Source organism: Anser cygnoides, chromosome 1 (assembly GCF_040182565.1).
Source record: "Anser cygnoides isolate HZ-2024a breed goose chromosome 1, Taihu_goose_T2T_genome, whole genome shotgun sequence".
In the NCBI taxonomy this organism is placed as follows: Eukaryota; Metazoa; Chordata; class Aves; order Anseriformes; family Anatidae; genus Anser; species Anser cygnoides.
The window spans coordinates 15,236,230-15,749,852 of NC_089873.1; the positions used below are offsets into that span (position 1 = coordinate 15,236,230).

The 513,623-nt window shown below is 40.0% G+C and overlaps 10 protein-coding genes and 1 long non-coding RNA gene across 23 annotated transcripts; 8 read left to right on the top strand and 3 right to left on the bottom strand.

The window, feature by feature from the left end:
* Positions 1–12,986: 12,986 nt before the first annotated feature.
* On the top strand, positions 12,987–50,389 carry PIK3CG (phosphatidylinositol-4,5-bisphosphate 3-kinase catalytic subunit gamma). 3 transcript variants are annotated; one of them, XM_013190757.3, is made up of 11 exons: positions 12,987–13,509; positions 20,056–22,071; positions 26,377–26,442; positions 26,541–26,766; positions 30,011–30,114; positions 32,394–32,540; positions 33,277–33,367; positions 37,388–37,518; positions 40,190–40,301; positions 43,012–43,169; positions 48,380–50,389. In XM_013190757.3, the coding sequence occupies exons 2-11, from the start codon at positions 20,068–20,070 to the stop codon at positions 48,659–48,661; spliced, it is 3,321 nt and encodes a 1,106-aa protein (XP_013046211.2). In that variant the 5' UTR covers positions 12,987–13,509; positions 20,056–20,067; the 3' UTR covers positions 48,662–50,389. The 3 variants fall into 3 exon arrangements, with proteins under 3 accessions (XP_013046211.2, XP_047924454.2, XP_013046210.2); XM_048068497.2 differs by lacking the exon at positions 12,987–13,509 and adding an exon at positions 13,619–13,794; XM_013190756.3 differs by lacking the exon at positions 12,987–13,509 and adding an exon at positions 16,420–18,777.
* Positions 50,390–74,111: 23,722 nt separating this feature from the next.
* On the top strand, positions 74,112–155,485 carry PRKAR2B (protein kinase cAMP-dependent type II regulatory subunit beta). Of its 2 annotated transcripts, XM_013190782.3 has the most exons (12): positions 74,112–74,651; positions 91,380–91,430; positions 102,651–102,686; positions 135,359–135,411; positions 136,507–136,590; positions 146,920–147,026; positions 147,860–148,013; positions 149,406–149,507; positions 150,673–150,747; positions 151,600–151,665; positions 151,814–151,952; positions 153,405–155,485. In XM_013190782.3, the coding sequence occupies exons 1-12, from the start codon at positions 74,339–74,341 to the stop codon at positions 153,536–153,538; spliced, it is 1,314 nt and encodes a 437-aa protein (XP_013046236.2). In that variant the 5' UTR covers positions 74,112–74,338; the 3' UTR covers positions 153,539–155,485. The 2 variants fall into 2 exon arrangements, with proteins under 2 accessions (XP_013046236.2, XP_013046237.2); XM_013190783.3 differs by lacking the exon at positions 91,380–91,430 and having other exon boundaries at positions 74,113–74,651.
* A 6,954-nt stretch (positions 155,486–162,439) lies between these two features.
* On the top strand, positions 162,440–180,197 carry HBP1 (HMG-box transcription factor 1). 2 transcript variants are annotated; one of them, XM_048068499.2, is made up of 11 exons: positions 162,440–162,527; positions 166,083–166,275; positions 167,421–167,655; positions 168,842–168,974; positions 169,744–169,855; positions 169,976–170,088; positions 170,416–170,572; positions 171,118–171,262; positions 173,630–173,959; positions 177,274–177,415; positions 179,086–180,197. In XM_048068499.2, the coding sequence occupies exons 1-11, from the start codon at positions 162,513–162,515 to the stop codon at positions 179,101–179,103; spliced, it is 1,593 nt and encodes a 530-aa protein (XP_047924456.1). In that variant the 5' UTR covers positions 162,440–162,512; the 3' UTR covers positions 179,104–180,197. The 2 variants fall into 2 exon arrangements, with proteins under 2 accessions (XP_047924456.1, XP_066845830.1); XM_066989729.1 differs by having other exon boundaries at positions 162,473–162,527; positions 166,087–166,275.
* Positions 180,198–180,681: 484 nt separating this feature from the next.
* On the bottom strand, positions 180,682–366,681 carry COG5 (component of oligomeric golgi complex 5). Of its 2 annotated transcripts, XM_066989725.1 has the most exons (22): positions 366,556–366,681; positions 365,417–365,556; positions 364,398–364,455; positions 361,485–361,539; positions 361,316–361,385; positions 355,856–355,976; positions 287,460–287,590; positions 247,056–247,221; positions 244,879–244,991; positions 244,703–244,780; positions 231,340–231,421; positions 228,837–229,041; positions 227,626–227,787; positions 225,665–225,764; positions 204,653–204,763; positions 203,201–203,263; positions 202,272–202,375; positions 200,571–200,808; positions 192,166–192,242; positions 191,547–191,673; positions 190,889–190,968; positions 180,682–181,063 (listed from the first exon to the last, which is right to left on the bottom strand). In XM_066989725.1, the coding sequence occupies exons 1-22, from the start codon at positions 366,629–366,631 to the stop codon at positions 180,949–180,951; spliced, it is 2,472 nt and encodes an 823-aa protein (XP_066845826.1). In that variant the 5' UTR covers positions 366,632–366,681; the 3' UTR covers positions 180,682–180,948. The 2 variants fall into 2 exon arrangements, with proteins under 2 accessions (XP_066845826.1, XP_066845829.1); XM_066989728.1 differs by lacking the exons at positions 355,856–355,976; positions 361,316–361,385; positions 361,485–361,539; ... (1 more) ...; positions 365,417–365,556; positions 366,556–366,681 and adding an exon at positions 291,658–291,700.
* GPR22 (G protein-coupled receptor 22) lies at positions 327,948–333,969 on the top strand. The gene is made up of 3 exons (XM_013190742.3): positions 327,948–328,548; positions 329,590–330,645; positions 332,628–333,969. Exon 3 carries the CDS (start codon positions 332,654–332,656, stop codon positions 333,953–333,955), a length of 1,302 nt encoding a protein of 433 aa, XP_013046196.1. The 5' UTR covers positions 327,948–328,548; positions 329,590–330,645; positions 332,628–332,653; the 3' UTR covers positions 333,956–333,969.
* Positions 366,682–366,857: 176 nt separating the features above from the next.
* Positions 366,858–407,875, top strand: DUS4L (dihydrouridine synthase 4 like). 4 transcript variants are annotated; one of them, XM_048068502.2, is made up of 12 exons: positions 366,858–366,996; positions 367,647–367,768; positions 373,429–373,546; positions 375,057–375,179; positions 375,967–376,193; positions 383,521–383,626; positions 386,931–387,031; positions 388,672–388,822; positions 393,991–394,126; positions 396,810–396,921; positions 405,573–405,673; positions 407,014–407,875. In XM_048068502.2, the coding sequence occupies exons 1-12, from the start codon at positions 366,887–366,889 to the stop codon at positions 407,050–407,052; spliced, it is 1,446 nt and encodes a 481-aa protein (XP_047924459.1). In that variant the 5' UTR covers positions 366,858–366,886; the 3' UTR covers positions 407,053–407,875. The 4 variants fall into 4 exon arrangements, with proteins under 4 accessions (XP_047924459.1, XP_013046197.1, XP_047924458.1 ...); XM_048068501.2 differs by lacking the exons at positions 366,858–366,996; positions 367,647–367,768; positions 373,429–373,546; positions 375,057–375,179; positions 375,967–376,193 and adding an exon at positions 382,999–383,170 and having other exon boundaries at positions 383,471–383,626; XM_048068500.2 differs by lacking the exons at positions 366,858–366,996; positions 367,647–367,768; positions 373,429–373,546; positions 375,057–375,179; positions 375,967–376,193 and adding an exon at positions 383,000–383,174 and having other exon boundaries at positions 383,471–383,626.
* On the bottom strand, positions 375,421–378,010 carry LOC136789604 (uncharacterized). Its single transcript, XR_010828367.1, has 3 exons — positions 377,871–378,010; positions 376,585–376,745; positions 375,421–375,635 (listed from the first exon to the last, which is right to left on the bottom strand). It is a non-coding gene; the product is annotated as an uncharacterized lncRNA (long non-coding RNA).
* A 7,326-nt stretch (positions 407,876–415,201) lies between the features above and the next one.
* SLC26A4 (solute carrier family 26 member 4) lies at positions 415,202–439,379 on the top strand. Of its 2 annotated transcripts, XM_048068569.2 has the most exons (20): positions 415,202–415,453; positions 416,277–416,416; positions 418,578–418,688; positions 420,291–420,481; positions 420,960–421,124; positions 423,733–423,885; positions 423,996–424,078; positions 425,030–425,177; positions 427,479–427,592; positions 428,371–428,448; positions 428,674–428,769; positions 430,133–430,239; positions 431,334–431,403; positions 431,727–431,819; positions 431,930–432,025; positions 433,237–433,467; positions 434,951–435,005; positions 435,325–435,470; positions 435,785–435,868; positions 436,638–439,379. In XM_048068569.2, exons 1-20 carry the CDS (start codon positions 415,299–415,301, stop codon positions 436,659–436,661), a joined length of 2,340 nt encoding a protein of 779 aa, XP_047924526.1. In that variant the 5' UTR covers positions 415,202–415,298; the 3' UTR covers positions 436,662–439,379. The 2 variants fall into 2 exon arrangements, with proteins under 2 accessions (XP_047924526.1, XP_013046244.1); XM_013190790.3 differs by lacking the exons at positions 415,202–415,453; positions 416,277–416,416; positions 418,578–418,688 and adding an exon at positions 418,720–419,180.
* Positions 439,380–440,720: 1,341 nt separating this feature from the next.
* CBLL1 (Cbl proto-oncogene like 1) lies at positions 440,721–448,655 on the top strand. Of its 4 annotated transcripts, none has more exons than XM_066989772.1 (6): positions 440,721–440,839; positions 443,476–443,643; positions 443,984–444,084; positions 444,296–444,379; positions 445,165–445,238; positions 445,796–448,655. In XM_066989772.1, exons 1-6 carry the CDS (start codon positions 440,827–440,829, stop codon positions 446,835–446,837), a joined length of 1,482 nt encoding a protein of 493 aa, XP_066845873.1. In that variant the 5' UTR covers positions 440,721–440,826; the 3' UTR covers positions 446,838–448,655. The 4 variants fall into 4 exon arrangements, with proteins under 4 accessions (XP_066845873.1, XP_047924521.2, XP_047924520.2 ...); XM_048068564.2 differs by lacking the exon at positions 440,721–440,839 and adding an exon at positions 441,097–441,376 and having other exon boundaries at positions 443,987–444,084; XM_048068563.2 differs by lacking the exon at positions 440,721–440,839 and adding an exon at positions 441,098–441,376.
* Positions 448,656–454,865: 6,210 nt separating this feature from the next.
* Positions 454,866–471,859, bottom strand: SLC26A3 (solute carrier family 26 member 3). The gene is made up of 21 exons (XM_048068559.2): positions 471,648–471,859; positions 468,314–468,509; positions 467,703–467,842; positions 467,479–467,589; positions 467,239–467,396; positions 466,496–466,660; positions 465,739–465,891; positions 465,226–465,308; positions 463,845–463,992; positions 463,567–463,680; positions 463,375–463,452; positions 462,843–462,938; positions 461,679–461,785; positions 460,729–460,798; positions 460,548–460,640; positions 458,739–458,834; positions 457,915–458,148; positions 457,069–457,123; positions 456,569–456,714; positions 456,132–456,194; positions 454,866–455,503 (listed from the first exon to the last, which is right to left on the bottom strand). The coding sequence occupies exons 2-21, from the start codon at positions 468,442–468,444 to the stop codon at positions 455,480–455,482; spliced, it is 2,265 nt and encodes a 754-aa protein (XP_047924516.1). The 5' UTR covers positions 468,445–468,509; positions 471,648–471,859; the 3' UTR covers positions 454,866–455,479.
* A 24,992-nt stretch (positions 471,860–496,851) lies between these two features.
* Positions 496,852–511,796, top strand: DLD (dihydrolipoamide dehydrogenase). The gene is made up of 14 exons (XM_048068536.2): positions 496,852–496,993; positions 497,388–497,463; positions 498,169–498,248; positions 501,576–501,644; positions 503,622–503,691; positions 504,058–504,158; positions 504,500–504,643; positions 504,797–504,898; positions 506,025–506,215; positions 507,641–507,811; positions 508,190–508,379; positions 508,779–508,916; positions 510,584–510,673; positions 510,778–511,796. Exons 1-14 carry the CDS (start codon positions 496,955–496,957, stop codon positions 510,841–510,843), a joined length of 1,527 nt encoding a protein of 508 aa, XP_047924493.1. The 5' UTR covers positions 496,852–496,954; the 3' UTR covers positions 510,844–511,796.
* The last annotated feature ends 1,827 nt before the right edge of the window (positions 511,797–513,623 follow it).

Consider the following 513,623-nt stretch of genomic DNA (forward strand, 5'->3'; position numbering starts at 1 on the left):
AAATGTGATGGGATGAAGAAGCAACAGGGTGGTTTCTGTGCAAGAAATGAGTGCTTGGACTTTTTGCCTATGAAAAATAGGTTCACGGCAGAAATATGAAATGTGCATGGGAAAGACAAGTGGGGAATGGTTATGTACTGTTGCTCATAATTCGAGACCTAGAGGCATAAAATCAAATTCTCAGGTGGCAAACAAAAGGGACAGTTTGCTATGCAGTGCACAGTTAAGCTGTAGAATTGACTGCAAGATGCCATGGGTTTCAAAAGCTGACATGATTCAAAGTAGAACTAGACAAATTCCTGGCTGAAAATAATCTACCAAGCACTATTAAATGAAGTCATACCACAGGATCTTGGTTTGGATGTGCTAGTGAGAAGCCTGGTTGTGTCCCCAGGACCATGCCCAGAGAACAGCCTGGAGATGCCAGTCCTCCTCCAGGTACATACGTGGTAGTTGGTCTACTGATGATGGTGAAGATAATAATTAACACTACAGAGACTGTAGTTCTGAAGGATACTGCAATAGCATGGACCTAATTTGAGGATGGGAAGCATGGCAGATACAGGGGCCCAAGTTTCCCTTACAGCATGTGAAAACTAAGCCAGGGAAAGGCCCGTAAGGAAACTTGTGATTTTTGTTCACAAGCTTTGCACTTAATTTAAAAAGGAATAAACGCTGGTAAAAGGCATCTGTCATGATTGCTGTAATCATAAGCAGACCTCAAAGACTACAATTATAAGAAATAAAAAAGAAAAAAAAAAAGAATAAAAGGAAATTCTCACCATAACCAATTTTAACTGGAAATATGTGAATACAAGGCAGTAGCTACTAGACAAAGAAGTTTAACAAGAAGAAACAGAAACACAGAAGGCTGATAAAAATATCTTCTGGACTTGTCCTAATACAGAAACTGAACGGAGGTAACTGCATACTTAGTTTAGGCATCTAACACCGATGCTGAAATGCCCATGGAAAATGCCTAACTATTCAAATAAAGAAAAAAAAATGGCCTTCCAGTTCCAGTTGCTTTGAATGTATGCATTTAAAACAGTCTAAAGTAGGTGGTGTGCATGCCCCAGGATGGCACTTCTCTTTTTCTAGACACTGACATACAATGCACTCTTCCATTGTCCAAGCATTAGATGTACTGAGGTGACACAAGAGAATTCTTCTGGATCCACTGCAAGCAGGAAAAAGATGTCCAGAAATAATACAGTGAGCATCCTTTGCCCAAGATAAATGGACATCAAGATCACCATGAAGCAAAGGGAGAACAGGACAGATACTGCTGCCACTTTCCCAAAGACTTTTGACAGAATAGGGGCCAAGCAGTGCTGGTGCTGTACAGACACTTGCTCTGGATACTTGTGGGAAACACTCCCTCTTGCCCCTGTTGTACCAGCAACCTCCATTCCTTGCCTGCTGAGGTCAGGTCCATTCCTTGCCTGCTGCTGCCTCCTTACTTGCTGAGGTCAGCATGGCCACAGGAAGATCCTGGAAGTGGGCATCCTGTGAGCCAGGACAGGCAGGAGTGCCCTGGGCTTTGTACAGCAAACCTCCCTCCACTCAGCGTTGCTCCAAAACTAAGGCCATCCTTCAGATGTTGTGCTTCAGTTAATACCAAGTTGTTGCAATCCAGTTTTGAATTCAGCATACGCATCTGTAGCTAGCTGTTTACAGCTGGCTGGCTGCCTGCCTGCCTACAAAGATTCCAGTAATATCAAGGCTATTTTATTAACACTGAGTTTGTTAAAGGGTGGATTTGGTTGTGTGATACATTGCTGAATGAGCTTGCAAAAGATGCAAGACAGTGAAACAAAGCCATAAAATAGCAAACTATTTTCAAGTTTCATAAAATGATCATCAGACAAACAACACAGCTGACTGAGAATGAATAGGAATATGCCCTGCTTCACTGCACGGCACTGCGTTCCTCCACTGCAGTCTAAAATGTCCTCACCTGACTTCTTACCAGTCGTCACTGCACGGCTATGAGCACGAGACCTTCCCTGCTGTGTCACCATCTCTGCCCAGCCCAAATGAGTCATTTGCCTTCTAGCTGCCTGCTATACATCACTAATGCTGTAACCTCACCTCTGTGCATTAATTTCCTCCTTCTTCTCTTAGGTCTTTGGAGGTCACTGCATGCAGCAGCAATACAAATGACATTGGTTTCACCAGTTTTGTGGGCAGAACCATCCTGCCTTTGGCCCATCCATACCCTCTCCTGTCACTGCAGAGTGGCAGAGCATGGCGAGACTCATTCCCACACACCAGGCAGCTCCTCTGCTTCTGCTGCCCTGTGACTGGCAGGAATGGAGGTTGGAACACATGAAGACTCCATATGGAGGGTCTTTGGCTGAACGTGTCAGCAAGCTACACCCACTCCAAGCAAACCAAGTCACAGGGCACATATTTTCTGTTTCTAGATGGAAACAACCAGCATCTCTCCTCTCCTCTCTCTTCCTTTTCTCTAGGAAAAACAAAATAAACATACAATAACAAACTAACAAACCAACAACAATAAAACAACTTTTACAGTAGGATTGTCTCCAGCCTAAGACCACAAAGTGAGTGCCCCTCCCAGCAGTCCCTTGCACTGAGACTCCCGGAGACTTCCAGCGCTCCCTGTTGGAAACAAGCTGTCTTGCCCTCACTAGAGGTGGCAATTGTTTTTTTTGTTGGTAGTTTTTTCTTCCTAATCGGTGAAAGACTGAGACCACCTGCCACGTAGCAAACATGGTCCCTCGCCTATGGCCAGAGAGGCTGAGGACTGCGAGGCAGGGAGGGGAGTGCCACCGCCAGCTCCCAAAGGGCAATTCATGCTTCTCCCCACCCGTACTGACTTCCTGGGAAAATTTTAAATCCAAGGTGGCTTTTTTGAGTTATGGGATTATTCTAAATTGAATTACGATTTATTAACGGAAGTCTAGGGTTTTTAATTTCAACTTCAAGCTAAAAGTTTCCTAAAACATTCCATTCACTTGAGAAAAGCCATGTTTTGAAACCGAACAACATTGCTGACTGCATACCATTCAACTTCATACTGTTCTCCGGGAACGGTGACTTTTCCTTTTTAAATATCAATTTTCGTAAGTCACCCTGCAGTTCCATTGGTATGCTTTTTTTTTTTCTCTTTTTTTTGAATCAAGTATAACTCAATCCCTTCTCACATTACTGGGGGAATATTTATGTTCATAATCATGTGACTTCTTTTACTAAAGTTGACAGTATTTTCTCTATCTCTTTTGCTGATATCTTGACCAGGATCTTTACATCTGAATTTAATAATAACCTTGTCCTGTACTCTGCTTTCCTGCATCAGGGATAACTGTCAGCTTACAAGTTTGAGCAGAAGCTGGCTCATTGTCCATCTGTCCACCCCCAATCAGATCTGCTGGTGCTATGAAGGTGCAGAGTTTTACCATCCTCTCCATATTCTGACAGATAATATTCAGTATTCAGTCTAATAACTGGGATGTCAGTAGCTTTCATTTAAGAGTGTTCAAAGGTCTCCACCTGAGAAGCTGTGGAGAGAAGGTGGCTGCAAAAAGGCAGAGGGTTTGAGGAAAAGGGCGAGTCGGGGGTGGAAGTCAGATTTTAACACCTTTGAGTTGATGCCATGCATCACACATGGCAGGTTCTGTATTTCTAATATCACTGACACAGCTCTTCATGCTTGGGGTAGTTGTCTGATTTAGAAAGCAGGAGAAATAAAGTATGTAAGTTCCTCAAATCCAGACAATTTACACCTGAGACAAGGGAGATAATGGAGCTGATGGAAAAGAACAACAAAGCAGAGGCAGCATTCATGCAAGGTACACATTTAAGGTAGGGAAACATTCTGCAGAAAATCGAGTAGGGGAGTTTCATGTTGCGGGGAGATGACAGCAGCCAGAAGGCCTGACACAGCACCAGCACCAGCAGCCACCGTGTCACATTCCTCAGTGCTGGTTTCAGACTGGCCTCTTATGTGAGGGACCTATATAATAGCAGCCTTAAGATGTCAGCAGTCTCGCTGGTCTGTGTGGAGTCCCTGGACAGGTAAGCTCTGCCACCAACCCCCAGCCATAACTCCTGAAAGAGGCAAGCTGGGAATCAAAGAATCATAGAATGGGTTGGGTTGGACAGGACCTTAAAGATCACCTAGTCCACCTCTCCTGCCATGGGCAGGGACACCTCCCACCAGACCAGGTTGCCCAAAGCCCCATCCAGCCTGGCCTTGAACTCTTCCAGGGATGGGGCATCCACAGCTTCTCTGGGCAACCTGTGCCAGGGCCTCACCACCCTCAGAGTAATGAATTTCTCTCTTGTATCTAATATAAATCTACCCTTTTTTAGTTTAAAGCCATTACCCTCTGTCCTATCACTACGTGCCCTTGTAAAAAGTCTCAAAGTCTCTCTCCATTCTTCTGATAAGTTCCCTTTAAGTATTGAAAGGCCACAATATAGTCTCCCTGGAGTCTTCTCCAGGCTGAACAACCCCAGCTCTCTTCAGCCTGGTTTTGTAGGAGAGGTGCTCCAGCCCTCTGATCATCTGTGAGAGTTGTGGTCCACATCTGACCTCCTCAGCATGAGCTGTGGGCTCAGCTCCAGCAGTGCCTCGGCTCAAAACGTGGTGGGCAGCCGACAGTACCTCTGGCACTAAGCACTCGCCCTGAGCATGTTCCCTTGTCTGAACAAGAGAGAAGTCACTCTTGTGCCCGTTCTGTTCCTGTCAACTGTGTCCAGAACCGCTCTAGGTGCTTATGTGACTACATGGTGACTTGGTGCGATGTGAGAGCTCTGCCAATGCTCATTGCAGATGACACATGAAATTGCAGCACAGATGCGCTAAAATCGCGTTGCCAACTTTCTTCCATAACCACACGAATATTTTGCATTTCCATACCCTAAGGACCTTTAAGTCCTTCAGACATTAACGAACAAAAACCTACAGGACACCTTCAGAGACCAACATTTCTGCCCATGCCCCCCAGTGAAGTGACGGTGACGGGCACGACGAAGGAGAAGCCAAAGACCTTCCCTGGAATCAGATGGGAACTTTGTGGTGGGGCTTTGAAGAAAACCCCAGCCCCGCTGACGCCAGACTCTCCTCACTCTTCGCCTTCCTGTTTTATTTCTCAGGAAAACGAGCACCAAGCGGGAGGAGGGCACAACAAAACCGGCACCACAGCCATGGCGCCTGCCCGGTGCTTCGCCCGCCGGCCCGGCAGGTGTCACCACAGCACAACGCTCGGCTCCCGCCCGGCCCCGTGACGCAAGAGCGGCACTGCCAGGGCTGCTGATGGCGTCACACCCGCGGCTGTGACGCAAGCAGGCACAGCGAGCGGGCAAATGGCGGGGGGGGTGGCCTCTGGAGAGCGAAGGCCCGTCAGGGGGGCGGCCTCCAGTCGGGAGCAGCAGGGAAAGGCCGTCAGTGCTGTTAATTACCTGACCAAGGGCCCGCTGCGGCCATGAGCAGAAGGTGCTCGCCCCACAGGCACCCTCTGCACTGCCAGGGCAGAAGGGGCACGTCACGTCGTCTGACAGGATGGCAGTGCAGAAAGCCTATGTCCATTGGCGTCCCAGGGAGTTAATTTAATTTACCTTTGTGGCCAACAGTGCTGCTGAAATGCCTACGCTCATGACAGCTAAACAGAAACTCCTGGCCTAGGCACACTACGGACTCGTAGTCAGCGTGGATAGACTCAGCGTGGATAGACAAACACCTCCAAAGACATTAAACCCTCTCCATGTACTGAATCCAGGCTCGTTTTCAATTTCCTGGCAAGTACCAGGGCCAGAAATTGCACACGTGTCTCCCCGAGCACATCAAACACAAGCCCTTCCCTCCCCCTGCCTGCAGGACCTGTGGCAGATATGCTTATCTCAGAAATCCACAGATTCAACATACATAATTTGTTTAAACAGGATTATCAGACTAACTAAGATTCAAACAGCTTTTATTTCCCCCCCAATCACTAGTGAAGAGAATCCTTGCTTTTTGTATTCCTTCTTTCATGGAATTAAGGCTGGATAATGGGGTAGTGCCAAGTCCCTTTGAAATGACTGCCAACACAACACTGCCACTGTCGCACATGCACCATGTGTGCACAAAAACAGACCATTTATTTATTTATTTTCTGTGCATTGACTATGAATTACTTAAACAATGTTCTTGTTAGTTAAGGACAGCTTGTAGAGTCCAGTGGCCTTCATAACATTTTATCTGCCATAGGTTTCAGACAGGTTAGTTCATGGTATTCATCTGACAATTGGAGCAGCAGAGACATTTTGTAAGCTAAATCTGGGATTTCAGATCAACCAGCTTTTGAAATGCCTTCTTTCATAGCAGATGGACACAGCCCTGAGCATCATGTTAGATCTAAGTGGCACTCAGAGAGTTAAACAAGCTCAGCAAATCCTGTTCTTTCCTGTGCTGCTAACACAAGCATCTCGTGTATTAAGCACACCACAGGCCATGGTCTTCTGAGCTGCTTCTCCTCATTAAGATTCTCCTGGATACACACCCTCAATTCCTAAACTCCCATAAAAACCTTTTCAAAGGTCCCTTTCATCTACAGACACTATGACATCTGTTACTTGAAACAGAGGCAGAAATAAAGATGAACCAAAGCGTGGTTGCCATCTCCAGTGCTCAGCCTGTCAAGGTACAGGTCATTAGACACTTCTGGGGTTTGTTTTCTGAGGTGCTGAAAGTCTGAGAGGCCCCATCTTCTGTGCAGGCACTGACAATCAAGAGATCACACAGTGCTGTGCCAGCAGACCTCCCTTCCTCAGGGCAGCTCCATCGCACCGATCCCAATCCTCACCATCCTTCTTCTCAAGGATGTGCTTCCTACCACATCTGCAGTGCTATCCCAGTACCAGCAACTTCTGTGCTTAAGACCAACTCAGCTTCTGTGGCCCATCAGGGGAATTGCCTCTTCTTAAGAGATTATCAAAATATAGCCCTCAAAGTCACTCATTCATTCAGGTTCATTACAGATCCCTAATACCAATCACTCCCCCATGAAGGAAGGGCATTCCTGATGGAATGGCCTTCCCTAGATGGAAGCATCCTCCTCCAGGCATAGCAGGGATTCACCCTCCACCCATCTACTTTCTTCTTTTTAATGGAATCCAGGAAGAGTCCAAGGACTATCTGGAGTATTTTAGATCATGAGACCAGTGAAGGAACACCCTCCTAGTATCTTCCCATGTGTACCTCATATTTATATCCTTATTGTTGTCCACCTACCTGATGCTTTTGGGGTACTGAGGTGTACTGTGGAAACACTGCAGCATCTGGTCTGTCTAGTGTTCAGTCACCCTCTTCAGCAAGGGAAATTATACCATCTCAGCCGAAGCATTTTGTTATTGGAGGTACACAGGAAAAATACTGGGAAAGAGCATCAGCTTCACAGTGAAGAACAATTGCTTCCTGCCGAGATGAAATACAAGGCTCCTGTATGTCTGCCTCATTATGTGAATTTAGGAGGACTTCCTGTAGCTTCTGAAATGCTTCAAAGAGACTCTGAATGTTGTTCAGGAGATGAATATTGTGGGCTATGTCTCTTCAGTAGTTGATAGACAACCACACGAACTACCTTGAAGAGATCCAACTCCATGCCCTTCATGTTTATAGCCACAGAGCTGCATGCTGGCAAGCTGGCATGACAAAGCCTGGAGGTACATTAGTCTGAACAATGTACTTGGGACCACCGTGTCCTGCATGCTCTGGAAAGCATGTTCTGGCCACCTGCTACATTTTAAGGGCAAAAAATAAAAGACATTAAAAATTTGTATCACACACCTAACTAGCTAATACATGAGGTGGTGTGGCTGCAGCTGAGCCATGGAGCAGAGTCAGACAGTGCTACATTCCCCTTGTGCCTAGTGCAGAAGTGCAGTTCAAAGGAGAATAGGGCACAGTTGCCTTTCCTGTGGAGCTGCGGCATAGGGAGCATGTGATGTGAAGAGCAGGCTCTGACCAGCACTTTGATTACTGCCTTCCAAGATGGACCAGGACAGTCCCACCCAAACTGGGCTGAGGTACCATGTCCTCCCCCACTGAACAGCTCAGGCGTCATGCTGCAAAAAGGAAAAGACTAAAGAGGTTTCACAAAAGCTTGCTGGAGAACCCTGGCTCTCAACCGTAGGTAGGAAAGTATGGGACATGCATTTCATAGGTAATGTAATATTTGTGAGGGTAACTTGAGGAATCCTAAAATACACATGATGGCTGGCAGTATCAGCTGTTTTACTTGGGCGATGCCCCCATGTGTCTCCAGCCCTCGCAGACATACTCAATGGAGGACTGTCTATACAGGACAGACTGCCATGTGATGAAGTATGAATATGAACCCACAGCATAACACTGCCCTCCCTTTGCGTGTAAGGGTTGACCCTTCCTGTCCTACTGTTCTCCACTTTTCTTACCTTTTCATTTCTATGAAGCGCATATATAAAGTTCCAGGTCTGAATCTGGCCTTTCATTAACTTTAGTTGTGCTAGTCTGTCTGTCAAGACTTTGATTTGTCTGTAAAGAAAGAAGCTCTGTATTCCAGCGTGAGGCTAGGTATTTGTTTACCAAAGTACCTCACTGCGATGAGGTACTGTCTCCTGAATGCGAAGTGCTGTCACAGATGCAACCACAGCACCCAAACAGGATTCCCAGCCTCCTCATAAAAGAAACAGATCTGCCCACACACACGGGACTCAGCACTTTGGAACTAAATCCTCATCTCTGGTCCAGAATAACCCAAATGTGGTGATCTTCTGGGCAGTCTGCTAAGGCCATCTGCTAAGGCTTTTGGAGAAGGTTAAGGGTATGTTTCCAGAAAAGATCAGGCTGGGAAAGAGCTTTCTTTGTCGCTGATTCTGTATCCAACTAAACTGTGAGGACCAAATATATTCCTACATGGATGTCTTTTTAGTACTCCCCAGTTTTATGACAGCAGATCAATTAGCCAGCAGGGTGCCTAGAACTCCTGTAAGAAATACTTGTGTGTGTAAAGGACATATTATTTAAATACACAGAAGGATGCAATGAGACAGTTTAAAAGGAAAACATTTTACATTGCTCATTTACAACAACAGAAATACATAAATCCTCTGATAAAAGTCTCCCATCACATAACTCCTATGTAATTCTAATACATTTACCCCCTCACAGACAGAAGAATGCACCAACAAATAAGCATGGAGCAGAGCAAATTTTCAGATATTAAGAGTAATAAATATGGAGACAGTAGGATAATGGCCAGTGAGAATAGCAATGCAGTTGAGAGAGCTGACGCAGAGAAGCTTCGCACTGCAACCTATGGGCAGCCAATTAGGCTCATTATGTTTGGTGAGAGTGAGTTTCAGAGACTGAGCAAACGCCATCCGCACCTTATATTTAGGAGTACTTAACATAATGCTCTCTATTAGACTAGAAGCCTTGTTAAAGTGTGCACTCCTTTACATTTCTATTTCTGTCCTCTTTCATTTCCTCTGCCAAGTCCCAGATGATGCAATGTTGCATCACCACCTAATACTGAGACCTCTGACAGCAGCTGCAAACTCCTTGTGAGTTTACCTACCTCTTATGAATAAACAGCGGTCCTAAAAGATCTGCTTACACACACTGTGGTGCCATGAGGAATAACATTGCTGTCTGACAAACCCACGCAGACATATAGAGAGATAAAATATGTATTCAAGCCAGTAAGAGGTATTACATGAGTTTTACATCTCAACTGCTGTGTGTATGTAACTTTCAGAGGTATAGGGAGGAAACAGCTTGTACTCCCACCCCTGTGCTTTAAATACCTTTTCTGAAGGGCAAGAGCCTAAATCAGTAAATTGGGAGACAAAGCCTTCAGCAGATGTATCTCGGAAGCCTTCTAACACCTGCTGCTTCCTGTTTTGAAAGTTTGAGGTGTTTGAAATGAGGGATTTTAGGCAGAATCTAGATCGGCAGGAGCACAGACCTAGCACAAGAAAAGGAAGGAGCAGGCATTTATGGGAGGAGAAGGGACTACAGATGGACAAGACTCCTCTTTTCCTTGTTTGAGTTTTCCTGCCTCTGTTTTGAGGTTCACAGACGCCTTTCTCCACCAGGCCACAGGGTTATATTCAACCAATCTTGAAAGATATACAGAGGATGTAACTGCCTGTTAGTGTCCCTTCAGAAAGTGGTTCTGCAGCAAGAGCACAACCTTAATTTGCTCTTCTTCTGAATCCCGCTGCTCTCCCCCAGAGTCTTTTACGGCTTTTATGCCAGTTCTCATTCACTGCTTCAGGAAACAGCATTCTACTGCTTCCCCAACCAGTGAACAAGAACTGGCATAAAAAGAGAGATGTTGCCTTTCCCTTCCCATGAAATAAACCTGTGAGGGGTAGACAGAACTGCAGGCAATGCTTAGCTGTCAGCTACATCCATTACATGAGCAGCCACCATACCCAGAACATGATGCAAAAGCCAAAGAAAGTCCAGCTCACTCCTCTGCTTGTTGCAAAGTTATAGCAAGAACAAAAACTTACTTTTGATACCAAAGTTAAAATATGATCTTGCATAAGGGCAAAGCAACTACAATGAAGTTAACAGAGCTGATCGGATATTTACATGATCAGTTTTCAGGGCAGAGCTGTAAAATAAAGGCATTTTGTCAATTTATTTTCAATCCTGAACTGAATGCATCATAAAGTGCTTATGACTCACTTAGAAAACTCCAACTTATAAATTCTGCAAGAAAGGAGAAAGCTACATACCATTGTCCAGAGAAGCTGTGGATGCCCCATCCCTGGAAATGCTCAAGGCCAGGCTGGATGGGGCTTTGGGCAACCTGGTCTGGTGGGAGGTGTCCCTGCCCATGGCAGGGGGTTGGAACTGGGTGGTCTTTAAGGTCCCTTCCATCCCAAACCATTCTGTGATTCTGTGATTCTATCATAAAGCACAATGTATCCCACAATGTTTTTTTCAATTTGCTTTACATAAGAAAGCAATTACAAAAGTGAGTGGAGCTATTGCTGGCATGAGGTGACCAGGCTCTGGCTTTATTGGTGTTGACCTACAAAGCTTCTGCAATTAAAATTGTTTCTCTGATAGCAATATAGGGAAAAAAAAAAAAGCACAAACTATTAGATACTACTCCGTAAACTGCAATGAACCCAGTCTATCAATGACAATAGAACATTCACATCAAGTTCCAACATATGTTGGTACATAAAGTTGTTGCTGAGCATTTAATGGGGCTGTTATTCTTTATCTCAGTTCTCCATGAAACAACATAAAAACTGATGTTTGACTGTGCAGAGGACACAAAAGATACCATCTTACATTTTTTCCAGCCTCCAAAACTCCCATTAAAGATCATGACAGCAATTGCTTGTCATATTTTTATTACAGCTGAAAGATAAAGGAAATAATTGCATTTTGACTGCACCCCACAAGATTATATTAGCAAAATGATTGCTTCTTTGCATGACTAATTTTGATTAAATCAGCTTCATTTAAATACCAAATTGTATTCTTCACCTTCCTTCATTAAGCTATGGTATTTCTGAATGTTTAGAGCTCCATTTTTATATGGTAAAATGTGCATTTCAATGTATTGTACAGGCTGTCATTCAATGAAAAAATGGAAAGTGACAGATTATGGAAAGGGGTTAAAGTCACATTTGGAAATCAACAGGAATAAAATAATGTTAAAATATATATTTCTAAAGACTATGCAACCTATAAAGAGAGCACGCTTGGTAACAGGAAAGCCCGTACTTGCCACAAAGGGCAGTAAGTGTGCTGCTTATATAGGAGCTGAAAATTAACTGAAAAAAAAAAAATTATTAAGCTTCTAAATCCTGAAATGACAAAGATTTTCAGTTTTTCTATAACACCTTACAAAATATTTTACCTCCTTTTCTCAAATAGAATATAGACAATAATTTATTCTTTCATTGCAAATAGCATTATGTTGATTTATAGCTATTTAAAAATATTTTATACAATTCTGGCTGAAGTGACACATGAAACGTGTCATTTGCTCAGGCTGTAAATTATTCCCTCTGTATTTGTCTTTTGACAAATGAAGGTCTTTTTTATTCATCTGCTTAAATCTCCATATGTTTGTGCATCGCCAAATAAAGTCCATGGATTTTAACAGGATTAGTAGCCAAACTGGCTGTATTTCTGTTCCTGGAGTGATCCATCTGGGGACCCAGCCAACAACAACAAAAAAGAGGCTTCCTATTTGATAAGGTTTTCTAATCTATTTTAAAGCATTCAGCAATACACGTGCTGTGCAAAGCTGAACTTCTCTGACAAATATTACCAATTGTACCAGGAAAACCAAGCACAAAGTCAGTGAATCTTCACCGTGTTTCCCCTGTGCTGCAAGCACGTCATGTGAAGGTTGTTAAAGGTTTTCATTTTGCCTCCAGCTTTGTAAAAAGGGAACTTGAAGCTGAAATAGTTACGCTTTCATTTAGCCACTGTTCAGTGTAACACATTAATTTTGAAACTGCATGTTTATACTATTGTTTCTGAATTACTTTCTGCTTCAGGCTGGTATTACAACTCTTAGTGTTGTCATGCAAATGATTTTTTAAGTCAAAAGAACTCCACTGTTATAACGACAATTATCCAAACTTTTACAATAGCATCTGTACAAGGAACACACAGGAACACACTAGTTATTCCCTTCTGATATTTTTCGCTCTATGGAGGTTAACACAGTGCACACAGAAAATTCAGATTCCCTTTTATAGCCTGTGTGGAAATCTATGGGCTTGTCAAGCACTCCCTGAAGATGTCACCTTCCGTCAGCATGTCGTTCAGGGCAAGCATGTGGGCTGTTTGCCACACAGAGTTCACCTCTGAGTCTCATTGCAAGATCAAGGTCAGAAAAGGTCTCGGTACAACCACTGAAATAATTTTGTTATCCGTTTCAAAGCAGAGGTGAGGAGATACAAATGCTCAGCTCCTTTCAGAGCCGAACAGGCAGCAGCCAGGGGAGCGAACGGGTTGTGACGGGGTGCTGTTTGTTTGAGTTGGAAGTGAACGGTTATGCCTGTGCTGCATTTTGAGTCCTGGCTCTGGAAGGCTGATGAATTAATACTCCTGCTGCGGGCAGCCTTGGCAAGGCCGTAGCTGGAGTACTACGATGTCCAGTTCAGAGCAGCGCCTTCCAAAGCCGATGCGGCCCCTTTGGCAGGAGCCCAGGGGCAGGCTACAGGAATCGCCAGGGGGCTGAGGAAGACGACCAAAAGGCAGAGAGACAGGGTGCGGGGCCTGGAGATGAGAGGCTAGCAGAAAAGCAAGAATCCAGCGCCTTCAAATAAAAAGTAGCTGGAAAAAAAGGAAAAAAAATAAAAAAAGAGGGAGTGTGGGGGGATAAGACAAGTAAGAGGCTAATCCTGCAAAAGTAGACATCTAATCAGACAGCATGAAAGCCTTTCCGAAGGAGAAGGCCACGGAGCAGTGGAGCAGACCACCAGACCACCATCGCCAGGGCTTTTCGAGGACAGCCCAGGCAAGCCCCGGTAAGGACCAGCCTCGTCCTCGCCTCGGTGTGCGGGACGGGACGGGACGGGACGGGACGGGACGGGGAACCCGCAGAGCCCGGGGCCGGGGCCGGGGCCGGGGCCGGGCCGAGCGGGGCGGGGAGGCCCCAGCGCCGGTTCCCTCTTCGTCCGCCGTGTGATTGGCGGCGGCTCCGGAGCTGCCTCCCGCCGGCCATGGAGCCTCCCGCCCGGCCGCCGGCCCGCTCCGCTTCCCGCTGAGAGGAAAGCACCTGCGCGGAGCCCGGCCGCGGCCCCGCCGCTGCGGTGAGTAGCTCCGTCCCGGGGGGCGCCGCCGGACCCTGCCCCAGGCCGGCGCTGCCCGCCGCGGCCGAGCCTCGCAGGGGACCGCCGGGGTCTCGCAGCTCCGCGGCCCGGCCCTGCCCGGCCCCCGGAGGTGGCGGCGGTGGAGGTGGCGGCCGCGGGGTTTGCCCCGCTCGCAGCAGCGGCCCCCGCGGGCGCACGGCGCCGGCCGCCATCTCAGGGCGGGGGCCCCGCTCCGCCCGGGGCCGGGGGAAGGCGCAGCCCCGGGCCGCTGCTCCCCGCCGTGCCGGGGCGCAGGGGAGGCTCCTGGCCCCGAGACCCCCTGCAGAGGGTGTGGGGAGTCGTCAGCCGGCGTCTCAGCCTCCCAGGGAAGGGCTGAGTCAGCCTTAGGTCGGCTGGGGCTTCGCTCGTCGCGGCCTTGGTCGTGGCCCAAAGAGGAGTCACAGGTTTGATGCTAAGCCTGCTAAAAACAGCTGTTCATACGCTGAACCGAGCAGTGCGAGCTGAACGGGGCTGTTCCCGCTGGTCTTAAGATCTTGAGTCAGCTCTGCTGCGACGCAGCTCCTAGACAATAAATAACTGTATTTCCTCATCTGACAAATAAGAATCTCTCGTGTCTACCCGGCTCGTGTATACCATAAAACCTTCCCTGACCAAAAAAATGTCTGAAGGCGTCGCTTAGGGCGTTCAGGAGTTGGATTTCGGTGTAAAAAATCAGATCATGCAGTTAAAGATCGGTATTTGGAAAAATGAGCACAACTTCAAAGGATAGGCTGCATCCTAACAGGGTCACTGCAGGAACCATAGCTGTGGTCTCTGTGCTTTCGGGCTCCGTAAAGTACTGGTTTAAAGCTGGATCACCTGTCACGTACACAGCCAGAACTCTGCCAAACTCCCTATCCAAATTTTTGGAACCAGCTGGAAGCTTTGGTTTGATTTGGGGTATCTATCCCAAGTAGATACCTTTAGAAGAAACCGAAGTGTGCAGAGGTTTGTAGTGCAGATAGGGGGGTCCTGAAAATATTACGGCCCTAGCAATATTGCAGTCTGCTTCCCTGTACAGACTTCTGACGGAGGTGTTAAGGTGTGTCTGCTGATTAGTATACTTTCTGATGAAGAACACGACTGTATTATTGGTGAAGTTTACTAGCTAATGGGAACCTGCATTGTTTCAGTTCCCTTGAAAGTTAGTAGTTGCTAGCGGATTTGACAAAAAAAACTAAGCAAAACAGTTTTTGTAGTTGTGTTTATGCTTAATGTGTTAGTGCTGTGTGCTGTCTGTGTAGTTTGGGGCTGCATCATAATACATACATTAGGGAGATAAATTTTACTATTATCTAGCAAATGCAAAGCAGTCTCCTACAGAACAATGCTGGCAAGTAGATGTAGTTTGTTACTTGGAAACCTTTGGGTCATGTCATTTTCTGCGTTTATCTTGAAAGCTAGCTTTATCTGAAAGCGTGAATGTAAATGGATTATTATTATATTTGCATAACGTGTGCATGAGGTAATTCTTTCTCTGATAGCGCCTATTTTCTTGTAAGCTATATTGTCTGGGAAGGAGTTAACACTAAAATCAAAACACTAATTTCTGTTTTTCACATGGTGGATTAAACCACAAGCAGAAACTAGTAAGAAAAAAAAAAAGCATTAGAGTAACTAGTAAAGAATAAACAACTAGTAAAAATCTAACACAATCCTAACCAGGCATTGAAGTTTGAAAGATCCATTGATTTAAAAAAAAAAAAATTTGGTAGCAGAATGTATGAAGTAACCCACGATAATACCACATTGTCTTTTTAAAGCACATTTCAACCAGTGTTATCAAATCACTTAACAAGTTTACTCATGAATCTCCTAATCCCGCTGCGAATGTTTCAGTCTCGGTTACCCTGACCAGCGCTGGTTCCATTCCCCTCCCTTCTTTTCCCTTCCCTGCCCTACCACTCCTGCAAGTGATGAGTAAGATCAAGGAACTGATCCAGCTGAAAATTAACCAATTTTTTCTGTTGCTGCTGTGATCAGTTTGCTGAGCTGAGTGGTGAGATAGGACCGTGATGGGAGACGAAGGCGAGCCTGTTTGCTTTTCTTTGTTACCTTTTACAGGCCCACCTCCTCCCGCTCCATTGCACCCCATCAGGATTCACGGGCCAGCGGTGGGACACTTCTCCTGATACAGGGAAATTCAAAATTGTGGAGGCTTGTAAGAATTTGAAAAAAAAAAAAAAAGAGTTGATTTTTTAAAATCTTTTTCTTGGCGTTGTTGCAATAGGCATATGCAAAAGTCAATACTGGAAGTAATGCGTCGGCATGACAAAGGTTTTAGGAAGTTATTTTAAATGATTTTCAGTTATAAAAGTTTTCTGACGCATATGAATGAGGAAATACATTTGGGCCTTGCCCACACATGGATTAGCAAGAAATAGGTACGATTTTGGCGTCACTGTAAGAATGGGGACTCTTTTCTGTCTGTCATTGCAGAGACAGAGGTTAGAGATGGTCACTGGTCTGACAGGGACAGAGGTTAGAGATGGTCACTGGTCCAAAAACTGGCTGCTGAAGCTCACGAAGAAGGTTCAGAGCTGGACTGGGGATGGTGCTGGACGTCTAGATTGGACTAGACACGGCAGGTCACAATCCGAATGAATGTGGGAGAAGAGCATCTTGTATGGGCAGTTGCACAAGCATCACACGTTTTGCATTGTAGCTGATGCAGTTTGCTGGGAATATCTCATCCTCTCACAGTATTGCTCTCCTGGACTTTTTAAGTGGATGAAACTGTCAAATAATTACAGCAGTTGAGCAGCGTACAGGGTAATTCTCTGCTGCCTGAGGTAGAGATGCTTCATTTGAACATCTTGATAGTCATGATCAATGGAGAAGAACTAGAACAGTTTAGCAGGAGATGGAATATATCTGTATGTGTTTGATAAGTTTTTCCTTATGTGCATGTCATATGGTGGCAAAATTAGGACATTTTAAACAGGCATGCTGTCCTAGGTCTGGCAAAAAGCCTACGAAACTGTAACAAGTCTAGTTTTACTTGAAAGGTCAGCACAGGGACTGCTGGAATGAGAGGTATTTGTGATAAAACTATGTTACCTCTTGGCATGAAAAGTCATGCTGCTGGTAGCTTATGTTTAAATGAAGAAACCTACATGAAATTCCTGACTGTATTATGCGTTTTAGATATTATACTTCAAAATACAGACTCTACAAGAGTGCTGCAAAGTCAGGGAATGTCAAAACATAGGTTTTGCAAACCCATTTCCCCCTTCAACATTGCTCTATTTCTTTTCCTACACCTCCAGCTCCATTTCCTTTGTATTTCATACTGGCTGCTCCTTCTCCTCCACCATCTTTGGCACTGCTGTTGAGGCTGAAGGGTGAGTGCTCAAGTTTTCCAGCACCATGCGCATTTTTTCAGCCAGGAGGCACAGTGGGGAGGAAAGTCATATGCAGTGCTGGGATCCTGCGGAGGCTGCAGCTGATGAGAGCTAATGGGCTGCACGTGCCCAAATGATGAGTTCTGGAGATGTTTTTGCCTAAACTGGTAGATCTCGTGGCAGTGGCAAAATATCCAGGGCACCTTCGCAAGTTCCTTGAGAAATTTCAAATAATGACTCCAGAACATAAAGGTAGCTGGGACAGGGTGTGTTTTCCCCAAACTCACTTCCAGAAATATTGTAGAAAAGAAAATATAATCTCTAAAAAGAAATCAGTCTTAGCTGCCAAGCAAAACAGTGCTAGAAGTAAGAAGAGTTACGTACTCTGGAGAGTATTTTCTTTTCTTAACCTTGGCAAAGTGGTAATTTCAGAGGTTGTGCACGGCACATTAGAGGTGGTAAGAAGCTATCAGATTTTTTTTGCCTATACAGAGGGAGTTGTTTTTTTCTTTTTAGTAAGGGTGGTGTCTAATGAGATAAAAAGTGTATCGTAAAAAAAAAAAAAAAAGACACCATCACTTCACTGTTGCTAAAATATCTTTCAGTTGTCTTGTATTTTTTTCTTTTTCTTAAAGTCATCATTTTTGTAGCATGCATTTACTTATTGCTCTTCAAAATAGTCACTATTTCTCTGGAAAAATCATAGGGGAAAGAGTAAGATTGGAGTTTTTTCTGTCTTTCCTTTCTGATTTGAAATTGCTTTCCCAAATCCTTTCCTGTAGGGATTTTTTTTGGCAAAGGAACAGCTCTTCATGTTGTAGTTCATCACAAGAATTAAGGTTGAAAGTCCATAATTTAAATTCTTTCCAAATCTTACGTCATAATTTCCAATGGGTTTCACTGGGTGTTTGTAATCATAACTGGATGAGTTAAAGTACGCGGAGGAAGACTGCCCAGTGGTTCTGTCAATGAGGCTACCATGCAAGATGCTGGGAATATACCATCTTCATGTGATGTTTGTACAAAGATTGGCTTAAAAAACTGTAAATAATTTAAGTTGGGAGTCCTCAAAGGCCCTCAAGGACCACCATGCAAATAAAAATAAGGAAACATTGCAAATTGCTTTCTTTTATCTAGTAGTATTTATTCGACTCTTGTAATGTAGTTAGGTTCCCTAAAATATATTTTATCCTCACACTATTTTAAAAATGTTTTATTTAGATTCATCAGTTTTACCACCCAAATTATTTTTAGCAGTCTGTGCCCGTGCTAAAGACAGGCTGTAAGCATGTCTTGTATGCATGTGTGTTAAAATTAAATTGCTATACTGCAAATGTATTTTTACTGTTGTAACAGGAAAAGCATTCTGACTTTTTTAAAAAATGAGCAATCGTATGTATAATCAACTTGGTTAAAACTTCCTTCCTGGTAAGTGCAGCACTTCCTTTGCATCTGGATAGGAGGGCGAGCAAGAAAAGCAGAACAGCTTAAACAAAGAATTTTTTGTGTGAATGATCTTCCTTTAAAAAAAAAAAAAAGGAACTTCAGAAATTAAACAAATGAGTCGTCTTCAGCAATTCAGCCTTTATTTGATAAGCAGGTAATATTTCCTTGTGTTTTGTTAGTGATAAAGGTGGTGTCCACGGTTGTTTGCTTTCCGGGACTTGAAAAAATAATTTTCGTTAGCAGGTTATATTGTTTCAGTTTAAGATATTTTTATCTTCTTGTTCTGTTATCTGCTAGGGCATTGTTACGATGGCGTATTTGAGTTTTTGCAGCAGTTAGAGGAAGATTTTTTGTAAAAAACGTTATCTGAAAAAGATGTTCATGTATCGCTGTAACTTAACTTTACTCAGCTTGTGCGAGTGCATCCGACCAACGCTGCCTTCCTCTCCCAGGCTCTTGGTGAATAACTTCCACTTTAATATTGTTTAATGGAGATTAACAGTGAACTTCTTTTTTTTTACTGAAACCCAATACGGCAAACTACTGACATTCAAAATAGTTTTACAGCTGGTTTAGGTGTGATGGGATGCATAGGGTAATAAAATGTTATAGAATCATAGAATGGGTTGAGTTGGAAAGCACCTTAAAATCATCTAGTTCCAACGCTCCACTTAGGGAGTTTTTTCTTCTGAAACAAAGTAATAGTTTATAATCGAAGTCCTAGCTTTTGAAATGGTTGGGTGTTACCAGTCTGGTGAATTGATTTATTTTTAAAAAGCACATCTAAGGACGCTAGGCGTGAATTTAGATGCATATTAAACAATTGTCTGAAGAACTAGACTTTTGAATCTTAGGGGATTTTTTGTAAATCCTTATTCCTCATCACTAAGAAGAGAGGCAGAGGAAAATGGGAGTAGGCTCACTTCTGTCCAGTCTGCAAATGAAGTGTTTGGTTTGTTCATTTCAGCCTTTCCTAGAGCTTGGTAGGATAGTGTTGTGCTCGTACACATTAATGTGTCTTTTGATTTCTATGAAAATCCACTTATGTTAATACCAACAACATCAAAACAGGAGAAGCAGCAGAAGAATCAATTTGATTAAAGAGAAGCAAGAGCAAGTCAGTATGGCAGAAATATACAGTCAGACCGCTTATTCTTAGTGAAATCTGGAAAGGCTGTTTAAAAGCTCTATTTCAATTACTTAATCATTGTTTTTTTTTTTTTTATATTTGGTTTTGAATTGAATAGATTACGTCTGGAGTGGTTTATATAAATCAAGTTTTTATGACCAGAAATTAAGGGAAAGAGGAAACCTAAAAAACATACAGCAGGATTTGGACTGGCCTGTGATTTTAATTACAAAGAATTAAAAAAAAAAAAGAAAACAGTAAATGTAGATGAGAAAATAATCAAATATTCCTATGTTTTGCTAGATTTCTTCTGGCATGGAGTTGGGGGATTATGAACAGCCTGTTGTTATGAGAGAGGAAAACAAACGAAGGAGAAGAAGAATGAAACCTTATTGTACATCAAGTAATTTGTCTTCAATGGAACTGATAGCCATTGAGTTCATTTTACCTACAAGCAATAAACATACTAAAATACCGGAAATGATGTTACTCGAAATAGCTGGAAACTGTACAGTTGAGCAAATGAAAGCACAGATTTGGATGCGTGCAATAGAGATGAGCCAAACCACAGACTTCTACCATGCATTCACCCCGGATCAGTTCATTCTCCAGTATCAGAAGAAGGGGCAATGGTATGAAATTTATGATAAGCATCAAGTATTACAGACCTTAGACTGCATACTGTACTGGAAAGTGTTACAGAAGAAGGTAGGCAAGATATACGTTGTCCAGAAACAAAAACCATCAGAAGAAGTTCAGGAATTTCAGCGGCAGCTTAACAATTTAATTGGGTATGATGTTACCGATGTGAGCAACGTGCATGATGATGAACTAGAATTTACCCGCCGCAGATTAGTCACTCCACGAATGATAGAGGTAGCCTGCAGGGATCCTAAATTGTATGCGATGCACCCATGGACTACATCTAAGCCACTCCCAGAATATTTGTTTAAGAAGATCACTAATAATAACATTTTCATAATCATACATAGAGGAACAACTAGCCAAAAAATTAAAGTGTCAATAGATGACACTCCAGATATGATTCTCCATAGCTTTTTCACAAAAATGGCAAAGAAGAAATCTTTGATGGATATTCCTGAAGATCACAGCGAATTGGATTTCGTTCTCAGGATTTGTGGCAGGGATGAGTACATTACTGGAGAGACACCAATCAAAGATTTTCACTGGATAAGACAATGCCTTAAGAATGGGGAAGAAATCCACTTGGTGTTAGACAACCCCCCCGACCCAAGCGAGGATGAGGTTCAGAAGGAGGAGTGGCCATTGGTGGATGACTGTACAGGAGTTACAGGGTATCATGAGCAATTGACGATAGACGGAAAAGATCACGAGAGGGTCTTCACTATCTCTTTGTGGGATTGTAACAGGAAATTTAGGGTGAAAATAATTGGCATTGATATCCCAGTTTTACCAAGAAATACTGATCTTACGGTGTTTGTTGAGGCTAACATTCAACACGGGCAACAGCTCCTTTCGCAGAGGAGGACTTCCTCGAAGCCTTTTACTGAGGAGGTTCTGTGGAATATCTGGTTGGAGTTTGATATCAAAATCAAGGATTTGCCTAAGGGAGCACTCCTGAATCTTCAGATATACTGTGGTAAAGCACAGGGATTGTCCACAAAGACGAACCTTCAGTCTCATGACTCCCCCAACTCCGATTCGAAATGCAAAACCCAGCTTCTCTATTATGTAAATCTTCTGCTGATAGATCACCGTTTCCTGCTACGAAGTGGGGAGTATGTGCTCCACATGTGGAAAATCCCAGGCAAGGGGGAAGAACAAGGAAGTATCAATGCAGACAAACTCACATCGGCAACTAATCCAGATAAAGAAAACTCCATGGCCATCTCTATTGTGCTGGACAAGTATTGTCACCCAATTGCCTTGCCCAAGCACAGGATAACATCTGACTCCCAAGGGGACAGGACTCGAGCTGAAATGCCCAACCAGCTTCGCAAGCAACTTGAAGAGATCATCGCAACTGACCCGCTTAACCCACTTTCTCCGGAGGACAAAGAACTGTTGTGGCACTTTAGATACGAAAGCATAAAGCACCCCAAGGCATATCCTAAGCTGCTTAGCTCTGTCAAATGGGGACAACAAGAAATAGTGGCCAAAACGTACCAGTTGCTAGCTAAAAAGGAGGCGTGGGATCAAAGCACTTTAGATGTTGGACTGACAATGCAACTTCTGGACTGTAACTTTTCTGATGAAAATGTACGAGCAATGGCAGTTCAAAAACTGGAAAGTTTAGAAGATGATGATGTTCTTCATTATCTTTTGCAACTTGTGCAGGTAAGGGGTATTTGCATTCTTGATCTCTGGCTTCTGAGAATATTTGCATTACCACATAACCATTCCCATGCCTGCAAGTGGCCCTGGTTTTGAAGTCTTTGGTCTTTAATCAAAGCAGTGGTACTAACCAAATTAACCCAAAACATACCTTCCACTTTCATCTTTTGTCTATGTTATTAGTTTTGTAGCACCATTGCCTCGTGTCTACAACAGTGTGTTTTTCTGAAAATTGTCAGCGTTGGCATACGTTGGGAGGAAATCCCAACTGTGCTCTCTAACCCTGGTCATGTCAGGTCTGAATCCCACAGCACTGACAAACTGTTGATCAGCTTTACCAATTTCTAGAGAGAAAGTAGAGAGAAAGAAAGCAGATGTTAACACAGTGAAGGCAAAATAAAAAACAGGTTGGATTTTAGGTCAAGAATGACAGTGTAGTTACGTAATATGTGGCAATGGTCTTGGTCTGTTAAGGGGGGAAAATTTATTTAGAAGGTTCTAAACAATTTTTACTGTAAATAAAAGGATGTTATGTCTCCATACATAAAATTAATTCATTCTGGGAAGTTGCGTGAAAAAAAATGTTTTTAATGGAAATGAGTCACCACTGTATTTATTTGCAGTGCTTTGTGTGCGATCTGCTAGATGAAATGCCTGGAAAGTTTATAGCAGTTATCCAAGCAAACTGGTCGGTTTGTTTTCAACAAAGTGGTGCTGGAGCTGGGCAGGCTGTCAGCGGCGAAGTCGAGTCTGATGGCTGATGAAAGGTGTAACCCCACAGCCCTTCGTGGTAAACGCGTCCCCTGGAGCACGGCGGCTCCGCAGGCTTCCCAGAGCTGACAGGTCTCTGGTTCGCATGGAAGGGCTGTCAGCCTGCAGAGCAGGAAATACTTTTTTTTTAAAGAATCAGAGGGCAGAATTGGCATTTAAAAAAAAAAAAAAAAAGGGAAATGCTGCAGCCTGGGAACCTGTGGGATGGGGCTTTTAATTTATGTGTGCTCCGAGAGAGCCCTGATTACTGCGAAAATGCAGTTAGGTTTTCAGACTTTGCTGCACATCAGTAATGCTTTAAACAAGCCTTTTTAGCCTTGTCTTCGCTTGTCTGAAGATTAGGCTCCCCAGGCAGAATTTATGCACTTATGCATTAACCAAAGGAACCGCTGTGGTTACCTCATTGGACCTCCCACGGAGCTGCTGCTATATATACGCTTGGCTGCAAGGTTTGCAGTCTACGTGTGGCTCAGCAATTTTATTCGCTTTTGTATCCAAATGAGGGGTTTGGGATGGTGATTGGTTCATATCAAAGTGCCTAAGAGAAGGGGGGGTTGGAAATAATCTTTTTTAATGTGTTTTTTTAAATGATTTGCTTTCAGGAAATACAATTCTGGAGAGTTTTAAAGAGAATCTCTCTCTCTAACAGTAAATTAAATTAGCGTAGCATGAAGTCATAGTAGTTTAATGTTACAGTGCCACTTTCAGTGAGAAACTTATCATGAAATTAAAATACTGTCATCCCCAAAAGGGAAAAAATTACTAGTTCCCAACTTTCATCTCTCAGCTGCTCTCTTGTCTTTTCTTCCGTAGCTAATTACAGAGCACAGGCCTTCAGCACCCTGCAGCAGAGCATTGATACCACAGCATATTTGAAAATCCACGCTTTTCAGAGAATGAATGAATGTTAGGCATTCCTCTGCTCTGATAGACACATCCAAGATGTCTCTTCTGAAACTGGTCATCATTTTCCACGTGTGCCTTTGTGAAAGCTTTATGGCTTATGTCACTGAGCACAGGATATTCCCATCCTACCTCCCAGCGCTGCTAGAAATCAAACATTTTATTTACCAACCAGCTTATCCCAAACAGAAGTAGTCATGCCCTAAATAAATCCACTGAACTTCCTATAAAGGTCTGTGGTTCTCTGTGCAGTTGATAAAACATGGTTGGGATAGTTAAAATACAGCAAAATCAATTGAAAAACAAATACCAACAAAAAAAGATTGAACTGCTTGTATATGGCAGTGAGTAAAGGTTTTCTGGTGGTGAATCGACAAGGCATTGACATGCAGGGACCTGATGAAATGCTAGCAGACTTGTTTTTAATGGCTACCTTTTATTATTGGTATTCAAATGTTGATAATTGCCTCTGTGAAGAAAAAAAGAAAGATTTGATTGATATGTTAAAATAATTATTTCTAAAACACAAGCGTAATAAGGATAGTCATAATACATTTTTCTAGTATTCTTTTATGTTAAAATACATTTACAACCTTAATATAAGGAGGTCTTGTTTGGAAACAATGGCTGGTTGTTTGGCTGTATTTCATTCTGAAGTTGTTTTTCAGGGATATGCACTACGATCATTCAGCAAAACGTATACCAGAATGAGGTTTGTGATAGCCTTTCTTGGACCTGTAAGCAAATCCATCTGAATTTATGCAATAATCATTGCTTTTGGGTGCCTTATTGCAGTGAAAAGATTTTTTTATTAAAAAAACAAAAACAAAAAAAAACACACAAAAACAGCCTCATAGCCATAATCTCACAGACAAAGTAAAAGGTTGTATATATCTTGTAATCAATTTATGCTTGTGAGCTCTCATTATCTTTCCTAAATAAGATGTTGTTGCTTGGGGAAATAAAACAGTATTGCAGAGGTGGTCAAGACAGTTCTTGCAGAATTATGAGACTCGAAGGGCAAGTCTGGTGCTTGGCTTTCTTGAATGTTATTTAGCAGCTGGAAGGAACAAGTCTTCACAGCTTTTTATGGGTTGCTTCATTCTAGAAGGTTGACTGAAAAAGCTTGATTTTTTTTTTCCTCTTGAATAAACCCACAAAAATATTTACATTTCAGAAATAGTGTTGATATTTTAATACTACTCATAAAAATACAGCTGTGTGCTGCGGTACTTTTAAGAGTTCATAGGACACTGTGACTTGTTTGATGAATTTTGTAGGCCTCTCTTGGTGCCTTGGTTGCTTCTTTGCAAGCTGTAGAGCAGAGTGGTCTTGAAAGAGCCATTATATTGTGTTGAATAGCTATCGCTAGACGTTGGCATACTTTGATGCTTCTGAAAGCTGAGCATAGGACACGCACCAGGCTCTCTGCACATCCCTTTGTCCTTAATCTCCCTGCTTCCTGGCTCGCTGTTTCCAGAACCTGAAGCCATTCACCAACCACCTCTCACCACATGAGGGATTTTGTGACTGTTCAGAGATTGTTTGCTTCTTATTTCCCTTTTTGTGTCACAGGATATACATGCCTACCTTTCTTCCCCATTAGCCTTAATATGATCCTCCTTGGATCTTGACTCCTTAGGTCAACAGGAAAGAAGCTGCTGGAAAACCCACTTGAAGTGGACAAGTTCCCCACCGCAGCCCAGTGCCTGAACATGTGATGGGCGTCTTTTCTTTTTTTGTAGACACTTGGTTATTGTGGTGAGGGTGAGAATAACAGTAAAAAAACATTCCAGTCCTGAGACTTCAAAAAAGTTGTTGATTTCTTGTTTCCACCCTGTTTTGGCAGCAGCATTGAAATATCTGCGGGCTTGGGTGGAAGGGAGTGGCTGTTGGAAGAGAAAAAAGGTCTGTGTTCATAGAGTCATTAAAAAAAAAAAAAAAAAGCTCTGGTGAAGTCTTCCTCTTAGTTGTACTCCACCAGAATAGGGTATGTATCAGAGCCTTCCTTCCATTGTGGGGTTCGTTAGGGACTGAAGGGCAGAGAGCCTGAGATGAGGTGCGCTGAAAAGCTGCTCCTGCATCCTCTGCTGCTGCTATTAGTGCTGGGGATCGCAGCCACGAACCCTAGTGCCTGAGTCCTGACATGGTGGATTTAGTCAAAAAAATGGTGCTTCCAAATGGAAAAATTTAATTAAAGAATGATTATAAACACATAATTTCATTTGGCAATAATCTTTTCAAGTGCCCTCTGTGTCAGCCAGACTGCAGACTGTTCTGATTTTATTGGTTTTTGCTGTGGCCTGAAGATGGTGTTGGGTTGTTTCACTGGCATTCGTGAGCTCAGATTGGTCTCACTGGTTAGCCAGTCCCTGCCTTGCTTTTATTTGTTCCATCAATAACAAATCTGAAAAGAACTTGTTGCAGATAGAAGGCGCTTGCTGAATGAAGCACAAAAAAAAAAAAGCATTTATTTGTTCTTCAACATTGTTTTCTCCAAAGGCCTGTTTTATTATAGTTTCTTCTCTTACATCAATGTGTTCTGTATGTCATCTGTAAAGTATTAAATGCAACTATAAAGTGTAAGTGCCTTATATATGTTACTAACATGTCTTCTCTGTTTGTGTTACTCAGGCTGTGAAATTTGAGCCGTATCATGACAGTGCATTAGCTAGATTTCTGCTAAAACGGGGTTTGAGAGTAAGTACTTTAAAATACAGCCAACTCATGCTAAATTCCTGGCATTATGTCAAGAAATTGTCACATGTGCTAATTGTAATGTTTTACTTCACCTCTAGAACAAAAGAATCGGTCACTTCTTGTTTTGGTTTTTAAGAAGCGAGATTGCCCAGTCCATGCACTACCAGCAGAGATTCGCTGTGATCCTAGAAGCCTATCTTAGGGGCTGTGGAAAAGCAATGCTACATGATTTCATGAAACAGGTTCAAGTAATTGAATTGCTGCATAAAGTCACAATGGAGATAAAATCGGTTTCTGCAGAAAAGTATGATGTCACTTCTCAAGGTATGCACTAACAGGCGTTTCTACATTTGCAATAGTGTTGTTTTTCCCTTTGGGTGTGAAAATATAGACATCAAATTGTACTGTTTATTAAAAAAAATCATGGATAGATGATGCTGTAGATACCTGTCTACATAGACAGTCAAAGGGTGCTGTTATTACTTTTTATAAAATGCCAGTGTAAGTTGATAGTGATTGAACTAATAATACATTTGTTTGCTCTTTCCACCCCAAAAAGGATGAATATTAATATTGTAGAATGTACATTTTCATGCTGCTTTTACTTATCTTCATGAACCTCATGCCATGCAACTGGGAGGTTAAGATCTTGAACATATCCTTTAGTTCAGTGCCAGCACTGAAAAAAGAATCAACCCAGGACACAAACATTAACTGGAAATGAACAAAAAATGACACTTGCCAAGAAACACAGCGTTATCCTAAGCAGTCACTCCAACACCCTTGGCAAGACCATGGAGGAGTTGAGGACAGTCTCTGCTAGGTCACAAAGAAGCTGGTGGATCAGCCCTGAATCAGAGCACATCTTTGGTGCTTTGTGATGTGATGAATAGGAGTCCTGTGAGACACAAATGTGGTATTGTTGCTTTCAGTTCCTGTAAGCACTGCTTTGGAAGCAGGGTTTTTTGTTTTGTTTTGTTTTACTGACTTCCTTAAAAGCTTTTTTGTCATCATTCCTGTTAGTTGCTTGGAGCTGGGACTAACTGCATGAGACATATGACAATATTCAAGTTCTAAAAGCAGTAGAGAGAGACCAGCTCTTCCTGTGTGTTCAGCCTAGTATGTTCTAGGCCACAAAGTCCTTGGTTCAGAAAGTCATTCCTGCTCTGGTTACGTAGAGGTGGCTGGGGTGGTGGTCAGGATGCAGATGTTCTTGCAGACCTTGTCTGGAGAAGTGAGGCGTCCTCTGAGGAACTGACTGTTGTACTTACTGGCTGTTAGGAGATATTGTTTGGGGTTGGAGATTTCTGTATCAAAAGCATGGTATAAACACAGAGCATTGGGTACTGCCTTTGTTACTAAAATTGTTTATGTCACTTGAAAAAGACACTTCATGAAATCACAAAGAAATTTAAAGGGAAATATTCATTTATTCTTCAATATATATCAGTTACATTGCCACATAATGTGAATTACAAGACTTACTAAATGCATATGAAGTATTCTTTGTAAACAGCACTATAAATTTATCTGAAAGTGCTATATAATCTAAACACATTCGGTCAGATTCGAATGTCTCAGAAAGAAACTTACAGCCTTGCAGATGTACGTCTGTAGCAGCAGTGGTTTCCATAATGCATTATCTGTGAAGGGTATGTGGGAAAAGAAGAAAAGTTTCAAGAGAAAGCAATCACATTAACACCCACCGGATTTTGAAATTAAAGAATCTCTGTATTTAATCTACAGCAGAACAGTTAGAGAAGTCTTACATAATTGACATTTCCACTGAATAAGGCTTTCATTCAGACTGTCCTACTAATGACATATCTGGTTTAATTTATTCTCAGATTACTGAGGATATAATTTTTCCTATAGGCATTCTATACTTCTTAATTTTTTAAAAATGTATTTCCTAAACTTTCTTGTTTAGCTCATTGCTTATTTGCCCTATCGTTTCTAATGCTCTTATTTATTTATATTTTAAGCCTGAATGCTTTAGACTGTTTCATTTCATTCTGTCATGCAGACTCCTCTAATTCTTGTATATATTTTTCTTCCTCAAGTGCTTGTGGATTTTTTTTTAAATTGCTTTTAGGTCTGTGGTACTCCAGTAGCAATCATGCCATCAAACTTTCTTTCACTTTTTGTGTAATCTCTTTGTTTTTAATTAAACATAACAAGTGATAATAAATAAGTTCTTAAGATCATAGTATTACCAGCTTAGATAGGATTGTCTGCTTTCATCACCACTGTATTAGATGATTTGTCTTCCAAGTATGTGCCTTTGCAGCTGTTTCTTTTCTTAAAATGCGTAGTACTTTGTTCTTAAGCTAGGTCAACACTGGAAATTGTTTTAGCAAGTGCTTTCACTTGTGTTTTAAAATCAGCTAATGCCTAATTTTTACTATGAGTTCCTGTATCTTGCTGTCAGATCTTTTTTTTTTTTTTTTTTTTAACCAGAGTCACATCAATCACCTGGCATTTCTAGGTACTTCTTTTCTAAAAGCATTTAGAATAGATTTCCCATGTGTATTCTGTGAATTTTCTTGGCTTGACTTTCTTAATTTGATAGCAGCTTTTGAAATGTCATAATTTTGTATATATTAGATATCCAGGTCCATTGCAAGCTTTCTCATTAAAATCTATTTTTTTTACTTTTTAATTTTTAGCATCAAAAGTTCTTGAACATGTATATTCAGTCTCTACTGTGTAGCTCCAATTTTTTTTGGAGTAGCATTCAGGTATTTCTCCTAACAAAGGGTAATATCCAATGTATTGCTTATATTGCTCATGTCCGTTAGCTGAGATGAGCAAAGTGCATGGTATTATGCATACTGCTTTAAGTTGAAGACTCAAAAGCTTGAGGTTTTATCAATGAAGAGATTCAGTTTGTATGTAAACAAAAAATCTTGTTCATATAAATAAATAAACTGCAAATTTTCTTCTTCCTGGAATGTGAGATTAACAAGGCTACAACAGGAAATCTTGGATGGTAAATTCAGCATCTCTGTAGTTGAATACCTTATGGTTATAGTACACGGTACTCCAAGAATTCAAAAGCCACGAGTCTGGCTATAAGTGCAGTGAGATAGGTCAAAATAATGGAAAATGCAGGGTGCTTTTAGTTGCGTCTTCCTTTTGAGCCTTTGAAGTAGATATATCAATTTTTCTTTGGCAGTTATAAGGTCAAAATATATTTTTGTGTGTTGTGCTGTGTTCTTTTGCTCTTTTTAAATGAAGGGTGACATTTTAATGTAATCTCCTAAACCCTAGAGATAGTCTTCAGAAGAACACCAAGCACTGTGTAGTACTTTCAACACTGTGTAGAGGGCTCATGATTTGTGAGGTGCTTGAAGACTTTAGCATTAAGTGTCTGAAACAGCCCCATTCATAAAGCAAGTTAAAGAGTTTTCCTTCATTCCTCAAATCAGAACATCCTTGAGGAAAGCAATTTAAAACTAAACGGGGACTCTTTTTGTTAAATCGTGTTGCTTAACAAGTTTGATTAGCTATAACTTTTTTCCTTCCACCTTCTGATTTCAATAACTTTTCTTACTTGCAATTGCAGTTATTGCACAGCTTAGACAAAAGCTTGAAAAACTACAGAGCAGCAAACTTCCAGAAAGTTTTAGAGTCCCATATGATCCTGGGCTAAGAGCAGGAGCCCTAGTGGTAAGTAGTACAAATCCTTTTTTGAAAAAGAATCTCCTATCTGCAAGTATGTTTCATTTGGTAAAAATTTTTTTGCATGAAATATGATGATATTTCATGGCTTCAGAAGGATTTTATTCCCATAGCTAATAGCATTTTTCTAAATGTAATTACATGCTACCATGCACTAAAACAAAAACACCATAGAATCCTAATCATTAAATGTCAATTAAATTGAGGATTTAACCAGGTAACTGACTTCTTTTTACATTAAATACCTGTATAAAACTGTTTCAGTTCACTTCAGGGGCTTTGGGATATTCAGTTTCTGTTCCTACATTTACTTTCTCTGTCTTACCTTAAAGATGTCTCTGACCTTCATATGTCATTAAGGTTTAGGTCCAGACCATGGTCTTACTAGACAAAAATGTTGACCTTAGCTATTTTGATTTTTTCTATATCTATATGTTGATTGTGTTGCTTTTATTAGGATATAAATTAGCATTTTTAGAAACATGTTAAGAAACACTTATTTTTTATGTGTTGCTTCCTACAGTTTTGTGGTGAGATTATGAAGGCTCATGCCTTTGCATGTTTTGCGAAGTTAAAAACATGATTAATAAAACAACAGATGTGTTGTGAAAGTCGATTTGCTCTTGCACCTACTATGCAATGTGAGGTTAGGGTGAAGAAGCACAATGAAGGTCTTTGGATTCACTTGATGTGCAGCGAGAGGGAGCCCACAAGCCAGTCACTAGGGTACTCATTTGGGTAACTGATATTATTTCTCCATATCTATCCATGTTTCTGTTAAATAAACCCGTGCCTTTGTGGACAGGCTACAACCTAGTCTATCTTCAGATTGAAAGAGCTGAACACCTCTCAGCTGGGCACGACAGAGGTGCTGTGAGAACAGAAGTCAATTCAAACATTATTTACTTAAGAATATAAAATTTCTGACTTCTTCAAAATCTTAATTTAAATATTATCAATTTTTATACTTGTATACTTTTTTAACTTTTAAACTTCATTTATTTAGCTTTTTAACAAAAAATAGACTTCAAAATAAAACATATTTTCTAGTTTTCCTTCACAATAGGAAGTGTGCAGCCCTACCAGGACCTTCCTAGATACAGGAAGCAATTGATTTACAAAGGAAAGTAGTTATGTCCAAAAATACATAGGCTACAGCCTTTTTTTTTTTCTTCAAACTGTATGAACAGACACATTTGATACAATGAGCTGTGTTGGTAACCTTTAATTTCATCTTCATTCTAGCAAGTGTTACTTGTCCGTAAGCTTAAAATCCTCTTAGCCTGAAATTTGAACATTCTAAACCAGATATTAGGAGCAAAATCAGTGTTTCTAGTACATTCAAAGATAAGCATTTCTTTTCTTTAAAAAAAAAAAACCAAACATGTACAAACTGTTTTATTTCAAATTGCAAGCTCAGAACCTCAATCTACAAAATATGAATATCCCAAAATACTCTTTTTCTGACATTAATTCTGTCAGCTCTCAAGCACTAGTGTACGAATGTTTTTTTAGATGCTTAGATTTAGATTTAGATCCTAGATTTTAGATGCCTTTACTGTACATGGTTGTGTTCCAACAATGATCTAGGAATTCCAGGATAGAAAGTGTTAATACTACATTTGTATTAGACATGATTAGTTGAGAAAACATTTGAAATTATGCAATTTCTGTAGTTTCATTGCTGAACTTCTCAAGATTAAAAATTTAGCAAGCCTACATGAGTGTTTATTCTGTTATTTTATGACTTATTATGTTAAATTACTTTCACAAGTGCCATTTTCCACATAAATTTGACTGAATGATTTGCTTAGGAAATTGAATTAAATCAAGCACTCTGGAATAACCGAGGTGACTAGAAGTCATGAGGGTAGATGATGTGGCAAATTGCATTGGACAACTATTATTTTCCTGGTTTGCAAAGCAGCTCTCAGAGTGCTGTTGGGAAGTTCAATATTTGCCAATTATGTCAGAAGCTTTTATTCCTGGTTCGAAAGTTCTTTCTGTCTGAAGCAGATTTACAAGTTAAATCCAGTTTCAGAGCATCAAGGCATGCTTTTCCCTTTATCATGGAGAGTGTTAAAAGCTTTGCAGCTTCAGTGAGATTTTCTGTGGCAGCCAAGTACCATTCTTTACATGTCATTTCGGTGTGTTTCGTGTGGTATAACAGGTTGGAGGTTTGTGAACTACTCTGTAGCTGACGTATGAAAAGGTTAGCTGTGTTATGTTGGAGTACAATGCCTAGCAATAAATGTGTCTTTTCACAGATAGAAAAATGTAAAGTAATGGCATCTAAGAAGAAGCCCCTGTGGCTTGAGTTTAAATGTGCAGATCCAACTGCTCTATCGAATGAAACCATAGGCATCATCTTCAAACATGGAGATGACCTCCGCCAGGACATGCTTATTTTACAGGTATGATAGCTAAAATGCTGGGCTGTAGGTATAGAGTGAATAATGTGAATATTTAACTGTTGTTTTACTTCTCAGAAACGTACACATTTTCTTTACTGTCCACATAAAATAGGAGGCCGTCTTTCATTTTTTAAACTGTATGACAAGCTGATATTAAACCTGGATCTTCTTTTTTGTACTACAGTGTTTTATGTTACTGCTACCCTGTTTTTTCCTGCCATATGCCATACATACTCCACATTTTAGTGTTTGAGAGAAGGAATCGGTTATTTAGTGCAAGATGGCCTGGTTTTCTGAAGAGTTTTTGTGATTTATTTATGCAATGGGTGAAGTTACAAATGAAAAAGAAATTGGCAGGTACCATTGCTGCAGTAATATTTCATCAATTTTTCTGACAAACTGGCTTGTTAGCACTTTTGGTGATATTTATGGGGGAAAATGGGTGTATTTACTAATGTGTTCAATCTCATATCATGTAGAAATCATACAAGATACTTATTAATACTTTATAAAACGCTAGAGAGTGCTTGAGCATAGGACAGGTTAGGAAATATAAAGCCTGGTTCTGTAAGTGATAATTTTAAATGGCTGCACACTTTCTGTGTTTATCTCTCAAGCTGCAAAATAAGACAAGTTCAGCCCTATCTCAGACGTATGGGTGGTGTTATTTGTGTGAGTAATAAATAATGCCCAAACAACTTGAAATAACTTAGTGGATACATTTTGGTTTTACTAGATTCTTCGAATTATGGAATCCATTTGGGAAGCAGAATCGTTGGACCTCTGTCTGCTACCATATGGCTGTATTTCTACAGGGAACAAAATAGGTATGAGATCACGCTTACTATAATTAGAAATTTAAAATATCGTATATTCATACTTGGTATGAAGAAGTGGTGAAAGTTAATGACTTATGCCAGATGTTTTTTTAATGTAATAATAAGAATGAAGCAGAGAAAAGGGTTAAACTAACAAAACATTTGTGTTTTTTCCTGACCTAAAACTTCATACCCTGTACTACATAGAAGCAACAACATTAGTTAACAGGATGTTCAGTCAGTATTCTTCATTTGGCATTAGGTAACACAGCACAGATCATCTATTTTCTAGAATTTATGCTGGGAGAAATCAAGGAGTTGCTTTTGAAGCTTCCAGGAGGACCACTTGATGGTGTGTAGAGCAGCTTGATCAGCTTGAGAAAAGTCCATTTACACCCAGAAATGCCAAACTGATATATAATTTGTACTTTCTGATGGCTCCAAGCTGACTCGTTGTGATTGAGTCTGCATATATTATGTATCCTAGCACATCCACTTTGTACAGTTTCCTGGTACCCAGATAATACAGAATTGTTTGTAGAGTTAATTTCACTGACCAGTTCCTGAACAATTGGCTGGAGAAAAACCTCCTTGGTGTAGAAAAATTGGCCATGTCCAAATGAAGCTATGGTGCTGAAAAGAATGCTTTGGCAGGTATAAACCATGCATCAGTGAGATGGATTAACAAGTACTGCTCTGCCATTTACTCAAAGCCTGGACATGTGTAAAAATTAGTAAGGTTGTTAACTCCTGTCATCTGTGTAGTTAGCAGTATGATAGTAACTGCATGGATAGATAAAGTAATGATAATATAAATTCTGCCACATATCTCCCGTGATCTCCAGCTTTTTACTCCTTTTTTCTTTCTACAATGTATTTTGCTTTATGGATTGAAGAATGATGAACTGAGTCCCAATAAAATTAAGAATTTTTAATAAATATCTGCAATGTACTTCCTCTCTAAAATACATTGCCACATAAAATTTTTATCATCCTTTCTTTTGGCTTCAAGATTTCTCAGCAGTGCAGAGAACCCAAGCTCACTGATAAAATAATTGGTTTCATGACACATAAGAGTTTTCTTTTTCCAATGTAAGTGTTTTAAAACTAAATAAATCATATTGATAGAATTCTAATATAGGAAATGGAACACAATATATCAAAATACTAACTACACTTTGACTGTAAATACAGGGAGTTGTGTGTTTGTTTGTTTTTTTACCCTTATGTAAGTTGTAAAAAAAAAAAAAAAAAAGCTATTTTCTTTTAGATAGATTTCAGGATTTTGTTTAATTTTATTTAAAATCATCCTAAGGCAATGTAACATTGAAATAATTGGGGAAGGTGGAAGGATTCTGCTAGTGATCATAGCATTCTCATATTCAACTTACAGACTTCAGTTTTCTTTCATGAATTCTTAATTGATTCCCCATTCTTTGATCTTTGGTTAGGAAATAATTGTTTGTTTTCCTACTTGCATGGTGGAGATGTAAGAATTTAGCATCCCCCCAGCACCACAGTAGGGGCATGGTTAATCACATAAAGGCTTCTGTTCAGTTTGCTGAGAATACCTGCAGCCTAAATTAGTAATACCCAATCTGGGACACTTTGATGTAGAGCTTATGCTTGTTAAGAACAAAACCAAAGAGTGGTGACATGCAAACATTACTTCATGATACTCGTTTGTGGTTTTCTTCCAAGCTGCTTCTTCCCTACCTCATAATATTTCCATGAAACTTGGGGCATTTTCTGTGTATTTACACAAGGACAATACCACATTTTACACTGAGTATATGGAAACAGCCGAGTGTCTTACAGATTTCCTGACACCTGGCTGGTATCCCCTCCTGAATAGATCTTTCTCAGTCTGCTGAAGACATCTGCATTTAATGCAGTTTGCAGTTCTGGAAACATCTGCCCCCTCCACTGCTGCTGCCAAATAGACCTCAGGGGGAAGAACTTTCTCTTCCATGTATCACCAGTAAAAGATCATACCCTATTATCTCTCCCCTTGACGTTGCCATATGTTCCTGGCTCTGCAGAGCAATTATCACTACTTACTAAGCTGTATCACTGCCAAATTTAAAAAGTTCAAGCTGGCACATAATGTAAAAGTCACCTGCTTTAGTACCACAGATCCCTAGAAACATTGTGGATTCCTCCCAGCTGAATGAAGTTCACTTGAGATCCTCTATCCCAGTAACTGAAGCCTTCTCTAAGACTAACCATACCTACTGAGAGACAGATCTGTATCCAGAGGGATTTGCCAGTAGAGATGTACTATTTCAGCGTTTTTTTTTATTTTTTATTTTTTACCATGGTGCCTTTAAAGTATTTACTCAGGCAGAATAATCACTACAACATTTTGTGTAGGTTTTTTATCAGTCTTTTGGCACTACAGTGGACAATGATCAGTAAAGAGTTTTCATGAGCATCTGCTTTAAAATCTGCAGACTTTTCACACTGCTAATCAATACAGCTTTGCTGGGAGAAGTTGGAAATGAAAATGAACGCAGAAGATGCCTCCTGCAGCAGCTCCACTCCCCTGGAATCAAGAAGCTGTTGACCAGTAGAGGGAGATTTGTGAGCACAGACGGGGGAAGCCTTTCAACAGCTGGAATGTGATCTGGAGCTCACTGAGGAGGAAAGCAACAGCTTGACAAGCACAAACCAAAATGCAGAGTTTTTTAATTTCGTGGTGGTGGTTTTCGGAGGTCGTATTTCCACAATAGTTTGGTTACAAACAAAACCACGTCTTTTTCATGACAGAGGAAATACCACCAGGGGAGAATTTATTTATGCATGGAAGGCAGAAGAGAATTTATCTATGCATGGAGCAGAAGATTACTATTTTGTTTTTCCGTTACTGAAAAATTTGCACATAATTCAGTACTTGCAAAAGGGTAGGGCTATGAACAGATAGAAATTCATCTGTTTCAGGTAGTCAAACTGAATCCAGATCAGAAACTGCTTTGAGTCACTTCTGAGAGAATGGGATATTTCTGTTGGTTGCTTATCGTTCAGCTGGAACTGAGGCCAAGCTTTTACCTAGAAGACTTCGTTGAACTTGAACTGGAGGAAGAAAATATATTTCCAGTCACCAAATAACTTCAACTAAAATCTGACCTTCCCTCATACAGGCATAGAGAATATAAGAGGAGACTGCATATGCTGGTCTTGGCTACAGTGCAGCTTTGTATTGCAGCCTCCCTTTCTGCTTTCTCTCTCTAGGGTACCCTTTTCTCGCATGACTTGTTAGTATGAACAGTAAAAGTCCATGTTTCTGCACATATTGCTGTGATGCACTGATTTGTGAGGATCTGTTCAGTTTAGGGACTTCTACCCTTGTCTGCTGTTGACCCTCCCATGGCCAGTGGGAAAAAGACTGGTTGTTGAATTGTGTTTCTCTGCTGGTGAAGAACAGTGTGTCCTTACTGACTTGGACCAACGTGTAGGCCCCAACAGCATGAGTTTTCCACCAGCAACCCACTGGCACGCTGGTATTCCTGAACCTTTTAGTGTATATGCACATGTAAGCTTAAATTGGATTTACAGTGGGAGGGCCCACAATAGCTCTCTCTGCATCACTGCTCCTCCAGTGTCACTTTTGTTTCCAGGCTACCCCAACACTGTGGCTTCTCTTCAGCTCCTCAAATCAGTGAAGCTGGGGAGAAGCTTTTCAGAAAGTGGATGATACCTGGGCTCCGGCAGGGGATGAGGACAGGAGGGGTAGTTCCCCTGCTCAGGAAAAGCCTCATGCAGCCTCATGTACACTCATCGCGTGATTCTTACCATTTTAAAAGGTTTTACGTTCTCATGGAAGAGTTTAGGATGCCAGGGTAGTTTGGAGCTCTGGCTGGCTTCAGCTGGGAGTGGGCAAGAACCACTGTTGCTTGTAAAATAAACTGCTGCTCACAAGCAATGAAATTATGCAGTTGATATAAAAAAATACAGTTTATTATTTTGCATATTGTATATGCTTTGATGTCCATTTAATATAAATTCTGGCTTCTCCCTTCCTTTCTGTAGGAATGATCGAAATTGTGAAAGATGCTACAACAATTGCCAAAATCCAGCAGAGTACAGTTGGTAATACCGGTGCGTTTAAGGATGAAATACTAAACCAGTGGCTGAAGGAAAGATGCGTCATTGAGGAGAAGGTGAGCTCTTTGAATTTTTAAACAGGGTGTTGTGGTTTAACCCTTCAGGAAGCTAAGCACAACAGAGCTGTTTGCTTACTCTGCCCCGCAGTGGGATAGAGGAAAGAATCAGGGGAAAAACACGTTAAACTTGTGTGATGAAATGAAGACAGTTTATTAGGAAAGAAAATGAAAGAAAAACAAAACAAACAAAAAAAAAAAACACAAGTCATGCACAATGCAGTTGCTCACCACTAGCCAACTGATGTCTAGCCAGTCCCAAAGCAATGGTAGCCCCCTGCGGCAGACAACTCCCGCAGTTTTCTTGCCGAGCATGACATCCATATGGATGTCACGAAATATCCTTTTGGCCGGTTTGGGCCAGCTGTCCTGGTTCTGTTCCCTCCCAGCTCCCTGTGCACGCCCAGCCTCCTCACTGGCAGGGTGATATGAGAAGCCAAAAAGTCCTTGACTTTGTATAAGAACTACTCAGCAACAACTAAAATATTGGTGTGCTGTCAACATTATTTTCCTCCTAAATCTGAAACATGGCACCGTACCAGCTACTATGAAGAAGATGAACTGTACCCCAGCCTAAACCAGGACACAGGGTTTTAAAATGCACCCTACTAATTGAGGGTTCCTAACCATAACACGGTTGTGTTTACGGTTTTGTTACTTAAGTGAGTTTGAAAAATCTATTCATTTTCCCTGTGCTCAGCTGTGAGTGTCTGTGAAAGAGCCTTCTGCATCCAGCTGGCAGCCGGGCTCCTGAGTAACAAGATGCTTTAGAAATGGCTCCTTTGTCAGTGTTATTTAGAAGTGATACATGAGGAGCAGATTGAAAGGACATCTAGGAGCGCTGAGAGGCAGTGTGGTTTTAGAGTATTTTAAGTACAGGTTTGGGTACTCACAACTCCTTTGTTTAGGAGGCCAATTCCATATTCTTATTCAGTGGATAAGGAGTTGGCTTAAAGGCCGCACCCAGTGAGTTCCAGTCAATGGCTCTCTCTCCAGGTGGAGGCCAGGGACCAGCGGTGTCCCTCCGGGGCCTGTCCCGGGACCGGTGCTGTTTAATATCTTTGTCAATGACATAGACAGTGGGATTGGGTGCGCGCTCAGCAAGTTCGCAGATGGCACCCAGCTGAGTGGTGCAGTCGATACCCCAGAAGGAAGGGATGCCATCCAAAGGGACCTGGGCAAGCTTGAGAAGTGGGCCCACATGAACCTAATGAGGTTCAACAAGGCCAAGTGCAAGGTGCTGCACCTGGGCAGTGCCAGACATGAGCACAGACTGGGAGAAGAACTCACTGAGAAGGATTCAGGGGTTCTGGTGGATGAAAGGCTCAGCATGAGCCAGCAGTGCGTGCCTGCAGCCCAGAAGGCCAACTGCGTCCTGGGCTGCACCAACAGAGGGGTGGCCAGCAGGGGAGGGAGGGGATCGTGCCCCTCTGCTCTGCCCTTGTGAGGCCCCACCTGGAGCCCTGTGTTCAGGTCTCGGGCCCCCAGCACAAGAAGGATGGGGGGCTGTTAGAGTGGGTCCAGAGGAGGGCCACGAAGATGATCAGAGGGCTGGAGCACCTCTCCTGTGAAGAAAGGCTAAGAGAGCTGGGGATGTTCAGCCTGGAGAAGAGAAGGCTCCAGGGAGATATTGCAGCTATTCAGTACTTAAAGTGGTCTTATAAATAAGATGGAGAATGACTTTTTGCGCAGGCAGACAAAGACAGAACAAGGGGGAATGGTTTTAAACTAAAAGAGGAGAGATTTAGGTGAGATGTTAGGAGGAAAATCTTCACTCAGAAGGTGTTGGGGCACTGGAACAGTTCGCCCAGAGGAGCTGTGGATGCCCCATTGTGTTTTTACCCAGCTGGGCAGCTGAACTCCACCACAGCCGTTCTCTCACTCTCCCTTCCTAAAGGGAAAGGGGGAGAAAATACGATGCAAAGGGCTCAAGGGTTGAGATAAGGGTGGGGAGATGGCTCAACAATTATTGTCACAGGCAAAACAGACTCAGAGTAGGGAGATTAAGGTAATTTATTACCTGTTACTAACAAGCTAGAGCAGTGAGAAGCTAAAAGCAAACTAAAAACACCTTCCCCCCACCATCCACTGTCTTCTACATACTCCCCCCAAGCAGCACAGGTGAACAGGGATATGGGGGCTGCGGTCAGTCCCTAACACTTCATCTCCCCCACTCCTTCACGGTCACTCTCTGTCCCTCCTCCACGTGGGGTCCCTCCCACGGGATGCCGTCCTTCCCAAACTGATCCTGCAGGGGCTGCCCTCAGGCAGCAGCTCTTCAAGAACTCCTCCCGCGTGACTCAGTACCACTGGGTCCATCCGTCACCTCCTGCCCACCTTCTGCACTGACCTTGGGGTCTGCAGGGCTGGTTTTCCTCGCTCTCCCAGCTGCTGTTGTGCGGCATTTCTCACCCCCCTCTTCCCCTTATTCTTTCTCAGAAGGTGTGGACAACTGCACGCTTATTTTATTTGAGCTAAGGTGTAGAGCCACAGGCAGTGCAATGCGGGGTTGTGATCTTAATCTCTGCTGTGCAACAGTGTTCTTTTTAAGGCAGTTTGTTTAACTTTTGCTTGATACGCATCACCAGAAAGGCGTATGAATTTGAGAATGACTGAAGAAATGTTAGTTTCTAGCACTGAAGCATTTAACATCTCTAAAATCTATTTTTAGTTTCAGGCAGCTGTGGAAAGGTTTGTTTATTCCTGTGCTGGATATTGTGTGGCAACCTTTGTACTTGGAATAGGAGACAGGCACAACGATAACATTATGATTACAGAAACCGGTGAGTTTGGGCTTGTTGGTTTTCTTTTAGACTTTCATAGAAGATGCGAGGACTGTCTACACTTCATTAGGTTTATGTTTTAATCTAATAAATAATTCATGTAACAATGAATGAAGAAAAAGAATCCAGTTCTGTCAGCATTGCTTACAAATTCAGGTACTTGTGTGACATTGAAGCCTATCATCACCCCTTTTGGCCTTCTTATAAGCTCTAGATATTTATCATAAATGATGCTATTATTTTCCAAGGACGAGTTTGTTACAAACTAAGTCATGAGGAATGGAAAAGTAATCTTTATGTCTAGATACAAGATCTAAAAGCCAAAAAACTCTAAAAAGGAGACATCTATTCACCTGTCTGGAGTGTGGATGGGTTTCTGAGTGTGTCCAGTGGAGTTGTATCTGCCGTCAGAATTCAGATGTTACTGGACTGTATGTTACTGGAGGAACATAATTGGTTTATATACCAGTAGAAAATCCTAGAAAGTGTACGTGGAGTGTAGTGGTTTTGCTTCTGAAGTCTGTGGGATGGTTTGTCCCAGGACAAAAGGGTTCCTTGTATACCAGAACACAAAGTGACAACAAACTGAATGCCAGGTTGCAGTAATTTTATAGTAGCAGTGAACCTTAGCTACACAAACATCTACTTCTATTTTTCCTTTTAAACATAAGCGTACTCAGCAAAGTGAGCATACTAAAAGAGCAAGCAATTTAAACATGAGCATGCTAAAGCATATTAAAACAGGGGGCAAAGCACACTTGACAATTGACAAGGGATTGGCACCTTTAAGATTAATCACACCGACTAATGAGCTAAAATTGGGGAAATTATCAACCTCTCATACTCTCTGCATACTCATACTCTCTGCATACTCATACTCTCTCATACTCTCATACTCTCATACTCTCTGTCGGAGATCTTCGCTGGGCGGCACCCCCGGATCAACCAACAAGAGCTACCCTAAGCTTGAGTTGGGGAGCTACTCTTGCAGGGTTGCTGCTTTCGGTCATCTGACTAACGAGCTGATGCAAGAGCACCAGGTGTGTTTCCAGAAGGTTGCTGGTCCGTGAATACCAGACTATTGTCTACTTACCATCAATGTCTAGAGGAGGACATTGTCTAGACCATTCACAAGTGACTCAGTAGGTCAACACAACCGTGTCAGCTGTGAATAGTCCATTGATATCTTTAAAGACGTAATAAATCACAGATTTCTTTGTGTAAGTTGGCTGTGCAAGCATGTTACATGAGCATTCTGTGTTCCTTTTGTCCCACGCCATACCCGAGGAAAGAAGCATCTCACCATGTGGTTGCAAGTCTCCTGAAAGAACCTAAATTTTTTGTATTACAAACCTTGGGAATTATTTCTGTGGCTGTGTATTGATTCACCCCCAATTTTACTTCTCTATGGAAGTCCCAGAAAGGACCCCAGATCGAGCAGTACATATGAGGGAGTTTTATTTGGTCTAAGAAATTTACTTCTGGTTTCATGAGCTTGCTACTTCATAATTAGTCTTTACATAATGCGAAGAGACAGAAAATACTTTTGGGCTTAGTTAGATGACTGTATATTTAATATTAATCATATTGTAGTTAAAGTTTTACCAGTTGAAGGCTGGAGAAAGGAAGTACCCTGAAGGCAGAAATGAGCTAATTGGAGACTACAATAAAAAAAAAGTTCACCAGAAGTCCTTGAGGAAAAGAAGAAAAAGGCTTTAAATTCAACATTAATATATATAGTACTATAAGCATTATGTAATTCAGTGTAAGTGCCTGTTGGCAGAAAATTGAGGGACAGGTCAGTAGAAAGGGAGACAGTAAAGGAAAGGTTATTCATTTGTAATCAGGAGCAGGTTAGCAAGAGACTTTAGCAGAGGCTGTCTTGAACAACAGAAGCCAGAAGGATGTGGGGTAGGTTATGGGGACTCAAAAGCTGCCTGAAATGCTGAAACATCTAAGGGTGGTCCCCGTAAGGATCACTATCAAGTACCATCTAACATCATTTGATGTTTCATCTTTTTGTATACATACACCATTATTACAAATATATGTTTTTAAGTAAACATACTCTTTCCATCTTGTCTGACAAACAAACAAAATAATAAAGTAATCCGAAGAGCAGCAGGGCACTCTGATCCTATAGGTGTAGCAGTCTTAAGAATGGATTTTTTCATCACTTTCTTGGGACCTGATAGTGTACTACAATCTCAAAGTTATCCAGGGGGTGGCAAGACAAACTTATTCAGTACAGTTCAGGAAGGTACATGAGTTGGTAATGTAGCTCTGGGAGGAACAAGCATGTTCTAGTGCCTGGCATTAGTCGAGGAGCTGGACAGCACCAGAATCCCTGGGAATTTGTAAGGTACCCAGCAAGCCTGTTCCATGTAGAGATGTGCTGGGATCTGATTGTTACGGATCTGAGGCACAAGCCTTCCTTGCTTCATTTTTGAAAAGCTGTAAGTGTATGTTTAGAAAACACAGCAGTTGGGCCTGGTTTTTAACAACTTCCAAAGACAAACAAAAAGTAACTTTGCCAAGAGGACATGATTATGTATTTCAAAAAAAAAGAGAGAAAATGTTGTTTTCTGCTGAACTAAAGAGCTATCATATTTACCCCAAAAAAAGAGGTTTTGGAAGTATAGTTGAATACAAATTAGTGTTCTTGACAATTTATTGTATTTGAGCATAACTGTGACTTCTTTTTATGAAGGTAACCTTTTTCATATCGATTTCGGCCATATTCTTGGGAATTATAAAAGCTTCCTTGGAATTAATAAGGAAAGAGTTCCTTTTGTGCTGACTCCGGATTTTCTGTTTGTCATGGGGACTTCCGGAAAGAAGACAAGTCTCCATTTCCACAAATTTCAGGTAAAGTGAATATTTAGCTGTAAGTCAATTAAGCGGTGTTTTTTACTCTCTGAAATGAACATTAGTGCCTTAGATTTCAAAGGTCTATGCTCCTGGGTATTATGTTAATAAAATTTACCGTATCATAATACAATTCTGGGATATTTTAGCTCCAACTAAAAGCAAACATTATCTGTAGGATTATGGGAACTAGGATGCAAACACCCACAAAGCCACACTGAAGGGTTTCAGTTAGCAGCAGACCAGCCAGGCTGTCCTTTCTTGTTTTGATCAAAAATATGTTGTAGGGGACGTCCGTATTTGTGGCAGTAGAGAGTGACAGCATTAAGCAGAGTCTTCTGTGTAGTCCAACTAGGTGTTCCTCATCTGGTTGTGCCAGTGTTACTCCCTCCTGCATCTGCCCTCTTGTCCTGGGGCTCAGCTTACTGCATCTGGACAGAAATTTACAGTGGCATTAAACTATGTCACATTCTAGTGTTGTGAAGTGGATGGACTTAATGCTCTGAAAAAGAAGAACAGTGTTAAAAATCTATTCTATTGCAGTTTCCATTTGAAAGTGAGCCCCTCCAAAACAGCTGTGATTTTGTTAACTTGTGTGGGACCTGGGCAAGGAGGGAACAAAGCAAAATGCTGTTTAGTATGTTTAGTGAAGTGTCTGAGAGCGTGGCTGAGCAGAGGTAAATGGATAGCTGGAGTGGTATTCCTGTGCACATCTTCAAGAACTTTAAATATGTGCCTGATTAGAAAGGAGGTTCCATATATTATCAAAAGAAAAAGTCTCTCCCAGTCTTAGAGTCAGAGCAGAAGACTAAATGAGATGTCTGGATTCTCTTTGGATGAACCAGTCTCTCTGACATGGTAAAGAGTTTGTTTTTCAACTTTGAGTACCTATTGTTGGATAGTGAATACATCCTGTTGAACGTATACGTTATTGTACAGCAAGTATCGAGGCAATTGTCATCCTTGAGCTCAAACTTCTGAAAATAACTAAACAACCAGGTGCTATTTTTGAATCTTTATTTTGCACAAGGCCTAGCTTTATTACAGTGTGGGTGTTTCAAAGGGGGCTTGTAGCTCAGATTGTTTAAAAGCAGGGTAGGTTTTGCTCTGGAAGTGGGGAATGCTGAGCCTGTGCTCTTAAAGAAGCCTGCGAGCTGTGCATACAAGAAGGGTGGCTATTCAGCAGCTGTAAGCCGTGCCCACGTGTGGGACCAGAATGCCCATTTGGGATATTTCATTTCGTAGAATATTTCTGTTCTGGAAGCAAAAAAAAAAAAAAAAGAAAATATGAAAGTGGGCTAATAGAGAATTGGAAGAGTAGCAACGTCTTACTGTCTACAGTGAGGTGATGTTGTGTTAGTGTATATGGATCATCCAGCTCTTCAGAGAATGTCTGACCTTTACTGCAGCAGCTCAAATACCAGAAGTAATAGGAGGTGATTTTGGTCTTAGCCTTTCTTTGGTATGCAATGCCTTTGTAATACAGTAGCAAGTCCTGGTTTTGACTGAATACAATTTATTTATTTATTTTTTTTTACTCTGACTGTTTAGAAATGCTGTGATAGTGCCAGTATCAGTTCCATAGTGTCATTAACCAGTTGAACAGTGTTTAACATGCTTTACCTTTGTGAACTGTGACTGTGATATGTGACCTGGTCATTTTAAGTGGGGTGATTTAGACACAGACAACAGTAACGCTGACTGAAAAAAATGTAAGTTCATGTACAGTTCTGCTTCATTAAATACTGTTTATAACCTGCTATACTGGTACTACATTAAAAGGCTTTTCTGTCTAAGAAAGGCTTTTCTGTCTCAAAGACCATCAAAAACAAAGCTGAAAGCAAAATACTTTCATACAAGTAAAATAGTAACATGGAGCAAGACATGCAGCACATATTCTGCTGGAAAAAAAGTATTTTTTAAATTATATGTTCAGAGTACCAAAAGTAAACAAAATGATAGCTTTGCTTTTCAACTGGCTGGGTTTATCGTGTTTCCTAATAGGGATTCATTCATTGTGCCTGCTGACTCATTCAAGTATTAATGGAAAAGTCTCAGCATTTATCCTTCATTAATTTTTAAGAGCATCTCTCATTAATTTGTACTTCAGCTACATTAAATATGTTGTACTTTAGATGAATCCTTTGTTTTTACAGGCTTCAGTCTTTTAATATTTGAAAATATCTTTGAGTTTGTTTGATTTTATTTCTCTGTCACCTATTGGATAGAGTCCCACAGATGTGTTAGCCACAGCTCATGCTGCAGGCGACAGAGAAGGCTAATTAGACAGGTAACTTTGATTAAATCCACTGCAACAGAGTATAGCTAGTTATTGCTGAACTTTTAAAGCTGTCAGTGGCATGGCAGCCTTTATGAAACTGGCAGCAAAGCTCACTTCTATTAGCTCTTAGTCTAAATTTTGATTCCCTTTTTGTTTGTTTTTCTCACAATGGTTTAAAAAAAAATAGATGCCAGAGGTTAATAATGACATGACAGAAATGTTTAGCAGAAAACAATATTTGATAGGCATGACTTAATCCAAGAAGACAAGTATTTTTCTGTACCATCTGTGAATTTTTCAGATGCCTTAGTACTGTCCAGATTTCTTCTCCTGTAAGTGTCAAATGTAGTGGCGTTTCCTTTCCACCCTTTGGCTGAAACCCATACAACTCTTTTACTCCTATGTGCATGCAAGTTTATCACTTAGAAGATTGAAGTTTTTCAGTAGGATGACCTTCCTGGTCTTTTGAGCTTTGTCCTCATAGCTGTCATTAGTTACCCTCAGTTTATCTTTACTAGTTTTTCCACTGAGTTATGAATGAACTTTTATTCATTATATCTCATTTATTTAATTAGTTAATATTTCATTACTTTACCCTGCTGACTTGATAATACAGAGATCTGTATTTTCATTACTAATCTCATAATCTCTTCTGGATGTACCATTTGTTTCCAAAATCACATATATTTGATTGTCAAATAAAGGTGACAGAAAGAAGGAGGATGTACAATTCATCACTGAAAAACACTTTTTCTGTAGTATACTGTACAGGAAAGAGATGACCTATATAACAGAACTTGGACAGTTTATATTAAAAAAATGCTTGACCTTTAGGATGCTAACACTTATGACGGTTTCAAGCTGTCAAATTAATCAATTGTTCTTTGTTCTCTGTTGGCCAAGATGGGGTTGGTTTCTCCTCAGCTCCTCTCATTTTGCCTGTGGCTTTATATTAGTCAACATTTTTTTTTCCTAATCCCGTGGTATTCACAAACCCTTGACACACGCATCTGTGTTACTCTTGATTCTCTCTGCCTTTCTCAGAAGCACAAAAATGACTTTTCTTGAAAGATGTTAATTCAAACCTCCATTCAATTCCTGCCTGAATAAATAACTGTAACAAGTAGATGCAGATTTTTTTTAATCTGTTGAATTCTTACAAGGACTGCATTTGAGATGTAGTGATGCCAGTTTCTTGACTGCGTAATTGTTTCTCTGTCTTCAGACACCTTCAGTAGCGAGATACATCATCCATAGAGAAATGCAAAACCTTCTTTGATATAACTATAAAGAGCTTTCATCTCTTTCAAGGGGAACAAAACGCACGCTAACTCTTGTGACACGATTTCCCTGTTTGAAGTTGATACACATAAGTAGAATTTTTTTTCCTAGTGTCACGGAGAGAAACTAATCCCTGTGAAAAGATGGTTGTGTTTTCTATTGTAAATTGTGCTTTGACCATTGCAATTCATCTTCTGCTTTGCAAGAACTAAACTGACATTAGAGTTTGTAAGTTCTCATCTTATTTCAGGACAGGATTTATTTGGAAATTTAGAGTGAAAGATTTAAGGGCTCAGGCAATAGAGGAGAAAAAAAAAAAGGAAAGAAAGAAACCCTACAGACAGATCTTCAAAGTGTCATCTTTCTTCCTTTGTATCTTCCTAACCTGTCTGATTGTTTGTCCTGATGATGCTGATGTGAACAGTGATAGATGTTATGATTATTTGTGCAATCCTTACTGTTTCTAAGGAACAAAAATAAACATGTACCATGTGAAAAATAAACAGAGTTCTAGAGAGCTAATGAGATTTGGTAGAATTTACATTAAAACACTTAAATTTCATATATTTTTTTAAATAAGTTCATATAAATTTCTGGAAACGTTAATATGAATATTTAGTTGGGCAAAAATCAGCATTGGTTCAGCTTAGGTTTTAATAGCAGCAGCCTTCCTGGAAATATTTCTCATCTTTTTACATTTCTGCATTGCAGGTCCAATTTAACTTTGTAATGTTTGATTGATTTCTTCATTGCATTGTTTTCCTTAAAATGTTATTTCTAAAAGTAAATGAGTAATAAATTTAATATAAGAAATAATCATTTCAATTTATGTATTAGTCACTTATCATTAAGTATTCTTTTAAAGGGCATTTCATGTTTTTCCAAGCTGCAGAAATTTCATTCCTCTAAAGTTTATACTGTTAAGGAAAAATTATTTATATATGGAAGTGAAAATGCAATTTAGAAAAAAAAAAAACCAACACCACCAAGAACAATAATCCATTGAATGCAGTATGGCAGTACATAAACATAGCAGTCCTAAAGCCAGGTGGTGTGCCTGAGTTTAAACTAGAGCTGTCAGCTGGAAAAATTTCTCAGAACGCCAAGCCTGAAAAATCTTCTCCATTAGCAAGCCATCACCTCTGCACATTTTATAGACGCATATATAAAATGAAGAATAGACCCCTGGAGGTGCTGCTTTGTTCAGTATCACTTGCTGTCCCATGGTCTTTAAATGGGAACATTCCAGCTGTAGAGGAAGACGATGAATTACTGCCGTCTCTTTAACAGTCACAGAAAGGGATTATACAACAGGGAAATTAATCTGAAATTTTGGTGAAGCTAAGGCTTTACGCTTTAGCAATTAATATAATATTATTAAAAAGCGCCTTTTGTTTGTACACCAGGAGAGGACTAGTTGCCCTAAGGTGTGTTCATGAATGAAGTAACAACGAGCAAGGGATGCAGACATCAGTTTAATGTTTCTGCTCAGATGAACAGCTCCCTTGGGTCTCCTCTGTCTGATGTACGCCAGTAATTGAATAGTGTTGGTCAGTGAGAGCACTTCATACCTGAGTTCCTGTGAAAATCTTAAACTATCCCTTTCAGTTGACCTCATCAATTAACAAACAATTCTTCTCTTTTGTAGGATGTATGCGTGAAGGCTTATTTAGCTCTTCGACACCACACAAACCTGCTGATCATCCTGTTCTCCATGATGCTAATGACTGGAATGCCCCAATTAACCAGCAAAGAGGATATCGAATATATCCGGGATGCACTGACAGTAGGGAAAAGCGAAGAAGATGCCAAAAAGCATTTTCTTGATCAGATAGAGGTTTGCAGAGATAAGGGCTGGACTGTGCAATTTAATTGGTTTTTACATCTTGTGCTTGGAATCAAGCAAGGAGTAGAAAAGCATTCTGCTTAACATTTTATGTAAATCAGCTGTAGGTGTGAATAGGAAGTTAGCGAATCTACATGTTATTATTTATGCATTCCGAATAAATGAGCAGTCGAAACTGCCTTTACTTTGCTGGCAGCTTAACTGGATCTTCAAAAAGGCAGGGGCTTTTGCTTTGCTGCTCCAGAAGATCTTCCTGCAGTGAAGATCTTTTTTTTTTCCTGAATGTCTAATGACGTTTCAAGTTGCTGGATTCTGTTACCTAGCTGCTTTGCTGATGTGGCCTGCAATTTTTTTTTTCTTTAGTAGTAGTGAAGGAGGAGCTTGAGTAAGATGATAACCTGCAAACTCAAATAGAAATTTTCTGTGGCATTACCTTAATTGTTCATGAGGGTCAAGCCCTTCAAATGGGGAAAAAAGTCTATTTAAAATACATTTAAATGCCTGTAGGAAATGTATTTCTTTCTCAGGATGGTTTACACTCAAGTGTTCTTCACCCACATCACTCCCCTTTGTCCCTTTCCTAACATTTTGTTGTTTTTGGATTTTTAATGTGCCGTCAGTAGGAAACAGCTTTGATTCTACTGCTAGAAGAAATTACCTTACTGTTATTTTAGCCTCCTGACATACACAACTGAGCATGACTGTCGCTCCAGGAGAACTTTAGAGTTCCCTGGAGGCTCCTCAGGTTTGAACCTGAAATTCTGAAGGTTTATTTTTGGAAGTTTTTTTACTGTATTTTTTTAATGGGGAAGGTCCGTATTATATTACAGATCATATTCTTACTGTAAATTTACTAAAATTCCACCTGTATAGTAAAAGCTTTATAGAAAAAGCAATGGTACTTCCTTACTCCTCAGAGAAAAGTCCTTACATAAGAGTAATTGACATTTTACCAAATATTCGAGAAACCCAAAGTTATTTATTCTTTGGAGATATATTTTCAGGATATACCCATAAGGAATTAAATATAATCTTTGAAATTGTGTATATTTTGCTATTTATTTTTAAATTCTTGAAGAGACTATACTACTGAAAAGCTATTTATGAAAGAAAAAAAAATCCTTATCTTTAATTTCAATATTTAAACTTTAAAGAGGAAAAAACGGGCAGTGTTAAGTAGAATTTTAACTTGTGTGCTGTAGGATACCTGCAAATCATGTGGTCTGCCTACGGTAGGAAAAAAATAGCATGAGTTAGTCTTTGACTTCAATTATTATAGTATACTTCCTCCTAATTGATTTGTACCAAAGAGAGAAGATGGCTTACAATATTGCTTTTTTGCACTTGTGCCTATGTAATTTCTTCTTACATAGTAGTTTTACATGGGTTTTACATTACATTTACATGATTAACTGAATTCTGTAATTCTGTTATCATTTGCTTCGATAGTTTCACAGAACTGATAAGATTTTAACTACTGCTGCCACTGTTACTACTGAGTGTATTCTGGAAGGATTTTTAATAAATGTACTGTAAATGGTGTCTCTGTCATGAGACACAGGCAACCTATTTTTGAAATATAGATGTTTAGTTGGTTACTGTGCACAGCAATATTTTTGATGTATATGATAGACTTGGTTAAGGAAATCTAAAAAGTTAAGATGTAGAATATTTTGTTGTTCTATTATCATTCTGCACAAGATAGGCTTAAGAACATACTAAAATATAAATGAAATGGTGAATATTGTCTGTAAAATGATATTTTTAGATTTGTATTTTGTAGATCTGAAATAAATTGACATGTTCTGTTCATTTGATTTGCCTTCATGAATAAGCACTTTTCCCCAAAATATCAGTAAATATTGTCACCCAGTCATTTCAAGACTGTGTAGTCTCAGTAAGAAATCATATTCAAAGTCCCACTCAGAGGAATTGTTTTAGTTCCGTATTAATAACTTCGTAGAATATCAAATATCTTCAATTTTAAGAGTCTATAGTGTTAGAATTCCAATTACTATAATTGTAAAGTGTGAAGAGAATATTACCACTTTATAGGAGCACTTAATTCATTCCTGTTTTGTTCTTTAAAGAAAAATCTAAAGATTTTAGTAAATTCCTGGTTTTAAAATAACAGGTAAATCTACTGCTAAATTCAAATGCAACATGGTCAAGTAAATGCTAATCACAACTTCAAGGGAAAAGGCATTCCTAAATCAGCCTCCATATGCAGATAAAGGTCTACAAGAAACCTGCACCCAGAGGAAGACTGTTTAGTCCTGCACTAAGCTTACGCCAGTCATTTTTATCAACAGTTTACAATGTGCTACGCTGAATTAGGTACAGTATTTGTTACTGACATCTGAAACACCTCTGTGCCGAACTAATTAGCAGGCTTCTTTCTTCATCTTGCCCATGAAGCGTGCGGCTGGGCTGCCAGGCAGTGGTGAGCACCCCTCTGCAGCGCATTGGGATTTTGCCAGCCTGACTTCTGGGAGATCAACGGCAGCTGCTCAGTCTCCTTTCTACCTACAGAACAAGCTACTAGCTTGCTGCCACTTCCTTTACAAGTAGCCGTGCATTCATGTGGCTGATGATCCGTTGGCTGTTACATGCCTCTCTTAACCTCCACCCACAACAGACTGTTTTTTGGCCAAGGGGGGGGGAAAAAAAACGGAGATATGGTTTGAGGCAGCCTGGCCTCAAGGTGGGATGGAATTGCTCTGCAGGTGAGGAGGTGGATGGGGCACGCTGGAGGCTGGGCACAAGTATGGGTCTTCTCTTCCCAGGCCAGGTTCTGCAGCTGCTGGTACCAGGAGGCAGAGTGCAGTGTCCGGCTGTTGCCTTGTGCAGTGGTGGCTGAGGACCCAAGACCTTGGAAGGTGTTTCTTTAGGACAGCTGCTGCTGCCCGAGCAGGGAGTTGGACCACAATTTGCTGAGTTTGGGCCTAACGTCTTTCAACGCCTAAGCACGCTCTAAATAGACCAGCCCTTCAAAATAGCCTTTTCATAAGGGCTATAAAGCAGGAAGTGTAAATTAATCACTAAACACATTTTTCACAGGCTCTAGCACAGCATGCGGAGAGAGAAAATTACTAATTTTTCTGAGTAGGTCTCAATTATCATCCTTTCCCGCTGTTATCCCAAAGATTTTTTTTAATTATTTTTTAAAGTTATTTTTAAGGTCTATTTTTTATGTTCTTTTAAGATGCGTTATATTTTTCCAGTAGCGTAAATTCACGTCATTGCCGCACCTAACAGTGGCAATTTGATTCTATTCTTAGAGGCAGTGCCTCAGACTCCGTTGTGACTTCACGTACGCTTTGGCTCCAGCAGGATCGTAAAGGTGTTGGTTAGCAAGGAGTGTGTCTCCAAGGCTCCAGCCTAAATATATTCTGGGACAGGAAGAGAGGTTGTAAGGCAGAGGTGTACAACGTTATGATATTTAGATCTCCCTTGAATACAATGGTTGCACTTGTTAGAGGTATTTAACCCTTAGCAGAATATTTAGCCTTAATTAATACATACTTAGTGGAATTTCCTGTAAAATACATCTGATGATACAGAAATACAGATAAGAACAACTGCCTTGAGAAAAATACGAATGGGAATCATAACTTTTAGGGTATTTTTCATGAAGAACCTTTATTACTATCTACTGGCAGTGTTCTGCAAATCCACAAGTAGTGCCATAGATAATGTAGACTGCAAACTGTGCCAATGACTTTCTTACTCTTTGTCATGTAGCCTTGAAAATAATACCTAAAGTGAAAATCCAAGGTACCAAAATGCCTACAAGGTCTGGTAAGCCTTTTGAGTATCTCATCAACAGTGAAGTACCAGAAAAAAACACGTGCTTTCATGAATCTTCTGGCTGCAAATTATACAGTACATTGGAAATAGCAGCCCAGAAATCAGCTGTTCTGCTGGACAGAAATCTGCAGGAAGAGGTTCAACCACACTCAACCCAGTCTGCATTTTGGAGGCAGAATTGGCCAGAAAATGTACTGATATGAAACTTTGTGACAGGTTTACAGAAAGCAAAACTGATGCTAGAGAAAAGAAAGCAACTTGCCTGCACTTACACCATTAATAATAAAGACTAATCAAAAGATACAAACCACAGGGCTATCACCATGTGAAGTTCTTGCATCATTGTGTCAGAGAGGAGCGGGGCATTGGCAGCTGGTCCTAATGTGATGCATACAGGAGGAGACAATCAGAAAAGCATGTTTTTTCCTAGCTTTTGACACCAGTCAATTAAAAAAAAAAAAAAAAAAAAAAAAGAGGCTTTCAAAGCAGCCTAGCACCAATGAGTCTTCACCCAGGAAGAGAAAGGTTGGTGTCCTGTCAGGTGGGCACCTGACAGGAGAACCTTGTCCCTGCCTACCCCTGGGAATAGGCGTTTGTAATTTCAGAGCATGCAAGGTAGCCTTAGACAAGAGCCCTCCACAATACAAGTAGGCGGTGTTTAGAAAAAGGTGTACCATTGCTCAGGTGATCTCCTGGGGATGCAAAAGAAGAGGCTGTCACTTTGGAAACAGCAGCAGCACCGTGCCAGAAACACAGTTAATTTTAGATAACAAAAGAGACCCGTGTATGGCAGAAGTGCTATATCTAGTAAGTACGAGCATATCCCACACTTTGTTGCAATCTCTCTGGCGTTCAGCTTTACAAGTCAGTTCGCAAATGCTGGTCATGCTTTCCAAGCTGTAGCGTCTATGGTCAGAGTTTACTGACACTCTGCATAAGCGCATGAAGAAATAAACGGAAAAAGCAAACTGTACGTAGCAGCATTGATGGAAAAGGTAAAACACTGAGAGACACACAAAGAAAGAAGGTAAAATCTGGTGTGCTAAATGTGGGATAACCAGGCAGGATGCCTGAAAGGAGAGAGGAAAAGAAAACAGAAATGTGTTAATGGCCCATAGTGCAAAACAGTCTTAAAACTGCAGCTCAGACTTTGTACCAGATCCTGCTTTGCCTCTGAACATATCCCCTTTTATCTAGATTAAACTAATTACCCCACAAAAGGCTACCAGAGCTACTACGACAGTTTAGTAGCCTGAGAAATCTGGTGCTGCAATGCAGTTTCTTGACAAAGAGATCATTAACAATTCAAGATATGGCCAGAGTTGAATTTTGCTAAGAATATTTACTGTTAAATTACCTGAGATTTAAAATAATAAATTGTAAAGGAACAGTCAGTCTTGCGCCTCCACCCCAAGTCAACCAGCAGGTGTCTGGGATTGGCGTTGAGCTCATCGCATGGGGAGGATTTCCCATCATGATGGAAATGTGTTTTTCCCCGAAGCATTTGAAGCTGGCCTCTGTCAGAGACAGGAGACCGGGCTGGACAGGCTCTGGCTGTGATGCAGGATGGCAGCTCTTCTGCTCTGCTGTCAAATGTCTCCGCAGAAAAGAACCTCGGTGAGATAAACAGATCTCTTCAGGAAATGCTCTCCCTCCAGTCAAGATATCCTTCATTTTGATGAAGTTCACGACGGCATTTCTGTTTCACAAACCTCTTTCTATCCCACGGAATATGATGTATTTCCCAAACTTTACAAAACAGTAATTCTGACTGCCTAGAGAGAAAAATACACACAGAGACCTCCGTAACTTTAAAGGGGTCTGAAACTGAAACGCTCCGGGCAGGGGCCTTGCAGTTCAGGACAATGCCTCACACCAAGGCAGGCAGTTCGTTACGCCGCAGCGGGCCTTGTGTTCTGGGGAGGTGTTAATGAGCCACATGGTCGTTTCTCAGGGGAACTTCTCTGGGCATCTGATACTGTAATGGCGCACTGGAGTGAGGGTGAAGAGTGGTTTCCAACAAGACCGGAGACTTGAAGGTCCTGTGGGGTCTGGCACCAGCTTGGTGGGGAGTCGGTGGCCATTGCCTGTGGCTGCATCTTCCCAGGCCCTCAGGAACCCTGCGGCAGCAACCCTGGCAAAAAGCTGGGCAAACCAGGGCAAAGGGGGGTTTAGAAGTCATTGAACAGTTGAGCTTCAAGTGCCGGGATGAGCTGTGTGTTCTGGGTCTTTGAGGCAAGGACACGTTGCAGCGAAGGCCAGACCAAAGCCATTTTATGACACTCTGCACCAGGCACTCAGCTTTTCTGAAAAGAAAGGCAGACTCCTGACCCTCGAGTGGCACCACGCACACCGCTCGAGGGCTCCTGGTGCACCATCAGCAGAGTTCAAACCAATTCCCTCGTCAGAGAAGGTACATTACTGAAAGGTCTGCTTCGCGGGATCCATACAACTGTAGTTAGTTAACTCAATGTTAGTTAAATGTCCCTCTGAGGGATTTGCAGAATGCATCTCTTGGAAGACTTATTTCCTAAAGTCTCATTTATTCCTGCTGTTCTCCTTTTCTTATTCTCCCTCTGCTTTCTTCAGTAAATGCTACCATGAGCACTTCAGAGATCAGTGTGCACTCAAAAATCCTTATTTATCCGTATATAAAAGCTTGTTTAGTTTACCCTGTCCTCTGGAGATCTGTATTCCCACAAGCCATCTAAACACAGTCAACAATGTATAGCATTAGGATTAAAAAAAAAAAAGAGAGAGAGAGAGAAAGAAAGAGGCACTGTTTTCACAGAGTTAGCACCAGAAGAAAAGAACCAGCTGTCTTCAAGGGGGCTCAATCCCAAGCCCTGCACCCCAAACTCGAGAGGGACATGGTTTAGTGGGTGACGTTGGTAGTAGGGGGATGGTTGGACCAGATGGTCTTGAAGGTCTTTTCCAACCCTAATGATTCTATGACTCTATGATTAAAAAAAAAAAAAAAAAAAAAAAAAAAAAAAACTAACTCATTGATATATTTTTAGTGCCTTGTCTTTCTTAACTCCCTTCTATTGCTCCATCCCTGTGTGTACCTGCAAGTATTTTCCTCCAAAAAGCTAGCTGTGGATGCACACAGACACATGCATCCTCCAGCCCTCCATCTCCCCTCCAAGAAGCCAACCACCAACCGTTCCCTGCTTAGTTCTCTACTCGACTGCTTTCCCACCTGACCCCATATTCCTTTTCTATACCAGGCCTACAAAGTGCACCAAAAAAAAAAAAAGTGAACATCCAAGAAAAAATAGTGTGTTATTCTGCTACCTCATGTGTCTCAATAAAGATTTACATGAGCTGCAAAGATCTGTATGTGGAGGAATATTTTTATGGAATCAGCCACCCACATAAATGCTGGGAAAAACCCAACCTAGGCAGAGTGGTCTTTAGTTTACTGCAAAACTTTCCCTTTCACAAAGAAAAGGACTTTTTCACAAAGCAATCCTTAAGTACTGTATTATCAGGACTATACAATAAGTACACTTCATAAAATACATAATAGGTTTGTTTGTTTGTTTGTTTGTTTTATCAGTAGATAAAGCCATAATGTGAATGATTATTCCCTGCTGCAGCTCAGGATCTTCGCCCTAATTCTCAGCTCTTGTTGCTTTTGCTTGGAGCTCTAAAACTAAAGCCAGACTACACCGACCACCTTTAGCAGCCAGGAAATGCACCACGGAATGGCAGCAAGAGAACCAAATGCCAAAAGTGCAGGTAGCTGCAGACACCAGCAACACCTGCACTGGGACAGACTTGCTAAAAATTCTCCTGACTGTGAATCCCTTCAGAAAAGGAACCTGACAGCAAAAGAAACCAGGAAAAGATGTCTCTGTATGCTTCAAGGTGCAAAGCACTGGAAGACCCAGCATAATGCTCTGTATTCTCCCTCCTGAGTACTGGTGTCAACAGGCTCAAAGTGGAGAGGGAACTTCGTAATAAATACACATTTGACTAGAAAAGTGGAAACGTCTTAACGCAGCTGGTGCAGTAATAACAGAAATTAACCAAGCAAACAAGAGGGACATGGCAACAAACAAAAATAAGTCAGTTTCTAGGATAACTAAGGCTTGAAGAAAGTAATAGTGTGGGACCACCACAGTGTAGTTACCCTAACATGTATGGATCTACCCAAAATTAGCCAGTCTAGCTAGTGGCATCAGTGACTGGACCTGCTGAGAAGTGATTTATCTATCTTCATCTTGTTAAGCCAGACTTCAGAGAGATCCCTTTTGTATATCATCTTCACAAGAAAGAGGCCAAGAAAGAGAGTCATAGAAAAGGCTTTACCGTAATCACAATACCCTAATTTGCAACAGCATCAAAGCTAAAGCACACAAAATACCTATCAGTGTTATTTACAAGATCAAGAGAATAAAACCTGAGACTGAATCACAAGAAAGCAATTAAAAATAATTAAATCTCAAAAAGAAATGGAAACTGCGCTACAGATGGGAACTGCCTGCCAGGATTTGTTTAAATACAGCAAATAACACGTAGTTTACAGCAAGACCTCCCAAAAAACTTAATGGATACCACAACCCCTGGAACAATTTAAGCACCACTAGAAGTAGACGACTTGCTGGCCTCGGTTAGGACAGCACTGTTATGGGGGGAAGCTTCATGGGAGCAGACAAGGGCACAAATGTCCATATCACAACATTTCTGCTCCAACAGGAAAGGAAGTATTTGTAGATGTCCAAAATTTCACAGATCCATAAAGGGTGTGGTTTTAAAAAAAAATACATAAGACTAAGGCATTAAAATAAATATAAGTCCAGAAGAAAAAAATAATAATTTATTTTAAGAAGGCTGAAAAAGAGAATGACATCTGGAGAGACACAAACAGATAATTCCCCAAAACTTCTCAGTGCCTACCAGAAATAAAAAGAGATCAACGAGACAATGACTCCCTTACGACAATCAGTCCTTTTGGGGAACCTAGGAGATCCGTTGATCCGTTTAACTTGCAAAACAACCCGGTTTTCTTGGCTACCAAAGACTTTTGGGAAGAAGAAACAAAGCTGACTCTAGAGTATGGATTACAGAAATGGAGAACATCGTCATTGTGACTCAAATACCTCAATAGTGCTGAAAAAAATACTCGGGAGACCTCTTGGAATGGTACACATAGCGAAAGATGGGCCATGTTCTCCCCCAGCAAGAACCATCAAAAATAGTTAGAGATCGTTTCCTTCATTCAAAATACCAGAAGCTGGAACCCAAGGAGCCTGATGATGATGCCCAATGCATCCAACAGAGCATAGCAGGAGTTGGCGGCTGCTCTTTCTTAACTCAGAGGAAACCATTACCCGCTGATAGCTGATTATTATAGCAATTTTTCAAAGTCAGTCACACAACATGGGAGCCAGCAATACAGCAAATCAGACTGTGACAGAATACCACAAAGCTCCCAGGTTGTGAGGGGGAGAGGTGTACAGCAGGAGAACCTTCAGTAGACGTTCACATCCACGTATCCCATTTAGTCTCTACAATTTGCTCAGAGCAAGATGTTTCTTGTTAATTGGCTGTGTGCTTTTTCCTAAAATCTGTGGTTAACAAAGCCTTGAGTTTAGGAAGCTCAATGGGAGTAGCAAGGCCCGTGGAAGAGTCCAGCCTGTGCACACATGCTGCATTTGGCACCACTCAAGCCCGGGCTGCCTGATTGAGAAACCAACTTGCAAAATGCTTCTCTAACACTTCTACCAACACCTAAAACTAACACACGGTGGCTTGCTGAACTGAATGTAAGTGCAAAAAAATAAAAGGAAGGTGTTATCTGTCACTAGTCAGGATCTAGTCTGGGAATCCATCCCTGCTCAGTGGTTTTCTTGATCAAAAAGGCCTTAAAGAAGGGACAGCTGGCAGAGGAGATGCATCAGGACAAGTCCTTACTACAGTCTGCTTTCAGACCAAATGACAGCAAGGCGCTGAAAGCTGAGAGCTGGGCTGAATGTTCCTTACTGTAACTTAGTTTCTTGGCTGTTTTGCCCAAATAAAAGCATTCTTTTCAATATTTCTTAAGTCTCCAAGTAATACAGCACAACTATTCCTGTAAAGGTAGGAGCATGCATTACTCCTGAGTGCCTACTCTCCAAGAATTGGTTTGCAGCTTGCACTATTCTCTACACTACTTTATTCATGGAAGAAAGACTCTTTTGGAAGAAGCAAGCAAGTATCTCGCTGGCAGATCAGTGGAGTAGAGATGGCTTATGACTTGGAGAATGTGCTTACCCATAAGTCATTATGCGGCAGTGTTTGCTAGATAAGGAGTTTGTAGTGAATTTATTTAAGGCAACACTACAAACATCTGAGGCGATTTGTACAGGATGGATGTTTCAGACATGCACAAGCAGCTCTCCATATTATTCTTGGCCCAATGGACAGAAAGCTGAGAAAGATACAAAACAGTCAATCAGCTACTAATCAAAGCAAACGAAGATTGTCAAGACCTTCCCTCAGTTTACTAAACTGCTGAAAATAAGCAAAAGCTGTGAGTTATTTCTGATGCCAAGAGTTATTAATCAACATTTGTTCACTGGAAGAAGAGCTAGAAATTGTACTGTAACAAAAAGTGTCAAATCACTGAAAACTTCCACAAGAAACGTCAGTTATGACCTGTCTTCACAGTAATTAAATCAGCAGACCAACCTAATTTTTATGTACAGGGAATGGACACACAGGGATAACAGCAGAGTCCGTGTTCTTAGTTGTGCAAGATGCTGCCAGCAATGCTGAAGCAGCAAAAGCAGAGAACACACGCGCAATGTTAGCAAGTCCTGGGAACCTCCTGCTTAGCATACAGAAAATACCAATAGAGCCAACCCAAGCACAGCTAACTTTTCATGCTTTGCTGTAGCTAGAAGACCCCAAATAATGCCTACTTCAGATGAAAAAAGATTTAAATGAAGTATTATGGTACTTCCTGACAACACTTATAAAAATACCTCCAAAATTCCTTTGCGTATGAGAATATGCGGCAAGACACAAGCAAGTATTCCGATGTATGGATTTTTAAAGCAAGGAAGAAAAAAGTAGTGTCCTCCTTAATCTTTTTTTTCATGTGCCTTGAGTTGCTGAGCAGAGTGTGTTTGAAAAGTTTTGTTAATAAAAGGACTGTTTAGTTCATCCCATATGGATCTCCATTCCTTCACACAGCTTAAACAAAGACAATAAAATCATGTTTACATTGGGATATTTGCTTCTTTTTCTCCTCAAGAGGTAATTTCTTTCATACTTTTGCTAAACACTGGTATATGTGCAAAGCTTAAGTACAGATTAAATTTCCAGCTGAAAATGTAACTTAAATGCAAACAGTACATATCCAAGACCAAAGCAATCATTGAGAACAGTACGAATGTTCCTCTCAGTATGGTGATCATTCCCATAGGAATGGCTTCTGAAAGAAGGCACATTAGATGCTCTGCTTGAATACTGGATGTCCCTGTGGCCAATTCTGGGTGGGAATTAAATAAATAAGATAAGCCTATGGTATCTCTCCACTTCTCTGGGAGGTTTCTGGTGTTGCTTTTTCACAAGGGGAAAGAACATTGAGCATCAGGGCTTACATTGCCTTCGATATCAGGAGCTTTTCGAGTGGTACATAGGATACATGCCCATGGCAGATGACAGACAAAGAGGGTTTAGATAAGGAAAATTGTTGCTGCTCTCTGGATCTCTGCTCACAGCACATCTGGGAGCACGCATGCTTTAGGTAGCCAGGGAGCAACATGCCACCAGAGTAGCAAGGAAGGAGGAAGCTGCAGCTGGATCTCAACAGAAAAATGAGAGCAAAGTTTTGGGTGCCAAGCTGTATATCAAAATAGCCAGCTTTGTAGGAATCCCAGCACTACAAAATTGGAATGATCTCTAGTTCTTGCTGCAGCCTGGGCTTGGGAGCAGGATGTACCGTACCCTAAGAAAATGGGAACAACAAGATTCAGATCTGGAAATTCAAAGCCCATTTCAACCATGTCTTCTTCAGCTCTTGGCAAACAGCCTCAGTAAATCTCTGGTTGCATCATCATGACAATTTTCCCAGCTTGTTGGCTAAACAGGACCAGTACTAAATATAGGCCCCGTTGGCCTGCCAGCAGGAGCTTGCCAAACATGAAGGAGGGCAATTTGTCCTTCCTGAGAAGACACATGCCATCGTCAGGCATATGGTACCAAGCCAGAAACAATTCACCCAGAATGGCAAACTGCCCGCTACCTGCCTCAGCCTGCTGCATTCCCACATTGCCATGTTATCGTACCTATAATGTAGAGAATAATCAGGAAATTTCAGATTTTTCCAGATAAGTGTCATTCCTCCAAGAGAACTCATTGAAATGCAAAGTTAAAGAGAAATTTCTTAACACTTCATTTTAAAAAATAGAGAGTAATCTGGTAAATCTTCACACCACGTTTAAGGTCCTAAACCCACAAATGAGAAGCTCCACAGCCAGTTACTTCTAACATATAAATTGGGATGTACTAACGTCTGTGACAAACGGATTGTCACAGCTGTCAGAGTGGGTCACAGAAAAATGAGCAGCGTTTAAGAGGGAATTGGCTTCTACAAAGAACAGGCCTTCTAATAAATAACAAACTGTGGAAGATCTACTTAATGTAATGTGAAGGCTTACTTTGCTCAGAAAATGTGCTAATCACGGAAAAAGAAGCAACTTCTTCATGGATCCATGAGAAGATCATGGATTATATCCCCCCAAACTAAGCCAGACAGGTCTAGTTACTAGTAGCTCAGGCATCAACAAATTCCAAGAACAAACTTTAAAATGACACAAAATTATGAAATGTCTATTATTTTTTTTTTTCAAGACGCCTGATCTTTCCCTCAGAAAATTAATAAGCTGTGGTCTTGCACGGGATTGTTTACAAAATAATTCTGAGAAATAAAATGTTGGACTTTGATCCAACAGCAAAAGCAGGTCAGACACAGAGACCCATACATATGCACACATCTACTTACAACATCAAGACCTAAAAAAATAGAGGAAACCACTGAGATCTGGAGAAGGTAATTGCTTTGTAATTCCAAATGAAACAAATACTTTTGGAGATAATCAGAACTAAGGAAAGAAATCAGCATTGACTAAAGACGGGTCTGTCTCTAGACACATAAGGGGATGACTCTGTATAGTTTATTATATAAGGAACAATAATAAGTATATTCAAAGAGCTGGGTTTTTTTGTTTGTTTTTGTTTTTCTGTAGAAAAGATTGAGGAGAAGGAGAATCAATCGCATTTTTCTTACCTTCATCTAGGGAGTAACTACCACAAAGTACAGATAAGAAGCAAATTATGAAGTTACCTAATATTTGATGAGATTATTATCTTTCAGAGGGAAACTCAGAAATGTCACAAAAAGGAGCAAAGGGCGATGGGACCAGCAATTCAAAAGGTTAGTCGCCCTTTCAGAGGCTAACTAAAAGTTGCTACTACATTAACCGTGATGTTTTGAAGGATTCAGAATTAGGGATCTTCTCCTCTTGAAAATGCATTTTGGTACAAATGGCTTTGCAGCTGGTCGTGTGTGGCAGAGTCCTCATACAGGATCTGGGCATGCCATCTGGACAGTCCTTGAATCCTGGAGGTGGGACTGCCTCTTCTAGCAAACGTAAATTGAAAATCAGCACAGAGATGTTCAGCATCAGAGTTGGTGGTTCTCCAGGTACAAAAGATCCGGAGGAGAAAAAGGTTGAGGGATATTTTTTCCTTCACTTGGATCACTGAAAGAAGAGAGAGTTTTGCAGCTTATTTCAATATTCTTTAATCACTGTTGAGCTGTGAGTAATGTTCCTCTTTAAAACCTTCTTGACAGGTACCCTGGTCCTTAGCTGAGTACTCTTTGTCTGGAAAGCAGCTATTAGGCACTTACCCTTATCTCAAGAGTCAGACAGTCGGTATGGTGCTGTCCTGATGTGCTCATTCTCTCCGGGTTTCATATGTACAAGCTGGATTGCTTGGAGTAGGTTTTCTGTCCTGTGTCAGGACCCCTCTTTGTGGTAGAAATAAAGACATTTCTGCCACATAATACATTCCTGCCATGTAGTACATTTTTTCAAGGAGAAGGTCATCTTACTGTGCCAAGGAAACTCTTTTTAAGGTCACAGAATGAAGTCATTCCAAAAATCCACTGATTTTTATTTATGTTAATACATAGTTTTCAAGCTTTCTGTCTAGCCTAAAGCATTGTTAATATTGACATGAATACATTTTTTGGCTTCAAAACCCTTCTGCAGTCACTGTAGCTCATCTATATTAAACATAAAAACAAAAGAAAAAAATATTTTTTTTTTTAAGACAACACTGCAGTCTAAGCACTTAGCAGGATGTTCTCATCTGTTTTCAAAACATATCCAGTGGTTTTCAGACGTGGTCACTTCTCTGAAAATCACAGATTTTTACACTCCTGCTTGCCCTGTTTCAGCAGAATGATTAAGCTTTTCCATGTTTGAGCTATTACCATTTTAGTCGTGGAGCTCAGCCTCATTTTGCAATTGCTGTTGGGTGACTAATTTCTCCACACCCTAGTAGTCCCATTGAGTTTCCATTTGAGCAAGAACTTGCAAGATCAGGACCTTTCACCCTCAGCACCGCCTCTTTTTGGAGAGTAACTATTTTTATTCTCCAGCTTCCAGGCATAAGAATGTTGACATCTGAACTGAAGTATGCCAATGGTTGGGACACAAAAAGAAAATTAAAACCATCAATTAAAATATGTCAAATTTTTTGTAGAAGTCTTTTTCAAGACATCACCCTTCTAAACAAAGATTTGTTTATACAACAGAATAATTTAAAAATATTTATATGTTCTAAAGGTTAAAACATCAAATGCTGCACTTTTAAAATGAAATAATGTTTAATGCTTTACTAAATCATAGATATTTAAAAATAATAGGTATTTCTCTGCATCTGGAAGGGGCAAGAAAGAAATAGTAGAGACTCGCAGAGAAGAGTCTCATTTCTGGAAGTGCACACCAGATTTGCAGATGGGCCTGGTCTGGACCACCTAGGACAGGTAAGGAGAGCAGTGCAATCCCAGATCCTTCCCTCCCACCTGCAGCTGCAGTCGTGACCGGGCTTCTCCAGGTATCTTAATCCATGCAAAACTGATTCCCAGGGGAGGCCCATAGAACCAGGGTAGCACTTTCTGGATTAAGGAAAAGATCTCAGCCTGGTGAGTATCATATTGGGAGCCGGCCAAGGCAGCAGTGTGGGCACTGCTCACACACTGAGAATCTTTCTGTCCTCTCATTATCCCACTCTATAACAAGGATAAGACCGGCTGGACCTTGCTGCCAGCTCCCACAGGACAATCTGGCAGACTAATGGTGGTAAAACAGGATATATACTGACTGCATTTCTTCTTCCTATTCAGGGAGCCAGGCTATGTTTTGAAGTCTCTGCTGGTGATTCCACCCCAGTGGCCTCTCTTTTAGAGGGGGTCTACCACGAGAGATTTGGACCTTCTGAACACTTGCACTTAGGAGAAGGAGATAAGATTTTGAGAAGCATGCTGAGCCAAAAGGACTTAGGAAGCTGTGCTGTCTGCCAAGACCCATTTCCAGCTCAGAGGTCCTGAGGTGATTGCTCATGACAGTCTACAAAACCTGTGTGAAAATAAGCCTCATCTTATTTTCAAAGCCAGATCTCTTATGGGCACCATTGTTTGAGGTGTTCAGAGCCCACATCTTAGAAATATCTGACAGGCCAGGGACATTACCAGGGACAAGCCTACAAGCCCTTGAGGCTCTTGGTTACACCGTGTTTTTTGTTTTGTTTGTTTTTTGTTTTCCTTCTTTTTGTTCTTTCAGGAGGAAGGAAGCCTTCTGCAGTATGTACCTAATGTAGATTTTCCTTGGTTAATAGACTCAGTAGACAGTTTTTGAAAACAGTTACTTTGGAGGCTGACCTGGAAGGACAGGAGCATACTTTCTTCAGTGGGAGTTCTTGGCTCTTCAGGGAAAGATGCTTTTGGCACAACGAATTCTGTGGATGGTCCTGGCCCTCTCCCGGAGGCTCCTCTTGATGTTGCCAGCTTGAGACTCTCCACTTCTATGCCAGCTCATGGAGATCTGGCTCCACATTGGTGCCAAAATTTAAAATGTTTCTTCTCCTTCCTTCATAAGTTTATCTTCCTATCAAACCCAGCTGCTTGTGGTCCAAGTCCCTAAGGGACAAAGAAGCCATGCCATCACCTAGATGGATGATGGAGAAATCCACAGGGCAAGAGGAGTAGCCTGGACCTGAAGCCTTGCTATATGTGTTGTGGGGGGGAAGTGTATAACCCTGTCCTCAAGCAATCAGATAGGCCAAACCTCTGGGAACAAGCTCATGTTTGAGCTACGAGATATAAACTGAGGCAGGTAAAAGAAGTAGAAAAGACTACCAACCTAAATACCTGGCCTTGAGACCACATTTCTTCCTTTTCCTACTTCCTTGAAGGTTCTTCTGGATAATGCCATGAGAAAAGACAAGGACATTTATGCAGGACATCATGGTACAGGTGCTGTGAAGCTCACGCTGCAGATGAAGCAGGGCTGGGGCCAGTAATGTCTTATACTCAGCATGGTGCAAGGGAGCTTGGAAGAGGTCTTCTGCAGTGGTGCACCATTTATATGTCGTCTGGACATGCCTAGGGTGCTTCAGAAAGGACTGCACTGGGACTGCAATTGTGTGTTCGAACACAAAAGACATTGACCAGGCTCTGTGGTAATGACATAACAGCATGGGTTGTATGGCTGTAAGGGCATTGTCAGATTGATTTTAACACACACAGAAACCCTAAAGGTAAATGAGAAAAAAGACCATCAAGTGAAAGTGATCTTAGGGCAGAAAATGATGCTGACCTGAAAAGCACCGTGTAGATTTGAGTGGATATGCTGACTAAGAACCATGTCCTTATTTTGTTAAATTGTCCTTTTGGGGCAGGTTCCACAGCCAAATCTGCTCTCTTGTACAACAAATTCATTATCAGCTTTAACCTCTCCATAGTTCCTTATGCAACTGCGGTGTTGTAAATCAGTCTGAAGCCTGACGTGCTTTGGCTAGCCTCAGCTCGTGGATGGTTCCTACGGATTAATCTGCTGCGAATTTGGGCAGCCTCCAAATAGCCCTGCAATGTAGGCCCAGAGAGAGGGATTTCAGCAAAATGTGACCATCAGCCCAACAACCACCCGGGTCTGTTACACTCCGCCGAATCTGAACAAAGCAAAGATTCTGCCCCATCGGCTCCCAACGGAGGTACGTGCACACAGCCTTTAGGTGGAGTGAGCACAAATAATGACAGACCCTGCAAAAGGAAGAAGAACCAACTGTTACTGTCAGGGTGGGACTTTGGTTAACTCACATGGTTGACCTTTCAGCTCCACATATGTAACCGTTGTCCTCAGCAAATGGGTTCAGTATGAGCAAGGATCACTTACACGATCAAACATGAAAAAGTGCTCTTGCAAACGGACTTGAATCTGAAAAAAAGCCCAAAAAAAAGCACACTTGGAAATAAAGAGGGGGCATTGAGAAATCACATTCTGGCAACTGCACACAGTATGTGCATTTCCCATAGAATTGAACAAAAATAGATCATGTCAAAAACAACGATAAAAAAACTCATGGGAATGCATGTCTGGCACTGTTTGTATTCCACTCCTGGGGCTAAAGCTGGAATATTGAAAGGGTGGTGCAATTATGAATTTTACTTAAAAATGTAAATATTTCTGTTTCTTATAAAAGTATCAAAAATAATCCCATCCCTTTTTTTGATGATCCATAAGTCTACACTGAATAGCAAGTTTTAACTTACTGCAAGTCAACTAAGTTAAGATACCTATATTGCATTTGTAGAGTGATTAATACGATGGGGTCTCTAGGTTCTGCCAAAATAGAAATAGTAATGCCATATACAGACTTATATGTATGTATATGCCTGTATTTTTTCACATGTACACATGAATACACTCTTATGACAGAGATGGAGAGAAAGGCAGTTCTTCTGTTCCAGAATCTGTAAAGGTCATTACATTTGGATTATTTTTTAATCAAATGCACACTTACCAGTTCTTATAAACAAACCATCCTGAGACAAACTGGAGACTTGGCACTCCAGTGCACAGCTCTGAAGTGTCCACATTTGTCCTTTAAAATCTGCTGTTTTGAATTAAGGTTTTTCTCTGAAATGTAGCGTTTCCAACTACAGGCGCATGCCTTCCTTCACAGACTCGGCAATACCTGAACTCCTGTGATCTGATGTTCACTAATGCCCGATAGCATGCCTGTCATACGGCCTAGTGTGTCCACCTACTCAGTTCAAGCTCAGTGTAGTTGTGTAGAGACACACAAATCAAGAAAGAAACACATCCTTGCTGGGGTCAGAATAAAACCATTCTTAGTTTTCACAGGATGAATGCTTGCAGGAATATTGCCACTGCATTAATGTTCAAACTCAGGAAAATATTTCAGCTAGTGTTTATATGTCCTGTTGCACTGATACTTACGCAGATGCTTTATACTTCCTGCCAAGAATAAATACTAAATTATTCAAGAAAATAATAAATAGCAATTAAATCTATCGGAAAAAAAAAAAAAAAAGAAAAGAAAAGAAAAAAAGAAAACAAACACAAATAAACAAAATAACAAAAACACACCCCCAAAAAAACAAAACCCACATTTAATGCCTACTAAAAAGGTTGCCTCTTCACTAGGGGACAACATCACTTAGAACCACAGACTGCAGCTCTGAGTCCCTCCTTTCGGAAGTTAGGTCCCAATAAATGTATAATAATTCTCATAAATAGATTTTTTGGAGGAAAGCTGGCAGTTATTGAGCAATGCAAGGCATGGAATTGTAGGGTTTGGGTTTTTTTCCATCCAACAACCATTTCTACTCCTTTGGGCCTTGTTTTTGCCACACAGCAGATGATCTGAAGATTTCAGAGCTAAACGCAGTGCAAGTAAAAGGAGAAAAAGCTTTGTAGCAAGAAGGTTCATTTTTTTCACAAATCATTAGATTCTCCCGCTCCCTCAAGGAAAGTGAAAAGCAAAATTATCCATTCAGTACAGCTCTTTTGGATTTAAAAAATACCAAAGCATCCACAGTGGTGACTGTAGGTTTTTAAAAGTATATTCATACCATGAATTTCTCACTATTACTTCATATTTCATAAGAGCTAAGAAATACTGCACCATTTTAGGATATTTGTGTTTTATTTCACCTCAGAGATATCAATAATTTTCTGTGTGGTACAGCAGCTCCTATGTCATATCTTATATCAATTACTGCATCGTTTTTATTTGCATTAAGAGTGGAAGAGTTTTTTACACTGAATTTTTAAAACTACAGACATAATCTTAACTAAATTGTTGGTTACTTCAAGTGTTCCTCTAGAGACAGTAAACAGATTTACTTTCCAAGAGAAGATGTTGAACCATTTCTGATAAATGAGACCCATACTATTCTTTACCTTAAAGGGGCTAGAAGGAACCATTAGACTATCTAGACTGTGTTCATATGTTCAAAATAGCCTTCATCACTCAGATCATCTTGTATAAGCCTCTTCTATTGAGCAAAATAACAATTTTTTGGATAAAGGCTGTTATCCAAGCAGGGATGCAGAGCTGCCATCAAGGGACAAAGAGTGTACCACTTCTCTTCTACCTTGGATTCCAACTGTTTAATCTTTGCTTTTAAATATGCACGACTCATTGACTATGGTTGGAAGGCTATCCTTCAACTTCAAACTGTTGTTTCCTGGTTGTCTTTCTTGGCTACTTTGAAAAACCTTCAGTACCTTCTGTTTTCCCCTTCTGGAGGCATTTATAATTAAGTATAATTTCAGTCTTTCTTTTGATAATAATAAGGAACTCTCCCAGTCTTTTCACCTTAAGGTATTTTCTTCAGCTTATGAATAATTCTGATGTCTATTTTCTGCACTGATCCTATTTTTCAATATTTGTTTGAACATACGAACACCAAAACTATAGGCTGTACACTTGTACATTGGTACTGGTCTCAATAGCTTCACAAAGGGAAAATCCCCCCTTCCTATTTACTGGCTCCCTCCTGAAACACCCAAGAAACTCCTTATCTCATTTCGCTACAGATTTATACTAGGCGTTCAAGTTGAGCTGTTTCTCCATTTGGATCCCTAAACCCTTTCAGAAGCACTGCTTTCCAAGATGAAGTCCTCCCATTCTGCAGAAACATCTTGCACTCTTTGTTCTCAAGTCAATGACTTAATATGTAGCTGAATAAAGAAAGATTTCATTTAAATGGACAGGCAATCCAGACTGCTCTGCGCCTGCCTGAGCTCACTGATATCACCGTTCAAATGGGTTTTGTGTCACCTGGAAATTATACCAGCAACATTTGTATTTACTTCCAAGTGAATGTGGGAGATGTTGAATAGAAACAGCCTCCTGTCAGTTCCTGGGGAACATCTCCATTTGATGACTTTCTGTTGACAGCTAGTTTGAGTGATGTCTCTGTTAGCCATTTAACAGGTTGTGTTGACAATGTAGAATGCCATTTTTGTGAACAGAGTAGGACACCGTATGAGCATAAGATACTTAAACAGCTTGTCTGCTACATGTACGCTGTCATTTTATCTCGTGACTTTTAAAACAAGAAGGTTTACTTTTAATGGCAAATTCAGCACTCGTTACACTGACTAAAAATTCTGCTCAATTTTTGTGAAATTACAGGTGATTGTTAGTGCCCAAAGTGAGGTACATAAAATGATGGATTTTGTAAGAGAGGGTATTCAGCAGTTTCTGAATACCAAAGACTACAAAACAAGAGATTTAAAAGAAAATCAACAGCTGTTCAGTCACTGAATAAATAACCATTGTACGCAGCGTTCACGATAAGCCATGAAGCTCATAGTTCCTGGAAAGCCAGGTTTTGGGCTAAAAAGGGCTAGAGTGAGTGGAAAAGTAAGAGACTTGAGGTCAGAAAATATGATATTCTGCAATTCTTCTGACCTTATTGCAGTAAACAAGGTTGGTTGAAGACTGTTTCATGGCAAGTGTAAGCCAAACTAAATTTGAATTGCTGATAAAAGAATGGTCTTTTGTCAGCATGATGATTCAGATCTGTCAGGTGTCTAATTTGATTGACCACATACTCCTACAAGTGCTGAAAGATGATACAAGGGAGAGGACAGAAAACCTTGCTGAAGGGTTAGCAGGGGTGCCATTTTGGTGGTGGGGTAAAACCCTTTGAACCTTTGGTCAGGTTAAGCTCATTAGCAATTGCTACTGAAAATGGCAGGGGCTATTTCATTTACAACACTTCACTGCTATTCTGTTTTCTGAGGTGGATTCCTCCCATCCCACATCTTAAATTTGTCCTTTCTACTAGCTCATGGAAAACCCTCATTGACGTAAGTAAGAATTTTGCTTGAGTATGTAAATGGCTACTTGGTCCTTTGTATTCTAGATAAACTTAGGCACAGGAAGAGTTACACATTTCAAATCTCCAGAACAATAAGAACAGGCAGAACAAAACATACAAGAAGGAGAACAGAAGAATCCAGTAAAAGAAAGAGCTATGAGCAACATGTTTAAATTTGATTGATGAATTACAGGTACCATTTTTTTATGTTGTTGATAGAACTGAACATTCTTCTGACAAATGGATTTGGTTTCGGTAATGCCTTTGGTAGAATAATAATAGTGATATATCATTCTAATCAGAACAACAGAAAAACAGGAAACTATGAACCTGCACAGCTGCATGTTTGTTTTTGCTGAAAGAATCCACGGCTGAATGATTACCATTAAAATCTGTTAATAAGAACATTCTGTAAGTAAGATTTACCCAGTAAGCCAGCGTGAGCTGGTTTGTAAACTGAGGAGAAGAAGAAGAAAAAAAAAAAGTAAATATATGTGACATTTTAAAGGCATTTGGGAAGATCAGAAATTGATGTGTGATTATTGTTACAAACTGGTTGTTCAAAACTTACAAACCAGCTATTGCAAGATCAAGAGCCTGCAAAGGCATAAAGATAAAGAGATTTGGAAGTAAAGAGAAGACATGAAGGGATTCAAGTTTTTTGTCAGTATCAGCTTTTAATCATGCAGAACGCAAAGTTTGTCTGCATTTAAAATTTCAAAAGTCAGGACAAAAGGTTTAGGATAGCACAAAGCAAGAAACTTAAAAAAAAATAATAATAAATCAGGAAATGCACCCAAATGTCAGTCTTCTAATATGTTGCAATAGGCACAGGGCCACTTTTTACCCTGTTTTCTCCAGTACTCTACAAACTCTCTTTCCATTGAGAACTACCACGGGGAGCTGTTAGGTTGCCATCATAGGGCAGAGAATACTATGGGTGAAGAGATCAGGGTCTCTTATTTCTGGGCTAGCTGTGCAGCTGGTCCAAGCAGAAGATAATGATAGTCTTTCTTACCTCCAGGAAGGTGACAAAGTGAGTTTCTTTAAAAGCCTGTTCTCCGGTAGTGTGATTACTTTCCCCTCTAGAGAAAAGCACGTCTGATCTTCTCTATGGGGCATGTTCTGTGTGTATTGAATTGCAGAGCTTAGCCAGGGTTAATCAGAAGATAGGTGCTTGAGAGAACATTTTTGGAAGCACTGGAGAAAGATGTTTCTATCAGGCAAACAGTGGGAAGCTGGCAGGAAAATGGCTATTGGATGTTGGATGGACTTTGTTAGCTCAAGTTTATTAAATTTACTAAATCTTCATTTATCCTGGTAAAGACAAGCCTTGAAAGTCTGTCCTCCCTTCTGTGCTCTGTTCATTATCCTCTGCATGCTCAGAAAAGATCTTTCTCTGATCTCTGACAGGAGCAGTCCCAGCCTGTTTTCGAAAGCATGATATCTAGAAAAGTCATGTAGGAGACACAGCTCTTGCTATTTCTCGGCTGCTACCTGTACTCTACTAGTTTTTCCATTACTTCAAGCCAGATGAAGGGACAGATTGGCAAAGCTGGTAAGCAGTGTGTTATGAAGACTGCATCTACTGGCATGGAGGGAAGGAGACAACAGAAATCTTTACTTCATTTTCTCAGTAATTGTCAAGGTAAGGTTCTGCCCAATACCTTTTCAATAAAGAAGGATTTTTAAAGTTTTTATTTTCTCTTTCATTTCAAGATGATGCTCACAGCTGAATGACACATGAAAATTAGTACAAATTAATCAAACTTATCAGAGAGGTGTGAACCGATCCTCTCATTATCTAATTGCTCACTCTGCTAGACTATAGCACATTTTGGGACAGCTGTCCCTCTTACAAGGATTTGAAAGCAATTTAAAAGTCAAGGCAAGCTTCTTGGAACAGAAAGTATTTAAGGAAACCAGGTAACACCAACTTCAACTACAAAAATCACTGCCATTCTTTGAGATGCACCAAAACTCAAGCTAAGTCTCACTAGACACATATATTTTGGGCTGTTTAAAAAATTTAAAGTAGAGTAATTCTTCAGGGTGCCATCAGTTAGGAATCTCTTATCCGAGTTGTCCCAGTTTTGCATACAAACATCAAAGACTGACTCTTGACGATGTCTTTAGAGAAGGAATCTCCTTTCACTTGAATGATGTCTGAGCATATGGGAAGCTCTAGCAAGCACAGGAGGTCCTTGAATAGATGGTGAAAGACTCCCCTGTGCTGCTGGTAAATTCCTAGATTAATAGACAGCCTTGTCTGGCTTTGACAAGACCTCAGAGATGACAATCCATTTAGTCCTGGAAGACTCCAGTAAATGAAATGTATGCTCACAGAACATAGGCACCAAGTGGATAGTTGGACTAAGCGTCAACATTTCCTGGAGGTTTCCTCAGAGTCCTGAGGTTTCCTCTCAACCTGATCACAAACAGGTGAGCCCTCTCAATGTTGTGAGAGGGCTTTTAAGCTCCTCGAATTTTAAATGAATCACTGTGGCATTTTTAGCTAAAACACCTTTTAGACTGACCAAGATATGCATCTGTCCATAATGTACAGGTGTCAGCCCTCCTGCTGCACTTGATTCTTGGCCATAGCAGTGTGTGTGGCTACCCAATATGCTGGCAGTGCTTTGTAAGGGCAGATGTGGTCAGGACGTCCCAGCACTGGGGCATGGCATGAAAGTGTGGGTGTGCTGGCTAGCCTGGCCAACAGCAGGAAATGGCAGCGATTCTTAGGGCCTGCTGGTAGAGCAATCTTCTGCAGCCCAGAGTGCACTTGTGGTCTACCCCCAGAGGACTTAGCTTGACCACGGAGATATTTCTCAGGCTGGACAGTGCTAAAAAGCAGTGAATTTCACTTCAGATAAGTACTCCATAATGGCTTGCTGTAGGTTTTTCCTGCAGAGACAAATGAAGCCACAAGACATTGCTGAGCAGCATTCCACAACTCCATCGGTAGAGGTGTTTCTTACCTGCTATGGAGCAGTAATATCACCCACACGTGCATGGATCACTCACTTGACTAATTTGCTAGGTCTATAGCACTTTGAATATCTAACTCTTGAACCAAACTCTATTTGAAAATTCTTCTACAGGAAACATTGTCTTCCATTTGGAAATGAATTAAACTAAAAATAGCTTTGAGATCCAGATTTGCATGAAAAGCATCGCAGGGATTTCTGCATTTTGTTGTCACATTACTTGCTTGAAGCCAGGTTGTTTAAATCCCCCTTGCTCTTGCAAACTCAAATTTTGACTGCTTATCTTACCCAAAGCCCTTATGAAGTATATTTCAAGGCAGTTTAGGTAATCATGGATGCCTACCGAAATCAATTATCAAACAGCAATGTAGTCCCAACCTCCGACTTTATGGCACTTAATTCACTTGGTTCTAACACAAATTTCAGGACCCCCGACACGGTGGCCAAACTTGCAGAGGTGATAACAAATCCAGGGGCGGTTCAGTTTTCATGCTTTCCAAGGACCTCACCTGTCAAGAAGTGTTTAGCGAAGCCTTAGGAAAAACTCTGGACCCGTAGCTGCTCCTTACGACACGTAAGCACACAGGTGATGACAAGCAGCACCTACTTACCGGCGCGCTAAGCAGTCCCTGCATCACAACTTATGAAGGGTGTTAGTGCTGAGCATGGTGCTTGGCAATGTTTAAATTGAACTTTTTTTTTTTTTTAAGATTTTTTATTTCTCTGGCTGTGTTTTTCATGGACATTAAGGCAATCAGCTGACAAACAGGATGCATTTCCTGGCACCACGTCATCCCTCCGATCCTGAATTATATGAATATATGGCGTATCTATGCATATGAACGATGCGGGAGGTATCTTTTATGCCTGTACGTGGCCCACCAGGCTTCCAGGAAAAAGCACAACAGCAGTTAGCTGCCAAACGCCTCTGTAGGGTTTGGCTGAGGGGGGGGAGACACCCAAACCCCCCCAGGAGCCCTCGGCATTGACTCCTCAGTGGGGAAGCACCCAAATCCCTGCGGGAACCGGGGTTCGGGGAGGGAAAGGGAGGGGAGAAGGAACACAGGAGGGGCAGGGTCGCCGAGGAGAGATCGGCGGCGGGGGGGAGCAGCCCCCTGCGGGGCCCGGGGCTCGGTGCCGTGACGGGCCGGGCCGCCCTCCCTCATCCCGCGGCGGCACGGGCGGGGGCGCTCGGCGGGCCGCAGTCCCCGGCGGGAGGTTGTCATGGTTTCCCGGGTCACATGTGTGCGAGGTTCCCCCGGCACGGAGCGGGGGGGAAGGCAGGCGGCAGGCGGCGGGGGCGGGGAGGTTTCAGTCACGGACGGGGACGGGGCCGCCGCCGCCGTGCCGGCTGTGGGGCGAAGCGGAGCCGGAGGCTGCGGCCGCCGCCTGGCACCGAGCCGCGGGCGGCACCGCGGGTCCGCCCCCACCTGCGCCGCCGCCCGCCCCCTTCCCGCTGCTGCCTAGGATCCCCCACCTTTTTTCCCCTTTTTCTTTTTTTTTTTTTTTTTCTCCCCTTCCCCCCCGGCCGGCCCCGGCATGAGCATCTCCATCCCGGCGGGGCTGACGGAGCTGCTGCAGGGCTTCACGGTGGAGGTGCTGCGGAGCCAGCCCGGGGACCTGCTGGAGTTCGCCCTCCAGTACTTCGGGCGCCTCAAGGAGGAGGAGGCGGCGGCGAAGAAGGAGAAGAAGGAGAAGGAGGCGAGCGGCCGCAAGGGTACCCCCGCGCCCGGCCATGACAGGGGCAGCCAGCCGCCGCGCCGGGCCCCCCCGGACGCCCGCGGGGTCAACTTCGCGGAGGAGCCCATGCAGACCGACTCGGAGAGCGGCGAGGAAGAGGAGAAGTTCCCGGGTAGGGGTCGTTTTCCCCTTTAATCCCCCTTCCCCGGGCTCCAGGGGGTGTCCCCAGGTGGGCGGCGGGGCCGCGGTCCCCTCCCCGCAGCGCCCGTTTGTGTGAGGGGGGCGAGCGACGGGGGAGGAGGATGAGGAAGAGGATGGAGGGGTACGAGGGCAGATCGCCGGCTGCCCAGCGGCCAGGGAACAGGGGGCGTGAGGCACATATTGCCCTCTGTAGCTGGGGGGTGGTTGGGGTCACCTCGCACCCCGCTGTGGCAGCAAGCAGCGGTGCTGGGGACAGCGCTGTCCCCAAACTTTAACCTCCCGGGCTTGTCCCTTTTGTTCAGGTGTGCTGGGTGGGGTGCCCATGTGCAGCTCCCGGTTCTGGGGCTGTTCGCTTCTTACGCATAGGCCTGAGTACTCCTGATAAACGGCATCCTCCTAGGGGCCATCTATACGTTCGCCTTCTGGAAGAGCACGACAGCGCTAGTCTGCATTTTGTAATTAGCCCAGTAACACATTGGTGTTTGTGCACCTCTCAGGGGCGAGGTGCTGTATTTATACGCTTGATTAAGCATCTTACGTAGCCGTACTTCTGTGCTCTGCTTTATGAAGCACATATTTTAAACCCCTAATTTCTTCTTAGAAGTCAGGCTGAAATCTTCTGCGCGGCAGGAGGGCCTGTGGAGCAAACGTAGCTGTGGGGACAGCAGAGAACGAACGTCTGCAGCATCTCCCCTTTCGTGTGAGGGTAACAGGGTAACACCTATCTGCACGCAGCTGAAAGCGTGTCGCCTTTGTGTGGCTGACAGGCTTTATTTAGAGACAACGCCGATCTATCTAATCGGTGTGATTCGCGGGACAAGAAGCAGCTGTCTCTGAAGGGTGTGTAGCACTCGGTCTTTGTGTTGCGGGAAGGCTGACTGAAAGGTCAGTCAGTGAGGCTAGGTGGAGAAGAGGAAGTGTCAGAGCATCTTTTGAGCATTTTTTTTGAGAGCAGCTTGAAATTGAAGTATACCTCATCAGACCATGAAGCATTCAGCCTCCCAGGTTGTGCTGAAGGGAGATTTACTTAGCAGAGTACAGACGCCAGCTGTTTGCTTGATGAGTATCAGTGCAGTTTTTAAAACTATGGCTTGTGTGCATTTTGTCAGGAAAAAACATAGATGTTTAAGAACTGGGTAAGTTTTCCTTATGTTACACTGTAAGGTAGTTGGCATTCTTTTCATCTGTTCTTTGCAGCCATACCATGTGTGTTTAGTGAGAATTTGAATCTGTCAATCAGGTTCTGCAGATTTACATGGTAATTGAACTCTAATGCTGATTATATCATCTGTGAGATTGCTAAAATCTGGAAATTTGCTGTATTTGAAAACTGAAGCAGGGATAATGTGGAAGAATAAAATTAATACCTCCATTCATTAACACTAGGCATGGTTTTCAAACATGAGGTTTGTAATGCTAAACAAACAGACTCTTCATCATTGGTGAATGGAGAGCTGGAAGTGCAGAAAAGGAGCTTGAATTTATTAGCCTATGCGTATTACATATGTAAAAGTCTATAGGGCATTTTAAGAAGCTTTTGAAGCGTAGTCAATACCCACAGTCAAGATTTTCTCAATAGTCATTCTTCTGTGATTTTTTTCAAGATCACAAACAAAATATTGATTATTGTCAATATTTTCATTGAGGGACATGACTTGGTTTAACTAATTGACCAAAGAGTTTTCTTGAAATGCGTAAAAATATCACATTTTTAAGCCTAATATATTTAGAATTTTAAATTATATTTTGGCTTGTAGTCCATGGCAGTTGGAATAGTTAATAATTAGAAGTAACAAAACCAAAAATATTTGTGAAACCACCTGGAAGGTGAATTAATGAGTAAGTTATAGCAAGTGATTACTAATCGTGTGCAGTAGTGTGTATTTTAAATTCCAATTTTATGTCTGCCCTGAATATGTATACTTTTAAGGTGACATAACAATGCATCCATTCAGCCTTTTGTTAATAACCGGAGGCATAAAGCCTTGTATTTAAATCATTGTTAAGGGTTTGAATACCAATTTAAAAGCATATTTCTTTTATACTTTTATTTTCTGTTTCTGTAAGTAGCAATTCTTGAATGTAAGTTTCTTTCCTTTCTTTGCATTTTTTTCTTTTGCTTTTGTGAATAATCAAACTGCTTCTGTGTAGTCAATTTGCCTCTGTGTTGTATACTGCTTTCATACAGCAGAGGAAAACAAATTTGAAAAGTTTATAACTAAATGTAAAATAAAAAACTCTGGCAAGGAGCTCAGACCTGGTGGCAGTACCTTTTTTGCTAAGGCAGTGTGTTCAAAATGTCAAGTTGACAGTGTTCCTTAATTTGGCAATTCAAACAGGATGTTGTTGAGAGCTTGTTGGAATTGCTGTTGTGTCCAACTCCTTTATTTATTTTTTTCCTTGCAATGTATGTTTCTAAGTACCTGCAAGCACTGCAGTTGAACGCTTTGTCAGTATTAATTTTGTCCTTGAATTGCATTGCAGAAGGTCCTTAAGCATTATTCCATTTTAGAAATGACGAGCTGAGGCATAAGCTGTTTAAAAAAAAAAATACTGTACTCATGTTTAAGAGTCCTATATGAACCACAGATTGAACTACATTCAGGTCCTGTGCTGTGTCTGTTATATCAGTCCCCCAAATCATTTGATTTGATGCAATTAAAGCTACCTTGTTTGATGTGGGGAACTTTGTTGTATTGGCATTGGCACCTGGAGTTAATGTGACCTCTGAAATGACATTCTTTAAGTTCATGGCATTCAAATTTTCCCTTCCTGAACACACTGCTTAATTTGGAAGTGATTTTTAGGTCTTCAGGTATATATTTTTTCTCTATTAGATTGCCCTACGTTGGTGTAGTAGGGTTAGTCAGTGAACACAACTAATTCCTATTAATATGAATAGCAATTACTTAAATTGAATAGGACTTAATTACATTGCACATGTAAAAATGAGCCCCCTCTTAGCAAATTCTTCTGAATTTTTGAAAGTTTAAAGTGCATATTAAAAGGCGTTGTACCATGTCTATGCAAAATTTGAAAATACTCAATAAGTTAATTGTTCATTTACAAATCACTATACTTTTCTCTTTGCACTGCCACTTACATGTCAGTGTGTACCTTGTTTTGATGGGTAATAACCCACATTATTTGTAGCAGCTGTGTTTAAATATTTGCTCAGATCCAAAAGTCCTACTTTGTCTAGCCGTGATATCAATTATTAGATGTTTTTAGGACAAACGTTGTTCTTTAAATTCAAAATCTGCAAGGTTGACTGTACCATTTGGTGTTGTGTAGCCTTTGTTTACTTTTTCTTTTGTTTTACTATGTTGCTTTTTCCCCAGATAGTAATGTATTTTAAGACAAAAATACTTCAGCTGTCCCTCTCCTCCCCCGTGTCATTCTGTTGGTGTGTTGGTGGCTTTGAGCTCCTTCCCTGGAAACTCAAGCTTAAAATGCAACAGTAAATCTCAGTTTTACCCACTAATAAGCAGCAAAATCTTATTTGGATGTTAGGTAAAGCATACGTATTCTAGCTTATGGTATCAGAGGCTTGTCTTTTCTTTTAGTTTCTTTGTTCAGTCTGAATTGTATACGAACTTTGTGTATGTGATACATTTTGAAATAATAGGTAAACTGTAGAAGCCAGAGCATTGGAAAAAGCTTTGCACGTGTCCATGACAACTTTGTGATGATCTGTGGTGCTTCATCAGGTCTGTGAACCTGCTGCTTTCTTCCCGAAATTAAACAAAACCAGAAAGCACTGAACAGTTTCTAACCTTCTTCCAGGCCCCTCATGCAATGATGAGGAAGATTAGAGTAATGGAAGGGGTCAATGAGAGCAAGTAGGCAATACAAAAATGTATAGGGTGTAGTAGGCCATGTAGAAAGACAAGTAAATTTCTTAAAAATGTGTATTTTCAAATTGAAATCTGGGTTATTAAGGGTGGTGGCTGAAAGCATTGCTGTCTAAGCTTGGCTTAGCCAACTCTAAGAATGACGTTTTAATCATTTCTGCACTCTCTCAGCTGAAATATAGGCATGCAAGTAATGCTTTCTTTCTTTCTAGTCAGACCCGGGCTGGAGCAGCCTTACTGAGGATGCATATTAGAGAAGTTTCCAGTTGCAGGCGAGCCCCTGTTGCAAGTGTGTGAGCACGGGCACTGTTGGCATACTCCTCGGCATAATTTTAGGTTATACCTACTTGGGCATTTCCAAATTGTGTCTGGTATGGTTCAGAACACAGCGCATGTCAGAGACCATTCAAAACAAGTGTTTGGGATGCAGAGAGCTTCTGCAAAGGAAAATTTTAGCTGTGTGGGTGGGTGCCTTGCTGTTTCAGGGGGCCATGGTGGTCAGTGGATGGCCACTGGCTGCTCTTACCCAGTGTGCAGAGTCACAAAAACACAAACCTTTGATTCCTTGCTGTAAATCATAAGAATGATGGAGCTTTTTGAAATAATGCCCTCCAGTATTTTTGAGGGGAGCAAACTAAAATATCTTCTTTCTGCCAATAGTTATTTCACAAAGCAAGCCTGAGCAAGTTGGCAGTTTAGTCCTTTTTTTCCCCTCCCTCTCTCTTCTCGTTCTCTTAATCTGACCCAGGTGTTTTGTTCAGCCTGGGAGAACTGCAGTCCAAAAACTTAGTTTGACAAAATTATAAGCAACTGGAAATGTGATCTTGTAATGGGAAGCATTTAGCAGCCTTCATAGTAAGGAGCATGGCTCCACCTCCTACGTGCGTATGTATGTAATTACAGATGAAAATCATACTTTTGCGATAACAACTTTTTTTAAAGTAAATGTTTTTAATAAGACTTTAGTTGAAATAATAGCAATCTCCACTCAAGTGCACCTGTGTGTCCCTGCTTAAAACAAAAGCATGCATGAGTGAAGGTGCATCTATTGGCTATTATTTTATTAAAGTTTCTCTGTGCGTTTAAGAAAAGCAGGGGAAAAAAATTAAGACATAAAGACAGAGAAGAAGTAAAACTATAGCAATAATATTTTAATGTATTTCCAGCTTCTTTTTCTCTGAAGGAAACAGCTTGAAACCGCCTTTGGCTGACTGCTCAGCTCAAAAAAAGAGAACAGTATTAATGCAGGAAGTATGGGAAGACATAAAATTCTGTTGGCGTGAGTTTAAAATGATTGCATTAAGAATGATAAGGTGTAAATAGTGTCAGCACTAACAGTTGCGTACCACCATTCAGTTTCTTGCACGCATCATGTATGTTCTAAAGGAAAACTGGCTCACTCAATCTTCCAGGAGTTCTGTGTCAGTCACTGACTTTGGTTCAGTTTCCCAGAGAAACCTTACACTTTGTTCCCCATGTGTACTCCTGGTTGTGCTTTTGGATGAGTGGAAAAACAATTTATTTTTTCTTTAAGTAAGCATAATAAACATGTTCATGGGCATTAAGAAAGCACCTATTTTTAGAATGTACTCTTGTTGAAGTTATAAAAACAAAACAACAAGAAAAATAAAAACCAATGTAGTAGCCTAGTGTTTATAACCTGCACAGACTGGTGCTTTGTGTATCTATCAAGAAGTTAAGCTTGGTTTAATGCATGCGCATCTCAGGGTTTATCCCCAGTCTGTTACGCAAAAGTATGGCATTCTGTTCACCAGAACAGTTTCCCTCGGTTTGAGGGAAATCTACCTTAAATAGTGAAGTCTCTGCAGACTCACTGGCCTTAGCTGCTCCTGTAAATCTGGAGCATATGGTTTGGAAACCGCACATCTAGGTCACAAGGTACAGATTAATCAAGGTACAATACTGGCAGCTTCCCCGTTTCTGTTCTTCCAGTGTCAAAGATGACCTCTAGGTTGGGAGATTTCATTTGTCAGGACACTGATGAGAGAAGCAAGAAGGCAAGGTAGAAGGCAAAGCGCAGAGGCAAAAAAGGAGTCTGTGTGTGGTAAGGAAAATGTAAAGTTGAAGACAAGAAGAAAGAGAAGGCACAGAAGTGAAGTAAGGGGAAGAAGATGGCAGAAAAGAGAGCACTCACGGAGAAAGAGAATTTAATGCTCTGCTCTTATTTCCTTTACCTAGATGTAACCCTTCTCTCCTCATGTATACACCCTAAACTCCTGTCCTGATTTTCCTATTGAAATTCTGGTTTCCTTGTAAATATATTTTTGAAAAGCAAAAATGCAAACTTAAAAGACACTGAACATTAATTTTAGTTGATGAATGTAAACTTGCTCATTTGACTGTGAAAGATCTTTAAAATATTTTGGCATCTTCATCTGTCCTCTTACTACCGCATCTGGAGACTTGTAATGCTTATAGAAACATGGAATATCCTGAGCTGGAAGGGACCCACAAGGATCATCAAGTCCAACTCCCGGCTCCACGCAGGAACACCCCAAAATCAGAGCATGTGTCTGAGAGCATTGTCCAAATGCTTCTTGAACTCTGTCAGGCTCAGTGCTGTGACCACTGCCCTGGGGAGCCTGTCCCAGTGCACTTACGTTCTAACATTTTAACAAATTCAACAAACATGGAACAGCTGAAAGAAAGTTTCAGCTTGAGTTTGTCATGGGGAATTCAGATTGTTCTCAACCATTTTCTGTTTTTAAAAAAATAATAGTTAATGGCCATCATCAAGAAAGTGAAAATGATTTTAATTAAAAATTATATATTGAATTATACATGTAATACAAAACCTTTTTGAAACGTCCCTTTCATTAGTGCTTAATCAAAATCGCAGTGGTTATTTCACCAACTACATTGATAATGAGAACGCCTTAAAGTCATGCCCTAGAAGAACTATTCTTTCTCCAGGTTTAAGCTCCTCATTTGAGCTTTGAGTGAGTGTACTTATGGGGAAATTTGGTACTTCAAAAAGGTGAATGATTTTAGGAAGGTGAAAGGAGGAGGGAGAAGGCTTTGTGGAGAAGGCTCTGCTGCTAGAATAGGTCTTGACATACATGAAGTAGAAGAAAAAGAGGATTTTTGTTTGTTTGCTTTTTACCATAGAGGTATTATTTAATATAAAAATACATTTATCACATGGATTTTTATATTTTAGGTTGCTATATGGATATGGGTGCATAAAACCAGTGTATGCGTGAGTTACTGTGTGCCAGGTAAATGTGTTAAAAGGAGTATGCACACCTACAAGTAGGTATTACTACCATAAACATGCGTTTGGGTATTGCTTGATAACAGTCTTACGATAAGTCTAAGGGATATATATATATTTATTTTTTCTTTATTTGATGATGGAACAGATGATTCTAGACAGTTTTATGCAGAGGTTTTATACTGACAGCCCCTTTCCTTTCAGGGAACCCCTTCAGTAAACCCTTTTACTTGCTGGAAAAGAACTATTTACTTGGTGGAACCAAACAGGAAGTTTTTATTGTGAATTTCAGTCATGACAAGTAATTACAAATTTTGTGTTTTATTTAATATTTTTCTATATAGAGTACATTTTTGTTCTATGGATCAATTTTCAGTCATAGTACTAAATGAGGTGTTGTTGAGCTAAATTGTTTGTCCTCGACTATCCTTTGTTTTCTCTTTTTTTTCTGCTTTGCTAATTGACTGGTGTCAATTACATTTCTCTTTGAAGAAAGGCTTCATACTTGTCAATTCTATTTTTTACTAAAAAAAAAAATAATCTAAGAGCTCTATTCCAAGTTTTTTTGTGCATTTTATGGTAAAAATAGAAGACGTATTCAGACAGAATTTCTATTTGCAGTCACTGGGGAGTGTAATATATTAATCCAGATATAGATTGATATAGCAAGTAGGCTAGAAGTGCAGTTTTTGAGCTACATCAAAGATATGATGTTGATGAAATGTCTGCTGTTAATCAGATGTCCAGTTCAGCATTTTAAATGATACCATGTCACACAAGGAAGTGTGAGATCTGAAATGAAGGGGGATGTAGCCAGGCAAAGGTGTCTGAAGTGTATGGGAGGTAAAATGCAGGTTGAGGGCACAATGGAGTGCACTGAACAACAGCCATATGAGAGTTTCCCATTCTTCCCATAAGAGGCATCCTATTAGCATCGCTGCTCGGAAAAGTGATTTACAGACCACAGGTAAAATGAGGAAATGATAATGAATGAAACTATACAAAGCTCCAAATTTAAATTTAGCCAACCTTGCCTTATTGTAACGCTCTGGATGGTGGAAGGTAGTGTGGTAAAAACACGCTTTAACAACATAAAGTGTTTTCACTTTTGTTTGCCTCTTAAATGTCTCTGCTTAATGATATTAATATTAAAAAAAAAAAATCAGAGCAAGAATTTGAAGCTGAGAGCTTGAGAAGGTGAAAGCTAATAATGAGAACAGCTTTCTTACCCATACTGTTCCCCTTATTTGACTAAAATGTTTTTTTTTCAAAGATGGGCTAAAAGGGTCAATTAGTAAATATTATGAAGACTTTTTTTTTTAATGGAGGGACTAGAAAATTGCTGCATAAAATAGATTCTGAAAGGAAATTAAGTAACATGATCTTTCCTGCTCAGAGTTGTTCCAGAGACCATCGTGCTTTTATAGAGATCTTTTTAATGGCATCGACCCTTTCTGTGATTCAGCTGTAAAACGTGTTTTTATAAATATTGGTAGTCTTTTCATAGTATAATTTTTAACATGACATGTCTGCTGTAATACATACCAGACAGGAAGAAAAGAAATCCTTGCCTAACACTGGAGACAAAACATTCCTTGCAAAGCCTCAGTATAGGCTATAAATAAAAGATGTACAGAATCTTCACTATCAGGATGGCTACAAGCTGGAAGCCAGTGTAAACACTCAGACCTGCGAGCCTGACAGCGCAGGCTGCAAAGCGTAGTGGTTTTTTTTTTCCCATTCTGATTTTAATGATGGATTTGTAATGCTAGTGCAAAACATAAAATCAATTGCAGCGAGTTACCAGGCATTTGTAACTGTTGCAGCGTATGGATTATCTGGAACTCAAGCTGTTCATGAGAGCATCGTGGTGGCCTCTTTTTGATAACCGCACAAATCAGTCTATGTTGTCAATGCAGTTGTCTTGTCCTTCTGGTTCCCATTACTTCCACCACTGACCCTGTTCCCTTTTAGATCCTCTCAGTGCAGCTGTAACACTTCTTTCCATTGAAGCTTAAGGAACTCCAGTGGTTGTGCCAGTAATCGCCTTTGGTAGAAATTGTTGATCTATGTCACAACTCCTTGAAATAGGTGTCGGTCAAGAAATTTTTGCCTTGTAAGGTTCTGCAAATGAATGTCTAGAATCTAGTGAGCCCATTAAAACAGCATTCCTAGATTAACAACAGTGAAGAACTACAAGGACCAAAACATTGTCTAATTCAGAGCTGGGATTGTACAGAGATTTCTTGTTCTTTTCCAAAAAAATTTTTGTGAAACTCATCACATTTACAGTCAAAAAAAAAAAAAGTGTACTATAGACATATATTAATTTTCTTAAGGCTTTGAACATGTTTTCTACTGTTCTAGTAAAACCATTTTTTGGTCATGAATAGGTATTTAAAAATGTAGGTTTTCAATAATAGACTCCTATAATTAGAGGGACAGATTTTTATTTTGTTTTATTTTATTTCCCTGTTCTGCCTCATTTCTATTGAAATCGAGGAATTAGAATCCAGATACCGTTACAGACCTGCTTCTTCATGTGTCTCTAGTACTAGAGATAAAATTGTCGTATTCTTTTTTTTTTTTTCTTTCTTCTTTTTTTCTTCTCTCTTCTTAATGCGTAGTGTTTTCTCTTTTCAGCCATTTCATTCAATACCTTTGAGTAATGCTCAGGCATCTTTCTCTAAAAGCTGTCATTTAGCTGATGATCTGTCTGTCTCTATTGGTTTTTAATAGGTACTCAAAACATAAGAAACACCGATCTAGCCTTCACCACTACATTATTTAAGCATTTGGGAGGTAATTTAAATATAGAGATAAGTCTTTCTTCCTTCCTGTTGTTGCTTCAACCTACAGGAAATATTATTTAATGGCTAACGTATGCATAAAAAACTGTTCGGAAAGTAGATAGGTGGTTATTTATTCTCAGATACTACAAGCTTTAATTCTTGGGGGAAAATCTGCAGTATTTATCTGCACGTCTCCCTTGCTAACCTGTCAGTTTTGTCCTTCTACTGGAATGTAGCTGCTGCTGGCAGGTGAGGTGTGAGTAGGCATATTCATTTCCATTATCCACCTTCCAAAAAGAAGTACTTTTCTGGTTTTGCTTTCTTAGAACACTTACAAAATGGAGCTGCTCTTTTAAGTGGGCCCCAGTTCGCTGTTTGTCTATGCATTGTCATATGCACGTGGCCTGTCTGTCATTATTTCAAGTTACAGTCTCAAAAAACTAAAAATCAAAGGAATACAATTATCAGGCTTTCTCTAACTCTGTTGTTCAAGTCATTGCGTTCTGCACATTCGTAGACTTTATGGTGCTTACAGTGACTGGGAAGTCCTGGGACCTGGGGAAGTCTCAATCAGAACAGTTTGAGCTTTTGAGACAGAGGGCTGTTTTCCATCCATACAGCTAGTAGTAGTTTGTCTTCTCTGACTGCGTATTAGGGGAGTTTTGGTACTGTGTGACAGCCTCTAGAGGGAAGTTCCGTAATGTGAACTTCTGTAAATGCAACTAGAAAGGCCAACTTCCATATTAATGCCAAAATTGGATGCCATTGATCCATTTCCACCACAGAAAGGGTTTTTCTAGGGAAGTTATACAGAGCGTAAGAATAAAGCAGTGGGTTGCAACCTACTTCCTCCATCTCAGCTTTATTTTTTGTTTAAGGAACCTTCTCGAGCACTAGATGGGCAGAGAGGGGAAAAGAAACAAACTGTAGGAAGAGACAGGGAAATGCAGTAACAGACTAAAATACAGTAACACTTCTGCTTGTCACATTTTGTTGCTGTTACGAGTGTGTCAAGTATTGTGTTTTCCTTCTTTTGCTTTTTGTAACATGGGAAATGAAGAAGATTGCTTGACCGGCTTTTTAAACCGAAACTCAGACAGTGGCTAACATCAGATTTCCTTGCTTTGAGGTAAAGGCTGATTTGCAGTTTTCCTTGACAGCTATGGAGGATAAATCAGAAAAATGTGCACGATCACACTTCTCAGCCCAAAGGAGGCAGGGTGAGCTTTACACTTCTCACACGACACTCGCTGTCGTTACAGCTGACACCAGACAGGGGAAGACGACCCAGGAGTAAGTGAGGCCTGGGTTCCTCTGTGCCTTCTGAGATGCGTTTTACTTCTGAGGAGGGAATTATCATGTGTGGCTGTGCGAGAAACTGGTAGATTACAATCCCATGTCTCGACTTCAGCATTAATTGCAAACTCCTCTTAAACGGGATTTTTTTTGAAACTTTGATGTTTTATTTGCTGAAGGTGATGCACAGTTGCTTGGGAAGGACTAAAGAATCTGACTACACAGCACTGAACATCTGAAGTGGCATGTAACTCTTGTTTCTTTAAATCAGTCACTGTGTAAAGCTGTACCAGCCAGTATGGTGCTGGGATATGTTCAGTTCAGTTGTGCGGGGGAAACTAGGAAAGTGTTTCATGGCTCGAAAGAGCCAGCTGGCGTATTACATGGAGCGTGCATCATACACTTGCAATGTTTAGGTTTATTCAGGAAGCACATTACTAAAGGTAAATTACAGCGTGCAGGCAGGGACAGCACCTTAGTGCCTGATGCAGAGCCGTCCGGTCCCGCCGTTCGGGGTTGCCTTGTACTGCTGAGCTGGCTGGCAGGCCAAACGAGGCAGAGCGGTACTGAATTTGGGACTTTTCCTTCGTGGTGAATAGTGGTTTGGTGTCAGCTGTTAATATTTACCAATTTGTAAGAACTTCTTTTCTTTGGGTCTTTCCTCATTGTAAAATTCAATTGAAATCGTTCAGCTAGTTCAGAAGATAACGGGAACAAGCAGATGGATGATATCACGGTACAAACTTTTCCTTGAACTAAAAAAAAAAAAAGCTAAAGAAATGAAGCAGGAAGCAGTTTTCTCGAAACGAGGTAGTTATTACTAACCCTGATTAATGGCAGCAGATTATGCAGTAGCCCTTATTTGTTGCTCCTTTTTATCAGTTGGTCTGTCATTTGCAAAATGAAATGACATTTGCTTGTTCCCAGTGTTTCAGTGGTTTGTGCTGAAACTAATTTAAACTTCACATGCCAGTTTTAGCAAAAAGGCAGTCTTTCTTCCTAAATATCCAGAATAGAAACACAATTGCTGTTACACTTCAGAGCGCTTACATATTACCGTAACCTGCACTGGGAAGGTAAGATGAGTCTGGTTATTGCTGAGTAAAAGTATTTCTTTGTGATTTTGTTTTGTTTTGCTTTAAATTGGAAGAGATACAAAGGTCAGAATATAAACACAAGCACTGTTTTGAAAATGTAAAGGCAGAGCCAAGAAGATTTACGCATTCATTCCGGAAACTCTACTTTATATTTACTTCTGGCTAGGAACTGACATTGTTTAACTTGTGTTCTGCGTTCCAGGACAAAATAGTTTATAGAGCCATAGAATTACCCTTTTTTTTTTTTTTTTGGATGAAGGGGTGAATTTAGCTTTAGTCTCAGTGTTTGTTATGGATTACGTTTGAGGTAATAAAGATTTTCTGTTTAAAACTAACCTAGGTTTTCTTACACAAGTTGCGTATTATAGATTCTTCTTCTCTGAGTGTAGCTTGTTTGACATCGGTTTCTGTGTTTATGCAGTGAGGAATTGAATGCATATAACTGATTGCGCTTCAGGGAGTGGAAAGAAGGTTGAAGTTTTGTAGTCTGTAAAAAGTCATGCAAATTCCAGTGAGGCTGTGAGATGAAACTCACTGGTGGAGATAAAGCTGTCGCTTTTTATGAATTTACTGAAAGGAAACATGTTTAATCATAGTTTCCAGTTCAAAAATACTGGTTTTGGTGATCAGTAGTTTTGATTTTTAAAATAATATATATGCCATGCTGTTTTCTAGTGGTCAACTACATATTTTATGATACGTCCAAGTAACCTCTTGTCTTAATATCAAAATGATAATTTGGCTCTGTAACTGTGAAACAAATGGAAGAGACGTGTTAATCAGAATTATTGGCATGTCTGTAAAATTAGGTGCCTTTCCTGTATAATACTGCTAGGCATTTTAAGTTTGTGATACAGGAACACCTGCAGGGCCTATGAAACTGCATGCTTTAGAAAATGCATATATGTCTATTTTTACAGGCCAGCTTGATGAAGCTCTTATGGTCTGTCAAGTTAGTTATACATTCATTTAAAAATGTGTTTATATGACACAATATAGTAGCTGAGGGCAACTTTTCCCATATTCTACCAGTCTTAAGAGATGCTTCAAAAATGTGCAACAGAATTTTATTTAAATATTCTGTGGGTCTGGATGAAATCCACAAGACAAAGGAATTTGGACTGAAGGCTAAGGTTTGGTCTCTTCTAATTTCATCCCTTGATAATCGTCCTGTGAGGAAGAAGAATGAGCCAGCAATTAAAAATCTTTGAGACAAATTGGGTTAAATCTCCATGTGTGTCACAGACTTGCTGTGTGCCTCTGAGTAGCTTGCGCTGTGTGCCCGAGCACATGCTGTAACTCCGTAAAGTGGAATATTTGCCATCCCCTTCTTTCAGGGACCTTGATACATTCATGGAGAGTTGCGAGGGGCTGGTGCAGCACCACTTTACTGCAGTACTTCAAAGAACTAATATCGGGAGGCCAGGGCCTGGCTGATGCTAGAATTAACTTTTTTTTTTTTTTTCCTCATGCATCACTTTTTCTGCTCATCATTTTTCTGGAAATGTATAGGAATACCTGAATAATCAGCAGAACTGTTGCAAACACATGAAACCTGTATGACGTAAAGATACCAGACTTCTTCACATAAAGAGCTATTTCATTCTTTACCTTTCTTAAAGTCTGGTTTTATTTTTTTTTCTCTCCCCAAAACAACTTCCAAGTGGGCAAGCTGAAAACTTAGGACTTCTTAAAAAAACTCAAGTATTAAAAAATACCCCCCAAAGCCACATGTTTAGACTACGAAGGTTGCCTATAAAAGCCGTATCAAAACTGCTTCAGTATATTTTATCACTGTCTTTACGTAAGATTACATCTAGGCCAGCTTGCCATTTTCCAGATCCTATCATAGGAAAGTGCCGGTAAGGTTGTTAAAAACCATAGTGTTGCGGAGGGCGCATTCCCCAATGAACAGAACTCTTGCCGAGCCAGCAGCTGCCCCAAAGGGATGTGCTGCTGTGGGGTTGGAAGGGGCTGGAGTAGGGGGGAAGGGGCTGGAAGGGGCTGGCCTTGGGTAGCTGCTGCCCCAGCAGCCGGCGCTTCCCGGCTGGAGCAGACCGCCCCAAGCATAACCTCATGGAGCAAATGCAGGGCTATTTACACCCAGATTATAAAGAGTGAATAAATTTGTCCCGTGTTTGGTTTTTGGTTTTTGAGTTGTCTTTGTTTTAAACATGTTTTTTTAAATCCACTAATAGAATGAATTATTTTTTCCTTCCAAAATCATTTTAAAAAGAAAAAGTAGCAGCAGTATTCCTCATGGTCACTTCTAGTAACCCAGTGTGAGTACTTGGAACATAGGATAAACATTACTTTTAATTAAGCTTACAAAGTTGAGTATCCTTTAACTTCAGAAGCTTTTTGAAGAAGTCTGTATTTTCTAAAAAGTTGTTGAGAAAACAAGGAAGAAATATTAGAAAGTTACAAGTAATTTGCAGAAATTGATTTTTTTTTTTTTTCTGTTGAGTGTATAATGTAAAACGTACTTATTCCAGTAAGTGGAAACAAAAACTCTAGCCTTTCTTCTTTGTGGGTACTTGATTACTGAGATCACTAAGTCTGAGTCAGGCTTCTTACCTGCTTTTTAGCATGCCTGCTTGGATTCAAGTGATGAGCTTTCAGTGCCTGCCCTGGGTAGCATAGCCGGGGGAATAGGGCACGTTTTCGCAAGTGTGGGTTGCCAGTCTGACGTGTAACCGGTCAAGCAAACTCATCTCTTAGTTTTTGTCTCTCCCTTTCCAATGCAGAGTCCTGACCTTTTGTGTTTGCAGACTGTAAACATTTCTTCAAAGGCAGTGGAGGCTGGGGGCGGACACGAGGCAGGACAAGTAGCACTTCACCAGACACAGTTTCTGTCACGTCCCCAAAGTGGAGTCATTTCACTCTTCAACGATTTGTGCCGGAGCAAGGCTCCAGACTGCCAGCTGCACCTCTTGGTCTGCCTTCATTCTGTGTATTTCCCTGGTTAATATCTGAATCTCAGCCCAAGTAGGTAGTTGTAAATAGACAACATGAAGTGTGTGTTGACTTTTTGGATGGGTCTGGAGGGACGGGATCTTTGCTGTATGACCACATACATTGGTTTCAATTGGGTTTAGCAGTATTTCAGGCAGCGGTATTGTTATCAATTGTAATTTTGGTATCGAGTCCAAACTGGGAGCACCGTAGGTTATTTTTTGAAAAGCCCTCTGGTGGCAGACCATGATGTGGTGCCAAGAGCTATTTCATTGCCTGATGACTAATCGGCCCGTGGCTGGTTGGAGGGTGTTGTTATCAAGAGTCATGGAAAGTTGGCCCCACGCAGGAATCTCACAGATAGTTACAGAAGGAAGTCAGGACAACATTCTCAAGCTTTGCTAGCCAGGAGCAGAGCGAAATGGGAGTGAAAGTGACTGTGATGCCGAAGTTTACTTCCAGCAGATGCAACTTTTCAAATGCTGCCCAAACTGTTGAGCAAAATGGAGCGGTACTGACAAATCCATTTCTGGTCATCACTAGAAATTTCTAAATGTGTTCCCAAGGCAATGCAGCCATAAAACATGGGATTTAAAGTTTTCAGTTGTCTCACAGAATGCTTTTACTGGTACTGCCGCATAAGAAGAAAGCAAATGGCAGTAGAGATTTTTGTGCTTTGAACAGCCCTCTGCTGGAAGGCATTTTTCGGCTGCTACCGAATAGTCCCCATAGAAAGTGCTGAAGTAAACTGGTATCTGAAGCTTCCTTTGGGCCCATCTCACCTCTTTTGCATGAGTCTGTTGGTTTGGGACAGACAAGGTGTATCCTATTAACCTGTCCATAAGGTCTGTTCACACTGTGGGCTCTCTTTGACCTCTCATTCTCTAGAGAAATGAGTTTCGGAGGCTCCATAATCAAGGCTCAGGTACTGACTCAGGGTAAGGGGCAGCTTGAGAACAAAGACTGGATCTATAAAGGGCCTCAAGTGACAATGTTTGGTATCATTGTGCATAAATTTACCTTCAGGACACAAAAATCTCCACACCGAGTTAGGCAACTGAGCTGTGTGCTCTGGGCTGTAATCCTGGGGTACTCTGGGGATGTTCTGAATCGTTCCCATGGAGGAGAAAAACAGTTCGCAGGCCGTGGAAAAAGAACCTAAAAAAAGATGCATTATACTCTTATCTAAGCAAAGTTATTTGCTGCTGTTTGTGTCTGGGCACCGTGACGGTAACGTGCAGTGCATGGGTCTGTGTTTGGTTGTGGCCATACAAATGCTGGCCCAGCTGCAGCCAGGCTGGGAACGCAAGACGAGCTGTGCCTGGCTGCGTGCGCTGCTGGGAGCTGCAGCGGGTTCTGCATGCCTGTGCTTGGGAGAAGGGGGATAGCTGTTCGGGGAGAATTTCAGCATCAGGACAGTGGTGATGGAGATGAGATCTGCCTTACATTTGCCCTTTATTTTTTCAACAGCTCGCTGGCATGAGCCAAAGAATACAAGGATGAGTGCTGCCCCGGTCACCTGTAAGTGGTTATCCCTAGTTTCCACTATTATTTACCCACTCAGTTCAGGGGAAATAATGGCCAGCAATGCAGTTTGGGAAGTGCTATTTGTAAGAGCCTCAGTCCATATACTTCTGGCTAATGAAAACCCACTAGATAATGGGCTCTGCTTACATAAAGTTCTGCAGCTCTTTTGGCATTGCTACCAGGATGATGTCTCTGCATGGTTATGCATCAATAGAAAGGACGATGATTTGTGTTATTTGAGCTCATTGTTGATTCATTTTTGCCATTGCCTGCAGTCCTCCTGCTGGTTTGCAGGTTTCATGATGTCTTCAGCAGCACCTGAATTGCTGGTGCAATGTCGACAGGCCAGCATGCAGTGTGTTTGTGGTTAGGTGTGCAGAGTCACTTAGATATTCACCATCACTTTGGTGACCTTCTTTAACCCCTTCCTTGACTCATAAAGACGTCTGTGGTCAATGTGAACCACGCCTGAGGTCTCTTTAGTTTGTGCATCATCAGTAGTCCTGTGGATAGTGGCTTTGACCATCTGAAAAGGACGTAGGTGGCTCTTATTAATGAAGCTGAGTCTGAGTTCCACCTTCTCCCTGGATTCATGTTTGCATGCTGTCCTGCATGTTTGCAAGAGTAAAGGAGTGCAGATATCATCACATGGGTACGTAAAGTCTGTGCTGAAATGAGGACAGGGTAAGTGCTTTGGTTCATGCTCTGAAAACTAATAAAATTGAATGTTAATTCTGACCAGCTGTGAATGGGTATCGTGAATGCAAGAGAAACTCCCTTTAAATAAGTAATGTTCTTAAATAAACAAACTTTAAAATACGCATGAAATCCAAAATCTTAAATTTTGCTAGGAAACGAATATGCAAGCAATGCAGGTTGCAGATCATACATATTCATATACTTTTTCATCAAGGTACTTTGGTAGTACTAGTCTTAGCAAGCAGGCAGAGACTCTGTATAAAACTTCAGAAAGTTTTAATGGTGTTTGCCCATGTAGGATTTGTTGTAATAACCCAGTGGCAAAGTGACAAAAACATGAATAATAGTAGGAGAGCCTGAGTCTTAAAAAGTTTGAGATTTTGGTTTAAACATAGGTAGTATAAATGTGTATGGAGAGAAATCACTGATGTTCACAGTCGTTAAACTATATAAAAGAGATGAGATAATTATAAACTCCACACAAAGGTGTACTCCCTCAGAGAAGAATCCTGACAGCCATGACATCTTCTTCAACCCACGACCATCAACGAGGTTGCAACTGGATTCCTTTGTAATAAATATAACTTGCAGGTATTGTCAAGAGATTTAAAAAAAAAAAAAAAGGTGGGCCAAATTTTTGTAAAAATGAAGGCCTAAAGCACAATTGTGTAATAGTTAAGGGATGCTCTTAGATACTCAAGAATTAACAAGAATGGGTCACTTGTAAAAATTTTGGGCTATGCAGTTCGATAAAAACATTGATTCAAAGAGAGGTGCAAGTTTTTCTTTGTCTCTTGCAGTGTTGATCCTGAAGCCTGGTGACATATAAATGTCAATTTGTTAGCTTTACCAAGGAGCAGAGCTATCCAACTGTTTTGGGGATTGCTGGTGGAGCTTTGGCAGGATGACCAGTTTTTCTCCCATCCTGATTGGAAACTTGCATACATTAGTAAATATGCTTCAGGCAGTAAAATTAGAAAGCAGAAAAGAACATGAAATTGGATCTGAACGCCTACACTACAGTGTTAGAAAGCAAATAACCATAATATTCTTAAAATAGCTTATGAAATTTCAAGTGGAAAGAAGCCATTTACAGATGGTAAGAAGATAAAAGCATTACTGACATTTTGTATCAGATGGGCTTTAGTGGCAATTGTAAACTATGTTATGGCTATGGCAGAATATTTCTTGAAGGTTATGATAAATTGCTTAGGCAGCAAAGGAGGGGTGTTGCCACAAGTTGTGTGGGGTATGGTGATAAAAGAAAAGAAAATAATCCTGCAGAGTCTATTCGGCAGAAATAGGGAGTTTGGTAAATTCTACAAAAGCAGAGGGTGGAAGAAAAAAAGGGGTCTATGGATGGTGTTCAAGCTAAAGCAACACTCTGCGTCTTAGACTCTGTAAGAAGACTGAACTCCCTTATACATTTATTCCATTGGTATTTTTAGGTTTAATTTCACATTTTTTTTCTTCTTTCTAAATATATCATCTCTGGTGGGCATACATTTTCTCATATACACATCATTAGTTTTTGTCATATATACTGAGTAACGTGGGATCGAGGGCAGCAAGTACGCCCAGCCAGAGCTTCCTCGCAGGCTCAAGTTTTCAGCCTGAGTCTGGGCAATTTCTGGTGCAAATTAACTTGTTGCATCCTTTGGCATAACTAAGGATTAAAAATATTGCTGTGAATATTGCTTTAGTTATTTATTCTGTCCTATCTAGATGACCGATTAGTTTTAATGTGGTAATGACTAAGTGTACTTGTCACAAGCAATAACGAGGATGAATTTGTAAGGGAAGATGTGCTGTGCGTTGCATGCAGCTCTGGGTAACAGGATGTGTATTTCAGATAAGGAGATTTCAATACAGCAATATATGCACTTACACTTTTATGTCCTAGCATAGGACATTAATCTGAAATATGCTTTTTTTAAGAAAAAGCCCAAATCTCAAAAGAGGTGGTTGTTTGGGAAGAGTAACTGTTCTTTCCAAGCAGAATTTCATCCCCATTAGTGGGCTGTGACAGCCCCTTTCACGATATCATGTTGTTGGTCTAACACATCAGACAGGCATTTCATCTTTTTATTTTCAGTATTAGTAATTACGTACAGCATCAAATATTCATAACAGCTGAAATCTCTTAACTGATAAAGCAGGAGAGATTTCTTTGCCTCTCGCTCAAAGTTTGTGTTATGACAGGCTAAATAACTAGCCAGCTCGTGGTGTAGCAAATGCTGTATGTACGTGTCAAAATGTGGCCATGAGAGTGAGCTGCTCGGTAGTAGCATTTTAAAAACAAATATATTTAAAATCAACACTAATTATAACCTGGGAATAATGGAAAAAACACTAAAACGATATATTAGAGTCTCTGTTTATTACATGTGTTCAGGGGCCATTCAAAATGTTGCTGCATTCCTGATGCCACAGTGATCCATTTAAATGATATACAGAATGAGTTTTTATGTTCAGCAGTGCAAAAACTGATGTATTTATCTACACATTTAATTCATGTTCTTGTGTGGTGACATCTCAATAATCCATTGAATCAATTTTCAAAAATTTTATTGAGTTTTTTTGACGTGAGTCCTCAAGTCAGGCTTGAGGGTTGTGAAGAAGTAATTTGTGGGTTGATACTAAGTAGTGGCTAGGGAGAGGTGAGGTAGGAGAGTTTGCTGTTTGGTTTTGGTTTGAAGAAGCAACTTGTGTATTGCTTGGGAGACATGTGTATGTGGACTGAGGCATGGAAAGAAGAGCAACTTTCTTCCATGATGTTATGTTCGCCTTCCCTTCCCTATTTGTAATAATAATAATAATAAAAAATGCCTAGATGCTTCATCTCAGTTTCTTTTGAAGGTTATCCTGACCACAGAATCCTGTGCAACCCTTGGAAATGCATGGCATTGGGTTTGAACAGGGGCAATCTTATCGTACTAGCACTTAATTCTGGAAATACGAGCTCCAGAGATATATCACAAGTAGCATAAGGCAAATTATTCAATATAGTTTTCAGCTTATTTTGACTATAAAATTTTCCCCAATTTCTTGAGAAGCTATTGTGCAATGAAATAGAATTAATTTTCCAGACTGAAAAATGGCAAGAGGCTAAGTCATCTGTAGAGCTAATAAAAATTTCAAAATTCAGTTATGGGTAACTGCATTTTAGGACTACAACCTTTTGTAAGGTTCTTGCATATTACAAAAATGGGTATAACATGATATTCAGGTTTTGTGTGTATACGTATATTTTTACAGATGTGTTGTTGTCTTCAGAGAGGAATAATTGTGTCTGTATTATGTTGTGGTGTAGATGGTTTTCAAATATCTAGATGTCATTAAAAAAAAGGCGAGTAATTATCTTGGGGTATCCCCTCTGATGTAGCTATTTTCCACTATCAACATCTATTTCTCTTGCAACAGCAAAAATATTCTCTCAGTTTTTCTCCAAGTAGCACATAAATACTAATACTGTGGCATTGTTTCAACCTCATCTTGGCTTCTTGGTCTCTGCCTACAGGACTCCCTGAAAGCAGGCACTTAATACTTCGTGTCGTACAGCTTGCCTTCTGCCTGTGTACACGAATGCCCGTATATGCCTGCACTCTGCCTCCTTTGGTACGCAGCAGCCCTGGCTCCTTAGGGAGCATGCCCTCCTGAAGAGCACGTACTGGTATTGCCTTCCAGCAAAGCACCCTTCTTTGTGTGGAGCCAGACCCCTCCACGTGCACATCTTACTCTTTAAGGAGCCGTGGATTTTCCTTCCAAAGGAAAATCAGTGTCTTGGAGCAGACTTACAATTCTCCTTAGCTGCTGAGGTTTGGTTATTAGGAAGTGTGGTGGCAGTGCTGTCGCCCTGACTTTCAGGTTCTGTGGCAGAAGGCTACTTAGGCTGTGCACCTGTGTGGCTGGGGCTTACCTTTTCACTTTGTGTAAAGGCACAGATGATTAATTTTGTTTCTAGTTAAAAAAAAAAATATCTTTTTAGATGGACTTACTTGGTGAGGGAAATAATAAGATATCTTAAAACATTACTGTTGCTGTGAAGTTACTCTTAGAAAGCTGTGCTGTATCTAACTACCCTACTGCAAAGACTGTTTGTCTTCTGAATAAAACTTGCGTGTTCCCTGGACTCGTCCCCTCTCCTCATTCCTGTCACAGACATCATGGCCTTTCACAGAGAAAAGATGAGAACCCCTCTCTGAAGACCTAACAACTCCCTCCTTTGTCACAGTCGCTTCTTCCAACTGTCACTGAACGTACCAGCCACAGTCTGAAGCAAGAAGGAAGAATAGCTCTTCAGAGTAAAGCAGACCATTTCTAAAGTTATTCCAACTCTAACAAATTTCTTAGTGAATATAGAGATCTATGTTATACAGTTTTATTGCCTATTTGCTGTAATTCAATTTAATGTTAACAGCTTGATTTTTATCATCGTCCTAAAACCATATTCTGGTAAAATTTTCATGGGCTTGTGGAGATTCTATGCAAGAAATGACCGTGTACCATGACCTCTGATGCAGTCAGCTCTTACTTATCCACTGGTAAATGGTCTGTTGGGGATTGTGCATGCCCTTGTGGCTGTGGATGATCTGTGCCCTTGCTATTCATGCTGGCGGTGCTGCTCAAGCACAGCTTTCACAGCCAGCTCCATGCTGAGCTGGAGAAAAAAAGAGCTGTGTTACCTCGTAGCTGCGCAGGGACAATGCAGGTGCCTCCATGATGGGCTTGCAGTACTCAACATACCACCAGCACCACATCAGAGCTTGTTTTGGGAGGCCTGTTGAATTACCTGGGGCTCAGCATCAGCTGTGTTGAACCTACAGTAGTGCTGGAAGAGGAAGGCTTGGCCAAGCTGAGTCTGGTTGCAGGGACAAAGTGGGCGAGAGCACCCAAGGTGGTGGGGCAGGTGTGCACGTCCTGCCTGCCTTGAGATTTCATGAGGTCTTATTAATGTGCATGTGCATTAACATCACTATGTTATCTTATGGCCATCTCAACCTGGAAGTGCTCTGAAATAATCAATCTGACTGGAATATCTAGAAATTAAGTGATGGAGAGAAATAGCAGTGGCTCCAAATTATTTCCATTATTGTTCTCCATGGTTCCCAGTCTATCATTGTTCTGGGTGATAGTTACTGTATTTCATTCATTTGGGCTGTAAAAACCAAAGTCTCACTAAAGCATGTATTTTAGAAAGGCATGCAGTCTACACATATTTGATTTTTTTTTCTTGCTCTAATTAGTTCATTCTAATTAATAAAATGTTTGTGGAAGAACACAAGCTAATCTTTACTTGCATAATATAGGAATGTGATTACAACAGGCATAATTCAAAGTATTTCTGAAAATTGCTGGGCATCTGAGAAATGGTTGAGCTTGGAACTGAAGAGGTGGAGCCTGAAATGTGTGTAAGGCTTATCAAATGGTTGAGCTTGGAACTGAAGAGGTGGAGCCTGAAATGTGTGTAAGGCTTATCAGTTGAAACTTGGCCTGGGATTTTGGGAAATGTAGCAAAACATAAGTAAAACAGGAATAACTCATTGAAATTGGGTTGTCCAGGGAGGTGGTGGAGTCACTGTCCCTGGGGGTGTTCAAGGAAAGGTTGGATGTGGTGCTTAGGGACATGGTTTAGTGGGTGACCTAGGTGGTAGGGGGGTGGTTGGACCAGGTGATCTTGGAGGGCTTTCCCAACCTTAATGATTCTATGAGATCACTGGAGTTGGACTGTACAAAACAGTGCGATGTGTTGAGAGCTGGTTCTCAAGCTGTTCTTGAAATTTTGGCTATGTTTGACCCACTGACCTCAGTGACATCTGTGAGTTTTAAGTGTTGTACCTTCAAGAGGATAGAAAAACTGTATGGTTGGGTTATGACTTTTGTTTCATAACCTCACTCAGGGCATCTGTGCCTCTCAGGCAAGCATGACAAGTTACGGTGCAGATACTTCTGTTTGCATCTACCCTTTAAGATATATTAGCAATACTCCTGTTTTGTAAATATAGCTGGCTTTGGGGGCTATGACCTGCCAAATTTGAGAGCTTTAGAAATGTAATGGCTGAATTTATTTATTTATTTATTTTTAAGGGAGCTTATCCTTTTCCCTATGAAGATATTACAGGAGCTAATTGAAAGCGAGGCTGGTGGAAAGCGTTCTAATTTTCACTAATACCAAAGGTTAGCCGCTAATCTCCTGTCAGCCCTCATCACTCAGAGCACTCATTTTTGCTTTGTTTTGCTGGAAAAGAGCACTGGCTGGCACTGCACGAAAACGGCCTGGGGAGGCTCCGGTGGCCTCCACCACCGGAGCAGGCCGCAGGGAGCCGGGCGCGCTCAGCACCACGGGCTGGGGTCCTGTGGCACAACCCACGTTGGGTGTTCGTCCTTGTTGGCAGAAGGCACGGCGTGCAGGGCAGGTTGGCAGGGTGATTGAGCACGTCCCTAGCAGGCACTGCGTAGCCTCTTGTTAAATCCCCGGCTGACAAACCCTGGCTTCTTAGGAAGGTCGCGTGTCTGGTGGCCGCGATGTGTTTAGCTTCTTATTCCAGGTGACACTCGTGGCACATTCACGACAGCTTCTGAAGCGAACTTGACTTTGAGGGCTTAAACTGGGAGTCTGGAAAAAGGGACAGCTCAGCACTATCAGAACGAGTTAACTGCAAGACGGGTGGCCAGCTGGGACACCGAGCTTCGTCCTGGTGCTCTGCAAACAGCCCCGTCGAGCCCCGTCTCTATCTCCTCTGCTTGAAGAATTAAGCTACTTCTATTGTCTGTCTCACAGGGCTGCTGTGATGAATGCTTAATGCTCTTAAAGAATAATGTGAATAGTAAAATACACAATGGGGGAAAGAACGATGGTTAGACAGTTTTTGAGTGACGGAAATATTTTTAGTGCATGCTTCATGTGAGCTGAAATTTTTATAGTGTATATTCAAAGTAAATATGTTAAACCACCTTAGCTTCTTTTGATCATTTATCAATTATTTCTGTTTGTGTGGTTGATTTGTATTGCCAAAATACTTCAAAAACTGTAATTTTTGTACAGCCATCCAGACAAGGATTGGCAAACGTGAATTTCAGTTACCAGCAGGTAACATCTTGGATGATGCACTTCTCTCATTATGTAGCACTAACAGCAAAACCGCTGTGGTATGTCACATAAGGACTGATAACTGAGACAATTTAGTCAAAACTCTGTCAGGAAAAAGATCCCTGACACTTTTTTTGCCTTTTTTTTATTTTCCTCACTGAAGGTTTGTAAAGGATTGTAGCTGAGACAAAGTAGAATATGAAGCGTCACGTCCAATATTGGAGTGACATCATGCATGTAAATAAGGTCCTCCATGCACAGAAATGTATTCCTCAGTCATGGTGCAGTTCTCTCTCTTGGTCAAATAAAAGATCTCTGTCTCTCTGGACATGTTATGAATTTATCTGCATGCCAGTTTATCCTTTATTGGAAAAAAAATACTCGATTTTGCAACTGTGAGGTTTTGCTGTCCATGTTTTTTTGTTCATTTTACATTTTGTACAAGGCAGTGACGCGGGTGTGTAACCGTCAGTTACTGTAAGCAGGGTTTTTCCTTCCAGTCAGTTGTTTATTGAGTCATTCTGAGCAACCAGCTCCCAGAACAATGTCACTGTAACCTTTAAGGTAAAGTATATTTTCACTATAGAGTTAATTTCAATGGCTTTGTAGGTATTGCCTCAAGTCTGTTCCCTTCCCTTCCCAAGTTTAGCTTCACTGGAATATTTTGCTGCTGTGCACCAGCTGTGTTGTAAGGAGGGTGCTGCCAGAGATGGGGTAGCCACTGACAGTGCTTCCTGCTATTCTCATGGGACAGCTAGCAGTCCTGAGGGCATCCTGCAAAGCCCAGTAGTCAGGTTGCTGAAGTCCTGAGAAGCCACTCACAGATAGCTCGTGGAATATTTCTCCTATTGATTTGTCAGTTGGCTTTCTGAGCCAAGGCTTCCAGCTCCTGACACATCAGAAAGATAATTTAAGACTATTTTTTATGTCTGCAGCAAAATGCTTGTTAATCTATCTTTTGCCCACCTTATTATGTTTATCCTGCCAGCCATTGTACCATCTGGTTGTTCACGCGTCTACTTTGTAGTGAAAATACCAGCTAAATTTCTTCAGGCTGATGATTTTCTGAGACCTCCTGGTAAGCTTATGTTTCCATCTTTCTGGGCGGCAAAAGTATATTGCAATTTGCTGCGCAAGAAACAGAGAGGAGTTCAGCGTGGTAAACAGCAAAGAGCTGTGGGTGCTGCTTCTGATGCTCCCACTAACACATTTGGATGACCCTCACGAAATCCCAGTCTGGGAGAAAGGCTTTGTCTGCTTGCTGTTCAGACATTGAATATTCAAAAATAGTTGCTTATCAGGGTCCTGAGATTCTGGTTTAAAAAAAAAAAAATCTTGCTCTTTTTTCCCCTCACTCCTAACAGTAAATAAATTCTAAAATTTATTGTAAAAGAAATTGTAAAGCTTCTTGCAGCCAAAGAAAAGAGTGATTTTAAATGTTTATGTGGCTGGAAGTAGCCAAAATAGGAATTGTTCCTTTGACAGTCCCAGTAGCTTGTTTCAAACAGGAGTAGTCTCCAAAGTGTGTGAGTTTAGTGTTAGGTGTTATTTTTTTAAAAGTTGAATTATTTGATGTGTTGGTAAAATGTGCTGAGGTGGCTGTCGGGAGGAGTTAAAGCTTTATATCTACAGATGATGTGTGGAACTGACAGCCAAACCAAAATACTCTCCCCAAGTTTGGGGAAAGCTCTTTAATGGAAGCAGAGCACAATTTTATGTTTTCTCGATGGAAATATGTCGGATTCCAACTGTATTTTTTTATGTAAGCACATCTGCTGAGAACTGCTGCTCATGTGCAGTCATGACCAGTGTCCTGAAATGAATTTAGCCTGTAACCCTAGAGACAAAATGAAACGTATTCTTTTTGCAGTTTGAGGAATTATATGGCTCCCTCTATTGCAAAACAGTAGTTGCATAAAATCTGATGTTTTCTCCAATAAAAGATGTCTAAATACCTTGCTTTTTTTATTTAAAAAAAAGAAAAAAGAAATGGGGGGAATTGGAAATTGAGGTTAAAAATAACCTTGCTGGTTATGTTAATCCCTTGTTTACTTATATACGTGTTTGGGGTTTGTGATAGCCTATTCACAAGAGGTTTCCTTGCTCCTGAATAGCATGTTGAACCACTGCAGTTAGGTTTCCCAGTGTATTTCTTGCCACTTGGACCTGTCACTGCGGTATGTGCTTGCACAAACCATCTGCGGCTGTGGCTCAGAATTTGTATCTTTGCTCTGGTTTCTCCTGCCCAAAGGAATAAAAAATCACTTTGCATCTCAGGCTGTTGCTCTCTCCTGTTTTCTCAGCATTTTTCTTCCTTTATCTTGGCTTAGATGTTTGAGAAAGGCTGTATAACTCCCATGTAATATTAATAGAGATGAAATAAAGAAGTTCAATATTTTTCATTTTTCAGTTCCATGTAAACATTCAGAGTAATTTTTTAAAGTTGAATATTAATAAGCGCTGTAAGAGCATACATTTTTAATGTAGCTGTTGCCCATGTTCGAAATTAGGTCATTCAGATCTTTTTTTACTCTTTATTCCAGCTCTCTTTATCACATGCAAGTAGAGTTCAAGACCAGTGTTTTATACTAATAATAAGCAGACCGAGGGTTGTATTTGGAAGGCAAAACATACGAAACTTCATCGTTTTCTCTCTGGTAGCCTTTGAAGAAAGAGGCAAAACTCAGAGCTGTGTGCTCTAAGATGTATTTTGTGATCTCTCCCAGTTGGAACCAAGATAGGAATCTGATTCCAAATGTTTGCAGCAAGTATTTGGAGATGTTCCAAGATGGCACTATAAAACAATAATTTTCATTGTAAAACAGATTATTTTTTTTCTGAGGGGTTGGGGGAGGAGGCGGCTGGTGTGGGTGGTTAGGGCTGGCATTGTTGATTTACCCAAAGAGTTTTAAAATTTACTCAGTGCAGAAGTTCATCCTTCAGACAGAAGTGCAAATTAGTGTTTTTTTTAATGTGTAAGAGTATCTTTGTTGCTAGATTGCCTATAGGTATATTTGTAGAAATAAAGTTGTTTTTTACATCTTTTTAGTCCATGTCTGCATCATTGTTTTCAAGATGCCAATTTGTGTGTTCTCAATAAATAATGGAAATAGAGAACTAAATATTTCACAGCCAGTCATGAACAACAATAAGTGCTTGCATACAGTATCTTATAAGAGGCTGAAAATGGTCTTGAAGGTTTATTGGTTACTTGCTAGCATATCTCTTGCAAACCTGCTTAAAGGTTTAAGTGTGTATGAAGTTAACATGGGTTTCTATAAATATAAAAAATTGATTAACAGTTATTTGTTAATCACAAATGACAAAGTTGTTTTTGCACTTTGAATAAAGTCTAACATTGTTATGTGTGAACCACATTAGATTACTACAAAAAAGTCTAATTGAAATGTCGTGTTTTCTTTCAGCTCCAGTGATAAATCGATTCACAAGACGGGCATCAGGTAAGTTGGAAAAATTGCATGTTTCATTGGTCTACATAATAAGTGAAACATAATGCTGACTGTAATTGTCATGTAAAATATAATGGCATTAATCAGATTTCTTCAAAAATTTTTGATTTGCCTCAAATTCACTATCTGGTTTACTGAAAAATGTAGCCAAGGCTTACGATCATAGAGCTTGCTTGAAGCTGTCTTCTTGGTGTGAAATTTATGAAAATTGTATGCTTTTCCTTTCTTCTTCAATATAATTTCCTTCAAAATAATTTTATACCTAACAGGACTGAACTTTGAAAGCATGAACTGATTGTAATCTGGTAGTGTTGTCTTGCTTACTTAGACAACCTGAAACAGCAATTTGGTGGTCATCTGTGCATGAGAAAATGTACAAGCATGCTAGAAATCTCTATTTATTTATTTTTTCCCAAACTGAGCTGGTTTGTTTATGTGGTGCATTGTTCTGCTCTGGAGAGCTGGCAGATTGGGTCCTAAAAGCAGCACTGCCATGGTGGCACTGTGTTCTGCTGTAAGGGTATGCCTGCCTAGTTTGTCGTTTTGTCTGTTCTGCAAATTAATTTGGTTAGTGCCAGCTCAGAGGATCATTTACCTTCACCTAGTGGATGTTACAACATGTAATAGGTCCTTTCAAATTATGTATCATTAACAATTAAGGTTCTTGCTCTTTCCTTATTGTCTCCCTACAACATAGTCATGAGGTCTCATATTTTTGAGCTCATTCTCCTGAAGCGTGAGGCCTGGAACTTAACTCTTACTTGCTTGTGAAATCCTGTGAATGTGAAAGTGGGGCGTAGAAGCCACCACTCAATGTCATGAGACTCATGACAGACTCGTACGAGTCAGCAGACCAGGAGATGTGATCTGTTCCTGTTCAACTCGGTATGCTAAGCGTACAATCTAACTGTAAAGCCCTTTCTGTTTTCAGCTGCAGGTCACTGTGAGTAAATGTAATCAACTTTGTGTTTCACAATCCAGAAAGTCTAGCCAGACTTCTAACATTACTTCTTGCAGTGTCAGTCAGACAGGTCCTTCTTTGTCAATATAAAAATACCGAGTTGCTAAGGATAACTATGGAACTGTATAGAAAAATGGAGGTTTTCATTTGCAGGATTGGTGCATAGCAGGTATGTAGCACACAGTAAGAGAGAGTAATTAATTCCAAATATACTCATGCTAACAATTTTAAGGATTGATATTTCATAAGGTACTGTAGCATGAAACAAAAGGAATGATTGGTAAATAGCACTCAGTAACAATGAGCAGGGCTTTATGCAAATTGCACGTTTTAAGCATGGTCTTACTGTGAGTGATTGATAGCTGACTTTAATGAATTCAGTCTTTGTAACAGATGTGTGATAAGCTTTTGCATTTCAGTAGGAGACTTTGTTTGAAAAGCTAATATGTGCTCGGGAAAAAAAATGTTATTAATTTATTTTAAAACTAAAAATGTGTGAGAATTCTGAATTTTTTGCACACTTACTCAGAAAACGCATAAATAACTTTTTTTGGCAATTAGTATTTAATGTGTATTGATCTTTTTGTGGAGAGATAAAGTAGAGTTATCTTATTCAGAATAATAAGTCAAATTGTATTATGTGGTCCAGATGTAAATCATGTGAGTCAGCTTCAAGTTGCATCAAGGTAATACTGCAGTCTATTATATGTACTGTTTTATTAAGTCTCCTGCAGCTTTAATTGTCAAAATAATTATTTTTCAAACAAGAAAGCCCATGGAAAGAGATAGCTCTTACTTTTCTTCTTAAATACTAAATGACTACCAGAGAGATAGGGTATATTTAAGAAGCTTGATTGATAAAATAGAAAACGTGCTATCAAGCAATACTGCTAACACAGATATTTTACAGAAATGTTTTAACAATCATAGCCATATTTTCAGGTAGTTACCTTTTTTAGTTGGATGACTGTTGGGATACATTAAGAGAGTCAAGATTACTTTGCAAATAGAGATACCAGATAGTATTCGTGTTTTAATGCTTTGTAGCTCAATAGCATTCTTCAATCTAAGTTGATTCTAATACTTAGGAAACGAGAGGCTGACCCAGTGAAAAGTACGGTTTTTCCTCAAATATGCGTGTCTCTTAATTTTAGGCTTTTTGGTTAGGAGCTATTTGAAAATTTGAAATGTTCAAGCTTGTTGATTCTGGAGTGTTTTTGAAGATTTGCTTCTGATGAACATTTCTCCAAATTAACTACAAGTAGCTGGAGAGTTAGCTGTAGCACGTGGCGTTGTTTTGTCTGATCTAGCGATATCACAGACAGATTCTGAGAGCGACTTTTAGGGTCCCTGCCTTCATAATACCTCTGTCCCTAGGCTGTCTCTCCTTCCTCTGCACAGATCTAGGAGTTGTGCTGCCTGAGAGTGCATTGATTAAATGAAAGTAGAAACACAGCTGTCCTCGGTGTGTTAATACTCATTCGACCTCCAGCTGACCAACGCTGTGGGTCCCAAATAACCATATCCACAACAGTGGCAGCAGTGGCAGCATTTAACCAGGGATGGAGAAAGAGTTGAGCTGCCTCTACTGGCAGCAGTCACACTGACAACAGGTGAGGACAAACATCGAGAGATACCTGCAGCAAAGACTCCTAGACTGCTCTGCTAAAAGCTGCTTTTCGAGCTCTTGCAATGATAAGCATGGAGAAAAGCCAGATGACACAGATTTCTTCACCAAGAACAATAATTCTGAACAGTGGGTGTCTTGATTTTGATGTTTCTGCTATTCCTTGGATAATCCCTACTATTTTACTTGGTGGCATAGGATACGGTTATTTTTCCTAACAGCCAGAAATTAAGCAGCCGGAGATTAATTGCTGAAGCACCTGCTGAAAACAGTATAGTAAGGCATTCATTATTTAACAGCTGTTCCTGTTAACATGCTGTGAGTGTACTAATGTACTGTCATTGGTATATGGAGGATAAAGGAATAAGTAAGCTAGGATCAATTAATTGTTCTTGAATTTCATTTCTCAAAATTTGAGCTACATAATTTAGCATGTCTCTTCTGTGTGTTTTGCATATGTGTTTGCATTTATGCAATGTGTCTCCTATACATAAAACACACATGTATGTACACCGTAGTGCTGATGACATAGCTACTTACAGGCTGGTTAATAATGCACCCTATTGTTTTAGATTATGAACAAAGAATAATAGATATCATGGTCTTAAACAGATAAGTTTAGCAAGGAGAGGAGATTAATGATACATTCTGTAGCTAGAATGAACAATGAGACAGCCGCAAGTTTGTTAATTTTTCGTTTAAAATCTAGTGGGACTGAGTTGAAGAGACAGGAGGAAAAAATGTTGAGGTGATCAATGGACTTGGATGGGAAGAAAGGGGGACATGGAGTTAGTAGAGGCAGCATGAAGTGGAAGAGAAAACTGAATGTTCATGAGGTGAAAAACAATGTGGAAATTTCTGAACAAGCAGATGTAGCCAAGAGGTGCAATTTCTGAATACAGACAGATACTTTGCTTCTGCGGATTAGATTAGTTTTCATCCACCCATCTGAGCATGAGATACTTAGGGTTGGAAAGCTAATGAGGTTCTGTATGCTAGCAGAGGCATGGGGTTTGTGCTTTTCAGCATCTTGACAAATAGATAAACAGATAAATTTTCTCATTAAATATTGACAGGAGTTGAGAATAATGCAGCAAAACCAGCATGGATTTGCTACAGACTGAGTTTAAATTTATAGTTAGTAATGCCATTTACTAAGGCTGTTTATTATACAAATGTATAGTATCGTTTTAATTAAGAAATAGGTAAGTCTATAAAGTTACTTCAGTTATGTACCTGCTTTAGCTTCTGAAAGACTGAAGAGAACCTAAACAAGGCTGCCAAGAGTTAGCCTGCTTAAGCTAAGAAGAACTGGTAGGTAGGCTCCAGGGCATCTGTGGAGCATCAGCGACAGAGAGAACCTCCCCATTGCTCTCCCCTGAACAATGGCTAACTTCAAAATACCATTTTAGCCCCGTGGAAAGGAAATAAATGATGTTTTAAATATTGTTCTCTCGACCAAGCTGGAAGGAGAAGTAGTTTATTGATTTATTTATACTGGCTCCTCCACAAAGCTCTAAACCAAAATTACTTAAATATAGTCATCAATGCTGAACCTATCAGGAGAAACTGCCCTAGGTATAGTTGGAGTAAATTTGTTATCAAGCAAATAACACTGTCATGGAGGAGGAGAAAACAAACAAAAACCAAAAGAGAAGGGAGCAGGGAAGGTAAAAACTTTCAGGCTCCTTCTCCATGGATGTCAGCAAGGACCTCTCCAAAGAAAAGACAGAAGCACCTAAATAAATTGAGGCTGATGTCCTACACTTCCAGGGTCAGTCATCAGCCTGGGAGGGGGGAGGGTGAGAAAGAGAGAAGAAAATCTCACGTGGCACTAGAGATCTCTGTGCAACAAATAACTTTCTAGTTTTGACTTTCTGAAACTTTCATTTATTTATTTTTAATTTGTGGCAGTTGAAACTGGGAAGCATTTTTCGCCTTTGCATGCACTCCTAAGAACTGCCACTTGTAAGCACACAGCTGACTAACCGAAGATGAAAGGCTGAGAAAGAAGGCAGCATTTTTTTATGCCTTTTTAAAAGGGTGTGTTTAATTCATTTAGCAAGCACTCAAATTCTAGATATTTTGGTATGGAAGGCAAATTGCTTTTGTACCGTGGTGATTTCTAACAAAGTCAGGGCTGTGTTTAGTGGCCTTTTTCTTTTTTTTTTTTTCAGATACTCCTACAGCACACAAGTTTCTCTAAGATTCAAAACGCATTTTATTTGACTCTACAAATGTTAACCTTACAAAACCTTACAATGGTTTGAAAAGAAAGGAGGAGATGCAACGTTCTCATAGTTCTAAGTTGTCTGATATGTCCCAAAGCTGTGATCATGGAATTGTGTCTACCAGTAATTTACTTGAATTTGTGGAGCAAGTTATTTTAGTTGATTTCTGCTCAGGCCTGGCAATTATTTAAATGCAGCAAATGTTTCTGCAGATCAGAAATATTTTCTAGTAGGTAGAAAATGCTCAAAAGGAAGCCGATGAAACTGGTTCAGTTCTTTTAGAATTTTTCAGAAATAAGAAAAAATTGTAATGAGAACACACTGATTAATTACTGAGCCCCTCAAGCTAGCTGTTTCTACTGCGCTACTGCATACACACACCTACACACAGACATGGTGAAGTGCTTCACAAACCAGCTAGTTGCAGTGAGTACTTTATAGCACCATCATTTATAATCATGATGTGGTGGTGTCTTTAGTGCTGGGTCACCTGTCGGATCTCCTAGCCACTGGCTGCTAGCGATGAACAGGACGGTGTCACCACATCACAGACCAGATGCATGCATACCATGTCACGCATGGGTCACGTTACGTGGCTTTTCCCTGTCGTGTGACCAAAATGCAGCCCTTCCTGCCCGTCGTTCATGGGTTGCCGGCATCCTCATCATGTGCCTGCAGAGATGGGTGTTCTCAGCTGCTACGGGCTGACGCACAGGACTCACGCCTCTGCGTGTCATGTGATAGCAGCCTGCATTTTAGCACACATTCAGATAGGAGGAGGAAGGTTTTGCACAGCCCTCATAAAAGAGAAAATCTGGGAGCAGGTTTGCCAGAACAATTTAATCTATCCTTTATCTCATTGTACATCTTTGCATAAGGTGCTATTGGGAAGAAAGTGACAAGATAAAAGTTTGGGGCCTCATTATTCTGAGCAGATCTGCGGACTGTGGATTAGTCATGCCCACAGTAGCATTTACATATATCGCTGCTGGTTTTCAGCTGAATGATTTTTACAGAAAATGTGACAACCTACTTAAGGAACACAGAGGAATTTTACTGAATTTAGACCATGTGAGGCTTATTAGTGAAGGAATGGTTAATTGCTTTCTGCAATTATAAGCTTGAGAGAACATAGGTGATACTAAATTCAATCGTTAAATATAAACTAGCATTTAGGAAGAGCAAATTGATTCTGTTAGCCAAGAATAGAATATGCCTCTAGGAAAGAATCTGAAGTTTTGAACTTAAAAAACCAGATTTTCCATTTGTAATCTCAATCTTCTTGAATCATACTGAGATTGTGTAAAGGAGGTCGTCACGCACTGTTCTGTGGCATGTTAGAAATGTCAGAGAAAGAATGCTAACTGGAGTGAAATGGTATTTCCTTTTATAAAATAAGGCAGAGGTTGGAGTTGTACCAAAAATGATGGTTAGAAATGCAGTAACTGTAACACACCCCCCCCCCCCCCCCCCCCCCCCAAAAGCTCAGGTAGGAGAAAGTGCTGTCGTGGAAGCACGTCAAGTCATAGCAATGGAAGAAGAATTAAGAACTTTATTGATGTAGTTCTTCGAGTCTGGTGCAGGTGCCTGCTGAAAGCACAGGTGTTGAGAACAAAGAGCTGATTTGGGTGGCCTGTCTCACACACGCTGTGTATGCTCTGAGAAATGTTACGATAGCTGTTTCCCACCCAGTCCATAAAGAAGATCCAACTCCCTCGTTTAGTTTCTCTTATGTGCCTTGTTTGCTGTGTACTTCACAAATTACTGCAGCAAATGAAATGCTCACGGTAGCAAGAGTTCAATTTGCTGTCTGGTCTCTTCTAATAAATTCTAGGAATTTGAGAAAAGTTCCTGTAGAAAAACAATGTGCGTGGAGAGCATCCACACTTACTCCCAAATGCTGCCTGTTTTCGTTCAGAAAATCTAATGAATTAAGATAATGAAGTTAAACTTAGAACGCTCGTTCCTGACCTGTTTTTACCTTGAGATTTGTTCCTTTTGGTTCTGATCTTAAGAAGAGCTTGCATGCTCGGAAGGTTGTCTGTCGTCTTTGTGCAGTTATTTTAGCTGCTCTAATGAAAGATCCTCCCTGCAAAACTTTATCCTCTCTAGATCATCGCATCAGTGCCTTTACTCTTCCATACTACAGCATATAGTTGGACAGTGATGTTCTTTTTCAGAAGAAAAACAACTCGATGTAGTGGGTGGCATCCGTGCCCATGGCAGGGGGTTTGGAGCTAGGTGATCTCTAAGGTCCCTTCCAACCCAAACCATTCTACGAAAACAAAACTTAATCTAATTGTGCACTCTTCTGGAACTTTTAAACTTCTAAGTGGCTCACTTTCAGCATTCATTAAGTTGTAGGTTTGTTCAAGATTCCTTTTATAAAACCAATGAAGTCTGGAACAGATCTGAGCAGGTTGTGTCAGTATTTCCTTGTATAGATCCTCAGCAGAGACTGAATACAAAATTTTCAGGGCCTATTGTAGCAGAGTTATGGGAATAGGCCAACAGTTGCAAATGAATGTAATGCTAGATTTAATGTATGGTTATGCTTAGACTGGCTTGTCATAACACTTTAGGACTAAATAAAACCTGAAGAGATTTATTAGGTGCTTGCTATAAGGCAGAGCTTGAACGGGGTTAAGGAACGGAGGAGAAAAGACGAGGAAAGACAATAACTTAGATGATTTCTTCAGGTTTCATGTTTCATATTTCTGTGACTGTTTAAATATCTTTGAGAGCACATTCTAGATTTCACTTTATAGACTGATTAAAATGTACAGAGCGATTATTTTAAAATTGTGTGATTTGGTAAAGATAGATAGTGACCTCTTCAGACTATTGGCGTGTTATAAATATGTTTTAAGTTCAGAAATTACTGCATACACACATCTATGGGAAGTTGTCATTTTTCCTGCTGTTTTCCTATTATCTTTGGAAGATATTCTACATATAGTTTTGTATCAGTAGAATGAAGAACCACATTTCTCCTGCTTTTGGGGCTGATCTTGTTTCAGTTATAGGGAACGTAAACCAGAGGTTGCAGCTGAAATATGAAATTCGTCTTAATGGATTCCTGTCCAGTCTGTGTGATAAAGAGCTCGGATATCCCAGCCAGGTACGGAGCTGCTAGACCAGCACACCGATTCCTTTAAACTAATAGTGTGTGTGTAACTGGTAAACAAGGTAGGGTAAGGGGAAGTGCCACAGCATAGGTTGTGTCTGTATGCTGAAACCTCCCCGTGTGAGCCTGCGCTCCCTCTGCTTTCCGGCGTGCAAAGTCGCTGTCATCTCGTGTTCCACTTGAGGTGTGAAGCCCAGAGAGGGGACCATCGAAGGAGCTACATTTTTTTTCCTCTTATTTTAGGCAGAACAGTATTTGACACACTTGTCCTTGGAATTCGTTAATGCAATATCTAATCTTTCTTTCGTGACAAAACAAATGCAATATGGACAAAGAGGATATCTTCTTGTTATGTAACTAAGTAGTAGTGAATAAATTCCAGAGAAAACAGGTTTTCCAGACAAAACAGACTGTCTATCAAAATAAATATAGAAATGATGCCAAATGTTCATATTAATAAGTATGGCTGTTATTTATCTGCAAACAGTAGTTAGCAAATGTTGATGATTATTGAATAAAAATGTACTAAGATTTCTTAATGGATGCTCTCAGACAGTGGTGAACGCTGTAAACTAGTTGATATAAACCACAGATTTTTCTCTCTTGTATTTTGAATTCTCATTATAAGTAGGTTTTTCAGGTTAATCATTCTTCTCTTGCATCCAGTTATAATCTGACAGGCAACAAATCCCTCCTGTGTCTGGCGACCTGTAGCTCATACTGTGTTTTCTGTTTTAACATGCTCCCAAGTTCACTTCCACCATTGATAGTCTCAGCAATCCCAATAACACACCAGAATCTAAACGTGAGCAGAAAAGCTAATAACCTTCTGGTGAATTTACCAGGTTGCTTGTAACTCATGATTTTGAAAGAAATAAAAAAATTGATATTTATTTGAATGAATGAGTATGCACATTACTGAAATAAGTAGAAAGTATTTTTTTAAATGATTTTTGAAGCAGGCCTTTATAGATAGTCATTATTTAATCATTCTGATTTTTAATTCTCTACAGTATTTTAGTATCTGTTTCTATGATAAACTCAGCTTTGGTTGTCTCGCTGTTTTGTTCTTTAACATTTCTATTTAGATTAGGGGGGTATGCCAACGCCACTAGAGGTAATAGAGTATGAATTATAATGTTTGGCTGTAATATTTGCCTGCCATCTGCTAAAGTAAATCCATTCCGTCTCTGATTTTGTGTGGTGTGACTTTCATGCTGTAGCATACATCTTCCGGAGGATAAGAGATGAATAGGGCAAGGTATGTTTTGCTTATTAAGTCGTTCAAAATGGAATAACAGTACTCATGGAACATGTTGCTTAGCACGTTTTCTAGTAGAACACCATAACACAAATGGCTTGGCCTTTAACCTTTAAGTTTGGATTAATATTTGGCAGGCACTGCTTCTTTTAAATGCTGTGGAGTCAACGAAAGGGGAAAATTAAATATCTTTGTATATAATATGCATAAACTGGCAACGTACAGCAGCCTGATGTCTTGCTTCCTAAATGTTCTGTGTCAGTTCCGCATGTTTCATAGGAAGCATGATGTCTTGAACAGCATGGTGTATTTTTCAGTTATTTAAACAAAATGTCTTTTGTCAAAGCGTGAGCGCAAAGCTTTCTCACTGTCAGACACTCCCTACTTCCAGCTCCCACTTCCCCCAGCCACGTAATCCTGTTCTGCAGTGTCTTTGCTTCATACATCTTTATTATATATCTCTCAGACCTACTTCTCCAACCTTTAGTTTGGAGGAGGATACAGACAAGTTTAAAGCCTGGGAGAAAATACAGCTTAATGGATAAAGATAGCATCTCAGAAACTGCTATTTGTTTTGTTGGCAATGGGTCCCACAAATGCCCCCAAAGTAATTCATATTTCTGTGTAGAACATCCATATATATTTACCAGCCAAGCAGATTGGTAATGTCCCAGTAACGGTTTTGTTGTATCCACTTGATGCTTTGGCCTTATGAACATTTTCTGACTTTGAATGGAATTTCTGTAGGAGCTGGAGTCAGTCACAAAAGAATTTAACCCAGATTTATTAGCTTGGAATCGCCCTTCTTTCCTTAGCCATAGGCAAGGCCCCTTTTGTCATTTCAGATCTTGCTTCCTCTTCTAGATAGTGTGTGGAAAGTCTCGTCTTAAAAGCTCATTGGAGATCTAATTTTTAAGCCTATGATGAATTATTTCAAATGAAGTCATTATTAATACTATATATACATTCTGCTGACAGTTGCCGGTCCTCGCTTGTCACTCTTTGTGATTAAGATTTGTTTTGTTTTACTGTTGTATACGGAAAGTAATGGAAACTGTTTTGTGACCCTTACATACGAATAGCTGGGGCAGAGCAAAGCATGAATAACGAGATTTTGTGCTTAGCACAGTTGTGTTTTAGCAGCATGAAACTACAATGGATCATTCCAAGGCATATTCCATCCAGGGATGAAAACCATCCTTCCGTGTGGACCTTTTCTACTCCCAGTTGTGCCATATGATTATTTGCTTACCTATTAAGGGGTTTCCTTAATAGATTTTGAACTCAGGATTTCTCACTCTTGTTCTATCTTACATTGACTTTGTAAGGACAGGAAGAGTCCTGCTCCTTCCCTTGGGTGCTTGATCTCATGGCAAATGGAGAATAATCTGCAGTGGTGTTTCTGTGTGCATAAACAGCATATACATAGCTTTTAGCATAAGAAACGTATAGAAATTATACAGGGACTGAACACGAATTTGAACATCTCAGTTTGTTTTAGAAATTTCTCTGAACAAATATTACAAATATTTTTCTTCTTTATATATGTCTCACTCAAATTTTTTCTCCTTTAGAGGAAAATAAGAATAATAAAATTTTGTTGTATTAATGCAATGCACCTTAAGGTTTTGTTTTTTTTATGCTAATGATGTAGATCAATAACAAGAGTGAATAATTCCTATTCACTTTCTGCTCACTGTTTTGTGCAAAAGTCAGAGAGACCCTTTGCTGGTGCCTGACATTACTGTGAAGAATTATTAGGAGCATGCCAGAGTGAAATACCACCAGGTGCCACAACCCACTAGTGCAGAAAATTGTATGTATGTATTTGCTACATATTTAAAATAGGAAACAGAACTTGATTTGAGAATAAAGACGAATGAACTAGTCAGAAGAATACATTTTAAGTGCAAATGTTAAAACCTTTTTACTTTTACTTTACTTTTCATGTCACATGTCAGGGCGTATGGGAGCACACCTCTCCACGCACAAGGAAATATTGAAAATGTAGAGATTGCTTCAAATAACCAGTTACACAAGAAGAACCCCATCAGCCTCATCTCATAGCTTAATTCAGCCTCTGAAATCTTTTACACTCAAATGTCAGCTAAACACAGCCACAAAACTGGTAGTTCATACTCTTACAGTTTCTGTGCATGCATTTTATTAAATGGAGAGTGCATCTTCTAAGGCAGAAATTCAACGCTTACTTGCCAGCCTTCATTTTTCCTGCCATCTCAGACTGTAGTTTGGAAATATAGCTTTGGAGTGAGACAATATTGTAGCAGAAGAGTTCTCTGAGAGCTGCAGAGTTAAAACACTGAAAGGGAAGAGTCCTGAATCAAGACTTACTTTCTGTTGCATAATATTCTTGCCAGGGGGCAACAGGGAAAGACATCTTTCCATGTTTTTCTCCTGCTAGCATTGATCTGGGAATGGTTTTCACACCAATTTTGTGTGGCTCTAGGGCAGCATACGCTTACTCTTCTCTTTTTGTCTATCCCATCATAGGAATGTACTTCAGTATTGTGCAAAGATAGTCATCTGCTGTCCTGTAGGATTTTTAGGCACATCAAATGGAGTCAATTGCATTTTCTCATGGTCATTATGGAGGAATGCTTCAGATGTAAAACAGATAAGAAAGGAGAGAAAAAATACTTGTACCTACTGCTCAGCATAATTACTTTGAAATAGGATCCTAATCTAGAAGATCCTCATGTGCTCCTGAGGTCAGTTTGTTGGTGAGTAGTTATAGGGTAGAATCTAAATTGCCATCAGAGTTCAGCAGTGCCCAGAGACCCCAAGTTATGGTTGCATGTTGATGTAGCCCATACATTTTGCTAATTAAATTTCCTACTTGAACAAGTCAAACCACATGAGAAGGACAAGTAAGGAGCACCCTAAACTTCATCTTATTAAGACCTATATGTATTAATCAGCTGGTTTCTTGCATATATCATCCAAGAAACTGGTCTGCTGGAAGAATGAGGAAGGGTAAGTGGTACTTTTTCTATGGATCAGTTCAAGAAATGCCATCCACTTGTAAATGATAGGAAAATACAGGGGAAAATAGAAGAGGTTGTTGAACTGTAGTCAGTCACCTGTCACAGCAGCAAAGCAGAGACAGAGGAGTGATGTGGTGTGACAGTAGCTGATACAACCTAGTAAGGGACTGGAAGAGGAGAATAGGAAGCCTACACTTGATGGAGTCGAAAAGAAAGGATTTAGGGGGGTTTCAAATTCTTTGTGGAGCACCAGCACCAAATGCACAGCAGCAGCTCTTGCTCAGTGTAAGACATTCTCGTTTCCTGTACTGGGCAAATTCCTGTCTCTGCGGAGAACCTGGTCTTACAGGGAAAGGTAATTAAAATGCGTCATGACATAAAAGCTGGGCTGCACAGGGCAGACAAAGCCTGCCTACTATTACAGAGTGATTTGCTGCTGCGTGGCAGAAGTGTTAACTCGGTTTATTGCTCTGCTCATACTGCTTTTGCTGATGCAGTTGTGCAGCTTGTGTTATCCTCACTGCCAGCAGCCGTGACTCAGGATACTGATTGCTTAAAACCTCGTGAACGCAGCTTGGCTGTGAAAGGGTCAAGAAACTGTAGATTTGAGGTTGACAATAACAGCAATAAATTCATTCTTACAGATGCTCTGGCCTCCACAAAGCTGGAGCATTACTTTCCCCTTGCACAGAACAAAAAGCTGCCCTGACAAATTTACTTGAGAAGCAGTTAATCGAATTGACGAGTACATTTAGCTGGTCTTGACACACTGAGATCACAAACAAATGTGTGTGTGAGTGTACCACGCGTCTCTGGGAATTGCAGCTCAGGCTGTTTAGATGTTATAGTGCAGAATTGTAAATGGTGTCTTGAGTAAATAAAAAGTAAGAAATTAAATAATCCGTGTAGTTGTTCTTTAAAAGATTGTGAATGATGTGCCTTGAATGAGCTAGAAGAGTGGCCTCTCAGGGACAAGAAAAAAAAATATCTCAGATTTGTAGGATGGTGGTGTTATGCCCTTCTGGTGTAAGAGCTTGAACTGGTATATGGTGAGAGGAGAGGCAGAAGCCCCGTGGCAGTCTTAGAATGCTCCAGCGAGTGTCTGAATGGAGGAGAGCATCTGGAGTAGAGGGAGGACTAACGGGCGTGCACATGCATGTGCTCACACGTGCAGCTTTTGTCATGTGTCTGTTTCTATTCTAACTGTGTAATAGTAAATTGTTCAGTATATATGGCGACGTGTGCTTTCATACGTGGCGCACAACCTGATATTTTACATTTTCCAGGATTTTTAGTTATTTAAATCCAGTGGAATATCTACGTTGTGTTACCATTTGTATGAAGAGATACTTGAACATGGGGCATGCTTACTATTTTGTCAAAAAAAGAAATTAATATGAAAAAAAATAATAGAAGCAACGTGCTAAGTAATATTATTTGCTAAATTATCTGAAAAGCTGTACTACATTTTTCCCTATGCTGTTGTTCTTTCGTGTATTCTTACTTTATAAGTAGAATTACATGTTTTTTCTCAACACTTCTTGTGGAGTGCTAATTTTGTTGTTCTTAAAGTAATGCTCTGTTTCGTCTGCTGTGGCAGGTAGAAATTTACTGATTTTATTTTGTAATTTATTTATTTATTTTTATTCAGTTTCTATTATTTCTTTTACATCTTAAGTTTATTTCATTCTGGAAGGACAGCCAAGGTTTCAGGGGTGCTAACTGGCTTTCTTTCAAAACACTAGAAACCATGATGTATAGTGCACTGATGTTTATTTGAAGTGCTTGGTTTGAATTGCAGATTCTTCTAAAGTGAATGTACTAAGTTTAGTTTTCATAAAAATTGGGGGTTTATTGAATTTCAAAAATAATTTGCTTTATTCAACAACTCTTTAGGTAACTGGACTTTTATAATTGTAGTTATAAAAAGTGCCAGTGATATCCATAATTCTAACATACCCATAAATTTCTGGCACATCATTTTTAGGAAGTAATATTTTGCGGTTTGTCTCTGACCATAATGTAGTTCTTGTTTGAAGTTTGAGCAAATTTCTTTCAATATCTGTGACATTTTCAAGGCTGGAGTAAAATCAATATCTGAGTAATGGGATTTTAGTTTAAGGACCATATGTGTGACAAAATAGCTTTTCAAATGTATGGTTAGATGTTCCCCATTAAAATTGAATTATTCGATGTGTAAAAAAACCAACCAACCAAACAAACAAAAAACCTTATTTGCCAGAATTTAGAACTGACTGATTTTGAGTTATATTTTCTACCATGAATTTATTAAACCTATATATTTGGAATTAGACCTTATTTTTAAAAAGTGCTAAATATCTCCCACCAGTTTTAACGAGAATGAAGGCATTCGGTTGGATGGAGAGTGAGGTGGCACGTAGTTGTGTTGTGCAAGAGAGGAAGGAACTTTTCAGGTTTCTGTTCAGTACACACTTTTCATGAAGGACTCCTTAATCAGAGCACAATGTGAGTGACGGATCCTTTTCAAAGACATTATTTATACAAGCAATGGGAATTGTTTCTATTTATAGCCTGGTTGTGATCACATCTGACTACTGGATTTCTTAGTGCATTCATCATACAAGTGGTACCAGCAGGAGCTTTGCATTTACATCCCCAGGTTGCCATTTTTAAATGAGTACTCCTTTTTAATGACACTTCTCCATTTTGATTCCTTGTCTCGATTTGATGACTGTGAAGTTAAAAACTACTGCTGCCCTGGCTTCTGAGGACAAAACCAACATGCTTTAATGAGTAGGTTATGAAATTGCACATTGATGCAAGTGGGTAGAACATACGTAAGTGGCTTACCAGACAGGAGTATAATGTAACTCTGGGCTGTCTGGGGTAATGTAAGCTCTTTGTTCCAGCCATCTACGATGTAAATGTACATTTCTTTCTCTGTTAAGTAAATGTTTAGCATCTGAACTTTTTTTTTCAACCTACGGTTTTATTTTGTGTTCTACACAAAATGAAGTGAGAGCAGTGTGGCTATTTGCTTCTTCATATTGTCCTATTTTTTGGAGGAGCAAGGCTAGTGAGTACTTACAGTTCAGTTTTCTAGTTGAGTCATTGGGCTTTAGTTGATGCAGCCACAGGACGTGTTTCAGGAACTGCATGCTGGTTCCCTTCACCTGTGGCATGGATTTGGGGAAATAAAAGTTAGAAATTTACTTTGCTTTTTTTTCTAGTCACCGGTTTTGTTGTCTGCAAGCTATCCCTTTTGTGCTTATCAGAACAGATAATTACAGTGATAAACATTGCAAAACAGATTGGAACAAGAGCCTGTAACTGCTATACTCTAAGCAGTGGTCCCCTGCCTTCTAAAAACTGTATTAAACAGAAGCATTTTGTGCCTGTGGCCATTAAACTTGAGAAGTTTGTCCTCCATGACAGAGAGCTGAAGGCCCAGAGTTGTTGGCTAGTACCGAGGTGAGGGGGTGGAGGCCCTGATCCGTGTGCTCCCGTCTTCTCTCAGGTCTGGAAGCACCCTGTTACGCCTTCTCTTTCTATTATATTCTTACAGATATAAGGAATGGCTGGGGACTACGGGGGACAGATGCACCAGTATGAGGGAGCGGAGGCTCTGTACATGGTGTATCCACCATTCTCTGGATCCCACAGGCTACCCATGCTGTATGTACAGTGCTTTTATGTGGTGTCTCTAATTCTTATATAGCCCTGTAGTTATTACCTGGCTTCATCCTTATGGGTCTATTATGCTAATAATACTTAACTTCATGAGGGCCTAAAAATATTCTGAGGGCCTTCTGTACTGCCCACTGAAACCAGCAATAATACTTGACTTCTTCCTTTTTTTTAAAACCAAGTTTTGACTGATTTTTTAAATTTTTTTTTTCATTTTTAAAGGTCAGTGCAGTATCCAAATGAGTTGCATTAGAGTGGTGAAGAAACTTAATAATGTGATAAAATCAAGTAATAATAAAAGCAAATATTTCCAATTTATTAAAAAAGTAGTATCAAAATAAATTTATTGATCAGTAACATAATAGGCAGGTGGCTGCTTCTTAAAATTCAAAAATTCAGGGCCACAAGGATGATCAAGGGGTTGGAGCACCTCTTCTGTGAGGACAGGCTGAGGGAGTTGCGGTTGTTCAGCCTGGAGAAGAGAAGGCTGCAGGGAGACCTTACAGCGGCCTTCCAGTGCCTAAGGGGGCCAACAGGAAAGTTGGGGAGGGACTCCTTGTCAGGGGGTGTAGGGACAGGACGAGGGGGAATCGTTTTAAACTAAAAAAGGGCAGACTTAGATTAGGTATTTGGAAGAAATTCTTCACTCGGAGTTGGCAAGGCCCTGGCACAGGCTGCCCGGAGAAGCTGTGGCTGCCCCATCCCTGGAGGTGTTCAAGGCCAGGCTGGATGGGGCTTTGGGCAACCTGGTCTGGTGGGAGGTGTCCCTGCCCATGGCAGGGGGTTGGAACTGGGTGATTTTTAAGGTCTCTTGCAACCCAAACCATTCTGTGATTTAATGAATTCCTTTGAAGTTAAAAATATTGTAGATTGAACTTGTGATCTCAGTGAAGTTTACCTCGAGATAACTTCAGGCACTCTGTGTGTCAGACATTAAACCACCGCTCGGTCATAATTCCCCATCACTGTTCTTATATTTGTCAGAAGATAGCTTCTTTTCTTTTGTCAAATTGTATGGAGGCACAAGCTTCAGTTGTGAGTTTGTGTGCATGTTTGTGCAAGTAAGCACACAGGTGCTGTTTTGTGGGAATGCCTGCACTTTGCTGGGCAGCACAATTACTTGAAACTGATGAATGGGTTGGTATGATCTGGAGGTTCCTAGAGTTTCCCTTTGTTATCAGCTTACCAAATTTATTTATTTATTTATTTTCCTTCTTGTGTGGTGCCTTTCCAATGTCATTTAGGTTTTCAGCGCTGACACTGTAACAGCGAACGCCTTATTCTGAACTGGTCTTGAAAAAGAATAGAAGAAAATACAAAAAGGCCTTTTTCCTACTGGGTGTAAGAGTAGCAGTAGGAATTTGTGTCTATTTTAATTAGTTTTGTTATCCTCAGTAAATAATTGTGTCTTTCTTTGAGTGATACTCTACATGTGCATTAGTGACGAGTATGTGTACTGACAGCATCAAAGACCACATCATTGTTTTCCCTTGGCAGTACCTGTAGGGGTTCGATGCCCAACCCTCCCTCACTCTCGGAGGCAGGAGTGTGTTACAGCACGAGCTGTATTGTGCTCAGGGAGGTGCCATTCCTCCATCCACTCCGCTGAGATGAAGCACTTTCTGCTTAGACACATTTTCTTCTGCATGGTTGATTATTCCATATCCAGTTCTTTTTGTTTAGAGCAGTGATGTCTTTATATATATTTATATTTGAGTTCATTGCTGTGATACTTGGGAGGTTTGAATTCCATATTTGGTCCGTACGTGAAGTCTTTTTATTGCTTAGTAAGTGACACATGCCTGATAAGGGCTCTATTTGCTGTTCATTTAAATTCAGCAAGTGAAGGGATTGGGTGCCTGTTTTGCACAAAAGTGGATCTGGAAAAGCCACAAAAGCCTCACCTGTCTCAGGCGTCTGAGGTTGCAGTGAGCCTCCGGGTCACTGCCAGGGACCCGGACCTGGGACCAGGCTGATTGGGATGCCATTCCCGAGGTGACTCCCTCAAGGAGGTGCCTGCCTCTTTCCCCAGACTTGTCATGATAAAGAAGATTTGTGGGACCAGTGGAGTTACCACAGAGTCTTCTGACATGGGTGAGGCGTGTATGTTGGCACTGACTCTGTAGCCATGGCTTACTGAAACTACACCAAGACATGAGGCATATGTTGGGTTTCTCCAGTTCAGCAACTGTGACTTACAGCTCTTTCAGATCCCCTGGCACCAACTGGGGGACACCTCTGTAGAAGTGACACTTTGTTCTCAGTAGTAACACAAAGCACTGTGGAATCTCAGGAGAATGAGTTTAACTTGCTATATGACTGCATTCTCTCATCCTCGTCATCTTTTTCCTACATCCTCTTGAGACAGTAGGACATTGTTCAAAGTTGTGGCCTGTATAGAAAAATGCTGATGTTTGTCAAGAATTTCTCATCTGATGGCTTCTCTTTTTGCAGTCACCAGGAAAATGTCCTGGTTTCCTTCAAAAATTTGCAGCTCATTGCTGGATATGTTGAATATTTTTTTACTTTGGCTTTGTTATGTGCTTTTTTTCACACTGAGGAGCCTGAGATTAGGCTTCAGGTGGTTAAATTTAAGGTAAATCCGTAAAATATCAAATAGACCACTCAGAAGCAGAAATTTCTTCACTGAAAAACTGTAATGAACTTTGGTCTTTCTAATCTGGTAGGAGCATTTGGACATAAATACCAACAGGTATGCTCAGGGCTAAAATCAATACCCTTTTTGCCTTCTGCGCATTTCTCTTTGTGCATCTCTGTTCTCAAGCATTTGAAAGTCAGATCTTGTATCATCACAGATTATACGGTTCACTTGACCACTTGTTGAATCCAGAACCATAAATTCTAGTCTGTATTAACTGTTAATCAACAGTTGCCTTCTGGTCAACTGCTCAGCATCATTGTCTCCCGTGGTAAGTGGTGTGCTGAATTTTTGTGCTATTTCATCCTAGATTTCATTTCCAGATCTGCTGCTGGCACTGTAGTCTTTTGTGATAAACAAGCAGGCCACTATTATTCAGCTTCTGCAACGTTTGTTTTCTGACATGGCCAGGCTAAAATCTTTGAGGGAAGATCTCCAATTATTTCGCCTGTCTTTTAGCACAGTGACATCATGTGTGCTTTATGTAGTGATGATAGAAAAGCCTTGAGCTTTCTTATGGCACTTTGTAAATTGGTTCTGCCGTTGCTCTTTTTGATAACCATTCAGATACACTTCACCAGGTAATTTAATAGCATCAGGGAAACAACTTGGAGCTACGGATAATACGAATAAACTCAAGGTTTCCCAATGACTAGATTCTTCTGGATCTTAGGATAATTCAGGTTGGAAGATACCGTCAGAGGTTTCTAGCCCAACCTCCAGCTCTAAGCAGGTCGGCTCTTAGATCAGACCAGGTTGCTCAGGGCTGGGTTCTTGAGAACAATTTCTCTGGGCAACCTGCTTCACCACCTGACTGGCCTCATGGTGAAAAAGCTTTTCTTGTAACCAATCTCAAACTCTTTTGTTTCAGCTCATGCCTCTGTCTATCATCTTTCCATCATCCACCAGTGTGCAGAGCCTCAGTCATCTCCCCATCGCTGCTGCCAGGTTCCTCAAAGCCGTCTCTTCTCCAGACTGAACAAGCCAAGTTCCTTCAGCCTCTGAAGTGCTTAACTACCCTGGTGGCCCCCCACTGAGTTCATTCCAGTTTATCCATGTCTTTCTGTATTTGGAGGCCCCAAAAGTAGACCCAGTACTCTAGATGTGGTCTAATGAGTGTGGAGTAGAGAAGCAGAGATGGACGGTCACTTTGCCTGTTCATACAGCCAAGGAGGCCTTTTGGCTGACCTTGCTGCTGGGACACTGCTGGTGGGCACTGCTGGTGGTCAGCTGCTGCTCACCAAGACCCTCAGCACTGTTTTGGAGCAGCTCACCAGGCAGGCAGTGGCCAGTGGAGCTGTTTCCAGCATGAGGATGATGACGCAGCTATCCAGGTGACTGGATGCATGTGCCCTTTTCGAGGATAGTCTAAGGTGAAAAGCATTCACTAGACTTGAATGATCTATACACTGACGTGTGTACTGTGCATCTTTTCTGTCTTCAATTAATGGTAAATAACTTTGTTTTCTTTGTGGTTTGACACAGTGAAAAGCCCCTGGGAGTATATAAAAAACAAACAAAAAACATGTTGATATATAAGTACTTACAGTAAAAGTAGTACATTAAAATTCATTTATCACAGTATTCCAAGCCGGGCACTTTTTATTTTTTACATGTGCAGCTTTTAATTTTTATTGCTTTTTATTGTTTTCTATTCCTTTAGAATTAGGAGTGCTTTATTTTAATACGCTAGCAATGGGTACCTCAGTCAGCAAATAGTCTGGTTCATTCCACTAGAATATTTTGCTATCTCCCAGCTGTGCTGCTATCTTGGTAACTTTTCACTGAATGATTACTTAATCATTAAACCTGAAATGCCTAGAACTGTCAAGGGAACTGTATACAAATTAAATCAAGTTCTTTAACACTGCTGCTTAAACACAGGACATTTATAAGGGAATACAATTTCCTTGGGGTTCCTTCAGCTTTCACTGCGGCCCTGATTATTCCGTCTAAGTTTTCTGTCTATAAGAACTTTCTGTTACAAATGATGGTTTTTGTTGAAGAAGCTAGATGCAGCTCTGTCTTACCCTAGAGGTTCATTTATTCTCCTTTGATATTTAACAGAGTTGTTGCTGAAGAGCATCTATAGGTAATTTCTTTCCTGGGAGGACAAGACAAAACTATAAGCCTGAATTCTAACACCGTACAAAGCCAGATGTTAACCCTTTTTTAACTTATGCTGTAATTTTAATAGATTTTCTTAAATATGATCACCTGACATACATGATTTCCCAGGATATTGGTTTCTGTTAGTCACTAGTCGTCAGGAAATATAAAGTGTCTGGCTTGGGTGAGGTTCTTTATTTTATTTTATTATTTTTTTTTACTTCCAAATTTGAAAGAATCGTAGTTTAGAGAGGGGGGTATGTGTTATCTCGCATCTCATCAAGTAAAAATAAAAATAGCTGCTTCCTTCCATTCAGTAAGATTAAGTTCATTTATGTAACATTTCCCTGAAAGTATAGGTATGTTTTGCATATAGAACTGACCAATAAGAAACTGCGTTGAAAGCTTGAATTTTGTTTAGTTTTCAAACTGGCAAGTCCACTTCTCTTCTACTCTCTGTATGCCAGTGTTTTCTGGTGTAGATTCAGTTTCTGAGAAAGCTGCTGCATGGACACTCATGAGCTTTCCCCTGCTGCTTAACAGTTTCATCTCCTGCTGAAACAGCGTAAGGTTGTGGTTGTGGTTGTGCCAGGGACACAAGAGCCAGTGCCAGAGAAGATCCTGTATCAGGCCAAGAGATTGTGAGTTGGTGTTTGCATAAAACAAGGAGCTGTACACAAAGTGGAGAACAGGCACTGGCATACAGCAGCAAGGTATTTGTCGTGATGTCGTCAGTTTATCCAAGATAATATAGCTTAATTATTAGGTATTAGTTGCTGGAGTCTGGAGGTCATACACGCATGGATCACTTTGATGCTTTCTTCATTAAGTGGAAAGAACACACTCTTTCTTGGTCAGTTGCAGGTGGGGATGAGCCTGTTTCTGTCATAGCAACTACTTGGGGATGGAGAGACTGGGAAGTCCAAAACAGCTGTGTTGACAATCTGAGGCTGTCTGAGGTCACATTGCCAGGTATTCATCTCCTGCAGGCATGATGTCAGTTTTCTGGGTTCACCTCTAGCTAGCTTCTCTTCAAGTGCAATGCGATTTTAAGCAGGTATCGAGAAAATGGAGCTAGGTGGTGGTGGCTACGTGAAAGAGTGATACGACTTGGAGTGTCCTTCGTAGGTTTATGGCACTTCTTCCAGCCTTTCTGCATCTTCTTGTAATGTTAGAAGATGACAGGAGGATAAACTGAGCACTGTGGAAATCTGTAAGATCCACAGATAGAAGAGATGAAGCTGTTTTATAGTATGTGGGAAAAAGCTAGATTCACACCGGTGTGTTTGTGTAGCCATTTAGTCTCTGGAAGTAGAGTAGTATTTAGTTAATGGTACCAAATGTGTGTGGGGGGGGAGGGGGTGGGGGTGTTTAGAAAGTTGGCAATATAGACATATTTATGTTAAGAAATATTTTTTCATTCATCAGAGTACACTACCCGTATTTACCTTTGGCTGGGGATGTTCTGAGAAATGATAGCTCCAGGTACTGACTGCTCATTATCTGTGTGAGGGGAGGCTACTTTTTTTTTTCTTCTCTTTTAGAAAAAGATTAACTAGTTCTGTGAGACCTTGGTGTCTTCTTTCTTGTTCTGAGTGGTAAGTAGTCACACAGGTATGGATGTCTTCTGTTACTAGAGCATGTCAGTGTGGTAATTGGTGTTTCTAGGATGATTACAGACCCCGTTCTTGGAAGAATAATATTTGTAGACCATCTTTTGGCTTGTTACTGTTGTCTACACTATTACAGATGTAGACAAGCACATAGTGATCACTGTGTCAGGTGCTTACTTTCTTACCTTAGTAAGTAGTGCCGGTACTATTTCCTAATAACAGTTTATATTTTAGTTGTGGTAAATTAAAGCGTCTTATCTTATCTTATAGTTGTGATTCGTCTTCTACACTTCCTTTGGCTATCTAAAGAAAATCCCGTCAGCAAAAAGTCTTAAATGGATTTTCTGGAGTTGTTGAGAAACCAGATGTTCAAAATCAACCTTTTCAAAACTTGGCAGAAGTATTTTTCAGAATCTGTTTTTGTCTACCTGTCTTCCTGTTTGATCTGGAACCTTTTTAATAAATTTGGTTTATCAGAGTTCTGAGAGAGAGGATTATGTGAGCATGACATTTCAAGCAAAAATCGTGTTAAAATTCTAGGAGACAAGCTCCTTTAGCTTATAATTGTGTTTCATCTTGCTTAACAGCCTGGCCTCAGGAGGAATGAAGTGCATCTCATTACAGATTATTTTGTAATGTAGTATGTAGGGCACTTTCCTGGAAAAGAGGGAAGGGTGAATTCGAGCTTCCTTCCCTCAGTCCCATAGCTGTGAAAAGCGAAGGCAAATTTCAAAGGATGACTCCTCCTCTTTCTTCAGGTGCCCGTCCTCAGCTTGCTATTCTAAGTGCCGTATGGATACAGGGTTTTCTGTGAAGCCTGCTCAGATTGAACCCTCAGGTGCCCAACACAAGTGTACCCCACTTTTTGCCATGTGCCTCTGAGGAGCTAGGGGACACCCTTCAGGGATGAGGAGTCCACATTCCTAAGTGTTTCTGCACCTGAGTTCAGGAGTTCACACAGTTAATCTGAATATGGACCCACAGAAACAGGCTTTGCGAAGTGAAGCATTTATTTAGAGGTTTGAGCACAGCAATAAAGAACAGTTTTAAACCAATCTCCTCTGGGCTTGTTTATTATATTTAAAGTTCTACCATTTTGTAATTATGACTTAATTAGACATCATTCCAAAGGTTCGTATGAGTATTCTAGATTTAGTATTATCTGTGCCTTCCTCATTTTTCTGGATGGTCGTACTGCTTCTGGCAGGCTTTTCACCTTGTCTTTATCAAACGGGTCCAGTCTGCTGGCAGGACACCGGGACATGTTTGTCAGAGCTCATAGTTCTGGCTTTGTCCCTAACGTCCCTACGATCGCTTGCACAACTCTATGGCTCACAGGTCACCTTCTCTTGTGTGCCCTTGTTCTATGTTTTTTCTCTTTTCTTAAATCTTTTTATATCTTTACATGTCCTGCCATCAGCAATTCTTTTCTTTGTGTTACTTCCAAGCATTTTCTTTGCCTCACTACATCTTTTCTTTAGCTACCAAATTGATTCTTGTATTACTCTTTAAAATACCAGCATAGAAGATAGCCATGAATACATGGTTTCATAAACTAATCATCTTATTTTGGTTTCCTTAGCCTTTTTAACTCTTTGCAGATATGTAACATGAGTCACTCTCCTTTCCCCTCTTCTTGGCCCAGTCCAGTTAAATCAAGGTGTGTGCTTAATTTTACCTCGTGACCTGTTGGCAGAGTTGAGTTTTGCCGTTCATTTTGCCCTCTTGAATTCTGTGATTCTTATATTTTTTTTGGTTCTCCTTCTACTTCTCCTGGTGCTCCTTTGCTCAGCATTAATAGGTGCTCCCCCTCCTTCTCCAGTAAGGTTGTGGGCCTTGGAATTCCGTTTTTTACTGCTTCCCCTGCTGTCTGTTCTTAAGTATCTTATTTAATATGATTTTAGCATTTTCTTTTTTTTTTTTGCAAATAATTCCCAATTTTGCTTTGTTTGCAGTTTTTTTTCTACCCACCTTGTCCTACAGCTGACTGATTCATACATCTCACCTTCAGTGTCTTCTAACTACTCCAGAATTTGAGTATTTCCTTTTCTGGTATTTCTCGACTCGTGTTTTTCTCCTGGTTTCAATTTTTTATTCTGTTCTATTAATAGTTTCATGGTTTACTCTACTAGATTTGTAAATTCAGTAGTGTTTTCCTGCATGCCTCTTTCATATTTAATCCACCATTAAAAAACAATTATTTTTAATAATTAAGCACCAAACATGCCAACTTGGTTATCAAAACTAACACCTCCTTTTCAGATATTTTACAACATTGAGGATAAGACATGATTGGAGAAACCGAAGGAGAGGCTAGGAGAGATGAATGAGTGATAAACTCATTTGAGTGTCTATTTCTGTGTCCTCTTTAAGGCGTATGTATATACTTCTGCAATCAATTTTGAAAAATACGGCTAAGGTAGTTAGTATGCTATTGACTCACCTTAATGTGTATTGAAACATCTTAGAACTCATCTCTGTGGTTTCTTGTTGAAGTTCACATAGTTAGTCAAAATCTACAGCAAGGATTTTATTGTTTGGGGCTCTGTTACTATGAAACCTGACATGGTGAAAAGCGTAAGTTACAAACCCTGTCGACTGGACAGAGAACTCATTTTGGGTAAAATTAAGTTGCTGTTGTGGTTTTCTGTATTGTATATAGTTCCTTAAAGTGTGCTACTTACTATGTGGCTATTTTAAAAATGTGGATGTGTACGTTCTTGCGTTCTTGGGATGTAGGCTCCAGAGATTAAAAAAAAAAAAAAAAAAAAAAAAACACTTGTAGCTACAATCTTTTAAATTTTTGCAGCACATTCTATGTAAGGGATGAGTTTTCTGGTGGGAAAATAAAGTGTGTTCTCTGAGTGGACTGCTGACTTTTCTATAAGAAAAATCTGTAGTTGATGGCTGTGAAGCGCTAAATAATATGGGAGAGAGAGCTGGGTGCAGCTCTGTTTTTGTTTTTTGTTTTTTTGCTTTGGTATTGGCAAATATAAAGTTGAAATGTATGCAAAGAGCTCTGTGTCTGCTCAGAACTTGTCAAATATTTATGCATAGTTCAGTTCTGTCCCAAACCAAATAGCACACTGTAGAGTTATGAACTGCTTGGACCCGTATGAGAATGGGAACAGAAGGTTAAACAAGTCAACATCAGAGTACAGTATGTCATTGTATGGTATGCTGCTATAGCTGGGAAAGCTTACAGAATAAGCGCTATAGTGTATAGTATATACTGGCAAACTCTTCTAGTGGAAGTGCATCTTAGTTTTGTAATGATTTTATTGTTTAATAACTACCTGCAGTGATCTGGACACTGTAACACGTGTCTGTGCTCGTTTTCACTACCCAGACAGATGAAGTCAGGCACTTCCTGAGAAGCCCCACAAAGCTGTCTCCTCACCATAAGCCTGTTTTTTTTAGCTCCATCTTGACAAATGACACAATTATGGAAAGAGCTGAAATAGGACTGTAAATAGGACTAAGGACTATGCAAGTCCTTGGGGAGAATCTACTAAAGCCTTTTTCTATGTCCCTGTTTAAAAATAGGGAAGTCTTTTCAGCTGCTTGTGGTGAAGTTCAAACATGCTGCTTCTGTGGAAGAGCCAGCGATTCAAACCAGTATGATTTCGGGAAAGAGTGCATAACTTTGCCCCAGTGATGAGTGTGCTACCTTTGATGCGGAGTGCTTTGCCCTGTGGAGTACAGGAAGATATTGCAGTCTAACACGTCACAATTTTCCATGTTATATTCCAAAGTATTAAGGAACTTGCAGTGCAAAGGCACCCACACATGAATAACTCAACTAGTTCTCTAAAAATGCCTTGTGTGGGCCATCAGGTTTCTTCAGATGGGCTTTAACGGTGTTCAGTGTGATCTTGATGAAATCCTTGCTTTGGTGTGAGGATTGATGTAACATGAATAAACTTCACGTGGACTTCTGAATGGAGACTCCTTAGGAGGATCTATGACTCACTGTTGGCGTGGATCTCATTCAAGATGCTACATCTTATTATTAGGCACCTCATGTTATTTAGCATTGCTGGAGGAAATATATTGAAGTTTGACTAATTTAAAATAGCAGTAGCAGCAGATGGACAACAGAAAATAGAATGGAAAAATTGATTGAATGAGCTAGTTCTTCTAAAGTGTTTGATTTCTTGCAGGCACGTAGCGCAGGCTGAGCATGGTCTTCCAACTCTGGCAAAAAGTTTTGCTGTTAGGCTGTGTAGCTGAGAACAAACCGCGTGTTTGGTATGTATTTACAACTGGCATACAGTCTTTGGTAAGTCTCAGCCTATTTACTGAAAGGCAGAGCAGGCAGTCCTTCATGAGCAGTCCATCTTGAAACAGACTTTGTTGGCAGTGGTCCCAATCCTCCAGTTCAGTCCCCACCTAATGACCTGAAGGCCATCTTCCTAATAATTAAGAGGAGACTGACTGATTTTACCTAGCTTCAAATTTTTGAGGCTGGTGTCCTGAGCATTTAGCTATTCGTGTTAAGTGATGCACCACTCAAAAGTAGATATCACATAGATCTAGTAGACTGGAGGGGAAATTCTTATTTCTTTTTTTTTTTTTCATGTGAGGAAATCTCAAAAATACTCATGTCTCTATCATTGCTAGAGCTTTTTTCTGAGCATGCATACTTTTACTCTAGTTTGGATAGCATTTGTAATGTAAATACTCCATATGTAGTACAGTAATAACACAATTATAATGTCTCAGGCATTGTGTATATTTCACCTAATTGTGCCTAGATAAAGTTTCAAGTTAGTGACCCTGTCAGGTGTAGGCATTTCTCAGATGCTCTGTTTTTGACAGTATCATAGGAAACAATAGCCCCAGTGATCATGCTTTGTTCCAAATTAGTTTGCGTTTAAAGAAAGCAAGTCCTTGAGATAGTTTCAGTGTTTTGCCCAAATGGAGGATGTCAGCAGTAGAGCCAGTTGGTATTGCCTCTCTGTGTGCTGCGTGGAACAAGGTAAAATTTCTCTCATCTCATTGTGCACTCAGAGAAGAAAGTCGTTCTTCTTTCACTGGGTTGTTCTTTAGTCCTTACGTTTACTTACAGCTCTTCAATCTTGTCTTCTATGTGGTCCCGACAAAACCATCTCTAGAAATAATACAGGCTTGGTAATCATGACCATCAGAGACCACGACCAGTTATTTCTTTTTGCTACCATCACACAGGATTGCTGTTGTTTCAATGAAAGCTATCTGTTGAATGCAGGGTTTTGGAGTGCAGAGTTTGCTTGCTTCCTGCAGTGGTAGGAACTGGTGATGTGTTTAAAAAACAGATTTTTGTGGCAAATAGTGTCAGAAACTTTGATGAAGGTGCAGCAGTATTTGCAGTCCAGTCTGGTACTAGCATCTGCTGTGCCAGGAGTCTCAGTGCACCATGTTTCTGTTCTATGTTTAGAAGATGGAGAAGTACATCCTGACAAACTGGGGGGAAATCTCACCCTGCAGTTAAGTCACCTTTGTGACTTCCATCTGGCTAAACCAGTGAAGTGACGTTCTTGTTGTACGAGGGGGTGGGCATCACTGCTGTATTTGGGATGTTTGTAGGGACGTAGGGCATGCTGCCATAGCTACAATGGCAAGAGATGGGTTGTTTTCGTACTGCAGCCTGATAGTTGTGCTGACAAAACTGTGGAGTCTTGATTTGGCCTGAATGGGAGGAAGAAATACTTCCATGGATGTTTTATTGTTGTTGTAAAATTATTTGTAATATGCTTTATTACTAGGGGTTTCTGTGCTTTGGAAACAGTCCACACATTGGTTGTTTTCCTGCATGTTTTCATTGTAATACAATATTTTATGATTACATATCAGCTTTCATTCATTTCATTATTGATAGCTTCTTACTTCCTGATACACCAAGGGAATAGAGCATGTTTAACATTATTTTTTTTTGTGATCTTACAATTACTAACTATATGTTAGTTTTCATTTTAGAATTCATTCATATCTAAAGTGACTTTATTTCCGGTGTTTTTTTTTTTTAATGTAAAACAATATTAACTGAATTCCAAAAATTTGACTTTACTTGGACTAAAGAGTTGGAGATTATAAAAGCTTGCCTCTTCTTGCTGGCAAAGCAATCCATCTAGATTAGTGTGTGGTTTTCAGTGCACACGTATTTTAATAACACACTGCTGTCAGATAATTTGGGTTTTTGCTACAAATACTTTGTGCTGATGTGTTTGTGCTTGTGTCCATCTTGGTGAATTATGTGAAATAATTCTCCATTGGAAAAAAAAATGAATAAAAATAGTTTCAATTAGTTAAGCTTAGGAGCCAAAGGAGAAATATGTGCAGTGTTTGTATCACTATTTTTAAAGCTGTACTTATGCATGGGTGAAATGGGCCTCTAAGAACTGTATTAGGACTGCTTTTTGAGCAATGGTAGGATATTAAATTTAGCAGTGACACGTAGCAAAATGTGACAGGGTGTTTGAGCATGATAAAGTCAGCCTGTACTGTGTGCTCTTGGGAATGTGGAATGAGCTGGGGAGGCAGAAAAATGAAACACCAAACATTATGAGTGTTCCAGCCACCAGCAGTGGAGTGGTTCAGAATAATGATGTCTGTGATGCCAGTCAGGCCTCGGACAAGAGAGTTGGGGCCACGGACTGTTTCCCTGGAATATACAAAAAGAATAAAGAAGGGGTGCTATTGCATGAGCAACCTGTCATCATCAGCTGAGTTATTTCTGTTTTCCAAAGAATATGGACTAAGTGGAGAAGTGCAGAAACCAGTCTAGCAGCTTACTCTAAACAGCAGGACTCATCTCAGGAAGGATAGGGTTTAGCTCAGCCAGTTAGTCACGTTTGTAATTAATCTTTTTTTAATCTGGGGATGTAATACAGGTCAGATGAATCACGTCATAAAAGTGATGGCTTCTCCCCATTAACTGAGATTGGAACCCAGATCACTTCTGCAGATGTGGATGTCTTCAGAAGAGGCATCTTACTTAGTTCTAGATGATTTATATCCTTGGGGTTCTAATGGGCCACACCCCAGTTTTCAAGTCCTGAAATTCAGTGGACTGTAGTAATGTCAAAAAACATATTTCAAGAACAGAAGTAAAATGTTTTAAGTTTTTCCATGACCCATCTACTGCTCTCCACCCAGAAATTAATACATTACTGGACTACAAAGTCTGTAAGACAAACTATTGAAATAATGGAGGAAAAGAAATTGCACATTTAAAACTGCAGAGCTACACCATTTGTATAATCTTTAAGTTGTGACCCAAATGAAAGATGCATCTGTAATCATGGCAAAAAGATAAGCCAAGACAAAATAAGTACAGAACTGAAACTAGAAGGGAAGTTTCTCATGGCAGATAAGAATAAATCATTTTAAAACTTGGGAAGATGGACACTAGCCAGAAGAAACTGCAATTATTAAAGAAATATAATGCACGTAATCAATGATAAAGAAGAAATATTTAATGGAAGTATCTGCTGGTAATAGCGTGACTGACTTAAATGAGCTTCTAGCAGAGAAAAGTGAATTTAGAGCAGAGACAACAGATGATGTGGAAAACCTCAGGTACATCCTCTCTTTCTGTTCTGATCCTGCTTGAGGCTGTGTGAAAGGAACTGGTAAGATGGATCAGGATGGCCATGGATGAGGCTAAATTCAGTTTCTTTTATGTGTTCTGGAAGGCTGTTAAGTCTTCAGCCATACTTTCTGAGACCTATCGATTCTGTGATAACAATACCAATGCTATTAAATTCCCATTTTGATTAATTTTTTTCTCTTAGAGGTTTTATTCGAGGTAAGGACAGGGTGTCCCTGTACCCCAGGTTGAGACTGACTATTTATACACCCAGCAGCACGCTGTAATACACATCTGTTGATTTCCATGTACACATACGTGCACTATAGCACAGAAGCTGATAGCAGTTCAGACAAAGTAGTGATTTACATTATGATGGCTTACGATGCTTACTTTGCGTGCTATTATTGTTGCTATTTAAATAACCCCCCCCCCAAAGTTTATTTCAGACATCACAGAAATACTATAGTTGCCATAAAAAAAGTTGGTAGGAACATTTTGTTTATTTAGAGGTAAAATATTATACTTGTTCAAGATATTTCAAACTTCCTTTTGTGGGCATTTATATTTCTCTGGAACCAAAACCAGTTCCTAGTACACTTGGTAGAAAACTTTCAGTTAGTTCCAGAGGGGCTCGTATCAAATTTATTGAAGTTTTTGAAGCTGCCAGGTTTTATAAAGTTGACAATCTAGGATTTGCTGGGTGCGTGAGGTGGTGATAGCCAAGACTTCCTTGGGGACTGTGCATGATAAGTGCAATAATACAGTGAAATCAGCTTAATTAATAGGGTAACGGGCAGGTTAATGGGTCTGTCTGGTGACTACTTTAGAAAGTGTTTGCGTAATAATATAGGAAATAGGGGGAGTAAACAAGAGGACATGCAGTCTTAATCTACGAGGAACAATGTGACTGAACTAGCAGAACCAGACGTGGAAGGCGGACAGGGCAGAGGAAGAGGCTGCTGCTGCGTACCGGGTTCAGACACTCGTACTGCGATCCGAGCTGTGGAGGGAGGTGGACATACTGGTGGTCTGTGAGTAATACTGAAAGGGGAGAAGCTCAGGAGCTCTGTCATTATGTCTGCATAGCGCAGACCACCAAAGAGATCAGGTAGGTGAGGGTTTTTATTAGCTAGCAGGGTCCAGGGATGGCGGTGATGGCGGTGGTGACTGATTTGAAATGATCAGTCATCAGTTGGAAGAGAATAAACAAGAATGCCGACTGCCCAACGTGTTTTACGACGTACTTCGGACAAAACTTTGAGAGACTGGGAGAAGCCATTGAAGGGAAGCTATTCCATGTGATACCAACTCTGGGGGAGAAACTGCTATAGAATAGGGAGAGAAAAGTCAACGTGAGTGAGAATTCCCATGGGATGGCAGAGTTCACGTTTTAGGAAGGGAAAGAAGTAGCCTGAAAGGATTAGGACAACAGGTCAAGAGAGTGAAAAGGGACTGGAGGCATAAGCTCATGGAAAAGAAGTCTGGAGAAAAGAAAGAAAAGGAATTGGATGTTCCACAAAGATGCAATATAAAGGGAACAAATTCAAATTGTGACCACACAAAAGAACAAAAGCACAGTAAAATAAATCTGTCTAAATTATAAGGTCCGTATTTATATCAAGCACAAGAAGGAACCATGTAGAAGATTAAAACTGGTTTGGTTTATTAAGAACAAATGTAAAAGAATAGCCAAAGATACGGAGTAAAAAAGCCGAAGTCAAGGTAATGAATGCGATCCAGTGACAAGAACAAACATTAGCAATAACAGAAATTGTTCTAGGAGTATATTACCACTAAGAGCATCTTCCAGGAAAGGGTTGCTCTGCTGCTTACCAAATTGTGTCAGTCTTCACCAGTGGCATTAAGAGCGTATGGAAAACTCAGTGAAGAGCAGAGAAAGGACAAACCACAGAGTACTTCACATAGCAGGGGTCTCCAGGTTGGCTGTGCCTGAGTGGTGCTGGGCTTGGAGACTGGAAGAACTGGTAAAATAAGCCTCAGCCCTGCTAGAAGTTAACATTGAGAAGCTGAAGAAGATAAATGAGAGAGTGTGGGGGGAAATAACAGAAAAATTGATCCTTGAAAGGGTGGGGTGGCTACCTAAGGGAAGAGACCTGTCACAGGTTTACAGATCATTTTTGTTCCTAGAGAACTTATGGACAAATAATCAAATGTTTTATATGTACCTGGAGGAAAGGTACAAGTAGCAGCGGGCATGGATTTGTTGGAACTATTTAGTGTCCTATAACAAGAGAACAGAACTTTGGGATAAAAGAAAAGGAGCAGATGCCCTACGTTTTCAAGATACTATTTCCATTTTCTTTTTTTTTTTTTTTTCCGTAATAATCTGGACTATATATGGGAGAGTGTGCTCGTTAAATTTGCTGATCTTACAAAGCTGAAAATGGATTAGAATAATGCTGGAGATTAGAATTCAAAATGGTGTTGACACTTTCTCCACTGTCTAAACTGGTCCTTTCTCTTCAGCACTTAAGCAATCCCTACTGGACACAAAGATTAGATCTTTCCCTTTTTATATGCCCATAGTAAGGTCAAATCTCTTACAGCAGGTTACTTGGGAAGCTGAAAAGTATACTGGATGTCTTTCAAAACACAGAAAACATGTCCAAAAACTACATAAATATAGTTTTTTCACCAGCAGTGTGGAGATAACCTACTATGGACCTTATCAGCAATATTTTCTGTGGTTCTCTGCTGGGCGTGTTTCAGTGCTATATATTACTAGTACGCCACACAATGCATTTGTAAATATAAAGCTTGTAAAACAATATTTTAATTAATATTGTACTTTTTTTTTTAAATTTCAGTGTGTGCAGAAGCTTATGATCCTGATGAGGAAGAAGATGACGCAGAATCTAGGGTATTTAATACTTTGAGTTAAATACTTATTTTTTCAGTTCTCAGGCTTTAAATTTAGGAAGAAAATAGGGCTGATTATTTAAATTATGTAACCAACATTACCATTTCTTTCCAAAAGCATCCTTATTATAATATTCTTTAATAATTTGTAGGGTTTTCTTACTAAAGGAACATTTAAAAATTCTCTGTAGTAGTCACCCATGTAGGACACAATTAAATATTATTTTACTGTACCCGTGATCCATGGTTTGTTATGGAAACATTTTTATGCAATTACATTTGCCCAGAGAGTGCCTGCTATTAAAACTAATTCAGTAGTGTCCTTGCAACCTTGCAGTATTTTAATCAGTATTAAAGTATGTACATAAGGCAGAGAAAAGATAAATGATAAAATCACTAAGATTATCAGATGTGGAATGCTAATGAAACAGATTTGCTTATTTTACTTAAGTCACCACTTGATTTTTAATATGAAATAACATGACTTTTAAGATTGCTCTATGTTTTTGTATTCTATCCACTTTCTGGCTAATAAAAGTGGAAAAAGGTTATCATAAGCTTATGAGCTAAACTAATAACTTGACTGATAGTCACATTAACCAGGCATGGGTAATTTAGTAAATCTCTGCTCAGTCATATGATGTGAAGTCTGTCATTTACACTGTTAAATCTCTGATATAAATTTATCACAGAGATTATTTCACAAATATTCTTTAGGAAGAAGTCATGGCAAATGGATAACAGTGGTGCTTTGTTTTTTTCTTTTATAGAACATATATGCTTAGACAGTAGTAGAATAATGTTTATTCAAAAATTGTTGAAATAAAGGTATCTGGAATGGCTTGTGAAATGTACTGGATTCTACAGATGTGAAGATCTTGTTAGTTAAAATACAGACATGCTTCATTTGCTCATGCTGTGGTGATACAGCGTTATCACTGACTATTTACTCAAATCCTGAAGGTTTTGGAAGGAAAATGTTACAAAGCATGGAAAAAAAATATTGCACAAAATACTTAGGTGAATTAGCTTAGCCCTTCAATTAATTGCTGCTGTAAGATAACCACTTTAAAGGTTTTTCTATTCTATCCCTCAGATTATTCACCCTAAAACAGATGATCAAAGAAACAGGCTGCAAGAGGCTTGCAAGGACATTCTTCTTTTTAAGAACCTAGATCCGGTAAGAGATTCTTTATAATGAACAGGGTTTAGCAATGTTGACAGGAATTAATTCTCATGAAGTTTTGAATTGAACCTACAGATTTTACTTTTATAAGCTCATATGTATGCTTTTTTGACCGTTTTGTAATCTCTTGAAGTGTCATTTTGATAACTGTTGTCAGTTTTAGTATATATATATGTCCTGAAGTACGTTAATTTGAATGTATGTATTAATATGATTGTGCTGTATCTTATTTTCTTATTTTAAAACTATTTTGCTTTACATTAATTTATATAAAGTCATTGGTTAATCAGAACTTTTAAATTGTGTCTATTAGTTACTTTCTATCATCCAAAAGTGTACTAAGTGCACCATCAAAACCTAAAATTACATTTTAGCTATAGATCTAACTGAATGAGCAACTTAAGCAATAGACGGAGAAAGGTAATAGCAAGATGTTTACATTATTACTTCACTTAATATAGACACTGTAAAAATGCTACAGATAATTTTCATCTGTGCAGATAATTTCCTTCTATTATCTATAAAAACAATTCTGAGCTTTTAAGAAAGCTTAAATACAGTGAATGAGTGGCCTGGATCAGACAAAGGTGCTCATACTACAAAAATGCACTGGGTTGTTTCAGGGAAAGGTGAGTGTATCAATCAGAACATGCATACTGAGGTTGGGATGACTCACAGCACACCGAATGCTTTCTTGGGAGAATTGATTCAGCGCTGTCAGGGGAGCAGGGGGAATAATTATGTAGAGTTTTAAGCATGAGAATGAAAAGTTTTAAATTTAATTCAAGAGGGAGCTAATGGAAAGACCAGCCTGCAGCTCTGTTTGAAAGCCAGGTGCAGTTACAGAGAATGCAGTTTAATTCGTGCTGCGAGTTCCCAGCTCCTGCTTCTGTCTGCACAAAAGCCAAGCTCTGACCCAGGGTAGCCATCCCCACAGGAGCAGTGAGCCACAGACCCCATCAGGGCTTTGCAAAGCCGTAGAGTTAGAGCTGTAGGAGGGCATGAAGAGTCCTAACATAGGAAGTCAAATGTGTGCATTCTTGGGACTTCAGGGAACCTGACGTAGGATCTCCTGCTCTCTATTTAATGGGTAGTTAACTAGCTGTTCCACTATACTGGTTTGGGCTAAAATTACCCAAATGTTTGTCCCTTCCATTATTGAATTATTATTATTTATTTATTTTCATAACTTCAGGGACACAAAGAGGTTTGGAGACATCTGCTCTGGATGTGAAATTGGTTTATTTTATATTTTCCTTGTTACTGCTGTGTCCTGGCTTCCACTTGGCTGGACATGTGTTACGTTAGCTTGCCAATGGCATGTTGGCAGATCCCTCCTGTTTAGTCTCCGAGCATTTCTGTCCTACAAGCCCTGTGACCTAACAGATTATCATGTGCTCCTAAAATCTGTTGTGATGCTAATTTGGGGCTACTGCTTTCCTGAGTTTGGTTTTACCCAGTTTCTTGGTAGTATCTGCTTATTATATCGTCCTCTGGATGAGATGTAGTTTATTTTCCAATGTGAACTACATCTTCTGTCTAAATGTTCGCCAGCCACTTGGTCTGCGGGACAGGGATCTATTGGCTTCATACCAGCTATATGGTAATGTTGACATGCATGACATCAAAGCAATATGTAGACGTAGAATATGGAGCTGTTCCAGTGTGGGCACTTCATATGGCTTCTCTAAGGAGTTGTAAGGGATCACCACCCCTGTTGCTGGAGGTGTTCTAAGAACTGTGTTGCTGTACTGATACATTGTCCCCTTGAAGCTTTCTTTTTGCTTCTGAATCAGTTACTTGTAACTGTTCATAGTTCCTGTGGTCAGTTCCAGGTATCCGGCAGAAGACTTCTTAGCTGAGCCCTTCCCTTGTGGAGTTCTGCCTTGAAATCTATTCCTGGGATTTCCCAAGTTTTTTCTTGTTTACTCACCTTTGCTCAGGTTTGTGTCCGGTGGATTATGAACACTTTCTTCTAGTTTAAATCCTTCACAGACAGCATTCTGGGAAGTCAAAGATGATCATTTTTGTAAAGGAATTTTTAATTATAATAACTTTACTCATAAAAGGCATTGGAAAGCTGCTGGGCTCTGAAGATAGCAAACATATTAAAACGTAGCCTTCTTTAGTCTGGCTTGCTTCTTCTGTTGAGCTAAGATCTGCAGTCCCCAGGGGAGTTCTCCCACTCCTCCTGCTTGTTCTGCTTCTAGGCAGTGACTCAAGAGCTCTGTGACTGTGGTTGCAACAATTTAAATTTTCTTATCCCAGATTTCTTCATCACCTCTGCCTCTCCACCCCACAGCACAAGTGAGTGTAACGCCGGCTGATGAAATTCACTGTCTGGCGTGTTAGCAAAAGAAAAAGCCAAACCTCTTTCATCTTAAAGAGATAGTATCTTAGCAAAAGAAAAAGCCAAACCTCTTTCATCTTAAAGAGATAGTATCTTCAGCAGCTAAAGCTAAAGTCTCTGGAACAGAAGTCAGGCCATGTATCTATCATCTCACGCTCCCACTGTTTTGTTTTGTTTTGTTTTTATTGCCTTGAACTTCAGCTTCTTCCTGCTATAGTTAAGTGTATGAAAAATGTTGTTGCAGAGGTCAATGAGTAGAGGGGAAGAGAGAATGTAAAGTGCTTAATGGCTTTTCCCTGACGGCCTTTTAGCAAGGTGTCAAACACCGTTCCTAGGTAGGGCACCACTCTGAAATGCAGCATAACAGCATGTCCTGAGGCATGATCAGAATTGTGTTCAGTATGTGATGGGAGATGGGGTTCACATTTTGTTAAAAGTTTATCCTACCCTAACACACTGTATTTTAATGTGAATGAAAAGATAAGATAAGGATATCATAAAAGCAGAAGGAGAAGCTGCAGTAGTTAGGAGGTGACTTACAGTACTGCTCGGCATTTTAATTAAAGAGCCCATTTGAAAAAACAGGAGGCCTCACATAAAAGTAAAAAACAACCACTCGAATGTGAGACAAAATGAGAGAGAGGACACAAAGATAACCTTCAGGCTCTGAGATGGTTTAGGACGTTCTAAACACATAACATTGTCTTAAGCCTGCGTTTACTTGATAGCAGGGTTTAAATATTAGATAGGTGAACTTATGGACAAGTATTTATAAATATAAGTACTTCACATAATGGCTCTGACTGAAAATGCAGCATAGTATAAAGGAGCATTAGGCTCTGGTACAATTCCCTAAGTAGCAATATCTGCTTTAAAGACCAACTCCTATAATTCCTTGTAAAGTTCCTTGAATTATCTTGGAACTTTCTTTAACTTCGTGGGTTGCTGAGGATGCGACTGGTCAGTTAATATCAGTTCGGCAAAGCACTCCTGAGTTAATTCTCTTATATAAAAAACACTTTTTAAAAAAAGTATTTTAGCCTTTTTTTTCACCTTTCTGGGGGCTTAATCTCTTCCCATCTAGTTGGGGTCACTCAATATCCCCTTTAGCTAGCATGTAACAGTACTGAAAAAGTTCCTGGAAGAAGAATATATATTGAAACGTGTGCAACAAGATGAGGGAAGGAGGTTTTTCACGGTTCTTCAGCTACTTTTTAGAGAACTCAATCAGGGAAGAATCGAGAAATTCCAGGAGCAGAACTGTGTGGATGAGTGAATTAAACGAGAGAAAGGTGCGTGTCTGTTTCCCTCTCCCCACACTGTTATTCTAGCCTCTGTTAGTTTAACCTATTCCTCTTCTAAACATCTCTTCTGCTCTTCTTACCAGAAAGTCTCTTTCTATCAGACCACATTATTATTTATTGTTTATTAGTCTTTGTTGTGTGCCACACCATTGCCCAGAAATCCTAGCATTACTTTTGTGATGAGCCCAAGTTGCTGCTACTAGACTTTGTTCCTGTGCATGCACCCCAACAGTTGTTTTATCACTGAGAGGAAGAGCAGCAGCTCATTCACTGGCCAACACAGCCTTCTAGAAGTTATTCTTTTGGTTTTGTCTTTTAAGACGAAACTTGCTGAGGCTGATTAACAACAAGCTATGTGGTTTGTTCGGTATGGGCTAGATATGGCCCATAGGCCAGCAGTTTGGAGAAAAAAAAAAAAGCAACTGATAAATCAACCTATTATCAGAGTAACTGCAAGGCTGAAGGGACTGATACCATTAAAATTGTGCTGTACCCTTGCACTTTAAGTTTGAACCCTTCCTTTAGCAAAAATCCACAAACAGTTTTAGATCTCTTTTGTTTCAGATAAATTTTATTTTGGAGATCTTTGCCCCGCTAAAGCTTGTAGAGAATATTTAAAATATGATCTGACCCTTAAAAGGTAATAAATTATACATATTCTCCACAAATATGCAAGAGCAATTTCTGGGCATATTGCCACTCATTCACCTGGGGAATTATTATAAGAGAGCACAAATAATGATTAATCAATTAGAATTGATTAACGCAGGGGAGGATGAAAGCAAGCATAATGCAGCCATGTTTTATGAATAGTGGAGTCTTACACTTAAGGCCAAAGCATCATTGAAAAGTGCCACTAACGAAAGGTTCTCATAATGTTTTTGGATTCTTTTTTTTTTTTTTGGTGAAAAATTAGGACTACAGATGTTGGAGCACTTAAAGTGAATATGTATATATGAGTGAGAGAGCCCAGAATGCCTGAACACGTTAATACTCTGCTTTCCTAGATGGCACAAAACTCTGCAAACTAATGGGTTCCCAAACAAATAGAATTGCCCTTAATCCTCTCTTTTTTCCGTAAGGCAAAGTTAACATTCACGTTGTATCTGGTGAACAGGGATTCTCTCCACCTGGCCTATGATCAGTTACTGAAGATGTTCTATAACAGAACTGCCCAGTGTAAGGTGCCTTCATCATAAGGAAACTGCTTGCAACTTGGTATTACCTCTGCTTTTTTTTTTTTTTAAAGCAAACTGCTAAAAAGAGTAAGCCAACTTACTCAGAGGGGCTAGTTACAAAATATAAAAAGTGTACTAAAAATAAATAAATAAAGTAAATACATATAAATAAATAAAGTAAATATAAAAGCCTAACTTGATGGGCATGCATGGGATATGTCAGAGGCAGAATATAACAACTATATATTAATGTGTGTGTTATATATTAAATATAACCATGCAGAAGAAGTTCAGGGTAAATTCTTAAGGAAAATACTGGTTAATACTCAAAAATATTTATCATACATCTAAATATAAAATAAATTCTTTGATAGTGAAGAAATAAATGCCTTTGATTATTTTTCAAGTAGATATCACACAAGGGAGCTAAATATTTTTAGTTGGATCAATAGTGCTGCTAACATTTATATCAGAGTTCCAGGGGAGTATATGTACATGGTTTTTGTTCTGCAAAACAAACATGGAGAGCTGGAGACATGTATTCTGTAATTTACTCTTTATCTCCAAGATCCTGGCTTATTGATTTAATGTTGTTTGTTGTTGTTGTTGTTTTTTCTTCTCATGGTTTCCCTGCCTATGTTTCGCTGAATTCTTCTGTCTCTTCTTTTTCTCCCTGTTCTGGTACTCTGTCTGTTTCATTGCATTTGTCGTCCTGATTTTCAGTGATGATCATGTCCGACTTCCCATTTTATCTGCAATGCCTTGATTGATTCAGAACTGGTGGCACTTTCTCAAACAGCAAGAATTTGTATCAGCAATTCAAACATTGATGTTCCTTGGAAGCCTCAGAGTTTAAGAGCTCTTGAATTGAGTGTGGAAAACTTTGTTCTTCTCCCTTTACCAAACAGCTCACAGTAAATCTGTAAGCTGATATTCAGAAGACACACAGCTGGCACAGTGGTAGCAAATGACTTGGTAGTTCGGCAGTTAGAAGCTATTGGCATTTGGAAAGGGCGTGTCGTGGTCGGTCAGCTCTCCAGACTGAATCAGAAGCTCTTTGTCAAGGGCACACTAATGACTGGATGAAGTTTAAGTTGTGCTCAATGTCCATTATCTAACTGATATTTTTTCAAGGAATTGTGTTGAGATGTAATTGTCACATTTGTTTTCTTGACTTAAAAGAAGTTGGGGCTAAAATACTATTTTTGAATAATGTAACATTCATCTGGAGGACAATAGTTACTTTATGTGATACAGAATGAAAGTCAGGAGATGCGGGATTGATTATTTGTAGTTTTTCACATGATCTGGCAAGAAGGATGGAACCAGACACTGTTGCAGGGGGATTTCCTTAGTAAACCAGTTATCATGGTTTTGTTCTTCTGAGTCTCATGCCATGTCTTGTGTTTTTAACTGATTTCAATAGTCACACAATTTTTTACATTTCAGATATGAAATGACAATACATCAGGCTTACACATGTTATTTTTGCATGGGTGTCACCACGAGCCTAGACTCATAAAGGTACTTGGTACCTAAGTTTCACTTTAGGCACAGTAAAATAATTCCTAACTCTGGGAGATTCATAAAACCTCTGCTTAGGTGCTGTGCTGTTCACAGGCACCGCAATAACTACCAGACGTGTTTTTGACATTAAAATTCTGCTTCTATGCTAGAGTCTCATGTAGCCACCATGGGATAAAAGGGAAGAGGGGGCAATTACTTTTTGCTACAGGTGTAGTGTTTAGAGTACTTTTGCACATGAAGACTGTCAGAGAGTGTCAGGCTCCTGCTGAAGTGTTGCTGAAGATCACCTCTGTAACTGCCAGTGAGAAGAGAGAGCTCCCTGGAGCACAGTGAAGAGGACAAACTAACAGAGACTTTACAGCTGGGGCAGTTTGTGCAGATGGGAGCTTGAAGGCGGCCTGGAAACAGTGCATGAGAGACTGTGAGACTGTTAGACTTAGCAATAACAGTGATGATGAGCCACAGGCAGTGCTCCCCCACACCAACTGGACCAGCCAACCGTGACACATCAGAGGTTTCAACCCAGATCCAAAGGTAGGATACAGCCATCTGTGCCTCGGGCTCCTGAGAGTGTCTAGCATCTCTCCTGAAGGCTGAGGGGTGATGTGGGAGACGTGCTGTGGTCAGAGTGCTGAGCTGCCAGGTAAAGGATGCATAGCATCAGGCAGGACAAACAGGAGCTTGACAGGATCTTTGAAAAGTCCACTGCACAGATGAGCATGCCTTTCTACAGCAAATGGAGCCACCAATCTGTTGACCAGACTTGTTCTCACTTGAAGATTCTTACTTACAAGAGATTCAGATCAAGGATGATGCAAAAACCATTAAGACTCATGCTGCTGCTCATCCACGTCGACAATGATACTGCCAACAGTGATGTATCGTACTGACTGGTGCTGGTGAGGGAGCTGATGCTCCTTGACATTCCTCTTTCCGAATGGTTAGGTACCTGAGGGAACGGCATGGAGCTGGGGAGGGTCAGGGGAGGGTCAGGCTGGGTGTTAGGGAAAGGTTCTGCACCCAGAGGGTGGTCGGGCACTGGGACAGGCTCCCCAGGGCAGAAGGAACGGCACTGAGCTGCTGGAGTTCAAGGAGCATTTGGACAGCGCTCTCAGACACATGGTCTGATTTTGGGGTGGTCCTGTGCGGAGCCAGGAGTTGGACTCAATGATCCTTGTGGGTTGCTTTCAACTCAGGCTATTGTATGGTGGTTATGATTTTAAATCCACACCTGAAAGCAAGGATGATTGAGACAGTAACTATGGCTTGTTTATTCACTTGTATAGCAAATTATTTTCTGAAATCATAGAATAATGACACTGTCTTTCTAACAATTGAACTTAATGACTTTTAGACAGAAAGGCAATAACTACTACACCTCAAAAGAAAAAAAAATACCTTTATAAAGAAAATCTTGGTACATGAACTTGGTTTGTATTGTGAATGCATCTTTCAGAAAATCTGATTTCTTACTCAGCCTCTTCATTCTTAAGGAAGTTAAAGTATTTTCTCTTTCACAAAGGAAGGTGTTAAAAGTGTACTTTCATGGCAACAACACAAGATCCCCATAATTTTCTCCAGAATGTTGCTTTTTTGACATTTGCATGCTTCATCGTTCAGAATGCGGCTATTAATCAGGGTATATAAATAAATATTACAGAGAATCAAATTTCATATACTTTAAACTTCAGTTTTGGCACTTCATATTCGTGGAGTACATTGTCCTTAAGAAAAAGAGATACTTTGTAATGTTTGAATAATCTGTATTAAGACAATGAAATTCTAGCAGAAGTCACAGCTCGCACAACATACATGTTCAATACTTCTGTTTTTCTATAAATCTTATTTCTATTAAAATTTTATCATTTCAATAAAGTATCATTCTTTGAATATGGATTACTAGGTTGACACAGCATTACACATAACGGATCTAAACATTTCTATAAAAAAAGTCCTGGTTTTATTTTATAAGTTATCTTATAAACCAGAACTACTTTTAAAAAGTAACGCTTTCAGACTGAGCCATTCTACAGAATACTGGAATTAATTTTGCATATGATAACAGATCTACTTTTTAATTTTGAAATTACCCGGCTTTATCCTTTCAGAGCAGCTACAGAGAGTGCCAGTAAGCTGAGCCTCAGTTTGGCAGGGAATCAAGAGGATTCACATAGAAGCAAGCTAGGCAAGCAGCTTTTGTGATTCTTATGGTGAGAGCAAGAACCATGTGCCTGGCTTGGCTGTTGCAGTCTGCTCTATCGTTACTCTATGTAGAAATTTTTAGGGTTAGGCCCAGATGTCTTTGAGTTAGTTGCAGTTTACTGAGAAACTTAAAATGTGTGTTGTACTTCAGCAGATAATAAGCAGTTATTTCAGCTCTCAAATGTATTAACTTCAAGTGTTTAGAACAGTTTTTAAAGGGGAGCTGTATTTGTGAATACTACTTGGCTGTCTAAAAAGTCATAGATTTACCTACCAGAAAAATCATTGTTTTTCGTGAGTTTGGTTCATACTTAGAAAATTGAAAATGTTCTTAGTACCAAGAAAGGTACTAAGTAGAGAGACAGTTAAAAGATTTCTTTCTGTCCTAGGTACACTGCATGATGTCTTACTATAGTTTACCATGATCTATACTGAGAGTAGATGCTGCCCATCTGTTGTTCTTTGTGCCCACACACGATAAATTAATTCTGTAAAGTAAAATTGTATTTGGCTGCTTCCATTTTTAAATAGGATCTGATAACGCAGTGCTACTGGTATTTTTAAAAGCTTTGTGGAAGTGAAGGAATTCAATAGATTAAAGGTGGAATTAATTCCATCTAACCTTATCTATCTAAAACTTAAGTATCTAACTCTGAGGTATAGTAGCTCTCTGTCATTGATGGGAAGAAGGAGGAATCTCTAGAGAATGATTCTGAGATACATGGTATGGTTATCTCTGCCCATAGACTGCAGAAGGGCTCTAACGGACTGACTTAGGCTGGTTCTGTTTGGAAGGTAAATGCCATTTTGCAGTGGTTGGAAATGCTAAGAAAGGAACCATTGTAAAGTGCATGAGGATCTCAATCTACAGGCTTATCTATATTGTGTTTTTTCAGTAGAATCTGTTTGTTCCAGTGCAATACATACTTAATAAGCTACAAAAAGTAGATGATTATTTTGTGCTTGTTCTCAGTGTTTTAAGTATATTGCTGAATAAACTGACAATAAAACGTGATTTATTAAGTTACCTTTTAGGATTCATGTCAATTCCCAGAAGAGTTGCGTTTGTTGTTTTTTTTTTTTTACATGAATAATTAAGTTCTAGCAGGTTTACAACATACAAGACAAATTCTATAATTAGTGGTTTGTTTTTGTTAACAGACAGTCATTCAGAAGGTGACATTTTGTTAATCTGTTAACATTTCCCTCTAGACATTCATATTCCATTCAGTTTAATAAAGTATTTTTATAACCATGTGTACATTCCTCCTTCCCAACAAGTCTAGCATTTACTCAACCAAAGTGCTGCAGGTGTTGTATAATTTAGATTTTCAAAATACTTTGCAATCATTCTGAAACTTTAGATTCTATAAAATATTTCTAAAGGCAAAGCCAGGTAAGTGTATTGCTTGCAATAAGGGACAAAAATATGTAATTACGAAAGGTGAAATTCTGTTTCTGTGAAAGGTGAAATCACCTTTGGATCCTCATGAGCAATTTATTTCACAGTCATGATCTGTGTTGTCATTGGTAGAGATAAGAAAGGAAGATGGGATCTGAACACTGGAAGAAGAAAAAGTTAATTCTAAATAGTAAATGAAAATTATCTTTCTGATTGATCTGCACATTTCTGTAGCATGAACATTTCTATGTCCCTAAGGATTTTCTGCATATTTGGGAGGTGGAGCAGCTACTTAATTTGAAGAGTAAGATTTTGAAAGCAGATGACAATTACTTTTTTCTTCCATGTTCTTTTAAACAGGAACAGATGTCTCAGGTGTTGGATGCGATGTTTGAAAAGCTGGTTGAAGGAGGGGAACATGTCATTGATCAAGGGGATGATGGTGACAACTTCTACGTCATTGATAGGTGAATGCTGTCTTATAGCACAAAGTATTATGCAAAAAGTCTGCTGAGAAGGATCTGTTTCTCTATGTACTTGTACTTGATTCTTACTCATTTGCATGAAAGAAAGAAAATAGAACAAATGTGAAGCAGTAGAACAGTATCTGAGCTTTGGAAAGTGGTGTTTGGAAATCATCCACATGATTTATCAACATGAACTATAGAATACTCAGCACTGAACAAAGCAGTGGCTGAGCATCAGTCAGTGAGGATGGCTTAGTCATGTTTTACGAGATACCAGATTTTGTTGCTTCCCCAAAACAAAAAGCAATATATTCGTTTATATTACACAATCTCTTTATATCAGAATCTTACGTTGCTTTTCATATGTATTCATTGTGTCCTAATCTCTTCTAATTACCTTTCAAATTACTATTTTGAAAGTTAAATGAATTGTATTATTCCTTGAATGGTCATATCATAGCAATATGTTACATTTGTATGTAGTATGGTTAAAACGAAATTAAGAAACATGGATACTGTGTTTGATCTTCATTTTTAATAAATACAATTCTGGTGATCAATAGATCACTGTAAATCTAGTCTGTTTCTACAGTGAGTTGCTGTCAAAACTAGTAACCTTATCCTTCCCTTTAAAGAGGAACTACTTTTATTACTTACTGAAGTGATTGAGATGTTTCTGCAAGGTGCTTAATATAATTCAAGCAAACAAAATTATATTTGCCTGTATTTCAAATGCTTTATTTTTTGAATTTGTGGCATAAAAATATAGTGAGAGTGCTTAGCAAAGAACAGACCTCGATGCTACTCACTGTATCCATTTATTTTATTAACAGAGGGACATATGATATTTATGTAAAATGTGATGGTGTTGGGAGGTGTGTTGGCACCTACGATAACCGAGGAAGTTTTGGTGAGTTGGCCTTAATGTACAATACACCCAGAGCAGCTACAATTATAGCTACCTCTCCTGGTGCCATCTGGGGTTTGGTAAGTGAAATGCTTGTGTAATGTATTATTCATTTGTTTTAAATATATTATATAAATTGCACTGATATGCTACCACAGCATCAAAAAAAAGATTTTAGAAAGTTTTAATATTAAAACTTCTGAGAACTCCTGACACTTTTTCCAGAAACTGCAGAAGCAAACTTGAGGCTCAAGAAAAGAGTTGATTTTTTTTTGTTTTTAAAAATGTTGTTTTATTCTATTTTAATGGTAATTTTCCAAATTGCAAAATGTTTTCCCACAACTTGATAGGAAATGCCTTTGCTTTCAGAGTAAAATTCAATTATGAATATTATTTATTTATCAATGTTACAGTATTTGGATCTTTGTCCACAGTAACAGAATGTGCAAAAAGAGTAAAATTTGGTTAGCCATTCTTCAAGAATTGCGTATCAATTTAATGACTGTTCCCAAAACATTATTTTCCCATTGAAGCAAAATGTATATTTATTCATGCAAAATTTCTTTTATTTCTTTTTTAATTTGTATGACTTCTGGGATCATTGCAGAGTTTAGGACACTAAGAGAATAGCTTTAAATTGGACTGGGTTGTGTTGGCCAGCAATACTCACCTGTTGCAGTGAAGACTTATAAAACATTTCACTTTTCTCTCCAGGACATAGTCACATGAAGTTAAGAGAAGAAAACAGCATACATGTAGTTTTCCATCTGTCCATTTCACTTCAATTGCCAAATACCAAGGAATGTCCAGTTGGTTCTTTAGAGCAGCAATGAGTCTTGTTCTCCTGAAAAAGCAGAAAGTGGATTTACTGTGATCTAAGACCCAGATTCATGTATTTTGTTTTCATAAAATAAATTCTTTTTTTACATATCAATGTATGTGGGACTTTGGGATGTTGAAGAAACTTTGTAAATCAAATATTTAAATATTGTGGACTTCTTAAAGACCCAAAATTGTTTGTAAACCATCAAACACTAACTTGTTACACAGAGACTAATAAATACACAATTGACCCCCAAAAGGTTAGATTTTTTTTTCCTGTTTTGAATTAAATGGTTTATATTTGGGATAGCTGTTGTTCACACCACTCCGTGCTCATCATGTAGGCAACCTGTTTAAGCAGATCTGTCTACTGTCTAAAAGTAAACTCTATATGTATGTTCTGCCAAAAGGCAGAGAAGCTTTTCACAACCTGTTTAAGATCAGGAGCTTAATTTTAGGAGCTCTTGAATGACCTCTAGAGGAGTATCTCTTTCTCAAATGACTGTAAGAAGAGTCTAGACAGCTAGTATTATGGCTAAATTGAGTGACTATAATTGGGTAATTTGAACATCTTCAGCCATTTCTGAAGCATTTTCTACCACACGTATATTTTCTGTTACTAAACTCGCTTCTTCTCTTTGTGTTTACAGGACAGGGTAACGTTCCGAAGAATAATTGTAAAAAATAATGCCAAAAAGAGAAGAATGTATGAAAATTTTATTGAGTCATTGCCATTCCTTAAATCGTTAGAAGTAAGCTTTGTATTGCATTACTTTAATGGCTGTATCAGAGGTACTTGATAAGATTCTGCTTCTGCAGTCGTAAAATACGGAATTAAAATTTTCTCAACAATAACATTTGGCATACTTTTTTGGAAAAAGTATATAAAGACTGTACTTTGAAAGTATTTGCAAAGGCCATACTTTTTTTATTTCTGAATTTTCATGATAAAGAACAGTTGTTAACATTGTATTAAAAATTATATTTTTTTCTACTTTTACCTTCAATTTCTTGAGCTTAATTTTACTTGAGGTTTGTCAATAAAATTAAAAAATGACGTAGGAAATTTCAAAATATTTTCATTTAATGGCTATATTTTTTACATGCTTGCTTTTCTGAAATAACTTAGAAAGACTTGGTGTATAGGCTTCTTACAAAAACAGAGGCTCTATCAGAACATCTAGCTGTTAAAACTGTAACATACACTCAGAAATGCTATTCAGTAGCTCTTCCTTTTTTAGTGATTATCAAAACAGGAGAATAAAGATAGGCTGTTCTGTGTAAAGATTCATGGAAAGAAGTATGCCCTTGTGAGGCCCCACCTGGAGTGCTGCATCCAAGCCTGGGGCCTCCAGCACAAGAAAGGTGTGGAGCTGTTAGAGAGAGTCCAGAGGAGGGCCACAAGGTTGATCGAAGGGCTGGAGCACCTCTCCTATGAAGAAAGGCTGAGGGAGCTGGGGATATTCAGCCTGGAGAAGGGAAGGCTGCGGGGTGACCTTATTACAGCTTTTCAATACTTAAAGGGGGCTTATAAAAAAGATGGAAAACAACTTTTTGCTCAGGCAGATAATGACAGGACAAGGGAGAATGGTTTTAAACTAAAAGAGGGGAGATTTAGATGAGATGTTAGGAGGATATTCTTCACTCTGAGGGCGGTGAGGCCCTGGCACAAGCTGCCCAGAGAAGCTGTGGCTGCCCCATCCCTGGAGGTGTTCAAGGCCAGGCTGGATGGGGCTTTGGGCAGCCTGGTCTGGTGGAAGGTGTCCCTGCCCATGGCAGGGGGTTGGAATGAGATGATCTTTAAGGTTTCTTCCAACCCCAACCATTCTATGATTCTGTGAAGAATAAAGAGACTTTCTAAGTACAGTATTGTAATGTTAATCAAATATTTCTCATGTTTTCTTTTTTTAAATGAAGGTATCGGAGCGTTTGAAAGTGGTTGATGTGATTGGCACCAAAGTGTACAAAGATGGGGAACAAATCATTGCTCAGGTACAGTTGTTTGTTTCTTGGTTTAGTTCTTCTCTTCCAAAAGGTAACAATTGCTATACTATTTATAAACAGTACATGGTTTTAAACTATGTTGTTCTTTGTCAAAAGAAACAAAATGAATCTGGCATCTAATCTGATGGCCTGAATCTGGCAGAGGTGATACTATTTCATATACTAATTTTTTACTTACACAGTACTCTGAAAAACATCCCTTTTTGTTGGTATAAATAAACAAGTCAATATTTTTAATGTTTTTAGAAATTCTAACTACATAAAGGAATGATTATGTACACTAAAGAGTACTGAAGACCTACCTTTTTTTAGCTGTATGTGCTCTCAGACATAAAGCTTAATTTTTAGGTAGTCCTGTGTGGAGCCAGGAGTTGGACTCTGATTCTTGTGGGTCCCTTTCAACTCGGGACATTCTATGACTCTGTGATCTAGGAAAATCTTTAGGATAAGCAACTGAGATTGTCTCAACCAAAAATATTTATTGGATATCAGATACAGCCCCTAGAGGCTTATTTATACTGGAAACTCTGTAAGGGAAATCATTTGGAAGTTATGCAGAGGTGGAGAAACACGAGTAAGGATCCTAAAATCTTTCATAATTTTTTTTCCCCTTCTTTTTGTATAGGCTGTGTCTTTTCATGGAAAGGACTTGCTATCAGTTCTGTATAGTTGTTTTGATTGTTTTGTGCCTTGAGTGTGGATTTTACATTAAAAGTGGTTTCTTTGGCAGTAGGTATCAAAAAGGTTAACTTCAAGGCACTGGCTGCCAATATTTTAATGTTGCCATGAAACTAAAATTAAATTTCACATTTCATTTACTCTATTTTTTTTCTTCTACAGGGTGACATGGCTGATTCTTTCTTCATTGTGGAATCTGGGGAAGTAAGGATTATAATGACAAGGAAGGTAAAACATCCCTAAAACACATATAATTTTATTTTTTTGAAGTCTTGATGCATTCTAAGTGTTACTGTTGTTGTTTATTTTGCTTATACAACTGTTCAGCAAATCTTGCACTCAATCTCGCTCTCTCTTTTTTTACCTGATATTTCAGGGTAAACCAGATGTAGAAGAGAATGGAGCAGTTGAAATAGCTCGATGCTCAAGAGGACAGTATTTTGGAGAACTTGCTCTTGTAACTAACAAACCACGAGCTGCTTCTGCATTTGCTCTTGGCACCGTAAAATGTTTAGGTATTGTTCAATAATATTTCATATCTAATATAAAATTAGATATTATGTATTTGATTGTTTTAATTGTGAACTCCATCTTTCTCCAGCATATAAGATTAAATAACTGTTACCCTCATTTGATTTTTTAAGCACATCACCTATTACTATGCATTCCTATTTAGTTTATTTATATGCAAAAATTATTTGTAATTAATAATTGGTATTGAACACAAATTCTCCAACATTTTTCTGATTACATGGAAGTAAATTTTGCTTCCAGGTAGTGCAGAGAGTATTGCTGCAAACCTTTTATAGTTATCAGAGAAATCTGTCCAACACAGCAGCCAGGTAAAGAATTTCTTTTCTCAGTATACGATCACCCAAGAAATAACTTTATGGTAAAACTTCTGTCCCATTTTATCACCATGACTTAAGCTTTAACAAATTCTTTGTCTTAACCAGCTGTTAATTTAATCATTCTGTCACGCTGTAGCCTGCTTATAGATAACTTCTTCTCACCCATTACTTTTCATAGTCTAATGTTTAGTTTCTACATGCCTGCATCCAGTAATGGATGACTGTAAAGACAAATCTGGCTTCCTTGAAATGATGGTTTGATTACCAAGCAAGTAACCAAAAAGTTTCTTTCTTTCTTATGAATTTACTATTTTTTAAAATCCTTCCCTCCAAACACACCCAGATGAACAGGCAATAAAAATTAAAAATCATAGAGAGAAAAGAATGAGAGGCAGTGGTGAGGAAGAATGTCATCACCCAGCATTGGTGAGTCACTAAGATCTCTGGCACTTCCAGAATGTCAGAGATCTGAACTTTTCTCAGGAGCCAAGAGACTACAGGCCACCAGGTTGGAAGCTAATTGAAGTATGAGGTTTCCTCCCTGACCTGTTGGCTAGAATGACAGATAACATCATACAGTCAGGGAAGGAAAACATTCTGGTTGGCTAGAGCACATTGACACAACATGTGAATCACTGTTTCCAACTTTTCCTGTTTGCTGGAAATAAATACGTTAGTCTCCACTGTGAGTGGAAACAAGTGAAAAATGGCAAGGAAATATGCTAAGGTAGACCCCAAATATAGCCAACAACATCAGCAAAGGATGCATTTTTTTTGAAAGCTCAAGGGCCTTAAGACCGTATTCTGTGGAGGAGTCCAGGCCCCTCCAACTTCTCCAGGAGCTCTTGCATCACGTAAATCTTAATTCAAAAATATTTTCAAAATGAGAAACCCAGCAAATTCTAAGTTCATTTATGAAGTATCAAGACAGCAGTATGTTGGTTGATCTTGTTTATGGTACGGTAAGTGGTTCTCTTCTGTGTAAACAAAGTGTATGCCTCAGTACTGTCTTTCCTGTTACCATTGAAAATTTTACATTGGAATGTCATCTAAGATTGGTGCCAGCAACTGACCAGCACATCATATTCTTTCTCTTTCTCTCCCCTTTTATCTTAGTCATGGATGTGCAGGCATTTGAAAGGCTTTTGGGACCTTGTATGGAAATTCTGAAAAGAAACATTGCAAACTATGAAGAGCAGCTAGTTGCTCTGTTTGGAACAAACATGGACATTGCTGATACCAGTGCATGAACTAAACATTGGAGCAACAAGATCTGTTATGATAATATAGCACAGTAGTGGTTAGTCCACTGAGAAATTGTCTCTCTTCCTATAGATGCCAAGCATTTTCTGTGATTTTAGGAGCGGGTTTGGGGGTATTTTTGGACTTATTACAGTGGAAATACTAGTAAACAAAATAGGAATTTAATAAATTGTGGGCTTGATTTTTGAAAGTGCTCAGCACTGATGGTTCCATCTGACATTAAGAAGACCTGCAGTGGCACAGCACCTTTGAAAATCAAGTCCTTTAATGCAACATTTCCATAAAGAGTAGATTTCAAAACAAACCCACGTGATGAACTTGTTAAACCAGCTTCTGTTCTTCAAAATGGTTACAATTTTTCTGGGAAGACTGTTAGTTTGAATGTGGTATGTTGAAAGTATTAGTGCACACAAAGTGTTTATATGTATTAATACAGAAGATATACAGTAGATATTACTTTCTGACTATTACGGTTGTCATGATTTTATGTTGCATTTATCACGAGTGTAGTGAATCACAAGACTAATCGTAAGATAAAGCATGACAATGCATTTTGTGTAACGCTCATGACCCAAATCTGATTTTTAACATTTTGTAATTTGTCTTAAAGTCCTCTTTGTTTAATAAGTCATGTTTCAGCACGACATTGTAATATCTTATGCAATTTAGAGGACTTGTATATTTTTGCAATAAACTGCATTTTTTATTAGTTACATGTATTCTGTACAGTCTAGAGTGAGAACAGCTGACAAATTAACCTTAATGCTTTAAAAGCAAAGGTAGAGGTTGTTGTCATGTTCTGCCTAATCATGCATAACCTATATTGTTTTACTTCTCCCTTGTTTTATATTCATGCATTTTGTCTTCTCTATCTATGCTTGTTCTCTAGTTAGTTGTTTTTTTAGATTTCACCTTTTTTATCTGTTAAATCTTTTACCTATTTCAACTGATCTCTGTATATCTCTCTTCTTGCAGTCTAATCTTAGCTATCAAAGACCAGATCCAATTACTGATGTGACTGATACTGAAAGCCATGCTAAACTAAGCTTGTTCTTGAAAAATCCTTATCAGCAAGTACAAAAGTATTATTGAATTTTAAAGATCAATAGTTCAAAAGCTTTGTACAAGTCTGGAAATTATGCTGCTGTTAAAGCTAACATGTCCTGCTTTCAAAACCTGTAGGTCATCATAAAATAATACCTTTTTAGCCATAATAGCATGGGATACCTTCTGAGACTGAGGAGAGAGACTATCATCTTAAATACGAGCACAGGGCTCATTGCTTACAAAGGTCTGTGACTGGAAATTTCAGGCACAGTCCAGTTTTAATACTGCTTACTGACCTATCTGTTGATGTATGTGGAAAGCTAGTGCACGTAATGGCAACTGGCAGTGGTTCTGCCAAAATGGTACTACAGGAATTGTAGGGAGGGAGGCTGCTTGTGCCCTGTTTTGAATACCTGAACGATAACATCTTTCCTTCTTAGATAATGACTTTTCTAATGCCCTATATTTGTGTATGTTGATGTAATTATTACCCCATAGTTAGTGATACGTTCTGACAATTTATATAATCATACCTGCATATGAAATTATGATTATATAATTATAATATATAATTTATATCATACAGTATGATGTAAATTATAAGGCAAATTATTAACAAAACAGAATCTGAGCAAAATTTACAAGTGTCATGTTTTTTAACCTAGAAACCTGGTATGAACAATTACACATATAACTTGCCTTTGTACTTTTGATTTATGGAAAAAAAGAGAAGCCTGTTACACTAGAAGGAAATATCAGGTAACCAAAATCTACACACTTGTCGTTCTGTATGCTTAATCTCTAAAAGCTACCTATATTTTGCACTAGCTTAATGTGATTAAGAGAAATGCTAGAAATTACTTGTATGGCAGTAAACTACAATCAAGGCCATAAATGCCAGTCACGATATTTTCAATATTGTTGGTTATATTTAAAGTTTCCTTACAATAAACGACACTTTTATATATATAAATATATGTTTATTGATATTGTTGTGTTTTAATTCCATTATTATAAAGCTGCAAGTGAACTATTTATATTCATTTATTAAAACATTCCTAATTCTTAACAGTTTCATGTCGATTTTCATAAATGAAGTGATTCAGATACTCTAGCTACTCAGTAGAGACAAAATATTGGTGTGGTATTTGTCACAGCTGCTTTGTATTTGATGATTTGCTTGTAGTTTATAGCTGGGAAGAAGATGTGGTAGTGGGGAGTGACAAATTTAAGATAATCAGGCACTTTGGATGTTTTGGGTCGCAAAGTCTGGCTTACTGTTACGGCAATTTTATTGTGTTGCTCTTGAGGACTGGATGGTTTCTGGAATTTTCTTTGTTGGTGAATTACCAACAGTAATAAATTGTCGCTTTGTAAGTTTTGTACAAATCCGTATATCCTTCATCAGTCAGCATTTGGGATTTCTTCTAGATCTAGTCATGTGTACACGTCAGACATGGCAGCCTTAGTGTCATAAATGTGACGTGTTCATCCTAAAAAGGGAATCATGGCAAGTCACTGATATTTAATTATTTGGGCATTTCAAAAAGAAAAAAAAAAGTAGATAGTTCTCATAGTTTTGAGCAATGTCATATTTACCTTATGAGAGTATCTATGTCCATGTTTAGATTACCTGAAACTTTCAGTATTAAAGATTTTATCATCTTTGTTTGCAGTCAGGTTGCTCGGCGTCTGCATATTAGTCTGCTCTCTCCTCTCTCCCCAACCTCTCCAGCGATTTGTAATTCTTCAGGTGATTTAAACGAATTTGACAAAAGTTCTAAAGAGGAAAACCAACTAAATAAATGCTTCAAGGAGTTTGCTGAAAATATGCCCTGCTGGGTAAGGAGAAAGAAGCCTGAGAGAAATTCTGTATGAAAAAGGCAGTCACGGGCTCACATGTTGTTAAGCACAAGAGAATCCACAAGGCACTGAATGTTTACAAATGTCTTAACCATGGGAAAAAAAATTCAGCCACAGCCCTCAGTCAATCACAAGACAGAAACCCTGAGGAAACTAAGCTTCCTTGGTCCTAGTGCTGATGCCACTACTTTTTAAATGTCATTTGTTTGTGCTTCATGAGATTTTGTTTAAGTTCATCTGGGATAAAAGCTTGTGAAATCACGCCCTTCTACACCTCCTGTTTGAGGTCCAGAAGTGACCGATTGTAAAAGTCCTGGAGCAAAGCTATGAAGAGCACTGTGAAACCACCTGCAACGTCACGCCATCTTCTTTCCTAGTCTTGTCCTTGGTATTCAGTGAAGATTGCTCTGGCCCTTGCTGGAATGGTAGAGTTTTGTTGAAATGTTTGGTTCTTTAAGTTTGGTTCTTCTTAAGTTTGGTTCATAAGGTGACTCTGGAATCGGTTACATCACAGCTTGTGTCATTTTGTAGTTTATGACACGCTTGCCATGGGAGGTTTTATTTTTTTCAGTGTTGAGGGTTCCCAGATATGCAAAATGACCACCTACTGGTCATCCTTCACAGAACTGGCACATGAAATTCCTAGTCTTTTTGTCACTGACTGCATATGATAGCTTCTGCTGAACAAAGTGCTTTGCTGAAAGTCAGTTTGCCACTGCACAAACGTTCTTACATGTTCTTCCTAAAGTTACGTTAGTTTAAATCTTTTTTTATCCACACATACACGTGATGGTTATAGCTGTTCTCAGAGTTTCTAAGATACCTTCCTCTCCTGTGTCTGTAGTCCTCAAATAAGTATTACTGCCGTTTCCCCTGTAAGGAACTGCTTCTTTGTGTGCCAACTATGTAGAGATCTGTGGTGTTGACTGTCTTTTTAGGATCATTTTCAAATCAGTAAGAGTTGGATATTCCTTCAAATATATACCAGGACTGTTTCTAAATTCTTCATCCACATTATGACTTAGAAGGATGCTTAACAGTGGTGGACTGAAGGGGAGCAGAAAAACCTTGAAATTATATTTTTAAAAAAAAAAAAAGATTTCAATCTCATGCGCCCCCCACAAATCCAGCGGAGCTGGAGAGCAGTAATGGTGTTGCCATTGGCTGTGTTTCCTCTTTAGAACTGGTGAAGGTGTACGTATGCTGTATAGGGAAGAGTGGAAAGCCAAACAATTACATAAAGGAAAAACAAAACAGTGTGAAGAACTCCAACACAAGTTATGCTAGGCCATTTTGACAGCATTTGCTGACTCAAACTCTTCTGATTGAGATAAATGAAATTAGGACAGACTAAAAATAGCACCGTGGCATGGTATGAATACTTTGGCCTTTCTTCTTTGAAAGTATTGAATTATTTCAGCTGAGCAGCTATTAAGTTTTGGGAAAGGATAACACTCAGTGTGTAGGTCTCACTGTGTGGAGGAGGAATTCCCTTGCGACCAAGTGAGCCTCTGAGTGCTGCTCCCCCACATCTCTGAAGATGCTGGAAACTCGGTTTTGATAAATGATAAATGTCATATTTGGAAAAGGCTATGTGACTTCCACCAAGCTGTATCCTATTTTTCTCCTAGTTGCTTTGTCCTTGTGGAGTTGGATGGTGTGTGTGACTTTCTTAAGCAACCTTAGCTTCGCTGTCCCTTTAGCTACTACTCTTACTTTTGGCTATGTCTTTATGGTTATATCCATAGTAGGAAATTACATGCCTGACGCAATTTGCTAGTACCGAGGCATCGAATGGCCAACATTCATACCATTTTCTAGTATTTCTGTAGGCTCATTTCTAAGCTGTCTTACAAACTTTTTTCTGGCTTTCCATATGGGATGGCCGTATGCAGATGGCCAACTGAGAATAGTCCTAGGCCCATGCTAGCTCCCAAACCGTATCTGAGAATTATTTGCTATTGGCCCCCACAAAAACTATGCCAGGACTATTTTTTAAAAAAATAATAATAAAAAAAACAGTACAGATGATTGTATTCCAGTACCCAGTAATACTCCCTCATACTTTAATTTACTAGTGTGGAGAGAACTTACAGATCATCTGTAGTCTCTTCGTGATTTGTTTTTCTGCAAGCTTTGAGCTGGGATAGAGCGTTTCCTTATTTCCCTTTCTTCTGGATTGTTTCTTGATCTGTTAGATCTTTATTTTTTTCTTGATACCGTAGTCATTTTTTGCCTTGCTCTATCTCGGTAGATAGTTTAACAGTTTAACTAAAACTGGAATCTATGCCATAATGACACAAAGTATATTTCTCATTCATTCCTGACCTGACTTATCTGGGTTGTGGTTTGTTCTCTTCTCCCCTGTTTGAACCACTATAGGATGCAAGCAAGGATTCCCTTCTAGTAGTCAAATGAATTGTTTGCTGATCTTTCCTGGAAGCACCAAGTCCTCTGTCCTGTGCTCTGCCTTCCCAACAGCATCTGCTGTGAGGATATGAAAGAGGTGAAGTGGGGGTGGGCATGCCTTAGGAGCCCTTAGGAAGGTGGAGCAAGTCAACCACCATTGCAGCTAGCCATAGAAGGCTGTGAGAAGAGGGATGGAGTAGGAATAGCTATAGAAGATACTGAAGTCATGGTGGAAGGAGAAAAATGACGTGCGAGGGCCAGGCAGAATGGCAGCAGAACAGAGGCTGGCACGTTGGGTAAAAGTGGAAGCTCTGGTGAGCAGGGTTGATCTGAAGTCTGGGGAGTATTTCGTTAATTACTGAGAGTGAATAACTATCTACGTGTGGATGTAAAAGCATCTTTGTAGCAGAATTAAAATTATGATATGCTGTATTTCAGAGACTCAGCAGTAGTTATGTCATAAAAGCAAGCCAGGACATTGTCTTTTCAGAAAAGTAAAGGTAGAAACAAACCCAATATAAAATATTTATTTTACTAGTATGACTTTTTATTTTTAAAAATCTACCTTGTGATTTCTTAACTTTGGGGCTGACAATTTTAAGAAATAGATAGATAGGATAAGAAAGGGAGGGTAAATGCAAATTTATCATTATTTTCTGTTTGTGTAGAGCCTCCTGGTTATTTTGTGCTCCTTGGTAACCATCCATACATAAGGTGATGAGAATTCACAATCAACACTTGACAATTTCCCACCTTGCCTACCTCTCTTAAAACAGAAAAAGCAACTGAATCAGCAAAGCTGCCGACAATGTCAGTGTTACACAGTATTGATTCATTCTCTGAGCACGCATTCATTTTGAGAATGGTGTAAGGCGAGGTAGGGTGTGTGTGTGTGGAGTAATGATTTAATTAGAGAGTAGACATGCAGAGCAAGGAGTATGGGATTGACATAATCTTAATTCTAAAATTTAGAAGATGCATACTTGACTTCAACCAGGGAGTTTGTAAGTAATCTTTGATACGGTTTTGTGTGTTCTACTGCCATCTACTGTATAGAATATGTGTCCTCTTATTCATTTTCTCATCTCACTGAATAATTTTTAATTTACACTACGCAAAGAAGAAGAGGTTGATTTGAAAATAAGAAAGATGTTATGTTTCTGGTGTTAGATTCTTAAAAACAATTCAGACGCCCATATTTATGAGATTTTAATCTAAGTCCTAAGTAGGATTCATATTTATGTGTTTTTTCTGTATGTTATAGATGGTAAGTGTGATACCAAGGCTCTAATTCAGCTGTGGTATTTACTCGTCTAGACCAGTATCTGGAGTCTGGGCCAATGGATCTGAGAAGACTGGGCTTCACATGTAACCTTTACACACAAGTTTTTGTAAAGAATTGGGAACTTTCCCAGCAAATGCGTTTTCCCAAAGTAGTTGTAAAATATTTTCCATTTAGGTAGAAAAAGCATGTAATGGGGTGGAAATGCACTCCACAACAACGTATTAACCTTTAGGCTGACAGTGTTTTTCTGAAGAAAACATTGGGCCTGGAAACAGGATTTTGTACCTTCCACAGACACTTGATCTGGCCTGTGTAGTCCTTTCCTTTCCCACTGTGGTAGAAGGGGATTTCTTGAGGAGTAAACAGGGAGTTTTACCTTCCAAGTGGCTGTACCACAATCTTAGTAACCTGTTGGCAAAGTGGAGACATCTGCGTATACAGGTCTTCTGCCAAACCTTGATCTGGAAATGCAAGGTCCACAGTAAATTTTATGTGAAATAAAAAACCAGCATCTTGGGCCTCTCCCCAAAGAGCCTAAAGGTTGCTTAGACTTACACAGGAGATCAAAGGAGAAAAGCGAAGGGGATGAAGGAACACAGCTTTAAAGTTAATTATATTGTAGAGAGGTGTAAAGATGATTCCTGATTTACCACTTTTCAGTTTATTAAAACATATATTTTAGAGAGAGGATGCTGTAAAAGTTTTCTTATATAAAGATCTACCAGTTACTTAGGAAAGGCCTTAATTCTAAGCACAGGGAAAACCTGAGCTTGTGGAATGTCGAGTTAGACAGTCGGTATTATAAAAAGCAGTCTAGTTTCTTCATAGTTGAGACTCAACGTTAATTCTCAGATTTTTTTCCAGAGGCCTTTGTTCCAATCGTGGTGTTTTCAAATTGGGAAAATGATCTGTAAAGGGCTGTTTTGTTATGTAATTAAACACCAAAGATTTTTTAGTTAAAGAACTAAAAAAGCTGGGACTGATTTCCTGCTGACTTTGTTGTTAGGTAAACTAGCACATATAAAAAGTGATCACCTCCAATTCGTACTGCAGAAGATAATGGGTGTTTTTAAAAGCGATGTCTCTTCAGTGCCTTACAAATTGGAATGACTTTACTAACAGGCAAACTATTGCTTCCTGGAGAAACTAAATCTCGAAGTGTCCAGAAATCTGCACGCTGTGTGTGCTTTGATACTAAATACAATTCCAGTATGTGATTTTTATTTTTTTTTTATTCCGTTGCATAACCCTTCTGGACGTGTGGTAACGATACAAACAGCATTCCCCCTAGTGGCCACCACCAGCATGTTTCACGGGGCTCAAAGCTCGCAGGGAACTCTAGATCATGAGTCATTATTATTTACACTGGAATAGCTAACTTTTTTTGCTTGCTTGCTTAACCAACTGTTAGCATACCTAAACGTCAGGACTGTTGTAGATACTACATTAAATTGCAACAACAGCTCCAATACTTGATTTAAGGCATCTTTACGTGACTGGGATGGTGTTGAAAGCAGTGCACTAAGTTAATTTTCTCGGGAAGTCCCGAAGTTACAAAGTCTCGTCTATCTCCATGGGTTGTTTTAAACACTATGGTTTATTTCTGAACTGTGCACGGATGTGTCATGAGGTGACGTCCTTTCTGCTGGGGCTGGGCCCCAGGAGGCCATTACTAGGCCATTTGCTGTGTAAACACGGGCACGTCTCCTCAGCCAGCCTGTGGCAGCAAGCCCAGTGGTGCTGTCACAGCAATCCGGGCTGTTAATTTTATTAATTTCACTGTAAACGCAGGGGAGATGTCAGGGGGCAGAGGAACACGAGGGGCTGTGGAGCCGGGTGCCGGCCCTGCGCTGTGGTAACGCACTGGGAGCGCTGTCCCCGCGCCCCCGCCGCGGACAGGCCCTGAGGGGCCCGGCGGCCATCTCGGGGCCCGGCGCGGCGCGGGCGGCCGGCGGCGCGGTACACGTGTCCCTCAGCCCCTTGTTTACTATCGGCCGGGCGCCGCGCGGGGCACCCTGGGGGCTGTCGTTCTTAACTCGCCCAACTTGGTAGGCGGAGGCGGCAGCGAAGACTACAGCTCCCAGAATGCCTCGCAGCGAGGCGAGGATGGATTTAACCAATCGCGGCGCTGCCTGCGCGTGATTGACGCGCGGCTTGGTGCAATCAGCTGTGCAGGATAGTCAAAACATGTCCGCCCTCCGGGCGGATTCCTGATGGGCAGGCCGCTCAGCCAATAGAAATCGGCGACAAGTTGAGCAACGTCGCCTCCAACCAATCAACGACCGAGTCTGGTCAGCACGGGGCGGGACTGCGAAGGGGGGACTCCGCGGGGGGGGGAAGCTGAGGGGAATTCGGTAATGGCGACGGGTCTGGTAAGTGCCTCCAAGTTCGGGGCTGCCGCTGCGGGCGGCCGGCGGGGCTCGGTGGGGGGCGGCTGGGGCCTGCTGGGCTGCGGGGGGGGGGGGTGGCGGCGGCCGCGGACCGCGCTGAGGAGCCTGTGGAGCCCTCTCCTTGGCAGCTGCGGGCGGGCGGCCCGCTGTTGTTTACCCCGCTCCGTCCCTCGGCCGCCCGGCGGCGCCGGGCCGGTTCCGCAGCGCTGGGCTGAGCCCCGCGGGACGCCTCCGCGGCGCCGGCTGCCCTTCGGGGTGCTCCAGCAGCGGCGCCAGGCTGAAAAAGCGCCCGAAGCCCCTTCCCCGGCCCCTTTTCCCCTTCCTCAGGGGCCGGCGGCTCGGCACGGGCTGTGGGAGGGAGGGCGCCCGGCCCCTCGGCGGGGGGGAGGCGGCTGCGCGGGGAGAGGGGCGGTGGGGAAGGGGGGAGAGAAGGGGGAGAGGGGAGAAAGGGGGGGGGGGGGGGGAGCAGCCCCCCCCCGGGCGGGCCGGGCTGTTACGCAGTTGTGAATGAATGGGGCCTTCCGCGCATGCGCGCTGCCGGCGGGGAGTTTATAAACAAGGGCAGCGGCCAGGAGGGGTCACGTGGTGTGTGCGTGGGGGAGGGGGGGGTGCGGAGCGGCTTGGCTGGGTTCGGCAAAGTTCGGCCGGGCTCGGAAAGGCTCGGAGAGGTTCGGCTGGGCTCGGCCCGGTGACGGTCAGCAAAGTTCGGAAGGGCTCGGAAAGGCTCGGCACGGTTCGGCTGGGCTCGGCCCGGTGGCGCTCGGCGGGGCTCGGCTCTCCTCACGAAGCCGTCCCGCCCAGCCCCCCCCGCTCCCCTCCTCACCGAGAATTAATTTACCCTTGGCCCTTCCAAAATGGAAGTAACTCCTCGTAGCTAATGTCTCTTTGTTAATATTGCCTTATTTTCTTCTTAACATGAGAAAGTGACTCGTTTTACAGCGCGGGTCCCCGTTCATAAACCCGTTGGGCTCTGAGGAAAACTTTCTGCCAGCGATCACGGCCCTGCGCAGCGCCCCCACCCCACCAAGCACGTTTCACAACAGTCTCTGAACGTGAAGCTGAACCAAAAAAAGTCCGTGCGAGCTAATTCATGACCGTCCCTTTGACGTTTCAAAACACTGAAAGGCCAAGGCCCAGGCAGGAAGCACACGCTGTTCAAAACAGGCTTTAATTGGGTAGAAAAAAAGAACAGTGAAGTTCGGCACTTTTTTTTTTTTTCCTTTTAATTCATTTGCTTGAGGTTTTTTGGCTCTTACATATGAGTGGCTTTGGTTTAGAAAAGTCCTCGAGACTTGGAAGCACAGTGAATTTGGAAGCACGATTAATTTCTGAAGTGGAGCAGGCAGCTTTCCTGTCACGCCCAGCGTGCTGTCCCTGTACCTTATCGCTGACCTTCGCTGTGTCGTGGTGCCAGCACAGGTATTTTCAAACCTGGCAGGCCCCAAGGAGAGGGTTACGTTCCCGAAACAAATCAGCTCCTTTGTTTTGGCAGGAGGAGGAGAAAGGAAGGGAGAAAAAATAGAAGGAAAACCAAGGCAGATGTTGGGGGCGGGGGGGAAGGACACGGACAAGCCAGAAAAACAAGGAGTGGCTTTGTAGAGCTGATTACTTGGAGATGATCGGCGAGGTCCTGGCCTGCGTTACTGAGGTCTGCTTTTTCTGTGCAGAAATGCCTTTCCACTCTGCTGGTATTCTGTATTTTTACCGGTGGATGATAGAAGAACAAACTGCAGTAGAGATGCTGCTTAGAGGTGAAACACACAAACCATTGCTAGTTTATTGGAACACACTCTCATTTCTTTTACCTCCCTCCTCCACCTCTTTCAAATCAGAATTGTACCATTGTGGCTTCACAGTAGTGGCATTTCAGTAGTATCAACCATCTCTTTCATGCTTGGAATGCAAGTTTATGTGAATTCTGGGCGTATTTAAGAGAAGAGCAGAGGAGAAGGTTAAGATCCCTGATACTGTTGCTCACAAACTGTCCTTGACACCTTGCCTTGTGTACCTTTGAAATTTCCCCAGCATCTCCATAACTGTGCTGGGCTGGCCCAGAGAAGGACCAGGTAGGTTGGGCAGGGCCAGGATGTCAGGCAGGGGTGACACCCAAACCGTGTCATGTACGTGATAGGCTGCAAAATGAACAAAACAGATTCTTGGAATGAGCAAAAACAGAATATTGTTAGTGCTGCCTGCACACACACAATACTTTACAACCGTTTATTAAAATAAAGTGGTTTTTATTAGTTATCTCAGGGCCTTTATGCATTACAGCAGGGGAACTGGTAGGATGGTAGGCTTACTGTTTCGCATGAAATGACCAGTTTTTAGCTGTTGCTAGCTGTTGTTTGTGTTTCTCTAATGGGCTGCATGAAAGTGTACATAGGGGTCATGGCAGGCCACTGAGCTTTTCTTTGTTACTAGGCTGCATTTTTTGCTATTTTGTGAGGGACTATTACTTTTCCAATGACACTTTCTTAAGGTGGAAAGTAATAGTGTTATGGTAGCTTTAATTCCTCATCATCTGAAAAAAAAAAACCAGTATATAACGAAATTAATATAGACCGGATAACCTTGTTTTTCAGTGTTTAGAGACAGTGGTAGTACGGAATAATCACAGTTCTGTGGCTGTTGAAGATAATTTAGATCCTTTTTTAGTCTTCCTTTTGGTGTAAATGTTACAGTACTGAGATTTGGGGAAATGAAACTGCAGAAAAGCTTCTAGTGGCGGCTTTCTTTTGTTTCCTTTTGCAACCCACTTTGCGACGTTAGCAGTTAAACGTGTTTGAGGCTACAGCTAGAGCCGAAATTAGCATGGGGCGCGAAGGGCTGTGAAAAGGCTGCTGCAGATACTCCAGCGGGGAGAAGGGGGGCCTGATGCTAAATGACAGAGGAGACCTGCTGGCAAAAGGCTGAGGGCGATGTCCTCTTTGCTCCGGTCTTCGCTTGCAAGGGCTGTGTCCTGGCTGCCCAGGTCCCGAGGTGCATCTTGCCTGTAGCAGAGCTTGAGCTCAAGCAGTTTGGGGCAGGTCAGCCGCCAGAGCCAGGCACACGGGGCCCCTGGGGCCGGCGGCTGGCTCGGAAGGAGCAGCCCCAGCATCAGCAGGGCGATCTCCGAGGGGCCGGAGGGCTGCCGGGAACTGGGGAAAGCGAACGTCACGCCTGGCTTGCGGGAGGAGGATGCGGGGAAACTGCTGGCTGGGCAGCCGGACCCTGGCCGGCAGGAAGGCGGGGGAGCAAAGCCTCCTGAAAACCACAAGCCCCCGCTTACAGGAGGGTGAGCGGGAAGAGCCAGCGTGGGCTAACCAAAGGCAAATCGCATCTGGGTGGTTCTGTGGGGGGCTGAGCGGCTGGGTGTGCAGTGAGCGCTGTTTGTGTGGGCTGTGGGAGGGTTGGGGAGGCTGGGACGCAGCAGTCACAGGCTGTGGCAAGGCAAGTTCCAGCCACACGCAAGCAAACAAGCTCCTTACAGCAGGAGCACTGCTGTAGCACTTTAATTTAGGTGTACACAAGTATTTAACCTCTGTCTCTTTGAAGTCAGATACTTTGGAGCATCCTAACATGGTGTGGGAAGTGAAGACAAATCAGATGCCTAATGCAGTTCAGAAGCTGCTCTTGGTAGTGGACAAGAGAACTTCAGGGATGAATGACTCACTGGAGTTGCTGAAGTGTAATGAAAACCTGCCCTCTTCTCCGGGATACGCGTCCTGTGATGAGCACATGGAACTCGGTAAATGACGTGGCTCTCGGAAGAAGCCAATTCTGAAGCTTTTTTGGGTGCAGTTTTCCTATAGTGAGGTTACTGGGAGCCGACTGAATGAGGTTTCTGACTGATCTTTGACTTAGGTAGGGCAGGGAATGTGACAGTGAAGTGTGACGTCGGAAAGTTTACTATCACTTTTCCCTGTAACCTATTTCCAGCTCTGACACACTGGCTTGTTGACTTAAATGTGTTCTTTGAACTTCGAGCTGCAAGTTTCTGCTCCTAATTTCCACAGGAGCCTTTTTTTTTTTTTTTTGGCACAAGAATAACAAACAGCTCAAGAGCTCCTCCTAAAGGGAATTTACGCTCCTTTAGATCAACTCCAAATAGAGATTCTGGGGTAGAGGAGCATTAAACTTCAATTCTTACCTACTGGAGAAAAATAGTATGCACGTTAGAAAGGATTGATATGATCCATGAAATATTAACACATTTAATTGAAGTCATAAAGTAATTAAGAATAATGATACTAAGTCACGTGACAGTTTGTGACAGACTTCTGTTATTAAGCTGGGTTCCCCTCTGTTATCCTGCATAGCATGGGAACTATGTAGATTATTGATAGGAATTCACCCCCACCAGGCTGCATACCCAGCTTTCACCATTTCTGAGCTTTTTAGATTCCAGTTGACTGGTGGAAGCCTGGGAAATCTCACCCTTTGCAGCCTCTAACGTTGATTATTTTTAGTGACATACCTGCAAGGACAGAGTAATTTAGTTGCCTTTTGCTGAAACTTTTAGTATTTTAGTGAAGCGTGTTGCCACCTGTGCAGAATTCTGACTAGTAATTCTAGTAGAATTCTAGTAAACTAGTCAGTCTAGTAAAAGGATTTATTTCCATGTTACCAAAGCTATATTTTTATCTAGAGCTGCTTGATAATTCTCTTAGAATGATTGTTTGAATGTATAGGAGACCAGAGATAGGATTATTCCTGTGCATGTATTTCTGTAAGTGTTACGAACAGGGTTTGTAAAATGTTGGCAATTGTGAGATGAGAAAATACGATTATTTGCTTCCTTGAAGTTTGGTTTTGATCTTTATTTGCAAGGTTCAGTGTCAACTAGTGCTTACCAGCGGGTATAATTATGGCAATTTGTGCCTTTGTTTGCAGACGATCTTCCTGAGCTACAGGCTGTGCAGACAGATTCTACCCCACCTGCACTTTTCCAGCTTGGTGCCGATGTTTCACACCAGGAATGTTCAAGGCCTTCGTGGAACCAACATACCTCAAGCAGCGATTCAGAGAGCGCTTACTCGTGTGAGAATGGGGTGAACTGGTTGACAGAACTAGCAAATATAGCCACAAGTCCTCAGAGTCCTTTGATGCAGTGCTCTTTTTATAACAGGTACTGACGTTTGTTTCAAGTTTTAGCTCCAGGATTTGTAATACTAAATCTCCAGAAACGTTTCCTTCACTCTTCATGCCCTCTGCTCTCTGACTTTGAACTGCAGACCTGTTTTTTATCTTCCTGTGCAGTAACCTCATTCCTTTTACAGGTGATTGCACAGGACTAGTTTCAGAGCCTGTTGCAAAAATTTCTTAATTGCCAGCCATGAATGAGGTAGGACAGTATAAGGACGTTCCCTAACCACAGGAAGCTCAGAAATTATTGGCATTTACCTCATGCGAAGCAGCAGTTGAAAAATTAAGATGAATTTCTTGGGTTAATCTCTTAATATTTACTAGTACTAAGTAGTCAGTAATACCTACTAGTGCGCTGACTTCAGGTGCTTTTTAACGAGCTAATTGGAAATCTAATGCAATGTTATTATTTACTGTTACTGTTTCAGATGTGTAATCTGCACCTTCTGTAAGGCTGCGGGAAGTGTTGTGGGATCTTAGAATTTTCCAGGCTTCACCTTTTGTCATATGGCTTTGCTCTTAGGTTTATAATAAGAAAATGAAATGCAGTACTGTTAATAGTAATGCACTTGGGATTTTTTCACTATGACAGAGCAGATTGCTTTGAGAATGGGGTATTCAGTTCAAGATATTTGTTAAAACTTCAACGTTGTGACAAGGAGGTGCTGCTGAGGAAGTAGTACTGTCATTTGGGTGGTACACAGAAGCTATGCAGCAATTATGCTAAACATTGCCTAGGTTGCACCCTTTAGTCATCCCCTTTGAGTATTGTTGTGGGGGTGTTTATTTGGTGTTTGGCTCACGCAAACAGCAATATTAGTTAAAGTAAATTTGTTGTTCCTAACTCCATTAATGCTGTCTTTATGCTCTTCCCTAAGACTGCAGTGTAGATACAGCCATACACGTACACAGGGTCACATGCAGCAAATAGTCACCTGTGGCTACGCGATATCTGCTGCTTTTGAATGAAATAGTTTTCTGTACTTACCTGAATTACTAAGAGTTTTCTGTATATATTCAAAATCTGGCGGGATATTTTATATGTACATTGAGCGTGGTTTAAAATTCCATATATGAAATATCACCACATAAAAGCAGTTTAGAGCAATGGTAGCTAAGTCTTGCATCGCCTTAATCTGAAATATTTAAAATACATTTTTCTGTTGTAGATCATCTCCTGTTCACATAATAGCTACAAGCAAAAGTTTACATTCCTATGCACGTCCTCCACCAGGATCTTCAAAGAATGATCCCAACTTCTCCAAGAATGATTTGGATGAAACACCAGTCAGACATGAAAGGGTGAGTTGTCGTGAAACATATCTAAAATAAGTAAAGATGAATGAGAAATGAGTTAAGCTTTTTGAAAAGAGAAACTTGTTAAAAAACTGTTAAGTTTAAGCTAGATTCTCTGTTAGTTTTCATTTTAGTAAACACTGTAGGCTTGTTGTACTACGTGATAGAGTGCATAGTTTAGTAGAGAAGACATTCTGAGAAAGCTCTGCTTCTGTTGTTGTTCCTTCTACAGCAAGCTTCTCACAATCACGTTACCTTGTTCGCTATCTTGAGAAGCAAGGATGTGGAACCATATTCTTTTAGACAAAAATTGTCAGTCCTGTTTCTCCCTTTCCTGTGTATTAATTCGTGTCTGAAATTTGTCTGTTAATGACATTGTGTTTTTCCCAGCCATTTATCTAGAACAAACTTGCAGTTTTCCAGTAATCTCACCGCAGAATAACATGTGCTTTGAGTGTTTCTGTGGATGACTAAGGAATGATAGGTTGTAAACTGCTTTTACTTTAGCCTAAGATGATCCAGAGGGGCTCAGATGAGCTTCAGGGGATGAAAAATAAAAAGTTCAGGACAGCACCTGTCAAGTACAGGACATGAGAATGCTCCATGCACATTTACTGCATTCCTTGAGTCTTTGTCTTCGTGTTGCATTCCTATTTGTGTTAAAGGCAGAATTATGACACAGATGCAAATTAGACAATGTGCCTAAGTATGTATAGGACCAGCCCTGAAATCTCACACATTAATATATCGACACCATTTTTGCTTTTGTTGATAGGCGAATAGCGAATCAGAATCTGGCATTTTCTGCATGTCGTCACTTTCAGATGATGATGATCTAGGATGGTGCCATTCTTGGCCCTCAACTGTTTGGCACTGTTTTCTAAAAGGTAAATAACATGCATTACTGAAAAAGCAGTTGTTTTTTTCCTTTGTTTTGTTTTGTAATACCGTCTTTTTTTACATGCCATTAATCTATTTTTTTTCTCTTCCTTGAAAAAATGTATTAGGCTCTCGTTTGTGCTTTCATAAAGGCCGCAATAAGGAATGGCAGGACGTTGAAGATTTTGCAAGATCTGAAAGCTGTGGAAAAGAGGAAAATGTCTCAGCAAGTGCCTACAAGGTAGCTGTTAGTGCATTTCAATAGCTGCAGCACAATACTTACCTTGCAATGTTATCTCTACGCCTTTAATTACTATCTCTGGAAGAGTTTTATACCGAGCTTGTCTAGTGCTGATGACTGTACTGTTTGATTATCGTGCTGTGAAGCAGTTGAACTGAATTCATTTAGGTATGTTTTGAATGTTTTATCATTTTATTAATTTCAGTGAGAACACCTAGAATGTTGATATTCTGTAATATACCCTAAGATGATAAATACACGCTTGCTGTATACAAAGGTGTGTGCTTTTTCTGGGGGAAAAATTCTCACCTGTATGCATGTTTACAGGGCTATGGTTCTGATGGTTTGAAGTTGATTTCTCATGAAGAAAGTATTTCCTTTGGTGAGTCAGTGCTGAAGCTGACTTTTGATCCTGGCACAGTGGAAGATGGTTTGCTTACAGTAGAATGCAGACTTGATCACCCTTTTTATGTTAAAAACAAAGGTATGCAATCCTACAAGTACACTTGGTTTTATATTAAAATATTCTTAGAAAGTAGTTGCAGATTTTACTACTGCCCCGTGTTGCTCGAGAAATCGATAAAAGCAATGTTGTAGAATCAATTTACTATCTTTAGAAGGAAAACCAGAATTGGAACAAACTAAAACTACAGAAATACTGTACATCTCTTCAGGCAAGATTTGGTCAAGTATACAAGCGGAGTGCAGGAAAACGGATAAACTGGGGGGAGAAAGGAAAGCTGCAAAAAAAGGGAGGCTTTTCTCTCCAACTAAGCATTGAATTTCTGATGATAAAAGTTCCCAGCCTTTGATTGTTTTTTTTTTTTGGTAGAGTGAGATTTTACTTGAGATAAACATAAACTATTTGCAGTAAGAATTCCCTGAGTGTTTTCTGATTTTTCTTTTGGGTGAAAGAAACTACATCAGAACACTTTTATGAAATGGTGTCATTTAGGCATATAGGATTGCTCCGGTTAAGAACTAGAGATTGTCTGGCCGTCTGTCTAATTTAACTCTTTACCACTTCAGGTTGGTCATCTTTTTATCCAAGCTTGACTGTGGTACAGCATGGCATTCCATGCTGTGAAATGCATCTTGGAGATCTGTGTCTACCTCCTGGACACCCTGATGCCATTAACTTTGATGATTCAGGTGTTTTTGATACATTTAAAAGGTAATTTTTGAATAAAGTGGCCTCAGCGGTTTTCGTATTTAATGAGTAGGCACCTTAAGTCTACAAGAATTTGAAGCATAACGTAGAGCAAAGAGAGCATACTTCTGGTTATAGAAGATAAATGAGAGGGGGAAAATGAAGTCCGAATGATCAGGAAAGCTGCGTAGTTTTGTGCTGTGCTAAACTGCGAAGTAATTTCTTGGGGTAAAATAACTTTGCAGACCCTGCTTCTGATAGTTTAAGACAGACTAGATAAAACAGCAAAGAATATATTATTTGGACAAATCCTCTAGGTGAAGTGGGTTAGGTTTCAAAAACCTGGTAGTTTTTCCATAATAGTTTGTGTTTGCCAGCTATTAGTGCGTGCTTCAGCTGCGTACCTGAAATTGCCTGACTAGTTTCTTAGTAACTAACGCATGTATGGCTTTAGAATACAGTGCTTTTGTAATTTGTTCTTTTCTTCGTAGATTCTGCTATTTGTGGTTCTTTCCTAATAGAGCAATTACATCTAACTTGAAAGTTTGAGTGAGGTTTGCCTTGATTTGAGCAAGGGATTTGCCCAGATGACCTTCAGAAGTCCAGTCCAACAGAATAATTCTAAGATCCTAAGAAAGGAAATAGGAGTACTCGTAAAGATTTTTCCAGACTATTTTGAGCTTTCTAAGTTTAGTAGAACCCATCATTTCCTACGATGTTAGCTTCTTGTTAGCATCTGATTTTAGTCCAGTTGCTTTTTGTTATTTTTTACAAGAGAAAGGATTTAAAACGCTGTTTGCAGTTCAAGTTCTATGAGCTCTTGAAAGTTTTCAGTGGGGAATAACAGTGGGTTCAAATTGTTCGTCTTCACTCATTTGCTGCCTAGGCTTTTTCTTCTTACTAACTCCTGTTCTGAACTTTCCATGTGGAGAGCCGATAGAATCATGTTTGTGTCTTACTGAAGGCATTGGACTTGTGGCTCTTTACTCACCCTGCAGCCCAGCTGAATGCTGTCTGGACACTTCAAATTCCTTATCTCTGTTTTTTTTGGGCAGAATAGAGTAAGTCTGTGAGAAAGGAGCATGCAGCAGCAGCAGCTGCGGTTAACAGGACAGAATTAAATAACAAAATCCTGTTGCTGCATTAGGAGGAGATTGGGAAAGCTGCTGGACTGTTTGGAGAACAGGGAGGTCCTTTCTCATTATCTTGTAAACCGGCCTGCAGGGTTGTCAGCGTTACCCCTTCTTTGTTGCTTTTTCCTTCTCCAGGAGATTTTGGAGACAGTCTTTCAGTCTCCACCCTTGCTTTTGGTTCCATCCCACAGAAAGGGCCTGCCTGCACGGATGGGTCTGGGCTGTAACTTGCAGCATTTCCCTGCTAGCAGTTCTGGTCTGTGCTTGGAAATAAACAATTTATGGCAAAATATTTAACTATAGCCTCATTCAGCAGTGGGTGAGAGGAGCCTTAGAGTTACACTCATTTGTGTTTGTTCTGTGGTGGTAATGTAGTGTCTTAAAGCTGTGGTCGAGCAGCGCCTTTATAGGTGTGTTTTCCCATAAAGCATGCTAAAGACTTCAGCCTGTGTTTCCCAGAATAATCTGCTCACACCTGGTGCTTCCTGAGGTGATAACAAATAGTCTGTGCATCTCCTGTAGTGGCTGGAGTTTTCTGTAGTTTTTGGTCAACAGAAGAATAACACAGTTTGTAATATTTGCAGGTCTAAATGGTATGGAAACAACTCGTTAAGCTGTTGAAATACTTGAAATACGGAGGGATTCTCACATTCTTGTCACTAGAGGGCAGACATTTGTCAGCTTTAAATTCAATAGTATGCAGTGTCATGGGCTTTTGAACATACTAATCTTAGTGGAAGGTTTGTCTGTAAAACAATTCAAATTGAACAGTCTAGAGCAGTTATTTGTACAAAAGTGTGTGTTATATTGCTTATTTTAATATAATTGTTTCATATTTGTTACTAACATTGACACACAAGTGAACTCAACACGCATTCTCCCCAGAGCAGTTGTCACTTTCGGTACCTATCGTGCACTGACCAGACTTGGGCTGCAGTCAGGACAGTTGCAAAAAGAAAAGAACTTACTTCAAAAGACTGTGAAATCTGAAGACAGTGTGTATCTACTTGTTAGACAGTTGGGGAGTTGGTAGTGCCCAGCAGATCCTGCAGAACAGCAGTCCAGTGTCACTTGGAAAAAGTGTTAGTTCATCTGCCAGACTCTTCTTCACTCACCTCTGCATCAAGCACAGACTCAAAGCACAAATTCACCCAAAAGATCCCAGACGACTAGATAGTACAGCTGAAGAACGAACAGCTGTCTAGGGCTTGTACCTATAAAATACCGGATCATTTCATAATATGTCTTTTTCTTCTAGTTATGATTTTACACCAATGGATTCCTCTGCAGTTTATGTGCTCAGCAGCATGGCTCGCCAGCGTCGCGCTTCTCTATCTTGCGGAGGATCAAACAATCAAGATGCTGAGAGATCAGAGTGCAGTACTAAAAACTGTGTGTCTACTGCATCAGCACATCTTTCCTCCAGTTCTTTGTACAGCAAAGCTGGCAAAAGCCACAGCTCAGGGACTGCAAGTACTGTGAGTGCCACTTCTCCAAACAAGTGCAAAAGACCAATGAATGCCTTCATGCTTTTTGCCAAAAAATACAGAGTTGAATATACTCAGATGTATCCAGGGAAAGACAACAGGTAATGGTATAAAAGGGGGGTTTTGTTGTTGCTGGTGAGCTAGCATGATCAGACCTTAATCCTGACAGCACTTTGGTAAATTTTCCGTGCCCTAAAAACACTGAACCATCTGCTGAAACTTGCAGGAAGTCGTATGTCTTTGTGTTTGGGGGAAGGCTCTTGGTTTGCTCTTTCATTTTCACAAAGATGTTTGTTATATAGATATTTAATCTGAGTGGTTTGTGCTAGTTGTGCATGTGTAAATGTAAACTAAAACACTTGAATGTGCACCCATTTTAAAATCAGACTTTTAAAAATGTATATAATGTGGAAAATGTTACCATAAACATTTCATTTCATATAAAAATCCTAGTGCTGAATCTGGCAAAAGTTACAAGCTGGCAGGGCTTTGAGAGGGCTTTGGGTATTTCGTCCTGTTCTGGTGGGGAGGCTGTAACTGCTGCTGAGAAACAAAATCCTGCCGTACGAAGAACCCTTCCCTAAATTCTAGCCGGTCTTGCGTGTCCTGGCTGCGATGTTCTGCAGTGTTTATCGTAACTTCAGTGAAGCAGATCTGTCGTCCCCAAATTCATTGCAACTGTAAGTGAGGAATCAGATGGAAAGACAGCCAGGAAAGTTGACGATTACTTAATTAAAAATGCTGATTTTAAATGGGTGCAGTGAACTGGAGCCGCAGCTGGATGGATGTGGAAATAGTTTGAATATTTCAGTGAGAACATTGAAGTTTATGAAGGAGAGTGGTGAGAGTTAAAAGTAAGCTTCAGAGTACACTGCTCCCTTTTTCCCTTGAAAGCACTTTCTTGGCATCTATAAAAGACAAAATAAATCATTAAGAGTTTGCTAATTGATTTTATAGGCATTCAGCTATTGTTGCTTATGTGTTGCTGAGGCATTCATTAGTTGGGCTGTTTGGAGGCAGCTCTCGTGCTTTTGAAATGCACGTGTGTGTGGTTTTCAGATTACTGAGCAGATCTTAGAGTTGGTTTTATGTGGTACCCACTTCCATACACTGTAATTCTTACATTTATTACAGCATTTTATGTTGTTTATGGATATGAGAAAGGACAAAACTCGAACTGTTCAGAGTTAAACTGTTCAGAGATAAAGTGGCTCGAGAGCGTCACAAAGATAGTGAGCTGCAGGCATTCATAATCCATTCACATCATGCTATCGCCCGTACGGGCCGTACTTCAGGGGCTTCAGCTGCTGTTGGACTGTTCCACATATTCTAGTTTCTTCTCCAGATACTCTTATGTAGCCATAGTTGGACCTAATTGTGTGTTCAGAAATACTTGAGTAATTTGAGGCAGTGTACATCCTAAAGATGAAGCAAATCCCCTAACCTGTGTTTTAACAGCCTTTGTTAATGCTGAACATGATCACTGAGTGAACTTGAGGCGTTCTCCGATTCTGTTTTACAATTTCTTGTGAGTTAACTGCCATACGAGGGCTCGCATCCTCCATGGTAGTGCATTGCTAAAATGTTGTTAGGCTCCTTGCCAGCCTTCTGAGAGGAAAAAGGCAGTGTACAGAGTGTAATGAGGTGCAAGTAGGGTCAGTGCGTTCTTGTTTCTGGTCAGGAGAAATAGGTCTCAGTTATGTCAGGAATTGTCTCTGTATGCATCTTTCTCCAGTCTCAGCAGTTCGCTCATAGAAATATTTCCTTGGAGAAATGAAGCTTTTTGTTTCTGCGTTAGATTCTGTAAGCTTTTTAAAATACACAGATCTGTACTCCCTTTTAGTGCCTCGGTGCAGCTTGGCTCTGGAGGTACTATTCCATTGTTCATTTGAAATACAAAGATTTCAGATGTTGCACATTTATTTGGAAATACAATGCCTTTTTCAGCCAGCCTTCTCGCTTTGGGTCACGGTGTTCTTTCCTGGGAGTGTGAGTGGCCCACTACAAAACGTTGACAAAACCAGATGCTGGTGCTGTTGGTGTGCTTCCGGATACTGCCAAAACATGAAAACCTGCTAATTAAACCGAGTGTGTTTCGTTCTAATGGCAGACCAAGGATACCAGTTCGTTTCTTGAATAGAAAAGCCGAAATTCCGCTGCCGAAGAGACAGGCTGTGCACATGGACTTGTCGAGGGGGTCTGGTTGCTGCAGGAGGGGTTTGCTCTGAGGAGTCACCAGAGCATTTGACAGCCCGGGCTTAGCGGCAGCCCCGGTGGCATCCTCACCGTGCTCCCTTAGGGCTCTGGGCTCATAAAAGCCTGACCAGTACCACGCAGTATTTCGGGATTAAAACGCGTTTTCTTGCGGGTGTGGTGCAGAACAGCCTTCTTCAGACTTGCCGTATGTGAAATGTTACGGAAGTGGCTGGTGACACTGCTGGATTCTGTGAGAAGGCTGTGGATAGCTTCACTGCCAGCGAGGAAATTGAGATAGGAAAAAGCAGATTGCTTTTAGTTGTATACCCCTTTTTCTTAAAAGTGGTCGTGCAGCCTTCATTATTGTAAGCTGAAGCCAAAGCATACCTGCCCGGTAGCTTCTTAATTCTTTCTAAAGCAGCTGTGGTTTATAGAGGCCTTCCTTCAGCCAAAGGATGGCATTCACATTTTAATAGAATATTGATCCAACATTTGGGAGTGCAGTTAAGCAATATGGCGTGATAATGTGGGGAAATACTGTCCAAAGGCTGTCAAGTTTATAAGGAGGAGGAAAAAATTCATTCAGCTTTTGGAAGTAACGATGGGTGTGTTAGAACAAACGGTTCTTTCTGCGTAGGAACGTTAGCATGGGAACTTACCAGTATGTTCTGCCCACTCGTGTTCTCCCCAGCACGGATTAAAAGGGGAGAAAGCTACACGGATCTGTTAAATAGACCCGGGGATTTGCAGTTAATCAAATCTTTGTTTGGCTGAGGTCATGTTCAGATCATTGCCCTAATTATTAGAGAACATATTTTCAGCAAAGCTGCCAGATAATCGTGTAACATGAAAGTAGAGCAAAGCAAATGTGAACTACCATTTGGTGGTGGTTCGCATCACGCTGATTTTTTAACATTCCTATTTTGCTGGCTTGTGCAAGTTGCTGTGTACTCAAATATACGCCCTTTGAAATCCTAGAAAATGCATTGACCCACGATCAGCTAACACACAAGTCTCAGCTGTTTAACTGAAAAGAAAGAAGTAGGAGAAGATGATCGGAAACATGGTTGTTTAAAAAAATGTTTATTTCTTCTGTTTTTTTGGGTTGTTTTTTTTTTTTACACTTTTGCTTTTTAAAAGGGTTGAGATAAAAAGAAAGGAAATTGAGGGTATTTCTACAATCCTGTCCTGACCACAATCTAAAACGTTTCTCTTGCAGAGCCATAAGTGTGATACTTGGTGACAGGTGGAAGAAAATGAAAAATGAAGAAAGACGGATGTACACACTAGAAGCCAAGGCCTTGGCGGAAGAACAGAAACGTTTAAATCCTGATTGTTGGAAACGAAAACGAACAAATTCTGTATGTTCTCTCAAGCTGTTTTTTTCATTATGCGGTTACATCTGTTCATATGGTAGCTACAGAGTTTTCTGCTAGTTCAAGATACATTCTGCTGTCTCCTCCTTTTCTTGGTAGACCAAACCTTCATTTTTATTCCCACGTTGTGTAACCTGCTCTGGGGCACTTGGCAGGAGACAGAGGAGACGGTCTGTCTCTGGGATCTTGTGAGAGTTCTCTAAATTCTCTTGGCCTGAAAGCGAGCATCCTTGTGAAATACAGGGGAAGGGCGTGACCTCTTGGTTGAAGTAACTGAGTTTGAGGTTGTATGTAAAACAGATTTGTCGATTTCTCCAAAACCACTAAAACTTCTATGGAGTCCTTCTCTGTTGTGATTCAGTCATATCACATTCTCCTTTTTCTTCAGTAAAAGCTTTTTCTTCACCGCTTTTTTTAAACCCTTAGTTTATATCAGCATGTACAAAATTATTGAGAGAAAAAATCTTTTATTTTTTCTTTAATCACTTTCATTGGTTATGCTTTAATTGTAAAATACAGTAGATGAGTCTTGTATAGGGAAGTAAGTTCTTTTCCACGTGTAAGAAGACCATCAGTTTAAGAGTTTGCAGCAGTGTCGTTAGTAGGTGGTGGATGCATTAAGTAAGATGAGGGCTTTCAGGGTAACCTGCAGGTTCGAACAGGCGAGTAGGTTGGAAGGAAAGGTCTTGTGAGGCACACCGAATGCCATTCAGCAGCCATTTTATGCCTTTTATAGCACATTTTTGGAATTTATGGCATTTTATGGAAGCATCACGTGTGTTGTGGGCTTGACAGGTCCAAGATTTGATCCTCTAATTACCACCTTTATTTTCACATGAAAATGAGATTATTTTCTCAAGACCATGTGCAAGTACTGCTCTAAGACTGAATAAGAAATGCTCCAACACCAAGTTGCTTCTTCACTGCTGTACATAATTTGTGCTGAGCTTTCAGTCCCTTGTTGCAGGTTTCACTGAATCCCAGCTGCTAGGAGCAAGCTGTTTTTCTGCTCAGTGTATCATCCAGATGTTGCACTGCATCTTATTTTCATCTACAGTGACAGCCCTGTTAGCTTTCATGTGGTTTTAGTTAGAATAACTATTTATTAATACTGTTTTTACACTTCTGGAGTCTTGGACATTGGCCTGTGAGCTCAAGTTTTCTTCACACTTGCACCTCTGAGCTTCAGGGAACGCGGTGGGTGTGCTGGTGTATAAATGAGAGGAGTATTTGGGTTGGCCTCAGTGAGAAGAATGTGTTTCTTACCCTCTATCGTAGGATTTTCCCTGTTTTGCAGGGCCTTCGGGCCGAGATAATAGGATCTGTGGAACCTATTACCTTGGTGTTCCAACAGCAACAGCAGGAAATAAGTTGTTTAATTGTTTCTCGTGAACTAAGCATTTCATTCACAGCTTGGTTCCTTTTCCAAATAATGATAGTTGACTCCACGCTGCAGCAATGAAGTCTGCTTGGTCTTCTGATGACCAGGGGTTAAAATCATCTGGTCTGGCCTTTTGTTTTCTTCTGAGTAACTGACCAATGATTATAAGTTCTTGTGGCTCTCAAAATAAGTGTTTGCTACCTTTAAGATAATGGCTATTTCCCTTTGATTGGTAATTGCTAACTTGTTTTTCTCTTCTCTTCTCTGTTCTCAGGGCTCACAACAGCATTAAGCCAGAACTTTGCTGTTGACTCTGTATTTACAAAATGGCTGTTGCTTGATGGCAAGAAGACGCAAGATCAAGGTCTTACTATTTGTTGTGAATTTGTGTGACCATAAAATATTGGCACCGTCAAGTCAGAAATGAGGTAGTATGAGTGCAGATTTGCTTTTTACAATAGAACATTAAGTAAGCTAAAACTATCAACATTTTAAACCAAATTGCCTTATTTTTCTTCCAAACTTCGTATATGTATCAGGTAATATAGGCTTGAAAATGGATATCCTGTGGTGCTAAAGTACTTTAGAAAGAGGCGAAGGAGATGTGTATAAATGTTTATTTTTAAAAGAAAATGTACAAAAAGGGGAATTTTAAAATACGTAACAGCTGTTTATATACATTGATTCTTATTGCTGATTCCTATGTATTGCACAACCATATTATTAATTACGATTCTCGGATCTGGGAGTTTCTGAAATGGCAAAACATAGCGTCAGCCTGTCGCCTTCCCAGTCCGCCCAGATGCCAACACGTTACCGGGACGTGGTAAATGGAGAGCGTAGTGTGATGTAGCACGGGAGCCGCTTCTTGGGTTGCCATGTATAAACTTTGAGTCCACAAGCGAGATGTTTTTGCACCCGCTGGCAATAGCAGGAGCTGTTCTTTCCAATGGAAGCAATGGCCCAGACCAGGATGAAATGAACGAATAGCATTATCTCAAGAAAAATGGTGCTGTCGATATTGTCACCATCATAGTTTTAACTTTGTGTTTTGTCTTTGCCACATATTCTCCAATATTTTATTTTGCCATAAGACATCTTTGTGGTGGGGGCAAACTTTGCACTTAACTATACGTGCAACACTTGCACTTTACTTTTTTTTCCTCCAACTGTCTAAAATTAGAGCAGCTGCAGTAGGATTACAATTGCTTCTGCTGTGAACTTTTACAATCATGGCTTTTCATGTACTAAACAGCTGTGTTTCTCTTTTTTTTTTTAAATCACAACTGTAAATTTCAGTTTATGACACGTCTACAAGATGTTGCCCCTAAGATTTTTGCACACTATATTCTTGTATATTATTTCAAATAAATTCATTTAAAATTCGGTGTTGTGTATTTTGTAAAATGAAGACTAGTTGTTAAGTCAGCCCTACACAGATAAGCAAATTCTGCATGAAAGTCTTCACAAGGACCCATCCTAAGTATATTTTGATGCTTTGCTGTTAGGAAGCTGCTGAAGAATTTTAAATACCGAATTCACGATTGGGTAGTCAACGTCCTTTATTACAGTTTGAGCCAGAAGAGAGTTGAAATCAATATAAGTTATTCTGAAGTGACAGCAGTGCAATAGCAAATCATTTTATGTTAGTTGTATTTTTCCTTGTGTTAAAATTAGTAATTTTTAGATAGAAACTGATGATTCTAGCATTTCAAAAGCACAATTTTCTGAATAAGGCTAAAATGTATCCAACTCCTTAAAACTATGCTTATAGGAAAAGAGCTACTTCCTTATTTGACATATTCAGCAATTATACTGTAATATTTGAGTATGTTCTAATTTTAAACCTTTCTAAATTCAAAAGGAATGCTGGAGTATGATTCATTTTTATTAGATGTAGATGTACAGCACATAAAAATGGTACAGTTTCATAACATTTGTGTATAAATAAGTTCCTATAATGAGAAGGTAAAGCAAGAAGATAGAAGTTTCACAGATGAAATAGGTAAACACGTCTCATTGTAAAGCTTGTGATATTTGGAAGTAATTTACATTAACCCCAAGCATCCCTGTGGCACCAAAGACTCATGACTGCGTTACTGTCCAGCCTCTTACTTTGAGAGTTGTCCAGATACGGTCACTGCAGGGTTGACATGGCTTTCTGCAGCAGCTGAACCATGATGGGATAGACAGGGGCAAACTCCTTGCCTTCTCGCGTTCTTACTGATTGAACGTACGCTTCCAGGGCGCCTCTAAAAAGAAAAACCAGCAAAGTAGTTAAAGCAATGTCCTACAAAAATAAGTTCAAGATCTGAAATTAAATTAAAAACTTTTTTCCCCTACTAAAGAATTTTGCATGTCTGTGTAGAAGGTAGCAGTGAAGAAAGCCTTTACAGAGCTCTACAGAATTGTTTCATGATCCTTCTCTCCTTTCTTGCATGTTTTGAGGAGTGAAGAAGTTAACACTTAAATAATCAGCAGCAGCATGTTGCAGATGGCTTGAAATGACAGCTCTGACGCACAGACTCAGGCACATTGCTGTACTGGTAACCTTTAGAAATGAAAAGAATAGACTCCAGCTGCTGCAGACGCTAAGAGTACAACTCAGAAAATGAAAACTGGGACACTGGTGAACAACTGAAATGCCTTTAGGTGATTTCCTGGCTAAGTCTTTTGAACTACTGTCCTTTGGGAAATACTGGTCTAAATCGGAGACAAATTGCATGTTTGAGGTTGTGTAGCTTTGCAGTATTTTACTTACATGTTATTGTAGGGTGTCACACGTAAAAGCGGTGTGCAAGTTACACAAATACAGAACTTTCACAGCTAAAAGGGGCAGCAGTGAGCATGTACATGTCTGTAAATAGTTTAACCTGCTTTACAAGCACATGGCCACCTTCTAACCAACAACTCTAGTAAATAGTATTGTTGACTTACACTGTATCTGTAAAGGAAAGACTTTGTAAAGCCCAGTGTCAGCTTTTGACTTAATAGTTCATGACGTAGGCCAAGTTGGTTTTGCCATATATGACTGTGGTGGCTAATTTAGGTGATTTTTTTTTTTTTTTCCCATATCCTTTTTTTCTTCCATTTCTTCTTATGCAACAGTGAACTTGGGGAGGTTGCTTCTAGAACTTGTTCGTATTATGGTCCATGGTGCTATTTACAGCAAGATTGTGACACTTAGGAAAAAACACAACAGACTATTTCAAGTGGGGACTGACAACTCCTGGGGCACACCTAGCCCACTTCTGTTTGGTAATGGCTCGTACAGAGCTCGTGCAGTAGCCCATCGCAGACCTTTCTGGGTCTTGGGTTTGTCGTCTGTGTGCTGGAGGTGCAGGACACGCCAGCAAGGCTGCTCTGCCCGTGATGGGGCACTGGGTTTGGGTAACGCAGCAGGAATGTGCCCAGGCCACCAGGGGCAGGCGGCTGCCTTTCGGGCACATCAGGGTCAGGTGAACAGGGCTGAGGGAGGTGGCACCGAGAGAACCGCAGCGGTGCGCCTCTGAGCACGCGTCAGCGGCTGTAAGTTTGCGGGCAGGGCCAAGGGGGCCACGGCTCCATCTTGCCACTGCTGCTCCACCAGACAAGCCCGCAGTGAGATCACGCAGAATTGCCGAAATTGTTAAGGGGACCTAAGGGAACATTGCAAACCCGTGCGCTGCTGTGGCAAGTGAAGTTGATGGGAAGCAAGCAGGCCCTCAATTAGGTAAGGCTAAGGAAAGGCGGCATTCAAAACTGACTCGGCCCCTTCCTCTCACCATAGGGGTCGGGGTAAGGTGGGTGATGTGGGACAAGAGAGTCCCACATCCCTGTACGAGCCTACTGCAATGGCAAGTTACACGAGCTCGGCAAACCCAGCAAACAGAGAAGTTGGTAGGACGAAGTGGGGGGGTCATAACACACTTTGTTGCCTCTGAGTGACAGCATCGCTAAAGCAGCAAGGCCTCTGAACTGCCTGAGTGAAAATTAAAAATCACCCGCGTCAGAGCTTTGCTGGAAATCTTCAGCAAAGTTGAGTCAAGTGGGCTACGTTCCTGAGGCCAAGAGCCTGTACTCAGCCTGGGGGAGAGACGAGTCTGAGCTTTGGGGTCTGAGAAGCCGGTGGGCGCGACGAGAGCCCGGCCCTGCGGGCTGATCCCGGGGTGCCCCCACGTCAGCGCCGGGGACTTGGGACCCGCACAGCCACAGGGTGCACGCAAGCGGCTCACAAATGCACACATTTGCAGCCAAAGTGCCTAGCCTGTCACACTACGGGAGTCTGACACACAGGGAGAGCCAAGTGTTCAAATGCGCGTGCAAGGAGCCTGGGGCCTGGCCTATCTGCTGCTGAGCACAGGCTGGGAAGGCAGCGATGCGGCACGAGGCGCTGCCCCCACCCACCGCAGCCCCCTCAGACGGAGCCGCTGGGCTGCAGGTCCCCTGTGCTGAAGCCCAGCGCTCATTGTCCAAGGTGAAGGAACAGGAGGATGGATGGGATTACTGGAGAGAGTCGAGAGGTTTCAGAAGGCTGCAGTGACTGAGTGAAGAAACAGCCCCTGCTGCTGGCCTGGATGCACTTGAGAGCTCCTCACCTGTACTAGCAGTTTACTAGTGAGTTACCACTGCGTGGTCCACACCCGGTACCAACACACGCTGAAGAGCTGCTTTGCATTTTTTTTGCACATAACACACACCAGGAACAAAGTTATCCCCCTTCACAATTGGAAAGGCAGGGAAAGAACATTTTTTCTAGCCAAAATAAAGCGTTCTGCCCTTGGTCAGCTCCCTGAAAGCTTTCAGCCTGCTCTTCCCGCTGGTCTCCTGGAGCATCACAGGGTCTACAGGGACAGCAGCAACAACTGCAGAACCGCTAGCTGCAGCCCACGAGTGCTCCACGTGCAGCTCGCCTCGCTCCCAGCAAGGGCCATCAGCCAGAGAGACCGCAGAGCTCAGCCACATCCTCAGGTAAGCTTTAAATCCCAAGAGAAGCCGGGACTAGGGGGAAGGGACAGCAGGCTAAGTGCTTTTTAGATCAAGGGGCCTCTGGTGGCTCTGAGGGGCGCAGGCAGGGCATGTGAGGAGCAGGCTGAACAGCAAGCGGGAGGCGCAGGCAGGGAAGGCTCAAGGATCCTATCGTGATGAAGGGAGATGCTTCAGAAGAGTCAGACGTGTAATCACAGTTCTGCTCAGGTCAGCAGTAATCATTCAACACGTTAGATTTTAGTTACTTTCTACAAAGAATAGTCCCCCTATACTTAAGTTGAGAAATTTCTGTGGCAATTTTCTTACTGTAGCTGTCAGCTATTCATCTTGCAGATCTTCCTCCCCTCCCACTCACCAGTGCCCCTGTCTTTGCCTCTATACACTCCCCAAAGTTTGTTGGTCACAAATAGTTTTGAAGTCATCGAAAGCTGCAAATAGGGAAAAAACAACAACAACAACAACAACAAAAACATATTGACCTGCTTAACTTAGAAAGCTCTGACACCTCTTGGTGAAGTTGTGGGATGGCATCACTGTCCAGATGGTAACAGTGCTGCCCCTTTCTGACTTTGATCATCTCCTTGCTCAAAAAAAAACCAAAACAACAACAAAAAAAAACCTTGAAAAAGATGACAGAGATAACCAGATACTTCAGATGAAAGGGAGAAGCAGCTCTACCCTACAAGCAGTGCCCAAAACCACTCACTGTCAGCCCTTGATAATCCTTAGCCAGACTGTTGTTCCCATCAGATCAAACAGGAGGGGACGAGATTTAGGCTACTCCAAGTGCCGAACACCAGTACGAGCCTTGCCATCACTCCCTCCAGCAGCTTTGGCCTTTTTTCTCTTTCCTGTCTCGAATCTGATTTACCTGGCAGAATGAACAGCAGCATTGGCAGGTGCTGTCACTTCAGAACTCAAAAAGCGGCTAAAGGAACTGTTTGTGAACTGTTTCTGGAGGTTGGTCAGGCTCAGAGCTGCCCAGTCTCTTCTCCTTCCCCAGCACACAAAGAGCTGACAGACGCCGATCTTCGTCAGCTCTTGTTGGGCTTTCTCTTTTACTGGGGCTTTGCTGCCTTGTTTCAGAGACAAAGCCAAACTTCAGCAGTATCACCAGCCCAGAAACATCTTAACTAATTCTTTTCCACCCAAAAGACAAACAGTAATTACCACTCCATCAACACTACAACATAAATTCTCAGGCATTTTCCTAAAACATACCTTGTACAGGTCTACATTGAATAATGAAAACAAAAGCCTTCTCAGTACTCTGAGACTACACGCGTTCACTATTTTCTCATGTCCCGTGTTTGCATCTCCAACAGAAGTATTTAAATGCTCTAGAGCAGTTAAAGTGCAATTCAGAACTAGGAACTGGGTGGAACTCTAAAACAGAAGCTGAGTTCTTCTCAGAGTTTTGTTAATGGCCCAATCCAAGACAAAGGCATGGTGAGCACCAACTTTTCACCAAATTTAACATTTATGTCAGGCTTCCTTGACTCGTCAGCCTTCAACTTTTGAAGGTTACCTTGCACGTGCCACATCTCTCCTTGGTGGGGATTGCACTGCAACCCTGTGGTGAACAACGCATGGGAACTGCAGTGCCAAAGGGATTCACAAGTCAAGGAGAAACACCTACAGCCCAGCAGAGGACATGGGGACCTCCAGAGCAAAACGGGCCTGGGGAACTACCTGCTTCACGTGTCCATGGAGGCAGAGCAGCAGTCTGCCTCCCACACGGTGTACGACAGCAGCCAGAGCCAGGGTGAGAGGATGAAAAGCTGCTGCAGCTGCTGTGACCTGGAGCTCCCATTCCCTACGTGGTGACCACGGAACAACTCCTGATCAGCCAGCCATCGAGCCCTCAGCAGCTCAGGAAACTCCTCAGCATCACTGCCCATGGCAAGGACACGATGGCGATGTGGCAGGAAGCCTGTCCCTCCCTTTAGGGACAGGACCCCTGGTAAGGAAGGGTACGGGCAGTAAAATGGCAGAAATTATAAATCCTGGGAGAAGGGGTATTCAAAGTCCAGGGAGTAACAGGGAGGCAGCTTTAGAAGTGCGAGGGAAAAGGAGCTGGGAGAGGTAACAGCACACATGGTCACCAAGTAGACGTGATTTCACAAGTACGTTTTGGATGGGAATTTAGTTTCTCTGAAGACAGCTACCTAATCCAGTAATCTTGAGAGGGGTTTCAGGACTACGACGCACAGAAACACAGACACTGCAGGAAGATGCTTAGGGCAAAGCACCGTGTTGGCTGCAACACGGCCAGACTGCAGCTCAGGCTGGCTGAGGTGGAAAGCCTTCAGCAACATGCTTCGCTGAAGCTTCTGAGATGCCTACATGGCTGTCTTGTTTCGGAGATAAATGTGTTTAACAGCAACGTTAACGCCTGAAATGCATATTTCATATGCTATTTTTGCACACTTCACTGGTCCTAGATCAAACAAGCTTTTGTAAACTATGCTGGCAGCACAGCATCCAATTCAGATGCACCATTTTACCATTTAAAATATCTGTATTACAAAAGATAGACTTGCTCCTGTAGAGGACACTGTAAAAACGCTTGTGCATAAGTAATGACGGGAAATAAACAGCATCATGGGTGAAAACGGTATCACCGAGTCTGCAGCACAGAAGAGATCGCAGCTGTTTTCACGGAAAAAGATGGAATTTATAGTTATATTACCGATGTTTAAGAAGATGGAAGAAACCCTGTTTATGTAATACACAAAACATACTCTTGAAGGGATTAGACTAAATAATGCCCTAAATTCAGCATCTTCCAGTCTAATAAAGGACATAAAACCTGTTCGGCAATCTGTTTCTATTTTAAACGACAAGCTATGGTATACATTACAAACGCTGTTTGTAGAAGGGAGCTATGGAAAGAGGCTTGGTGGGCTGTTCTGCATATATTAATGCTTCATTAAAAATGCCATAAGAAGTAAGGAAAAAAAAAATCTAAGTTTAAGATACCCTCCCACATACGGAAAAGGATTTTAAAGCACTTATTAAATTACTTCACTTGCTTGAGCAAAAACATGAGCTTTCTTGGAAATCAGGACAAGCTGATTATATAAGACCCAGATAGTTCTTTTTTAAAATGTTATTTCAACGCATGGAGATTTACATCTACAGCAAAAAGGGGGAGAAAAAAAAAAACGTATGATTTGGGCTGTGGCTCTTAAAGGGATATTAATGCATATCATTTGGAATTACTCTAATTAATTAGCTAATTTTATACGGCATTGTGAATACCGGTGCTGCCCTCCTGGGCTCTGCTTCAGTCGACTGGAGCCTGACGGCAGCTGCGAGCTGAGGCAGGGCCCTTCTCTTTGCTCGGTGCTGCTGCAGGGCCCCGTAGACCCAGGTCCCAGTCAGTGGGGCAGATTTTTCCTTAGCGTGCTGTTAAAATCCAGTTTGCTCTGCAGAGTTAAGTTGAAGGGGAAAGTGGAAGATGTGCTGCGTGAGAGCACACCTGTCTGACACCACGTCCATTTAATCGGGCACTACACGAGTTACTGGAAAACCAAACAGTAAAATCTGACAGCACCACCTATAGCGCAACGGCGACATCGCTGTTTGTTGAAAATTCCCTAATGAAGAGCTTGGTGGAACTGTGATTTTTGTTTAATGACCGAAAATAACTGACTCGGAGCACTTTTATGGACAGGCAGGTGCTGGCCGGGGACGTGGGTGGGCGCACCCCTTTGCAGGCGGCGAGCAAAGCCACACGAAGCGGCTGCCCCTTGCTCGCTGCACGTCGATGGGAGCAGAAATGCAGCCTGGTGCTGACGTTTGCAACAAAACCATCGTGGCCCTGCACGTAGCAGGGCTGAAGCCAGCTTCCAGGAGCTTATTTCAGGGTGGTCCCCAACCCTGCCCCCTGGCAGGTCGGTAGTCAGAGCTGCTCGGGATATCAGCTCCTTGTGAAATGAACTCTGCTGTTCACTGCAATGGGAAGAGGTGAGCTGGAAGAAGAATTTACCATGAACTGTCCTTCAGGCTGGCTCAAACGCTGCCACGTGTAACAGAAATGTTTCTCTTGTGGGAGATGGGCTGAGTTAAATAGGGAAAGAAGGGAAAGAAGAAAGCAAAAGAAAGTGCCCTGACTGCTTGCAGAAGTGCTCCTTTCAATGCCGTCCCAGGCTCTGGGACGACTCCCGCAGCACGGCCATCTCACCTGGCCGTCAGTGCCCACAGGGCAGCCGTCTGCCCGAGAGGGCTCCTGTGTTCCTGCCTGCTCCCCCTCCATTGAGCAGAGAAAATGGAGCTTCCAGGACACAACGCAGCTGACCTATTTTAGGTGCCTACTTCGGGAGGAGATGAATCAGCCCCGGCAGTGCCCAGTTCTCTGCTGGCTATAAAGGGAGGCGAGCTAATACATCCCCGGCCAGGTAATTCCCACCCTTCATGCCGAACACAAGCAGACAGAAATGCACAAAAATGCTCAGAATGCTCCTAATTCACAGCATTAACACCGTGCTGCATAGCAGGCATTTAAGATCTGCCGAGCAGAAGGAAAACTGCAATTAGCTTTAATATTAAGCTGTAAAGATTCTGATAACACGTGAATTAATATCTGAGAAGCGGGCCCCCAGAGTAATTGCACAGTTGTTATAAACTGAAGCTGCAGAAAATTCCCATTTGTGAGGCTGCACCAAACGTAAGGATAATTTCTTGAAGCAGTGCAGTGATCTGAGAGCCCAAAGCAGACGAGGTCCAAGGCTGAACAACTGCAGCTGGCAAAGGCTTGAAGAGGGTGAGTGATAAAAATACTAGAGAGATCAGCAAGATGCCTGCAGTTCAACTTAAGTTCACATGAGGCACAAAGTACAGAATAGCTCAGAAATCTTCTGATGTAATATTAAGGAAAATATAGAGAGTGTGAGTGAAACAGATGGTCGCACAAGCGGCTGGTTAGCTTGCCTGCCTCGCGGACGGGTAAGCAGCCTACTTAGAAGTGACTAAGAGGCATGACAAGAGATGACAAAAAGGTGAGCGCGCACGGCCAGGCACACAGAGGTTACCGGCCCCTGCACTGTAGACCCGTGCCCCGTGCCCACCGCACTCAAGCAGTCGGCCGGCTGGCCCCCGCTGATCTGCCTGGTCCTGGACGTACGGGAGATCCTGGAGACACCGCCTGCAGGGAGAGAGCTGCTCGACAAATCCAGGGACGTTCATTCATGCAGCTCAGCAAAGAGGCAGGAGGTACAGCATCCCATGGCATGTCAGGAATAGGGAAGAGCCCCTGGAGAGCCAGCAGAGGCATTTGGGAAGGGCAGGTCTTCAAAGCTGCCTGCTCCATGCCCTGGGAGCGAGGATATCCAAGCAGTGTCCAAGCCCTCCATGGCACAAAGCAAGAAGACCACAGTCCCACCATAAAATGCTCAAGTGAGAACCTTGCAGCAGCCTGCTCTTGGGATTACAGAGTGTAAGTATTTTTATAGAGGCATCTCATGCAAAATGAGTAAGGAATTCTGAACTAAAAAGCCTAAGTTTTCCGACTACACTAGTTGGTCTAATGGAAGATGCTCTCTCTGCCTAAAAGCCTTCTTCCAGGTGTATTAATACCCCCACGGTCGGAGCAATTTATCAGTGTCTGAACATGACCACCAGCAAGCCCGTTAACTGAATCAGTCTGAGTGAAGTTTAATTGCGAGCAAAGACAATCGTGTTGTAGTTTAAGGATGGCAATCTCAAATTTGTATAAAGGGATTGAAAAGACCTAAATCCCATCAGTTCTCATATGATCTTCATTCCTGGCTTTCTCTAATGTATCTGAAATCATCAGCTTTGCCAGCACTATCAGGACAGAGATTACAATAAAAATATTAATACCTGTTACATATATAGCTCTATCAGCACTATACCTATTATCCATTCCCTGTAATGAAAGATGCCATAGCTTGAGATTCAAGAAACCTATAATTTTGTAATCAAATTAAACTAATGACATGCAAGATTTTCAAAAAATACTCTTCTAATACACATGTGAAGAGACACAGTTTGTATTTTAATATTCCAGAAATAAATCCCACTAACATCTACTGGTGATCAACTAGCATTTCTGTAATTGGCCCAAGCATCGTACTGGGCTGTATCATGCTATCTGCTTCAAGAACTATAAGTCATAGATATATAAATATTTATAGCAGACTCCTTTTGGTTGTGTGCTTTGAAAACGTAGACAGATAATAGTCTATTTTCTCAAATACAACCACTGCTGGCTGGAACTTAAGAGCCATTTTTTACAATCTCAGCAAAAGCTGACCACAACCATGCACAGAAGTGCAAGGACAGAGCTGATCAAGCCCGGTACAGCTCTGTGTGACAACCTCTCCTGCGCCACTCAAGTGTGTAACACCTCGGCTGGGTTGGGACACGGAGAAGGTGGCTGGAAAAATTTGGCCATTAGGAGCCAAATGATCATCCAAGCCTTGAATCCAGAGGATCCTTGTGCTCGCTCCGTAATGTTCATAGAGCACTGATGTTCCCTCTAATTTATTTTAAAAATCAGTTTGTCTTGAAAAACAAAACTCTCCACAACTTCACCTAACATTTTAAGACACAAAATAGTATTTACCTATAAAGTTTTCTACCCTAGTAAGATTTTAATAAATCTGACATAATTATCACTTCCTAAAGATCCCCAGCTGGTTGCTGAAGAATAATATTACAGGGGTTACAAACAAGGCTCTTGCATTTTAAAATTCCTAGCTATATTTTCATTGCTAAAGCTTTAAATGCCTCTCTTTCTTGACACAGAAGACAGGATGGCTGCAGCCTTGATTTCTCAATAGCTGAGAGAGGCTGTTTTGCTAAAATACAGTGTTAACTTGGACCATCATTGTGTGTGGCGTCCCTCTTTTGGAAGAGGATTATGTGCTCATTCCAAAGGCACTGGAGGATTTGTATATGGGACAGGAAGGTGTTCTTATTTTCCCATTTTGCAACTCGTCCCGTGAGTGGGGAGAGGATAACAGTATTTATGATAAGTCACCGACCGCACTCTTCTCTACTTTTCAAGACAAGCCCTGGTGTCCAGATAAGCTATTGCTCAATTGTCATAAAAGTACAGAAGAAAGAAACATGATTTTTACCGTATGAGTGCAAGCCTGTCCTTTTCAGATGGATGATCATCAAGCCACTGGGAGTAGCGGGCAATGGACCACTCAGCCCTCTGATACAGGGAAACACAAATACCAGTTACACATAAATGCAGACAAGGACATACACGCAACAATTCCAGAAACAAAGAAGAAATAAGTGAAGGCAATAAGAGGCACGCTTAACACTGCTGTGATGCAGAATCAGTTAAGAAGTCAGAGACAATTTAACAGAAACAGCCCAATATGTTATTTTGGGAGCTCAGCGATGATCTCCTACATCAGCTGTTTGCCTGGTTCTGACAGTGGTTTGCATCTAGATTTCCTACATCCGACTGCAATCTGCAGTCTGGGATAAGACCTCAATTTTCTTCTACGAGCTAACTAACTATTAAAGAATTGAGAGCCCATTCAAAATCAGGTTATCATTTTCATACTGTTAATCAAAATATGAAATCAATGACCATAACACCTTTGCCACAATAAAAACAAAAGCCATCAAGCCATACAAAACATGAGCTTGAATATTTTTTTTAACTAAAATAACTAGGGTAAACAATAACACTTGTTACTTAGGACATCTACTAAGCAGTAACATTAGTTACTAACTCCTTAGGACATCTGCTAAGCAAAGACAGGTTGATCTTACTACCTGGAAGGGTGATTTTAACTCCGGTGGTGCTCTTGTAAATAAGAACTGAAGAATAATGCTGAATGGAATAACCTCTCCCAGAGCTGGGCTATTAGCAATATGCTCACTGGTCTGGAACAGCAGCGGTCTGGAAAAATGCAACAATATACTTGTGAAAGGAAGAAAAGGCTTATCTTATGCATTAGAATAATAACCTATACAGTGGCAATATTGTGTTAGGATAGAATCACCTCTTTTTTCCACTAGTCTGCTTCTCAGGTTTTCAACAAAGGTTCGGTTTGTGAAAATGTAGAAAGTTGTGTATTTTAATTAAACAACAAAGGACTGTAAATTTTGTATTTCAGTGAGAGCATGTAAGGTAACTACAGAACTCACTGTCATAAAGCAGCAGCACTGAAAGCAACACAAAACGTTACCATTTGGCCATCATTTGCATGACAAAGACTTTTAAATCATAGTTACACGCTGCTTAAAATTTAGAAGAACTTTAACATATTTCTACTTCGCTTGTGGGTGTTGCCAAAAAAGCTCTCAGTTCAGTCAGAACTATCAAAAGGTAATAAATCAGTTTTGAAATACAGTTTGGTCATATAACCAGTTGTTAGCTGATGCAACTCACCTGAACGACCTCAGCTGCCGGTACGATTTTCCCAGGTCAGAGACTCGCCGACACAGCGGTGCTACTGCTAACTCCATCTATAAAAACAAACATTTTAATTTGAGTTAGATTGTCCCCAAATCTAAAATTCAGCGTTCAAGTAGTCTGCCTTTAAATAATAACCCAGACTTGCAGACCAAGACATCAGTTCCTTGCTGGTGGCTGCTTTTGATACAAGAAAGCTGTTCTTTCATACTGCACTGCCCAAGCCAGGACTTCTGCTCATTTTTGGCAACACGGTAAGCGCCCCACGGCAAACAACAGCTATTCTCCCTGGATGAGAACAGGATGGGCTCTCGTGAGCTTCCTGCAACTGAAGCTTTGTTGGCCTGAGCAGGTTCATTTTGCCAGCGATGAGTTTCCAGATAAAGCACTTATGTCAAGGTCCCACACAGCGTGAGCTCAGAATGGGAAGAGAGCAAATCGAGGCAGGTTCCTGCAAACCATTACAAAAGCAGTAGGAGCGCACGCATATTTCAGCTGGGCACCCTTTCCTTTGGCGAAGGATGAGATTAAAGTAGTTCATTCTTGAATCCTCGGCCCCAAATTCAAGAGCACAAAACCCACGTGGACTGGCAGGCAGCTGGGACCTATTGCCACAGGGTCATACAGAATCAGAAAAAAGAGCATCCATAAGAGCATTATTTTCTTGCTCAGCTGTCTGCTCCCTGTTCAGTCTCCGAGTTACAGAATCCATCTTTAAAAACAAGCAATTTTAAACTCTTTCTGTTCTTTAAGCACTAAGGAGTTCACCTGCCTTTTCGAACAAGAGCCAGACTCCGCTCGGTTTTTATGGCATTCACGTGAGACTCAATTCCTGTCACAGAAATCTACACTACCAGTGAAGACACAGAAGTGAGAAAGAATAATTTCACCTCCAGATCCCCAGCTGAACCCTTCGGTACCATTACAGGGCAAAAATTCAGTCAACATGCACAACAATCCAAACAACACCATTCAAAAAAAAAAAAAAAACCAACAAAACTTTGGCAAAGTCATTTTATCCAGACGCGGATTAAGTCTTCATTTTTTGCGTTCCTGAAGTGTCAGTCAACAGAGGGATGCAAATTTTGTTTTTGGTGTAGATTTTTTAAAATCCCCACTTTGGAAGACTATTCAGACTGATTTCCACAAAACACACAATTAAGATTTTTCAAAGGATTAGAGCTAAAACAAGTAACCAGATAAAAACCACCATACAGTCAGTTTCCCATTTAAGTAACATCGCTGAAGTAGTGTTAAAGCACTTGCAATAATACAGTATTTAGGGTGAAGCCTTTAATACTGTTATTCTTTCCAACTGCAGCCTTTTCTCAGACAGAGCAAGCGATGTGGAGTGCACAATCACAAGACAGGCAGCTTCTCCCTGGGATTTCTGCAGGGAGGTGCCCCAGCTCCTAAACAGTGATGAAGCTCAGCCCAAGCTCAGCACAAGCTCAGGGTTGTTTCCCCAGGTCTCCTGGGACACTTCTGAGCACCCATGGGAGCCAAGAGGCCAGCCTGCTGCACAGGATCAGGAGCAAGTGGCCAAAAAGAGGAGCTTACTAAACAGGATTTGCTGCATCATCATACAAGACCCCAGCAGACCCTGACAAACAAATGGGAGCTCTGATTTCTTCAGAGCTTCTTTTCAGGCATCAGAAATGGCCAGGGGCAGCTGGAAGTAACTGGTATCCTGCAGGAGCCGGCGTCCCTGTGCTGGTGGGAGCCGTGGGCTTGTAGCTGCGAAGAACTTGGGAGAAGGTAATTCTTGTAGGTGCCTTAGAGAATTTGATAATAGGCAACAAAATGCCGTTCTGACTCGGGGAAACAGAGAAGCATGGATCAAACTGCACCCAGGAGGAGAAAGAGATCCCAGCACAGCACAACATAATTCTGCTTAATAAGTTTTAAATGATCGTTTCTCTCCTGAAACATAACATGATGTAATGAGACGTAAGTGAAACCTTCTACAGCTTAACCAGTTCCTTATTAAAACAAATTTCAATGATTTCTCTTAGACTTATTTAGTGGTTTACATAAATCAACATTTTTAGTCTTAAACACTAAAGAATAAAATTTCCTTCAGAAAATTCTGTTACTTCATCTTCAACCTTTATTCACGGTAGGGAATTATTAGTATTGCTAGAGCTAGATAAATTTAATGGCAGCAGATGGTTGATTCGTGAAGTACTAGTTGCCAAAGGAAAAAAAAATGTTTTTAAGCTTTGCAGCATACTATACCATCTCAAATTGACTCACGAAGAGTGGGAATGAGTGAAAACTGATGTGGTAAAAATGAACATAAACCACAGAAACTCTTTTTTTTTTTTAATTTACAATGTTAGTCTGCTACGTGTTATAACCCAATCCCTCCAATAAAAACTGTACCTCGCATAACAACAAAGATTGTGGTTTTCACTTGTATTTTAGCATTTGTCTGGATCCAATGATATAATGAGATGCCGCAGCTTCTTTCTGCTGCTGCAGTCCTTTCTTCAGGCCCTCTGTAGAGGTTTTGTGCCTCCACTGAGCACCAAACTGGATGGCACCGCTGGCTCAGGAGGCTCCGGAACAGCTGCTGGTTTTAAGGTGCTGCAGTTGGGCAGAAGACAGAGCACACGTCACTGCGTGCTTTTGCCACCTGTCATCACCTGAAGCTGCATCAAGTGTTGACTCACGCAATGAGGTTCTGCTGTAACAGCTTTTGTTGTGAGATGTAACTACAGCTTCCAAAGCATTTCGGTGAGCTTTTCCAGGTCAAGTGCTGCTTTTGGCTGTCTGCGAGCCAGTATTTGTACCGTGGTGTGTGCGAGGCCTTCAATGCATCCACATTCAATGGGCGTTACATATGTAACGATGAGTAGCATTTTTTGTTTCTTTTCCAAATTTCTCTCCCAAAATTACATATTTGAAAATTGGTACGTCTAGGTTAAATTCAGTAAGAAATCAGGTGTCCAAGGAATAACGTGCAACCACAACTAACGTGAGATGATCGTTATCACAGGACTTCAGGACCTGTTGGAGGAGAGGCAATAAGAAGTGCGTGTGCACATGGAAAAGGGAGAGCTAGAATGGAAGAAGGCCTAACGACTGCCTCATTTCCGCTAACTTTGTTCCAAACCCATTGCTCTTCCATGATTTATTCATGTTATTTTGTTATGCTTCACAGAACAGAATGACAGACTCTCGCCCAACTTCTATATAAAACGTATTCCTCTCCTCAGTGATTCCTGCTCTCTAGGCCTAAAAAGGCTATGTTATCTTTTCTTCTCGTATGACCCTGTCATAGCCCATGGCTAGTTGGTCAATTATCTGTTGAACTATTCACTGGCTAGCCATATTGTAAAAACAAATCCATCACATGGCTGGCTTCTCTAATCGGATTATGTTCAGCAACCCAAGGGTGAAGTTAATACGTAGTCCAGATACAGATAATGCATATAGATTGAAGGGTGCTTTGAAAAACTCCACAGTGAAGTTATTGTTTTGTGCCTATTGTGGTATTTTCAAGATCTCTCGTTACCAAAAAGCTGTTTTTTCAGTTGGAAAATCTTAGCATTAAATTTTTAGCAATTATATTTCCTCCTGGCCAAGATGAATTCCAAGTTTTTAAATGTTAACTCGGAATGCTTTTTTTCTAGCCATTCAGCAGGAGAGAATGCTTTAACAAGCGAGGGAGCAGAAGAGTGAATTATTGTATGAAAGAAGCTGGCCTTGAAGGGATGTGGAATTTGATTTCTCCACCATGCAGCAATTCCAAAACGGTTGATGTTTAAGTAAATCCTTCAGCTGCAATACCTCCAAAATATTGCACATAAGAAAATAGTTTCCTCCTTCTGGCGGGATAGTTGGCACTAAACATTAAGTACATTTTATCTTTAGTAGCTTTTGCCCTTGTGACTACGACTGTGATTACGACTTCCTGCTTCCCTTACTCCTCTGTAAGAATCTAAAAAGGAGAGTATTTTATGAAAAAATGATAAAAAACATTTTTAGTTGTATTAGCATGCTTGATCAAAGGGGCAAATCTATTTACATTAAAAAAAAAAATAATGCAAGATTACTATTCTTGCTTTTTTAATGCATATTAAATCAAGAAAATAGATTCTGACCATAAGCTAACCAGCAGATAGGAACACTATTTCTATGATAGAATTTAGTGCAGTCAACTTCTACAGTAAAAGCATTTTTCTAGGAAAATTCAGTAACGCCAAAAGATTTTGCAATATATTGACAAAAACTTAAAGAGTTGGTGGCAGTGTTAACTACGCCCCATCAAAACAGTTCGACCACAGTACTGAAAAACGACCAAAAAAACCCTCAAGTCACACCTAGATAAGAAATATATGAAGCTATATACAGAATGGTATTAACTCAAGCGGGACCAATAAAAATATTTTCAGCCACTTGACAACGGCTGAAAATAATCAGTCATGACATGACATGGGGCTTGTGGCAGAGGCAGTGGCTCCAGCTTTCCATGTCACTCCAAACACAGTACACAAACCTGTGCCATGGATGGTATAAGATGGGAAATCACATCATGCTTTCACACATGAAGCCTAAGGATGACTTAGTCTTTGCAACAACTGGTCTAGTTGATTTCAATGTAGTTGTAATTTGTATTTATTATTAATAAATAGTTATTTTCCTATATCGGTTTACAAACTGTATGTAGGAGACTACTAATTTTCATGCCAAATATTACTGTAGAATCCCCATTTCTTCTACATAAAAGTCTCAGTTTACTGTGTTTGTATTTCTTCCTTGGCTGCACTGTCCAGAAATTCTACCAGGCTTTAAGAAGGCCTGAACCACAAGCCACAAATCCCAGAGCATTCCTCAGTGTAAGTGCTGTAGCAACTCTGAATACCAAACAAGCTAAAAGGTCCTCTGGAGAAGAACTGGTACTCCCCAGAAACAGAAATAAAAAACCATCAGGGCTTGCTTGCTTGCCTGCAGGAGAACATTTTTTCCAGTCTGAGTAGAACTGAATTTGAAAGTGAAATTTAGTATTACATACATGAATACTGAATCGTGATCATCTTAAAAATACAAAAACAAATGAAAACAACCTGATCCAGGAATTTATAGGACTGAACTGAAAAGTAATCTTGTCCAATTGCCTGTATAAAAGCTGAGAGCATGAATTCAACCTATGCACTGGAAGTATTTCAAACAATGAGAGTCCCAAGAAACAGCACAGTATGTGATAATAAGCTTGCAGCATTGCAGACATTTTCTAGGGCTTAAAAAGCTTCTGTGTTCCTGTAAGCACTGATCTTCATGAAATCCTGATATTCTGGCATATTTCATGCCTACCATACCTATTTTACAGCTGCCAAACTAGCACACAACTGGTCTTACTGCTGGAATATCTGTAATGCCTAAGATAGCAAAATGCAATACTGAGGCTGTGCAAACAGGATCAGACAGAGGGTCAGGTTCAACAGAATTACAGCAATAATTCCCAACTGTGTAAGCAGCTGAGCCTTACTCAAGAAAATCGGATCTGTTATGTACTTCACCGGACCCAGCTCTGAATGAAGAGAGCTTGAAGCCTCTGTCTTCCCTCTTCTGTGTATAGATACCTGTTGTTTTGAGGCAACTTATCAGTAAAACGAGCCGGTAGTGCAAAAAATGTCACATCTGACTCTCAGCCAAAGTCATTCTGCTAAGTAAGAGGCCTGTATCTCTAAGTGACCTGGAAGAAATGTGGTGAGAACATTTAATAAGATGCCCCAAATCTGATGCAATCCAAAATTATTTGACTTGCAACATAAATGTTTATAATAGCACTTCAAGTTGACCAAAGCTGGATAGATCTGCCCAAGTCTTCTGCTTGCAAGTAACCCCAGAACACCAAAAAAGGTTTTTAATCTCAAAAGACAGTTTTAAGCCTGCTAATGTAACCCTTTTTGAGTACAGAAAATTCAAGATGACTCTACAAGGCAGAGTACAAGCAGAAGCGTTTTATAAACAAACCTCCTCCTACACACACAGTGTCTTTCCAGGCAGGTTCTTTCCTTCAGCTCTGGCGTTTGTCCAGCAACACAGTGCCTTTCTGGGCCTGAAAGTACTCTGCACGCAGCATTTAGGGCTGCTTGGGAAAGCTGTCCTTCCCATCAAGTCAGAAACCCAGCTGAATTGCTGCTCCCTGCTCTCCCCAGCCCAGGGCAGCAGCAAGCTCCCCTTCCCTTCGGAGGAATCCAGCCATCTCCTCAACAAAGGCAAGTGCCACGCCAACAACAGCATGGAAACGAACTGACTCCCGTGCTGGATTGCAGCCAAAATTCAGGCTGAGCACACAGAAAACGTGCCTAGGACAAAGCTACACCCTCTCCACCAGGGCGACCTGGCAGCTGGCTCCGGTTTACGTGTTCTCCAAAACCCGTGGATTTTGGGGAGGAGTAGACACACCCCAGAAAAAATGGATATAAGGCAGCCTTCAAATACAAAATACTTAGTCTGTTTTCTGTTATCCTGAGTGATCCCAGGCCATTCTGGACTCTAAAAAATCCCTGTGCAGCCTGGGAGCTCTATGCAGAGATACCTGAAGGTGCTGAGTGAGTGGACCCAGCCAGTTCTTGTGTAAGGCCACTTTTAAATAAACCAAATATATTATGCCATGTGAAGATGAGACGAACACAAGCAAGACCCCAGAAGCAGCAACTGTCAAAGGCAGGAGACAAGAATGAATTCAGAACCTTTTTTTTTTTTTTTTTTTCCTTCCTCAATACAAAAGAAAAATGAAAAATTTATCTTCACTCAGCTGTCCACTCAGGAGTTACACTCAGCAAGGTGGGGAAGAACATGCAATCCCCCTACACTCAAATGAAAACATACCTTCATTTCTTACTTAAAAGGCAACCTGTGTCAGAACGAGAAAAATATGTGTTTAAAAAGATAAACGAGTGATATTTTTAGTATTATAATAATAGGTGCTTAGATCAGATGCTCTGAACTGTAGAATTAGGTAAGGATATTTCCCAAATTTATACGACTTACTTTAGCACTGCAGCATAAATTACAAAAATTATTTATATTCCTTCCAGAGGAGGAGTCAAGTGTCCTTTTTTTCTATTTTATGCCATTGTCTTCAAAATAGCGAAGGGAATGGAGCCTTCCCACTGAAATCAATCTAACACTTCCCTTTAAATTCTTTGGTTAAAGGCTGGTCTGCTGCTTTTGAGTAATGAATACAAAAACTTTATTCAAGAGTAATCAGTAGAAGCCTATTGCATGGTTTAGTCCACTGTTAAAAAATGACAGTTGTGTAAGAGCCTGAAAGCTGAAAGAGCTGGAGTTGATCCTTTCGATACCCATACCCAAAAAAAATGCCCCACATGGAATTGCCCTGATACCTTGATTTGGTTATGACGGCTGAAGTCCCAATCTGGAACATGAAAAGAAGGGCTGGTTTTCACGTATGGAGTTTTTTTTAACCCCTAAGGGCTGACAGTGTCAGGCAACCTGATCTGTATGTATGTCCTGACAAAGATTTTTCTTCTTGCCTTTTTTCAGGGCACTTAAAGGCAAAAGATACAAAGCAGCCACAACCAGTAAAGAAGGTAGTAATTCCTCCCCTCCCTGCCTTCCTCTTCTACCTCAGTCACCTACTAGCCAAAAGCAGCACTCAATATGCAGACAACTGGTGCCTAATTCCCTTTTCCGCTTGGATAGCCTGTATCCTTCAGGCCAATCTAGTAGATGCCTATGTTCTTTGGCAAGTTAATCACATGGTGTTACTATTGACAAATTAAATTTGAATATAGCAGATAACACGGAGAAGCAGTGGATATTAATCTAGTGATTTGTTTTGTGTTTTAGCTCACTATAAAGATATGGGTAAATCTGAGAGACAGGTGAGTCAGGTCATGAAGAGAATCCCACAGGAAAACTGCCCTTCTATTAATGCAAGGGCAATTCTTCCACGGGATATTAATATTTCTTTAGCTTGTCTCTTACTCTGCAAGGCAGGTGAGCTAGTGATTAACCACTGCTGGCACCATGATATATAAAGCAATTAAGAAAACGACACTCTATTCCATTACAAGAGAGAGAAAGAATGAAGTGAATGAACGGTGGCAAATGATGGATGTACCGAAGAGGTCAGACAAGATGGATAATATTTCAAGACGTAGCTGAATTTAAATGAAACAGTCACTTGATGGGGAGCTGTCACACCTCCTTGAATGTGCTTTGCGGTGACAACTACTTGGATGCATTTCTCTGGAATCAGTATCTCTGAGAAAATGTTTAGAACTGGAATGCACCAATCTCCACAGGTGCCTGTTTATACTTTGCTGGGGGTAAAAGTATCGATACCTTTCAGAGAACACAGTGAAGCAACAATAAAAAGCAGAAGCTGGTATTAGGGGTACCTGTGCGAAATCCGCTGCAAGCCGCATCTTCCCACCTTCACCAAGGGGCCTTATTAAACTGGCATTGCGAATGAAAAGTTCAATTGCTCTTTGAGCCATGGCTTCAGTGTTATCAAAGACAAAGTCAAAACACTCAAAATGTCTGAAGTAGTCACTCATTACTCTTGCTATAAAACCCTGTAGTTCTTTCATGTAGAGAGAACAAGGGACATCTGGTTTTCCTGAGCTGGATAATGATCTGCCAAAAAAGAAGAAAAAAGGAAAAAGAAATGGAAGCAGTTAAATTCATCTTTAAAACACAACCAAAAACTACTGAATTCTTTTTCATTTTTTTCCCTACTCCATGAAGCCATGGCATGAATTATAGAGTATCATTTAGGCTCTGAATAGAGTGTGTAGCTCTTTCTGAAACCGTGGTGAAAAAATCTCTCTTATCAGCCATTCCCATCCTAGCAAGATAAAGGAAATCACCCCACTCCCACCTAACTTGCAGAGCCCCTGCTACTTTGGAGCCTAAAGCTCAAATGCAGCACTAAATTTAAACATCCCAGCTGTTGATATAAAACTCTAATAATGGATCAGAAAATACATGTCATAGGGTCACTAGTTTAGCCTATCCCAAACCTGTTCTCTGCATAGAATTAGTTTCATAGATTGCTCCAAACCAAGGATTATAAAGTCAATCTAATTACCACAGAAGCAGCACAGAAGCTAGAAAACCCAGAAATAAACACCTTTGTCTTTCTTTGAATCACAGCCGGGCAACCAAGCTCTTCCAAACTCAGGAACCTGAGCATACAGGCTATCTAACAAAACTCAGCCTTTGGATGGAATCAGTTTATCCACTCTGACAGATACCTTGCTAGTGGCAGCAAAAGAAAGATGGAGAGGGTAAAATACTGTTTTAAGAAAAAAAAAAAAAGTCAAAAGGAAAATGAAAAACTGCTCTGAAAATATACCTTTTTTTTTCAGTGAATTTCCAAGACAGAAAAAAGAAGATTGATGGCTATTGACCAAATCTTCTGTGTCTGCAGGACATCTCATGATATCAGAAATATCAGAACAGAGATAACCAAAACAATGCTCAAGGAGAAAGCCTCCAATATAGCTAGGACTTGAGATGTTTGCAGATAAAGAATACTGGGAATAGTAATCTAAAATTTTACAGAAAAGTAGCGTAGTATAGTAAGTCTGAGGTTACAATAAAAAAAATAAAAATAAAAATAAATTTGAACCATTTCACATTTAGCAGTAAGTTAGAAACATTTTTGTGTAATTTTGAATCAGATTATATGCTTTATTTTGAGAAATAGGAACACTGACAATTCTGAGAATTGCCCACAAGAAAAAAAAAAGAAAAAAGCATTTTGAAAGCAGAAGAATTTTTTTTTTAAATACAAAAAATGGCCCCTGCTTGGTTTTCTTTTCATTTTAAAAGGAATTTTACTCATCAGATACAAAAAAAAAAAAGGAGGAAGACATATGTTGCCTGATTAATTTGTTTCAATAGCTATAATTCTGCTTTCTGTGTTAATTGACCATAATGTATCACCTACCTTCCCCTCAATAATCATGGGCTCTTGCTCCAAGGACACTGTGGCAGTAACAATTTATTATGCATATGGCAATAATAATTTATTTTGCATATGCAGGATGTCTTACTAAGGCAATAGTAAATTAAAAAAAAAAAATGGTATTTACCCAGAAAAATCTTCCTGGTGCATAGTGATGATAATAGCTTCTACTGAATCTCCTACAGAGTTCAGTAACGGTTGAACAGCACTACCCATTAGATCATGGACTGTCTAAAACAGAAAAAGGCAGAAATAAGGAACAGAAACTACAAGCAGTTGCATTCTGACACCTCAAAAATACCTTGACAAACAGTTCATACCAACAGCATCTTTTTTACTACTCGGTATTAGAAACTGCTAAGCAGAAGGACAAAACCCTACGATAATATTGAACTTCAATTGATCTAACCAGTAAAGTACATAAATAAGGCTGTTTACTACTTCTGTGTGCGTAAAGCCTTTCTTTCAAGAATGTGCAGAACAATCTAGCATTCCTGGTTTGCAGACAGACATGTTCTGGTGTACACAGTTCATTCAGCCATTCACTCCCCTGAGACAGGCAAGCTGCCCTTCATTCCTCTGCACACAACCGCTCCCAGATTAGCGCACAGCAGGATGGATGTGGAGAGCTGTCACCCACAGCACCCAGAGCATAGCCTGGCTCTCCACACCACCCTGCAGAAAAGCACCAGATAGCATAAAGATCACAGGGTGGTTTGTGTGTGTGTGTCAGGGGGTGGTGATAAAGGATTCAGTTACTGCTTTGTGAGTGCTGCAGAGAAAGATATTTATTTTCACAGTCTGATGGCAACTGGGTTCCGACCATTATGAGAATATTCTTAAATACAAACATTACTCAAGCTGTGACTTGGCACATGCAACACTTATGTAGCTGCAGATAAGACAAAATAAAAATTACAGAATATTTGTCTAGCTTTGACTAACACACATTCATACAAAATAATACTTGGAAAAAAAGCATCCATCTAAAGTGTAACCAGAAAAAAAAAAAGCAAACCTCAACCCTCTCCCTGCAGCATCTGGACATTCAATTACCTTTAAGGCAGCTGTAATTGTTTGCTCAGCAGCTGCTGGGAATGAGCTCTGATTGGCAATGACCTACAAATGTTAAAGGAATTGTTAACAGTCAACATTCAACAAATGATTAGAATCTACAACTTTTAATTTCATTTAAAAACACAGAGTTATTCTTAGTAATGAGTGGAATACACATGTACAGATAACTATCAAATGTGTTTCATACAGACAGAATTCTTAATGCACCAGTATCAGTCCTTTGCTCTCCTATTTCCTATGGACTCTGTTGCTACCTTGGCAAATAAATTATTTAAGAGATTTCAACTGAAATTTAGCTGAAGGGTTATTATAATCAGAATAAATTTAACTGGTATATTCTCCTACTGCTTAGTATAGAATTTATGGAGAACTGTACAAGCAGGTCTACTGCAAATATTTGAAAAAATGGTTGTGTTCTTTCTCATTTCTATGACTTGTGATACTAGATGTTAAGTAGCTGCTTATGTACAGCTACAGTAACATTAGAACTAATATATTAGAGGAATATTCTATCAATTTCCTTACAGTTATGAACATGCTATATAATAGTATTTTTAAGCCAGATAAGTACTGAACTCAGGCTGAATCATATCAGATCTCCCTCCAACACTAAGGCACATGAGGTTCATTACTAAATACATCAGAGAAAGCAGACTTAAAAGTTGATTTACCATCTGTTTGCAAAATCCAAGCAAATTTTGTAGGCTTTTTGGCCTTTTTTAACATTCTTTAAACATATCCCCAGTCAGAAGTTCTCATGATCTTGTTTCTAATCAGGCTAGGATTTAAACATAATTAATTACAACCACCACTATATCTGTTTGTATTAATTTATAGAGACTGTGTAGCCATTGATATCACTGAGTCAGTAAACTGGAATTGTTCATAACTGAGTACTCAAAACACTTCTATGCCAGACTTTGGTCACAGGAACAACACACACAGATACTTGTGAGGTACTACTTTTCTTGATTTCACCCTTTTCTTCCCCTTTTCAATTGGGCCACAATTGTGGGAAAGCATTGGGGTTTTCCTAGGAAGATAAGCTTAGGCTGGGCCAGATGCAGATAAGAGCTATCAGGCTTACCAAGACTAAGACAGAGCTTTTGTGATAAGAAAAAACCAGAAAGAGTTCAACTGTTTAGGCTCTTATAGTAATGACTGTGAGATGTGACTACCGCCTATAAAAGACATCTTGCACTCCTTTTTTTTTTTTTTTTTTTTTTTAACATTGACACCTTATCACATAGCAGTGCTTACAAGGGCCAACCAAGTCTCAAAAAGCTGTACAAATGCACAGAAAGATGCAGTGCTTAATCCAAAATTTGACAGTAGTTGTCAGAGTTCTCATCAGCTAGTAGGATGATATGCATGCAATACAGCAAAGAAGTTAACATTAAGGAAAGAAGAGAAACATCAAAGGAAGCCCACCTTCAGAACTGATTGGTGTAGTTTGTATAGTGAATTAACTACAGCCACGTTCCTCCTCTGTCCCTCTGTGAGAGGTCCAATCACCTGGCTGGCATCTCCTTGAGTAGACAGCTGCAGTGATAACAAAAATTATTAAAACAATATTAACATCAACTCTAAACAGTGCATCACCTCTAAATTGTAGTTAGCTAAACTTAGGTCATGGCAGAAAACTTTAGCTCGTTCTTCAGAACTGATGTTCTTCCATTTAACTTGTCGTGATTCGTGTGATTTCCATCTCCATGTAACGCAAACTAAAACAAAAGGAACAAGAAGCAAAAAAGATAGCTGTCTCAGCTTACAAAACCCACAGCACTCAGAGCCAGGTGTCTTGGAGGTACCCAGTCCCTGCACATCTTCAACGTTATCATCTAAGAATCAACTGAAGTCACCTATCAGAGGATGCCGTATAACCTACCAGCAGCAGAACTCAAAATGGTGGGTCAGCTTTCAGTCCTTACTTCTGATAACCATTCAAGCATCTCTCTAAAAACTCTTTATTCTTCAAATAGGTGGCTTGCAACTTTGTACGTATTTGTGGCTTGTAAGCAAACAGGAAAATAGAACTGCAAGAACCAAAACTGCTATTCCTCCCATTAAAAAGAGTTTTCTGCATGAATCTTCCAGCAAAAACCAGAAAATTAATTCTTCATATTTAAACTCCACACAGTGTGTGTGTTTTTTTTTTATCATTACCACAGAAATCAAAGTTCCAGGATGACACATAAATAGCAATTAACTACAGAACAGTTCTCTAAGGATACTGCAGCATATGTTTGTAATTTAAAATAAAATAAATTGTAATTGGGAAACAAATGGAAATTTTCTTGTGGACAGAAAGCTAAAAAAAATACAAAGAATTGACAAAAGGCTATGTGAATTCTAGAAGTATGTCTAAATATTACAGCAAGAATAGCTATTAATAGAAAGCTTTACTGCGATATAATTATCTCACTAGCTATCTGTATTTCAGGATACAAAATTATCCTCCAGGAAACTCCTGAAGATGCCTACATCTGAAAGTCTCCCAGTAAAAAATATATTTGACTCATTGAACAAGTCATCAAGAGACCTTTATGAAGTGTGTCTTTAAACAGTTGTAGTTCCTGTGGAAAGCTCCTAAACTAAATATGCAGTAAAAAAATATGTTCAAGAAAAGGAACAAATGTAAAATGAAGATTTCTAAGGTAAGTGAAACAACAAATGTTTACTAGAGAAAGACTATTCCTGCACTTCCCATAGCTTCCACTCAGCATAAACACAGACATCATGCAAGCAAGTTATCTAGGATTTGCCAGCATTGCTAATAATGTTTTAGACAAGTTCTTGCAAGCACACATGAACACAAATTTATTCACAGCACTACAGTGACAGTATCAGTTCATTCCCATTTCTTCAAATTTAGGGCTTATTTCAGAATAAACAGGTTTCTGAGGCCTTTGCAGAGGCAGAAGTCTTTTCCAACATACCTTTAATTGTTTGACATTAGGATGCATCTTTAGACTAGCTGATAAATAAATCATCTCAGCAACTCCCTGCCTGCTTGATGAGGACAGCCATGTAAGCTACGTACAATCCTGTTTGCTGCCTAGTATTGCAATTTGACAGACCTGGCTGGTTTTAAGAATTCTGCTTCTCACACTTATGGCTTCACAGATTAATAACTAAAGAGTCATGCAGAGAAACACAACACCCTGTCCATCCAGCTGCCCACCCTCACCCAGTAACCTTTTTTCACACCTTTTTTAAGCACTGTATAGACTATTCAACTCAACTGTGGTGGTTTTTTTTTTTTTCCACATTTACAGCTATTACACACAAAAGACACTATTAAGACAGACAATTCTGCATCCTAGTCACCTAAATTTCAGTTCCTCAGAGTCTGTTACAAAGGTCTTATGATTTCTTTTTCTTAGTCATTATGAAATCATTAGACTGTGTCACTTTAGCTGGTAAAAACAGCTTAACTGGTAAATAAAAACAGTAACAAGTACAAACACAAGCCTTCTGCAGAACAAGCAACTCTTGCAGTAAGCAATAGAGCACAATAGATTCACAGGCAAAATCTAAAAATGCCTTAAAAAAACAAACAACCTTTCTAAAATTATTTACAATATTAAATTCTCTTCAACTTAATCCGTTTGAACTTTGACAGCTAGATGTGTTGCTCCCTTGTGTATTTTCAAATAAGATCGCTGGTCTAAAACAACAAGGCTTGGAATACTCATCTCCTGTAACTAGCAGTAGGAACTGGGCAGCTCCAGGCTCACCGAGATGGCTTCTCATGAAGGTGGGCCACGGAAATGGCTCCCCGCCATGTACAGCATAAGTCTCAGGTGGTCATTCCTTTCTCTTGCTGTAACCTCAACGATTTATGTGATCTTGCTTTGAGGAAAGAAGGTTTTGCACTGAGGCAACAGTTCATGTACATATACTTCACCACTGGCACATATTTGCCAGGATTTCAGGTAGTTTATCATTATTTCACTATCCCAACGATTCAGACTGAATTCTTGACACCTCAAATATCCATTGAACAATCTGTATCCAGGTAGGAAAATGTCATTGTCCCCTCCCAGTTCCAACAAACCATGCTTATGGCCCATTTACTTTAGACACAAATCATCTCTCAATTTATTTTCCATCATACCTGGTTTTATCAATGAATCATAGTCATCGTTTTCTTTATATAGCAAGTACTTTCGAAGTTCTGTGCTGCACATAAGTTTATACACTTAAGCACACTGGTAATGTAATTGTTACTCTCTTGTATGACTGCTGGAGATTGCACTGTGTAAATAGGTTAAGTCAAATAAGTATGAATAAGCCACATCCACTCAGCTGTAAGATACAGTCCCTTTAGAAGAGGGCAGTAGAGATAAAATCTGATGCCTTTGTAATCAGTTCCATTTATCCAGAATTGCAGAAGGCCAAAAGGGTGAATTTATGCTAAACAGAAATTGGGAGAACAGAAGCGGTGACTTCATCCCGGTTCAGAATCTATTTTGGGAAGGGAACAGCTAAAAGACAAAGCTTAGCTGAAGTACCAGATCCCATCTCCAGGGAACCATCAATTACCCTGGGAGTTAGCTGGGGTTGAGCCTGATAGTTGAGAAAACAAAGAAAAAGAAACCAAGCTGAAGCCAGACCTAAATGAGCAGTAACAACAAGGACTGTAAGTGTCCCACTTGTCTGTATCCATCTTTAAACATAGCAATTGTTTTCTTATGCTCACTTCAGTTAAGTAGACTGTTCTCACTTTCACCTCAAACACTGTTTCCCATTTACAACTCTTCAGAGCACAGGCACCCCCTACCCCAGCAAGCGGCAATTGTAAAACAGGTGACACATCAGTACTGGCTCCCTTTGCTAACATGAGATGCTAGTGAGGGAGAGAAGTCTCCCACCAGCAAACACCAGCCAGGGCTTTTGCATAATGCATCACCAGGGCTGTGTCTTGCGGTACCCTCAGGAATGTGAAAATGAGCTGCTGTTCCACTGGGCATTTCAAGAAAATTCCAAGGGCAGCTGCTAGACTAAAATGAGAATGAAACACTGGAGGAATTGCCTTTCTGACACTCTCGAAGGTAGGAGGTTGAAATTTGCTCCATCTAGCAGCTGAAAGGAGGAGGCTGGAAGACTTTTTAAATCCAATTCAACAGGATCTGAAGACTAAAAATTTAGGTGTTTATTCATGAGAGGCAGATTTGGCTATATTTTAGAGAGATGAGTTTAAAGAAACTCATCAAGACACTTTGCAAGAGAAAGGTGTTAACCATTTGAGTAGAGTAAGGACTCAACCCCAACAGTGAAAGCCATAAACTTAGCACCAGACTGAACAAGGGAGGAAGTTTCTGTAGTCAGCACCACCTTGTGTCCTAGAAGCTACAGCAGAACAACACAGACCCACAACACTTAATTATTTAAAGTTCTCATGAATTAGGATCTGGAAAAATACATAGTGACATGATATGTTACCTAAAAATCCTTTAAAATACATAAAATAAAAACTTCACTCTGAAAATAGAATCACAGAATCATCTAGGTTGGAAGAGAACTCCAAGATCACTGAGTCTAACCTCTGACCTAACACTAACAAGTCCTCCACTAAACCATATCACTAAGCTCTACATCTAAACGTCTTTTAAAGACCTCCAGGGATGGTGACTCAACCACTTCCCTGGGGAGCCCGTTCCAATGCCTAACAACCCTTTCAGTAAAGAAGTTTTTCCTAATATCCAACCTAAACCTCCCCTGGCACAACTTTAGCCCATTCACCCTTGTCCTGTCACCAGGCACGTGGGAGAATAGACCAACCCCCACCTCGCTACAGCCTCCTTTAAGGTACCTGTAGAGAGCGATAAGGTCGCCCCTGAGTCTCCTCTTCTCCAGGCTGAACAAGCCCAGCTCCCTCAGCCGCTCCTCGTAAGACTTGTTCTCCAGACCCCTCACCAGCTTCGTTGCCCTTCTCTGGACTCGCTTGAGCACCTCCATGTCCTTCTTGTAGCGAGGGGCCCAAAACTGAACACAGTACTCGAGGTGCGGCCTCACCAGAGCCGAGTACAGGGGCACAATCACTTCCCTAGACCTGCTGGCCACACTGCTTCTTATGCAAGCCAGGATGCTGTTGGCCTTCTTGGCCACCTGAGCACACTGCTGGCTCATATTCAGCCGACTATCAACCAATACTCCCAGGTCCTTCTCTGCCAGGCAGCTTTCCAGCCACTCATCTCCCAGCCTGTAGCTCTGCTTGGGGTTGTTGTGCCCCAGGTGCAGGACCCAGCACCTGGCCTTGTTGAACTTCATACAGTTGACCTCAGCCCATCGCTCCAGCCTATCCAGATCCTCCTGCAGAGCCTTCCTACCCTTGAGCAGATCAACACACGCACCTAACTTGGTGTCATCTGCAAACTTACTGAGGGTGCACTCGATCCCCTCATCCAGATCATCGATAAAGATATTAAAGAGGACTGGCCCCAGTACTGAGCCCTGGGGGACTCCACTAGTGACCGGCCTCCAACTGGATTTGACTCCATTCACCACAACTCTTTGGGCCCGGCTATCCAGCCAGTTTTTAACCCAACAAAGCGTACGCCAGTCCAAGCCATGAGCAGCCAGTTTCTTGAGGAAAATGTTGTGGGAAACGGTGTCAAAAACCTTACTGAAATCAAGGTAGACCACATCCACAGCCTTTCCCTCATCCACTAAGCGTGTCACTTTGTCATAGAAGGAGATCAGGTTTGTCAAGCAGGACCTGCCTTTCATAAACACATGCTGACTGGGCCTGATCGCCTGGTTGCCCTGTAAGTGCCGCGTGATGACACTCAAGATAACCTGCTCCATGAGCTTCCCTGGCACTGAGGTCAAACTAACAAGCCTACAGTTTTCTGGGTCTACCCTCTGGCCCTTCTTGTAGATGGGCGTCACATTTGCTAGCCGCCAGTCGACTGGGACCTCCTCTGATGGCCAGGACTGCCGATAAATGATGGAAAGCGGCTCGGCCAGCTCCTCCGCCAGTTCTCTCAGTACCCTCGGGTGGATCCCATCAGGCCCCATCGACTTGTGTACATCCAAGTGCTGTAGCAGGTCGCCAACCATTTCCTCGTGGATTGTGAGGGCCACATCCTGCTCCCCATCCCCTTCCACCAGCTCAGGGTACTGGGGATCTAGAGAAAAACTGGTCTTGCCACTAAAGACTGAGGCAAAGAAGGCACTAAGCACCTCAGCCTTTTCCTCATCTCTTGTCACTAAGTTTCCCCCTGCATCCAGTAAAGGATGGATATTCCCTTAGTCCTCCTTTTCGTGTTAATGTATTTATAAAAACGCTTTCTGTTATCTTTAACAGCAGTAGCCAGATTGAGCTCCAGATGAGCTTTGGCCTTTCTAATTTTGTCCCTGCACAGCCTCGCAACATCCTTATAATCCTCCTGAGTGGCCCGCCCTCTTTTCCAAAGATCATAAACCCTCTTTTTTTTCCTAAGCTCTAGCCACAACTCTCTGTTCAGCCAGGCTGGTCTTCTTCCATGCCAGCTCGTCTTTGGGCACGTGGGGACAGACCACTCCTGAGCCTTTAAGATTTCCTTCTTGAAGAGTGCCCAGCCTTCCTGGACTCCACTGCCCTTCAGGACTGCCTCCCAAGGGACTCCGCCAACTGGCGTCCTGAACAGCTCAAAGTCTGCCCTCCGGAAGCCCAAGACAGCAGTTTTACTGGTCCCCCTCCTGATTTCGCCAAGAATAGAGAACTCTACCAAGACTGAAGGACAATTTATGCTTTTATATCCTAAGCTAATAGCACAATTAAAAGTTTTCAACTCTATCTTCAGGTATGAATGAAGAGTCTTCTCAGGTAATTTTATACATCTACACCGAAAATGGTGATCTATAGACCCCTTTGAAACCAATGGTATAAAATATGCCTCTATAGGGCATGATTCATTTCATCCTAATGTAGAAGTCCAAAATACACCAGGCTCCTCCTCTCCATTGAGTACTAATGGAATTTAGACTTGTTTTCAATGTCTATAAATGTCTGCATTAAAGGCAACTAAGTTATAACAAGTAAATCTTCCCTCCTGTTTTCTTGCTAGCAGACTGAGATGTTCAACCCCATTTTAGGAGACTTGGAAGTGAAATGTGGGAAACTGAAACACAGAACTAGAAGTAATTTGAACTAAGTTCACCACCAAACCCTTAAGACAGCAGTATCAGTATCATCTAAGTTGTACATAGCTCTGCTTTGAAAATGTCTGGCAACATGGGTATATATGCTAATACTGTATCTGAATACTTTTTGTGTGTGTGTGTGTGTGGTGAAATCACAACAACTTGTTTGAGGAAAGAGTCTTCCCCTGGAGAAAAAGTGCAATGTGGAAAATAACCCATTCTAGATGAGGAGCAGTTACCTAAACCCAGTGACCTGACAGGTGATCAAGCAGCCTGTGTAGTTTTCCCTGCCCCAAAGCCCTGCTCTTTCCCTATCTACCAACTCAGTGGGCACCTACTGCTGTCATCGGTTGGAAGCTTTGTTTTCAGGGGCCTTCACACCTGGTGAAATATTGATACAAGTTCCAATGGAGCCAAGTGCCCTGAAATAAATTTCATGAAACTGCTGGGCTTCAGACTGATGTAACCATCCAAATTTAAAACACTGCCCAACTCATTTCACCCTTAAGAAGTATTGAAGAATAACTAAGTATTACAGGAGAAATAAAGAAATTGTATCTAATACAAATAATGCTTTGATTTGAACATATTATTGAAACAGGGAGCAATATAAGAAATTAATTAGATGGAATTTATTAAGTAGCTTATTGAACCAAAAATGACACTTGTAGAACCTGCTGCACAAAAAATGTGTCACAAAGAGGAACAAGCCAGCTGAAGGCCATCTGACTTGCTTCAGCCTCACATGACTGAGAACTGTGCTCTGACCTAATTCAGAAGTCATGTAAAATAGTTTCGTTTAGTTTGTATCCTTCCCATACTAACATGGTCACCCTGCCTCCAGACTGCAGGTGCCTCGTGTCTGGTCATTATGGTGCATGATGCAGAAAATGTCACGAGTGATTCATGTGACCAAACACAGGAAACCAAAAGTAGAGAAATAAGCACATCTACTGAGTAATTAATCTATTGTACAGACCCTAGTTAAGGGGGAGTAAATGCACCCTGTAAATGCACACCTACTTCCCTCCACTAACTGCAAAGCAGGAACAAAGATGTGAATATGCTGCCTGAAGTTACATATGATGAATTCTCACTCTCTGATTGTATCTGCACCATTTCTGTAGATCCATCTTGGAAATATGCTTTGGAAATAACCAGATCAAGTTGTCTAGATTTTACTCTTTTCTATGCATAATCCCTAAAATGAGGTATTTAATTTGGCAGAATGTATTTTTTCTCTCATGTTGAGACATGTTGTGATAATTTTTCTTTGGGTTAAATGGCTGTTTTTACCAGGAAGCGATTAACGTAGAATTTAGATTAAGACAAAAAAATAACTAATTGATTCTCTCCTGGGCTATAAAAAATGCTGGTTGTCTTTTTTTTTTTTTTGTAAGAACGTTCAGACTGTTGCTACATCTTTTCCCATAATCTGTTTAACTTTGATTCAAAGTGATTAACTTCCCCTCTTGCAACAGGTGGCAGCTCAGAAGCAACACTGATTTGCTAGCTGTTTTGCTACCATTCCTTTCACAGATTACACATTTTGTGAAGAAGCTCAGTTTCACACTTAGAAACTAAGATCTTGTGTACATCTTTCATGACAGTTTTAGAGAACTCCATTTATTTCATTTCTCTGCTCTAAAACAGCCTCAGCAAACCCACTCTTTAAAGAGCAGGAAACAACATCGTAATTTAGGAGTACCGAGAAGATCTTAAATCAAAATAAGACTAAAGCAGTGCCTCTCAACAAAGCATTTGATCTAACTCTAGGATCACGAGACTAATGTGTTTTGATAGCACAAATTGAACTCCAATTGTCAAGCTGACATTTTCAAGAATAAATACATTCCTAATAGAGGCAGCTGATGTGGCCATACCTCTGGCAGAAAACAATCAATCCATCTGGTGCTTGGCCTCCTGCCTGAGCATAACAACTTATTATAAAACAGAATCCATTTGCAGAGTTTCTGAGTCAATAGGGCTTGGCTCTGGGATTTCTCCCATAAGCTACAAATAACTGGGATGGTTTACTATTTAGTTTAATATTTTCCATATGGCAGAAGGAGCCTTTTACAATCTCTTTCCACCCAAGGAACACAAAAGTTTACCAGAATCAGTTTGCTATTTTTTGTAAAAATATGATGCCACTTAACAGCAAAACACACAACAATCCGAACTCCACTAGCTATGCAAGCTAGTATATTAGTTACCTGGAGGACAATTTGGAAAAAAAAAAAAAAAAAAAAAGGCATAATATAGAGGTTTAAAGTGTAAGATTTAAATGAATGTGTCAGGGGTCAATGACGTCCTTCATAGACAAGGATAAATTAAAATAAATGTCCTGCTTTAAAAATAATAAATTAGAATTTAAGAATAAATCATAAATAATAATTTGTTCTTGAAATGACTTCTAATTTTTCAAAGAAGATGATATATTTCAGGGCATTAAGAAAGGAATAAGCTATGAGTTCAGGCAATAATTTAAAATGTACATAAAAACATTTCTATTGCACCCTCAGGACATTCTTATAGCTTCCAGCATTTCTTTTTCTTTTTTATTTTCTTGCCTTCTTCAGAAATATGGAAATTTTATATGCAAGGAATATAGAAAAGGAGTTCTTCTTGTGAAAGAATTCAAAATCTTATAAAACCACAGTAATTCTTTGGGGAAGAAAAATTTGAAACTAACATGGGAGGGACGGTTAAGTCCTTGACCAAAGAAAAAAGACCCAACATCATGCTCACGCTATTCATGCTAGAACAACGGTAATCATCAAACTGTTCCCTGAGGGTTATTTTTTTTCTACTTTAATATTCTCAAAAGTGGAAGAAATGGAAGGAAAATGGCAAATGGCCTTTCTGTAACAGAAAAGACAGGATTTATCTCTATGTCTTTGAATCATGAGAGACAAAAAGCACTGGGCAAAATAATCAAAAATGAGTAATGGTTCATGGTCTTTAAAGAATGAGATGCTTTAAACAACTCCACTCTCCAAAAGCAGCTGGCAGTCATTCACCTAAAACCAGTTTGTTCGAGGAATCTCAGAGAATCTGAAACCCAAAGCACTTGCAATCATTTGTCAACTCTTGAAAATTATGCCCTCTGTATTTTTTCAGACTCGGGTTTATCAAACTGACTAATCCAAGTCTTCGAAGGATTTCAGGGACAATGTGTGTTGATCCTGATACCTCTGAGCGTAACAGTTTACTAAATTTTTTATGCTTGCCAGAATAATGACTGAATGATTAATCACATTTTATATGTCATCCCAATAACTGTTGGTCCCAACCAAATGCACCTCCAGAGCCAAAAAGCAGACTCCCATCTACAAGAGACACAAAATGAGCAGGTCCAACATGAGAGGGTTCACCTGCATATTTAAAAAAAAAAAAAGAGAATCTACTTATTTAATTACCATTTAAATTTTTTGGTATCCAGTCCATGCATTAACTGAGATTCTAACACCTCTACACTGTGGAAATTTACGAAGGAGCTTTATATTGTCAAACTCCAACTAAAGTTGCTCCAAAATTATGAAATTCCAAAGACTACACAATACCAATATACATTTACCTAAATCTAGTTCTGAATCATAAGATTTAATTTGGTATGAGATAATTTAGAGTACACTAACAAAATAGTGTAAGGACTGTGCAGTCTTGCTCTTCTTCTACCTGTTAGCAAAATTACATGCTAGATTCAAAGAAGTCTTCTAACCACCTTCCCAGCAAGATAAAGTGAAGTGCATAGTATTCTCAAAGCCAGCCTTTTATATGCTTGGATGTTTTTTTTTTCTGGAGGTTAGCCAGTATCTCTTAAAAAAAAAAAAAATCACACATTTGTTATGTGAGTCACGATCTAAACAGTAAAAGACAACATGAGAATGAAGAAAATGTTTCATGAAGTTATTTTTTAATGCTCTCCTCTAGATTTTTAATTCAATTTTTAAAAGTTTAAATGCTTGTGTTTTTTCTTTTTTTAAGTGACTTAACAGCTAGATAGAGAATTTCTAGGTATTTTCTGGATGTTATAAGTAGCTTCCTAATGACTGTTCTTACAAAACTCTTGTGATCTTTCCATTAAAAAAAAAAGAGGTCCTTATCTGACCCATAATTATTTTCAAATTAGACACACTGCCATCTTTAGGTTTTATTCCTGTACCATGAAATAGTAATCTTTTCTTAAATTATTTCAGTATATAATAGCCTCCCACATATTCTATTTAAATACCTATTAATGAATTCCTTTAATGTGCCAAATACTGAATTCGTATTTTTGTATTCTCTCACTTAGATAGCACAGATCCAAGTTTTTCAATGGCAGTAACACCATGTCTTCAAGGTACTAGTGTATTACAATTAATACACATGTTTCAGAAAGAAGTGGGGAAAATTTAATATTTCACATTACTTACACCATTACAACTGACCTGTTATTTACAGAAAACCTTTCTCAAAGTGTCATTTCACTACTGTTCATGACTACTTGTGAGCTCATTACATTTCATGCCTCCTTCCAAAGTTCACAATATTCAACATTTAGGCAGGAGGACAGGATACATTTCCCTGGAGCTGTCAGACAAATCTCATTGTTGGAATATGTTCTGAATAGTGATTCATCCTCAAATGAAAGCTCACAATTCAATATAACACCACCTAGTACAAGACAGGGATTAATTCTTGTAAGACCACATAATAAAAATGACAATCAGAAATTTACCTTATGCCATTACAATGAGAACTCATCTTACTTTTCACTTCAAAGCCATCACAGGTCTCATAAATCTGATAGCGTTTAAAGGTGGTGCCAAAACTGTAGTGTATGAATAGTATCTTCCCTTCACTGTAAGAATCTGATCCCAGGAAACGTATTCTCTCTCCCTCTCCTCCCTTCTCTTCCCCTCTTCATTGAATTATTCAGCTAGTTAACTTTAGCTATATTGGATAAGAGAATGAGTGGGGAAAAAAAAAGATGCCCCAAACCACACCGTTATGTCGGTAAACAACCTAACAGAGATGCAGCTCACATCAGCTCTAAGTTTTCTTGTTAGTATAGCATATTTAATTCAGTGGCCTTGTATAAATTAAATGAGCAAAACAATCTTTTTTTTTTGGGGGGGGGGGGGGGGGGGAGGGTTAGTGTGCAGTACATTTTCCCTCAGGAATGTGTGTCAGTAAAGCCAGCCCAACAAACACATTCCTCCATAAATGAGGCCTTATTTTTTTTCCATTTCCCCAAGAAGGAACCAGAATTATAGCCCTCCTACATCAACATCTTTCTTTCTTGCGACGTGTTACAGATATTTTTACTTTCTACCAGGCAGACAATGGAGATTTTTTTTAGTCTAGCCCCTTTCTTCCTTTTCCTAGTCAAACACTGAGTATAGATAGAAAGGTTCAGAAAAAAATCCTATCATCATGAATACTGAGAGAGGACTAAGAACCAATCCTTCTTATCCAGCTAGTTTATCTTTGCAGTATTTTAACTTCTAAATCACATCTTCTTGCATTTCTACATTTCTCAACAATTTCAATGATTGCGCCAAGATGTTCCAATATAGTCTCTGGATCCTTATAACACACTTAGCCTTTTAGATTCTGGACAAAATAAGCCATTCATATTGCTTACAATCTAAATAACCCGCTGAAAACAGCTTATTTAAATCTTCATTCCCCTGATCAAACATGACAGACACTTTTTCTTCGACAAATGACATTATGAAAATTCCTTGTAAAGACGCTGTCTCTTTCTCAGCTCAACGTTAAAGCTGAATTAATTGCTGTTTCTCCACTCCACCTGGCCTTCTAGCATTTTCTTTTTTCATTCTCTTTTTTGAAACAAGGTTTACAAACCAAGGAGAAGCATTAATTAATTAGAGATTGTTTTTAAACAGTAAAAAAATTAAACAAAGAGCAAAGCACACTTCATTGCAATCTCAGGAAGAGATTCTAGAAGATCTGTGAAGCTGTAGCATGACAGAATTAAGTCTCAAAACTACATCAACAAAGACAAACTGCAGCCTATTTTCTATTGACTATCATATATCAGATGCACCATAAACCCATAAAGAAAGAAATCACGAAAAAAATCAAGATTAATATGCCACAAAATCACAAATAATTATGATGATGGGAGTGATGTGCAGAAAGTTGTCATCTATTTTAAACCTCAGTAATTACAAACCAGTTTTTAAATACACTCCAAAGAAAGGATCAGCTTTTTTTGCAGTAAATCTGACAGACAAAAATAAATTTTCTAGAGCGGCGTAAGAAGAATACAGTCTGTTTTCTCACAATCTGCCTCTGTAAAAAACTCCAAAATAATCTATTCCAACCCACTCTAAATGGCTAGCTAGTGGACCAGAGATACTAGGGCTGAATATCCACTAAAAGTGGAAAATTGAAAAGATCATTACAGGTAACAGTAAAAGATTAAGCTGCTGAAGCAGTATTAAAGAACACCATAGTAGCTGAAGATACTAGTAAAGAAGAATTTGGAATCTTGCACCTGCAAATTACAAGTTCAAACATAAACTAGACTGAAGGATGATGAGGGATAAATTGTTTGGCTCAGTTTCAGTCTTAAAGGAAAGTGGGCATTTATTAAAATCTTCGTAAAGAGTATCACTGGCTGTCAATCTTATCTGAAGCCTCAGGAAGGAGACCTGTGATAAGAGAAATTCATCTTTAAAATGATCCCTACAGAGTAGAGATAGAACACAATGATGGGATAATGCACTGAGCCACACAAGTTTTGTGGGTAATACTAAAAATAAGAACAACTGCAGCAGAGCTGACTTTCCATTATATATATATTGATGCTGATCTTATGTAATGCATTTGGTTCTGATCAGCATTACAAAGATCAGTGCTCTAAAAATATCTGAACATGACAGACAGATAGATGCTCCTCAGCCTATATATCCATCCATTGCATTCACTAAAAATAGAATATTAAATTACAGAAGGGGTTGGTTGCACTGCCATACAAAAAGGCATCATCTGAGCTGGCTCAAAGAAAGATTCGGCTGCCAGAAGAAAGTGTTGAACCCCTGAACACCGGAAAGTCCTAACATCCAAGAGTTTTCTAGCACCCAGGCAACAATATGTGGAGTTGCCATCTAGCCACACCACCACAGACAACTGTGCTCTTTTCAAGGGCTCGAAATCTAGTGGAGAAAGCAAACGCTATTTGAAATCAGTCAAGGACGGCTGACAAGCATTACAGGCAGAAAAACATGTTTAGGAAAGAATATCTTTTGAAGTTCTGGCACTCTAAGAAAATCTTAAGACCAGAAATGTTACTATAGAATAAATCAGCATCTCCCAACTTTTGCCTCAGAGGTTTATTTACATCAGAAGTAAGAAAGCATGAATTCCAGATGCAAGGAAAAATTACTTCAATCTGTCAGCATTTCAAGCTTCCTCTTGAACAGATTTTGCATGTCGCTCTCTTTCGGTCTCATTCACATCTTGGCTACATCCACAGCAATAAATTAAACAGTACCAGGAAAGGCTCCCGGACTCTGGCACATGATCATCCCCACTGCTAAGCCGCTGGGACACTCCTTAGCAAGATTTTGGCCTGGGCAAACGACTGCTCTCCCAAACGATCTCCAGCCACGGCTGCAGAGAGGCAACACTGCAGAAATTATCCCCAGAAGGGCCCTGGCAGGCAGCCACCGTGTTGTGGAAAAGCAGAACCCTCACCAGCACCGCGGCAGGCTGCTCCAGGCCAGCTGGCCTCAGTGCCCAGGAATGTTCCCGGGCACATTTCCCCCACCAGTATAGATGTCACCGTTCCGTCCCATGTCATGGACTTAGAAAGTTCACAGCTAGGAGAGCAAATTAAGTTCGGAGTGTCGGTCAGAAGCCTTTGCTGACCTTGGATTCTCAAGTGACAGAGGCAGATTTTAACATAAACATCAGAGTGGCAGCGTGGAGCGATTTAATACACAGCCTTTCTGCAGCAAAAACAGACATGTTTTGCTGATCCTTGAAGTGAGGCCAACACTAATCAGAACAAGCCTCAATGATACAAATTTGCCTTCAAACAGATGAGACCAAGCTCATTTAGTTACTCACATTTACTGTTCTGAGGACAGTTATGTGTGTTTCTTTACACATCCATACTCAAATACATTTCAAAAGCAAATTCAGATGCCTTGGAGACAAGCAGGGAGTGACTGGGATATAGCAGCACTTGACTCTGAAGGAGGGGTTGAAACGACAACAAATTGTTACATTTTTCTGTTTTTCATGCTTTTTTTGGTATTTACTTCCTTAAACAATAAGGCACTAAAAACACCTGTGATCAAAAACACGTTAACTCATCATAGTATATTATCATGGATATATTGTCATTGTATTATCATTGTATTATCACTGTATATTATCATGGATAATATACTTTATACTAACACAGTTCGAGTTACACTATTTAGTAGCAATTAATTGCAATGTAAACCCTCAGAACAAAGTTTAGAAATAACGTGTGTTAGTTTTACTCATATAATTTTTATGTCAGAGTTACTTTACATTTAAATATTAGTCCAAGTAAATATTCAGAGCTGTTTTACAACACCTGAAATCTAGTTTCACCATTGCACTGGAAAATTATATACATCTAATTCAAGGTTTCCCTGTTACTTCCCAAGCACCTTTTTGTACATGGCTAATGACTACCGTATTACTACTTGTATTATTGCTCCAGTACTCCGCCATTGGTGCCCATTCTAAAACCATATATAACATTACATAACTCAGATATTTACTTATGTAAATGTAAATGAATCTCCATATACTACCGAGATCCCAGATAGTGAGAAACACCCTGCCCACTCTCCACTCTATCACATATATCAGCTGATGATGACTTTTCCCTCAAAACAAGCCAGAATTTAGATATCTAGTTCTCCAAAGAAAAATCCCTACAGTTTTCTTTGTGTTCCAAGTGTGCGGTAGTCCATTGCTTTTGGGATCAGAATGTCAAGTTCTCTCTCATTTTCCTTTTGGCATGTTCAGCACCAGAGGTCCCTAATACATGAATCAACCTTTGGAAATACGGGACAATGTTTTTTGAACTTTGGTGTGGGGACTCTACTTTCTGAGGCACTCATGTCTTCCCCTTAATCTTTAATCCCAAGATTAACTTCTATTCCTGGGTCTCTAGCATTTTATCCTTAAATACATAAAATGCACCAAGTGTCATCTTGTATTTTCTTAAGAAGGCCAGGGGAAGAATTCCTCAAAATGCCAGGAAGGACTGTGCTCTCTCTCCTATACAGCTGAAAAGTATTCAGGTAGCTTATTTGCACCAGACAAATCTGATAATCAGAAAATCCCACACCCATTGCCCAGGGTAAAATCCTGATGAGAAGCCAAGCCTCTACCAATAGCTGTGGGCAAAGGATAGATTAGTAGCTCTCCCAGAGCACTGCCCACAGACTCATTCATCAACTTTTGTAAGATATACGACACAAGTCCAACCACATTTAGTTAAGAGAATAAAAAAATGATTCAAATTCTCTATTTCCTTCCTCCCTCATTACACCCACTCTCTTTCTCCATCTTTTGCGTGCTTCCTCTTTATGATTGCTTACAAGTCTGACAGTGGGAAAGATCTCCATTATGTCATCTGCCTGCAGCCTCTCGTCTCTTGGAAAGATCCCTTTTTTTAGACAAACTTTACTGAAATGTATTACTCCATAAAATACAAATATTCCGTATTTAGGAACCTTCTCCAATTACAGGAAATCACAGCTCCCACTGATTTTAGCCTTATCTATCCTAACCCTAGGATAAATCTGCCTGGCGTAATATGATCGTGTAGGTTCTTGCTTTGCCTGTACTGTTAGCAGACATGAAGCAACACCGTTACATATCCAAATGTAAAAGTGATTTTTAAGACAGTTTGATCCTCCATAAGTTGCTAGCATAACCACCCCCACCTGCTCCGAAAAGCAAGTGGGCAACCTGACTTTTACAATCCTATCTCTGCCAATTACTCTTTGCTTGCTTATTGGTCAAAAGATACCAGGCCATTAGTCTCCGATGGTCAGGCCTTATGGTGGGAGGCAACATGACAACCTCCACAACACGGACAGCATGACCGGAGGGAGCGCTGTGGGTTATGATTAATAAAGACAGTCTGACAGGACGACTGCAACTCTAGGAAAGAAACTAGCAAGAGGTCTGCAGGTTCAAAAAGGAGGAGAATCGCATCTCCTCTAAACAACTGCATTGTCATGTTCACAGCACAACACGTTTCATCTATGTGCACTTGGTGGGTGTATTAGTGTATTTCAGTCCACCCACATGCAAAGCTGAACAGAAATAGCACAAAAGAACATACAGTACTTACATTTCCACTCCCAATATATGAGATAATTGAAATCATCGCTCAAAAGGCAGAAAGAATGCAACAAAAAAAAAGGCAACAATAAATATTGTTTGGACTAGTCCTGAGCTGGGAAGGGAACAGACTAGATGACCAAAGAGGGCTCTTCCATCTCTGTAAGGACAACGGGTCTTACAATTTATTTTTCTGCTTGTTGGCAAAAGCACCAATTTTGTAAACTTTCAGAGCTTTTAGCTCTCAATGTTTCATGACTTCTCTCTGCAAAACATCAAGTCCTAAGTATCAGAGAAATACCCTACCAACAGTCAAACCACAACACAGTGACTGTAAAATTGCAACAAAGAGGTTTCTAATTATGAGCAGAACTACAACACTTTAAATACATTCAAAATTCAGCTCAGTAAATGACAAAATTACAGGTAATGAATTGGGGAGATGTCTCACTTCCAACCAACAGCTGACTATTGTTTTCATTAAAAAAAAAATATATATATATATTAAAGATTTCTGAAATCAATCAGGTATATTTTCCAAAAACAGACAGCCAAAATCTGTTCACTTCTTGATTACAGAACATTTCTGCAGAGTATCACCCTAGAGTAAGTGGTCTTCAAGTGGGGTGCATGCACCACAAGTGTTATGCAAATGAGTCACTGGAGTGTAGGAACAAAATATAAGAATTTCAATAGTACATTGTATATAACTTATAAATATATAAATATACATATAATAAAAGTGCATGGAATTTTTACTGGCCTGACCAAAAACTTGGAGACCACTGCCCTTGAAGATCCTGCCATGCAATTACTGCTGCCATGTCAAAGGCATCTAATGAAGATGTTGGTGAGATAGAAGCTCTCTTTTCTGTCTCTTCTCAACTATCAATTATATAAATTGGTCAAAATCTAAGAGGCAGATTTGTAAGATCTCGTCTTTTGTTAAGTAGCATGGATTCTCAAAAAAAAAAATCAACTTTTTCTTTGTTTTCAGGAAAAGCAATTATAAGTTTCTCATGAATCTGTCCCCTCCCTTGTACTTATTGTCAGCACTTGATGAAACAGCTAATTTCCCTTATGTGGCCAGTTAAATATGACCATGTGTTACATATGTCAATCAAGATGGGTAGATGGGTAACTTAAGGTACTTGTAAATGAGAACTGATGAACCCCTTTGGAAACTCTTAAATATAGAGAAAAATTAGTGGGTTTGTTGTTGTTTTAATTTGTGACCCCTCACTTTTTATAAAAAGCGGCCAATGAACAAAATCTAGCTCAGTAAGCAGTAGTTACATTAAAAAGTAAGGAGTGTATTACAATGCGCAAATGCAGGAAAAAAAATTACTCTTATCCAAAATAACAGATCAGATTTTTTAATCTCTTTTCTGATCTGGAATGACAAGGACATAGAATTGGTGACTAAATGGAAATCTCATGGTGTCTGTAATCATTGTAAGGATGCCTGGGCTGTGTGATTTAGGAAAATGTGAATAAGAAGAGACAAAGTAGTAATACCAAGTACTCTTCCTCAGCATCACCTAATAAAAAACAGGATAGGTGGTGAGGTAAAAAGGTAGTAGTCTTAATTTAACAGAAATATATTTTTAATTAATGCAATGTATAATTATTCCTTCAAACTCTGCATAGTAAGAACATCTGCAATTACACTGAGTGAAACTAGGACAATAATTCTGAACACCTCGTGGCATATACCAACCACATCAAGCATCAACAAGGGATTAGCTAAACTAAAGATTCACCCAGCAGAAGAATAAACCTACCTACTGCTCACAAGTGGTTATTTATACCTTCTTTGAAATCATTTGAACTGGTTAATACAAGAATAGGTTTGAGGCACAGCAACTGCTAGTTACTGGCATAGGTATATAGGAAAACCGAAAGCCAGCAGTGTACAAAGTCACGAGTAATAGGAACAAACATTTGGGATTCATTGGAAAAGGCCATTTTTTCTTACTTGTTTTTGCTTTAATTCTATATGTACAGACTGCTATATGCTGTTTTTTTCTCAAAGTTAACATCTTGAATCTTGGAAAACATTTTTCTTGTTATTTTTCCTATCTAAAGCTAACTAGAGAAGCAGTGAGAAAATCTTAGTAAAATGTAATTCCTTTTTTTTTTTTTGTGAAATCGTCATTTCATCTAGAAGGAATTGAAAAAATAAAAACCCAACATCAGCCAAAAAAAACATTAGGATATCTTAAACCACATGCACAGGGCTGGCAAGCATGACACAAGACATGTGAGATAGCCATGCTCTTCTAGAGAGGCTGCTGGAGGCTAGGCAAGGCATTTTAACACTTCAAAGATGACACTATATACCCATGCCTTGACAATTGTGTTGAGCCCTTCCAGATTTATTTTTTTAACATGTGTATCAGTAAGGAAATAAAACAATGTAAAAAATAAAATTAAAATAAATTTTAAAATTGCTGTACAATAAACAATTTGTATTGTTTTACAATTTGCAGGTATATTCTTGAAGTACACTGATGTTCACTCTGCCAGTTTGACCAATCCTGTCTCTTAATTTTTCAAAGTTTCATTTTCACTAGCTTGAATAGAAGTTCAAGGGTTTAGATTCCCTCTTAACTCTTACATTCTTTTAGTTTTACGTTATTTTAGTTCGTCAACTAACACAAGGCCACAAATTATATATTCATCAGATTATTTCTACATATCGTTTTTCTCAGGGCTTCTTAAGAACTTGCCAGCTGGCTGATCACAAAATTATATATGCTCTTGAACAAGCCATTGGCCAGATTCAAACTCTAACGGGGTGCTGAGCACAATAGACCCTGGTACTTTCACAGTTACAGCTGATACATATGTCACTATTTGACTCTACATTTCAAGATAAATACAGATGCAAGATTCTTTTTCTTTTTTTTTTTTCCTCTCTCATGATGACTCCTGCCAACCTGAGCAAACTTCACTCCAAAATTATGACACCATGGTTTGATATCTTCCAACACAATTCATCCAACAGACATGCTAAACAAAGAATTTGCTATTGAGTTTCACATTTTAAAGCTATTCAGTGACAGCAGGTGTCTAAAAGTTAAACAGAATCCATACTAACTTAACTACTGCAATGTTTTGTAGCCAACTGTTGAAAAAAAAATTGTTAGTGAGTACCTCTGTCTTTAAATGAGCCATATAGTAAAGGAATGTAACCGGAGTCTGAGTTTGTTCTCAGAATTAACATTGTTTAAGAGAAAATATTGTTCACAAATACAAGTCATTAGTAATTTCTTGAGGGTCTCCATATTGCACGAAAGCAACTTTCATCTTTTCATAATAAAAGTATTAATATTTTAGCAACAGACTTCACTAGAAAATTGTTGATATTAAAAAATATTTTTTCATATGATGACATTCATTGTACTACCCATTGGCGTCTTGGGAATCCCTCCCCCTTCCTCTGTTCAATTTAACATTAAATAACAGTGCATGGTGAATGACTGGAAGCATTTGAGAAGTGCAAACAAATCAAAGGTCAGGTAAATATATGGCAAATGATAAATATACAGAAAAAATGCCTAAATTCTGTTGTAAGTAGTGCAAAAAATATATTTCAATAGTCCAGATTCTAATACCATAAAGACAATATATCATGTAACCAATGGACTATCCAATGGTAGTAAATATTAAACTGGATTGAACTGTCTTGATTTTACTTAAAGACAACTAGACTTTTTTTTTTTTTTTAATTAATATGGCAATTTCGAGTTATACACACAAATTGTATTGCTATCAATAGACTGTGTTTATGTGAAGGCAGAATTTAACTGAAAAGATTTCCAAGTGGAAAGCTAATTCAAAGGTTTTGTCTCTCTAGGTTGCATTACTGTTCTGTTGTAAATCTACAAAAAAAGTGAACATTTTACATAGAAAGGCAGAATTTTTTAGAAATTTAAAATTACTTACAAGCTGTTCAGATTTTACACCATAGAGCTGAATGGTCTTTGCCACGTTTTTTGAAACAGCTAAACTGAGGTCTGGATCAACAGCAGCCACATTTAGCTCACTGGAAGCAAAGATTACAAATTTTAATTAACAACTTAGCAGCGCTGCATTTGATTGATAAGAAATTAACTATTAATACTTAGTTATGTGGCATGTCAATTTAGAGAGAGTAACATATAACCAAGTCTTTCTAAGCACTGTAATTCAGTTTACAATTTAACAAGTCATTTGGGAATTTTATGTTCAGAGTGTTCCTATTCTGGTAAAAATGAGCAAAGTTTAGGAATGACACTTCAGTATGAAATCGCTATTAGTAAGCCATTCAAAAATATTGACTGCAATTAACTACATTCAAGCTTTGGCAGCAGCCTTCAAACATTACAGGTGAATACATAGTCATTCAACTCTGGAATTACACGAGCTGTGGAGAAATACCCAGGGGATGCCTGAGCTTGACACAACTAATAAGCTGTGTTTTAGGCAATACTATGCAGTAACAAAGGCCCCAAAGGAATGACAGGGAACAAACGGAAGAAGGAAAATACTTCTAAATCACTTGCAGTATTGCTCATACATGGAACTCCACGGATCTCCTTCAGCTGGGGCTGCATTCATGAATGCTCTACTGAGAATACAGACAAGCACAAGGACCATCCCAAGGGATCACAGTGCTGCTAGTGATGAGATTAGTCTCTCCCAAGAACTGGAGAGAAATGAGGGATATCCTTCTTTGAGAGTTCTGCAGGGCCCCAAACATCATTAGCTAGAGGTCACTTCGTAAAACTCAGCTGAAGCTTACTAATTTTCATGTCATAGACTCATAGAATGATCTGGGTTGGAAGAGATCTTAAAGACCACTCAGTTCCAACCCCCTGCCACAGGCAGGGACACCTCCCACCAGACCAGGCTGCCCAAAGCCCCATCCAGCCTGGCCTTGAGCACCTCCAGGGATGGGGCAGCCACAGCTTCTCTGGGCAGCCTGTGCCAGGGCCTCACCACCCTCTGAGTGAAGAATTCCTTCCTTATACCTAATCTAAACCTACCCTTTTTTAGTTTAAAACCATTACCCTTTGTCCTGTCATTTGTCCTGTTAGAGTCCCTTCCCATCTTTCTGTAGGCCCCTTTTAAGTATTGGAAGGCCACAATAAGGTCTCCCCAGAGCCTTCTCTTCTCTAGACTAAATAGCCCAAACTTCCTCAGCCCTTCTTCATAGGAGAGGTGATGTCCTCTGGACTCGCTCTAACAGGCCTACATCTTTCTTATGCTGTGTGTTCCAGAGCTGAATGTTGTTTTCCCTTCTCCTCTGCAAGAAGGAAAACAACATCAGTAGCCCGACAGATAGGCATCTTCTGGGCATTTGTGACTCCCAGCCACAAGTACAGTGTCAGCATTTAATATTACCCAAATATACTCACCCACATTCACAGTATGAATACTGCCCATCATTTTCAGGCTGTACTAAACAGACTAGTCCTTACCAAAACTTTATGAATGCAAATATACATCGGTAATTCAAGCATCTCATTTTATAAATTCCACATGGCATAATTGTGTTCAGCTAGTATCTTGCTGTTTCATTCTAAGAGATTATTTACCTCAGGGATTATCATTTGCAGCCAAGCAAGTATCATTTTACTGTTGACACAGTCAGAATAATTAAGATACCAGACATTGACAATAGGTTTAAAATTTCTCTTCCTCGTATTTTGTAATCTTGAACAGTAAAACTTGAGTGAATATTACAGTTGTTCCAGAACAACAAAATACAGAAGATAAACACTGACTTAATTTTTACACTATTAAGTTTTAAAATTAAAGAGTAACCAACCTTTTACTGCTAACAAAATCTTATTTCTGAAATCGTGATATACAAGAAAAAACACGTTGAAGATTACATTTTGCAATGTATTATATGTGCATACCTGGCTATAGTTTTAATGATGCTGTCAAGCTCATCGGAAGAAGGAGGATTCCGACCTCCAGGAGGGAAGACAAGATTGATGGGATCAAAGAGTCGAGATAAGGATTTTGACAAATAAGCAGCTTCATATTGTTGCAGTGAATCTTTCAAGGCCTTTTCTGGGCTGTGGTTATAAGACAAAATTATGACATTCTAAATTCAAATACACAGTAGCATCAAATCTTTCCAGACCATATAAACTTTGCAGTATCCAACATGTTTCTTTTTTCTACTCTCTAAATACATATACTTGAAAAGATTTGAATACTGAATAGCTTGCTTTTCACATGAATCATGTAACTGGTCAGGCAGCTATTCTGTGTAGTTCAGTAGAGTTCCTAGCCCTTTCAGTAAGACCCATGTGGAATCCCTAATTCAAGATGTTCTCAAGACAAACAGTTGTAAAAACATCAACAGAATAACTATTGCAATCAAAGACATTTTTGGATTCCAGTGTTTCATTAGAAGATATTTGTGATCAATGGTATACTTAAAAAAAAATACAACAAATCTCTCCTGGTATATGCATGTTTATAAAAAGCTTCAGATAGAAAGACCCATCTTAAAATTACCAAGTTCCAGTCCTTAGTATTTATATTGGTGAAAGTGATTAAGTAGTAGTTTTCTCAAATATTTTCTCTCATTGTCAGAAAAGTTTGATGAACTTTTTCCTTTGTCTAGAAATCCTAATAGACTTGATAAGCCTGTTTCAGTTTGATCTTTCTGGTCTCTACCACTCACATCATGTTTTCCTAATGATATATAAACATATAGATAGTGAGTCATAACAAACAGAACATATGTCACACTCCAATGATTGTGGTATCATTAAAATAAAGCTACTATTAGTAGCTTATAGCAATATATATATAAACTGAATTTTGATAATCCCAATTTTTCTTTTGCTAAAGAAACAAAAAAAAAAACTGGTTTCAAAGTAATATTACTAAGCACTTTGTGAAATACAAGACAATCCAACACTGTTAATTATGTAATCTAATGAAAAACCCACAGCTCTAAAATAGTATCAAAACAATAAACACAAGAGGCCAAAAAAAGCCTTTAAAATGTTCCTGCTATGACAAGTTGATTAACACCAAGCTTTTAAAAATACTGTTTTCTTGCAAGATGCCAAGCTTTACATTGTACTGCATTAGAGTTCATAATACATACTCATAATCTTGTTTTTTTTGCATGAATATGTCCTGTGTATCTTCTTCCATTTGTTGCAGTTCAGCAAAGAGATCAGTACTTCCGCTTGTGTTAAAATTCCTCTGGATATTCTGACTGTATTGTTGCAGTCGCTTCCACAAGTCATTATAAAGCCTCAGTAATTTAGGGTATTCTCCTTCAAAAGCTTGTTTCAAAAACATAGAGGCTGCAAAATAAAGCAGTAATTAGTAATACACATTACCAAGTTCAAACTAATTTATTTGATTTATATGAATAACCTGTATCCCTGCATTTAAGTCAACGAATGATATGTAATGTCATTCTCTCTAATACTACTAATGTAATATTTATAATTAATTTCAGAGTGGTATGAGCTATCACGTTAAATGCAGTTGACAACAATATGTGTCTAAATCTCCAGTAACAAAACTCCGTAGTTCAAAGACTGGACACGGAAAACTTATTTTGTGTATTAAATATACTAATTATGGTCATGAAATGGTTGGTAACAAACTTAATTATTAGTATTGTTATTCATTTAAGTGTGATTAGAACTCACTAAACAAAGCTTTTCTAACAATAGCTTGGCAGCAGAAGAAATACGCTGCCGTGCAACTTTCAAGATACTCCGAAGAGACAAAGACAATGCCTATGAGCCCAGCTCTACAAAATCTGATGACGGAAGCACATGCTTTTACACACACCTCTTAAAATAAGGTACCTAAAATGTAATTCCTAAGCTTGTCAAATAAAGACATGACAAAGTCAGCAGAAAAATCAATGTTATCTTCAGCCTTGAAAGGCTTGCTGAAAGTAACAGGAAATGAAACAAACATTCAACTGTTTTCGAGACTGATGGTAATCTTGATCTAACATCACTCATACTTTATGGATTTCCCCATTACATTAGGAGATTAACACTGTTCCATTCATTCATAAGTTTTCCAGGTTCTGGACCTCTGCCCCATTTCACCCAGCCTATCTTTTCAACTCAAGTATATTCTTATTTTGAATACTGGAGGATTCACATTTATTATCATACACAGAGTTATTTTAGGTCATAAAATGATGTTTATAAAGCTGTCCCAGCCACACAGAAGCAGATATTGATCTATTAGCATGCCCTGTAAACTGGCATGAATTCATATTTTTATTCTATTTTTCTGATATTGATCTTCCTCTGATCTATAAGATCTCAAGGTCGATGACTCATATCAGTGAATTCAATCACTTAGAATTTACATGTTAAAAAGGAACATTTTTATACAGATGTGCCATTAAAAAAAAAAAGTCTACTTGCTGTGAGTAGTTTCCCCAAAAATCAGATGTGGCAAACTAAAAACAGCACTCAGTTTAAAAATCCAAATGCTCTCTCCAAACGTTGATATGAAAAATCATTAAAAATCACAAGTAATAAAATATTTCTGAATAGCTGTCAAAGTACTGCTGACAAAATGTAAGAGTTACCTTACTTCTGAGATGTTGATTGATCCCATTAACTGATGTCACAATTTTACAGTCTTAAAACGCTGTGCTGAAAACAGTTAGCACATGTTCTGTGTGAACATGAGATCCCTGGTATGTATATACTGCTGTTAAAGTATGCCTAAGGCAAACAGTAAAATTAATATGTTTTAACACAAGATGAATATATTTTCTTTTGGGATCATCTAGTTACCTAGCAACCACTGAAAATGAATCAAACAGCTACTTCCTCAAAATTATACTGCTGCCTTATAGCAGGGCAAGACGAAATTTTGAAGGGCCAGTGCAATAGCTGAGATCACAAAGATAAATGCAAACCTTATGTCTTTTGTACATGCAAAAGATTAACTTTATACTCTGTATACAAACATGAAAGATGTATTTGTGAAAGCACCAAGCTCATCTGGTTTTATGATCCAACTGCATGCTGCATTAATATGACAACAGTTTTATAACATGATTTTTATTTAATACTGCCTGGTTGCATCTGCTAGTTATTTACTACACTTGTGCTGAATATTGCGTATAATCAGAACACTAACCATTTATCTAGACGACAGAATTTTAACAAAACTCAGCTCCTGTTTATAAAGTATCAAAAAGTGGCTAAAAACAGACTAATACTGATGAACGTTCAACAACGGAGGTGTGTATGAACTGCTTTTTAAAATCAAATTACTATTTATGATTTTGGCCAACCCATCCGCTTTGGAGAAAATAATGTACCATTCCAAATCTTTTTGCTTACACATACAGTTGCAAAAACATAGTTGTTTTTTTTTTTTATTGATTACTACTAATTAATTAAACAGAAAACTTTTTTTTTCCTGAAAACTTGATCTCAGTTTAGGAAGACCACCCTGTTTGATTATAAAACCGTAACTATTTAAATTCACAGATCAAGCACTGAATGAACCACTGATATAGTTTTAGTAGAGGAGATAATGAACAAATAGTTTATGGAAATGAGAGACTCAAAATATCTACAAAACACAAATCATTTATACCAAATACTTACAGTCTGTTGCTGACTGAAACTGAGAGGAGAGAGTCTGAGTTACTGCAGTCCAGAATTTGTACAAAATATCAGACTGGCCATCCTGACAGCAAGGGGGAAAAGAAAAGAAAGTTTCAAAGCAAATCCTTTTCAAATAATCTTAAACATTGCAAATGTTTCCATCACGGCTCTTCTACCACCATTGAGAATGAAAACTAATGAAGTCTGAGAAGTTTTCCCCGAGTTTAAAGCTAGAGAAAATACTTGAGAAAACAAAAATAAAAGCTTCAGTCATCTCTCAAACGGCATCTTTTCCCTCATATCTGAGTGAAACACTGCCACAGGAAATGCATAGATTTTTCGGAGTGAGGTATGAGTGTAGAAAGAAATAGTATACTTTTGGGAACCGTGTTAGAAAATCTCTTCATATCGCAATGACCTTCTCATTCAGTGGGAGTTCTCATGTTGGCTAAATCACAGCAATTATTGTTACTGGCAGTACGACACGCTTATAGATGCTGATCAGGGACCAGAAGCAGTCCATGCTGCTCTGTTTGACACAACTGCAAAAGAATTTCCAGTTTCAAAACCCATACAAAACAAGGAAATATGGTGAACCTCACAGTTGACTCCTCACCATCTTGTGTCAAGGCTTGCCGCCAGAAGTGGAAACAAGGTAGTGTACTCTTGCAGAAAAGACATGCATGAAACAGCAGGCTGTTTAGTTACTCCTCTCAACATCTTGCACTCAAAGCTCAAACCAAGCATTAAAGCATGATCTTGCTTCCTCTCTTTTGCTCTCTTCCTGTCTATATGCTTGAGGTAGAAAAATCTGCAAGACCTGATGGTGGGTAACCTATCCTACCCACCTGTTAAGACACTTGATAGGCCATCCAGGGTTTTAGAGTCAGAGAATCACAGAATGGTTTGGGTTGGAAGGGTCGTTGAAGACCACCCAGTTCCAACCCCCTGCCATGGGCAGGGACACCTCCCAGTAAATGAGGTTGCCCAAAGCCCCATCCAGCCTGGCCTTGAGCACCTCCTGGGAGGGGAAAGCTCAGAATGTTTTTCTTGATTACATGGTATATATAAGCAACATATTGACCCTACTGTATAAATAAAACAATTTGACCAAATCACTAAGGATGCTAAGGATACTAAGGATTATCAGCAAAAAGTTTTCAGTAAAACACCCAGCAATGAAAAGCAAAACACCCAGCAATGCTTACGGCTGTCAGCAATTACACGGATTTTAGGTTGGCACTTGGCTGTTTCTATTATGGTTGGACTTGATGATCTTAGAGGTCTTTTCCAACCTAAATGATTCTATGATTCTATCCCAACTCAATCTGAAACACCACAGTTTTTAAACCAAAGCACAATATTCACAGATAAAGATGAGTTTAAGCAAAGGACTCAACACTGAAATCACTGTCAAAGAGGATGCACTGTCAATGCATTTTCTCAGCTTTCCTTTTGGTGCTGCCAATGACTTCACTATGAGAAAAATAGAAAAACAATAAAACTAAACTAAACAACTAGTTTTTCTTAATAATACAAGCTCTTTCAAATACAAAAGTCTAGCTAGTCCAAAATGAATTACTTAAAACAACAACGTTATAAAGAAAGCACTCTATTCACTTGCATAGGCACTAACACAGAAAGCAATAAGGGTGTTTAAAATGCCCTGCACTAACAGGGAACCACTGCATTGAATCTGAAGATCTGGTCATTGAAAAATTGCAAGTTCAAGCTCAAGTTTTCAGTTCAAAAACTATTATCTTAAAGAATTGATATAAAGCCTGCAAATCAGTCAAAGGTACACTTTTTTTTTTTAAATCAGATTGTAAGTCAGAATGTTTTCACAAATTCTGAGATTAGACACATAATTCATCCAACCCTACCCCTTATCTCTAAAGATATCCAAAGAACAATAAAATCTATGGGTCAGAACTAAGAGAGAACATCTTTTATCCTGTTGGGTAACTAGGGGGAAAGGGAGTCATACCTGTAAAATGTATGAGAATTAACATAGAAAACTAAAATCAACAGGAATGATCTCACTTGTGACTGCTTGAGGACACCTATGGATTTAGAAATCAAAGTAAACCCATTTTATAGCTATGCTTGTATTTTCTGTAAAATCGTAGTTGATTTTCATATATGGGGAAAATAAAATTATAATATTAGACAGTGATTCAGAAGGTATACTGCATAAAAAGTCTTTTTGGGGGTAAATTTATTACGATAGCATAAATGTGAAATCACTCAGCTCTTCATTTCACAGTTTCACATTTGAAATATGAAAATTACTATAAAACAAATGGCCTTTCACATAAACTATAAAGTAAAGTAATTAGCTTTCATATTCTCTATCCCAACCTGGAACACTGTTTGCCTTTTCAGCATAGTAACTCAATTCAATTTCAAAATAATCTAATGGATGCAGAAAAAGACTTATAGAGCACCTTCAAACAACTTTCTTTCATTACTGTAATCACCATCTACACCTCTGTCATAGTCTCAGCAGAAAATACAATGATTAAATGGTCTCGAACACAAACTTGCTTGCAGTCCCTCCACATTTCTATCTTAATTGTGATTCAGCACTGTGACAAATAACAGCAACATAAACCTGACATTTCTTTTTTTTTTGTGAAAGTATATAACATTTGTACATAGCCACACGTACATATGTATAAACTCAGACATATATACCTATGTACTCATGTAAACATTTGCATAGCAGCCACGACTGTACCAGTTAAACCTCTGCCCATTAGCGTGTTTCTTCTGACCCGAGCAAATGGCGTTCATTTACTCAGAATTTCATAATGATCTAGGCCCTTATGGCTTGGCTATCCAACTGTAATTTGCAGGAGGAGAAACAGAGGGGAAAAGTACATGGAAAATTCAAACATTTTATACTGATTGACTACTCAGTCAAAAATGTTTAGGGAAAAAAATGATTAATGTCACAGTTTTGGAACAATTGAAAACATTATCTAGGGAGTTACTGCTGGTTGCTTCTATAATGTGAGGTAGGATGTTTCACTTTGTCCAGTGTTGAGATGCAGTCACGCTAGAGGTGAAATACAGCTGGTGCTGAAATGTAGTACACAAAAGACCACGTAAGAGTTTGTGGCAGGAACTAGAAAACACTGTTGCCTACGCAAACACCAGGGGGTATTTAAGTGGGTGGACTGTAGTTACCGAAATTGGAACACAGCAAGGCATTAGATATTCCTGCTGGAGTAAAGAGTGCCATATGCAACCATGAGCATCCAGAAACCATTTATTTATTTTGTTTAAACCTGTAATTTCTTTGCTTACACATCACCTCAATATATTATTTTCTTAAATACTTTTAGGTACCTCGCTGCTTATTTCTTAAAGAAAGTACTCTAACAGAGATTACTTCTGTGCTGTAGATCACAATGGAAATTATAATTTAACTATTAAAAATATAATGTGCAATCCCATTTGTTAATAATCAATATTAGAAAAGGGGACATACACACACACAAAAAAAAAAAAGAGTATCAAAAGGAGTGTTTTTCTCCAGCTTAGCAGAAAAATTGAAGAAATTTCCCTCTCCTTGTACTGGACAACTTCAAGGAGTTAGAAAGATTGGCAGGATGAAGGTGGAAGAGTAAAGGGCAGCGCTGCTTGCCTGGAATGTACACAGCAGATCTATTGACTCATCGTAATGGTAAGTTTGTAAGTCTTCCCCTCTGCTTCATACAGCACTGTGAGCAATGTCCCAACAGAATCAGAAAGGAACAGCTCTTCTGGACTTTTCACTTTCAGAAGCTGTAATCTAGCTGAAATTGCATTCTTGTCATCTTTACTTTTGTAGTATGTAAGCAAGGGTCCTGGTCCTCCACTATACTATACTATACCAAATGTCCTCACTGGTAGACAACGTATAGGAGCATTGGATACACTTAAATGAGTCATCTATTGTGTAGAAAGGATTCTTTTTGATTCAGCTTTGTCTTGTATCTATACTTGGCACCTAGCAGACTAACTTCCACTACTCAGTAAACACACTACCTCATCACTAGCTTAAAAAGAACTGCTTCTGCAATTAAACAGCTTTTTGCAACGTATCATCATATTTTTGTAGCAGAACCCAAAATGATGTGCTAATATTTTTATCAAGTAACGTTCTGAGACTTTAAACTGGGAATTTTCCATTTCTCTTGCTTCTGAAAAGTATATGAAACTGAAAGAAGTTACAGACACACACACTCCCAATAAAAATGCTTGCTTTAAAATCTAGTCACAAGCAGATTAACATCTTGTGATACAATCCCTTGTAGCAGGAGCAGCTGACAAGATGAGTAATGAACTGCATCCGATTATCTTTTCAGCTCTGTGGCAATCATCTTCCATCAGCTTCCTATTCCATAACCAATAGCACTGGAAAAAGGTCACCATTCTCTCACATTCCACCCCCAACAGTGGATATGTTTAATAATGCAGAAAACACACAAACCTTTGGAAGTTGAGGTCTAGCCAGAAAGTCCAACATTACAGTTACCTGAGGCAAAACTGTTTCAGGTGTACATTGCATAGTATACCCCAAAAAATAAATAATTTGAAGTCTTTCTGAAGGAAGTTATTACACCTTAGCATAAAATACAATCCTGTATCCTCTTTTCATGCAATACGTTCCTTCTTCAACAAAAGAGCCTTAACTGTGATTGATGGTATCTAATACTCAAGACAGGCAAGATTCAGGTTGGCAGATACATATTTGCCCTTTACAGAACACAACTGAATGAAATCTATGAACATTAATTTCAACCAACTGTAGAACTACAATGGCAAAACAGGATTTTTCCCCCAAACCAGATCCTTTATTTCGATCTCTCAGTAGCAAGAATCTGCACAGAAATCAGAGTTTGCACCATTGCAAAAGGGTTGGGAAGTTAAGATCAGCCACAGAACTGGCTATTTTTTTTATAGAAATCTACTGTGAAAACGCTCCTATATCTCAACTGCACTTACATAAACTAATAATCTACCAACTCGTGCTGGGAATCAAAAAAATTGTCACTGCTCTTGCTGTGCCCAGTGACCACTATGTTCTCCAGAAGTGAAGCGGCTGAGGAGACACTCAATTTAGTAGCCTCTATGCAAGTTTGTGCGTAGCGCAAGGCAGTTTAGGTCTTGTCTTCCTCTTGTCAATTCTTTCTTGTCAGAAATAAACTGGACTGCCCATTAACATCAACTAGAGCAACCCTCTGCCATTCTGACCTACTGCACAGCTGGCCAGAACCAGAGAAATAAAGATGCTTTTGAAAAATATATGAACTGTAAACACGAGCTACTTTTGAAAATGTTATTCCTAGGAAATCCACTTGCATCTGTATAGAGTGAAATAGAAAAATACATCAGATTCCACTCTGACCCATCCAGTACAATTTTTCCATTTTTCACACCATTTAAAAATTATGTATTCAGTCACACACACTGTTCACATAGGAATTACTTGCTTATGGAAATTACACACATAAATCCGACAAAATATGTCCATCAGGCTAGACCACAAATGGCAATGAATTTTCTCAGCAGTAGGGCTCACTACATGAACTGGACAAAAATCATTAGTGTAAGCCGTAATTCAACAAAGTTTACCCTTATTAGAATAATACATGCAAGGCAGTTTGTTAGGCTTCCATTGTGTTTCTTATTTATGTGAAATTAAGAATGTCCTTAAGTGCTTTGCTGAACCAGGGCCATAATCAACAATGAGTAAAAAAATGTGTTCACCTTGTATAATTAGTTTCAGCTATTAATATGAAGTTACTGTTGCCAATACTTTTCACAGACAATAATATTGAGCAATTTCTGTGCAAACCATATTTTAAGATAATGGTTTCCTAAGTAAATATTTCTATTTTAAAGAAATAAAATGGAGTCTTTCCCCAATAATATAAGCATGAACAAGTGTAAAAACTTAATATTCTAATGGCAAAAGTTTAACTTTTGATAGTCTAGCATAGAAATGGTCTATATTTAGTAGATGTCAAATTAAAAGCAGCCCAGTTGCCTCTCAGGCAGAGATTTTAAGCCACATGTCAATAACCCTATGCTCACAAAAAGCTGAGTCTCAATGCTCCAAAAAGAGGGCTGTTATAGCACACAGTGCAACTGTGAGAGACTGCAAACTCAATTATCCTCTATGCAATGACTGGTGCTAAGTATTCATATATTGGTACGAAATGAACAGGAAAAATACATACATATACTGGCATATTAAAAATCCTTTTTTTCAGTAGTCTTTATACCTTCAATGCACTGTATTATAGCATGTCTGCAGTCCAGTTAACAGTGCAAAGAGACATTATTACTCAGCTGTATAGATTTGAAATTTAGATTAATGTTCCTTGTTTACAGGATTACAAGATTATCTTTGTTGGAAAAAAAAAATACAGGCTGACAAAATCGAAGTGCTAAAACTCCCTTCCCACTTACTCACATGGAAGTGACTTGATTTCACAGTTCAAAAACTATAACCCATTTTCCACTAATAGCTACTAGTAAGTTAATAAACCACTGAACAATAGTGAGCTGAGTACCAGTACCATAAGAGCAATGAAATTTGAAGATCTGCATCCACTATTACTCTACAATAATATTAATGTTGCAGCCTGGAAAACTGACTTAAAAATTCCTCAAACATAAAAACAGAACAGCTTACTTCATTTTTAAAAAACATACCAAGCTTCTAATTAACTTTGCTATTACAGAAATGAAATCTCTTGAGCTCTGTTCTTAATATAACTGCTTGGCATCTGACATTAAATCTAAATTCAAGGAATGAGAATGAAAGCATCCCCTTATTCAGTATTAGACAAGAATGCAAGAAGATGCTGAAAAGACATATATTTATTTTTACAAACGTCTCTATTTCCTCCACACTGTAAATTTAGAACTTAATGAGTATAATTTCCCATCTGTGAATTATCATATTTGTGTTTGTCTGAAATAGCTATTCTAACATTCAAATAATAAATCTGACCCACTGATTCTAAACTGGCTCCCACTTCGTGACAATCGCTTCCAACTTATTTTTCCCTGTAGAAATTTTGATACTTTGAGTAGAATGTGAAAAAATCTTTATTGTGAAGCCTCTTTGAAGTGTAAAACAATATAGTGAATATTACCATGAAGCGAGTTGCTGCAGGCTCCTGAAATCAGGCTTTGCATACTAACACATACAGTGTTTTCTATCTGTAATCAAAGGCTCCACCATAAAGAAATATGGGGCTTGAGAACATTGCTCTAAAAACAGAAGATGTTTAAAGGACAGCCTAAATATTTTTTCCACCAATAAAGCAACAATGCAAATGCTTTAACGATTTTGTACAGCAAGATCTTATGGAACAGAAATAAGAAAATCTATTTGCACTATTTCTATAGCAACAAAATTGCTAAATGTAAGACTGAACAAAAAAACATCAGTAGTGCAATTAATCAGTAGAGAAACAGAAAAATTCAGTGGGTTTTGAATAAACCTTCTCTATGTTCTCAAAGTAGTCTAGATTAAATTTTTAAAAAGATCAGTGCATATGAATTTCTAATGTTGTCTACATTAGACCATTGTAGGTGAACACATGTCAATAAATGACAACATGACTTTAAAAATGACCTTGATTTTTTGTTTTACTGCAGGGCACAGAATTTCATTACACTGTGTTGATCATTTCATACCCAAGGTGCAATAGTTTCTAGACTTCCAGCAGTAGTGCAACATTTTTAAAAGGTCTCCTTATATGCATCTGACAAAAGAAATAAAATCTTATTATTTTTTTTTAATATAATCTTCTTAACTAGAAAGTAAAGTCTGCATTTTCCCAATTCTAACATTAGAATTCCTACACTATTCCTTAGAAAAACTCATTTGGAACGATCAAAAATATTTAGGTCTTAAACAGTGTCCCGTATCTTCAAACTACTTAAAAACATTAATTAAACCTTCCGTGCTCTTGCAAGATATGTATCATATGGAAGTAAATGAACTTAGTGTTTCCAAAAGCCAGTAACTACCCAAGGGACTCGACAGCTGCCTTTTGTCCAGGGAACTGATTCAGTATGCACAGCTGCAGCTCCAACCCTGCTTTCACCTTGACTATCATGTACCTCATCCAAGGACGAAGGGGTAGTTTGTTACCATGCCCATTCAACCCCCAGTTGTTCAAGTAAGACTGACAAGAATAATGATGAAAAGCGGCACTGCCATTAAATGCATTTATTTCCTAATAGCAAGCTGACTGAAATCCAGCCGACTTCATAATTTTCAGTCATCACTGAACTGCGATCTGCACAGACCCCAACAAAACAGTAGTGAAAACCAACAAAGGTCTCTCTAACCTACCAAGACAAGCAACCTCAACACCATCCCTTCTATTTATAGCTGCACATTTCTGGCAGAGAAACAGGATCAGAGTCCTAGAGAAAATGCACTAGAAAACCATTACGCCAGCTCTGAATTACTTTTAACACGGCCAGCTGTGGACACATAGATCCATCTAAAACGAGAACCAAGACTCTTAAATTAGAATTTTATTTTATTTTTTAGGGAAATCTTGCAACAGAATTCAGCAGAACAATTTGTGGGTTTGAAATTAAGAGCATCTTCAGTATGTTGGGGATAGCAAACCTGCTCATTCACCTGTGTTTAACAGCACACTTCATGGAGATCTAATGCTTAAATATTAAACAGAAACTACAGTAGAAATGGTGAACAAATAATCCAAATCTGCTTCTACAAAAGATACCAGAAAATAGATCATACACTTGCAATAATAGGTGAAAGATTATTTCATGGATTCATGTAAGGCAGTAATTAGATTATTTTGCATTTTTTCCACTTGGGATTATTTTTAATTGGGTCAGCTGAATGTGAATATGTGATGTTAGATGTGAATAACTTCAAAGCAGCAACATTTTTAACAAGTTTGGACAGGGGAGGAGACATAAGAAGGTGAAATGTTAAGTACACTTCAGGAAATAAGCATTTATATTTTCCATTTATTTTCTTTATCTTATGTAATCATGAGGACATTCCCTTCTGTATCGTTAACACCTCACATTGCCAGCGTTGACAGCTCAAGAAAATAGCCTGCTTACTCACCAAACGTTCATCAGGAGAGGCAATGATAAGAGCCCTCCACGAAGTACATAATAACACTCCCTATAACTCTCAGCTCACTCTTGTACCCAGAGACTTACGTAAATGACAGATTTTGCAGTCTTGCAAGCTGTTAACAAATGCGGACATCAGCAGACCAAAGGAGATCAAACGCAGCTCTGCCCTCTCACAGACATGACTTCTTCCCTGCCTCCCCTCCCTTGGGAGCACAGAACCCAGCTCACCCTTTCTATTGACCAACCCAACCACCCCGGCTGCCCCCAAATAATCATTTGCTCCATTTAAGGCTGTTTCTCACTTTGAAGAACTGTTCGCTGATGCCTATGTAGGAGTGAAGGACCCAAAATAGATAAGGATCAGAGATCATTTTCAACACTTCTACAAGGGGCTTAGAGGGATTCTTATCTCTAATTAGGAAACTGGCTGTCACAGAATGATGTGCTCTGCTGTGACTTACACTGAAGCCAATTGTAGTTTAGATATTAAAATAGCTGAAACAGGATTAGTCACTACATATTGAAAGAGCGAAATAAAGCAGAGTAAACTGGAATAACCTATTAGCTCTTTGAAGGTGAATTAAGCAACTGAAGGAAGTGATGTAAATAGTCAGTCACTAGGTGAACAAAAATATCAATTTCATATTATTTAAGTCATGTTTGTAATTCTAATGTTTACCCTCAAGATTATGAAAAAAATATCCCACCTTTAAAAAAATGTATAATTAAATCTGTATTTGTTTTCCCACAAAACCATAAATTAGAATTTATGAATTCTTAATTTTCTTAGCTTCACTCATGAACTTAAACGTAGTCATTAATCACAGAATGGCTTGGGTTGGAAGGGACCTTAAAGATCATCCAATTCCAACCCCCTGCCATGGGCAGGGACACCTCCCACCAGACCAGGTTGCCCAAAGCCCCATCCAGCCTGGCCTTGAACACCTCCAGGGATGGCGCAGCCACAGCTTCTCTGGGCAACCTGTGCCAGTGCCTCACCACCATCTGAGTAAAGAGTTTCTTCCTGATATCTAATCTAAATCTGCCCTCTTCAGTTTAAAACTATTAATCCTTGTCTTATCACTACACTCCCTGACGTAGAAAGTCGTCACAAAAAATGTCCATTCAGTCTTAAAACAAGAGTATTTCTCATTTAAATATGTCTAGATCTTTTGGAGGAATTAAAATTGTAATTTGCATACTTACAGATTGGTAACAAATCTATATTTCATTAGAAGTATGAAATGTAACAATGTACACTGAGTGCATGACTTCTCAAAAGGGACGTGAATTCCTTCACATACATTTAATATTATGGCAGAGGACAAATATGAAAATCCAGATGTGCAAAGGGAAGGACTGGAACAAACAGGAGTGTAAATTCCGTCTCCAGACTCTTCCATGATACTCATGTAAGCCTGGTATGTCATTTAGCTCTTGGCCACATTTAATGGTGAAAAAATGTGGAAGTGAATTCTGTTACTAATAAGAGAAACCACAGTGTAGAAAAGCTGTGGGTGTTGTCATTGCCCTGCTGCTGAACTTCAGTATTTATAAATTTATGAAGTTCCATACCTCAGTTTATCCATCTGTCAGATTTTTGAGTTTCAGTGGTTTTGTGTGTTTGTGTTTGGTTTTTTGTGTGTGTGTGTGTTTTTGTTTGGTTGGTTTTTAGTGTTTTTTGTTGTAGTAGTTGCTGCTCGTTTGTTTTTTTTTTAAATAGAGTTTTTGAATCCTTTAATTAATTAGTATTTAAAATTATTTTTTGGATACGACATGCTACAACGCTACTAAATATTATTAGGGTAACAGGTAATTAGAAGGCCAGAAAGCACATGTTTGAGATCTTAACAGAGAAAATGCAGGCTGTGCTATCTGTGAAGGGAAGGACAGAAAAAAATTCCCTATGGAAAAAAGAGAATGATTTAAAAAAAAAAAAAAAAAGCAAGTTGCTTCCTTGCTATTAAAGGACTTGTGCTTTAAAAAAGCTGGGTCTCCTCTTCTGCTTCCTAGGATGATACTTGCACTGCAATAATCAAAACAAGGAAGCAGATGGACAGGCAAAGTGGTACTGCAGCTGCTGCAGAAGATGACTATAATAATAATGTTGACATCAGTAACAGTAATTAGTGCACAGACTGTAGAGTGGATGATTCGTTTTCCTATCTCCTGGTGCGGGCATGCTGCCCTAGTGAATGGATACAATGTTAGTACCTTTAGTTTGTTTTGTTCATTTGCTCAGTTTATTAATGAAATCCAATATGATAAAGAAAAACCAACTTTTCTGCCAGACCAGAACACCTGATGGGGAAAGCATGTTGTTTCAGTTTGGTTTAATAATAGATGGAATCTTCATTAGTAAATGGCAAATTACCAATTTCTTACTTATATCTGTTTTCAATGTACACAACAATTCTTGCTCTCCCATACAGCCATCTGTACATGCTTTCTTGAATTTCAGCAGCATCTAGTACTTGCCTGATTTTGTCTAAAGAACAGCTGGTACTGCATGGTGTCACTTTACCCATCTGTAGGCTTTCAGAGTGTCCTCCTCTTCAGGGGACACTATGGAAAATGGTATAACTGCGAGAACGGCCAAGAAAACCACTCTGTTACAATGAACCACTTAGGTAAGAAGAAAGCAAAGCGTCCGTGCTAGCAGCAGTACCGTGTAATGCTAAGAGAGTTCTGGTACAACTAGACAATGAAGTACCACTGCTCCTTAGCTGCCTCACTGAGAATGACGACTGTCCAGCTTGGTGTTATGCTCTGCCAAAAATCCTGTTGAAGAGCAAAGTAATTGGAAGTGGGATAACTGTGGAGAAACAAATAGATGGGTTTTATCTGGAAAATACAATTTCTCTCTTAATTGTAAGTAATCCTGTGTTATGAAGTCAATGGGAAGGAAGAGTTATAAAAGGTAACATGAAAGATGCTTAGCATATGACAACCCCAAAACCTTTTATTTATTTTTTTCTAATAAATTTTTCCTTATTCTGCATCTGGCTTCTACTGAGATCTGTTTTACCTGTTCATTGTTCCTCCATAATGATAAAAGATTTCCTTTGGCTTCCCTTCATTACCATCTTCAACAACCGGAAAAAATAAAAACCATTTTCAAATGCTGTTCTACCAATGGGGAGAGTGAAACTGAGAAGCACAGGCTCAGGATGGGAGCTACCCACCAACACTGCAAGTTCCTTCATCTCAGCTCCCTTTCCATCCAAACTCTTCCCAAACCTTCCAGAGTTCCTCCTTCTCTCTCTAGGTTTCTCCTTAAAAATGCTGATCTACTGAAGGGATCCACCCAGGCAATAATAGACACCTTTGCCAAATCAAACTTTTTAATGAAGAAAATACGGTAAAACTTTATAAGCTTTCTTGAGTTGTGTTTTGTTGTTGTTGTTTTGTTTCTTCATGATACAGAAAGATGTTTAAAGTACCTCACAGAAAAATAATGTTCTATGCAACATCTTTTGGAGCTCAGTTTAACTGACAGATAAACTTATATGCTGTGTTCAACCTTCATTATTTGCTTTTACTGTTGAGAAGACCACATTTGCATATGAACAGTTTCCCCAATGTATTTCAAAAATTAAATTCATGTAAATTAAAAATCCATCCATATACATGGAAAAGGAGATGTCTGCGTAAATACATCTTTTGTTTTTGTATCTTCTCATCTACCAAGGTAGATGAGAAAGCTTCAGTAATACTGTTCCTAACACTAAAGGAGACCATTAATCAAATTATTCCAAATATGAATAGAAAACAATGCAATTGAATGGGAAATAATAGGTATTCAAAAGAACAGCCACGATTATTTTTCAAGGAAAAAATTGCCAAGAAGTTGGGAAACAGATGGCTGAAAGTGTTAGATGAAGACACATTTTCCTATGCTAACTAACAGACTTAATTAATTGCTCAAATCACATGGTATTTTATGGAATGACATTAATGATCAGTAATAAAAACTGACAGTGGTGCCTTACTGGCTCCCTTTAAAAACAAAATACATTATTATAAAAAGAATGTTTATGCCCTACAGATGTAACCCACAGACCATAAATACAGCTTTCAGTGTTAATGTGACTTTTACCACTTTCCCATTAATATAATTACAAATTGTTATGGAACTCTAAAATTTTAAACAAAAGCTTTCCCTCATGACAATTTCCTAAACAGAATTACTAAAATGCATTGATCTGAATTAAAACTTTACCTTAACTATTTCCTCAATGAAACAGACATGTGAAATAGGATCTCTCTTCTTTGTCAATAGTTTCTGCAAGTGCTGCACCTGTAAGAAAATAAATTATTTAGAGGAAAAGTGACACCTTCTAATACCTTACATGCAAAATTGCCTTGCCAGACAAACAGGAATTAGCTGTTGAGTACCTGTCCACACGCAGCACAGATCTGATCCATGAGTTTTTCCATGTTTGTCCAGAGAGCAGCTCGAAAAGCTGCTGTGTTCCCAGGTGTTGGCATAGCAGCTCTACCAGGGCCACCTACATGTGTTTTTAGAAACACACAACAGCACATTTCAGATTTCACATGTGAAAATTAAAATATTACAAATAGAGATCTTTATGCATACACTGACATAAGAAATTTTCTTTAAAAAAATCTGAGCAGCCTCAAATAGCTTTGAAACAAAGCTTTGTGAATGGTTTCAGCTGTCTCAACTTCTACGTCAACTAAATTCTAAAGTTCAGTGAGAATAATTCAAGGTTCATCACTATTACCTGCTTTACTGATTCATATCTCCACAGAAACACCACGGTTGTGCCAATGACCATATTGCAGCATATAATAGCAGGATATTACCAGCTCGGCTCAGGACTTAAATGCACATGTGAACTAAAAGAAGTGATATTCCAGCTGAAGGGCATGTAATGTCTATACTTTCTATACTATATTCCACATCTCTATTTTCAGACCTCGAACTCATTGCAAGAGGTGTTTTTTCTTTTAATGTTTTAAATTTTCATCACAGTTAATCCTGGTGACCATTTCCAGGCAAACGAAGGAAAAGAATATCATCAGGAGTAGTAGTCAACATGGATTTACCAAGGAGAAATCATGCCTGACTACCCTGATAAGCTTCAATAATAAAATTGCAAACCTGATGAATGAGCAGTGGACATTATCTACCCAGACTTCAGTAAGACTTTTGACACTGTCCCCCATAAGATCCTCATAGACAAGCTGTTGAAGTATGGGATGTATAAACACACAAGTGAGGTGGACTGAAAACTGGCTGAATGGATGGCCCCAGGCGGTGGTAATAGGTGGCACGAAGTCTAGTTGGAGGCCAGTAATGAGCAGAGTACCCCAGGGGTAAATACTGTGTCCAGACCTGTTTAGCATCTTCTTTATCAATCTGGACAATGGGATAGAGTGCAACCTCAGTAAATTTCTGAATGACACAAAACTGGGAGGAATGGCTGATTCACCACAGGGCCATGCTGCCATCCAGAGGGACCTTGACAGGCTGAAGATATGAGTTGGTATGAACCTTGTGAAGTTCAACAAGGAGAAGAGCAGAGTCCTTCACCTGGGGAGGAATAACCCCATGCACCAGTACAGGCTGGGTGACACACAGCTGGAAAGCAGGTTGGCAGAAAAGGATTTGGGGGTCCTGGTGGACATCAAGTCGAACATGAAAATTCTCAGTAAATTCTCACGTAAATAAAGAATTTCTTCCCTATATCTAATCTAAATCTACCCTCTTTTAGTTTAAAGCCATTCCCCCTTGTCCTGTCACTACACCCCCTGACAAAGAGTCCCTTCCCAGCTTTACTGCAGGCCCCCTTTAGGCACTGGAAGGCCGCTGTAAGGTCTCCCTGGGGCCTTCTCTTCTCTAGGCTGAACAACCCCAACTCCCTCAGCCTGTCCACATAGGAGAGGTGCTTCAGCCCCTTGATCATCCTTGTGGGCCTCCTCTGGACTCGTTCTAATATGTCCATGTCCTTCTTGGACCTGGATGAGGTAACTTGATGCAGTGGGTGGCATCCCTGCCCCATGGCAGGGGGGGTGGAACTAGATGATCTTTAAGGCCCCTTCAATCCAAGCCAGCCATTCTATGATTCTACAATTCTGTGATTCTTGTGCTGGGGACCCCAGAGCCGAACACAGTACTCCAGGTGAGGTCTCACAAGAGCAGAGGAGAGGGGTAGAATCACCTCCCTGTCAGATGTAGTTTCAGGTTTGTTTTACTGCTTGCAAATAATCTCCACCCATCATCTTTCCACTGACACAAAGGAAGAAAAATCTGGATTCAGCTTTCCATGACAAACTCCTAAGAAAACACTGCAAAGTTGTAAACTAACGAAGACAATTTCCTGGGCAAACGAGGAAAAAGAGAGGGGGGAAAAAACATAGGAAAACCTCTGAGTACAATAACAACAAACATTTTAATTTTGTATTAGATGATTATTGCCATCATCTACCAGTTAAAGCAAGCAGGGAAACATTTAACAGGCTTGGATGTGAGTTTCTTCTATTTGACAACATACAGTACTTCTGTCAAAAAAGAGCAGGTAGGGATCTCTGTAAAACAAGTATCATACCTCTTGTAACAGTTTGAGATGGCTGGGTCAATACTTTGATATCCAAAGCATTTTTTATGTTCTCCTCCAGGACTGTGCAGTATCCATCCACCACGTTAGCAATGGTATCCTTCAAAGTTCCAAGGTTATAGAAAACCTGAAGAGCAGTTCCCACTTGAGTAGGACTCTAGAGAAAGAAGATTTTCAAAAATGACAATTACCTTTAACTGTATTAATAGGTTTATTTTTCCATGATGAAGGCATCGTTTTACAGGACAAGTTCATCTTAAAGTTCAGCCTGCTAATTCATTTCATTTAATGTTAAATAAATGGTATGTATAACAGAGATCAGAGGGGAAAGGAGAGGGCTGATTTCCTTTGACTGCTTAGCAATGCTGAGCTTAGCTTTTTTTGGCAGTACCCTCTGAATAAGAAGAATGGAAAAAAGGATGGGAAGCACAGCTGGCAATATATCTCAGGGTGGGTTACCCCAATAATTCCTAGGTTCTGATCCAATAATTGATCCAATAATTCCTAGGTTAATTAAAGTACAGCTATATTCAGCTACAGTGTAGCTAGTAATATTGTTTTAACATATGGTATCTCTTATGGCACTGTCATCTCAGTGCCAAACAGCTGATTAAATCTGATATAGATTAAAAAAAAAAAAAATACTAACCAAGGGCAAGCAGGTCAAGCCCTACCACTGACTGACGCAGAATTTAAGCTAATATTGCTACATTTCTCTTTCTAGTGCTGACAATAACTTCATCTTCCTCACAGCAGAAATAAGAGTGCAAAGCAACACAGTGATCATTTCCAAAGCCTTTAAAAAAAAAAAAAAAGCTGAAGTGCCTTTGTACTGTGAGCTTTTCCAAAATACAGGAGAGTGAAAGCCATTCAAAAACTTTTCAGGTCCATTGTTTAACAGACCTTTGATTATAATTAAATCTCATGATAATACCACTGAGCAACACTAAACACTGGCACGGGTGCTATTCAGCAAGAGAAAAGCCTCAAATTACTGCCTTTGGAAACAAAGCACTGTCATCCAGACGCTGAATACTGCTTTTTTATTCAGCTTTCACAGGCAGTTAGTGGAGGAGAGCGATCAGTTGATCATTCACACGTTAGAGATGCAGCCTTTCCTCATTTTTTCTTAGTGAATTCTGCTAGCAGGAAAGAATCTGGTCTGGCAGAAATCCTCGCCCCCAGACGAGACAGAAGCACAGGAGACCACAGGAGCATCCCACCAGAAACCCCATTTTGACTTCCTCTAGCAGTGAGGCCTTATGCCATCACACTCTCCTTGCTCGAGGCTGCCGCAGTGGCAGCCACTGACATTAAAAGGGACTGCAAGACCCATGTAACCTTGCTTCGTCTTCCCCAGGTGAGAGTTTTCTTCAGCTAGACACTGTTGAGTGAAAGAAAGTGTGTGCTCATCTGCCTCTCAAACGTGGGGAACTTGCACTGACACCACACCAGTAAAGCTACGACACAGCTGTTAGATCAAGGGTCCGCTTGCTGGCACATCCACTTACTGCAACAACTCTCCTAACACATCAATGAACAGTGCATCTCCCCCAAAACTAACGTTTCACAGGTTTAATCCATGTTCATGACTTTCTAGGGCTTCTGTATAACTACAAAGCTCAGAACCACAACTAAAGCACAAAAACTAGACCCCACCTCCTTGCCAGATCCCGACGAGGAGTTTCCAGGTTTAGGGCAAAGCAATGCAATATTAGGCATGCAATATGGTTTGCAGACCTTACACTAACTGTACCAGTTTCTTTTTCCAAACAGTGTGGGTGTTAATGAGCATTCCCAGCTGAGTATTATGGGCCCGGGACTTGTAGGTTTAGTTTTTTGACAACTGGGTATGCTGTAAAATTTCTAAGCATCCTGTGGGTGTGCTTGTGGAGGTGGAAAAGTAAGCCATAAAGACTGGAAGATTAATGGGATGTCAGAAAACGAAGAATAGTATAATGCAAGGAGGGAATCTAGGGACAGAACGAACAAGAAAAAGAAAATACAAATGGGAAGAAGATGGGAAATAGATTGGAAAGAAACTGGAAGGAAGAAAAAGAATGAAACTGAAAGGAAGGAAACCAAGACAAGACTCCTCTCATTTACCAGTCTTCCCTGTTGAAATTGTCTTGATTTTTATAGACTGTTTATAAAATTATAAATCCAGACAGAAAGGCAGTAATGTAAAATCAATACCATACTGCAACTGTAACAGCATTCAACCAGCTTTCAGTCAGATTCCAGTAAATGTTCATATATTAATTAACAAAATAAAAAAAGTAGAACAGCAGACAGGGCACTGGCTATCCTGAATAACCTATGGTCAGATACTTTCCTGACAGAGGCAATACAGGCACAAACCCTTTCAGTCAAAAGATGAACCTCAGGGCTCCCACAGGTTAGCAAACTATCTCTGCAGCTCCTGGTCAAGAAAGACTGAAATGCGTTCCCACAGAGCCTGGGCTCTGTTTCAAAAGACCTGGTTTTAGCCAAAGGTGGTCAACCAATTCATTCTGAAGCTAGGAATTGTTAGAGAATAACCAAAACACACTCTTATGGAAAACTGTTATTCACTGGAAATACCTTCCAAATTTGGTAGCAAAGTGAAAATCGGAGTAGAAGAAAGATGATGTAGGTGTCCTACTTCTTGCTTTAAATTGTGGACATGGCTGCTGACAGATGGGTTTTAGCTCATGTGTTCACCCTGTGTATATCAAGGATTAAACATATACCAAAAATCTGACATTATACTACAAAATACCTTTTTTTTTTTTTTTCGTATACAGCATTTTTCTCACTACAAAAACAGTCTGTGTTTTATTTGCCCCAGACAGGCTATATAAAGTCCATTGTTGGTTCAGCTCTAGTCCCAGGAGAACTGCATTTTTTTATGCACAGCTAATTTCTAGGTTTAGACAATATGTTAAAAAAAATGTAGAATCTCTTGGGAACAATTGTATTACATAGAAATAAAATGTTGGAAAGCTAGAAGAAAAACAATTGTACTTTCAGGCTTGCATACACACCTCAAAATTAGACTGCTTACCATTAGTACACACTAAACAAAAATTTGAGAATCAGTATTGCAGAATTTGCCACTACCAAGAGATTTTATAAGAAATTGCCCCATATATTTTTCTTCTATTTGCAAAAGCTTAAATCTAAATGATTCTGAAAGTCCAACGATTGTCACAATTTTTATCAAATGTAAAGCATGCATTCAAATAAAAAAATCTCTCTACAAAAGTGATTTACAATGGAAAATGGAATTACATCAGAGAATAATATCCAGAACAGCTATCCAAAATGGAACATTGGGTAAAGTAGTATAACTATTTTTTAGATGGGATTTAAGAAGTTTACAAACAGGATTTCATAATCAAGTTGTCTGCCACTGCAGGCACCTACACTTAGCAATTTGTAAGTGTTCACCTTAGAGAACATAAGATCCTATGTTCCTTTTTGTTTTAAATGCCTTGTTTTGTGAATGAACACTCAGAAGTAGTATTGGATTGTCTATTTTTATCATGTAAGAAGGTATGGGAAGTTAGAGCAAGAGGAAGACAAAATTCTGCTTCTAACAAAACAGTGTCTTACAAGAAAATACTCCTTTATATAATAAATTACCATCCTCAAAATATTTATACACATACCATAAACTTTAATTTATGGCAAACAAGAGAGATGGGATAAAGAAAAATAGCATAGCATTTAGTAAAATGTTAGTAGTACAGCATAATATAACGTGCATCCACACAACCATACACAAATGAAATAAAACTGTAACCCCACAACCTGTAGGACTACAATACTACCTACTTGAAGATCAACTACATTGACCCTCAGATAATCAAAATTACACTGGGGCAGGGTGCTAAGGAGAGATGGAGCTAAGTCCCGCGGTAATACTCTTCTCTGTTCAAATCACACCTGCACTTGGCATGTCACAACATAATACGTTACAGATATACGGAAACTAAATCTGACAAATTGAAGAGTATAGAAAGACTCCATGAATCATCAGTTCAGTATATGAAAAAATACAGAGTCACAGAATCACAGAATTGTAGGGGTTGGAAGGGACCTCCAAGATCATCGCGTCCAACCCCCCTGCCAAAGCAGGCTCCCTAGAGCAGATTGCCCAGGTCTTGTATATCTCCAGAGAAGGAGACTCCACAAAAAAAAATGCCCTAATTTGCTTAAAAGTAAGTTCTACAATTTAAGAAACTGGCACAAAATTTCAAAATAGCAGAGTTCCTAGACACTCATCACAGAACATATGAAATAGCTTGATCATCATAAGGCTGATATTAGTCACCATGTGAAAAGAGGTATGGATGTTTCAATTTATGTTTTAGCAAAACATGAAGATACCCATTATCACTAGCACCTATGAAGAGATGGCACCTTCATACCAAAAGCTCCTTTTCTCAGTCATTCAAAGCTGTTCATTTTAGCAACATCATCTCTGATGCATTTTATTCCATTCCATTTGGTTCTCTAGACCATCATAGCCAAGAAGAAAAAAAAGGTGACAAGGAATCATTCTGTAGTCATTAGGTATGAATGTCTTTTTCTTTCACAATTATATCACGTGGTTGTTTTCCAGAGTAGGCAATGAGACTCAATAACCCACGAGGTGCTGTCCAGTCCAAGCCAACATTTACAGTCATTCTGCAGAGTAGAACCCTATCTGGTCATTTCCTTTCCCACAGAGATAATGACCCTGTGAAGACTAGATAGAAAAAAAGTCATTACAGACTTAAAGTAAATAATTACCTACCAAATTTTTAGTTTGTAAATATCTCCTAGGATGGAAGCAAGTCATTTTTTTTCTGTCAAATACCAACACTGCAAATGACTATTATAGAATGTCCAACACTGTAGGCTTTTATCTTGTGATTGCCACAATCATTATCTGAACAATCTTCTGAAAGCATGGCTAAATAAAAAGCAATTTTCTTTTTCATTATTAGAAATGCAGCTTGGATGAGCAAGCCTGCTCCTCACAAGGAAGTGTGGTGATGACACTGAGCTAATTTGGGGCCAGGAAGATTCCTAGCACAAGGCTGAACTGAAAATAAGAAACCTAGATGACAGGCAAAACTAATCAGCTCAACGGTTATAAACACAGTTTCCAAACTCACTGTACCTTCTCAGGGCATGGGATTGACCACGTGGCCCTTTATTCTCCAGCCAGTGCTGTCCCCAGGAGCTCAGAATCCTATTTCTTTACACAGTGCAAATCTGTCCATATGACCCCATGCTGCAGCGTTTTCACCTGTGTGGACTACCACCTCAAGTGAATTTCCCAGAATACTCATGGACATATACTATATGTGACAATTAAAACTTCATGAATAATTAGTGTTAGAAAAGTAACTCATTCCTAACTGTCTTGTAGTTAAATTTCACAGGTGCCAGTACCACAAAATCAGAAGGGCCCTCTGAGGAAACATGTTTCTGCACAACAGTTTAGAAGCACTATATTCAGGGAAGTCAAGCCTGAACCAGTCCCTCACTTAGTAATGAAGTTCCACAGCTACTTGTGTACCCAAAACCACTTTCGCTTTCCTTACTAAAATCAGAAGAATGACTCTGACTGAAAATCTGTATTATTCACAGACGCTGTTCAGGAAAGACTGTGGCAGGAACACAACAGAAACTTTTCACTATATATATATATATATATATAAAATGTATATGTAGGCATATATATTATGTGCTGCCATACCCTTAAGCGGCAAAACATTTACCATGTCACATACACACAAACAAAAAGCGTAACAGAATACAAAAAGAATTACATAGGTTGCTTAGTTAAGGAAGAGCCATAATTACTAGTAAGTCCAGGTATTCCATGTATCACTTCAACAAAGTGGTCTGTCAATGTGGCAAATCAAGAACTACCACAAATAATATTTTCAACAAAGGCACAACATTTCCTAGCCATCAAAAAATACCTGTCATAAACATATAGGAACAGTAGAACATGGCACAAACCGAAATAACCAAACCTGCACGCTAAGAAACATTCTCTGACTGAGGATTCAGAAGGCTATTGCAATTCTTTAGGAATAAATACTTACAAAACCATCTTCCAGAATGGTGCTTTTGAGTAACTTTGACTAGCACTTAGTATTAAATAATTTAATTTGATAGTAGATTTACTATATTGGAAACTATTTCCGTTACGTTCCTACATTTACTTCATGTGGCTAATTTTGTTAGTATGAAATAGCATTTGCAATTTCCAACACAGCATGGCTGTACAAGATCACTTCAACAAGCTGAAAAAGTGCTCTTCATAGCTTCTGCAATGGTTTTAAATTTGTTGCAAATACATGTGCATATACAGTGTTAACAACCAGTTAGTCTAGCTTTCTTTGTGAGGCTGAAAATCCCTGGCCAGCTCTTCATTTACAGTATTTTCACCTTCTCACCTCTCGATGCAATCCAACCCACTGCCTCCTTCAAATATTTTTTCATTGATGAGGTTACTACCCCTAATGATAAGTATTACTACTTGAAGGCAAGATAATTGAGAAAGGTTTTGTAGACACTTGCAGTTACCACTTACAAGTAGTTCTTAGTTGTCTCTTACGGAAACCAAAAGTGAAAAAAGTGAGAAGTTACTTGGAAGTTGTGCCTCAATTTAAAGAGCTCAAACAGGTAAGCAGTGAAGGAAACTCAGCCACCCCCGTCACAGAAAAGGTAAAGTGACCTACTGAACAGAGTTAATAACTTATTGAGACTTGCTGGAACTCTTGCTTTGCAGTATCACTTTGCTATTTTAATTGCAGAAAAAATTAACAAAAACCTAGAAGTAGAAATTAAATGCCAATGAAATTCAACTGCAATCTAAAAACAGTATTTTATTTCATTTCTATATGTCCAGGCTTTAAAAAAAATTAATTGGTATATCACAACTCCTAAAAATGAACCTACTTAGGGAAGCACATCTCTATGATCATTATCACTCCATCTGTCTTTTACTCTGTTCATCTTTAAAATCTGAGCAATACATGAAAAGGTCAAATTGACAATGTAAAGCCAAAGAATACAGACTTTTTTCTAATGAACTTCCAGTTCTTCCTGTTTTGACCTTTGCAGACTTGGAGGAAGTGTGAGGTTAAGACATTACATTTTTCTATAGAAGGCAATACTGACATAATACGCTGGCTAGACTCTAAAAAAGCACATTTGAAACCTTAAGAGGCAAGAATCCCCCAGCTAAATATTTAAATATGGTTAGGTTATAATATCTACCTTCTGCCAGCCCATGTTTGGAATACCCAACTTCCTGCAGTAGAAGGACTTTGGCTTTCAAAGTGAACAATGAGCCATAAACTCCATCATGTCCTCAAGCTAGGTCAGCCTTTTGTTTCTTAGAGTAATGAGAAGTATATAACAAGAAGCACTGCACTACAAAGGTTGAGAAAAGAAAGAAAGGAGGAAAAAAAAAAAAAAAAAAGAAACAGCAGCAATAAAACACTAGAAAGCAAAGAAACAAGATTTTTCAACACAGCTAAATAGCTTGCCAAAACACTTATTCTCAATAACAGTGTAATCAAAGCAACAGATGGCTAAGAGCTAATGGAACAGAAAGGCATCAGGAACTGTCGTAAAGAATTATCTCATGAAACATCAAGCACTTTCCCAAAGTTTACCAAAGCCTTAGGCTATAAATGTGACAGCAATTTGAAAGAAAGTATCTGGCACCTCTGAGGACAGATCAGCTAGGGCAAGTAGTCCATAACAATTAAAAAGTTTATCCTACAATGCTGCATTTGAGTTTAGAAAGAGTATAAATTCAGAATAGAAATCAGACAAAATGCTAAATCTGGCAGGCTATAAGGAAATGGGGGCATCTGACCCAAATCAAACTTCTTAAAATGCATTTCTCACCTACCTCTTACACAACCTGACCAATCTCTAAAGCTCTCTACGGTAACAAAACTTTCGGTCAGTTAATCTGAAGATGATCACTACTGAAAAAAAACCCACAGTTATCACTGGGGGCCAGAGAGTAGCACCTCTGTTGCCTCCATGCAACTTCAACTTGCACCTGCTGACTGAAGCACAGAAATATAAGTATACAAAATCTCATCAGTAATTCTGAGCTCTGGACAGCAGCTCATCACCAGGTGTTTTCTCCCACCACAGAATATCCTTATGCATGTGCTCACTCTGTTAACTGGTTAAACAAAGTCATTACGAGCAACAGAAATCCTAGGATTTCCTTCTAATTAAGCCTTAGCACTTAAGATTAGGGATTAGCTACCTGAGAGCTGTAATTGGTTTGTTTTTCTCCTCTGTTTATAAAAAAATCCAATTTCAGACAAACACCCTTCAAAAGGTATGTTCCGAATGATTTAAGTACCTAAAAGCCCACCTGTTTTTTTTTGTTTGTTTTTTTTTTTGTTCCCTTGCTAGTCTTTGCAATAAGATAATAATTACCTGCGCAAGTGACAGCATCTCATTTATGGAATCCGTATTACATATTGTCAAAAGCTCTTAAGTGCCCTCAAATATGTTAAAGGGACTAACTTTAAAAAGTTATTTTAAATTATTTTCAATTATTGTTTTCATGTTTAACTTTTTGGGAATGATACCTGCAGCAGGAAAGGAGGGGGACAGAATAGGACAAGAATAAACAAGTGCCTGACTTCTTCCAAGCAGAAGACATTTTTCATCATCTAGGAGCCTCAGCATTTTGCTGCAAGATTTCTCCTTTCCAATGCAACATACTGTTCAGTTCTATATACCATTTCAAAATAACCCAAAGCTTTAAATACTTTGTTATCATAGGAACATCTCCAAACAGGCGATTATGCAGAATTTCATGTGGCATTGAGTAGCAGATCAAGAACACGATGAAACACCCGTTTCTCAGAGGAGACTGAGACAAAGAACAGGTTTTTAACCTGAGAAAAAAGCAAAATGAATTATATCATCTTGTTTAGATAAGTATCATGTTTTTTCGATCAGATTTTTCACTCTGCTGTATGCAGATGTGGCTTATTAATGCTTGATCCGTTCTCCTTGGATCACCTAATTGCATTATTTCAGAACCTGTTAACAATCAACAGCCAACAGCACAAACCCCAAATAGAATTACAGTCTGGAAAAGGCATTTAACAATAACATACTATTTTATCTGGGGAGAAAGAGCCTCGCTGTAGCCTTAGTTTTGAAGAGAGACAGATACACAAAAGTACCAATTAAAAAGACTGGGATGGATTATACAGAGATGCAGCCAAAGCCAGGGTCACTCTCTGCTCAGTTCTATCTGTGGAATCCAAGCAGAATTTCATACACACTGTTTACCTATGGGTATTTAAACCAAATTAGAAATCATTTTAATCAAACTGGTATAAAACGTTTGAATGGACAAGGACTTTGGAGGAAGAATATTTTATTTCAATTTTTATTAAATTCATTCTGTAGAGACAAGACCACCCTAATTGAAGCACTGTGATGTCAGTGACGAAAAAAAGCCTCTACGGTTCTCCGTCCAATCTCACCTCAACTATTTTCAAAGAGATCTAATCTTAGCTTGCCTTTCTTGATCTGTAGCAAGGCAAACAACACTTCCTCATTTCACAGCTCCACCTTATCCATTTCCCATTTCATCCTCCAACCCTTCTGTACAGTTTTGTTCTCCTAACTGCTCCTTCCATTCACATTTTTCTCTCAGCAGCTAGATTCAGCTCCTAAACTTAGTTTCCAGTTCCCATACTGATACACACTGTCCTCAGTCTCCTCCTTTCTACCCTTATAGCATATTTTATTTACAAAGCCTTTCACAGTTGAGCTGCTCATAGCAGTGGCCCGTGCCTCTCTGCATATAAATGGATGAATCAATTACCATATTTGCATTAATTATCCTAACAGCATTAGAATCAGATACCTTCCTGTCCTTTTACATATTAGCCAGCCTTCGTGCCGTTCCAGTTCTGCAATGTGGTCAGGGCTGCCCAAGAGGTACCAGCTGACACGTTTCCAGTCCACAGAAAGCACCTAAACAGATGGACAGCCAGAACACACGAGCAGACTACGCAGCAGCCTCTAATTTGAAATCACTTCTGTCTGCAAAGAAAGCTGAACTCAGTGTTATTAAACATTCCTGTGTTTTCATGACGGATATTCTACGAGGAGTAATTTTTTAGTGATCACAAATGACATTTACTAATTGGTATGAAACCAAACTAAGTGCTTCCCATTTCAGAATAACTGGTCTCAATGGAAAGATCTAACACTCGGGGTAGTTTCTTATGGCTTTCTAAGGAGCTCTGATTTTTTTCCTGAACACACACGATGCATAGCTAATTCCAGTAGATATGTAAAACCAGTACAGCTACCCGTACTCTTTGAAAAGCATTATCAAGCTTGAGTTAATATGCATTTAAAACGTCACCTACAATGGAAGATTAAGTTTTAACATTTTGCTGGCAAACGGCCAGATTAATCAAGACGAACCTTCAAAAAAAAAAAAAAAGGACCATGAGTGAATTTAAAAATCATCCAGCTGTTCTCATATAAAACTGTCACTAAACAGAATATAAAGATTTTGGCAAACAGCTGAGTGATGAATCATAGCAGAGTGAAGGGATATAAAACATTAATGACTTCTCAATTTTCACCTATTACTTTACTATAAAAGACGGTTAGGTAAAAATATTGTACAGATCAGATGTACTTTCAGGAATACCCATTTATAGGAACTATTTATAAACCACTTTCTTGCACTATCATAAAAACAGGAACAGAAATGATGGGATTAGAAGGGCCACAGAATAATAAATCCTTACAAATAAACACCGGAAAGTGCAGGCTATTTGTTGTGCTGCACTGAAAAGTACAGTGAAGTACTTGCAAATACTCCATTATCCAGTCACAGATTTTTTGGTCTAATTCTGCATTTGTGAGTCACAAACACCTACAGGAAAAAAAAAAAAAGGAAAAAAGAAAAAAAAATCCCAGACACATTATCTGTCAATCCGTTTTGATTAACCATTTACACAGGCTAGGAGCAGCAAAGAATTTATAAAAATACCGTTCCACAGTTGGACACCAATTACATTAAGCTTCCTAAATTACATCTATATAGGGCAATGCACAATGGTGAAGTGATATAAAGCTTTCTACATCACATCTGAAAGCAAACAAATTCTGCACAACCCCATAATCTGTTTCTAAATTCAGTATACATATTTTAATAAATGCATAGATCCATCAAAATCTGAATGATCAGAATCCCACTGTAGAAAGAGAGAACACCCATGTCCATTACTGTCATGGCTTTATAACCCAGCAGTAAAAAAAGTAAGTCACAATATGAAAATAAAACCTCTGTTAATTTTATAACCATTTTTCTACAAGCATGCACAGTATAAAAGATGAATCTGCTAGTTTAGAATGACTTCTCCACTACCAAGTCTTTTTATTCTTTTTTTCTTAATAACCCTTTAAGAAAAGCAGTGTTTCTCTTATTTAAAAGAAAATCAAATCAAATTCTCCTTTACATATTCTCTAGTTACTAATTGTTGCTTTCCAATACTTCTACTAGCAATGAACATGACCAAGAAACATTACAAAATGCATCCAGGAACTTAAATGACTGCAGGGCAATGAAATTCTTCGGTATTTGCACTCACTGTGCATTTTTGGGATATCCCCATTGGACACTGTATTTAATTTAGTGATTAATCACTGACATTCCAAACATTCATTTTTTTAATATCACATTCATATATATAAGTGTACTTACACTGTTATGCATCAGCATTGTGCAGAAACAATTAGAAAGCTTTAAAAGGCACTGTGAATGTGACAGGAGAACAAAGTGAATCTACCAGTTTTAACATTTATAGCAATACCACATTCATGTCATTTTTTGTCTTCTGCTTGCTTTACTACTAACAACACAATGCATTTGAGGTTTTCTTTAGCAAGGGCACAGGGAACAAGTATCAAGTGATTTGGGATCAAATACTGCATTGACATCATGCTTCACATTTTCCATCTGGAAAATAAAGACAATAATCCACAACCGAGATCTACGCTAAAGATGTATTTATTTAATTATTGCTGCAAGCATCACGAAAAACTTCTTTTCAGTTTTATAAATAACTAACTCTTTCAAAGAAGTGAAATATCTGTCCACAATTTCTTAAAAAACAAACAAACAAAAAATAAAAAACAGCTGGAAACTCAAGTTATATTTTTGTAGTGAATGTGTCTAATCAGCCATAAAGGACAATATTGTTAACATAGCATTAGAGCAGATTAAATAATTGGGCATTTTTAGGTCCCAGACCATAAATACATCGTAGGATATATAATTGCATGTCTGAGCCCAGAAACACATTTTTCCCCTAGTGAAAAGCAAGAACATGTATTTTCTTCTAAACACCTCTCTGTACACTTCCTTCCTCTCCAACTCTGCCTCTGGAGTATCTGACAAATACTTTTACTTTTTAAATGCTGAAGATCCTCTTTCATTTGAAGCTGTTGTCGTGACAGGTTTCCATAGTGCTTCCCTGCAGCAATCACTGCTTCTGCCTTCTCTATTTCTATTTTAAAAAAATAACTCTGACTAGCAAAAAAAAAAAAGGAAAGATTCAGAAAAAAAAAGGGGGGGGGGGAGCTTAAATAAATTGCCTCTGCATTACAGCCAGAACAGCAGCAGAAAGGAAGCAACACTGAACAATGCTGTTTGCTCTCCCATACCCCTTTGCAGGGGTATGTCACCATTTGCAGGTTTAAGTCACCAAAGTAAAGGCAAGCTTATTTTTAAAATCGGTTCCAACCATGTTAATTCTTTGGTAAGAAGTAATAGCAGTGCAGTTAATGAAAATTCAGGGAAACAGCAGTTCTTTTAATGGCTTCAAAGTGTTTTTAAGTTAAAGAGAGAAAAAAACAATCTGCTGACTGGAGATTGGACTCAGGAGCTTAAGATGTGACTGTGAGCAGGTCACTGAGGCCTCAGTGCACAGGGTCCTGAACCCAGACCCTCCCAGCTGCCAAGGACATGCTGTCCCCACTGGCCTACAGCTCTTCCTCCATTTTACCCACTGTCCTGGTTCCAGTTAGGACAGAGTTAAGTAGCTCATAGTAGCTGGTAGGGTGCTATGTTTTGGATTAGGATGAGAAGAGCGCTGATAACATGCTGATGTTTTAATTGTTGCAGAGCAGTGTTTACACCAGGCCAAGGACTTTTCGGCTTCTTGCTCTGTCCTGCCAGCGAGCAGGCTGGGGGTGCAGCAGGAGCTGGGAGGGGACAGACCCAGGACAGCTGACCCAAACTGGCCAAAGGGGTATTCCATACCATCTGACGTCATGCTAAACAATATATAGGGGTGGCTGGCCGGGGTGGGGGGGCCGGCTGCTCGGGAATAGGCTGGGCATCGGTCAGCGGGTGGTGAGCAATTGCATTGTGCATCACTTGTTTCTTACACATTATTATTATTAATACTATTATCATTATCACTATTATTATTATTATTGTTATTATTATTTTCCTGTCTTAATAAACTGTCTTTATCTCAACTCACAGGCTTCACTTTCCCGTTTCTCTCCCCCCATCCCAGAGAGGGAGGGGGGAGGGTGAGCGAACGGCTGTGTGGTGTTTAGCTGCCAGCCGGGTTAAACCACAACACCCACGAACGTTGTTTCCCTTGGGTCTATACCTTCTCTATCAAGTAGATCCAAGATCTCAGCACAAATGAGTTGTCTCATCTGCACAAGTATACGATGAAGTTCACGGATGCTTGTAGAAGTTGACTTGGACATGTTGTAGTGATGAGCCCTTGAGCGGCCAGAGCAGCGTGCTACCACCCCAGCCCTGCTGGGAGCTCCAGGGCACTTCTTAAAATGAGAAACAGTCCAAAGCCCCTCAGGCTTGGCATGGCACTGGGCCTCACTCCCTGAAGACGTGCTTCAGCGCCTGTAGCACAGAGCACAGGCGCCTTCGTTCCAAGCAGCCAGCCATGCCTAAAAGGAAGACTCAGGTACATCAACTCAGGAAAGGTATTTGCTTGTGAAACCCAGCAAAGCAATTCCTTTAACAACTGTAAATGCGTGCCTGGGTGTAGGAGAAAGGCTGTTTTTTGTACACTGACCTTTCTCTCTCCCTCTTCATTTTTATTGCCATAACGCTTACTGTGTGTGGCAAGATCTAGGAGAGTTATAAATCTCACTGGGCCTCTATTTTTCATTGCAAAACACAGATGTTGATACTTCAAAAAGATGCTGAAAGGGCAACAGCAACTGTAAGGAATTCTGGTAATACGGATTATAGATTTATTGAGTGTAGATCAAACTCAAGGTAAATCTTTATTGAAAGCACCAACCCCTCAGATCAAAACAGAAAATACAGAATACCAGTGAACAGCAACAGTATTTTACTGTGCACACCTGGAAACAATGTGCAGTAAAGATGAAACTCGGCACAGGGGATTTCTGGCAGATGTGAAAACATTTTTCAGTCTTGGTACATGTTTTCCTTCTGCTTGAAACTCAAATCATGTACATGATCAAAACAGATGGTTATTGATTTGTCATGAATACAAAGAATTAATATGATGAAATGTTACAACTCAGTACTATCTCTGAATGAACTCGTCCATTAAAACCCATGCACGCAGTTGTAACAGCTTGCACCAGGACTAAATAATACAAGACAGTTGAGCATGTCAGCTAAAAATTGCATTTTCTCTACTTACATACCAGTAAATAAGGCCACAAGGACTGACAAAGAGCAAAGATACTAAAAGATATATATAACTATGTGCAATTTATTTTTAGACTCAGGATAATATTTCATTTAATGTTAGATACTAACTTTTTTCAGAAAATAAAATGAGTATTTTATCTTTTACCTCTGACCTTTAGTGCCTCTGAATACTTTGATAAACCTAACAAAGTAGTCTGAGTTTTCTGGTCAGCCAGAAATAGAGGTGCTGAATAGAGACCAAAATGTCATTTATATCATGGACTGTTGCCAAAATAGCTGATGAGTGAAACCCAATGATTTTTTAGTATTTTCTTTTAAACGGAAGTCTAAAGGAATTCCCAGAAAGAGATCTTCATCATGTAGTACTGCCCTCCTTCTGTGTTCAAATGGACCACTCGTATGTCATACCAACTGTTCATAATGATAAACTAAGAAATTAAGATCAAAAGTGTACAATTCCAGTTTTAATATAATGCCACTATCACCACTAGAGAAACAGTACAGCTGACATACCTGAGAGATTTGGGGAACTCTGGACTGAAGGAAATTGCCTACTGTCCCCTTCAGCTTATTAATATAGTATGATACTGACTGTGTAACTGCAAGTGTTAAATTCTGCAGTGTATGGACATTTTTATGTATAAATTTACATTGCTAAAGTTCTGGCACTTCACACAACCTACAGAAGTACTGTGTCCATCCTCCCTCAATTCCCGTGTTACTCATATTTTCAAAAAACTACCTCTGATAAAGAAATTGGAAATCTGTATTATCTACCCATAACTTGTACTTAAATTTCTAAGATGCGAGCTGTAGTCTACCCTTTCTTAAAACGATTCCATTATCTATACATTTGCACTATATTAAGTGAGTGAGTGGGGGTGGTGAGTGCAGCACAAATATTTTGAGAGAAATTCCTGACTGGATGCCTTCAAATTAATTGTAGTACCTTAAGAGAACATTACTCCTCAAAAGGCTGACAAATTTTCTCTTTGACTATACCTAACAGAGCTTACAGAACACTCCTTACACGTGCACTGAGTAAACCCCAGCAAACCATGAACATACATCCCTCGGCCCATATGCGCTGTATTTCAACCTTATGCTCTGTTTGAAAAGCTTTAGTAAATACCAACTTTCAGGTTAAACGTATACATTTATGTATGCTTCTGAAATACTGACATTATTGAAACACACGTTGATTACTTTTACTTGGGAAAACATTACTCAGGTTTGGATCTCTACAGTGCTCATCAATAGAGAGTGCCTCTCCTCAGATATTGTTCTCTGTTTCCACAAGCTTAAACTCTTAAGTTTCCCACTCTATTTAATAAGCTTTCTACATAATATCCATTTCATCAATCCGCCCACTTTAATATTTTTTTTCTTAAAAAGTTGTGTGTTTGTTTTTGTTTTGTTTGGTTTTTTTTTTTAATTTTTGTCATCTCCTACCCTACACATTACCTGCATTTCTCTTGTGGTTTTTACTTATTACAGCCAATCACTGATGAACTTTGCAGGTAAAAGGGCTCCAGATAATGGTTACCTAAGAAAGCCATCATTCAGATTTTCAGCATTCTGACAAGCCCCAATGATACCCTCTGTACTTCATCTTAAAAGCATGCTGCCAGTCTACGAACACGAGAGAGCACAGTGCTGGTACAGAATGTCCTTGCACCCAGTGTGCTGACAGGTTCATGGGCTTATGAACATATCAAACAGAACCAAACTGATGACTAGTTTACAGTACTGGGTATTTTCCATTATTGGTAAAGAAACACACCACTATCTGTTCCATTTATGTTAATCGTTTTGGACTTCTACCACCCATCCCTTATACCCCCTACTGCTTCTAATCATGGCCATTACCCTGGTTTTGCAGTCTTTCATCTCTAACAGCTTTGATAGACCTTGATTATTCTGAGGAAGATGATTCGCACAGCATAAAAGTAGAAAAATGCAAGAATGCCCAGAGTATTAAATTAAAATTGGGTGTTCAATCGCATGTAGGAAGCAGCTGAGCTCCTTCTTTCACAGTGATAGCCTGCTAAGAAAAATCATCTGCTGCTAAGCCAGCACCTCCTCCAGCTGACAATCCTGAAAACCATACCTTTGCATATCCACCTTCCACAACACGGATCTTACACTGGTGTGTTTAAAGTCCCCATATGCATCAGCGCTCTGTTACTTCAACTCTAAAAGGAAAAACTGCTTCGCTATCTGTTGAAACACTAACATTACGTTTTTCAGTTGTACATCCTCAGTGGTTAGTGGTTATGCCTATGCTACAAACAGCTCCCAGTCCTGATGGCACTAAACAAATGATGAAAATTACCTGCCTTAAAAGAATTACAAACAGGTAAGTTAACAGATAGGTTACTGATTTTTTAATTATTATTAGTATTTTTAAATTCTTTAAATATAACTGCACATCCTCTACAAAAATGTCCTTTAGCTCTTGGAGATTATATACACAATTGCAGGAATTCTCAAGTCATATTTGTCACCCTTCCCTTTCACCTTAAAATGTACAGTTAACTCACAAGTCAGTCTTCCCTAAACAATATTTTTTTATACCCACATATGTTTTCATTAATAAGGGTGGAGAATGAGGAACGGTAATCTGAATGAGGAATAGTACTAGTCATACAAACAACATTGGAGCCGGTAGGCATGCACATGCTATATTATTGAATTTTAACTTGGTGTGAAGACTACAGATCTCTTCACATCAGCAATACATTGTGCCAGATTTTATTGGTTCCAGAGAATTTATTTTAGGAATTCCTACAACGTCCATAACGGACCCTGGGTGTAATACAGAAATCCAAAAAAGATTTTGCTTCCTTCTTGCCTTGTCAATTTTTTTTTCCAAACTTTTTCTACTAAAGCTATGTAGCATTCAGAAATACAATTAAATCAAAACACCTTGTACAATATATGATATTTAAATGTCTTTAAATGGAACAGAATAAGTCCTTCACAGACATAAACCATTTCCTATTAAACTGAATAATAGCTGGTGTCAAAAAAATTACCCTGGTGAGATGCAAAAAGAAAAAACATACATTTCTCAGATTTTTTTTCCCTCTTCTCTACACAGTGAGTGTAATAAACACTTTGTCTTTCCAAAGTATATAGAGAAAGGAAATCCAGAGCATATACATGACCATTTGTTTCTGTGCCTCTGATAGCTTATCTTGGATTCAGATGAATCAGAAATAAGCTAAAAATATTGGTTATCATGGGAAAAAAAATGCATAATACAGTCTTTCATGTTTTAGCATTTCAGAGTAAGAGCCAGAAATAGTACTCCTCCCACACTCAAAAATTTGAAAATATGCAAAAATTCCCATGTGCAACTTTATTATCTATTATTGAAGTGGAAAAGTGACAACATTGGCAAAATTTTGCCATTTTTGGTAATAAAGTAGGAAAGCAAATGAATTGGCTTCAGTCCTGATTTTTCTAGTGAACAGCTGGGAAGGAGGAGGCAAACAGCAGCATCCCAAAAGCCAAACTGAAAAAGATGAGGCACAGATTGAGAAAAGGTAAGAAGAGTGCCCAATTCTTTTTGGCTTGATATAAAGCAGGCAAAACAAATCAAAAATAAATAACTGAATCTGTAACCTATTAATAACAACCTTTAGTGGTTATAGCATATATTTATCTCTTAGTTTAGGTGAACACAAATAGAAATGCAGAAAAACAGCATTATCTTACCATCATATTACCTCCATCTATGCACAAACTATATACGAGTCTTTAAAACTTTCTCATTCCACCTAATATTCAGTTTTCTATCTTACAAACTAAGTCAATGGCTGGCTTTGCACTTTCTTTACATTAGATTCAGGCATTTGTATATAGACAAAAAGGAAAAACGTTCCCACAGAGAGGAAGTAAAAATCCAGCTGGAGTACCTGATCTGTCTGAACTATTCCTGAGTATATAAAAATGGATGTGGAGTTACATGCACCCGTCTAACAGAGATATACTGTAAATCAGCAGTTAATGTTCAAAATCTTCAAATGAAACATACATTTTTTAAAAAACTAATTTACTAAAAATATGTAAATAAATTATCTCAATAATCCCATAGCGATATATAATCTTTATAGAAATTATTCTAAAATAAAGTATATTAAGGCAAAATTAATTGTGTGATTCAGTTGAACTCGGGAAATATCCTTGGCCATAACCAAAGAAACTTTAATATAGACTGAAATATTTCAAAAAATTACATAACCAATACCGTGTGAAAATATCTACAGTTTATCTGGCAATTAAATAGGATAGCAATTTTAAATATCTGTATACTAAAGGCACATAGTAAATGGCAAATTCAGTATTAGTCTGGGACTGTTTTCTCATACCTAGACTTCAGTTTATACTTCAGTTAATGAACATCTTTTTCTCCCCGCTGAGTAAGTTGCCCCAGTTGGCTACACACCTGTTTACAGCTATTATCAAAAACATAGTTAAAGCTACATTTGTATAACTAACAAAACATGCATACTGTAAAAAAATAAGGTTTTAAAAATATTTAAATGTTGCTGTCATATCTATGTTAATTAAGAAATTGATTATTTAAAAATAGTATATTATTATGATTCTATTATGTATTCTACCAAACAAATACTGCTTCCCCACTAGTTCCTGTGGCCAGCTGTATCCTCAACGCCTTCCCCTCTGACACCAGGGGCTATCTGTGGAACAGCACCAAGCAGTAACACAATACAGGATCCTGCAGGATCAATACTCCCCAGTATTTCTACCGACTCCGTGTCTGACCTTCAGCAGCAATTCATCCGGATCTCTGTTTGACCATCTCTAAAACAACAGTTAAAGATTTCTGCAGTCTCCAGGGTATTTTGCAGGATTACTACCTGTACCACAGATATCCTGAAATAAAAGCTAGACACACAGAGGAAAAGTTATTAAAGTTCCGGCTTCTTTTGTACTGCTTGATCATTCCCTTCTCTGGGATGCTGGCACCTTTGTTTTCTGGAGCCGAGGTAGTTGGGATATGAGAGAAATGCATAATTTTAGAACTGTTTGTTTTGGTGTCATTCTTTCTAACAAAGACCATCTATTATATTAACAAGGCATTTTCAAGCTATATTATTATTATTATCATCATCATCATTATGTGGAGGTACATATATATCAATGCTATTACTTTTCCTCTGATTGTCTTGACCAAATATGACCTTATTCCAGCACCTTTACAAAAATAAATCTTTGGTGATGTTTATAAAATATTTCATGGGGCTTAGTACTTTATAAAATAAAAAAAACATCTTTTTCTTTTTCTTTAAGTAAAAGTTTTCAAAGGATGAAAACAAGTTTTAGGTGCAAGCATAAAGAAAAGAAGCATTTCCATCTGGATGTAAGATTCAAGAGATTTTGTTTCCTTAAGCCAAATTCAAGCAAGAAACTGTAATGCTCAAAACAGTGCAGTAAATTCTCATGCTTTTAGCTCTAAACAGAGAAAAAAAATGTACTGATTATAAGATCAAATAGGCTGCTCACAAGCATAGCTGGCAACACATCATGTCACTACGTGGCATTCTGGAGCCCTGCTGCCAGTCAGCAAACACCTTGCTCCATTAATCATTATCACATCACAGTGGCCAAGTTCAAGAGAAGACAAAGCAGCTTTTCCCATAAAATTAATGTAATTGAGCAGGGTTGTATACGAGATTTATGAAATACACATGGTTTAAATACACAGGGGGACAGTACATGGAGGATGCAGGAAGAGAAGCAGGATACTCAAAGTGTCAACTAGAGGAGATGCTGCTGGCTCTTCCGAGAGTTAAGATCCAAGCGATGTCAGCCCCTTCCTTCGTGAGGCTGAGCACCCGACTGGTACATCACTTAGCTGACTCTGCTATCTCAATTTCCATGGGGAAGATGATGACAACAATGAAACTTAACTATCAGAAAGAGGCAGCAAGAACACACTCAATAAATGCTTTAAACTGAACATTCACTCTCCCTCTCTGTCTTCCACATCGTATTTGTTGTCCCTGTGTATTTAAACTGTTTTTTTCTGAGTCTATATATAACCCCCCAAACTGCATTAATTCTCCTAGAAAAAAAATGCTTTTCTTTCTCTGCACGATCATTGTGTACTTTTCCTGAATGTATCCACAACAGGCAGCAGTTCTCTCTCCATACAGTAGTTCCATATACTAATTCCAATGACATTGCTCACAGTTACAAGGCTGGATTAAGAGAAGTAACTTAAAGTCCTATCACAAAATCAAAAGTTATGCGCTTTAATCCTTGGAAACCAAAATTTGCCTGTTTTTCCACTGGGGAGCCTGCCATAACTATATTTGCTATAACCATAAATTATGTTTATCTATACCTCCAGCTACTTTCCACACCTTCCTTGCCTTCTCTCTCTCCCCTAGTTCATTCTTAGTAAATAGTCAACTAACCAGACAAAAACAACAACTTCTAATTATTTCAGAAAAAAATAAAAGTAAGTGAAAACACAAGATTAATTCTCCAGTCTTTCCTTATTTACCAAGGAACATTTCTTGGAAGGTAATAAATTCTAAAGAGAATGCACAATGAAATATTTCAGAAGGCCATTAACAACTGTGGTTCCTGGAAAAGTGGTGAATTCATCTTACCAAAAAGTAGGATTTCATCTTACTCTTCCTCCGAACTGTTTGCAAGGGCATATTTCACCCTGTCAGCTCCTTGACATGCTGACGTCTGGATCATGGCCCTGATTACGGCACATCTTGAGGCTAAAATGCTGTAGCTGAAAAAACTGCAGAGGTCAGATAAGGTGATCTAAGTCTTTCCTGACCTGGACCTATTTCACTGTCATAAATAAACTGAACCATTTGAATTGTTCTATTAGCACCGATTACTGGAAATTAAGTGCAAATCAAATAATTCTGGTCTGGAAAAAACAATCTTTAAGATGACCTAAGAGTATTCCTCTGAAGTTGCATATAGCCAAATAAGTATACAGTTGTTTTTTTTTTTTTCAACTTCTCTCACACTATTATTTTTTGGCAGAATTCTAGAGGGGAAGCTTTACACAAAAACATCAGTGGTTGAGCCAACTCAAAATAGTCCATTTAATAGCATGGTCAACCACAGCCCATTAAAAGGTTTGCTACCGAAAAGTGCTTCTGCACAGTTTTACACTGTTTGCACTTTGGGCTTTTTTGGGGGGTGGAAATACGTGGGATATTCATAAACCTCTAACAGTTATTACCAGAAATAATAAACATTTCATTAGCAGTTCCTGACTCCAGTAAAAAAGTATCAGACCAATTGAGACAAGTTCTGAATATATTTAAAACACAAGAGGTATACTTCTTATTGTAGGACTTAGGACAAACTATGGCAAGGATTCCTATGACTTGAGAAAGCCGTATTCCTGTATCTATTCCCACTTGCCCTACTGACTTGTCCTGTTTCTCTAAGGAGGTGATGAATCCTTGTTCACTATCCTTGTTTGCTAATGAAGCACATAAGGCAGCACTGAAGAAATTATGGTGTCTTATTGCTCATTTGAACTTTGCTTGTTAAATCATTACATCAGGGAGAAGCTAGTGTCTGTTTACATATAAAAAATCTCAAGGACAATATAAATATTCTTTAAGCCTCTAAGGGACTAAAGTACGATCTGATAATGTAAAAATAAATCCTAAAATACACTGGCTTCTTCTCCAGACATAAGTGTTGCAGGGTCCTATGCATTCATTCCAAATTGGCAATAAGAATTCAAAGAATAACTCTAATCCTGATCCAGTCTGATAAACTGGATCAGTTTCTCTAACATCAGCCTCTGTGGACATCCATGTAAGGCACCATCCTTCACTCTGCCATGATGATAATTGAACAATTCTTGTATTAAAGGACCGTGCTTTAGCTCAAGCATCAGCAAAGTGCTGAATTTCAACAGTAGGCATTAAGATGACTCTCCAAGGAGATGCAATGTAAACATAGATTTATACCCCACAAATGCATGTTTTTCATTAAGAAAAGCTGAAAACAGCATCTTCAACGCTCAGCCTTGTTTCTACTGCATGCTTTAAGTCTTAGCATTGCACTTAGAAGCGGTCAAGAGGGTACAAAAAAAAAGCTGGACCTCAAGCCAATAAAAATGCATTTGTTCAGTCAGACCCATTCTTTTATATGGCTACAGACAAAAGGAGTATGTATTTTTTTACACTTCATTCAAGGTCAGATAGCCCTTCCTAACAGAAACAACCACACTGTACAGATCTTTAACACTTGCAGAAGTTTCTGACTGCAAAGCTTGAAATGGTTGGGTTCAAGCTAATGTTCAGAACTAAACTAAAACCAGGTTGTACCTACACTAATTCTCTCGTAATTCCTCACAACTCCTCTGAACTTTGTGGAATTGTTCTGACATCTAATATGATATCCCTTTTATTAAAACTCTAGATCAGAGACTTTATACAACATTCCTTGGGGAAAAATACTGCTAGAGGAAGAGCATAATTTTATCCAGGTGTAGCTCACTTGCTTTTTAAAGGAAAAAAGAGAGGCAAGAAAACTTGTACTAAAAGGACATGACTTTTTTCAGGGACCTGTATTAATATAAACCCAAATAGGGACAATCAGGTTCCAATGGACTCCTGGAAGGGAAACATTTGGACTAATAATAGCTCTTTCCTGTACCAATGTCATTTGGATAAACAGCGTGACATCACTTATGTCATCCAGTAACACCGAACCAAGGGTAACTGTAGCAGTCAGCGAGTGAGGATGAATTGTGTAGATATTCATTAGCTGAACTGCCTTTAATACTTATTTTTCATGAGAATAAATTTGTTCAGAAGAAACCTGTTTGAGGACTCAAGATTTCTCTGTTTATCTTATTATGACTGTTATTTATGAAAGAGAACCTATTGCGAACGATGTACAGAGTATTACTATTAGTATTAAATTCCTAAGCTTGAAAAATATAACAAAATTACTGCATTACTCAGCAAAACTGTAATCTACACTCACTTAAGCAATAACCAAAAGACATCTTTCATTGACCTGCTGATGCCATGTATGCCAGCCAAGTCTTAGCATTATGGTAATATTAAAGCGTGACAAAGATTTTTATTTTTTAAATGATGCTATTGTCAAAATATTGTTACTTTAGTTACTAAGTTGTATAATAAGTTACTAAAGTGAAAGTAATTCACCTTCTAACAAAATCCATTACTTTCCTCCAATGTAGCAAGTTCTTCAGAGATTTTTCAGACTTTTAATGGAATTACTGTGTGTAAATGACATATATTAAAAACTTGAAATTTACATTTTAAATGTCATTGTTTCAGAGATGTTCTGTACTAACAACTTTATAGGTCCTAATGCTAATAATTAACAAATTTTCCTCACTGTTAAGTTGTGACTGTTGTATGAAAGTCTCACAATTTGCTTACTGATCTGAAAGTCTCTGTTCAACAACTTTTGTATGATCTGGCTGGAAAACACAATAGAGCAAAACCAAAAAGAAACAAATTAAAAAACACCATTTCTATATTTACAGAAGAGGACAGTTTTTACAAAATTGTACTACGTACTAACATAAATATTCCTTTACGTTTTCCTGGGACCACTGAGAAACCTTAACTAGCACATGCTTCTAACCTCACCAACTAGAAGTTCAAAATTTCAGAACTATTCTAAATCTGCAACAGCAATTTAGTCTTATTCTGCCTGCTGTTAGTGGCATTCGGAGATGCCATTTCATTTATTTACACTGAATATAAGTTTACTTTTACACCAGGTAACTATTTAATGGGTTTTGTGTGATATTCCTGATCAGGTTAAAGGTACATCTACATCAGTATTCTGCCTCCACTAATAGATTCATAAATAATTAAGGAACCACTTTCAGTCAAAAGTTTTCCATCGGGACTCTTTTCTATCAAAAATACATATGCAAAAAGGTGATGCTTTTTGAAATGAGGCTTTGATTTTAAAAAATAGTCTTTTTCATGAAAGAATTAGCAAATATTCAATTTCAAAATATTAATATCCATTTTTAGTGTTGACAGAATATGAACATAGAAATTTAAAATCAAAATCAGCATTTTATCTGAAGGAAATGTTTTTGTCTTCAAATTCTTTTCCCTCTCTTAAAGTCTCATTTCAAAGGACTTCTCACTACTTAATATGGTCTTGCTTTAAAATTGCAAGTTTCCCTGTTGTCAAGAATCTGAACAATCCAGACATCTAAAGGAACTCTGGCCAATTTTGTCAAGAAATTCACCCCCCAAAGCACAATCTACTAAACTACAGTAAATCAAGATGATTAGAAACAATCAAATAAATTAAAGATGGATAAGTGTTGGGCAGTTTCATAAAAACTGGAAAGTCTAACAGATGTCAATTTCTTCTGTTAACAGTCACTGTTTTAGATAATTGCATATATTTTATTGGTTCAACTTAACTGACTTCTAAACTAAATAACCTCATGGTATCTTCAATTTTTCTTCTTGTGACATTTTTGTTGTTTGTTTTTTTTTTTTAATACTCCTAAACTTTCTTGTGCTCTTTTCTGGAACACTTCTGAGACAGCGATTAGTCCAGTTTAGAGTATTCTGAACATAGCTGTATTCCCAATTTATATAATTACATGAGTATCTTCTACATATCTTCCTTGGCAAAGCAGATGTATTTTCCACAGCATCTTCTGCAGCAAGTCAGAAGGAATAAAAGAAAGCACCTTCTCAGCAACATCTCTGATGTTTTTAATTATTTTCTTGACCAGTAGGACCAGTAGCGTTTGGTTTTGTGTTAGCTTTGTGCTTATGATAACTTTTAGGAATGTCTTGCTGCTTATCTTGTCTTTAAATAACCACTCTTAAAATCTTCAACCTCCATTATTTCTAGCACATTTCTCCCTGTTAATATATATAAATTCTGTAGGGATACACACACTCTAAAAATACAAAGTTACAATTAGAAGGAAGTCAGCTTTCTAAAACAGTTCAACAGAGTCATAGCTATAAGTGGAGATAAATTTGGCTATCATGTGCTCAAGAAACTGTCTGTTCAGATGCAAAGATTTCAAAGTCAAAGATTCAAACTCTTCTGGAAAAAAAAGGAAACTGAAAGCCCAAAGAAAACACTACCAGTTGCCCACCCCCTTTTTGCAGGGACTGTGAACAAAGATCCATTCACAAATGTTGACCTGTGTGATTAGTAAGAAAGAAAAAACAAACACAACAGTAAACGTGACTTGAAGAAGTCAGGGCTTATAGCACCTTACAAGAAGATGAGAATCATTATACAGCAACTGCTGACCTAGTCCGTCACCCAGTCTTCAAAGTGGTGACCTGCAGTAAGCAAATCCACAAAAGCTATAATGAATCATGGCTACGTCTCCATGAGATAATGTAAAGCTCTTCTAGAATTCATACTTTCACATCCAGTTTAAGGATTGGTCAGAAACTGTATTTAAACTCCAAATATGTGAATTAAAAAAAAAAGTTTCAGAGCAGGTTATGTTAGTTCCATATTGGCATCTTATTTAGCTGTCAGAGAACCAACCACAGTAGCCCACAAAAATGTCTGTTCTCACTTCTTAACTGGATGTGCCCTACTATGTACAAAAGTACGACAAGAATGAGTAGGATAATATGCTTACTAGTTAGTACACAGCCCAGGCTTACCATAAATGCTTTAATTTATTACAGAGGAATTCTGCTATATATTTACAGCTGGTGTCTAATACACTTTAGAAAATGTATTCCAACTTTAGCATTGTCTACAACTTATCTAATCCATCTAATCCATCTGATTTACAGGAGTTGTAAATACCTAAGTATTAATTCTGTTCTTAAAATAGCTGTCAGCAGCGGGGGCTGAAGAAAGAGAAGAGAGCTCACTGATTCATTGCAAAATGTAATAAGGTGTATTCTACTATTGTTCTCCATGAATGATATAGGTTGTAAATGTTTTCATTATCCAAGCTGTAGTACTTTAAGAATAGAACTTACATTTAGTGATTGCAAGTTTATTAATTAAAGTATGCTTCACTAATTACGTCCAGAAAGTACGTTAATTGCCAATTTACCTGAGCAAATTCCCAGAAGCTTGAGTTGAAATCCAAACAAGACATTAAGGAGTTTAAAGTTCTCATATAACGAAGTCGTTAGCACTAGCACTATTCTGAAATTAGCATCTTGTACATTACATTTCTGTTCCCCAAAACTAGACCATCAAATAGCACTGTAGTACTGTATAGTCTTATTGCCACAAAGTAATAACTTATTTACATTTGACTGCACAGTTAAATTACCTTTTGATATGCACAAGGAAATTTTAATATGGTGCTAAATAATAGCTGAGATGGCTTTGTCAGAACCAAATCATGCCAAACCAAAGTAATTTATTTCTGTGACAGAGTAATGTACCTTTGAATAGGAGATAGATAACACATTTTGATTTGAAGCACAGATGACACTACTTTACGTGACTTTCTCATAAGCAAACCAAGAAAACATGGTATATATTGAATTGCCATAAGATGGACGTAAAGAATTGGGTTACGATTATAAAGACTAGTGATAGGCACTGTATTAGTGTTTTTAATTAAAGAGGGTTGTTGCTTTTTTTTTGAAATGTGTGCCCCAAAACCAGAGATCTCATGTTGATGTGAGTGGAATTTACATTCCATATGCCTCTTTGAATATAAAAACATAAAGAATTGGGTGGGATAGCCCTACTGAAAGAGTAGTTATATGATTCACTTCAAAACTGAAAGGGTTTTAAAAGATCTCCCAATGTCTTTGGACATTGTTTTAAAAGGGTCTTAAAGGTTTTCCCAACGTCTGTTCTAACTGAGGTACTATTCAACATTCTCTCTTATGGACCTAAAACCAGCAGGAGTTTATTAAAATATGCATATGACAATAAGACATGATGACATGCAACTTCTCAAGCTGGACAAGCTTAGAATTCAAAAAGCACAAACACCATAATCTGTTTAAATGAAACGTTATAATAAGGCGTATGGAATGTGAATTCCTCTCACATCAACATGAGACCTCTCTGGTTTGGGGATGCACATTTCAAAAAAATATGTCTTTAATTAAAGACATTAATACAGTGCCTATCACTAGTCATTATAATTATAACTCGCGGAAAACAAACAAACAAACAAACCTCTCAACATTACTTGCTGACTACTACAATACATCTAGTGCTCCAATCCAAGTTTCACATGCGATACTACTGCCTAACGGGATGCCTTGTGGACGTGACATACGTTTGATCTTGCCCAGAACTTGCAGAGCAATAGTATGAATACTACTTGGTGGCCAAGATTTTTATTGACTCATACTTCATATAGAATTACAGTACGAAAGAGCTCTACAAAATGGAAGGAGACTGGAAATGGAGAACCTGAACTCTAAATGGAAACAGAAATTAGCTTTGCCAGCACTCCTCTGAATTCTCAGTAACAAAGTAAAATGTTTCCATATATATAAAGGATTGATAGGGATTGTTAACAAAGATTCTTGACTAAAGTGGCATTAGGGAAAACTACTACAATCACAACTTCTTTCCTCATCTATTATTAAAATTCAGCTACCATCCCCCTTGTATTTTCCCTTGTTCAAAAGATACATAAACTGTGAATTTAACTAACATGAAATATAAATAAGGCTACAACGTGTTATAGAAAACAAAGATGCAAACACCCCTCATAGAAACTGAAGTGCATAATACCATTACACAAGAAAACATCACAGTGTTTTAGAACAGTTAGTACTTATACCTGGGGCACAGAGTATTTACTAGTTGAATTTCCAAGGAAAAAAAAGGGAAGTAATAGCTTGTTCATAAAAATTGTATATAGATACAATAGAAATAGTCTTTGAAGAAGGAATTTAGTGTGCAAGAGTAATTAGAACCAGGCACAGTTATATGTCAAGATGCAAGATTAAGTTCCCTGCCCCATATAGGTACTGGGTTCCCTGCCCACAAGGTACTTTGAGTGGAGGGAAAAAAAAAATCAGTTGTAGACTACAGAACTAATCTAAGAACTACATTTTAGTTAAAGCAAGTAACCTAACTTTTATTTTTTTTTTTAAGTTCTTATCATTTATTTTAGAATTAGAAGAAAAAATCTCCAAACAGAAGTAAAACCTATGCTAAAACTTTTCTTAAAAAAAAAAACAAAGATGTTCTATAAAATCACGAGACTTCCAAACAGAAAAGAGTAATTCCAGATTGTGTATAGAAGTGGTTGTAAGCAAACTTGCATTTTAAGATAATATGCATTAGAAATCATCTTTCAGATGTTTACATGCCGGACCATTATTCTCATGACATACTTCATTTTACCAGCAGCTGTGGTGTGTCGAGCACCTCAGACCAAAGACTATTTACATGGCTACGATGTGGTTTCTTGCACAGAACTTTTCAAATTCAAGAATGGTCAATCTTGAAGAGTTTACTTATCAAGCCCTTGCTTTAGAATGTAATTCACATCTTAAAATAGTTATTCTGCTTCACACCTTCACACCATTCAGCTTCTAATGAATTAAATCTATGTCCAGCACCCCATAGGTCAGATTACACGAGCACGAGGCTTCTTAGCTCACCGTAAAAGTCTATGAATTCATTGATTTTATGATTGCTTTATAACCTGCACTGAAGCGACTTAAACTTCACACGGCGATGCTTTCCCATTACTCAGTACAGGAAAACACTGTCAAGACTGTCTCCAGGAAGAATGCTACTTGGTATTAAGAAGAATCTTTGATCGTGAGGCAGGTTCAGTTTAATTCTAAGGTGTGGTGGAAGTGTTGATGCCTGGGTAAATTAAAGGGAGTGTATTTTCCAAATGTATAGAAGAATGGCCTGTAACAACCCAGCAATTGAAAAGTCTTCAATATGTGTAAAGTTTGCTTGTATTTACTGGTACAGGATTTTGTACAGCAAATTCCTAGTTAACATTTAAAAGGGGATAAAAATAAGAGTCGTGTAGAAAGGAGAACAAAATGGAAAAAGCCTCATGCATTAACTTCTTAGGCAGAAAAAAATCTACACCAAAAAGTAAGTGAGTAACATTAACTTCATACTAAGCACTTCTTTTGAGCTTCTTTTGGGTGATACTCACGTGCTTCAGGAACATGATTTGCAATATGTAGTTAAAAAAAAAAAAAAAGACTGTAATAATAATAAATACTGACCTAGATCTGAATGCAGGAAAATCCTTCATAACAAAAAACAAGGTGACTTAGGATTTCCTCAAATAAGCCAGTGCTTACATCCCAGTAATTGCAAGGATAGCAACCATAAGCAGTAATAGCCAAATCTTTTACAATACTGATTGCTTATTGCAAGACAACTGATTTTTTTTGGACAAGAAATCAATAGGATTTCAGAACAACAGTCTCAGGGGAACAGTAAAACCTGCAGTGCAGGAGAACATATGGCACCCTCCCATCCTCCTCACTGGTAACTCCTACTCCTGCACACATTCCTCCCCATATGCATATACATTTTAACTTTGCTCACATACAGCACTAGAAGAGGGAGGGGGAACGACTAAGAGCACAGTTCATCCTCCTTTCCCCCTCCTGGAGGGAAAGAGTTACAAAAAATACCCACCCTCTGAGTTCTGGAGAGGGAAGATGTGTCAGCATCCAATAACCTTTGCTACATGTACACTTCACAAGCAAGGAGAACAGAACGAAAATATCAACATGTTGTCCATCTCGCTTGCAGCGTGGGCACACACTCCCATGCTTACATTCCTCGAGCCTAATAGAGGCAGCAGCAGTAGTGTGCACGCTTCGGCATGGTTCAGCAACCAGACTACAAGGGATATACTTTGGCATGAACTAATTTTAGCTCGATTAAAGAAAATACTATCATTGCCATCTTTGCAGCTATTTTATCTCTATTACGCTGTAGTGATGCTCCCTAAAATGTGGGTTTCTATAACGTATGCTCACATACTTACCGATTAGCACTGTGTTCCCAGCAGTATTCACCAAGGAACTCATCGTTCATTGCTGGGTTATAAAGCCTTTTATTTTGAAAAGCAAGCCATATATGGGGCAAAACTCTATCTTGGAAAATGAATCCAGTGGACCTGCAAAAATCTGCACGTTTGGATCTCTGGCATGAACACTCTTCAAAAATTCCGGTGCTTTCGCTTTTCCTGCAGTTCTGGCATGTTTGCCCAGCAGGAATGCTGGATCTGTCTCAGGATTTAAGTTACTGTTTATTCAAGTAATTGCTCAAACAATCTTCACCTTCTTGTACATTAAAAATGCCATATTTTATTAAAAAGCTTATATTTGGTAACAAAGTTGGTACAAAAATCCTTCAACGTCCATTTTATGAAAGCTTGAAATTTTTTTTATATAACTGGGTGTAGTGTAGAAACATAAGATACAGATTTAGCTTCAACAGTTTCATAAAATATCGCAAATGTATAAGCTCCTATCAAGCCCAAAAAGCAAAGCAAAAATATCTCCCTTTTTTGTTGTTTTTATAACATAGACCTTCCTTTTATACCACTCATTGCAGCTGTTTTTTTTTTTTTTTAATTCAGACTAGCAAACATAAAGCAGTACCTTGTCAGAAGAAAAACAACAAAGGAAAAAAATGACAGCTTAGATACTGATGGATTCTCTGGGAAAGGCATTAAAAGAGATCATGGCACAAAAATATTTGGAAAATCAGACAGTTTTCAGTTAATAAAAGCTTTTGATAAAAGCAGATTTGTAAATTACTGTAAGGACTAAACTATTTTCAGTTAAATATCTAGAGCAGACATGTTTGTAGCACAATTAATGTTTCCTTAGGTTAATTCTACCTGTTCCAAAGGAATTTTAAGAGAGAAATTAAAAAAAAAAATCCCAATTAGGTATTAGAATTTCAGCTAAAATACTAAACACTTGCATTACCGTACACATCACATTAATATTACATGAATTATTGAAGACTTATTAAATATGCATGTCTCTATCCAAGCAGATTTTTCTCCAAAACCCCAGTCTCCAGCTTTCTGCTATTTTCAATATTTGCTTATTACCCTCTGCCTCATATCGACTAATTACAAATTCCTTACACCACAATGTACTACCTGCTAGAGAGAAAAGGGAAAAAGGGAAGGTTGCTTCCTGCCTCATTTGCTATTCACAGCATCCTACTGGGGATGTCTGCTTTGCAGTTTGATGAGAGCTACTCTGTGCAACACGTGTCCAGCAGACGTATAACTAATTGCCAAGAGCACTAACAGACGATCTACCAGAAACATCCCTCTGCCAAGCCACCCAAACCCATAAGCCCACACCTCTCCCAGTGGGGCACAGGGGACACTAACTGCGTTGTTAGCCAAGGAGGAGGCAGTTTCTGGTTCTGCCAGGCTTGCCTGAATCCCAGGATGATTAACGGGAACATCTCAGAGAGAAACAGAGCTCTCAGGTGGTAGGTGGTGGGTACAGCTGGGGTCTCAGTCTGCAAATCAATAGAGGTACCCTAGGAAAGTGGTCGGTGTGAGGAGACATGGCCTCGTCATCTGAATTTGAGTGCTTCTGAAGGCATTCTGAGGTCTTATAATATAGTAGTATAATGGAAGCAGCTGGACAGACGAAGATAGAGTGGTGGCATGCCCTGTTCCTGAATATGTATGTGACTAGGTACTGTGATAGAAGCTGCTGCCATTGCCATCACCCCAGTGGAGCTAGTCAAGCAACCCAAATCTAGGAAACAATGATCGTTCCATTTCTCAATTCTCTGGTTTAATACGATATGAAGGAAGAAAAACAATGCAGGGGAGGGAAGAGGGGAAAAAAAAATCTCTAACCTGGACCTAATTAAATATGAAGGTTTTTTTGAAGCCGTAACCTAAACTGTAGAACTGTAGTCCCCAATATGTTGTGACAAAGTAACTCACAAAAAAGGAAACTTGTGGGTTTTTTTTGCATCAGATATTGGTGCGAACATTTTACTGGCACTTCCTAACTTCAATATCTGGTGCAAAATCATCTTTTAACCTTATAAAAGCCAAACCTGACACTGAATATTGAACAAGAAATGGATGTGGAGTCAATTGCAGACGAGGTTGCTGCACAGCTACATTGCTGCTTAACAGTTAGGGATCTTGGAAGGAAAGCTCGGACCAAGAGTTACTGATTGGGAAGTAACACTGATGGAAGGTGAGGGGCCCTTCAATGACTAATTAGCTGTAGCCTCTTTTCCTCCCTCTCACACCCAGAAACTTTCTGCTGGACATAAATTAAAGAATTAAAATTTAGTTCCATTTTAACATGCTTATTCTACTTTCACTGCACTAGATTTGGAAAGATGAACAATTACAGCCACAGACAGTACTGTGTTACAAAATAGAGGCTTCCAGGGTCTATCTAAAAATAAATAAACATTATTTTCATAGTGTGAAAAAGAAGAATTTCATGAAAAAAGGCCTATTAAAAGGGGCCACTGCTGCCTAATTGTTAAGGCATAGAAACTTGCTAACACAAATATTTTGTTAAGAAGCTTCCAATTTCCTCTCATTAGAACTACTCTGTATTTGCATACCTGCAGAATGAGATTTGCTAATACCTGCTTAAGCCAAGTACTACACTTTGTGAAGAATTTTCTAAAAGAGGATGCAAAAGTGCTAACCAGAACCATCAATAAAAGCACTAATAAAATCAAATAAAAATTATTAATCAATATTCAGAAAGAAATGTGACACAGCGTCCTTTGCACATTTGCAACAGTAAATTATATTCCAATATCCAAATAACACTCTTATGTGAAAAACCTTGTATTTTCAAAATATTGTTATTAAACTTGCCCATATGTTCAGATAACTACAGCCCATGTGAGTCTTCTATTTAATGGTAGCTAAAAATAATCTTGTAATATGGATATTAGAGAAAGTTATTATTTGAACATTAGTACAATGTAGCCCCATTCACAGACCAAAAAACTGTTGTACTGAAAAGAACTTATTCTGAGTTAACATGCTACTTACTTGTTTGTACTTATTTAACTTACTTGCACTTGCTTGTTTCCTTGTTTCTTTTTTTTTTGCCTTCCAGTACCACACTAATTCCTGAGTACAGAATGTTTTAAAGATCAAGAATCTGCAATGTTATAACAAATGAAAATAGCTCAAGTACTGAGCAGTCCTACATTATCGACATTCCTGAGGCCTCAGGTTTGAGGCACTTAGAATCCCAGTCGTTTGTTAACAAGGCCTCCATATTTTCCCTCTACATAAATGTTGGAGTCACATATCTATTTGTCCCAAACCAAGAGGTATCTTTTACATCTTCTTAATGTTCTTACACTCAAAGCACCACTTCTCTGATTTAGCTACATGACCTGTTAAGAAAGAAATGTCACGCATCTAATAAAACAAGTACTACTACAGCTAGCATGTTTCCTTGTCTTTCTTGGATTATCACCTTTAGTCATATCCACCTATACAACATGGTATGCATTTTGCCAAGGTCTTGCTGATCTTTTCGTTCTGGCTACAGGAAGTTCTTGCTTGTGTTGTACAAATTGTTCCAATGAGAAAACATACCTCTACAGGGAAACACGGTGAGATGAAGCAACGGCTGAAGATTAAATTAGAGATGACCTACTAGGAACATTTTTTTTGGTTGGGAAACATTTGAAGAGGTATTAACAAACAAGAATAATACGCAGTTTCTATTTTCCTGTGGATTTTGAAATACCTTTTCTACCTGTCTAGTAAAACAACACCTGAGTAATTATACACAGAAATGACTTAAAGTAATATTTTTATTATTATTATTGCTACTACTCCTAAAACACATTTTAATATGAGTTTTGGGAATATTCCACTTTTCTTTTTTATGCACATTTTTAGCCCTCACATGCAGAGGTTGCAAGCCGCAAAATAAAAGTGAACTATATTGAAGCCAGACATTCATTTTAGCTATTCCAAAATTCAAAACATTCTATCATCTGTTCCTATGGAAACTGAAAGGATATTCTAGGTTATATCAGTATCAGCCGATTATGTTGCAGAGAAATCTGTGGTTTATTTTAATCCATAGTTCAGAAACATAAATTCATACTTAGTGTTTAGCTTGGTGATTTTGACTTTCTGAAACACGGTCAACACTTCAGTTCCATTAGATTATACTTTAAGATAAAATGAACTCTTTTTAGTCCAAAATAGTAAATGGAAAATTTTCACAAGGTTTGGCTAATCCCCATGAAGTCTACCATTTGAAAGTAGAATATAACTAATATACACTTAGAAGATATTTTTTGGTTGTTAGATGAGCCATACATTGCTATATCAGATTTTAACAGAATAGTTTAAGGAAGAACTAATTTAGATTTATTGAAAACTCCTTCAGTAGTACCATGCACCAGATGGCCAGATGAAGGAATTTGATTTAGCAAGTTAACAAGATCATGAAAACCATAACCATAATATTGAAGACGAAAAATAAAATTGAATAATGCAACATGACTACTCTGTGACAAAGTAGCTTAAAGGTTAGAATAAAGTAAAGATACATAAAGTGAAAATCCCCTATATGCATACAGAACTATTGTAAAAGAAAAAACTATATGACATGTTGAAATAAGTCTTCTCTGTCTATATTAGAATTACATAAAGTAACTAAAATGGGTGGCTAACGTGAATTAAAAATAAAAAAAAAAAAAGCTGCGGATCTCATCCTCTGTCTTCACTAAGCACAACTTGATGATTTAAAGTTAACATTAAGTATAGCTACCACCCTCACCCTATGCCAAAAGTAGCACACAGGTCCAAAATTTCCTTTTTACAGATAATACTTAATCTTCTTACTCTAGATTCAAGTAACTGACTTCAAAATGAATAACCAAAAATGCCTTCCATTTCTATACCGTATTGTAGTCAATCACTTTATTATGGAAACTAGACTGAGACAGCTTTTTCATCAGGATCTCCTCCAGGGAATCAAGAGTGCGGAATAATAAGGAAGCATAACAGCTACTGCCTGAAGTGTACTATACTGGTTACATTTTTGACAGTGACAAGGTTAAATTCCAACTTCAAGCTTTCAAAGTAGAAATAAATGTCAGAACAACAGCAACAGAAAAGCAATGACTGCTCTTCAACTTCAAAAAAAATGCATACTCTGTGTAGCATTTCAACTCCAGTTTTCCCAGACTTTTAATGAGGGTATCCTACAGAATATGGATACAAAGAAGACCAGTCGTGTGCCAAATTGGAGTTCTTTTCTCATATTTTTCTACTTTATTTACTATTATAATGATCATTCAGTACTTATCCATACAATTAAATGCAAATTTAAATTAATTTCCATTTGCCTTCTGAAGTATATGAGGGCTTATATTTTTTAGAAGGTATGTCAAAATGTGGTAGCTTATACGAAAACCGCAGCAAAGGACAGGCCAAAACATCTGGAAGTCCAGCTTTTTCTTTCGACTAGCGCAGCACATCAGTGTGTGCAATACAATACATCCTAAGCTAAATGAACTGAAGCTAAAAACAAAGAAGCCCACTACACAACTGTGGGGCAGCCTAAGTGTCACTCTACTGTGACATTACACTTTGTTTTATGGTTAAGCATTTCTCCACAGGGCTGACAACTATAGACAGCATATTCATATACTTGCACAGACCATTTCATTATACAACATTCAAATCTGAAGATGACACTAAAACTAGCAAAAATTAGCAAGCCTACTTACATCAAAGGAAAATGTTAAAATACAAGCTAATGAAGAAAGATGTTTCAATAAAACATGCAGTCTTATTAAAGTATGCAAGATTCATAATTAGAAATTCAATTCAATATCCCAACATCTTGAGCACCTCCGAGTGCATTTGTATGTCTGGAACATGCTGCCACAGGACGTGCCATGTATTGTTTAAGGTCCTTGACACCAGATTAAATGCTGGTCTATGAAGGACTTAAAATTAATTTCACCAATCTTGCTGTAACATAGCAAATTGTACAACATAAGCACTCAGCTCAGAGGACCCTGAAATGAAACAAATTGTGCAACTTCTTGATGATTACCTCCAGAAAAATGGTCAATTATGCACATACTTTTCCCTGCAATCCCTTGAGGATAATGAAGAACACCTATTGTTAGAAATCCTTGACATGAGATTAACTGCTGGTCCGCACAGGATATCAGATTAATGTCACCAATCTTGCTGTTACACTGCAAGATGTACTACAGAAGCACCTATCTTAGAGGACCCCGGTCAGAGATAAATTGAGCAACGTCTTCTAGATCATCACCTCCAGAAAAATGGTTAATTATGCAGATACTTCATCCTCCAATAGCTTGTTCTCAGGTGTTGAATAGCATTAGTTAAGAACAGTTATAAATATGCATCTAATTAATAATTTTTTAATGTTGAAAAAAATATGCTGTAGTTGTCCCAAAGACAATATATCTTGGAGGAGGGGCTTCTTTTATGAAAAAGAAGGCAAAACAAAACAAATCACAACCCAGTGAGTTACAATATGAAAATTCAAAACGCCCCCAAATATGCTCAGTGTGACAACATTTTAAAGATGAAAGTAAGTGTGTCCAGATTGTATTGTTTATATGTTTATCGTGTGTATAAAAATCCAGCATTTGAGTATCTTGCAGACGTAAATTTTGGGATTTTTTTGTTTGTTTGTTTTGTTTTCTTCCCTCTTCCCTATTCTGTGAGATTATAATTAATAAAGTTATTCGTTTGGAAAAAAAAATAAATCTATGTATTAAAGAATACTGCAGACAATTTAACGTTCATTTGGACAATGAACAGTTATTAAGCTCTAACTTATTCTTTTGCTTTCTCTAACATGATCAGGAAACTTTACTACAAGACCACCAGAAAATTTCATTATCAATGACTTTAACTCTCTCCAGATCCATGCTAGGTAGGAAAATAAATCTGCCCACACCTTAATGGGAACAGGTCAACAAACATCATATAATTTATCCAAAAGTTTCCTCACGAAAGACAGTCAGTCATCCATTGATCAATCCAGGAAACAAAGAAGAAAATTTTTTAGTATCTGTGGCCAAAGATACAGAACCTGTCAGTACCACACAGAGGGACAAATTGTGATTAAGGTGCATAATTAAGGAATTACAAGTTCTACTCTCATCTCCGTATCGTGTCTTGTTTGACCTAAATAGATATTTTATATTTTAGTCAACCTTCAGTGATACCGTAGTCCTCATCCTCCATATCCTAACAAATTAACAAAGTTTATATTGGTAAAGTCAAAAGGACAAGCATAGTTTTCTAACCCATTTCACACATACCAGTACATACATGCAAAAATTCATCTTTCTTCCTCAGAGGAGACCCATAACTGTGGCTAAAGCAGTGAGCCTAGCTCAGAACTAGTGCTATATCTTCACTGGAGTACAAATGGTGGAGATAGAAATGTACGCCTCTTCTGCACACACACGACCAGGCTCCTAATGGCTCTAACACTATCATCACCTGATGGAACTATGTTTGGGCACCCCTGGCTGTAAGATGAAAAGTCTCACATTAAGTATGAAAATAGAAAGGATTTGAAGTGTGAGCTAACCTGCAAAGAAAACTTTCTTAGTAAGTATAGCAGCCACATAACGTAGAGACTAATCCCATGTATTATTTACACAGAAGATGAAAACACAAGTGAAAACTAAAACTGCAATCGCAGATACATATATCAAATAACCGAAGAACCACCTGGACAAAACACAGATGCACTATTCTCAATTGTACAGACTTGGCTCTCACAACAGAAATTAGCAGGAAGGCTGCCTATCTAAGGAATTCTGTGCTGCAAAACACAGAAGAAAAGATGAAGATCCTAGGACCTCTTATGGGAAATCTCAGGGCTTGGAAGGTATAAATGTAAATCACCTTGCCAATAAATACACAGCTAAAATAATAAGAATCAAAGACAAATAATAAGAATCAAAGACACATTATCTGCTAGCCGTATTTCAAATTCTAGGTTTATTGGGCAATGTCTGAATGCATACTTTATAAAGCACATTATTTTTGCAACATTTGATCTGCTCATCATATCCAACAACAAATCTGTGAAGCATACCCCAACATCACTTCATGAAAATATCCACTCCTGATATGACTAAGCACTAATAATGTTCTTCCAAACAATCTTCCAAACAATCTTTCATGCTGGAAACAGGCCCCTGGCTAAAGCACAACAGGCATATACTTTAATAACCTCTTGATTACCTGGATACAGCCTGGAACACCTAATAAATCTGTCAATTTTTCAAGTGGAGTGGGATTGATTTCCCCAGGGTTTCTTTGTCAGTTCCGTTTTAGTACTTAATATGAAGAGAAAATTATCAGAGAAGGTCAAATCTGACATGAAAAACTAGAAGGTGTAGACACTGATGAAGACTTTTGCTACATCTAAAATAAATGTCTACTTGCTTCTTCTCAGGCCCTATCTTCATTCAGTCTTTATTTAACATAGCATATGCTTCATAGTTTGTAACAAGCCCAATCACAGCTCAGCAACATGCTCAAATAGCCAGGAGTTTCAACATTTGGATAGTAATTAAATAAAAAAGATTGTTTTTTTTCTTGTCATTTTGCTATCAAAATTAGTCAATGATGTTTACCACAATCACGAATTCTTACTTCTGAAAATTACTTAAAATGAGGTCTAAATAGACATTTGAGACATACCAATCATTTTAATCCTCAATTATCTAATGAAGCCAAATTAATTAAGAGATTTTCCATTCTGTTTATATTCCATTTTCATGTCACCCTTCAATACTATAAACATATGCTATACTGTCTTACAATGAAGTTTAGCCGTCGGTTACAAACAGCATATAAATGTCTTGCTCTAATCCTCTTTGTTCTCTCATTAAAAAACAAATTTGCTAGGAACTTGTGCTAGATTTCTCCTTTTACTGCAGAAATGGAGCTTTAAAGTATGCTTTTTTTACAGAATACTAATAAAAATATAGACAAAAGAACAAATTTTAAAAAGGCAAGAGAACAGCACAAATGATACTACAAACAGTTAAATAATATACTTGGCCAGGTTATTAAAAATGTAGATAATTACATTTAGTATGGATGAAAGTAATTATGCATATTCATTTTGATATTCCCTATAGTGAATACCTACCTTGAAGTTTAGAATGTTCTTTAAAGTTTTAATGGTTAATCCTTTAAATCATTTTATTATATAATTGCACAGATAAAAATTAGAATTTTTTTTACAGTTTAAAGAAACTACATTCTTCCGATTTATCTATAAAGCATGGCAATATTATCAATGTAGTATAGTGTGCTTAATGCAAAATCCTATCAATTACCAGGCTTTTATCACATTGTTTAGAATTAAACTCTTCACATCTGCACATACTTTCTCACAAATTTTCAGGGTCAGATTCTGCAAAATTTTTATTCTTGTAAATAACTGTATTACACAAAGCTATTTTTGTCAATTTCTTTGGATGTTGATAGATGTGTAAGACTTTCTCTTGCAAGTAAGGTGTTGTTTTTTTCATGTTTAATCCCCATTAGACAATGATACACCAAAGGAAATCAGTCTCAGAGCACTTTCTAAAATTCGCTTTTGAAAGGAAGTAAACAAGAACATGTATTTTACCTGAGTCTCCACACCTTGCTCAAGCAACCGTTTAGCCTGATTTTCCACCTCAAGCCGAGCTCTTCCAATAAAAAGCAGGTCATTTTCAATTACTTCTATTCCAGAGAGATCTATCCCTTGAGAAAGGTAATCTATAAAAGCAACAAAATATTGATAAGCATGACCTATGATAATGGAACATTTTAAACAAACATTTAGAAGTTACAGTTAGCTCCAAGGAACATTTTGACAACAGAGTATGCCAAAGCAATGAATTATTCAGAAAAACCGAAAACAAAAAGACTAACTAAAATCAAAAGACTAAAAGACTCCAGAAAACATGGATATTACATACATTAAATTTACCTCTCTAGACCTAGACACTTCCAAAGAGGTGTGAGTTCAAGGAATTCCAGAATCTCAGTGCATAAAGGGGTAAGAAGTCACAGCCTCGTCCCAGAGGATTAACTCTGTAAATGAACTTCTCTAACCAGGTGTTTGAATAAGCATAGTTTGCTCCTGAAATCCTCTATGTATTATAAGTTTATGTATTTAAATTATGCTCCATGTATACAAATTACAATTACAAACATTAGGGATCAAATACAAAAAGAAAAATGGCAAGAGAAGAAAACATTTTCAACAGCAAAACCATATTTGTTTTCATAATAGAAACCACCCCACCATCAATATGACATCTACAGAGTAGTAGGCAGGACTGGTGACTGCAGCTAGAAAATCTACTCAAACCTGACTTCTGTCACTGGCTACGCAGATGTGGCTAATTTGCTTAATCTTTGATGAATAGTCCCATTGTAATTAGAGCACTCCAGCAAGTTGAAAACCCCACTCTTCGTCTGCCTTTATCTAAGAAGCTTTGAACCTGTGACAATCTTTCAGATGCATTTTCCTTTAAAGAGCATGACACTCTAATCTCTGCTCTTTGGACTATTTAGGCTTTTCACATGGGGAAATTTTAGATATAAAACACAACCCAGGGAGTAAAAAACAACTTTTCACACTCCCTGAGACACCTGACCTCTATGCTAAGTAGTTCTCTGCTGCTGGCTCTCTGCCTGGTCTTGCACTCCTGACCTAACTAGTGACCATCACCGAAAGAAGGGCTGGAGGATGTCTCTTCCCAGACATTTTTGGCTTGTTTTTGGTGCTCTCTTGCGATGCAAGAACTGTATATTCAGTCTCCTTCACACTAATGAAGACCTACAGCTCAGATTGAGCTAGAACTCAGCTTCTTCTAATATTGTGCAATTACACCCATATCTATTGCACATTTTTGCAAATCAAACCAAATATGGCCACTGTGCTGAAATCCATGATCCTGGAATATGGAAAGTAAGACCTGTGAGCACCTACATCTTTAGGCTCCTCCAAGAACAGATACACCTCTCCACTTAAATCTCTGAAATACAACATAAATTAGGTGGGAACTGGATGATTAGATTCATTAAATGGACATGCTAAACATCTCTGGGTCACTTAGAACAGATCCCCAGGGAACTGTAAAAGCCATCTAAGAAGGGTCTTCAGTGTACCAGACGAACCTTCAAAGACAATTATGCTTTTCTTTTTCTTTTTTTTTTAATCCTCCTAGATCTAAATCACTCCAATTCCCCATGTCAAGATTGCTTAGACCTTGACACTACTGCTTATCTGTAAGACAATGCAGAAATGCTCTCATTTACACTTTTATCAGCATTTTGCTCAATCAAGCATGGGTTCCACTCCTTCTTTTGAAAGATTCAATAAAATTAATGAAATAATCATAGAATGGCTTAGGTTGGAAGGGACCTTGAAGATCATCTATTTCCAACCCCCTGCCATGGGCAGGGACACCTCCCACCAGACCAGGTTGCCCAAAGCCCCATCCAGCCTGGCCTTGAACACCTCCAGGGATGGGGCAGCCACAGCTTCTCTGGGCAGCCTGTGCCAGTGCCTCACCGCCCTCAGAGTAAAGAATTTCCTCCTAACATCTCGTCTAAATCTCCCCTCTTTTAGTTTAAAACCATTCTACCTTGTCCTGTCATTATCTGCCTGAGCAAAAAGTAGCTCTCCATCTTTTTATAAGCCCGCCTTCAGTATTGAAAGGCTGCAACGAGGTCTCTCAAGAGCCTTCTCTTCTCCAGGCTGAACACCCCCAGCTCTCTCAGCATTTCTTCATAGGAGGGGTGCTCCTGCCCTTTGATCATCTTTGTGTCCTTCCTCTGGGCCTGCTATACTTCCTTCGTAAGACAATGTTGCACTATTTCCATTAATAACCAGCCCATTATGAATTCCTAATGAAGTTATCTTCCTTTAATGTCCTCCCAGTAAGTTTATTAAGGCACAGACTTAAATTCTTACTAAGCCAGCTGAACTTTTAAATCTTTGACAAATAACCTTTCACTTTAGTAGCCATTTATTTTTGTTTATTCACAATGAACTCATCTAAGCATCAGATTAATTTTAGCAACCACATGTTCTGAATTGAACACAAAACTCCAAGTGAGTGACTTCACAGCTACGTAGAGAAGAAAATCTTTGTACCTGTGTATGAAAAACTCTGCATAAGAAATTGAAATAAAAAAAAAAATCCAGAAGTGCTGCATAAAGCTGAGTTAGGAATCAAGGAAATCAACTTGCTTACCAGTACAGCATGTTAAATAGGCTTTAGCCTACTAAGAATAGGCCTGCAAATGGTTTTGTCTGTACACGTTTGTTTAAAAATTGATCAGAGAAGTCAAAGGACAGCTGAGCAGCAGGAAAGTACATTTCATGCTGCACAGGCTATTACTGAAGCCCTATACAAATGCATGTTTACAAAGCTGCTTTTGCTGGGGGCCATGGCAGTCCCTCATACCCAGACAGGAGTGACTTACCCAGCTGACAGCAACTTTTTGCTGTGACTAAGCTGCACGTATAAAGGTGCTCCTATTAAAACTAATACTAAGCTCCCACTGCCTTCGATTACTAACTTCAGCCAACAAGTGACTTGAGCATGAACACTAGTTTCCTGACCCCTTCCCTCAGCTGACACAGTAAAAAATAAAAATTTAAAATAAAAAATTTTAAAAAAGGTGCAAAGACTAAGGACTAAGTCTACTGCAATCATAAACCTTGAAGTAGTTTCTTGGCAACATGGCATTAAAAATATCTTCAAAGACTTACCTAGTCCACAAATAAAAAAATTGCTGTGGAGTTCGCTTACGTGATAAAATCATATTCTACAACCCCAGGCTGTTAAAAAAATAAAATTAAAACATGATTCCAATCTCCTAAATATCTGTGAAAAAGAAATAAAGAGGAGACTGTTTCTCCCTACCATATTTTATCTCAAAACCTAAATTAGGCCATTTCAGGCGCTAAAAATCTAATCAGTGTGATGCTTCCATGGGAGGAACAGAGAGCCCATGCTGCTTTGGCTTCTCCAAATACTCCATCTGCGCCTCAGACTGGCAGCCACCTCCTGCTTATCTGCCAAAATCTGCAGCTTCGTTTCGGATTTCCTGCAATCCTAACAAAATGCCTTGGGACAATGTATTTCAGTAGGACTTCAAAATTGAGAGCCTTTCCGTGGGTTCAGCAGCTAGACCGCCTACCCTGGCTGCTGGGAGTTACCGTCCTAACCCGTGGGGAAGCCCTAGCAATCCTATTGTACCGCTTTCAAAAGAAAAGCAGCTTTCGTGAGGACAGTAAGTCTACAGTAAAAACATCTGCAAATGCTTTCCTGCCATTCCTATATAATAGCAGAAGCTTCGCCACCAGCAGGACACACACCTTTGGATACTTTTTATTGTCTAAGCAGACAGCATAATATCAGAAATATCTTTGCTCCTGCATTGCCACCAGTGACGCTGCCACTGCTGACCGTGCAGGTGAAGTGCAGCAGAGGTAGCTGACACCAGCACGGCCAGATTGTAGCCAGGCCCTTGGTACATTTAGGATACGGTTTATCTGAAATATTGCAGAGGAACCTGCACATTCCAAAGTGTTAATAGTAGTTAATAAAGAAAACATGTCACATGCACTACAACAAAGATACTAGCGGTTGTTAATGCAGGGACTAGCGAAGGCAGAATTTTGCTCCAGGCATTTGTGCAGTACCATCATCCTGCTCCTTGCTGTGTACAGTCAGCCAGCAACTACACAGTCCGACTAACTATACAGTCACGACCAAAGAAGCACGGGTGAAGTGGGCTGTAAGGTACCTGTGTCTACTTACAGAGAATGAAGCAGCTGCGAAGGCTCATCTTCCAGGTATTGCAGGCTCTGCAGACCAGGGCCCATGTTAAAACTTGCCAGCTTTCCTCTCTGAAGTTGAACTAATCAGTCACTCTTAGCTTGGTTCTCCGTCACTCCAACAGGGACAGCAGGATTTCCACACTCCTGCCTTTCACCCTAAAGCTCCCGAGTAAAGCTAATCCTACATTAACCATTACAGATTTACTGAGTACAGTATTTATAACTAAATAAGGGAACGCTCGTGCTTAAAATGAATCAGGACCTAAATATATTGTCAGACCACAAGCCAAGGCTGGATGCCATGCACTGCCCTCACACCAGCATGAACTGCGGCACGCTGCACCAGCCACTTCTAAGCCACGGAGCACAGGAGGAAATCAGAGGAGGGAGCTACAGTGCTGTAGCCATTCCTCTACCTCCCGCCCCTCTGCTAACTCTAGCTCTTTATAGAGGTGCACAAAAATAAAGGCAAATCCTTAACTCTCCCATAGGGTGCTGGTAGTGCTTCCACTCTGACCATCACACCTTATTAAGCTTGGAAAGCACAGCTGGAAATGACTTTTTACGGACTTAAAATACAGACTGCCTGCTGAATCCTCTTCTTGAACAAAAGTATTATATGTCAAAGCAAAATACGCTGAGCCCTAGGAATAAGTGACATTTATAATCTACCTCAGCCTGAGAAAGGGTTAGAATTTTATACTTAAAGAAGAAAAGACTTTTGTCATTATGCTTCCAAATTTTCTCCATTTACTAAATCAGAACAGTTTTTCTAATCTACCAGCTTAGATGTTGCTTAAAGTTGTGGTTTTTAAACCACCGTTTCCCAGATAGTTATGTAAGAGGAGTTCAACAGACAGAGACAAATCTGATATGCACAGTACTTGAGGTAGAAAAACAAGACTGAGCAAAGCAGCTAGTTTTTCTTAATCTGACTCAACAACTTAGAAACGTTCTACAAGACAATTTCCTTTTTTTGACCTCACTATTCAAATGTTTGAAAAACAGGGTAATTATGAAGCTAGCATCACTATGAGCTCCGCAGAAAGTGCATCATGCTCTCTATTTAAACTGAGCTCATTTTGAGCTTTTCCTGGAAATTAGAGAATCAACACTAAGTCTACTAAGACTAAGACAATCAGGTGCACTAACAAAAGGAAACCAGGACAGCCAGCAATAAACCACTGTGATTAAACCACGTCACTCAAGAGGCTATGTGAGCCAAAAGAGAAAGCCTTCCGTGCCTTGAGAAATGGTGTCAGTGACGCTAATAACAAAGAGCAAAGTTACAGCAAACTTCCAGAAGCAAATTAGGAGAGCTGAAGTGGTTCCCTAGGAGCAAACACCAGCAATCCACCCGATGCACAAGTAGCAAGAATCCAGTGACCAATTAAGAGGGTTTTTTTCATGAAACATGGGGAGTAATTAAAGGAAATTAAGGCATTCCTGAAATTCTCAGTGATTTCTGTTTGCCTGTTTGAGGAACTTTGGGGGATTGTTTCTTTTTGTTCTACTTTGCTTCTTCAGACCTAGCTGCAGAAAATGTTGGTGACATCTGTACCCTAAGGCTGTTCTTTTTCCATAATGAAGAAAAATCATGATTTTAGAAGAAACTACTGATTTAAAATCCAAAAACTCAACAGGTCCAAATGATCCCCAAACGTTATGCTGAGATTTAAGTATGCGCAAGTTGTGAGGCTACCAAAACATGATTTATTAAAAAATACTGCAGAAGACTGCTACAGGGCAAACGTTGCACCTATGCTGAAAATTTCTCAAGAGAGAACATAAAGATCAAAACAAATTGGCTGAAATTGTCCCTTACAAATCACATACTAGAAACAAAGAATGTCAAGATGGGGTACAACTGCAATATCACTATTACTTAAGCTGATCTAAGTGTAGGCTGCCCTGACATGAATGCTCTCACATTTCCACCTCCATGCCCCTCACTTGCTCTCCTGCCCTTTCCTTCCACCCCAGCCTGCAAGTTTTAGCATTCATGGGAGTTCTTCCTACTGAGTTTTCATCCAAAGGCACTCTCTCTCATCTGATGCATGACACAGGCATTCAAAAACTATTGCTGGCTTATGGGAGAGGGTAGGAACCCATAGGCGGGCTACAATCCTTTGTGGAAGCTCAGATGTAAACTGGTAGAAAATGTTTATGAAGCTGAGTCTAAATCACTATTTGCAGTATTTATTTCCATTACACAGAATTAGGAGGGAATGGACAGATACTGTAAAAAGCACATAAAATCCTTTCTACAAGGGAGAAGTGTTCAGTAATGACCAACAATTTCATTTTTGAAGGGAGTTATTAAGCACTCAGCCTTTGGTCCTACAGCAGTGCCTAGATACTAGCACAAAACAAACAAAATGAGTAGATCGATTTGTTAGAACTGCTGATGACCAATTTGAATTATTTTTTTCATCTGCTTCTAACATACCTCGAAGTAATTTACTAATTCAAATGGGCCACAAATCTAATCCATGGTCCTCACAGAAATCTTAGTTACAGCACTAGTCCCTGAAAAGGAAGGATGACATCCTGTTTGCCTCAGTTGTATCTGAACCCACAACCCGGGAAGCTGCTGGGCCTGAATAGGTTCATTTCTTAGTTTTCAACAATGCAGGTAATACTAAACTAAAAATAGTCCTACAACCAAGCCCGATACCTTGGCAGAAACCCAAGGCTCACCCTTTGGTGAAGGTGACCTGACATTTTGTATTCCGTCTTTATTCTTTAAGTAGAATGGGTGAATAAAGTAACATAAAAAACAATATAAACTAACATGAAGAACAACAGTCTGCTCCCTGGAGGCACTTAAATTTTCCATGCCACTGATACATAGAGCAGGTGGGGAATGGCAAGAGAAGGCACATTTGTAGGTCTTCAGAAATGGAAACTGGTGCCTCAGAGAAGAACCTCCTCCATGATCTGTTTTATTCATTTTATTCTCCACATAGGCTGGAGTGGTTGCCCCACACCCTGCACCAGGCTCCTAAGCACTTGCTGAAGCAAAGCTAATATTAAGCCTTTAAATCAAGTGAAAAGAATTCCTCTACGGTCACTATGAAATGATATCTTACAGCCATTTTACATAGCGCAAGCTCTTCAGAAAAATGTTTAGTCCTATAAAACTGCATAAATCATGGTGCTCTGTGAAGTGTTCAAGACAACAATGTCAGTGTTCTATACTGTGCCACAGAAAATGCGCCATGTATTTTAGATATATTGTATGAACTGATTAAATGATTAATTTTGAACCTTAAAAGATTAATTTTGAAAGTTTTATGGAGAAACTATGAATTCATTACTGGAGAGGAAGAAAATTTCATTTTACAACAGTGCCAGTTACTCAAACAGTTCCTACTAGCTTTCCTTCCTTTTCCTACAGGACAATATTCCTGCAAATGTCTCCTTTCCTCAGCGAAACAATGAAGAATAAAATATCTGTCACTAAAATGCCATTAAGTTCCTATGAAAACTGATCTTTATTTAACCAATTTTTACCATCTTAAAAATTAACTACTTGTATGCATAATACATAAAGGTTTAGCATTTCAGCTGTTTGAGCAACATCAAGGGAGGCAAAACTGCCCTGCTGGAGCCAGAAACTGAATCGAGCTAGTGGCACTGAATTTCTGTTTGCTCTCCCAGATAGCATGTTAACTCGCTCATGCTAAGTCCAGAAAAGGAAATAAAATATTAGACAACCACGTATAGTTTCGCATAGGTGTCCCTAGGGAAAGGAGACATGAAAAGTAAAACCAGAGCAGACCTACTCCTCAGCTTTCCTTATCAAGCACATGCCAGGAATGTTTGAGCTTTAAAGAAATCAAGTCACTGGTACCAAACCCAAACTGGTGAAAGTGAATGATTTAAAGAGAGCAAAACCTGAACCACCCATTTAAACACAGGCAATCTACCTTGTACTGTAAAAAAAGGATGTAATCTATATTGTGTTGTTTTACCTGACTAAAGCTTCATTTCAGAAGAAAATTTGGAGTTCAACACTCTAAAACTAGTGATCATCTAAATATTAAAGTATTTAACTTCCTCTAGCATGTTAAAACAAAGTGAAAATTTTCAGGTGTACAGGAGGCTGGAGGAAGAAGAAATCGGTTGTCATCCTGCAGTTGGGTTTCTGTTTCCTCAAAATGATTGTTACTGATTTTGAAAGAACGCACTTTCTGTTAAAACATTTAGTAGTGCTTCAATTATCACCTACGACCAGTTCTACCTACAGAGGAAATTTGCTTTTTCTCTCCAGCCTGCATGCACAGAACTCAAGAAACACAGCCAAAGTTGATAACAGGACTGGAGGAGTAGTGAGGAAGCCTGACTATCCATTTTTAACATTATATTAAAGCTGCATTTAAATTGTCTTGATGGAAGAGTTAATTCCTACTCTCTGGGCTGGAAATCAGACGTCAGGCAAGATCTGGAATTGATGGAAATGAGTTTGATATCTATTTTTATCATCATCACTGACTTAACAATGAGCACCATATTTTGGAGACATCCCTGTGAAAATGCCATGATTCAGAAAATAGCTTAACACACCAAGACAAACATTACTTAGGTCTAATCACAAGTTATACTGCGCTACTCCCACATCCACTTAGGCCTAAAGCGAGATTTCTTGAACTCCTTTAAGGTTCCCCCAGCACTAGATCCTCCCCCTTTTTTTCCCCGTGCTGGATTCAGACTGACAACCTTACTGAACCTCTGCTTTCTTCTATTTTGCCCAATTCCTTCTCCTCAAATGCCCAGGCTCAAAGTGGGGTGGGCAGTGATTCACATCCAGCTGGTGGCTGGTCAGCACTGGGGCTGATACCCTTTAATATCATTGTTAATAACCTGGGTGATGGGACAAAATTAACCTGCAGTAAGTTAAATCGGAGTGAGTCCAACACGGAACCACCAAGACAGCCAGGGAGCTGACGCACGTGAGTGTGAGGACAGGAGGAGAGAACTGTTTGTTAACCTAGGGAAGAGATCATTAAGAAGAAGAGATCATTAAGACGAGATGTAACTGCTGTCTTTTTCTGTCTAGCAGGTGTTGGGGAGAAAGCAGAGGCAGACCTCTCTCAGAGGTGTACGCAGACAGGTCAAGAGGTAAAAGACACGAGCTACAACAAAGGAAATTCTAATATTTGGGGAGAACCCTGTATTTGTGCTGCTGTACACCTTACCCATGGAGGACATTAGCCTGCAGGGATGTTTGCAACTTACATTTTAATGAAACAACTGAGCATTAATATTGTTAAGGTAATCTCGAACTCTGAAAATCACCCAGAGCTTCTTAAGCCTTTCCTCAAAAGAAGCTGACTTGAGAAACTTCAAGAGCTCCCCAAACATTTTTACCAGCTAAAACTTCATTCTTCTAAATTCTCTGTGATAAAGTACTCCCAAGGACCTCCTGTGCCACTCATCCTCAGCATTTAGAAGAAATGTTTTGGGTGGAGCTCTACCTGAGCTATGGCCTAGAAATCAGAAAACATTCAAAAGAAAATTTCTTACACCACTGCCTATGTAGTGCATCACCTCTACAACAGCACTCCCAACGTGAAGCAGAAGTTATAATCATAAAAACAAGTACAATATATATATTATTTAAAAAGTCCACGTTTCATTCTGATAATTAAGAGGTTGTTCTTCATTAAAAATAAACAGAGAGGAAAACACTTCTCTATAATAAATTCACTGAAGTTTAATTTAGCCACTGCACTGCCCTTCAGATGTACATGGACTTCCAAAATCAAATTTATTGTGGCAACAAGCAGTAATACCTCTACAAGTCAATACTCCTCTTGGGCTTTTTTTGGAGCTAAGCAAAAATAAAGCATGTTGCCAGTAAAAATCGAGTTGTCCTATTTCTGTTTTGAACAGACTTCATACCATCGCAGATGCAAAGCTATGTGTACAGCATATGTGAAAAAGAAAGAGAAAGGGGGACGGATAGGTCTAATGCAGAACAGGAGAGGTATGAATCACAAATTGGGGATTACTGAAGAAACGAACTTACGGGTTGAAAGAGATGAGACTGACAGCACGCTCAAAAATAAGATACAGAAAAAATGTTGGAATGTGAGCTGTGAAAGGACAGAAATACAAATCAGTTCATACAATCTTATTAATTAGTAAGAGTCATTTCCTTTCCACCTTGAATGTTTCCCCCCAGCTCCCATCTAAACCAGTAGCTTTGCACTGCTTGCTCATTACCAATGCCAACAGCATTTCTGCTCTAATTTCAGCAGAGCATCCAAAACTGGAAAACAAAGGGGTGAAGAATGCTTTTTTAAATAAATTTTGAGCAGACAGCAATCAGGATCTTTACTGTCAGAGAAGTATTTCTTAAAATCCCAACAGCTGTACAATAAGCAGTCTTCCCTGAAATGGAGCATCACATCAGTACATAAAATGAAAGAGAATGAAAAGAAATGTATTCTCATATCTGCAAGAGATAATTGCATTGAAAATATATTGCAACTGCATCATATACCCATGTAAAGGAATTATGCCCTTCTAACTGTATTGCTGGAGTGGCTGAGGAAAATCTTTCCAGAACAGAGATAAGGGCTCATCTAAATGAAGGTATATGACTTTGACTCTCTCTTATTTACCTAAGTTAGCATCATAAATAAAGCCATGAAAGCAAGCAAAATAGTGATGGGTGGTAGGATGTAAAAGATAATAAAAATTTACATGTGGACATGAAAATACCAGTATTTTTGGCAGCTTTTAAATATTAAATATTATTACTTCTATCATTCAAAAGGCAAGTAGAATTTTTTCAGTGCTCAGATTTATGTAAAAGTACAATGATTCAGTTTCCGTCAGTACTGCACCACGTTGTAAGAGATACATACACTGATAAAAGAAAATGAAGGAAAATCACGTGTTCCAAAAATCTTAGTGAACAATAACCTTCAAACATCCCACCGGTCGCTGAGACAGCAAAGATGGTTAACTCTTCACTGAGTCAATGCCCTCAAAGGAGGGCAGAAGAGATTTTTGTTCATTTGTGAGTTTTAATCTGTAATATTAATAATTAAGGCCCTAATTCTTGAATACATTTTTATCTGGATAAAGGCATGCACTTTAACAGTTATAGACTTCAAGTATACAAGTCTACAATTACCTTACAGAGTTAGTCATTTCTAGCTGCACTTCATTTTTTTCATTTCAATGAGTTATATCCTGTTTTTTATTATTATTTTTATCATTATTTTTATATAACAGCATGCATCCAAAAATGTCAGTCTGTACATGAGAGAATACAGATCATTTCTAACACATACTTGTAGATGCCAAGAGATACTTCAAGATCAATAGTGCTACAGTCCTGTAAAATCAAATTAAACCAAAATCATGCTATTATCTTGGCCCCTGAATAATGTAAGACGCAATACTTTCTTTTTTACTGATATATATATATAAGCTGTAAATACTTTGTTCATATTCTTCAGTCCTTGTGGGTCTCTCCTGCCTCTTTTCAACACCCACCATTTACCCCTTTCGTACTTACACCTTCAGGAAAACATTTCTGCAAAAGCAGAACTGCATTTTCTTTAGGATCAGCTGTTAATTCCCTTGGTACTTAAAAATATATATAATTTTTATCTTTAATAAATGCATATTTAATTCCTCCTCCCACCTCTCCCTGGCATACCATCAATAACTTCCTGCAATTAGCTGCAGATTTGCTTGATTTTATCATCTTTAGAGTCAACAGATGTTGCATATGCTATAAATCACACAGGTTTTATGTACTTCAGATACTCTGTGGGAGAACAAAGTGAACCTTGTGTTATCCAGAGTGCTTCTGTAGACATCCTGAATATAACTGCAAAGTTTTAAAACACCATACAATATCTTATCTCCTACAGTAAAGCTTTATTAAAATTTAGAGATGAGCCTATGGCAGAAATCAACTCAGTCAGCCAGAATTCCCACCAGTTCTTCTAGCGGCAATAAAACTTAGCAGCAGTACTAAAAAGAGGTGCAAGAAAGAACAATGTTTGAAAGCCAAACTCAACATAACAGCATTCAGGTTCCAAATATTTGTATTTGAAGTTAGCCTCTACAGATGCCTGTCTTTTGATGTTCCAATAGAAATATAAAGCATTTAACCATGATACAAAGACTCACAGCAGTTATCTTCCACAATGCTTTAATACCTTCTATCTTGTACAAATCAGATAGTGAAGTTGAAAAATAGAAAATTCAAAGCTTTAATCCTTTCCTTTCCTAGCCCCACTCCCCATTTGTTATAGTTTGCTAAAACAGCTACGAAGATACAAAGAGTAAAATACAGCTCTCACCCTTACCATTTAATATATTACTTAGCTGCATCTGCAGTGACAACAGAATGCAAAGAAGCTGGAGGAAATGTCGTGTACCCCCCCAGTCCACCCCATGCAAACTGCTCTCTCATGTTCATCATTCCCCCCAAACCTGCCAGATTATTCATGTATGAACACAGGTGAAAGGGGATTTGAACAATGTACCTGCACAGCTGCTCTTAAAAGATTAGGCAAAAAGAAACAAGCCTTTAATACACTCTCTGTGACTGCCCTTAGACAGCTGTGGCACTATACCTTTACGCTACCTGTAAAAGTTCTTCAGTTACCTAAAAGTATAATATAATTTCTCACTAGGTTTGGGTTCTTACACACATACTGGTGTCCTTTTTTTTTTTTTTCCTTCAAGTAAAACACAGATATTAATAAAATTAGGAATCGCATAATAGATGATGGTTGAGAATCACCATAGATTAAGATTTCATTAAAATGTACTTGTCTTTTTCTTTCATAATTTTAAAGCAGTTAAAAATCAAAAGCTAAGTCTTCTCAAATATCGTACTGATGACACATTTGAGTTCTATTATCACTAATGCCACACAGACTCAAAATTAAAAATTTATATCTTAGGTAGCAGGGTTCAAAATAATGAGTTAAATGATAAAAATACCAAGAATTTAAAAAAAAAAAAAAAAAAGCATATCCAAGAAAGCAAGCAGCAAGTTCAAGCATGTCTTTTGGTTCTTAAAGGCACAAACTGTTAACAGATAACATTTCATTTAATTAATAATTGTTATTAAATAAATGCATACATTTTCTTTGTGGAATTACATAATTATCTACCAGCCAATTATATCTAGTAATTGACACCAGAAAAATTGCATGGACCAAAAAAATGTGCTGCTTCAAGGACAGAAGATGGTTAGCAATTTAATACTTTAAAACAAAACTGACAAAACACATAGACTCATTGTGTACTCATATGATTCCATAATAATTTTTATTACAGTTCCTCTCATTCTAAACAATATTTAGTCTGGCAACAGATTTTTCTCAGGCCTCAGAAAGCCTAATTTGTGGAATTCATTGCTAACAGTTATGAATCATTTCAAGAGCAGGAAAGAAACAGATTCTTCTCTAAAACTCATAATACCAACAATTAGACTAAACACCTTTTCCTTCTGGAGGACAAAATTGAATTAAAAACATCAAAGGAAAAACAATTTCTCATTAGCTTTTACTAACTTTCTTGTAGGAACACAGCCCTAAAGTAATATATATATATATATGTATATATATATTACACTACAGCACAATTAAGATTTACATTTTTCCAACATACAGAATGTTTATTTTTGCCTTATGAAAATAAAATAGTTAAACATTGAAAATATTCATCTTTAGCAGAAAATTAAGCAAAGATTATCACTGCTCTTCAGTACTAATGGTATTGATACATTCATGACAATTTATCACTGAAATACTGGAAACTAAGAAGTAGCAGCAGCAATGAGTCTTGTCTAGAAACATGACAATATTTGCAATTTTAATATGTAAAACTTATTTGCTGTCAAATATATCTCACTAGGAGATCCATGCTTAGAGACCAGCAGATGATCTATTGTGCTGAGTAAAACAATTGTCAGCAGATCCTGAAAGACATACTTCTGGATGAGCTGTGGTCTCAGCTCTTAATTTCCATGACTTGGTTATGTCCTCGGGTTAGCCAAGCTCCTTTTTCACAACAGGGGACAGTAAGCACCAGGCATAGACATCTCTGAATGCAAAAGCTCTACACAGATACAATTTATGGATTAGCAATATTACGAGCAACGGTACTGTTGCATTTAATGATCCTCAATTCCTTTTCCTCTTTTGTTAATCATCCAAATGTTCCTTGAAACCACGCAAACATTTAGCAATCACTGCTTTCCATGATGTCTGAAATACACGCTGTACAGAGCAGTAGCTTTAAGTTATGAACCTGCCACCCACCGTTGTCATTCAATGCCATTTAGTACTTGTAATGGAAGAGAGCGATTGTTTGATATGTCTTTGCTTTTCCCACAGCATTCATGACTCGATATGCATCCATCATATTTTCCCCTCAACCATCTCTTCTCCAGGCTGGGTAACCCTTCTCATGTCATTTACAGGAGGTGGCCACCAACTGCTGACTGACTTCTCCACCCTCACCCTACCAAAGGAGCATTTGACACTATTTCCTCATTGGGTAGTTCTGGGGGTACCAAGACAATGATTTATCAAACTACTTCTCTGACGAGAATTTTGACAGTTACCTACAGTTGGCATGCATACCCGCTGATCAAATCAGTGGCAATGCAGTGCTGCGCTTGATTCTGCAGAAGTCGCACCTAGGTTTCTAGTGACTCTATGCTATGCAAGTAAAGAGGCCACAATTTGTACTGAGAAAAGCATCACAGGTATTTGTGAATATTAGTTCAAATAAAACTCCCAATTCACTTTATTGATTTTATGACGTTCTTTGTCATCTGCAAATTGAATATGTGAAAAGAGACTTTTCTTTTTTAGAAAAATATACGTGCGAAAAGCATTGCAAATATAGTACACATGAATGTTTGTAGAAATATATGAAATCCTGGGTACTTTGGGTACAGTCTAAAATCCCTTTCTGTGTGTTGGAACTTCTAAGAAAAAAATGGAAGGTTAACAAAAAAAAAAAAAAAAAAAAAGGAATTATCAGAAGGGGCCAGTCAGGGAAATGCCTCAAACTCCGACATACACAGCAGACGCACTAGGCCTCTCAGTTGTATGGCTGGATAGGGCCAGAAAGTAAGGAGCAATAAAGGTTGCTGTAGGTTATTAGTTTCCCTGAGCAACCCTCAAGCAAACAGCCCAAGCCAGCAGCGACTGGCCAGTCCCAACATGAAGGCCTGCCTGACTTCTCAAGAGAAGCAGCTATGCTGAAAAAAGGCGAAATCACTCAGCCTACGCAATGCCCTTGAGAAAAGAATGGAAGACGTGCATTTTGTTTTTGAAGATACTTTTGTATTTACATAGCGCTCGACTGGTGGGCTGTGAGGAAGTGGCAAACAGAAAGAATCGAGAAGGGCCTGAAGGAGGCCTAACGGGCACCAACAAGGAACTGTGGCACACGGAAGCTCAACACCGGTCTATTGTTCTGAGTAAAAAAAAAAAAAATAGTTTTTTTTCTGAGGCTTGAGAGTCTGAAATACTGACAAAATCCAGGTGCTGAGCATCTTAAATGAACGTGGCTGTCTTGTGGCTGAACTTGTGCCACAGCAGACTCCTGAGCGGGGCTGGGGGCAGCTGCCAGCCGTGCCAGATGGAGCCGGCCTAGGAACAGAGTAACCTGGCCGCAGCTCCCACCAGAGGCCTCTCGCTGTGCTAACTCTATTACATTGTTACTTTATATTTCTTGCTGTTTTCTGATCCAATTAAAGTCATTGTAAGTAATTAAAAAGGCAGGGTTAGCTGATTGCATTTGAGGAGACATTACACAGATCATATTTGTAAATAAAATGGCTTATTAGGGCTGACTGAAGCACAGGAAACTGGCAAGAGACGGGTGCAGCAGTGCCTCCAGAAAGGCTGAGCTAGCCACTCGTGGCAAGCACAGCGGAGAGGGCTGCAGGGAGGCTGCTGATGCGCCTCAGGGCCTTCCCCCTCCAAGACCAAACACTGAGGAGGAAACAAGGACCCCACTACAAGGATTACTCGAGTACAAGTGAAAAAACGTCAGATTTAACAGAGTTTCCCTTAGTTTTACACAAAGGAACTCAGAATGAAAACTACAACCTCCGTAAGGCAGTGGCTTTTTTTTCTTTTTTTCGCTGTTTGCATCTTGTTGTGACAAATTAAAATTAAATGCATTGTTTTATAAGATATTTCAGTAACTGTTTGGAAGCAGCGATTGCTGCCTAATTAAAATATTTTTCCTTAAATATGTCGTATTATGTTACAAAATAATTTAGAGTCCTATCCAATTCCAAAATACAAATTTTTTCAAATTCCTGCCTTGCAACGGTTTCAGGTTTGTCAAGAATTGGACAAAAAATGCTTTTCAAAATGTCAAACCTTCCCAGAAAGCAACAATTTCAAATTTCATCTAAATCTTCTGAAGGCTCGTTTTCATCCACAAAGCTAATTATGCTTGGTCTGACTTTGGCAAGCAGCATTAGGGATCAAGGCAAATTGCTCAAGTAAGGGAAAACAGACAGGTCTTCAAAGGCATTCTAGGTATGACAGAGCACTCCTTAGGAGCATCAGGCTTCAATAATAAAATTTTGTATCTGATAGCAGGAAATAGGAAAATAATTTCATTGGCTAGTTTAGAGAATGCTCGTTTTCCATCTTCTCATGTACCACCACAGTAACTAGTGTTTGTTAAAAAAAAAAAGGCAGGGTGGCATATATGTTTATAAATAATCACTCAGAGTTCATACACCACTACAAATGACAGAAAAGATGTATTGTGTGAAGCCTGTTGCATGGGTAAAATAATTCCACACAATTCCAATTTCAGAAATACAATGAGATAAAACAAAGTTAAAGCAAGTGTAAAGGCCTCACAGCAACTAAGAGAGGGACATCTGTCTGGGCGCACTGAGGGAACCACGTTAAGTTAATAAAATGCACAAATCACCAGGTGTACATTTCTGAGAGAAGAAAAGAAAAAAGAAACATTTGTTAGTCTCATAAAGCAGAACATTTCAGAATACTTCTGTCCATGCTTTGCAACTTTAAGGAGCAATATTCTGGGAGTCCAAGGATTGTTTGCACATATATTCTCCATTCTACCTGTACTCTCCAAGTAGAGCCTTAGCCTCTCTTACCCTCTCCCCAGAGTAAAGCTGGCTAATCTGGTTTACAAGCAGGAAAGAGGAAGCCAAACACAGGGAGAGGGAGAGAGACACCTATTTTTTCTTTTCCTGAAAAATGACAGGGAAGACAGCCATCAGCAGTAACAACGTCAAGAGTTCAAAAAATGAGTTAGCCCTCAAGAAAATGTGGCATCGTTCTAACTTTTCAAAGCAGTACCTGTATGCATATTTTACTTTATTTCCCTATTTCTGAAATTCTAGAGCACCCTTGCTTTGCATCCCCAAAGTTTTCAGAAGTCCTGAGAACTAAACGGCATCTTTAAAATGAAAGTTCAGATTCTCAAACATTATCTTGATAGTAGCATCAATGAATTTCATCAAATCACACAATTTGGAAATATATATATTATCAGTAGCATAAGAATTGCAGTCTTGCATTGACAAAAGCTAGCAAAGCAGTCACAGAGCAGTAGTACTGCTTTTCCCTTTCCCAGAGCACAGTCAGCAGCTGGGACAGATTTTCAAAGAAATCCTCTGAGAAAAAAAAGGGGCACAGTGTGAGAAGTCTGATAATAAAGGAAGCTATAGTACCCTCACTCGCAAATGCTAAGCTTTATGAAGAAAGGTTAAGAAGCTGTTTTTCAGCTAGGCTTTTCTCACTGCCTCCTCCTGAAAGCGATCACTTTGCTGGCTCCACCCCCAGAGACATCTTGAGAAGAAGACAATTCACCAGTGAGAGCTGCATGGAGAGCCTGCAGGCAGAGTTAAGACAGAAAGAAAAAAAAATACAGCGATTTATCTTATATAAGGGAACACATACTTGAGACACTGCAAGGGCTTGAGAGTCACAGGATACTAGAAGTACAAAAATTATGTGATTCTCCCACCCCTTTTCACACTGTGTGGACAGGAAAAAAAAAAAAGATCCCAAAATCTACACATACATTTTGGCAGGATTCCAACAAATCACAAATCAAAAAAACTTCTAAACCTCCCATTAGATGGATTTTTGCTTTGCAAATGTGTTTAGAAATTGATAACTACCTGACTCATCCTCAACACAGAGTTATTTCATGCTTTATTATTAGTCACCTGTTATCATCAATGTCCTTTGAACCAGTTTTGAGACTACAGAGCGCAACATAAATCTGCTGCAGCTTTTTGGCACCTCCTGCCAAGACACTTGCTCATACTCTGCAAAATTCTGCAGAGTGTTAACCTTACATAAATTTTAAGAAGCTGGGTCTCCCCAGAGTACATGCAGAGGGCAGACCTTTGCAGTTCATAACACCAGTGACCAGAACAACAAGAAGTAAGGAAGAAACATTAAAACCTCCACCTGAATTCAAGCATAGCACCGCTGTGTAATTGCTGTACATGGAAATGAACTGACATAAAGTCCACAAAAAAACAAGGGGTGCTGCAACACCTTAAAAACTCCACAAAACGTCTCTTGGAAGGACAGTAACAAACCTTATGTCTCGTTGCCTCATCATATCTCAGCACCTACAGCAAAGTGAAAGCATAGCTCATTTGGGATTCAGAAATAAATTTACCAGGTGATCCTAACTATTTTCAGTATAAAACAGCATACCAACCTTGACAACCCAACATTTTATCTTCAGCACGAGGTTCCTAGCAGATTCAAAAGTAGTTATCATAAGATTTATACTGAGTCAAATATTAATGTAAATATTTCTAAGAACTCTTAGCTTCTAGCTTCAATTTAATTATTTTATAGACTTGCTTAATATGTTATTGCTTAATATGCTTAAAATGTTTTGACTAGTTCAGTCAGTGTTGAACAAAGAAAAAAAAGAGAGCAAATAACTTAAGAAAACTGTTCTTCATCTGGAAACAGTTTTCCAACACACACTGATAGGTTTTCTGCCCATCTGTTAAACCAGCCCCATCAAATTGTTTTGAGGACAAAAAAGGGGGACAGAAGAAAAGACTCACAGCATTCACTATGACTCATCCAGTATTTTGCACTAGCTTTGCTTACTAAATGTAACAGTTGATTCTATGTCCTTTTTTTTCCCCACTAAAAAAAGAGTTGCATTAAATCCATCTTTAGATGACAAACTTTTAGTAGTGTAGCGACATGGCAATGAAATTAATAGTCCACGGTATTTTTATACCAGCAAAAAAAATCCTAGGTATACAAAAGTGCTTTTGCTGGTGTATTTTATCCCACTTCATCCAGGAACTAACACATGCTGCACTGGCAAAAATGCATTTGCACCAACAGAACCTCTATGTATGCTGAAAGAATTATTTGGAAGAGTCATACCTGATAAACTTGTCCATTGTAGATCAGACCTAATCTAGTGAGGCACCTCGGCACTGAAAGAGCACTACACCAGAGTGTACACCACTGGGCCTTCATAAGAGACAACTATTTTGATCTCTAGCTAGCCCCTCCAGCACATGCTGCTAGGCAGAGAGCAAGCTAAGAATTAGAAATTATCCTATCACTCAGCAGCACATGGGCTGTTGCTCAGCAGAAGTCTATTCTCAGCATACTGATCTTCAGTATTGTTCACACTGTTTGCGATCAAATTGTTCTGGTGTGAATTAGTATTTCCTTAGTTTTCAGAGTTAAATTTTATATATATATATATATATATATATATATATATATAACCAAAAGAATGAAACAAAACAAAAAAAAAACCACCTGCTGGAAAATACCTGACATTTTGAAATAGCGATACTGAGTTTGTGCAACTTTCTCGAGTAGGTCAGATCATTTAACCCTGAGACGCTTGGCTACAGATAGTGATCTGTTTTTGTAGGCGAGCTATTTTTATCTTAATGGCAGCTAACAGTACAGATATCCAATAAATGAACACAGTATGTTAAAAACGATGTCCTAGCAAGTGAAAATAACTCAAACTACTCCATTTAATGATTGTATAGATCTCATAAAATGAAAGTACATTAAGTAAGCAGAAAAGATCAATATGGACAAGAGGCACCTGCATATTGATCAAGGAAAAAAACTGATGAGAATTATGTCTGATGCTTCACCCTAATTAGCCTTCTTCAACTGGCACAGCAGGGCTCAGCTCCATCATTCCTTCAGACCCCAATTCAGTGACTACACAACCACTCTCTTCCATTCTTCTCCCTCCCTGAAGTTTTAAAAGTAGCATTAATAGATATATTAGATGTACTATATTTCTACTGTTTTATGAAATTAAGACATAATTATAAATTCAAAAAGAAACAATAGATGTTCAGTGGTTAGGTGAAGGATGGAATTGTAAGTCAGCTTCTGACAGATGGGATATTTCGTGCTGCAAAAAAAAAAAAGCTAATGAAGAATTATATAAGAGTTTCAAAAATACTTGACAGGGAAAAATTACAATAAAAATTATAGGTATTCAGAAAAAACTTGATACCAAAATTGCTTCAACATACTATGTACACAAAAGACTTCCAGCTCAAAGAGGAAAATGGTTGGAAGGCTTAAGAACTGCAGATCTTGGGATGGAATAAACTCTACAAACCAAGACAATGAAGATAAAGCCATACTTTTTCACAGAAAAGCCGTTCTGATATTACTCTAACATTCTAGTTGCTCAGAGTTTCTTTTGCTTCATTTTATCTTTTACTTTTTTTTCTTCAAATATATTAGAAGGTCTACAGAACTCAATAGTGTTAATACATTTAGGCTTTATCAGACTTGTAATCTTATTTAAAAAATCAAATTAGTTTATTACCTTCTGTTAAACCCTTTCCATGTGTGCTTGCAGAAATTATGTGACAGAGGGTGACAAAAAGGATCCTGCAAGCTTTGTTAGCAAAACGGTTGTGTTCGATGCTTGTCTCAGGGTCTATGCAAAATTCATGACGTAATTTTCTCATCCACATTTAGAAAAAGGTATTTAAAACTAGAACATACATCACAGCCATCTTAATCCCCAGCTAGCAGATCACCCCGTACCTACATGTAAGGTCAAAAGAATGCTATCACAGTAAGAATAGAAGAAAAATTAAATGACAAAACATATTTTTTCTAATATTGATTAGAATTATAGTTGTCCTTTTATTTATTATTCCCCATATCCTCAATATAAAATGATTCTGTCGGAGATGAACGCAAAACTGATCCAGGTTACATACAGGTCATTTTATTTCCCCTTTCTAAGTACTGCCATAAGGTTAGCTATGTCCAAGTCCTGCGGCATTTACAAAATATTCAGAGACTTCTGAGGGAGAGGGGGAACAGTAATAATTCAGACACTGGTATTTAATTTGACCATACTAAAGATTTGAAGAAAGGGAAGCTAGTGATATCTACTACCAGATACAAGTTCCTTGAGATTCATTTCCATGTCACCATATGCTACCACTCTAAATCCCAGCCTCCATGGCTCCTCTCTCCTCCACATCTCCCAGCCATGTTGTCTTCTCCCCTTTTTTGAACCCACGCAAACATTCTGCTGAAAATTACCCCAGCAATTAGCTTTCAGCCAGATGAGCTCCTCGATTCAGTGCCTCACTCCGTTGGAGATGCAAGCATCAACATCTATGTGAAGAACAAGTACCTGAGCACGGCAGGGATGCAGGAAAACAACTTAGATCAATTAAACAAATATGGAAGATGATCTTTAATCTGTGTGTGTGAGTGTGTGCGTGTGTGTGTGAAGATCCACTCTAAAGCAATAAAATAGAAAAATCTATACAGTTTTGGTTCACACTGACATCAAGTTTTCAACATCTTTCTTCTACAATGATTACTACATCTCTTCTGATATCCATTTATTCAATTAACCATTTACTCAATTAACACACATATAGCATTTAAATAAGCTAATGCATAAATCAGTTCTGGCAAAAACACTCAAAAATTTCAAAGCTGAAGTACAAATTCCGAAGAGAACAGAGGAACAAAGTAACAAACTTCAGAAAACAAAGTGGTAGATTATCTGTTACTGAAACAAATACCTTCCATATGGGTAAATTCTGTATGGAAAAAGTAAAGGAGCTATTAAATGGCAATTAGACAAATCCAGATTATTCAGATTATTCAGATAATGCTTTTTATCAGTCTTTTACAAGTGTTCAATCACTGCCCTTCACAGAAGTAGCTTATGTGGATCCTACAAACATTCACAGTAATTTATGTATCTAATTCATCTGTTTGCTCATGTTTTGGGGAAAGACGGATTTATTACTTGGCAAAAGAGAGGGATGATGCTATACTGTCTTATAAGCCAGCGAAGAGGGGAAGTCACTGAGCCTTGGAGAGTTTCTGGTGTTAGGAGTGATGCTGCTGTGCTTGCTCCATTTCTGCACCCTGATGCAGGTGAGCAAGGTTCTCACCAGACCCTGCCCGGTCCTGCACTTGGCACTGTACCTCTGCTTGCCTCTGCTGGCTCACAGGTTATTAAACAACCCACATGCACAGCTCTCGTTAGGATTAGGCCTCTTGTGTAGTTCTAACTGCTCCTAAGAAAACACTAAACACATGCATATTGATTCAAAATATTGATTTAGGACATGTTAGCATGCTGCTTGAAGAGTAAAAACAAAATCCAGCACCATCCTCCCACCTGTGAGCTTCTTTCTTTCTCTTTCTCTTTTCCTTTCTCTCTCTCTTTCTTTCTTTCCTTCTTTCTTTCCTTCTTTTTAAGGTTTACAGCTTCATTTCAAATCCAGGTTTCTCCAAGCAGATAAAAGCCTTTACCAAACCATAAGGGCTATGTTTGGTAAATACAAACATTTCAGGTAAGTTTTTTAGTGAAGGAATCTCTTCTTAATTTCTGTGAATACACGTTATTCAATCACAGAGGATCCTGTTTCCCACTCCAATTATATCCAACACGGGAGACTTTTACTCCAGTGTTTTATTATGGGGATGGGAGAGGAGACAGTCTCCTCTGGAGAACTGATCAGGAGTAACAACTCTGACCATGAAGGCAAGAGCACATAACAAACATCAGGATAGAGCAGAAAGGATGAAGAGAACTTCAGGTAGATAGCGAGCACTACCACCAATCAAATGAATACAAAATGTCAAAATTACAGTACATGCCCATTAAAGAATAATTTTAATGAACTTGCAAAGACAGTATTTCAGACTAATTTACCCAAGGAAAACAATGAAATCTCTCTGAAATAAAATAGGCTATACAGATGGAAGTCTAGTACTGTGGGTTTTACCTCTGGGAGTTGCAGCCTGCACAAGATTCTATTCTTTCATTACAAATCTGTTGTGTGGGGGGCGGAGGAGGAGTAACTGTATTACAGGGATAAAAAGAATAGCACAATTGTTGTAAGAACATCTAGTTTTCTCTATGTATTTCTATCCATCACAATCCATCTTCAACTTCACATTTGTTTTTCCTCATTATTTTACCCTAATACTGTGTCAGTAAAGAGTATTTTAATGCTGGGAGGAAGCACTCTGTAAAGAAAGGCCTCTGAACAGGACATCACTAATTCATTAGCGGCAAGTCAATCATTAAACAGTCTTCATTTTAGGACACAAAAAAAAAAAAAACAAAAAACAAAGAAAGCTGATCAAGCTCCATCAGGAGAGAGAGGAGGACTGGCAGGAATAGCAGCTGTGCTCTAGCTCAGACTGGATTCGTGTTGGCAGAACTGTGAAATAAAGCCTGCAACATATTGTGCCTTTATCAATCCTGCTTCCCCAATAAAGACAGCCGAGGAATTTAATGCTTATGTTTTGCTTCTCATAGCCTATTTTACTTAGGAGGGTTTGTATACAACTAAATTTAAACAGGTCCAGTATGCATCAGTTCAGACGTGCTGCTCCTTAGCACTGTGCCACCAACCATGCACCAGTATAGGCTCAGTCAGCCGAGCATCTCACAGCGCTTCAACACCAACTGAGCAGACACCATGAGTCTGAGGAACAATATTGCCTGAAAATTTTGTGCTGGCTTTATTACAACAATACATTTTATTGTAAAGTAAAAAAAAGTTAACGAAGGGGGGAAAATGTCTTATTTCAGCTAGGCATTTAACAGTATGAAGTTAACTTTAGTAATGTATCTTCCACACTCACTTATCCAAGAATTAAGTTACTCCTTTGCCAAAAAAAAAATAAATCAAAGAAGACCCTCCCCCCCCAAAAAAAATAAGAAAAAGACCCAACACTTTGTTAAAAGGGGAATTTATATATAAGAGAAGTATATTAAAACCTAAAATTCAAATAAAAACTGAGGTATACATAAAGACTAGTAAATAAAATCTTCGTAAGCTCTGACTACAGCATTTCTCAGACATGAAAATGAACACATGATTATATTGAAATTTACGTGCATTTTGGACTCTGGTCAAATTTAAAAATGATGTTGTTTTATTTCATTGAGCCTCTCGTTTCTGGGCATTGAACACAAAAAATGGAAGAAAAAAATAAAAGAACAGAGAATTATATAGGGAGATGTCAAAGTCCATAAATGTGATGGTGTTCTTTGTGTTCCCATCTAGAAAGTACAAAAGTAGGTCACCTGTAACGTATTGGAACACAGCGATATAAAACAACTTCTCTTTTGACTAACTTTATTATTTGGGGAGGGGACCTTTTTGAGTTGCAGATTACATAATACATGGTGCAACTACGTCAGCCTGCTTTAAATAAGTAACACTTCTGAATTTGTGAATCTGATGAGCCCAAAGTCTTCACAGCTCAGATTTTCAAACCTGAAACCGGGGCTAGAAACAGAAGCTGAAGCCCTGAAACAGCAGGGGTTCAATGACTAGTTATTTTCTGAACAATAATTCAAAGACCAGCTTCCCTCGAAATGGGATCATTGCACTCATGCCTTTACAAGTGGGCTCATTTATCCAGGGGAGCTGAGCAGCATAGCTTTTTTCCTTCTGTAAGTGTGCCAGTTAATTCTTCCATCTACCTTCTTTCTGCATCAACCTCCTAACCCTGATTTTTGTGCTGCTATAGCACAGTAGACTATTACGTTATAAATAAAACTTCAGATCAAACAGAAAGAAATAAAAAAAAGTGTCATTCGCTGTGATTCACAGGTGGGTGAAAAGGGCTGCAGCGTAACGTTGCAAGATAGAATTGCCTTTTCTTCATGCTCTGCCTGTATCTACACAAGCTGCTAACTTATTTAATCCATCCGCAAATGAAGGGAAAAAGGATTTCTTCAAGTAGAAATACAGTTATAATAAACATGAACTAGAAACCGTACGACATCTTTCCCCATTGAACTCCCTTTGAGACTAAAAATAAACTTCTCCAGACTTAAAAATGCCCTAATTGGTCCAAAACCCAGCTTGATATGCTCAGCCTGCAAAGCAAACAACTCTATGCATAACTCAGTGCATAACTATTGTCGCTGGAATGAAAGCATGGCATAACAGTATGATAGAAACTTCAAATATATTTAATGAAAACCTTACCACCCATATATCTGATTTACTCACAAGTTATACACTCATGAATAAGAGAACTAGCTGTAATACTCAATATTTTACTCGAAAGCCAATATACTTTGTGCTTTACATTACATCAGAGAGATGTTTGCTTTGCTAAGACAGATATGAGCAGCATTGCTTATATTCACAATAGCAGAGCTGTAATTTTGTCTCTTAGATTACACACTTAACTACAAAAGCAATTTTTTGATAATGAGAATCAGCTTAAGGTAGACAGCAATGAATTAATTCTAATAATTACAGGTACTAGTGCAACAACTCACATTTTTGCATGTATCAAAGATCACGTAAAGATTACGAATAGAAGGGAGAGTGCAACTTCAACACCATTTCTTCCCTCATGCTTATTTTAATGTGACTTCAAGTAATGAAAGCCTAAAAATAACTACACAAAATATAAATTTTTCAGGTAACATAAAACCAATCCTCAACTACACAGTACGGTTTATGCTCAGAAGTGTCCTTCTTCAAATGTGAATAAAATACCCCTCTCTGTAAGCAATGGTGAAGGACAGTATTCATCAGCCACGGACTACAATTGAAACAAGCAGATATTTCATCCATAATGAAAGAGAAATTTTCTGTGAGTTTCGTGCACTGCTAAATTTTTCAAACCACTACAATTGTAAAACATTCTTTGAGCAGTGGAAATTCTTCCTGGCTGCCATTTTCTCCACAATGGGGCAGCTTGGAGACCTGGGTATTTTTATTTATTATTTTATTAAGGGAGAGAATTACTGAAGACTACTGATAGAACATCCCATTAAAGATCTTGTACTGAAATTTGAGAATTTGAGCCCAGCCATTCTATTTTTCACAGAATGTTTTCCTCAGGTTTTTAAAGCTATGCTTTGGCAGAGGGGTTGGACCCGATGATCTCTTGAGGTCCCTTCCAACCCCTACAATTCTGTGATTCTGTGATCCTGTGATATTTATAGAGTCAGTCATGCTCATCTTTTAAACAGTTAAGGAGGGGAAAGCAGCACCTTCAGATGCTATTGCTACAGTGCCTTCTTCCTGATATTAAAAGAGCATATTGATGCATGAAGCTTGAAAGTGAAATCATTTTCCCTACTGCGCTTCATTCACCATGCAAGGCTGAAGTTTGTAAAACTGTTAAAAAATGACAGAGGCTGCTGTCTGGTCCAACCCACCTGCTAAAGCAGGGTCACCTAGAGCAGGTTGCAGGTTGTCCAAACAGCTTTTAAAGATCTCATAAAATTAAAGGATGATGAAACCGAGGAGAGCGGCTGATTCACCAGTGGGCCGTGCTGCCATCCAGAGGGACCCTGGCAGTCTGGAGAGGTGGGCTGACAAGAATCTCAGGAAGTTCAACAAGAAGTGCAGAAAGCTGCACCCGGGGAAGAACCACCCCAGACAACAGTACTTGTTGGGGGACACCCAGCTGGAAAGCAGCTCAGCAGGAAAGGATCAGGGTGTCCCGGTGGACACCAAGTTGAACATACGTCAGTGCTGTGCCCTTGTCACAAAGAATGCTAACGGTATTCTTGGCTGCTGTCCCTGCAGGGACAGGACAAGAGGCAATGGACACGACCTGGCACACAGGAGGCTCTGTCGGAACACCAGGAGCACTTCTGTGCTGTGTATGTGACTGAGCACTGGCACCGGCCACCCAGAGAAGTTCTGGAGTCTCCCACCTTAGAGATCTCCAAAAGCTACCTGAACATGGTCCTGGGCAACCTGCTCGAGGTGTCCCTGCTTAAGCAGAGGGTTGGACCAGCAGACCTCCAGGGGTCCCTTCCAACCTTAACCATCTTATAATTCTGTGACCTCCAAGGATGGAGACTCCACAGCCTCTCTGGGCACCTAATCCAGTGCTCAGTCAATAAAGAAGTGAATTAGCTCCGTATTTCTCTCTTGTACCGGGGAGCCCAGAACCGGACACAGTACTCCAGGTGTGGCCTCACCAGGACCAGCAGAGGGGAAGGATCACATCCCTTGACCTGCTGGCTAGACTTTGCCTAACGCATCCCAGGATACCATTAGCTTTCTCTGCACCAAGGGCACATAGCTGGCTCATGGTCAAGTTGGTGTCCACGAGGACCCCCCAGGACCTTTTCTGCCAAGCTGTTTTCCAGCTGGGTGGCCCCCAAAAGGTAGCAGTGCGTGGGGTTGTAATTCTATACATGTAAACAGATCTATGTCTGTCCTTCCTCCTGCCCAACCTCCATAAAGATAATGAACTTTTCTGATGCATTTAAACAAACTAAATGCCAGAAGAAAAAGCTTTGTTCTTTGTTTGATTGGAAGGGGGAGGGGGAAGTGGAAAAAAAGAACACAATGTCCATTGTGCAAATGAGCAAAACCAGGGTAAAAACGTCCATACAAATCATGGCTTGAACTGATTTTTCCATTGTCATTGCAGCAGGCCCATCTTTGGTGAAAGGTCTGCTGTGAAAAAGTTCATTTAGGAAAGCTTCTGGGCTGGGAATGCAGTATTTGAAATTTGGCATTCTTCCTTGGTATCTTTCTGGAACCGGGATTCCACTTTAGAGAACGCATTCCTGGGTGTTTTAACCAGCTGGAGCAGAGATGTGGTTGTTGGTTCTGTTTGGTTTGCTACATGCAGGTGGGTAATGAGATCTATTGTACAGCCTCGGCACCCAGCAAGAGCCGGGAAAATGAAAATAATTACAACACTGAGGTAGGTCCTGAGCAACGCCGTGCACGTCTGCCAGAAGGATGAAGGGCTTTGGCTCTTCCCATTCCACTAGCACCTGCTGGAGCTGCCTGTTTTCCCATGTCATTTCATGCACTGATGGGCTGCACAGCCCTTCCTCCACTTCAGACTGGGGCTTTGTTCACCTCAAAACTGCTCTGCTATCTTCCTCCAGCATATAACCCCTCTGCAGAGACCGCAATTGGTCTAAGACCTTACAGAAACATTTTACTTTAGGGTTCATCGACGCAGTAAGTGAACAGTTCCTTCGTATTCAAGTCTTTTTTTGTTGATGTGTGATTTAGCCCACAAGCCATTCTCAGCTAAAAATACTACAATTTCTAAAATTAGCTGAAGAATCCAAAACGACCAGAATCTATTCCCAAGTACTACAGGCAAAACTACTTGCAGACTTTTAAATTACCTGCATGGAATAGCTTTTTCTTTGCTAATATTTGTTTGACAGTAGGATACCTACCTTCTTTTTTAAGATTGCTTTTTCTTTCCATAAATTTATCATAAGATTTCCCTTAATGAAATTATACTGCAGTGTTAAATACACATATGTCACCAGAAAAGGAATTTCATGAGCACAGAAAAAAATCTATTCGTTCTTTCTCGGATGTTGGAAGACCAGCATCAAGATTTCGGTGAAGCATGAAATGAACAGGTTTCATTGCTCATACTGTCAGCTTTGACAGAAAATTCAAGAGGACATACGCTAATTCCTGTTAAGTGGGGACCTAAGAGTTGTAACAAACCAGTTGAAGCTAGACTATTCACTGCTGTCACAGGAAAACTTTGTAACTGCATTTCCTCTCCAGTCTGCAAATACATCCAGAAGTTTGAGTCACAATTCAAGGTGAGGAGAGAAATAAGAGTTAGACATTATTCTCACAGGCTACAGTTGCTAGAAAGGCCACACTGTAAGACCAACTGATAAAATAACAACAGTTTCTACAGTAACAATTACATTGTTTGTCACCAGAAAGCGTAATTCACAACACTTCTGAAGAATTCAACTTGATTTTATCATGATGATATACTTTATATATGCACTTACATGTGTATATATATACACACACATATACAAATGTGACTACCATACATACATAATATATATAATCATAGCTATAGGATACAGAATAACTACGTTATCAGGTACTCGTTGTTTAGTTGAACAAGACAAGACTCACAGTGGGCGCTATTTGGCAGTGGCAGAGTTTTAATTGAGCCCAGCAACCACTGATTTCTTCAAGAGAGGAAAAAAATTGCCACCTGAGTGCCCAGTTTGCCTGAGGATCTGGGACAGAGCTGAGAATGGCCGGGAGGCGGACACGGCAGGCGTTGTGAGCAACCCTGTATTTATCAGTTGAGCTGAACAGCAAAGAGTTGGGTACTGCAATTAAAACTACTCGGACATGATTTCGTTCTCCTAAACAAGTTCAACTGAATTTCCTCCTCAGAAGCTCAAATAGCATTCAAAGACCAAACCACAGAACTAAATGGTTAATTAAGTAGGAAGTCAAAAGCCAAAAGGCAGCAAAAGAAAGGAAAAATATTTTTCTGACCAGAGGGTAGAATAGAAGCTGCCAGATGCTTTTCTTGAGCATCAGTCAGAAAAGAGGTTGGCCCAATCCCTGACCTGTTTACAGCGTCAGATAGTAATAATAGTAATCAATGGGGATCATAAACCATATTTTGATCTGTGAATGTGTAATATTTGCCAAGAGAAACCAACATCTTGCGTTATTTTGCTGGTGCTAGTATTACTTTAAAATAATGAATAAAAGCCCATGCTTTAAATTCAGCTAAATTCGCATTTATTTCTAACCACTAATATTCCCCTGTGTCAATAACCAATTATGCTATCCCAGAGTAGAGCATTGCTGCCAATTTTACACGTAAGCAATAAAAATAGTTTTTGCCAGAATTAAAACTGCATTTCTTTCCATTTATTTATTCATTCAACAGATGCATTATCCAAGACTCTGCACAAGAACAGAATATTAAATTATTTCAGCTGGATGCGCTTCTAAAAAGAATCTAAAAAATTAAAAAGATTAGCGATTTGGTGAATTCATTTCTTAAGCATCCAGGACTAACAGCGCTCAGCAATCTTAAAATATACTTTGAAAGTACGGATGCTTTCAGGCCAGCACAGAAAGAGAAAATAAACTTTGCATCATAATCACATATTTAAACAAAGATTTAAAATTACAGATTAGCAATTTTATGTGGACTCTCTACAGTCCACACTTCTCTCTGCAGCTGCTTGTCTATGGAATTTTTGGGATCAATCCCATCTCCATTCTCATTTCTTTGTGCTGTAGATGTGCAAATCTACTCCAGGCACTGTGGGCTATTCAAGGCAATTTTGTTCCCAGCTGATCACGGGATGCTATCCAGCAGATTGCCATACACGGCAGTCACACTCAAATGAATTATGTTCTGATACCAAACTGAAGAAACATTGATATAGCTGAACAATTGGAAAAAGTAAAAAAATAAAAAAAAGAAACAACCAAAACCTTAATGGAAGGTTTGCATGTCAAGCTCTTAGCAGTTTTCTACAAAAGAGACCGTGAAGTATCCAACATTCTCTGTTCACTTAACAGCAAAAGATCATTAAGGAGAAAAAAAAAAAAAAAAGAAACAGGAAAGCCTGTACCTGGCTATATAAAGAACTCTGAAGAGCAGCTCAGTTACCCTTGCAGCAATTCTCACAGCTTCCCTGTCCTTGAATCTGAATCATTTAGTACTCATCAAAAATTGATCCTACCAACACCATGCCTGGCTCATCCTGAATAGACGCATCTTCTGTTCTTCCTGCCCCATCACACTCACACTTAAGATATAGTTTATATTGGGAAGGATAAGAGGAAAACTGCACCAAACACGAGCCACCGAAGCTGTAAGTAAAAGGTTTTCCAGCATGGCACAACCCAAAGTACCGCACACAGAAGCACTATATCCACTTTGTTCTATTCACAATATTGATTTGCTGAACTGTTAGGTCCTACATGATTACAGGGTTGGTTCAGTAAGTATTTTTACACTTAATATAACTTCCTAGCTGATGTTAGAAGCAACAGCTCCCAGATGTCAAAATCCAGGTGAAATGTTCTCCAAACACAGATCTGTATTTTTTCCCTGTGTTTAATAACCCTCTATGCATGCTGCAAGGCCTTTTTCCTTAGAGATGCACATTTTTTTTTAGTTTAAAGATAGATGAGAGAGTTTTACTGCATTTCATCAATATATTTTTTACATCTCATTAATTATTTGCATGTTTTGGGGCTTTGTTTTGCTCCCTCCCCCGCTTCCAATGCAGTTGAGGGCTTAAAGCAATTTAGGCAGAAGTAAGGTTAGTGCAAGAAATAATTTATATTCTGACTTTGCCAATATGTTACTTTACTTGGTACAAGAAAATTAATGTCCTAGGAGAAAGATTTTGATCCATGAACTATTTCTCCACTCAAATTTCAACTTGCTCATTATTACTCCAAAGCATTGCCTTGGCTTACCTTTCTTCATCCAGTCCAGCTAGACATTAAAAAATAAATAAATAAATCTGTGTTTAAAGACCTGCTAAGACAATAATATGTAAAATTTATATAGTCCCTGTGTTTCTTCAAAAAGAAATTGGCCTTGTATTACATAGACTGAACAGATCCACAAAACACAGGCAGACTTCCCAGATCTGCCCTTGTCTTCTAGCACACCGACAAACTGCTTTGCTACAAAACAGAATGGTGTGAAGAGAAACTATGAAACAGATATAGGATGCTCACGTATTGTGGTCATGGACATCACACAAGCAGGTCAAACCCTTAGTTGAAGTGTTAATCTGCACCATTTCTAGCTGTCCATGCAAGTGTACTCTAGATTAAAAGTACTGAATGCAAATTGAAATTTCTGTGACTAATACATTTTATTATTTTATTATCCCAAAGTATATTGTAAGAGCTCCTTTGCTTACAGACTTAAAGATTACTGAGAGCAGTTTTTAGACTCTCACAAACTGTATTAAGAAGTTATCATCATCACATGCTGTAATATTCATCACGGCATGTATTTAATTGACAACCTGAAGAGCAATAGAGTCCCTACAGACAAGTACTCAAACACCACTGGAAAATCCTCGTTGAAGTATTCTATCCTACACCAACCTACATATTGATCACTGTGATAATGTTGGCTTAAAGATTTTGGAGAGGCAGTGTTAAACAGCAAATTATCAAAAAAACAATAAACAGGGCGATACCTAGAATTTTTTGATGCTGGTGAATAAAAAGTGTTTCTGAAGAATATATGAAAAATTGCAGAGAAAACAAGTTGGGGTGAACAGGTGGGGTTCAATTAGTTTTTGTTTCCCCTTTGTAAGCAAGGCTGCAGAGAAGATATTGCAGCGTAAAACAACTTTATGGAAAAACATCTCCAAACAGACCACCAGCAGGCTTAGAGTAGTAACCACTTTCTAAGGGCAGGCTCTCCTTTCCTTCCCTTCCTTCTTCACATTAAAATTAATTTGCTTGATTAATAAGAGAAATTATGTTCTCCTCCATATTCAGCTGTCTCTCAGGAAGAGTCATTTCTCACTGGGCACCACATCTACTCGAGCAAGGGCTGGAAAAGACCTCTGCTTCCATCAGGACTGCAATGCCTCTTTTACAACGACAGCAGGATAACCGGCAGAGTCGGAATATAGTAACTCACGTGGTATTCCTCTGTATAGGCTGTACCCATTGCTATGTGCTGTCTTTTCTTCCAGGAGATCCTGCCTGTAAGCATCCATTTGCAGAGTTGCTAGCTGACCTAGTAAAACCAAAGCTTCCTGAAGAAATGCAAATAATATTTTTCTACTTTCCCATTCCAACTCCACTTTATAACTTCTATCACCACAACCTCATTCTACCTTTATGTTTTAATTTATTAAACAGATCCAACAGTGAAGGCTGCTGAATAATTTGACAAGTTTTTTCTCCGTACACATGTATTTGTTCAACATCCATTAGTGTAACAAAAATGTTTCTACTAATCACTCTCAATTTCTTGAGATTTTATTAGTAAAATAAAACTTGGGCTTCAGGTCTAATGACTGCAAAGCCATTTCTAGGCATCAGCCACATATGAAGCAAAACAGTATGCCCTTCTTCAGACTTACTGCTGACATTATTGCTCTCAACCTTCCCAAAAAAAAGCAGAAAATTAAAGCATTTTTCAAAGAAGCTCTGGTTTGTTTCAGTACTACAATAAGTGATTTCAAATACAACAATTACGCACTAAGGTTAAAAATAATTTAGGACGTGGAAAAAAAATGAAACTAGGGTTCAGGCACCAAACCCCCTTGATATTTAAAAATCACAGATGAAATTCGTTCTTCATATGCATGCAATTTAAACAGTTCAGGTATTCATTTTAGATTCCAGAACTACAGTATTTGTGTTAAAAACAAAGAAGATATCAAGGATATTATATACGTATATTCTCTTACGAAAGTGACAGGCTTTCAACAACACGTAACAAAAAAATTAACTATACTACAGGTACAAATGAAGCAAAGTAGTGCACCCGAACAAGAGGAAGAAAGAAAATAACCTGAAGATGATACCAACACTAACCTAAATTTAAACCAACACGCACATCAATCAAATGAATATTCTTTTTAGCAGAGCGAATGGTGAATCCAACACCCTGCATTATCTTAGTTCAATTTCTGTACTATTACACATTTATCATTATAACTTATTACTTTTTAACTTTCACATGTCTTTTTATGGCAATACATAAACAGATTTTCTATCAGTTTCCCCAACAATCCGGAAAAATAATAACTCAAAACTAAGGTGGCAAAGAGGGGAAGACAGCGTATTTTATCATTTTTTAAAAAATCAGACAAGAAAACATAGTACCGCATACTATTCTTTCAGTTTCTGAGAACTTAATATAAGGAATATCACCACTATCAAATTGTGAATGAACGACTTTTTATATTTGAATTGAACACAGGGACTTGAGAGGTTGCTTTAATCACTTATAGCAGACAACCACAACTTGGTGGGGGCCAGGGAGAAATCAAACTACTGTCCAGAGATTTTACCTTGTTGTCTGAAGAAGGCAAAGCATGCTCTTGTCACTGCAGCTGCATGGAAACATTCAGAGCTATTGTGTGTGTTGCTGAACTTTGATTGTAAAGGTAGTAAGCCTGCTGGATCCTTTGTCCGTGCTTTTTGCAGCACTTCCAAACTAAATCAGCCCAGGGGATAATTGAGGGAGACTGCAGCACATGAACTCACGCCGATGGTAACCCGTACACTGTGGGTGATCTCAGCAAAACTGAAGGAATATAGTTTATGTTGTGATACACGCTCATGTTGTGTTCACTCTTCACTCACAGGGCAATTAAGATCGTAAGACCTTCGTCTCCTAATTTCAGCTAGAAGAACTGCTGCTAGTAGGCACTGCATGTTAACACTTTGTCTTAATTAAGAGAAAATCATATTGCCTTCCTGTTTTTAAAAATGACTGGAAAGTAGTCTATCCAGGGTCTGTCGAATAAACAACTCTGTTTTCTTGTTTTGTTTTAAATCAGCAATTCCACTCAAAGGCTATTACGGCAGAGGGGTGTCTAACAGAACTCCTGCGGCAAGGGTTCATAACAGGGTAGCTCATGTTGCTACTGCTGCTTCTCACCCTGCGTATGTGACCAGGCATGGCTTCCACAGCATCCGGGGTATGTGATGGAGAATCCTGAAGCATAAACCTACACGTTGAGTTCAGCTGCCTCTAACTCACTGTAATAAACCAGCCAGGAAGCCTACTGAACTGTTGATAGCGATGCCATTCTGTCACACACAGAGCAGAATGCCATCGTCAGCCAGGATTTGGGGTGCCAGGCAGTGCAGTAACCCAAGCTTCAAGACGTAATGCTGAAAAGCTTCTTCCAGAATACAAAATATTTTAATGAAAGCAAGGTGAACAATCAGCTGGGACTTCTAGCCGGAAGGGAGTATGTCCACAGGCAGCATTAGGACCCTTCAGCTACCACACTGACATGTTTTCCAACTTAGAGAATCGACCTTCTTTCAGGCGCACTTTTGGAAGCTTAAAATGAACAATGCAAGCCACCTGCTTGTGTTTGTGTCTGAAGCAAGATAAAAGATAAGATGTCAGAGTTCCAAAAGCCTTTCCAACAAAAACCCTAACTAAGGTTCAGTTCTTGATTGCCAACTAAGAATATTTTGTAAGAGTAGAAATCTCTCATGCTCCCAGAGTGCAATTTTAATGAAGGAAAACCTAAACTCACTGTCATATTACAGGTTTTTAAAGAAAAATGAAAATATTATCTTGAAAAGTATAGCCATTATTTAAAATTTTGCCAATATGTACTACAAGATATAGCACCATTTGTTGTGAATGTTTATACTGGAGGACAAGTCACTTCCACAGAGGAAAGTAGGAGTCACAGTGATGTTACTCAAATTACTATTAAATTTAGCAGCCATACTTCCTTCCTGAGGATAATTTATATTCTATTTTTTTCCATTAAAATGAATAAATAATCGTACAATAAGGGACCAAGACCATGATTTAGCTACATCACTAAAACAAGTTTACTGTCATAATATGAAAAAGGATGCCTTCTCTACCTATGAGTGATGACCACATCAATGGTTCCATGATTTTTTTTTTTGCTCTCTCCTCATTTTGCAGAACTATAAGATACAGTTTCAGTATTAATTGCTGAAGAGCCTTCTGTAAACTTACGCATTTGCTTACAAGTACAGGAGCTTTCAGTGCTGAAAAGGTGAGCAGGTCAACTCAAGTGGTTTACTACTGGACAAATAACCTATGCCCAACAGTTTCACAAAAGCAAACAAAGCTCCTAAAACGTATTTACTTTGTAGCAGGGTAACTTCAAGTTATTCAAGTTATTCAAGTAACTTCAAGTATTCAAGCTGCTATGCTAACATTAGATCCACATCTTGACAATGAATATGTATTCATTATATATATAATTATGTAGATATACATTTACTATTATGTGTATATATAATTAGCTTTGTGTCACTTCCAAAGGTATACATCTTTGCAAACACAAAAGGCAGCACAATGAAACTATATATATTTAAGTTAGAAAATCCTTTTTTTTTCTTTTATTTTACATCTATGGAGGTAATTCTAAAATGGAGAAACCAAAATCAGCAATATCCCATGTGTAGGAATGTTTTCTGGCAATGGAAAAGGGGAAGTTAGAAATAACCAACAAATAAGACATTATGAAAATAAGAAAACAAAGAAAACTGTGACAGTCAACAAAGAGGGAGAAAAGAAAACCAACATTAAGGATAGAACACCGCATGAAAATTTAATTTTCTGGATATTGGTATTCACTACAGAAAAGTGATAACAGTCTTAGAACAGTTCTCGTTACATTAGAAAAATAGGGATAAAGCACTTGTGTCAAAAGAAGGAAAAGACTGCGTTACCATCACTCTGGATGGTATTTATCTATAAATTCTAGCAGAGTTTTTCTTATCTGTTCAACATGCCAGTCTTAAACAGTACTAAAAACCCTTACGAGTAGAATTTGTGTACTGGACAGCAGTCAGATTTATACATCTTGAAAATGAAAGTTTGCTGCAGCATGGTCTGGGCCATAATTTCGGTACGGGGTAAACCAGAACACCTTGGCACATACAGCACAACAACGGTATGTCTGTACAACTTCCAAACCTAAACTATCATCATCCATTGCTTATTTACTCTTAATACTATAAAAGTTACTGGATTTTCAACAACATTCTAAGAAAGTTCTTTGCAACAGCCTATTGAGGAAACTAAGGTGTAGCTAGGTAAGAAACACGTTTTAGATATGGATCACAAAGTACAAGGCCACATACAAACAAAAAACTATCCAGAAGGACTACACTAGGAGTGGGCATCACACTACCCAGTGCGGGTTACTGCAAGCTACTGGACAATCAATTCAGCTGCAATTTTGCAGGTGCATTGTGTAAATAAGGATGAAGAACAGTACTAGGGCAAGACTTCCCAAATCACCTAATCATTTCGAAAAGCAACTTAAGGTCTAAAGACCTTATGTGTCACTGAAAGATGTGCAAGATCTAGGAGCCCAAGTCTCTTGCAAAAATGAGAGCAGATGAAATTTTACACCCAGAAACAGTAAGATTTTGAACAACTACTAAATGAGCAGCAGGATTCTAACTAGGCAACAAGACGTGAATCCCAAAGAAAGCAACAGAGAACACTGCCGGAGATCTCAGGGAAGATTATCACAGAAATTGAAACAAGAACGGTTCAGGGAACAAGGGAAGTAGCAGGCACAATTCCGCAAATGTGTCAATACAGACTCCCAAGAATGTGCCTATCCCATGGCACATGGATGTTTGACAGTTTGCAACAGGTTTATGTAAACTTAAACCCAAAGGCCACAATAAAAAAACATGCTAACATTCCAAAATCAAGAATTCTAATAGAAAACATCAGAACTGAGTACTTAATTTGGCCCTGATATGCTTACTATACAGCTGTTAGACATTGCGAATGTAAGGGATCTTTTTAACAAACAAACAAAGCTTCTTTTAAAATCTGTGCTGCAAGAGGTGGCATTAGAGATGATCTTGGAAGGTCACCAGCAGAGTTGAGACCTGCCGAGCTCCCAGTGCCCTAGAGCTGTGCCGTAACAGTCAGTGGCAGGACATTACTTTCTGTGCGTAGAAAGTAAGACAGTGGATAAAAGATGAAGACCACCAAGAAACATGCTACAGCTTTCAAATTTTTGGACTTACTTCTCTCAGCAAAGCAGAAAAACATACTCTGGTAGAAGATGATGAATTCAATTTGTAAGTACTATATAGGGGTGGATGCTATGGCAGTTGCAGATACCTTGACCCCTGTGGCCCCAGCGCCTGTTTATACGCACAGACCTCTGTTCTGTTCTGCCTCGCCTCCTGCCTCTCTGCACCTATTCTCTCCCGGCATCACGCTGAATGTGCTGATACGGAAACAGGTACAAGAGCGGCACATTTTTCTGTCTCGGCTGGGTGTCTGCACAAGGCTCTTCTTGCCCACTCTTCCCTACCTACCCTTTGGGATGATGTCATCTGTTCGCACCATCTCCGCCAGCAGCTGCACAGCGATGCCTGGTAAGCGTGTCTATCCATCCACCTACTCCTCGTTGCCTCCATATGGTGCTGCTGCTTCTCCTGCTTCTCTCTCCAGAAAACTTGAGCGTGATATGCTCTTAACTCAACTCCTTATCATTCTTCTCGCTTTCTGCGGATACAATTTTTGCCATTATTTCGTTTTTGCCTCCTGTAATATAACAAGTAATTTTTGACTCCTTTGCTTGCACTTGAACTATATTTCCAAACTATATATCCAAAAATCCTGTTGTCATCTTCCTCCATCTTTTCCTTTCTAACACTACAGCCCAGCCAATATCTCCATCTTTGCTCAGGCACACACTGAAGAATTAGACAGGGAGATGGAGACTCATCTGTTTAAATTTAGACAGGCTTCCCTACTTATCCTAAGTCATACTGAAAGTGAAGCAAGCAAATCTCTTTAATAATATTAGTAGATATGCTTTCATTTCAGGAATCCTCTTTATCACGTCATCCTTCGGAGCTGTACTTGGTGTTCATTGGTTTCAAGCTCTTGGGAGGCAAAAGAAACAGAGACAGCTCAAAGAGTTTGATCAGCTGCTGCTCAGTGTAGCCAGCTGGCACCTTCTGAGTCCAGGATCTTTGTTCAAAGTTTCTGTAATCTTTCCTTTTTTTTTTTTCTTTTTCTTTTTACCACTTTCCTTTTTTTCTGAAGGTAAAAGTGGAATAGGAAGCAAGCTAAATAAATATGCAGCCATTTAAAAATATATATGATGTTACCTAAATATAAATAGCATGCTGGATGGCTGTTAAAGAGGAAAAGTTAAAATAAATAAAAACGAAATGCGGGCATTTGAGTTACACGATTGCACTGTATAATTGCAATAGCAACTTAAAAACTTAGGACACCACCAAAATTTGACCAAAACTGCCATGTTAAACCAAGCTTTAACAGTTAATACTTTATTAAACTTTTAAAAAAAAAAGTAATTCTTTAAAATCAAGATAAATCAGAAAACACTCAAACCCTCACCACTTATTTGTTAATTTGTTAATTTGTTAATTTTATTAATGTTCTACTACCAGTAGAACACTTTATTCTGAGATATTCTTATCTTGCTTCTACAAACTGATTTTAAAAATTATTATTTTCAGTTGCATAGTAAATGTATTTATAAGGTTTACTTTAGCATTAGTAGTAATTAAAACTGATACTGTACTACACTTTTCACACTCCTCATTATGTGGCTGTGAGCACTGTTTACACTGACAAAACAGATTCAGAAATAAGGTACAAAACAAAAAAGTGAGAGTGGGGACCCTCCCCAGCCCCCACAAAGGTGAAGAACATAACGCAAGAAACAACCTTACAAAAACCTGTGAAGTCTGTAGCAAAATTCATGTAGAACATATAAAATATCTTTAAAGTTAACCTTTCATCAAAATTCACAATCTACACTACTACAGATACATTGTACATAGTGATGGATCATAAAAATCATTCTTTTCTGATTCATGAACTGAATTACTAACCCATTTTAAGGGTCTGAATAATCCCTGTGAATCCTAATAGAAATTTTCCTAATATTCATGGGGGTGTCGACTTGTCCTGAATATCGTTTATTCAAGACGAGACCTAAACACTGGTGTGCATATAAACATACTGGGTAAAATTCAGCATGGCTTGCAGAAAAGGCAAGACAGTTTTATTTCAGAGATGTTCCTAGGACAAAAGAAAAAAAAATCGCAAATGGAAAGTAGGCAAATTCAAATACAGATCACTGCAAGCTTTTTAAGTAATAACGTTTAATCAGATTTTTTTTACAGCGTCATGTGGCTCCCAGTGTACACAAAGTAAAGAGTGAAAAGGTAAAAATAAAACTGGCATAGCCTTAATATATTCCAGAATTCATAAATCATTCGTAAATTTAGTCCTTTTAGAAAAGAATCCTTATATAAATCGGGGTGGGGGGGCGAGGGGGGGGATCAATCCCATATATGAAGCACAGTTTAAGCCCCACATCACTGACCAATCAAAATTAGTGAATGCACTGCATCTCTCTGCAGTGAAGGGAAGCGACAAGGTAGGCTGTCATTCTGCAAAAGCTGCCCATCGCAAGCTCTCCTCCCTGAAGCGCTGCTCTTCTTTTTTAGAAAGCCTGAATCTCGGCGGTGTCTCTGGAGACGAGAAGCCTTCAGTATGTTAAATGACTTTCATTATGTATTTTCAGATGCTTATTGATTCTACAGTGGGAAGAGTGGGAGACTGCAGCAGCCTCTAAAGCAGAACTCAACCAGTTGTATACATTAGCAGTATGCTGAAACAATGGCACAGTACAGGCACAAATTTTCATTAAGGGCATTTTTCGAAGATATGCTTATTACCCTCTTTCCCTTCTACTCTGCTAACAAGTGAGCAAAATGAATCCCTCCAACCTGGAACTGCTTCACCTGCATCGAGAATTTATCAAACCTTTAGAGGAGGTAAGATCTGTTCCTTATTATGGTATGCAGAATAAGCAACATTTAACAAAAAAAGGGAGAAGAAAAAAAAAAAAGGAAGCGTCAGATTTGACTTACATTAAATGCTAGTTATCTTGCTGTATCCGAGTCCAGGAAATACTTGAATGCTATTTCCCCTTACCCATTAAAAACACAGTGGTAGAAAAATGCAATTCTGTATGAAAGTCTTGCAAAATACTGAGAGCCTGTTTTGCTCGTACACCACGAAGACAGTACAGTTTGGGTTACTATAGTACTGGGAGGGGGGAGACGGACGACACAAAATGCAAGCAGCAATATTTTTTTCCTCCCTCAGCAGTATTTCCAAATATTGGCAGCTAAATAGGTTACAGCTTTGTGCAGTTATTCTTTGAAGAATCAGACGGTCTGTTAATTGGTGTATACTTACTGCTTTCTGAAGGTCGAGTAATATGACTAATCTCTGACTTGCTCATGAAATGTCCCTTTTTTTTCCTGTTGCTTTTTTAAAAAAAAAAAAAAAAAAAAAACTTATTTCTTCCATTACCCCCCACATTGAGCCATGTATTACAAATGTGGATTTGCAACACATTTATATCAAGAGAGAAAATTTGAACAGTGTGCAAATCAAACAAAAACCTATTTCCTATAAAAACTCGTTGGCTGCTCAATTTCTTATTAGAAGAAGAGAGCTGTATGTCTCAACTAGCTGCTCACAGGCGCTATAAAACTACATTTTCTAGCTCTAGTCACAGGCACCCTGCATCCAACGGTTACTGCTCCTAGTCGGGGTTTCCTGTAACCTGCACTATTTGGAGAAGAGGAGACTTATCCAAAAAACTAAATTCAAGGAAGTTAACAGAATGACATGATTTTACTAGGAAATAGTGAACACACTAAGTGGTTTTCTATGGAATTTGTAAGATCCAATTTCAGATATCTTTTATTCATGAAATAAGTGATGTTACAAAAGATATTGTTGCATTACTTGATTTTGAAATGATAAGCCCTACTTTTAACCATTTTTTTTCTCCTCTTCACAAGGGCATGCAGCAACTAATTCAGTTTTCCAACTGACAATACGAAGAATGCAGTTGACTGGGTACCTTTCTAGCTGTATGACCTCCGAGCAGCAGGATGCATCACTAAAATGTATTCTTAAGACATAAAGGAATTAGAAACAAACAAAAAAATGGAACACGCTTGTATTACCATTTACGTGCACGACACTTCAACAGTATACGTGGAAGACTAACACATCTGCTCACATTTCCTTGCAAGAAGGATGCAATGATTGATTCTTAAAATGGTGAGCATCTCTTAAAGAGGGATTTATAATTTAAAACCAGAATTGTGGAAACTACCGATGCATGAAGAAACAATGAAACATGAATTCCCACAAGGAGAATATGCATACTTCACCAGCAAGCTGCACAAGGGTTTAACCAGGCTTTTTCTAAACTGCTCATTAAATATCTTATTTGTCATAATGACTAATGGATATTTTTCTCTCAATTTTATGATCTGTTATGTATTCTCCTTAAGTGAAAATAAACCAAATTAGGTAACTCATGGTTATTCGCAAAGCACATGAACTGGATTTTATGATGTACAGCAACTTCTTTGACTAAGCCATCACTCAAAAGTAATGAGCAGGAATATTACAGAAAGAAACACGCAACTGTAACTAAAGGATGCCTACGTACACTCTGAACACAGAAGTCAGATATTTTTTGGTTTTTAAACCTGGAAAATAAAAAGAGGCTGCTACAAAATGCAACAGGGGAAAGAAATTAACATCACGTAAAAGAAGGTTTGTTATTGCTGGCCTGAAACTCAGAACAGACACACAGAACACGCGCTGGTCTGTACAAGCATCTCAGGCAACTGAGGAGTCCCCATGTTTAATCAAAATTTGCTGCTGCTGAATTGCTGGAACAAAAAAAGGAAAAAAAAAGTCTGCACGGAATGAAATAAGAGCCCAGCTACCACTTGGTTCCGAGGTGACAGTGCATGTCAAATACCTGGCAGTGACACCATGTACGAATTTATGACAAGCTGCTACGATGATCTGAAAGACCCCTGAGGCACAGAAAACAGGTAGGTCAGAAGTTGCATGCACCCAGCCTCTGTTCTGCATTTACAAGGGAACAGGCAGGGTTCAGAAAGGCAAAGTGTTTGGTAAATTACCCCTCTGCCTTGACATTTCAACTCGTGTTTAACTGAAATTGACCCATGCAACAAAGAGGTGATACATAATCTGGGTATTTAGATTGAACACTCAGATATAGCACATCTGAGGCTTTCTGTTGTCGCAAGATTTCGGGTAGCATAATGTCACAGTTAAGATCTTTTTTGTTTGTTTGTTTTGAGTGAGATCTGCTTTTGATTTCGTCCTGGCTTTTACTAATACATGAGAACTCAATTTATCAAGTTCAAGTATTCTGAATGGTCCTTGAAATACAGTCAAAGCCAGGACTACATACACAGAGGAAATCATATTCCTGAGGTTTAATATAAACCTATTAGAGGTGCCTAAATTAGAAATTAAACAAAGCTTTTGAAATGTATTTCACGCCTGAAACTAATACGTTCTAATTTATATCTTTTGTATTTAAGAGGCAAATGTGAAGTAACTGTTGAAGCATAGCAAGAATTTTCATCATACAATTTGCAATTAATAGTATTGTGCAATTGAGGCTTTTCAGAACTGCAGATAAAATCCATTTGCATATTGTATCCCAAGTGTGCTTAATTCATACTTTCATTTAAAAACAGCTCATTTTTGTTCACCTTAGTGCTATCCATTTTTAATGTATGCAGAGTGGAACAAAGGTCTGCATTTAAATTTAGTTTCGTGCCAAGTACTTCCCCTCTTAAATTTAAAGCTACTTTAAAATCCTCAAGCATCACAACAAGAAATTGAATGACCTCTCTTTTGTTTATTCATCTCATTACAAACTCCAGAGCTGGCTGACACTATAAATAATAGACATGTCAGGTATTAGATGCAGATGCTATGTTTACAACCTATCAGCATGTGTAAAACAAAGCAGATGCAGCCACAAAATAAAAATTTCCTAGATTTTTTAGATATCTCTGGATCTCCTAGATGCATTAAATGCTACTTTTTTTGAACCTCACTTTCTCTTAGGATAAATACACTGTGTATACAAATCTGCTGGATTTAATTTCAGTATATAAAAAAAAAAATGAAAGAGACAATTTTATATTTAATGTTATTTTATAAAACTATTCCTTTAAATCTATTCTGGAACAAAATTAAATACACTTCCATTCCATCTAGGCACTGATTTCTTGCAGAAATAGAATATTCATAGCCTTTTATAATAAACTCCATTACCCCAAATCTATGTAAGAGTTGCATTTGAAATTATACATACTTACATAAAATCGCTACAGTGATAAGTTTCATACATGTAGATGCACACAAGATAACAGTGAGCAGAAGTTTCCAAGCTCTATAAAAAATCTGCTTAATTGCAGAACTTCCTATCTCTGCCTACAACACTCTTACGAAGTCTTCATAAGAAAGAGACTGCTAAATTGCCATAAAATAATTTGTGTTCTTTTTATGATACATAAGCAAGTGTTCCACGCTCCTATCACTTTCTGTTTCCACAAGAGCCTTTTTAAATTGATCTTGAGTACTAATTTGTTAATACTCAACAGCATTCTTCTGAAATAGCCCTCAACACAATACAAAGGCAATGCACAAGTATAGTTTATTCAACAAGCGGGCCCTTTGTAAAAGCCACATCACTATAAATAAAGCCTTGTCTCCCCTAAGTGGAAGCTTTTCACTTTTTTTTCCTCTTTTTTTTTTTAAAGGAAAAAAAAAAAAGTCCTGCTTTCCTTTTAAAAGGAAAGACCTTATTGTATATTCTCTGGCTTTTGAGTCCATGCCAAGCACAGCTCTAAACATACAGTAAATAATTAAGAATTTGGTAAGAATAGATGCTTTTCCTCCCTCCTCCTTTCCCAGCATTTTTCCACAATAACAAAAAAAAATGTTAAAAAAGAAAGAAATCAAACAGTTCCATATTTATTTCACCTTTCAGGAGAAAAAAACAACTGCAACAAAAGAATGTGTTTCTCCCCCATTCTGGAGGTCAACATGCAGTCTGAATCTAACATTACAGTTCGAGATGCCATTGATGACATCGACACCAACATGTACCGACCCCTGTCATATGCATTAAGCTTTCAAGTTTCTCTCACTGGATTTTTGATGTTAGAAATTGTTTTGGGACTTGGCAGCAACCTCACCGTGCTGGTACTTTACTGTATGAAATCCAACTTAATCAATTCTGTCAGTAACATAATTACAATGAACCTTCATGTACTTGATGTAATAATTTGTGTGGGATGTATTCCTCTAACTATAGTTATCCTTCTGCTTTCACTGGAGAGTAACACTGCTCTAATCTGCTGCTTCCATGAGGCTTGTGTCTCTTTTGCAAGCGTTTCAACTGCAATCAATGTCTTTGCTATCACTCTGGACCGATACGATATCTCTGTAAAACCTGCCAATCGAATTCTGACCATGGGAAGGGCTGTGATATTAATGACATCAATATGGATCATCTCACTTTTCTCCTTCCTGATTCCTTTCATTGAAGTCAATTTTTTCAGTCTCCAAAGCGTGAGCACTTGGGAAAACAAGACGCTTTTGTGCGTCAGTGCAAACGAATACCACACGGAGCTGGGGATGTACTACCACCTCCTCGTGCAGATCCCAATCTTCTTCTTCACCGTTATAGTAATGCTCATTACCTACACCAAAATACTCCAGGCTCTGAATATCCGAATTGGCACGAGATTTACAACAGGACAAAAGAAGAAAGCTCGGAAGAAAAAAACTATCTCTTTGACCACTCAGCACGAGACTACCGACGTCTCACAGAGCAGTGCGGGGAGGAATGTAGTCTTTGGTGTAAGGACTTCTGTGTCGGTCATAATCGCCCTGCGCCGAGCCGTGAAACGGCACCGGGAGCGACGAGAGCGGCAAAAGAGAGTCTTCAGAATGTCCCTCTTGATTATTTCCACCTTCCTGCTCTGCTGGACACCCATCTCCGTTTTAAACACCACAATCTTGTGTTTGGGCCCAAGTGACCTTTTGGTTAAGTTGCGATTATGTTTTCTAGTGATGGCGTACGGAACGACTATATTTCACCCTCTCCTTTATGCATTCACCAGGCAAAAGTTTCAGAAAGTTCTGAAAAGTAAGATGAAAAAACGAGTTGTTTCGATAGTGGAAGCGGACCCCATGCCAAATAACGCGGTAATACACAACTCATGGATAGAGCCTAAAAGGAACAAAAAGATTACCTTTGAAGACAACGAAGTAAGGCAGAAATGTTTAGTACCTCAGGTTGTCACTGACTAGACTTCAGTACTCACCAAAACACATCAAGAGGAATATTGAACAAATTGTAGAAAAATACTGCCAAATAAGAAAAACTTTTTTTTAAAAAAAAAAAAAAAACTATTGGCTAGACTGTAAATTTTCCAATATCTATGTTAAATAGAGTAGGTCTTGTATATTCGATTTCTTCATTATGTAAGATATCTGTTGCATGGCTGTTTGTTAGCGTAACACCATGTGTATATTTGTCAAAAATATTCAAGTCCTCTTTTTTAGAAAATAAATAGCCTTAATGAAGTGCAAACTTTTAAAAATATTTGTATGGCTGAGTTTCTCTGTAAATATAAAATAATTTTTAAACAAGAATTCCACTCGGGAATGCTTCGTATTCTAAGGCACAAATTCAACATTTTGCAAGACATACTATTTAATCTTATATTCAGATAGGTAATTATTTCAAATTTCTCCAGCACACAATTACCATGCACATGTTTAAAAAAATAAAAGAGCCATTTATGCTATGCTCTTCAATTAATGGTTCAGAACCAGTTCATTTTTATGGGAAAAAGTACTCAGGTTGGTTCAAAAACTGAGAATACTTCCACAAAAAAAGGGGAAAGTCTTGAGTTCCGAAACAGTTGATCACAGCCTCAGATCTGCAGTTTCTATACGGAAAGCACACGATATTGAATAATTACACAGGAGGGATGGAGGGGGCTAGAGGCAAAGAAATTACATTACAGAAAGGTAAAAACAGATGTAAAAGTCCTTGGGCCTGACATTAAAAGACAATCAACCAACAAACCATTTGTGTGCAAAGACTCAGATTTTCACACTGCTCCGTGACTGGACCTCCAGCCATGGGGAGGCTGGAGAATCTTCCGGAAAGAGATTTTTTTCATATCTATCTACATAGATAGATACAGCTGTCAAGTGCCATAGATAAAGTATATGATTTTCTTGTCCTCATTAACTTTTGTATTATTTAGAATTCACCTTTCCTCCAATGATGATCAGTTCTGATCATGCAACTGCTTTGTCACAAGCCAACCATCATGACTGCTAGCTACCCTATTTCTCTATTTTCTGGACAGTCATGATATACCATCACTCCATCCTTTTTCCATTTCATCTTATACCTTTGGTGAAGAATCAGGAAGCCTTAAGAAGTCATTATCATCCATAGCACTGCAAGCAAGAATTGAGATATTCATCTCCCCCTAACTTTTTTGTGAGCCTTTTGCACTATCCCATGCATAAAAATAATTATTTCAAGGAACAGTGGCTACATTCATTGACTTGGGTACCGGTTGCAGGGGGAATAGGGCCGGGGGGGGGGGGGGGGGGTGCATAGGACCCAGAAAGCTACAAAATCAATTAGAATGATTTCACTTGTCTGGTTATATAAACTGCTCAGTGTGTCACCAGCTACCACTATAATTAAAAGCTAATTCTCAATAAGTATTGGCTTCTATTAAAAGCAGAAACAAATAAACAAAGACAGAACACATCCTTGAATATGAGAACTAGTTTGACTAAAGTATTAGATTAAAAGTGAGTATTTCTGAAGCATTTTTCTAAAGTTGCCTAGGAAAAAAAAAATTAAGTTTGGTGTTAAGGGAGCAAAAAGTCATTTTCCAACACATTTTTAAATCATATTTGTATTGCCAACACTGGTTTATGGTTTAAAAAAAAAAAAAAAAAAAGTACTTTTAATATACCTTAGTTTACTTCAGCTCATGGCTTAGTTTACCAGAACAGAAGTCTCAAAAAAAATAATGACTCTATATTCCAAAAAGACCAGCCTCTTCAAATTAGCCAAGTTCTGACTATAAGTTTTATTATCTATTTGATAATAATTAATTACCTAAAATTATTGTGCAATATTCATTCAGCCATAATTTCATTGGCTTTGTTTTAAAAGCTAACCCAACTATACCTGCATTCAACTGTACCCACTTACAAACAGTATGAATTAGTGTGAATTTCATCCAAGCTACCCCTCATTTCCTACAAGAACAGAAATCCTTCATCTTATTCAGAAGTAAACTTAACAGTTGTGTACATGAAGGTTTTGGTTTTTAAATCCTGTATGTTTCAGATTTACCATTTTAAAAATATTCTTGAAGGAGTAAGCTTTTCTGAAAAGAAGTGAACTCAAAAAAACTAAGAAACTTTTTTTTTTATAACAGTTCTTTCTTTCTCTGAGTAACTGTGTTCAGTATTCTGAGCATTAGAAGGAAGAGAAAGTGGGATCTCTAAGATTAATGGCATAATATGATTTAACTGATGACTTACCTTCCAATAAAACATTCTTAAATGAATTTAAAATACTATTCATTTATTTAAAAAGAAGAAAAAAGATATAATGACCACTGCACATGAATATGCTTGTCATTACTCATGTCCTTATCTGAAATAATCGTTTAAGAAAAGCTTGCAGACTTGAAAGCTTTCTCGACAATACAGCTTTACTTTTAAAAACTAAATAAAACCTCAAGTACTACATATTTAGTGTTAAAAGCTCATTCACTAGAAATACAGATTCAATGAAGCACTACTTCATAACAAAGAGAAAATACAGCCTAGGAATTAGGGCAAGAGATTAAGTCAGGTTTTAAAGGTTATGTCGATCAGTCAATGATTGGCTGTAAGAACGTAAGCCAGTTCATTTGTACATTTACTGTTCCTCATCTTGCATTAAATAAGGAAAAGAAAAAGGACTTGTACAATGTTAGAGTGCACTTTGAGGTCTGCAGAAGAAAATTCTGCACAGAGCAGGGAGTAAGAATATGTGCAATACTGTATACATGCAGGATTCATTAGAAAACAGAAGCATACATGACCTGTACCACAAAGATGACAGATTTAACACAAACAAGACAAAATAAAGATTAACTAGTGGAGGAACACTGTATGTCCTACTGATACAGAAGAGGATTTTAGGAGGGATATGAAGGTGTGCCGTGGGTGCTTGACAGACAAAAGACTAAAACAGAATGCAAAAAATAGTCAGCAACACTGGAGAAAAAAGGGCAAATACATGCCATAGTATTGTACAATAAGAAGCCCACTACATTCTTAAAAATGATCTCATCAGAGTGAGTCATTAGTTCAATTACACTTCACACCACTCAGCCTAAGGCAAGCAGAATTGTACAGGACTCTAAAAATGCTAATTCCAGCAAATACATCGTGGAACCTCAAGCAACAACCACCAGTTTCCACATAGTCTCTATCCCTAAAGCATTAGCTGGTATCTGTTTTCTTCTAGCTTCAAACGCAGTTCCATCCGATTTCACACTGTAAAATGAGGTTAGCCCATGCTAAAAATACAAAAAGATGAGGACAGTGCCAGCACCTATTACCTATTCAAGAGCCACACCTTAAACTGGTGCATCACACACTAGGGAAATAGAAACCTAAGTAGATCACAGATACCTAGTTTCAAGATGGATGGCAACAATTTTTATGGGTTACACGACACTGCTACTTGGTCACTAGTTCTGTCTGCTTCATTAGTACCAGGGGAATACGAATCACTACAATGATTTATAAACATATTAGATTAAAAATGTATACATCCAGATACATATTAGATCAATACAACTCTCTTCCTCCGTTGTTACATAAATACACACATGCACGTTATACATAATTATTTCACATCAGTACGCATTGTGAAAGTAGAATTCGGTATGATATGGAGGGATTTTTCTAAGTTTATTTCTGAACCGAACAGGCAGACAGACACTATGTCCCACTGTACACATGCTTCAACATCTCTTTTCTCTCTCTCTTTTTTTTTTTTATTTAAAAGAAATACTATATTCAATATGCTATATAATTTACCTGGGCATTAGAAAGGAATTGTCTGCCATGTTAACCATTATGTACACCATACTGCAAAACACACAATAGTTCTTACTGAACATCAATGTATGTGCTAGGCATCAGAACTCTTTGATAGCTGAATATTTTAGACACGTTTCCTCTGAAGGAAAGTGTTTTAGTTACCAACTGCCATTAAAGTCTTTTAAAAGAAAAGAATGCAGCATTTCTTTAGCAAAGTTTCAATGTAGTATTAAAAGGTACAGAATACACTAACTTACCATTCCCTTCCCCACTGTTCAAACAAAACACCTCAACCATACAGCTAAGGACAATCGGCTTCAGTCTTAAAACCTTCCAGCTTTACGACAGCCAAATCCCACTCCCACTTCACACATACTGCTGTGATATCACTGAATTCATTCGTCTTACACCCAAAGGAGAAAAGAATCTGACTCCGTAATTACCTTCTCCTTTTCCTAATTCAGAGAACAATCCTGCAATTCAAAAAGCAAAATTAAACTTGGGGGTTGGGTTTTGTTTTGCTGGGCACTTATCTGGAGAGGAAAAAAAAAAAAAAAGAGAGACGTAATAACTGACTAATAGGAAAATTAGAATTGACTCATACCCCATACCCAATGACTGTTAAAGAAGAAGGATGTGAAGTAGAGAAGCTGGGGATGCGCCATCCCTGGAGGTGTTCAAGGCCAGGCTGGATGGGGCTTTGGGCAACCTGGTCTGGTGGGAGGTGTCCCTGCCCATGGCAGGGGGTTGGAACTGGGTGGCCTTTAAGGTTGAGTTCCAGCCCAAGCTACTCCATGATAACAGAAAGCCAGAACAACCAATCTTTGAATCGTCAAGTGTGGTAAGTGGTCCTGACAAAAATTGCTAGGAGCAGGGCAGAGAACCACATGAAGAGTAACTTCTGACAAAGTTTTTGATTTAATGAATTGTACGTGGAGTAACAGGAAAACTGAGATTGTGCATTATTCTACTGTCTCTTTTACTAGAGAGATACTGTATGTTTTACTGAGTACAGAGTGCATAGAGCGTACAGGCATTCCAAGAACAGACCTGAAAGGAAAATGTTACATGTCTGTTCCCAGTGATAAATCTTTAAAAAAAAAATGCTTGAATTTTCTTTCAAATCAGTATTTAGTTGGATAACTTCAGTTTGTCTCGATGCTTCAGAAGTGTTTCATAAGCATGGTGTGTTTTCAATTACTGCTTTTTTATCTTAATTTACTTTTGTGGAGTATTAAATTGAAGGAGAAATGTCATTAGACATTTTTATGTTATTTGAAAAAAATGCAACTTCAGTGATTATTATAAATAGAGTCAGGATGGAAGAAATATTTTCTTATGTATTTATTTTATGCATTTGGTATCATCAATTTCCTGTGTTATGAAGAAATTCTCACACAATAGAAATTCACTTAAAATGAAAAAAAAAACAAGATTTACAGTAAAATATCTGTGGAAGGTATTCAACCTAAAATTATTAAAACATATTTTATTTTTATAGTTTGAATTAACCATATTCTTTGAATATATGCATTATTATGTCCTCATTCTGACTGCTGACACTCGGCAGGCAGGCAGGCAGGCGGGCAAGCTGACGGCACAATGCTGTTGGCAAACAGCACGCCCTTGTTTCCTTCTCAAGCTGGGTTTTGGAAAGATACATTTGGTTTCTGTTATCTTGCTATGATCTCTAACTTCCTACCCTATCTTGCAACAGTTTAACTTGCTGCCGTATCTGATAAACAAATCAGTGTCACTGCTGAAACAACATTATTGCTGGAAAATCTGTCACTCTGGCTATGTCAGACTGTTATTAGCAGAGCAATATCAGTGCAGCTTTACTTACAACTATACTAGGATCTCTCACAATCTGTTGTGAGATTTTACTTCATATTAAACTCAATTAGAAACGGGGAAAAAGCACAATAACTGATGACAACCTACCGCTTTTTTGTATCAGGGTTTTCTTCCAAATCCTATTTCAAGATATTTTTCATAAATCCCTGTCACAAATAACCACAGGAGCGAGCAGAAGGGAAGTAGAAAAAAAAAAAAGGACAGCTTCCCACATCAGGAAATTATTACAAGTATCAGTGCAACTTTGTGCTTGAAGATGCGTTTAACAGTGTGCTGACTGCAGGCATAAGAAAGGGGAAAGAAACATTATTTGAAGTGTATCATCATAAAAGAGGTGAATGTGAGCAGTGCTGCTCTAAACTCCTTAACAGTAAGGAGAAAGATACATTATTCTTGCTCTAACAGCTAGTAAGTGAAACCTACCCTTGTATGAGAACTAACAAAACAAAACAAGTGAAAAGAATTTGTGGACAAAGATGTCTTAACAAAAGGTAAGTGGTTCGATAAGTGCAGCAGCAGCTTCCATGCGCTAAATACCTAACCCAAAAAAACGCTCACGGAAAACTAATTTTTGTGTTTTGCCAAAATACCGCACACCCACACATATATGTAATGCACTATAGCTAAATTAAGAAGATTTAGCGTATGTATTAGTTGCTACTGCGATCGGTAAGTGAAGTCTTCCATGAGAGACTTTTTTTCCAGACACAACTGACTTTCCTGGAGTGTATTTGCATGTAACAAAAACAAGAGTGTTATTTGAATTATAAATTCATCTTCTGAACAGTTACCAAGCAAACGTCAAATCGTAAGAAATTTCCAAACACAGTGAATCACTTCACTTCCTATACTGAAACTGCAACAAACATTTAGGCTTAATAATTGTGACCGCATGACTTTTTATGCCCATAAATATCAAACTGAGCTATAAAAAAAAAAAAAAAAAAAAAACAACGCACATGATGACAAGTTAAAGGCGTCTTTAAAAAGATAAATGCATCCAGAGGTTTCTGACAAATCCTGCCTCAGTTGCACAGCCTACAATGTAGAAATCCAGAAATGGTTTAAATCAAGTGCAATGAAAGTTGGAAACTTGATTCAGTCACTGAGACTTTGCTATGCCACAGCTGTTTCATTTAAAAATCTCAGGCTTCTACTACATCTTTAGTTTGCAAGATAGGTCAGCTAAAAATTGGGGGAAATTTTTTGAATTGTTTACAATCTGCCACAGAAACAGTGTGTTCCAAAAATAATAGGATGTTCCTTCTTTTAATGAGGTTAGGTCTTCACATCTTTCCCTGAACTGACATGAAGACCATGCTGTTCTTCAGCTGAAGAGGGGCTACGTTGAAGACAATACTACAGGTAACCACATTCGGTGCCTCTGGGCAATGAAGGTTGGCTCTGAATGGTGAACAAATAAGAAGACTGTACTAATTTACTTTTCAAACAATAACAGAGAAGAGTCCATTAAACATCTGATGAAACTAATATTTTAAGATTATGAGCGTGAGGCAGGAAACAAGGTAAAACTACTCTTGTGGAAACAGCCTATTTTCAAAGCTGCTTCCTATGTTCAAGGATTAAATCTTGCTCCACTCATTACCTTCTATTACATACAGCAACACCTTACCTTCACTGATCCTTAAGGCAAGGCAGGAATGACACAAAAAAAATGGCTCCCATCCAGCACCTGAACACAGATTAGACTTCAGTCCTCTTTCATAGCTATTTGGTTAGTTGGTTTGTTGGGTTTTGTTTGGTTTTGGTGTTTTTTGTTTTTGTTTTTTAACCTGAACATGCTCACACATTATATATCAACAGTTATATATCAACATTGGTTACTATGTTTAGGATTTGAATAACCAGTATTTACTTTTACTTGAGGAATTACAACAAACCTGTGTACACATTCCCATTTTTCAATTATTATATACTTCTGAATTTGCCAGGCCTCATTTTCCAGTCCTTAGCTTTTGTCATTTCTTTCTCTGCTAATCAACAAGCCCTTCTGTGACCCTTTATTTTCTCCCCATGAATGCACCTCTACAGTCTTTATCTTCAAGAAAAAGAGGCCATTTAATCTCCTCCTGTGACATGTATAATTGCATTTATTCACAGGTCTCCACAAAACTATGTTTTTTTTCTGCATAGCACGATTCCCCATACCAATTGGTGAAGTACACATTTGCCTGCTACAGCTGCATGAATGCTAGGACAGAAACAACATCAGAAAAGCAACCTCAGCATGGATGCAGTCCTATTCCACTATTTTACCTAAGTTTAGTACAGTATTTTCATATTTTTAAAACAGGGTTTGCTTTTGTTTTAATAGAAGCGTGTATATGAGTTGAATATATAAAATGCCCTGCCCACCCACATCTGCTTTTCCTCCAGTAATCTGCCATAATCTGAGGTTCATACCCAATGAACACTATCACTACCTTACCTCTGTTCCTCTTTTCCAGCTCTCCTAATAACAAATTTATCTGCCAAGAATGTACAGCAACTGCGAAGTGAGGAAAAGTTGGCTTATTTAAATACTTACTTAGGGGAACAATAACTTCAGAGATTTAAATAATCTAAATTACAGATATTACACATAAAATGAATATATAATGCCCCTACACAATTTCTTTAATCAACTAAGCAATCAAAATCCACCAATTTGTCTGACCATGCATATTTTCCATTAAAAAAATATTTGACTATCATTCATTCAACTTCATACCCTTGAAATCTTCTTTCAAATGAATTCAACTCCTCTACTATTTTTTTTAACAGCTTTGTGTCTGACTGACTGATTTTAACAGAAATCCCCATTTCCCTTTCTGAATGCTGAACTTTGCTCTTCCCCACTCAATAAGAAGTTATAAACAAATGGCTCCAGGAAAGTAGTACATTTGTCTAACATCCTCCTTACTTATTGCTGGAATACGAGGTGTCCTTAATTTATAGATGAACAAATTACCCTGCCTCTCTCCAAAAGTAAAGCTAGAGCATTTATTGAAAAATAATATTCTCATATTCCGTCTCTAATATTCTAATATTCTGCCTCCTCCTATTCTAAATCATTATGAACATTCTGGATACCTCTATATTGGTAAGATTATTCTATGATACGTATCTTTCTGGTTCCTGCCAGCCATGGATTTTCTGCAATATTTTAAATTTATACCTATACACGTCATGCGTATCAGTTATGTTTACACATTCCTTTCCAATTACAATTGTTGTCCTTGCTTTGTCACTACATTAGAAGAGGCCTGTAGCCAGCACTACCCTCTTTCTTGATTGTCAAAAAAAACCAGTATTTCACAGTCTAGTAAGTCTTGTCAATAAGCTTTCAACTTTCAAGTTTGTGTAAATACATTTGTCAAAAATATGACCAGATCAACTGCATTAGAAAATTAACTCTTTTCAGAATTGAAACATTAAACACTGGATCTATTCTCAGTTTGTCCTATGTGGTACGACTACTAATCTTCTGGCAACAACTGTCGCCCAAATACAGTAAATTTATTTATAATAAGAGAATACAGAATAACATTTTCCTTGTTGATTATAGTAATTCCTGTTTAGAAATTAGCAATGCTTTATTACAGGCCATAGGAAGCACATAGTCTGGGCTCCCAACACCATCATCTCTTCTTCCACACATCTCAGAAACATACCTAGAAAACAATGATTCAATTTTTCTGGTTTAAGTCAGTGGATTGTGAAACTAACATCTTTTGGATTTTGTTACCTGGCTCTCTAATCTGTATGCATTTGCAGATGTAACATCTTATTACGTTATCCTCAATGAAATTCTCCAGACAGGATTTTTGGCTAATAGCTACCACCATTATTTAATCTTTCCAGACAAACCAAATGCACATTTCTTTTCCTTGGTCATACCAAGTTAGTTGTCCTTTTCATCCCTTTCCATCCTCTCTAACACTATTTCTGAATCCAACTGCTCAAAGGGAACAACCTCAGACATGATGTAATTTCTGAATCAACCATGTTCTTCGGTACAACCACTAGGTTACACAGTAATAAACTCTTCAGTCCCAGAAGAAAGAAAAAGATAAATATTATGAACTGCTTCTCAGTGTTATTTCCTTGACCACTAAGCAACAGATTTCACCATTTGCCATACATAAACAAAAGGAAGTGCACATCCTCTCTGTTATCCTCAGCCAAACTCCCCTAGAAAAAAATACGTACGTGAATCTTCGCCATGCCATCCCAAGGGGAAGTGAATATCTATCGAATTTGAACCGCTGAGTTTGATCAACTTAGAGGTGATTCCTCTGGCTCTCGGAGAACTAGCCTGCAGCATGCTCCAAAATTTACAAGATGCAAAAAGATAATCTTTCAGAGACTCACAGCTATCCTCTGTATGTCTTCCCTTCTCTCAGCCAAAAATCATTCTTTTAAACTCTTTTGTCATAATTATCATAATTCCTGTCCAAAAAGAATATCCTCTTTGGCAGGCCATTAAATCCCCCCCTCCTTCCTAAGTTCTTATCCACTATCACTTCTTTCCTGCTGGGATCCTTTGAATTGTTGGAAGCAAATAAATCACAACCTGCCAGGCCCCAGATTTTACTTTGTACCTGCTGAAGCCTAAGGCAGGTACAAATATATAGCCTTACAACCAAAACTTCTGTGTATTAGATCATGACAATAGTAACCACAATTGGTATTAAAAATGAAATAGCAGCAAATGGATTTCAGACTAACTGATGACAAAAAGTTGAAAGAGCAGAGTTTTCTAGAAATGTAAGAAACAGTAGGTGTGGACATCTGTAAGTGCAAGTAAGCAAGAGAAGAAATAAACAGTCTTTGATGGGCCTGGAATCAGGATAAAAGCTAAGAAATACTCCATGTGCTACAGCAAAGGCAACTTGAACCCACTGTAATTAACTTCTGACATAGTCACTCTAATGAGACATCAATAACATGCCTCTCAGGACCATATCAACACCTCAAGGTAGAGAGCAGAGTACTGAATCCATCCTAAAATATCTGATATATAGCCCTCTGACAAGGCCTATATAAGTGAAACTAAACTTACCAAATGCCTAATAATACAGCAAAATCAAATTCTTCAAACAGTTACAGTTGGAAGACTAACATCATTAAAAACTGAAGTCAGATTAATGCTAATAGGGAAAAATAGTTTCGTTAAGTCACTCATTATGGCAAACTTGAAGGATGTTCATGGTCATTTAAAGGAAACTAGACACCAAGTATACCCACTGTTACAATTATACTTGGTTTCATTTTCTAGAACTGTATGCAGAAAAGAAAGTGAAATTTCAAGAGAAAGCAAGAACGGTTATGGCTTTAGAAAAAAAAAGTGACACAGCAATGAAACAACAATGAAAGTACCTTAACAGAAACCAAACTTTTAAAAATTTGAGGAAGTCTAAATTCAAGCCCTATTTAAGGCTTATGATGAAAAATAGAAATCCAATGGGATTTTTTTTCTTGCATCAATTCAGACTCAGCTTTTTCTCTCATATGCTTATAATTACTTAGCGACTTCTCTTGAAAATGGTTACAAAAAGGACGCATGCCAGAGATTAGGTAAAACACAGCAACTATTTACATAAAATGATTTGTCTAAAAAGATTTCCAAGCTAGGAATCTTAACCACAGCAAAACACAATTTGATGGTAAAAACTGCATATTTTGTCTGTCTTGTTCAAAGAGGATGAAGAAATCTTATGCTATTAGGCTCCTATTAATGAAAAATTATACTGTTTTCCATGTCATTTTGTTAAATGCATAGTAATTCAGTATCTTAAAGCAAATAGATCAAATTAATGAACTTGATGCATACTATCAAGATTTTTCTTCCTTCATTTCAAAAGCCAACAAGAAGAAAACAAATATCCACAGAAGCTCCTTGCCTCTGCATAAAAGGTAAAGACAACATAAAATAAGATGGCATAGAACAAGATTGTTATGTACACAATTGAAACAGAGAAAGAAATAAGCGGGTGGTATATCAACTACAGAAGGGCACAAGGACTGGCTTCAACACTCGTTACACAATATTTGGTTGTACAACATAATTCATGAAACAATATGATTCTGCAGAAGCTTGAGTAGCTCTTCCTTTAGTTTACAATAAATCAAATGGTGACTTTGGCGAACATGAAGCCAGGAACACCACTAAGAAAATAACAAGATCTTCTTAGTAAACAAAAGAATGTTTTGTTAACAATAACTATCCATAGCTATACATGGCACTCCTTTCAATGAAAAGACAGATCAATTAATAAAATCATAATCTTTCTAAAGATAGTAAATTGAAGCATTACAAATATGCCTTTTTCTTTATCAATGTATAAAAAAGCCTCTTCAACCACCTCTGTTGTATGACTGTAAATTGAATGTTTCTATCAACATTATCACATTAAAAATAAAGAATAATTATTTTGAAATATATGGGACAACACCAGCATGACAGTATCCATGAGAAACACAGTATCTGGTGCGCATGTGTGTGCATACATATATATACAGTCACAGAGTAATTATATACTATATATATAGTCTAAGAGCATATATAGTGTATACACAAATGCTATATATTCTCTCTATATACACTATATATGCTCTTTATATACACTATATATGCTCTTAGACTATATATTTAGTTTATAATTAGCCTGCGATTAAATGCACTATTAACAGTATACAGTTAATCAACAATGTAACTGGAGCAACAGGCTATCATTTTCACTTTTTTTACCGGAGATGCTATGGAAAAGCAGTTCAGACAGCATACTCTCTATATATTCCCATGTGTCATACTGGCTCTTTATACTCCTACTTATGATGAACATCTTTTTTTTTTTTTTTTAAATCCTTCATAAAGCTTGATTTTTATATAAAGGTTTCTTTTGTTGGTTTTTTTTTCCAAAAACAAATGCTCAGTTTCCAAAAAGTTCAAGACAAATATTAAGGTTTTTGCATTATTTTTGTGTCTGCTTGACCTTCCCAACAGATAGCTTTTTTAGCCTGGAATACTACAAATAAGACTTTATACCGACGCTTCTTGCAAAATCCTCCATCTTATGATAAGAAAGCCTCAGGCAAAAAACACCCTCAGGGACAAAACAACAAAAAAGGGGACAACATGAAATTGAAGGACATGGAGATCACATTAAATTACAGAAAGGAATAGCATACTCGAGCCCAAGCAATTTCAGCAAAGGTCTGGCAGTGTTACTACTAACATCACCGGGGATGGAAAAAAAAATGTTTTAGCAAGATTTTTGCACTTACAGTGGATGCAGATGTACCACCTAAAGCAGTGGCATTCAGAAATAATGCAGATGGCTCCGAGCCAGTAATAAAGTTCAGTCATTCTCAGCAGGACTAATTACCCCAGGCTAAGCATCATGCTAGCATGGCTGTGTAATTTCTATTAATCAAATCAGTTCAGCTACCCCTACAGAACAGTGCATTACGCTATAGACATGCTATACTGTATAGAGGACACTAGGTCTTGCACAAGGCAGTAAGTTTTAACACATCTAAATCCTTGAGCAAAAGTGCCACGAAAGCAACTTTTCCCTCCAGATCGATGTTTTAATTCTTATGAGAAACTGTGCACAGCGATATTAATATCAACAAATGTCTGCCTTGTGGACTAGCAGGGAAAGGGCTCACTGACGTAATAGTAACCAATCCTTCCTCACTTTAATTGGAACTTTGTTCAACCCAAGAACTCGCTCTGTAACCATGCACTCTAAATTTTTGCTTGGAATAGGTACAAATTAAGTTCATCTCTGAACATGTAAGGGAAGAAGAAGGCAGAGAAAGATAGCTACTGTGGTATCTATAGCAGGTGTTCAGCCCGCTTACTACTGCAAGGCTAGTAATACTTGAGTAGACACATAACATATTTAATGTTATCTCAAAAAGTGCAGCAGTCAAAATGAAATCATTTTTGTACAATATTTATTTAACCTGAAGGACAAGTATCCCATTCAGCCAACCTACAATCACTTCAGAGTAAGCCTCCTGCATGTTCTGGTCAGATTATTTACACTGTTTTAATATTAGAATAATAGAAACACAAGGTTGGAAAGGACCTACAAGATCATCTAGTCCAACCGTCCCCCTATCACCAATACTACCCACTAAGCTATTAAATCATATCTCGTAGCACCTTGTCCTGGCACCTCTTGAACACCGTGAGGGACAGTGACTCCACCACCCCCCCGGGCAGGCCGTTCCAGCGCCTGACCACTCTCTGAGAGAAAAGTTTTTTCCAGATATCTAATCTAAATCTCCCCAGGTGCAACTTGTGGCCATTTCCTCGAGTCCTATCATTAGTTATCTGGGAGAAGAGGCCTACCCTCTCCTCATCGCAACCTCCTTTTGCGAAGTTGCAGAGTGCAATGAGGTCTCCCCTGAGCCTCCTCTGCTCCAGACTAAACAATCCCAGTTCCCTCAGCCGCTCCTCATAAGGCTTGTGCTCCAGACCTCTCACCAGTTTTGTTGTCCTTCTCTGGACATGTTCCAGGGCCTTGATGTCCTTCTTGTACTGAGGGGTCCAAAACTGAACGTAGCACTCGAGGTGCGGCCTCACCAGAGCAGAGTACAGGTGGATGATCACCTCCCTGCTCCTGCTGGCTACGCTATTTCTAATACAGGCCAGGATGCCATTGGCCTTCTTGGCCACCTGGGCACACTGGTGGCTCACGTTCAGCCGAGCATCGATCAACACTCCCAGGTCCTTTTTCTCTTCACAATCTTCTAGCCGCTCTGCCCCAAGCCTATAGTGTTGCATGGGGTTATTGTGGCCAAAGTGCAGGACCCAGGACTTGCCCTTATTAAACCTCATCCCATTCACCTCAGCCCAGCAGTCCAGCCTACCCAGATCCCTCTGAAGGACCACCCTACCCTCAGGCAGATCGACACTACCTCCCAACTTGATGTCATATTAAATTAATAAAACACACTGTGGAAACAATATGCACAGTTAATTACAACTTGCAACATATATGGATAATTGGTATAAAACAAGTATGAACCCTTACTATTAAAATGAGTTATTTACGTTTTCAATTAATTAGAGCTGTTGTTTCCTGAATACTGACTAGTGGTACTTAGTATTTTGATAAACACTAAATACTATGCATCATCATTCTCAACTATTAAAAACCTAAACGGGTAAATTAACATATTTCTTAAAACCAATTGGATCTCTGAGAGATGGATATCTTGCTTTCTGTCTTGGCAAAGGAAAAAAGGTACAGATACGGCATTTACATCCACACAGTCAGTACCACCTTCCCTCTTGTGCTCACTGCACTCTCCAGAGAGTTTTGACATAACAGCTTTTGAGGGTCACTTTTGCAGCACTCCAGTAACATGACGAGCTGTGTGAAGTTCACTTGACTGTCAGTTACACAGTAAGTAACCAGAACAGAAGTAATTGTGCCAGACGGGTGAGCTGAAGGTCTTTGAGGAGATTTATCTACTATTTCATCTGAAGGACTGGTAAGAAAAAGCTGAACTAAAGTGGCGGCATGAATTTTTCAATGGCACTGTCCTACGATTCTAGGAGGTAACTGGACAGTGTCTAACAAACCAACTCATGGGAAGCAAATTGAACATCAAGCAGTTCAATTAATCAAAACTTCACTATAATACAATTTCTATTAACAGAGGAGGGGAGGAGAGGGGAGGGTAAAGGAGGGGTAGTACCTCCGAGCTGGTAGTAGGTCAGCTTACTCCTGCCTAAGCAAAAGCACCTCTATCTAAAGTATTGCTGAAACATCTGTCTAAACTGCTTTTAAAAAACCTCCAAATACCGCTTCTGCCTGTAATGATAATTTCAGGGCAGCAATGAAAAGATCTCCCAACATTTCAGATAAAAATGTTCTGTTTCATTTTAGGCCCATTACTTACTGTTTTGATCACAGGGGATGTGGAGAGCTATTTACTCCCTTCCCATCTAGAAAACTTTGGTTTATCTGAAGAATGTTACTGCGCCTCTCGAACCCCTCTTCTCCAAACCAAAGAGCCACACACTTTCAGTTCCTCCACCCGCTGCCCATCCTCAAGACCTTCAGCCATCGTTATTGCTGTACTTAGGATTTTCTCCAATTAACCTACGCCTTCCTTGAATGAGGTGCCTTAAAAGAGGCTTGATACTCCAGCTGAAGCACGAACAAAAGAAGGTTTCAAGTGCCTTGCACAAAACACCCTCCCTTACAAAGATCAGTATGATTTTCATTACCAGCAATGTCACGTTGTTACAAAACAAATGAACAACTGGCTTGCGCTCAATTTGTGAAGAACTATCAAGCCTTCATCTAAGCACAGGTCTCCCTGTAGAACTACTACCTACACAGTCATTTCTTGTATTTCTGCTGTTAATTACAAGTATTTATTGCTAGGACTTCGCACTTGTCTGGAAGAGAAATGAAAGCAATTCAACTAAGACATATCTCCAATTTGCTAAGAATATTCTTCATTCTAATCCTGTTTCCCAGCATACTTTCCATTCTTCTCTGCTTGATTAGTACTTGTAAATTTAATAAGGATATATACCATATTACATCACTCAACTCATTAATGAAAACACTAGAACACATTTCAACAAAACCCCACTTGATGTATGTTCACTTGTGCAACAGTGAACAACTGATGATGACTTTTCGGGCACAGTTTTCTCAAAACTTTGCTTCTACTGTACAACATTTTCATCTGCATTATATTGCTGAGCTTGCTAATATGACACAGTGTCGAGAGCCCCATTTAAATCAAACTACTGGGCAGTCATTGATTTCTCTAGTCTGAAGATGTGCTATGCTGCCAAGGAAGAAAATGAAGTCATTTAAACAAGATTCACGTGGTTTAGTATTTAACAGCATTTTTATATTCTAGATTCCTACAGTTTATTTGTTCTGGAGTTCCTTTGCTTAAAGAACTTAAGTTAGAGTTGTCTACGTAAAATAGGAGCCAGTGAGTTGTATTTTCAAAAAGGCAAACATTCCAGTCTTCTGGATTCTCATCTCTCTCTCCTGGGAATTATCCAAGATAACCACTAAGAATAATGAGATTACTCTGAAAAGCAGTTGGGATACATTAGAATGAACATACATATTATTTATATTTAAAATATCTACATACACAGATATATATGTGCACAAAGGAATATGTATGTACACACTCTCCTTTCTATGGAATAGGTCCATGTTTTAACAGCTACACAGAAGAAAAAAGTAGACTTACGTTTAAAATATTTGGAAAGATTTTACTCTGTTTAATGACATTGGCATTTTCAAAAGTAGAGAAAATAGTGACTGTGTGCCATTATACAACGAAGTTCTACGTCACGAAGTTCTACAAGAACAAAATCTAAAAAGAAACTTAATTTTCACAGAGAAATTTCATTTTTCCCTCAACCAAGCATTACTTTGTGTTGCTGTATGATACAAACTGGGTGTCAAGAGCCGTAAGACTATAGATAGCTTCACAATCTACAGTGGTGCTCCCTTTCAGTGGAAACTCCAGGTTACTGCATGTAGCAGGAATACTAGAAAACCACACAAACATAGAAACTTCCATACTTGATAAGACAAGGTTCTACCAATGCAACACCCGTCAAGGCACCAGAAGAGGTCATTTTCCTCCTCCCATTTCCTTTAATTTTGATTCTAACAGACTTACCAGCTGTACCCAGGCTTTTCCCTGTTTAAATGATACCATGACACATCTTGTTTACCTTGGAAAGGTACTTTTTTCTATTCTTCATAGGAGAATGGTTCAGGCCCAAAATCACAATCACGTTTCTGTGGATGTCACTAGTTCCTGGATGCACTTCAAAAGACAGAGTTACCACTACCTACCTTATGCCAGCTACAAAAACAAAAGCTTTCCAGACATAGCCAAATGACTTCCCTCAAACTATTTCACCCAAAAACATGTATATCATAATTTCAGTTTTCTCTATCCAGCCTACACTTCTTTACAAGAGTGAGCTCTATTTCTCTTTATTTCTCTCAAGTCTTCTGTTGTTATTGAGACTAAATAACTGCCTTCTGCAAGCTTTGCTAGCCTCTTAGAAAGATCATGATACTTATCTAGGACTTTCTCCATTTTAGCTAGACCTTCATATCTGTCAATATTTTGCCTTCTTTGTACATTTATGTACCTTTAAATCGAGGTCACAGTCCTACGTTCCCCCATCTTCTCCTCTCCTAAAATACCTGGAAGACAGTATTTCCCAGAGCAACTTCTATATTGAAGACATCTAATTAAATATTTCAATATCCCCTCCCCTTCATTTTATGGCTGCACAGCTTAGTCACAGACTAACTCTGAGTTTACCAAAGAGCAAAATTATGGTCGCTGCGAAAGCATGTCTCCAAGTTTTACATGCTCACAAGGTCATTCAAGCAAATAAATTCACTTGCTGTAAAATAAATTATAATGCAGCCATACACAGAGACTAGGGGTTTATTATAATTAGAACTCTAAGCATTTGTATGAATAACGATGACATCAAGTTATAGTTATTGAACAAACAAAAGATATAAATCCTTTATTGTCCATAGCCAGCTCTGTAAATGATAAATGGAATTAACAACTTGTCCAGCTATTCACAGTGCAACTGCTAATTTTTTCATCTTCAACTGATCAGTTAGCGACAACTAGAGACAGTAATTTCTGCATATGCACGTAGAAGACAGCAGATTTTTCAATACCTATAGAATTTCTTCTGTAAAAGAGAACTGTCTATAGCATACCATTTTCTTTTTCACATTCTATTGTTTAAGCTTGCTTAGGAACATTTCTTTTTCACTTTATAAAACATCTGTATAAAAGCATCACAAACAAGAGTAGTCAGGGCATGTAATCCACTGTATTACCCACTGCGTGACACCTGAATGTGTCACGCGCTTTACCTACCCATATGCTGCAACAGATTCTATAATATGAAGAATAAACCAGAGAACCAGCTAATATCTCATTTAATGAACTATCACAGCTCTGTAGCTCATTTAATGAACTATCACAGCTCTGCTTCTACTTTGATAGGGGACCCAAAGAAGTGTTAGGAGGTGGATGAACTGCAGAAGAAGGTTTATATATAAATATATATATTTATATACACACATACACACCATTTAATCTCCAAAAATTACATACTGAATTCATTTTTTCTTCTTACTGTGTTAAGTGGAAAGTTAATTTCAAACAATGCAAAAGTCTAACACAGAGGAATTTTAAGTCTACTTCAGCTTTAAGTAGAGATCTCAGTGAAAATATTACCAGATGTTTTCAGAGTCAAGTTCCTAACATCATCTGCTGTTCTGCAGTTCTGCAGGCTACTAGCAACTTAACAAAGTACCCAGGAAGAAAAAACCCTTCTCAGTAAAAGCTAGTGTTTCTTGTATGCATATACCTAAATGGACACGCACAAAGGTTTCCTGCACACCATACATATACACAGAGTGTATCAGTATGTAAAAATAAATGTCCAGTATCCCAAGACCCCACTAAGAATAACCTATAAGCACGTTATATTACACTATAAAAAATGCAGAACTTTCATAGTAAAACCATGCTGCTGCTGATTTCACAAAGCAGAAATTATATTGCACTAGAAGCACGACAGAAAGGTAACAAACAATGGGAAGAATTTTTCCCTGAATAGCAGCCAAAAGGGATATTCAGAAACATCTGGCTGAAAACACAGATTATTATTAATATTGGCTGTGATCCCCGTTTCAAAAGCCTTCATGATGCAGAGCTCCCTAACCAACACCAGGCTTTCACACTGCCCATCTCTACCACCTACTTACTACCATCAGATGTTGCAGTATTTCCTAAACCCTCCCAAAGATTTCGCATCCCACCACCAAATAACCAGTGTCTGTTCTCCATGCTTCTCACCCTCCCAATGCCACAGGGCACTACATCACATTTCCCTACAACATGCCCTGAACAGCGCTGGCCCCAGCCACTGTGCATTTTCCTCCCCTGTGAGCAGAGTCACCCCACTCCTAGTAAACCACCACCAAACATGACAGACCCTGCTCTGGCCTCTCTGCACCGTGGTGTTCCCATGCACCCAGGCACTGGCCTTCATGGCCATCTGGGAGGCAGGAAAAATTCAGAACAGCCAAGGTAGGCAGCAGAGAATAACAAAGAGCAGAGAGCTAAAAGGTGAGGGAGGGATGCAGATAGAGAAGTACGAGAGGAGAAAGGAAGAGAGATCAGGAAAAGAGAAGAAGGGAGAAATAGACAAGGGATTTTACCTGGCTATAAACTGTCCAGAATTAAATTAAGGGCCACAAGCTTTGGCTTCTCCCATGTATTGTAGGATGAAAATCAAGAGTGCTTCCTAAGGGAACACATTTCCCTTTAACAATAATAATTACTCAGACTTTCACAAGCTTCAGGAAAAGACCAAGTATTTGAAAACATGAAACTCAAAAAAACTGTGGCACTTTAACAAAAGAAAGTGGAAGTTCTCCTTTTAAATGGTAGAAGAAAGAGGAAGGAGAGTAATAAAAGGCATATTCTTTCTCTTAAAGAAATCCTAAAAACTACACAAGATAGCGTAAACATCTCCTATATTACCATTAAATTGTACTAATTAATTGAATAGAAACTAGCATTCAGATTAATCCCAAAATTAAGGCAGTAATTCAGGCAGTTAAAAGACAGCATTACTTATATATCCTCATGATGAGAGGAGAGACCAAAAACAAGATGCAGTAGAAAAAAATATATACTAGCTTAGAACACTACAATTGATGCTCTAGTGCTTCAGCCAAACCGATAAACTAAATAGATATTTAAACTTTCCATTTGCAACATAGCATCTGCTAATTATAAGACTAAATCATTGTCTAATAATTTTTTGATTACACAGTATAAGAGAAGCAGTAGTGACAAATATGCACAATAAACCTCAGGATGATTCTGAATGTTTGATAGTTCAGCCCTCCCACAACCTATTTTTGGAAGCTGAAATTAGAATACCAAATTAAACCAAAGGAGAAACAACTGGCAAGATACCATATACAACAGTGATGACTGATCTCCAAGACTAATGGGATGTTCTTCGCTGCTTCCTGCAGCACCGTGTGGAAGTACCCAAGCTAGCTGAAGAACGAAAAACAGTCTAGCAATGTAACATGAGTGTCACGAGAAGTATTGTATCACTCTTTCTACAAGCCAGTAAAATCCAGGGTAAATTAGTCACTACCGCAGCAGAATGCTTCCAGTATCTGAATTAGCCTAGGTATCTGTGTATCACATCACATACGGTTTTCATAAAGGTCAAAGGGCCAATAAATTTCTTTTAAGGCACAAGCTGTCATTCAAATTATGCTTTACTGTACTGCAATGTCTTCCTAAAGCTAAATATATAATCTGTCGCCTCCGAAGGTATTTTATACAAACTGAAAGGGAAAAAGGACGCTGGTACGTAAGGAATAATGAGCGGCACCGGGAAGGCCTGGGTGCGACGATGGGGAAGGGGGGGATGCGCTGACCAAAGATGGCGCCAGATCAGAGCCTGCCCTGAACAGAAGCCACCCCGCCTGGGGAGGTAACAGGAGACATCCTGTCCTGGGAGACAACAGAAGCCACGCTGCCCTGCAACAAAAAACCACCATTCTGAAGGAACATAACGTGTATGTGTGAAGGACTGTTTGGACTATAGTGGACAAAATGAAGATTGTATGGGTATAAGAACCCAGAGAAAGTTTTGAGCAGGGCCCCTCCTTGGAGGCACCCAGCTCAAGGTGATATACGGGTACTACTAAATTCTCGCCGTTTTAATAAAAAGTTGACTGTGAGTGAATTCTGGACGCCTGGGGAGACCCGTTCTGCTAGGGGAAACAAGGGTTTCCCGTAACAAAACAAACCAGACAGAAATTAATTATCTGTAAGAATTGTTGCCCCCCAAAAAACTTAAGTTACCACAAAATTTTCATGATATTAAATACCTTTATCTAGAGAAGTCATATGAAAAAATTGAAGATACTGAATGAAGGTAACAAATTCAGAACAGAGTTCTGTCCACGCCATTTCTCAATTCAAGTCAGGAAACAGAGAGAACCACAGTAAAAAGTTTTAGGGGGTTCTTTGCTTGTTAAATCAAACACTATCATAAGTCATATGAATGCAATTTAAAAATGCCTCTAAAAGTAACTAAGAAGGACTCACCAAGTTCATTGAGACTCTGGGCAGCTTTTGTTATCTCCCTGCTTCCTCCTTGCAGTTGTCCTTGAAGTCTCTTACTGAGATGCAAGATACGTATTATCCTCCGCAGCAAGTCACAGGCAGCCTGCAGAGAAATCCTAGCGTTAGAGGATATTATCAGCTCATTACGATCACATAATCTTGGGCCTCAAATATGGAAATATTTTAACCAAAAAGGAAATACGAATGTGAATAAAAACAAAGAACTTTGGAGTATTGAAAAGGATTTTTTTTTTCACAATTTAATGCAATGACAGATACTTTCAACAGCTGGAAATTATATTTACTGGGCTACTGAGATTACGCTGTTGTTACTAGCAAAAAAAAAAAAAAAAAAAGAAGGAAATTTAGGACCCCATGACAGAGATATATTCTATTTCTATCCAGAAATGAACTTTTTTTTTTATGTATTGCACCCCTGCTAAATAGTTTTCCCCTCTCTAAACATGAGTAAAATTAAGAAGTTGGGTTTGCCAATTAAATATTGATCCAAAATAAGCAAAATAGCACCATTTACTACTGAGGACAATAAAACTTAAATGCTTAAAAATGTTGTTATAAATATTGGCTCTTACGGTAAGAAGGTATGTAAAGATTCATTTTCATCAAACCTAAGGCCAGTCATCTACATGCAGTCAACTCTTAGTTCATATTATTTCACAGGTTTACGAAAATACATGGCACTCTTAGCTTAAAATTAAGATGGATGCCTATGCAAATTTTCAGGAAAAATATTTCCATCATGTTTTCTTTAGCACCAATTCAGAACAAAGATATTGCTGACATCTGAGTCAAACATAACAGTTTCACCATTTTTCACTCAACCGATGTTTTCAAACAGGTTTTCTCATTCTACGCAGTAAATAACAGAGACAAAAAGAGTTACATCAAGTGCATGATGAATTTTTTAAGTCTTACAATGGAAGAGGGTTCTGATGACATAAGAGGAGTCCTAAAGATGCATGAAAGTTTTTAGAGGCCAGTAAAGAGATAGACCATAGAACGAGCAGAGATAAATAACAGAGTTCACCTAGGACTGGACTGAGCCAGTCAGGTTAGAAGGTACGTGCTACAGGAGAAGCAATATTCTGGAGTGGCTAGCATCGAAATTACAATTCAGAAATGTGATTTAGGAGAAGGCAGAAAAGTATATGGATTTCAGTACAGTCACTGGCATTACTTTGAAACTTGTCTCCAGCATCTGCAATCAGATTAACAAGAGAGGTAAGTAAGAAGTTTGGAATGAGTAAGACACAGCTGTTCGGAGCTGTTTTCCCTTGTACTGATTATAAAGCCTCCTGAAATGTTTATCTGATGGATACCAAAATGAAATTAAAATTACTTTAAAAAATATTTAGTACCTGACAGATTTTGAACCCTTTTTTTAGACTCAAGTTAATGTCTTGAAAACTAATGTTAAGCATGCATATTTTCGTATATAAAAATAAGTCCCTTCAACCAATATTCAGCGGACTGCACAACTTGCCAATCCCTACTGTACGCCAGCATAAAACAATGGAAATACATATATTAACATTTTATTCAACATCTAGGCACAACAAAGGAAGGAAAAATTACAAAAGCCCCACAGAGACAAATCACCAAAAGCACGCTTACTCTTATTGCTTTCGGCTCTGTATCACATAGCATTAAGTGCAAGTTTCCTAGGCGTTCTGAGATGACTTAAGCACATGATTTCTATTATCATTAGTGAGAACCAAGTGGGGCTTATCCTGCTTTTGAGAGATTAACATATCAGTTTTTATTAATCCATTTCTTTAATTAGAAAAATCTTGATCCACATATCACTTTCATATCTGTGAACTAAATTTCTGCAAGACGGATCAAAAATAGCTTTTGATATCGTGCACTGTGCTTCATCAAATAAGAGGGCATAGTATTACTACTTTGCCTTCAGATTTAATTATTTCCTAATCCAATTGTGTACCTCTGACTAACGTTTTTCCCTAGGAATTCAACTTCAGTTATCTTCTGACCATCTTGTACTTTACATGCCAAAGAATATTTCTCTTTCATTTGATTGTTGTTCGTTATCTCCCATACCAAGAAACAACCTTTTGAAAGGACTATTGAGCTGAATAAGAGATAGGAAAAGCTACATTTAGATACAACTTCTAACCCTGTGAATTAGGAGGGAGAGAAAATTCCAAAGACCCTGAAGATGCGCTCTTAACTTTACAGCCATCACTACTGCATTGTGCCCTTGACAAACATTATGTTTCAAGTAAGTATTTCCACTTACATGACTTGTGAAACTTAATAAAACTCTCAGTCACTATAAAAGAATGCAATATATGAGGACTGTGTAATGGAAATAAAAAACGCATCTAGTAGCAGAGTTATTCAGGGATGCTAGATTATCAAGCCTGACCACTGGCACAACAGAAGTCTGAATTAATTCAAGAAACAGTCACTTCTGGAGTCAAAATAGTATGCTTTTCTAAAGGAGATGCTTCCATCTAAGAAGGAATAAATTCCGCTGTTCAAGCAGGAAGTAATTTGGAACAAAGCCAGTGGCCTGAGTTAGGCCCAGTGTTTTTAATAAAATTAAAAATCAAACACAATTTTTCTGGAGATTGCATGTCAGTTATCTGCTGAATTTTAAACCAACGTATCAACACTATTGCTACAATTCAAACAAACAAAAAGCCTTTTACTTTTAATCTTAACTTAGTTTTATGAAATTATTGAAGGAAGACTTAATTACAAAGACAAGACCACTTGAAATTCTGCCAGCACATAGCTCATATATGCAATTGCATATAGCTGCCAGATCACAATGCAAGTGAATTGCATATGTATATGTGATGTATATATATGCTTGTATATACAACACAATATATATGAGATACATTTGTGCTTGTATATGTAACACAAGCCTGAAGAAAGATGGGACAGTCCACTATCTTAAGACTACATTGACTATTCAGGTTCTGTAGTACCAAGAAAAACTCTGCTACTGGAAAACACATTAAAGAGAGAATAATTTTAAGCTATAGACATATGTTTTTTAAATAAAAAAGCTTTCAAAATTTTTGATATTACAGGGATTTTTAAACTCTAATATATCCAAAATTAAGAAAATATGTAGAAACAGAACTCCACAGAAAATAACTCTCTGAAGGACAAACTCTACATATTTCAGCTGTTAACTAATCCCATTTAGCTTGTGATATGCCATGGAAAGACTATGAATGTGCTCAGAAGAGGATAGTATGATTTAAAGTAGGAAGTAAGCTTTGTGAGTCTACTACTCCCCTGGGATGCCATGAAGCTGTAAGAGCAGAGCAAGAAATAATACAAGCATACAGTAGAGATTTAGAATTCAGGACTGGATTTGAAGTTTGACAATGAATTTGCAGTGAGAATGTTTATGAAAAAGCCAGACTATATTAAAAACAATTAAGGATAGCAAAATCTAGCTTTATGCAAGCCAAATACTCCTTCAGTTTGTGAGCAGTCCCATAGCAATCAAAGGAGAAGCACTAAAGTAATACAACCACGAATACAGGAGGCCCTTAAACACCACACAGTTCCGCAAAGCAGCAAAGGATAACTGCCAACCCTACAGATTTTGACAGAAAGCATCCTCTTTTAGCAGTCACCTACTTTTTTTTTTTTTTTTACTTATTCTACTAACTGTATATCAAATGATAAAATTAGCACGTTTGAAAGTGTCCATGCCACAAGTGTCTCATTCATAAGCTGTGCCACAGCCAGGAAGTGAGTTGTTTGCTGTGCTGATGCCCTTCCTTCCTAAACAAATAAGGCAACCAGGTAAAAAGGACACAACAGCAACATAATGCACTCTTTACATATCCGACAACACAAGGGGACAGCAGCTCTCATGCCAAGGACTCTCACTGGTAGACAAGCTGGAGTCATCCTTTCTTTGTGCGCTGAGATAAGTAGGCAGCTATGGACGCAAGGATGGAGCCTAGCAGGGCTGCCTTCACCCTGCACCTTTTTTTTTTTTTTTTGGTCTGGCATTTAGAACAAGAGGACTCACAGCCCAGAAAAGCCAGGTATTACAAATGCCCTGGCACAGGCTGAGTAATGCTGACCCCAGCCCCTCGGTGCATGATGCTTTCACACCACAGAAAAATCCATGTAACCTCTGTAAGGTCATACCCCTGCTATAGCAAAGAGGAAGCAAAGCAAACCCAACAAATATTGCCTACGTTCAGGGCCTTCCACAGTTTGACTTTGTGTAAAGTCAAGGAAGAAACTATCTTGATCTTTAGCCTCAAATTTCTGCAACACTTTCCACAGCTGCAACGTACACCAGAGAACAAAAAAGAAAATCTGCACCTAACCTGGCACACGGAAGTCATGGAAACTTTGCCCATTGGCAAAAACAGTGACAGCTGGAGTTGGGAAGAACAGGAGAAGCAGCTGAACAAACTGGCTGAACAGACTGGTAAGAGCTTCCTGCTGAACTTCACTGCTACTGAAAATGATGTAGAACATATCAGAACTTCATCCAAGAGACTACTGCACTTGCTCCACCAGCCCCCAGACTAGAGGCTGCGTGCAACTGTTTGCAGTCTCACCTCCTCTAGTGTACAGCAGCAGTCAATGGCAATCTACTTGAGCATATATCCACAGCTCACATTTCTGCTACTAAAAGATAAATTTCTACCTCTGCAAATTCAAGGTAAATTTGTGAAGAGAAACAGTCCAAACAGTAACTCATTTAACATTTACAGATTTGGGGTTGTGTTTCTTTTCAAACCATAAACTGAATAATGCAGCTATGTTGACTCCTGAAGATCTATGGAATAGTATTCAACTATAATAAAATTAGAAATAGAAGTGTTTGACACTTACCTCACCATCACTGTGAAAAACTTTCTCACACTGCTCTCCTTTAACACAGAACTATACTCTCTGTAGACTCCACTTATATTTAAAAGATAGGAACAGCTACATACCTGGCCTTATGAAACACTGAAGCCCCAGCTGGCTCTGTAAATTGCACCTATGCCATCTTGAAAGAACTATTTACTAAAGAACTCTTTACTAAACTACAGTTAAGCCTGCACTAATGTAAATGAGAAAAGTATCTCCAATACACTGATATCATAACAGTATCAAATATACCCAGACAGTAATGAAAATTTAATTAACCTGTGCTCTGATAGCCTTTTATTCTTACCCACCATCTCTCCAGAAACTAACACAGCTAATGCAAAGGTCAGTTTCCTGCTTTGTAATGTGAAGCAGTTCTCAGTAGTTCATGAGGAGACACGCAAATGCTTTTACTCAGAAATACTGAGAGCAAACTGCAGTTTACTGCTGGAAATCCCACCCATATCTGACAATTCACATGGGAGGACTAGAGGACTGTGAAACAAAGCATATTAAAAAGACTTTTTAAAATGTATTTTTATTACAACTTACCTGAAGCTTTGCTAGCTGAGCAGTGCGTGATACTATTTTGTTGTAGGGATCAATGATTTTGGCTCTAATTCTAAAAATTAGAAGAGAAGTTTATTTGTGGAAGTATTAATAAGTACATGATGGAACAATTAAGAATTTAGGCTTTCTAATCACATCATGAATGGCATACCTATCAACAGTACTTTGTAGGGCACCAATTCTAGTCTGCATCATTTGGAGGACACCTGCAAAATAAAGCAGATGTTTTACACATCACCCATCAATTATAGAAAGAACTAATCCTCAAATTACATCTCCTGCAGACTACTTCCACATTAAAAAAAAAAAAGCCGTTTCACACTTTACAATAAAACATTCAAAGAGATTTAAATGAATGAGACACATGATATTTGGAAATAAACTGAGCAGGTAATCAGTGAATTACTGAATGTTACGGAAAAATTTACTGGTACAGAACAAAAACCTACAGAAGATATATTGCTCTCAAATTCATCATATGTTAAGTTTCAAATAGTATTTAGAGGATGTTGCTTTCTAAGAGAATGATGATCAAGATGCTGTTCAAACGCATATAACCCGATATAAACAGCTGAACATGATATAAAAAAATGCCACAACTTGTTTAACAAAGGAACTAGACAGTTCAGAGAAACCAACAGACAGGGAAAACTGAAAAGATAAGCAATTCCATTTCAAGATTTTCTTCCTGTGCATAAGCATCTTTAGCAAAAAGTAAGGTACCGATGTCATTGTGAGATCATCTAATTTAGATTACAAACAGAGCAAACTACACTAATCGTGTTTGTTCCAGATGAATTTGGAAAAGCAACACGAAGAAAACCCACAAGCACGGTTTTCTTTTCTTCCTAAATTGCAAACAAAGCAGTCAAGGGTAGCAGTCATTTTTGCAATGTGGAATCAGCCTGCTGAGAATTTAATTAAGTTACGCAAACCCAGACCTACGAAATTATTTCGGTTTCAGTTATTGCTAGCACTCTCAAACATTCCATGTTTTTGTAAAGCCCTGTTTACAAGCTTGTCTTCATCAAATCAGACAGAACTACAATACAGAAAGACAAAAGATAAACAGAATTACTGCTAATAGTGTTTTATTCAGCTTGTTCTGTACTGGGACCATATTTCGTTTGTATTGTATAAATATGCCTACTCCCATATTCCCTGTATTTCAAAACTATTAACTTGGCTTATTGTAAGCTTTGGGGGTCTTCTGACATCTATAGATGGAAGGACAGGCATGCAATTCTCACACACCAAAAGATGAAGATATAATAGGATGAATTCTGCACTCTACATTAGAACAAGGGAGGGCCAGTAAAGTGACATTGCTACGTGTCTGGCGTATGCTTTGTAGACAATCCTGCCAGAAGGCATTATTAGGATGGGTAAAAAGGTAATCTACCCTCTGCATCTGTTGTATAAGATATAGGATGATACTGTCTAGCTTATCTTCAGCTAACGCAGGATTCAAGATACCTGTTGAGCTATCTGTAGAAACAGAACCAGAAAAGAGTATTTATCAGTGTACAAACTAACAAAGTGAACAGACCTGGAAAAAAAAAAAAAGTCCCCAGCAGCAATTTACTTGACAAGTTGGGCAGAGTAAAGGTTTTGCAATACTTAAAATACCATCTTAGCTTGCACAAAACTGTCATTTCTACTAATGTTTCAAGTGTCTACAAATCTCAGGATTAGAACCCTCCCGTATTTCTCACACATAGTAGAGGCCTTTTAAGGAGAATAGCCCTATATTAATGGAAAAAAATCAAGAATTTTTAGGCAGATTAGATTTTATTTTTACTTTTGGTTATCAGCTGTAAAAAATGTGTTACCACACCCGACCTATAGAATTGTTTTATAACTGAACAGCTCTTTTTGAAACACTTCACTCTTTCCTCAGAGCAATTTTAGGTAGGAATGCTTCAAAACCAGACACGATTTCTGAACACTCAGGTCCACTGAGCACAAATTGCTGAAGATTGTGACCGGAAGATATTGATCCGCTAGACAGATGTAGATGTCGACTACAGGTTCTTAACACCTTATTTGGAGGATGAACACAGATTCCAGACTTCCTATGCTTTAATTTTCCAACTGTTTAAAAAACTATTTGGGGGCTACCATTGCTAGATTAAATAAGCATTTCTCTATTTTTATATCTACACACAAATGCCAAAAATTGAATACCGTATCCAACAATTTCCAGTTGCTCAGAGGTACTACAACTGTCAGCAACCAGAAACTCTCAGTTTATGCTAAAACCTGGAAGCAGGTGATGGGACAAAGGCAAGTTACTCTGCAAGTTACAGAATACAGACGGGGAAGGGAATATGCTTGGATCTCATAGTGTATGTAAATTAGCATGTTATAGGAGTAAATACCTATCTGGGAAAAAAAAAAAAAAAACACAACAAGACCATACAAAGTTCCCAACAAGTGTCAAAGAGCAGAGCAGAATGACAGGTCTAATGAGCTCCTGGCAGATCCATATTCTGCAACCATTTTTCTGTACAGATTCCATGGTTCTCAAGTAAAGCCTTTACAAGTCAGCAGTTTATATTAAAAGCCAGAACCCAAACAGTGGAATAACACAAATGTATGTATTTAATTTACTAGTTTCCTACTAGGAAAAAAATAATCTCAGTGCAGTTAAGATCATGTGTTAAAGCCTCTTTGCTTAAGATTTCTAAACTATGCGACACATGCATATGCAGCATTTACAAACTTGGTATTTATAGCAACAGATACTGCAACAAAATTTGGTTTATTTAGAAAAAATATATATTAAAAGGTCAAAAAGATTCGATTGCTAAAGTTGCTCAGAACTGATTATCAAGATACTTTTTCCTATGAGGTAGTTATTCCAGGGAAGTATCGGTCAAATCTTCTCCCTGGAGCTCCATCTGCTGACATAAAAAAAAAAAAAAAGCACTGCCACATTACTTCTCAGAAGTAAGATCTGTAGCTACAAAAAACAAAGTGGACAGTGAATGATGTTGCCTGTGCACATGTTAAAAATGCTTCCTCACTCATAATAAATAGCAAGTAAGGTAACTGTTCCTACCTTCCAGGGATTCAATTCCAGTTGCTTGAGCCAACAGGTCTTCATGTCTTGCAACAACCTTACAAAAAAAGAGAGAGAAAAGAGAAATCACGATAGAAGAATGAAAGGAGATGAGAGGGATATTAAAATATCATAGTCTTCCTACATTAAGGAGACCCAGGAAAAAGCAGCCACATCTCAAAGATGAAAGGGTTTTCAGTACACATTTTAATTCACAAAAACGGTAAACTCAAAAAGGGAAGAGGGTCAGTTATTGCAGCGTAGCTGACATCTTAAAGTCAGCAGAGCAATCAATCATGTTTCAACTCACCCTCAGATATAATAATTGTAAATGTAAGCTTACTAATCACACAGTAATAAGATATTTTTAGTATTTTCATTTCTATTTATGAAATTTAAAAACTAGTTCCCAAAGAATTTACCAATGAGAGGGAGCAGTTTTTCAAACCACACACAAATTTAACATGTACTCTCATGGAAAGGTCAACAGTTTTGTGGTGTCTGTGTGGATTTTACCAAACAGTCTTTGACTATCCAAACTCAAGAGCCTTTCTGAAGGTGTGTTAGCATAGGTTACGTTTGCCCAGATAAAGGTGAGGATTAGGGCCTAGGATACGCTCCAGCACAGGATGAAAGGGTGCAAGACAAATCATTCATTGTCTTCTCACAGTCACCATCCCAAATAACAGGAAAGTTTTTCTGATAGCTGACATGATTAATTGGAAAGAATTAGGGAACATCCTTACAAAGGACAGTGGAACCTCCTTGCATATGGAAACTGAGTGCAGAAACAAAACAAAACCAAACAGCGTACAGCTTCTTCATAGGGTCATTAGGAGTGGGCTTGACTGAGTTAGGTATCAGACTCAGTACTCTTTTTGCTGGAAGTTGTATTTTCAGTTAGTTAGTGCTTGCACAGTTAACTGGGAAATTTCAGAAGCAACAAGATCACACGACTACTCGGCATTTAATCAGTTTATATCAACCACCCCAGAGCAACAAGCATGCTTTAAACTTACTTGCAAATGAAGCTCTTTATCCAGTTGACTAATACCTTGGGCAAGTTTTGCTAGTTGCTCAGCTATCACAGCCTGATGGATGGACTGCGAAGTGTAAGCTTTCACATCAAAGTCTTCTCTGAAGAAGTCAGCATAACATTCTGAAAGAGATTTAGACGTTATCGTCATCTTTCAAACCAGCAATACTTGTGGACCTACAGCATACAGCTCTCAGCACACAGATCTCTCCTCAGCTTCTCCAGATGTAACAGCATGCGTTCTCTACATCGCATAATATAAGCGTGACACTGACTTGAGAAGAGACCACAAGCAAGAGGAACATGCTTGGATTTCTTTTCTTTTTTATGTAAATGGTGAAAAAGAAAACGTTCCTTTAATCCCCACAGCCTTTTCTTGAGCAGAGGGCACCGAAAGGTACTGACACCTTCAAGCTTTGCAAATGCGACCAGGGTGAGGCCGCTGAGGCTGGACCCAGAACCAACACACAGCAGCCACCACTGAGAATCGAAGCGACAAAACACACAACTTCGTGAAACCGTACCGCGCCTGATAATGGTGCTAGTTTACTACAATGCTAAATTAAGAAATGATGCCGCAAGGGTGGTTTTTAACGAAGCGTGACGCACGCTGGTTTGCACGGAAGGCTCACTGGTGCTGTTAGCAAGAGCTTTCTCCGGGAGGAAAAGGGGATCACAGGCAAGGCGCCGGCCAAGCAGGGACAGGGAACAGGGACAGGGACAGGGGCAGGAACAGGAGCAGGAACAGGGGCAGTGGCAGGAACAGGGGCAGAGGCAGGAACAGGGGCAGAGGCAGGAACAGGGGCAGGGGCAGGAACAGGGGCAGGGGCAGGAACAGGGGCAGGGGCAGGAACAGGGGCAGGGGCAAGGGGCAGGGACAGGGGCAAGGGGCAGGGACAGGGACAGGGACAGGGACAGGTCTCCTCTCCCATGAGGGCAGCACCGGCAGGCAGAGCCCCAGGAACCGAGGAGCCCCACTTTCCCCTCCTCTTCCCCCCCGATCCCCGAACCGGACCCCTGAGGCAACAGCGGCGGCAGCAGCGCGGGTCCCGGGGACACAACGAGGCGCTGCCGCCCCCTCCGTCCCCACATCCCCGTCCCCCCGCCCCGGGCCACGCTCACCGTCCGCCAGCAGCTCGGCCAGGGCCGGGGCCGGGGCAGGGAGCGGGGCCGCTCCGGCCGCCTCCTCCTCCTCCATGCTGCCAGGTGCCGGCGGCCCCGCGTCACTCCCGGGCGGCGGCGCACGGCGATGATGGCGAAGGCGGGCGACGGGAGCGGAGCGGGGCCGTCCCACCGGGAGCTGCCGGCGTGTGGTGAACGGGGCCGGGCTGAGCCGAGCCGGGCAGGGAAGGGCAGCCCTTTGGAGCCCTCCCCCGTAGCGCCCCGCGGACCCCAGCTGCTGACGGCCCCGGGGCTTTGTTTTTCCAGATGCCGGAAGGGTTGGTGGTGATACATGAGTGGGGACGGCGAGGGAATTAAAGGATGCCCGGGGAAGGAGCCCGGGGATTTGTTTCGGTCTGGGCGCGTTGTAAAGATCTGTGCCCCGATGGTGCGCTATTCGAAGTAAGTGACTGGCGTGGCAGCTGTCCTCTCAGTTTGTCTTCTCAGGAAGCTTGTCGCGACAGCAAAAACAGGGAGGGTTGCCTTTTTCCACAAGTCCTGTGAGGAGCAGCTGAGGGAACTGGGGTTGTTGTGTGAGCAGAGGAGGCTCAGGGCAGACCTTATTGCTCTCTGCAACTGCCTGAAAGGAAGCTGTGGGGAGCTGGGGGTCGGCCTCTTCTCACAGGTAACCAGTGACAGGACTAGAGGGAATGGCCTCAAGTTGTGCCAGGGGAGGTTCAGGTTGGAAATGAGGAGACATTTCTTCTCAGAAAGAGCAGTCAGGCACTGGGACGGGTTGCCCAGGGAGGTGGTGGAGTCACCGTCCCTGGGGGTGTTCAAGGAGAGGTTGGACGTGGTGCTTAGGGACAGGGTTTAGTGGGTGATGTTGGTGGTAGGGGGGTGGTTGGACCAGGTGATCTTGGAGGGCTTTTCCAACCTTAAGGATTCTGTGATTCTCCTGCGACTGTTTAAGATTGCAATAGACATGGGATATGTTTGTCTTACAGTTTTACTCACTCACCCGCACAGTATTGCATGTAAGAACAGCGATTCAGAGTAGCTAATCAGGGAAATGACACTGCTATTTGTCATTAATTTTCATGTGTCCGCAGGTTGGCTTTCAGAACCTTGGTTAGAAAATACGGCTGCGACTTGTGTTATACACCAATGATAGTGGCAGCTGATTTTGTGAGATCTGCAAAAGCAAGAGACAGCGAATTCACAACAAATAAAGGTATTCTTTTCTAATAAATCATTACCTTTTCAGAATACTTTATGCAGTGATAAACCAAACTGGCCAAGCAAATGAAGTCTATCACACGGCTTGACATCCATAACAATTTAAGGATACTATATCTGAATTATATAGAATTTTTCTGTGGTTTTACAATCAGAGTAAGTACATTCCAGTGATAGTGTTTCAAATGAAATAATAGAAAACCTTGTCTTCTCCTGAAAAGCAGGGCCTACAAACTGATTTCGGCGTGTGGTGGGTTGACCCTTGCCAGCAACTATGCATGCACACAGGTGCTAACTCATTCCACACCGCCTTTCCTCCTCCACCTCCCCACCAAGGCGCAGGGAGAAAATAGGAGAAACATGCAAGAAAAGCTTGTGGGTCAAGTTAAAAACAGTTTATTAAGTGGAGGAGGAAAACAGGTGATGCAAAGGCAATCCTGCTCTACTTCACACCAGCAGACCAATGCCCAGCAAGTCTCCAGGCAGTGGCTACAATGGAACACAATTTCCACCCTCTCCAAAAGCTTTCTTCTTCCCTTACCACTCCAGTTTTATTACTGATCATGAAGTTATGTGGTGTGCAATATTCCTTTGGCCAGTTCAGGTCGTCTGTGACAGCTCTGTCCACTCCAAATTTCTTTCCTACACCAACCTGTTTGCTGGGGGAGCAGACAGTGGTAAAGAGAGAGTTCCGATAATGCCCTCACTCTTTAGCAAAAGCTAAAACTTTGGTGCATTACCAGCAAGGTTTTGCCCCGAAATCCAAAACACAGCACCATACAGGCTGCTATGAAGAAAGTTAACCCCATCACAGCTAGACCCAATACAAGACAGTAGTAAGATTCTTCTGCCAGCAATTGCTGTTTCTTGTATATATCAGAGATGTGCAATTAGCTTGTTGCCAGATAAGGTTTTCTGGTTTCTAGCAAAAATAAGAGGGGAAAAATGAATAGACCAATGAAACTGGGAATGATAAGGGAAGCAGGTTTGAATTAGCTGGAGTGAAAAATAGAAGATGGACTCCTTGGAATATCAAGAGAAGGATGCAAGAAGAGTCCAGGAAGTGAAGCATAGCTGGGGTTGATGGGGAGAAGCAAGGTTTCACACATGGTATAGAAGTGTAACCAGAACAGAGGAAAAAAAAAAAGGAGTATAAGGAGTTGTTCAGAGTCCTGGCTGTAAAGGAAAAGAGAAATGTAGTATGAAATACGTGGGAAGAGGTAACAATATAAATACAGATCCGCTGGCATGAAGTGGCTGCAGTAGAAGAGTGTAACAAGGAACATAGAAGCACAGGCTGTAAGTAGAGGAATGGAGAGAGCACTTAATGTGCTAAGACTGGCCTTTATGATCTACAGAGTGTGATGATTTCATCCACTCATACTGCTGAGTTGGTGGTTTTGTAGGTATATATACAATAGCAGTGGAAGTAAATTTCATGATTTTATCACTGACCATTTACTATGGTACGTTATTCAAATGCAGCAAGTCAGTTGTAGAGAAAAGTCACATGGGGAAGAACAGGTAGACCCTTAGTAGTAGAGTTCAACTTGAAAGCTTGAATAATTTTTTTTTTGTGCAAAAATAGATGAATAAGAACATAATTGACACTATATATGGCTCAAAGGTCTACAGACCAAGGTCCTCCTGCATTTACTTAAGCTTTTGATCTTCACAATGTCCCGTGGCTTTGAAGATCCACAGATTAGCTTTGTAGTGTTTTTTGGGGTGTAAGGGGATGGGCAGAGAGAGGAAATTCTCCTTTCTGCTGTAATGTTGTTGCCTGTTAACAGGGGTTACAGAATGAAGTGCTCTAATGTTGTAAACAATATATTTTCCCTACTCACCTCTTTCATGTTTGCCTTAGTTTTATAAGTCTCCAAAAACATTCTGCCTCTGACATCTTTGCCAATATTACAGTATTTACATCACCGTTTATGCTTTTAACCTGTTGCTTCACAACAGGTCATGAAATTTTACTGTGGTTTTATGTTTAACTTTCTGTTTGTTTGTTTGGGGATTTTGTCTTCTAATTAGCAGAGTTGGTTCAGAGCCTACAGTTACAATTTCTGGTTTCCATTTTATTTGGCACTGACATTTCTTTGTTGTGTATTTCTAAAATAGAGGTAGATCATCCCTGTGGCTGCTACTAAAAGGTTAACTATGGCTAGTATTATTACTTAATAGTCAACCAAAAAAACTAGGAGCATGGGATTATGGTTGGATGTGGTACTTAGGGACATGGTTTAGTGGGTAATATTGATGGTAGGAGGACAGTTGGACTAGATGATCTTGGAGGGCTTTTCCAACCTTAATGATTCTATGATTATTCCAATATATTAGCTGTAACAATGTAAATCTCTTCAGCTAGAGGACTGTGTAAATGAACACTTTTGAAAATATGCAAGGGATTTTGGGGGGCTTGCTGGAGTTTTAGGTAACCTATAGAACTGTCTCAACTTGATTGAGAGGATACTGCTGACCTCTCTGACTGAAGCTCAGCTACTTCAAGAACTCTGTATTTTCCAATAAGATAGGAAAACCTTCAGAAGCACTTGTGGTCTTGTCAGCACCAGAAGTGCATGTGCCTTGTGCATTTGTTGGATTTTCTCTTTGGATTAATGCTCAAATACTTGTCTTAACCCATTCCCCCTCCCCCATAACTGCAGCAATAGTGTATATGGAAAGGGAGTGCTAATACTGAAATATTTTTAGATGCCTTTAATGTATTGCAGTAGCTGTAAAAGAGGAGAGCCTGTTCCAAATGACCATCTGGCTCTCTGCAGGGGCTTAGTAAATCACAGATAGTTCACCAGACCCAAGCTGAGGAGCACTGGCACTTTGGTTTCCCACTCGAGACAAAGCTGCGAAAGCTGCTTCTGCCTGTGTGTTCTCATTCCAGCTCTGCGTACTGCCTTGTGAACAAAACCCAGCCATGTTTGCACAGAAGAGGAAAAATGGCCTGGGATAAGGAAGGGGAAAGTTAGTGGGTTGCTTAGGGAACTAATCCTTCAGAAAGGAGCTGGACACATTTCATGCCTGGCAAGACAGACAGCGATGTCAGCACAGCAAAGGGACGGCATGCAGACAAGAAGGAGCAGGCTAGGAGGGGAAGCAGGAAGGCTACTGAAAAATAGAGAATACTCTAAAGCTAAACTTACTGTTCTGCTTCATTTGCTTAATAATAGAATTACTATATAGAATCATTCAGGTTGGAAAAGACCTCCAAGATCATCTAGTCCAACCTTTAACCTCGTACTGAAGTACACCACTAAGCCACGCTAAGTTCTACATCTACATGTTTCTTGAAGACCTGCAGGGATGGTGACTCAGCCACTTCCCTGGGCAGCCTGTTCAATGCCGCACAGTCCTCTCAGTGAAGAAATTTCCCCTAATATCCAACCTAAACCTCCCCTGGTGCAACTTAAGGCCATTTTCTCTTGTCTTATCACTTGGTGCTTGGGAGAAGAACCCAATCCCCACCTTACCATCGCCTCTGTTAAGGTAATTGTACAGCACGATGAGGTCTCCCCTGAGCCTCCTTTTCTCCAGGCCAAACAACGCCAGCTCTCTCAGCCACTCCTGAAAGACTTGTTCTCCAGACCCCTCACCAGCTCAGCTGCTCTTCTCCAGACATGCTCCAGCACCTCGATGTCCTTCTTGTAGTGGGGGGCAAAAGACTGTAGTGGTATGGGCTACTTTTGTATGACTTCTCTTTTCCCCTTTATAATTGCCTTTCAAAATCTTTATGTTGAACAAACTGAGGCTAGATCCAGTAAAGAACTGAAAAATCTATTAAGTGGTATTTTGGCCCCAGGTGCTTAGTTTCATGTATCATCTTGGGGAAATTTAAGCATCTGACCAATTTCAAACAGAAAAAAAGTGTACGTGGAGTAATCAACTGTCTAGGACACAGGTGTATGTCTGAATTCCCACCTCACTTGATAGAGGCATGTGTTTAGTAACCACTAAGGTTGATAAATAGAGGTTAGCTACTTCTATTCATTTGTGATCCAGGGCTCACAGAACCCCAAAACAGTTGGCAGGGCCCTCTGGAGGCCAGCAGCTCCAACCCCTGCCCAAGCAGGGACACCCAGTGCAGGCTGCCCAGGACCACGTCCAGGCGCTTTTGAAGATCTCCAAGGAGAGAGTCTCCACAGCTTCTCCAAGCAACATTTGCCAGTGCTCAGTCACCCACACAGTATTCAAAAAAAAAAAATCATACCTTCAGGAAAATGTTCAGACAGCACCTCCTGTGTTTCAGTTGTGCCCATTGCTTCTTGTCCTGTCCCTTGGTACCACTGAAAAGAGCCCATCTCCATCTTCTTTGTACCCTCCCTTCAGTTATTTATTATATACACTGATAAGATTTCGCCTGAGCTTTGTCTTTTCCAGACTGAACAGTCCTAAGTCTATCGGCCTCTCCTCAGAGATGCTCCAGCCCCTTTATCATCTTCTCAGTGCTGTTTTTCCTTTGTCAGTGGGAGAACATGGGGAGTGAAGAAGATTGTTGAGTCCTTTTTAAAATAATAATATAATAATAATAATATATTGATTAGAACACACAGAAGAAGCAGGCTTCCTTCTTCCTAGGTCTCCGTCAGCCAACAGGTCAAAACTACATGTCCTACCTGTGCAAAGAGCACTTCAGTAGCCAAAAAAAATCTGGGGGAGAAGATATTTCCTACTCCTCCTGCCAGAACTGGGTTATACAGCAGTAAGGAACACCACACTACCTTGATCAGTTGGAGGGGGAACTGGCACAAAAGAGAGCACAGCTGTTTGTAGTCTGTTCATCTAGTGAATACTGGGTTTATGGATTTCGCATTAAACAGTCACTTGTTTTATATCCAGGACTTGTTACAGTCCTGGGAGCAGAGACTGGAAGCCACCTCATTAGTATACCCAGTTTTCTGGTTCTCTGACATCTTTTACTGAGTCTGGATTTTTTTGGACTATCAGTATGATCTGTACCTTACATCTGTGTCCCACTTCAGGAAGCTTCTTTTTTTCTTCCTAGAGTTTGCTTTCAGTCTGCTGTATAACTTACTCCTGTAAGACATCATTTCTTCATTTGTTACTGCTTTTACAAGAGTTGTTGTTTTATGGTCTGAAGAATAGCTGAAAAAATGCTGAAATGGAGTGATAGAGTTTATTTGGTTCTGCATGCATTGTTCAGAGTTCAGTATAGCAACAGCGGGGATCAGTTGAAAGATTACATGACAGTGTAACTTGACCTTTAAGATTTTATTTTAATAATGGAGGTGTAATGGGGAAAATAATAAACAAATTAGAGAATGGATAGATTATTAATGTTGGAGATACAGTGGCAGTATTGATGTCTTTATTCATTTTGGTTTTAATGTTTAGCTGTTCTCGGTCTAAGAACATCCAAGAACAATATGCGATCTGACGGAACAATAGTTGAAGAAATTATTTTCCCATTGTTACTTTCTGAATAGACTGAATTAATAATGCTGCTTTTAAACAGATTATTGGTTTTGACAAGAAATTATCAATTGTAAACAAGTATGTATTTTTTAGAATTTTAAGAAAGTTAAACACTACCATTTAAATAATAAAACATTCGAAATTCAGATTTGTTTTTTCATTTTCTTTTTTTTTTAATCTCTAAATATCTTTTCATTGGAGTAGGTGATAATCCACTGATTGTTCAGTTTGCTGCTAAAGAGGCGCAGGTTTTATGTGATGCTGCCCGTATCGTCTGTCCTTTCGCAGATGGAATAGACTTAAACTGTGGCTGTCCTCAGAGGTAAAGTTATGGGGGAAAGGAAAAGGGGGTAAATATGGTGAAATAATTTGAGAAACAAAGGATGCTGACCTTCATTTTTATAACTTAACTTAAAAATAGACTTGGAGATTGAAACAGCTTTTTGACCTGTCAGTTAGAAATGTGTGTATGGTAAGATGCTGTTCTGAATGTTCTGAGATGCCAATCGCCGTGGTGAGACTGGGAAAACCAGGCTTGTTTGCCAACTTCAACTTCTTTCATTTCTGACATATTGAGCGTTGACTTAGAAGTCAAGTGTCCATGTCTACCTAACAGCTGTGAAATATGCATTACTAATGCCACCCTGCAGCATTTGACCTCCCAGAAAAAGAGCTTTGCTGCAAATAATTTGAAGAGTGTCTTGAGAAACAGTGCGGCAGTTCCCAAAATACCAAGGCAAGTCCCTGACGTCTCAGACTTCGGCAATTGAAGGATAGTCTCTAAAATATAATTACACGTATTATATTATTCAGAAAGTGCTGAACAGAATTCCCCCCATCTTTCATTAGGTTTATAAATGCAGTGAATTAGAGATCTACTTCTCACTTAAATTGATAAAGATTTTGTCTTGGCAATGAAACAGAGTAGTAATGCACAAATGAAGATTCTCACTAACAGGTTCAATTGAGAACCATTTATTACACGGTTGTCAGGCAGTCTTTTTGTAACTAAAACCCTCAAAAATAAAAGTAGGAAAGCAAAGATAATATAATGGTCCAAATACTTAATTTGTCTATTCTAATTAGGTTGTCTTGGCTTAAAATTACAGTATTTGAGAAAATACTTCGGAGATCTGAGACCTCAAAATGGAAGCGTATTTTTTTCTAAGCTAATTGCAACCAAGTATGCCAAACTTTAACTTCTTTTTAGGCCAAAAATTTATGCTTACATTTGAGTCCTTTGTTTCATGTGCATGCTGATTTCAATATAGTAAAACTGCGTACACTTGATCTGCTTGTATAAGAAAAATTAGTTTAAGGCACAAAAAAATAAAGCTAAAAAAAATGCTGCTGTTCAGTAAAAGCAAAAGTTATCCAATCAAAAGTAATTGTTTTACACTTGAGGGAAAAGATGTTATTGCAATCAGGTTCTAATTCCACTCAAGAAAATCTTCCTTTTCAATCCCAAGTCATTCTGTGTTCTGAAGAAATCCATGACCTGATGGAAGGGGAAACATCAAACTATTTGTATTATGTATGATCTAAACTATTGTTAATTAAATATTATCTTCCTTGCAAGCCCATTTTGTGGATGGAAATTTGAACTGGAAGAGATTAGTTACTTGTCCAAAATGCTGTTGGGAAGACACAGACTGAGCCAGGATCTGAAAGCTGGTGTCACAGCACAGATGCGTCATGAAACTACAGCTGTGACTATCTCTGTTTACTTAGCCACGCATTCTAAAAGCTATAAAGAAAGAAATTGATGTATTGGACTGAAATTGATCTGCATTTTTCAAACGTAGAATACGAATGTTATTTTTCTTTTAAAGATGGGCAATGGCAGAAGGTTATGGTGCTTGCTTGATAAATAAACCAGAGCTAGTTCGAGATATGGTGAGACATGTGCGGAATCAGATCGACAATCCTAGATTTTCGGTATCTATTAAAATAAGGTATGTCTAACGTAAGTGCTGCTTGTGGTACTTGGAAAAATCCTTTTAATGCTTTCATAAAGATAAAGGAATATGTTAGGGCATATGCACCAGCACAGCCTTTGACTACTTACATAGATAACAGAGTGGCAGCCAGAATTTTCTTGCAATCCAGAAGACATGAAAGTACAAGTTACATGATTTTGGATTCCATGAAAGAAAAGCAGTGCGTGGTCTGTAATTGTGAGGACTTTGTGAGCTGTTACGGGCCAGAGCCACAACTGTAGTTGCCTATAAAAGGCAAGATAACAAAGCTGGGAACTGGTCCCCACAGCTGCTGTAAGGACACATTCTGCTTCCCTTCATCACTTTCTAAACCTGTACGAACTGTTGATCCACTTCATCCACTGTTTATCCTCACATCTCCTGTGGCTTTTGCGTATTTGTTGGTTAAGTTTCAATTCAGTTTATAATTGCCTAGGAAAGGAGAATTATTATAAATCAGATTTTTTTCACAAACTTATGCAAAATAATGACAATTATTTTAGAGTCTTTTGTGCACACTTACCTTAATCTCAATAAAATTCACCATGCATACTTCAAAGATGTGATATAACTGGGAAATGCTAAATTATATAGTGATTTCAGTGTTAAACTCTTATATCTTTATTAAACAAAATGTTTTTACCTTCCAGCAGAAGTATTTTGTTTATTTATGCTAATCTTTGGTAACTCTTCCTTATGGATGAGGGTTTTTATACAGTTCGGGTAACTTAATAGCTAATGTTTTTATTCCTTGTAATTTTAGGATACATGAAGATTTAAAAAGAACAGTTGACTTGTGTCAAAAAGCTGAAGCAACTGGAGTTTCATGGATTACAGTACATGGGAGAAATGTAGAAGAAAGACATCAGCCTGTACATTATGATGCAATTAAAGTAATTAAAGAAAGCCTGTCTATACCTATTGTGGCTAATGGAGACATTAAAACTTTAAAAGATGCTGAAAATGTTCATCACCTGACAGGAGCAGATGGTAAGATGAAATGCATGCTATTTTCTAAGTAAACTTACAAATTAAATTTCTAAGTATCTATTTTGGCTATAATTAGGACCTAGTTTCAGTGCTTTTCACTCTTTGAGGAGACAAATGCAAGATGATGTTTTAGATGCCTTATAAACTAATAAGCAGAATCACTGCTAATCATCAAAGCACCAGAGCACTGTTGTTCAAAGCCACAAATAGATTTTGGAGGTAAGCTACAAAAGCTCTTTGCGTATTTGTGCTATGTCATCACTTGGTAGTGGAGGTCAGGAGGGACCTTCAGACATCCATTCTATCTCTTTATGGAGCCGATCATCTTTTTACAGAACAGTAGACTTTAACTTGGAAACCTCTACTTCCTGCACACAGCAACAGATTTTACCTTGCCTTACCCTTCAGTGGTAAAATTTTGGGGTAAAGGATTGCCTTGCAGTTACTTGGTCACAACACATTCCTGCAATTGTCTGTGGTTCCAAGCCAACATGCAAGTTCAGTATATATCTTGAAGAAGGGATCTGGATCTACACACTTTGAGTCTTACAGCTAGAGTATGAAAGGACAGAGAACAGTAGTTAGTGTCATAAGGAATCACAGAATCATAGAATAATTATGCTTCTCCAGCCTCTTGCCCCCCAGTCTGTACGTATAGCCAGGGTTGCCCCTTTTCAGGTGCAGAATCTGGCACTCGCTCTTGTTAAACTTCATATTGTTAAGATCTCTCTGCATGGCCCCTCTACCCTTGACGGAGTCAACCACACCTCCCAGTTTAGTGTCATCATTTAGGAAGAGCTCATGTGGCAGGTTTCTTTTGATATCGTTGGTATTTAGAAACTAGTTGCACCAAACTGCCATGCTGCTACAGTGGCTTTCCCCACAAATACAAAGCAGGAAGAAAACATATAACAAAAGAATGTTCTTGTATCCCATCTGACTTTCCTGAATAACAAAAATGTAAAATATCAACCTATAGATCAAAATGTAGTGTAGATACAAATATAATAAATATAAACTAGAAACTTTGTGGATTTTTTTTCTGTCATGTAGAGTCCTAAAATCATTTTTGGTTTTGATCATCCTATTTTGTGAGAAGAGACTAAGTGTGCTAGATTACATGTTGACAGTGCAGGAAAATCCCTTTGTTGCAGAAATATTGCAATAGAACTTGGCCGGATTTATCTAACAATTTGGGAATATAGTTGCAAATACACTGGCTTATTCAGAAAGCAAAGATTTACTGCAGACTAAGAACCCTGAGATCTCTATAACTGAGCAAGTGAGCTGTTAATGGAAGAATGATTCTAGGTCAGTGAATCAGCTGAGCTGCACTAAAAATAACTTCAGCATTTTACTACTCTTGTGTCTTTCCATCATAATTTTGTGTTAAAAAGATGGGTTTATATGTGTGTAATGAATAAAAACAAAATACTTTTGTATTGTTTTTTAAAAAGTAGGGAAGAAAGGTTTCTGTGTCCTGTGTTTTGCTTCAGAATTTCTGGAAGAATATGTCAGGTGATGTAGGTACTATGGGACTTGGGTTGTTAAACTGATTTCTTTGGTATAAATATATAATACTCATCCCTGTTGTTCTCCCATTAGTTGTCCTAATGTTTGCTATAAAATGGGTGCTATAAAAACAGTAATGTTAAATTTAACTATAATGTAACTTACTTGTTTAATTTGCAATTTGAAGGTGTAATGGTGGCTCGAGGACTCTTAGCGAATCCGGCAATGTTTGCAGGATATGAAGAAACACCTTTGAAGTGCATCCAGGACTGGGTTAACATTGCTCTTGAACATGGAACTCCTTTTACATGTTTTCACCACCACTTAATGTACATGATGGAACGGATAACTTCAAAACAAGAAAAAAAAGTTTTTAATGTTTTATCAAGTACCTCAGCAGTTCTAGATTATCTGAATGATCATTATGGTGTGTGCTAACTGAAAGTATTTTAGTTGTATGTAAACTTGTATTTTGCATTTGCTGATATATTGTTATAGTTTTACTTGGGCTTCTACTTATTAGCCAAATTCATAACCATGTAAATATTTTTCAATAGAGTTTAACATGATCAGGCTGATAATTTATATTTTTAGTATTTTTATATCATATTTCACTCCATATTCCACAAATGCATAATTCTATTTACAATACATGACTGTACAGAGGATTGACTATTGTAAGACTCCAGTAATTTAATTTTTCACCAGACAATTGCTTACAGCAATATGTTAGCAAACCTACGGCTTTTTTAAAGTGAAACTTCTTAAAATCAGGACTGCTGATAAGTAATACCAAGATTTTCAGACCAAAAGAATCCAAAGGGAGCAATTATAGAAATATTTGCTTTAACTGACATACGATGTGCTTTTAACTTTGAGTAGACTTTTCAAGCTAAAAGACTGTGAGACCTTGAAGCCCAATGTAGTACCCTCTCAAATTAGATGTTCCTTTTGCAATCTAAAACTTTCCAAACTTATTTATAACTCAGAAAAATTCTATACTTCCATATAGTGAAAGAAACCTGGAATGCATATAAAATGACAGAAAGAAGGAAAGAATAAACTGAAGAGATAATTTAAACAAAGTACAGACCTAGCTGAATCTAGAATACAAGACCTGAAAGTTCAATGTAACCAAATACAGTATCGATTATCTACTATATAGTAATCATATAAAAGATTAAAGCAATCATCTACCAAACCAGAACTTTATAGGTCAAAGAAAAGCTGACAGATTCTCCCAGTGGGGCTCCTACATCCTTTCTGCCTGCAGGCATGTTGCTTATCAAAGCATGACGGCCACTTGGCTTTGGATCTTTGTATAGGAGAAAAACAGTGAAAATTAGAACAAGATAATAACATTGCACACCAGCTGCATTTGTTCTGCAGAGGAAATTTCACAAATCTGTGCAGTACAATTATTTGTAATCAGATAATTTGTTTCCTTTCTATGTTTACACTGAAATTCATACAAGAATTTTCTTCATTTTCTAACTCGAGTACTTCCATGAATATACAAGTGAATAGTTCTGAATTTTCTTAATAAATTACTTGTTTTCATATACAATAGTAATTTGTTTATTACACTATAAACTATGACAACATGGTGGAGGGTGTGTTGCTTTTGATGCCATTTCCCAAATCCATTGTATAGATATCTAACTTCTCACATGTTTTTTATGCAGTGGCATAAAGGACTGGTTCATTTTTCATAGAGAATATGCACTGATTTAGGTTTACCGCATTTGAAAGGCATGACATGAGTCATCAAGTCTAGTTCACTATTCAGGACAGCAAAGTTACATAGCTCTTCTGATACGGTCATCCTCCTGATGCGTTAGCAAATGAAAAACCACAGACATGCTTTGCTGTCCTAGGGTAACTGAGACAATCTCTTTCAGCCTTTCTTGGCATGTTAGGTTCTCCATTCCTTCAGACAACTACTTTCTTCATTCTTCTGGTTTGTTAGGTTCTCTTGGCAGTGAGATGAGCAGAATTACATATGGCATTCCAGGTGACATGCCAGTGGTGTCTTCTACAACGGCATTAATACTTCACTTTCTAATGCCTTGCTTTTCTTTAACTAATGTATCTCTGAGCCTTTACATGTAATTTATGAGGTCCCAACTTTACAGCAGTTCTTATTACCTAACTGCATGACGTTGTATTTTGTACTGTTAAATTTCCAGTCTCGTGTTCATCCTACTATAGTGTAATTCTCCTCAGTTCTGAAATTGTCTTGAGCCTTCTGCATCAAAATTAAAACGTAAAGCTACACAACTGACTTGTATAGGAAAGGGATTCTTGAAAGTATTAATCAAGTCTTGTGTTAGCATTTACTTAAGATTTTTATGATTTGGCAAACAAATTACCATTTACTGTGAAATTCCCTGTTAGCCACGAGGAGCAAAGTTATTTATTATAATCAAATAACACAAATGCAAGACTTACTAGTGGGGAAATGGTATTTTAGAAGACTTGAAATACCTTGACCTATTTAGGAACTGAATACGTGATGATTTTGAAGGCAGCAGTTGTTATGCCTGTGTGATATCAATCACAGAGATTTCTGCCTGAAGTACAGTTAATGTTGTTAGTAATTAAGGAGTGCTTGATCTGGCCAATTATGGATCATAATAGTCGATAGAAGTTTATCATCCCTTTTTGTAGGTGAAATGAATGGTTGATAGTTGATTTGTATGCCCCCTTCCCCTTATCAATTTTGTCTGCATCTGAACGCATTTCACTGTGTTGACACAGAATAAACTGCAAAATTTGAGTCTTAAAGCCATATTTCAAACAGCCTATACTGTTTATAGATACATAAATTGCTAAAGATACCCCTATGGCAATTAGTTATTTATATTGCAGTTTTAGTGTGGTTTTTATTTCTTATTATAAGCCTTTTGAATATAGGAAAACTATGAGTTTAAAGCCATCAGGCGTATTCCTTCCCTGGTTATGTTATTTGTAACATCATCAGGTACTCAGTTTTCCATTTTCTAACAGCTTTTCAGTTTTCAAAAAGTTACTCTGTTCCTCAGCTACCTTGGATGTCATCCCAGGTTAGTGGGAACACCCGGCAGCTGCAGTCAAAGCACACACAGCCTTTCAGAGATCTTACAGAGCCCCTGAAGTGAAAAAGCAGACTCAGACTCTCTGGCAGTGAGGTTGTGCAGATGTATGCAGCTGGGCTACTGGGAGGGCAGCCTATAGTGCTAGTAAGAGGTGAGTAAGCAGCTCAGAAATGGAAACTGCTCTGGAATTAAAGGAGAGAAAGTCTTTAATAACATTTTAACAGCTTCAATAAAGCATAATGGCTGTAGGCCAATAGCTAAAATGTAATAACCAGGACATATTAAGAGGTTATGTTTTGTCAATGCTTCTGATTACATGTTTATGAAAACATGTTAGAAATAGTTCTTAAAACCCAGGCTGTTTCCATAGTGTAGATTGGATTGAAATGGCTGGTTGTATTACTGTCCGATATTTGCTATGGATAAACAATTATTTGGGATATAACCTTTCATCCAGACATTGCTTGGCAGCAACTAGGAAAACATTAACACGCTGACACAATCCCCAAGCCACAGACCTGGGAAAATTTAAATGCAAGTGATATCACATTGAGAGCAGCTGTAAACAACTGCTCCGAACTGTATATACAAACACTTCCTAACCCAGTTCACTTCCAATAGATTAGAGAAACAAAGAGCTACTACTCACACTATTTGATCTATGTCATAGAATCATAGAATAGTTTGAGTTGGAAGGGACCCTTAAAGATCATCTGATTCCAACCCCCTGCCATGGGCAGGGACACCTCCCACCAGACCAGGCTGCCCAAAGCCCCATCCAGCCTGGCCTTGAACACCTCCAGGGATGGCGCAGCCACAGCTTCTCTGGGCAGCCTGTGCCAGGGCCTCACCACCCTCACAGTAAAGAATTTCTTCCTAATGTCTAATCTAAATCTCCCTTCATAGGAGAGGGGCTCCAGCCCCTCGATCATTCTTGTGGCCCTCTTCTGGACTCAATCCAACAAGTCTATGTCCTTCCTATGTCAGGGGCCCCAGAACTGAACGAAGTAGTCATTTTGATGGAAATTTATTGGGACAGAATTCCCCAAGGCCCCTCAGGCAGTTGTGTCAAGAAGGCTGATCATGCTCATCTAGGCCAGGTAACCTCTTCGATGAGCATCCCAGGGGCTGTTTGGATCACAGGCAAATCAACACACTGCTGTCTGGGCTCTGTGGTTAAGCAGGATTTATGTGAAGAACAGCCGAGCTACACAAATAACTGAAGTTTTGGCGGTCCTTCAGGACTAGAAATTTTCAGGGCTTACAGTGCCCTGTAACTGTATCAGTACCTCAGTAATACCACGAGGCCTAGATTACCTAAATAATTGAATCAAATACTGAATGTGGTATAGATATAGCAAGACTGGGAACAATGGGGAAAAGCGATGAGGGGAGGGTTACTCAGGGGCAGCGAAGGGGAGTTGCAAGGGTGGCTAAGATGGTTGAGAAATGGGAAAACGGGTAACAATGCATGGAGATAATGCGTTTGGAGCCTCATTATGTTGGTGAAAAGCACCACACCCAACAGAAGACAGAAGAGGATTTTTTGAAGGAATGTAGTTTTATTTGTGAGGTCCAAACAGACCTGTTTGACAGTGCCTGAGGCCTTGTTTGATTGATCTTGTGGTGTCTTTATGAATAATGGCAGCACCTTGTGAATACAGCTTTACACGATCTCCACATACTAGGGAAGTGCAATGCTTCCGCGGGGAGGAGGGGAGGCAGCATTTCACTTGAACTTCAGAAACTAATGAGCACGTTAGAGAGTGGAGTCACAGAGTCAGAGTCAAAGGCCTTGATCGAATAAGCTCGAGTCATGAAGCGGTACGATGATCACAGAAGCTTCCTGCAGTAAAATGCTTCTAGCTGTTGCTTAAATGTAAAAAAAAAGCTGTTGATTTTAACCAATATTAGCGTGTAGATCCTTGTGTTTTCCACCAGAGGAGTGGTCCCCAAGTATTTTCAAGACTGTCACCTGGGATTGCAGTTCCAGCCGCCCCACACGAGCCCCCAGTCCTGATTCCCCGTCCAGAACCGAAACCCGGGGCGCCACCGCAGGCACCTGCGATGCCTTCAGAGACTGCGGGGGGACCCCAGCCCCACCGGGGCGCCACCTGCGGGGGTCCTCCCGCCCCGTCCCGTCCCTAACCGAGCCTGAGGCCCCCGCTCCCCCCCGGCAGGCGCCCAGCTCGGCACCGCCCCCGGCTCCCCGCCGTGTCAGTCAGCCCGGTGCCGCCCCACATCCCGCCGGCCGTGCCCGCTCCACCTCCCCTCAGCGCCGGTGGCGAGGAGCGGCCCCGCCGCCTGCCCCCTGCCTCGTTCCCCGTTCCGAGGCCCCGCTCCCCGCCCTTTCCAGAGCGGCTCGCCGCCATCGGGCCGCGGAGCCCGGCAGGTTGCGAAGGCCGGGAGGCCTCGGGGGGAGCGGGGCGGGACGGGACGGGCTCGGGGCTGCCGGGCCGGGGGGAGAGGCAGGAGGGAGCCGGGGGGCTGCGGGGGCTTCACGGGGGCCGGCCCCGGCCCTGGCCCTGCCCGGCCGGGCGCTGCGGCGGCGATGGGGGAGGCCGGCCCGCTGCGTGCCGCCTGCGGCCGAGCGGCCGGAGCCAGGGGGGAGCTCAGCACGGCAGGGACACCCCCGTTAAGTTGTCCTAAAAATGTGTTTGTTTTTTTTTTTTCCTCTCTGAAACTCAGCCCAGCTCTCGACAGTGCGGGGCCCGCCCGAGCCGCGCTCAGCCCCGCAGGCCGCCGGGGGACGATGACTTTCCAGTGGACGGCAGTTGCCACCTTCCTGTACGGCGAGGTAGCAGTGATCCTCGTGCTCTGCCTGCCGTTTATTTCTCCCTTGAGGTAGGAGTTTGCTGCGTGCTTCTCACCCGCTTTCCGCGTTTTTCCTTTTGGTAAACGTTCAGCTTTGCTGCAGCGTGAGCTAGTTGGGATCTGAGCGTGCTGCTTGGGTCACGAGTGCCAGGAGTTTCAGGAAACCAAAGCCTGTCTGAAGGAGCTTAACGTTTTTTTTACACACTGTTAATTTTTCTGACCACCCCTGTGCGCTTCCCTTCCGTAAGGGGGAAGTCTTCCTGTCGATTTTGGAGCAGCCAGCGTGCAGGAAGTTTTCTGCCTCCCCTTGCTATGAACTAGGAAATGAGATGACACAGCGGCCTTTTCAAGAGCTGTTTATCAAGTCTCCAGCGTTTTGGTGTGCAGTAGGCATTGTGGGTGCAGAACTGATAAGGCACATCTGATATTTAAGCTAACCATATATGACGTGTAAGAAAAGCTTGTAAGAAATTTGTGGTCATTTGTTCAAAAATAAATACAGGCTTCAGCTTGATGCAGAAGGTTCAGGACTACTGTAAGAAATGCCTCCATAAAAGTATATAAACTGAACAAAATAATAATACTTCTGGAACACAATATAAACATTAAGAAAAATCATTCGTTCGTGCAAATGCCCTTGGTAAGGGAAATAAACAAACAGAAACAGAATGTGTTAGTTACTCCCATTATATGCAGAGGCCTGGCTTGTAGTGTTGCCTTAAGATTGTTTCTTCTAAGTAGCTGTTCAAATTTGGTAATGCTCTTTTTATTTCTTCTGAAGAAATACAGCTAGCTTCTCAACATGATGCTACAGAAACAGTTGTGATTTCTTTGCAGAATATTAGTAACTAAAAAAAAACGTTCAGAAAATTTGCCGCTGTCTCAGTGTTGTATAAAACTGATAAATGTTTTTTCTGCATCTTTAGATATATTCAGAATGAAGAATGCATACTGTAATATGCTAAGGAAAAAGAACTAAAACAAAAAATGGCAGTGTGCAGAGTTAGAATTTGACAACTTAAACCCGTGGGAGAGTCTTGAAAATGGTTGAATCCTCTGCAGCCAGTATCACAACTTAAGCATTTCAACAGCATTTTCAGCATTTCAACATAGATTGTTGAGTTTCCGTGTTTTCTTCTGTATTCTAATCAGAAGTGCAACCGTATGTAAGAAGGCAAAAGCATTGTGGGAGTTGTAATCAGATTATTAATAATAATGGCTTATGTGAGGCAACCAGCTGCAAGAGTTTCTTCAGGCTGATGACACATTAAGAGGACTGAAACAGGTTTCACTTATGACTTAAATAGGACCTGAATTGAGTCTTTGAAGCTGAAAAGCAAATTCAGCTACCAAAAATTGTTTAAACTTTAAAATCAGTGCTTTTAGTAACATACAATGGATTCATTTTATGTTTGATTTGTGGCATTCGGTTATTATTTCAAACAATAGTTTCTGAAATAATTAAATAGTTTTATCCTTTGTGATGTGGTCAATTATCTTATTAACAAAATTGCCACAGGAATCTTGTAGGGTTAAAGATTAGGTGTAGCTGTTGTGAGAGTATTGGAGGGCAGCAGTTCTGCTTTACGCATCTTGGCAAGCTGAGAGCTGGTTCTGTCACAGGGCAAAGCATGTGCAGCTAGAGAAATGTGAAACTGCTGTTCTTCAAAGTTTCGGTTTCCTCATCAGTCTAGAAACAGGTTGTTTGCATCTCTTGTGCCTGTGCGGTTTTTTGGGTAATGAACTCCTCTTCAAATTTGCTAAAAAGATTTTAAGTTCCTGGGGAACAAGTAGATTGACAATATAAAAATGCAAGTACCCAAAAAGACAGAATTGGACTGCCAGGTGATTGCAATATCTATAGTGGTGGCCAGTATTGCAATTTGGAAGGATTATATTTATGTGGCTTCTGTCACCAAAAGGCAATACAGCATTAATAAATGTTAACATTACTTGTAGAGGGAAAAATAAGCATGAGAATATAATGTAGGTATACTTTGCAGTAAAGAGAGAGAATTTTTAGCCTTAATATAACTTAGCAGTGTAGTTGGTCTAAGATGTTTACATCAGAGAATCACTTCTTAAGTGGAGATTGGTACAAGACAGGAAGAATCACATATTTAAAGAGTTAACAAGTAGGTTTCATTTGAGTTGTAACTTGGCTTACTTTAATTAAGCTTTTTGGTTGATACAGGCTATGGATGTCTGCTAAAAAGAATTGAGATTATACCAAAAGATCTGAATGGAATTATTGTGCATACAATGCTAAAATAATAACTTTATTCTTTCTGGTGCAGAACGTTGTTGGAGGTGATGCTACTGTCTAAGTTAAGTTCATAGTAGATTGGAAACTACTTAGAGGACAAATTCTAATGGTCTCTGCAAAATGTAAATAGTCCTAACAAAATTTGGAGATGTTACCTGGTTAATTAGATGCTGACTAGCGTGCCTGCGTTACATCCCTTATAGCATAAGTAGGTATTTATGCAGTAGCACTGATTCTAACCTGCAGCAAAGAGAGCTGTCTGATCTGTTGTTGTCTCTTCTGGGTTTAAGTTCATTTGACCATCCCAGATGTTCTTCATTTGTGCTGTAAGTGTGAATTCTTACAGATCTCTCCATGTAGTAATATTAAAGAGATGGTTGTTTAAAAGAAAAATAAGTGGTCGTTACCGCTTTTGCAGCACTTCCTGTCTGAAGCTATTTCATTAGCCAACAAGTTGATGCTCTTGAAAGAGGTTCTTGATAAAATATAAACGTGAGACTTGTCCTTTTATTGTCATTTGTGTGTTAGAATGTAGTAATTCCTTCTACTTTATAATTATGCAGACTCATCAATGTAAAAGATGACCCTTCTGAAGAAAGGTGGTAGAGACAATCTTAATTCATGAAGGGTTGGTTTCGTGGGTGTTTTGGTTTGGTTTTTGTTTTTAACTTGGCAACAAGGAGTATAGTTGGGTAGAAAAATGACAGATTTTACAGTCTTCAACCCATCCCTGAATTTATCGTAGTCAGGAACAAACACGAAGTAATGCTAAAATAAAATCTAAAATAAAACACATCTGGAGAGTACCTGCTACCATATGAGATGTTTTTGTGTTGAACCAACTGTCTTTGCCTGTATTGAGAATGAGGGGGGGGGGGGGGGGGGGGGAACCTAGCAAGTTGAATTGTTGAAAGTTATATATACCTACTCTAAATTATATTGCAGTTAAAACAGCTGTTTAGAGACCTTACTGAAGTCTCATATCAATAACAAGGCTTTCTTCTGTGAGGTTATTATGCTTTTCTTCTAGTGTTTAATTATTTTGAATAACACAATACTATTTTACAGATGGCAGAAGATTTTTATGATTCCTCTATGGAGCAAAATAGCTGTTTTTTGGAACAAGATGTTCCTTACAATAATAGTTTTACTGATCATCTTGTTTCTTGGTAAGTGTTAAACAACTTTCTAATAAATTGAAAAAATAAGCTGGTATACGGAATTCATGGCAGTAGATAATTTGCACAGATTCAAGCCTAATGTATTTCTTTAAGAGTTCTGCAACAGAATAGAAGAGGAGAGGACACATATAGGTTTTGTGTTGGGAATCCAAATACAGTAGTAATAAAGGAGTGAATGAAGAGGAAGAATGGAGTTTGGCCTCGGCTGCTGCTTGGTTTCGCTTTCTTACGCAGAAGGCTTGATTCCTGTACGTGGCAGAGCTGCTCAACCTGCAGTAGATGGCACTCTTTCTCTCAGCTGCTGTTGAAATAATGCACCAGAATACGTCAAAGCCCTGGGCTATATGAATACTTCTACTCAGCACAGATAGTAAACAGCTGTTGGCTACGCTTGTTAAAGCCTGAGGTCTCTAAAGGAGGAGTAAAGCTTAAGTGAAACTGGAGCTTGACTGATGACTGTCTGCCTGAATTCACGTAATGTCTGTCCTGATTGGTTTGTGTGGTATCTCCTTTATTTCAGAGGTGGAAATAATTCTCCCACGTGGATAGTAGGGGATTGTTTCCAGTGCCTTACAATGAAAATGCTGTTTAATTCCAAGCTGCTGCTGAGAGAAACGTAAAAATGTACTGCATATATAATAAAGTCAGGCTAAATTGTAATTCTATACTTCTAATAATGAACAAAGTAGTGGAAATGCAAATAAACTTTTTATATCTATTAGAAGATCTTCAGTATCCCTAGAAGTAGATATTTCAGTAAATGGCTTGAGATTGAAAACTGGTGGATTTCTTCTACTCTCTTTGAAATCCAATTGGAAACTTTAACCAAAGCTTTCTTTGGTGATTGTCATTTATGTTAGAGGGGAGAGAGATTTGAGACAAAGTAGAGCAGCAATGAGATAATAGATTACTGCAGGTCTAGATTCTTCACAGAGCATGGGGATATGGTATTTTGTTTGGTCTTAGCCTTCACCGCATTGTTCAAAGTTTCACTTCAAATCTGTGTTACTATAGGCTTTCTATATTGATGGATGTTATAGAAATATTTTTTTTGTGATGTGGTTTAAGCATAAAAGTAGATACTACTACTGTGCTCATCTAACAAATTCCATGTGAGGTAAATGCTTCAAAAGGCATCTCTTCTTTTTTCCTTCCCTTTCCATTTTCTTATTGTTTTTCCACTGGCTGGGTTTTAATTCACATTGTCAGCAGTGACTTTTTGACACTGTTGGGTCTCCGGTAGCATTTGTAGAATGTGTTGCTTTGGCCAGGTTCCTGGTGGATGAGTGCGAATGTTGGAAATAACTGTTCAAGTGTGTTTTGGGTAATAGTTTGGCATGTCTCTGGAAATATGTTATTGCTTCAGTGGTTTATCAAGACCTGTCTTTAAAATGGATGGGTAACATAGAATCATTTAGGTTGGAAAAAATCTCTAAGATCATCTAGTCCAACTGTTAACCTAGCACTGCCAAGTCACTAACCATGTCGCTCACATGACTGATGTTACTGTTTGCACTCTGCCTGTATGCTGAGCAAAAAGTGCAAATACCTCTTTCTAGTTCTATGTCTGGTTAATCATGTGTGCATACTCACAGATATGATTAAGAACAATCTTTTTTTGTTTACAGATGCTATTAGAGAAGTTAGAAAGTACTCGGCCATTCAGGTGACTGAAAAGGTTGCAAATGTCAATACCAATGCCATTGATCATATTCATATGAAACTCTTCCGATCACAAAGAAACCTCTATATCTCGGGTTTTTCCTTATTTCTGTGGCTGTAAGTATAACGCTTTTTGAATTTCTACGTAGCAGATTTCTTACGGGAGCTATTGCACAAAGTAATTCAGCTAGAAAAAAAGATCAGAAGGCTGATTTCAAGAGATTAAAAAAATTAAATGCAAGTAGATTGGCTATGAGGTAAACAAGATCAGGGGAAATAATCACTTACAAATGTTTGAATATTGGAAGGATATGTGAGCAACACGTGGAAAGCAACATGTTTGGAATGTTTGAGAAAACATTTTGCAGGAAAAGCTTCTTCAGGGAGTACTAATTTTTTTCATTACATATATGTCCTGTTTTTTTTTGTTTTTTTTTTTTTGGAACAAGGAAAACGAATTTAAACGGTCAAAAACTAAAGCACTGTTAATGCCAGCTTGCAACATATTAAGATTATTTTACTGCATCCTGCTGTGTTAAGAAGCAAAACTGGAGTCTGACTTTAACCATTTCATCTAAAGCTTAAAGTTCCAGATTCTAAGGGAAGTTTCAGATATTATTTCAGATCGAGCACTTAGTGGCAGCTGGCCTGCTGTGATAGTGTGGTATCCCTTTCAAGATGTTTGAATACAGCCAGTAACACAGGGTAACAGAGAGGGCAAGTTTGAACTGCTCAGTAGCAGCCAAGACTGCCTGCAAATCTTTCCGGTAGCCATGGCAACCTGCAAATCTTCACAGCTGGACAAGGAGCACATGAACTAACTGGACAGATAATGTGAATGAATAGGAACAGGAATGGTGGTCAGAAGATTTCCTACATTTGATGGTGATGCTGACCCTCTTCTGCAGTTCTTTGAGTTGCTTGACATTCTCTGGATATGCAAGAGGAACACAGAATAAAAAAATGCCTGGAATTACAGAGACTTGTGATGAACTTGTTCTCCTTGGACTAATGTGTGGCTATCTTAGTTAATCATTACAAGGAGAAGCTTAGAAGGGACGCTGTACATAAAGAAGCTTCAAGGAAAAGTTCATACAAAACTTGAGCAGGAAAAACGGAGGAAAAAAAAAGTCATCTGTAGCCTTGTGCAAAAGTGATAGGAATGTATCATGTTCTTCATCTTCCTGCAGAAAGGTTAAGTAAATATGCACAACTGTGTGTTTGATCTCTGCTCCAAGTGAGGAGTAGCTGGATTGTGTCCTGGACTAGAGTTAGAAGCTGGTCCCCCAGGACCGTATTCCCACTATCAGGGAAGAAAACTTGTCAGGTGGCCATAATAGATATAATTGTGGAGAAAACTTGTGCACTTGAAGAGGTCTGCCGAAGGTCTTCTGGGGGCTACAGGACTTTCACAAAGATTGAGGAGAACTAAATACTCCTACAATAATGGCTAGAGCATGACTTTTCTTAGTAGAGTAGTTTTGCTTATCTGTTAAACAGATACAGTGTTTATCAGAAGACAGAGGGGGAGGGAAGTATTTCTTGGGTTTCCTTGTCATATCCTACTACCGCCACCCAACCAAGTTAAGGTCGCTTGTACCTGTGAATAGGTACTTGGATGTTCCTGGTTCATTCCTTGGGTCACTTTTGGTTCATTTTAGCACAGCGGCTAAGTGGAGAATCCCAAAAAAGGGGTAGATGGAAATTCCCAAGATGAGGGAGGCTGGAAGCTTGTTACTTCTGGTAATACAACAAACTCCTCCTCCATCTGTGGTCCAGCAATCGCAGACCACTGGGAACAGATGAGGAAAACGACCTCCAGTCAGGGGAGGTAACGGGGCCAGCTGAGTCTCCATCTGTCAAGTATCTGCACAGAGAAGAGGAGGGTCAGAGCTGCTACCCAAGACTGTCCTCCAGGTAGGACAGAGATGCCCATCCACTAACATGACTTGATGTCTCTGAAGTGGAGAGACTGCCAAGGTCTGCTCGGCCCCCTGTTAACCAGTGCTGCTCATCCACTTGGGCATCTTTGGGTATGGAAAGGGACTACAAAGCTCTGGGAGCAAGGGGAAAGGACAGGAGGACTCAGGTGGAGTTCATTTCAGTTTTAGTGAGGGGGGGAAAAAGGCTGAAGTGGAGCGGATGCATCCATCGGGTTAGTGTGTGGGTGATTTTAGTGTATTGGCCTTGGCTTCTGCAATCATGGGACCTTAGAGGAAGAGGGTCTCTGATGAAGTGGGGCAGGAGTGTGAAACTGAAAATGTCTTTAAACTAGGTATGTCAGGGGAGCAACATGCTCTCAAGAGAAGTGAAGGCTTGGGGAAAAGCTGAGAAGTGTCAGAAAGTCAACACAGTGAGGAAGGCTCTCATACATCCCTTCTGAAAGCAGAACAACGGGAGGCCAATCTTCGGTGTTTGAACACAAATGTGTAAAGCACGGGAAACAAAAAAGAGGCTTTAGAAGCTTGTGCACAGTTGCAGAGTGTCCTTTGTTTGCCTGGGACAGAGTTAACTTTCGTCATAGTAGCTGGTATGGTGCTGTGTTTTGGATTTAGGAGAAAAATAACGTTGATAACACAGCGATGTTGTTGTAGAAAAGTCCTTACACTAAATCAAGGACTTCTCTGCTGCTTGTGCAGCCCTGCCAGCAAAGAGGCTGTGGGTGCAAAGCCTGAAAATGTGAAAAGGAAACATGGACCAACTCCTAGTCAGGCAGGGGACTGAATGACAAAGGATGCAGAAGAGACTGAGGCATTGGGTATCTCATTACCAGCCTCACGTTGCCTTGCTTTTTGCTCGTAACATCTGCTCTCTGGCCTCCCAGTTGTAGGAGGGTCAGCGGGAAATGTGATGTTACCCGCAGCAGGTACAGCTGGAGAGAACTTAAGCAAAGTGGACATACACAAATCTGTAGGATCCTAGAGTGAACACATGCAGAAGGATGTGCAGTATCCTAGAACAAATCTGCGCAACAGCCAGGGTTGCTGTGAAGCTGTGCTCTGTCGTCTTTGAAGGATCCTGGTGATCAGGGGAGGTTTCTGATGACTGCAAAAAGGCACGTGTCTCACCTGTCTTCAAGGAGAAGAGAACACAGACTAAGCGGCCTCACCTCGGTCCTTGGAAAGGTTGTGGAGCAAATCTTCCTTAACCTTTACGACCCTGGAAATGGCCTTATGGTGACTAGGAAAAACCATCACGTTTACTGAGCAGACATCATGCCTGATCATTCCTGTTGCCTTCTGTGATGAAATGGCTGGCGATGTGGACAAAGGGCAGAGCAGTGGCTGTTGTGTGCCTTTAGCAAGGCCTGTGACAAGTCTCTTTTGGTATCTTGATAGCCTAACTGGAGAGATACGGTCTGGGGAGATGGGGAAAAAAAAAAAAGAGGGTGGAAGATTCACTGGGTCTCCAGGCTCAAAGGATGGTGATTAGTGATGTACGTTCTAGCTGGTGTCCCTCTGGGATTGGTACTGGACCCAGTACTGTTTAATGACCTCATTAACAACTTGAATGATGAGTTAGTGTGCTCTTAGCAAGCTTGCAGACTGTTAAAGTCCAAATCAGAGTGGTTAATGTCTTGAAGGGCAGGGCTGCTGTTCAGTTGGAGCTAGACAGGCTGGAGAAATGTGCTGGCAGAAACCTCGTGAAGTTCAGCGAAGGCAGGTGGCAAGTCCTGCGTCTGATAGAATGACCCCATAGAGCATACAGGCTGGGGACTAACTGGCAGGGTAAAAAGCAGCCTCACCAAAAAGGACCTGGGGGTCCTCGTGGACAGCCAATTGTTTATTGGGCTGTAATAGCAAGGGTGTAGCCAGCAGGCCAAGAGAAATGATGACTTCCCCCTGTCTGGTGCTTGTGGGACTGCAGCTGCAGGACCACGTAGGGTTTTGGCTCCCCATTGTAAAACAGACATTGACGTACTGCAGTACTGCAGAGAGGCCCAAGAATGCTGGGCACTGAACCGTGTGACATACAAGCCGGTGCTGAAGGTGCTCAGCTTCAGCCTAAGAAGTGAAGTGGAGGGGAAGACTATTGCTTTCTCCAGCTGTCTAGTTGGAAGGAGTCGAGAAGATGGAGTGAACTTTCCTCAGTGGATCCACACTGGAGTATCAGGAGACAACAGGCACAAACTGAAACCTGGGAACTTGTGATTAAAAGTAGTTTTCCACTGTCAAGAGTGGTCGAGCACTAGAAGAAGGACCCCAAAAGTCTGTGGAATGTCTGGCATTGGAGATGGGGGGAACTCAGCCGAACAAGGCCCTAAGTAGTCTGCTCTGCCTGCTCTGCTTTCAGCCGGACCTCGGACAGGATGACCTCTTGAAGTCCTTTCCAACCTACACAATACTGTGATTCTGTTTTAGTAATGATGTTTTACTGTCTTCTGGCTGCTGTATCTTGGATAAACAGTGACATAGAGTAACTTTTTTTTTATTAAGAACAGTCAGAAGATGAGCTTTCAGTGAAAAAGCAGGTGGAAGGCTCACCTTGGGAGCTTCGAGGTCTGTTAATACACTTTCAGTTATGAAAAAACAAAGTGGATTTTCAAATATTTTTTTTTTTTTTGAAGAGCAGCTGTATAGTTATACAGCAGGAATGAATTTAATTCAGTGTTGCTTTGGCTTTTCCTTGATTCAGTAACATACCATTTTGAAAGGCTCCAAGATGGATAAATGATGGAAGTACTGATGCGAAGAAGCAATCACTAGTTCAAGTCAAGGAAGGTATTTGCAAAGCTTAGGTTTGAGATGCCAGATGAGTGCTGACGTTCGTGTATGTTCTGATTTATACTGTACTGATAGAGTACTTTGAAAGGTAATAGGAGGGTTAATAAAATATTGCTAATTTTATTCTGGTAAGGCCTTTTGGGGGGGGGGGATTGTTTGCTGTCCTTGTTTTTAATCATGCTCGTTACTATAACCTATTGCTTGTGTGTTGTATTCAGAGATCCATCATATTTAAAACAGAAAGTTACATAAGAGTATTTTGGCCTTTACGCAAAGAGGTGTCTAACCCCCTAATGGCTGCGGATTTGGGGAGGAGGGGCGGGTTACCTTTTCAAGTAAAAAACAGATTTTTGTTGGATGAAAATACATTTTCAGTCTCTTACTCTGCTATTACTTGTCATCATGGAGTCTGGATGTTTCCCTTGAGGTGCTTTGTGTCTTCATTTTCACATCTAATGTTGAAAGACAGATAAAAAGGGCTGGTTTTGTGTGTTGTTTTTGTTTTTTTGTTTTTAATTTGTGCTGTGAATTACTGTGCTGTTCACTGTGTTTCTTCACCAGTGTATTGAGACGTACTATTACCCTTCTTACTCAGTTGGCAAAAAGCATGGCATCTCATGCGGCTCTGGAAACACAAGTAAACGACGCTACTGAAGCAGCCAAAAAATACGTGGCTGAGAATGAGAGGCTGCAGGAGGTATCTTTTTACCATTTTTCATTTTCTTATGCAGAAAGTAGTTAGTACAAAAACAGTCTGGAGATAAATTCAGTAGCAAACTGTGTTCTTTTTCTGTTTGAAAAAGGAAGAATAATTTTCTCACCATACGTAATTCAGAATACTGAATACAAATTTCAGGAGCATTTTATTAACAAGGGAAACTAAAGCAGTACAAGTACATGGAGGAAGTTCTGTCTTTCTGGGACAAATTTTGTCAAATATTAATAAATTCTTAAAATATCTGTTTGAATTTAATCTTAGTAAAGTAGAGGGAGACACTAATTTTATTCATCTTACACTAAACAGCTGGCTGTTTGGGTCAGGGCTACAGCGGTCCAGTACAGAGAAGCCTACAATACAGCTGTGCTGATGCTGGCTGTCTCTTCTAAGCAGGACTTGCTCTGGTCCTGAGATGTCTTTTTCTAACTTGCAAAATTGGTCTTTTGTATTTATTGTATTTTGTACTCTTGTATGTATTTTTATGGTGGATCAGCCTACTCCCTAGTACCTTCCCTTCTCAGTAAGGCACTGCTGTAGTATTAATGAGGGTAGTACCAAACATTTCTTACCTAAAAGAACCACCATCAGTGGACCAAAACCGTGTTATTTTTGGAGAAGAGCGGATAAAATTAAGCTATTATGCAGGAAGGGAAATAACAAAGGTCTGGATGGATGAAATCTTTTCTTGTTGGTGGTTACTTTGACTTCTGTTGGAAGAGAATGAACCAGAAGCCAAGCTGCATATCCAGCATATGAAGGCTTTTGCAGCACTCTTCAATACAGTGCATTGTCAAAATAAAACTCACTGTAGGTGTGTGTCGGTTTCCTTACAGTCTGTCTGGAGCAGTGTCTGTAGTTACCAGCACCATTTTTTTGCCCTTTTTTTTTTTTGTAGTAAGTTTCCAGACAAAGGGAACCAACTCTGGGCAAAAAGTACTAGAGGGGCTTTTAAAAAATAAATAAATAAATAAATGCAGGTATTTGAAAGGTATGATGAAATGAGGATCACTAAGGTGTGTGTTACCTATTTCCAAAGTATGAAATGATCCCAAAATCTTGAGAGTCTGGTATTTTGACAAAATAATCCAGACTTCCACCCATAGCCTTGGAGCTTGTCTCTTTGCTGCATCCTGCTACGCTTTTTGCTCTCTGTCCTGCTGGGATTTGGCCAAAAGTCCTCCTTTTGTTCGGCATTCACCCTTAAGCGTGTGTTTCCCAAGCAACACATTCTCTTAGCTGCTTGTAAGTGATAGCCAGCAACTGGAAGCTGCATTCCTGTCTGTTTCTATTTGTATTTTTGATTTTATGATTTGCAAAAGCAATGGTAACCACAGTTACAATCAGCATGCTGTAGCTAGGTCTCCTTTGTGCTGAAAATGCAAAATGTTCAGAATCTTTGTTTTATAACCTCATAGAGATACTATGGGTTAGGTTCCTCTGAGGCTTGGCCCCCTGCATTTGCGTTCATAATACAAATGTGATTCATTCTGCTGTCAGAGAGGTAAAAGCAATAGTACACAGGGCACTCTGGCTGTAAGTATAAATCCTGTAAGTTTACTCCAGTGTTTTTGCACTGTCTCCTGTTCAAAGGTTCTACAGTGCACTGGACGTAAGACAAAAGTTTATAGAAATAACTGTATTAATAGAAAGAGCTGAGAAAGTAAAGGCGATGTGAGGCCCCTCTAGCTTTATTTCATAACAAATTGGCTATGGTTTTGTTACCAGTAGTGAAATAGAATCTCTGCGCTATGGTTACAGTGCATCTGAAAACTTCTCTTCAGCTCCCTTCTTTGGATTTTTTAACAGTTTTTATAAACTGTTCTTTTTCTTCCTGAAGTAATCTCTCCCCTCTGTTCCTCCTCGTTCCCAGTAAGCTCCCATACCGTGAGTTCACCTAACAGCTGTTCATCTCAGTTCTTTTCTTTTTCCCCTGAAGCATTTAGCACTATTTTTGCCTTTGTCACAACAGAGACACTGCTTGGTTGGCTCCTAGAAGTTATATGAGGAAAGGGTCTAATTATGGAGTCTAATCCTTAACATATGATACTTTAAGACAATTGCTACTGATGACTTAATGATAAGAGCATGCATAAGTATAGCAGTGCCAACATTTTCAGGGTATGGGGAGTATACTGCTCTTGTGTCCAGTGCGTACAGGGCTACTCTTGAATCCTTTCTTAGTTTTTACTTGAATTTCAGCGGAAATCTATTCGGGATATTGAGGTATTCTGAAGATTAAAGAGGTAGCTATGAACCTAAAATGAGGGATTTGTGACATCTAAATCAGGATAACTTAATTATTAGAAAAAAAGTTGCATATAAACATCACACGAAGTCTCAGTATTTGTCTTTTTGAAAAGCCTTTTATAACCTAAACAGTTGTGGGCTTGATACAGAGATGCCAGGTCCTGTTATGTGGAAGGTAATGCCACATATACACATACATATACAACAGGACTTGATATCAACTTAGAAAATTGAGCAATTTATTATTATTTTTTTAATTTTTATCCCTGGAACAACTGAGTATCTGCCTGTGTTGTACTGGCATTTTATAAAACTTGTCACCCTGCAAAGTCAAGGCTGATATTCTCTGGTAGTTTGGCATTAATATTCAACTAATTTAACCAGAACTAATTGTAGAATCTATGGTTTTTAATAGGCCTTGAATGAACGAAGAAGCAATGGAAATAAAGAGTCAGCAAAAGTAATTAATGAAAAATTGAAGAAGGAAATTGAACACTTGAAATCAGAGTTACAGAAGACATCAAATGGTAAATATTGGTTAGGACTTGTTTGTAATTATGAAAAAGATTGTTTCAACACTGGAAGTCAAAATTTTATTCTAAATGTAGCATTAACTACAGTTTACAGGAACTCTTGGTTTGGGGTTTCTTTACATTTGACTAGGAACAGGAACAATGTCATCACCATGGCTAGTTCTTAGCAAATGTTTTTGTTACAAAAATGTGTATGGTGTAATTTGAACACCCTTAGTTAAATGGCAATCATTAACAAATCAAACTGATATGTTTAAGTGGTGTTGAGTTGATTTGTTCAGTGGTGACATTTGGAGGATATGGAATCAGTTGCAGGTTGCTGTAGGCATCAGACTGATCTCCTGTGTTATGTATAGCAGCCAGTATCAATGTATAAAATGAGGACGAATGTGGTTAAGTCTGTGTCCAAAGGCTGCTTGCGTTTGGACAACGCTCTCAGACATGTGGTCTGACTTTTTTGGGTGGTCCTTTGGGGACCCAGGAGTTGGACTTGATCCTTGTGGGTCCCTTCCAACTAGTGATATTCTGTGATTTTCAGTTTGTTTTTTTTTTAGTATGAAGTGTTAGGTCAGGTAGCAGGTAAGTCTTTGACCAGTATTCTAAATGTATGCATCTCTTGCAACAGAAGTGACTGCGCTATTTTTTTAATCCCTTTTTAGCCTGCAAGGAAACATTCCTTGCAATTTATAGCATGACACCTGTCAGCAGCTTCCGTGTTTAAGGTTTAGCTTGTCAAAACTGCTTTCTTGGCAATCTGTGTTGAGATAGGACAGAACCAAACAGGTAAAATCTGCTCTATTTGGATCTGCCAAGGTGTGTGATGCTTACGAACAACACCTACTCATCTGAAATTAATGTTTTTAAGATAACACTATCTGTGACCTTGTAAGCATTAATCAGATGTTCAGACTGTTACGAAACAGATTTTTGTGGTACCAGATTGCATGTTTTCATCAAAACATAGTACTGCTTTCATATTGCAGGGCACTGCTACAAAGCTTCAAAAATAGCAACACCAAATATTTCATGAAATCATTTTTCGTTGTCCACTGGGAAGACAAACAAGAACAGCTGTTTTCAGCTGGGCTTGAAGCAACACGAATCTTTAAACAGAGGGTCTCATTAATTCGCATTCCCAGGCAGGTTTGATTGTGGTTTTTCCCTCTCCTGCTGTTTTCTTAAAGAAATGAAGGAAAGCTGCCTTTGAAGTGACAAGATCAATGAAAAACATAAATGCATATGTTTTATTTAAACTAACTGGTGGTATGTGACACTAATAAAATGTAAGCTTTTCAGTCAGGAGTGCTAGAGGGAGCTAAGGAATAAATAGATTTACCACATGCTGTTTCAGCTGCATTCTCCATGCAGGCTGTTGTCCGCTAGAAAGATGTATAAATTAAGGCATGCTTGAGACTTTTTGTTAGGGGGGGGGGGGGAAAGTGGGGGAGAGGATTTCTTTAAGGAATGAATCAGGAAATATAGCCCTCCTCCTGATGCCACCCCCCTCGTTGCCAAAACATCAAACAGAAAAACCCATGATTGTGTTAATTACCATCATCAGCTAAATGGTGTTGAGGTACGTCTATCTTTTTTTTTGGTAAGTATTCTTATACCTTATTTTGAGCAAACTGACAGCCAACAAGCTGTGGAAGTACTTGATACCAAGCACGTCTGTAGACAACTTCAATATGGAGTGTTAAGAGTTTGCACGTGAATTGAACTTGCTGTTTCTTTTGAAACTTCTGCAACTGAGCAGGTAAATACTGAGTTTCATGCTCACTAAGTGTGAGAAATGAATTACATAAAATCAAAGCTGGGATTGTTAGAGGTAAAACAAGCTTGTCAATTTTTTGCATGCCATTGAGCATGACTAAAATGGATCCTTTCCTTTGTGTCCACAAAGTCCAGTCCCTGAAGTTTTGGGGACACTTGAGGGGGAGGGGATTAAGAGTGTAGGTAATGCAACCTGGATATGAAACAAAGCAAAACTAATATAAAAAAATAAGTTTCCCGTTTTTTTTTTTCCTGCTATGTCAGTAAGAATTAGAAATTTGTGATTTTATTTTTTTCTGGTTGATTGGTCGTTGCTCTGCTTGAATTGGAAAAACAAATGCAATCTTTTTCACCAAGTACTTTCGAATATCCACTGGTCTGGTACATTTGTAAACCTACCTACACATGGTGTGAGGGTGATATATTATGTTGTAGTAGTCTACGTGTCAGAAGGTGAGGTACCTCAATAGAGGAATGCTTAGGAATCATCCTAAGCATGTCTGCTTTGCATTTCAATAAGTCAGTTTAGTATCAGAGCAGTGCTGTGACTTCAGGGGAGTGGTAAATTTTCTTTAACGTTTTGAAATGCTCTTTACAACTTCTGGCAGAGAAAATGCTGTGTGTCTCCTCTTCCTGAAATTTTGACTGAAATTTCAGTGTATACAGTGACTACTGCAAACATTCAGGAGACTCATCTCTAGTTCTTCAGCTATCTACCTTTTACAGGAAATGCAACCTACCGTATATTTTTGTTCAATTAACCATAAGTGAAATCCTAAGAAGATATTTTGCCACTTACTGTGCTCTAGACAGGTAGAGATGAACGAGTAGAAGTACAAGACAAAGAGACTGAGTAGAGAAATTATTAAAATCTGAAGAATGGTTGGAAGCAAGTGGCAAAGATTTCAGCCGAATTTGTTTTCCTTTCAGACTTGACCTTCCTATCCCTGCTGAGGCCCTCTTTCTCTTTATTGAGGATGTGAAGGAAAGGGGGCTAGTTCTTCACTCCTTTATTGCAGACCCACATACTGGGGACTTTATAGGCACCCAGCAGTGTGGCTAGCACTTTCGGAGCGTAAATCCATTTTTAGCATACCTGGACATGTAATAACACGACTTTTTTAAAAACCCTCTGAGATGGTATTTTATTGATACACTTGTCAGTTAAGGAAAATGTCTCACTATCTAAAATAAGTATGAGTAATCTTAGGAGCAGGCAATGCAGAGGTGAGCGTGCTTTTCCTGATGCACGTTAGATGCATTTCTAACAAAATGTTGACTGAGATAATTAAAGGCTCTCTGTGGCTGCCAGCATCAGACCTATGGGATTTTTGTGGGGAAAGAAGAGGTAGTACGATATTGGGCAGTGTTAGGCAACTGCCATGCAAATTCACAACTGTTTTTTTGATCTGTGAAATGTGGCATTGCTGCAATGTTCATTTATCCAAAATGCTAATTGTGACAAGTATAATAGATGTAAGTAGTGGTATGTTACTTTGTTTCATTTTGATGGCTTTGAAAATTATCCAAAAATCTACACCAACACAAACCATCTGCAGTTGGAGATGAGGTCGGAGTCAAAGGACGTTTGGTGAAGCAGCCATCCTCAGGTTGAGGGCAGGACTGGGACTTCCAGCGCATTAAATTTTTTTCTCGCTCACAGATCCTGCGCTGTGGAAATGCTGTTGTGTGAAATCCCTCTTTGTAACTATGGGACCTTCAGGGCAGGAGGGAGACTTCCGCACGGCTGTACTATTCCACTTTCTGCTATCTCGGGTCATCTTTTTGGTGACGCTGTCCTGGTGTATGGTGGAGGCTCCAGCTTTATTTACACAACAGAAATTGATACAGAACAGCTAGTATCGGTCGAGTCTTGTAAGAGAACAGGCTGGCGTTCCTGGTGGACTCCTGGCCAGCTTGTTGACCCCTTCCTTACTGTTCTAACAGTGTCTCGTAGCAAATGACGTGCACCTAAAGCTTCTACCTCTGGCTAATGGAGCACAGTGGACGTTGTTGTCCCCAGCACCTGCGTACAGTTGTTGAGCTGTGGCTTCATGGCATCTTTGAGCTGAGACTGTGGTGCCACATGGAGAAGAAATGCAAAGATAACGTGTCTATGTCTCTGCTGTTAGGATTTCACTCTTTGTACTAACTTATCAAAGGAACTTTGGTGCCTTTGAACTTCAGTTTGACTTTTCCCTGAAAATACCCTTTCTTTATATGTATTTTTATCCTAGACATACAATGAGGGCAGGAGAAAATTCTGGTGAAACCTCTGTGCATCCTTCAGTGAGGTTTGTGTGCTGTACAGAATGTGTAACAAGGGTGGGTTTTGTTTCATGGTTGCACAGCTCTGTAGGAGACAGGAGTAAAGAGAACAGCAAGACTTGGGGAGGGCTGGTTTAGAAATAGTTTTTAAACTGTTGACTGTTCTAGAAAGCGTGCATGTACAGATATACAGCTTTCCCCTAAACACTAAGATTACTGGTTGTTGGAAAGATAGAAGTGATTACCAGAGACCTTGTGAATACATTTCCTAGAACTGTTGCCACCAGTGAGAATTCAGCTGGGCTTTTGTGCTGCTAGGCAGGCTAGTGACACACACATGAAAACCGTATTGACGTTGAGCTCTGCTGAAACACTCCAGTTCTTAAAATCAAACAAACAAAGTATCACCCTTTATCAGCTTTCTTTTGTAAGCTGGGAATAGGAGGCATGAGACAGGGGAATGAATTGACCGTGGTCTCGTGTTATTGAGCCAGTGACAGGGGGAGGTTTAGAAACCAAAGTCCATCTTTCTTAACCTTTTTAACTGAGATCGTAACCGTGGTGGGAGCCGTTGCACAATGTCACGTGCAAGAAAAGCTTATATTCATTTTTTGTTGTCTCAGAGGGTTGGTACTACGTATAGCAAGCGTGGTTTTGTTTATACAAGGGCATTTACATCATCTGCTGTAATGTCACTTTGTAGTGATGTTGCATTTGAGGTTGTCAGAGGTACTTGAAATCACTTGGTGTAATTTTTTTGGCTCTGCCTTCTCTCATTTCGTGTTTATCTGATCATTATATCTTCAAGAGAGAATTCAGAATTGATTTGGAACTACTTGACTGGAGCTGTGTTCCCAAAGATTTCTTGACAAATCCTGTCTCATCTGTGCCTAAATTCTGAAATGTGTCTAGCTCTTCCTCAACATGAATATTCTCAAAAGAGAGAGATCTTCTGTAGTCTTAAACAACTCCAAATCATTTGAGCTTTTGACTTGTATTGTGAGCAACACTAATTTTAAATTCCAGACCATACCAAATTTCCTTAGTGGTGAGCACTCTAAATCAAGTAGTTCAGTCAGACCAGGACTAGTGGCTGTGCAGGAGAAGGCCCGAAGAAGGGGGGTGGAGGCTGCTTCTGTTGCTGTTGTTTCATTTTATTCTACTCTTTTTGTTTCTCCATACTTCTTAAAATTAGAAGGTAACAGAAATAGTGCAGCTACTGGGCTGTAGGACTGGACTTCAGAGGAATCTGATCTCTGAAGTAAACTCTTTATCCTGGAACAAGATACAGAGAATGTGGTAAGGGAAGGACAAGTCCTCTATCTTTCCCTGACTGTACATGTTGTATCATTTTATGGACCTCCAATCACAAGTTTAAGTGTAACAGGATAGTTTTCCATAAACGTCTTCTGATATTAAACTGCCCTAAGGATTTTTTTCAATTTCTTCAAAGGGAAAGGGAAATAATGGAAAAAGATGTTCTACCTTTCACAGTATTGAGGCTGCACTCAGCACAAGAAGGACCTGAACATATTAGAACGAGCCCAGAGGAGACCCAGAAGGATGATCAAGGGGCTGAAGCCCCTCTCCTGTGAAGACAGGTTGAGGGAGTTGGGGTTGTTCAGCCTGGAGAAGAGAAGGCTCTGGGAGAGACCTTAGAGCATCCTTCCAGTGCCTAAAGGGGGCCTACAGGAAAGCTGTGGGGAGGGACTCTGTATGACATGCAGAATTGGCTTTAAACTAAAAAGGGGAGACTTAGATTAGACATTAGGAAGAATTCTTTCAGAATTGAGTTTTAAGCCTTAGAAGCCCATGGGTTTTTTTTTGGCATTACAAGGAGCAGGCATTCAATTTCCCCTTAAAGGAAAAAATTCTTTACTCTGAGGGTGGCACAGGCTGCCCAGAGAAGCTGTGGCTGCCCCATCCCTGGAGGTGTTCAAGGCCAGGCTGGATGGGGCTTTGGGCAACCTGCTCTGGTGGGAGGTGTCCCTGCCTGTGGCAGGGGGTTGGAACTGGACGGTCTCTAAGGTCCCTTCCAACCCAAAGTAGTCTGTGCATTCCAGTTCTGGAACCTAATGACTTTTTTTCTAATTAGCTGCATTAACATAGAAGCAGTGTCTCTCACCTCATGCCTGCTCATGCATTTACTTGGTAGGAACAATCAGCTCTTGGGTTTTGCTTGCTGCCAGTCCAGCTGCTCTGTCTCCTTTGAGGCTAAACAACAGGCCAGATGGAAGCTGGAAGCAATAACTGACTGTGTTGTGTACAAGAACTATTTTCTGGTTTATGCTGGGGCAGTGTTCGTTTGATGCGATCCATATGACAAACAATATACCTGTACAATTGATTTGGCTGTAGGGCAGTGTTCGTGTCATGGCAAAACAGTTGAGCAGTGACGTCTGGAGAGGCTCTGTTGCTTGACAAGAAGACATCCAGAGAAGCTGGCATGCTGCAGAATTCATGTGGTCAAAAATGTGACACTTTTTTTTTATTGTGTGGCCCCAGCAGGAGCGAGGCCGATTTTTCTAATCCGCAGCCAAGGCAGGTGGAAAGGACAATCTGCTCTTTGCTTTTTCCCCTTCTGGGGTTAGGTGAGGTGTTCCTGTCACGCATCTGTTTTGGTCAAAACATTGAAACAGTGCGCTGGCTTGTTTGCTTTCTTGATTTGCAGATACCTTCAGATACTTTGTTCAAGTTTTAAAGATACACTTGTTTTCAGATGCCCCTAATGTACTGTGCTGCTGCTTGTAAACAGCTGAATAGCGTTAGATCAATTAGGACTTCTTCAGAAATACAGTATTTTCAGGGTAGTTAACTGGAAAACTGGCAGATTTAGCAGAGGTGAAATGGCATATGGATGTGAATTTTGCCTACAGCTTAACAGTCAGAGGCTTGTCAAATTGTCACTGCTTTACAGTGATTTCCAAATTTCACTATCCATATTTTAAACAGTAGCAAGAGTAGAGAGAGGATCAGAAAGAGTAAATGCAGTGGGGTTTTACTTGCCAGACGTGGAAATCATGGTTATCCAAATACCAAGACTTTTAGAAAAAGATGTTTGCACTGATGCTGTCAAGATTGCATTGAAAAGATAACTCTGCAAAGTGAAGTGAAAGAAAGAATGGAAAGGTACAGAATGAATTTTTGATCACCATGGAGTCAATAGGCTTAAATGTAATTAACTTCAGTAGATCAGAATTTCAGGCAAGTTAAAAGTCATATTACTGGAAAAACACTTAAAGGTTTTTAAAATGAGATTTTTTTCAAAATTATTTTGAATCTAAACATCCAAATTAATTAAAAACAGGGAATGAGGAGGGAATTTTCCTCTGTGCATGCAGGAAAGTTTTCAAGATCTGTGTCCTGATGTCCCAGGAACTAGGGATCAGGAGTAAGCTCCCAAAGTGAAATACGGTTCAGACGAGAGTGCTTGTAGCTAGGTGCTTAACAGAAAGCACATCTAGCTCCTCAGCTTTTGAGAGCAGGCTCTCAAAACCTTTTTGAGAGCAGGCTCTCAAAAGTGCTGCAGTTCTTGAGTGTCTGGGAGGTCTCTGGGAAGGAGCAGTCTGCCTCAGGCAGCTCACAAAGGATCATCCACATTGTTGGAATAAGGAAAATAGCCATATTTAAAAGCACAGATCTCAGTGGTACAAATAGAAAGAAACATCTGCTATGTGAGGCAGCCCTATAGGTCATTAGCAATGTTCCTCTGCATGAGTAAATCAAGTTTTTGGATATGCCTGTGCTGTTACAGCAGAAAAAATTATACAGATATGTGGGATACTTATAGCATAGGTATGTAATGATGTCTAAGTGACCTTACTGAATGCTCACGTAACGGTTCAGGAGTAATGATTTTATGAAACTTTATGCTGATTTACCCTGCATTGTAAATTAGCCCCTGTGGATTCCTGGTACTTCGCACTGCAGCATAGACCTGCTATGTATACTTGTTCTTGGTTTATTACTGCTGAAGTAGGGAGTAGAAAAATAAGTACTTTTTCCTCACAGGAAAAGCCTGTTTTGGTTGTCTGTCCCACCACCACCGTTTTTGCCTTCTCATCCATAAAGCAACAGTTCTAGCGAATGAACTCATGCGTGGTAAAACAGATGATAGGGCAAAAAGGGGGTCAGTGCTCCTGTAATAATGTATTATATCCCTATATCCCTCCTACCCCCGTTTGATAGACAGCCTCGGTTACTTTGCTAAAATCCTGTGCAGTGTTTGAATACTGTCTTCCTTTTAAGATGTCTGACAGTTTTGCTCTGGGGGTTGTAGAGTTTTATTTTTTTCTGGAGTTGTCTCCTGCAATATGACAGAAGACTGTAGTCTCACTCATTTCTTACTTCAGTCAAAAGTTTACTGGTCTTGCCCTTGCTTTACATATAACGCTTTCCTGTTCCTTGTGTTGCTGTTCTTGAATACAAGTCATTCCCTTCCCTGTCCTCCTTGTCTCTTTCTGTGTCCATCTGTGATGCTCCATTTTACATTTCAGCTTTTTGTGAGGAAGGGCCGTCGAGTGCAATGGAGCCCTAATATATAAGCAGGGCTCTGAGGAACTGCAGGAATACAAGTAATAACACAAATTCTGATTTTTTTACAGCTCTTTTCAAGGCAAATAATGAAGTGACAGCTGTTAAAAAGCAGTCTGAAGGCCTTAAAAGAGAATATGACCGTCTGATGAAAGAACATGAACGGCTTCAGGTAGGTGGTTCTGGCTCACTGTATGAATGCAACATTCTGAAATTGTACCAGCAAAAATCTGCTTGTTAGGTGTTTATGATGCGAGGAATTTACCAAAATCTTTAGTACAGCATGAAGTTACAATGGGCAGCACTCCTTAAACTTCATCAAAATAGTAAAACTTTGTCTTGTAAGAACTGGATGGCAAAGCTATTAGCATTTTCTTCTTTGCTCTTCAGGTCATCAGCAGACACTATTTGGCTGTCGCTTGGGAGTTAAGATTCAGATCAAACAGAAGCTTCTGAGAAAATGATAGCAATAGTGTGTGTGGTATATACATAGCTCATAGGTGCCATTTTATTTTGTTTGCTCTCTAAACATGCTTTTGCAACACTAGGTTATAAATGTTGCAATACTGTTAATATGCAAGAAGGAAAAAAAAAATGCCTAGGCTAAAAACAGGCTAGTATAAAAATTCAACTGAAGTACGGAATACAAAAAAACATAAACTAAAGCAGAATTAGCAGTTTGATTGGGTTTGCATATGTGCATAGCTAGAATACTCATACTATGTACAGTAATTGTGGTAAAACTGGGAGCCCTGCTTGTTCTTTTTGTCTGAGAGGTGATTGTATGTTGCATGCCTAACATCTGCCTCAGCCTGTCAGTTTTGACTGAAATCTGTCAGTAAACATGAATGTTAGTCTGTTTACAAGTAGTGGCCTTGGGATAAAATACATCAATGATGTTAACATTCTGGTGACAACTTCTCAAGAAGGGCAGTTTGGCTGTGTATTAAAAAACAAACAAAAAAGGCAAATCTGAGGTGGTTATCATCTTGCGGTGTGTAAAGCTGCGTACTGATTTCCTGGCTTCATCCTGTCCTTCTACAGAGACTGCCCAGTTGGTCTCTGTGTTCTGAAGTTGAGACCACCATCTGTGTCCTGTCTTTATGCCTCCTAGTGCAATGAGCCACAGTAGTGCTGCTGCATTGCCAACGGCCTTGTAGTCCGTGATACACATCCTCAAGTTTTTTTCCGTTTACCTCTGACTGAAAGTACAGAAGATACTTAGCACCCAGCGCATTCAACTGGTTTATCCCTAGGAGTTGTTAGAAGAAAACACCTTTTGCTTAGTTTGCTTCACAATTCAATTGTAACATGAACAGAGAGCAGTAGGGTGCATGGCTGTTAATGTATTAGGATCTGAAGCACACGTGTTATGTGGGGAGTATTGATGGGACTGCAGCTTTTTGGAGTGAACAAACAGGTTCAGTACAAGGGGGCAAAATGGGGCATCTGGAGTCAACAGTTCCTGATTTTGCCAACATAAAACATAATTTTTAATCTCTCTGTTTTCAGGACAGTTCAAGCGAAGCAGAAGACAAGAAAGACCTGTAAGTGTGTCTAAGGCGGATGGATGGCATTGGTACAATTGCTTCAGTGTGAAAAGCCTCACACTGTTTAGGCTCCTGATGCGTATCTGAAACAAAACTTGATTTTTCTGAAAAGCACATGCACTGCAGGTCATGATTCAGATTCCGCTAATATATCTTGGTTGCCAATATATTCTGTGTTTGAAATAAAAACGTTAAGTGGCTTACCAGATTTCCCCTGGAGTTTGTCACTGCTCTTGTGAGAAAAAACCTGATAATCTTTCAATTCCATCTGGAGCAACTGGTCTCCAAGCTTACACCTTTCAAAATGGTAAAAGATTATGCACCATTTGCTTGTAGAATTTGAGTGAGATTGTATATCATGCTAAACCTGAAAAACATAGTTACCTAAAAAAGAAAAAGTCTCTTGTGACACCTATTTGGAGTCTTCAAAAATTCATTTAGCAGTGGGTTGTACAAGCTTTTCATCAATCCTTCCACTTCAGTGGAAAACTGAATGACAATCAATCTAAAGAAAATAACTAAATAAAACTGTATTTCTAAATCCGTCTCACTAGCTTGTGACTTTCACTTAGCCACATGGATGAATGTATTTTAACAAATAATATTTTGCATGCCTCTGGCTTCTTTTTCTTTAATATACTGGGTTCTGCCAGTTTTCATAACCTATTTTTTTAATTGGTTGTTATTAACATTCTGAACTTTTACACTGTTTACATCCATTTACTCAGTACATGCCACCTAACTGCTTTTGCCTTGCTAGGTAAACATTGTTTTATTTTTTTGTGGATACAATACCTCGAATAAATGTGCACTGTTTTGCATAAGCTCTTTTTGGCGTTCTGACAGTTGTTTTGAGTTTTTTTTTGTTAGTTGGTTCCAATTTGTATTTGAAAGTTGGATATGTTTCTTATATTAAAGGGATTGTTTAAGTTCATGAGTTTGAGTTTATTCATGTAAATCTTACCCAATCTTATCAGAGTTACGAAGTGTGTACACAAAGAACAAAATATACTTCTAACTTGGTGATACTCCTGGAAGTACAGCCTTCTTCATAGGGCTAATTTCCCTCCACAAGTAGGATTTGTTTATCTTAGAATTTTAACACAGCACATATATTGAGTGCTGTAAAGCATATCATCGTAGCGTGTTAAATAAGGATGTTTGTAAAAAGTAGCTCATCTTTGCAGAGTCATAGAATCATTAAGGTTGGAAAAGACCTCCAAGATCGTCTGATCCAACCAATATTACCCAGTAGTACAGAATGTGTTTTGAGGGATTCTAAGAGGTTGGAGATTCGCTTCTTTATATCAAAACTTCAAAGGAAAAGCTCCCAATTCTAAGTAGCACCTCCCCCTCCCCAATTTTTGGTGATGTAATTGAATATATTGTCTATATATTTTCTTTCCAGACATTCTGAAATATTTAAAATGATAGCTGAATGTTACCCCAATCTTACAATCCTATCTAAAGACTATTTTTGGAAGCCTGGGAACTGAAGCACTTTCATCTCAGAAGACTAGTTATGGATCTCAAAGGCTAAAATATTTGTGGATCTGTCACTTCTAACAAGGATCTATGGTAGACACAGTCTCGCATGTTTTAAATACTGAGAGGAGACTTTTGAAAAAGAAAAAGGAAAAAAGACATATAAAACGTCTGATCTTAATAACAGAATAAACAGTGTACCCCCGTCTCCTCTTTTTTTTACTTTAAACCCAAAACAAGAGCAAGTATCACTTGCTTGTTACTTACTATTATCTACTCATTGAGTTTAAAGCATTTCTTCATATAAACAAGCTGAATGTGTGCCAGCAGTGTGACCTGGCAGCTAAAAGGGCCAGCTGTACCCTGGGGTGCATCAAGCACAGCACTGCCAGCTGGGTGAGGGAAGGGATTGTCCTGCTCAGCTGTGCGGACTCGCCTCAAGCAGGTTTGGGTGCCAGAGTATAAGAAAAATATAAAACTTAGTTTCCAAAGGAGGGCTACAAAGATGGTGAAGGGCCTACAGAGCAAGATGTATGAGGAGCAGCTGAGGTCCCTGGGTTTGTTCAGCCCAGAGCAGGCTGAGGGGAGGCCTCATGGCGGCCTGCAGCTCCCTCACGAGGGGAGCGGAGGGGCAGGCGCTGAGCTCTGCTCTCTGGGGACAGTGACAGGACCCGAGGGAACGGCATGGAGCTGGGACAGGGGAGGGTCAGGCTGGGGGTTAGGGAAAGGTTCTGCACCCAGAGGGTGCTCGGGCACTGGGACAGGCTCCTCAGGGCAGTGGGCACGGCACCGAGCTGCTGGAGTTCAGGGAGCATTTGGACAAAGCTCTCAAGACACATGGTCTGAGTTTTGGGTGGTCCTTTGGGGGCCCAAGAGTTGGACTCCATAATTCTTGTAGGTCCCTTCCATCTTGGGGTATTCTATGATAAATACATAATTAGTATTTTAAATGAAAAACATCACACAGAGTACTTTTCATCTCTAAAAATGTATCTTAGTAAGCATAATATGGAACAAAAAAATCAGTTGTGATTGCACTGATAGTGTCAATATTTCACCTTGACGAGGAAGGCCGGATGCTTCATGTAATTTTTGTTGTAGAGCATGAGTGAAGTTTGAAGGTGTGCATAGTGGTATGTATTGCTCCACCAGAAGGTGAAAATGATGCCTAGTATTTTTAACAATATACGTTCAACTCGTGACACTCATGTACTGCCCTCCGTAATGACATCAGTAACCTCAGCCTAGCATGGTGTAACCTCAGCCTAGCATTTCCTACTGCCTGATCAGAAGGTGGCGATCCACTTACAAAGAGATTGAAGATGCAGCAGTCTAAAAACAAACAGAACCCCTCTACATATCAGGCCACAGAGGATATTCCGTTAAATAAACATCAGGGATTGCCTAAAGCTCCCAGGCTTCCTACTCTGCCTCTAGTTATTTCTTCTGTCATATCCATTATTTGTATCATTTATCAAATTTTCCTGTCACATAGTAGAATATGACAATTACCTTTACTGTGGGTGGTCACACACATTTCACTGAGTTGGATACCATGCACAGCTCTTTAGAGACCTAACACATCCATCCCAGCTTTGTTCATATAAAAGTAATTTTTTGTTGCTCATATGGAAGTCCTTTGTAGTACCTGCTTTGTAGAACTATTCTTCCGCAGAACACTTGAGACACGTTTTTTGTAAAACCAGAAGTCTAGATCGTATACCTGGAAATTCCAGTAGGCAGAGTTTCAGAACAGCTTGCATGTGCATTATTTCAAAATATTTTATACATGTTCAGAGCCTTCAGGGGTCTGGATTGATCAGCTTTAAGTAAAGTTTTCTGGTCAGTAATATTTCAAGTTATGAGTCATATGCAGGGAAAAGTCAATCAAAATTGCACATTTTTAACTCCTGATCCATTTTGTAGGAAAGAATTATAAAAAAATTACATCTGCACTAACACCGATAGAATCAGAATTACTTCCCATACTCCTGCTTAATGGTTGATTTAATTCTGGGTATGTCTCCAGAAGGAAGAATTTAAAGCTCTTTATACCTAATGTCAACGTAATTGTCTGGTTGTTTGGGGGCTTTTTTTTTGTCTTTACAAAAGTAGGAATGTGCAGTTTCAGTATTTGAGTGGGGAAACATATGAGAGAGTACGAAACAGTTCTAAAAGTACTTGCACGGGTTTAAGTAATAGCGGCTTTTCAAAAAAAAAAAAAGAAAAAAGAAAAAAGAAAAAAGACAAAACATGTTTTCATGTTTTTTCATAAACTCCTTTTTCTGCTGAGTCAAGAAAGCAGTGAGGTCATGGTGGGTGCATGAGAACTGACCTGAATATTAATAGACTTAACTACATGCTTTTCCTTAAGTGAAAAAACAACCTTAGTTAGGCAGAGTGTTTTCGCCTTTTTCCATTTTTTGAAACAAATGTCTGGCAATGTACCTTATTTAGTAACATAAAATGTACACAGTCTTTCCTGAAAATGTATTTGCATGTTAGCTGCGCTTGCTGCAGCAGGAGTCCCCAGCTACATCTCCTCATCGAAGAGGCACTATGCTTTCTGAGCTTGTTCTGAAGGGTGAAAGCTCTGGTTTTGCTCAGCACTGAAAATAACACAGGTTTATTTTTTCCAAATGTGAAGTTCTTGTAGAAGTATCATATGTTTGCCTCAGTTCTTGAGCGATCCTTGAAATACTGAATTTACTTTGTAAGCTCTTTGGGACAGAAATCCTCATTTTGCTTTGCCTTTGGACAGTGCTTATCCCAGTGGCAACTATAAGATGGGTCCTTATGCAACTGGATGCAAATGATTTCACAGATAAAGTTAAGTTGGAAAATCAGCTCTCATTTATGTCTTTCCAGTTCTCCAGTACTCCGTGCTGAATATTGCTGTGTATGTTAACTGTAAGGTCTAAAACTGTAGTTTTGCAACTGAGCATCTCCAATTCAGACAGAACGTGGAATGTTTTGTTTTCTATGATAAAATGTGATACTTGAGTTTCACTCTTGAGAAATTTTGTAAATAGAGCCAAGCATTGCAAAGTGCATTGTGAGGAAAACAGGAGAGTCCCTCTTGTTTTGTGTCCCTCACGCTGAAATGCGATTGTGCTCCATAGGAAATTCCTGTTGTCATCTGCAAGAGTAAGTCTGCCCTAAAAGGATGTTGATATTCCACCTCCTGGCGGGGGGAAGGAGAACGTGGTGCAATCCTAAAGGCCAGTTCTTTCTATGCTAGAGCATTCCCTTATGAAGTCCACCGAGGCGGTCTTACTCTACACCAACACAATCAAGTTTGGGGTTTTCAGATTCCCAAATACACTTGGGTGCATTGGGGTTTAGCAAGTGGGAGCCTATGCCCTATGTCTTGTGAATAGGGGGAATTTGATACCAGAGCAAGCGTATCTGTTAGAGGTGAGGAGATACCAAAGGCAGCTACTTGGAAAAATGAAAACAGGAAGCATCTCTCAGAACATACTTGTCGGGAAATGACACCGACTGCAGCTGTAATGAAAGCATGTCTGCAAGACCTGGGTTCATAGCTTAAATCCTTTCCTGTATTTGGCTGCCAGAGATCAGACTGTCTGTGTAGTCTGATGAGGTTTACTTTATTTTCTTTGAAAACAGAGCCAGAAGAGGCGGTACTTTTGGTGATAATCATACTTTGTAAGACAGCTTAATAGCTGCTCACCTGAAAAGTGGAACTCTGTTCAACATCTTCCTTAGCTTGAGGTTTAAACCCATATTCCTTTGACTATAGAAGAAACTCAGAGCTGGCTAGCAAGGTGCTTATCTACTCCTTCCCTTCAGAGTGTAAGACATGGTACAGAAAATACAGTGAGAGAGCAAGTAAAAGGGATTGTTATTCTTGGCCAGTAACAAACTTTTAGGCTTTGATTCTTCTCCAGCCATGACTTAGGCATTTTGAGTTACGGACTCGGAATAGACCATGCAGCGATACCAGAAGCAGGGACTTGGAAACAGGCTCTGTATCCATCTTAGCCTTGTTTCTCTCATACTAGATACAAGATCTATGTAGGAAATAGTAACAAATAATAAGGTGAACAAAAGGGTTTAGAAGGCTGATGTTGATTTGAAGCTAACAAACAGCAACAAAAAAAGCTAAAGCTGAAAAAGGAAATGAACAGCCAGCCTTTTAGCTTTAAGGGTTACAGTTCAGGGAAAGAGGATGCTAAATGGGGCTGCATCCTGACTGGGGTCAGCAATATCTCAGTTTAGAAACTCACTGATTCTGATTTCACACTGACCCACCTGTGTGTATGGGATCCATTCTACACCAACCAGGGGTTGCATTCTTTGTCTTCTTCCTCAGTTTGTTTTGTTTTCAAGTACAGGTGCGTGCACTGTGTTACACAGATGGCACTTTTTCTTGAAGTCTCTTGTCCTCAAAGGTGCATACTTCATCCTGCCAATATGCACAGTCCTACAGGGTTCTCATCTCTACACCAACTGCTGATTCTACAGTATCTCATCACCTGTGAGATGCTGAACCTCAGCATTCACATGCTGCAGGTAATAGATTTGCAAGGAACACAAGTTACACTTGATTCAGATTCTTCAGACTGTAGTCTTCCAATGTTAATTGCCATGTTCAGTATGACTTTGGGGTTGGTTTGGTTTTGCTTGGTATCATCTAGTTCTCTTCTAAAATTCTAGTTATATGAATAATAAAATAATCATACTTTTGTGGGTGTTATAGGAGAAAAGGATATGTAATATGCATCCAGTCCTCAAAACTGAGTTTATGTTGTGGAGTTTATGTTGTGTGTTTTAAGTGTAGGGCATCTATTGGATTCCTGCAAATGTTTTTGCTGCTGTAATTCTTTACTTTAATGATTAACCTAGAAGCCATTATGCCTTCTGGAGTCCTTTCATTGTCTTTGTGTTCAGTTTTGAACCTAAGAAGATATTACCACAAGAGCTTTTCAAAGCTAGATTTCAGAACTGCTCTTCGTGCTACTCCATTTTTAACAGGAGTGGATTATAACTCAGTAGATTACCCAGTTTTGAAGCCAGCTGAGTTTTCCATATGTACTTCAGCATACATCTAACTGAATCAGGCTCCTGTTCTGTTTCCCAACACACATTCCATTTCCCTGCAGCATTATCTGCTAGTAATAATAATAAAATAAAATCTGAAAGCAGCCTAATTCTGCAGCGCATAACATTTACATAGGATAACTTTTCTTAAAATCAAAGTCCTACTGCTAAATATTAACTGTCAGCTTTTACTTGCTCCAGGGCTGTGTTTATGGGCTTCTGCAAAATGTTGGGACTCTGCTTAGGAACCTGGCTGTTTGGCTGCCTGATACAACTTTGCTCAGATCAAAGCATTTCAGCAGCTCACCTAGACATTTCTCACAGTACAGCAGCAGGGGAAGTCTGTCACAGCCTGAACACTACAAAACGTACTTTCAGCGAGTGACCTCTTTCCAGTTCAGCAAAGCCAGCTTCAACATGCCTGAAGCTAGGACTTTGCTTAAGTGCTTTGAAACCAAGGCCATCAAGAATATTCACAGCTGAGTATCTCATTGAACAGATATTTTGCTTGATCAGGTACCCTCAATGTGTGCCTCTTTGGTGTCAGTTGAAACATTGGCCCTGATTCTAGATTTGGAAAGTCTTCTGGGGCGATGAGGACACTTGCTTTGCTTTACCCCTGCAAGATCTTTGTGAGGTTGTCCTCTATACAAAACATGGAGCAGCTGCAGGTGTAGCTAGCAGTACTTAATAGGTTTGATTTTTTCAGCCCCAGTCTTATCTCTAAGCCAAAGTCATAGCAGGGCTGCCAAGGAGTTCGTTCCCTCTGATCCCCCTTGGGCAAACTAGCAACTGCAGGCTGCCTTCTGTCATTTCAGGTGTGACCCAAAGAGCCCGGGGGCTCCGAAACGCTTCTGCTTCCCGCTGAGGCAGTGGGGTGATGCTGGGGGAACAGATCTGCTGCTCGATGCTCCCGTCTCCAGCCTCCTGCCTTCAGCCTCCTGTTTGCGAATGGCTTGGTTTGTTTGGAGCTCGTACCTCCGCGTGGAGTCAACCTCCAAGGGTTCGATCACGGGATTTTGGGGTCAGGAAGCTCAGAGGAGGTTCCCAGGTAGGCCAAGCAATGAGCGGAGCAGCCGGACCTGTCTCGTCCCCTCAGGCTTGTCTTAACAGTGAGGGACAAGCACTTTGTGTCCTTGAGCAGATGGCTGAGGGCCACCACCCCCAAGGAGCTAGCCCTCAGGGAAGGTGATGGCTGAAGGAGGGGGGGACAAGATTTTTCACCTGGGAGACATAGGGCAGCTGTCAGCAGGCTCTGTGCGTGTGCCCAGAGCCCGGCTCCACACACGGGGAGGAATTCCCCCCACACACAACGCCCCTACTTTGAAATGCAGCCCCTCGAGGGGACGAGAGAGGGGCCGGGGATGGGGAAGGGCCGCGGGGCTGGGAGGGTCGCTCTGGGGAGCGGCCGGCCCGGGGCAGGGCTTGCGAAGGAGCCTGGGGGTGGTTGGAGGCGTCTCCCGGGCCAGCCCGGAGCCGGCTGTCGGTGTTTCCCCATAAATAACCGCGGCCGGGCCGTATAAATTCTGCGGTTCAGGTGGGGCCCCGCCGCTTCAGGACGCGGACAGCGCCGCGCCGCGGGGCCGAGCCCAGCCCAGCCCAACCCAACCCAGCCCAGCCCGGGACCGAGCGGGGCCGCCAGGGGGTGCCGGAGCGGGGAGCGGGCTCCGCTCGCCGCCTGCCACCTCAGGCGGGGCCATGGCAGCGGGCGAGCGGGCGGCGGAGCCGCTGGCGGAGCTCAGCCACTACGTGGTGGCGCGGCCCATCTACAGCGAGGCGGGCTTCCAGGAGGAGAACGAGCGGCGCCCGCCGCTGCCGCCCACGCTCCGCGAGCGGGCGCAGGCAGCCTGCAGGTGGGTGCCGGGGGGGTTCCCGGCACGGGGACCGCACGGGGACGGGAGCCGCCCCCCTCCCGAGGCCCCCGCGGGCTCCTGGCACCGCCAAGGAGCGGCGAGGTGGCGGCTGGTGGCGGGGGGTGAAGCGGCCCCTGCGGAGTCTGGCTGCACGTCGGGGCTTCTCCTCCCTGCGAAGAGCTCGGACGCGGTTACACGTGGGGGGGCTTCCTTCAGGAGGTGGCATTTTGGGCAGCGGGAGGTGCCCAAGGAAACATCTCTGCCTCTTGAAACGTCTATAAATCCCGGTTTTCTGTCAGTTTCTGTCGGACCTTCCTTGGTTGCTTTCTGTCGGACCTTCCTTGGTTGCTTTCTGTCGGACCTTCCGTGGTTGCTTTCTGTCCGATCTTCCTTGGTTGCTTTCTGTCAGGGCTTCCTTGGTTGCTTTCTGTCAGGGCTTCCTTGGTTGCTTTCTGTCAGGGCTTCCTTGGTTGCTTTCTGTCAGGGCTTCCTTGGTTGCTTTCTGTCAGGGCTTCCATGGTTGCTTTCTGTCCGATCTTCCTTGGTTGCTTTCTGCCATGGATTCCTCAGCTACTTTCTGTCAGGACTTTCTTGGTTGCTTTCTGTCAGGGCTTCCTTGTATACCTTCTGCCATGGATTCCTCAGCTGCTTTCTGTCAGGACTTTCTTGGTTGCTTTCTGCTGAAGCTTACTTGACTGCTTTCTGTCAGGACTTTCTTGACTGCTTTCTGTCAGGGCTTCTTCAGCTGCTTTCTGACAGGACTTTCTCATTTGTCTTCTGACTACAGCCCCATGCCGTATGTTAATAACTTGTTTTCTCACAGCTGTTCGAGAAAAAGGGCCTTTCAGATCACCAAGTCCTTCCTGCCCATCCTGGAGTGGCTGCCGAACTACCGCGTGAAGGAATGGCTGGTCAGCGATATCATCTCGGGGGTCAGCACCGGCCTCGTCGCCACCCTGCAAGGTAAACCCAGGCACACCGGTCCTCTGCTTTCTGGGATGTTTCTGGCCAAGCACAATGATATTTTGCAGATGGAATTACAAATCAGAGGCTTGTTATTTAATACTAGATATTAGGTATTATTTGGCGATAAATAATTGATGTTTTTAATTTATCCTTTTTTTCTCTGCTTGGCTAGGAGATTTATATTTCCTTTGATGTGCTATTGAGTTAGTTAGCTTTTTTTTCCATCTTTTTATTCAAAGAGTATTATTTTTGATATTTAAATAATTTTAATTACATTGCAATGGATCAGGTAGGTCCTGCAGTCTTATTTCTGTTTCTTAATTATCTGAACCTATAGTTCTTCTGCAGCTGCTTACAAAAAAATCGAGTTATTCCCCTCAAAATCATGCAATCTTGATATCAACTTTCCTTTAAAATTTTGCCTGCAGGATTGTTTAAGTACCTGCAGAAAACAGTCCTCAAGGAGGTGGTGTTGTATTCACATTTTTAAAAAAATGATAATCTTGATGGATATTTACGGTACATGGCTTATGAGGAAAGCATTCAGCAGATGAACAAATAGAAAAGTGGCAGAAATAAGCAGAAATTAATGAAACTATGCTAGTAAAGAAGGACTTAGGGGAGGACCATTCATGTGCCTGAGGCAGTCCCCTTTTCAGAGATGAGGCTAGCTGTAATCCTGAAGTGAGCCAGCACGTTCATTTCTTTCACCTCCATGCTGTTCTTCCACTAGCCTCACAATTTTTCAGGACTGGGGGAGGTCAAGTTAGCTGTGTCAACCAAAACGTTTTCCTTCAGTGGAAATAAGGTGCTTACACAAGGTGGCAAAGATTAGAGAGACCACACTGGGAACAAAGAAGGTACTTTGCCTCTTTCCTAATTAGCCACAAATATTCCCTACTGTCTCTTCCCTTGGAGCGTGCTAGGAAGGCACGGACTGCAGAAAGGAGTGGTACAAATGCCTGCCCCAGGCAGAGAGACCTGAGGAACAGGGAAGTGACTTGTCCACGGTCATGCAGAGCTGGAAGATCTCTGCAGAAGGTGGTGCCTCAATCACAGGACTATCCTTCCTTTTTAAGGTGAATTGTGCTAGATGGGCCTTCGATATGACTTATTACAGCTATTATGCTCTCACTGTAACCCCCTCATATACATTTTAGGGTGGCGCCTGATTTTCTCATAATTAGATTCCACTTGTAGAACTGATTTCTGAAATATCCTGTCTGGTTTCCCGCCTCTCTGTGTATTAAAAAATACATTAAAAAACAAAATACAAATGAGTACAAATTTAACCATGTTAGATTTGCATGGGATGTAATTAAATATATGTATATAACAGTTATGAAATTCCAAATCATGGGATACTGGGAAAACTGGCCAAAATGGTTGCCAAAAAAGCCTTCTGGGATCCTAAAGTGCCTGAAGTCCCTAACTCCCAGCAGCTGAGTGCCACTTGCAGTCCTCTCACCAGTCATAGCAGTGTGACCAGGTCTTCAATAGTTTTGGTGGCTTTTTGTGGTATCAGTGCAGAATGCTACAGTCTTCCATGGGAGCTAACCAGGGCATGATACTGAAAGCAACTTTTTCTTTCCATTTAGTTTTGTTTTGTTTTCATTCTATGTTGGATTTGACAAGCGTGAGTATATGAAGTGAGAAGATGGTAAGGATCAAAACTCTCCAGTTTGGGTGATTTACTTTTGGTACTTACAATTATAAACTGATATCTGTCAAAGAATGGTTTGATTTTCAGAAGGGTGAGCATCCTGAAGCATATTGGTAGTGCAGTAATTCAGAGTTTATGCGTGAAAATTCTGTCTGTAACTTGAGCACTTCAAGAAGACCTCTTTTGTCTCAAAGGGTAGATCATTCAGTCTTGCAACAGCATTCCCCTGCTTAAACTTCTTATTTGAACGTGTGTTTTATGCTACCTATATAGGTATAGGAACATCTTTCAGTAGTTACTCATCCAACCAGCAGTGCGGGATATACAATCATTTACAGTCACTGGTACTCACATATGGGCCTGCAACGTATTTATAGACAAAACATTCTAATTTGTATCCAGATAAAAGGAGTAAATCTTTTTGAAAGTCTATTCTAGACAAGACAGTAGTTTGAGTGATTTTAAATGTGAAATTTTGATCGTGTATCATTTCAGGTTTGGCATATGCTTTGCTGGTGGCAGTTCCTGTTGGATACGGTCTCTATTCTGCCTTTTTCCCCATCCTGACATACTTTTTCCTGGGAACATCAAGGCACATCTCAGTTGGTAACTGCATGTGTTGAAGTTACAGTAAATTAACTATTACAAAATGTGAAACCTTATTGTGAACATCAGTATTTCATATGATGGCTACTTTCTGAACCATATTGGTTATGCTGAATATTAATATTTGTGGGTTTGGGGGACTTCAGACTTATTTCTTCTCTGTACAGGCAGCTGTGCATAATAGCTAACTTCACTTGTTCCTACGCATGCCTTTCACTTGCATTTATGCTGAAGTTTAAATTTTATCTTTGGCTACACTCTATGCAAGAAATTACAAGATAAAGCCTGCCTCAATAGGCGGTAAGAACAGACATTTTGTCTATCACCTAAAGCTCAAGATGGCTAAAACAGGTCTTTTAGTCTTCTCCCCAAGCTTTTCTTGCTACATCCTTCTTTGATCACTGTGGCCAATATCACCTTCTTGCCTGTCGCGGAGACCCAGAACCTGTGTCTACTCCAGCCTCGCTCTAGGTCCTCACATCAAGGCTATGGGTAAAACTTGTTGATTCTTTCTGAATACTTTCTCTAAAATGTATATATTTTCCCTGTTAGTTCACATATTTAAAATTCATGTTACAGCTTGATCACTGAAATTTCTGTTTTTCCACTCCAACAAATACGGTCTTACCTTGTTCACACCTCCTAACACTAGATTGTTTTTCCCTCATAAAGCTTTGACCTGGTATTATGCTTTTTCACCAACTTTCTTCTCTGTGGCGTCAAATACTTCTGTGTGTTCTTTCTGTTTTCTGTCTTCTTACCCTACCTACCAGCTCACATTTTCTCTCCAGCCCTGAGCACTTACCTCTACTTATGTTGACATCCCTACTGTCTACATTTTCCACTCCATTTTATACTTTCTTCAATATGCTTATTCATTAAGAAAATCTAAGAAATCTGTAAAATTAACTTAGCTTCTTTCAAGACATTTTGTGACATTTTCCTTTTCTGCATAATTTTAGTAAAAACTGCGACAAATTTGATTGCTTTTAGATTGTGTTTTGCTGATATAATGATCATTTACTATCTCTGTATCTTGCCCCAGTTACAGTTTCAGTCATCTTTAGCCAATGTAATACCAAACTACTGCCAGAAAGGACAATCCTACCCCTGGGTGCATGGTCTTGCCACCACCGTCGCACTGGGATTCCTGACTGAGCACCTATGTGGTGATCTGCATCAGTTCATTCATTCAGCTGAAAACTAACCGTTACCAAAAAGAAGTAAATAATAACATTGTTTTCAGCTGGATAAGTGATCCCTTTTATCTGGTAGTGGGCCACAGAACTGCTGGTGCAGATGCAAGGGAGGTGGTTGGAAGATGTCACAGCTTTTGGCCTTGGTACAGCCTAATTGGCTTAAGCAAAGGATGAAACTACATGTCTATGTATAACAAAAGTTATTTAAGGAAGGAATTGTATCTCTGTGCCACGTTTGGAGTGCCAATGGCTTCTGGCCCTCTACTACAACTACTACAGCTAAGTAATGTACCCCAGTTAAACTATTAAATGGATTTTCTGATCTAGAATTTGCTTGTCTAGTCTGATCAGTGCTTCTTTTGAACGCATATTAAACTTCAGCACGTTCTGTTTGTCATTACAGGTCCGTTCCCTGTAGTCAGTTTGATGGTGGGATCTGTTGTATTGAGCATGGCCCCCGATGATAATTTTCTCATAGATGGCAGTAATGCTACAGGGATTAATGGTACCGGGATGCTGATAGACACGGAATCCAGAGATGCACAGAGAGTGCTGATTGCTAGCACCCTCACATTTCTGGTTGGAATTTTACAGGTAAAATAGTTGTCTTGAAAACACAAAGTTGGTATTTTAGTGTTAATGGGAAAACATGCAGAATGGAAATACCTACTAGGGCAATAAGCCTTTTTCCTGTAGTAAAACACAAAAATGAAGGAAAGTCATCTCAAACTCTGAAGTGCTTTTTGGGGATTATTCTTCTTATCCTGGGCAGAGTTTGTTGCAGCATGACTGGGAGCACTGACAACAGAAGGATAGCGTTGTGATTGCAGACCATGAAACCTGCACGAAACTCAGTGCTAATGGTACATATCCTGGAGCATCCTTTCACAAAGCTCTTCAGGTCTCCTTTATTTCACTGGATGGCAAGATATTAAGCTACATTAGTCTGCAATGGGGGAAAATGGTCCTAAGACTGTCAAAGAAGAGAAAAGAGCAAAGCATAAGAAACCACCGAATAAAAGTGTGCCTTTGTTATTGCTTAGCAAGCTATTACTCTTCATGATTTTTCCAGGTAATATTTGGAGTCCTTCAGATTGGTTTCATTGTGAGGTACCTTGCAGATCCACTAGTTGGGGGATTCACAACTGCAGCTGCTTTTCAAGTGTTTGTGTCGCAACTGAAAATAGTCCTAAATGTTTCAACTAAAAACTATAATGGTGTCCTTTCCATAATATACGTAAGTATGCCCTTCTAATTTGTTTTGGTTTTATGCCAGAGGTTTTGCATAATTGTTTACCTTCTGCTACCATTTCATACAGGAGTGATCCATATACGATTTATATGTATAGAGCATCTCTTTAATTCTCACTGTCAGGAAGATCCGCAGGTGGTCATGTACAGCTGAGGGGCTCTCAGTCGCTGCTTTCTTGTTTTCTCGGACCATAAAAGGCTAATTGCTATATTGAAGTCTTTTTCAGGCTGAGCAGTTTTTCATATAAAGTTTGAAAGTAATTATCCAGAAAAACATTTTTTTGGGGGGTTATCACTTCTGGAGACTGTTTCCCTCACACCCCTTCCTTCCTGGCTTCACTGTGAAACTCGCAAAGCTAACTGGTCCCAAGCCTCCTTACTCTTAAAGCAGTCAGTCATCCTGGTCAAGGGCATCTTTCTCCATTCCTGTGAATATCTACTGAAGGGTGTGGATTCACATCCCGTGGCCAGGTACCTGCTGGTTAGCTAAGCTGAGGCTAAACGTTGCTGTCACAACTCCATTTGTTGATCTTAGAGGAAATGATCAAATGGAGAAATGTCTTGGCTGGATTACAGAAATACTGAATTCCTAGAGGTTCTCATATTACAGAATAGTCTCCTTTCCTGGGGAAATTATTGAGAGTTTTGTCACTGACTTCAGCATGAAACTGTTCAGCTTCATAGCATTTTAGGTCTTCAATAGCACTTTACATTAAAATTATAGATTTCTAAAAGAGGCTGCTCTAGAAAAAAATTACTTACAATTTTTGTGTGTCAATTCAGAAAGCCAGACCAGCAAAAATATGTTAGGCATCTATAGTACCAAAAATAGGATGAATATAACTGCAAACAGCAAGGTAAAATTTAGAAAAAAAAATCAGGTGGAATATTTGAAAAAAAAAAAAAAGACATTTTATGGGCCTTTTTTAACATTAATGAAAATTCTTTCCCTTGGGGCATGGAAAATTAGATAAGACACAGTACTATGTAATAAACCTCAGAGCCTGGTGATGGACTAATTGATCCAGCAGGTTATTCCCTCTGTTTTTTATGATTATTGAAGGGCAGTTCAGCTAGTAGACGGTACTTTTGAAAAGAATTTAAATGGGTCTTCCAGCTCCTGCAAGCCTAAGTGGACTGCTGACTCTTTAGGTTAAAGCTCAAAGCTTCTGCACTCTAGCAGGTGAGCCAGGTGAAGGTGTTTGCAGATGTGTGCAGAGCAAAGAAATTGTGATTTCTGGTCTGCTCAACCAGAGACTTGCTGCGTCAGCTTCAGCCAGTCTCGGACCTGCTTCAGAAGTGGTGGTTAACAAATTGCAACACTGAGCATCTGACATTGGCAGAATTCACAACTCCAAGTCAGGAGCCTCTTGTTCCCCTGTAAAATGTGGCAGTGGCACATGTGGTAAGTAAGAATGGGATTTGGGGTAAGCAGTACACCAGGCAAGAAATGTCTTCAGTCCCCAGAGAATGGCATCTGATTCAGTGCTTCAGAAAAGTTTCTTCTTTAGCTTAGAAAACATCGCTGGTTAAGCACTTAGGTGTTTTATTTCAAACCAAGAGTCTTTTCAGGAGGGTAGTAGTGGTACTGCTGCTGCAACCCTCCCTTTGCCTTTAAACTAACAGCCTAGAATTTCAGGAGCTAACCTGGAGGCAAGAAGTCTGTTTCAAACCTCTTTTCTATCATATCATCCTTCACTGGGTATGGAATAATCAAATTTTCCTGGAGACAAGGGACAAATGAGAATTACCCCAATACCTAGGAGGAGGAGAGAGGAGATGGGAAAGCCACCGATAGGTGGCTTTTCTCTTATCAGCCCTTCCTGTTTTCTCTGTACACTCAGAAGTGATACTTTTGTCGTGTTTGTATAAACACTGTACAACCATAAATGTCAGTTACACGGACTGTAGTTTGCTATAAACAACAGGACCAAGCAAGGACATAGGAAGGGCAGATGAGGGAGCTGCCTATTTTGGTCCAGCTGTGAGGGTCCTCCAGCCTGGGACTGACTTCTGGTGGGAGCAGGTTTAATGCACCGCAAGGTGAGATTTTGCATCTGCTTTTCTGAAGCGCAGGACTCTCCACAGCCTGGCAGGATCTACACTGTCATACTCTCTGTCTGGATGTCAGCAGTGGCAATAGGAAATCTGTAACCTACAGGCTGTATGTACCGGCCATATAGCGGAGCAGAATTTTGCCCGTGGGGCTGCTAGCTGTCATTTGAATAGAAAGGTGAGAATCTCTCTTGCTGCTTGGAAAGTGAGTAAGCTGCAGGTCTTCCCAACCTTGCTCTAAGAACAGGTTGGTGTAAACACAGGTAGGGCTTTAGCTCTTGTTACTAAGCATTAATTTTCTAAAAATCAGGATGCAGAAGCCCCATGTAGTCAATTATTCCATTAAATACACCATGAAATCCAGTCACTGATTCTGTAGCAGCTCGATAGTACATCAGACAGAGTTATCCTCAAGCTCCTCCAGGCCAGAGCAAAGGAGGGAGCAGCTCTTGGCCTCCTCCAGAAGCCTACGTGCCTAGATCGTCTCATGAGTGTTTTCACATCCTTCACGTGCACGTGTTGTCATTTTTATTTTTCAGACTCTTATTGAAACGTTTGAAAGAATTGGTACCACCAACATTGCAGATCTTATTGCCGGACTCCTCACCATTTTTGTCTGCATGCTAGTTAAAGAAATAAACGATCGATTCAAACACAAGATTCCTATACCGATTCCAATAGAAGTTATTGTGGTAAGCAAAGAAGCATAACAAAACTGGTACCAGGTAAAATAGATGGGGCTGGCTACAAGAAGACAAGAGCCTTTTTTAAGTATTGAAACTGTTGTTTCATTTGATTACAGACAATAGTAGCCACTGGCATTTCATATGCTGCCGACTTGGAAAAAAAATACAATGCAGGCATTGTTAAGAGCATCCCAAGAGGGTGAGTGCCTTTGTTTTCTGGGACATAGATATCATTTTAATTGGCTAAAAATGACAGTGGTAAGATAAAAGACGTGAAAGAGAGATTGAGAGCTGTAACCTGATTTCAGAAGTCAGAGCTGGAGATGTCATGAGTTCTACTTCTGGCTCTGTCAGTTATGCTGCCTAATTGTGTTGTGTACCTTTTCTTCGTCTGTAAAATGGGTTTAGGAATGTTTACCTGATTCATGAAGTTCATCTGAGAATTAATTATTTCATGTTCCTGAAGTGAATATATGCCTAAGGAAAATATAAAAAGTAAATTAAAGGGTTTTAAATGAAATTCTCCTTCTCTATAGATTTAATTTCTATAAAACTGAGTTATTCAAATACGGTTCATACTCAGGCTGTTATCACCATCAATATTGTCACTTACATAGTCATAGGAGCAAGGATTTTGAGGATTACACTGGTAGAGACTTTCACTTGAAAGATTCAGAGCATTTCACAGTAGTAACCTTCACATTCCATTTGGTATTCAGGCCTTGATTAATTAAAACTTGTGGAAACACAGTAGGGGATAAAATGTTTTTGAGGTCTTCCATTGAAATATGTTAACAACAGTACAGTGTCATTAACATATTTATGTAATTCATCATATTATTCAATATATCCTTTATTCAGTTCTTCAGAAATATACTTTTTCACTTCGCTATCACAAGGCCAAATCTCAGTTATGCTGAGAACAATGGGAGCTTTGTCGCTGACTAATAGCATCAGGATTTGGGCTATGGTGAGCTAGATAAGCATGTTCTGGATGTCAGTGGGCTGTTTCCACCTTTTTATTAACTTGAAACATTACACTTCATATTATATGTAACCTGTGTGCCTCCACCTCAAACTCCTTGACAGCTCTAGTTCAGAACAGAATTTGATCAAAGTCGATAATACTAACGTATTTTCTAAATGCTAGATTTTTGCCTCCCGAACCTCCAGATGTCAGCCTGTTTTCCCAGATGATAGCAGCCTCCTTTTCCATCGCTATTGTTGCCTATGCTATTGCTGTATCTGTGGGGAAAGTATATGCAACCAAGTATGACTATGCTATTGATGGAAATCAGGTACGTATAAGCAAAATTGTTCACAAACACAGGGAGTGTAATTTCTGCTTCACAATGATTTATGTATCCAAATGAAAGAAATGGGTTTTTTGTTTTGTTTTGTGTTGGTTTTGTTTGTTTGTTTGTTTTCAGACAAAAGTTAAAGTCTAATGGGAAACATTCTTCTAATTGCTGGGAAAAAAAAAAAAAAAAAAAAAAGAATCTGCAATGGCCATATATTACCTAACAAATTTACCTCACAAAGATGAGCCAGATTAGCTCTATCTTCAGTGTCTGCTCTTCATCCTAATTGCTCCCATATCACTTTTGGGAGTGTAGTAGGTCTGTAAGGGTAGTTAAAGCTAAGCACTGTACACAGGAATTTTCTGGTGATATAGCATTGACATGGCCAGCTTGAGTAACCTCCCTTCCATTTCTGCTCATAAGAGAGGTTTTGATGTGAATTATTGGACTGGGGGTGAAGGCAATGCCCAGCTAAGAAGCTGCTCCAGGCAGCTTTATCTAGGCTTGAACTTTTTCAGTTAAGGTGTGATTTTATTCCTATGGAATAAATTGATGTGCTTCTCAGCATGACACCAGTTATGTCAATATGAATACACCTGTAACCGTACAGCAAGTCCTGCAGCTTCACAAAAGTAAATGCCTACAAGTGTCTTCCTGTGCCCACGGGCACAGGAGAAACATGTCGGAAAGCCTCCTTGTCCTGCATCTATGCTAATTTTGATTTTTTTTGAACTATGGGAAAACACATTCACTGCAATAAATAGATAAGCTGAGCACTTTGTTTAATGAGTCCTTCTTTATTTCAGTGCTAATGGGTTATGTGAAGTTTGTTTTTGGAACTAATGTTCTGCAGAATGTAACAAAATTTTATTTCTGAACATGCTGGTCACTTTATAACACACAAAGTTCATATCTGGTAACACTGTGATTTAAAGTTGCCTAAAATGCATTAACTTTCAGTTTAATACATGTGAATGAATAATGCATACTCCTGGAAGTGCTCTTTATGCTGTTCTTTCATTGAGTATGCTGTTCTTCCAGCACTGATGTGCTTCAAAGATACTAATTAAATATTATAGTAGTACAATTTTTGCCCATAAAAGCAAAGTGCATTCTTTCCAGTACTGATTCTATGAATTTTACGCATATCAAAGGCTAAATGCAGTCATAAATGACGGGCAAATAGTTTACTTGAACCGGAGAATTTAAAATAGTATCATAAAAGCAGGTAGTAAAATCATTTTGAAGGACAGTCCAATACTATTATCTGCTAGTGTTTGTTTTGTCTTCATAGATTCACAGATTATTAAGATCTAAGAACACTAGGAATTGCATTTCCAGCATTTTCCTGCAGAACAGCTGTTACACAGGAGCAGGCAGGACTCATCTTGGTCTGTTCTGTTAAAGAACATGACTTTGTAATCCTGCTCTTGTAGTTACAGCTTAATTAAAAGCTTACAGGAAACTTCATTTTGGAGAAGAAAAGAAAAGTCAAAATCAAATTTTAAATTATATTTTTAAACATTCACAGTGAGTGGAAAGCTCCTATGACTCTGTCAGCTTGATAAGAACAATGTTTCTGTCAATTATATGGGATTGCAGGCAGCTCCCAAATGCCTCATTTCCCAGCAGAGGAATGGCCCAGATCCCAGGACATAAAGCTCCCAGGGTCCTTGTCACTTGAGCAGAACAACCAGCATCAGTAGGTGCCAGCATCTGTGACCCTGGGGCAAAATTATGAGAACGCTGCCTGGGACTCAGCGTGAGTTCATTGGGATGTTCAGAGTGGAAAACTTCTGGCTCAACAAATTAGAAGTTTTCAGTGAAACTGTGTTTTTTTGCAAAGCTCCTGATTAGTTTCACTAATAATACCATGCTTTGCATTAATTAAAGCCGTGTCTAAACTCAGACTGTTGCACTGATTAAAATTTTTTGTTTAGATGATGATATTCAGGAGTTAAATTTATACTAGTCCCATTTGTTGATGCAATTATACCCATGTAATTGTTAGAAATGTTAATTTTGACAGCATTGATGGAAAAAAATATCTGTAAAAGTCTTTATTTTAAGACAGGTATGCCCACATTAGAAAGGGTACACCAACTTCATTGCATTGGTTTCTAAACACATATAGTTATACTGGCACAAGAGTAAACTTAACAGCTATTACTAATCCAGACTCTTCTCAATATTTCAGTGCTACCTACTTTATAAACTATTGTAAAAACTGTTGTCACTCTCCATTGCAAAATCACCTTCAGGAATCTGTACTTACAGCATCATCCAATTACCTTTCAGGAGTTTATTGCCTTTGGGATCAGCAACATTTTTTCTGGTGCCTTTTCTTGTTTTGTTGCAACGACTGCCCTTTCACGGACTGCAGTCCAAGAAAGTACTGGTGGAAAGACTCAGGTAATGACCTCTTCTTACTAGTAGTGTACACAGGTGAGTTTAATATTCTATGGGGATGAAAGTGGTCCTGAAATGGTTGTGTCGCATAAAATGCCACAGGTATCTTAGCTAGCAGCTTGTGTGCGGGTACTGCATCATTTTTGTAGCTCTGCCAGAAGAGGGCAATCAAGTTTTACATATGCAGATTTACATTAGGTTCCAAAATCCTTCCAGCCTAATTCCCCAGAATTTCATTACGAATTAAAGGATTGAGTTTGTCCTAGTAGAAATTCAGCATGCAGGACAAAATCCTCTCAATCCTTAAGTATCCTCTGTGAGATACCTAAGCTTCCTGAGTGCTGGCCTGAGCAGCCCTGCTGTATCTGCCCATGTGCGGTCTTTCTCACATTCTGCATGGTGCTCCTCGGTTTCACAGGACTACAGCTACACACTTACTTAACAGTGGAGAAGTACAGGTTATCCAGCAGCCCCTTTTCCAGCTGCCACACAGACTCAGCTCCTTTCATCTCTCTATGCAACTCAGCCCCCTCAAGAGCTACTACCTTGCGTGCGGTTGTTTGCACTACCTGCTTAATTGAATTCCCTCTGTGTTAGCTGAAGTGTGTAATGATTGCCCATGTATGCCTAAACACAGCGGCATTTTGGCAGGTCTCCTTGTTCCTAAAGAAATGTAATGTGCAACTACTTGCATATCCTGGAAACAACTACTTTGTAATCCTAGAAACATAAGATATAATCTTAACATGCTCATCTTCTATAAACACTGTGTCCTCTGCAGGTTGCTGGTATAATCTCAGCCGGGATTGTTTTGATTGCCATTGTTGCCCTGGGGAAATTGCTAGAGCCCTTACAAAAGGTACTGTATTTGTACTCTGCCACCAGCACTGATCAGATCTGAATGCTCAGCTTTGATGGACAGAATTAATAGCCCTGTTTGAAATTGTGGTGATTGAGACCAGACAAGGCGCTGGTTTTATACTGTGTAATGATATACACTTTGTAAACAGAAAACAGAAGATTAAAATATCTTAATAAGCATCTCTGCTTTTGAATAGCGCCTTTACACTGGTTTTCTTTGCAGTCCGTGTTGGCAGCTGTAGTCATAGCTAACTTGAAAGGGATGTTCATGCAAGTGTTTGATGTTCCCCGTCTGTGGAGACAGAATAAAGTGGATGCTGTAAGTCAACTCATTTTTCCTTCTTTCCCTAATGTTTTTGTATGTTTTTGTTGTTGTTTTTGTTGTTGTTTTTCCTTTCAGTATCATCCAAGTTTCTCTTAACTACCACATCAACAGAATTTTGTAGGGTTACCACCAGAAAAATCTTTAGTTTAGGTTTGCTATAGCAAACCAGTTTTGTGTGCATCCTCAAAAGGTAAGTGTCATGAGGTCAGGTGAAAATTTCCCCTTTTTTTTAGAGTTTTACATAATATTATCTTTTTTATTCCCTATACCCCACAGTAAAGGTGCCTGTGCAGCTATGACTCCTTTGCAGCAATTACTGTAGTCTACAGTAATCTTGTATTGAGATGGCTTGAAAATCAGAATAAAGATGGCCTGTGGTCGCCTCTACCATTCTGCTTTGATCTTGTGCAAAATTTAAATGGGCCAGAAAAGCTGAAGTTTTCTTAATTCATGCATATATGCTTATGTTGTTATCACATTAGTTTCCCATTTGCCTGGATAATCTCAGATAGTCCTTACAAAGTACATTTTCTTGCTGTAGCAAGACTAATCCAAGCTAGAAAGTGGATTCATTTGGTGTACTAAGGGATGTATGAATATGCTCTTCTTAAAAACCACTGTAACCTTATCTCAGGGTACATGCTCACATCTCCCACTGGGATTTCCGTGGAACAAGCCCTGTGTAGCTGTTAGGGCAAGAGGCAATTGCATGGAATGTATGTTCTGTGTGCAGACCCTACTACACACAGATTTTACAGTGGGTGTCTGAGTAGTATCTGCTTATGGTAGGTCTGAATTTATTTAGTCAATCATTTGTTAGTCCTCTTGATAGATAAAAGATCCCACTCACTTGAGTGAGAAGTGGGGGCACTCAGCTTTTGGTAGGACTGGGTCCGCTGCATGTTCTGCCTGGGCAGTGATGCAGGGAGGAACTGAGGAGCCCACTTCAACTGTTCTGCCTAAACATTCAGGAGAAACTTTTAGAGTGCCATCGACCTGCTAATGGCAACCTGCTAACCTCTCTTTGGAACAGTTCTGATTCCTGGACATCACTGAGGAGCCCCCTTCTCTCTGTATATGTCTATAGGTGGGGCACCTTACAGTGTTTTACCTCACAGGAAAAATATTATTTCTGATTTTTAATTTCCTAAAAGCTAGATATGCCTAATGAAATACATGTTTAGAAGTATTTTGGAGGAAAATTAATACTTTTATATGGAAGTCAGCTAATTGCCAGTGTGCTACAATCATTTCCAACATTAAATTCTTCTACTACTCTTATTGTCTGATGTAGTGATTCCATAGAGTGACTAGGAGTACTATATATAATTAAGAGATTTCGTTATTTCCTCTCCAGATGATCTGGGTTTTTACATGTGTAGCATCCATCATTCTGGGACTTGATTTGGGATTGCTTGCTGGCCTTTTGTTTGGATTGCTGACAGTTGTGCTGAGAATTCAGTTGTAAGTAACACAGGATCAGAAATAATTGTTAGTGTTATACCATGAAAGAGACAATATGCTGAAAAGCAAGATGATTTGTGGCAGAAAATCTGCTTGGGTTTACAAAGATTTTGAAGTGGAAAAATCTGTTCTTTAGAACAAAACACTGTTTGTGTGCTATCAGTTAAAATTACAGTGACATGAGGGGCTGCATTATGTTATCAGTATCTATTCTGTATCATGTTGGGTACTTTGGTGGTATTTAGCCATATATTATTTCTGCATCCACATAGCTGTATTCTGAAAAGGGAGAGGAATATTCTAAATCAAATTTTAAAAGATATATGAACAGCTTCTGTAATGAATTAATCATTATAGTCACTCTTAGCATATAATCATACTACAGTACATTGCACATGCCAATAACCTTTTCAGTCATTACTTGTACAAGGCTGAGTGTACGCCTATGGGAAAAGGGGAAGACAAAGCATGAGAATAAGACAAAATCTCATGTTTGTGTCTGATTTGTTTCTGCTCTAAGAACACGTGGTAGTGGAATGGTGAGAAAAGCTGACTTTGCAGAATCTCATTTGGCCATCTTGTTACATTTTCTTGATCTTTTATCTGAAAATACAACATAACTTCTTTCCTCCAGCCTGGAGTCCATACAGTAGGGTTGCCAGCAATACCAAAGGTTAGTTGCACTGTCAGCAAATGCATAAAATAGCCTTCCAAAAGCTGTCATAGAGTAGGAGATTGTAAAATCTACTAATTCACAATTGTTAAAAAGAAGAATTTTAAGATCCTCAAAAATATCCACAAATTCAACTCAGATTTGTGAAATCAAAGTAAGAAAGGGAAGTAAGGCTTTGCAAACTTCTAAATAATTTTCTTCAGCTGTTAAAAATGTATGTGGAGACTACAAAACATTTTGGGTTTGGTTTTGATCCAAATCCAGAGGAAAAGGGTTGGAGAAAAAGCCTCAGGTAATCTGAAGATAATGTAAATATATTGTTTCTGTTCATTTAAAATGGAGAAACGTGATCAATATTTTTTTTTCAGAGTAAAAAGCCTAGCTATGATATTTACCTTCGCTGTCTTTTTGTTTCTGTTAGTCCTTCATGGGGTGGCTTTGGAAACATTCCAGGCACAGACATATACAAGAAGGTCAAGGACTACAAAAATGTAAGTCATTGCTGAGTTGTTTCCCTTCAGTCTACAAGCCAGTGTAGGACAAAGTTGTACCTTGCAGATTGTTGACAACTTAATTTTGGAAGTCGAGTGCTTGAAGATAACAAGTTGCAACGTTAAATTCTTCATCTTGATCCAGATGTTCCATATTGCATGCTGGGCTGTGAGCATCTAAAAACTGAATCACCTCAATGATCAGCAAAGATAGCCCATTTTTACTGAATTAGTTATGTAGCTGAACTGTTGAAACAGTTGAACTGCTTCTTAGCAGCCAAAATATGGTTGTTGCTGCTCGACCTTATATTCTTTGACAACAGGTTGTAGAACCAGAAGGTGTGAAGATCCTCAAGTTTTCAAGTCCAATTTTTTATGCTAACATTGATGGACTGAAAAGTAGCCTCAAATCCACAGTAAGTGATATGTGATGGTTTTGGATGCAATTTAATTGGCTTTGGGTTTTCCTTAGAATTATATCTAGGTGAAATTAAATCGTTTTGGTGTCTTGATCCTTTTTCTGTAGGTGGGATTTGATGCAGTGAAGGTATATAATAAGAGACTCAAAGCACTAAGGAAGATACAAAAGCTAATCAAGAAGGGGAAATTGAAAGCTACTAAGGTAATTCTTTTTTTTTTTTTTCCTTCTCAAAGGATTACTATTGGAGCTTATTACTTTAGCCTTAATTTTGAGCTCCTCTGTACTCATCTTTAAAATAGAGATGAAAAGTGTGACTGACTACTGTGATAGGAAGTCTGGGATCTGCAGGGTGTCCAGCAGAACAGTATCCTGTTGCCAAAGACCTCAAGATTCAGGCAGCTGTGACAGTCGTAGTGTTAACTGCAGTGGAACTCAGTTTGAATTACAGAATCATAGAATGGTTTGGGTTGGAAGGGACCTTAAAGACCACCCAGTTCCAACCCCCTGCCATGGGCAGGGACACCTCCCACCAGACCAGGTTGCCCAAAGCCCCATCCAGCCTGGCCTTGAACACCTCCAGGGATGGGGCATCCACAGCTTCTCTGGGCAACCTGTGCCAGTGCCTCACCACCCTCATAATAAAGAATTTCTTCCTAAGGTCTAATCTAAATTTAATCTATATTAGTTTAAAACCATTACTCCTTGTCCTATCACTACACTCCCTGACAGAGTCCCTCTCCTGATTGTCTCTGTACAGTAAAATTGCTGGCTCCCTCATGTGTACATGGCACAATTATCCAGCTTCCTGTGCACAGGTGAGCTGTGCCAGTTGGCTGGTCTTCCATATCCTCTGAGTACAGAACGTACGTTTCAAGAATTAAATGCTTGCAGGAGTGGACAGGTACAGGTAACCAATTAAATCTCCAGTGTGGGAAGTTAGGAACAGGTATTCCATTGCCAGTGCTTTCAGTGCAGGACGCGATATTTCTGCATATATTCCACTTCATGGTGCAGTTAAATGCTCAGTTATGTGACATTCCAACTTTTGACCTAGTCATTTTGCCATGTTATCATATGTGGTAAACCTAATTCAAAGTTGGATTCAAATTCAAGACAGTGGTCTTAAATATCTCCTAGAAATAAAGCTTTTGAGGGAAGAAGTAGCTCTGAGATTTTATTTTTTTTTTGATAGTGGCCTTTTTTGTAGGAAGATGCTCTGTTAACAAAGAAAAAACAAGGAAAGGAAATATACTGCATAAAGGAAGAGGAAATTATTTACTCCATTTTGTTTTTCTTTAAGTTCTTGGATGCAATATTGGTCTTATTCTTGAAGCAGAAGTTATCACAGGGAAGTAGATCCAAACATTTTTCCATGGTTAAATGATATATTCCATGTATTATCTGCCCATTAGAATGGCATCATCAGTGAGCCTGGCATAACTAATGAAGCTTTTGAGACTGATGAGGAACCTGAAGACAATGAAGATCTTCAAGTTCCCACAAAAGAAGTAGAGATCCAGGTGGACTGGAATTCAGATCTGCCAGTCAAAGTAAACATCCCCAAGGTGCCGATCCACAGTCTCATTCTTGATTTTGGAGCAGTAACCTTCTTGGATATTGTAGCTGTGAGATCAATAAAAACGGTAAGGACATTTTTTCTGGTGTTTCAATGAAATGAATCTAGCCAGCAGTATGTTAAATCAAGAGCTGTTAGGTGAAGGTAATGTTGTTGAAAAAATACCTTTAAAACTTACACAGCCACAGGTAGAATATTGGTGTGTGCATATTTTATGTGGAAAAAAAAATCCAAAAATGCATGAAAAGAACATTGTAGAGGTTGCATAGTCAAGTACTCTAAAATTAGAACTGGATAATGTGGTCCCTTTGTGTGCATGCATTATGACATTTTAGTTCCATATTTTCTTTCCACATGCCTCCTGCTTTAATATGGGTATAGGACGATGCTCACTCAACACAGAGGTAGTAAATATTTTGTCTTATCATCATTTTCAGTCTTTAGTCATGAGATTTATTTATTCCATATTACTTGAATTATGAAGGAAGGAAGAATGATTCATTTTTAATAGGATTTTCTGCAGGTAACATCAGAGCACTTCATCAACTTTAGTTCATCTTCACACATCACACTGAGGTCATAAGGAGATAATGTTCCTAGCTTAGGGAGAGGGAAATGAGGTAAAGCCTTAATCGGCCAAATGTTTCCATTATTTTTGGTGCCCAGTTACAAACCTATGACCAGATTGTTTCGTCTTTAGGCTTTTATTATACTTTCTATGTTCAGACAACTGCTTTCACTAACTCCAAGTTGCAGATGGGACTGTTCATCTTATCTATAAAACAGATCTTAGATTACCACGATTCTAGATTATCGCTAAACAGAAGTGAATACAATTAGCAATTGCCTCTGAAAATGCTCTTTGGAGAGACTTGCCTACCATCAGGAAGCCAGAGGTAGAATCCAGTCTCCCACCTTTTAACATTTTAACCAACTGAAATACAGGAATGCAGCGTGACTTGCTTCAGCCCTACTTTTGATTCAGTTCCAGCTTCTGAGACAAATGAGATTATGGGTTCCACAGAGACAACTCTTTCCATATGCAGCTTTTTCATCCAAGAACAGGTCCATCTGGTGCACAGCATGAGAGAAAATCGCTGTAAAAAAGAATAAATTAAAAGCATGTGCCAATGAAAGACTGTATTGTATCACTGATACTTGAGGGAAAGGAAGGTTGCTCAGATCCACATGGTTCTCACTTAAGAGACAAGATTTTTTATATTATGAGAACAGAATTAGAACCTTAACAATAGGCAGCAATTTGTGTATGTGTAAAATGGATAGTTCTACTGACATAGTCAAAGACTGGTCACTTCAGCAACCAGGTACTTAACTAACAGATCTTTAAGTACAGCAAATTTAGCAGTTCCTTTTTTGCTATGAATAAACAAAACATGAAATTTCGAATGAAAACACTCAGAAACAAATTAAAAGTATGTGTGCACATGTGTGTGTCTATACATTACATTCATTGACATATATACATATATATGTATTTTGTCCTTACAGACTTTGCTTATTCATGTTTTTGTTGTAAACTTTTTTTGTAGATAATTAGAGAGTTTGAGAGAATTGATGTGAGAGTATACTTTGCTTCATATCAAGGTAAACTTTTCAAATATTTCTACTATCACTCATGCAAAGAATGAAGTGAAGTTGAGAAGGGATCTCTAGATGTGTCTGTGGAAGCATTTTTTCTAATAAAATTGTGAATTATCACACTGATAATCATGGTGGCTGTTCTAGGACACAAAGAATGGCAGGATTTAAAGGAAACATAGAAAGTAAAAGCCAAGAAATAGCTGTTGATAATGATTTATTTGGCTATATGTTTCATTTCTGATAATTGCAGCCAAGTATTTTGATATTTATTTATTTAATTACTTCAAATTAACCTGCTGTGACTTTTGTTTTTTAAATTCAGACAACCTTATATCTCAGCTGGAACGGAGTGCCTTCTTTGATGACATTGTCAGAAAAGACATATTCTTCTTGACTGTCCATGATGCTGTGCTTTACATAAGGAATCAAAAGACATGCAGTGACAATCAGGATCCCATATTTGAGAAGGTAAGGATATCTAGTAGCACGTTTCCCTTCCTTCCAACGCCTAGCATTCGTTCTGGCAATTTCTGCTACAGCATGGCACATTTGAAAACTAGACATAGAGCCACAGGACAAAAAAGTAAGAATCCAATAAATTGGACAGCTTCCAACATGTAAGTTCCTCTCAGCTAAACTAAAACAACAGCTTTGTCAAGGAACAGGAAACAACAGACTTGTAAGTCTGTTGTGGAAGTTGTATTAAGATAACTTCAGAATAACAAATCTACTTCAGTGATATGACAATGTATAACTCATCGTGTTTCTTTCTTTCTACCAAGATTTCACTTATGCAGGAGTCTAAAGAACCTATAGAATTCACAGAAACAACCCGGCCTGATGACGAGCTTGATGTTCAGGAAGAGGTATGCTCTGTGATCTGAATGTGTCTATTATTTAGAGAATACTGCTGGTTTTATTCCTTTGTAGTACTGAGCCATGCTGTTAGGCTTTTTCAGTAGGCTGTGGTAGTTGGTACTCCTGATTAAACCCTCGTCCTCCCCCCATACCTCTTCCCCTGCCTTTTTTTTTTTTTTGAGGGGGAGAGGCATTATTATGAATATTGCAAGAAACCCAAATGTTACTCTATCACTAATATAAATACCTACCACCTTTCCAGTGAGTGCCCTAATCACCGGTTTATTGTGCAGAGAAGCACTTTTCTCTCCTCTGTAAGTCATGGTGCAGAAAGGAACGAAGGATTTAAACAGCTAGAAAGACACCACGGTTCTGTAAAAGAAGCACTTTTACATGGCAGGCCAAAAGACTTGAATTCTGATTTCTATTCAGAGAACTGCTTAGATATTTACATTACTGTCATTAAATATGAAAAAGAAGCCAGGCTCAAAAACACCAATCGAAGCTCAGACATTGTTCTGAGAGGCTTCTGTCCTTCACCTTTATGGCCAGTTTCTGCAGGTGGTAGCCAGATATCTTCAGACCTGCAACTTCCTGACTGATCTGTCTGGTGCAGACACGAGTCACTGTTACTTGCTCTGTACTGTCAATGAGCCCAGGCTGCACTTAGTGTTTGTGTAGTTAACACACAGACAAACACTGTATTTTTCCAGGTGGTACATACTCAGAACTAACCATGGCTTGTTTCTCTCCATCTTTTCAAAACCTTTTCACTAGGCTATGCGCAGACTGGCTTCCTGAAGAGGGACTGCTGGGACTTTCTTACCTGTGAATTCACAGCAATATTTATGCACCGGTACTATATACGCATTTTCTGCAATGAAACCAATCGTGGCACTTGAAGAAAACCCTGATTCTTAGTCTGAATGATACAGATCTCTAGAAATCTTCAAATTTTAGCTAACGTTATCCCTGAAATATTCTGGACCTTGATTCAGCGAGCACTTTCCAATATGATATCTTGATAAAAAATCAGAAGACTGTTATGAAAGATGTACTCAGTTCGAGGACTAGTCAGGCAAAAGGTGCATTACACTGCTGCGTCGGTGTGTACAGGAAGAAAAGCTGCGTTGTGCTCCACCGAGGGAGTTGAAGAGACCAAGATCTTTGGATTGCAGGCCTTTTGTCATGTCTTTGTACAATGCCTAGCGAGAGGGCAGGAGTTCTAGCTGGCCAAGTTTTGGCAATTCTAGAAGATTTGTGTGATCTTCCTGAAAAATTTATCTACGTTGTTCTTTCCAAGCAATTCCTTAAATTGCTACAGGTTGTTGGATAGCTGGTTGGAGAGCAGGTGACAGGTGGAACAGCCACACGAACAGAAAACTGCACTGAACCACTAAAAACTTTAAATAGAGTGAGTTTCAATAGTAAAGACATTTGGATATGGGTTTATTAGCTTTGTATTAATCCCACCGTAGCAGATCATGCACTACTATTAACGACCATCCCTAAAATGAAGTATCCACAGCAGATTATTTTGGCTAGTTTACATACCTTTCATCAATAGGCAGATTCTGACCTGGGTTAGATTAATAAAAATCTTAACGGAATCCGTACAACAGGCTGCTACTGAATGCAAGTAAGAGTCAGAATGTGACCTACTATAGAGTGTTTTTTTTTTTTAATTAAATATAGGAAATTAATTAGTTTAATGAACAGTTCTATTTTTATATAGCGTATTTTTCTTTTAATATTCTACATCAGACTGCTGCTGTTCTTTTGCAGGAAATGTCTAGGCATTTGACAGTCCATAATGCACAAGTGCAATAATTTTCAAAAGATAAAGGAGTTGAACCGCACAACTTTAATCCTTGTTTTAGGAGTATATAAAATAGATATGCAATAAGTCAATGTTCTTAATTTTCATGAAAAAAGAAGTGTGTTTTGATGGAAAATGGACTACTACCTTAAATATTTTAGCACTATATTTTTTAATGGAAAAAAAACTGCATGGTGAGGGAATATATAATAACAAAAGTATATGAAATGTCCAGTATAAAGGCCCTCTAATATTTAAAATTCACAATTTTGGCTAAATAGCTTCAGTACATTCACATACTTAAGTCTCCTTATTTGATTCCATCAGAGAACTTTTCCTGTATCTCACTGCACTGAGAATTTTTTTGCTGCCAGTAAAGTTAGTGGAAAGTCTCAGGTGAAAAGCTAAGCACTAAATAAATTATTCTGCCCTTAAGACCTGAGTAAACTCCATTAAAATCAGTGGGAAAAAAAAATCCTATAAATTTCAATCAGTTGGATGGGATCCTTACTCAGTGGGTAACAGCATCAACCTGACATCTTTATTCCCTAATTAAGGCAAAAGCTTCAGTCTTCATGACAGTGAAGTTTCTCGTTTCAAATGCACCAGAGGTTTGAACCTGAAAGGTACTGGCATTGCAGTCCAAGCCAGCAAAAACCTAGGTTTCTACATTAGCAATGCTTAGGCTCAGACTGGGATTTAACCACGCGTGCCTTTAGCACAACCCCTCCACATTCTCTGCCCTTCCATTTGGCAGCATCACTTCTGTGAGGTTACTGACAGAACTTTTGTGTCAGGCCGTGGCCCCAGTTTATACTAACCCGAACTTTATAGCACTACCGCCGGGGTCTGCGGCACACAGCAGTGAAGGGCAAGGCCAGTAGCGTGTTTCTCAGAGGCTGCACATTTTATGGAAAAAGCAAAATGAAAATACTCTACCTGGGATTTATAAAAGAGCTTCCGGCTAGTTTTTATGCAGAACACATGCTATGGAAAAGATGGTATAAAAATCATAGCAGGGATTATTCTTCCCCTCAAAAGAACGTTTGCACTGTGAAGTTTGAGCATAGATTCTTGACAAAAATGTGGCCTTATCTTTTGAACCTCCTCCAGTTCTTGTCCATGTAGGTATTTAGAAAAATAAAATAAAAATTTTGACACTCTTGTTCTGTCCAAACATGACATTTCAGCTGCAATCAGTTGTGTTAATACATGATGCAATGCACTTACTCTCATTCTTGGCTTGTGTATTTCTTCAAGGTATAATTGCACTCAACCTTTCCTGAATAATTGTGTTCCACAGAAAGCCTACATTTACACAGAATGGTAACAGGCAACATGCAGCACGCATTCGTATACCTTTTTCAGAGGGGTAAGGAGTATGTGAGTTTCTATCTAATTATCCATCAAAATGAAGGATACCAAAACAATTTTGCATTGAAGCTAAAATTCTACCCGATTTTGTACTAATTCAAACAACCACAAGTAATGCAACTAAAGGTACTGATTTTTTTTTCCCCCTCAGTGGAATGAAGAAGTGACTTTTTCTGTATGCATTCTGAGTATTATTATCTTGTCTTTGCGTATCAGGTACTAAATTTGGAGATGCATTTTAACTTTATTACCCTTTTAAAAAGTGGCATTTTGAAAGTAATTGTATTCATTAACTAGAAAATAAAGTTGTGCATACTGAAAAAATACTATATGCATCTGCATTTTCTTAAACTTCTTCTCTTTGTGAATTTGTATGCTGTGGAAATGTGCTTTGCACAGACCGGTGTCTGTTTTTCCTTGGCTCTGCCTCTGAACAAACAAAAGAAACAAATGCCAAACCTGTTCTCTCCACCTTTTGGAGGTAAGACAAGAAACGAGAGGCTTAAAAGGCTGTTTTGTGAAGCTAGGGCTATAAAGATAACGGAGAAAGTTTTCTATAGCGACACAAGGTCCCCATCCTGAGGACTTTCAGTGGGGTGCTCACCGGTCTGGAGTGTTTGGAGTTGTCCCTGCCTTAGTTATGAGGTACTACGAGATTGAGGTACCGAAGGGCCTTGAGCACTTGAGGCTGGAGGGCCTTTTCAGCCCTATAGCCTGGGATTTCATTATTTGTATATTCTTTCAGTGCTATACACATTCTTTACATAGTATTTTCAAAACCCTAACTTTATAGAAATCCAGAAAGTGGTCTCTGGGGGAGGGCGCTCTTTCTATGAAGCTTTAGTACATACTGGAGGTCCACTGTTCCATCAAGCCATATTAAGTTTTTATAAACCTGCTTACAGGATAGCTCCAATCATAAGGCATTTACCACTTCCACAGTAAAACACAGGTCAGTCAGCAGCTGGCAGAGCCCAGTGCAGTTTCAGATTTGTTTAATTTGATAGAAGCCCAGTGTACCAGGACACCATCCCCCTAAGCTGCCAGACAGGGCTCCTGAACAGGACACACTGCCTCACTTTTACTTTTTATCCTTCCCCAAGAAGGCACAGGGTCAGGTTTTGTCAGAGAAAGGTGAGGCGGGCAGGGCGCTCTGGAGGCCGGCTGCTCCAACCCCTGCCCAAGCAGGGACACCCAGAGCAGGCTGCCCAGGACCACGTCCAGGTGGCTTCTGAAGGTCTCCAAGGAGGAGACCCCACAGCCTCCCTGGGCAGCCTGTGCCGGCGCTCAGCCACCCACACAGCGCAGAAGGGACCCGCCGTGCCCCAGGCTGTGCCCGCTGCCCCTTCTCCTGGCCCTGAGCCCCCTGCCAGGATCCCGCCGCCACCCCCTCCCCTCACAGACCACCCCCAACATGGCGGCAAGCCCCACTCCCACCTCCCCCTCCTTCAGTGCGCATGTGCGGGATGCCCGGCACTACAACTCCCAGCATGCCCCGCTCTCCCGCCGCCATCCCGTCAGCCACAGCGGCACCACCCCCATCCACCCATCCACCCCTCCACCCCTCCACCCGGCCCCCCCCCGGTAACGGAGCCCCGGTGCCGCCCCCCCCCCATACTTCCATACCCCCCCCCCGCCCCCCCCGCGTGCTCCCAGCCCGCAGCACGGCCCCGCCGGCCCTGCCCCGCCGCGCCCCGCTTCACGCCCCCTTCACGCCCCCCGCTTCCGCTTCCGGCCTCGCCCTTCCGCTCCCAGAGCGCCCCGCGCCGCGCCATGGCCCACACTGGTGAGGAGCCGGCGGCGGGGTCTCGGCGCCTCCCGCGCGGCCTCGGGGCCCCTCAGGGTCCCTCAGGGCCCTCCTCGGCCCCCGGGCTGCGGCCCTGCGCTACGGGCGGGCAGCGCCCGGCCTCGGCTGGGCCTTGGGGCCGGGGGCCGGCGGGGGGCGGCGGGGCGGGTGCGTGGGGCCCGCTCTGAGGGGAGCCGAACCCGGCCGCGTGCTGGGGGGAGCTCGGGGAGCGGCCTCGGGCTGCGCCGGGGGGGGGGGGGGTGTCGGGTTGGAAATGAGGAGACATTTCTTCTCAGAAAGAGCAGTCAGGCACTGGGACGGGTTGCCCAGGGAGGTGGCAGTGTCACCGTCCCTGGGGGTGTTCAAGGAGAGGTTGGACGTGGTGCTTAGGGACAGGGTTTAGTGGGTGACATTGGTGGTAGGGGGTGGTTGGACCAGATGATCTTGGAGGGCTTCTCCAGCCCTAACGATCCTGTGCTTGTATGATTTTAAGAACCCCTGGAACTCAAAAATATAACCAAAGCAAAGCTCATGCAGGTGGTACTCTAGGCTTCTGTTGTATCTTCTCTAAGTAGTTAAATGCTTTGGGTACTTTGGGGTGGGGCTTAATTTGGGGTACTTTTTGTTGTCATTTCGTTTGAGACTTAATCCTGCTGGATTTGCATGCTCGTACTGGAATCTATTATTCTCTTGTAAATATGAATGTCTAAAACTTGCTCGTTTGGTTCAGCGAGTGTCTAAGTCACGCAAATACTGCTAGCTTGCAAAGGTCTTGGGCAGCGTCACAGCGTAACTGCTTCCTACCAGCAGGTCAGTGGAGCATACAAAGATTTGCTTTAGTTATATATTATATTATATTTAGTTTTAGTTATCCATATTTTCAGGTGGACTGAGGTCTTTGTGGACTTTTTGGTCTGTAGTAGAGTCTTTTTCTGTAGTATAGTTAAAAATATCCTCCCAGCAAGTGGAAAACAGGCAACTTTAGCATTTACCGTTGCCTCTGATGTGCTGGCCTGTCTCTCTGTAAACCTGGTGTCTGAGTTGTTTGCTTGCTGGGTCACCTGTCCAGCCAACAGGACAGCCTGAAAAAAGCAAATGAACCAGGTTTTGTTGTCTTTGCTGGTTTGCGTGTTTCCTTTCAGAGTGAAGCAGTGCTACGGGAAACAGGTTTATCTAGCTCAGAAAACCAGGGGCTCTTGGTGCTGAGGTACAGTGACTGTCAGGGCAGAGTCCTAAAGTGAAACTTTGTTGCAGTTCCTAATTTTGGTGTTAGGTGTTGAACGATTTATAGCAAGACCCCTTTTTTTTCTTTTTCCTGTTTTTCCTTTGACTTGTTGTATTGCATAGGGAAGCTACAAGCTTTGAGGAACAGTAATTCACGGCAGGCGAGGTGCAGAGCACAATAACGGGGCCCAATGGAGCCCCGATTTCAGTGTCGTGGTGCCTTGGTGGTGGTCCCGACTCTGTCCCTGTGGTGGGCTGGCAGGGCTCACACCCCAACAGCTTGTGGCACAGCTCGGAGGTGGAGCACGCCCCCCCTTAAACGTTTCCAGCCTCTGACGTGAAGTCCTCTCATGACGGACCAGAAATGACAGCAACGTTAAATATTTATGTCTTCACTTTTCCAATCAAAAGCGTGGACAGGGCTTGAATCTGAACGCTGTAAATAAAAACACCCAAACCACATCCCCGAAAATGCTGGCGTGTGCACGAGGCTTCCAGATGAAGTTCTTGGGTGATTTGGTTTCAAAATGTGAATTTAACTGCTGGTTTTCCTTATGCGTATACCCACCTAGTTCCTGTAGTGGATAAAGATGTAAAGGCTTCTGAATAGGAGCCTAATAGTGTTTTTTGTAGAAGTTTGACCCTTGGTTGCAAAGGGCTGGTAGGGATACGTGTTGACAAGATTTTCAGTTAAAATGGAAGTGAGCCGGGTAGATTTGTGAAGGCCATAATTTAGTTTTGGTGTAAATGAGAAGCTGTGTGGTGGGTTAAGGTAGACGTACTGAAAGCTGGGGTAGTTTGTGCCTTGTACCCCCTTCTTTGGTGTTGCTTGTTGCATCGTCCCCTCCAGACTATCTTGTGGAGCCTGCATGTGCTTAGGCATGAGTCAGGCAGTTTCTTTTTTCCTTTGCCCTGGCACTCAGCTTTAAATCTGGTTAATGAGAATTCGGTAGTGGAGAACAGTCGGTGTCACTTTAGCAAGGAAACTACTGCGTACCCTAAGCACCAACATTTCTGTGATTCTTTATGCTAAACCTCTGAGTGATATGTCGAGGTGCTATGAGTTAATGTGGAGACTAGTTTCCTTCCAGCCTGTAAACAGTTCACATGAACTGTAAAAATGCTTTCTCGTAAGAAATTCTATGCTGTCAAGGTTGTACAAAGAATTGACTCTTCAGTAGTGTTCATGCTGTGATAAGAGCTGTACAGTTACCCTTTTTTTTCCTACTGTGCAAAAATGACAGACTAGTTTTGTTTTTTTTAATAGCTTAGTTTCTAGAGGTAGATTTCCTAAAACCATAGTTGTTTTGAAAACAATTCCTGTTTATATAATAACTGTTCGGTTAATATTTAGCCTCTTAAGACACTATTTAATAACTGAGAAATAACAAATGCTTTTCTTTCTTTCACAGACAATGATTTGCAAGGAACAAATAGTTCAGGATCATTGGGTGGTCTTGATGTTCGTAGAAGAATCCCTATAAAGCTGATCTCAAAACAGACCAATAAAGCCAAACCTGCCCCTCGGAATCCCAGAAATATGAACAGGATGCCTTCCAAGACCCAAGCTGGTGATGAAGGTAAGTAAATACTACAAACACCAGCCCTGTAAGAAGGAAGCATGTTATTCTGCAGCTCCAGTCAGTTTTGAGGACCTGGGATCCGAGGTTCTGTACAACTGCAAAGCAAGTTTCACATTTCCAGGCTCTGCTGTGCTATAAGGAATAAATGATGCCAATTCCCAAAATGCATTCTTACTTTTCTCATTGTACGTTCTCGCAGAATGGGCCCAGCAGGCTGGGAATGTCGTGGCCTTTCTTGATTATTTCATTATAAATGATGCATGCGCTTAACAGCAGCTGGTGTCAACCGGGGAAGTGTTGTAGTTGGCTTGTCTTCTCCTCTTTCTTCTTCCCACAGAAGAATTTGATTATAATGAAGAGGAGCGGTATGAATGCAAAGGAGGTGAGATGTTTGGAAATCAAAGGAGATTCCCTGGACCCATTTTTTGGGATTATAAGGTACAGTCATGTTTGGAAAATCATGGATCTCTCTTTGAATACTTTTTAAAATAACAGTGCTTACTAAAAACACATTCTCTGCCTTGTCGTGTTTGTGGTGTTCTTGCTTCATTCTCAGTTAATTCAGAAGTAATGTGTTGGTTGATGATGATTGAAATGAGCAGCTTTAGTGATTTTTTTTTTCTCCCTACCCCTTTCTCTCTTCTACCAGATAAACCTGCTGGGCGAGAAGGACGATACACCTGTCCATTTCTGTGATAAGTGTGGGTTGCCCATCAAAACCTATGGACGCATGGTGAGTGAAACCATCAGTGGAAGCAGCAGCCATGGTTTCCCTTTAGGTACAATTTGGTATTGCTGTATCACTGCGAAGCCTCTAGGGATGGTTTATTCGGATGTCTGCAGAAAGCAGCAGCAGAAGAATATCAGGATAGAACCAGGGCCTTAATTACTGAAATGTTTTGTTCTGGTCGAGTTTACTTTGCTCCTTGATTTAGAAAAGTAAGCTTGAAAGTGTTAAAATGAGAAGCTTTAAAACAAAAACCCCAAAATAGGAACAAAAGTCTTTCAAGTTCAGTGGTTTTCGATCTTGTACCAGTTGGCTTTAAAAATAATCTTTTTATGTCACTGGGTGATTGGCAACCAAGGTAGAAAACACTTTTTATGCCTTTAAAACTAGTGTAACTAATTCCTAGAGATTTAGATTCGTGTGATGTAGCAGACTTAGGGCTCTGACTCGATGATTGTTGATGATTGATGATGCTTTTAAGACATTCCCTGCTTGCACATAAAGTAAGTGTAATTAGACTGCATATACAGTTTCTGTAAAGGTTCAGTATTACTGGAAAACTTAACATTTTTACCTATACTGTTTTTGCCAGCTCCTTAAAAAAAAAAAAAAAAAACTTGCTTTCCCAAGCCCTGGACTCAAACTGTTTTTGAACTGTTCTATTTAAAGTAGACTGTTAACTGCTACGTTATATCTGTTTGTTTCATAAGTAACTGAAGTGCTTCTATTATTAGGAATTGTGTGCTGTGGAATGACGTATCTTGTCTTGACAGAGCCTTTTTTTCTTCTAGATACCCTGCAAGCATGTTTTCTGCTATGACTGTGCTATACTCCATGAGAAGAAGGGAGACAAAATGTGTCCAGGGTAAGTTCTCCTGAAATTTGTTCTTAAGGGAAACGTAGGAGAGAAAATTAAATGCCTCATTTCGGATAATGTATTAACGTTTCTTATTTATGTGCACTTAGGAGAGGTAGCAGAGTGCTCTTACTGCACCGCTGGATTACAGTTTCATATCTCACAGTTAATAGAGTGTAAAAGATTAATGTTTACGTTGCTGTTTAAATATTTGTGTAGATAAAGGGTAATTGCTCGAGTTTGAAAAGGAATAAAAAGCTGTTTAATTACTCAGTGTCACTCTGGGTAAGTATTAAAATGCCAAGGGAATTTGTGACAGAGGGTGATGCTATATCTAAATTTCCACCCCATGAAATGTTGGTTATTTCACAGTTGTATTTGGAGGCTTACAAGTTTGTTTAACTTCAAAATCAACAAAATGTTTTTCATTGCTGCAGTGGGGGGAAAAACATGATATCAAATTTGGATAATTATGGCAAAATGGTTGACTTCTAACAACAGCAACAACAAAAACTTGCAGATTATTGTCTGTGATGACAGTAAACTAATTTTTTCTTCTCATTCAGCTGTAACGAACCCGTGCAGCGAATCGAGCAGTGCGTACGAGGGTCTCTCTTCATGTGTAGCATTGTTCAAGGGTGCAAGAGAACTTACCTGTCGCAGAGGGACCTACAAGCTCACATCAACCACCGCCATATGAGAGCTGGGAAGCCCGTTACTCGCCCTCCGCTCGAGCCCGTTCATCCTCCGATTGCCCCGCCACCTGCTGAAATTCCTGAGCGCTTCATAATGCCGCCTGAGAAGCACCACATGAGCCACATTCCGCCAAAGCAGCACATCATGATGCCCCCGCCTCCTCTGCAGCACGTGCCGCACGAGCATTACAACCAGCCACACGAAGACATCCGTGCCCCTCCGGCGGAGATGGCCATGGCTCCGCCGCCGCCCCGCCCGGTCAGTCAGGACACCTTCCGCATCTCCACGCGGAAACACAGCAACCTGATAACTGTTCCCATTCAGGATGATTCCAGTTCGGGTGCTCGAGAACCACCTCCGCCAGCCCCGGCACCCGCTCACCATCATCCCGAGTATCAGGGGCAACCGGTGGTAACGCACCCTCACCATATAATGCCTCCACAGCAGCATTACGCGCCACCCCCACCACCACCTCCACCAATAAGCCATCCTCTGCAGCATCCTCCCCAGGCAGCAGGCACTCCTCACATGGTGTATAGCCAAGCTCCTCCGCCACCAATGACCTCTGCTCCTCCTCCAATAACCCCGCCACCTGGACATATAATTGCCCAGATGCCGCCATACATGAATCATCCTCCTCCGGGACCTCCCCCTCCTCAGCACGGAGGCCCCCCCGTAAATGTAAGCGCGCCCCCTCCCCACCACTACAACCCTAACTCTTTGCCACAGTTCAGTGAAGATCAAGGGACTCTTAGTCCCCCTTTCACGCAGCCGGGGGGGATGAGTCCAGGGATTTGGCCAGCTCCACGAGGGCCGCCTCCACCTCCAAGAATGCAAGGGCCTCCTGCTCAGGCCCCTCTTCCTGGACCACACCACCCTGATCAAGCCAGGTACAGACCCTATTACCAATGATAGGAGCAGTTATATGAATAGAGAGTGCTATGAAGAGGATAAAACTATATACAACAGCCTTTTAATTAATTGTTGGGGGGGGTTGTTTTTTTAAATACTGTCATTTTGACTGTAAGACGTTTTTGGGTTTGGATCTTTAATGATTTTTAAGCCTTGGATGTAGGACTCTGACTTCAGATACTCTGTAGTGCTAAAATAAGTGGCTTAGTAGACCACAGTTGCATTTTAACAGAACTTCTGTCTATAGTGTGGCTAAATTGTCCTTAAGATGAACGCTTGTAATATTTCTTCCTGGAGAAAAAGAACACGTGTTGTACCATTCTGAATATTGTTTTTGTTAAATCCAACGTTTAGTTTCACTTGTGATACATTTTTGTTAACCTGTGTACAATAATTAAATCAAAACATGGTTGTAAAAGTGGTGGGTTTTTATGTGAAGTCAACACAGACACGGTTCCAGGACACTGTTTTGGCACTAATGCTATCCAAGTGGGAAACATAAGGGGAAATATTAAGGAAACTTTGATATTTTTACTAACATCTACTGTTACTTTTAATGAATTCAGGCTATGGTGAATTCATGACACTAGAAATCAGACATCCAAACACTGTATTTCAGGTTTGTTGGGTTTGTTTTAGTTTCTTTTTTTTTTGTCTTAATTTTTGCAGTATCAAGACCAAGATAAATTTATCGGAAACGCAGCTTTGGGTGTGACACGAAACCAGGTTATGATGTTACGGGTGTGGGTGGTGGTCTGGGGGCTAGTTTTGTTTGAGAAGATTCTGTTTACATGTACACTCCTCAGTGGTGTGAATTCAAATTATTTTGTTTACTTATGGTTATGTTCGTGTGGAAGTGGCCATGAACTGGCTTGCCATGTCTGAGAGAAGCAGATTGTTTTTGGTCGTGAAGTGGCATTTACCTCTGTCACTTTATATAATACTTACAGTTGGAAAACTTCCCATTTGGTAACATGAAAGAAAGGGTCTGAAATCCCTTATGTAGATATGAAAAGAAAATAATAAAAGCTACACATCCTTCAACTGTTTCAATTTTTGTGCTGCATACTTAATTGGACAGTTAAGAGTCCTTTTTTATAAAGGTGGCAATATAAGCAGGCCCTGGGGGCTGTTTTGACCCCATATTTAGGTTTTATAAGCACGCTCTTAAATATAAGATGTGAATGTTCTCTTTTAGTGCAGCTGGTAGCTGAGCCAGACAGTGATAAGACAGTTTTGAATGTTTGCCTTTGTGTTTCTAATCAATGTTAGTGCTGAACCCTTTATTCTTTTTCTCCAAAATGTCACGTTTCTAGTAGTAGTGATTTTAGATGAAGAAATCCTGTGTGTTTTTTTAAGGTTTGTAATTTCCTGCAGAAAATCTGAATTCTCTTTAAAACCTCACTCTTTCTATTTTGTACTTTTTTTTTTTCCTGCTTCATAATTGTTTAGTTTATCAAAGAGCTGTGGCAGTACAACATTCCCAATTTTGTAGTTCTGTGTCAACCATGTATTTTTTAATTACCTGAGCAAGCGTTGTCTAAATTTGCTCTGTCCTTGACTGCCGTTGATTTCCTTGTGACCACGGGCAAATCTTTCGGTCTACCTTTCAAACAAATGCAGCTGCATGACACCTCTTTGGAGATGTGCAAATAAATTCTGGGATGTACAATAAATTCTGGGGTGTGCAAATGGCTGGTAAGCGTCAGCTGGCCAAAAGTCTGCTTAGCTGTGATGTGCCTGTTTCGAAGACAGAGTTCTTTGGTTTGGTTTCTCTGCAGAATAAGTCATTTTAAATAAAACACTGGCAAAGAAAAAGGTTGGTTGTGGTATTGTGCTGCGGTACGTGGCTGGTTGATGATTGAGTGCGTCAGTGTGCTTGAAGGAGAAAATGACCGCCAGCATTATTTTTTTTCAGTAATTTATAATAAACGCATGAGGAACCTTTAAGTGCTCCCTTTTGTCATTGCTACTAGGAGGTCGTTTGGGGCAGATTTGTGTTACAGAATATAACTTCATTGAGGAGGAAATCCCTGTGTCTGAAGTGACCAACGCTCCTTGACTCCTGAAAGCCAAACTGACGGCTGACAGACCTTTTCTGGAGAGACTTGCTGATGGCTCTTGGCACCGGCTGCGTTCTGTTAGGCGTGCTGCGTGATTTACTTGGGCACCACGTGGCACGCTTCTGTGCAGGGTTAAACCACAACACAGGGCAGTGCGCCAGCATCACCAGCACGCTCTGTTTTGCAAAACAAGGCTTTCTGAAATCAGCTATTACCCATCAAATTGGAGTGATGAGGAAGTAATCCAAATCTCTTCATCATGCTAGTTTTTAGAAATAAATCAGACTATGTGTTTTTGTTAAACGTTACCTAGTCTGTTGTGAAGCAAATGAAGTTTTCATACCTGTGTCCATTGCTGCATTTTTTTAAGCTATTTTTGAAGCGCTTCTCTGAAAATCCTGGGACAGTTTCCTTTAGTTGGTTAAGGGACAAGAGCAGCCCCTGCTCCATCAAAAAGTGCAGAAGATAAACGTATGTCACCGTAGAAACTGTGTGAGAATTTGGGGGTTTTGTTTATGTTTGAGGCAATGATGACTTTGTGCTTGCTGTATAATGACCTCAATATATTACTAAATTTATTATTACCCCAAAAGTCAATGGGATCCCTTGAATCGTTTAATGGATCAAAAGTCTTTGTGACTGAGAAGTTACTGAAGAGTCATCTCCTGTAGATAGGATTTGGACTTGGGTCAAACTTCTGTGTATTGCTTGCATTGGAAGACCTAAATGTGTTTTATGTTTACATCTTGAAGTTTTAAGTTTACCTATATAGCCAAGGGTACCATTAATATTCTCATATTTACAAAATTAAAAGATTTTTGCATTGGTTGAAACGTTACGTTGACAATCGTCTTTGTTTATGTTTTTCTTTGGGGTTTTGTTTTATTTTTAAAACACTGGTAGTTTCAGTGTGAAGTTCAGGAATGCCGTATATTGTATTTCACTGTATGATTAAGGGTCTTTGAGATGGTGAGAAGTACTTTTGAATTCTTTGGATTCCTAGTTGGGTCTTCCTTTAATGACAGACACTGAATCGAGCTGGTTTTATTCTGAACGATTTCCCTGTCAGTGGCAGCGATCTCCCTGCTGAGGCATTGCCAAGCAGATCTCAGGTTTTAAGAGACCCCTGACAACATTAAAATGTTAGTTATTGTGAGATCCTCCAACAGGGCCATTTAAGGGAATGAAAAGGAGTTTGATGATAGTTTGTGTTCACAATGGAATGGATTAAAGGACACGAATGGATGGCCTGAAGACATCAGTGGTTTAAGATTTATCTTCAGTTCCATCTCTAATTTTGCTTAAAGGATCGCCTGCAACCGTGCATGTTTCATGACAAGCAGCTAATTACATGAACACGTACCTTCTTTGGGTTTTGAGAATGCTATGAACATAAAGATTGGGTGCTTGTATGTGGTGAGTGACATTTAAGTGACATTTTTTTTGTGTTCTTTTAAAGAAGAAAAAATGCGTCCTAGATCTAATCCGGGAGAGTTAGAAGTCCATAGTGGATGGAGTGTCCCTCCTTTGTGTTTATGGCTCTCGAGGGAGAGTCAAGTTGTTTGTTAGAAAATAAAGTGGAAGTAATTCATATTCATTTCATGTTGGAGTTTGCAGACATCACAATGGAGTAAACTGGTCTGTCTTCTGTGTTATGTAAAGTCAAGTGCTCTCAGAAGCAAATTTGTGGATAACTTTTTCTCTGTGGGTCAAGTCAGAGCACACCTCTCTCTTCCTAAAATGCTTCCTGCTCTGCAAAACTCGGGTCTCATTTTGTTCATTTTCATCTCGACTCTACATTTCTAAAGGACATATCAGTATTATACAAGTTGTATTTTCACTGGTTTTTACTTTATGTTAAAAACAATTCTTAACAACAGTGAATTCATCTCTGTATGGAAATGGTGCCCTCCACTGGTTCTTCACTGGGTTCAGGAATGTTATATTCATACTGATGGTTCATCTTGAGCGGTTTGTAAACCCGACTAGCTGCATTTCTTTGGGCAACATGAATGACAGTAATGAAGATTAAAGCTCCTTTTAGTCTTGACTTAGCCACAAGACATTGTGACTTCAGAAGCTTTTCCTACTCTGAATTTTATTTGCTTGTTCTCTGAATGTGGGGCGTTATCTTTTTTTCCAGTTTTAATTTGGTTTCTGAGTGCAAAAGATTAACAGAAATTAAAAGACTAAAAAATCCAGCATGCATCCTGAAAGATGTGGGTGGAATAGCAGCAGGAAGCTGTTAAGTTGGCTCAGTCGTCCTGATGCTGTTATCAGTGAGTGCTAACAGGACTTAGAAGTGTAACACGCTTCTGTTAATGGAAAGAGGGATCATTCGTGTTCAGACACAGGCAGGAATGCTCCATTTCTGTATGGTAGTGTTTTGTAGTAGAACTGCAGCTTAAGTTATTAAAGCAAAAGAACAACAAGAAAAATGATTTTAAATAGACATGAATACCCTCCAGTCTGCAGTGTTTTATTCAGTTCTGTTTGTGAAAAACAATACCTGAACACAGCTCCAAAATCAATGGTGAGTGATTTCCTACACTAAATCAAATTACCTGAGTGCTAATGAGAGCTCCTGCACTTGTTCCTAGCCATCCCTGGGTCAGGTAAACTTCCAGGCATTTTCTTAGGAAGCGTAGAGGAGCAGATGTGGAAAGAGGAGCATGAGAAGCAAGCCGTCTACATTTGGCACAGGGATGAGGAATGGAGAGCTGTAATCGGTGTTTCTTTTCTAATAGCATTTACAGATACTTTTTCCTGTTTCCAAACTATGAACTTGTAGTTAGAAATTGAGAAAACTATGGGCTTACATGTTATAAAACTCAATCAGTCCCCAGGCCTCAAATAACTGAGTAACTTTGATTTTTTTGGTTTGGTTTCCATGTTTCACACAATCTCTTCTGCATTACAAAGTGAAAACCAGGCCTGGGAGTAGGCTTGAGCGTCTCAGGCTCTTTGGCTTCTGTATTTTTCACCCCTTTGTAGGCTCTAAGATGGTTATTACGAAGTTACCAAGCATCTGTGCTGTGCTGGGGAGAGGTGGGCTCAGAATATGTCCTAATGGATTGATGACACCAGCCAGCTCTCCAAAAAGAAAGCAGGTATGAAATGTGCCTTTTCGTTTATTCTTGAGTAAAGGATTAAAAAGCACTGTGTGGTATTGCTCTGACCGAGCAGTAACTGCTCAGTGGAAGAGCAAGCTTTGGGTTTTCAAAGGTCCCTGTGTCAAAAACAAGCCGGTAGAGCTGCATTGCCACCACATCCCACGGCAGAGCAAGACTCTGTGCTGCAGCCTGCATGAGGGTAAACTACCAGGAGAAATGTTAGTGGTACGAGAGAAACAGAAAGTTGAATGCAGAAATAACCAGGAAAAAAAAAAATACAGAAATCACATAAGACATCAGAAACACAATGCTGTTGTCAATGCAAGAAATGAGCGGGTGGTTAAGAAGATGCCAAGTATTAGGAACAAGTGAAGTGGGAGTGCAAGGCTCTCTGGTTAAGGCTGTCTGGGTCTTGCATCCATTTTAGAAATGGTGAATTGTTTTGGAAGGTGAAATTATGCTCTGTTGAATTCTAGTTTTATATCTGGTAGAAATCAGAAGGCTTGAACTAGTTTTGTCAAGGTACTTGGGTAACAAGTGAAGCACATTATGACGTTTTGATTTTTCCAGTTGTTTGCATAGCACACAGGGCATTGTGCTACATCAGGAGAGTCATTAGTTTTAAAATTAATTGTTCTGAGGAGTGCAACTGAGAATACTTTTTCTTAAGCTGAGGCCTGTCGGTACACTCAATGTTTTTGACGAGAAATACGTGGTGTCTGGTGTCTTACCCTTTTCTTTTCTTGCTTCCACCAGACTGACTTGCCTACACTAGTAATGTGTGCCCGAGTCTGTGCCAGTGCGTGCGAGCACAGGGCTGAAAGGAGCAGCCCCAGCCAGGAAGTCTAGCTTCTACTGACTCCAGTAGGATGTAGTACTGAGATTCCATAATTGCATTAAGCAAGTTAGATATTTTCTTCTCTTTTTCTGAGTGAGAAGGCTATTCCAGAATCTCACCATTGTAAAAATTAGGAAACATCTTCTAATATCTAGGTTATGTTTAGCTTTAGCCAGTTTATACTTTTTTCTTTTTTCTTCCCCTCATATGCTATTATTATTATTATTATTATTTATTAATCTTACATAGCTTTTCTTCTCTCCTGGTTTAAATCTCTGATGTATCTATAACCCTTCTTGTCAGCCCTTGAATACGGGCTCTCCATTCCACAAAGATCCTCATAGCTCTTCTCCTCTTTAGTTGCAGTTTGATTTCTTCTTTCTTGAACAGGCGGGCTCACTGTGAGCGTTCAGAGCATTCAGAGTGAAATCTCATCCATGCACTGTGCAGCAGCACTAACAACTATCTTATTCTGCTGGAGAAACAAATCTGCTCTGATACAATCTATGGTTTTTTGAAGGTTGCATTAGAAAAGCAGTTGATTGACATTCTGACCTCAGTCTTCAAGGTTCCCTCTTTCTTTTTGTATTCAAGAGCTCCTCAGTTTAATATTATCTTCCAGTTGCCTTCGGAGCCTCCTCATTTTAATGTTATCTTCCAGCTTGACTTTATTAGCAGATTTCATCAGATAACTCCAGATTTTTGTAACAAACAATTAATGCAAATATTTAACACATCAATCCTTCCTCCACCCCAGTACTTCTATTTCAAAGCTCCTACTCGTCACCTCCTCCTTAGTATAACCCATCTTCGCCTTTCAGTGCCTTTGCTTATCCCATCTTCTGTAACCACATTAACTGTTGCCCACCTGGCTCTGCATGGTAGGTTTTGCTCGGGTCTAGAGAGATGAAATATATGGCATTTCCCTTTGGGAGCTCTGTTTGCTAACTGGTGGTTATGTGAGCTATGATGGTTAGGTGAGCGTGGCATGCATACATCTACCTTTTACAAACGCAAGCCACATTTCTTCCCACATATTCCTGTCTGGTTTTCCTTCAAATTTTGTTCTGAAGTCTTGCATACTACTGAGATAAAAATCATGGTTCTTATTTACCTGGAACACTTTCTCCTTCCCTCCAGCCCTTCTTAAGGACAAGTCCAAATGCACTGCTCTGGTCACCCCTGACTTGGTTGAAAGTCAAAGCTGTACTAGAAAATTAAACACTTGTGATTTTACTTGCTTTTTCTTTCAGACCCCTGGAATGTTCCCATTGTCCTCTAGGCTGAGGATTTTCATGCCTCCAGCACTTGTTAAGTTAAAAGTTCTGTCACGTTTCTTTCTTTTTTCTTTTTTTCTCTTCTTCTTTCTCTGAGAGATGTACTGTAGTTCAGCTTCAAGCCTTCCAGTACGTTGGGTTGTGCAGGCCAGAGGATCAGAACAGACTCTTCACTTGAAGCCCTTTGAGCACCTGCCCAAGAGAGGTGGGAAATTCATCCTACCTACCTGGCAGCTCCATACCCACAGCTCCTCCCAAGCTGAGATTTGGGGTCAGTGTGTGTGCCTGCTTGCTGGGGCACTCACGTAACGGGGCTGCCTGTCATGCCAACACGAAGGCGAAAACCCTTCCACGAGAAGGCTGCTGTGCTCCCTGCCTAGATTCCCGGCTGCAATTTCTTAGTAGCTGTATCACCTCGAGCTCTTTGCTGCTGTCAGCAGAAGTGAGGTAGTTGGGATGCATTTAACAAGGAAGACTGATTCACAGGGGGATTCACTGCAGCTCTTCTTGGTGTGCAAATGGACCCAAACAAAACTGAATTAGAAAACTCTTTTTCAGTTTTCAATTGCTGTCAATTTTTGTGTTTCAGCAGGAAATCAGACTGATGACGAGCTACTTCGCTGGTGTGTTGACAAATGCGGCAAGCGATGGAGGGTTACCAAAATCATCCTTTTCTAGTTCACTGTAAGTCTATCCTGTCTTGTGCATTTAATAGCATCCCAAACTGAATCAATAAATCGTGTTTGGATCTGAAAATGCTGTGTATCTTTACTGAGCTGTTTTCATATTTCACAGTAGTTACATTAGTCAGCATGTGTACTGTGCACATAGTAGTGAGCTGAAAATAAGTTTAATAACTCAATCTACTAGGTATCTTGTAAACCACAATGAAAACTATATACAAGTTATATACAAGCTGAAGATAAAATCTCTCTCCCAACTATTAGACTGTTATAAATTACAAGATTTCAAATATTTATATATTCTCTAGTAACTGTACAAGCTGCCTACAAACTGTCAGAATAACATAGATGTATGTACAAGTATATGCAAATAGGGCTAACATTACTTGCTTCTTCAGCTGCGTGGGTAGGTTGTCAGCAGGGTATGAAATAAGAAAATCCAGGTGATTATAGCCTCCACGTATGTACATAAATACACCTCTATATTTACAGAGACACATAAAGACTAACAAGCCCATTCCAAGACTTGGACTGTAGTCATGTGAAGTAAATCCTTCTTAGGGTATATGAAAGCGTCCATCAGTCGTTATGCTCATCGCTGCATCTGTATTCATCTTCTGCAAGTGATGCTGTGCTGCTGGAGGATATTCTACTTATAAAAATCAAATCTAAAATTTTGTTTCTGTTGGATTCTGTAGGAAAAGAAATGGAAACAAATGTCACCTATGGAAGGAATATCTGGGGAAGGTACTCTCTGGTGAGTGACATAAGAGCTTGCTACTCTAAAGCATTTGTGTGGGAAGGCTGCTGTTTAACATCTTTACCATCTTCTCCTTAGGGGGCTGCTGTGTTCTGGACACCGCTCTCTTCTTTGTCACAGGTCAGTGACAAAAGGCTGTGTCCCTCTCCTATCCCTGCCTCCAGACTCCCCTTTTGTCTGTGACGTGCAGATAAATGGCGCTAACGATGAAGTCCCTGCCACATGGGCGCTCCACCAGAGGCCTGTGAGCTCCTTGAAGGAGAACCATGGTGGAGGGGTGAGTAGACCAGTGGCGATGGCCTTTGCCCATCTTCCCTCTGCAGGCCATCAATGGGCAAGGCAAGGCAGGGACGCCTCCTGTGGGCAGAGCCCTGCCTTTCTTACTCCTGCAACGCTTTGCCCTAAGTCAAATCCCAATAATAAACTGAGTGCTTTCTGCACGGGGCTGACACGAGCTTAGTGATGAAGTTTGTGATCTAACCTAGCGGTTCCTGTGAGCAGCTTTTGGTGACTGCATCACCTACAGAACTGGGGTTAGAGTGACACTACTGGAGGCTTACCCTGTTCTCCCGGCTGCGTAGCCCATTGCTGGTATTGATGATACAGTCTTTGTTGGTCCCCTTCTGCAATGAACACATGAAATCTGGGGTCAGGAAATGGATTGTTTCCTTTTTTCATGCTCTCAGGGAGGAGCTGTGCCCTGCCAGCCCCACCAAGTGTGTGACCCCTTTTCCCAAGGAGGTGGCTTCAAGAGAAGTTCAAGGCCAGGCCAGTCTCTGGTGGGAATTACTGCTCCCACTGGTGGCTTGCTAGCACCTGCACCAAGAGCCATGCTCACTCTCAGTTTATCAGAGACCAGCAGAATTTTTATTATTAACGTTTTGAATACAGACATGGTATTGGGCCTATGGCTGGATAGGCAGAGCACTGCACAGAGTTGGGTGTTTGTGGGCAATGTAAAGGGACAAAAATAGTAAAAGGAAAACTGTAGTGTTACCTCAGTGAGCTTTAATTTGGGGGAGCTGGCTATATCCTTCTTCAACAAGATGTGTAAAACTGCATCATGAATGGAGAGGAAAAACATGGACGGCTTAATCTCCTCATCAAAAAATGCACACCTCTCCAGTTTCTCCAGGAAGCCCTCTGCAGGGGAACAAAGTGTAAAAGTCACCTGCAGGCCTTGAAAATGAAGAAATAATAGCGCATCCTTTGCACGAGTGAACACGGGGCTATCTGGCAAAGTGCACAGCTTTATTTATTAGAGCAGACATCACTGACTTGGAGAGGGTGGGACACCAACCCCATCGGCACTGCCATGCTTGATGCCGGGCAGGAGGGAACAGGGGCCTGGCTCTCATTTAACACAGGCTGCCCGAGATAGGGGCAGCATGGAGATGGAGCTGTTGTTATCCAGTTCTGGGAAATAAAACTGGGAACTGGAATAATTTTTGGGACTGGGGCATCCATGGAGAGGCAGAGGGAAACAAAGGTACTCACCATGTGCCCCTGCAATGTAAATGTCGATGTCGATCCGGATAAATTCTTTCAAAGTCTGTTAAACAGCAAACAGGCACCATTTAGATAGTGATACCTTTGCTGATAGCAGCCATTACAGCAATTAGCCAGAGCAATTTAAGGTATTGATTGTATTTGAATAATGGCAAAGAGCTTTGCACCTGGAGGCAGAACAGTCTCTTCAGTGGCAGAGGACAGGGAGGACTGGTCCTTTTGGGGAGGGGCAGTACTTAGTACGTTCCACCCACAGTGAAAAAGATGATCTCTCATAAACTGCATGGCTTTATTGTACCTACTTCACACATGACGAAACTGATACTCCAAAAGCTTCTGGGGAGACTTTTCTAACTAGGGATTTGAGCAGAACTCCTGTTCCTATTGCATGTACACATCTAGTTCCTATGGAAATAGATTTACCCAGCTAATGTGGATCTAGATAGTTAACTTTAGCTATTGCTGTTGGAAAATGTTGTCCTTATTGCCCTGCTCAAGGTTGCCTTGGAAAGCGAGAGCAGGAGCACAAATGAAACTCTGGCGCTCCAACTCCTGACCCTATGTTTAAAGTCATATTTCATCGGTGCATTTCTGTAAAGTTTCCCAAAACCTTACTAGCTGAAGAAAGGGTGCCAGAACCAACACTCTAATTCCAAGAAAATTTAGGTTAATTATTTAATCAGTTTCTATGGAAGATGTAGGTTCCAACTCACTTAAACTCAAAGGTTGTCACTGACTTTCCAGTCCATATAGAAATACCTCTATGAAGCACACGACCACATTTATATGTTTTTCTTTTGTAAGATTGCTGTTTGTCTTGGGAATTAGAATTACCTTTTGGAGGACTCTCATGGCAGAAAAATCAAGGAAGGACACTGCTGAGAAATCCAGCACAATGCTGTGGATGTTGACCTGGGGCACGGTGATGCCGGGGGGCAGGTCGGAGCCCCAGTTGATCCGAATGGGCAGGTCTGTCATGTTGGTGGGCTGGTCCAGCTCCTCTATCCTGTTGTTGTCTAACTCTTCATCGGACTCGTGCGTTTGGTTAGCCATGCAAATCAAGCCTTTCTGCATTGGCAGAGAAAAGTACCACAGTTAATGCTTCTGTCTGAGACCCAGCCTGGTTGGGAGCGTGTCTTAAGCAAGGGCGAGTGTGGTGGCAACGCGAAGCTTATGAGTCCATGCGATGGAGCAGGACCCACCTGCACTTTACACCAGAAAAAGTTCTGCCTCTCCCTCATCTGGGGGAGTGTGGAAATGTTGGCTTTCCTCTAACCAATCATTTAATCGTCATCATAATCCGTTAATGATTGTCTTTTATTTTCCACAAGAATTTATTGTTCCATGAAGTCAATGATCAGATACACTTTGATTCAGTAGATTTGGAACAAGCCAACAAAAAGCATGCAGGATTTGTGACTGTGAGAGCCATTTATAATCTTATTTTTGAAGTGTGTTTATGTCATGAGGTAGTGACTTGCAGAATAGAGTGTCTAATTAGGACAGGAGGTTGTGACCGGAGAATAGCACGGCTAATTAGGATGGGAGGCTGTGAGTGCTCCTCTGCACTTCAAGCCAGGGAGCCGGTTACTTAATCCCCTGGGTCTTGCCTCCTTTTTGCCCACCCTGTCTGCATCAGGTGGAGTTGCCTTACGTACAGGTGTCACTTGAAGCTCTCCTTTCTTCAGCATCTTTCTGATCTTCCGCAGAGCCTTATTGCGTTTCCTCAGGACTCTAAGTGGGTTGAAGCCAACCTGCAGAAACATCACTTTAATTCTTTAGGTTTAGCCCAAAATTCCAGTAACATATCAAATAATCATGATGGTGAGGCTAGAAAACACCCATAAACTCTTGAATAATGACACAAGTAAAAATAAATGAGCAAATATCCTTAGCTGAATTAATTATGAAGCCTTAAATCTCAGGCATAGAGCTTTTTTAGGAAAGGTATTGTTTTATATTTCTTTACTACCTTTGAACTTTACTACCTTTAAACATTTTAGTAATGTCTTTTTGAGCTGCTTTTCCCCCAAAACCAGCTGCCTTTGGTGCAGCTGCTTGTCAGGGTCTCCCCCTGCCTTCCTCAGTCATTCCAGATGAAGCGCCCAGGCTGGTGTCTCCTCGCCCTGCCAGGAGTAGCTGGTGCCACCGTGTCCCCATCCACACGAGGGTGCTCCCAGTGGGGTCACACTGGTGTGGCTGGGAAGAGGCTCAGGCCAGGGTCTGTCCCTGACTGGTGCCTTCAGTGCCTTGCTCCTGCCAGTTGGCATCTCCCAGGGCAAAACCCCAGCGGAAGGACACAGCATCTCGTGCAGCTCTTCTTTACAGTCATGATGAGCATGGTTTGGACTCGATGCTACCTACCACTGTTCACCAATTAAAAAAATCATTTTTTCCAGTTGGGAAGACATCTACACTGGCATGGGCTGCAATAAAACATAACAATGCTGTGGCACAGGCCAGCAGCTCCAGCAAGCTGGTAAATTCCTGGCTAGCCCTGAGGTTGTCTTACTCATCTGTGTTATAAGATGGCCACCCAGGCTATCGAGCTCACAGGTTTTATATATGCTCTGTGCCACCAGTGTGGATCTTGTACACATCATTTTGTTTCCTTGAAGAAAAAGTTAATCATTTGATCTTTTGATCTTCTTTAACAAAATTAGAAGAGCAGGTATGTCAGACTAATAAGGGTTACAAAAATACTACATTTCTGCAAGACTTCAGACTCATCGAGCTTGTGGCTGGAGGAGAGAGGTTTTAGAAGTGCCTGTATTTGTTTGAAAAGAAGAAGAAGGAGAGAGAGGTGTGGGACTTCACAACCCTCAGAAAAAAAAAAAATCCTTCAGACTTTTCTGACATGAAAGCCAAGCACATGGAGACCCGAACGTGCCAGATTTCCTCGTCCACGTGTCAATTTCAGTCCCACATGTGGTGAACAAGGCACTCATTGCCACTGCTCAGCATAGCCACTGCCTATCTGTTCCCCACAGAAGCAGCAGGCAGGGGCGGCTGCGGGTGCAAGATGGGCTCGGGCAGCCTGGGGCTGGTGGGCATTGCTGGCATGGGCAGGGCTCAGCATCTCGTGCTGGTTGCAGGAAGACAGGGCAATTTCATTCAGCTTTTCTTCTGTTTGCTGCGATTAAGTTCTTTAGGGCAAGGTGAGTAAACTAGCATTTATTGGGTGTAAATAATATAAATAAAATAATGCCCTTTATATTCTCTGTGTTCCCAGCAGATTTTCTAAAGGACTTAAAAGCATGTACGTACATCGCTATGGTAAAAGTTCAGCACAAATCAGATTGTTCTCTTTCCCAGCGGTATGTATGTACACATGGGAATACAGTCATGAATAATTCATGAAAATCATCTCTGAACTATGAACAGACTGCATAGTTATGGGGAAATTGTATTCAGCCTTAATGTGTCACATAATTCGTTTGTTCAAACTGACTCCCCCAGACACTTACAGCAGTGATGAGTTTCTCTTTGAAGAATTCAATGTTAGCAAAGAAGATAGGAGACGAGCATCTGAAAATCTTCACTCCCTCTGGCTCATAGATCTGTAACACAAAGCAAAGGTATCAGTACCAACGTCTGATACAGAAACACAAATGCAGCAGGAAATAAAAGAAGCATGAGGTTGCTTACATCAGTGTAATCCTTCCTGTTCCTGTAGATGTTACTTCTTCCAACGTTGGCCAAAACAGTGCAGCTCGGGCTGCAAAAAAACACACGTGGTTATTTGTACCCCATGTTGAAACCTGGTGGAAGGGGCAGCTGGGGTTGCTCTCAGTTTGCTGTGCGGTTCTCAGAGGGTGAAAACCTCCTTTGCAAAGCTCGGCCCCTGCCTGTGGTGGTCATGCCCTGGGCACAGCTGCAGCTCCGGCCACCCCGCTGGAATCCAGCCAAGCATGGAGCTGTGCTGGAAGAGCAGGGAAATGGCTGAAAGGTTTCATTCAGATGGGAGGATGCTGACAGGAGGCAGTCCTATTGCTGTCCGGTCTGAACTTCACGCTAGTGAGCAGCCATCCGCATGGCTCCTGGCCAGAACAAGACCCGCATCCTCTTGACCTGCTGGGCTGCTCACACAGGGTGCCTCTGTCCCTGCACGTGCTCACCCCTGTAAGGCAGCCCCCTGTCTGGCCTGTAATGGTATGTACAGTCACAATGAAGTTGCCAGTGTTGATATTCCCTTTTTTTCTTGCAGGTTTAGCCTATTTTCGGTGTTGTTCTGCATGCATAGAGCTATAAGCATTTCCTTCCTCACAAACACCACTGGCCAAATGCTTTTGGGCACCTCAGTGCGGGTTTCCACTGCAATTTGCAGCAGCAGTAAAGATGGAAATGTTATTTTTCAGACACGCAAGAGCTGGCTGGTGAGCCCCCACCATCACTCCGCCTCGCCAAGAGCTCAGCACTGCCTGTCAGTGCTGGTCCCATGCTCCACAGACAAGCAAAGGGCCTGAAGCAGGATCCAGCATTCAAGGATTTCTGCACGACTGGTTTGCCCAACATAGTTGCTGGTTCTCTCTGCACAGGGGGAGTTAATTTGTAACAGGAGACCCTGAGACGTCTTATCACTGCGTCCAAGCACTCACATCTGGGAGCGGATCACCACGGTCAGCAGCTCGAACGCCACGGCAGTTGCCAGCCCAATATCCAGGCCAAGGAAAACGGCGGCTAAGAAAGTCACCACCCAGATCACCTGCAGGGAGCAGAAGGACATCAGCAGTTATGAGTGTGATGAGGACCTGGATCACGAGCCCCAAGTGAGAGCCGCAACATCTGAACTGCTTTCTCTGGTCTGGTACAGGATGTCCATTTATTATTGTTATTATTATTTTTTTTAAGTGATTTCATCTTTCATAGCTGCTTAGCTTGTAAAATAGGGCTGCACTCACCAACAAGCACCAGGATGTAATTCTAGAGAAAACAGTTTCTGTACAACACATTTGAAGGATCGGAATAATAAAAGTGTGAATCTTCCATAGGTGGTTCACCAAATGCTCCATACAAATCCAACAGAAGTGCAAGGTTACAAGTAAATTAGTGTCCTGGCGAAGCTGAGAGTTGTAAATATGCTTTGGACATCAAGACAGGCAAATTTAGCTGCCGTGAAAGTACTTGACTGATAAACACAAATTACTGGATAATAATGAGTATTTTTAACCACAGATCTCAAAGCACATTTTCATGTGGAAAAATGGCTGTTTTGCAGCTCAGAAATCTGAGGTCTGGAATGATTCAGAAACACAAGGAACTGACAGGTGAGAAAGGCAAGAGACTTCATCTTCTGAGAGGTAAGAGGCCCTGTCCTGCAGCCACCAGCTTTACTGTTGGGAGTAAATACTTCCAGCCATGGTCTGCACTTGCTTTTTGCTGATTACCTTCCATGTGCTGTGCTACATGAGTTTATAAAAAGGAGAAAATGTTCCAGTAGCCAATGCAGCATGTATTTAGACTTTTTTTTTTGGTAACTTCCTTCTGTGTTTGACTTTATATAAGGAACTGTATTTTGATGACATGGTTGAAAATGGATGTCCCCAAGAGAGGTGAGCAGACAGAATTGACTCAGGATAGCTGGGACACAATGAAAAAACATGAGCAAGGGGTACAAGAGTAAAAAAGGCATGCTATTGTTGTCCTTTCCATGTAGGGAAGTAAGGCAGCTATAAAAATAAAGATGACCTTTAAGAGCATTTACATAATAGGTGACTTTTCCATAGTGCTTCATTCCCGACTGCTTGTGGGACTCAACTTACACAGTCATATTTGTCCTTTCTCCACAGGACGCCCACTTCCTTGAACTGCATGAGCATTCCTTTCAAGTTGCCCAGAGCCAAAGCTGCAAGGACTGACTGTTAAGAAGAGCAAAACGCATACTGAATTTTAAAGCTTGCAAAGCATATATTGAACATTTAGACTTAAATTGTTATACAAATAGGGACAAAAGGCAGCTCCTCCCAGTATCCTCCCTGTGTCCCTGCTGCGAGTCGGGATGCCCCCTCCATCACGCTGGAATCTCCCTAGCTGTGGTGCAGCGCAGGTGCCTGACTTGGGGCTGCAAATCCCACTTTTGGCACCTAAAAGCTGGTGCTCTGATGTCTGGTGTGTGGGCACCTGCATTCCCTTTGACCACATGTAGTGGTTCTGCCTGTTATAATCTGGGAGAAAGAATCTAGTTTTGCAAAACCCTGTTTGGCTCCCACTGAATTCTGTGAACATTCCCAGTGCCTCCTAGAGCCTCCTAGGTTTGGCAAGCAGGAGAGAGCATGAAGTAAATCAAGAAAATACCTTCTGTAATGGTGCCAGTAGAAATCCAATGGCCAAGATGACAATCAAGACGATGAATGCTGAGATAATACCAGCAATCTGCAAGAGTCAACAATCCCACCATGAATAAGTGCCCAAAGGCATTAGGGTCAGCAGTGGAGAAAAGAGACCTTTCTCACATTAAAAGCCATCATTCCCCTTTGTATTCTGTACCTGTGTTTTGCCTCCTGTGCTCTCCTGCACACCTGATCTTGACAAAGCTGTACTGGAGGCAAATCCTTTGAATGATCCACCAACTATATTACCCAGCCCAAAAGCAATTAGTTCCTGGAATAAAAACCAAAAAGACTGTTCTTAAAAACTAGTTCATGATGGTTAGTCACAAGAAAAGCATTCCTAAAATGACTTATTTCCCACAAGAAAAGCATTCCTAAAATGACTTATTTCCCACTGACAAATGCACAGTACTGACCTCTGTGTCATTGACCTACCTGGTTGCCATCTATTGGGTAGTCGTGCTTGATGGAATACACTTTAGCCACGGAGAAGGCTACTGCAAACCCAACGATTGCAATGGAAATGCCGTCACCGATACACTTCTGGAGGATGCCTACATCAGGTGCAACAGGAGCTTGAAATCTGGAAGACAAAAATCTCTGCTCTTTAAGGATGTACCTGGGGAGACAATTTTCCAAGAAAGTGAGCAAGGCAGCAGTCCAGCTCATACAGTTTTATCTGGGTGCCCTGGAGAGGTGAGACACATAATTGCAGATCTGAACCTTACAAAACTCTGGGGGACCCTTGACTGGGACAGGAACTCTCTTTATCTGCACTCATCTCAAGTGGTGTCTCGGTGGGTTACCGTTTACTTGGCCAGGACCAGTCACAGCTTATCTTGGCAGAAGTGCATGCATGGCTCTGCCTTCTAATTACGCATGGATTTAAAAAATCCCTGTGTGATTCACTGAAGCACTTTACACAGCTAAACAAACATTTACTGAGTCAGGTTAGTCTCTCTGCTAGATGCTTTAGCTTTGCCATGTCCTACTCCTTTGCTCAGGGTCTTCTGCAGATCCTGGGGGGAATTCCTCTCTGCTATTTTTTTTTTCTTTTTCCAGTGAACTGATATCTGAAGAATGGAGACTCTTGAGTAGAATTAGCTGTTCCTCTGCAAACTTCATCTACTAACACCCTTGAGGCTATAAGTGCTGAGTGCCCTGGTGAGTAAATTGCTGCAGTCTGATGTCCTAGTAAATGTCTTCCTCCCTCCTTTAAACTTAATGCACATTTGTTAGGTCTTTATGCCAAAATTCTGGCATACCTGGATATATTCTATATACTGGATATACTCTACAAATGAATACATAATCTATATGTGGATATACTCCCAGAGGAGTGTACATCGAGGCCTTGTGAGGATAATGCTGCAGGGGGAAAGCTCGTGACTGGTCACAGGGGACAGGGGACCAGCAGGAGATCTGCGTGGTGTCGTGGTGGCCTCCCAGGGCTGGCAGTGGCTGCTGAACCATGGGCATACTTAGGGGGAAATGCAGGGGTTCAGGCGTGTGTAGCTCAGTAAAAGGGGCATATAGCAAAATCCTGCTCAGCAGCTTGGGAAACGAAGCATGAGATTATTTCATGCATGCCACAGTTTCAGGAAAGAAAAATCATTCTTTGTTGCATAGATGTGCTATAGTAAGTAACTTTTATCTATTCAGAATGGGTCCTAATATTGTTGAGAGCAAACTGTTTATTTACCTGCTGAAAGAAGATGAAGTGATTTTGATCATAAAATAGAGCCAAACCGATTTAGCCCCGACAAAATAGAGAGAACATTTTTCTCCATTGGTAAATTGGAAACAAATCACTTACCCTTCTTCTAGTTTTCCAACAACAGCTACATTAAATCTTTCTTCAAAGTTGACAAAATAGGAAATCAGTGCCGCTAAGACTGTCTGAAACATAAAACCCACTTCCATTAGGAACATTCAAATAAGCGTATGGAGAAACCATTAAGAAACATTTTCTTCCCTCTCCCAGACATGCTTCAGCCTCATCACTCAGCAGGATAGTGCCCCAAGCCTGCACATCCATTTCATGTTCATATGTGAATCCTGAATAACTTTATAGGCATGGTTTTACATTCATAAACCCCACAGAGAATACGTCAGAGTATCTCACTAATAGAAAACTGATAGAAAATAGAAAACTAACAGAAAACAGGTGGGGAGGGAGCCGCCCTGTCGAGGTTTCCCCCACCCCGCTGCAGCTCGGGGCGGTTTGTTCCCTCTGCTGCTGGTGAACAAAGCTAGCCAGCTAAAGGGCTGCTCCCCATGTTGCTGTAGTGATGGAGTGATCATGAAATCGAAGAGGGGTGACCATTACCACAATCAGCTCAATGGGGATGGGAGTTGGTAACTTTGCTTTGTAGCGGTCGTTCAACTCTTTCACCGCAAACACGATCAGCAGGACAAGAAGGGAGGTGATGAGGTCGGCGATGTTTGTGTCTGTGATCTGGCTGAACACACTCTCCAGAGTCTGCAAAATCAGTAAGAAACGTGGTGTGCTTTTCAAGCAATAGTGTCTTGACACAGCAGCTTTATCCTTTCCAGAAATGCCTGTACCTAAACCAGCCTAAGGACTGTGGGGTCGGGATTTACTTCTGGTGTACCATGGGGGTTGCAAGCCCCAATGAATGCACACATGCACCTCCAAACCATGAAAGCATCCATGAAAGGGCCCTTGCAATGTCTCTCATCTCTCTCCTTCTGGGCTGTCCCCTCTCCTACCTCCTTTCTCATCCAACAGCCCTCAAGGAGTCATACGCACATTAGATACATAAAATATCGATCTAAAAAGGACTAATTAAATGTTTGAGTCAAAGTTGAACACAAAATTAAAATATGCTAACATACAATAGAAAACACTATCTAACTAGCCCAACAGGGTGTGATTTGGTATCTGGTGAGAAATTTAAAGATCTGTCATATACTGATAAGACATCTTTTATATTTTTCTCTTGTGTTTCCTCCTGCTTGGCTCTTTGTTCGCTCAGGTATGTTACTGCTGCCTTGTGGCACACAGTCAGGCATACACCACAGGTCTCCATAACATTAACAAATGCTGAACTACTAGCACTTACATAGATGATGCCAAATGGTTTATTAAATCCAGGGACAGACAGTTGAAGCATGAACTTCAGCTGGGACACCACAACATGGATGGCTGCAGCAGTCGTGAAACCACTGATTAATGAGTGTGATAAATAAATGACGATGAATCCAAACTGCAGAATTCCCAGAAGCAACTGAAATGCAAAATGACCATGCATTAGTGTGATTCACTTGCGCTTTTAAGCAACCTCTGCAACAAAGAGAACCATATTTAAAGGAAACAGATTTTCACCTAATCCTGTACATCCAGGGACTGAGGAAAATACTGTCACCAGACTGGCAATAAAAGCTGATACTTAGCAACAAGGGGCATATGACTTATAAGAGTAATTGCTACAGCAGTTAAAACCTATTCTTTTTACTTTATAGCTAAAATAAACCTTCTTTAGTTTTAGGGTTTTCAGTAGTTGTATTTTTATATGGTACCTGTGCTTCATGAAGTACGAACATATAAATATATTAGGAAGGAAGGAATTTTAGAAGTTTTAGGTCTGGGCAGAACCGGTGATTTTCCAACATGAATCAGTGCGTGGCAATGAGAGGCAGACAGACATCTCCTCATCAGTACGCCAAGGTAAGTTACATGGGAAGGGGAAGAGAATTATTTTTGTGACTCCTCTGGTAGAAAGCAGAGAGGAAGGCCAGTCACCAGCCATCTATTCACAGAAATGCATATACACGCATGCGGGCAGACACACATATATTTACCGACCTGAAAGATCCCAGAAAGGAAGGTTACAGATGCAGCTACCATCACGCGCTCTTCATTTATAATTGACATGTTGGTGGAAGTGCCATTTCCAGTACTGCTATCGGGGACCAGCCTGACGACAACTCCTCCTACCATCAGGCTCAGGACGGGGAAGGGACCTGCGCACGAGGCATGCATTAGACCCGAAAGGCAGACTGCAAGTTCATCGGCGATGAGGGCGGTCAGTGTGCCTGAACTTACCCACTGAGATGTGCCGGGATGTGCCAAAGATAAAATAGACCAGGGCTGGGAAGAATGCCGCGTAGAGTCCATAACCAGGGGGGACATTCACCAGCAAGGCGAACGCAAGACCTGTAAGGACAGACAGCGGGGTGGGGAGGTGTGTGTGGCAGGCTGGAGCCAGCGGCCTCCTTCCACCCGAACCAGCCAGCTGTGTTAGAGCAGAGGTTCCCCAGAGCTGTTACCTTGCAGCACGGACACCAGCCCCGTGTTGATGCCGGAGATGATATCGCTGAGGATCCACTCCCTAAAGCGGTACGCTGGCAGCCACGAGACAATGGGAAACAAACCCAAGGCAATTTTTTTGACCTTTTGCCGGGAGCAACTGTAAAGACACAAGAGGACATAGGTCTCTGGGTGAACGTCCCAGCTGAATCTGAATCTCTGCACACCAGGATGTGCTCCCTATCTTTGGAGGGGAATGACAGGGGTAGGATTGAGGTTCGGCTTGCCAGAGGTCAAAGTCTTGCCAGACACGGCCCTGAGCAACCTGCACAGTCAGCCGTGCTTCCAGCAAGGGGCTGGATGTGGTGACCTCCAGAGGTCCCCTCCAACAGCGACGTGGTGAGTCTATGCTGCCAAGTGCCCAGGAAAAGACAAGCTGCCTGGGATACAATTGTAGGAAGACCTTTAAAGGTAATAGCAGCTAAAAATTCTGACTGTGCATGTGGTAAATCAGTTTTCATTAGCTTTGTTGGAATCTGAAGTGCAAGTTGTCAGAATGGACTTAATACTATCTGAGAGCTGCAGTCCAGGTTGTTTCTTAGATCCATATTAAAGAAAGAAACCTTCTTACCGAAAATACAGTTTCAGGTTATCCCAAAAGTTTTTATGGTATCTGTGCAATTTCTCATGCTCTTCATCAAACGAGTTCTCCGAGTACACTGGTCTGGCTACGATATAATGGTTGCCTACAGGTTCAACCATTTCTCCTGAAAAGGTGAGGATGGGGACTGTTGTGTGCCTCTCTTTGTCGTTAGTCAGTTAAAAACCTGGAATGAAGTACAAAATTAGCTCCTTATGTACTGTGGGGCGAGTACCCATAGCATATATGAGTGAGCTCCAAACTGAGCGTTACCACCTTTGAAGATCAAAAGACAGATGGCTGAGAAACACCTGCTTCATTTGGCCAAGGTGATCTCCTGCCCTTCTCCTCCCACTGCAGGGCAGTGTTTCACTGGAGCATGAAGCATTTCTTTCTAAAGATGCAGCCAAAAAGTGGACAAGATGGATTTTGAGTTAATTTATCTGTGAGTCGGCTGTCTACAATTGATAACTCTCTCTCTCAAGGGGACTAATCTCTTAAGGAACGAACAAGCAGATCCCAAACATTTTGTCTCTGTGGCACGGTGAAGAAGCACTGACCCTAGACAGGAAGGCTGGGAGCTGAAAGCCACCGCAAATGCACAGGGAAAAGGCAGAGCCAAGGCAGGGCTCAGCCGTTCCCTCCTGGACTTGGAGACAGGGTTCAATCTTTCGGCTTGTGTCTGAGTGCTGGGGACTCAGCAGTAAAAACACGTTTCATGCTCACAAACAACTGTTGCAATGTCTGACCTAAATATTGCTTTCTGTCTTGTCCCACCCCACATTGTCAAGTTTGTGCTGAATAGAGGCTTTCCTCAGCCACTCCAGAAATGACCCCTGAAGCCCGCATTGCACAGATTTAAGATTCATTGTATTCGTACTACGGGGTATTTTTTGGCAACTCCTTGACTCCGTTGCTATGCTGCCCACTGTGCTCAGTTATGTTTCTCTCGGTGCTTCGCATTCTTCCTATGTTAAAGCCACCTAACAACATTTATTTCTAGTGTAGTCACCATTAAATATTTAATATAGTACTAGTCCTAGACAGCAACAGTGGGACTTGCTCTTGGGAGCCTCAATACCCTGACAATATATCATTTCTCTTTGTTTTCTCTCCCCTAGCCTACATGCTCCTTGTGCCTTGGTGCTTGCTGGTCTCGTATGAAATGCCTGACCAGCGATAGTTCCTCACCCGTGTCTAACGGCTGACTTGCACTGAAACACCCCACGTGCATTTCTAATTTCCACTTGTGTGTACAAAATATTTGGAGACAACACAGAACATATTTTCAAGGGGCACAAAGTGCTTTGCATTGTCATGAACAGACAGAAAGCTGTTTATCTGTAACAATTTTTGCATTAAAATGTAAATCCCATCCTGAAACTCACTGCTTTGATATAGCTCAGGGTGTTATTGACCTACTTCAAATAATTTCACTTTTAGCTTTCTCTTAGTTTATTCTGAGGAAATTCGTGGATGTAAAGAAGTCCAAATAACGACAGATGAATCTCTTAGATATGTTTTTTTTTTTTTTTTGTGGCTATATTATTTTGCCATAGAAGATTCACTATTTAGGCAATGGTTTAAATATTTTACCATCTGTTTTAACATAAAAAAATAGATCTGTAATATTTTCCAAACACAAGCAAGTCATTATTCTATGAGGCTAATATTCAAAGTCAAAGCTTGTTCAAGACCTCAATGCAAAGTGTTAAAATCAGCCAGAGAAATCACACTCCAATCCTATAGTTGCACGTTACCGTCCCTCCCTCTGTTTGGTGCCAAAATCCAGTGCTGATGAAATTGAAGTGAAAAACTTGGTTGATTTTGTTCTTTCTCTTGTAAGTCTTGATGTACATAGAATTTCAAGAAGAAGTTTTATCTGTCAAAGACTTTAGAACTGCTGTTTCTTACTCTGAGTATCAGTCCTTTACACTTCACATCACAGAGAGGAATATTGTCAAAAGCCCTGCTGAATAGTTTTGCTCATTACTTAGTAGGGCATAAGATGTACTATTTATACCCTTTGAAATGGTCATAAGCCATACAAATAAAAGAAGCATGTGGGTTACTCTTTCATTTCAAATTTTCCCCAGTTCTGCAGCTGTTGTAGCTTTTGTGAATGCTTCAGTTGTCTCCCCTGTGCCTCGCCCAGCCTTGATCCTTTCCTCAGACCAAATTTAATGCCCCCATCTCAGGGAACGTACAATATGCCTCTTCAGAACTCTCCAAATCTTCTTTGGTTTATCAGTGCTTGTCTTGTTGAAAGCATAAGTATTTTGCATGTCTTTTTTTTTTTTCTTTTTTTTTTCTTTCCTGATAGAAACCCCATTTTACAGCCTGGCTTTGATGGGTTGCTTAGCACTGCAGAAGGAGCCCTGGACCCTCACCCCGAGGGTTTCATCAAGCTGAATGATGTGTGAAGCGTGGGTCTGCTTCAAAGACCATGGTGCCATGTGGCATTATCCAACTTAAGTTTAAACCAGCAAGACTGAGTGCCTGAAGTACAGAAGAAGGTGCCTTCAGCCTGTTTCCTGGCAGGGTAGACGAGACCTTATGGATCACCACCCTACCACAGCTATATGACCATTGCTACTAGTTGCTCTCGAGCTTTTCTCATCTTGTTCCCTTTTCCATGGGCTCTGCCGACAGCTATAACATAACTTCGGTCAGGATTGCTTTCTTCTTTCCCATTCTCATTTTCTTCACATCTATATTTAGAAATATAGGATCCCCTTTGCATGGGCAGTTTTGGGGCTGTCTGCACCATTACTTATTTTAGGTGTTTTAGGGAAAACGGGGATATTGTGTAAAGTACCATTATAGTGGAGGCTAAGATCCTCTGCAAATCCCCCGATGGAGATGTCTGTACTCCAGTGAGTCCCACTGTCTTCCTAGTACGCTCCCATCATTAAGTCCTTGGACTTCTTGTGGGAAGGTGACCAATCTCTCACACATAAAAGGCTCCAACTCCCCTGCTAATCTCCACATATGTGAACCATTGGTAATACACATTTTGATGTATGTCACTTTATTGAACAGATTAACAAAAGCATACTTTCCCTCCTACTTAATTTATCCTAAATATTGACTAAGGAACTCACACAAAAAAGTGATAACTTTTACAGAATAATCAAATGTTAACATGGTTTGTCTCACTTTTCAGTGAGATACACACTCAAAACCTCTGTTTCTCTACCATATAAACATTTGGAAAAAAAATAAAAAAATCCATAAGGGAGCCTTTCACATCTTACAAGAAACATTTCATTTATAAGCATTACTTCCCATATCCCATATCCAGACTGGCAAGTGAAAATCCTACCTGATGTGTCTTCTGCGAAGCTCTTCAGAAGAATCCACACAAAGATTATATAGGAAAAGATAACCTTGAAATTTTCTGAGGCTGCACAGGTATCTTGTGCTGTCCTTCATTTCAGAACCTCCCTAAATACTGCCAGCATTTTAATAACTAACTTCAGTTAACTTTTACAAGAAAAGGAAGATTTCACTGTGGCCTTGACCATTGAGTCTACCCTCAGGAGGGATGATAAGAGTCATTTCTTAAAGTTCTCTGGGATATTGCTTAACTTTGTTTGGAAAACTGCTCCTGATTGGTCTGCAGAGATTAATGCAGGAAAATAGAGATGAATCAGGACTGTCTGTTGCAATGCTCTGCTGTGCATCTGCCAGGGCTCTGTTGGGTGTAGTAGGAAGCGGTGACCAGAGCCTAGGTATGGCACCCTTCATTTCTCAAAAAGCGTGACCTGGTGGTAGGCGAGATGGGGCTGCTGGGTGTGGTAGCTCTGGACAAGGCGTGTACTCTGAACCTTTCTCCCAAGCACCTTTAAGGGACTCAACATCATCCTTCCAGGAGCAATTCTGGAATGCTTAGGTCCGTATCAAATATAGCCATGGCAGGGCTTTCAAAGGCCAGCTGTGAGGTGGTGGCTCTGGCGGCTGCGGCACCCCGTGACAGCCGGTGGAAAGGTGCAGGCTGTGTGTGCAGCCGAGTGTTGGGGCACAAACGTGGTATAGGTGGGTTGGATTGTCCTATGGGATCCTGCTCCCCTTCACTGCCTGTAGAGGAACTGAGGGGCCCTCCCTAGGCCAAAGCGAGTCTTTGTAAACATTTCCGTGAGATACCTAAAACCACTTCAGGAGACAGACAGATGAAATAATACTCTGATGCCTCACTGTGCAACTCCAGTAGCAGGTGCCTGTGCTCAGGACATCAGTACACCCTCAGTGCTGAGGTGCTGAGGACACCTCAGCATCAAATTTTCCTGACAAAAACCATCCTTGGGACCCTTTCCTTAGGTCATGATGCCACAAACACCTGCGCACACTTCAGCCATTGATACCTGTAATACACAGATGGCCATAGGGTGCTAAACTCCTCAGGGAACTCCTCTGGTCTGGAAACCAGAGCTTGTCTTAGTCTTTGGGGGTTTGAAATCACAGACCCTGCCCCCGAAGGAACAGGTTCCCTGTTCTGGTGAGGGAGGGCATGATGTGAGGGAGGGCATGGTGTGAGGGAGAGCAGACTGCGTGCGCTCCTGAGGGACAGCCAGACACATGAGTCTAGGAGGAGGCATAGTAGCAGGAGCCTGAGGTGCTGCTCTCAGATGGTTTGTACATATTTCGGTCAATGATTAAGCCAAGAAATAATGGAGTGAACAGAACCCCAGTACCCATCCCCACAAGGTGTGTGTCTGTTTGCTTGTGCAATCAGGGTTTCTTTTCCTGCGCTCTAGCCCATGGCTCTGGGCTCTCTGAGGCTCTTTATGGCCCTCGGGTGCTTTTGAAAGTTTAAGCTACATTTCCAACCAAGACCATAAGCTCTTCTACTCAGTAAAGATCCCAGGTCACTTCCTGAACCTGAGAGTGCCTTCCCTTTGACAGCACACCCCTGCTTTTGATAACTGCTGAAAGGCTTAAGGGATTTGCTGCAGTTTGTAAAACTGACACAGAAAGAACATTTACCATAAAAACAACAAATATTGAAAAGATGCAGAACAGCTCAAACCATAAAATAATTAAACAGCTTTTGACCACGTGCCTTGTCAAAGTGCAGGTATAATGTGGTCATAGAAGTGCATTAAACCCAGTTTGAAGTCTTCAAGGTATTCTTAAGTCCCTGTATTCAGTGTATGTCACGAGAAGCTGCAATGTGAACAGTGGGACAACTTTTTGAGGACCAGGCTTAAGTGCAGGAGGGCTCTTAGCTCTGAGAGTCTTATCCTCGGCTTCATCAGGACCACCTGTAAGTGCTTTACTCTTGGAGTACTTCCCATGAATTCACTCAAACAATAAGGTCTTCACTACATGGGGTGACAAAGGGAATAAAAACTTTGTCCTTTTATTCTGGCAGCAATAATGTTAGAAGTCAATTTTCTCTTGATGGTGTAGGAGAGGTTTTGTGCACAAGGGTCATGCAGCAGAGGGGGTTGCCTCTGTCCCACATTGCATGAATTTGGCTGTGCAAAGTCCTGGTGGTTTTATGCTGGGTGCTGAAACACCAGCTAAACACCATAGCCAGTTGGAAAATCGTGGCCTTTTCTGCCAAGAAAGAGCAGAAGAGGAGGAAATGAAAATTTCTCACTGCTCTGTCTCTCATGCAGCCCCAGAAATAAGAAGAGTTGAATACTGTAAAATGAGTCACAGCCTGAGCCCTTGCCAAGTGTCAAGTACCCTCACCTTCCTCTTGTTTTCTGAAAACCACCCACGGCTCTTGAAAGCTGCTTGGTGAGCTGAGCTCTGAAGGGCTTCACGTGTGCTGCCTCCCACTCCAGTTAGGATGGGGAGGGAGGAACGAGTGGCTGGAAGGAGATAAAGCATTAACAAATTGTCTGAGCAGCTCAAAACTACAGGGAGAGAGACACTATTTTTCATAGAGAAAGAAGAAAACAGTACTGTTGGAGTCATAAACGGAGATGCATTTTCCTTGTCTTGTGAAGAGCTCCATGTCTTTCTCTAAGTGTTAAATAAACACCACTATCGATACTGGGAGATTAGGTGGCTGAGAATGTACATTACAGCATCAGCCTGTGCTGAGTTTGAGTGTGTTTCCCAATGTTTTCCTTTACCATGTGCTTTATAAAGCTTCTGTTCTTGTGTGCAGCTTTCTGGCCATGTCCTGTCCTCTGCTGCCCAGCTGGTCACGATGCTGCCCAGTTCTGCCTGAAACCTTCAGGCAAAACATCTCTCTCAATGCCATCTGCTGGGCTGCCTCCAACACAGAACACCCCAAACCCAAGCTCTTCCAACCCTCTCAGATATGAAACTGTTCTACTTGGGCAGCTCAGTGGGCAAAAGAAACATTAGCAGTAAGTATGGCAGTTGGTTTGGGTGTGCAGCTCTGGTGGGTGTCACTTCCTCAGAAATGTTTCAGAAAAAGGACAGGGACCACAGCCCCAGGAAAAATAGAATCTTCCCTGTGAGGACCTCCAAGAAAGAAAAGCAAAACTGGGTGACCATGAGAGGTCCTCATAGAAATCAGAGGTGTTGTTTCTACTCACAGACTCAGGACACTAATGCTAGAAGGAAGCATTTCACTTCCAGCCTCTCATATTATCTTGCACCTTGTTTCCTACAGCAAGTTTCTCTTTCTAGTACCCTGAGGCACAAATCAAATCAGCCATGCTGCTGGGTCAAATTTAGTGGTGTTGCATGAAATGGGGTGAGGATGAGTACGTTTTAGTTAGGAAGCAAGTGTCAGGCAGTCATTATACGCTTGGAAAAGGTAGTTAGGTTGGGCAGGAGGAGAAGGTCAGTTCCATTAACATGGATATTTCTGGATTACTCTCATTTATTGAGACTTACAGAAGAAAAGGTTCTGAATTTTAGCCAGTGTCTCTGGAAGAGGTAATACCCTTTTAGGACACGGGTCACAGAAAGCTATCAGTCCTTTGTGAAGAGTACACAATGAGCAGGAGCACCTAGTGCTGTTATGGAGCATTTCGTGCAGAGGAGCTGGAAACTTCTAGTACAAGGGTTGGTACCATAGTCACATCCCTCTCGTTTTTAATTCACGTTTCTTTTATAATGCTTTTGCATTTTGATTCTCTTTTATTATGTACTGAAGAGTTATTCTGTCCTGAAAGCCAGCAATCTTGGCGTGAATGATGGGTGTTTATACGATGACTTCATGCCATAAAGAGCACAATCACAAAATCTTGCACGTTACTTTTCAGAGCAGGGAGTATTTTGTCATCCTCCTACATCAACATTAAAATTGGGCCCCATTCTTCAAGGCAAAAGTCACATTTTAATCCAATATTAATGTTACTTTCTCTCTGAAGAACTTTCCATATTTTGCTTAAGGCTTAAGTAGTTCTGCTGTTTCTCTTTGAAGCTGTCTTTTGATCGCATGCAGCAGATCAATCTCTTAAGAGGTCCCTTGCATCAGAGGCAATCAACTAAATTAGACTTGTTAATTCAGCATTTAACCATATTTTAACACTTTGCTTGAATATACCAGCACATTATTTAAGATTTGGCTGGGCTGAGAATCACAGCATTGGGAGGCTGCATGATTACAGAGCCCTGCAGATCTTCTCCTGCTGACGATGGGTGAGTCAGAGAACCTGCAGCCTCACAGCTGGATGTGCCCTCTCCTTTGGCAGAGAAGTTATCACTCTACCGCTGCGTGCTCACGTAGTGTATGTTACACAGAGAGTAATGAGTGTTCAGATATCTGAAAATAATGTGCAGGTGTAGATAGCCCTGCTTGTGCCATCGTGGAGCAAGAGGCTCAGATGTGCCTCTCCACGCTCTGCCCGCTGGCTCCAAGGGCAGCTGCTCTAATATGTGCTTGTGGGACACCCACCTGCAAGAGGTTTTCAGCCACATTAGAGTCTAAAAACATCCTACATCCCTTCAGGCTTAGGGAGAGGCATTGTGTAGGGTCCTGTCCACCTCAGACTTGCATACAGCAGCTACATATATCCCATCTCTACGTATATCCCACCTCTGCTTGTGGCTTTACACCACAGTCCTTTGCTGCTGAGACTGTGCAAGTCCATTGTGCAAATACCATGCTGACATGGTGGGACAGGGAAGTCCCGGTCCCCACTGGGTTTCACAAGAGGTGTCTCCGTCCCAGCATGGAGGTGCAGGTGGCAGGAAGAACAGTTATTCCTGTCTTCCCTGGACTTGATCAACTGCAGCTCAGGAGCGAGGTTGGATGGGGTCTGACACTCGTGTCAGAGTCCCTGTCCCAGCACTGCTGGGCAAGAAAAGTCCCATTTGCTCACTCATTGCTTCTGCTGAACCATTTTTCCATGACTCTATCTCCAACCCATGTCCATGACTTCATCCCAGTGTGTGTCTCCCCAGAGGTCAGTTAGGTTACTAAACCTTGAAGACCACAATGGTCACCTAATTTCAATCACTAACCCCAAACAGTTTTTGTAAAATAAGAGCAAAGTCAAACGGGCATGAAAGCAAACCCAACACCAAACAGTAATCACAAATGCCCCAAATGCTGCCTGGCAGTGCAGCTGTGGAGGACAGAACATGACAGGCAACTTCTCCAAACAGGTGCCAGCACTGTATTTCCCAGGCAAGCACTGAATGTTATTCCCAGTCTCCTCTTTAAAGTCCAGCAGAGCACATATTTAGTTGCTTATCCATTTTGAGACACCCTTAAAGGTAGTTTTAAAAATAACATAAACAAATAAATATGCAGTAGACATTTCTATGAAACTGGAGGAACATTTGAATATACTCAAACATTGTCAGAACCAGCTCCTTGTTATCGTTTATGTTTGTGCTCCAGGTCTCCCTACGCGGTTTACCTTTGCAGATAGCAGTGCAATAAAATACTCCATTATCTCCAGATACTTTAGACTGTGCCATTTCTTAAACGGTGTGAATTGAGCCTGAGGTTTCCCTCAGGTAACAGTGACATGGAAGAATGTATTTCCCAATATTTCTCCAGGTGTCTTATCAGTGCTCGGATTGCTATCAGCTCCAGCTTGTTTTGCAAGAACGTGCAAAATGAAATGATCTGGGGCTTTGCTCATGGAGCAAGAAAGCTGTGTTCCTCTAGCAGAGGGGCTCACCTAGCTGAGGTCTAGGAAGAGACAAGCTTATGAGCGCCTCATCATGGAGCTTCACCTTTAGCACTGGCGTGAGTCACAAACCTGACTGCGCCGCCATTTCCAGCCGCCAGCCTCTCAGTCTTCAAAAGATACATCCTGTGAAAGAAAGAATGACATTACATAAGGTGTTTTGACAAGGGCCTGTGTGCAGGCCTTGCCATTGAAGGGGTCCATACCTACCTCTGGTACCTCACCACAGCACTCCTGCAGCTCCTGCTCTGGGCTCTGCGCTTCCCCACACCATCACCCGAGTTATTCGCCAAGTGTCTGTTCCAGCGCTGCTCAGGTGTCTACATCCCTGCTGTTTATAACTGTTTGAAATCACATCTGGATTTGGAAATTTTAACCTGAACTCACCTTTATTGCCAGCTTGCTCTTCCCTTGGGATTGCACAAACCGTGTAGTCATGGGACTTGGAGTATTTTGTATTCTGATGCTGTGTCAGGATAGTGGCAGATTATTTAAGCAACCTTGCTCCCTTGACTATTTTGGTAATTATTAGGAGATGAACTTCCAGTTTCTGTATTGCAATGAATTGTCATTGAAATTCTTCAACGTATTATTATTTAAAATTTCCTGTTATTTTAGTTTTAAACAGTGAATTGGATAACATTTGCAGGTACTGTTTCTAACTTTTTCCCTGTGTAGGATCATAAACATTTCCATACAAGTCTCCCAAGTATATATTGCCATCTAGCATGCAGAAGCCGTGTTATAGAGACCCTTAGAGGTAAAGTAGTGACTAGTAGGCTCAAAGACCACACATTGAAGCAATTTAGATTAAATTTTTAGGTTAGTACTAGCAAATTTCATTTCTTCAGAGGTGAGGTCTATATTGTATAGAGACCACATACTTTAAAAATATTAACATATATTTAAATATATTGAGTAACATATTAAATGTATTTAAAAACTGCTACTATTGTAAATATGAGAAGGGCAAATTAAAAATAAAATTCAAGAGCTGAATTTGGTCACAAGCAGAAATTAACCATTTTGTTCATTCCTATCATTCTCCATCTATAAATGAGATGTTTCTCATGATGTTAAAAATGTTAAAAAAACACAACACAGGGTATCCTCTGTTGCATTCCCTAATACCCCTAAATATCCTTCCTATTTTCTTGTTTGCAGAGCGATACGTGGAAATGATAAAGTTATCTTTATCCAGATCAGCAGTTGGCCTGACCCGGTGTTCTGTCTGCTGGGCAGAAGGCAGAAGTAGGAAAGTTTAAATTCAGGCTTTTGAGATAACTGCAGCCTCAGCACTCCTTAATAGCACTATTTATTTGATGAGGTTTACAAGAATGGCATTTTCTCGTAATAAAATAATCACAAAATACTACATATGACTCTGTTCAAAGGAAGTATTTTGGTTTTGTGGGTTGCTGTTACATTCTCTGAAAGCAGTCCGGGTCCCAGCAAAGAGGACAGAAGAAGACAAGCAATGTCAGACACTTCTGCTTTCACTGCTTTGGCCTGAGCGCTCAGCTGGGGCTCAGGGCTGTTTCTGCCATGACAAGGACACAGCAGCACACACCAGCCCCATTCCTGGAACAATTTTTTTTTTATTTACAAGGTGCAAAGCCCACCCTGGGCTCCCTGAAGGCAGCAGAAGCACAGCGGGGGTGTCAGTGCCCGCACCGCTGTGCTCACTGTCCCTGAGCCAGGACTGCTGGGCTCATCCACAGCATGGCCGAGTCATTCGAGCTTCTCCCCCCTCTGCAAGATGTTTGCGGTTGGTATTTTGGCCCCTGCCTGTACAACAAACCTCACAGTTCACGTGGCTTAGCCGTGTGACCAGCATACAGCCTTACGGTGTCAAGCTTTTATTTTTAGCTGTTTTTTCACTATTAGAAGAGGCTTATCTGCTCCCTGTGCCAAGCCTCAAGGATGGCTCATCCACTCGGGGCTGTAATCAGGCCAGTAGCTGCCTTTGGATCCCATACTGGCCCCTATCGCCATTCATATCTGCAGCCCGATTGATTAGGAGAGCTGTACTTCCTCCACCTGGGATGCAAACACGCAGAGGAGCAAATCTGAAAGCTGTGTGTGCAAGACATTTTGTAACCAGCAGGCTTTAGCAGCAACACTGCCCCTGCGCAGGGGGAAGCCCTCAGGTCTGAGGGTGGTGGCACCTTCTTTTGCAGCAGCTTGTGGGGAGCAGACCCAGGACACCACGCCTGCGGCTTGAGCCGGCACTCCCCTTTGCTCTCGGCCAGACTGCGTCAGGTTGAAACCGTGCCAGACTGAACAAGCTAAAAATAATGGGCCTAATCAGTTTAGGATCAAGGCCATCTCAGAAAAGATAATTGCCCCAGGAAATTATCTTCTTTCTCAATAGCTGGCATCATTCCCACTGAGTCACTGATGGAGCTTGGAGTGCTGGATTGAGGGAGACGTGTCTTTGGGGTGAAACCACAATGGGAATCTGTCCCACACTGACCTTCGTGCAAAAGGACTTGAAAATAAGGCAGTAAGAAATGGATCCATCTACCTGAAGGGCAGCACAGAGCCTGGGAAAAATAACCGTAATCTCGGATACAAGCCCCATGTGAACAAGCATTTGGGAATGGTAAATAGGATGGGAAAGTGGAGTCCAGCTAGTACGGTCTACGAAGCAGGGAACTTACAGCAAACCAAAGGACCATAAAATAGAACAGGATTTCCAGCAGGACTCTCCCCTCCAAGATGCAAATGCTCCTCGGTATGGGGCTGATGGCACCTGGGAGCCATTGTAAGCACAACAGGGCGGTTGTACAGGCTGGGCAAAGGGAGGTGGGGAAAACTGTTTAAGTCAGCTAGAAACCTAGAGCTGAAGGTCTGGGAGGTGATCCTCCTGGAAGGAAAGGCCAGAAAACAAATCAGTCATTTTCAGGCTCTCCTTCATATCTCTGGAATATCTTCCCTGCCTCTCTTCCCAGGATGGTTGCATTAAAAAAAAAGTTTACACAGACTACGTGTTTGGGTATGTTTGGGTCATCAAATCTGGTTGGCAATGAAATTTTAGAATCATAGAATGGTTTGGGTTGGAAAGGACATTAAAGACCACCCAGTTCCAACCCCCTGCCATGGGCAGGGACACCTCCCACCAGCCCAGGTTGCCCAAAGCCCCATCCAGCCTGGCCTTGAACACCTCCAGGGATGGGGCAGCCACAGCTTCTCTGGGCAGCCTGTGCCAGGGCCTCACCACCCTCACAGTAAAGAATTTCTTCCTTTACATGGAAGTTGAATGCCGGCTCTTTGTAAAGCCATAAAACCATGGTTTTCTGAGGCTTAAAGCTCAATACTGAAACAATATTATAAAGTACCAGAGTTTGAGGAAATGCCTTGCTCATGTCATATCCCTTACCCCTTTCGGTCACATCCTTTATGAAGGCATAAACTATAACTAACTGTTGAAGATTCATCATTATGTATGTAGTAGTAGCTTTCTATATGATATTGGCTTTCATGAAAAAATACACTCAAGTATTTGCACTTTTTATTATCTGCCTTTATGATAAAAAGTTAATTACCTTTCAATTACTGTCTGCACTTACATTATATAATACTTTCCAAGGTCCTCTGGAAAAAACTTTTCATTTATGACTCAGGATGGGCCTAAAGTAAAAAAAGTGTATGTAAGTACATCTGATAAATGCAGGTAGGTTGTTGTCTAATGTCACTATCAGTACAAGCCCTGATTAAATGTGGAAAAACATGCGCCTGTGGAAAAACAACCACACAAACATGTATGCTCCTTCATTTTGTTAAACCATTCTTTTTTCCTAGGCAATCTCACCCTTTCTTTTCTGAACTACATACTCAGAGCCTTTTTTAAATGGCGCTGAGGAGTCAGACTGCAATTGCTTTTGGACAGCAGTCATTCACTGTCAGGGGAAGCTACACATGGATTGTCATCTGAACTCTAAGATGCAAGATAAGTGTGTTGCTCTTGTTCCCATTGGTGCCAACTCCTAATTAGCAATCACAATAAATAAATGATGTACACGAATCATCTGCATATGGCTTCTGATGTGCTAAAGACCAGTGAGTTGCTGCAGTAGGGGTTGAAAAGGCTGCCTCATCCCGACCAGCCTGGGTCCTGGTGGGCTGTAGGTCAGCCTGCCTGTGGGAAGAGACCTCCTGCTCTCTGTGGTGGCAAGTCCAAAAATCTTTCTGCATCTTCTCTTGGATATAGTGAGGCTTTCTCAAAAGGGTATCCACTTCCACATAAACCCTTCCACCTTTCTTGAGCACTTTAAGATTTTCCTAAAGTTTCTAGGGCAATTGTCATCCACCCGAAGCCAAGTTTCAGTTATTCTTAGGTAACTGATTTTGATTTGACTTTCAACGATTGGTTAAAGCACAGCTCTTTATAATGAGACGTACCAAAAACTGAAACACTGTTTTTGTGATCCCACATCCAGAACCTCACCTTTGGGATCCCCTTCAGTCCCTTTGGGGTCCTGTGATAGCCAGCTCTGCAGCTGGGCCACCCTCCTGTGAGGCTCCTTCAGCAGGCTTAGAAGTCAGTCCCACCAGCAAGGAAGAGCAGAGGGATGTCCCTACCACCCTGCTTCCAGTCCTCCTCCTCCTGTTATCCCACCCACCTCCCATTTTTCTCCCACCTCAGATGGGATTTGGAGTTAGAGGAGCTCCTGTGGAGTGGTCCGGGGAAGCAGGAAGTGTTGAACATTCATTCTGGGCTGAGAAAAGACTATTCTTGGCTTAATTTAACAAAATGAGGTAAAAATGCATTTCTCAAGGAAAAAAGATCATGTCAACTCTTTCTCTTGTCAACTTCCTAGTGCTGGGAAATTAAATTTTATTGTGTATAGATGAGAAGGCAACTGAAACCTAAGATTTTTTGAAACTGGTACAATCCAACTGCAGAAGGCCCTACACAGCCGTGACTGCCTTGTGTCCCAGAACGCATTTTGTTAATATTTAAACTCAATCTTTTGACTCTTATCCCAGAAGCCATGGCAAGTGTTTGTGATTTAAGCAGGGTTATGTAAGCAGGTCAGCCCTTGCAGGAGGTAGGGAGCAGTACTTCTGGTGGAGCTGTCACACATGAGCTTTGGCAACCCATTGTTCACTGTTTACACGCACTTTCATCTCTGTGCAAGCCAGATGTTCATGCACACAAAACAGAGATCATTCTAGTGTATGAAATCAAACCTTGCCTTGTCTTCAAGAAGAGATGGCCTAAATGCCATATGTTGTGTTGATTCTGTTCTTCAGGGCTCTGCAAGGATCAGGATGCATTTTCTCTCCATAGAGATGTTTTGGGTCTTCTTGCCATTTTTTTTCCCCTAGGTATCAGAGTAGCTTCAGATAGATCTCCCACCTTCCACCTTTATATTTTTTTTACTTGAGGCCAACAGGCCAACCACTACAGTCCTGAAAGAAGAACTCCAATTGCACCAAGGTAAAGAGTTAATTCATACCCATAACTTCCTTAGAGATATGTCTCAGTGCCCCATCAGCCCGGCTGACCTGCACAGTGTCCCTGTGTTCACATGAGGCAAGAAAAGCTTTAATAGTTTTGGTCTTTTGAAGTCAGGGTGGAGAGGATGAGAGAGTACCATGTTTGTGGCTGAGGAACAAGGTAAAAGCAAAATGCATAGAAAGACGAAATGGCGTGCTGGGTAGTGGATGTCTCCTTAAAGCACTGACAAATTAGTAGATAAATCTTCACCAGAAAAGACCGAGGATGAATATCCCAGGCACCCTGTTTCTGATTGATGCAACTGTAAAAACATGTTTTTCTTGAGAATCAATACATCGAGCTCTCGCCTCATTTCCTAGGCGTCTGCCTATCTGTGCCCATCTGTGTCACATTCCTTGTGTACATATATGAAAACACAAATGAATACTACTAACAATTCCAAAACAATCATGAATGAATATTAACGGCAACGCAAACAGAAGCACTAGGCTGGCCTGATCATGTAAAAAAGGAGTTGGGGCTCTTCTGACAGCTATAAAATATTCTTTTTATGTATATTGGTATTTTATGAAAATGTTATTCATATACACATAATAATTTCTTTTGACTTTTAAAATAAAGCAGATGAAATGCCATTGGAATCTTTTATTTCTGGTTAGCATCTGAAAACCAATTCAAAGTATAATTTTTTCTCAAGCGTAATTTATTAACGTAAACCTATGTTGATAACTTAAACACTCAGAAGATAAAGTGTTTGTAAATACACCTTTCATAGAATCAATCCAATTTTTAGAAGATAATAGTCCTATTAGAGGAACAGTATTTTGATTAGAAGAGCAATTAATGCTTGTCTAAGTGTCATTTTTATTACATCTATTTCATTCTACAGTTAAACATTAGCTAAGCTATCTTAATATTAAGATATTAATGATATAATATCACTTGTCATTTTTAGGACCTTACATTCAAGAATCTTGAATTGCTTTATGACTATTAATGGACTACTGTATTCCACAGTAGATAAACATACGATATTTGCTTTACTTAAAAGAAACTGAGACATGGAAAAATTACTCTCTGTCACATCAAAGGTTGCATTACCGGTAAATATTTTGGAAGCTTCTTTTGCAAAGACAGCTTCTCTTGTGACAGCCAAGATAGCCCAATACACAGCTTTTGTTAGAGGCAGATATTAGCTCATAGCAATCAATATTCTTCTTTGATCTGGAATAAAAATAGCCTTGGCTGGGGGAAGCCTTCTGAGAGCCACATCAGAAAGCTTGAAGGTTTGTTCATTTTTCTGCTGAAGTGACCAGCAACGGGAGGTCATGGACACTGGGCAGTAATTGCCTAACCAGGTCCTGAATTATTTTAAGGAGAAAAATACCATGCTTATATTCCCTCTCACTCCTGCTTTGAGTCCTTGACACTGTTTTAGGTCTTAGATCTCTGGGTTGAAAAACACTGACCTAGAAATCTGCTCCTTCCTTCAGGCAGTGAAAAGCAAAATGGGGTTTTTGTTGGTGGTGCTATTGCTCTTGTGTTGTGATCAGAGCAGGGCTGAATTTTTGACATGGTTTTTCTTCTCTCTCACCACTAACAGCTCAAAATCACCGTGTCCTTCAGGAGTATGCACTGATTTGCTCCATGACCAACTTGTTCATGGATGGTTGTGCCTCAGCTATGTGACCTAGGTATTCAGGTGCTATTGTTCATGTGCTGCCACCCACAAGGATGTCTCATTAGATGTCTTCTTTTATTGTTTCTCAACAACACCTCTTTAATCCATTTAGTCATCAATTTGGCCACCAGCAGGAATTCCAGAATTACAATAACTGTGCTTGAGGTTGTTTGGGAGGTCTGCAAGGGGCATTGCCGGTGTTCGGTGTTCGATATTAGCCTGTTAGACATTAATGTGACTGTGCTCCAGCAAATATGTCAAGAATGCAGCTATACAAATGACACACGTACCTCTGTGTCAAAGGCTCTGAGTGGGAGCTCCTGACCTCCAAACTAGACAAGAAAGGTGTTAAATGAAACCAGAGAGAAAGAAGTTGAAAACTGATAAAGAAAATCCTCTCTCTGTCAGTGTCCAACTCGGGGTGAAACTCATACAATATCACGGAGGCCAATGATCGAACAGGAATTTAACAAAGACTATTGATGGCCCTACTTCGCAGCTGCAGTGCTCTGTGCTGAGCTGCAGGTGTGTGCAAAGAGCCTCCGTGCATTAATTCTGGTTCAGGATGAATTCTGGGGTGGTTTCAGTCCAAATGGTTCAGACTTTTCTTAGAATAGGACTTAAGAAGAGCACGTTCATTTTCTGTCAGCTTTTGTCTGTGAAATGTCCTCATCTGCTCGCTCACACTCCGACCTACCCCACTAGCCCCATGGAGTAGACCTTGAGGGTGCAGACCTGCTGATATGGGACCAAAATGAAGCCAGACATTGTGTCTCCCATTTTTTTTTTTTGCTGTTACTTTTTAAAACAGCCCAAGAACCAATGCAAGCTAAAGAAAACTATTAAGATTGCAAAGTAAAGAAGGCCAAATTAGGACATGACAGAGTGCAGGTTTCCTATCTGCATATGTATTGGATATAGACATTAACTGCAGGATCTCACTGCTGTGTCCCACAGGATCCTTGCCTCCTCCTGATGGAGAAGCAGGTCTCCATTGGAGATGGATTGGGTGGCTCATGGAAGAAGGCTGGATTGGATGTCCATAGCTGAGCTGATCACCCTCAGCTCCCTTTATGGAGACATGTGCAATTCCAGGGTGTGATTAGCCCATCTTCCTATGGTGGCTAACAACAGAAGGTATCTGAATTGTTCCTTGTGAATATCTGTCACTCCCACTGACTGCAAAACCACTCCAGAGGAGTACCCCAAATGTGGGAGACCATCACCCAATCCGTCCTGATGTTTGGGATTGCTTTGATCCAGGTGAAGGACCTTGGGCTTGGCCTCAACAAACTTCATGATGTTTGCTTGGTTCCACTTCTCAAGCCCATGAAGGTCGCTCTGGATGGCATCCCTTCCCTCTGCAGTGTCAGCTGCACCACCCAGCTTGGTGACAGGTGAGCTGGGCTGATCTAAATGGGTGTGGGTGCTAATGAGGAGGTGTTTTACAGTGCTGCTGTATAATTTGAACTGATGCAAAGGTGTTCATGTGCCGCTCGATGAAGGAACAGGTATGAAAGGAACAGTAAGAAGAAGTGGGGAAAGATGAGTGTAAACTTGGCAGCTACCAGTGAAACAGACACTGACTCTGTTCTGCAGTTTTAGTTACAACTTCTATTAACATACAATTCTCCAAGTAAACCTATTAGATCTCCCATTGGCATAACCTGACCAGTTTTACAGCATAAATCAAGTCAGGGGAACAACAGCAGATCAAAAGCTTTGAAGTGAACCTCTGCAACTAGGTTTTCCCCAAGAGCATTGTGAGTGGGGCTTGTGGTGATAACGCAATGTACAGTGAGTGGTCCCAGTCCTTCCCAACCCCTGGTATCTTCAGGAGTTTTCAAGTTCCCTCAGCTCCCTCTGGAGGGAGAAAAGTTGTTTTAGATTTGGGAAGAATAAATGTGCTTGAACCATGGGCTTGGGGAAATTGGAGTTGAACTAGAGCATAGTTACTCTGAATTTAATTCTAAATACACCAAGAGGTAAGTTGGTTCAGATGGCTGCTTCTGCAAGAGAAATTAATGTAGTAATATCTCTGGTGAACCATGAAAATATGTCTCTAGAACAAAACCGCTGGAGAAAAGAAATGGATTTTAACTCATGTTTTATAGCATTGCTGAATCAATGTCTAAATATGCCCAAGTTGTATGAATTAGAGAATACCATAAAACCAGAGGTACGTGAAGTGATAACATGTCCTCTGTTGTCCTCCACGTTTAATCATAGAATCACAGCATGGTTTGGGTTGGAAGGGATCTTAAAGACCACCCAATTCCAACCCCCTGCCATGGGCAGGGGCACCTCCCACCAGACCAGGCTGCCCAAAGCCCCATCCAGCCTGGCCTTGAACACCTCCAGGGATGGGGCAGCCACAGCTTCTCTGGGCAGCATGTGCCAGTGCCAAGTTCCCAATGCTGTTCACTCACTCCAGGTGAGTTCTCTCACTGCTGTTCACTCATGCAGACCATGACTCAGCTGCGTCCATAGCTCCCTAAATGACTTTGCTCCCATGCCACAGAGCTGTGGGCACAGCAAATCCCCATGGCACATGAGCAGGACAAAGCTTCCACCCTCGGCTCTGCAGGGAAAGCAGTGCATCCCTCAGAGGGAGCAAAAATACCCAAAATGAATATTCCTTATTCCTGTAAAAAGAGCAGATCTGGACTCCTCACAGTGCTGACAATGTACTTTAGGCTACTGCTATGTGATTTTGCGATGTTGGAGCACCTGATGTCCTAGCATGACCTGGCATTACCTTGCTGGGTGCTTCTTTTTTATCATACTTTAAACCATCCTTAGAGATCCACAGATATCCTCTTCCCAAAGAAGCCGAGCCTTGCTGAGCTGATCCAGGCACTCCCATCACCCTGAAGCAATGTTTAGGGGGATGGCTGCTCTTCACTCCCACTCACGTAGACATACCTGAACTGGCTATAACTGGTTAATTTAGATGCTGATAATAGAAAACACTCCGGTCTGGCTTGCATCTAGTTGCGTAAAAACTCATACATGTCCTCTTTTCTTCTCTCCAACTCCTGGGTTCTTGTATTAATATAATAATAATAATAATAATAATAATAATAATAATTACTTTGCATTTTAAATCTTACCGACTCCCTGTCTCACCTTTGCTTTCCTCCAGTGCTGAAAAGTTGCCTGCAAGTTCATGAACCTGGACACAATGAAACTTCCCTACTGAAGAGGTTCTGTGGTAGCACAGAAGGTCTGTCTGGGATCCTACATGTCTGGGTCCAGGAGTGTCAGCAGAAGCACATTTGTGCTGGTGTCCTCCAGTGTCAGGGTTAGGAAAAGTGATTGGTATGAACTCTTGCACATGAAGTGCATTTCAGGACACTGTTTAGAGTGAAAGACACAGCGCTTGTACCCAGATTGCATGTCCAGGGTCTTCTCCTGCCATAGGGCTGGGACCTGCCTCCTCCTCATAGCTCCTGCCATCACAGAACTGACTGCACTGAAAGCCAGACAGGTTAAATAGAGGGAAAAAAGCTTTCCAGACAGCTCCTAGCTCATCTCCATATTAATACGTTAATGACAATGAGACCTTACGTTAAGATGTGGAACAGAATAGAAGGTGGAGTTTACATTTTTGGGTTCGATGTTTATTAAGGCTGCCTGGAGAGGAATAATAATTAACATTAGTTACCTACTAAACCTCTAACGATAGTTCTGTGGCCAGTTTGGAAGAATTAAGCATTTATTGTTCGTCTTTCCATACTTTTTTTTTTTTTTTTGCATCGGTATGAATAATCTATCAGTATCATCTTGTCTGCCATGTGCACACTTTTTAAAAGTCTAAATTGCCTCTTCTCTTGCAGTGTAGTTTCCAAATTTTCTGCTGTATATTTACATGAGTGCCTGCAGCCTTCTGCACAGTCTCATTGGGAGCATCTACATCAGGGTGTTGGCTCAGAACACAAGCTCGCTTTTATAGCAAATCTCTTGATCTCTGCTTTGGGTTGCATGGTGGAGCAGCCTCGGACCATGTGAACCAGCTTCCTATGGACGGGAACAAATGGGAAGAAGTGCTCCAGGCATGCATCCAGGGGTTGTCACAGAGGGGCATTCAACAAAGCCAAGCTACAGCTAGTCCAAAATCAAACAAGCAAACAAACAAGCAAACACTGAAATGTGAATTTCAGGACCTCAGCACCAACTGCTTTGCTCTACAGATCCAGTCCTGCTTGTATGTTCTACCTTATACATGCAGGAGAGGTAGCTTTTGTGTCTGTGTTGTTCACTTTGTAACACAAGTCATGGTGTTTTTGTTCATTCTATCCCACATTTTTTCTCTGTGTCTCATTTCCTCTCCTTTCTTTTCTTATGCTTTTGTACTAGTTTTAGGCAACATTTGGCTTGACATTGTCTTACTACCAGCAAAATTGCATTTCTTTATTGTTGAAACACCAACTTTAGTGCAAAGATTAGCCATGCATCATTCTAGGATGCCTAAGTGTTATTGAATATTTTCTTTATTCTCTGTATCCTAACAATAAATATAAGATGTATATATAAAATTTTTGTGTATAGACTTTTGCATATAGACTGCAGGTAAAGTCCCCCAGCTTGGCGAGACTTGCTATGATTTACCCAGGACTATTCAAGGAATCAGAGAAGCAACCTTTGACTGTCTTCAGAGACCTGGAGAAGGATGGGATGGTGTGGGTCTTGCAGAGTGCAAAAGCCCTCATTTCATTTTTAACAGAAAGAGAAAGGAGAAACAAGGGAATTCTAGACTACTTCAATGTTTTTATGTATGTTTTAGCACCTTGGCAGTAATAAAGAGATAAGCAACTATGAACCAACATTTTTAAAGAACAAATTGCATCAAACTGATAAAACATTCTCTTTGATAGGGTAACCCGCCTGGCGTAGTTCTAAGGTAGAGGTGAAACTTTCTAACGATAACAATACTAGAGGTGAGCAATAGGCAGTCAAAAGTGTTGTGAAATCTCCTTGGAGCTTCTAAAGAGCAGGCTAGATAACCTTGGGGACAGGTGCGCAGGAAATGCCCACCTCCATTTCTACCTTTTCTCAGTATTCCTGCATTTACCATAAATCACACATAACTAGAACCAAACTCTGCTCAGTGGTGAATGAGGTCCTGTCTGTGTCCCCACTTAAGTCATTTGTCACTGTTGACAGCTGGGGTGTTCCTGGAGGTGCTTTGCATCTTACGGTGTTAGATTGTTGGGTATGGTCATCAGCACTGCTCCCATTAAGGTCCCAAACATACTTTCCTGTAAGTAGGTAAAAAATCATTAATTTGAGACAGTTTGCTATGGGTTTATGATAAAGTAGTAGAAAATTTGTTTCCAAACATAGAATCATTGAGTGGCCAAGGTTGGAAGGAACCTCTGGAGGTCATCTGGTTCAGGTGGCCTAGATAGGGCCAGGAAGAACAAGGCTGAGGGCCTTGTCCAGGTAAATTCTGGATATCTCCCAGGATGGAGACCCCACAGACTCTCTGGTCCCATTTTCCAGTGTTTGACCACCTTTAGGGTGAACATTTTGCCTAATATCTTAATAGGAATTTGCCATGTGCCATTTGCCTCTGTCACCATATTTTCTTGCACAGAGGAGACAAAACTGTACACAGTCCTGTAGGCATAGTCCCACAAGCACCAAACAGAGGGAAATAATCACTTCTCTTGGCCTGCTGGGTACACATTTGCTAATGCAGCGCAGGAGGCTGTTGGCCTTCTCTGCTGCCACATTGTTGGCTTATGGTCAACGCGGTGTCCACCAGGACCCTCGGGCTCTTTTCTCCAGAGATTCTTTCTCAGCAGCTGGGGCTCAGCCTACACTTCAGTGAAGGGTTAGTGCCTCCCAGGTCCACGACTTTGTTACAAATGTTATAATGTACTGCATTAACACAGAATGACAAGCAAACAGCAATGTCAATACAGCTAATCTATATCAATTACGGTTCTTAAAGGGCGAACTGCAGATTAGCACAATGCACCTTGATTTTCGTAGTATCAGTTGACTTGCTGTGCTAGATCAAGGCTTTCCCCTGGCCAGGTACAATACAGCACTTACAATGTTAATGCCACGATGATCTTAGGTGAAGGAAGTGTGCGTTGTTTATCACACTGTTATCACGAAGAAGGCCCCAAGCAGAACGATAATGTTGTGCTTCAAGGAGAACTTTGACATTCATAAAGGAAAGATGATCTAACAGTGGCAATTTATTACTTCAAAGATTTTCTCTTTGAGCGTAGAAAATGCCCCTGACTCCTGGTGTAGAATTTCCCGTGAATCACAAAACCTCTCTCGTCACTTTATGGATTAAAAGGACTGAGGGAGCAGATCATTAGAAAGCCCATTCTCTGAGTAGAAGCGTGCCATTTCCTTGATGTAATATATATCTCTTGAAGGGCATATGCAAGCTAATTGCCTTGTTATTTAGGTTTTACATTTATTTTAATTACCATGTTTGCCAACGCATTTGACATCAAAGAAAATGAAATACTGCATAGTCACTGCATTTTTTTAATGGCCATCTTTTGGCACAAAAGCGAGATTTTAGTTAATGTGAAAACTTGTGTGGAAATTTGCTGCCTCAGTTTAAATTTACGTTTTCCATCAGTGATAAAATCAGTGAAATTTGCAGGTATTTAAAATACAAATTATTTCTGGTTTTGGTTTTGGTTTTGATTAAAAAAATGAAAAAATAATGGTAGCTTAAAATGTATGAAAGTACCTTTTCTTTTCTTTTCTTTTCTTTTCTTTTCTTTTCTTTTCTTTTCTTTTCTTTTCTTTTCTTTTCTTTTCTTTTCTTTTCTTTTCTTTTCTTTTCTTTTCTTTTCTTTTCTTTTCTTTTCTTTTCTTTTCTTTTCTTTTCTTTTCTTTTCTTTTCTTTTCTTTTCTTTTCTTTTCTCTTTTTTCTTTTCTTTTCTTTTCTTTTCTTAAAACAAACTGGTACTTTATGATCAGTTCTGGTATAAATGTCTATTAGGAAATTTAAATGGACAATGAAAAATTGAGCATAAGAAACAGAAGACATCAGTTATGTATAATCCTATCCTAATTCACATTTTAAAAACTTTGAATTACGGCCACTGCACAATTTTATCCTGCAGAGAATAATCTTTTCCTTCCGCATAACCTAATAGAAACGATGCAGACTTTTCCCGTGTTCAGATGTAGCTGCATCTGGCCTCATCACTCATCTTCTCTCACAGCTATTAGGTCACCAATTTTCAGAACTGAGTAATGTGCGGGGAACAGAATTTTACGAGGTACACCGTGTTACTGATATGCCAAGCTATTCACTGGTATTGCAAAATAATTAATCCCCAAGAGGAAGTCAGATGGAAAGAAATCAGGGAGAAGGACTTCAGAGACAGAGCTCTCACTTTCTATCTGAACCACAGACTTGATAAAGTTGAGCAAACGGATGGCTAAAGCTGGCATCATCTCTGCTTCCTTTGCGGGGCCACAGCACAGTTTTGTGCAATCCTTAAATGGGGTGAGTTTTAATCACCAGCTTTGTTTATCTCAAAGTTACATGTTTAATGTGGGTGACTTGTGTTCCCTCTGTGCTCAGCAGATAGCACTGTTATGGTCACCCTTAGCAGGACAATCCTTGACACCCATCTTGGGATAAGGTGAATAACCCTCTCAATCTGCCAGCCTTTCTGCATCTCCTGCAGGAGCCCAGCAGCCGAGCTTTCTATTAGACCTGCCAAACCAGATGTCTGACTTCTTGACAGCTGCAGTGAGGTGAGACAAATTCTGCCTTGATCGCTCACTTTTCCTGTATAATAAAAGCAGAAGCAGGAATCCTTGAGGGCCCTAAGGAAGGTTGTGTTGGCCCTAGTGCATGCACATAAGATGGGCGGACAGCATCTCCTGGGGACTTATTTTCAAAGTCACCTGCTGACCATGCAGGGAATTTAGGTGCTTTCTTTAGGAGGATGGCTTCAGTGGGTGACTAACCTTTAAATGCAAAGAAGGGTCACTCCCTCAAGTGAGGCAGCTGGATTGAGCCTGTCGCAGGCAGAGTGCTGGGTGTTTAACCACAGTATGTGATGAGGCCTTAGGTATGTCAAAGTTACAGCTTGGACTGAGGCCCTTTCTGCAGGCACCACCTGGTGTGAGAGAACCTAAAGTGGTCCTGCCAGAAGTCCCACCTCTGGTGCTCTTTGGGGGGCCTGGGGCTCTTGTCTAGCTCCCCTTTGACTCAAATTGCAGCACTTCTGCACCCCCAGCCCCTGCTCACCTCTCCTGAGCTCCAGCTAGCAGAGGAATGTCCCAAACGCTTAACTCTCCTGCAAGCAGCTGGGAGCCACAGATCGCTGTAAAATACCGACAACAGAGTACATACCAGGAGTCCTGATATGCTTTTGAGACACTTGTCCTGCCTCTTCTGTGAATCTGAAGTATGCTGCTGTTCTGCATCTGACCCTGTCCCACTTTCCTTCCTCCTTCCTATTTATCCCATGTTGCCCACACATTGTCGTCTCTTTGCTTGATGCAGAACCTCGAACAGAACAACTCGCTGTGGGCATGGGCTTGCTGTAGCTTTCTGGCCACTTCCATTGTCGTCTTGTTTTAATGCTTGAGTGATAGGAAGCTTATCTAAGCAGAACAATAGGATAAGCAGTACAAAAAGTAGTACAGTACCCTGCTTTTTGATGTGAAACAAAATGCCACACCTGTTTCATTCTGGATATACCTTGCCCTGCCATGGTGTTCACTCTCATCAAACAAAACAAAACAAAACAAAATAAAAAAAACAAAGGTTTTTGTTGTTGTTGTTGTTAAATATGGCTTTTCAAGGTACAGGATACTTATCTTGACCAATTGTGTTAGATCAGTGTCAGATCTTTTAGTTATGTTTTTCCAAGTGAGTATCAATGTAATATTCTGACTAGATTGATAATTTGATCATCTTGATGTGTATGTGTACAAATACACATGTGCATAAGCACATACAAAAATGCAATTTGTAATATTCGATATTAAAAAAAGAAATGCAATCATCTAGGTTTTTACGTGTACTTCTCTCAACGAAATCCTTGCAGATCTTCATTAGTCCATGCAGTCATGATGCCCTCTGTTGGCTTCAGTATGTGCCTGCAGCTTTCCTCGTCCAGCTCCGAGTCAGAGCTGACTTGTCAGGGCGGCTAACCAGAAGGCTTCATGCTCCTGTTTATTTTCCTGACACAGAATCACAGCAAGGCTGAGGCTGGCAGGGCCCTCTGGAGGCCAGCTGCTCCCATCCCTGCCCAAGCAGGGACACCCAGAGCAGGCTGCCCAGGACCAAGACCAGGCAGCTTCTGAAGATCCCCAAGGAGGAGACCCCACAGCCTCTGTGGGCAGCCGGTGCCAGTGCTCAGTCACCCACACAGCACAGAAGTGCTCCTGGTGTTCAGGCAGCACCTCCTGTGTGTTGTGCCTATTGCCTCTTGCTGGCACCGGGCACCACTGAAAAGAGCCTCGCTCCACCTTTTTTACACCGTCCCTTCAGGTATTTATAGACACTGAGGAGATCCCCCCTGAACCTCCTCTTCTCCAGGCTGAGCAGTCCCAGCTCTCTCAGGTTTTCCATATGTGAGGTGCTCCAGTCCCCTGATGATCTTCATTGGACTCATTCTAGTATGTCCATGTCTCTCTTGTACCAGAGAGCCCATAACTGGACATAGTAATCCAGATGTCAAAGATTACTTCCTTGACCTGCAGGCAATGATCCTCATGCAGGATACCATCAGCCAGCTTTGCAGCAAGGCCACATTTCACACGTAAAAAGGCAATAAAAGTCAGGAGCAATAATGATCAGGATAAAATTAGGATGCAATAAAAATCGGGAGTGTACCCATGTACTGTAACTTGTCTTTTCAGGAAAGGAGCGCCACAACAAAAGAAAAGCAAGGTAGAGTCATATCACAGGAGCAATAGAACAAAAAGAACTTGTTCTGTTCTTTACAACTAACATGATTTTAAAGGCAATGCACTAAGAATTTGACCTTTATGGTCATTATTACTCAGTGATGTAAAACATCAAGAAACTATTTTAACAACATCCAAATCCTGTCAAAGTCCCCAGGAATGTTCAGAAAAGCAGTGCTGGCCACCATGAACCCAGGCAACACACAGATAATGGGCAAGGCTGTTTGGAGGTGACTGCCAGGCCTGCGGTGAATGGGCTGGAGGAATCCAACCCCATGCTCCTCTACCTCCCCACTTTTCTTGTCCAGCAAGATATGCTTTGGTGCTTTCTGCATTTCTGCAGGCCCCCACACCCTCTTGTTACTTCTGGGTCCTAAAGCAATGGCCACAGAAGGCTCTGTCCCTTTGGTGGCCCTGGTAATCATGAGCCTCTTCTCTAGTCTCCAAAAACGTCACGGTGCAGTGTGAACCTGCAGCCTCGAGTCATTTCTTGTTGCAGAAGTTGGTCTTGTTCGCTGCTTGCCTTAACAATGTGCTCAAGGCATTTTATTCCACATCTGAAAAAAATTATATATTTTCCCCACAAATAGTCATGGCCTGCCAAGCATGGCCTATATGGGGAGGATGGCTGTGGGGCAGCCCTGTGCATGGCCTCGTACCCTGCTGTGCAATGGGGTGGGAAAGCCATGGAGAAATAAAACCTGTTGGATGGGTGCTGTCTGTCAGGTACAACTGGAGCATTTTTGCATTTTGTTCTCTTTGGCCTGCTGGTTAGTGAGGATGGGGGTAAGTGACGGGGCCACGACATGTATGCTGCAAGTACAGGGGACTCTGGGCTGCTTTCTCATTAGTCAGCCTAAGGGGTAGGGATTTAATCACAGAAATATCAGGCACATACAGTCTGCAGGGCTGCTGGAGGGGCAATCAGAGAAATCCTGGTACAGGAAGACCGGAGTCCGGCCCACTGATGACGGCCTTTCCCTCTGATCGTTCACAATGTTAGTAGGTGCCAGTGCACACATTTCCTAAAGCACTTTCCACAGATCTGACTATATTTTATTAATGGGCATGTTGCTCTTCTCCCTGATGGTTCCTCTAAATAATTCAAGTCTGCTTTAATCACAAAGTCTGGCATTTATGAATATCATGCCTCCCTTCTAAGAGAGCTCCCCAAGCGGTGGTTAGTGATGTGCTTCTCTGGGTGGGACGCAGCAGAACACCGCCACCTCATGGCAACCTCCATTCCCTGCAAAAAGTTAGCAAGCCCGTCTAGGAAACTTGTGAACAGAAAATATTTTCACTTTTGGGCAAGTTGGGCAATGTTATGGACTACGTTGCCTATTACTTATCTAAAACCACAGTTAGATGATTTTAGTATAAATGAAAAAGAATATGGCACATATTCTAAAACTGGTGGAATTCAGTAGAGAAGGAAATAGTGTCCTGCTGCTCTTCTCCTCCAGGCAAGGAGTGATTTCATAGAATCACAGAATCATTAAGGTTGGAAAAGCCCTCCAAGATCATCTGGTCCAACCACCCCCTACCACCAATATCACCCACTAAACCCTGTCCCTAAGCACCACGTCCAACCTCTCCTTGAACACCCCCAGGGACGGTGACTCCACCACCTCCCTGGGCAACCCGTCCCAGTGCCTGACTGCTCTTTCTGAGAAGAAATGTCTCCTCATTTCCAGCCTGAACCTCCCCTGGTGCAACTTGAGGCCATTCCCTCTAGTCCTGTCACTGGTTACCTGTGAGAAGAGGCCGACCCCCAGCTCCCCACAGCTTCCTTTCAGGCAGTTGTAGAGAGCAATAAGGTCTCCCCTGGGTCTCCTCTTCTCCAGACTGGACAACCCCAGTGCCAACAGCTGCTCCTCACAGGACTTGTGCTCCAGGCCCTTCACCAGCTTCGTAGCCCTGCTCTGGACATGCTCCAGGGCCTCCATGTCCTTATGTTTGTAAATACTGGTGTGCTGATGGGCAGGTAATGGGTCAGCGGGGTGTGCAGCCTGATTTCTAGAGAGCACGTAGGTGGGAAGCATACAAATGGAATGAAATTAAGCTCTGCCAATTAAAAAGGGAAAGGGAAAGGGAAAGGAGAAAAAGAAAAAGTTGATATTCTAATTCAATTCACTTGAAGTTATTTCCAAAATGAAATACCTTGGCTTTTATATTTTTATTTTAAAATTTGACTACATGCCCATTTGGCTGTCATTTCGAAGAAAAAAAAGGTGTTTATTCTGGGAAACGAAGTATTTAGACTGCCCCGATACGTTCCCAAACGTTGTTTTTCGGGTGCGGTTGGTTCGCGGAGGCCAAGGCACGAGGCCAAGCCGCGCGCCCTGCCGCTTTAAGAGCTCCTCTGCATAACCCCGCCCGCCTCGCGGCGACCACGGCCCCGAAGCCCTCCGGCAGGGGGCGCTGCGGCGGCCGGGGCTCGCAGCGCGCCTGCGCGAGTCCGCGGAGTCCTTGGAGCGGCGGCGGCCATCATGCAGCGCTGGGGGCGCGTCTGCTGCGCGCTCGCTCGGGTACGGCGCGGGGGGCTGCGGCGGGGCGGGACCGGGACGGGACGGGACGGGACGGGCAGAGCCGGGACGGGCAGAGCCGCGACGAGCCGGGACCGGACCAGCCGGGACGAGGCGAGCCCGGCCGCCGGGGCTTCCCCCCACCCGACCCGGACACGGGGAGGGAGGGGCTCCGCCGCCGGCTCCCGTTGGTGGCCGCTCGGTGTCGGTAACGGGGCGCCGCTGGGGGCTGCCCTCCGCCGGGCCGGCACCGAAACGGGGCGGCGAGGCAGCGGCAGCGCCCGCCGGGCTGCCCCCGGCCGCCCTGTGCCCGTCGCGGGTGCTAACGCGGGGTGCTGCCTGCCTGCCCGCTGCGTGCGCGTCGGCTGCTAAAAACGCGGTGTTATTTTTCTTGCAGAGGAGCCATTTTGATCGGATTCATCACGGTCTGCAGGGGGTTTGCGCGGTGCCGCGAAGGAGCTATGCCGAGCAAGGTGAGCCGCTGTAGGTAAACCCACGCGGGAGAGAAGCAGAGCTTCAGACAAGTCGGGCGCCCAGGTGCTGGAGTCCGGTTCAGAGTTTTAGTTGAAAAGTGCTCGTTTGGCACATCTGCTATCAAACTAAAAGCGTACGCAGAACTTGAACTTTATATCATCAGAGCGGTGGCACTAATTAATAGAGGAGACTGTGGTTATAATGACTTTGGTACAAAGTTCATAGTTTCTGCAAGATTCACAATCAATAGAGGTTGCGTGGATGTCTATTTTAGCAATATTTGCTGCATTATAAGCTAATAATTTGCATTTATCTTTTGTGCTAGACATCAGTAGAAGCTAAGTTGAAAGAATGTTGTAATAAACCATTTAGACATCTTGGGTTAAATTCCTAGAATTTTTATAGCAGCAGGGACACGTTAGACAAAATCTAGTTATTTAATTTCATTTTACATTATTTTCCCTGTGAATTTTAAGGGTGGTTGTTTTGTATTGCAGAGTGAATACATCCACGCAGCCTTTCCTTTTGTCTGGAAAGCTGTTCTCGAATGCAAAATGTAATTTACCTAATGCATTAAATGACATAATTTTTAGTAGTGACTTTTCAGTGTTTTGGTGCCGTCAAATATGAATTATTTCAGAAATAGGTTGGTACTCCTGCAGTAGTTTGTAAACCAAAAATAACTGAAATGTTTTCTATTTCAGTTGATGCCGATGTCACAGTTATTGGTTCTGGCCCTGGAGGGTATGTTGCTGCAATCAAAGCAGCTCAGCTTGGATTTAAGGTAAGACCAGACCTTTTGGTCACTGAGCAGAATGGTCATCCAGATGAAAGTGTTTGTGTGAAACTGGGAAAACTGAAATTCGTATGTCCCATCTTGGGCCGCCAGATGCTGTTGACATAACCATAAACTGTTACCTTGCTTACCTATATTATATGGAAGTTGAAGTTGAAATGAGGAAAGTATTACTGTCTAGACTGCTAGGAGGCTACTCAGGTCAGCTTGCTTCTGGCTGGAAGAGATAGTTGGGATAGGCTTACAGTCTTTTGTGAGGGAAAAGGTAGGAAAAAAATGCTATGAAGGAAACTCTCCCAACAAAAAAAAAGAAATTGAGACAGTGACAAAAAAGCCACTTAAAAACTACTCTGAAATCATGAAGAAGAGACAGGGGCTTCAAATGGTTGTGAGCAAACTGCCTGAGCAGGGAGGTTGGACCAGATGACCTCCAGAGGTCCCTTCCCACCTCAACCATTCTGTGATTCTGTGGGGAACAGAAAAACAGTATTCAGCTGATAGGCTTTTTGAATGTGAGTGGATGAATTCCATTGCCATCTGAGAATTTGAGGTGAAAGCAAGTATTTTCGTAAGTTTCATTTTTCATTCATAAGCGAGTGTGACTTCAGCAAGGTTGTTATTTACCTTTACTCCTTAATCTGAGCCCGACTTGTTCTCCTGGCATTGCATTATTCTCAAGTATTTTGAAATCTGAGAAGGAAGGCAGTGCTGGCAGACTTACGTGTGCTCCTGCTGGCTGGTACGTCCCAGTGCTTTGACAGCTGGACTTCATGACAGAACAAGTTGGATAGACCACCTGGTAAGGACAGGAGCTCCCATTTATGAGTGGAGTTCCAGTCCAACACTGGAACAGGGGCCCAGGTTAAATGTAGTTGTCATCCCTGGAGGTTTTCAGGACTTGACTGTAAAAAGGCACCGAGCCACCTGATACAGCTTTGATGTTAACTGTGTTTGGAGAAGGAAGTTTGACTAGATAGTCTGCAAGGAAGGTGCCTTCAACCTAAATGTATTTTTTTAATTCTTGAGTGCTGTCTCTGTTTGGTCGTTACTCCAGCAACTGGCTTTCAGTGATGTCTTTTTGGGTATATTTCAGCCTTCTAATGTGTAGCAGTACCAAAATATAAATATTTGAGGTTTCATTAAGAAGTTTTGCATCTGCCTGTGACCCTAATGCAGATAATTGAAATGTCTATCCTTGTTTGCAAAACCTTTTTTGTCTCGGTTTAATAAATATTCCTGCCTTTATATGTATGTTGTCGCTGAGCTATTAGCACGTGGAAAAAAAAGGTACTCAGTGCTACAGGTTTTAATTGAGATTTAGGCCATCTACTCTATAGTTTCATATTTATTTATTCTAAGGCTATTTTGTGTGGCTGGATGTCTGCTTTTCCTGGAGCAACACTTTACTCAAGTTTTTCATATATGTGGTTAACAGTAGGTTACTGTATACAAGGAGATTAAAAAAAAAGTGCTCATCATTTGTTCTGTTGTGTTTTGTCATTTGTTTTACAGTTAGAGTGGGCAAAGGTTCTGGGCAGGCTTACATTCATCACCTGTAGTGTTGAAGAAACTTGAAGAATGGTTATGCTGAGGAATGTAATGCCATGGTTTTGTGACACTGGCAAAAAGATAGATTCCGTCTGTCCATCCACAGATAAAACTGAGTCTGCTCTACAGAACTTTGAACCTTGAATTTTAGTGGTACCTCTGCTAGCACAAGTGTTAAGTCCTTGTATCATGACTACAACATCCCATGTTATTGCTGTATTGGGTTTACATGGCGAGGTTTTGGTGCTGGGGGGCTGCAGGGGTGGCCTCTGTGAGAAGCTGCCCTGTGTCAGATAAGGGCCAGTTCCAGACGGCTTCAAAAGGCTGGCCAGAGACAAGCCAGTGAGCAATGATTTTTGTGCTTCTGTGAGAGAAGATGTAAGAAAAGGAGAAAAAAAAAAAAAACTGCTGCGCAACAGCAGCTGGGAGAGTGAGGAGTGAGAACCAGCCCGGCAGCCCCCAAGGTGAGCGCAGCAGGAGGTGCTCCAGGCAGGCAGCAGCAGTTCCCCTGCGGCCTGTGGAGAGGCCCCTGGTGGAGCAGGCTGTCCCCCTGCAGCCCATGGGTCCCACACGGAGCAGATCTCCACGCTGCAGCCCGTGGAGGAGCCCCCGGTGGAGCAGGTGGATGTGGCCTGGAGGAGGCTGCGGCCCATGGAGAGCCCCCGCAGGAGCAGGCCCCGGGCCGGAGCTGCAGCCCGTGGAGAGGAGCCCACGCAGGAGCAGGGGGTCTGGGGGGAGCTGCCGCCTGTGGGGGACCCGTGCTGGAGCAGTTTGCTCCTGACAGACCCCATGGTGTAGACCCATCTGGGAGCAGTTCTTGAAGAGCTGCTGCCCGTGGGCAGCCCCCACAGGCTCAGTTCAGGAAGGACGGCATCCCGTGGGAGGGACCCCACGGGGAGCAGGGGCAGGGAGTGACCGAGAAGGAGCAGTGGAGGTGAAGTGCTATAGAGTGACCGCAGCCCCCATTCCTCATTCCCCTGTGCTGCTTGAGGGGAGGAGGTGGAAGAGGTCGGATGGAGGGGAAGGTGTTTTTAGTTTGTTTTTTTTAGTTTCTCACTGCTCTGGCTTGTTTGTAATAGGTAATAAATTACATTAATCTCCCTTATGCTGAGTCTGTTTTGCCTGTGACAATAACTTTTGAGTGAACTCCCTGTCCTTATCTCAACCCTTGAGCCCTTTCCATCATATTTTCTCCCCACTTCCCTTTGAAGGGGGGGGTGTGAGAGAGGGGTTGTGGTGAAGCTCGGCTACCCACCTGAGTAAAACTGCCACAATTACCAGCAATGTTCTCTGGGCAGTGGCTTCTGAACAATTTTGCTTGGTCTGATCAGTGGAGTTGATTTAAAGTGGACGAGGCAGAACCTTATCAGGTCAGTGTAGGAGCAGCCTATGCTGTTTGATCCATAGTGCGGCTTTTAAAGCCCACGGATCGTTTCACATGCCCTCATGTGCTTAAAACAGGAGGCGGGGTGGACAGGGTATCAGCATGTCTCAATGTGTTTCATTGATTTGACAGAACGAGGAATGAGTCTTGTTCTTCGTGTTACCACCACCTCTACTCTAGCTCAAAAGCATCAATTTAAAGGAATGATGAAAGGGTTTCACCTGCATGGTCACTTCTCAGCAGATTTGAATTCTTAGATTATAATCCAAGGAGCTCTTAATTCGAGCATGCATGCCCATTGCAAAGGGGGAGATGCCAGTTATTTTTGCCTCTATAGAAAGGTTTGCAATGTTCTTCACCTCTCCCTCCTTTTCTCCCCTCAGACTGTCTGTGTAGAAAAAAATGAAACATTAGGTGGAACCTGTCTGAATGTTGGATGTATTCCTTCCAAGGTAAGTGTACATAGTTTGTCATAACTTCATTAAAAAAGAACAGTACCTGCATGTATCACTTTAGAAACCATTACTTAATCTTTTTTCAAGATTGACACACTTTGTTTAGAAATTGAATTTATAATCCAAATGAACTGAGGAGCTTCATAAATATAAGCAGAAATATTTTGTTTACAGACTGTTTTATGGGGTTTCCCAAATGAAAGAGAGAAAGAGGGATGAAAACCAGGGGTGCATACAGATTATCTTCTCACTCTGGTGAGCTTGCAGTATGCCATGTGAAATTCCAGATCCTTCCAAATTTTTTTTCAAATCTGTAGTTTTGTCCAAGGTGATGTACTTACGTTAAAGGGATGCTGAGCTGTTCCCTGTTCAGTCACTAGAAATTACAGGGATAGAGGCACCCCTGAAAAATGATTAACTTTGTCTGGTTTTGATTGGACGCACCACGCTCTGAAGATAACTGTCCCTTTCCAATGACTGTAGGAAGAGCCTCATTGATTAGTTCTTGAAATATTAATCTAAGCTCAAATAGTATTCTCACTGGCCCAAAAAGATAACCTGGAGAGTGGGGCTGGTGGTGCTTCTGTGGAGTAGTGCCGGTGGGGAGAGAAAAGGGAGAACCCAAGATGTGCTCCTAAGGAAGGAGAAAGAAGAAATTCAGAAGTAGCTAATATTTGATGCTATCAATGCCATTTTAAGTAACTTTAAAACTAGAGCTTTGTAAGAGCAGTGCTGTTGCTAGATGAAAGGAGTCTTCTTCGCTAGCATCCAGCAGGTGAGGGAAGATACTGACAGGCTCGTGATGACCATAGTAACAGATACAATTTTCTTACAAAGATCCCTCCTAACAGTATTGCTGTTCCTAATCTGTTTGCTTAGAGAGGTTCTGTTAGCGTTATAGGAGAAAATACAGTATAAATACAAAGTTTTGTAAATGATATATTATTTTGCCTAGATATTTTAGTAATACTTCTAATGCGGCTCAGAATATATATTGAGGAAAAACTCAACACTTAGATGTAGATCAACCCGTCATTACTATGCACGCTTGGAACTTTGCTAGGATCTATTTAATTGACTTTTCTTATTGAGTCCTTGATTATTATTTTTATCCTCAAGGTTCTTACAAAAGTGGTTCTGAACCCATGGTTAAACCTGGATGCTATCCAGAGTTTTTTCAGGTGGCAATAAACTTCTTAAGAAGTGGATATGTAGGCTGCGTACACTGAAACAGTAACAATTTCAGATACTCATTTCCAAAAAGCCACTCAAAATAATATACTGGTCATGGAGTTTTTTCCTTTGTAATTGCTGAAGTCTTACGCAGTGGCTGTGTCTCCAGTTAATGTTTTGGTTATTACAGGTTCAGGGTTGTAGCAGTTAGGTAAAATGGACAAATTTTAAACATTGAGAGTCAGTAAGAGTTACTCAGAAAAATGATATTATCTTGGTCCAACAGTATTAGTTTTACTCAAGCCTGTGTATATGAGGCTAGTATCTCAATATATTCTTTGAATATATTGTACCTTCTTTAGGGTTCAGTCTGTGCAGACTACGCAGTTTACTTCTTGCACAGATATTGATAGTTCCCTGCTTGTGATGGTTATCATAAAAGACTTACTGTTTCTTCCTGAGATCTTTCCTTAATAATAATGCTGTTTCTAATCAAAATGCTGTTCTGGTGGTTCTGCATTTCTAGCTGCTCATTTATAAACATACTTACAAAGGAACTGTTCTAACTTTATTTTTGAACTGTGAGTGTCCAGTGACCTGAACTAGCTCTAAGCCATCAACTACAACTAGCTGTGCAGCTGTGGTTTTGAAATGCACCTTTTAAAATATCAATTTCAGACTTACTAGAGAATGTTGTGCAAAGAACATGTTTTTTTAAATATACTAGCTAATACTACTAATATTTAATTAATTCAATTGCAAGCGTATGTCCCAATTCATGTTTTTGTGTGTATACTTTAGGCCTTGCTGAACAACTCGCATCTTTATCATTTGGCCCATGGAAAAGATTTTGCTAGTAGAGGAATTGAAAGTGAGTATGCAGAGCAACTTGTCAGTGCCTGGTAATGTAAATGGTTTCCATCAACAAACAAGTATAACAGTTCAAATTGTGTTGTTTTAATTGTAGGAAAGTTATTCAGAAAACTTAACTGAGTAGCAAACAATATCCTTTCTCTGTCAACTAGAGGTTTAGGGACATGTGACTATTCCTTGAGTCCTGAGTAGAGAAGTTATACTTGAATAGCATAGTACTGCTATTTAACATAGCAGTTGTTGAATATAACCTTTATCATTTTGTAGAGGCCTTCAGTACATCTTATTGTATCAAACCTGTTAATTGTGTAGGTTAGCTCCTATAAATAAACTGGGATGCTTAATCCAAGTTTTTTAACCTTAGTTACAGGAATCCGCTTGAATCTAGAGAAGATGATGGAACAGAAGAGCGGAGCAGTAAAGGCCTTAACAGGTGGAATTGCTCATTTATTTAAACAAAACAAGGTTAGTTTGGATTATATACTGCAGTGTATCTGTATTTTTTTTCTGATCTAAATTTGTTGCTTTTTGCTTTCTCATGTTTTTGCCACATAAATTAATTTGAGTGACTGACTCAGCAAGGGCAGATTCTGAATGCTTTACTTTTTAGGCTATTTTAAATGAACAGCTCTTTTATTCTTAAATCTAATTAAAAGAATAATAGTAACTTACTTTGTGATTTGTACCAGATGGTGATGCAAAGGTTAGTGTTAGCGGCTTCTCTAAAGCAGTGAAATTCAAATTAAATGTAGCATAACTTACATAAGTAATTTGAATCTTAATGTACTGTGTTCTGATTATCAAAGGTTACACATGTATCTGGGTTTGGAAAAATAACTGGCAAAAACCAAGTCACTGCAACCAAAGACGATGGCAGCACACAAGTTATCAATACCAAGAACATACTTATAGCCACAGGCTCAGAAGTTGCTCCCTTCCCTGGAATTACCGTACGTATTTGAAATCTCGGTGCTACTGTCTTTCAGTGGGTAATATCCACATCGTTTATTGTGTAATAACTTTTTGCATCTGATTGGCCTTCGCTTTCTGTGAGCTGTACGTATTGTAAGCCTCTCTTTGTGGATTTCTTTGCCTGTCACTAGATTGACGAAGATAATATTGTGTCATCCACTGGTGCACTGTCACTAAAAAAAGTCCCTGAAAAGATGGTTGTCATTGGTGCAGGAGTCATCGGCGTGGAACTGGTGAGAGAATATTTAAACCACTCGGTCCTTAATTTATAAAGGAACAGGATGTTGTTTTTCATTGTACTTAGCAGTATTGCTGTGATTTAACAGATGTTGTGTGAGTTGTAGTGAAATCTCAGAATCTATGGCCTGCTAGCTCCCTTTCCTACCTGAAAATCTGGGATAAGTGTTTGTTGCATCAGCATTCCTGCATCTGGTTAGCTAAGTGGAGAAATGAGAGAGGAACATACAGGCCTCACATACAGTTTTTTGGGTTGTTTAACTTCCACTGAGGTTTGTACTTCTTCTGTATCTAGATAGGGGAACTTCCTCTTTTAAGGGAAGTTCATTTTAAACTATCCTAGATTCCTGTTCATAGCAATTAATCCCAAAAGTCTTATGTGATACAATTACATGTATTATATCTAATAACCAAAGGAGTGAAGGCTTTGTAGATCATCTTAGGCTGAGTCCCTTTGCCTCATACCTGCGTAGTTCAAGAAGTATGTTTATGTGCTGGCTTTGCAATGGCTTGAGGATTTGCACATCTTCTTAGTGGTTGATTTAGCTTGCAGACCATTAAGCAAGGAAAGAGTAAGCAAAGTGAAATACTATCTGGATGGATGTGGGCTAAATAAGGTATATATGGCTTTTGTGAAGCTGATGGTAGTGGTTATCGTTAGAAATACATGCAGAAGCAGCAGTAGTTATTATGTAAGTTTTATGCAATAAAATATGTCTTACTGTTTTGATTTAGTTTGATTTTGTGGTATTAGGACACCACAACTTCTTTTGGGTTTTCTGAGCTACATGCCAATTCTTTGGGCTTTAATTTTTCTATTCCTATAACCTAAAATATACCTTATTATTTTAACCGTTTATTTAAAAGCTTAATTACATGGGTTACATCACAGTAGTTTTAGGCGTGCAAACAGTGATAAATTCACTTTTTCTGAAAGGCTTGGGTTTAGGGAGGCAGACGTGTTATCCTACACTATAATGTTTGTAAAAACCGATCAGTTTGCTATAACGTTTTGTCCCCCTTTTGCAGAGTTCACTGTTTGTGGTAAATACTGCAGTAAAGAAACATGAAATTTTCCTTTCAAAACCTTCTCTTCCCTTAAGCATGTTGTTGTGACTGCAGGGGTCAGTTTGGCAGCGCCTTGGTGCAGACGTGACAGCCGTGGAGTTCATGGGCCATGTTGGTGGAATGGGAATTGACATGGAGATCTCTAAAAACTTCCAGCGTATTCTTCAGAAACAGGGACTTAAGTTTAAGCTAAACACCAAAGTTACAGGTGCTACCAAGAAACCAGATGGAAAAATTGATGTAGCGTAAGTATTTAACATAAAACTAAAGGAATGCAAGTTACGTTCCTCCACCCAGTCCTTCAGATCTGTTTGAAAATACAGTCTGATATTGTTCTTCAAACAAGAAGAAATGAAACTTAATTCTTCAGTGGCATTTAATTTTTATCTTGTATTTAACTTGGTGTTCATAATTTTGGCTTTATTGAATTCTAAATTGTTTGTATCGGAGAGGTTCTATTGACTTGAGTTGGTGTGCTAGTGTAAAAAAAAAAACAGCGTTTTTTTTTGTTTTTAGTGAGATCAGTGATTTTTAAAAAAAAAAAAAACAGACCACCCTAAGTCATGCTTTTCATGGAAGTTCTCTGCTTCTGGTATAATTAACATAAATTATTATTCATATGGTTATTTTTAAGCTATTAATTCTTGGATGCTTACTGGAAAGGATCTTTTGTCCTTTCCTCCCCTTGTCTCCAAATAAGCATGATAGAGATTTGATTGCTTCCGATTAGAAATAAATGAAATTGTCCTGGAATGTTTTAAATAGCCAGACTTGAGCCTGTTGAAGACTCTAGATGAACAGCTAATACAGAAAAATATAAGGCAAATTTTCTTTGTAAGGTCCCTACCTGTACACTACTACCTCTGTTCCTTTTCTTGTCTACATATTCTCTGTGCAGACAGGTTACATAAGCATTTTCTTAAAACTGCAGTTTAACGTTACTTAATAAATGTAAGCTTAAATGCCTTTTTCATTGAAGTCTTAATATGATGAATTGTTTGCTCTATCTCCATGCCTCAGGACAGTCTGTGCTTCGCCATTGTAGAGGTCCTAGCTTTGGGCCTCTTTATGTACCGTGCTGATGCTGGCTGGACCTCTCATGTAGTCTCTGTATTTAGAGTGTTTCATACTCAAAGGGAGTGTGCTTTTCAGACACACTTCCTAATCAACCCCACTTGCCATGCTTTGGTTCTTTCTTGCACTCTGAGCACATGAACTGACCTTGTTCTGGATGCAACTAAACGTGAAGATGAACTTGAGGGATGTACCTTATGCAAGACAGATCTGCAGTTTGGGGCCAGGAGAAAGCTTACTTAGAATACATGGCCCTACCTCACCCTGAAGTAGAAACAGCTTGGATGCTGAGTACTCAGCACCGATTGCTTTGCTGTACAGATTTGCTCTTAGCAGGCCATGCTACTTGCTAATGGATGCGTAGGCTGAATTTCTGTATCTAAGAGTTATTAACAAATGGGGTAAGAATTACTGGCCCTTCTTCCCTCTCCTACTCGTCGACTCTTGTAAGGAAATGAGGGGTGGACTGAAGGCAAGTGGTTTTGGGTGCCAGATTGAGCCAGTAGGTCACCATCTGGATCATATTAATTACTAGTCAGCGAAACACAATGCTGCAAGTTTACAGCTTAGCATTTTTGCTGTTTGTTTTTCTATAGTGTTGAAGCAGCAGCTGGTGGCAAGGCAGAAGTAATAACTTGTGATGTGCTCCTAGTCTGTATTGGTAGGCGTCCTTTCACAAAGAATCTGGGTCTCGAAGAAATTGGAATTGAACTTGATAAGAAGGGGAGAATCCCAGTCAATAACAGATTCCAAACCAAAATTCCCAAGTAAGTAATTAATTAATAGTACTTCTGACTTTATTTGAAACAGGACTCTAATTTTTAAAAGTTTAACCTATTAAAACGCTCTAATTGCTGAATATAGCTTTTTCTGAAAGGAAAACCTAAATTTCTGTTTATTTATGCAGTTGAAGATTTGTAGTCAACCCTTAAAGTTTTGTAATTTAAAAGTCACTATGTGTTGGTACTAATTCTTGAAGTGTGGTCATTTGGTGGAAGCCTTTCTTCTGTAGTCTCTATACTTCTGAGAATTAATGTTTGAATCTGATTTTATTGGAGTATGTTTTAAAACAACTGTTATATAAAGTAGCCTAGGTGTACTAGGACTTTTTAAACAGTATCTTATTTTGTTTCATGGTCTGATAGCATCTATGCTATTGGTGATGTAGTTGCTGGACCGATGCTGGCCCACAAAGCTGAGGATGAAGGCATTCTCTGTGTTGAAGGGATGGCTGGGGGAGCGGTTCACATCGATTATAACTGCGTACCCTCTGTAATATACACTCACCCTGAAGTGGCCTGGGTTGGCAAATCAGAAGAACAACTGAAAGAAGAGGTATTGTTTGTTTTTCTTCTCAGACAAAACTCTTTTTTCCAACGTGGATGTGGTTTCATAATCTAGTAACGGCTATTAGTTTATCTAGCTACTTTGTGCAGGAGAATTTCTCTATCTGAATGTATTGTGTAGGGTGTATGATTGATTCCTTCCTGCATGCTACCCTCACAAGGATCATGGTCTTGTTTAATAACTTGTTTTGTGAAATTAATATTGATTCTTGTCTATTTTTATTTAATACACCTTTATACCTGTTATCTTCATGCATTGATCTGCTTGTCTTATCTGCCTCTTATTTTTGTATTAGTTCTATTTTTATATTTATCTGTATGGTTACATCATTCCTGTCGAGCTTTCAGGTCATTAACTCAATGCCAGTAACACATATCTGTTTTGTAGGGGGTAGAATACAAAATTGGGAAATTTCCATTTGCTGCTAACAGTAGAGCAAAGACAAATGCTGACACAGATGGCATGGTGAAGATACTTAGTCAAAAATCAACAGACAGGATGCTGGGTGCTCACATTTTAGGCGCAGTAAGTATTATAAATTGTGCTGTTGTCTTGGTAGCTTAAGGGCTTTTTGTTGTGTTACGCAGTTCTTGTAAAAAGGAAGATTTGAATTTCCCCAAATCACTTCAATTTGCTGTTGTCTTCTGCAGCCATGCCCTCCTGCCCTTGTCCCCAAGGCTTTTCTGTTGCTTTGGTGTCAGACCCACCTTGTTTTTTTATTGATTCCCTAGAATTGCTAGGGTTATTCAGTTACTCTGTTTTTTTTTTTTCTTTATGAATGTTGCCAAATACTTGAGAGAACAGCAGAAATTGACTCAAGGTCTAGAAGTTGGGGAGCTGAATGGACTTTTTTTCATTCCTTTTTTTTCTCCTCTGATATTCCAGCTTCAGCAAAGTTGGTAACCTTATGTGGCATTCACCAAGTCTGGGGTCAGTAACTGATGGAACTCGATTAAAAACAGATCTTTTTTTCAGAATTTGAAATCAGAAAATTCTTTATGTGAAAAATACCCTTTTCTGCTCTACCACCCAGTCAGAAGTTGTATCTTAGACCCTAATCTCACTCTTTGGCTTGGTTTGGTTTTCTTAGCTGTAAAGGTGTAAATGCTCTTCTTTTATTCTTTCCCCTAAAGATGTATGCAGAAACATTTCTGTATATCTTTGCGTACTGTTTTCAGAAAGAAAACTTCTTTAAGAAAACAGTGTTAAACACCGAGGCTGTACTCTGTTTTCCTGGAAAGGAAATTTTATTCCTATGGAAGGATATACTGTCAACACTGGAAGATTTAGCACTGTAACATTCATATCTGAATGGGAAATTACTTACACTGAAAAATAAGGGACCCTGAGTCTTTGTATGCGATGGTTGTCAGTGTTTTCTAGTGAAAAGTCTTTATAACAAAAGTGTTTGTAACTAAACAGCATTGACTAGTGGAAGACACTCGGAAGTTGTGTTATAGGTAGTTGTGTGGATAGGCTGTGTTTCTGAATCCTATTTCTATCATTCCTTATAGGAATACATAGTAAGGTGTTATGCTAGTTACTCTTCTCTCACAATGCCAATCAATTAAAAAAAAATCCCCATTCTCTAAAGAAAGCACAGCTCAGTGAGACACAGTAATTTTCATCAATAAAGGGAAAGGGCTGGGGAGAAACTTTGTGTATGTGATGCTAAAAATGTAATTGGAGACTTCGTTATTTTATTTCAGCTACTCAGCTTTTCTGGGTAAATCCCTATAAATACAATAGATAAATATACTGTAAATATAAATTAATTAAATTATGAAATTATAAATTAATGAAAATGAGGGCCCTCTTTTATTTATCTAGTTATCAGTTTAATTTTCCAGAAGGGCATTAGTGGTTTTTTTTTTTCTGTAGTGATAATATACAGTACCTTTGATCAGAATGTGGGTAGTACCTGATCAGTATTTTGTGGGAAAAATGCCCAGATTTTACACAACCCTCAGTAATAAGAACTCTGATTTTGTGTTATGTTTAGATTTACGCTCAGTTTGAGTACTTAAAACTGGCATTAGAACACAGCTGAAGTCCTAGTCATATTATGGCAGTGTTTTGTTATTTTTTAGCAAAATAGAATTTACAAGCTGGATACTTCCTAGTTAGTAATTTAAAGAATCTGCATAACTGCGTAAAGATTTGTTCTAACTGCAAAGAACATTAAATCACAGGGTGCTGGCGAAATGGTTAACGAAGCTGCTCTTGCTATGGAGTACGGGGCATCATGTGAAGATGTAGCCAGAGTTTGCCATGCCCATCCAGTAAGTTTTTTCTAAACAAACTGTTGAACACCATGGTTGCACAGACATGCCATAACTACATGTAAATATTAACGATTTGTACCTTTTGTATCTATTCTCTGCAGACGGTGTCAGAAGCCTTCAGGGAAGCAAACCTAGCAGCATCTTTTGGCAAAGCTATCAACTTCTAAAACGAAAGACCAGTTCTCTGTACATGCGTAGTACATGTCTGGAAATGGACTGTGGTCCCTTGTGGAAGGCTGAGTTTGAGGATGTTAGGACTGAATTAAGTGAATCTCTTCATTTTAGCCATCAGATATTTAAACAAGTAGAGTTTGGAACAAGCGGAATTATCCGGTCTCTGTAAATTAAATACTTACAATTACGTGTTTATTTACATTCTGAATGTTGCAGAAAAACAGCCTAAGAGAACTTTTTTTCTCAAAACCAAGCATTTCGCTGCTGCATGGGATTATAAAGTGTGTTGGTCAAAACTCTGAACAAGTGTCCAGCATACCTGGTGTGTTCTTATTTGAAGTAGTGATAGACTAAAACAGTTGAATGCTGGCACTTAGAATGCTGCTGGCACTTAAAATGCCACTGTCACTTCCGCACAAAAACGTATGTCCTTCTGAAAGGATTAACTTAGTATTTAACCTACTTCTTCTTGCATACAAATACCAAAATTTGTTTTGATCTAGTAATGTTAGGGTGCTGGGAGAAGAGGGGCTTGTATAGATCAATTAAAACTATATTAACTTTTTTAAGAGAAAATCTCCGTGTGTGTGTGATTCTCCACACATCATGTTTTCATATTGAAAACTCATCGGGAAAAATCAAGTGCTGATAGAGAAATGAAAAAATGAAGAAAAATTTCATCTTTCTGCTACTTAATCTTGTTTTTAAAGCTTCCATTGTCCAATTCTCTTCAACCTCAAAATGCTAGAACTGGATAGCAAAGCAGCGCTCACAGTTGAGTGTGATAACATGAGGGTTAATCTTCTGCACCTTCCACACACAAGGGCTGCAGCATCAGCTCTGCACATAGTTGAGACGTACTTTGTTCTCTCCTGTTTTCTGTTTTGTGCTCTCTTTGTGTCTCTGCTGTAGCAAGAGAGCTTAATAAATATTTAACATGGCTGGCTGGAGGGTTATATTGGGTTTTGTTTGTCACAAATAGCATCTTTGGAATATCCCTAATGTGTATAGGGAATGTGCCCAATTCCAGTAGCTCACTTGTTTTGCAAGGTGCCTTTTTTTTGTTATGCTTTTCTGCCTTGAAGAAAATCTTAATGTGTGCTGATATTGTACGTGTCCTTTTCCATTATGCCGTTGGAATGATAAATGAAGAAATGCTTTAAAAAAAAATCTGCAAAAGCTACTTGACTTTATGTATAGACAAGATGGTTATGTCACTTTGCCTTTCTTTAGAGCTTCTAATTCAAGTATTGAATTGCTGTCCGTGCTGAGAGATGGAAGAAGATTCAAAGTCAGGTTGAATAGGGCTTTGAGCAACCAGTCTAAGTGGAAGATGTCCAGCCCTCTGCAGGGACCAGGTGATCTTTAAAGGTCCCTTTCAACCCAAACCATTGTGATTCTATGAAATGTACAGTTTCCTTAAGATATCAATTAATCTATATACACCTGTAATACTATTCTTAATTTTGTTTTTATAACCTCTGTTTGAAAAGTAGATGGGAATCAACCAGGGTCTTTAAGCTCATCACCAGGCTAAGAGATAATGCAGTGTATCCTTGAATTAGTGGAGTAAGTGACTTAATGTGGATCTCCTTTCAGGTGGGTGTTAGTAGGATGTTGCTGAAATAAAGCAAAGGCAAGACAATAGAATGAGGGAGGAAGAACACGATTCTCAAAGATCTAGGCATTTCAGAATCACTTCTCCCTATGGGTAAATTCTATTAAGTGTTCATCTGACACTTTGCAAGTTCTAGATAGAAGCCCTGCTCTCTAAGAAATACTTTTGTGTCCACTCCTCCCCTCCCCTCATAATTGTGGCAGTTTTTGACAGTCTTGCTGTGGTTCAGCCTTGGGATTCATCAGTTACAAATTCTCATATGTCATCTTGTTCTTGTTAAATTTTTGGAGTTTGAAACGCTTTGAAGACTGCTACTAAAATTGTACCAGAGATTTGTCTCCCAGACACTTGAAAATAAAAATCAAGGCCTGGGATTGTTATGGTATTGTTACTTCCCAGTATCATTTCTGCTCTAGGTAAATATACGAAGAGTGCTTGTAGAGGTAGGAATAAGCCTGAATGTTACAAAGTTTGCAGATTTTATTTTTAACAGCTGTTAAATGATGCTGCTGTGGTAAGCAATTCCTGTTCTGGATTTTTTTGTTCTAGTGTTTGTAATGTGTGAAGGCTGGATGATGATTTACGTGTGCTGCTCTTCAGTTTCCATAGGTGGCGCTATAATTCAGCTGTAGTTGCCCTGACCAGCTTCTGCTCACAGTCAAGGTGAGGTAAATTGTTGATCAAAGAATACATCCAAATATGTTTCTCAGGTCAGAGTTAGCAGTCAGGATATGTAAATGCCTGTTGCAGATGAGGATGCTAACTTGCACATAAGTTAGTTAATACTACAGACCAATTACTACAATTACTGTGTGGTTGGCTGAAGGTGCGCTGTTCTATAGTAACTTTGAACTTAAGTACACAGTTTATATGAACTGGATATCACTCTTGCACTTCAAAAAAAAAAAGTCTTATTTGTGTTTTGTTAAGTACAAGCTGCTCTTAGGGAGCTTCAGTGTGCTGCTTTAAGAGTCTGTACAACTCCTTAACTGCTTCACATTAAGTGCCCTATGAACTTGGTAGCTTTCTTCTAGAGAGTCTTGATCCTCCAACGATGGTTTATCACATGTGGTTTGCAGAACCCCTTCAGTGCTGACCTCTCAAAAAGTATTTCAGTGAAGTTAAACTTGTTTTAAGCCTAAATGGGTATCATGC

What these genes read in the sequence shown, in the direction of transcription:
- PIK3CG (XM_013190757.3), top strand. Translation starts at nt 20,068, where the DNA reads ATGGAGTTGGGGGATTATGAACAGCCTGTTGTTATGAGAGAGGAAAAC. An exon ending in GTATGATGTCACTTCTCAAG is followed by an intron (nt 26,767 to 30,010) that starts GTATGCACTAAC and finishes TTGCAATTGCAG; the next exon opens with TTATTGCACAGCTTAGACAA. An exon ending in CATTATGATTACAGAAACCG is followed by an intron (nt 40,302 to 43,011) that starts GTGAGTTTGGGC and finishes CTTTTTATGAAG; the next exon opens with GTAACCTTTTTCATATCGAT.
- GPR22 (XM_013190742.3), top strand. Translation starts at nt 332,654, where the DNA reads ATGTGTTTCTCCCCCATTCTGGAGGTCAACATGCAGTCTGAATCTAAC.
- SLC26A3 (XM_048068559.2), bottom strand. Translation starts at nt 468,444, where the DNA reads ATGGTTGAACCTGTAGGCAACCATTATATCGTAGCCAGACCAGTGTAC. An exon ending in TACTGGCACCATTACAGAAG is followed by an intron (nt 462,939 to 463,374) that starts GTATTTTCTTGA and finishes TCTTCTTAACAG; the next exon opens with TCAGTCCTTGCAGCTTTGGC. An exon ending in TTACATTGCAGGGGCACATG is followed by an intron (nt 456,715 to 457,068) that starts GTGAGTACCTTT and finishes GTTCCCCTGCAG; the next exon opens with AGGGCTTCCTGGAGAAACTG.
- DUS4L (XM_048068502.2), top strand. Translation starts at nt 366,887, where the DNA reads ATGAGTGGGGACGGCGAGGGAATTAAAGGATGCCCGGGGAAGGAGCCC. An exon ending in AGAATGAGAGGCTGCAGGAG is followed by an intron (nt 394,127 to 396,809) that starts GTATCTTTTTAC and finishes GGTTTTTAATAG; the next exon opens with GCCTTGAATGAACGAAGAAG. An exon ending in GTTACAGAAGACATCAAATG is followed by an intron (nt 396,922 to 405,572) that starts GTAAATATTGGT and finishes ATTTTTTTACAG; the next exon opens with CTCTTTTCAAGGCAAATAAT.
- DLD (XM_048068536.2), top strand. Translation starts at nt 496,955, where the DNA reads ATGCAGCGCTGGGGGCGCGTCTGCTGCGCGCTCGCTCGG. An exon ending in CTCCCTTCCCTGGAATTACC is followed by an intron (nt 504,644 to 504,796) that starts GTACGTATTTGA and finishes GCCTGTCACTAG; the next exon opens with ATTGACGAAGATAATATTGT. An exon ending in GAGTTTGCCATGCCCATCCA is followed by an intron (nt 510,674 to 510,777) that starts GTAAGTTTTTTC and finishes TATTCTCTGCAG; the next exon opens with ACGGTGTCAGAAGCCTTCAG.
- SLC26A4 (XM_048068569.2), top strand. Translation starts at nt 415,299, where the DNA reads ATGGCAGCGGGCGAGCGGGCGGCGGAGCCGCTGGCGGAGCTCAGCCAC. An exon ending in CGGGCGCAGGCAGCCTGCAG is followed by an intron (nt 415,454 to 416,276) that starts GTGGGTGCCGGG and finishes GTTTTCTCACAG; the next exon opens with CTGTTCGAGAAAAAGGGCCT. An exon ending in GGAAATTGAAAGCTACTAAG is followed by an intron (nt 432,026 to 433,236) that starts GTAATTCTTTTT and finishes TCTGCCCATTAG; the next exon opens with AATGGCATCATCAGTGAGCC.
- CBLL1 (XM_048068563.2), top strand. Translation starts at nt 441,322, where the DNA reads ATGATTTTAAGAACCCCTGGAACTCAAAAATATAACCAAAGCAAAGCT. An exon ending in CCAAAGCAAAGCTCATGCAG is followed by an intron (nt 441,377 to 443,475) that starts GTGGTACTCTAG and finishes TTTCTTTCACAG; the next exon opens with ACAATGATTTGCAAGGAACA. An exon ending in TCAAAACCTATGGACGCATG is followed by an intron (nt 444,380 to 445,164) that starts GTGAGTGAAACC and finishes TTTTTCTTCTAG; the next exon opens with ATACCCTGCAAGCATGTTTT.
- COG5 (XM_066989725.1), bottom strand. Translation starts at nt 366,631, where the DNA reads ATGGAGGAGGAGGAGGCGGCCGGAGCGGCCCCGCTCCCTGCCCCGGCC. An exon ending in AGCAAGGTGTGGAGACTCAG is followed by an intron (nt 247,222 to 287,459) that starts GTAAAATACATG and finishes TTCTTTCTCTAG; the next exon opens with AGTCCTACTCAAGTGGGAAC. An exon ending in GTTTCAGTCAGCAACAGACT is followed by an intron (nt 229,042 to 231,339) that starts GTAAGTATTTGG and finishes TTTATTTTGCAG; the next exon opens with CCTCTATGTTTTTGAAACAA.
- PRKAR2B (XM_013190782.3), top strand. Translation starts at nt 74,339, where the DNA reads ATGAGCATCTCCATCCCGGCGGGGCTGACGGAGCTGCTGCAGGGCTTC. An exon ending in AAGATGACGCAGAATCTAGG is followed by an intron (nt 135,412 to 136,506) that starts GTATTTAATACT and finishes TCTATCCCTCAG; the next exon opens with ATTATTCACCCTAAAACAGA. An exon ending in TGGCACCGTAAAATGTTTAG is followed by an intron (nt 151,953 to 153,404) that starts GTATTGTTCAAT and finishes CTTTTATCTTAG; the next exon opens with TCATGGATGTGCAGGCATTT.
- HBP1 (XM_048068499.2), top strand. An exon ending in TTGGCACTGTTTTCTAAAAG is followed by an intron (nt 169,856 to 169,975) that starts GTAAATAACATG and finishes AAAATGTATTAG; the next exon opens with GCTCTCGTTTGTGCTTTCAT. An exon ending in GTTTTTGATACATTTAAAAG is followed by an intron (nt 171,263 to 173,629) that starts GTAATTTTTGAA and finishes TTTTTCTTCTAG; the next exon opens with TTATGATTTTACACCAATGG.